Source organism: Thunnus albacares, chromosome 22, assembly GCF_914725855.1.
Source record: "Thunnus albacares chromosome 22, fThuAlb1.1, whole genome shotgun sequence".
NCBI lineage: Eukaryota > Metazoa > Chordata > Actinopteri > Scombriformes > Scombridae > Thunnus > Thunnus albacares.
Window position 1 is genome coordinate 24,854,330 of NC_058127.1, and position 552,092 is coordinate 25,406,421.

The following is a 552,092-nucleotide window of genomic DNA, read 5'->3' on the forward strand; positions in this document are numbered from 1 at the left end:
ACACACACACACACACACATATGAGCAGCTTCTAATTTTCTTGCACGTTTTTTTATTGTTATTCCTGTCATAACAACAATTAGAACCCTGATCAGTGAGGTGAAACACTAATTTTCGATTGCAGAATACTGTAAAATAACACACCTGCCTGCTCCAACGAGTCAATAACATATTGAGAGATGAGATATTAATTGAAAAAAGCCACAAAAAACATAAATTATTTGGAAATGAAGACATGAAGGAAAACTGTAGGTAAGTGGATAATAAAAAAAGCTACACTCAGTCTATATATGATATTTAGATATAGACACAATATGAACTAAATCTGAGTAGATCTGACATGTGTAGTTGATTGAATTGTTGACTGACAGATTTAACGCTCATTGTAAAGAAACCAACTGTTGGACAATTTTACATTTTGACCTGTCTGACCAAAGTCATCAGGATTCATTCTCTGGGCATCATGGATATGTGCACCAAATTTAATGGCAATACATCCAATAGATGTTGAGATATTTCAGCGTGGACCATAGTGGTGGTCCAACCAACAGAGCTACGCTGCTAGCCAGCACGGCTACAAATACCTGCTTCATACATTTGAGGATTTTCTGCTCCAAAAAATAATGTACAATCAGGGCTGTAGCAAAGATTTCAGATATAATGAGGTTATGCCTCAAATCCATTTCCCATTTCCTGATGATTAGTTCAAGACAGAGCTACAGGGTTCTTTCTAGCAAACAATGAGGAAATGATACTCTTTGTATGTATCATTCATAAACACCCCCCCAAGTTGCCAGAACCCTGTTTCCCACAAAAAATACAAAAAACACGGCAGTATTGTCCTCAGTGATATATACAACCTGTGTACACTGATATAAAACGGAAATAATATAAATTAACATATTTTTGATCAATCAATTAATTCTTTAGTCAATAAAATGTCAGAACATAATAAAAATGCACTGCAATTATGTTATCATCTCCCAGTCTTTAAATTGTTTGGTTTTTATGACCATCTTGGTTTGTCTGCTGATCAACTGGTTGATTGATTAACTGATGAATTGTTTCAGCACTAAAGATGACATAAACCTAATTCTAATATCACATAAAATGAGACCAATGGTCAATCTAAAATCATTAAAAGAGATGAGAATGTGAATGGAAAGAGAGAGGTTAATGCTTTCACAGGAAATAAGTTGGGCGTTTACCCTGCGCATCTGGTAACATGCTGACTGGATTTTAGAAAACTGTAGAGACATGAGGTGACAAAGTACAGCATCATAATAATTAATGTTTCTGTTCTCAAATGTGAAACAGAAGCCAGCGTGTTCATATTCATCATCCTCTGTAGATTCAGTCAATAAACTTCCACCCAGCGAGGATTACACACCCAGACACACACAGCAAATCCACAGCGCCTTGTCAGTCTTTGTTGTCTGAAGGCAGCCAGGTCTTAAATCCATGTGTACCCACACACCCCTCCCTCACACACATACACACAGGGGCAGCTTTATGAGTTCCTTTGAAAAAGCATTGATTGCCAGTATCTTAATGATGGCCTCTGGCTATGGGCTCTCAGTCACAGCAGGTTGAAGCGGCATCACATTAATGCTGATGAAAAATGAGTGTTTTCATATTTTCATCATCGCCATCTCATTCTTTGCTCATATCTACATCAAAATAAGAAGTATTAAAAAAACCCTTTGCATTTAAATATTATGGTTAATATACTTATGTCTCTCATTTATGGAGCCTACATTCCATCTCTCCGTCTCTTAAGATGGTGCTTTACTCATCAGTTACACACACACACACACGTTAACACCTGCTCTGTCAGCTGCTCTGACAGCTCCTGGTGTGTGTGAGTGTGTGAGGTGAGTTAAGGTGGCTTTAAGGGACATACAGACACACTGTCCTCTTGGATAACAGTTAGTCTATCAGCTGTGTATGGAGCAGGGCTGTAGGCAGGATTTTAGATGTACTGAGTTCATGAGCCCAAGCCCCTCCCCAATGCACCCCCCACCAAAAATACCAGACACCAAAAATAGCCTTTAGTCTTTAATAACCAAAAAAATGCCTTCCCCACACGACCAGGAATAAAGTTCCAGTGGGAATTTTTTAGTAGGCTTAAATGTAGTCCCATTTAAAAAATATTGAGTTTTAAAATATCAGTATCCACACATAAAATTGCTAAAAATTGCTACAATTACCAAATTCCAGAAAAAAGGGGGGAAAAGGGGGTAAAACAGCAAATTGCTGATGGCATCAGATAAAATGAAAAGAAATTTACTGAGCGCATTCATGCTCCCCAGAGGATGGACACTTGATGAGATTTACACTGGCGCCACCCTTAGGACAAAATGTCACCTCTATACACCAGTTATAGCTCTATATCCATGATATTTGTTGTGTATATTTATGATCCCCAGAGGATCATCCTGAATGTTTTGGTGACCTTTAATGCTGGGATTCAAACTGGCCACATGGCTTTGACGTTGTTTAGGTATAGATACATGGGGGAAAAAATCGGTATGTTTTGGTTTTTTGTATTCTGTCATGAATTTTACTGATTCATGCTCCCCAGAAGATGACCCCTTCTATTTTAGAAACTCAAAGTTTTTCTCTAACGTCACCTTCATGCCAATATGTCATCTCTGCACACTCATCAATGAAAGTTATTGTGGATATTCATGATCCCCAGAGAATGAATACTTTTGGTGATGACCTCAGTTATTGCTGATTTGATTGCTAATTGAAGTAGCTGATCAGCAGAACCAATTATTATGAAAGCCAATTGTTTTATTGTAATTTATGAAGGAAAAATGTCAAACATTTGCTGATTACAGCTTCTCAAATGTGAAGATTTGCCACTTTTCTCTGTTTTATATAATTGGACACCGAATATCTTTGAGGTTTGGATTGATGATGAACTAAACAAGCTCTTTGATCACCACTTTAGAGATCTGATGCGCATTTTCATTATTTTCTGATATTTTAAAGACTAGACAATTAATCAATTCATTAAAAAAATACATTGACATAAAATAATCATTACTTGCAGCTCTGTCCCCTACCTTTCATCTAGCAATTTAAACTGGCAACCTTTCAGGTGCAAATGATGACTACTGCTGTGCCCTTTAATATCTGAGTCTTTGTGTATATTTCAACCTGTTACTGGAATCAGTCTTGCCAAATGCCAGAGGGCACACCTGTGTGTTGGCACCTGCCGGTGGTGAGGAGAGAAGGATGATGACAGGAGCAGATGGAAGAGAAGAGGAGGGAAAAAGAGGACCAGGAGGATGGTGTGTGTGTGTCTTGGAGGTTTTCCCCTGTATTTCTGTATCGACGTGCGTCCAATCAACTCTCCTGACTAAACCAGACCAAACCAGACCATACCTGACCTAACACTGATACTGTCATCTTCATCATCATCAAACACAGGCAAATATGTTAATTGTACACCTTATTAGCCTAACACCATCTGTTGCTTATCTGTGCACCAGACTTTACATTTACATCTTCCTGGGGTCTTACAGAGAGAGACTTCCAGTCAGCATGGGACACTTCACTGCACTGTGGTGGTGCACTGAAACACTACATCACACTGTAGGAAAGATCATTTTCTATCGGTTCTTTTTGGAGCAGTCAATTAATGAAAAAGTTACTTTAAAGACCCCATGGCATGGGCACTCGTCCTGGAAAACTGCTACTTTCTGAAAAACAGTGCATCATCAGTCATGACCTCATGCTGTATTCAACTATAAGCAAAAAGCCCAAGCAATAAAGTCATCACAAATCTTTCAACAGCATCACTTTTCCGCCCAATTCACACTGCCTATCAGTTTGCAGGAAGGATTGAACCCTTATTGGAACAATCATGTTGTTTCTACAAGGACATAACAAGAGAGTAAAGATATCATCTCATGGGACATCTAACTAAACATTCACATTAAAGCTACAATTTTTCATGCAGAGCCTATAATGCATTTCTCATATGAAAATGTTTCAACCGCCATGCTGGAATGTATCACATACGTTACATAACAAAGTCTATTCTTGCACATTATAATAAAGTGTATGAGCAGAGTTTCTATCTGTGTTTGTGTCTGTTGTTTGTTTACTGCTGTAAATGCAGCCCCATCTGTCTTTATGTCAGATGTATGCCTCTGCTGCAAATCAATCACGCAAATAATTAACTTAATTTGATTACTGTATTTTCCATAGAGAGATGAATAGAGCTGACCAACTAGGAAGCCAGGGAGCTTACATCACATGAATCATAATTAAACAAGAGGAAAAATGTCTTTTAAACAAATGACAGCTGCTATTCTTAGAGCCTTAGTTTGACCTCTGCGTGGTGCTAGAGGGAAGGTTAACTTCAGCAAGATTAAAAGGGTTTATCCCCTTTGGAGCGTGAATATGCTAGAGAAACGTTCATGGAGTGTCCAAAATTGTGCAGTAAATTTCATGGCAATCTGCCTATTAGATTCTGAGATTTATTGAGTACTAGTGGAAATTTTGGCCATATTTATGGTGATGACAGAACGGTCAGCAGGGTCTCAACAAAAAACATTAACATTTATCCCCTGGGGACGAGATCTGTGGAGACTGGCAGCAGCAGTCTCATTTCTTGGTTTGTATTTATGATGATTGACTGCAGTCTGTATACCCAGTTGCCCCTCAGGGACATGTGCTTTACTCTACTCTGTCCTATTCCGAGTCAGAGGCCATGGTAGCGTGACCAAATTCGATGGACTAGCCCCTAAGGTTGGAAACAAATTGCAGCCCCAAGTGAAGGAGTTTGGGTTCACAAGTGAGAGTAAGAAGGACCAGGAGATCAACAAATAGATTGGAGCAGAATTTGCAGTGATGCAAGTGTTGTGCCAGACCATCATGGTGAAGAGGGAGCCAAGCCTGAAGGCAGACCTCTAGATTTACCAGTCGATGTACGTTCCAACCCTCATCTATGGTAATGAGCTTTGGGTAATGATTGAAAGAATGAGATCCTGATACAAGTCAGTTGATGTGGTTCGGGCATCTGATTAGGATGCATTCCTCTGGAGGCTTTCTTGGCATGACCAACTGGACCCTGGGGTAGACTCAGAAGACAAGATATTCCATCCTGTCTGAGAATGCCTCAGGATTCTCCAGAAAGGGCTGGATGATGTAGCTGCAGAAGGGGACAGCTGGGCTACCTTGGATGGAAGGATGGATGGATGGATGGATGGAAAGATGGATGCCCACAGTAAATTTTATCTAAGTCTGGTCTCCAGGTTTTAAAATACTTAGCCATGGACCCATGGGTCATAGGTTAAAGGGAAATTTTGAACAGATGGTGATACTAGACTTTAGATGAACTTTGAAAACCATTAGTTAAAGCAATTAGAAACTATCTTCTGGGGACCTTGAATATCCAGATCAAATGTCTGGCCAGAAGATGTTGAGATAATTTGTTAACTTAGGTGTTAGGTGGTGGTGCGTAAAACCAACCAACATCGCTAAACTTTATGTTCGACAAACACAAACTGGCGATTGATCAGTGTATGATACAGCATGTGCTCATAATGTACAGTAAGTTGAAACAACCACAGGACTTAGTTCCTACACAACCTCGTGCAGTTTACTGTATATTTTTATTCATTGGAATTCAGGCATTTTGTTACATCAATTAAGTGCTCTATCTATGAGCTCACTTGATCAGATGATGATGATGATGTAACTAGGAAAATATTGCAACTGCAAGAAGGCATGCGGTTGGTGTAAATGAAGAGCTTCTTCAGAGCTGAACACCCATGAAATCAGAGACTTTTTCAGTCCTTCATGTAGCAGAGGACAGTCTTAGATTCCTCATGCCAGTAGAGAAGATACAGTATGTCTTTCATAATACTGCATACTGCAAAGCAGAAATCAAGCACTGAAACACAAAATAACAAAACAAAATCCTCATCTTTGCTTGGCCTTGAAGAACTCTTGACACCATGACATATAAAGGAATACAAACAGTATGTATTCACTTCATGGATGTTTATATGCAGTTCCTCTAACATTGCAGAAAAACTTAATAGGTTTTTATTGCAAACACAGCTCAGGAATGGTCATTAAAATTTAACAACAGCAATATGTTTGTGCAAGCAACACAATTATTTTCTAATGAGACACTGTCAGCAATAATACTCCCCTCTGGCTGATGTTTGCCGACAGAAAAAGACATTCCAAGTATCATACCAACAACACACTTATATACACAGTGAAATGACATTTTCAATCAGTTAAAAGAACACTGTCAGCCTCAAAACTTAAGAGTAATCAAGTTTTTGCATTTTGCCATACAGGTGTTGTATTGTTTTCCCTTGTGATTGTCCATTCATTGCATCTATAAATGGCTTCCCCACCTTTCACTTTGACAGAGACGAGATCTGATACAGTAAGATAACAATGAGAAGCTGACTGACACTGTCTACCAGCGTTGGCAGAATTGGTGTTTTGCCCTTCACTGTGTCAGTCACAAAAGTAGCTCAAAAACACACGATTAAAGAGAGTATAGTTTAATTTATAACTTAAGCTGTAATACAGAATTATCAATTATTCTAGACTGACCCCAACAGAATTGTTTAAATGCTAAAAACCACTTAAGGTTGTTTCAATAACTGTATATTAAGAGTAAGATTTAGCTGAAATCTTCAGAAACACCAAGTTAGTGGACCCTGTGTTCAAAAGTGAGTTTGACAATGTCAATGTTAATGTTTTCCTGACAAGCTTGTGATCATGCGAATAATGACTGTCCTCTCTCAGAATGAAAAAGGTCAAAGTAGTGTGAAGTTGTTAAGGTCTCAGTATGCTTCAAATGAACTAGTTGATGACCATGACCGAAGGCCAAATTGTTTATAACTGTTCTCAATGGCCAGACTCAAAGGTGGGACAAAAAGCTCCTTGTTACAGTGTCCTCCAAGCTGCATCACACTGTCTCCAAGATTTCTTTCCAAGAATTCTGTCTTTTGTAAGACTTTGTAGCAACGGTGAGTCATACAAATGGGGATAACAGCGCACACTTTCCGACATTCTCTCCACAAAGGCATTCATGGTTTTGAACGTCTAGTACATGCGAGAAGTGACGGAAGTAGTTGTGTGAAAAATGAAAAACTTTAACCCATCCTCACAGATCTGAACCAGCAACCCTGACCCTTCTCCTTCACCTGAGGCACTGATGTATTGAGTTTTGTAGCTTTTATGCTTTTGATGTAGAAATGGGTGCTATACACTTTGTAACTAAAGTTGGGTGTTTCTTCCATGTGAAAAGATCAGCCATATTTGTTGGAGCAGCTCTCCAACAAGTGTTCTCTGCTACCAATAATAATCACAATGGAGTTACATATGTAACACTACGGCCTGAATGCTTAATGAAATAACTGCATGGAGTTTGTGAGGTGTGTGTGTGTGTGTGTGTGTGTGTGTGCGTGTGTGTGCTAAAAGAAAAGCCAAAACAAGGGAATTCTTTGTTCCACTCTTATTTAATTAAAACACAAAGAGGAAACCAAGATTCTTCACTTTATGACCCAAAGAATAAAAAGTCTTTTCAGGCAGTTTCCCAGACTAACTCTGAGAACACGCACACACACACACACACAGGCCTCAGTGACATTGACCTGGACTGACACCACTTCCATTAGGATGCCCGGCTGTGATGGGTTGGGAGTAAAAACCCACGTTACACTCACATACACACCAAGACAAAAGGAACTCCCACATTCCACTGAACGCACCCTCCCACCTCGCACACACACACACACACGGAACACACACATAAAGACTTCCCAGCACAATCAAAGTGATTTAGCAGCAAACGGCTCAGAGTCCTAAGGAGTGACTTTGAGGGATGCTATTGTGGACGCGTCTGTCACACTTTAACAAGAGCTGGAGACAAATCTGCACCGACATGCTGGGAAGAAAGGAGCAGAGAGATAGAGATACAGACGAATAGAAGTATACAAAGCATAAAAAACAGAAAGACAAAGTTAAAAACCAGAATAACCTTTCACCCTGAATATCCATGTTGCTTGTTTGGAGTTTTCACAGAATAAACACACCAGAAATCATGATCTAGAATATTTGTATAGGACATATTAGCTTTTGAAATCTCAAAATTGCAAACGCTAGAAAAATTCAACAAACATGTATTTAGGGGTAATTTCAGTGAATTAGGATTTAGAGATATTTTTAGGCTCTATGCTTTAGGTGAGATCAAATCTATTCTCACAGTATCTCAGCTTCTGTTCGTCTCTTTCAGTAATACTTGGAGTATTCTTAGAGAACAGGGGGATTAGCTTTTCAGGAAAGACCATGATTATGCACAAATGTGGATTACTCAAAGGGCAAGTGGGGCAAATGCCCCAGGGCCTCAAACCATAAAGGGCCCTGGTAATCCAGTGTTTCTCATGGCCCAGTATCGCTAGGAATTACAAGGTAAGATTCTGCAGGATATACAGTAGTTTCAGTCCAATTTTAACATTCTGTTAAACAATTATGTTTACCATGGACACCAACTTAATAACGGTACTATGTCAGAAGGTATACAGCAACGCTAGCAGTTCTGTGAGGCTGTGTGTAGGTGCATCAGTGCTATGAGCTAAATACTACAGCTGGGGCATGTTAGCCATAACCACTCTACAATGCAATAATATCAGGGCTGTGTGGTTGTTCAGCCCCTAAGTATCCAAAAATTCTTAATGGAGCTTAAACTGATGAATGTTTTACTTATGTCACATTAACTATACTGTGGTTGCCTTGAGGAGACTCTGAAACAATAACTACTTTAAAAAACACTAGCACTAAACATTAAAAATAATTTGCAATTATTTGGTTTGGCAAGACATACGTTGAATCTGAATATTTATACAACAGATTGGGCCTAGGTCAATATGCTGGTGGTGGCATGCAGGATGAAGTAGGAGCACATAGTTGACCCAAAGGATCAATTCAGCATGTAATCAAAAGTATTCAGAAAAAATAACTTATAACTATATGGAGTTATTCATTTTTGGTTTTCTGATGTAAAGAAGCGGCACTTGAAAAAGGTTCCATGGCTCAATTTTATAATCCACAACCATCAAGTTTAAAGTTAGTGAAGGCTAGGAGGAAACCTCCTTGTTAGATTTTGGGCACCGTGTAGGCCTATTGGTAACCACACTGTAACTGGGTTCATCTTAAGCAGACAAACATCATAAAATTTCCCTGTTCTGCATTTTAAAGCCCAACCTGCTCTTTGTATCCCCACCCTTTGTACCCCTCAGTGGGCCACGTGCCCTGTCAGCTGGCTGCCTGCCTGGTAGAGAGGGTGGGGGGGGTGGTGGGGGGGCACCTGGCCAAGCGCCAGGCTCTCTGAATTTTTTATGAGAGGGTAGAGAAGTGGGGAGCTGGATGCGGGTATCAAAGGAGGGGTGAATGAGGGGGGAGGAAATGGAGGGAGAACAGAGAGGCAGAGAGAAAGATATGGGAGATTACTGGACAGTATTGGGGCGGTAAAAGAGGATAATCTTGAGTCAGATCATGGTGAGAGAATACTATCAGTTTCATATTCCCTGTATATTGTTTGCACTACTCTAATGTGATATATATTAAAAATTCGCTTCATGAAGATTTCTGTACGTACAAAAGTGAGTGAACTGTCTCTGGTGCATTTCCCTCCCACCATATCCTGGATTATGAGACTGTCTAATCCTCCACAGGTTGTAGAGCCCATTGAGACACTCTACTCAAGACTGAATGGAGCCATTTGAGAACAACAGATCCTCACAGGTCCTGAAGTGAGTGAGCCTGCTTCAGTGCTACAAAAACCATGTCCTCGAATAAAAATCCTCTTCACGCCTCTTGTAACTCCTTCCCCATACGCAAATTATTGTTTCCACTTTAGTCTCGGTTTTTCTCTGTTTATCCATTACAGATGATCTTCAGATATATTGGAGCCTATGAATGCATTAGAATTAGCTGTTCCAGGATCTCCAAGTTATATTTCAATGACAAAACAAGTCTATATGAAGTAAGCAGCAGTAACTTTCAACAAAAATAATGTGTAGGACCAATGGTTCCTTAGTTTTGTTACATACCATAGCACAACCCATTTTGGTGATAAGGAACCCTTTTAGAAAAGTTAACTTTGATTAGCAGCCTTGTGCCAGGGATGGCAATGTTAACTGGTTGCTTGGTCGGTTGATCCACCATTTTGGTCCAGACTGAAATATACTGACAAATATTGGAAGGGTTGGCATTTGGTACAGACATTTATGGCCCCCAAAGGTTGAATACAAATGTCTTTGGACTGCCCCAAATGACTTGGGTTTATAACCAAATACCTGCAAAACTAATCACATTCCCATCAGCTTTAGCTGTACTTTGTGTTTACTTTTTGTCATGCTAGCCTGCTAAAATGGTAAGCAGATCTGCTAAACATGAGCATGGTTAACGTTGTCTTGTTCAGAGCTTTGCATGCCTGAGTACAGCCTCAAAGAGCTGCTAATGAGGTTGTAGATACTAATGCTGAAGAACCAAACTTTTGATAATAGCTAATGTTGTCTGTCTGCCATTGGTGCTAGGAGGTAGTGGACACTAGGTTTGGATAGCATTTTTATACAGCTGTTTTATACAAAGAGCTTTACATTTTGCCTCTTATTCACCCATTCACAAATTTACATACCGATGGCAGTAAGCTACCATGTAAGGCACTGGCGTAAATATTGGGAGGAAGAGTTTAGCATCTTGCTCAAGGGTACTTTAACATGAGGAGCTGGGGACTGAACCACCAACCTTGCTTAGTAGACGAACCGCTCTACCTGCTAAGCCACAGCCGACCCTTATAAAACAGGTTTGAAAGCTACATAGAAGTTAATTCTATGTAGTGGATTCATCACTGCCAGTAACATCTTTAACATCACACATTGGCATTTGATCCACTGTTAATATAACAATATTGTTGGTGTAGCTTTAAGTTTAATTTATAGACCTACAAAGAACAATGATGAAAAATGTAATTTACGTAATTTCAAATAATTCTACTGGATTTTCCCTTGGATTTGATTTTAATAAATTATGCAATTATTTGGACAGTCTACATACAACCACAACTCAACAAGGTAGTCATTTTAACTGTGTGTAGTTGTATACTGTACACTGTACATTTCCAACACACAATCACACTCTAAGTGAATGAGACAGAGAATTACAGCTGCAGGGCCTAATGATGCTATTGGCAGCTGCTGATGACCTGGACAGGACGCTGGCTAAAAAAAGCAATGATGAGGGATTGATTGAGCTAAGAGGCTGATCCATAGCATGACGATGTTACATCTGATCCAGCCTCTGATTCTGCCGACAAGGCAGCTCTGACTGATGATGCAGGGTCAGATCAGCCATCTACTGATCCATGTCAGAGAATATGAAGGAGATGGTGGTAATGATATCTTTCTGTAATTCAGAAAGGTTTTGACTGAGAAGGTTGCAGATAAGGACACTGCACAGACAGCAACTTCAGCAAAGTCATTCTGAGCTGATACAGTATATGCTTCAAAGTTTGCTCCTGTTACTGTTCTTTAAAGACATAGCTGACATAATTAGTCACAAATGTATTCAATTCTTCATATATTTTGGTTTGTTTTTGTAAAACTGTGACATCTTTGTTGGTATCTGAACTAAAGCTATGTCATTGGGTATCTTTACTTTAGGAAACTCAAGTTGTTTGGTTCTGCTGACCCAGTGTAGCCTAATTTCTTTGCTAGCATTATCATTTTACAAATTCAACCATCTTCCAGCCCATCTTTTCAGAAAAAGTACAATAAAAAAAATACACATATTCCCTTTCTTTCCAAAGTGAGATGAGAAAATCGATACCAATCTTTCAATTTGAAAATATGCACATCTAGATGAGAGAACTATTATAAGATCTATTTTTTTCACTCGCCATCCATGCCACCAGTTTTCCCCATCTCCAAAATATATGCTCTTCTTGGCCAGAGTTCTCATAAAGGTGCGCACATACTCTTGTCAGGTTCGTTTTATCATTCTCAATTTTTCAGTGAAAAGGGTCTCAACTATTGTTTTGTGTGTATGTAGAGAGAATAAAACTCAAACTAAAATCCTCAAACCTATAGGGCTGTCTCATAGTTTCTCCAAACTCCAATTCTAGAGAAAGCAGTTGTATGAAAGTAGAATATTCCCCAGTAAATTCCACTGTTTCTACACTCAACAGAGACAGCCTTTTTTATGCTACAAACATTGGATTTGGCTGGCAATATACATTTGGAATATACAGTGAATACACATGTCCTCACTGGTACACAAACATCAATTTTCTACTGTATGTGTGTCTCCACCTGAACTCCTGCTGAGCCACTTCCTCCCATGCCCTCGGAAACAGCGTTGCTATAGTAATTGTATCTAAGTGAATAACCATAGCAACCATGAAGAAGCTTTTGATGACACAATGGTAGCTGCTGGTTTTCACTGCTAGTGATCAAACAGGCCTGATGTTGTCAGAGGAGGATGAGGAGAGAACGAAAGAAGAAAATGGAGAGGGAGAACTGGAAGACAAAGGGACAAGAATGAGGAAGAGAGAAAGGAAGAGGAGAACAAAGGAAAGCAGGAAATGGGAAATAATAAGTGAGGAAGGCAGAAGAGGGGGTGGGGGGCAAACGGAAATGAATGAAAAATAAGGTATTCCCTACAGGCACCGCCACCCTTTCCAAATCCCTCTCCTCTAATAATTACCTGTCAGGGGTATACTGTGGAAGTAGAGCAGCATCTGTTTTCTGGCTCAGAAAATGAGGAGGTGGTGATAAGTAGCTGTTTCACCCATGCTGTGTTACATTTAATATGAAGACTAATTAATGCCAATGGCTTCCAAAGGAGGTACTTCTATTTTAAGTAACTGTCAGTATGGGTCCGATGATCACTGGTTTTACTTAAAACCCCAAATAATCCTCATGAATGTCTTCATGTGGTGTTCTGATAAATCACTTCTGCTTTGGATTAATCAGTTTAAAGTGGTAAATCCTTCAATTTTTCATTAGTTTTGGTCTTGATGTTTTATCTTTAAATGGCTGTTGAATTTTTATATGCTTGTAGCATCTTCATATTTTGCAGGCCATTCAAAGACCGTTTTGTGGATTTCAGGCAACACGATAATATTTTTGCGGAGTGATGTGGCAGAACAGCTCCATGTCGATCTCCAGTCCATGGAAATGGTGGTTGGCTTTGCTAACCTGCAGATTCCACGAAGCTAGCCATGGTTCCACTAGCTTGTGTAACTCAATGCTGAGGATTTCTTTCATAAGTCTTTCTGTAAAATTGAAATGTGTTCCTTGGTTTTACTATCCATTTTCTAAGATTAATGCTAGGGATGCACGATATTGGATTTTTTGCTGATATCCGACATGTCAATATTTTCCATTTTGACCGACTGCTGATGCCGATATTGATATGCGCACATATTTTTTTTTCCACTTGGCTGAGGAGACTCTTATGCATGCAATCATAGATTGTACTAAGTATGATCAAGAAAGGCAATATATGAAGGAAGAACTTGAGATTGGAGTTCAGGAGCTCAGCATTAAAACTTTAATGAACCTGCCAAGTGGGTGGAGCAGTAGAGTTTTCTTTGAGTTTATTAGACAGACAGGATTAATGTGTATGATTTAATCTCTGGTCCATACTCTGGAGCAGAATGTGGTGGTAATGCACCTTATACGCTGGTTGCCAACCACCGTTATAAACCAAAAAGAAAAAGAAGAAGTTATTTTTTCAATCAGAGTAGTACATCCTCTCAGCTGAGGTGTTTCCTATCTCTGCAGACGAACCCAGCCGCTCCTCCGCAGACTGTTTCACCCTGACGGTCTGGGAGGCTAGCCCCGGTTTGTTATTTAGGTTAAAGTGGGAAGAAGCAGCGGGTCTGTCAGGCAGTTGAGTGAAGTGGAGCCTACGGAGAAAGTATCACGACCATCAGGGTGAAACAGTCCACTGAGGGAAGCACAGCCAGGCGGCAGAGGTGAAGGCGACAGCGACTAAATGGCCTGTCTTATCAGCAGAAATGTTTCAGACTGATGCCAATATTTAATTTTAAATCCTTTATCAGCCGATACCGATGATGTGCCGGTATTATTGTGCATCCCTAATTAATGTATATCTACTACAGCATTAGCTTGTAGAATTTAAAGCCCTTGTAATTTTAAAAAAGCGAATAACAATTTGTGAGCAATCAACAACTAAATAACACATTTTTCCAAAATCATATTTCATCATAACGCCATTAGACCCTCTATGTCCATTCTCATAGCTCATCACTCAACTGGCCTCAGTCTGTCAAATTCTATCACCACTGGATGGTGCTAGAGTAAGAAGTTTGGTAGCTTTATGTGTTAATATAATGGTCCTTTTGTAAAGTCAAATGATATGATCACAGATCATTTGTTAGCCACAGGAAATAATGGAGTAATACCGGAAGGCTACTGATGTAGCACTTTTCTCCTTATGAAAGTAACATGGTGATTATTCGACCAATGAGAACTTGGTCGGATGAGAGCATATTGACCAACTAATTGACCAGTCAACCAGGAGACTACAGCCCTAATGATTTATTGTTCAAAAAACCTTATTTATCTTAGACTGGACCTTTATGCAGCACCTCAGTTCAGCCTCTGTCTAAAAAAGGCCGTTTTATCTCCTGTCTCTTTAAGCCCACTCTTTTCTGATTGGTTAGCTTCCCGAAGCTGCGTCACTGCTGACTTTGAGCAACTCGGGAGGCTACGTCAACAAACCATGAAATATGCTAAGTTACCTTAGCAACAAAGGCTACAGAATGGATGGCTGTTTATGGGCATGTGTAATGAGCCAATGTCAGCTCTTCAGCAAGGTAGAAAAAACTGTCGCAATTTAAGCATTCAAAACAGGTTAAAGCCCTGGCTTTTGACATGCAGGGAGCATTTCTACATACATTAACCTCTAGTTTTGGAACTTTGATCATGTTTAACATACAGTAGATATTAGACATCATGACAGTATATAAATAACAGAAAACCACAAAAAGCATAATATGGCCCCTTTAAGATTATAAGAGAGAGAACGGAGCAGGACATGATTTTCTTAATCCTCACTGCCCCTTCACCCGCCATGTCCTTAAATCCAAATCAACAATCTGCCATTCAGGCATGTGTTACTGCATTCATGAACATGAGTCATACTGAGAAAACCAAAACATAATACATGAGCATTGCAATTTTCCAGAGCTCTCAGCGTGGACAAAGCAAAAATAGGCTCAGTTTGTCTCAGTGTTGAGGAGAAAATAAAAAAGAAATTATTGTATCTATAATCCTATATCAGATTTTTAATTCTCAGGTAGTATAGCCGTGCTGTCAGACCAGCAAGGCGGGGAACCCTCATTTGTCCCGTCTCCAAGGAAACCCTCACCTAGCTGTCTGTCTGTTGTCAGGGCAACAGGGCAAAGGGGAACGCTGGAGAGGAAAATACCGATGGAGATGAGAGGGCTGGAGGAAGGGCTGGGGGAGACGACAAAGACAGGTGGGGTCACAGACGTTCATGATTCATGATTTCATGTACACACATGGTCAGATTAAATATGAATATGCATAAAGCTGCTTAGCAGTCATATGAATATGATATTGGTTCCAAAATGTATTACATTCTTGATTCAGATTCACAAAAGTGAACAGAAATTGCATTATCCACTGGAGATCCAGTTCTTATAAATATTTAATTACTATTTTAATAGAATTCTTGTACTGTACTTGTTTATCTTGTCCCTCCCTACCCGCTCCCCTACCCCACCCACTTTTATCCCCAGACATGTGTAGAACAAGTTTAGGAGCAGCAGTTGTAAAAGACTGAGCCTTCATTGGCCTAGTTTTACAGAGCTGCAGGGGAAAAGAGTGAAGACACAAGAAGGAGATTATCGGTGTGTGTATTTTTTCTGCTCTTATAGTGAAATATACCAGGTGAGTATCTGGCAAATACAAAACCATGTATTATGTAACAGCTACTTCATATATAAGCCTATACAGAAGCGAGCATTCTGCCAGTGTGACATTGTTCATATAACCACTGGATGGCGCCAAACTACGACATTTTCAAATTCTACACATATCAGCTTTAAAGCTGTCCTCCATAGATTTTCACCATATAAAACCACATGTTCGATACTAAAATGTTGACTGATATTAAAAAAGGGGACCAGAGGATGTGCGCCAACTATCGAGGGATCACACTATTCAGCCTCCCCGGGAAAGCTTATGCCAGGGCGCTGGAAAGGAGGCTCCGGTCGATTGTTGAATCTCAGATACAGGAGGAAGAATGCAGATTCTGTCCTGGCCGTGGAACAGTGGACCAGCTCTTCACCCTAGTAGGGGTACTTGAGGGGTCATGGGATTTTGCACATCTGGTCTATATGTGCTTTGTAGACTTGGAGATGGCTTACAACCATGTCCCTCAGGGCACCTTGTGGGGGGTGCTGCAGGAATATGGCGTAACAGGGCCGTTGCTACAAGCGGTCTTCATATATCGGCAGTGAGAACTGTGTCTGCATTCTCGGCAGAAAGTCAGACTTGTTCTCACAGGGTTTTGGGCTCCGCCAGGGATGTCCCTTGTCACCCATTCTGTTTGTGATTTTCATGGACAGAATCTCAAGATGCAGCCAGGGAGAGGAGATTGTAGAGTTTGGGGACCTCAGGAGAGGTCCTGCTGGCTTCATCACACAGTGACCTCCCGCAGGCACTGGGATGGTTTGAAGCCGAATGTGAAGCGGTCAGAATGAGAGTCAGCACCTCCAAGTCTGAGGCCATGGTGCTCTGCCTGAAAAATGGTGGACTGCTCCCTCTGGGTTGGATGTGAGTTAATGCCCCAAGTGAAGGAGTTCCGGTATCTTGGGACATTGTTCACGATGGAAGGTAAGATGGAACGTTAGGTTGACATGTGGGTCAGTGCAGCATCAGCAATAATGTGGGCGTTGTACCGGACCATTGTGATGAAGAAGGAGCTGAGCCAGAAGGCAAAGCTCTCAATTTACCAGTCACTCTACATTCCAGTCCTTACCTATAGTCATGAGCTTTGGGTAATGACTGAAAGAATGAGTTTGCGGATGAAAGTGGCTGAAATGAGTAAAGGGTATCTGGGCTCAGCCTTAAAGAAAGGGTGAGGAGCTGGGAGATCCGGGGTGAGCTCAGAGTAGAGCTGCTGCTCCTTCCCATCTAAAAGAGCCAGCTGAGGTGGTTCGGGTACCTGGTTAGGATGCCTCCTGGACTCTGAGGTGTTCCAGGCACATCGAACTGGTAAGAGTCCTGCTCTATGGACAGAGCATGCACACCAGACACTTCTGCCAGCCAAGCTGGCCAACTTCCAGTTAGTTCTCTGCTTACTTGAATGGGGATTAAATAATTTAATTGTGCAGCTCTTCTAGACTTTCCAAATGTTATTGGATCAAATGGATCAAATTCTGATAGTGAAATGAGTCATTTCACAGGGGTTGTGTGATGCTCAACAGTTTATCCACCGTTTCACAGCCACAACAGTAGTGAAGGAGTAGGCTTACCATGACGTAAGCACGTGTCAACAGTATTCTTGTAATTACTCTCACTGCCAGAAAGAGGAGACAAAACTCCTGTACTGCAGGTTTAAGATTTTCATTATATCAGACCACATATTTGTTACTCCTTACGGCTGGTGTTTTTTCAGCAATAGCCATTCAGTCTATTCTTTTTGTATATTAGTTTCTATTGTTACAACCAAAGTCTGCCTTTCTTGTGCAAAATTAAACTTGTGTACCCATTCACAACAGGTTCACAGGAAACAATGCATGCACATAGTGAAAGTGATGTGGAAATACAGAGGTCAGTTCAACTTTTACCAATCACACCAAATGTGCCTTCTGTCTTCACAGTCACAACCAGTAAATGACCTGAGAACTGCAGGAATGAAACAATGCAATGCATTGAAGATTTCTTGTTAAAAAAAATTAAGAGTGAGTACCGGCACACTGGAACCTCTTTTGTAGTCTTTATAAACAGCAACAATTCAATAAACATAAACCCTCCTCAGGGCAATGTGATACACTGTGTAAAACAAGCAGACTAATAGTAGTGGTGTCACGAATGAGAACAGGGCAGACAGGTGGAAGACCCAAATGCAGACTCCACAGACAGACAGGTTGAATGAGGGGGCTTTAGCTCTCAAAAATTAGAAAAACAGGCTTACAGGTCAAAACAAGAATCAGTCCAGGCAGGTCAGACAGGTCAAAATCAGTCCAAATGTCAAAACCGCATGAACAGGTACAGGAGCAGGATCAGAGTCAGGTTGGCTAGGATGTGAGAGTCCATGGAAGCAACTATGACAAACTGGCAGAGAACAAAGGAAATGGACCAGTAGTGTGTCTGATGAGTAGGAATGAGGATGGAGGATGGAATGAGTTGCAGGTGAGAAGTGGGCCAGGAAGCTACAGGACTGATGGGAAGTGGGAGAAGGTGTGTAGATGGGGAAAGGAGGTTAAATCCGAGGGCATTTGGTGAACAACTTGAGGACGGCAGGTCTGGGAAGTAGGAGGAAGGTACATGGCCTGGGAAAAGCGAGCAGGGACTGGAAACAGAGAGTAACGTAGAGGGCTGGGGATGAGAGAGTGTGGCTGCAGAGAGTGACTGCGGAGCAGATTGTGACAAGGGGGAGACCAATATTGGCAATTTTGGCTGTAGTACACTTCAAGAAAGTAGTTCTCCAATATTTTAACCAAAAATGGACCAAACCCAAATGTCATCTTTGAATGTTACTATGTTAATGCATACAAAAATGTAGAATAAATAATAAAAACAGTAAATGATGGATGTATGAATGGATAAATGTAAATGGTGTCATGGAACGCTGTGGAATTTGGAAAAAATCTTTTTCGCCAAACTCAGAACGGTGGCTGAATAATTTGTGAGGTCTGAAAGTACAGGTATATTTGTTACATTTATTTCAGGTTTGCATGTAGACTCATTTAAATTTAAACTTAAAATATTAGTGTTGCATGGTATTTCTAACATGTCTCTGGTTCAAATGTTTTATTCCCTTTGGAGATACATAACTGTGTGGACACATAGCCTTCACACTGGAAATAAAATAAACAGTCAATAGACTGTGCAAACACGTGCAAAAAAATGATTTTGTTTATTTCTACTTTAAATCTTAGTTTTGGCTTTTAATGAGAAGCACGAAAACCTTCAACCTGCACCACAGAGTGAAATGATAAAATTGGATGCTTCTACTTCTAATCAGATTTCAGTTGGTAAAGGACGCCCTCTTGAGGATCATTACTAACACTGCATGAACACAATTACTTTGCATGTAGGCCATTGGAAGATTAAATGGACATTAAGTAGGATCATATTATAAATTAAGCTTCTGTTAAATAAAGTATGGATGATCGATGACCACATGAATCCCAGTTTGAGGTTGATCCACTATGGGGCAGTGTTCTTACTGTGTTCAGTGACGTGACTGAACATGTTCCTGTGTGTTGTGTCCTCTTCCGCCCCTGACCTTCTCCACAGCATTGACACCTATTGTCAGTGTATTATTCTTGGCAGCAGCTCACATGACTTACTAATGTGTCAAAGCGTTCTATCAAAGACTCTCTCGCACACACACACAACAGACAGAGCAGGAGAGACATTTACCGTCCCGGTCAAAAATAAAACAGTTGACAGTTTGCCATAAATAAAAGTGTGCAGCAAGAATCAGATCTGTGTGACTGGCATTAACTGGCACTGAGCTGCTGAACTGGTGTCAGGTTACTGCAGCACGTCTGAAGGTTCAGACAGATAGAGTCAATGTGAAATCACCATTGACTTAGTTGTACAGGAACATTACAGCTACTTTAAGCTGTAGTTTCAATTAAATCAGTGAAATTACTGATTTCACTTGTCAAAGTCAGTTTAGCACTACTGGTTGATAAGTATTATACAACTAAAAAAAAAAGTTGTATAATGTTTCTTGTGACTCTGGAGCTTTGTCAAGTCTGACAAAAAAAAAACCCCTGATGATATCATCGGGGTACATGTACTTAGTTACATCTCAGTCGGTGCAAATGAGTTGTATATGAATGTCATTCATAGGAGAAAAGCTTTTAAATGACTAAATCTACTCCAAACTTAGTAAATCCTTTTCCACTGCATATCTGCTCTTTGCTGTCTTTGATCCCAATCTGAATAAGTAGCACATGTGAAACAATGTAAAAACACTCAGTTTTAGTATTTTCTTTTGGAAACACTACCATCTAGTCTTGCAGTGGTGTTGCCATGGTGACTTCACAACACAGACTTACAGTACAATGTGTTGTGTTGTACAATGTGTGAAGGAACAAAGCCTGAAGCTGAACTGAGTGTACTGAATCATCATTGACTGAATTGTCTCACTAGCTTTTAGCACTGAAGCTTCCTCACTGGTGACTGAATGTGTTATTGTCAGCTCAGCTGTCATATACAATATATTATATATATGTACTTCCTGGTTGAAAGCTCACTGGAAGACAGCAAAAGCTACAAAACAATGCAGTTAATATGTTGCAGATGGGTGGTCAGTTAGCTTTTACTAACATTGATTGGTCAATAATAACTTATGGCAGATATATCAGTAATGGCATACAGACAAATGCGGTGGCACTTGTAAACGAGTACGTAACACTATGGTGTTTGTAATGGATTTCACTGTTTGGGTGCTTTTGCCAAGAAATCTGTCCAAGAGATCCCGTAGAATTATTTTTATAATTATATACGGTGGCCCTGAGGGTCAAAACACAACAACATTTCACAAAACGGAAAAGGTGAGGACAACAAGTCTTGTTGTGATTGGACAGAACCCAAGTCAATCAAGATTGGTCAGTGGTAGCCTACTATAGGAAGTAAACTCCCATGGATGCACTGACTAGCCACAAACGTATAGTAGGGTGCTGCTGAACCTCTGTCTTCATTGAAGAAGCAAGAGAACCTGGCTGCAGACAAGTTGATGTAAACCAGGGGTTGCCAGACCAGAACATTTAATACCAGATCACGAGGGAACCATGTGATTCAGTGAAAAAGCTGGATAATAATTATATCAGTTTGCAGGCTGTTACAGTTTATTTTGGGGGTAAATACCTTGAACTTGGTGCAGTCTGTGCTGTATTTGCCTCATCACTCCCTGCCATGCCATTGCCAACCTCTCTCTCCATCTCTCTCTATCTGCATCAAGGCGTATTGGCCCCGGCTGGCAGGATAAATAGAGAGATCCTGCAGGCCCGGGCCAATACGCCTTAATGCAGAGAGATAGCGAGACAACGCACAGAGAGGGAGAGGGAGAGAGAGGTTGGCAATGGCAATGACAGGGAGTGATGAGGAAAATTCAGCACAGACTGCCTCCTCTGTGCTGTTATCAGCTACTCCAGGTATAAACTTTAACTTAGGAAAGTCTCTACTCCAAGAAATACACAGTATGTTACTTTGGTAAATCTCCATTAAATCCTCATATTTTGATCACATTCTGAGCAGCATGCTGACCAGGGACCACTAAAGACGGCCATCACCCCACTAATATCAGTTAGCGCAGCACAAGTGTTATGTTTCTTGACCAAAATGCCACTTTTACAGAATCAAGAGTTTACAGTTTTTACTTAATTATGCATTTCCACCACTCCAGATCATGGAGTTTGATGATTACTAGCTAGCAAGTAATTCCTGCTGGGTTTACTGAGCGTTTCCACGCAGCACTTTCACGTCCAGTCTGTTGAGGTCAGACAGAAGCTACGTTCATGTTATTTCTTCACAAAGCTTGAGTCACAACCAATTTCATACTCGTGTTTTAAAAGTGAAGAACTTTCACATTCACACAGAACACCTTCATCTGCCAACCATGATTAACACAAACATCTCTGCTTTCACTGGCAGTGGGAATGTGCAGTTTGGTTCTGGCGCTGCAGTAATGGTGGCAGTGTTTGAACTGATAACAGTTTACAGTGATTTAAAAGAAAATCTTTTATAAATAGATACTATGATTTATTGCTGTTGAAATGGATTGCATCAGATTATACAGGCGTTTCTATATTTGTGCATGCTACCCTGTTGTACATCATCCTCCATTATACCACTCTATTGGATTCTACTGTTCTGCTTTTGTTTAATCTCCCGTTGATTCCGGTGTGCTCTGTGATCCTTTATGTGGTAGAAAGCCTCAGTCCAGACTCTTCAGCATCAGTTGTATGGCTGAATCAGGTTGCTAGTGGCAACATTAAGATGTACGTGAAGCAGCAGACTCTTAAGCATCTGTTTCTTACCAGACTGCCGCCACTGGAGCCTCTGCAGACACACTAACTCAATACAGCAGACAGACAAATAATGTTTCTGACCATGAAAAAAGAAGCTACATCAAGAGAGTAATCATAGCTAAAGGACAAACAGCCCCTAAAATCAGACTGCAGCCTGTGAGGACTGATGAGCAAAGGAAGAACTCTGAACTCTGACTTGGTTGTAAAGCATTTAAAATGTAAACAGAAAAAAAGATATTTTTCATTTGGAAGAAAAATGAATGTGTAACATGAAAATATACCCAAATGTTTCAAAAAGTGCCATAAATGAAACATTGTAGTTGAAAATACTGCTGCACCAACCTAAAATAACAAACATCTGATGTTGGACAAACATCATTTTAAGACTGACAAGCCTACTTCCAGAACACCACACATCACTGCTGCAGTATTCGATCATGGTCCACTAAACTGAGGCAGAAACCAACAATGAACTGATTCTACTAACAGGAATTGTCTAATAATCAGCACTGCATCCAACAAAAAGAAACAAAACAGTGAGACTAAAGCCACATGGGAAGCTAAGACAGAAGGGTCAAGTTACCTACAATGAGGCCTCTGGTCTGTTAGCTCCATGTCAACTTACCTGCAAGAGAAGAGAGAGAAATCAGATGGTTAGCTTAAAAAACAACTGAGGAATAAGCACCACTAGCAAGTGGATAGATGCAAGATGGTCCGATCAGGCTACCTCTGTCGTCTTTTGCTCTTAATATCTAAGTGTCTTTTATGATTTACTGTCAGATATTTCAGCTTTCAATCTGGACAACAGTAGTTCAGACTGACTGAACATCTCACATGCCACACACATGCCTGAATTACTGACACACTGACCTTAATGTCCATCTTGCAGGTACTAGTAATGTCATGGTGCATTTATACATAGCTGTTCTGAATTAAACTCTTCAGTTGGTCAGATAATTGAAAATTGAGGCACATGTGACACTTTCTGAGTATAATTTCACAATATTACATGAGTTTGCCACTTTTTTTATAGTGTTGCCTTTATTAGATCATGAGTGGATACGTTTTAGAAATTAATAAAATTGTCTGCCTTCATACCTCAGTTTTTAGATGCTTTTTTGACAGCTTAAAACCTGTCTCAAACCTTAAGGCTAATGAGAGAACAACAGTCTTAATAAGGTCTTATTATGTCAGATGGTGGTTTCTTTTAGCTTGTTTTTCTGCCAGTGACTTAAAAACCTATTAATGCAGCTTTAACAAGCTGGTGTGAAAGTACATGTCTCTGTAATGTGGGCAGGTCACTGCAGCCACAGACAATGTCACCAAGTCCGCAGTGCAGCGTGTCTTTATAGTGACTTCCTGCCTCCTAATTATTATCCAACTGTACAAACACACACACACAGTTGTTTCCATCCCTTCAGAGGACATTACATTGACTTACATTCATTTCCTGGAGACTTATCCTAACCCTAACCATAACCCTAACCTTAACATAACCCTAAACTAACCTTAACTTTATACCAAGTCTTCAACCTAAAATTAATGATTTACATTAAGGGGACTTGCTTTTTGTCCCACACACACACACACACACACACGTTTGTTGGCTACTAAGGTTTGTGTGTGACTGTATGATTAAACTTTAAGATCCTGTGACACTTTGTCCCTTGTGGCTTTTTCTTCTTTCTCTGTCCTTTTGCTCTTTCTCCTCCAGTTACGAAGTGTGAAGGGCATGCTTGCGTGTGTGTGTGTGCTGCCCGACAGATCTAGATATAAGACTCTACCATGAGAGTGTAAACAACAGAAGCTTATTTCACTACTGTCACTCTCCTCTTATTGCTGAGTCATGCCATAGTCTGCCAAGAAAGCACATTTTGTGCCAAACAGACATCAAATGTAACTTATTACATTTCAAATCCTTGGATACTCAAAATATATTCTATTTTATTTTGAAAAGAAAAAGCTATTTTATATTCAGAGAGTATTCTCACATCCACCTCACTGTGTATGATGCGACTGGATGACTGGATAAAAACTAATTTTGGCCCATTGTATGTAACTGAAGTGCTGTTAATTAATAAATAGAGCAGGGTAAAAAAAAATCTGAAATGTAGTGAAGTAGAATTGTACAGTACACAAAAAGGAAATACTCAAGTAAATTACATCATTATTATTACACTATTTGACCTATCAACTATTTAACTCTGAATTTATCATGACACATATCTAGGAAACACATCTTACACAGTAGAAACTAAAGGCGTGACTTGTCACTGTTGTTCCCTGAGGCAGAGAACCTCAAGATGGCAGCCTAGTGCTAAATGTGTATCGCAATAATGCCGTAAGTAGTGTATTTCACTGGAGAGTGTTCTTTAATAGTGTTTGTGATGCAATAATCTGCTTTCAGATAATTCAACTAGTGTAGAGCTGGAGAGACACTGGTACCCAGCTGGTTTATGGACTAAGTGCCTGGAGCTCCACTGCTTTAAAGGAAGTAATGACACTGGAAGATCGAATTATACAGTCAGATATGGAGGAAACGTGATAACTGCACAGTAAGAAAAAAAATGCACCTTTGAAGTCATTTACTTGACTATAAAGTCTTTAAAATGTGTGCAGGAAGTTATCTATCACATACAACTGAACTGCAACTACTACCAGTCTTTTTAAACTTATTTTAAGCAAACATACAAGACTGAAAATCTTTTTGAGGATGGGGGTAATAAAGGCAAAATGAGGAATACTTGCTCTACTTTGTTATCTTTTACCATTAAGCTTCATATCTCAAACTCATCTCTCCTTATTGACCTCTCTAACCAGTGCCATCATGCAATGTGTCAAAAGAATTTAACCGACTGCTTCCACAGAGTATTATTGCAGTTACATAAATACAGCAGCTTCAAATATCAGTGATACAACAGAGGCTGGATGGAAATGTCATAAAATACCAGCTGGCTTTTATCAGTCTATATCACATTTTCAGGTGAAAACGTTCATCACTCATCCGTCCCCCTGCTTCCACTGCCTTTCATGTGAGAATATTTTCTTTTTTTTTTTTCTCCAAATGTTTTTCTCTCAGTAAGCTGTTTCCACATCAAGTATTTTGGTTTTGCCAACAATAAAAGATTGCAGTACACAGGGCCATGCATAAACCAATAAGAATAAAAAACAATATAAGAGGATGCTCAAAGGGAAAAGGCCAGTATCAAAGAGGTGATATAAACCTCTGAGAATTCATCCTACAGGAAATAAGAACCTGATAGTGATGGAAATGTTTAATTAGACTGCTTTCTTCAGAGGTTTGATATGATAGTATTCCATCTTTTTTACATTTTTCCCTTTCCTCACACAACCAGCTTCAGTGAAAGCCAGAACCACTGCAGCTCCAAAAGACAATCATACATTTTTAATGGAAACATTTAAAGGTTTATAGCTGCACTAATCAATATTTTTATATAAACAATGGATCAAATGAATATATGTAATGTGAGGTGTTGTCGGATGGGAGCAAAGGAGGAAGCAGAGTGACATTATTATACAAAGTCTGCAGAAGGAGGATGGATGGGTCAATAAAACATAAGAGTTTGACACAGAGGACCGTTGTTCACCACAGTCCACGTCGGTTTCTTTTAACCATGAAATTCCCTAACTTCAAAAGGGACATATCATATATATATATTATAGCTTTTTGTGATTTCCTGTTATGTATTTATTATGATGTCAGATGTTAAGCATGGCCAAAGTTCTAAAACTTTAGGTTATCATATGTAGAAATGCTCCCTGCAAGTCAAAAGTCAGGGCTTCAACCTGCTCTCGACACTTTGTTTGCAATGTTACCCCTACTTCTTCCTCATGATACCCACAGCCAGCCATCTGCTTTGTAGCCTTTGTTGCTAACACAGGTTGTTCATGTTATCCACTTGCATAGTTCCGATCAGAGTCGGGTTCAAACATAAACAGAACAAGTTAGTTCACTGTTTTGGGTAAAGAACAAGAAGAAGAAGTGAAATCCTACAACTACTGTTTGTTTACGTAGCCTCCAGAGCCACTGGAGGTCAGCCAAGGTGTAGCTTCTGGGAGCTACCCAATCAGGACAGAGTGGACTCATCAGGAGGTGGTCTTAAAGAGACAGGAGCTAAAACGGCCTGTTTCAGCCTGTAAAAAGCCTGGAAATCATGCAAAGATATTCTAGGAAAAGCCCCAGAATATAAATATAGACCCGGAAATGTGCATGATACGTCCTCTTTAACCAAATGGTTATTACTGTAACCATGATAATGAAGGTTGTCTTAATGCAGTTAGGGTTAGGGTTCAAACCAAGATGTTCTTCTAAACTTAATTAAATACTTGCTTGAGCCCAAACCCTGATCTTTCCCTTTGCCTAACCAAACCTTAACCATAGCAAATATGCAGACAAAATCTGTTTCCAGTTGTATCCATTTTATCTCATACCCTTCTCTGTGTCACTTGAATATTTCCAAAGCGCTCAGATATACAGATTACAACACTGAAAGAAGACAGCAGACACATCAATACATAGGTCAAAGGTCACAAGGCTTCTTTGCTGACTGTGTGCTGCCTTTGTCTCTCAAAGCTTTTGCTTCCCTGATGTGATAGATGGACTCCTGCTACAGAGAGCCCACACACTATTGAGAGAGACTGTTTGGGAAAGAGATGCCAAACAAAAAGTTATTTAGTCAAGCTGGGGGGGAATCTAGTCCCCTTGAGAGACTTAAATGAAAGAAACAGAAAACATCAATTGATGGAGTTCCCTCACATCCTTTCTGAAGCTTTAACTTTTACACTGGCCACACTGGATTTGGCAGATCATATATTTCCTCTACTGGAAGAAGAAGAGTAGGATCACACTAACTTTTTAGATTTGGGGCTTTTTATGTCCAGTGTTGGTGACTTGTTTACAACTTGTCTAATCGCCTGACTGCTTGTGTTACCCCATCTGACTTTGTTGCAACAATGTTGCTGTGTGCCAGAGAGTATAATGTTATAATAAGCAACAGAAATGATGCCCCAAAACTACAAAACTAAGGCCCAAGGTTTACATAAACCAGAATGATCCTTTAAATTCAAGCAGCACTGTCCGCAATTCAACTTTATGGACAATAAGTTTCACATGTTTTACCCCACTGACTAAAAACCACATAAACTTTACTGCTGACCCTGTCATCAATGTTTGGATTGATTTCCTGTCCTCCAGTAAGCCATTAATTCTATTCTCTCCATGATTTGCAGAGACAATTTACAGATGTTAAACTGCCTGAAGTGTGATAAGAAGAGGTTATAAAAAATGTGACAAAACATGTGAAAGAAAAGTGGGAAGCCAAGAACTGAGAAGGAAGCAGGGCTAGAGAAACCGAAGAGAATATAAAATACCCCGAAAGGAAAGACAACTCAGGGTAAAAAGAGGACAGCTAAAACAAAAAAGACAAGGACAGTTTCTGTTTTCCCTCCTGGAGGTTCCTGCTCTGAATAGTTGGTGCTATAGCTGCCACCTGCTGAGAGCAGACAAACACACCAAGGACAGTTTGACATCAGGACAGAAACTTCTCCAGACTTCTTTGCCTAAAACAATGATGTCAGCTGGAAAAAGGAGAGTAATGAAGCAAGGCAAATGGATGTGAAAGTAAAAGTAGAGCCTTTATGTATCGTAGAGAGAACCAGGTCTTTATTTGGGACAGACATATTATAGACAGGCCTTTAATGCTGGTTAATGCCAGTTAATGCACTAAAATACTTCCTCCATGTTGATCTGTTGTCTTGATAAATTCATTACAGTGTCCACCTCCATAACACTAACTCCATCAGTGCAGAAGGAGTCATGTCAGGCATTGCACTTTCCCTTTTTCCCTGAAAGACCCAACATTTTCTCATTAAAAAAAAAGTGTTAAAAGTGTTGAGTTTTGTTGATGGTCGCACAGCAAAGAAGAAACGACTGGAATTAATTAGAGTATAAAAACATGTTGTAGTGATGGAATCAGTGCCGAGGAAATGTACATTTTACTAAATTTATTGTATCATGTGAGCTTTTGTAGGCTACAGAAAATTACAAACCCTTCAATGTTTGTTTACCCCTCCTGTATTAGCTACCAGCCTTTATTTGTTTGTGCTGGCCACACCCTCTGCAATGTAAATAAAAATACAAAAAAAACCCAAAAACATTTTTGATAAGGATCCCCTAGATTAGGTAATTAAAGTATAGTGACCAAGATATACACTGAGTAGAACATTAACAGTTGATAAATACACTTGTCAGTGCTCTCTGCTGGTCAAACTGTAGTCTTAAAAAATAAACATATTTTTAATTTCTCTTCTTGTTACTTATCAGCTATCATCATAAATATGCAGATACAGTATATCTGTGATACGTTGATTGTTCTATTATAATCCCTAGTGATCCCCATTGGGGCCATGGAGCATTTGTTCCAAATACGCCCCTCGGCAAAGCATGGCTAACAGTGTCCTGTGTTTGTAAAGCAGAAAGCTATCTATGCAAGATTATTTCAAGGACAAAGGTTGCATAATTACATGATAGACGAGCTGTGGTCAGGAATGAGTCTTCATCTTATCAGAGGAGGATACTGAGATACTAACTGGCTGGTATTTCAGCCTTTTTCACCGAATGTACTATCTGACCACTAATGGCACTAAAAGACTCTCATATCAAAGATGTTGCTGAAAGCTGGAAAAGAGATCAGTTCTTAACCCAGGAGAAAGGCTGAGGTTGATACATACAAGACACAACACGACAGCAGTGGCTGTTCCAATTGTGTTTTCAGAACCTGCGCTTGATCAGGGTCAATATGGAGTCTTGCTGTGGGAGGGGAGGCATGACACTAAATTAAATTTCCCTTTAGTGCTTCTGTTGTGTCTGGCATGTCCTCCTCTCCTTCCCTTTGTTGACTGTCTGCTAATGTGAGCAGTCAAACAAGCTGCATCGCCACCGTGCACAACATCAAGACATGATCAAAATTACACCATGTCACATATGTTTTCCAATGAAAGAGCATGTAATGCATGTCGGGCCTATGCCTACAAAGATTGGTTAACTGGGTACCCATCATTGATTGATTTGATTGAAAATCAAATTTCTTTTTTGTATTGTTTTTCTCTTTAAAATCTTGAGAAAGGCCAATGAACTGAGATGGTGTTGGGTCTTGGGAAGGCATTTACAGTTTCTTGCATATAATTTTACCCTTAAATGACTGAGATCCTCTAAACCAGAGGTTTTCAAACTGTGAGGTGCAATCTGAAAGCCCTTATTCTAAGCTAAACAGTGTAAATGGTAAATGGTAAATGGACTGTACTTGTATTGCGCCTTTCTAGTCTTCTGACCACTCAAAGTGCTTTTACACAACAAATCACATTCACCCATTCACACACATTCATATGCTGAATGGGTACAGAGGTTACCATGCAAGGTCCCAACCTGCCCATCAGAGGAAATCTAATCACTCATACACATTCATACACTGATGGCACAGCCATCAGGAGCAATTTGGGGTTCAGTATCTTGCCCAAGGACATATCGACATGCAGACTGGAGGAGCCGGGAATCAAACCGCCAATCTTCTGATTAGTGGACGGCCCGCTCTACCTCCTCTACCTCCTGAGCCGCAGCTCAAAAAAAGTAGCTACATTTCCCAGTGGACAAATGTGAGTGTTACAGGTTTGCCGTTAATAAGCAGATGCAGGCTCTTCCCTCATCAAAATACTCCTATATTTTAAATGATACACATTATAAAGGTCAATCTCCTTAAATCTTTAAAAAAATATGTGATGCAATTACAAGGCAGACTTAGCAGCAGGTTTTATACTTTGGGAATTACAAAATCTTTGAAGTATTGACTGATACACATAATGTTAGAGTTTATCCTAAATTAGACAGTTATGAGTTGCGTTTATTCCTCAGATCCTCATGATCCCCAAACCCACAGAAGATCCAACAAGATCTACCCGAATTGTTATCAGGAGTTTCCAATTACTGAACTATCTGAAAGCTCACCTGTCAGTGATGCAGAGCCACATCTCAGCTGCTATAAACCACAAAGTGAGGAGAAACAAGGACCTGCTGTCACACACTCTGTATTTTTAGATTTTAGGTTTTTTCACCTTCCTCTAGGGAGAAGATGTCCCCTGCAGATATAAAAAGCAAAAGCTTCTGGAAATCTTACTCTATACAAGAAATGTAGACGTGGATGCAGCAAGAGGGAAAGCAATCTGTGACCCAACTACAGCCACACACGCAAGCCAATCAGCCATATCACTGCAACCATTTCATGACTTAGAAATCATGGTAGATACTGATATATACTGATATTATACTGATATATAATGGCTGGGAATAACAATGAGAAGGTCTGACAGGGCTGATGGATGGCGTTGTGTTTAGAAGGCATTAGGTTAACATCAAACTGATCATTCATATTTTTCTAAGTGGCCAACAGATAATAACCATAAGTGGTGGTTACTGTAAACCACAATGCAGACTGATGGAATTCATAAAAGCTTTTTAAAGTGGCAATCTCGAAGATCTCCGTTTCGTTCTCTTTGGCGGCACCATATGGCGTTAAGCAGTAAATGCAGATGTGTTTGTGTCGTTGCTGTGTGACGTCATGCTAGCACAAGCGAATTGAAGAATGAGTCTGTTGTATTAGGTCTGCCTACCCTCTCTGGCGGATCAACCACTGGGTGATGGAAATCGCGTCACTAATTGCGCCGCTTGTGATTTGAATGGATGGCGGGAAAGTCGCCACAAACATCTGGTTCGTAATGCTGCAAATGCAAGAGTTTTCATTGGCAGGCCATAGGCTCTATCACCATTGTGTTATCTCATTTGACGAGAAATAGTGACTTAACAAACATTTATTTAAATAAAAATCTTCAATATTATAACTTTAAGGCTCAACAGAAATACCAATATTCTTATTGCATAATAAGATAAATGGTCTTAAAAATTGTCAAAAATGAAGGTGCAGAGGTCATTATGTCCTGACTTTTAGTCCCTAATACAGGTCAAAGTCCAACACTGGTTCCTACTCTTCCCGTGATGCAACTTGATATCTCTTCAATAGATCACCCTGCCTGGTAAATAGCCATTACAAACTCCACATCCCCAGTTTGTAACACAAGCTTTATGTAACAAAATTTGAAGTCTCCAAGCACAGTACGAAATTACTTGAGTTGTTGAGTTGTTTTTCAGCTTTTTTTAGCGCTACAAAATAAATTATACATACAGTTTTTGAGACCCAATTTAACCAATGGAATTGTATTTCTCAAAAACCTCTTCACAAAAAGGCACAACAGGGGTGTCCACTATTTCTGTTACTTCACAGATTTAGTAAGAGTGTTTAGTAGGTTTTTAATACGCTGTTATTGTAACTGACCTTAGTGTGTAAAAATGGTGGAGAGACCATTTATTGTATATGTACATACAGCATACTGATAGCAGAAAAACATTTAAAAAGTAATACATATTAGAATAAACATTTGTCACTCACTACATAGTTTCAATAAAAACAGAGTTTTTTGAGTAAAATTATAAAATGTGCTTATTAACTGACTGTTAATGTTTTTAATGATCAAAAATGTTTTAATTAATTAAGCATTACTAAGAATTCAGTAAGACACACATCAAGGAACTGACCATGTGTATTAAATGTTCTCTCAAACAATCTCAGCGGCGACAAGGACTCTGCTGAGAGAGCTAAACAAAATGATTGCTCCTTGCTTAATAAGTATTAGCAGGGAGCACATTAAAACCTCCAACACAACAGAGCCACTTCTATTCACCATGCTGAATCTATGAAACAAGCATGTTGCAATTTCCCTTGAATATTAGCAAAGCCCTTCTCATCTAAGATGTAGCTCAGACAGAATACCATAGATAAAGATGCAGCAGGATACTGACAGCTTCTTGATTGAAAGAAAATATTCTAAACTAAACCACAACAACAAGCACATTGCAATTTCCCTCAAATGAAAGAAAAGCCTTTCTGACCTGAGATGTAAATGAATAATATTGATTGCTTTCAGTTGAACATATACAACACAACACAACAACACAAATACTAGTAGTATCTTGATACAATGGGAATACTAAATTGTACCAAGACTATGTAGATAGACACATGTTGCTCTTACTCAAGCCCGGCCTCTCATCCTCCCTTGACACTAACCAAATTAGTAAAGCCATAAATCAAAGTATTCTCTAGTGATCAGCTAAATAGCATAAATGAGCAAACAGAAAAACCACAAAACATCTTCACAACAAACTACCCAAAACAAATCAGCCCATAAAGAAGTATTCAAATGTATCAGTAGGACAGCATGGCAACAAGGCATACACATGCCAGAAAACACCACAAGAAATCAGATAAACATGAACTTTTCATTAAACAATTTTTTGATTAGTACCAATGCAAATGAATAAACATAAACTGCAAATGAATACATAAAGATTTAGCAGCTTAATAGCAAACTGAGCAGCCAGCAGCACATCACTTGCAAGACAGCAAACAGGAAAACTCTTCTTCTGTCCCGGCATCTTAACCAAACAGTTGTAGATGTGTTTGAGCACCACAAACAAAATTCCCCTCTCCACTGCTGTATTGAGTTGAAGGAAAAAATCTCAGAAACAGATATCTCAAAATAAGTAGATATATTTTTTCTTTGAAAAAATGAATGCGCATTGGAATCTAAGCAAAACATCACATCTTGAGCTTATCATTCTCCAAGATTTCTGTCCTGTACAAACAGTGTACAGGTATGACATTTTATATCTTACGCTAAAATCTAGCTCTCACTAGCTTAGACTGTATGTGTATCACAGATTATCAAAACAAGAGAAAAGGGAAAAAGAGGAAGATAGTAGCCTCTCTGTCATCCCACATCTAATCAGATGCAGCTTTGGTCTACACAAATAGACAGACCAGGGCATTATCATTCCTTTAGTCATCACGGAAGTGATGAGAGCATTGCAAACTAAAAATAAAGCTGTGGAGGAGAAAAACAGAATGCACAATTTCTTTGACAGGAGAGAACCAGAGAAAAGGCAGGGAAGAGGTTGCGATAAAGATGAGGAGGATTCATACAGTACAAGCCTTTCTAGAAATGATTCTATTATTTGGCTCCATTCCTGTGGTCACCTTACAATATGTCCAGTGCAACATCATCACAAGTTAGGCCTCAACAGGGAAACTTGAATAGAACAGATGACATTTGTTAACACATTTAATTAATGTAAACAAGTTTCAAAGATGGACACAGGTCACACTGAGTACCATTTGAAGCTCAGTATGATGTGGTATGATGGGTTGTGTGTCGCTAAGCATTCCTTGTTTTTTTAAGCTTGCTGCTGGATGACTTATTCCAATCATTTCCAAAACAGACATTGAAGGGACTTAACACCTACTTTTAATACACACACTTGTAATTCTGGAGTACACGAAAGTTGTCCATATCCACAGGAAAAATGATTAGGGGGAAAAAAGGAAATGGAATGTGTTTCCCATTGACTGACCTTTCCTCTGTCTGTCTGTCCTCAACAAATCAATGGTATACGTGGTAACATTCTCCTAACTGCCTTCAACATTCCTTGACTGGTTGCGTTGTCTGCCATGTCTGGTGCTTTAATGACCTTACTTCTAACTGTACCACAGTGGCAGCACTTCACCAGCAACTCCATCATCATTATTTCCATCTTAACAGCCCTGGAAAACTTGGATAGCATCCTCCTCCACATGGAAAATACCTTAACAGAAGAGCTCTAAACATTAGCTCTGCATGCTAAACATGACTAGTCACTCATTTATTACAGAATATTCCTGGAGCCTAGAAGGGTCAGTTGATACAACAACAACAGCAACTACGACATGAATCTCATGACCTTTAAGCTGAACTAATCAAAATTGTATATTGGAAAGTTAGCAGCTAGCTGAAGTATCTAGCATCTAAAGAGGCAGATATTTTTCTTAGGAGTTGGTGAGATCTACAAGGAGAGTGCATATTGGACTTACATTCATCAGATGGACACAAACACGACTCCAAATGAATGCTAACGTTGCTCTGTGTCGGCTAGATGTGTGAATAGCAATTGTTTGTTAGCTATTAAAACTTTTTAGCAACATCGCAACAACAAAGTCTCAGAGACACTATCAGTCTGACTGTCGCAGTACTAGCCTGTGCCCTCTGTAGGTTGGAATCTGGCCAAAGATACAGTACATTGTTAAATTCTTTAGTTTATTCCATCAAGCCAACACTATAGAATTTGCTCCAACTTTGCGCTAACTTACGATTACATCACTCTTATTTGCATTGTAGTCAGGTCTCTATGCTACATTCATTTATGTTTCAGTACACAAATGCTTGTTGTGCTCCATGTGCTCCACTTCATTTCAAAACTGCTGAAGTGGGAGTAGAGGGAACCCAGACTGTACCAGGTGGGTTGGAGTACACAGGGGGATTAGTCTTTTAAAGTACCCCAAACAATAAGTTTGTCAATGTTTCCTACATTAGGACACAGGTAGACATTGTTCATGTTGTTTTTAATTAGAAAGGTTATTTAGAATACTTCATTAATTGTAATCTAACTTTGGTTTGTCTGGAGAGGAGGGGCTCACTGTATAAAAGTCAGGGATAGAAGAAGTAGCATAGGCAGAAATTGAATTTTGGGTGGCCCAATACAAAAGTAGTTGAGCCATATTTTTGCAGAAAAACAGACTTATGAAAAGTTAGAAGAGGAAAAAAAAAACAAAGAGAAAAACAACCGACCAGTTTACTTTGCAACGTTCAGCAACACAAAGGCGATAACAGCAAAACACTGCGGATCCAACATGCTCAACCAACAGAGCATCAGTCTGAAAAGACTATACAAAACACTATAGACAATATCCAGCCTAAACACAGAGCCTGCAACACTGTTCATTAATTTTATTGCACAAAGTGTTAACTAAACATAAACCCAGACTGCAGAGAAGGTGTTAAATTAGACAGAAATCGCACATGCAACCTACAGCCATTGTTGCTTCAGTACCACGGTCAGCTCACAAATAACTACGTCTGCACATTTTACAGAAAACCGCGTCCTAACACACTATTCCAACCAAGAATACTATCCATACCACTTTGGTAAGAAGCACCTTGATTTTCCACTCTTGACTGCGCAGGGAAATGCATACAAATTTGGCTGTGAAATTGGTTCATAAATTGCACATAAATTGGTGGGTGAACCTGAGTCAGACTGAAAGCGCTATCCCACCAGAGAGCAAGCGGCCAGGCAAACGTCATTGTTGGCTGATGAGTCTGGTGGACCTATTGATGAAGGCAGCGGCTTTTCTTCTTCCTCAACTTTTCAAAAATAACACATTAAAAACTTTGTTTAGCCATTGTTGTAGCGTTAATGTTACATCACCTGAAAAGTCAGCTAGCCAGTTGGCTGAAGGCAGCTCAGGAAGGTCTGCGTGTCAGAACCAGAGCAACCAATTACATTCCGGAGACTTCTTACGACTTGTTTCAACAGTTCCATTTTAATCAGAAGATAAATTCAACACACACAAGTCAACAATAAATCAAGTTAACGTTTATTTATTTCCTTACATGTTTTTTCTATATTTATTGTTACAAAATGTATTTTGATCAAACTTGGCTGGGTGGGTCAGTGCCACTCAGGCCTATTACTTTGTGCCTGAATAAAAGCTCCTAGGGGTGTTTTTTGATGTTTGCTCAGTTCAGGTGAAGACCTGCTGCAAGCAGCATGTGCTAGCTGCCCCTAATCATAGGACTAGCTTAGGTTTTCTTTTGGTTTACTGATGACTTTCCTTGTGTTTTTCTGACAAGTATTATTTATAATGCTAAATGGTTTTTTTCAGCACATAATTTGGAGGTGAAACTGAAAGTAAGCGCACCTGAAATGTTGCTAATAATCCCTCATTGCACAGAAAAACTGTGCTACAATGAGTGCAGTAGGTCAAAGTTGTATTGAGATGACAAGGGATAATCTGGGTGATCATTTTAATGTTCTCCTTCGTTTTCTCTTTGAAATATGTTTGGCTAATCTGGAGGTTAGTTTAAAAGCAGTCTCATCGTCTGACTCCTCATCTTTCTTGAGGCGTCTGACTTCTTTTTAGCATTGTCAACATGTTCTCAGATCTCAGCAATTCACTTGGTGAGTACAAGGTTATAATTACTGATGGGTAAGGTCAATAAATCAATCAATCAATTTTTATTTATATAGCGCCATATCACAACAGAAGTCATCTCAAGGCACATTTCACATAGAGCAGGTCAAGACTGTACTCTTTAATTTACAGAGACCCAACAATTCCCCCATGAGCAAGCAAGGTAATAAGTCTGTCAGTCTAAACAACTAAATCATTGTTTCTCTTTGCTTTTATAAATGACCTGTATTAGCATTTGTTGATCTGGTGCCACTATCGGATGAACCAAAACAAAAATTATTAGTATGACCACTTCCTCAACTGCCAAAATAATCTACTTCATTTTAGTATGGGAACCTTCATTGTCAAGGTTAAAAGACACCATTGTTGACAATGTTGGTAACAAAGCTGAAATGAACACCAGCCTTGCCTTGTTAGTCACTAACTTTGTTGACCCATCCATCGAGAACAACCACCTCCTTATGATATGACCCTTAAAACTGGGGTTTTAAGGGTCCATATCAATGTAACGACACTTCTGCCTTTGATCCTAACAGATAACAGTCAAAATGTATAAGTTGTAATAAACCAGAATTATCCTTTAAGGACATCACAAATTCAAGTCCTAGTTGTTTCTTTTGATCAGATCTTTCTAGACTCTAGGAATATATTGTAATAAAGAATGGATGACTAGTGGTCATGTGCTGCTTGCAAAGCCAATTTTCTCCCTTTTGAGTAGATCCAAAGAGCACAAAAGAAAGAATTGATTATAAATCAATCACCTGATTGTGTGACTTCCACTTGGTTTTAATTTAATGGCTTTGGGCGTGGTGGTGGTTGTGGGTTGTGTCCAGATGAAAGCAGACTGGCTCGATCAGGGCAACACCCGATCAGCATTACACCCAAACAGAGCTAATAGCTTGTTTATCCTGAACTCACTAAGGTCACAAAAGGTCAGCCAGACACTCACCTGCAGTCTGCACACTGCCAAGGGTAAAGACACTTTGTTCTTACATCTACATGCACGGCATATAAATTAATACACTCTCATATAAACAAATAGCCACTGTCCACATGCATTAGAGAGTAACTGTACCCAGGCTAATAATCTCTACAGAGCCTATTAGCCTCTTTTAACTCATTGTTTTTGTTTTAACTGTTATTTTTCTCAGGAGTTGGCAGAGAACCAAGCAGATCTATAGGAGAGTGGTGGTAGTACATTAAGAGATCTGTATTAAAAGGGTTGACAGTAGAGTACACCCACACATTACATCTCTGTCAGAGATATTACAGCTCTAACTTGACACAGATTATTTCACACACACACATCTTGGCACAGTTTCAGTGCTCTGCTGAGTGTAGATGTGATCTTGAACACATTTGCACACACACACACACACACACACGCTGGCAGAAATGACGACTGTTAGCAGGGACTGTGTGATGTAAAAGAAGGGAAAAGAGAAAGACGAACCAAGAGCTGATGTAAGAAGCCAGGAATCTTTATGCATGTATGTGTGTGTTTATAAGTATGTGTTCCTAATCATGATTGTGTGGGACATCTTGTGCCCCATTGGCATCCAGGATTGTGAACCCCGGCTCACCAAGGCACAAATAAACACACACATTTTTGTCATTATCTGACTTTTTCCATCCAAGCCATGACCTTTACTTCTTCATGCAAATACCACATCTAACAGAAGGAATCCATTCTGGATCCACATGCTCCGTTGCCGTTGTATACGACAGGCTACTACAACCCATGTCAGGCCGGAACAGAGACACATTCCTGGCAGACGAAGCTCTGCTGCTTCAAATGCTTCAGGATTACTGCAGCTGTATTCATTTAAAGCCGTACAGGATGAAGGTATAAGGTGTTACTACAGCAGGCTAATGCAGGGTATTGCTCTGAGGGAGGATCACATCTCTTTCTGCCTCTCTACCTCGATTACTCTCATCCTCTCTTAGTCCTTTATTCACTTTGCTACATGGGCGTGGCCATGGTAAAACAAGTCACAACCATGCTTGTGCCTCTGTGAGGCTAACTGTAAAAGAAAACCAAATTAGAAATTGTAAAAGCTGAAATGCAAAGTTTGTTTTTGATCCTAAACAGCCGATGTTTAAATTGACCAGAGAGTGGTGAATAAAAACATTAATATCTGTACAAATTCTAAGCAATTTATCCAATAATTGTGGAGATATTTCAGTCTGGACCAAATTGGTGGAAGAGATGACCGCTAGCATGGCTCAAAGAACACCATATCATGCTAATTAAGCTAAGATAAAAAATCTTAATGATCTTTTGTGGAAATTTGTTTTGTGTAAACACCCCTACCAGTTTTGTTGTGAGTGATGTGGCAAAAAGTTATTTTTTTAAAAATTGCAAACTATTTTGTTCAATAAAAAGCATTATTATGTAAAAAAAAACAAAAACAAAAAACAGCCAAGCCAGCAGTACCAACACACAAAAACTGTAGCTTACAGGCTAAGAACAGACTCTGCACTTTGTGAGCAGTGGTGTTGAAGAATAAGAGGGACATAATTTAGCCTCTAAATTGACCAATGCTGACATTTGCAGTTAAGTTTTTTAGTGTGCTACAACTGACTAAATAGATGTTAGCAGTGTATTTTTCACTCGATGGATGTTCAGCAAGACGGTGCTACACCAGACGTGTCCAAGCTTGCAGACTTTAATTACAAAGTTAATGTCTAACCCTAATGTAAACTAATGTAATGACGTTATTGCTTTACAGTCAATTATTTGATTTGCTACAGCATTCCCAGCAGTGTATAAGCTAAGCTATGGGTGCATTTCATTTGTCTGCCCCTCCCTCTGTCGATGCCAGACCTTAATTCATCTTTGTTGAGACCTCAGATGTGTCGGCCATACTAAAATGTGGAGTTAATGTTCCTGTCAGTGCTAAGCGGAGATGTTGAGATATTACAGAGCTGTGGGTTAACACTAGAGATCAGAGAGCAGCTGACTGAGGCTGAGGATTTCTACTCCAACATCACCTTGACCTTGTAGATAGACCATGACTGGTATTGTCTTTTCAAGGTTAATTCTGTAATTTGTGGATTGAAAATTCATTGTGGGCAAGGTGGAAATGCCACAGAGCAGGCTTATAAACCATATTGTAACACCAAAACAGATTAGCAAACTATATCTATATATAATATATAATAATATATAATATCTACTAACACTTCCAAAGGAATTAGGACAGAGTGTTACACTTCAGTGTCCCAAATTAGTAAACTTACATTCTAAACAGGCAAGCTTGATTTAATTACCTAAAATCAACTCGTCCGAGTGCCTCTCAGTAACTGATATCCCCTTTGGCTGATGATATGAATTCAAGAGCTTTAGCTTCAATAGAACCATGAAGGTTTTTATATCTGATCTCTATCCAGAGGAGGATTTTATTCAAGTCTGTAAAGCCTGCAATGAATGCTACCCTGCTCTGCCTTAACCCTTTGAACCCTCTGCTTTTGCAGAGACACTACATGTTAGCCGAGCTGCCATACTATATTGTTATTTTCAGAATAAGTTGGGCTAATCGGAAATGTCATCAACTGGAGGGCACAGAGCCATTGCAGGAGGGAAAGTGAAACTTAAGTGAAACAGACCTTTTTCATATCAAACATATCTACTTGTCCAACACAGGTCTAACTAATGACAGGTTTAATTGCAACATTGCATTGCAATATTTGCCCTAACAGAGCCATCAGTGCTGTGTCAAAAAGAACATTTCAAAAAATCATCAAACATCATTGTGAAAGATCTTTTTGTCTTCAAAAGTGGAGAAAAGGTCCCGAGCCAAGTAAAGTCAAGTCCTGAACTTTGTGTATCAAGTCTTAAACAAGTCATTATTTGTCTGTCTGCTAGTTTGCACCATCAAAGGCACCTTTTGCTCCTTCTTGCAACAAGATTGGCTGCTGTTGGATTGATTCAAAGTATATCCATAATAAGGAAAATGACTATTTGATTTGCTGCATCCTTTCATGTAACATAGGAGTATACAGTATCTATAGTAACCTAGCGTACTACATTATGTCACTCTTTGGACTGGAGCAATCTCTCAGATGAGAGGCAGCATATTTGAAACACAGTGAAAATGTTTTCTCTCAGCATACTGAGGCTCTGCCCCTTCCAACAGTCTGACAGTGAATGGCAACAAAGAGTAAGACCAAAGAAATGTCAGGCATGAGAGAGAGAAAGTAAGAAAAAAAAAGGCATATGGTTCTAATTTCCGACTTTATGAGAAGTGAAAACCTGAGACAAAATAAAAACATTTTTGCCCAACAAATGTATTTATTTGTACTGTCAACATTTTCAAACAAATCAAGAGACAAAGTCTCTGCAACCCATTGTCAAAATACCAGAAATGTGGGAAAAAGAGGCAAGAAGAGAAATAGAAAGCAAAAGAGAGACAGACAGAGAGGACCAGCAAGGATCAACATTTGGCCAATTTATCTAACAATCTGTCTCTATGGGCAAAGATCCAAACTCAAGACCACGTCCAAAGATCAGCTCTGGAATTATCAGTTATTTGGAAAGCTGTTAATACTTCCATGAGGTCAGTCATAATGACAAATCCTCCACACAACCCTTAAGAGTTCACAAACACACTAATGACATCATATACATAAGAGAATAGACAGCAGGGTGGAGTCAGCAGTGCTCTCACACTGCAAAGCATATAACAGATGAAGCAACCAGCAGTCACACAGGTAAGGTGCCCAGACATGCATACATGTGCACATGTAGTACATGTGAAACACACACACACACACATACAATCTGTGCTAACTGAGAGAGATGAATGGATTAGAGCCCCCTGCCATAGAAATACAGAGAAAGCCAGCACACCTACGCTTTACTGCTGCCAGGCTATGGAAGTCAAAATGTGTCAAAAACAACTGAAGTAATAAGATTCTAAAGGTGTGTTTTAGAGATCATGGAAAGGCATAAAGAGTCAATGGAAAGACATGACGTGCAAACATACTACGTGAAATCACTCTCAAGTTGATGCCAGACATGTCAGTACAAGTAAATGTTTAAACATAAGCGACATACTTAATGTAACTTTGTAAATGTATGGAGGAAAAATGAGAGAAACTGGAGGAAAATAACAGAAGGCACTGGAGCTCCTGGTGAATTGTGAGATAAGTCAAAGGCTGAGCTGTCACATAAACACACAGGCACACTCCACACATACACGCACACAGTCGGTGTGTACATTGCTAGCTAGCTATATACGGCGTTAGCTATATTTGTTTTTGTTTTGATCAGAACAAAAAATAATCACATGAATAAATACAGAAAAATACAAACCCATGAATGCAATGAAATACATTTCATTTGTAAAATTGAACATATGGTTATTTCAGTAATATCATTTTCCCTTTTTCAAAAGCCTATTTTATTACATAGCAGCAGTGACAATTTTTATTTCAAAACCACACTTTTAATTGACAGCGCTTTTGTCACCAGCCTCCACCCCCTCACACTCCAAACAATCACACCTCCTCAGCCTCTAAGCTGAGGGCATGAGATTAGTTTCAAGATGTTTCTGTATTTTTTCCCACATGGAATTCCATACATGATAAGACATTCCCAGAATAACCACACACACACACACAGGTTTACAAATGTAAATAGACATGCATGATTTACCAGGCAAAGAAATCTTTTCTGTTTAACAGGAATAAAGGGAATTGGCAACCTCTCTCTCGCTCTCTTTCTCACACACACACACACACACACACACACACACACACAACCACTCATAGTCAAGTGTATTGAGAGCTAATTAGCTTTTAGACAGACGTCCAAACCATTACATCAGTTTGACCAAACTCACACAACAGCTGCAACCACAGAGACTCGACAGCAACATGGAGAAGCAGAGCTGCACAAAGACGAGGGGGATGCCTGAGCTGACTTAACAGGATATGAAGACTGGTAACAAATACAAACATAACAAGGCCTCCAGGAACACCAACAGCTTTACATCAGCATGTGAGCCTGTGCAGAGGGGATGGCAAGAGAGTGAGGGATAGAAACAAAGGTCAGAGACTAATGGGATACAGTAAGAGAGGAATTGACATTTTGAAGGAATGTTGTAATAGAGAAAATCACCAATATGATCTTCAAAATGTTATTACCGCATGGTGCTTTCACTGAGAATTGTAACCTCATTGTAATAAATGTGACTGAACCTTTGCTACATTAGGTCAAGACAGATTGAAACAAACATACTGTATGTTTGATTATGAGAGTATGTATAGAACCAGCACTGAGTCAGCATGTCGCCACAGAGGAACATGCTTAATGTTACAGAAATAGAGCATTAATCTATGAAGAGTAAAATGACTTGAGGACATCATGTGATTTGAATCCTGTGAGAAAGAACTGTATATTCTATGTCTGTCATTTGTAAGGCAAATTCTTATTTGCCATATGTATTAAATTATACTAAGTATGTCAAATTTGTATTTGATTAATAGCCATCCAAAGACAGATGTTCCTAATGAGGCATTCCAAATCTGACAAATTTTGAAAACGGTTTAGATCATTTATTTTTTTTTCTTGCAAATGAATCCTGAGCACATGTGAAAAATGAATTTCATTATCCTGCAAAACGTGTAACCCAAAACAAAAGTTGCAGAATAAAGAGGAGGGACAGCAACATAGCAGACGACAACGGTTTACTGTAAAAATCATTAAATATTATTTTCTTTTAATTTAGAAAAATGATTTACATAACATTCTATTTTGTCAAATTTGCAATATTTCCAGTGATCATACAAGAACATTTAGGCCCTAATCCTAATCCTAACCCTAAAAACTGGGCCTTAACTCATTATGAGATGTGCTACAACCTTGCAACATTTAACAATTACTACTCTTAATTAATGCTGTAACTAAAATCCTTTTACGACCACTAAGTACTGTAAAAGCACCAACAACTCTTCTGTAATTCAACAAGTAGTATAAACAGATTGGTACAGGGTAGACACATTAAAAACCATGAAGGCAAACAACCAACCCCGGCCTGATAAATTCTCCCAAAATCAATCTGACTCATTTTGTTAGTATTTCAAGTATTTGACCTCCACCCAAGTGTTACTGATTGAGTAACTGAGTGTGAGTCATCTGTATCAGAGCTATACCATACATCCAGCAGTGCAGCAGCACCCTAACTAAGCCTTGAGCTAAAACCCAGATTGGCTTAATGCTACTAAAATGCTAATCTAATTTAGAATATTCCATCATGGGATTAGAGCATCCAGCTGATTTTTTTTCTTTTTGGTTAATGCAACCAAGGATAATTGATTTCACTCCGGGCGCAAGCAAAATTTGACACACAACATGTAATGCAGTAGAACTGAAAATGATAGTGGACTAAATTAAAGATTCTCGAGGGGAGATTTTAGAAGGTTCGCCCAGCAACACCCAGAAACAGACACTCTCTCCGGGCTAAGATGTGTCACATTTCACCCCTTAGTTGAGATCATGGATACACATAACAACATATCATTTCCAAAAACTTGTTGCAAACATTCCAAGTGACCTCTTACTTTAAAAAATGTCTAATCCGGAGAAGAGGAATGAATGAGAATGAGGAATTTGGACTTGGGGACTGTACAACTGAAAGTCATTACATTTAGTTAAGGCTCCAATTCCACCACAGGGAAACATTTTTCACAAAGCCTTTCAATTTTAAAAAGCAAGGAATAAAATTTAACTTAGATGCAAACAGTGTTGTGCCTACCTAACTGTGTTAATGAAGAATAGCATTAAAGGTGCACTTAAATTAATTTTACAACCTCAATTTATTTAGTTATTTAGGGACTGTACAAAAATTATTAGGAACAAAGGGAGGTTGAACCTAATATTTCACTTTTTTAAAAACAAAGTAAAGCCCTCCCCAGCCTCCCCTAGTTTGTCTAATTTATTTCTTTATTATTCTATTTATTTAATAATTTCTTTCTTTTCTTGCTCTTTTTTCCTTTCCTTCTTTCTTTATTTTTTGTATCTCCGGTTTCTGTTGATACTGAATTATTGTATATTGATCCTATTGGCTAGAAGTTGACTGTGACAGGAAAAATAAAGCTCTAATACAGAGACAGAGCTGTTTTCCTCATGGTATGACACATATCTTTTCCATCAGCCATTTCAGTGTTTTTAATAAACCTCACAAGGAAAGCTTGAATAAAATATAGATCTGGGGTGTGAAAAGTTAAAAGCCTTCTACTGCTCTCCCCAAAAAAGACACTACCCTCCCTTAAGCAAAAAGAAATATTACAAAACCTCTTTTCTGACCCCCTAATAACTTTGATACAGTCCCTTACATTACCAGAATGATACACTACATTTAGCCATTCACATTCTTCAAATACCTTTTACAAGTGAAACAATATTGAGGAGAAATGCATGAAATCCTCAAAGAAATTCCTTTATGGATTCACTGTGTGGAAATTTCCTGCCAAGTAATCTTGCTTGTATACGCACAAACACTCACACACACACACACACACCTCATCATGCACATTCTATTCCCTTGGCTCATGTCCACGTGCAACTACAAAGCAAAGCAAACAAGCATGTGTGTGATGAACAGTGTGAACCAGTTCATGAGACTACGGAGAAGAGCCTGTGTCTTCAGTGTGCTTATGCAGCATCCTGCAGACAGGCCCCTCATCAGCCATATTGATCCACTGTGTGTTTGAGGGCGTACAGAGTCTCCTTATGTCGTAAGTGGAGGTTCAAACCCACTGGCTGCTGGGCCCAAATAACCTTCACCTCAAGGTCTGCTGAACGTCAATTGCCACTGACTGACAGCGCAGAGTGGGAGGGGAGGGAACCTCTCTGATGGATGGGACAGGGATGAATGGGAGGGGACAGTGGGTAGGGGTGATGTGGGTGTCTGCACACAGATTTGATTGTCTTCCCTTTTGCTAGCAACACCAAGAGGCACCAACTGGCCAAAAAACTGCTAACTCAGCTGCCGAAATGCAGTGTATATACACAATTCAAAATCAGGTTTATTAGAAGTAGCTTTACAGTACTAGTAATTTGAGACATCATTTTAATTATGGTAAAGAAACAACACAATAACAGAGAAGACTAATCTACAGTGCATTTTGCATTGGTGAGATTTGGCAGGAAACTTGCAGGATTGCAGTTGGCAGACAGTAAATTAAAGAGGGCTCTATTTGTCCAGCACAGAGTTAAACATTTTTTTACAGAAGCAGAGAGTGAAAGAAGTAATAGGAAAAATATTTACAACATTTCTTCCACACAGTAAAGTTAAAGACAGAAGGTAGGGGAGGGAAAGTAGAGCAACTGGGTTTATTGGAAATGATTTGAAAAACATTACCGGATCAGGTCCTGTCAGCCTGTAATACATTTGTCATGGAACCAATTGCATTACGAACTGGGCAAAGCAGGCAACTGCCCTGGGGTGTAGAAGGCCCCCAGGTTCTTTATGTGGCAATTTATTTTAATTTGACTGGTTCTGAATTAGTTTGTGTGTATTCACAACTAAAGCAAAACATCAGCTAAAGTGATCAGGAAATCAAAGCAGTTACTGTATAATGAAGAGGCCCTAGTCAGCCTTAACAACTGAAAAAGGGCCTCAGTACGCTTTAAAATGTCAACAGAATAACATGACGCCACGTATGACAATCTTTGTAACTTTCCAAAATAGACAATCTGATAATCATGCCCACTTCATGCAATGTCACTGTAAGATATTGTGGTTCCACTATCAGTTAAATTCATCTGTTCACATTTAGTTTCTAGTGCCACAGACATCCCTAGCCTTGTTTAACTTTACAATAAACATGATTCCAATAAATATCATGCAGTGAGGTATACCGACTTTAAATTTGTGAAAAAGAAAGCACTAGTATCAGATTGGTACTAGGTTTCAACAGATTCAACCCTGGTTGAGGCATCTTGGGGTATGGGGAGTAAATGGGGGCAAAAAGATGGATCAGTGCATTTCTTAATGTAAGATGTTGAGACATTGGCTGCTACAATGAAATCATACTTATCAGTGGCTTCTATCCAAAATCTAACAATTTGTCTTGAAAAGTCTACAAACACTACTTCATATTCTCTGTGTGTTCAGACAGAGTGATTTCATACAAACTGCAAAACTTGAGCGAAAAGTTTGCGCTTATCCTGAATCTTTATAAAGTTTCTTCATGAACACTAGTTCCTGGTGAGTTCTGAGAAGCTGTGCTGCCACACAAAAGAACACACACACACAGGTACACTCCCTCACACACAGCCCCATTTCTCGCTAGCTAACGGCTAACATCTGTGCAGTTTGTCCATTGGCTATTTGGGAACCGCAGTCAAATTCCTGCGAATGACCCACAGTGAAAATTCACTTCACTTTGTGTCTGAACACACCTCAAAGAACATATTAGAGACTCAACTCTCTCAGATGAACTGGAGTGTGGGACTTTGGGTGCCACAGTGACAGTGAAATCTCCAGCTGGGCCTTGAAGGTATTTAAGATGAATCAAATTCCTCCACTCTGAGCCAGCGGCTGCACTATCAGCCAAAACTCAACAGGCTCTTCAAAGTGTGAGATTACACTTTATGACCTATGGGCTTAAAATTGTCACACTAACATGCACTAACTGTTCATCTAACTCTCTGTAGCTAACTAGTTTTTAAACCTAAACCCAGAAAAAAAAGATTTAAAATATGTACTTGATGTCTACATACATGATAAAATGTCACATGGAAATACAGTAGCAGCATTGTTCTTGTACTGAAGGGTTGAGCTAATCAGTCAGAGAATTACAGTGAAATACAGTGTTATTAAGAAAATTGTAAGATTGGTCTGTTTTTTGTTTTTTTTCACATAATCCATAACAGAACCGCAACACAACCCTGTTGAGATGCTTACTAAAAAACATACTTTCAAGCAACACAAAGGTTAGATTTATGCTTGTATATATATTATTGCTTAGATATTTTAACAGCATATTATGCTTTTACAAGACAAATGTCCTGAGATCTGGAACTCCTAAACATAATGTTGTCTCAGGTTACAAGTTTGGATGTTTTTTTTTTCTTTTTCAGACTTATTTTACACATTAAGACATTTCAAACAGCCTTCAGCAAGAATTAAAGAACTGATGGACTTGGAAAAACATTAACTGCTTAATAGGCTACTACTGTACAACTACTGTAATGGCGTCTTTATGGGTCTCATAAAAGTCGATCCTCGCTTAAACTGTCCCTAGAGTCAAAACTAAATATAGACAAGATGTGTTCACTTTCTATTCACCATCCTATCAGAGGTAGAGAAAAATGACTGAACCATACTTATAAAACACATACTAGTCTAACTCCTTTTTAAATATAATTGTGTTATTCAAGTCCATGCAAAGTAAACTCTTTCCTGCACTCATATCTCTAGTAAAGGAAGCAGAGATGAATGGCCTGCTTCCTCTGACCTCTCAGATTGCTGCAGGTCATATGATAAACCAGCCTTAATTTAGATACTGTTTTAAATAGCCTTGTTTATCAAGGGAGAGGGTATGTTGAATATGCTTGATGATTGAATCATTCGTCTCTAATCCAACCTAATTAGAATCCTTAATCAGAAGCAAAACCTGAAGGCGTTAATCTACACACACACACAAAAAGGATGTTTCAAAATCATTTGTCTTTGAGTGGTGCTGTTTAAAACTGTTCATTCAGTGTTACCATGAAGAGCTTGTAGCATGCATCTGAGGAATCATGTGCTGCAACTATAACGTGCTTGCTTAATATCTGTTCATAGCAAGAGATAAGAGAAATACTACAGATAAATGAAAACTCAAGAGGCTTACACATTCAGATTAAGCTTCAAGCACATGTCGGAGCATCATGAGATGATCTTTTGAACAAAGGGGCTAAAAGTCACTGAAAATGAGTTTTGATGGCATTTTTTTAAACAAGGGAATTTTGTCTTTAAGCGACTACTTCCTGAAACAAGTTGTATTCTTGATACCCCTTGTGTTATAATTTGTTTCTAGAAAATTCCTGAAACAAGTAAAACAACACTGGATACCAAAAGAATGATCTAAGACAGCAAACACAATCACTGTGGAGAGATTAGCAGAGCTGGAGGAGAATTTATATTTAAAGTAATATCTTGAAGCAGTAATCATTTATTTTTTGGCCATTTGCAGGCAGCAGAACAAGCTGTAAACATAACATCTGACATATTATCAACTTATAAAGCTATTATTTAGCAGACCCAGCGGATACAGAGCAACATTATCATCCAGTTGGAGTCATGTTTGTTTCCACCTGATGAGTTTAAGTACAATATTAATTTTTCTCAGGAGTTTGTTCTCCACCATCTCCTGAGAAAAATATGTCTTTTTAGCTGCTGAATGCTCCGCTATGTTCACCAGCTAGTTGCTAACTGTGTCTGTCTGCTGTTTGGTGCTGGGTAGGTAGTGTGCAGTGGGTTTATCGGAGTAGATGGAAGTGAGGTTGATGAGAGCTGTGAGAATGAACCAAAATCAGTTCATCCTCACAAGAAAGACAACTGTACAGGTCTAAAATTCGGGCTGGCACAATCTATAGTTATGTTTATGCCATCTAGCAGCCATAGTAACTATGACCTGGGGAAGTGACATCAATATAAAGTGATTTGATAAGATGATTTTGCCTGCTTAGGTGGAGGCGGGTTGGGTGGATGGCTAGATAGCTGGGTGGCAAAAAGTGGACTTTGCTGCAGGAGACCACTGTTCGCTTCCTATTTGCAACTGCGAGTGTCATGTTTCGGGACATTTTTTTGAAAACCGTACCATCATGGTGTTTACTGTTGCCATGACAACAAAGGTTGCGTAACTATTAGGAAGTACTAACCACATTTCAAGTGTTCATTTTAACCCAAACCATCTTTCCCTAAACCTAACCAGACCTTAACCACAGAGGTGTCACATCATAAAAAATTATTTTTCAACAGTGATTTGTTACAGTTTTGGAAAGTGACATACTACTGTCCTATGGGTGGTTCTGCAGTGCATTACTATGGCGGCTAGATGGCGTAAATGTAACTATAGGTTGTTTTTGCTGGCTGAATTTTACTGTTGTTTAATTATGAGAATGTGTTGACCAAAACAGTATAAGTTGCAGCCCAAAAAAACAAAACAATGGGCTGAAAAAGGCTAAAACGCTCTATAGGGCTGATGGGAACTGCAGAGATGGTGATAATTCTCTGTGGTTTTGTCACTACAAGCGACACCTTTCATATTATTTTTATTTGTTAATATAAAAATATTGATTGGTGCAGCTTTAACGGTGCATGTTAGTGACTGTATTTTTCACTTCTTATTAAGTTAATCAATTTAACACTCATTCTTACGCAGATTGATATTTTTGCTTTCAACCTGCAGCAAACAAGCATTCTCTAAAGGACATTGGTGGCCAAAGCATGCTGTCAGCCTTCCAGAGGGTCTGATGGATTTCTTTCCAAGGCCAGAGACACAAAAGACCATGAAAGAAGTAGAAAAGAGCTGTCTGATCAAATGGCCAATTGTGTTTTTTTGGGAAACAGACATCTCCCTGAAATCCGCCTCCTTCTGTGACGAACACAAGTGTTGGCTTTGTCCCCTGGAGGCTGCTGACCGCACACAGAACGCTATTCAGACTGACTTCCACGCACACACACACACCAGCACATCCACAACAAGGAGAGCCTCCAGTTCGCACTTGATTCTATAGATCACTGTATGCAAGCTGTTGCGCCGCTGTGCACTTCATATGTCCTGCTTGTCCTCTTGCAAACAAACAGACACTCAAACACACACATAGAGTGACTTTATATACCATCCCTGAAGGCCCAGCGAAGGCATGCCACCAATGTGACACATGCCCACAGCCCAGTGCCCGGAGGGCTATCTAAATAGTCTCTACGAACCCACACCAGTACAAATATGCTGTCAGCGCCTTCAGATTCACATCAGAGAGCGTACCAGTGAGAGGCTGAGGAGAACAGGAGGTAGTCAATGTGCCACAGGGGAAAAAACCAATCCACAACATCAAACTAAACCCCCAAACCCATCACTGTTGCCCAGAAATCTCTGTGAGGTTAGATGAGATGTATGGACAGGATTTAATATAATGTGCTGAACTGTGTGGGGTCCAAAGACAAAGGCGTACATTTTAGGTTCAAGTCCAATTTAAACCTATGGGTGACACTCCCTCTGTCTCGTCACTCTCCACTGTGTACCGTCTATTTGAAGACATTGTCTGTATAACTACAAGGCACATGTCTAGAAAAGGAAGCTAAGGATGAAAGTGGAAGCTCGTGTTACAACTCAGGACAATTGGGGACATGTTACAATTCTTTGTTCTGTCTTCTGATCTACAATTTGCTGTAATTTGACACTGAAAATCAGAAAAACAGCATTGTTGTTACAAGTTTACCTTTTCATGACAAGCAACCTCTTGTGGTCATGTGAAAAATGACTTTTCTGCCTCAGAAGCAAAAGTGGAAGTACTGTGGCATTGTTGACCTCTCATGGAGGTTGGAGTGGGTGGTTTGGTGCATTTACTGGAGACCATGGTTTGCATCTCATCTTCTTCCAGCAGTCAATGTTGGCTGTGTTTGCAATATTTCTTGAACTAAGCAGCTTTATGTCCCATTTAGCTACTTCATTCATCTTCGATGGATCAGACAAGTGTCCAGCATAAAAAAGCCTGCAAACACGAATCATTAGAGATAGATTGAAATCCAGTTGCTAAAACTACCTTTGGAGGTTGTTGAGACACATTATAGCCAGATGTTTAAGTGTAAATGTGTGAATGCATCCGTCTCTCCAAGGCACAAACATATTCTTTAGTCTTTCCAATGTGGTCCGTGGCCTCTACAGAGCTGCTAAGTGACACTGAAATAAAACAGATATTTTTTGTCGTTCTTCCTGTCTAATTAAAGCAACAGGAAGCGGCTCCAGCAATAGTCACACAGAGTACATTACATGTTGTTGTAACATGTATCTGAACCTTGATCATTTCAACCACTGAATGATCTGTGTGAATATCCATGACAAGCAACACCTTTGTCTCATTCATAGTCCATCTAGCAAGTCATCTATGATTATGGTAGTTAAATAACTGTTAGCTACCTAGCAAAACTCTTACTGTTGTAACTGAACTGCTAAAAGTTATATTAATTTTGACAGTTACCAGCAACCTTCAATGTTAAACATTGAAGGTTTTCATTATTAATGCTACACATTTTTCAGAGAACAAGCACAGAGTCTGTAATTATGTAAAAGAATCACAGCTAAGGATGTAGCAACTTTTTCTCTCATATTATACCCAAACTCAGGGTATCTGATGATAAATAAAGCAATATTATACAGCAAGGATTGCTGTTGCAGAGCCTAGTCGGCTGTCTGCCATGACTGAATGAATGTAACTGATAGCATGAAAAACTGTAATGTAGATTAATCACATCTGGCAAATACCCAGTCACCTTTATAAGGTCAGTATTGGCGCTGTTACTGTTGCAGCGGATCAGTCCATCTCTAAATTATGCTTCTAATGTCAACACTAAAATTTGTTTAAATGTTGGCAAACTGCTCAATAGATTATAAGATATTTTGTGAATAACAAAATTGAGATTTTAGCCCAAGTTTGGTGCCAAAGAAAAGCTCAATAACTGCTTAAAATCAAATGGTTTCACCCTCACTGAATTACTATTTTATTTGTCCATTAGATTTTGATATTTCTCATGTCCAATTGGAAATTCTTGTGGCAATACTTGAAAGATCAGGTAGTCCACCCAACACTTTAGAATACATCCTCTGGGGACCATTTTCAAGTCCTTAGTTATTCATTTTTTTCTGAGAACTTGTCACTAAAAAAATATTAGTCAAATATAAATATTGCATTGATAGTTACGCTAGTGGAAATTTGGGATTAATCCTCTGGGGATTAATCCTTCCTGAGGCCTCACCTAATGGGGCAAAAAATAGCAGTCACTGAAATGTTCCAGAAATCAAATGATCTGTGTTTCCTCTAGTCATGACTCTGAGGTCGTCTGCATCTTTGAATAGAACTGCTCATGTTATTCATAAGTCATAGTTGCAGGTCTATTATTGGTGGTCATTGTACAGAACGGTGTACTATAGAAGGGTATTGTCACACATGAAAACTTGATCTCATCTCCATGTTGAAAAGAAAGATGAAACACCAATTTAATACAATATTGAGATGCTATTTGTCTTTCTGCCTAATTGAGCTGTCCCCAGACGTCCATCACAGTTCATGGTTGGCTTGTCATCAGCTGATGTGCCGCAGGACAAGCATGTAAAAGGATTGTGGAGATAAAATGACAAGCAGAAGAGAAAGAGACAGGGCCATAATGTGGGCTAATGAAAGGATTCAGTGAAACAACATATGGTGAGAGATCAAAGGAGAACAACAACAAAGGGAATGTATGAAATGAGGAAGAGGGGAGGAAAGACAGTATGAAACAACAATATAAAGAGATAACCCAGAGGAGAATGAGCTCTGTGTCCTCATTGGACAGATCCATAACTTCGGATTTACCAAACACCGGCATGACACAGCAAACTGAGCTTGGTACATCTGTCTACTGCCAGCTGAGCTACACATCTGGGCAGTATGATACCTGCCAGACTGTCCACCAACCACCTCTGTCCTATGATTCCTGATTAATTACAGATAGGGCCAGCAGCCAAATGGACAGACAGAAATTTTGTCTCAGATGCAAGTGATGAAATGATTTTCCACAGTGTAAAGTCAAAGGGAACTTATAGCAACTTATAGGCTCAACAAGCTGCAAGTGCAAACAGGCAATACAACAAGTTCATGCACAATGACAGAATCTCTTTCTACAGTATCATTAAAGTTAAGGAAATGTCATGGTTATGGCAAATAAACTATGGTGAAAGTCCAACTAAAGTCTAACTATATTGCATGTGTTTTTCTACTACGGCATACATGTGTAAAACCCTTGTCCTGTTATCTCCTTGAAAAAAAATTCAGAAACCAAAGGTCAGAAATTCATATTTTAAATTCTTTCTTCCTCTTTGGCTTCATGACGGTGCCCCTTAGTTTTGCATTAATTCATCAGAATACCATTAGTTCTCCGTCATAGAGAACTTGTTTCCTTACAGCCAATCCAAATGCTTCATTTTAAACCATATTTGCATAAAGCAGTAACGTGGCATTCTATCATAGGCAGAGTGGATGGTCACACTGAGCCTGATAGCAGCAGGCTTCAGAGCAACAACCCATATTAGTTTTCCCGCTAAAGTCTTTTTCTTATCTAACTTACAAACATGAACACACTTCTTGTCCTGCACCTTGGCTTGTTGAATGAGTCACCAAACAAACATTCACTGAGAAAATGTGCACCGCTAACATCAGATAGCATCTAGGTTGCTAATTAGCTGCTCGGCTGCATGTAAACGTTCCTGAAAATGCCACTTCCATCTATTTAAATGCTAGTGTGATCTTACTCTTCAGTCTGCCCATGACATGTAGCTACACCGGCACTCTGACAGTCTGTCAGCTGCTGTAAATCAAACACAGACACCGACACACCCTCTAGCAAAACAAAAAGGAATATTTCTGATATTTACCCTTTTTTCCTATTAATAACTTAAATAAAACAATTGACAATAAATTCAAAATAACACTGACGTTATCAACTGTAGAAAGGGATGACAGAAAGTCAGCATCTGACTGATGCCTGACTGTAAAGAATCAGCACAGCATAGCTCAAGTCATTGCCAGTGTAAATTCATGGATGTAAACCTAAACATGGATGAAAAGTTAATTTTCACCATCTTGGCATCTTCATAAGAAACTAGTGGACCTTAAAATTGCAGCAGCCCTGTAGATGCCACACATTTGCATGTCTGTATCTGCAGTACTGAACTGCTGCTGCTTTTGCTTTTCTTGTCTCTGCAGGTCTGTAACTACCGCTACTGTGGTTCTGCTATTGGATGAAACAAATGTCCTTGTAACACAATCAATCTTTTTAATGTGAACACTAAACATTAACAACATTCAAAGTGCCTTGAATGGAACAGGCGTTAATAAGAGGAAGGAAGGAAGGAATAAGCATTGCAATCATCTGCTAGTGGTTTATTGGAGGTTCACAGCAACAACTGAAAGAAAATTGGGAATGCAGCCTTTGTCAATTACGCCCCAAGACTATGGAACACACTGCCCATGGATATCAGAGAAGCCAGCTCCCTAGATATTTTTAAAAGAAAGCTAAAAACTTATTTCTTCACCATAGCCTTTAACTATCTTTTGTCTCAGTCTGCTTCACACTTATGCACTACTGCACTTCTTTTAAAATGTTGACTTTTACTTAATTTTATACATTCTATGTGTTAACTTTGTTTTTATATTATTTTATCATGTATTTTATTTTCACTTTATTTAATCTTATATCAAAATGTTTTATTTTATTTTCCCTCTTATGTACACTTACATGTTTTTATGTTCATTTTATGTCTTCTTTTGCTGCAAAGCACTTTAAGCTGCATTTTTTTGTATGAAAGATGCTATACAAAAAAAGTACTAAAAAAGTCCTTACAAGTCCTATCATGTTTACATCAAAATGTTGTCATAATCAAGAAAGTTTTATACTGTGTAGACTAGACATTTTTTTTAACTTTTCTCTAAAAGATTCCTAAAAACGTTCACGTCTATGTAGCCAACCGTGAGTTTCTCAGCCCTCTTTTCCCTTTCCTCCCCACCCTGTTGCAGCGTATGAGTGGTATATTGACTGAGGTGGGTGGAGGGAGGATGGCTGAATGGCTGGGTTTGTTGGAGCCGGTGGGCAGACTTATGGATGGGATTTTACAGACATCTGCTGATTTTTTCATCAAACGTTCATAGGTGGATGTGCTGGTCGACAAAAATGAATGGGAAATTAGTTATAAATCATAATTTAACAGCACAACTCCTTAGTTTTTGTCCACATGAATTTAAGGTTTATTTAAATACATAACTGTACTTTGTAATTGTACTTTGCAGAGTGTAAGCGGGGTTGGGTTTAAGGTTCAGCTGCATCAGTAAAACATGTAAAAACATAACTGAGTAACAGCGACACAGCAGCTTGAGACACAACACAACAAGATCCACAGACACTGTACAACAAACCAGATTATTTATGTCTCCTTTTTCTCTACAAACATGGACACATGGTTTATGTTCCTCCTTGGCTTGATGTAGTAGTTTCCAGGCTAGATAGCTAATTAGTTGGATACCTGCAGCTCACTTAACAGCTTAAAAACATACCTGCGAATGTCAACTTGTCAGTTTAGATGCTAGTGTGAGTTTGCTTACAGTCTCAGTCCCCTGCTAGCTAAACTGTCAACCACAACACACTCTCCACTCAGAGGTTTGGAAGTTAAAGGAGCATTAAATTACTTTTAAAATAACTTTGACAGGATTTTTTTTTTTACTGCAAAACGGATGACAGTGATTTCTGGGGGACTTTTAGAAACTAGGTGATGTTTTCAGTTTTTACTGTGAATAACATAATATGCATTGTATTATTGCTTTTATTCTGAGATACTTCATCAAATTTAGAACTCCAGCTTTTAATCAGGGTATCACAATTAATTTGTTTAATAATCAAAAATTACCTTTAAAGATTTGTTACATGCTATAGCTACATGTTTATATATTTTGGGCCATTACCCAGAGTATAACTCCTCATATATTCTTAAGTATCTGCTCTGCTGTGAAAATGCTAAGTCATGTCCTGCAAGGTGGAGGCAGAGACAGAGACGGATGCTAGGCTGTGTGACTGCAGAGGAGGAAACTATGTTTCCTCGAGCACTTTAACACATCGCTGACCAAGCTACTACTCCACAGCCCAACAACACCACCTACCCTTAGTTTGCACTTATATATCATATTGTTAAAATACACACCAGAGGTACATACACATGCACTAATTGATCCTGTCTGTGTTTGCTGCACAGGTGGAATACATGTGAAGGTAGCACACATGCAGCTTATTACTTTTCTAAATGTGAGAATCGGGTTCCGGTGGAGATGAGGTGAAACAAAGAACGTAGAGAGATTTAGTTTGGTCTCTGTTTCATTGTAGCAGTGTGAGATTTCAGTGACATCACTTAGGTGATGAATTAAAGTGTCAGACAGCAGCAGGAAGCACACACACCAGCCTCCGCTACCTCCCTACAATAACACAATAACTCTCGCTTTCTATTTCCTCTCCCTCTCCTTCTCTTTTCAGAAGAAAAGAAAATGAATTCATGTAACATATTCTTGGTGTTTGTGTCAACTTGCGTACATATTTTCTAAAAAAAAGTTTTTTAAAATGTGTTAATTTTTCTTCAATGATAACAGCCTCTATTTTTGATGTTTTCCAGAGGGTGTAAATTATTGTTACTATTAGTTGTCGTATAATATCAATTCCAACAGCATGATTTTACAGGACAACCTGTGGCCATGAGTTTAACAGTCTGGTAATTTGCCATCTTCCCATCTTACCCTGAATAAACAGCTAACAGCTAACAGACAGCTAACGCTAGCTAGACTCCCTCCCTTCTATAATGCAGAGAGAACACAGCACTGACTGCGCCAGAGCTGTTGATGACTCAGCAGGAGTTGAACCGACATGAACGAAAAGTAACGTCAATTTGAATCAGTCCTTATGCTAGCCTGATAGACTAACTAGCTTCCTCTCTCTCATCTCTTTTATAATGATGAGAAAAACACTTTTTGACCCGCGTGGGATTTTTCAGTTGTAGTACTGCTGTTGACCACTGGGACCAACTGGCAGTAAGGCTCCCAATACGTCCATGAACGTTCTCCAGTCAGTAGTGTACCACAGAGTGACATCATTATAGTATCATTACAGTATCACTATAGTTTATTGCAGAGAAAGTGAAATTAATTCGCATTTCAACTTTACTTACTTACTTTACTTTACTTTTTAAAAAAATAAATAAACAAAACATACTCTGGGTTAAAAGACATACATTTGCAGTCAATAAAGTAAGTACACCCAAATGTTGGTTAAAAAAAAAACAAAAAAACCCAGAAAGTACAGTGGGTCAAAATTGAATCAGAGTCCATCTGCAAACTGAAGGATGTCTGGGTAATAATTTTACTGGTCGCCTTCTTTTTCGTCTCCAAACATGTCCGACTTACCTGAAAGTTTTTTTACAACCTGTCTGATTGTCTGACTGCTCATATCGGACTCTTTTTAGTGCTTTCTGTGTTCCCAGATCTCAGTAATTAACTTAGTGAGTACAATGTTATTATGCCAACAGCAGTGATGGCCAAAACTACAAAAGTTAGGACTCAGGCTATACATATCCCTTCAGATTTAAATCCCTGTTTCAAATTCAAAACCTTACTCTATCTTCCTCCTCATCGATCCTCGTTTCTCACTGAGCTGTAAAGACAGAAACCGAAGCCTAATGTGCTGCCTTGGTGACTATCACATTGACATCATTGCTCCTTTCCCCTTCTGTCTCTCTGTATTTTCATCCATGTCTTTCTTTCACAATACTGGCGTTGCTACAGTCTGATTTTATCTGTCACAATCTGACCTTGCTAGAGACAGAAAAAAAAACAGAGTAGCAGATGTCCTCCTCTACAGGGGCAGACCTGGTGGCAAACTGCACATTCACCCCCCTCCAACTCCTCTGTCCGTCATCACCAGCCGCACACTCCTGTTTGCAAGGTTAATCACTTCATTTTACACACCCGGAGATGAATATCCTGAAGGCTGTGATGGCTACCGACAGGAACTTTCTTTTGTTTGAGGACAGAGCTTCTGAGGTGAAACCAACGGAAGAATCTCATTTGTTCTTCATGGCAGTGTAGCCTAGAGGAAGTCATAGGCTTCCTCAGTGGCTGTGAACGAGTGACTCAGTTCATGTTCCCCGATGCAAAGAATTTCTAGGCATATGATTCAGTGACTTGGTACTGTACGTTTTGTTCTATGTGATTTAATTGTTTTCTTGTATGTTATTTGAAACACTGTATTGCTGCTATCTTGGCCAAAAAACATGTAATCTCAACAGAATTCACCTAGTTAAATAAAGGTTCAATAAAAAATAAATGAATAAATAAAATTTCATATGATTATAGCATGTCTCAAATTATTCTGAGGCATAAAAATGAGACCATGCCAGCACATTCCTCTCAGAATCTGGACTGATCTGTGCCGTAATACAAAACTAAAACTGTCAACTGAAGCCCAGAATAATAATAATAATGATTATACTGATTATAAGAAAAAAATACAGGTACAGAACAGTCTACTTAGCTGACCAGTGAAGCTTCTACTCATGTTACAAACGTCATTATTCCCTTAAAGAAAGTGAGTCCAATTGAACCTATGAATACATATGTATATGTATGACGATCACACATTTATAGGTTGGGAACAAAACAAAAAAAACCCCAATAAAACTAAATCCATGAGCTGTAAAATAGGGACTTTGATTTTCAGAGTCTTTTCAGATTTAAAGGTACCGTGTGGAAAAATTACGCCTACACTCAGTGCTTCTCACTAAAATGCCTTGTTTGTATCCTCGACGCCTAAAAAAAGGTGTTGAATCCATTTCCTTCCTCAAAAAACTTACAAACCAAATTCTTTGGATAATATGGGATCAGCGTTGTTTACATCCATGTTTGCTAGCTAACGGTTATATTCTTCCTCGCCTCTTGCTAGCACATTGCGATACGTTTCTTGACACATTACTGCCACTAACTGTCTGTAAGTGGAACTCCATGAATTGGCCAGCTCATCAAAAGACTGCTCCATTGCACCACTAGTGGTTCAAATCTCCACAGATGTCGCTAAATTAGGACATGACTTGCAGTTGCTGCTCTGAGAATGGACTGCCTGAAAACTTGAATTGATTAGAGACCTGATGTCAAGTTTTCACGTTTTAGAGTCCCAGAACAACACAAAATAAAACAGCATCAGGCAGGCCTTAAACATTGAATATTTGCATTGACAGGACTTGGTTTCAGTTTTGTAAAAACACTAATAACACAAAACAGTGAATAAATTCTGAAAGTGAAAGGTTGAAACATCCATACTCACAAGATAACAGTTCAGTCCTTTGCAGTGGTAATTTGGAGTGCTTACAGGAAATACTGCAACTGTGGTCGAATGGAAAACACTGGCTAACAGACAACAGACACAACATGACTGACTGTTGTAGCTGTGGAGTTTGACAGTCTTCAGCTATGCCTCTTAGCCTTTTCCATCACAACTATCTGATGTTTTTCACACAAAAACCTGCAAGAAACCTCTGCTCTAGCAATACTTGGCATAAAAAAATGTATGTGTGCTCTTTAAACTTCAACCCGTCTGCCAGCTAGATTGAGACCTATCAATACACAACATTAACTACCAAATATGTGATGATGTGAGTAAGTACACAGCTTGCGCACAGCCAGGTCAAACAGTTTTTTATCACAGAGGCCTGGTTACATCAGAGAGTAGCACAGCACAGTTTATCCATGCACCCTTGCAAAATATGTGATGCTGGAAGCTTTCTGAAGAAATGACTATTCACAGGGCTAGTTGTGAGCACCAACAACTGAGTCTGCAACTCATGAATCTGTGCCACAGTTTCACAACATCAATAATTCATTCACAAGATCAATGAGTTCATTAAGTTAACTTCAATGGTCTCCGACGACAAGCCAGTGGATAAAGGATAGCATATATGGTTGCAAGTTTAGCATTTTTGTACCATAAGCCAAACAAATAATGAGGATAAGTAAACCAAATTAAACAATTTAACACTTAAAATAAACTGAAGTTGCAAAATCACAGTCACAAAGAGTTTATAAAAAGGTTGTAAGTGGTGACAGTGGATGTCTCATGAGCCCTCAGCAGGGATGTGATTGGTTCTTTATGACAGATCTAGGGTCAATTTGCTGTCCTTTCAAGAAAAATTAGAGCATCAGTCATTTCAGCAATGCCCAAAAACAACAGTACACCATATAAGTGACACAACCCTCTAGTGTCTGTACTAATTATGACTGTTATCATTGTCATATTTACTATGTGAAACTATGGAAACACCAGAGACTGCAGTTTGTTTCCCATTTCCGACTGACAGTAAACATTGGATTCTTTTAACCCATGAATGTGGCCGTTCCCGTACCTTAACTGAGTGGTTATTAATGTAACCATGGTGACAAAGGGTCTCATATGACAAAGAATTTATTTCGACCCTCAACCTTAATCAAGTTGTTTTCGTACCTAAACTTACCTAAACCTTAACCATAGCGATGTAAGATCACAAAAACATTTGAATTTGGAGGATTTATTGCGTAATACATTACTGACAAAGTATAGAAGAGCACAGCACAGAATATTCAGGCTCAAATCAGCTCAAATTATTGATCATTCATCACACAAAGGGCTAAATCCTCATACAAATTCAATATTTATTATATACTGCATGGAAAACTACAGTACTGTAATGCACTATAGCGTGATATACTACCGCTAGCCAGCCACAATAGCTCTTCAAGCTAACTGTCTTTTGACTGCCAGGTAGTAAGTGGGCTAGCTTGGTCGCTAACCAGATAATAAATATACATTTTTTTTCCACTACTGTCTAACAACTGACTACAAACGTTGCCTTTTTTGTGAAGCTGTTTACCCCGACCGGCCAGGTTATATTAAAGTGGATGAGCTATGATAGCTCTGTTTTGGAATGTCTGGCTCATGGTCCTCCAAAGGTCAGCACTGTCAAGACAGCTCGCTATTGGTCAAAGGTCAACTCAAATTCCCATATCAAAGCTGACCAGCACTGATCAAGGCAATTCCATTGAAATGAATTGATTTTGCTCCAAATTTTTAGCCATTTAAATACTGGTATGACCATAATTCAATAAGACAGTAACCAAATTACCAAAAGTAGGTACAGTATACAGTGTAGCTTGGTAATCTGATGGATCACTACAACAAGCATGTGATCTGTATTTAAGTTACTGCCAGAACCTATAACCTTCACAAGACACTGGCCTTAACATGGCTGGCCCTAATTCCATATTTCAAAAACATACACCAGGTTTTTACACGCTTTACATTACACACTGTGTGCACTTTACTGTCATCACTGTGCAGGTTTTTGGGTATAGAAATCCTCATAAGTCAAATTGCACCTTCAGATCATTTCTCACACACTCTATGCCCCCTGTACTCAGGTTTGAGAACAAGCTGTGTGAGCTGTACATTTGACATTCACTTTGCATTCCTGCCACCAGTCATGTGCACACATTAGGACATCAGAGCCACAAGACACTGATACCACCATACACCTGTTGTGAAGGCATCAGTTTGGAGCGGGCCGTAAGCAAATTCACCTCTGCAAAGACAACATGCCATATAGTGACTATGGGATATGTGTTTATCCCTATCTGACAGAAACACATGTTGGCTCTCCTATGTATGCCTCATTCACAAGCACACCATAACCTGCAGTTTGACAGGTTGGTGAAAAGAAAAGAAATGTCATTAATATTTCAGTGCGCTCAGGACTATGTTTTTTTTTTGATGCAAAAAATACACCCAAAAGTGCATCTGAAAGCACTGAGTGTGCCACATTCTGTGAACAGGCTACTAGGCGGGTATTGACAGTGCACAGGGTGAAATTGTATAGTATTTACAACATCTCGAGAACAAATCACCATGGCAGTAATAGGATTAGCAGCCCGGAGAAGTTCATGACTTCATTCCTGTAGTGATTTGGACAGCCATGCGAGTGTCACATTCAGGGAAACGCCTGCTGTCTCTGTACCAGACAAACTACTCCACTCCACCACTCCACTGTCAGTGTCAGCGACGTACAAATAAGCGTGTCAGCGGCGACAACACGCCCCACCAAACTCCATTCAAAATCCCTCAATTTAACGTTTCCTTGGGCGTCAGCAAATATACGTCTGTGACAGAGGATGACTCAGGAGTTTGCAAAAGTCTATTAGTGTTTTGTTAAATTCGGCGTGCACTTGGTTCACCAAACGGCACTCGTTTCAGTAAAACGTGAACTTTTATAACGGATCACACAGTTTTGCCATAACTCATCACTGTTTTTGTTGAACGTGGTTACTTTAGAAACTGATTTTATGTTTCGATATCATCTCAAACTAAGCATGGATTAAGTATTGAATACGAGCCGAATTAAAGAGCAGTTTCTGCTGAGTCAGATAACATCTGAAATCGTTCTTGCACTCATGTGTCTTTGCAGATGCCCGAGTAAGTCTTAAACTGATGTATTTTCAAACAGAGTTTGGTATGTTGTTTTCTCCACATCGGCGTGGAAGGCGCGTTATCGGACATGCAAAAGGGGCACAGACGTGTACCTGTCGGGGGTTCGTGGGCTCCTCATTGTCGGTCGGTGAAGGCGTCCCTCCTTCCAGCGATGCTGGGGTGACCGGGGAAGTAGCCATGTTCCCCCGGTCAGTCAGTCACTCACAACTGCTCCTGGTGACACTTTCCGCGGTGTCCTCCAGCATTCAGCCCCGCTCCCCGCTGCTGCTGCGAGAGGACCGGTGACGGTAATGGTTCCCTTTCCAAGCACAGTGACTCTCTGTCCGGGTGCACAGTGGAGCCACTGTCCCTTATCCGGCCGGTGCTCGTATGCTTGTAGTCCGGTAGTCCAGTCCAGTCAGATGACGTTCTCATCGGGTCTCTCACTCACTCTTTTACACACACACACACACACACACACACACACACACACACACACACACACACACACACACACACACACACACAGACTTCCTTATGTCACACTCTCCTGTCTTTGACTTCATCTCATTTCACTGCGCTTTGGAACATAACCTAAGTAGCAAGAGGACTCTTATTTTGCATTTTACATCATTTTCTTTGACTGCATCTGTGTGTTTATGTGTTTATGTGTGTGTATGTGTGTGTATGTGTGTGTGTATCTGGGTTGTTGCACTTCCTCCAGCACCTAATAGCAAGTCCCTTTTATTTTAGCTCCGTGCAACATTTCATTGGCATGAAAGGAATGAGTCCCATGTTATCAACAGTAAAGTTTATTGAGTATATAATATGATATGCATATATATATATATATATGATATATGTATGATATAATAAAACATGGTAAATAATTGCAGCACTTTAATTTCTTGCAAGCAGGATCTTTTAGGATGAACAGGAGGGGGTAAATACATTTGGATACTGTTTGATACTGCTGGATACTACAAATTCCTGCCACCCACACACACACTTTGTGTACTCACAATATCAGATTTCACATATTTTTTGTCTTGACATTGCACATCTGCTTTGAAATTCATTCTAATATTTGGAAGTCCAGTTGTCATACTATGACATGATCTTCTACACTCAGCCTGCACACTGATGCATGTTAGGTTGTGACTTTTTTGTTGGAAGGCTACAGAGAATCTGAAAATGTAGCTGAAAAATGTCCAAACTTGCATAGGAATTGCACTTGAAAGGCTGGTTTTCAGCACTATTTGCCTGCTAAAGTGCAACAACAAAAAAGCAAGGTGCCACTCATCTTATCACATACACCTGCTAATCACCGTGCAGCAGGCTGTGGGGGATGGTGGTCTGTTTTATGGGGGTTGGGGTATCAAGAGGGAGAAGGGACCCTCAGTCGTCTGATTTGTCACAGGAGATGCTGGGGAGGGGTGTGGTGTTGGTGTTGAGATGGGGATGAGGAGTGGTGGTGGTGGTGGTGGTGGTGGTGGTGGTGGGGGGGGGGGGGGGGGTATCTCAGCTGGTTCTAGCTGATTGGTTAAACTGGTTAAGGGCGTTGACTGCCCCTCTGGGTGACCCCATAACAGAGGCAGAGGAAGGGGAGAGGGGCTTCCTCGCCTAAATCAAGCAAAGGTCTTCCAGGGTGGACAGACATGCAATAGATGTTGTATAACAGACCAAAACAATTACAATATGGAAAAAAAATCAAGTAGATGGATTGAAAATATATTGTAATATCATGTATATAGATTGTTAAGTTTGTTACACAAGGCATCAGATTGATTTTTGGCACTGAACATGTCACTGGTAGGTGACTGATTGGTAGGGCTGGGTATCAGAAATTTTCAATATATTGCCAATTTGATACGAGGTTTTGGTATCAATAATAATAAAAAAAATTATACTTGTCCTTAATGTTGTCTAAACACAAGCAGTTGTGCTAGAATTATAAATATAAATTGGTAAAATTTAGATTAAATCAGGAACTGATCAACTAATAAGTCAACAAGACTAAGGATCAGACATTCAAAGACAGCTTTCAGTACTTGACCTTTTTTGTATATCTGGTGCTACAGACTCATTTGGTCATTACCAAAAAAGAACGGAGGTTGGATATTGTACTCATTGATATGGAAACCTGAGTCCTCAGATTTTATGAACATAATTGGTGAGGATAATGTATTACAGCTGATTTCAATCTTTGGCATCTGATCTTTCTCCGGCCGCCCACTGACCCCCATTGACCGCCTCCCACTCGACGCTGTGAGCAGTTTTGTTCGGGTAATGTCATCTTTTCACCAAATTCGACCATTGTGCTGTATTACAGAAAAAAACCTTACGTGTGTTGTATCATTGTTTCGTTTTTTTGTTTTTCTGAAATATAGTTTGACTTTAACTATCAGAGTATGAAGAGGACCGTCTGTTAGCTAGTCTCAGCATTTAAACACTTTCCAACAACAGTGACCAATTCTTCTTTTCTCATTGAGTTATTATAAGGTTCAGGAATAAGACCACGCAACTCTCTCTCACTAAATTGAGTCACCTGCGCCTCACTAATTCAATCATCCGCGCATACCTATATAAGCGCGGCTAACCCTTCTCTCTCCCGTTCGTCTCAGTTCTCACGCGACCTAAGACACGTTTGCATAGCAAACTTACCTCCTGCCCGTGCTCCGCGATCCACGTTCCTCGGCAACATACCGCCCACGACTAGATCCAGCAGTACCAACGTGATATCTCCTTCACCACCACATCCACATGGAAGCCTTCTCCTGCAGACGCCGTGCCTCCGATCAGCTGGGATCCAGACGCTCCACATGCATCCACAATGGCCCACTCGGACGCGGCTCTTTTCCAAGCGATTAACATCTTCAACCGGATGTCTGCTCATCTCCAGCGAGCTCTCAAGGAGACGGTCGTCCCACTCTTACGAAACGACGATAAAGACAAACTTTCCAACTCTACGCAGACTTTACTTCCATCAACTCTCTCGCCGGTAGCTCAAATCCTCCCGCTCTTCCGGGTGTATTTTCCGCCGCCGGGCCGACGCACACTGATGTCGTCACAACACACCTACTGTGAGAGCTGGATAGGGCGCCGCCCATGGATGTATAGAGAGAACTGGATACAGCGTCGGAGGCGGGGCCCCGTTCATTCCTATGACAGTTGCTCAGTGACGCATGAAGCAAAAAATTCGACTTCCCGGTATGAAAGTACCCGGATCTTCCGCATTGTGCGGCCCATAGAGCATGCGCACTAATGACTTTCTCTGGCCAAGTCAGCTACTTCCGGTTTAGCCCTCCAGCCAACTTGAATGGGGATAAAACAATTCAATCATGCGGTTCTTCTATTCTTTTGAAATGTGATCGGACCGAACGGATTTAATTCTGATAGGGAGACAAGTCATTTCGCGGGGGTTGTGACACTCAGAAAAATGTATCCGCTGATTTACAGACGTCTCTTTCACAGTGTAAGTCTATGGGAAAAAGTCTTTTTGGGCCAGTGTGCATCATGTGACGTTGTAATTACACGGTTTGGCCACTTTGTGAAATTTGCTTCAAAGCCTGGCGCTCTTCCTGTATCCAATTCTCTTTGTACATCCATCGCGCCACCACTCAGCCTTGCAGCCAATTTTTCCCAGGGGCCACTTTCAGTATTGCAGCGAAAAATCCCCCTGCGGCCCTAAAAGGGCCCCATGGACCACTATTGTAAAAGAGACGCCTGTAAAACTATTGACAGGGCGCCTCGAACTGCAAACGTCAATTATGACTCTTTCTATTATGAACTTTTGATTCATGGAGGTGTTATGTTTGTAAAACTTTCCTTGAGCCAAGCGATTTAAAAATCTGTGACGTCATCACAATGTAAAGTCTATGGACCGAGTGGGAGTTGGCAGGCAGGGCCAGAGGGGGAAACACTACTGCGCATATTCAATGGGCCGCACAATGCGGAAGCAAACCCAGAAGCTAGAAACTTTTTTTGGCGTATGCGCCAGGCGAGCAATTCCTATAGGACTGAATGGGTGCCATTTTTAGTCCGGTATCCAGCTCTTATAATACATCTATGACTACAACAGAGCCCAGGCTTCTTCAGCCCCTGCTGAAGGCCAGGCTGAACTCTAGATACAAATCCCGTTTCGCCGAACCGACAACAAAGCCAGGTTCTTCCTGCTCCTCTCTGCCTCCACCTCCACCACCACTCCAGACGGCCATGGTCTTTGTTAGTGAACTAGCATACAACTTTACAACAGTAAAGCAAAAATATGTTACCTTTCAAAGAGGAAATAACACAATATTCCTCTTACAAATGAAAAGTTCGGATCAAAGCAATAAAATACACCTTTCCCTTCTGCTGCTACAGCTTTACTTGGTCTGATACAGTAGCTTATGGTGGCTCATGTTAATCAAAATATCACTGTACAGTGTAACTGACAGTTTTAGCTTTTACCACTATCCCGTAATTCGAGCCACAGTAGCCGCTGTACAGTGAAAGATACATAGTCTTTAAAACAGCTGACATACTGTATTTAATTTAGTATATAGATTTTAACCACTTCTAGCATAAAATGTCCTCAGTCTGCTGATTTTGAAAACAAGACTGGCTGTATCTTGCACTGAATCATTACCTGTGTTGTATTTGTTAAAATCTAAAACCTCATTCACCCTTTAACCCTTTAGATGGGATGACCTTAACTGAGATGAGGATCAGAGCTCAGAAACACATCTGACACTGTAGCAGGTTACAGCAGCCTTTGCTCCTGCACTCACACCCATGGGTGGCGGGTGGGGTTTATGATCCAATTAGTGACTCAGTGGGCTACAGCAGACAAAAGAGAGCTGCCAGTGGTAATTGAAAGAAAGATGGATGATGTAATATTTCTGCGTGGAGGAAGAACTGGGAGCAGAGGGTTGCAAATGTTGTTAACCAGAAAAAGATGGACAGGATCAAGACTTCTCCTGGACAGATCAGAGTTTGTAGGTTAATCATCTCAGGATTTCCATGTCTCTGAGCTGTATGCAGGGTTATTAGTGAGTATGCACGAGGGCAGGGAGGTTATTTTAGCGTTGGGCTGAAATGACTCACTTCACCTATCAAAGAATATTACAGCTGGGTGAAAACACTCTACATTAGTGAACAAGGACTACAGTGGCCTCAAGGGAGAAAAAAGAGTTGGTGGTCTGAGGTCATGTGTATTAGTGCTTTATGGATAGACCGATATGTAGGCTTGGGTTGACACTAGCACAGTATGAAATATACTGGATACATAGACTGATCAAGAGTCTGATCAATAGTGAGACTTTTCTGGCTTGCAAGGTTAGAGTGATGCACATTATTTTTATGTTCTTGTTTTAAGTCGTGTTTAATGACTTAAACTTGAGTTTTTCATAGCTCAGACCATTGTTTGGATTGGTTATGATGACATTGTATTCACCAAAGTAATTTCCGAGATCTCAGAATGTGCTAAAAGTAGGTTTGATGGGGCAAAAAACAATCCTCTTCCTAGATAGCTGGCAAGCTATCTACATTCATGAAAAACAGTGATAGAAAAAGGCCACAAAAAATGTCCACAAGTGTGGAGGATATCACCATAGCTGCACAGGGAGTTGCAAGACGACTTATAGAAATATCAACTCTTAAATTGACATATTTCTGTGATGGTCATGAAAGAACGTTAACTGCTCCTACAGCTGGGGGAATCTTGATGGACCGCTATGACCAGTACTGCTGGAGCCGGCCGAAGGTGTTACTAGGCTTTTTTTCCCCGTAGCCTGGCTCACTAGTTTTTCTACTTGTGCTGTAAGAAGTTAACCAGCAAAGAAGCACATAACACAACTGTACATGAAAAGTAGTAAGATGCCAAATGCAAAAACGTGACAAAGCTTGTTAATAAAACTGCTGCCTCCATTGAGTTTTCACAAATTGTGATTCAAATGCAAAAACTGAGTTGTAGTAGCAGTCTATCAAGAGTCTCCCTGCCACAGCTTATGTTTTCACTGAGAATGCCATTGCCGGCACAGATATATCACTTGCTACTGGTTATTTCAAAACAAAACAAAATAACTTTAAAATACAATTGACTACCATGTATGGAAGGTTTTAAGGGCAGACACTAAATATATAATTACATAAATAATTATATAATTAAATGCTTAAAATCTGGGACAGGGTTGTATTCCAGCATAGAAAAACTGTACACGCTGCACAAAGAGTGGGCCCCTTAGCAGGTTTATCCACCCACAACCCACAACCTACAACCCAAGACACAATTTATCAGCCAAATGTAAGCAAAAACCCACCACAAAAAATCATAACACAGCACTGGAATCTGCAGTCATCCTGAAATTGATTGAAATTATTTAACAGGACTTATAATACAGGGACTAAACAACAACTATTCTATATGTGAATGTAGCTAAAAATAAAATATATATGCATACATATGTCCAGATGCAGATAATGAGAACAGAAATGTTTGGAGACTCCAGCAGTGCCAGGGGTGGAACAGACATGAATTAGTGACATGTTTATCTCTGCATGGTCAAACATAATGTTCTCTGCTGCTCAACAGTCACCTGTAACCTCTGAGAATGTCAGGACATGTCTGCTGTAGATGAATTAAATGTTAATGTCATTATCAGGCTAATTTCACTGAGTCTAGTCTAGTCGTGTCTCTCAAAGCAAAGTACAAAAAAAACAAAACAATTAGTAGAATAATTTCACCGGGGAATCATGCTTCACGTGGATCTGCTGTGCATGTCTGTAGGGAAAAGGAATAATTGTGGTGCTGGTGTGACATCATCCTCTATCTGAGTCAGTGTCTGATAAACTGAGGGCTGATTTGTCTAATCTGGCAATGTTTTAAAATGGTTTGAAGTAGGGATGCACAATATTATCGGCATGTGATCGGTATTGGCCGATAAAAACTCTAAAATGAAATATCGACATCGGCCATTTCTGCCGATTATGAGAAGCCAATTTGTTGCCTTCTCCTCCGCGTTAGCTGAGAGGCTAGCGGAGCGTTAGCCGCAGCATGACAGGAGGGAAGCACAGCCAGCTAGCCTCTGCTAGCCTCCAGGCTAACGTTAGCCCCGGCTCTCCATGTGGATCCAACCAGAGCACCAAACCCTGATTTGTTATTCAGGTTAAAGTGGGAAGAAGCAGCGCATCTGACGGGCAGCTTGAGTGAAGTGGAGCCTGCGGAGGAAGCACCGGGGCTGTCAGGGAGAAACTGTCCGTTAAGGAGCTGCTAAATTCGGCTTCAGACAGGAAACACCTCGGCTGACAGGATGTACCGCTCTGTTTGGGGGGGGGGGGGGTCTTTTTGGTTTTTAGCGGCAGTTGGCAACCAGTGTATTAGGTGCATTCCCGCCATCTTCTGCTCCGGAATGTGGACCAGAGATTAAATCCTACACATTAATCCTGTCTGTCTTATGAATTCAATGAAAACTCTACTGCTTCACCCACTTGGCAGGTTCATTGAAGTTTTAAGGCTTCCTAAATTCTTCCTTCATATATTGTCCTTCTTGACCATACTTAGTACAATCTATGCTTGCATGCATAATAGTCTCCTCAGCCATCTGGAAAAAAAATATGTGCATATATCAGTATCGGCATCGGCAATTGGCCACAATGAGTTGTAAATATTGGCATATATATCGGCAAACAATCCAATATCGTACATCCCTAGTTTGAAGGTAAGTTTTTGTTTCAGTCAGACAGAATGTTCACAATCTTTTTAGATTAGAGGTTTTAGTGCATCAAACCCTGAAAAAGGCAGTATCATACATCAGCAACAAAGACATCAAAATCGAGCAGTGTTAGCCTTTACAGCCAATTTAAGCCATAATTACTATGACTTATGTGTTTGTGTGTGTGTGTGTAGTCTGAGTGGTGAGGCTGAACAGTGGATACAGGCTGGCAGTGAAGGCTGCCAGGCTGAATGGAAAAATGTATCTCTGTCACAGGAACAGACTGAGCTGTCAATCACTCTGTCACCTTCCTGTCTGGAGTGGCTCTGACATTGACAAAGGACACCTGGTTTAGTTTAAAACACACACACACATACACACATACATATCCATACATTGGATATTACAATCCGATGAATTCTGCATACAAATGGACTTTCTCTGCATTCAGATGTACTGCAGGCTGGTTTGAAACACAGTTAATCCATGAGAAACTTTAATGAAGCTTTTTACAGCAACAAGACAATTTACAAGCAAATATGAAGAAGAAATTACATTCAGTTTAACAGTTTATAGCTTTATTAGCTATAAAGTTGATATACAATATGTGATGCCCCACACACTGACCAACATATTTTTAAGTCCAGTTGTGTCTCCAAGGAAGGTTTGCATGTAGACTATTTAGAATATTCATTTGTGCGAGCCTGTCCATAAACAGAACTAAAACAGTATGCGTAGTCAATGATCTACTACAGTGATTCCCTAACTAGGGGTACTTCTGCAGCTACCACAAGGTAATGGAAAGATTGTGGAGTAGTTTAGCTAATTTGAAAAATAAATAGAGGTTATGATTTAACAAAATAAACATCCACATATCTGTTTTTAGGATGATAATAAACACAGATAGAATAACACATTAACACCTTATATTGCCATTACATGAGATCTTAGCTTTGGGTCTGAGGAGTCATTTAGAGCTTGATGTTGATGTCATTTTTGTCTCTTTGAGTGAGTCTACAGGGAAAATGATCTCGGTGTTTTTCCTAACAGCAGAGACGCACAAATACTGTCAAACTATACAAACCAGTCCTTCACTAGCTCATGCACAGTATTTGGTGAGAAACATGTGTATCTGTCAAATCCACGGAATATCTCAACACAGCCAACACAATGTGTACTGTAGCAATAATGTGTGACATTTTTAAAGGAGTTGCCCCGTCGGAGGTGAAAATTGTTCTGCAAAACTTTCAGGAGAATTTCTGAACACATGCTTTTGAAAGCAAAAACATTCCTTCAATTGTAAAGTTGAAGGGTAAATTGACATAAGTTCTGCAGCTAACTGATGGACACAATTTGTTTTGTCAGCCATTACATTCACTTAGACTCCAGGCAATTGTGATTTTCAGATGAGCCATCATACAACAGTTTACTCGTTCTCTCTCGTTCCATATTGCTTTTTACTCAGGCGTGATGTCCACATTTTCTTTTTTTTATTTTACATGTGATGTTTTAATATTTGCCTGAAAGACTGTGGCAATAGGGTGCTGAAAATAAAGTTGTTTTTTTAACCTAATGACGCTGTACTTAAAAAAGCAACATTTAACATAAATCAATCAAGTTATCAAGGCAGAAGACACATATTAGAACTTATATGGCAACATAAACTTGCTTGTTAAGTCTACCAATGATGCATTTTGGAGCATACTCAGAAAAGCTGTGTTCATATTTTTGCAGGTGATTGAGAAAAATGTCTTGTGAAGATGAGAACCTGTATTATATGTGTACCTCTTCTCCTGACATAGACAGCATGGTCTGGTCAGGGTATCTGCAGCTACTGCTGCTGCAGCACCACCTACTGGGCTTTTTGAGTGAACAGCAACAAAACTTTTCAATATCCAGTCCACAGTGTGTGTAATCTTTTCTATGAGCATTTTCAGGTAAACAAACAATTTACCTACAATGAAACATGGAACAAATATCATTTTGGACCTAAAAGGATAATGAGAGGATCATAATAGTTGGGAAATGTTTTGATCTCAAATTTTAAAAAAGGGAATGGTTGGTCCCTAAATATTTGTAATGACACACAGGGGTCATGCACAGGCTGATAGAGGTTGCAGTCCAGGAGCCCCACGTGTGCAGAGACCTAAGAGTGACCAGACTGTAACAAGTCACTAGGTAATGAATTGCTGTTCAATACAGCTGGTAGATGGAAAGAAGGGAAGGCAGCAGGTGGAGAGAGAAGCAGGTAAGAAAGGGAAGAAGGAAAAACAGTTATGCCACTTATAAAATACTGGATGGATGATTTTTTTTTATTAAATAAAACTTAATCAAACTGTATGAACCAGTCATTGTCAGTTTTTGCAGCCACTGTAGGCAACAATTTCCTGACTGTGGTCTTTTTCTCCTTTTAACAAAATCATTGGGTTAAAAATTGACCCAGCATGGGCTGATGCAATTCTGGGCTAACTTACCCAGCACCAATGGGTTGTTTTGAACCAGTGTTGTTTTTTTATGTTACTGTTAGGTTACTATGGATCATAACATCCCTTGTCTTGGGGTTTTCTACCAATATCCACAGGAAGGAAATGAAGCACATAAATGACCGGAAACATCCCAATCATCTAATCACATTAACATGTGTCAATCTGGGAGGGGACAGGGTGTTGAGAGAGTAAATCCAATCATTTTCTCACTTCAAAACCTTCTTATTGTGATCACCCCTCTAGGCGGTTTTTCAACTTTTTCAATGCCCAGATATCTAAATTATGACCAGCCAATTTATAGTGAGCTGCTAGAGGACTACGCATATCACCTGTTCTGATATTACTCCTGTGTTCACAGATGTGAGTGTGCAGGGCTTGTGAGGGCCCGTATGTGGATGATGGAAGGAGCAGCTACTGTTGGTGAACACACACTGCAGCGACCTCATTTGTAGTTCCCCTCTGTTACTGTTAGCAAAGAGGATGGACATACATACAGGATGCACATCAGATTTCATCACCATATCTTGTATATTGTTACAATGTTTGAAAATCTATTTTGGAGGATCTTTAAAAATTAGTTTGAGAGTGTGATCAGTTCCAACGATGTGCCAGTGTTTTTGTATCACTGATCTCTACTCTGAAGCTAAGGGGGAATATTTGGTCAGGTTTATCCACTCACTTTTGTAATCCCAGCTCAGAAACATATTAATTAGGTCCATGGTTTGTTTAAGATATGTTGTGTCATCACTGCCTGCTCTGAAATTGGTTGGTCAGTAAACTCTTGATGAGAGATCACAGGTGGAAACTGTTGACTCTTAAAATAGTATTGCGGTCTGTCGGCTTATGAAAGAGAACAGTGTGTAATTTGCCTTCTTGTTTAATCACAATGACATCAAGGAAAGTGATGGGCTCAATGTCATACTTCATAGTAAAATGTACACTTTCATTACATGAATGGAGATAGTCTAAAAAGGCCAAAAGGTTGCAAATAAAGCAAAGGGATTCAATTTGAGCATATCTAGATTTTGTGAAATGACAAGAATGTTGTGGTATAGCAAGAAATGTTTCTTGTAAAAATAAGTATAATATATAAGTTCTAGTTCATGAGCTGAGATTGGTTATTCATACCTCACACTGCAGTTACAACTGTAGTTTGTAACGACTCTATTTGACTTCCATAGCTGCAGTTGAGTGGCTCTAGCTCCACTGATACTATGTGTGTGTGTGTGTTGTGTGTAGCAGGAAGAGTTATCAAATGAAAACATACAGAAAAGCAGCTTTCCTTTATATACTATATCATTAAGGCTAATTTAAACAATCACAAACATTGGGTATGACACCTATAGTGGCAGCAATATACTTAAGTAGAAAAACAAGAAAACAAGACTAAAATTAGTTCTATAATGAACAAATTATTTTTATTTGACTAATGGTGTTTTGTTGTCAAGTGGCCAGGGTATAAATGGGATAATACCTTTCAAGTTTGTACATCTCATGATTTCTTGGCTTCTTAATCCATCCAATAGTTGTTAAAGGATAGGTTCACACATTTTTAAGTCTGTCTTAAAACAGTCAGGTGTCAATATGAACATTCAAACATGTTTTTCTTGCTGCAATCATTCCTCCTGTTCATACTGGTGTTAAACCCTTTCCTCTTCATAGTGCATGTTAAATCTTAAATGAATCTTGAATGTTAGGTTGTGTTAACCAATAACCAATCAACCAATCTCTTATTTTATGCTTAAGGCGTCTCTGTATTTAGCTTATCCCTTAACAGAAATCACAATCCAACTGTCCCCATAAAGTAACTCAAATGTATAAATCAAAAAAAGGGAAATTATATTAAGGCAAATAAAGCTTACAAAAACTAAATAGCAATAACCCAACAAAATAGCAGTCTACTGACAATTCACATAAAATAAACAAGTTATTTTCACACAAGTAAATATTGTTTGTACCTCTTTACCCTTCTTATGTTACTATAGATTTTACCTTTGAGTGTACCCTTTTTTCTTAGCAGTAAACAAAATTAAAACAACCTAAAAAAATAAATAAATACATTTTTAAAAAAAGCCAAATCACTACCTTGAACAATTAAAGTCACACATAGTAACTTTGTGGGCCCACACACTGTTACACAAGCTTTTAAATACATTTTTGCACAGAGGGACTGTGGATTTGGCCCCCATCACCTACATTGTAAGTGCATTATGAAGGGATCTTCTAATGGTCAGTATGAACAGGAGGAATGATTACAGTGAGGAAAACATGTTTCAATGTTCATATTTGCACCTGACTGCTCTTTTAAGACAGACTTGAAAAACTGTGAACCCGTCCTTGAAGACTCTTTCATTCTGGACCAAAGTGGTGGACTGACTGAACTTCCAAGCCACTCCTGTCCATATGTCCTCCCATTCGAAAAGTGAAGTCTGAATGCTGTATGTCTGTGTATCTATCTGTCTATATGTCCAACTCACTTCTGTTTGTCAGATCTGAAACAGATATTTGAATTGTTTTTCAAACTGTTGAAATGCATTTGCATGTACAAAAACATAGCCTTTGGGCTATAGGCCTATAGCCTACACACTAAAAATCACTATAACTTTACCCATTAGAACACCACCCAAGACAAGGGGTTGTTTTTACTCAGTGATAATGTTATTTTTTGATGTTACTGCTGGCTTATTTACACAGACATAGCCATTGGGCCTATGGTTGCAAACTGTTTAAATGTCACAATTTTTCACTGATGGTTATTTGTATCCTTTTTACTGTGCAGCAGTGTTAAAGTCAAACTAGAGGTTGTTGTGTGTAACCCTGGATCAAAATAACATTATTTTAGTCTGGGTAAAAAAACCTAACAGTAACATACGGAAAACAGTAAACACTGCTTCAAAACAACCCTATATTGCATCAGTGCTATATTGACCCCAAATGGCTCAATGTTCAACCCAGTGATTTTTATATAGGCTATAATATAACCTAATACAATGTTTCATCATATTCTAGGCTATATTAGCCTATATAAAAAGTATATAGACTATAATATAGCCAAATACAATGTTTCATTATTAATAAAATGAGTTCAGTCTGTCTGTATGTATGCTATAACCACTTCTCAGCAACAGCCTTTATAGATAAATAACAAATAACAAATAAATAATAAATAAAATAACAAATTCTCACCCCTTAATGAGAAATTTGGCCTGTTTTCCTCACAACATGCATCCAGTAGTTCCAGTAGTCCTAATAGTTTAAATATTGTACAATATACTAATACCAACTACACCCGTGTCCCAGTTATAATCTCGCATATGACGTCACCGTGAAGCGAAACAGCAAGATCCAGGATTACAATGTGGCGTCGCAGTCATGAGTGTTATGTCAGCTTTTTGGAGCATAGTAAAGTATCATATTCATATCCCAATCAAATTCTGATGATATTAGTTACATTGTCTACTGGATTCTACCAGTTGTTGCAAATAATACATGGAATATTCTGCCAATAAAAATAAAATATTGATTAATTCTTTCGCTGGTAGTTTCCAGTGACGTATTTTATGTGGCAAGATTGTTTTTATTTTTATGTGTTTTTAATTTGGGTGTACTGATCCTTTAAACGCTTTAAACATCAGTGTATGGAGGTGATGCTTTTATTCAGAAAGGATAAGTCGGAAGAGAAATTGTACTGCTACTGGAGGCGGATCAGTGTGGTTTGTATGAGATCAGGCTGCTGACAGTTGCAGGCAACACACGGCCGTGATCTGCGGTGTCTCCTCTGCTGCTCACACAAGTAAGTCATTAAAATCCGACGACATTTAACTAACCGTTTTATTACTGTTTTATTACTGTTTTCCAGTAGTTTAACGTATCTAACGTAAGTTACAAGATTCGCCCTCGCGTTGTCATGCAGAATAGTTCAGCTGCAAGCTAGCTAACTTTGCCTGTCAAATTCAAAAGCTTCATGTCTTTATGTTAATACTTTATGTTAAATATCTACCAGTAATGTTCATAAGACTGTTCCTTTCATTTAATGTTTTCATACAACACGTATGCGTTTGTAAATGTTAAAGTTTAACCATGAAGCTAATGCTAACTAACGTCAGAGGGCCAAGTGAAGTTAAAGGGTAGTGAATGGTGATAACAGTATAAATGCAGCACGAATGAGTGACTCGCTTCGTCTTTTTTCTGCACTGAAGGTAGATTAAACACCATATTGGAGTTTAGATTAGAATAAAAAATATTCACAGAAAATTAATTTTTTGCTCAGATATGAGCAGAGTTGAAACATCATTTGTTGGCTGACAGTTACTTTTTTCAACACTAGTACCGATAAATTACCCGAGTTTATGTCCCGATACGAAAATTACACTTTTTTGACTCTTTGTTTACCAATGTAGACTTTTTCTTTTTAAAAACAAAAATATATTTAACTAAATAATGAAAAGTTGTAATCATGTTAAAAGCTACCAGTACAAGAGATTGTCGTAAATAGGCAGAAACTTTCTAGAAATCAGGAACTATAAACGAAATATGACCGGACATCCGATGCTCGCTACCTAGTGATGATTTTGTTGGTACCAAAAAAGTACAATGGCTATATACCTAGTCCTGGTCATCATCAATACGTTTAATTTGATTAATTTCACATAGTTACATCAGATATGTGTCTGTAAAAAGCTCAATAGTGGTGGTGGTGGTTGCTCTGGCCATATTACGTCACAAACTGACGTAAGGATCATCATTTTGACTTTGCACTCTGCAGTATAGTTGTAGCCTGTATTTCAGCGAGCCAGTCAAGTATGTGGCCATTCAGGATATGTAGGTTCAGTAAAGTGCTGTTTTCAATAGCTCACCTTTCACACAGATAAGGCCTGTCTCAAGGAAATCACATGTAGTTGAAGTTTAATTTTTCTTATTCAGTTTATGAGTGAAATTACCACAAGGTGCAGCTTGTCGAACCTGCACCAGCATTTCACAGTTTTAACTTTCATCAGATTGCTAAAGAGGTTTAGTTATGTAAGGTGGTTTGTAAAACATGGGCCCAGAGTTCACTGACCCTCAGCCTTGCCGTCCTGCATGGACTGCAACCTAAGCTAAGCTAATACATTTCCAAACTGAACATGGAGGGACCTCAGATTGTAGACTAGGCCGCATAAATAACCCTGTTTCACTCTGTAATAAGACTCTTAACATAATTGTATTCATTTGATCTATATGTGCAGTTAGTATCTATGAAAGGTAGAATAAAAAATCATGAAGTTTGTGTAAATAGAATATTTGTTTCCTTTCATCACTGCTTCAGTGTTATTGTACCTTGTTGAGAACAGGCTTACATTGCTTCTATTTCCTCTCTTTAGATTCGTACGGACCCATAGAGGAGGATGTCTGGGACTATGAATAATCCTTTCCAACATATTGTTGAGCCTCTGGACCCCAAGGTCCCAAACCAGCAGTTTTATAATCTTTCCAAACTTGGAGATCCCAGATATGGTAACAGCAAATCTTGATCAAATGTTAATATGAAAGTTCTTGGTCACTGGAATTGTGTAGTTTTAGTAGCATATATTCCAAAGAGGTTCACTGTCTGAACACACCTGTTCCTCAGACCGTCTGCCGTTCTCCATCCGTGTCCTGCTGGAGTCTGCTGTCAGGAACTGTGATGAGTTTCTGGTGAAGCAGTCAGATGTGGAAAGAATCCTCAACTGGAAGCAGACCCAGACACAAACTGTGGAGGTACCATTCAGGCCGGCTCGTGTCATCCTCCAGGACTTCACGTATGTCTGCACCATTCTTTTGTATCAGACTTTCAGTGAGTTGCTACTATAGGTTGATCGAAATGTGTTCAAACCTGTAGAACTTCTATTTGTCAGTCATGGGGAGCACAGTGAAAGCAGTTGTATAATGTCTTTTTCGGCTCTGGAGGAACTTGTCAAATCTGACAAAATAACCCTGATGATGTCATAGTGATGTCATCAGGGTAATTTCTTGGGCTTGGGCTTGGAAAGTACAGATTTGCTATAGAAAACTTGCGTTACAAGCTGGAAAGTTGGAATATGAAAGATGTGGGAAATGTAGGATCTATTGTTTTTGGAGCTTGACCCATAGTAGGGACATAAGTCAGGATATCTCTGCCTCTACTGCACACATTTCTACTATTCTTTCTGTAATCTGTCTCTCGTGAGTATCCAAGCTTTATGGACATGTAATACTACATTGTTAGAGTACTTTTAAACTTTTAGTGGCAGGGGCACCTCTGTGGCTTATGGGTTAAGACACTGGCCATGAACTGCAACATCCTCTGCTCAAATTTGGCTGCCTGGTTCGAGGCGGGTTTGTGATAAGATGATGATGAAGGATTAGATTAAGTATTGCAATATTCTTTATTTTTATTACAGTCAATAAATCTCATGTGCAGACCAAAACCAACAATGAATGTATTCTACTAACAAGTATTGTGTGTGTGTGTGTGTGTGTGTATCCAAAGCCTGAGACATATCTTATTCCTCTGTGCCACAGAGCTCCATTGTTGTCCAAAAAATATTAAAAACACATCATTGAGCCACACTGTTGCACCAGGTAACGTGTTCCTATATGACTATGAAATATTACTAGAGCACCAAATGTGGATTAATCCACAGCTGTTAAAAATATTCCCTGTCAAATGCACTATTTCCTCCTGTTTGTGTTTGTTAAAAATGAGTCCCAGCTGTTTTAGAAAATTACACAAAATAATTTATCCCATGTGCAAGACCAAAACTAGACAAATATGTTTGTCAGTGACAGTGTATTACATAGTGGTTGTCCATACAGGTATCATATATATATATCTCACAACCGTCTGTGGGGCGTTTGTACATTTGACTGACAACCCCCTTTGCTGTGATATAATCACAATATACCACTGCTAGGAGTGAGATATTGCTTTATACATTGGTTACCAAATGTTACAGTATAGGCACAATTCCAATAAAAACTGTTTTTATGAAATTACAATTACATTTCAAGACTCATTTACAAGAAAGCAGATCCCTGCTGCCTGTGGTTGTTGTGCAATCTTAGTAAACTGCTAAACTGATGTTCAAGCTATTTGGCAATCTAACCGCAGTTTATTTATTCACATTGACTTGAAAGTTTAATTATATGTCGAAAAAATGTCACTGGGGTCACATTGCAAAGTGTTTTCAATAACTTTAGGCCCACTCATTTTGTTAGGAGATGCATTGCTTGATGTTGCAAGTATGCTGCCCCACCCTCTCTGGTCCCTGAGCTTCAGGTGCCAATAGTTCTGGAGAGAGCTCTCACATTAGTGCCCGCTCATAGACTTTATCTCTCCTGCTTCAAGACCCACATCTGAAAGCTTTTGCAGCATGGTGTTGATGAGACAGTGGTTGGTGTAGCTCTGTGTTGTCCCGGCTTGCTAACAGATTGTGGGGAACATTTTATCGGTAGCTGTGGAGTGATAATTAAAAATAGAAGTGTAAAAGGTCTGTTAAATGTACTAGCTGTAGTATACGCTCATTATGTCACGGCTATCAACCAGTCGGATTGCAAGATTTTAACTACCTGTTTTATAATATGAATTTAACTGTTTAAATTTATGTTCCCACCACCTACAGCCTTGTATGTGTTACTCAGAGTTATGATTCATGCTATCTGTGTATTCATTACAAAGAATTAGCGAGGTCCACTGTGAGGACACAGAATCTTGGCTCAGGTGTATGTATTGTTATTGAGATAAAGGTGACTGTTTATTTCAGGTGACATCACCCAGCCTTGATTTCCTAGGTAACTTTAGCCCGATTTAAGGGATGATTATCATCTAATGATGATGACATTGACTGGACTAACTCAGACTTGCATTGCAGTGGTGTACCTGCTGTGGTGGACTTTGCTGCCATGCGTGATGCTGTGATGAAACTAGGCGGCGACCCAGAGAAGATTAATCCTGTTTGCCCAGCTGACCTTGTCATCGATCATTCCATCCAGGTGGACTTTAACAGGAAGTAAGACCAGGTTCATCAGACTGGTACCATCATGGCACCATCAGCTGATGCATACTGTAGTAATCTGCAATAAAGTTATATGCACGTATTTTACTGCAATTTAATCACACTGGCTCTTTTTCCTCAAGGTCAGATAGCCTTCAGAAAAACCAGGACCTGGAGTTTGACCGCAACAGAGAAAGATTTCAGTTCTTAAAGGTATGAAATGTTAACAATTATTAATTATTCTTTGTCTAGAAGGGATTTCTTTAGCCTGTGAATATGTTCTCTCTCCTTCCCAGTGGGGCTCTAAAGCCTTCAGGAACATGCGCATCATTCCTCCCGGTTCAGGAATCGTTCACCAGGTTAACCTGGAGTATCTGGCCCGGGTGGTGTTTAACCACGATGGGTACTTCTATCCTGACAGCCTGGTGGGCACAGACTCCCACACCACCATGATTGATGGCCTGGGTGTTCTTGGCTGGGGTAAGCTAATCTTTCTTCACCAGACTAGTTTAAGCTCAACACTTACCAGGAGTTAATTTGTGATCAACTATGAACTTAAGTGTGTGTACTTCTCCTCACCCTGCGCCATCTACCTAATCAGTAATTAATCTGTTCAAAAACAGTAATGTAACAATGACAATTTGTGATTTTAGAGATGTTCGTAGGAGTACTCTTGAATTTCATCCAGAGTGAGGCTAGCTGTTTACCCCATTATCTAACCACATAACCACATTATCTCATGTCTGAATACTTAACACACAGACATGAGATTTATATCTATCTTCTCATCTCACTCCCGGTGATTTTGGTTGTAATACCTATTGCATGCTGCAGTACAGTAAGCTTCTAGTTAATGGTAACATGAACATAATGTGTATTTTGGTGTGATCATGAAGTTCTAAATAAGTTTGTGGTACAACCTTCAGGTGTGGGTGGAATAGAAGCAGAGGCTGTGATGCTGGGTCAGCCAATCAGCATGGTTCTGCCTGAGGTAGTTGGATACAAGCTGTTTGGGAGTCCAGACAAGTTCATTACTTCCACAGACATCGTCCTCACTGTTACGAAGGTAATTAGACTCTGCTTGCTCGTGCAGCTTTTACCCACTCCTGTCATATCCAGCATTGTTGACATTACATTCTTCCTCTCCTCTTGTGCTCTCAGCACCTCCGTCAGGTGGGTGTAGTGGGGAAGTTCGTGGAGTTTTTCGGCCCGGGTGTGGCTCAACTGTCCATCGCTGACAGAGCCACCATCGCCAATATGTGTCCAGAGTACGGAGCCACAGCAGCTTTCTTCCCTGTGGACAACATCAGCATTCAGTACCTCGAGCAGACTGGTGAGTGCCCAGCTGTGGAGTATGGAAAAAAAATCCTGTCATGTACTGAACTACAAGTTTGATTTGACATAAAATGTGGTCGACTTCAGGACTATCAATATACTACACATTTGGTTTTCCACCATATTTGCTTATTTGAAACCAGCATGCAGTAGTGATGTAGTGCTACACAGTTCATCTATACTGTTCCACAACTTCACGCAACATTTTGACCTTAAACATTTCTTCATGCATGGCACCCTCTGCAAGTTAACAAATGGATACTTCATTTCTTAAAACACCTCTGTGATTTATCTAAAACGGTTATTTTCTTCATTTTTGTCTCCTTTGTCTTGATTCAGGGCGAGAAGTGGAAAAGCTGTCTTACATTACAAAGTACCTGAAGGCAGTGTCCATGTTCAGAGACTACAATGATGTCTCTCAGGATCCAGATTTCACTCAGGTCAGCCTTGACATCATTATGAAGTTTTAGCAGTTTCAGCATTTGAATGCAGTGTAACTGAACTACCATCACTGTCTCTTTCAGGTTGTAGAGCTGGACCTGAGTAAAGTGGTTCCATGCTGCAGCGGCCCCAAACGACCTCAAGACAGAATTCCTGTTTCCACTATGAAAGAAGACTTTGAAACGTGCTTGGGAGCAAAGGTAAGTGTCACATTATGAAGCATCACATGAAACACAGGAAACAAAACTCACTTTCTCCACCACCACCAAATAACTTTTTGTTTTGTTAAACTTAGCCTAGTGGAAACATAAGTGTTCACTGGGTGGAGATGTACACATCACTAAATTAAGAAGTTGCACTACACAAACTAGTTCTTGCACAGAGATTAGTTGTTACTAAATATTTACACCCAGTGACAGCCAGATGTAACTGACTGACCCCAACTAACTACTGACTAAAATACTTTTTGTAGACGCAACACACTTTCTTTAGTAAAGATGTTGGAAGATGTTTGGGCCTTGTTTTCACTTGTCTTGAATTTATTTTCTCTGTCTTAGAAAAACATGTTGCAAGAGCCTTCAGAAACTCCTGCCGATTAAACTTAGAAAACTAAACACAGACTTACTATAAACAGACTTGAAGACACTCCCTAGCCTGACAACATTAATGTTACAAACAACTCATAATGCAAAAACAATCTCTGATATTGTGAACATGTAATAGTCTACTCTTCGAATATAAGACGACCCCCAGTTTTTCAAATGTAGTTCCAGAATAAAATACTGTCATATATTTGGGCCAATACGATAATTTTAATAAATTATTCGGCCTCCTTAAACTGTTATTTTGGGTAGTTATGTTTGTATAGCTTGTGACGTTAATGTGACTTCTTGTTTACATAGTTGTTTGCTTTTGATTGGACGGCGCTAATGATGTTTCAAAGCAGCCAATTACTTAACTAAGATGTTTCTTAAGCTTTAAAGGTGCAACCCAATTTAGTAAATCACTAGTTTAAAACTAGCTAGTAGAAGAACATAGTGATTTTTATAGCTACTTCTCAGATGGGTTGAGTATTGAACTTCAGTATTTTTTGGTACCAAAAAAGCGAGCATCAAATGTCAGATACATAATCTTGTTCAGTGTAATCAGATAGCACTCGATTTAAATCATAATCTTGCCAGTTTTAGATTATTTTATTTAAGTTCTTTTATGGCTGTATGTGTTTAAAAACCTTTTTAATATTCTTTCTTGCTTCCTCTGTAAAACAAAATAAGGGTTTATAGGTAAGGGATCAGATAAAGTATTGTTTTGGCGTCGGTGCTGAAACTTTGTATCAACAAGTGATACCCAGCCCCATTTGTCAATAATAGCTTTAATTTGATGTTCAGTGTCTATAACTTAATTGATGTTATTGTCAGTGCACTGGTTAACTCTACAACATAACTCACTTCACTTTATCTTGTGCTGTTTTCAGCAAGGCTTCAAGGGTTTCCAAGTGGCCCCTGAGCGTCACAGCATTGTGGCCCCCTTCCAGTTCAATGGAAAAGAGTATCAGTTGAGCCATGGCTCAGTGGTCATCGCTGCTATCACCAGCTGTACCAACACCAGCAACCCATCTGTCATGCTAGGAGCTGGTGGGTATTCTTCACTTAATAACATTTGTGGAATATCATGGAATCTGTGGGGAGGCAGAGATAGGATAAGATATTGAAGATGAATTGTTTTCTCTCAGGACTCCTTGCTAAAAAGGCAATAGAGTGTGGCTTGAGCGTGAAGCCTTACATAAAGACCAGCCTGTCACCCGGCAGTGGAGTCGTCACCTACTACCTGAAGGAGAGCGGTGTCATGGACTACCTCTCTCAGCTGGGGTAAGCTGCTGAACTTACTTCAATCAGTCACCCGTCTGTAGTAGAACAGATGATCCCAAACTTGTTCACTGGTGTGTGGAAGACAGAGACGCGTTATGTGTTGTTTACGTGTGATGACTTAATTTAAAACATTTAATTTGCAGAAGTTCAGAGTTGGGGTGGGCAATATGGATAAAATCTCCTATCACTGTATATGTAATTTTATTTTGAAATAGAGATTTACATCATGATATAGTATAGAGATATTAAACATACAGCCACCTTGGTGGAAAAGCTGTCAGTGATTACACAGTTTGTCCACCAGAGGGCACTGACTGTTTACTTTTTTCAAAACTGCAAAATGTGAAACTCCGTACATATCACAGTTCATGAAAAATATAAACGTAAAGATCCTTATGAAAAATTGTGTCTATGCTAAATGAGTATTGAATAGTGTTTTTTTTTTTTTTTTTTAATCTCATTGTTACCCAACATAAAGTGTGTGTCAGTATGTAAGGCCCATACAAAAAGAGCTTGTATCATGTTCTCTGTTCCACATGGCAAAGCCAACTGAAGTTTATATGAAGCTCTTTAAAGATAATATTCAACCATTGAAACAATCATTTTGTCTCTCCTGTTAGCTTTGAGGTTGTTGGCTATGGTTGCATGACGTGTATAGGCAACAGTGGGCCGCTCCCAGAGCCGGTGGTGGAGGCCATAACTCAGGTACCAAAGGTTTATATTAAGAGGCTCCACTCCTCAGTCTGTATTAAGCTGTTTTTCTTCCTCATCTATCTTTTTTTTCCCCAGCATTCCTCACGCTTACATGTCCTGCGGTAACAGGAATATTGTTTTGTCCATTGCTTTCTTTAGTTTTGTTTGCATGTGCTTTTACTTGATCTGAAGTATTTCTGCTCTCATTTCACAAGCTAAACAATAACACATTTCAAAACACAAATACATAGTCTTTTCTATGATCTGAGGTCTTCACAGTGATGTGTGTGTGTTTCAGGGAGATCTGGTTGCTGCTGGAGTTCTGTCAGGAAACAGAAACTTTGAAGGGCGTGTCCACCCCAACACCAGAGCCAACTACCTGGCTTCTCCTCCACTCGTCATTGCCTACGCAATAGCCGGCACTGTGAGGATCGACTTTGAGAACGAACCCATTGGTGAGTGGTTTGGAGAGTAACTAGACGCAAAAAATGTTTGGGTTTTTTTGTGCCATTAAGTAACAGTTGAGTACATAGTGTGCTGGTGGAAGCTTCAACCACAAAATCTGGCTAAGTGCTCAACCGACCAGGAAACAGATGTCATTATAAATGTGTGCTGGATGGAGCCAAATGTAGAATCTAAAGGTTACTTTCTTCTCTCAGCAGGATGCTGCTGGATTGGATACAGTTTTTTTTTTTTTAGTCTTTGGATTTAAAAATTACAGTTACACAACCAACAGTTATAATGTGATTTGACAAGCTAGACATTCAACATAGCTTCTAGGGTGAATCTATGAATGTAAGACTGACTCATGGATGCAGTACATGAAGATTCATTCTGTTTTAGACTAGTCATTTTTAGGCTGGAAAAGAGGCTGGAAAAGAGAAGACACAAAGGTGGTTGACGTTTCTAATACTCACAATTTAGATATTTTTCTCCTTTTTGTGTCTTTTTGTAGCCATTAATTCTGAAGGCAAAGAGGTTTTCCTGAGGGATATCTGGCCCACACGGGAAGAGATCCAGGCTGTGGAGAGAAAGTTTGTCATTCCATCAATGTTCAAAGAAGTCTACGAGAAGATTGAGGTAGAGTCAACTTTTAATGCGATAGCTGTTAAAGATAAATGTTTGTCATAATGAGTTGTGTGTTAAGAAAATGTACATTTTTAGTAAACGTCCTAACAGTCAGATGTAAATGTGTGATTGAATCTTTTGGTTGTGTTGTTGCAGAAAGTGAATGAACGCTGGAACTCTCTGGTCGCTCCATCTGACAAACTGTATACCTGGGACCCCAACTCAACTTACATCAAGTCACCACCGTTCTTTGATGGTTTGGTAAATAAACAAATCAATACATCTTCCCGAAGATGTACACTGTATTTTTGCAATATGTTTAAAAGAATACAAATTTAAGATTTAAAATCCAATTTTATTTGATTGTTTTATTTTTTATTAAACTCTAAAAAACAATGAGTGTACTCCTGATAGCACTATAGACCACAATTTGAAACTGGATTTTTCAGTTGAATGTTAACAATGTCCAGATGTTTGCTCATTGCCAGAGAAAATAAAAAGGCTTGTTTCATATTCATGTTTACAAAAGCAGGATTCTTGATTTCTTGAGAAATCTGTTATAGTCAAAATCAAAACCACCGGGTGGGATCTCACTTTCAAATAGACTCTACACAGCAGTCAGAGGTTGCTGGTCAGCTGCTCTGGTTTCTGGCAAAGGTTGTGAAAAAATAAGCAAAATTAAAAAAAAAAAGATGCAGTAGTCTGGTTACAGTGTTTTGCTTCGGAGTAAACTGGAAATGATTTTTCAGGTTTTCATTTTCATTTTGGCAGTAAGTAAGTATTTGTCAAACATAAAATGAAAATTGGAATACAACATGTATATGGAAATAGAAAATGAAATTTCTGTTATTGATTAAATGATTTCATCTGGACTTCCATAGTACAGTACTACTGTTACTAATACTACTCATACCTCAACGATTAGTACAACCATTACTATTTAAGGTACAAATACTACTGTTACTTTTGTCAGAGGCTGATCATTATTTTTTGGCCACGACTATAACTTGTATCATCTTGCTTTCATTCAGACCATGCAGCTGCAGCCTCCCAGGTCCATAAATGACGCCTACGTGCTGCTGAACTTTGGTGACTCAGTCACCACAGACCACATTTCTCCTGCTGGGAACATTGCCCGAAACAGCCCTGCAGCACGCTACCTGACAAACAGAAGGTGAGTCCTGACTGCTCTGAACTGTGAGGAAGTATTGGCAGTAGTGTTTTATGTAGAAATAGATGTCCACATTTCAAGATAACCCCAGAAACCATTAAATGTGTTTCCACCAAGGAATAAATGATCCAGGGTCACTGAATGGTTTGATGAGTATGACAATGATCATATGTTATGGCCTTCACAGTAACCAGATCTCAACCCAATTGAACACCTATGGGAGATTTTGCATTGACTTGTTAGACAGCGCTCTCCACCACCATCATTAAAACACCACATGAGGGAATATCTTTTGGAAGAATGATTTTCATCCCTCCAGTAGAGTTCAGAGACTGTAGAATCAATTCCAAGGTGCACTGAAACTGTTTTGGCGGCACGTGGTTGTCCAGCACCTTAATAAGACACTTTATGTTGGTTTTTCCTTTAATTTGTCACCCGTCTGTACATAAAAGCTTCCTGTTCCACACTGTTATGTGTTCTGACAGTTTGACCCCACGTGAGTTCAACTCTTATGGCTCCCGTCGAGGTAACGATGCTGTAATGGCCAGAGGGACGTTCGCCAACATCCGCCTATTTAATAAATTACTCAACAAGCAGGCACCACAAACCATTCACCTGCCAACTGGAGAAACGGTCAGCATGCTACACCTTTCTACCACTTTGTAACCAAATGTCATTCACATGTTGTGCCGCTCTTTGATCTCAACTGTGTCAACTGTCTTTGTCTCCTTTTCATAATAAGAAGTGACCACCATACAGTAAACGGTGTGACTTTGGGCTGTCCCAGATGAAACTTGACAATGATGAGAGAGTCTGAAAGTCTATAAAATGTCTAAAATTAGTGAAACATCTCCATCATGTCCAAGCTGTCTCCAAATATCTTGTTTTATTTGACCAATTCGTCCAGTAAGTGATTTAAAATTGATGACAGCAAAAGAAATTTCTGACTGAAGGAGACGACAACACAGTCATGATGTTCTTTGTGTTAACTGATCACTCCTGAGCCATCAGACAGTTCTGCCTCACAGCAGGCCTTTTTTTGGCCCCAGCAGCCATGAAGGAAGAGCTATATTTAGACCTGTTTCCTCTTTTAATTGAAACACAGGTAAGTTAAGTTCCTGAAATAGTCTCTGGGTTCCTGGAAAAGATACTGCTGTGAAAACAGGCTAAATGTGACTGCTGTTATGAATCATGTCTACAAACCAACCAACTGGAACACAGCATTAAATGACACATAATACATAAACAGTGCCAGCGCTATGGTCAAAACTTTTTGCTGCATTTTCAGGACATAACTGGTAGAGATGGATGATGTGAGTTAATAACATGTCTCTGCTTATGTAATTTTTTTTCCTATTTACGTGATAGTGCTATGATGAAACAAATATTTTTAGACTCATCTCACAAATTCCATCTAACCTGCACAGCGCTGTTTATTCCTCAAGCAAAGAGTTCATCTCGCCTACATGATGTGAAACGCTACAACTAACTTTTCTGTATTGTGCCCTTTTTGTCCAGATGGATGTGTTTGATGCTGCAGAGAGATACCAGCAGTCTGGAGTGCCTCTGCTGGTTCTGGCAGGGAAGGAGTACGGCTCGGGCAGCTCCAGAGACTGGGCAGCGAAAGGTCCTTTCTTACTGGTAAGAGTCACATGTCCTCAGACCCTGTTGGATTTTATGAACTCTTGTCCTCGTCCTAAGCTTACAGATGAGCAGCAGGTATTGTGTGAAGGTCCTATTAATGAGAAAGAGTTATATAAAGCTATACAGTCTTTTCAGAATGGCAAGGCTCCCGGTCTAGATGGGATACGTGTAGAGGTTTTTAGAGCCTTCTTTGTCGAAATTAAGGATGCCTTATCAGCCTGCTATAAATTTTCTTTTGAAGTAATCTAATTGTCAAAAGAGGGGCTAATTTCCCTGTTGCTAAAACATGATGCAGATGGCCAGGCAAAAGATCCTGTGAAATTAAATAACTGGAGACCCCTAACACTCTTGTGTTGTGATGCCCGTATTTTAGCCAGATGTATTGCACTGAGATTAAAGCAAGTCATTCAGCAATTAATACATTTTGACCAAACAGGTTTTTTTACAAGGCCGATTTATAGGTGATAATATCAGGCGACTCCTTGAAATCATTGAGTGTTATGATGAGAATAATCTGCCTGGTTTGATATTTATAGCTGACTTTGAGAAAGCCTTTGACCCTGTTAGCTGGAAGTTAATATATCAACCTTTGCAGTACTATAACTTTGGTGATTGTTTCATCAAATGGGTTCATGTCTTGTATCAAAATCCGTTTAGCAGACTTAAGGTCCACTTACTAGCTTTTTCTAGCATTTTCAACTGCATCTCATGGTGTCCATCAGTCAATAATTTGCTCAGTCATCATCATGTGACTGAAATATGAAACCTGGACAACTGAGCAAACTCCACTGAAGACCATGAGATTTGACTGAAAGCTCTAGGAAAGGCAAGGAAGTGGACCTTTTTTCTTTTTCTGGTCAAATCTGTGTTTTGAATGTCAAGTATGAACGTCCACACTTAAGTTTTTGCGTGTGCCTTTTTTTAATAAGGGTATAAAGGCAGTTCTAGCTGAGAGCTATGAGCGGATCCACCGCAGTAATCTGGTCGGGATGGGAGTGATCCCTATGGAGTATCTATCAGGAGACACTGCTGACAGCCTGGGACTGACCGGCAGGGAGCGCTTCACCATCATCATCCCCGAGCAGCTAACACCCCGCATGATAGTCGACGTGAAGGTACGTTAAGAGCATTCAGACTCATTATTTTTACCATTATTATTTACTGTTATTTTACTGATTCAGGTGAGTTTGAATGTGATTTTTCTCTTTGTGTTCTCACAGCTCGACACAGGAAAAACATTCCAAGTGCGGATGAGATTCGACACTGATGTGGAGCTGGCATATTTCCACCATGGAGGCATCCTCAACTACATGATCCGCAAGATGTCCGAAAACTAACATGCCAAGTACAACAAAGAAAGAGAACCGTTCTTCTCAGCTACAGTCCAACATGGCAATACCATAGCGAGTTCAAGTAATGGTGTAATGACACAAGAATGCCGTCCGAGAATTATCCAATTATTGTTCACGTTTGGTGCCATTAACAGAGAGCTGAAAATTACCCTTCCTCATTTTTGAGAATGCTGCTACTTCTTAGAATTACAAAGCAGACTAGCTGGAATACATGAGGTGTGAATATTTAGTTATGGTATTCAAGGTAGGATGATGCTTGATTTTAAAAACACAATAGGTAAAACAGTTTTTTTCGTCTCCACCAGATGTCCTCCAATATTTCATTTTCCTAATATGAACTCATTCCTACCTGCTCTCTGTGGGTGTGTGAGGGTTTCAGAGACAGCAGTGCACTACAGCTAAACCAAGGTTTCTTTCAAGGTTTCTACTACCAGGTTTTGATACATGGACTATCATTCAGTACCACTCATTGATACTTGAGTAAATCAGCTTCAGACGGGAGCTTTGCTCTGAACAGAGAATGGCTCTAATTTAGAAAAAACTCAGTGGTTGTTTTATCAGTCCTGACGGGGGTGAGATTAGCAGAGTGGAAAACATGGTTTTGGGGAAATTTGTGGTTGTACATGAAGTTTTGTCTCTCACATGCAACATAGCTCTCCGGCCAAAATCCAACTAGGGATGTTGTGGTTACACTGTCTTAACCATTCGGTTACCAGACGCCTCTCATTGATGTAATTTCTGTTCTAATTTTTTTTCTTTTTCTTGCACAGTAATCAAAAGAAACTGATAAGCATTAAAGAAGAAGAATAGTAGTATCAATGAAATCCTAACAATCCCTACAGTGATTGGAGAATAACTGATAGATGATTTAATAATAAGTAGTCCTAGTTTACATCATCCTGCTAAATCTGCTCGTTAGAACTGATGGCCAAAATTACATAAATAAGACCCAAGTTGTAATAAACAAAAATTGTTCTTGAAATATCAAGGATTATGTTGAGAGTAAACATTCATCAACTCCACTTACTTCCTTTTTTCCTGGTGCTTTCAACCACATCTCATGATTTTTGTGCCTCCCCGCCAGAGACAGACGTGGCCGGAGGCATCATGTTTTTGGGTTGTATGTCCGTACATATGTACCGTTCTCATGAACATGATATCTCAAGAATGCCTTGAGGGAATTTCTTCAAATTTGGCACACACATTAAGTGATTAGATTTTGGTCAAGGTCAAGGTTACTGTGACCTCACGTCTGTCCCATTTGCTCTTGAATGTGATACCTCAGGAACGCCTGGAGGGAATTTCATTACATCTGGCAAAAAACATCCACTTGAACTCAAGGATGAACTGATTAGAATTTGGTGATCAAAGGTCAATATTCACTGCGACCTCACAAAACACATTTTTGGCCATAAATCAAGAACTCATATGCTAATTAGGACAAAGTTTCACAAATGTCTAATAAGGATAAAATGATGAGGTGATGACATTTTATATCCAAAAAGTCCCTATGTGAAGACATCATGTTTCTCACTGGAAATTATTCACTGGAATCATACGTGTAAAGTGATAACTTCCATTTTGCCAGAAAATACACTTAATACACTGGATGTAAACTGCAACTTGACTGGTTGGCAGAGGCATACACCCAGAGGTGGTATTTCTACTTTATCTGTGGATGGAGTCTGCTCCAACTGAACTATCTCTGTGACAACTGAGCAAACTTCATTAGCCAATAAAGACCATGAGATCTGGTTGAAAGCTTCTGAAAAATCCAGCAAGTTGACCTTGAGTCAGTTTTCTTTTTTTAAGGAGCACTGTTTATTGGTGGTGGACTAAGAAATCATACAAAGTGTGACCTGACAGAGAGAAGAATATAATTCTGAAATACTGTATTACAATAATGGTTACCTTACATTGCACATGTGCTGCATGACACCATTGTTACCATTTCAACCCACTTCAGGTTGTCAGTTTTATTCACAACCAAACATGTTTTTAAAAATTCATGTTTCTTCTAAACCTCTTTTTGCTCTCTGTCTCTCATTTAATATATAAAAATACGCCTGTTTGTGTGTTTGTTCAGACATTCCATTGTAAAGCTGCTTTTGCCATTGTGTCAAGTTAATGTTATTGACTGCCTTAATAACATATCTGATCATCTTGATTCAAAGATGTTTGTGTCCTCTTGTATCTTAAAAGACTGATTATTTTGATTTTGAAGACAAAATCATGTTTTTGTTTAACAGTTCAATTAAAATCTGTCTGAATGCATTAAGCCATAGAATACTGATAAATAGAATAAAAAGTGATTTCTTTTTTGGAATGGTTTTCTTGTCATTTATAGTTTATGCCTTACTTTAGCATTTATTGATTTCTTTTTCCAAACAGATTTTTTCATTTTAATGTATTTGAATAAGAGACCATGCACAACCTTAAACATAAATGTTGCCAATCTGATGTACTGAGGCTGATCTTGGCAAAGCTCTAAACATCAAATACCAGCATGATTACAAGACTGCTGGAATGCTTTTTTTTATAATACCCTGGAGAATATGAACCTTTAAATAGTCCTCAAAAAAGCTCTATTCATCCCATAGAGAGGCTACAGGCTGGTTATAGAACCATGCTCTCGCTCATCCTAGAGTTCTTTCAACGGTTTGGACAAGAAAGTGTGTTTTTAAGCCACTCTTTATCTACTGTACAACTTTCCAAAAACTCAGGAGGCAAGTAGGGAAATGAGAGTTTTGTGGTTGGCTGAGTGATGTACTTCCTACTGTGTGAGTGGGAGCTTTTTCTATAAAGTCCAATTGCTCATTTTGCCCAGTAGAGGGTGCACAGAGCAGGTTTAGTGTGATAGAGAACAGACTATATAACCGGCATTGATGTGTCTCAGTTGTACTAACAACAAGCTTTTACTTGATTTGATAAACTGGGGCATAAAGTGCAAGAGCTTGGAAGGTCCTAAGGTGGTGAATTTCAAGTGTGGACTTGCATAGTTAGAGCTGTGTATTCATAAATCAGACATGCCTTGAAGCCTGGTTTCTCCATAAAGTTATATGTATAAGTTAGAAAAATAATTTTCAATTCTTTGATAGTAGTACATATCACATACATATTATGTATCTAACATATTGTTAAAGCTACAGTATATGATGCACTCAGTAAAATATTCAAATCCAAGACGTGGTTTATGCAGGGCACTAACAACAATTTTAGGAATACTGAAGCCAGGTCCCTCCATCCCCCTGCCTCTGAGTGTTCTGAATAAATACAGAGTCTAATGTACACATGGTTGAAGGATATGAACGGAAATGAAATGATGCAACAAAAAATGTTGAAGTTGCAACATGTTTTATATTTTATGTATTCAGATGTTCAAATATCTATTCGATTATATTTTCTGTAAGTTGTAATTCCCAACATTAAGGTCTAAATGGGGTTTCAGGAATAAACCTCTGGTTAGGAAATACTGCTATTCGTTGATTTTTGTTGGCCTAAAAGTAGTCCAATTTAAATATACTGAGTCTAAAAACAATGGAATCAAATGTTAAAATGTCACCATGTGTTACTTTGATTTACTGTAGAAAATAACTTGTCCTTGCTAAAATGCCCACATTCCTGCTTTCATGGCTGCACTGTTTGATCAAATGGAAACATTTTAAATGTCTTCTGCATCATTTATACACTTTCCCCCCCGAAATTCAGCCTGACATTCTCCAGTATACCAGTCAGACTCTGATAAAAACAACATATTTCAAAATGAGTGCGCACAAGTTTGCTTTTACAATCAAAACTTCCTCTGAACTATTGTTATTCTAACTTCCACAACTGCATGATAAAGAAGAGAAAGTGATACTGCTGAACTGAGTGAGGGTGAACTCTGACTGGCAGCCTACCACCGTGAAAATAGACACCTTCATCACCCTGCTGTCCTCCTTATAAATTCTAAATCACTCTGAACATGTACTCTTGTTACTGGAGTTCATCATTACTTTTTATCAACTGCTTTCATTATGATCAGTATTTCCAAGGCTATTTATTATTCATCGCCTTCTACTCTTTGGTCAGTCTATTGATTTAACATTAACTCCACTCAAGGAGGATCTTCTCTCTGTGGTTCATGTTTCACCAGCCGTTTGTTTGTGGTTCAGGACGTCAGAGTAAAAAGAGACAGAGGGATGGAAAAAGCCGTGGGGGGAGGAGGAGTGTAGTTTGTGAGTGTGTGCTACACGTGCAGCTGGCTCTTTATGTCAAACATGACCCTGCCAAGGTCCAGCACACCTACAGCATGTGCATGTACTCACACAGAAATACATGTGCCAAAAGCTGAGGACTTGCAAATCAGAGCCTGGAGAGAACTCATTTGAAAACATTTGAATTATTCAGATGTTTGAAAACCACAGACTTGAGTTCACTTAACCTAATGAGCCTAAGTCTGAAAGTCAATAACCATGCTAGCAGCCCGGTGCTGCTGCACATTAATCATTACTGCATATTACTCCCACTGGAGCACAAAACAATCTTTACTTTAGAACTTTAGTCAATGAAAACTGTACTTATAAGGAATAGTTCAGCATTTTGGGAATTAGTTCTTGCTTCCTCTCTCCAAGTAAGATGAGAAGTTTGATACCAATCTCATGTCTGCATTAAGTATGAGGCTGGAGTCAGGATGTTGTTAGTCTGTTACCATAAAGACAGGGAGCAGAGGGGAACAGCTAGCCTGCCAGCTACCACCTACAGCACCTCTTACAGTCTTTATGCTAAGCTAGGCTAACCACATTCTGACTCCAGCCAAGAGTATTTTTAACGTATTGTATTACATGTTATTGTCAGCCTCAGGTGTATTGACCTGAATGCTAATGTTACCATCAACATAACAGCTATTGGGTGTTATGCTGACACTGAGCTTGAAATGATATATTACCATGCTTATGACGTGCTAATGTTTCATTTGTAGTATTTAGTTAGCATATAAATGTTAGACAACCATAAGCATGTAAACTATTAGCAAATATTTTTAGAGGTATTGTGTCAGCTGAAGTTCCGTTTGATTGATTTGATATATTATTCGATTGCTGTCAATGTTGCTAGTTTGGCTAAAACATGCTAGAAGATCAAATCTGGACTAATTATGACTCAAATCTAGTGCTACAACCCATTATAGAATTCAATCAATAAATCAATTGGCATAATCATGACAGTTCTCTACATAATTTATTCAATAAAACTCAAATCATCCATATTAGTGCTCTTTGATACATCAGCTAACATAATGGAGGAGGGTTTTCACTTTTTCAGCAATAACAGATACTGTGAACTACAATTATCCTCCACGTCTAGAAAATCATAATTCAAAATGCATGTGTGAATACTGTAATTTATTAGTTTCGTTCTTCAGTCACCCCTGAGTACTTCACTAGATAAGATACAGTAGTCTGTCGGTCTAACATTCACATACTTAACACTGCTTAAACATTAATAGATTCAAGTCTGGCATCCACAGTCTAGACAGGTGGAGGGACAAAAAACTGTTTCAATGATGCTTCTTCTCACTGACAGAGCAACACAAAAGTTCTATTGAGGTAGAAACATCGCTTCTACAATGGATGTGTTGTTATCTGATAAATCTCTCTTTGTTAGTGTTAGAGAGCACTACCTAAACCTGAAATGTGATGAAATAATACAGTACTGTAGGGTTGACCCTTAAAGGAACATTGTGAGGAGCTCTGAAGAAGCTTTAAAGTGCACCATAACAGCATGATTATCACAACCAGTGAAATATGGTCCTTGTTTACTCATTCCAGTGTCGTCCTTCTCTAATTATTTTCTCTTGTGCAACACAATTAAACATTCAGATTCAATTTTCAGATATGAATAGAACTAATACAGTGGTAATCATACAATTTCCGTAATAAGACAGCGACCAACATGAGCTGACTGACTGCACAATAGCATGACAGGACAAAGTCAACAAGAACATGACAGTATAACATGAAAACACACCGAGAAAACACACATTATCTCAAATTAACCCTCTTTAGATGCTGATGGCCATGGTCCATTTTCATTGTGCAAATAAACTCAGAGCAAAAGATTATTTTTTTAGGTTGGTCCAAACACATTGTTTTTTTTGTCGAGGGCAGAAAACGTAGTTCAGATAAAACTGAACCTGCGGCTAAATGTGACAAAGCAGAAAGAAAAATGTCTGGTTGCTAGTAGAACTGTTTTGTCAAACTTAAGGTGTCTATGAATTTTGTAGACCACACAATGCTCATCATTCATGTGCTGATCAATGTAGTTTTTTTGATTTTCGTTTTGAGCTCTGCACAGGCCTATAACTGAGAGCTGACCTGGCTAAACCTAACTGGTACTGACCCAAAACTATATTTTTGATGTATTTTATCCATTACTGACCACTAGCTTGCCAGACTAACAAATGCCTTCTGGCATTGACTTGAAACACACATGGACACAGACCATTGGCACATTAAGAGAGAGAAAAAGAGAATTTCTAAGTAAATTGCATTTGAAGTAACCAAATCCAAACCCACCCCAAGTTTGAATATTGTCCTGTCTGGTTTGGGTTGGTTAGCAGGAATATTGAAAAAACAAGGGAATAACAGAGCAGCAGACGTCTGGACGGATATTTCGGCTAAGAGTTGTTAGCAAACACTCATTTGTGCAGGCAGGATCATAAAGCATGTAAAGTAATTGCTAACAATAAGGCTAAACCTTGCTTCATGCAATTCAAAATTGAATAAAGATATGGTAGTTTCTCCCGTGAGATTAGCATTTAATCTATCAGGTGAACCATAGCCCCAGTTAGTGCTAATTATATATTACCATTACAATTGAGTCACAACGCTGAGAATCTGTGCACTCTGATACACCCAGATCATGTAACGACACTTCTGGACCACCACCATCCGAAAATACAGTATATCCACAATACCCCAATCAAAAGATTTTTAATCCTGTTTCCTAAATTGCAACCATATTTAATAATCCATGGAGCCAGAAATGACATACTGTATATCCTTGCCCCTTTTGTACAACACCAGATAAATATGAATGGTTTATTTAATATGAAAATATGAAATAAAAAATAATAGAAAGTAGCATCACTTCAGACAAACTGAGCAAGGATATTTTGATTATCATTGTTAGGAAATAAGGGTGCAACTTGGGAAACTGGTTGAGAACCTTTTAAAGGGGCAGCAGACTGAATATATGTATATTTTTTTTATCTCTGTGGAAAGAAAAGTATAAATCCCCACTAGCACTGCAAGATGATTTTTTAAAAAAAAACTCAGGATGTACATCCTGTACACAGGATTAAAAAATTATGTGATTACCACTTTTACAGAGGTCATCAAGAATTAACCATCCAGAAAAACAAATGATTAGACTTGAGTATAATGGTAATACATAAAAGGCACAAACTAAGGTTAGGTGAACTTTAGAGCATCTATCTCACAAGTGCAAATCTATCCAGGAAGTTCCTGATGATGTAGTACAACTACATTATTGCCATTATTTCAACTATCACTCTTCCAAGCTATGGCTTTTTTTTCTAAGGATTTACTATACATCACATGACATGAAAAGCCTCAGTGTATGGCAGACTCTGATTTCATCGTCCTCGTTTCATCTATGTTCACAATGCGGGCCTTCACACAGGAACTGCTGCTCAGATCAGGTTTTGAAATGATTTCACTTACATGAGCTGTCAGGCAAAAGATGTGTGTACAAAGTGTGTCCCACATCCATGTGCTCAAGATAAATTCCACTATGCTGTCATGTTGATTAGAAAAAGTCAGGACTGCATCACATGTAATCTGAACTAGAGCACTTCAAGCAGTGTGAAAATAACCTAAGAGGAACTAGTCATCAGTGTAATGGAAACCATACATACAGCAGATGTATTCCATGCACCATGAATACATTTCAAATCTAAATAACCCAAGTGGACCTACAAAACATTTCAGCAGGACATCATTATATGCGTCACAAATTATAGCGTCCTTTAAGGTTGGAAAGCAAGCATGGCTTCTTAATGACAGGGTGAGTCAAACGACCCCCTGAAAGTGCTTTACTGTAACACTGATATGAGCTCTCAGCTATTTCTGTTACGTCTGCAAGGCCACCACACTTCCTGTTACATGGGTCACTTGGAAAGAGAGAGGAAATGAGACTGTGTCCATGTAAGTCAGAGGAAGAGAAGGTAAAGACATGAAACAATGAACTGCACTGGGCGTTCAACTGAAAACACAGCAGAGAATTTTGTAAAGATACCATTTAAGGTCAGAAGGGGAAGTGCAAGAGGAGGACTTGACAGCACACATCAGCAGCTTCTATAAATGGTTATGCTGACATTTAAGCCACATTACCCAAATGTTATATGGAACATGTGTTGTCCTGGGTACAAAACCTTTCCTCTGTCCTCAAGTGTAGAGTCCCTAGAGGTAGTTATTATCCCCACTGCTCAGACATGCTGGAGCAGGTCAGGGGAAAAAACTGGCAAGGTCCTCCAATATCCACTCAACCAGACAGACACCCTGTGGTGAGCTGAGAATATAATCCTCTCATCTCTCGTTGTCCCCAATTTCCCCTCATGAGAGCTTGAAAACTGCTCTCATACTGGGTAGGGACATGTGAGGAACATGAAATAAGAAGGGAAATATTGTTTCTTGTGCGCTTTTCTTTGTGGCATGGCTCTGTATGCATGTGCAAATCTTCCTTCACAGTAGAGATTGTTAAAAAAAAAAAAAAAGATGCATCTTCTTTGCGATTAGTGACATTTCAAGTGTTTCTTGAGGTGTTCCTTTTCTAGTTGGTCTCTCTGGGGTCCGTAAATGCAGTTGGCATGCCAGGAGAACCATACAATGATGGAGATGATAGTGGTCTGGAGGAGGAACATCACCCCGTAAGTGGACGCTATGGTGGGTCCGGGTAGACGCGAGAGAGTGGCAGGGGGCAGCAGTAGATTCGGGCTGAGCAAGATGGCCCTCACTTCTGTCTTGATCATGTGGAGTTCATCGAGGATAGACAAAAACGTGCAGCAGTGGAACCACTGGTGGCTGTGCCCCCAGATGTCAAAGCGACCTGGGGCTAGGCGCTCGGGGAACTTGCTGATGTTGAAGACGGCTGACACCAGCAGCCAGAGACAGTGACGATAGAAGAAGCTGGGCATGGAGGTGGAAGCAGCAAAGGAGGAGGAGGTGGTGGAATAAGGCGACCTAGTGAGGAGGCGGTAGAAAACTGGTGTGGAGGAGACGAGGAATGGGAGGAGGAAAACAAGGGTCCGGATGACGTACCGATACTTTCTCCACCTCTGGCGAGTATTACAGCAAGATAAGACGCAAATGATCGCTACAACACATGCACTTGGAATGTAGAGGGTCTCAAAAAACACGTTGAACTCTGGTATTGCATAAGGTGATGTGGGAGAATGGGCAGGTTCATGTTTCAAGTCTATATGGGAGTCATTTTGGCCTCCTGTCTCCACTATTCCTGCACGAGGGTGGATGTAGTAGTAGTACGCCAATGATGAGCCAACCGTGTAGGAGCTGATAGTGCCATAATCCACAAAGAAGCAGACTTCTCTTACCACAAGAGACATTGAGTTGAGCAGGTGGGCCATGCTGCTAGCCATAAGCAGACAGAACACCCCGATAAAATAATTCCAAAGCGGATAGAAGAACGGGTCGTCACCATGTGGCGCACCTTCCCAACCAAACACCTCCACAAAATAGTATGAAAAAATGAAAACTGGGAGGAAGTGCGTCCAGAAGTTCCCAGTTTCGTTGGTAGGCCTGAATGCTGACAGTAAGCAATCCTTCAGGCTGTAGTTTGGGAAGCGGTAGCCGGTGAGGATGAAGTTTTCTATGACTCGAGGTGGTACGTCTGTATGCCTCAAAAGAGGCAATGGCTGATGACAGTTCAGAAGCATAATGGTGACAGTTTATAAAGATGACTGCAAAAAAAACATGTATTTGGATTTATTTTGGAATGCACTTCAGTTTGTATTGCTTAGCTGTTGACTTTATTGCTGATCACAGCATGATTAGTGATCACTACAGTACAATGTCTTACTCTTGAGTGCAAAAGGCATCTACAGGCTGCTCTGGCTTGAAAAGACCTTTCAGCCCAGCTCTTCTTCAGACCTTTGATCCCAGGCCTTGTGAGCTGTAGGATAATCCAAAGAGCAGAGCTGGTGTATTGTTCAGCAGTATTGTACTGAGAGAAAATGTCAGGGATAGAGTAGTATCCAGAAGCCTCAGGCCACCTGCTTGGTTAATTTTTCCCTTTGATTTCCACTCTGACCCCAGAGCGTTACAGAAGGTCAGCAAAACATCCAGCACGCCATACTTATCATGCAGTTGGTCTTGTTCCCTTATTTTGCATAGGACATGGACGGTTCTCTTTGTTCAGTCATATGCACATTCACGTGTCTTGTTATGCATAGTTCTGCAGTAGCAAATAAAAATGAAGGTCACTTATTACTGTGTTACAAGGTTGAACGCCGCGTCATTTACTGTCTAATGTATCCATACAGCAGAGATGTCCTGGAGATGCGTCCGTTAAGCTCTGTAGTATGTAGGTCATGTTGGGCCATGAGCTCTATGCCAGGCTACTGCAGGCTTCTATACCTCCTGTTGTTGCCGGTCCTCCATCCTGGATCCACTCTCAGCTCATTCAGTTCTCATTCCGTTGCAATGCAGGGCGCTGCAGAGGAGAATAAATCCCCCCCGGTGAGGAGAAAGCGTTTATACCCGGTGTTCTATCCGTTAAAGCAAAGTCATGTTTAAATACGCCATTTTATAACCGGGAATTACAACATACATACGCTGCCGTGAGTGCAGAACCTCCTGAGTCTTGAAGCCAGCCGGCATTTCGGCGAAACAGAAGAACGGAGACTAGTTGACAGGTACCAGAGTAAAGTTACACACGACATAAAACCAGAATTCCGGCTATGTATTTCAAAATAAAACCAAAGACTTTACATTGATAAGAAGTGGAATCTGATTGGTCGTTCCATTACAACATCAGCGCGCGCAGCAGAGCGACGCTTCCGCCATTTTGGACTGCAGGCGACTACCGAATACCAAATTTTTTAACATAACAACATGACATACCATGACATGGCATGATATGGTGATTTCAATTCAATACGGCGGCAGTGCTATCTAGTGGCAGTTGTCAAAAAAGCATCAAGGTTGCGTCTCTTTTCTTTTGTACTCTCAAAACTCAAGTTGTAGAGCTTGTGATTTAACACTTTTTATCATATTGCTAGTTTCCAGCTACCTATCACCAGAACTAAATGGACATGATTGATATCTCCCGTCATTTTTCATGAGAACCATTACCATTAAAAGAAAGAGAAAATAAGAATCCAGAGGAGTCGTCAGATTTTGAAGAGGCTCAACACTGGTTTTCATCTGGTAAATATATGGTCCAAATCAGTTTTTCAGCAGTGCATTTGGCACCTTACATGAAGTCGCTTATGCAGACATTTTTGGATAGGTTTTTGATATACATTTGTCTGATTTGTTGTTAACATACCATTAACCATCTGGTTTTCATACTTTCTGTGTCACTATCAACATTTTCTTTCGTTATACGATATTCTTTAGTATAATACTGTAGTTGTGTGATGCTATAGAATGCATATTGCATAGTGTCAACACGTTTGTTGTCTTTTTTCTGACATTCGGAATTATTCCACTTATAATGCTTTGGCAGTGCTGTGCTTAGCTGTTGTCAGGTCAATACAGCAAAAAGTGTTTTTTTAAAGGCAATTGAGGGATTTTACTTTGAAATCGAATATAACCGGCGTCCGGTCTCACCGCGTGCTTTCTGGCAGTTAACGAGTTCAACCTAATCCAAAGCTTCAATCATTCAGCGTTTACTTCTTTTTCGTGTATTTCTGTTTGTCGTCGGCACGAGGGAGACAGACAGAGCTAGTACAAATGAAAACCAAATAACAACGGGAGTAAAACCGTGCCGTGCGTGCCGTGCCAACGAGTCTGTCCGTGTTGAGTAATCCTGTTATAGCACCACTGTGCCCACACCCGCCTCTTCTTATTTAATTCTAGTTTGATTGTAACCAATACGATTTATGGCTTGCTGTTATATTTTGTTTCTCACCTACCACATCTGTTTTGTGATGTAACTGTAACTTTAACACTTCTCATCTATCTATAGCAGTGGTTCTCAAAGTGTGGTCCGGGGACCCCTAGTAGTCCTTGAGATTGTTTCAGGGGGTCCTTATCAAATGGGGGTCCGTGGTCTAATTTGTGTTAGTTTAGTGGTCCTTAATGTGAAAATGTTTGAGAACCACTGATCTATAGGAACAGTTTCTTTCCCCTCACTGTCACACTTACGATCAGTGAACTCACTGTGTCACTGTGCAATAACCCTGGACACTGTAATACTCACTACAAATTACATATACTCATTTTAGTTGAAAACACAAAATGTGCAATACAATTCATTCATTACTGTACATTTGAACAGGCTGTATATACTGTGTGTGTATATATATATATATATACGCTCTTCACACCTTTGCACTATTTGCATCCTGTTTTCACAGAACAGTTTCACTTATATATAGTCATTCTTTGTGTATATTTCTGAAGACTGTTGTGTTGTTACTCTGTCAGTACATTGAGAGCCACCAAACTGGGGTCAAATTCCTTGTATGCATAAATAAACTTGGCCAAACCTGATTCTATATAAGTATATCAAACTCAGACAGTGCAACTTAAATGGGTGGATCCTGTAGCCCTGATGGTCACAAGTACTGTGTCTTGTACAAATACCATGATTCAGACTGTGAGTCCTAGAGGCATATTCACATTACAGCAGAAAAACAAGAGTCTGTGCTGCACGTTCTGCATTGGCTGGTGCAGTAATTGACCGCTCTTGAACTCTCAGTCATGCTGTACTAAACGGTGCGACCTTTGTCTCTTCTGATTGCCTGGTGGACTGACTTGTAAAAAAAGTTTCAAGGCTAATGTTGCTAGCAGTTGATCTCAAACAGTGGTTTTGTAACAAATGTGGTAGCTACATTTGCATGCTGATATTTCACCAAGCAAATATCTTTTTTTGTCTGCTTCTGGAAATTCAGGAACACAAGTAATTCATTTTTCATCCATCTCTCAGTTCAAGCAGTGGTCAACAGCGAATGGCTGCCCTTATGCCTTTATATGTATTTATACTATCTAAACTTAACTTGCCTTAATGTGCCTTTATATGTATTCATACTATCTATAGAGTAGTTTGTTGTTATATACAGTATGTTTGCTCTAAAAACACATGCTTATTTTGAAGGCTCAGTATGGTTGCTTTTTCACTTACTGAGGAAACAAAATGTTGTTTTCTATCATGTTCTGCATATCAGTCAACCAGGCCCACAGGCAAGTAACCCTGCCCATCCATCTTCCCATTCACTCTCCAGCAATGACTGTTGTGGCCAGATGTCAGGAAGTCTTTGAACCAGCAATTTTAGCGGGGTGGGGTGAGGAGGGGGGTCAGGCCTCTTTCCAAATCCCCCCAAGGAATAAGAAGCAGGCCACACTTCAGTGCACAGCGCACTGGGAGAGCTACAACATGCCTTTTTAATAAGTGATTGACAAGCACTGTGGATTTAATGGATGTGGAGCCACGCCTGTAGTTAGTTTTTATGACATAATGGACATAAATGGCAGGGTAGATTAACATCATAACTCTCCAGAAAGACTCACATTTAGCATAGAAGACACTTGGCAGAACACTGTTAGATGTCTAGAATTACAGTATAGTGTAATTCATGGTAACATGGTCTATTTCTATGTAATTAATTTATGAAGAAAACATATTTTATTCTGCTAGCCACCCATTGAATTCTTCCCAGCAGAAGCAGAGCTAAACATCTCTCAAATAGACTCCTTCAGCACCGTTGGGCTCCCTCTAAAGAACCCTGGGTGTCTCTCTCAGGCTGGATCTCTCCTCAGCACATTATCCTACTGACACAAATGTGAAAAGTCTGGTGTTTCTTTAGAGTGCAGGAGCCATGAGTTAGTGTGCATGTGTTCATGTGTAAACAAGACAAAGACTTATCTCAGCCGCAACAAATATGCAGCGAGTCAGTCACTTGACTGGTCATGTTTTTTAGATGGGGGAAAATACTGCCTTTAAATATTGATATGCCCCTTAGCTAATACTGAACCTCCTCTGATTTATCTACTGTTTTTTAATTTGATGTTAGTAAGACTGCAGTTACTGTCACTTACCAGGTGCTCAACGTTTACTGAAGGCTTGTACACGAGGTGGAAGATGAAGCCGTTGGAATACCTGAGAGAGACAGTAAACAATGGAAATAGAAAGGGTGTTACAAAATTTGATCATTAAATGTAACAGAGAAGAAGATAAAAAGAATGTCAACATCATCATAACAGATGATTCAAGGAATGATAACTCCTATGCTGCAGTGACATGCAGCAGCCAGAACATGCCCAAGCTAACAGGAACTTTTCCAGCTGATGAGTCAGATAGTTTATATCATGGTAGACAGTTCTTCAGTGCTGCAATCCTCCAGATGCTAAAACATAGTGTAACAGTAGCACAAGTAGAAAAATGTCATAAAGTCAGTGGACTGACTATAGTTATAGCAATATTTGTCTAAAGTTTGCTTTCTGCCAGAGACACCAGATGTTGTGTTTGTGGTAGTTATTACCAGAACTTGAACTGGAATAAAAAAGGTGTGGATACGCTAAACCTGTAGCTGATTTAATGGGTAGATTAATAGCCATTTTCAACTGCAGGAACTTAATGAGAAGTAATGTGTAGTTATTGTCACAGGTTCTGCTTTTATTTTCACTCAGCATATAAACTTCTCATGTTCTCGTAAACGTGAAAGAATATCATGAACAATGTTAATAATGTTTTGGTCCTCAGACCTTTATCTTGATCCAATGCTCCTGACTATAAGACTTTGCAGTAACTGATACCCAATGATCTATGTATATATTGTATGTAAAAGGCCCTAGTGTGTAAAATACAAGGGTGTTTGCCAGTGATTCACTAACTTTTACCTTTGAATTTTTCAAAAGAAAATGATTATTTATTATTGTGGGCAGCCAGCTGAAGAAAGACACTGATGCTCCTGCTCTATGGAGACCCAGAAAGGAAGTTAAAGAGAGCTTTTAGGGTGAGCAGCTTTCACTAAAATTATTTTTTATCTCTTGTTTAATACATCTATGGAGTTGTGCTTTCTCCACATTGATACTCTGGTGTGAAGACAGACTGTTTCTAACACAGGATTTGAGAGACAGTCTAGTTCCTGTGACTAAAGCTGCAATTAGAGCTCCTCACCACGGCAGCCTGTTGTCTCCTCCGCTGATGCGCAGGGGGGCAGCGGAAGGGGTTGATGGTTGGTGGGGAGACAGCGCCCCTTGTGGCCATGTTCATCACCTGCCAACTGCTCTCACATCTCAACGCACTGATCTCACAGAAGAAGGCTGGAACCCCCAGAGACTGACATGAACACAAAGGAGGACACTGTCAGCCAGTGTTATTGTGTGTTCAGACAGAATACAAAGTGAATTTTAGATGCTGAACAATTAGCATTATGAATGTGTTTCACACATACAGAGAGGAGAGGAAAAAGGAGAGAGACTGGAGGGAAATAACAGAAAGAATTAGACTTTCTGGCAAGTTCTGAGTTTAGTCTGAACTGAAGATAAACACAAAGACACACTCCAACAGACACAATCAGTGTGTCCGCTGCTAGCTAACTTACAGCCAACATACAGATGGTATTTTGACTGTTTGTGTCTAATCAATACAACTGGTACAGCAGTCAAATATATGCAAATGACGGGAGGCAAAAATTTGCTTAGCATTTGGTCTGAACACATCTTGTGACCAATATATGGAATGAACTGAGAGGTAAACAACAGCCTGGGTGAGATGAGAAGATGGATATCAATCTCATGTCTTTGTGTTAAGTACAGGTCTGGATGAGGAGGTGGTTAGCCTTGGTTAGGATAAAGACTGGAAGCAAGGGGAAACAGCTAGTCTGGCTCTGTTCAAAGTTGTTTTTTAAATACACCTACCACCATCTACAGTTCACTAATTATCACATTGTGTCTCATTCATGTAATCTTTTTCTCTAAAGAGAAATGTAAAAACAACACAAAACACACTGTGGTTTTAGGGGGGGCTGGAACTTCTTCACCCCAAAAACTGAATAGTTAAATGCTAAAATCAAAAAGACAGCTTGACATAAAAAAAGATTTAGCAGAGGCATGCTAATTAGCAATATTGGTGCAACACTTTGCATTGAGGTCATGACATGAGAGCAGTTTTGGTGTGTCAGCAGACTGTAACATGACTGGTAGCAATACAGTGTGGTCAGTGGAGAGGAAGTGAGTGTGCGGATGTGTGCTTATTGTATTTATTACCTGGAGTTTGGGAAGAGTGGCGAACCAAGAGTCATTACACACAAAAGCAGGCTTGAAACCTGTCAACACACACACACTCTATGGAGATCATAAAACACTCGCTCACAAACAAAGGCTGTTTGTTGAAGGAAAGGGAACTCTGGCTTCCTTCCCACCATTCAACAGCAGACAACATATTTCACATGCAAATTCACACATAGGAATCAAGCTTTGAGTCCTTTGAAAGTCGCCAGACAGACGACACTCACTGATGACCAGGTCAGGCTCAGGCTCCTGCAGCATGTGGTAGGTGCTGCGGTAAACTTTGACCCTGATGCTCCCACTGTCAGCTTTCTGATGTGGCAGCAGACACTGCCATTCTGACAAAGAGAAGAGCCTGGTCAGTTTATTGTACTGCAATATAACCACAACTGCTCACATTACTGGATGATATACAGTTATAACATACTCAGTCTGGTCCAGGAGGGTAGATATGATGCTTGATTTATTACACATTTATTGTAGATGTTTTCCCAGCAACAGTATTTTTTGTCTTTCTACTTCCTCTTAACAGCAGAGGTGAAAGGTCTCTGCTGCTTGTGACTACCTGGTGTAAATATTGGAGCAATTTTACAATACAGCACTGAGGACTGCCAGACAGTAGTGGGAAGAAAATGAAAGGTGTTCTTTAGTATTGACACTAATTAGTTACTAAGTTCTAAGAACTAAGTATTCCTACACAGCTCTGGGATCAGCTAGTCATGTTTTACTCATGTCACGGTTACTGATCAACATGCATTGGTATTTGTGTTCCTTCTGTGCATACATAACAATATCATATCAGTCCAGAAATTCATTTTGCTTTTAATGTGGTTAGAATATTACAGTACACAGGATTTGCATATGGACTTTATTAAGGATCAGAATATTTTTGTGAAACCTTTAGGGAAGGCTTGTTTTATACCATCAGATGCCCTTATGAGGTTCATTAAATCAGATATAAAGAAGATCAGTCCAATTTTCCATGACACTGGCTTACTCATGTGTAACAAGCTGATTATACAACATTACACTACACTATTAAATATATATTACATACTTGGGGAGAAAAAGTGATTTTTGTGAGGACAACTGATTTAAAAATCAATTAGCTGACTGCGGACGTGACACATTTTTAATAGACTTTTCATAGTCATGTGACCCATTGTTTTGTAAATAGCCAGATTAATGACACCATTCATACAATACAGGTTTATAAAACCCTAAGCCCTTACACAAGTGGCCGCGGAACACAGATTTTTGTGCAAAATCTGTTTGTTTCCCTCTTGAACCTCGGAGAGGCTGATGGTCAGCTGAACCTACGTTTGCTTTGGCTCTCTGTTAAAACAAAACATCCCTGATCTCACCTCTCAAATGATTCTTCTGTAGGAGTATAGCTTTAAAACAGTGCTGGAGGGTTATGCTAACAGAGCACAGCTCAGAATACAGAGAGCTGTGGTTTGAGGTCAGGACATCATAGCAGCACATTGACACTGAGCTGACAGAGAGCAGGAAAGTCTGTTTACACTGTGATTACACCCACAGGTTTAAGACTATATACAAATATCATGCACCAAATGTTCACCCACTGCTTTTGTTTCTCATATAGAGTAAATCATAACAATCATGGAAGATACTTAATCCCTTACATAAATCCATCCTGTGAGTTTCAAAAGTTGGAAAGTAATACAGGGGTTTGAGAATGCTTTTAGGTGTTGTAACACAATCAAGGAATGGATCTGTAAAATAAAACATTAAATGTACCAGAGGGAGGCTCATTTTCATCTGTGGTTCATGGGCAGGTCAGGACATGAGGGAGCAGGGGCTGAATTCACATATAATATTCTGAGAATGCTGCTAGAGAGCTTTCAACTTGTAAAACCCCTAGAAAAGAGTTCCAGTTCAGGAGTGATTTAGTCCTAAAAATGAACACCTTTGTTGTACAGAGACCTTGAGATGACTCACGGAGACTCTGAACAAGCAGGAGAGTGGACATGAGGTTGTCCCCACTGCTACAAATGATGTCCTCAAGCTTATTGTTGGCATTTGGAAACATAGCCCACTTCACAGTCTGTGTTTCCAAGCAACTGTAAGAGACAGCAATGGTATTTGTACAGTATATAGTCTTAAACTTGAGTCACAGAACTTGCTAATGGTAAAACAGCAGTTTTTCTGCCACACAGCATCATGCTTTCATTAATTGCTGCCATTTTGCAACACCTAATTTATTGTTATGATATTTCAACACAGTGCAGTTTATTGGATCAACTGACATGACCAGCTGATGTCTCTCCAGCCAGTTCCTGCAGCAGCAGCAGCAGCAGCAGCCAGCTGCTCCAACAACAGCGGTGCAACTTTCCAAATAGGCATTATTTGGATAAAATGACCATATATTGGGAATCTACATGGTTACTTTATCGCCTGAAAAAATATTAAAACTTAATAAAGTGACATATTAACGGCCCCACAGCAAAAATTACAGCAGCTTTCAGCCTGGTTCTGCTATTACTGCCAATGGCTCGGGGCAGCACTACGTCTTCTTCATCTCATGTTGGACTGAGGGCAGACTGGATGCTTCAGGGGTGATGCTACACTATCACCCCTGAAGTACAAAGTAGTATTATGAGACAGTACAGGCCAGATGGGGCAAAAGCTAGCTGGTTAGCATGCTTACTTCAGTAGATATCTTTAAAACATAATACATATAGGTCTTTGACATAACATCAAAACTGTTATTTCTTTACATTCTGTTAATAATTTTAGTGAATTTTGAAATGTTTTAAACTAAAATTCTGGCCAATTCCTACACATTGATCCTTTAAAGATTCAGTCCACGCCTTTACTTGAAGAGTTTACCAACTTTTATGTAAACAGTGTCACAGCTCTTGTCAATCTGATGTATTTGTCTTTTTAACTTATATGCACCATATGATATTCTATACATGATTTTGTGCTCGGCCAGAGAGACCCATTATCCTGCTCACATTTTAGGGCAAAATACCCACCATTCTCTAGATGAAGAGCTGCACTTAATCACTCCAGGAGAGCAGATGCCTACCCACAAACACCAGTTCAAGCGTCACATATGTCAGAAGCACCGACAGTTCCTATTGGACAAGACATATACGAGGTTCAGACTGATGGTTATTTAAACAGGATGCCGAGGTTTTTGTATTTCCTGACAATCACCACTGGCATCAGAGCTTCAGTGGAAGTAGGAGAAGATTTAAAATGCTTCAATGAAAACAAATCAAACAGAGAGAGAGAGAGAGAGAGAGAGAGAGAGCGAGAGAGCGAGAGAGAGAGAGAGAGAGCATGTGTGTGTGATGGTGGAGTATGAAGTTAGCAATATAGCTGTGAATAGTGCAGTCTGTGTGCAGTTTTGGCTATTTGTTGGTGAATACATGCTACAACTCCTCGGACCCAAGCCAAGTTCCTGTGTCTTGTTTGCCACTCAGTGGGGATTCCACAGTGAGGAAATTTTCCCACTGGCTAATAAACTTGTGACAACACCAAAGTTAACAGTTACGCTTTGGGCCCAATCACTGTTTATCACGAGTAAAACCTTTAACTTTACTGGCAGAAACCCTGTATACGTATTTCATTTTCATGTATACATTTACAGTGTCATAATTAAATGAAAAATGTGTTATAAGGACATTTATTTAGCTTTTTTGTCCTTAAAAACTGAAAGAAAATGTACCTGAAAATACAGGCAGTATTTTAGGGGTACATATCACAACATTTGAAAAAACAGAAAAACAATCAAAAGGTGGTAAAATGTTCACATTCACTACATGAATAAAAAAAGAAACTGGCAAAACAACAGAGCAGTATAGCAGTCATCAGGGTGTTGTGCTCCCTGTATGATTCATGGATGTGGATCCTCAGTGACTTTTTTTATCAGGCTGTTCAGCTCTGGAACTGAGGAACAGGAGACACACACACATACATGTCTATACACACACACACATATTAGCCATAATATAGCAGAGATGTTACATTGTTAGTGTTAAATTCCTCATAAAAACTTTGAAACTGATAGTAGTACAATGGCAATAGCATCCCTTGATGCTAAATGTTGACAAGTGTGAACATGTTAACATGATGGTGGTTGTATATTAGCGACCCCTTTCACATTATAGTCATTTGATCAACTGTCCCTGCTACAAAAAATATTGATTTAAAATAAACTTTCCTCCTTTTTTTAATCTCTGTCCAGAAATTAAACCTAAATGAGCAAGAAATGCAAGACGATAAAAACACTCACAATGCTGTGGCACCAGCGAAGTGATGATGTAGTAGATGGAGAGAGCAGAGCTGAGTTGAGGAGCTACTGAAGAGGACAGACTGAGGCCTCTCCATTCAAAGTACTGTTGCCGTGACACTGAGGGGAGGACATTAGCATATACATCAATAATAGAAATTCACTCTGACTTCTTAAGAGAGTGAATAAGTCAATAATTGAGTGCAAGTCCATTTTCCCAACATAACATCGAGCACATGCTAGTATTTAGTTCAGATTTACTGTACCTTCTGAGTGGTTTCTTGAAGTGGGGAGGGTTGTGGGGGGTCTGGACCATATATCAACACAGCTGCTTCCTGTTTCAGAGGCTCACAGGCATTGCTGTACCCTCAACACACAATGTTTATAGAACTCTATCTTCTTATCCCATTGAATCTAGTATGCTAAGTGCTTTACAGGTTAATTTTTCTTTTCTAACTATTCTGGGATTTTATATTGACTAGTATGCTAGTGAGCAGCTGTATAGGTTAGGGTAAAAAAAGAAAGGTAAGAAATTGTTTTTTGGGGGGTTTTCTTGCACTTTTCCAGTAACTGAGTCACTCTGGACTGTACTAACCTTTCAACCAGTTTCAGTAGGTATCTATGGGGATGATCTGAGGCTGGGGAGAGCACACCAGTAGGCTCCAGTGCACCCAGTAGCTGCTAACCAGTTTTTTTTTTTTTGAACAGGAGGTCTTCCAAAAAGTTCTCTGATGTGACTTCTACAAAGACAGAGGGAGAGAAATAAAGAAAAGTAGGAGTAAAATAAAGAATGCGACAAATGCTTTTGACTGACTCTGCATATGAAAAACCATTAAAACATTTAATGACAATGTGAAAAAAGAGTAATTTAAAATAACTGTTTCAGTTTAATCCTAAACCATAGAATACACTGGTTCTCACCTTATCAGACATTTCACAGAGTAGAAGTCAACAAGAATCTACAGCCACACACACCATGACTATGCTAACATGATGAAGTTTAGCAGGTATTATATATAGTATATAATGTACCATTTTCAACATCTTAGTATGTTAAGAAAGGACTCGCTCTCATCCCATAAAAAAAAGAGATTATGAACTTTGCTTTGTGTTGCACAGCATTCAGATGCTGCTGCTGCTGCTAGCACAAACAAAGCTAAAATTAGCTCACTTCTATGTTCAGTTGGTTTGGAAAAGGCGATGTTACTGAAGCTTAGATAGCAACAGGTAGCAGCAACAATAAACAAAAAGGCTTTGCTGGTCAGAATATTTACAACAAGTTCACAGTTGACAAGTTATAACAGATTTATTTAATCATTTGCTTCATGCATGTTATGTCTTGTCTTATGGACTGAAATGTTAATTCATGGGCAGTTTACTCCCCTCTGTATCCATTCCTTACCATGCATTGTTGGCTTGTGTTTATACACTTGCAGAGTATTGAATTCTTTAAGAATGTAACATTAAAAAACGCACATCATAGAGAGAAGATTTCTTTGTACAGGTCTGTGCTTCTACCTGCTGCTTAGCTGAACAGCAGGTCTGCCAGCTGGGCCACATGGTCCATATAACTAGCCAGTTTGGCTCAGCATGTGCTGGGAAACACTTGTCTTCACAGTAAAAGACTGCCTTGCACCAGGAGCTGTGGAGAGGCACAGGCACAGACGTTTAAAGACAGAGAGAGGGGGGCACAGAAAGAACATGCAGTACTGAAGCAGGGAGTAAAGCACAAGGAGAGGAAGGAACTGAGATAAGATAGCTGAGACGAGAGGGGCAGAGTTGATATGAAGACATTGTAGCACTGCAAAGCACAGAAAAGAGATAAAGGGTTACTAACAGAACAAAACATGTGGTAAGAAGTTGGCGTGTTTCAACAGAAGGGAAACAATGTGTGGAAATAGCTGACATTTCACAAGAAAGAGAGAGCTTTTGTCTCTCTCTCTCTCTTTCACTTGCCCTGTTTTACCTAACTGCTGCAGTGCATGTAGTTCCCCAAAGTTTCCTCAAGCAGTTTCTTAGGTTGTAGTTCCTGAAACACACCACCACAATGGTAGAACCACTTCTCTACAAAGTTTAGCTTATATTTAGCATCACATATTGAGTTTATCTTTACACAGGAAGTGACAAACCCAAACTACAGACTGAAAGAAATCTCACAGTGTCTTAAACCTTAGTACTAGTGTTAGGACTCTTCTCCACTTCTACTGTACCAAAACCAAGAAAACACGTTTTTGCCCGATTTGTGGGTAATGAAGTCCTTCAAAATTTTTAAAAATCAGCCAGTTAACTGACAACCTCTGTCGGAGCCACCAAAGTGCCAAGTTGCCAAGTAACACTTGAATGCCATTTAGCTACTCCACAGGAAAGTAACCAACTTAGGCATAGTGACAGCTGATGACAGTTTGGAAAGGCCTGCAAGAGGTTTAAGAAATGGTCCTGAATCACAGTAAACAGAAGCTAAAAGCAGTGTTGACTGTTTGCACAGGCAGCCTAGCACAGCTTAGCCATATGAGAGCAGCTGAGAACCACGACAGGTTTCTCCTGGGAAAATGAATAATATGCTTGACTTGCAGTCACTGGTAGTGGTAAACACCTCAGCCTTAACCTTAGTTCAGATGATCTACAGCCTTTAAAATTGTATAAGCCCTGGCTTGTGGCAAACAAGGCCAAAGGCCTTTATGTTGCATATAAAATACTGATCTACATTTGTGCACAACAAAACGCCTCTAAAAATGTCCACATTATCCAAAAACATGTTTAAACTAGATGTGCACTGACTGCAGATTTCTTGGCCGATTCAGATTTTCTTTCTTTATGAGAATTTAATGAGATAGACGGATTTTCTTTCTTTCTTTTTATATTTTCTTTCTTTTTAAGAACTATAATTGACAGAATACACAAACATTTTTGTAACTTTTCTTAAATGGAAAATTGAAATTTAATTGTACTGTATGTTCATATAAAACATTAACTATTTAAATAAGTTACATTTTTCTCCAAAACAAAATAAAACAAAATAAAGTGCACCGGGGTGATGTTTTTTTTAAATGTCTGATAAAGTTAGTTGTTCCAAATGTTTTCAGGGTTGTTCCTCTACAGCTGATTTTGGACTTACAGGTATTACAAATTGCAAGCTTTGTGTCTTGTTCACTCACACTGAAGAACTTCCACACCAACGACATGTTGTGTGTGTATGTGGTTGTACTGTCTGTGCTGCAGCCACCGCTGTGTGCATGACATGCATGTTGGGTGTGGCTGTATTGTCTGTGCCGCTGTGTGCGTGAAGTGAACCATCATGCAGCACATGTGTGTGGCTGAAATCTCTGCTGGCCATGTCTGGATTAGGGAGATAAGGAGTTCCTCCCACAACTGCTCAACTGGTTTCAGTCTGTCAAGCTAGGGTCATTTAACTTGTGTTAGTCTTGGGTTTGTGGAAAATGATCACTAAAGGCTGCTAGAAACAGAAATAATAAACAATTATATTAGATTGTTTTCAAAAAATGTACCATCCATGTCTAGAAGGGAGTGAACCGCATGATATACTGTTGAATAAGGATATATGGTAGTGTTGGATTTTTAGTAACTTGTTCTATAACAAATGTCCGTGTGATTTTGAATGAGGTTTTCTTATTTCTTACTTCTTGAACATAATCTCTCTTTGACTATTTTTATTTATAAATTAGTCTCTCAAAAGTCTATGGAGGTAGAGTCTATGCTTCTTTAATGATAAAATTCCAACTATGAGAGACAAAATTCACCACCTCCTGCCCGATTTCTCCCCAAACACAGGCACTTTAGAAACAGCTGTAAATCCTGACATATATTTGGACTGTTTTTCTCCAGTCGACTTTTCTGAACTAACTTCAGTGATTTGTTCAGCTAAACCATCAACTTGTCTCTTAGACCCCATCCCAACTAGGTTGCTTAAGGAAGCCTTACCCTTAGTTAGCGCTTCTTTACTAGATATGATCAATATGTCTTTAGTAACAGGCTATGTACCATGGTCCTTTAAAGTAGCTGTAATTAAAGCTCTTCTTAAGAAGCCTACTCTTGATTCAGGCATTTTAGCCAATTATAGACCTATATCTAACCTTCCATTTCTCTCTAAGGTCCTTGAGAAAGCAGTCTCTAATCACTTATGCAACTTTCTACATAACAATAGTTAATTTGAGGATTTCAGTCAGGATTTAGAGCACATCATAGCACAGAGACAGCACTGGTGAAAGTCTCTAATGACCTCCTAACTGCATCGGACAAAGGATTTGTCTCCATACTTGTCCTGTTAGATCTTAGTGCTGCATTTGACACAATTGACCATCAAATCCTTTTGCAGAGACTGGAACATTTAATTGGCATTAAAGGAACTGCATTAAGCTGGTTTAAGTCCTATTTATCAGACCGATTTCAGTTTGTACATGTTAATGATGAATCCTCCATGAAGGCAAAAGTTAGACACGGAGTTCCACAAGGTTCTGTACTTGGACCGATTCTATTCACCTTATATATGCTTCCTTTAGGTAATATTATTAGGAATCACTCCATAAATATTCATTGTTATGCAGATGATACCCAATTATATTTACCAATGAAGCCTGATGAAACCAATCAGTTAAACAAACTCCAAACATGCCTTAAGACCTGGATGACCTGCAATTTTCTACTACTAAATTCAGATAAAACTGAAGTTATTGTGCTTGGCCCTAAACACCTTAGAAACACATTATCTAATGATAAAGCTACTCTGGATGGCATTACCCTGGCCTCCAGCACCACCGTAAGGAATCTAGGAGTTATCTTTGATCAGGATATGTCCTTTAACTCCCACATAAATCAAATTTCAAAGACTGCCTTTTTTCCACTTACATAATATTGCAAAAATCAGGTACATCCTGTCCCAAAAAGATGCAGAGAAACTAGTCCACACATTTGTTACTTCTAGGCTGGATTATTGCAATTCCTTATTATCAGGCTGCTCCAACAAGTCTCTAAAGACTCTCCAGCTGGTCCAGTATGCAGCTGAACGTGTACTGACTAAAACTAGAAAAAGAGACCACATTTCTCCCATTTTAGCTTTGCTACATTAGTTTCCTGTAAAATCTAGAATAGAATTTAAAATCCTTCTCCTAACTTACAAAGCCCTTAATGGTCAGGCACCATCATATCTTGAAGAGCTCATAGTACCGTATTATCCCACTAGAACACTGCGCTCCCAGAATGCAGGCTTACTGGTGGTTCCTACAGTCTTTAAAAGTAGAATGGGAGGCAGAGCCTTCAGCTATCAGGCTCCTCTTCTATGGAACCATCTACCGGATTCAGTCCGGGGTGCAGACACCCTCTCTATGTTTAAGAGTAGGCTTAAAACTTTTCTTTTTGATAAAGCTTATAGTTAGGGCCGACCAGGCTTGCCTTGGATCAGCCCTTAGTTATGCTGCTATAGGCCTAGACTGCCGGGGGACTTCCCATGATGCACTGAGCTCATCTCTCCTCCTCCTCCTCTCCATCTGTATGCATTCATGTAACATCAATGCATGTCACTAACTTTGTTTCTTCCCCGGAGTTTTTTGTGCTTTCTTATCTCGCAGGAAACCCTGGGATGCAGGCCGAGCCTTCGCAGTCCTTTGCAGTCGAAATTGCTACTTATTGTTATTGTAATGATTGTTGTTATTCTGTCCCCCCCCCACCACTTTTCCCTCTTTCTTTCTCTCTCTCAACCCAACCGGTCAAAGCAGATGGCCGCCCACCAAGAGCTGGGTTCTGCTTGAGGTTTCTACCCGTTAAAGGGGAGTTTTTCCTTACCACTGTAGCCAAGTGCTTGCTCATGGGGGAATTGTTGGGTCTCTGTAAATTAAAGAGTACAGTCTTGATCTACTCTATGTGAAAAGTGCTCTGAGATGTTGTGATTTGGCGCTATATAAACAAAAATTGATTGATTGATTGAGGTACCATACTAAACTGTAGGAGTACCCCTGCAGATACCGATGAACAATAACATATGAAGTATTTATTAGTTACAGATACTTCTTTCCCTTATCTGAATTGAAACTCCTACTAAATGCACATATATCCAGCATAGTCTTACTTACCATTTCTGAAGCTGCCTGGGGAAGGAGCATCTCATACAGACGTTACAGTAGTGTATTGGAGGCCAGCACAGGCTGAAGGCTGGAGGTCCTTTCTGATTTAGGGGCTTCCAGACTCTGAGGGCCTGGGGCCACAACTCCATGTTGAGGATCTTGTTTCCCTGTTTGAGCATGTGCTGGTGCAACAGCCTGCAAATAAACAAGAAACAAGTCAGTCAAAAGTGGGGTGTTGGTATTCTATACTTACTTAAATATACTTATACTGATTTAGTTATAATGAGGCATATTTAGACTTATTTTGTTTGAAATAAACCAAGTTATAACTCTTTTCTCTCATCCTTTTTGTATTGTAAAACGATGTGAGTAGTTTTAGTTTATATGTTCTCTTCTTCAGGTCAGATTCCAATCATAGCTACAATAGAATAGGTCATGTCCTATATTTTTTCTGGTAATTTGGGTGTTTTTGCAACTTAGATGGAGTTTTTACCTTTTACAATTAAAAATCTACACATGTGTGTTTTATTTAGGCTGATTCCAGTATGTTTAGACTCAAAATATTAAAAATAGACTACTGTCAGGTCATCAAATATAAATAAATGTATTAGTATTTCTCCACCAGAATCAGAATTTTACTTCTTGCAGTGTGGAGAAGGCTGTGAAACTGCATTTAGACCTTAATGGAGAATAAAATCTACAGAAAACGTAATTAAACAGTTAACTGACCAGCGTAGTTAAGCAATGTCAGAGACTTTCTTTTTGGTGTCTCACAGGGTAGGGATAAGGGGGGTGTTCGGGGGAACATTTTGTTCTCCTTTAGCCCAGTTAAGCACAGCACCAACAAAGCCTCAAAGTGAGACAAAAGAAGGTCAAAGAATGCCAAACCGAAAGAGAGACAGAGAGAGAAAACACAGTACTAGTGGGAAAGGAGGAGGAAAACCACCTTACAGATGCACTCACTGACTTTTTTACAGCATTACATCACCCAATATCACCCGCAAACCCCAGATTTTCTCCTTGCTCACTAGTGATGCCTTTAAACTCAACACAGTTCACATTCAAGTTTTAGAACATCAGCAGTGATAGCTGGGAGGAAATTTGGGGATTTGGGAGCATTTTTGTGCTTTAAAACAAAATGAAATTGCCTCATATATGACTGACTGCCAGTCAAAATACCCCCCATCCCCCTTTTTATGAGTCTACTGCTAATGTTTCTGCCCCACCTGTGCAGGATCTTGTCACTGGCCCTCAGTCTTTGGGGTTAGCAGGGCATCCCACCATACACTGGAGCATCCATGCATCTCTGCAGCAGCTTCACTATTGTGTGCAAAGTCCTCATGGCTCCTGAGCCGCCTCCTCCTACAGGGTCTGTACTGCCCAGGCAAAAAGACCAGCCTTGGTCCAGTACATCAAAACCAAGAGGGAGCCCCGATGCATCCATAACCATCAGGATACTTTTTCCATCATATCTCTCTGAAGATGGATAATGAGGAACATAAGATAAGTCATTTAAAATTATGCAATCATTACATTACATTCATTACAATATATGTCTTTTTATACATGTCATAGGTCTCTTTTCTGTATAACTATTATAATGAGGGAATAAATGCAACTAAACTGTTTCCAGACTACTGTTTAATGGGTGTGTTGTCAAACTTTTTAATATCACTAGTTTAGCTGCACTTTGCTAATCATTTGAAGTTTTAACCCATTTTCTGACATTCAGCTAACTCATTGTGTTTAAATGAATAGTTCCAGCATTTTGGGAAATATGATTAGCTTTTTGCCCCCAAAAGTGAGATAAAAAGATGGGTAAGTTATCAATCTTATGTCTGTGCTCAACCATGGAGCTGTGGTCAGGATGTAGTTAGCTGCTTGGCCTAACATAATGACTGGGGGCAGGGGGAAACAGCTAGCATGGCTATTTCCAAAGCTGGAAATAATGTTAACAGAATATTGTTTTTATATTTCAGTAACATACATAAAACATGCTCATTTGTAAGCTTTAGAGGTATTGGTAGGTATATTTTTAAACTTTAGACTACTTTTTTCCTGCTCCAAGCCTATATGCTAATCTATTAGCAGCTATTAGCTATGATAAAAATGTCTTCAGCTTCATAACACACAGACATGAGATTTGGCTATTTCGATTTTCTCACTCTAGGAAAAAGAGTGAATAAGCATTAATTTACATATTTTCCAAAATGTTGAACTATTTTTAAATTGACAAGGTGGTTTGATACATAAAATAAAAGACTTGGAATGAAGAAAGAGCCATGCAGATATTGACACAAGCACTTAATAATCTGAACCAACTTCAGTTTAGCTAAATTAGCTGAGTGCTGCTTGTGAGATAACTTTATTTACATTTGACAGACTGAAAGGAGTCATTCTTTGTATTAAATAGGCTACTGTTCTTTTGATACTTAAATACATGTAACATATCTATTGAACAAAATTACAAAGGATTTACAGCTCAGTTAACCTACCTTTTAATATTATGTTGTATTAGCACAGCATTAGCTAATCATAGTTAGCTATATTTTGTTTGTTTTCCTGCTTTGTAGCTAAGTTGGCTAACTAGCAGCACAATTACTGTCAATTTGTTGAATTTGTTTTAAAACATTAAAACATTCATAACTAACTCATTCATAATAGGTTTACCTATAGCTTAAGCTAGAAAAAGGCGTTTATATATTTCACCAGGCAATATCCACACTCACCCAGTTCAGACCAGCCTACACTGGCCCTTTATGTTGAGGAATGACACTGTTTCTTGATGTGGGAAACAAATATGAATTGATGCTAGAAAATGGTTCTTTTACAAGATGTCCTTGACAACAGTTCTATCTAAGTAGAACATTATATTAGCAGGGAGGTATTTTCTTAAATAGAAAAAAATATCAGGAGAAAATTGTTAATTTGATAGATTTATTATTGCTTATCAGCATTTCCATGTGTTCCACAGCTGTTATTCCATGTCTATTTGTAATGTAATATTTTGGACAACATTTCTACTTTTGAGTGTGACAGTTCACACTTGTCCTTTTTGAGTAAAAAAAAGTATTTTGAGTAAAAAATCTTAACTCAAGATCCTCTTACTAACTTTTTACTGGAGTTTTCAACTGTATCTCACAGTCTTGATCAGCAAATGAAGTTTTTTCAGCTGTCAGAGATGTCTCAAATTTTGTATGATTTATTTTGGTGTTACCTCAAACACATCAAGTTACCTTGAATACATCACACAATGTCAACTGAACTTTTTGTACAGTTGCATGCTTTTATCAGTTCATGTTTAAAAAATGCAGCATAATTATGGTGAAATTAAGTCTTTTAATAAAACTCTGTATTGATTCCGTTCCCAGATTGTTCCCAGATTTGCAATTGCTTTTCATTGTTCATTTATAGGCACATGTGAGTGTTAACTATACCAGAGTCACATGAGACAAAGCAAATAGAGTCTGTTCACAATATGTTTGGAAATCAATTGCCTGGAAAATAACTTAACACAAATGTGAAAGCTCTATTCTTCTGACCTTAAAATGCCATTTTCAAATGCTGGAAGTGATTTCATGTAACAGTGTGTGTTATGTTGACAGGCAACAGACATGAAATTTATTCAGCAAAATAATCTCAAGATGGGACATCATCTTAACAAACACAGGGAGCAACAGCAGTAATACACAACAAAGGTGACACATCTTATATAGTTAGAAACAAGAACTTTGAGGAATTTATTGGTATGGACGTAAAAAGGAGTTGATAAGATATTGAGCTGTTCAAAAAACTCTGTGTTTGTATATCATCTATATTTTAGTCTCTCTCTCTCTCTATATTTAGTCTTTAAAACATTAGAAAACATCAAAAAAAATGCCCATCACAATATCCTAGAGGCTGAGCTTACTTCACTAAATGTCTTGTTTTATCCAACAACAGTCCAAAGCAAAAAAGTGATATTCCAGTTATTACAATGTAAGACTAGAAAAGCTACAAACTCCGAAATTTGAGAAACTGGAATGAAGAAAGAGAAATTATTTGGGGTATTTTATTGAAAAATTACCTAAACAATTAAATAGTTATCAAATTAGTTGCAGATTTAATTTCTGACATTTGACTAATATATTAATGGACTGTCACTGCTGCTCTAAAATGATCATTTCACATACTGACCCTAATTTGAGCCCATACATTAGCTTGAAAACCGGTGGGCTGACACCAGCAAACTTGAAGTTATTGCACTGAGAGCAGATAGAGAGGAAACTGTGTCATCTTCTGTTTGACTTTAATGCCCCTTAGTGGTAGTATCCAAAAAAGACACTTATAATTCAGGCAGCTACAGCCCCATTCTCCCTTTGGATCTGGAAAACCTTTTTAAAATCCTATAAGTAGAGGCATTTGGACCTTGATTCACCACTTTTTGTGCCTCCTTGGATGCTTTTTCACTCTAAATAAATAAATCTCGTCTCTGACACAACAACACTTTCCAAATATGTCAAGGAAAGGTGAAGAAAATGATGCACAAGACATCTAAATTATTTTCATTTAATATGATGTGCAGCCATACAAAACATAGAGTTTGGATTTAAATATTACATGTCAGTTAAGTGTTGGAACAAGAAGATACAGAACATACAATTATATATTTTATATATTATATCATTAAATATATTATTAAAAAGGTAATCATAAAGGAAGGGTTTAAAAACTTTGTGCATGCTATTGCCTTATGACAGTACTTGACTTTTTCTGCATGTGTGTGTGTTTCTTGGATGAATCCTCCCTCCTCTTTCTGCTGCCATGAGTACTCTGCTGCAGCCTGTAGGTTTTTCTAGCTTGGACTCTCTCCTTCTCCAGGACCTCAGTGTCATCCAGAATCTCCAGCCCCGGGAGCTGACTGATGACATACTGTCTATGAGGGCAAATGGGAAACAATGTTAGCAAGACATGTAGTATATAGATTGATTTAGGGCAACACAAGTATTACAAGTGCGATTCAAAACAGCAGCTCTGCCACAAATTCAACCTTTATGCAGCTGAATGAAGAGTTTTTTCTAGGAGTCCTTTCTCATGTATGTAGATGGGGTGGACAAAACATTAAAAACACTTCTCAATATAATGCAGTCCAGTACAACACTATCACTGACTATGACCTCAGTAATATACACGTAGTTGAATTAATTAGCTTTAACAAGAACCTGAACATTATAAGCTTCATAAAGGCAAAACTTATGGCAGAGCTGTTGTATTAGATTGTTTGGGTGTTCCTAATAAAGTGGCTAAATATAGTACATAGATTTGTACAAGCCATTTAGATAAAATCAAATTTTCAGCAGTGAACGGATCCCACTATCTTTCCAAAATCAGACTTTGAAAGAGGTTGCTGTGCCTTGCCCCTGTTCACTGCAACTCCAGTACATAAACGAATCAACACGACATGGGTGCACACATTTGCACAACACAATGGGATACAGCAGTTAATACCACAGACCTATCAAATTGCATTGCAAAGATAATACTCGGGGCCTATATTACACAGTACACATTGACTGATTGTACAGAATCATGATGTGGAGGGCACAGTGATGCACCTGCTGTAGCATTGTCCACCGGTGAAGAGACTGAAACCCTTTCATCCATTTCATCTGTTGGTGTTGTATGTTGGTTTTTGTATTGGTGGTACTGTATAATGTTATGTTTAAGTTATTATATCAGTGCTGTGTTCTCCCTTGATATGATTGCTATTCTTCTTTTTGCCTCCTTAAATTATACATTTAAAAACCTAAAACAGATTTTGGCACCACATTCTTAGACCAATGAGCCAGATGTGGGGTGCCCTGTGGTCTGATTTTGACAGTGTGTGAGATTTAGGGGGATCTATTGGCAGAAATGGAATATAATATTCATAAGTATGTTTTAATTAGTGTATAATCACCTGAAAATAAGAATTGTTGTGTCTTTGTTACGTTAGAATGAGTCCTTTATATCTACATGATAGTGAGTGGGTTCTCTTCCACGGAAGTGTTTCTACAGTAGCCCAGAACAGACAAACCAAACACTGGCTCTAGAGAGGGTCTTTGGCGTTTTTCTGTAAATTCTCCTACATGCTTGAAAAGGAGGGGTGGAGGGTAGGGGTATTCAATTGGTCGCAATCTGCAACCTCACTGCTAGATGCCACTAAATCCAACACACTGGTCCTTTAAGTAAAAGTAGCAATTCTACTAAAATAGAAGTAGCTAAGTATCAAAAACATAAAAATACTTATTATGCAGCAGAATGACTCTTGTTAGTGTTGCATTGTCATATATTATATTACTGATGCTGTAAGCAGCATATTAAATGTTTTGGTTTGGTCTGGGGGGAGCTGACTTAACTAATCTATATACTGTTGATAAGGACTGACAACCAGGCAAATCAGGCAACTGCCTCCAAAAGGCCCTAAATTAGCTCTTTAGCAATTAGTTTGTGGTAATTTCATTGATTGCACATTCATTTGGGGATATACACCACTAAGGCACAAACTAAAATTATTAGGACCTTAAAGCTATTAACTGATCCTTATTAGCTTTAATATTTCAGCTGACATTATGCGTACATTGCATAAAATGTTGTTTTAGTTTGAAAATGACTTGTATCCACAGTAGCATTTCCATATTGTTTTTATAGAGACCAAACCTTTGTTTTTGCATGTAAATTCTTAATTTGCAAAGTAAGTAGTTAATTTACCTTTCAAAAATGTAGTGCAGTAGAGGTAGCCTATAAAGTTCCAGAAAATGAAAGTACACAAATAAAGTACAAGTAAAAATTTGTACCTTACAGTAAAGTAATAGAATACAGCACTCTACTTAGTTACATTCAAACCACTGCAGATGGTACATTTTGTTTTTGCATTGCTCAACTTTTGAACTTAAATGCAAAATATATACTTTTCATACCTTAGAAATCTAATGATCAGGTTGTGTGTATGTCTAGTTATAAGAATAAAAAGTTATAATTCTGCTAAAAGGCATGTGACACAGCATTTTGAGAGAATATTCCGTGCAGTTAGTGAAATGTAGTGGCAAAAGTACACATTGATTTTTGATTTTGGTTCATGAGACTTCATTTTTACAGAAATGCGCAGGTAGTGATAAATAGGACCTTGTTGCTCACCTGTAGTCTTTGTACTGAGTCAGACTTCCTCCATTGAAATAGCTTGGTGCTGCCTCATTGTTCATCATACTGAGGATCCTAAATTTGAAATGTATATAGAACCGTGAGGAAGAATGAATAAAAACTAGTTATATGCATTCTACAAACAGCAACACTAACTACTCGGTGAAAAACACTCCCAGGCTCACTTTATGCTGGGGAACTTTCGTCGGATTTCTTCCACAAAGACAGGCAGATTGTTGATCTTGTTCTTGTTGATGCATACTGTGGTGACGCTGGGCATGTAGGGGAACTTGACGTGAGACGTGTAGTTGTTGCAGTCCAGGATCAGAGTGCTGAGCCTCTCCAGCTGACCCAGCAGAGCCGGGTTCCAATAAAGACTGAATGAAGGAGAACACACTGAGCTACAACTGCTGAGATTTGTCAGTTACAGCAACTCTGGTGACTCTGCAGTTCTCCTAAGTTCTACTGAACTTTCAGTGTCTTTTAGCTCATTGTTTTGGTTCTCACTGCTCTCATCAGCGTCATTTACAGCAGCTGCATGCAGCTGTTTTCAATAAATAAAGCTCTGATGAACCCACTTTACACTACCTGCCCAGCACAAAACAGCTGACGGACAAAAGAGACAAATATTTTTCTCAGGAGTTGGTGGAGACAAAAACAGAGCTAGAAGGAGAGTGAATATTGAACTTAAATCATATAGAAAGCTCTCATAGTGATAATGAAGACATATTCTGTCTCTCATGCCACTGCATTTCTATGGAACTTTACAGACCTACATGCACACCTGTCCCTTATTTCCACTAATCAACCACCCAGTATTTATACCTGCCTCCTTTCACCAGTACTCTGCCAGATTGTCAGTGTTGCCAATGCCTTCCAGTTATTCAAGCCTCCCTGTTCCACATTATTCTAGCCAGCTTGTCTCCTCCTGCCTGTGACCTGATCCCTGCCTTTATCCTATTGGACTTGTTTGTCTCCTTCTTTGGACTGCCTTGTGTGTCTGAGCCTGTTTATTTGACCAACGATTTAGTGAAGTCCATTTTATTGTACCTGCTCACAACAAGCTGAAAACAAATCTGACATTATGGCCTTAGTAAGCTTAAAGATTAAGATTTTTGTTTAATGAATCTTACACAGCGCAGCAACTTTTTTGTCCACTTGAGTGCAGTGAAACATACTGTAAATACAATAATAACATATTATCACCTCATAAAGTTGTTGTGGCTGACGTTAGCAAACCATCACCTATTTACACTCTGTTTTAGCTCTGTTTTGGTCTCCAACAACTCCTGGGAAAAATATGTCTCTTTAGCTGCTAAATGCTCCACTATGTTCTGCAGCTAGTTGCTAACCTTGTCTGTCTGCTGTTTGGTGTTGTGTAGGTCCTGTACTGTGGGTTTAATCAGAGCTTTTTCACTGAAAATGGTTGCCTGCTGCTGTTGCTGTTGCTGGAAACTAGGTTGATGAGAGTGGTAGTTTGTAGGTTGGACAAACCAAAACAATGAACTAAAAGAGGCTAAAAAGCTCCATATAGCTGAGGTCAAGTGCAGAGTCGGTGATAATTCTCTGTGGGTTTGTCACCACAAGCAATATCTTTCACATTACACTCAGTTATTTCATCCATTGTTTATATAAACTATTGAATAATGCAGCTTAACTTTTTACTTCTCTTTTATGTAACCCAAGCTTTAGGAGAAGGCACAGGCTATATGTGGCATACAGCTGTTGTAGTTGCTTCTTCTGGTAGCTTCTGGTTATTTAGAAAAGGATACTCATTCAGCACATTGTAACTCAGGTCCAGCACCTCCAGGGTATCTGTCTGTGTTAGAATGGTTTCATAGGGGATTTCTGTCAGGCCCTGGTAGGCAAACGAAAGCCACTGAAAGCTTGAGGCGTGGCTGGGCTGACTGTGCTGGCCAGAGGTATGATGATCCATGACAAAAACTCCAGCACTAAAACCTCTTGAGTTTCTCCCCACTCCTAACCGTGAAGATTTGGAGGGAAGTCAGATGATTATGTCATGACCAAACCTTGAATAAACAAAAAAGCAGAAAAAGAGTAAGCGATAGTATGATGCAGAAAAGCTGATTTGAAAATGAACAAACAAGACATATTATTTTAGTTAAAGTACATACTACCTTGCTTATCTGTTTACAAGGGACACAGCAACATGGAATCTCATGTAATACTTCTGCAATACAGCACATAGTTATTTTGTCAAACTATTAAGTGCAACATCAGGAGAGATTGGTGCAGAAATGGTGGATTGCCTTTCAGTTAATCTACACTTTGCTGTGAGTAATATTAGATGTGTGCCATCAGAGATTGGAGGATTGGATTTTTTTGCAAATAATGTCCATATGTAACCACATGGAGAAAAAACTCTTTGAAATACAGTTTTATTGATGTAGATTGGTTCAGTGATTTAAGTGTAAATGTTCCAATTGGGTAAATTTCTAAATTGTTTCCCCTTTAAGGTTGTTAAAATCATCTCATTCCATACTCTCTACATCATACATATTTGTGTATCAGTTTATTCCAACTTATTGAAGCTATTTTAGATGTACACTGAAAAAATATTGAAAGCCAAGACTCTTGTTGTTAAGGCTGCACAATGACATCAAGTGGAAATATTCTAGATGTCTTGGGGATCATTTTATACACATCTCTCCACAATTCAGACACGCCTGATATATTTGGTGTCTTTGAATAATTATAGGATCTTCACCAGACTTTAAAATACACTGCCATGGGTTTGAATGATGTTTGGCTGATCCACTGTTGGTCAGTGAGGTTTAAGGGAACTGTACATGAAACAGAAGTTAAATGAAATGATTCAGAAATAAAGTGACAGTTGTGAGGTGCTTATACTTTACTGAAGTATTTCCATTTTATGCTACTTTATACTCCCACTCCACAACATTACAGAGAGAAATATTTTACTTTTTACTCCTCTACATTTATTTCACAGCTATAGTTACTAGTTAATTTTGGATTTTAGGAGTAAAACATATGATATTTTTTAAAATATTTGTAATTAATTGAGATCACTTTGTAGATATTTGTTTTCACTTTCACATATAAGGGTCTTTTCCTGTTGACCATCATCCAAAACAAGCCACATTAAATCTCCTTTGACTTCATGTTGTAAAAAAATAAAACTTGAAAAATTCCAAGAGGGTGAATCCTTTAAACAGGCACTGTATATCTGTATACAGTACATGTAATAAATATAACACTGACTGGGGCAATTTTGCACAAGTACTTTTTACACTTTTTTTGCAAATAATACTCATTAATTTACTTGAGGAAGACTTTGAATACAAGACTTTTACTTGTAAAAGTATATTTTAATACTGTTGTAATGCAACTTTTACTTAAGTAAAAGGTCTCAATACTTCCTCCATCACTGATAATACTCAAAATACAGTTGACCTTTGTATTACAAATACAGTAAATATGTAAAATGGAAATTTAGGGTGAATTTTAGTCAGTCCGTTTCACTGTCCACGCCTGCAGATGATGCACCATTACAAGAGAGCAGCTGTTAGGTCAGTTATATTACCTACTGCTAAAGAGAACATTCCATTCAACACTGGTGGTGAATTATTAGTGAAAATCTAACCTCTTCATTTAAATAACTTGAAGGAATTTCAACCTTACTGACTGATGATGATACATTCATTCTGCTATTCTGTTAAACAGCTAAGGCATCTGCATCAATTTTTCATTTTCATTCATCCACTTTTACTGAATATATCAACTATAACAGCATGTTGGCACTGATCTTAAATGCAACAAATATTTCAAGATGTTCTGCTACACCAATATAAATCTAGATTCACCATAAACATGTGTAAGTATTGAGTTTTAGCTGAACTCACCAAGCTGACAAGAATCTGCTGTAGCTTCTCAGTGCATGAAAACCTCTGACGATTGCTTCCAGCTCAAATAAAAGGCCCTCTTTCATACCCCGGCTGTAGATCACATGATGGGGATAATCACATTGCAGCTGAACCTTGTGGTTCGCAGGACCTACTGGACCAGATCTGAATAACAGCAATAGTGTTGCATTCTCTAAAAAGAGACAACAACAACTTGACAGGGGCTTATAACCAATAAAGAAATGTCAACATTATGTCAAGTTTTCCTATACTCAAGAACAATACTACCAAATTCAGACAAAGGACATTAATTCATTGAGAACATTACTTCTATAATATGAGCTAATTTTATTGTAAATGTTTACACAGACACACAATTGGTTACAGGGCAGCTGCATCTTGATGACCACAGATTAGAGTCTTGCATGTCTGATATCAAGCTCTAAGGAATAGTTTGACATTTTGGGAATTTGATACCTCTCATGTGGTTTTACAGTGAGTTATATGCTGGACTTTTTCTTGGCAGTGAATTCCTTGAGTCTTGTTGTCACTGTGGGGTTGCCGGGTGACCAGAGGAGACTCCCTGAGGTCACTGCCCCTGGCAAGGAAGTAGTGACTTTGAATGGACAAATAAGAAAGTGGTATTGATCTTCTCATCTAACTATCAGTAAGAAGATGAATGCGCATATTTTCCAATGTCAAACCATTCCTTTTAGAATATTCACAAATACTGCTTTGAGTCTTCTTGCAAATGCTATACAGATATATAAAAATGATTCCATTAGAACCTGTTGTAACCAACCCTGAATATAACTTCAGTAGCTGCACAAATAAATAACTGATCATGCAAAATATTCCATTAGAGTTTAATTTACAAATAATATAAGAGTTCATCAAATGTTCTTAAATGGCATTAATACAGTTTGAAGATGTGTTTGAAGCAATGAAGAGCTCAGACTTTGGTGAATAATTTGATAAATTGGAAATACAGTACGTAGTCCATAAGTGGATTAACCTTTTATGTGGCCTAGGCAAAGATTTGCTGTTGGGCCCCCATTGGCCCCCCTCCACACTAACACCATCTCTGTCTGTGCTTTGTATATATACCCTTTCACCTCTTAATTCCCTTAAGTTCAGTGCACACAGACATAGCATTTTCATTATATTTCAGCCTGTAGACACGGAAACCAAACAGTATGCTGCTCCTCTGCTGGAAGTATTGCTGGACCCAGGTTTGCTTTGTGTCACTAGTTTGTGGGAATTCAATTAAACAACAAATTTGTTTAAGAGTATGTACAATTTTAAGCACAGTATAAATTAAAACAAAAAGGGCTTAAAACTAGATTAGACCTCAAGATATTTGCAACACTAAGGTACAATATCAGATACCATATTTGCAATTAAATTACAATTACAACCAAATGACACAGGGCTTCTGGGGGCCTTGATGGTCTGGGGCCCCAGGTCAGTTTTGCCCAGTTGGTATTGCAGTCTTGGTTCTGTCTGAAATAAGGAAGATACTAAATACTTTACATGTGTAACAATACTTTCAGTGGTTAAGCAGAATAAATGATGTGTAAACAATGTAACATTTCACGTTACTTTTTTGACACAATAATGGTCACAAAGTTCATTAAAAATGAAATGACCGATTTAACACAGTTCCCACTTATCCTTATTGGAAAGTTACTTGTTATTATAGTTTAAATGTCCTGAGTATCAGTTCTTCCTCCCGACTCTTCTGAAACAACACAATGGTACAAAATTCAAGTTTTGACAGAACACATGTAGCGATGGCCTCTGCCGGTCTTGCAGTCCCTGATCTGCCACTTTGCCCTCTTCCACACCAGAACGCACTTTTTGCTTCCTTTCATTTTGGACCGAGGGGGTGTCTTCCTCCAGTTAGTGTAGCTGACCGGCTCACCTCCCGCCCACTCCCAACTTCCTCTGCCCTCTCTGTCATTCAGGCCTTACACAATAAGAAAAAAACAGCTTGTTTGACTGGAGTAGAGAAATTTCACTCTGCAATAGAGAAAATATATTTTCAGGCCAATAAGTGCAAAAAGTGTTCTTAATTATCAATGATGAGCCAATTGTTAATTTAAGTTGCACAGAAATGAATTTAAAAAATGAGCTTCTTTCACCCATGACATGATGATGCAATGCATTAACTGATTATTACTATGTGAATATAGAATATGCACAGAGTTGATATTTTGCATCTAGGCTCTGACCTTGTCAATCCTACAAGAAATATACCAAACTTTGCACAGCAGGGATTGGAGAGTGATGATAATAACTTCTTCCTTAAGGGAAGGTACACCAGTCTACAGGTGGATGGTGAGCTTATGAAATACTATATCAACAGCAGCAGATATGGCAACAGCAGTAACAGCAAGTGACAGCATAGCTTTCAGGTGAATGGTGTGATAGCAGGCACGGATCCAATCCATCAGATTGATGACTCAGATACTGACCTAATTAAGCAAAGCAGGTATTGGCCAGGCATGACCAATTCACATTGAATCCTTACATATTAGCAGCTCTGCTCCATTGATTTGCTGTAGTGAACTCCTGTAATTTTGATGTGTTAAGCTTCTAACTGTTCTAACTCACCTCTTCCTGCATGTGCTTCACAATAAATGCATTTAATTGTAGTCCTTTACTGTGAAAACTTCAATTGTTGACAATATCTTAGGAGTCAGCTAATGTTACCAAACATTTACTCACTGCATTGAGTAAATCTTGCAATGCAATGGACATTTGCGTGGAAGAAGTAACATTCAATTTAATTACATGTTTAACAAAGCGTGATAAAGGAAAGTGGCTAAGAAAACAAAGACTGATATTACATCTTTTTAGGCATGAACTAGGAGCTGACATAAAATTGGTGGAGTGCATCTTTAATACAACCTCTGACACTGTAACATTACACATAACAATTACTTAGAGGTGTTTTAAATCATCTTTAAACCAGAATGTAACAAGTAATTTAAAGATACACACCTATCCAAAATGGTTTCCTTCCACTGAAGTCCCACAGCCAGTCCATATCAACTTTAGAGAGAACACTTGCTAGACTGCCTTTATATCTGAAATCAAATCAAAAAGAAGGAAAGTAGTGTATTCATGTTAGGGGGATAATTTATGGACCATATAATTCAGATTACATAGTTTTTGTGTGTGACAGACAACTATTCAGAAACATGTATTGTTTGCCCATGTCTGTTCCCTTACAATTTCTCTCCAAGTCTGTTTATCCTTTAAATGAGAATGAGTGAAATGTAAGAGAAATTAGTGTCTAGGAGATTACTCTTAAAGTGTACCTCTCTCTGCATGCTCTATTAGCTGTGCTCCATGTGGCTTTGTGCTCTGTGCTGAGGATGTAGCAGTGGCCACTGTGAAAGGTCCAGCCTTGAGGACATAGCTGAGCGCTCACTATCTGTGTTTTAAGAGGAAAAGGGCAGAAATGTTGACATAGGTGAACATGAATGATTTCAGATGAATACTTAGACGTAGGATGTTTATCAACATTTTGTCAAGGGAAGAGAAAGATTACCTTCAAAGCTATTATCTACAAACATTCCATATGGGGTACCACAAGGGTCTATCCTGGGTCAACTTTTAAGTCTTAATATGTTACCAGTAAGGATCATAATGGCAGTGCTGACTTTCATTACTATGCAGATGACACCCAACTCTATATAGCAGTTTATTCCTGATAACCTGACACCCTTAACTCAGGATAACTTAGAAGTATTTTTTATTTATTTTATGTAGTCAAAGTGAAGCTATGTTGCAAAGCTGGACGAGGACCTGGTCAGTTGGTGCCCAGGGTTTCCAGGAGACACCATTGCAGTGAAAGAGCTGATTGGTCGTCTGGTTGAAATGCAAGAGACCCATCAGTTCTGGCACACATGGCTTGGGGATGGAGTTATCAGCTGCAACCTATGGGCGATACATATTCACAGAGAAATGAACTTAGTTCTGCTTCAAATGGAATGCTATATGTTCCCTAGCATTGTATAAAGCACCTCACATCGGTATAGATGCATTTAGAGAGAGAAATTCTATGTTGATGTCACTTGAGTGGACCCTGTTTTTGGTCCTAAAATTCTCAGAATGCACTCACATGTCCTTTGACCAGTCCACTTTTTCCAGGGTTTGGGAGCTTTCTCTGGGGGCCAGGCTTTGACTTAGTTAGCACTGCTGATGCCTGCAGCTGTGCCCCCCTGCTAACCACACGGATGTTTGCCTTTCTTCCCTTCCTTGACAGGGAGGTGTCATCTTCTACTTGCATTTGCATGATGCCGTGATACTGTAATCAAACAAACAACAAAAATTAAGACTTTTCTGACGTTTAGGAACACCATATAGTTAGTATTAGCTGCTGCTTACCGTGTAAACTATGTCTGTCCCATTGTGAAAAACTGATGAAGGTGCAATCTGAAAGATCAAATACAGTTTCTAAACTAACTGTTCATAGAATTGTTAAGCTGATGAAATAAAGCCACAACAAAAAGGAGAATGGCAGTTATTTAGGATGAAGTCAAATCTGTTGGTGATCTTAAAGAGCAGGTACTTACAGACTTTGGATTGCCTATAGCTCTGAGTTTCTTTTTTCGGAGGCCTACTCCAGGCCTGGAGATGCTGTCTCCACGAGTCCAAATAACTGATTCTGTGCCAAGGGGCAGTTTCTCTAGTTTAATGGATCCATGCTGGGGGTATGTCTCTGATCGAATCTCTTTTCCTCCGAGAACTGGAGCCTCCTGATCCTGGTTTAGCCTGCATTGTCCTGTGGTTTTTAAGTTTTAACTGTTAAATTGGTGGTTTGAATCAATCACGTGGAAGCAGACATCCACCATCATCCATAGATAATGGTTATTAAAATGATAATGAATGACGTGTACAGTAGGGATTAAATGTGTACATATTTATAACAAAGTTTGTAGAATATTGAGTTCTGATTTGCGCATGAAGCCTTAGGTATCAACATCAACTTAGGTATAAACATTTTCGAGTTCTTGATCCGAATGCCATCTTGTGGCAAAAGACATTACTGCAACAGAAATACATTACAGTGATGGAAAACTTTGTTTTTTGTAAGTAAATGTGTAAAAAAGGGATAATGTACATTATTGAAAAAAAGTCTCTGGGATCCAAAAATACACAGCTGGGGCTTAATTTTACCTCTTCCCGAGTCTCTGATGGTGATTTGAGCTTTGTTGATGCTCCCAATTACTGTGCCTTCCGGAGAGACCAGCAGAACCTCAAATAGCTCCTCAGCCTCCTCAAGGTGATCCTGAATTATCTCAGTTTGCCAGCTCCTCTTTGATACTCCTACATGGACAGAAATATCACAACATTTTACACAAGCTGATGCAGGTCTGATATAATTCTTTGTGACTCTGTCTGTCTTTATTTAGCAGCACACTGTAAATTACGAAAATTAATTTTGGTTGTTTTAGCTGTAAGGCCACTCACAATAGCATTTTTACAATGTTACAGTAAATGCCAGAGTAAGCTTGAAATGAACTAGTTCGTACAACATGTTGCCTGACCACATCTCAAAACAAAAGTGTTTATTGTTGTTCTAAATGGTCACACTCAAAGGTGTAATGAAGCCTGCTGTAATAGAGAGAAGGAAGACACAAATATTGTCCAAATTTGGACAATGTTGTGGTGTCACTCTCATTTGTTCATAAAAAACAGAGGTAGTGGAATGAAGACTAAAAAAGAGGCTTGTGGGAGACAAATCTTGCCTACTTTCTCACCTTCACACACCTGGCTAATCACTGCACAAAGTGGGTGTGATGGTTTCAAAAAAATTGAAAAATAATTGGATGCAAACACCTAATTCCAACATAGGAAAGATGAGGGAGGGTTTCAGATGCAGAAATCAATGAAACATCATGGGTGTAATAGACAATTTTTCTTGTGGTTTACTCAGTGGGGTACTCCAGTATTTTACTATTGCACATCAAAGAATGAACTAAATCAGTGATATCAGAGATATCCAGATTTTTAGACAATAGTAGGGGTCAAACTCCAAAACTCCAAAAGCAATGGATCCTACACTTCCCATAACTTTCCTGTAACTTTCTGTTACAAATTTGTCTGCCTCCAGAGCCCCAGAAAACATTATCCAACTGTTTTTTCAGGGTGAGAATAAAGCGATCTTCATGCGCAAAATTGGTTGAGTGTCCCTTTAATTTAAAAAGCATACGCAAAGTGTCTATACTAATGAGCATATACCTGGATCAAATTGGATAAGGGAAGAAGGGCTTATGAGGAAATCTTTTCCAGCAGTTGCAGTCAGCTCCTTTACCTATGATAAAGACACATCATGGAGAGACAGGTCTTGAAATAAAAAATAAATTATAAAAAGACAGCTGAGCTATGATGACTCTGTCAAAAGTGCAGTTCAGGGCCTGTATAAATCTTACTTGAAGTATTTTATTGCACTTCTCCAGACAGATTTACATATAAACTGAATTCGTAATGACTCTTCAGTTTAAACAACAACATGGTTTGCAGACCTTGACAGTGATATATGAAGACTCTGCCATGTTTCCCTTCCGAATGATGTCCATTGAGACAGTTCTCTGCTCCTCACACACAGAGTACTCAGGCTGAGACAGCTCTACACTGGACCAGCTCAGTTCAAGTCTGCAACAACAAGGTCAACAGCGGTGAAATCCTAACTGTTAAATCAAGATGCCAAAACAATCAGTGTATCGTTGTTTTTTCTTACATGTGAGAGGGCCCAGTGTTCCCTAGAGGATCAGACACTCTGAACTCCAGGCTATCTGACAGAGACTCCCTGTCTGGATTTATGATATAGACAATAGTTCTCTTGTTCAGCTCCATCTGAGAGAAGCGCTGTGGTACAAAACCACCTGCAAGAGCAAAAATAAAGACTTATTTTTTCATTCTAAGTTAAGCTGTTATCAACAAAAAACAACATTAAATTCCTGACCTGTCGTGATGTTTTCTAGGTAACCAAAGTAGGGCTGGCGAATGATGCAGAATATCAGCTCTTCTTCTCTGCTATCGCTGTCTTGGGCTCTCAGCTCCCGAGATGACAGAAAAATCCCGTATCGTCCATCAGCTAAAAGCTCTGCCTTCCAAAGAGGGAGCAGCTTCACAACCTCAGGAGATGACTTATCCAAAGGCTTGATCTGAAAATACACACAGCTTGTAAAGTTTAACATGAATATCATAGAAAAGAGGTATTTTAGACTTGTGAAATGATGTGACATAGCCCATATGACAAATACAAATGTAACTATCTAGATTTTAAATATTCTGCATCTATTTTCTATAGAACAGTGATGCAACAGAGCACCGAGATGCTTTTTTGTGTCTGCCCAACACTTAGCGGTAGCGTAGAGAGAGTCACTTCTTTTTCCACCATTTGCTGTCTATTTAAGAAGATGTAATTGGTTGGAACTTTCAGGGGACATAACACATCCCATATTAGCAATAAATGATGGCTGTGAACAGCAAATGTTGCTAAGGAGTTGTGAAACAAAGCCAAAGTACACCGTTTATCACTTACCTGAATAGTGAAGAACACAGGTTCAGTATGTAACCGCCCATCAAGCAGGAAGCCTCGATTGGTGCTGTCAGAGGCAGTAAAAGCAAATCGGTCGATCTGCGACGGTCCCCCATCATGTTTATATGTTACCTCTAGTTCCTGTATGTCTCTCTGGGTGAAGTTTGAGCCAGTAGTCAGTGTGGTTCCACTTAAAACCAGCCTGCCATACTGTGGAGGCTGCAGAAGGACAAAGGTCAGAGCGTTGGCTGGAGTGTCTGGATCAGACATGGCCAGGCAGTCAGGACCCAGCATCATGGAGGATCCTTGGGGAACTGTAAGGCCTTTGTTGGAGGACAAAGATGGCAGGATGCGATCCACCATTTCCACTGCAACCTCAAAGCTTCCATTTTGGCTAGTCTTACCATTACTAACAACAAACCTGCCAAAACATACAAAGATTAGATTGGATAATGGAAAACCATGGCACCAATTCATCTAAAAATGTGTGGAAGCATTTTGGATTCAAGACCATAAATGGAAAAATCATGGATAAAGTTGAGGCTGTTTGTCCCTTTTAAAAATGCAACTGCAAGAGTCTGTTGCAGCTGCTGCTTTTTCTGCCCATATTTCAGCGCTAACAATTCAGTGACCTCTTTGAGTGTCATCATGTTTGCGTCATGCAAAATCAGATCTTCTCAAGGAAGATATTCAGCCCTGTTCTGGTGGCAGTACTTTTTAGTCCTTACAGGTACATACAAACTACGCAGGCCATGCAACTAGCATGGTAGCTGCTGTCTATGCATACTCACTGGGAAAAAGTAAGTATATCACAAGCCTTGGACAAGCTCTTGAGCAAGCAAGAAAGGCCTCCAGACTCACTGAAAGGTTTCTGTGGGTGTGCTGGCTCGGTTGTCGTGCACATAAGCCACGATGTTTGCTGCTATGTCCATTTGGCTGAAGGTGGAGATGGTCAGTCCAGGATGTTTGATGTATTCTATGTGTCCGTGAGCAGGCGGGTTGGTGATGACATACAGAAGCTCCTCAGGTTTGTCTGTGCCGTCTGTGGCTAACAGCACATCTGTGGTGAGAACCACACGATCGCCACGGTTGACGTTCACTGGCTTTACAAAGATGGCGATATTTCCTGAAAAAGGTGGTGGAGACATTAAAAATTGAACCATAATACTTGGCAGAGTGAAGAGAAACACATTGGACACATGAGCTTGTGACTGACATGGAGGCAGTCACAAGGACATCACAAGAAGCCAATTTTATTCAAACCTATGTCTAATGAAGAATTTAGGACTGAATTCCAGTACCTTTTTCTAGATCTTTAACAGAGATGTAGAAGTGCTGTGGGGGTGATTGATTCTTTCCATCCAGCAAGTAGAAGACAAAGAAGTCCTGTGTTTTAGCACCGTGCTGGCCTTTGTGCATGTAGCGCAGAAGGTTCATATCAACCATTTCCTGGGTGCAGTTTGTCCCAGCTGTCAGTGTCACCCAGTCCTGACCTTCCTAAGACAGGATCAGTCACAGTTAGCAGCATTTATAACCCTTTGGGATGGAGTACAGATGTGCTGGTATACTGGTTTTACTACATACCTCAGTGAAATATTCCGATGGTAACAATTAGACAACAATTTCTATTACCGTCATTACCGTAATTATCACAGTTTTCAGAGAGCACCAAGAACACAGAGTAGTGCTCCTGCCTTCACCAGTGTTTACAGTGACACCTTACTATAAAGTAGCATATCTCAAATGATGGGAATTAGGACTGTTTCTATAAACAATGGATGTTGGTTTTGTATGTTAGGATGCTAACATTTGCTAAGTAGCACTAAACATAAGATACAGCTGATGGGGATCTACTGTATGGTTTGGCAGGTATTTGGTCATTAAGAATTGGCCAAAGGAAAATTTTGACCAGATGATAACTCTAGATGAAAAGTTTTTAAAATTCATCCTCTGGGGACCATAAATATCCGTACCAAATTTCATGGCAATCCATCTAATAGCTGTCAAGATATTTCTATAAAAATAAAAACAGCAACCTCATGGTGGCACTAAAGGAAAAGTCAGGAATCACCAAAATCATCAGAATACATGATTTGTACAGAATTTGGTGCTGATCCATCAAGTAGATTTCACTGAAAGACTAAAAAATCTGATCTACTGGTGGCGCCAAAGGAAAAGTCAGAGGATCATCCTCTGGGGACCAGACAGACAGACCAACATTGCCATCCCTACAGCTGCCAGCATGGTTAAAAATGTACAGCACTACACCAACCTTCAGCTGCAGTAGCCCTTGGGTAGGAACACTCTCAAATATGTACATGACCTCTGCAGAAGGAGAATCACTGTCCTGTGCAAAGAGTGTAACACTGGATATAAGCCTGGCCTCTCCTGGCTCCACCTCAAGTCCATTGTTCCTGAAGGACAGAACAATGAGACAAGTCTCACTTACTTTGCCACGATCATGTGTTGACTCAACAGGAAGTGTAATGAAAATTTTAGTCTCACCTTATGACATTAGGCTCCTCGTCATTGACTGGCAGGACTTTAACCATCACTTGTCTGTGGAGTTGGTGCCTGCCATCGGTTAACTGGATAGTAAAACTGTCGTCCATATTCTCTGAGTCATCATGCATATACATCAAAGTGTTACCTGCAAGCCAATGAAGATACAGAAAGGAATTTGTAATCTTTCTCACAGGGTACGAATGCAGCATTAGCCCTAAGAAGACCTACTCTGACCATAAACCATTTTCAGTGCTAGGAGTTTTAACATGCATAAAGTACCGCTTATAAGATCTGTCATTGTAAAATCGACCACTGTGGATTGAGGACTGGCCTCCCGTTGCTTGTAGGCTGGCTGTCCACTGCTGTGGTGGATGATACTCCCATGCTGAGGGGGTTTAACCACACTGAAGAGCAGAACGTTCTTGGGTACATCCAGATCCATTGCATGTAACACCGACGAGTCCAGCTCCTTCATTTCTCCTTCTTGTACCTCATCACACAGGAAACTTAGTCAATACATTTTGTGGACAAAATCTCTTGGGAATGTTTGGTCTTTAGTTGTGAGACTGAACATAACTTACTGTGATATTTCGAGCCATGAACTCTGGGATCTCGTCGTTTGTTGGGTTGATTATAATGTAGAAGGGCACATTGGCTGAGCTGTGTTTGCCGTCTGATACGCAGAGCATTAACTGGTCAGTTGTTGGCTCCATCCTCTGGTGTCTGGACTGTACGTAGTTCACATGACCATCAATGATGTCTTTGTATGAAAATGAAGCTGGAAAAAAAGAAGGTGAGAAAGAAAAACATTTAACTTTTTTTTGGTTTCATCTGTCTGATGATAAAATATATCATAATGCTTACCTATGCTTATGCCCATGTTGCTTTTCTCAAAGCCAGGACTGGGCAGGATATTTTCAATGTAGCCAAACTGGGGCGGAGAAATCAGACTGACCACCAGCTTGTCCAGGATGGTGTCCACATCAGAGGCCTTCAAGTGAGACACTGTTATCGGGGCAGTCCCCCCTTCATCTACCACAAAGATGTCTCCTACCAACAAGAAAGGTACAATCATTGTAAAATATCATGCTAAAATTCCTGTAATCAATTAAATAATTAAACATATAGCAGGTAAACTTACACTATACTCTGTCCAAATAAAATAAATTTTCAGCTGTGTATGTATCCAGACAGGAGCAGTGAGGTTTCATATGAACTATACCATATAAAATATCTCTATATCACAGGTGTATATGAAAAAAGACTTTGCTTTTTTACTATAGGCAACACTAAAGACTGACACAACATTTAGAACAATACATTTTGATGGAATATCTTTTTTGGCCACTCTGGGGAAGTATAACTCTATTTAGTTTTTGTGGATAAGAAAAACTAGTTATTTCCAGTGATTTTTTTGTCCTTGTAGAGCTAAATGTAAGATAATTTTACGTTGGAACAAAACAAAATGAATAACTTGAACCAAATTGTGTACTTAATTCTATTCATACAATTTTATATTAATACCAATATTTATTTTCAACAGCAACATGACCTAGTTCAAATGTCAGTGAAACTACTGACTACTCTTTAAATTTTGATGCAAGTTCATATACTGTATGTTACACGAATGTAATTTGTTTCATTCATTAAAAAGAACCATGATGTGTATTGTAATTGAAACGTGGGTGGTGGACACGAAGGGTGTCCACGCTAATCACTTTGAAGGGCTGGTGTGGTTTTAAAAGTTTGGCAACCACTGCTAAAATACTGCTTCCATGGCAGAAAGATAAACTTATTGTAACAGGAAAAGCACAGGTATAGCTAATAGCATTAACAATGGCTCCCCTGTGAGTGCCCTGCTAATCAATGCCAGAGTGTAAACCGGGGGCCTGGAACAGACACACTTAAAGCTGCTACAATTAATTTATTAATTACACCTTTGTTTTACCTACTGTGATGTACTATGACATGTCAATATTCCTGCAGGCCTTCAACAATCATAAACATGCAAGGTGTAAAGTAACAGCAATGCTAACAATAGAGAGTGCAAAATATCAATCAAGACGTGGTCTAATCAAGCAAAATAAGTGAAAACACCTGTGTAGGTGGAGCCTGGGGGTGTAATGGGTTTTACTATTTCATTTATTTTCTTTGATACAGCGTGGTGTTATTTACTTTTTTGCATTTGTGAGTCAAGTTAGAGCTCAAAGTAGGCTCTCTGGACACCATACAAGTGACATAGAAATGGCCCACCTGTTGTAAGTGAGGGTGGCTGGCTGTCTACTGGAAACACTGTGATGTGGAGGTCGTACACAGGAAGACTGTGATGTAGCTGCGTCATGCCTCTGGTCCTGACAGGATTTCCTCCACCACAGCATAGAGCAGAGTTTTCTGTTTCTCCATCAGAAATAACGAAGGTGATGGTGTCATGTCGAGGAGTGAGTCCGATCTCCAGTCCTAAAACAACAATCATAAACATAGTATATATACACTTTCACACACAGTGTCTAATTATTCATCTCCTACTAGATGGTCCTATGTAGGGGTCTAACCCAACCCTCCACTGCCTACCTGTATGTTTGTAGCTGATAATCCCTGCAGTGATGTCTGCCTGGATGAAGCGATCGATGACAACACCGTTTCGGAGCACCACACCGTGATACGGCTGCCGGGCAATCAGGAAGGCCAGGCTGCTGTTGTCACTGTCTGCATCAGTAGCATAGATATACTCAGCTGTGATGACTATTTCCTCTCCCTCTGAGCAGCTGAGGACTGGTTTCAAACCAGTGACCAGCACTGGGACCTCGTCATTGATAGGGGTCACCTGGAGATAACATGCAAGGCATTGCGTTTCATACAAGTGTACGGCTTTAGTAAAACAATCCATGGTTCACTTTTCACTTTAATCTTACTGCAAACAAGTGTGTAAAGCCAAGTGTGTCAATTTCTAAAGAAATGTGTTGTTTTCTCAAATGAGAGAAATTACCTTCACTTTTAGAACAAAACTGACTGAATTGGTGCCATCTGTTGCTGTGAATTCAATGTTGTCCTCCACAGTTTCTGAATTGTCATGATTGTACCTGTAAAGAACAGACAAAATAAAGAGTCATGAATTAAAGTCTCAAAACAACGAACATGTGAATTTAAGTCTTAATAGAAATTATTTTTTGCAAACTTTGGCATATGATTACTCAGCTATCTTTAAACATTTATCCTTAAAATAATTTCAAACAGCTACCAGTAACACCTCACAAATATCAGGATTTGGCAAGAACTTTGTAAAATCATGCTCAATTAGATCATTAAATTTCACAGTATTCTTGAGAACACACAACGAGAGAGTGATGCCATGTTTTTCCACCTGGTTTATTATTATGAAAGTTCATCAGAGTTTGTTTGCCAAAAATGAGGTTCACAAGAGACTGTGAGAGTGAACCAAAACTGTAACGTTGTGGGCTGTCATCAAAAATCAAAACAATCAGCTAAAAGACATGTAAAAGTAAAACTACAGTAGCTCTCAGCTCAGAGAACCCAACTAGAGCTAAAAAGCCAGTCAATGTTGGACTTTGACATCAGTTAGGTAGAGAGACACATGACTCCAGAAGGATGCTCATGCTGTTTGCTGGATGTCTAAGTAGGCTGTTTATTGCTAGCACATTAGCCATAACAACCTGATAACTTGATGGTATAGAATGGTTTAGAATTTTGTTTTTTCTGCCCCGTAGAGGTCAAGAATCACTTGATGCCACTTGAGCCACCATGAGTGTCCCAAGATGTGTGCTAAGTTAATTAGATAGTTTATTAGATACAGTACATCTGTACAATATAAAGTAGTCAAACTGTGCAGCCATGGCAGTTGTGACAGACCAAACAGAAGCACAATTCAAACATTACCCTTTGTTGTGACACTTGACATTACAGCTCAACCTTGCATCATACTAAGAGTTTCAGGCTTAGATCCTACATGACATAACGAAATGAATTAACCAGGATGTCTGACCTAACTTTAAGACTCTTCAGGTCATGCACAGTGAAGGCCTGGCCTGGTTTTAGCAGGGAGCTGCCAAGCTGCAGAGCCCCATGCTGTGGTTCCCTCTGAAGCTCCACCTGCAGGGCTTGTTCCATGGAGTCCACATCTGAAAGCAGCAAGTATTCAGGGCTCAGCCAGCACTCCCCTCCTTCATCTACTGTCAGAGGGTTGGTGATAACCTGAAACATAGACCCACATGCAATAAATGTAATTCTTTTACATAAGGTCAAATTTATAATGTTGACATTGGAGGCATAGTTGCGCGTCTATGTACTGTACCTGTGGCGGCTGGTTGTCCACTGGCACCACAGTGATGTTAAAGCAGATCCCTGTGACTGTTTTACCAAGGTGGTTGGTTACAGAGAGAACAAACTGGATATACTGGGGATAAGGGCCAATGTCCATGATTGGAGGCATATAGGCCACCTTCATGAAGTTCACGGCATGCTAGAAACAGGAAAAGAAAAAATGTAATGAGTTTTGAACAAGCCATACTCGCCTCATGTACCTACATTCTTTCTTACAGGCTCTTTTATTATTTAGGTTTATAGTGTTGATGGTGGAGACTTAGCAGTGGCTGGCATGTCAGCTGCTGTACCAGCTATGCAAGCATCCAGTTCTGTGGCTGAAAAGATTCAGATCTTCATTGCAGCAGCCAGCTCAATCTTCAGAGGCATGGAAGACAGAGTCTGATAGAGTTACTGCTCCACTGTCCTTATGTTTAATGCCTTGTTGGACCCCTGGAGTTCAACTGGATGGATATTAACTCCAGTCAACATATTTCAGCTGATTATTTTCCAAGGACAATGGCAATGGTATAACAGGATGGTATAAATAGACTTCTGATAAAGAAAGAAGAGTTGGGATAAAAACACTTCACATGCAAATAGATTATACTATAGTTTTATTTCCTGCATATATTTTTGTTTTCATGTCTTTATATGCAACGAAATAAATTTTAAAACTGAATTGTTTTGATCCTAATATTTCCACTGAGTCACATAAGCATAGATAGACTTTCAATGCAAAAGACACAGAAACACTTCAGGCACTTCAGGATAAAATCATTTTACATATAAATACTGTATTATAAACTTAGCACAAAAAGTAAGGAAATATGTGTTTGGTAGATTATTTCTTTGTTGTAACAATGCTTCTTGGAAATAAATTTTATACTGTTTTATACTGTTTATTTACCTTTAACATGGTGCCACATTTGTAAGGAACATGCATTTCTGGGATGAGCAGCAGAGCTGAGTATGAAGGTTGCACCCATGAGCAGGCAGCACCTGTGAGCATGGGCCCTGCTACAGTGGTCAGTAGGTGTCTGCTCCAAGAATCAGCATGCCACATTTGACTGACCTGGCCCATGCGATAGGACAACTTCAAGCTGGTGTTACGCAAAACCAAGATGTGGCATTATTTGGAATGACCCCTAGTACCATCTCCAAAGCGAAGGCCAAGTTCCATATAACGGGGGATGTCAGAGACAGGCTGTGAAGTGGGCTTCCCAAGAAGACGACAGCCCAAGAAGACTGTTTCCTCACCCTGTCAGCACTTAGGTACCATAGGCTGTCTTCTACAGATTTGCAGTCAAGATTCTGCCTACAGCAGTTGGATCATAAGGTCAAAGTGCGGAGAAGACGCAGAGAACGCTATGCTGATTGCTGCACTGATAGAGTAACATCTTTTGGTCGAGGCAGTGTGATGGTGTGGGGCGGCATCTCCCTCACTGGAAAAACAAGACTTGTCATCATTGGAGGCAATCTCAATGCAGAGAGATATCGAGATGAGATTCTGCAACCAGTGGCAATCCCATATCTCCACAGTCTGGGACCGAACTCTATTCTCCAAGATGACAATGCTCGCCCCGTCAGAGCAGGGTTTATCAGACACTACCTCCAGAATTTGGGAGTGGAGAGAATGGAATGGCCTGCCCGCAGTCCTGACATCAACCCCATTGAACACTTGTGGGATCAGCTTGGGCGTGCTGTTCGTGCCAGAGTGACCAACACAACCTGACTGAATGGGATGCCATCCCACAGCAGTGTGTGATCAGGTTGGTGACCAGCATTAGGAGGAGGTGCCAGGCTGTTGTGGCTGTGTATGGTTCTTCCACACGCTAGTAAGGCTCCTGTTTGTTAAATGAATAAATTGTTAAATTGCCAATATGTCTTGTTTCTAATTTACCAAACACAAATTTCCTTACTTTTTGTGCTAAGTTATGTTTTATTTCTCTCTCTGCTGTATTTGTGTGTACAGTATAAATAGTTAAATTATACTTTCTTCAACCTTGAACTGGTCAATGGTAATAAAATATTGAGTGATTATCACTAAGATTTGTAAATATTTGTGTATTTTTTTCCTGTACTTTGGGTTTCTTGCAGCTTCATAGTTTGTGAAATTGACAAAATGAAAAGTCAGACTTATAGCTGAGTTTCTTCTGAAAAAAGGATACCATGCATGTGGAGTAAGGACAGTTGATTAAATGCTAAACAAAGATAAAATGAATGGATAGAAAATCGGCTGAACATAACCAAATGAACCTTGACTCCAAAGAGTTTTAAAAATTGAAAGAATTACCTGTGTAAAGAGCCTCAACACTGGTGCGTTGGAGTCTTTGGTAAATTTGGGTATGCTATCCACCAGGAACAACCTGCCTGCATCTGGACTGCTGCTCATCAAGACAGCAACACATAGTTCAGACAGAATGCTTTTCCATTGGTCGGTGTCCAGTGTGTTTGTGACTGAAGGCGAGGACATACTAACCTGTGAGGACCGGTGAAGAAAGGTGGAGTGGTAACTGTGAATGTAAGCTCACTGTCTGGTGACTCCTGGTCTACAAAGTGAAGCTGCTGCCGTGTTATATGGACGACTTCTGTTTCTTTGATCACAAGACATCGGCTGGCTCCAAGAACCTCTTTAGGTGGTTGGTCTGGTACAGGCTCTATGTGAACAATCACCACCTGCACAACAAATAAATCGTCACTGATCATTAAATTAAATATCAAGTAATGTTTGTGATGGAATTTCATTGCAAAAATAAGTTTCTGGGCTTCTTATATCAGAAGGCTGGTTTCTTAGACAATGGATTAAGACGATTTTGGATTTCCCTGCAATTTGGTGCGGGCATTCATAGTCCCTGGAAGATGAATCCTAATGACACTGGTGATCCCGTGAGGTTGACAGTTTTTGTTTTAGTGGACTATCTCAACAACTATTGAACTACAGAATTTGGCACAGACATTGAGAGTTCCTACAGGATGAAACCTAAAGATGTTGTTGATCCTGACTTTTCATTACCACCAGCAGGTCAAAATTTTCAATTATCCAGTGAAAAAGTCAACATCTACTAGATGGATTGGCACAGACTTTGGTTCAGACATTCATGGCTCCCAGATAATGAATGCTAATGACTTTGGTGATCCTCTGACTTTTCCTCTAGCCCCACCATGAGGCTGACATTTGTGGTTTTAAGTGTAATGTCTTGACATGTACAGACATTAATGTTCCCCACGGGATGAAGTGCAATAACTTTGATGATCCCTTAACTTTTCATCTAATGTCATCATCAGGTACTTTGGTTTATGACCAAATACCTGCAAAGCTAATGACATTCTATTAGCCTCAGCTGTACTCTGTATTTAGTGCTAATTAGCAAATATTAGCATGTCAAGGTGCTAAACTAAGCTGTTGTACATGGTAAACATTATATTCCTCATTTTGTCCTGTATTAACTTACTAAATAACACTGTGTTACTGTTACCCACCTGAGGCTCTGACAGGTTGGGGGGGTCATGGAAATCAGACAGCACCACCTCAAAGGAGTCATCAAACACCTCATTTCCTAGGTGTCGATAGTAAACCATGGACTGGGACAGGTCCTTCTGCAGAAAGTGGCTGACAGGGTAACCTAGATTAAAAACCAACAGGGACAGGGACATGAAATATGTTCACAGTTAAAAACTTGCAATGCAATGAGACAATAAAGTACATGAAGTACAGTCATATGGATGTGTTGCTGATATAGGCCTTTCCGTATAAATCAGGTCTGTTGGTGTTCCTTGAGGATTTAGCATGCATTTTTTGATCTTCCAAAAATATGGCTGTTTAAAAATCAGCAAAGTCTTTTAGTGTTTGAAAGAGGCAACTTTAATTAATTGAATACAGCAATTTACAGCTCTACTAATCTATATTTTTATATTAACAGTGAATCAAATAACAAAATTTTAGTTATTTAGTTTTTTAGTTATTAAGGATTATTATCAACTCTGCAGTTCCCCTTAGCTCTGTGGAGCTTTTTATCCTCTTTCAGCTCATTATGGTTTTACGGACCACAGCTTTACTGTTTTGGTTCTCACCATTCTAATCAACCTGGTTTCCAGTAGCAGGAAGCCGTTTTCAGTGGAAAAGCTGATAGACCCATTGTACACTACCGACCTAGCTAGTTGGTTAGCAACAAACTGGTGAAAGTTTGAAAGTGGAGCATCTAAAACATTAAGGACTCTTTTTGTATATGTGGTACGTGGAGACCAAATCAAAGCTAAAATGAGACTGAATATTGGACTTACAATGATCAGGTGGCCATAAAGACAACTATAAATGAATGCTAATGAATGCTAATGTTGCTAACTGTTTACAATTGTTCACTATATCATCTTTGTCAGGTAATATGTCAATATCACCTGATAAATGTCTTCTGTTTGTTCTGCTGCCCAAAGTGACCAAAAATATTTTATTGCAGCTTTAACTTTCACAATAAAGAGCAAATATAAAGGATAAATATACAGTGCTGCTTGAAAGTTTGTGAACCCTTTAGAATTTGCTCTATTTCTGCATAGATATGACCTAAAACATGATCAGATTTCCATGCAAGTCCTAAAACTAGCTAAAAAGACATCAATTAAACAAATGAGACAAAAACCTTACACTTGTTAATTTATTTATTGAGGAAAATGATCCAATGTTACATATTTGTGTGTGGCAAAAGTATGTGAACCCCTGGGATTATCAATTCATTTGAAGGGGAAATTAGAGTTAGTTGTTTCAATCAATTGGATAACAATCAAGAGTGAGTCTTGGAGGCCCTGCTTCATTTAAACAAGAGAAATCTGGGTCTTTACTATCGAAGTCTGAGCTTCACAACACAGGTTTGTGGACATATGTCATGGCTCAAACAAAGGAGATTTCTGAGGATTTCTGAGAAGAGTTGTTGATGCTCACCAAGATAGAAAGGGTTACGAAACCATTTCTAAAGAGTTTGGACTCCACCAGTCAACTGTCAGACAGATTGTGTACAAATGGAAGACATCAAACACTATTGTTTCCCTCCCGAGGAGTGGTTGAACATTGAGGATCACACCAAGAGCAGGCGTGTAATAGTCCAAGAGGAAACAAGGGACCCCAGGGTAACGTCTAGGAAACTAAAGGCCTCTCTCGCAGTGGCTACAGTCAATGTTCATGAGTCCACTATCAGGAGAACATTGAACATCAATGGTGTTCATGGCAGAGTTGCAAGGAGAAAGCCACTTCTCTCCCAAAAGAACATTGCTGCTGTCTGTGGTTTACTCAAGACCATGTGGATAAACCAGAAGGTGATTGGAAAAATATTCTGTGGATGGATGAGACCAAAATCGAACTTTTTGGCTTGAATAAGAAGCGTTATGTTTGGTGATGAGCAAACACTGCATTCCAGCATAAGAACCCATAACCCATCTGTGAAACATGGTGGTGGTAGTATCATGGTTTGGACCTGCTTCGCTGCCTCTGGACCAGAACAGCTTGCAATCATTGAAGGAGCGATGAGTTATGAGTTGTACCGGCAAATTCTATAGGAAAATGTCAAGGTGTCGGTCTGTGAACTGAAACTCAACAGAAAGTGGGTCATGTAGGGTCATGTCAGGTCAGTTACACAAAGAGCCTAAAAACACAAGTCGATATACCAAAGAATGGTTAGAACAGAAGAAAGTTAATGTTTTGGAATGGCCAAGTCAAAGTCCTGACCTTAATCCTATAGAAATGCTGTGGAAGGACCTGAAGCAGGCAGTTCATGCAAAGAAGCCCATCAACATCCCTGAGTTGAGACTGTTCTGTAAGGAGGAATGGGCTAAAATTCCTCCAAGCTGATGTGCAGGGCTGATAAACGTTAACAGAAATGTTTGGTTGAAGTTATTGCTGCAATAGGGGGTCACACCAGTTACTGAAAGCAAGGGTTCACATACTTTTGCCTCACACAAATATGTAAGATTTGATAATTTTCCTCAATAAATAAAAGGATAAGTTTTATTTTGTCTTGTTTGTTTATTTTGGTTCCCTTTATCTAGTTTTAGGACTTGTGTAGATATCTGATCATGTTTTAGGTCATATTTATGCAGAAATAGGGGAAATTCTAAAAGGTTCACAAACTTTCAAGCAGCACTGTATAATACAATAAAATAAAATCACTACAATAAAAAAATAACCTGTCCACATTCAGTTTGGGTTACTATGAGCAAAAAACAATTCAGCTAAAGTGTCTTGACTGGTAGTGAGCCTTTTTAGAAATGCTTTTAATGCTGATTTAACTTCCTGTGCTACTGTGTGCCTTTATTGTTTTAAGTTGTGTAAAATATAATTTTATAGTAACATTTAATACATTTAATACAATATTTTGCCATCACCAAAATGTGCTTGCATTATTATGAAAATTATAAATTGCATACACTTTATTCAAACAATCTATTTCAATTAAAATAATTTATTCAATAATTGCCATACAGGTACTTTATATGTAAATGTAAAAGGCAGCTAAGTTATGAAGCTATGAAGTTGGTCAATCTTTTTGTTTTAGAGAGCCTCATTGGAGACTTTGCTAGGGTTTCTTTTCTATTAAGGATATGTATTATTTTAAGTGCAGTATTTCCTATGCTTGAAAAACTGCTTTTAAAAACATGCTTCAGTGTTGTATAGGCCATTTATGAGCTCATTGTATGCAGGATAGTAAACTAAATGAAGTATAGTATATGTTTCTCCTGACCTGTGAGTCCTGCTCCTGGCATCTTCATCACCTCTCCTGCCTGCGGAGGGCGGGTGATGTTAAAGAGGATGTAGTCATCACTGGAGTCCATGTCTGAAGCCTGGAGGGTGGAGCCTCTCAGCAGAGCCGTCTGTCCCTCGGACACCTCCAGCAGCATGTTGGTGATGAGGAAAGGAGGGCTATCGTCCTTTGGGAGGATCTTGATGGGGAACTTGTGACGGGTCTGATGGGGGCCGTCAGTGATGCGAAAGATGATGAAGTCTGTGGTAGAGTCACTGTCATCATGGTGGTAGTGAACCACGCTGGCTTTGATGTCACTAACAGTGAACATAAAGCCCTTTCCACCTGGAGTTTGCATCACACAACATCAAATAAACATCAGCTGGTACATACAGTATATCATGTTTTACACCATTACTGACAAATTACTATGATACTTTTATAGGTTTACTGAAATAAATAAGACCATGGTGGAGATGATTGATAACCCCTACCTCACATCAGTGGTACAGCAGCGGTCTCAAAATTAAGACTGCATTTCCCATAAACCCAGTTTCATATAGTTAAGAATTTCACACTATGCTGGACTTGCTTAGAACAGTGGTTCCCAACCTGGAGGTACTAACCCTCAAAGAGGTCACTAGATAAGTGTCATGGGCAGACAGTGTGTTGTTAGCAGTGGTATTGATGAGCAATGACCACACCAGCATCTAACTGGGCCAAAGTGGCATTTGCAGATACAATTACATGCTGTTTGTGTGTGTGAAACTGTCTGCTCTGCCTGCAGTAGAATGACATTCTATTGTTTCTGTTATGCAAAGATTTGAGATCTCCATCTATGTAGACGGATAACTAACAGTATTCCGTTGTTGTCTTAAATGCATGTGTGACTGGACCTTCAGTGTGAACAATGGCTTTAATTTTGCTGACTTCCAAAATATAGCATTAATTGGCAGGTTTCTCATTAACAATTGAATCAAAACATTAAGCCTTAGTCACTGTTGTTTTACAGTTGGATTTTAGAACCGCACGAGGTGCCCTATAACACACCAGCACATAATGGAATAACATATCTGCAATATAGACAGATAGATGTTACCATGGCATTAAAGAGTTATAGTAAATCTTAAAATGATTTCTAAAGCTGTATCCAGATAGAAGTGGATAGATGTGATTTTGTCTGTGCCCACTGGCAGCTGTTGTGTCCAGTACCTCTGACAGTCAGCCGTCCATGCTGCAGGCCATCCACAGTGATGATACGAACAGCATTCAGGTTGTCATTGTCCACAATCTGGAGCTGCTCCCACGTTATTGGACGAGACTGACCTTCTAACAGGCTGAGACCTATAAGACAAATTATTCATAGAAAAACTACACTTAGCTAGGTAGACTGAACATAGCAAGCCTCTTTCTGAAGGATATGAAAAAGACCAGAGTCAGAAGCTCTAAAGCTGGAGAGTCAGGCTTTCTTGCTAACTGCTGCTACAGAGGCACTTTGAAATTCACACTCTTGTGCATGGATGTTTCTGTCAAAATGAGCCTACTTGGTGTAACCCGGCTTTTGGATTTAAGCCTATAAAATGGCTAAAATGGCCTTTTTGGGTGCAGAGGAACTAATACGTAGCCTGTCACATTAGCTCTGTTTTGGTATCAGTCACCTCCTGAGAAAAAAATCATGCTAGATGTTAAAACGTTAAAAATGTTAAAAGTCCTTTACCAGGTTTTTGGAACAAAGCAGTGTACAGGGGGCTTATCAAAGCTTTTTTGCTGAAAACAGCTGACTGCTGCTGGAAACAAGATTGCTGAGACTGAATCCTACAGTTAATATGTCATAAAACAAAAACGAGCTAAAGGAGGCTTTAAAGCTGCAGAGTTAGGTGATATTTCTTAGTGGCTTTGTCATTTCAAGCAACCCTTTTCACATTACATGTAATCATTTGATCAAATGTTAAAATAAAAATATCAATTAGTTTCTTAGTTTTATACTACATTTACAACAAAATTATTTTAAAACAATGTGCATTTGCAGTGTGATAATGCTGACATACCCATGTTCCAGGACACTCTGGGTGCATTGGTGTCTGCATTCCTTACAGACATGTGAACAGTCATTGATGGGCTCTTCTCAAAGAAAAAGTCATGAACCTCAAGTTCCACCTGCATGAAAAGATTATAATGATTTTCAGGGTCCACTGATTGGACCAAAATGAGTGTCTTATACTAGATAATGTTCAAGAAAGTGAACACTACCTCGTAATTCCTGCGTTGGGTATGTGAGGAGTTTGGCGGTTGATACCCAATGAGCATGTCATTGAGATCTAGCCATGTGAAGGAGGAGATTGGGCGAGTGTGATCAGTTAGATGAGTAATGAAGCCCTCTGCAGGAGGTTTGGTGATGTTAAAAACCAAATGTTGTTTGGGAGTTTCCTCGTCTTCAGCATCTAGTGTAGCAGTGGAGAGTGGAGTGAGGATGAACTGGTCAACCTCCAGGATAAACATTGACATGAAGGATGGTTTGGGAGGCTGGTTGGGCATTGCACCGATGATCTGCACCGGAATCCAGGCCTGTTCAGACTACACAGCAGTATAGAAAAACAGTGTTGTTAGCAAGTTGACCATCAGCCATTTCTGAAGGATATTATTGATCTTGAAACATATACTAACACCACAGAGCTGGCACAGGCTGTGAGAAATGAAGAAATACAAAATTGTTACCATGATCAATAGTGTAAAAGTACCTTGGTTAAATGACCTGTGTACCTGATATATGCTGCCACTCCTGGTGTCCTTGAGGTCCAGTCGGATTGCAATGTAGTCTATGTCTGGAGATGGAGGGTCTATGTGTTGATATTTCAGCCCCATCACCAGGAAGTCATCACAGGGAATTTTGGTGAATTTCACGAGCTTCAGACCTTTCAGGCAGTCCTCAGATTTACACATCGCCCTGGCTTTATTGTCTAAATAATGACACAACCAGACAGATGTTACATTTTACCTCACTTTTTGGATTTTCGTTTTACCTGTTGATTCCATGCTTTCCTTACAGGGAGATGACAGACTGTTATGGCTGATGGTGCTGAAACAATCTCTCTTGCCATCAGTAAGAGCATGCCACAGGCATCAATTCTCAGTTCACTACTATTAACATCATACATAAACCACATTATTCTTCCTATTCAGCTATTACTCATAGAATTTTGAAAAGTGATGACTTGGCACCCCCAATGGTGGTATGCAAAAAAGACACTGTCAAAAAGTTCTACCCCTATGAATCTAACCTGAGAATTAAGGGGCGAAAGCAACACATAGACTCCAACAATTTTCACCATATGTCATCAGAATTGACTGAAAAATATAGTAGTCACTTAAAAATTCTACACATAGAAGCTTTAATGCTTGATTTTGTCCGTCTTTACCGGTGACCACTGAAAAAAATGTGTAGTAGGATTTGCCATCCTCAGCTGTCAGCCATGCAATTTCATAGGTTACCGAGTTGCTGACGTAAGTGGATGAAGCTCTCCGGCTCATCCCCTCTCTTGGTGGCTTTCTCTGGCTCTCCGGTGACCAGTTGGCCGTGAGCCGGCAGGTGGGTGTCATGGTTACTCAAATGGATGGTACACTCCAGGCTAGACCTCTTCTCATAGTGGAAGGACACCACATTGCCATCCACAGCATCGGAGAAGCCGTAGAATTCAGGAACCTCCAGGGATTTGGGCCCCAGCTTTATGATACTGCATTCAGGTTCCATAATGTCCACATGGAGAGAAAACACCTCCATATATGTCTCAGTCTCAGTAAACCTGGACAAAAAACATAAGATCATTCAGCCACACGAGCAGGAACAGTAAAGAAAGAAAATAAATGTATTTCCCATTTTCCTATTCATATCCAGGTGTTGTACCTGTATAGTCGAAGCTCGACTGTGTCCTCCTTTAACAATGGACAGCCGTTATGGACATACTTTACTTCATCAGCCAGATAGTGGCAGTCAAATACCTGAAAAAAGAAAGAAAGAAAATTCTTATCAACTATAATTAGTGAGTTAGGACTGCAATTTGTATGAACACTTGTACATTGCTTACATCAGTTTCCTTGATTAAAAAATTAGACTATGTCACATTTACTGAATTGCAGCCACTGTGGCATCCAGTGACAATTTCAGGATAATGGTGACTGCTTGTGTAACAGTGGCACAAGTAAAGTAAAGTCATAAAATCAGTTATGTGATTGAGCAATATCTATCAAAGGTTTGCTAACATTAGCTAAAATTAGTCAGGATAAGCTACTGGTCATACCAGACCAATTACGGCTGTAGCAGCAAAACCCCTGAGTGTATTGACTTGAGGAAAAGTGTGTTTATTGCTTATAAATGTAGTTACATTTATAAGCTATTTATTTATTTATTTATAGCATTTATTAACTTATTCGTTAAGTTATTACTTCTTTCAGAACTTACATAGTTTAAAACAAAACCAAAGGGAAACAGATTATGCACATCAGACATAAACCACACTTTAAAATAAATAAATAAATAAATCATGCATTAAAAATAACTCATAAACACCATGTTGGCAAACTTGTAGCAAAGTGAATGTTTCAGTTTTAATTCTTAACGTCTGAATACAACTCTAAACACAATAATTTGGGACAGTCAACAGTTGACTGTATCTGTCATCACCGAGTCATTAGAGAGGAGACGAGTGGTCTACCTGGCAAACAAAGGAAGAAGTATAGAGAGGTCCCTCTGCATTCTCCTTGGCAAAATACCTCTTTACTGAACATGAAAACAAGGCTGCTCAAGACAAGGAAATGTGTAGGTGTGTTTAGGATGAAGGGCAGACAGTAAAGGCTTTTCACACTCGGCCTATGCTGTAGAGACCTAAGCCCAGTCTAATACAGTACCATGTGGTTTTTTAATTTATTAACCTCAGCTTACAGTAAAGCCCAGGTTAATGATTTATACTTGAAAATCAGAACTCAGGATTAACTTTTTCAACATTTTATGTTCACTGTATTTTGTATGTTTTTCCACTCCTGGCAACAGAAGCCTGATTAACATTTTTAGGTTATTTTATCTTATCTCAAAGCACTTGGTTATAAAATGTATTTTGTAGAAGACAATGTTGTCCATTCACTACTGTATTTTTTCTATCTCTTTTTCTATCTGACGTTGTTCCTTACACCTTTGAAATCATAGACTCACTGCCAATTGAATTTAATCTGATATATTTTAAATGCTGTCAATAATCAACTGAAATTTCAATCTTTCCCTAACCTTAAGTTAGCCTACCCCAAGTAGCCTAAACCTTACAACATGTAGGACAAAATATGGTACAAATAATAGAATGAAATTCAGGCATGTATCACAATAAGGCCATATGGTTACATTTAAATAATTTATTTAAAATGTAACAACAATAACTTATTTCCCCAGTCAATTGGGAACAAACTATTAAACACAAAAACAAAAAGAAGAGACACTAGATAGCAGAAAGTACTTTACAATAGCAGCTTGAATTTCCTTTTGCAGGTTTTAGGTGAGGATGCCAAAGTGTTGCACTTTGTGGATGGTCCCTACACACTTGTCTCACAGCTGGCTGTACATAGAGACCAATGATATTTGTCCAGCTCAGAGGACAGCTCGTTTTGGTGAAAATTATAGTTAGTTGTCTACCTCACTAGGGTAGGAAAGAGGCGTCATTTGTGTTTTAACAAAGTTTCGCTTATGAGTTATTGATCCCGTAAATTCCAACTATACTGAACTGTAGTTTTTCAATTAACGACGCGTTTGTTGTTTACACAACTCACGGGGAAGACAAAATGTCATACAACAGGCAAGCTGGAGGATTGTCCAGTTTTGTTTCTCCATCATCTCTGACTCTGGCAGTGGCCACGATGTCTCGAAAAGTAATGCAGTTACTGGCTACCGTTAAGCTACGCTGTGTCATCTTTGAAATGTTGTGTGCCGGACACGCACAAGTAGGTGGGAGTGGAGAGAAAAAAAATAGAGGGAGAATCGCTGATCCTGCCTTTGATTTCAAAGGTCAAAATCTTTTTCAAATCAATTTTCGATTTAGAATTTAAATCGTAACACCCCTAGTACATACACGTACTTAGTAGGAGACAGGGTTCTCCATTCACCCCAACATTTTTGTTTTTCCAGCTATTGTTTTTCGTTACACCTTTTAAATTATATACTCACTGTTTCAGTGTTATCTATTTTTGACAGATTTTATATGCTTTTATAAAACAACAACAAAAACATCATGCACTCTGGCATTACAACTGTAAGGACTTGAGGCCTAGAGGGAAATTGGCATTCAAGAGGGAACTAGCAGGGTGCTAGAATGGTAAAAAATGAATTGTAAGACATACTCTTTGCACTGAGCACATCAATACTGCAATACTAAAGATATATTACATGGTTTCCTACATGTTAGCTGTCAACCAGAGTTATGGAAGCGTAATGCATGCCTTCAAACTATACTACTTGGTTTTATTACAGATGGTAAACTGCCTGGAACACACAGGGGTTTTTCATTTGAGGAGGATTTTTCCATTACCTGAGGCATAAGTTTTCCCACTCGTTGAGTTATGGGCTCATTTAACACCACCTCCACCTTGCATGCATCCTTCTGACGGGGAATATGAAACTGAAGGTCACCATCCTGGAGGTAAGCTGCCTGACCCCGTTTCACCTTTAAACCCTTATTGACTTTCACAAGGGAACCATGCGATGAGCAGGTCACTGACAACAGAAGCACCGGAAGCAACATCCAGGCCAGCGTTTGAGCCAGTGAACCCATCGCTGTCAGTCACAAGCCGACGTCCTGTAGGGTCTTTAAAGACTTCTAAGGATTTTTGGATCGCTTTCAGACACAAGCTTCAATGGGAGAGTTTATGAAACTGGAGATTGCCTTTCCTCTTGAGAAGAAGCTACATTTTCCTGTGATGATATGATGACTCTGCTGCATGTGGCTGTGAGCTTTAACCAGTTCACATGATCGGTCCAGAGCTGTGAAAGAAATGAGAAGGGTTTCAGACTGGCATTTCATATATAATAAAATGTCTATTTTCTATTAATGATGTGTTTAACATATAGGGTGGCCCTGAAGTGCAAAACACATTTCACAATACAAATGAGAAAATCCAAAACACCATAACAGTATTATCAGTGACAAACAGTTACCAATTCATGAGCCAACTTCATCACCTTAAAGAGTGTGAGACAGGAAAATGTGAAAATCACAACCAAACATCAACAGTCTACCAATAGTTATTCACATGTCTATATTGGTTTAAATCAAATTAGTGATCATTTCACAAACAAACCAAAGACATTGCCATTTCACATACATCGTTTGGTCATGGTTCAAACCTTTTGCCATAGTGTACTGCACATGATGTTTGCACTTAGCAACACATCCAGGACATAGAAGTGTTAAAATGAGGGACATGCTTCACAATGACAAGCTTGTTTTCCCCACCACATCCTTCAGTGGTGCTGGATATCCTATAGGGACAACACTGCTAGAAGCTACTCTGCAAAAATATAGGACAACTGGAGTATATTGTATTTACTGCTTATGTTAATCCGTAAGAAACTATGTCAGTTCAATATTCCTTATAACGTACTAATGGTTTAGGAATAAACCATCAGTGATACCATAAGCAATATTTTCAACTGCTTTGCCAGCAGTGTCCCATCCACCGCTGGTATGTTTTACACAACCACAGTGCACTAGTTAGGCTAATAACATGAAAGCTGTCTGTATGTAATTTGGCAAATTCTTGTAAAATTGGCTGCTGGCTGAGACAAACCAGCCCCTCCTCTCTACCAGCAGTACCTGCAGCAGTGAATCACATCAGCAGCAGAGGGAGGAGGACAGAGGACAGGAGGAAAGACTACCTGTACAGAGAGCAGCTGTGCACACGTCCCTTGAATCGGGTTGTGGTGACAGATGGGTTGAAACTGTATGTAGTGTGTGGATTGTGTGTGTAGATTGTGTTTCATAGATCTGGCAACTGATCTGGTAACATTAGACAAACATACAAAACTTATGGATCCGTGTGTATGTACAATTATTCATAATAAAGGTTGAGGGCCATGCAAATTACGGGAGTTTCCCAAGAGAGACAACATAACAGGAGCACAGCAAGAGGGGGTGAAAATATGGAAGAAACCCGGTAAATATGGGGATGGTGTGGTGGCAGGTCTGGTTCATAACTTGATATCTAATTAAGTTTCATATCTGTGAAGAAGCAGCCAAAACCACAAGAAACAATATGATTAGTCAAGACTACAAGATCTACAAGCATAAGCATGAATGAGCACCAATATAAGCACACCTTCATAAACAGGAATAGCCTGATGCTGTTGGTTTATGACAACAACCGCAAGTAAAGTTGTTGTTCATTCTTTTTGCAATTATAAGTCAGAGAACAGTTATTATAAGAGTTTTCAACCAGCTTCAGGCAGATCTCTATTTGTAGACTCTGTGACTTGTTCTATGCTCAGCTTGTCTGGAAATAGGTTCATTACAACCAAATGTTGGCCTTTCCCTGAGGCGAAACACTCTCACTCTGGTAATGACATGATGTTTTTCAGTGACCTTTGACATGTATAAAGTGTCAACCCCAACATGGACCTCTCTGCTATAGGAGACTTTTATTTTCTGTTACCCTAATTAGTATAAGCAGAGGATGATAAATATCCCATAAAACCATATTTAGCACATTCTTTAGTAGAACATAAGGGTGTTTTAAATCGCTGTATATGCTTCAGTCTTCCCTTGTTTTGCAATCATAGCCTGTTTCCATTCTATTTTCTGTTTCATTGTTGGCTCCTAGTACCTAACCCCTCCTTTCTCTGCAGGGATCAATAAAGCTTCATTTTATCTCAGTGGTGGAGATGTTTTGTGTTTGAAAAGAGGCTTCAGATGTCATCCTACCACATTCCTTCCGCACTTGTCGAGGACCCTGGACCTCACACAGAAAGCACCTTGAACAGAGAAACACCTTATAATCAGCCTCTGCATTGGGGAACATGTTATAGCTTGTCCCCATGAACAATGTGTGTGTTTAGCAAGCTGTTAAGATGATGTTCAAGGAGCTCAGTGTGCAAAAACAGGATTTCAGATGGTTATAACCTCCCTGCCAACACCCTCTCAGAAACCATCCTAAGTGCTGGTGACTTATTCTGTTATGTTGGGGCTGTTGGAAATCACAGACTTTAATGTTTAACTTCAATAGTAGGATTACATATTTAACTGAAAAAAGCTGTAATGTCTGTGGCAGTCATGCTGAAAACAAGACTGTTAACATAGTTCCTGGAAAGTTGACATTTAGGATGCACAGTTGAGGTAATTACTTGTACTTCAAATGACCTTTTGTGGCCTCGTCATGTGGCTGTTATCCAAATTGTAATTTATGTTGTATAGTTAAGATTGGCAAGAATAAAACTCTAGTGTGCAGCATAACCTTGTGATCAGCCATTAAGCTATCCTTAGGATTTAAAATATCTTTACAAAAAGGATACAACATGTTTGGAAGGCCACAATGAATGTGTTTTGGTGATAAACACTGAATGTACTTCCAAATGCATTCCAGACATGTTGTATGTGTGACTTTGTTAAGAAGAAACTTTCATAGCACCTTTTCAGTACAGGTATTTATTATTTGCCTTTTGACGTTGTCAGAGGACACTTTGTACAAACTACTTCATTTTAAGCATCAGCTTTTAAACTGACTTGTGGTATTTTGACTCAATGGAAATGAGCATTTAAAAAAAAAACATCACTGACCTCTGTGGTGAGGATCATTGCAGTAAGCATTAAAATAGTTTTAAAAGTAGATGATTGATGATTAATTTACACTTGTTTTAAAACATAGGGAAGAGAAGGATTACTAGCAGATTCCACCACTGTCACTGCATTAACTTACAGGTGTTACTAGCAGTCGTATTTGCAACAATAGCACACACATGATACTTCCTTTGCAGCTTTGTGAGTAATGAGATGCAGAATGAGAGCAAACCAAAGTCCAACTGCATGCCAGAGCTGAGAGTAGATCACATTTTAGCAGATAACAGCCAGTCCAGCATTGTGTCAAGACTGCATGTTGCTGATATTCACTCTCTGTGAAAGACCTCGGTAATGTGTCCTGTTAAAGATTTGGACGGCCTTCTAACTGATGTGAGTCCCAGTGAGGAGGCAGCAGATGGGAGGTGGGAGTGGTGGGAAAGGTCCTAATGTTAAGCTGCCCGGAGCACTCTGAGGGTCCTTTCCCTGTTTGCAGTTGATCCTTTTCCTGTTTTGGCAAAGCTTCATGTTACAGTTGCCATACAATATCATCTCAACAAGATGCAAGCAGGGAAGGCGTCCTGTTTCCTGACATGCCTGGTTCTGTGGATTTAGATCCTGATCATATGAGCAAATACCACCACTCTCACCTTGAATTAACCTCATGTGTCAGGAGTGAACCTTTGCTGTTTTCTCTACTGACATGTCATTTAAGAAGAGGCTCAGCACCTGCTGAATGTCAAAGCCAGCAGGTCTAATGACAGGCTAGATGTGCATTCCTATAGTAAGCTCATGGGTCGGCAGTACAACATGCACTGCCTAATCCAAACAAAACCGCAGTGTTGGATGGTATATAGTACCACTCTCTCCAGTTGATTCATACCCTCTTAAAGGGGCACTCCACCTATTTTACACAGGATGTTTGCCTGTTATGAGGAGTACTTCTCAGCCCATGAAAACAGCTATTTGGCTCTGGAGGGAGCCCACCAAAGTCCTACTAAACCAGCATTTAAAACTGTGACATTTTGGAGAGAAACCAATACATTTGAATGGAGCAAAGGAAATATTTACGAATCTTTTATGCTGAGTTTAACTTTGATAAACTTGCTGTAACAGTTCTCGCCGTAAACCATCCCAACAGTGCTGACCTTTGAGGTAAAACAGAGCCAGAAAGTCTAAAACAGCTGTGTTGCACCATCCTCTTTTATATAACCCTGCTCTGCTGGAGTAAAAACCATACCACAAAAGACACATGGTTTGCACACCGTAATGAGACAGGAGTCGCACAACTATATCTCTTTAAAATAAATTAAACTGTGGAAACTTGTCTTGTTAGCAACCAAGCTACCTGGCTTGAAAAATGACAGCAAGCCTGCTAGTGGGGTCCCACATAGTTTTGGCATTAAGATGACAACCATTAACTGTGACATCTCCGGTTTGACTCTGGCCAGGGACCTTTGGTGCATCTCCTTTTCCTTCATTTCATCTCTCTACTATCTGTTAATAAAGGCTTGAAAATACCCAAAGAAATAGTATGTGACAACCTAGTGCTAGTATGTTTTCTAGCTGGCTAGCATGTTCATATTAGCTCACCAGGACTAGTAGTATGTCAACTAGCTGTATGAGTAGTCACTATGTCACCAAGCTTCTAGTAGGCTACCACATATTTTGCGAGGACAGGGAAATGAGTATTGTGCTACTTTCTGGTGTGACCAGGCCTTAAAGCCAACTGTAACCTTTGCTGAACAGTGGCAATTACAGAAAAATAGAAAATGCTTAACAGTAGCAGAAGAGTGCAGTCAGTAAACTGACTCAGTAATGTCAGTTATACAGCAATATCCATCTAAAGTTTGCTTACATTAGTCCACATAAGCTACTTGTCATACCAGACAAAACAAGGCTGGAGCTGAAAAACCTTGAGTGTGCTGAGCTGAGCAATGGTGCGTTTTATTGATTATGAATACAGCTTTTTATTTGTAAGAGAATTAACACGCAACACACTTTTTTCCAGAAAAGTGTGTGTTACAAACTAGGGACATAGAGTCTGAAAGAGGGGGTTATTTACCAGGTGATAGCAAAAGATGCTATCGAGTTGACCCATACCAAGCCTTTTAAGTTGGGATTCATTCCATGATTCATTTCCAGAATCCATGGATAAAAGAGAATTCCTCCAAATATTTCTCCACTAATCTTCTGTTTCTTGAAATAAAAACTGTTCTGTGTATGTTATGAATTCTACAGAACAGTATGTGCTCAGTACTGTTTAGGTACAATACATGTCTGAGATATTACTGTAAGCATTAAACATTTTACATATACCAGCTGGTAAAAAGATAGCATGCGCTTTCTGTCTCTTTACAGCTTTACCCCCTCCTCTCCTTGGAAAGGTAACACCGCACAAGCATAAAATAATATTCAAAGGTCATACATATCATTTAGCATCTCATAACTCTACACTCACAATAAGAAACCCTTCCATAACAGGAGAATTTTATCAATATTATCTTGCCTTTCCCAAACCACAACCTAGTGATGAACACAAAACACACGGCGGCAGGATAATGTGATGTGTCATGTAACAAGTGGCTTCGCTCCACAGCTGGGAATGTCTGTTACATCCATTCACAGCAACGCTTCTTCTTCTAATCTTAATAATGACAGGGCCCCTAGCAGCCAGCAATTTTCAAAGAAAGACGAGCCATCGGGGAAGAAGAAGGCATTCTGCTGAAAACATGAGCGGCTAACATTTGGCTGCCATCCAGCATAGTCCAGAATGTGCAACAGAAAGCCTTAAAAAACTCCCAAACTGCAAGAAAGAGGAGGTAAGTATGTGATGAAAAATGTGCCGGTGCATGTTACAGTGCTGTTGAATAACAAAAATGAGTGAGTTTGTGCAGTTTAGAAATTATTTTGCCTTTACATACAGCATCACTGATGATGGTGGGTACTTGAGACTATGATTATATTAAACGTTAATAGCCATGTTAGTGAAATATCAGTATCTATGAATCCATACCTTGTACTGACAAAAGATTTCAGACATTTAAAATACAGGAGTTCAGTGAGACAACAATTAATGGGATCTTGATAAGACAAATATTTTGACCTAAAAAGAGGCAGATTTGAGGCAAATTATAGTTTATGTTGAGAGAGAGGGAAGAGAAACAGATGCTACAGAGACAGAGACAGACTTCTGGTGCAAATCAAAATAATTGAAAAGAAAAAATAACTGAAAACTGAATGAGAAGAAGAAGACTAACATCGTATTTTGTTCCCTGAACAAGAAAGGTCCCCAGAGATTTCCACACATACACACATTTAAACATGTCCTTACCTGATCTGCTAACATCTGGCGCCTCCTCTCCTTCTTCTCGTCCTTCCGTACCTGGCTGCCTTCCTCTGCTTTCAACAGTAACTACCTCATTGACAGAATCGTACTCTGTCCTCAGAAGCAAACTCCACCCCTGAGAGAGAGAGAGAGATGAGTAGAGAAGGAGAGAGAGGGAGGGACAGAGGCTGAGGGCAGGAAGAGCTGACTGTGGACGCCTTCCTCCTCTTGTTGCTGTTGCTTGGATCAGTAATCGGAGCGGAAAAACCTAAAGACAAAGAGTGGCCTCTGAGATCAAAGTCTTGCTCAAAGTGCCTGGTGGTTTCAGCAACAGCTTTGTCATTATTGGACAGAAGTGGGAAAAAATAAAAGGTTTAACTGTGTGGTAATGTAAGGAAAAGACCTAAGGCTTCATGTAAGGATACATTCCCTGTAAAGCAAGAGAGCAGTGGTGTGAATAGTAACTCTGAAAAAAGCGACTTGGACTGTCTGATACAGACTTCTTAATATCATATCTATATTTTGGTCTTCAACTTTTAAAAAAGTTATAGTTAGTATAGTGAGTGTATTTGTCCTGGACCTTGGGGGCTTCCTTTAAGCTGCACTCATCAATATTTTTATATTAACAATGGATCAAATGAGTATTAAATGACAATTTTCTTCAGATGATAGTCTATTATTTTTTTTTGCATCTGTGCCTGTTCAATAATTTCCTGTCTAAATGAATGTATCTCCGAGGAGGAGAAGCATGTTCATGCTGATTAGAAGGCGTAGTGCAACTTTGGTGCTCATTTTCACACAAAATTGCAATTGTACTAAAACCTGCTCATTGCAAATGCTCTTATCACATCCAAATGTTTGCCTCTTACTACGAAATGCAGACGCACAGCAATTTTTGTGGCTTTAGACACAAATCTCTCCAAAAACACATAATATCATTCATTAATGTTCAGTTTTTCTTCTTTCAGTTTACTACACATTTGTTTTTGTCGTCTCCAGATTGATATGTGCACTGGACCACACATTGTAATGTGACTGAGGAAGATTTTTACCAAGAATATGATCCACAGGAGAGTAATCTGGTGACCTGCACTTCTAAAGAAATGTCATTACTGATGTTCTGTTTGATTAGTGATGAGTTCACCACAACAACTTGTAGAATGTCCGATCTTGTCCGTGCAGTTGATTAGACACTTGTAGTCATAACACAGCAGCAGGAATGAAACCTGTGTTTCATCTACAGTCATTTGAGGGAGGGGCTATGTGTAATGTTACTCACTGAATGCACAGCAGCGGATACTTCATTGATTATTTCAATCTCTTGACATGGTGACAGGAACAGTCAGGATCTGGAACATCAGGTGCTTCATAGTGGTGAACTTTTTTTTTCCCCAGAGAGACCCCAGCCTCACTTGATGCTGTTTTTAAAGGGGATGACAAGAGCTCATTTTATTGCTTGTTACTGAAGGTCAGCCTGACGACTCTCTCTGCTGATTCTGCATTCGTCTTACTAACAATGCATTCAGCCTCTATTACACGCTGTTCCCAGCTGCACCTGGTTTGTGACAACGCCTGTGGTCACCAAAATCGAAAAAATGTGCTGGTCATGCCCATCTGTGTTTGCACCTGGAGAGTTTGCTTGCATATGTGTCTGTGTCTTGTTTCAGAAAAACAGAGCCCACTGTAAGCAAGGCATTGCATTGCTACAAGACTTACTTAGCAGGGAACAATGGAGTACAAAGGTAACTCTAAGGGAAAAAATTGGGATTTTAAAGAATGAAATCCAAATATTTGAGAGAAAGTCACAATGTTACAAGAAAAAATGTAATAAAAAGGTAATATTACAAGAATATAGTTCTTGAAATAAAGAAACCCTATTCTGGTAATACATTGACTGAATTCATATAATAAGATGACTTTTTTCGTATTACTACAACTTTTTCTCATAGAATTACAATTTTTTTGTGTAATATTACAACTTTCCAGTAAAATTACTTTATCTTGAGATCATATGACTTTTTCTTTTATCATTTTTTCATAAAATGATCACATATTCTTGTAACATTACATCTTTTTTATTGTAAAATTATGAATTTATCTGAACATGTTTTGACACTTTCTCTAAAATGATGACTTTACTCTCATAATATTAAAACTTTTTTTCTCAAAATATTTTGAGTTTATTCTCAAAATCTCAAATTTCTGTCTCAACACAGAATTGTGTGGTTAATGAAAAGAATCATGTCCACCTCTTTGTCTTCAATGTTCAAAGATGAACAAAACATTACTGTATTTGTGAGTTAAACATGCATCTCACAATATATTGAGACTGCAGTCATTACCCTGTGGTACCTTGTTGTTCATGTCTAATCTTCTGTTCAAGTCAAAGTAGAGTTTTTCCAGTCAGTGCATCAACCCAGTGCTTGCTTGTTGAGAGCGATGCAGGACTGTGGCTCATTACAGTCCATGGTAGAGTGTTTGTCAAAAGGAAGTAACATTCCTCAGCTTCAGTGGGACTGCTTCACTAAGTCCTGACAGCCCCTGCGGTTCCTACATACCTACTGTATTAGTGCACAGACTGTTACACGACTCTGGGTTAGGTGGAAGTTTCAGTAGCACTTTCACAGAAAAAGAAGTGCAGATACAGCGCAGGATCATATCAGACGGGCTGAAAAATAATCGAAACTCAGAATGGTCCGAGGAGTGTGTTTGGGATTTCTGGATGTAACGCTGGCCTTCGTCCTGCTGTGTTCAGTCACAGGCTTGCTGCTGATGGAGCACCGCAGAGATGCAGAGGATGACCAGGAGCTCGACAAAGCTATTTTGGAAATGCTACATATCAATAAAGTGTCTGCAAGCCATCAGGCCAAACCACATCCCTACATGAGGAGGATCTATCAGCGTCTGGACTCACTGGAGGCTCAAGACTTTGGGAGATCAGATGGAACGCTGGTGCAGAGTTTTCGGAGTGTTGATGGTACAAATTTGATATCAATGACCCTGTTATTTTAAAGTAATAATCAGGAATGTTAAATTTCCTACTTTCTTTCAAAAACTGGCTTTACACAGTGGTCAACCTCATCTAGATCAGCGTTTACACTTGTTCTTCTATAGCTGGTGCTCAGTGTCTCTATCTTAGAATAAAATCCTCAATTGTAGAAGTAATGATACATTTTACAGTACATTTTCCATGTAGCCAGATGTGCAACATGCTTAAAACTTACCAAATATGAAGACAAAAAGAGTGTCCTAATTCAGTACTAGATGGTGTACTTAAAGTATACTTATGCAGTATGCAAAGAATTAATGTACTTTAAAGCTGTATTATTATTATTTCTTTTTGGCCTCATAGTTAATATGGTGAACATGTTAGGAAACAGTTGCCTGTTCACACAGTCAGCATTCATTTGGAGTCAGGTTTCTGTCCTCCTGATGAATACAAGTCCAACACTCTCCTTTTAGCTCTGTTTTGGTCTCCGCCAACCCCTGAGAAAAACATCTGACTCTTAAGCTGCTAAGTGCTCCAGTATGTTCACTATTCACTAACTTTCTCTGTCTACTGTTTGGTGCTGGGCAAGTAGTGTTCAAATTCAAATGCAGTATTGAATCCACTTATCAAATCCTTTATCAAATTTGATTAGATTTACCTTATAATATTTGCAACTCAAAGATTGCAGTTTTTAGTGGAAGCCTAATTAACCTGTACCTGAACAGCAGAATATATTTAATATTAATAAAATGTATCTGACACATTTAATTAACAGCTGTAGTCTACTGTATATCACCAGCTATTTACTCCAGGTACTAAAAGCCTGATTAACAACTATGAAGCTGATCAGATTCAATTGTTGACAAGTCAAAGTTTAACTGGGAGATTCTTCAATTGACATGAGGTGATCAGCTGATCTAATCTGCTGCTGGTGATGGCTGTCATTTTAACCAGAGACAACAATGGTCAGCTAAAAATAGAAGTTGCTATATGTCTCCTATTGCTCTTTGCTAATAAAATCAGAGAGAGGAGAGATAAAAGTTTTGATAAGATATTCATTAGCATCTGAGCATAAAGAATCCAGGTATTTTGCTGATCAGGACCCAGATCCTGAATGCAATACAAATGCTCTGAAGAGATGAAGGAAACTGAGATGGTGATAATTCTGTCTGTCAGTTTGGTGCAACCCCTTTCACATTACATGTAGACATTTGAGCAATTGTTAGTATAAAACTAATAGTGCAGCTTTAATATTTTCTACTTCCAGGAAATATACAAGACAAATATCAACTGCAAATTTGGAGGATTATTGCTAATTTAAAATGTATAAAATTCACAAATAGCAAAAATGTTTTTACACAGATGTATTGATTAATATTTTTTCTCAAGCTGAGTTAAAGTCTCCATCAGCCTCCACAGAGTTTGAAACTTTATGAACTCTCTCTTTTCCATTTTTGTTGTGTGTTACACTGTAGGACACCATTGTCAATCAAAACTCCAATAATTTATTATTATGCTTCCATAAATTTGGTGGAATTGTGTGACACAGATAACAAAGTATGGTCAAAATTTAGGCAGCAGAGGCAGAGATATCCTGACTTTTAGTCCCTATTATGCTAAGCATGTCAGGTCGGGGAAGCAGGAGTGGACCCAAACGCAGAGGCCGGAATGCAGATTTGACGAAAATCTCCTCTAATCTTGCAATGGTCAAGAACAGAACAAGGCAAACAGAGCTGAACAGAACTAGCAGACAAAACAAATGATCCAACCAGGCCTGAACAGAAAACCAGGGCTTAAAAAGAAACTGAACTAAGGAGAAGATGAGGTGTAGGTGGGGAGATGGGTGGAGAACTCAGTAGAGGGGAGTGAACATACAGGGAGCTGATTGGCTGAGGAAACACAGGGAGCAGGGCAGAGCTGATGAGGCTAACACAGGGCAGGTGTGGGGAAAACTGAGCAGGGCAGGGCTAATGAGTCCAAATGCAGAGCAGGTGTTGAGGAGGACATGAACACACAGGGGAAACACAGAACAATAGAAAACCAAAACCCAGAAAACACAATACTCTAAATACAACCCATACCAACCCGGTACCCAGAACCACCATGAACCTAAACCCAAGAATACAACACGCCAGGCTAAACAACAAAAGGCAATCCAAACCCACCACCCAAATATAACAAGAAAACCCATATGACCAGAGAGACTAAACACAAATCAAACCAGGAAACTCCAAAGAACACAAAAACACAAAGAGACCAAAAAACACACAAAGTCCAGGCAGGGTGTGACAAAGCATAATAGTCCCTTGACACTGCATCCCACACCTCTCATAATGCATCTCAATAATGTCTTTTCTTAGACCCTCCCTGCCTGATAAATGCCCATGTCTCTTAAACTCCACACCTCCAGTTTGTAATGCAGGTTTTCTGATTGCTACAAGCCCAAACTGAAATAACCCTGATGGCATCATTATGACATCATCAGAGTTGTTCTCTCAGACTACTGAGAAACTTTCACAGGCTTTTTAATTAGTGGGTATGTTATACAGATAAAACTAAAGATAAAGGACCATACCAGTTTTTTTTTGTTTGTTTGTTTGGTTTTTTTGCATGTTCTAGCCTGAACTGTGTATATTTGTTCTGAAATGCAAATCACCTGCACTTTATATCGCAACAAAACATTTTGCAAACTATGCTGCTTTATTTAAAATTCCATACAATCTGAAAATCAATTAGCAAACACTTGAAACTTGCTTGAGTTGCCTAATTGAGTTTTTGCAAATGAATGCAGATGAAATGTTTATTGTGATGGATTACAGAGCCCACCAAGTTTTGAGAGTCTGCTAATTGATTTTCATTCTATACAGACAATAATAGAAACAAACTGATGTCTGGAATGGTAGTAAAACTACATTGGACACACCTTCCCATTTACTTGAATGACAAAGTTTGTCCAAACTTTTGACTGGTACTGTATATTTGTAATTAAAGAGCAAAAGCTTGCCAACACACTGATCCTTAAAGGGGACCTATTATGCTTTTCCTTATTTTCAGTCATATATATAATGTTACAATGTCAAGTGTTCATATTAAACTTGGCCAAAGTGTCAAATAATGAGGTAAACGTATGTAGAAGTTATCCCTGTTAGCAAAAAGCACCGGCTTCAGACTGCTCGGAATGCTTGGTTTCCAGCGTTTTTTTCTACTTTCAGCCCGAGCTGACGTCAGTTCATGACGGATTTCTTTATATCTTCATCTGCTCCACGCACAGCATGAGTTCACTGCTCCGCTCTGCTAATGTTATGGTATTTTTCCATTTTTTGGGGGCAGTCACGCCAAACCATGACTGGAGTCGAGCTGGCATGCTGTGAGTTTTTTTTCCATTACACAGCACGGCAAAGTAAAATTAGTAGTTTACCTGTTGGTAAACATCATCATCACTGTGGCTGTTACTGCTTTGTACTATTCCTCCCAGCATTATTTCTAACTGATCTGCTCAACAAAGAGCTCCAAATATCTCCAGATGTTGTTGTGTTGACTGGTTTTTAGCACCGATAATGAAGCTCTGCTAATTCATGAGGAACACATTTAATTTTCTATATATTCTTAACAATAAAAGTCCCGTTATTTAGTAATTTAAAAGCTTTTAATATGAAGCATTTCAGCAGCAAATGTTGGGTTTTCATCAGCAGTAACTTAACACGACTCTGATACATGCTGCCCCTCTGTAGGCTTCCAGAAAGGTGGCCAGTCAGAACAGAGTGGGCTCATCAGGAGGGGTGCCTTAAAGAGACAGGAGTTAAGACTGCCTGTTAGAGACAAAGGCTGAACTGAGGGACTGATTAAAGGGCCGGTATAAGATAAATAAGGAGGGACTATGAAACATGCAAAGCTACTCTAGTGGATGCCCAGAATAAAAATATAAGCTGGAAATGAGCACAATAGGTCCATTTTAAAGGTGTTTTTGGGGTAACTTTGACATTCTTAACTAATTATTTCCTTTTCTTTTTATTCTGTGTCTCACCCAGGTCCACATCACGCTTCTCCAGGATGGATCTGGTTCAATGTCAGCAGCCTGAACCCCTCAATGCTGGGTGCAGAGCTGGTTCTGTTCAGGAAAACCCTACACCCCCGCCCCCTCAGCGTGACTGTCACCCTGCACAGTGTCACTGCTTCACAAAGAGCTCTGAAGGAGAGTCCAGCCCTTGAGGAGAGACTACTGAGCCTGGACCAGAGACCCTCAACTGGATATGATGTATTTGATGTGTCAGCTGTTCTGGCTGTGAAGCCTCTGGAGATGGTGGGCTTTCAGCTGCGCTATACAGACGAGAGTGGAAGTCTGGTCCTCCATGAAGCCCTAACACAGAGCCTATACTGTCTGAACAGAGGCTCTCTGAGTGAACCCTTACTGGTGCTTTACCAAGCACACCCTCTGCAGGTCTGACACTGCCACTGGGACCACTGTACAGTGTTCATATTCTTTTTAAAAAAAAAAGTAAAACTATCTAATCTATTCAGCATTATCCATCTCTGATATTATGGTTATTATGTTATAGCACAAAATAGTTCACGAAGTGAGGACAGAATATAATAATGGTGAGGTTGAAGTGTTGTGACTTTGAGACAGACAAAACCCTCTTGGGTTCCTTTTTAAAAACTGTATATGTTTATTTTAGGGCTCTATGAACTTGTAACAGGTGGGGATGTGTGTATTTCCCTAAGAAAAGTTATCCTTCTAAATATCACTAAAGCGAACCAGCCTTTATTTTGACAGTTGTGTTGTTGTATCTGACCTGACACTGGTAGGGTTGGTGATTGTTATGACTGCTGCCCTCTAGTGGACACAATGTGTAACTACAATAAAACATTAAACTGACGTGTCAGCTAATACAGACAGTTATTGTTGATATCAACGTGTAGCATTAATGTCATTATAACAACAGTTACATCAGTATTGGTAATAGCTTTATAAATATGCAGTTGCTTTAATTAGAGTCTCCATCTGGACATGTAGCCTGTTAAGAAATAATCATCAAGCCACACAGAGTGGCAGTCTGATGCTTCCTGTGAAAACATTCAAATTAAATGTTGGCGATCAATATGAAATGACCAGGTGAACAAACAAGCAGAAATGATGAGCATTCTTGATGTTAATCATCTGAAAAAACTCACAGTGAAACATTAGGAATTAGTTTCTCCAATAGAAAGTAGTTCCAAAGGCCAACATCTGCATGGCGACAGTAGATAGCAATAGAGGTGAGGAAAATATATTTTTTAATTTAGGTGAGCCAAAAATAGTCATGACTATAACTAATATTATTTCATTAACTACAAAACAATATGAAGGTCAGTATTCAGTGTTTTGCTCAAGGAGAGTAGAATTTATTTCTGGTTTTCATGTACAAATTTGTTTTGTTTTTTACATACATAAACATATGAAAAAAAGAGACCGAAGGCAGCTCAAAACAGTGAAATAAACCAACTTAAAGTTCCCTTTTTTCTGTGTTGGCTGGAGCAGCAGCTTGTGATGCCTTTTAACACACTGTCCTTCTATGCCAGTCTTTCATATTTGTTTAATGTTATTTTCAAATGTTCATTTAAACTTACTTAATGTTTTCAGTTCCTCACCACAGCTGTTCCATAAATGATCTCCTTCAACTACAATAAATGCTACCTTTGTGATCGTTTTGTTCACCTTCATGTACATTTGGGTGGTAATTGTAGTTGATAAATTCACTTGAAAACTGCTGAGGTGATGAGATATATTGTACCTAATGACAGGTTTATGATTCCATTCATCCGAGGCTGTATTACCAGCCAGGAAAATTGGGCAACTGTTAACGGTTTGTCTCCAAAAGCCCCAGTGTATCAATAGTTTGTGATAATGTGATTGTGGAAATTTGTTTACACTGTACTTTAGAGGTTGCAAATTTCCTTAATTTTACTTATTATTACTTATCATTATTACTTAATATTGGTTCCTGGTTTCAAGCAGCCATGTGTCAAAATTGATTTCATTATTTTAATTTATAGTGGGCTGCAATTGTATATGTCCCTGCTGTCCAACTCTGATACCATTTTGATCTGCCATCGTTGGACCACTCTCTATTATCTGTAATAAAGAGTTCTGCCCTGCATATCTATATACATGTAATCACACAGAAATGTCCCGACAGATTCAAATCCACAACCTCCTTGATGTGAGGTAACAGTGCCAACCACTGAGCTATATGCTGGCCTATAATTATTATTATTATTATTATCACCATTGAGGACACAAAGTCATTTTAGATGTTTTAGACTAAATTTGACTATTATTAGGCAAAAAATAAATAAATAAATAAAATAAATTACGATGATAATTTAAAGTAATTTTCCACCAGAATTGCATGGGCTCCTGCTGGGGGAATTTGACTCATTCTAAAACCCTGACTGTGGCCTTGGTGATGGCAACAATTATTATCATTATTATTATTATCATTCATTACTTTTTTTTTTAAAATCAAGGCCCATAACCACCATTGAGGACAATGAGGTCATGTCCTCAGTCATATTATTTAGACCAACTTTGACTGTTTTAGGAAAAAAAAAAAAAAATTAAAACTGAAAGAAATTTTCTACAAGAATTTCTTCAGAACATCAGAGAATAATGTAGGAATATAACATTTTCTGAAAATACAATTTAACAGTTAAATAAATGACAGAGGGCAACTATTTTGATAGCAGACCATCAGCCATTACCATAGCTTTTTCACTTTTAATAATTTTAAATAAATGTTAATATTTTTTAAACATGGACTAAATGATAAATCAAGAAAATTATCACCAGATCAATCAATAATGAAAATAATCTTTCAGTTGCAGTCTTAAACTCTTGTATACATGTTTTTGAACTATATATATTTTAAATATACATCTTAAATATTCTTACCTTAAATATTTTAAAATGGTTGGCAGCTTTTCAAAAGGATATCCTATTATTATTGTTGTTATTATTATTATTGTTGTTGTTGTTGTAGTTTTAAAAAAAATCAGTCTTTCAATGAATACAAGAATACATAGAGGAATACAAAAAAGAAATTTTTAAAAAAGGAAAATTATAGTAGTATCAGATTATTAGTATCAACAGTATCAATGTCATCCAAGACACAGGAAGTGCTTCACTCCTTCCTCTGATCTGATTGGCTCTAGCCGCTATCTTTCAACCTGTTTTCCAGCTTATCATTGACGACCACTCTCAGCAGCGGTACCGCCTCCTGTCGGCGCAATATCTCCAGAAAATAGCGGACCATCCTAATTCGGCGCTTAGATTCATCGTCCTTGTCCGGTGTGTGTGTTTAGGAGCAGCGTGTGTGAGCGTCCTGGTCGCCTCCATCATGCTCTGGATGTGGATTTAAGCGGCAGGCTGCATATTTGAAGCGGACAAAGTGAAATGCATCCCCGGAGCGCTGAACCTGCTCCATCGCGCACACAAAGCCTGTGAAGCAGGCCGTGTTTTTCCTCCCGCTGAGCCGCCGCGCTGATGATGCTCAAACATGTCGGGGAATCATTTCAAAGGCCACGAAGTCAGCTGCTGCATCAAGTACTTTATTTTTGGATTCAACATCCTGTTTTGGGTAAGAAGGGTTTTTTTTTTATTTTTGGTTGTACGCAGCTGCGCCTCTCTCCAGCACAGCTCGGTTATTATCATGTCCACTGGCCAATAGGGAGGAAGGCCCGAGTCATCATCATATCTGATCATGGATCCGTTATCCTTCAAGTTCATATTCTAACTCAGATCAGTGCATTTATGTCTTGTTGTGATTATATATGTCCATTAATATGTGGATAAAAGCAGCTGCGGCTCAGTTCACAACTGAGAGCTAATCGGCTTTTTGTAGTAAAGTAATAACAGCTGAGCCTGAGCGTCCTGCAGGCTGATCACTCATATCACACACAGTCTAAACACTGCAAGGACGAGACGAGACAAGCAGACAGTTCATACTGTCAGTATTGAGACACATTTTTCACTCACACTAAAGAACTGAAGGCATGACGTAAATGCTTTAAAAGTGATGTCATTCATGTCTAATAATTAGTAGACACTGCTGCTGACGACAGTAGTCTGTGTATGTTCAAGACAATATCAGCTACATAAGTCAATTAGGGCTACAACTAACTATTATTTTATCATCGATTAATCCGTTGAATCTCCTTTAATCTATTAATTATCATAAAATAGTCACAAAAAAAAATCAAAAGAGCCCAAGGTCATATCTTAAAATCACTTAATTTGTCGGACAAACAGTCCAAAACTGAAAGATATTTAGTTTATTGTATTTTTTTTCATATTGATTATTCATGTTGTATTTAACTCAATAGCTTATGAGACAAAGAAAATCTTCAAATCTTCACAGTTTGTGTGTGTGTGTGTGTGTGTGTGTGTGTGTGTGTGTGTGTGATTAAACTTGAGCAATTACTTTAGTGAATAATAGATCAGAATTCTTGCCAATAACCTTTCTGTCGAATTAAAGAGCTACTGACTGATTTAGTCTTTTAATTAAATGGTCAGAATCTGAGCAGCAGAACCTGAGATATTCTCAGTTTTACTTACTGTTTGAGTGACATCTCCAAAACCTTGCTCTACATTTCCCATAATGCACCTTTATAGCAACTTTCATCAGACTGTCCCTTTCTTTTATACATTTTAAATCAAGCAGAAACTGAGATAACCCTGATGACATCACTATGACATCATCAGTTATTTTCTCAGACTTGACAAAGTTTCCTTCAGGGACACAGAAGACATTATACGACTGAGTAGTAATTCTCATGACTAGTAAACGGAAATCATGTGCAAAATTAGTGAAATTATTATCATCAATTTTCGTCAGCTGTATTGTAAATACATTTTTGCCCATTTTTATGCGTTATTTTGAAACATATTTATTATGAATTATTAATTAAGTGATAACTTAAATTAATACATTTTCAAAATTCAATTTTTTATAAAAAAGTCAATGGAACGTTAATATTTCTTTCTTTTTTCTTTTTTTTTTGCCAGGTTACTCTATTTTCCAACACATGATTTAATCTCATTTGAAAACTTGATGAAAGAAAGAATGAAATATCACTGTCACATGTTAAGTGTGTGATGTAATGACACAATGTGCAAAGGATGTTCACAGTATTACAAAAAAAGTCTAGTAAGAATATTAAATTTTGTCCCATATAAGATATTTTTTCTAAGGTCAGAGAAAGACTGATCCAACATCACAGGGTCACAGTGGCCTCAGAGACAATTATTTTTAAATTTACATGTAATAACAATGTGACAGACAGCCGTCATGTCATTATGCATCAGCACATCATCCCAGTAATATGACATGACTGGTGTTTTGCAGCTGCTGGGCATGGCCTTAGTTGGAATTGGACTGTGGGCATGGAGTGAGAAGGTGAGTACAGACATTCTGAGTTACTATTATCAGTGATATTGGAAAAATGTTGTAATGTTTTTATTCCTGTATTTAATTAACACTGTTTAATTTGTTCTGTTTAAGCTTTTGGACGATTTTTATCAAAGGCTAATATGATTTTTTTTTTCTGATTTAAGCAGCTAATTGCTGATTTAATGCTGAATATATTTTATTTTATTGATTATTTGAATGCTACAACATATTCCAACCAAAGCTGCACAAATCAATAGTTTTATACTATCAATGGATAAGCATGTGTAATTTGAAAGTTTGTGCTCATAGTGTATCACTGTACGCTATCTGCACAGCACCAAACTGCAGTTAGCAACTAACTGGTGAACAGAGTGGAGCATTTAGCAGTCAGATATTTTTCTCAGGAGTTGGTGGAGACCAAAACAGAGCTAAAAGAGTGAATATTGGACTTACATTCATCAGGTGGACACAAACATGACTCTAGAGAATGCTAAGGTTACCCTGTGTCTGCTCTAAATAGGCAACTGTGGGCCAACATGCTGTCCTCAGTGGCCGAAAACAATCAATGCAGCTTTAAATTCCAAGAATCCAGTGTTTATTCTTGTGCTAACAAAAAGCTTAGCAGCGTCCTCACTGAGTTCATTATAGTTTTATCTTATTTTATGTCACTGCGGCCCCTTTTGGCAAATGTGTATGTTGTCCTCAAAGAGATGTATCTGCTTGTCTCAGACTGAGCGAGTTGTTGTCCTCTGTCTCTCCCCTCCAGGGCGTTCTTTCCAACATCTCGTCCATCACAGACCTGGGGGGTCTAGACCCGGTCTGGCTCTTCATGGTGGTCGGGGGGGTCATGTTCATTCTGGGCTTCGCCGGATGCATCGGAGCGTTGCGGGAAAACACCTTTTTGCTTAAGTTTGTATGTTCCACACTAGAAATAAGTTCCTATCTCCTCTCAGTGATGAGTGATTGGAAAATCAACATACTGCAGGTTACCTAAGTGTGTGTTTATCATTTTCTGTCCTGCTATTTCTTCTTCTTGCTGTAGTTCTCTGTGTTCCTGGGAATCATCTTTTTCTTGGAGTTGACGACAGGAGTCCTGGCGTTTGTCTTTAAAGACTGGATTAAAGACCAGTTGAACCTGTTCATCAACAATAACATCCGGGCATACCGGGACGACATCGATCTACAGAACCTCATTGATTTCACTCAGGAATATGTAAGTTGAGAGAGGCAACAAATATCTCCAGGCAGATTTGAACTGGGGATGTTGCTGTTCATGCTTGATTTATTAACCTCTTAGCCACAGGAGCACCCCAATGATCTTAACTCAAGGTCCACTTATTAGCCTTTTCTGGGTCTTTCAACTACATTTCATGGTCTTCTTCAGTTGATGAGTTTGTAATCCACTGAGTAAGACCATGAGATGTAGTTGACACCTACAGAAAAAAAGATGGATTTTTATGTCAAATGTTCATTTACACTTAATAGTTTTCATAGATATATTAGCAACTACAGTTTTTAATTACAATCACAGCATGATATACTAAACACACTGTGATGAATTTTGGTGGTTGATCAATTAATGGGAAAAAAATTATAATTTTAATTATAATTATTATAATTTCAGAATTTAGTTTAAATATAATGTTTTGCCAGTAGATGCAGTTTGAGGAATTGTCATTGAATGAATTTGTAGTGTAATCATGTGTTCATTTGCTTGTGAGAAGGTCAAACATCTTGGACTAAAAGGTTAGCTGTTGTGTCAGAAGTCCAACAGCAGGACAAATAATTAATGTAAAACATATTCTGAACATTTCCAGGTCTATATTTATATTCCGGAATATCTTTGCATGATTTACAGTAAGAAAAGACTCCTTATTTATCTTATGCCAGCTCTTTATGCAGCCACTCAGTTCAGCCTCTGTCTGAAACAGGCTGTTTTAGCTCCTGTCTCTTTAAGGCCTGCCTCCCGATGAGCCCACTCTGTTCTGATTGGTTAGCTTCAGGAAGTTACATCACAGCCGACTTCCAGCCGTTCTGGAGGCTACGTAAACAAACCATGAAACAAACTACAGTAGTAGGATTTCACTACTTTTCCCGTTCTTTACTTGAAATGTCAACTTCTCAAATCCATCCATACATGTTTTAGATGAAATTTGATCCAAAATATGAGAGTGGACAGCGCAAAAACCCATGGAAAAACCTTAGCAACAACCTTAGCAACCAAAGCTACAAAACAGACTGCTGTTTAGGGGTACATGCGTTGAAGGTAGAAAAAAATGTCACAAACGAAGTGTTCAGAGACGGTTGAAGCCCTGACTTTTGACTTGCAGGGAGAATTTCCACATATGTACGTTAACCTCAAGTTTTGGAATTTTGACCATGTTTAATATCTGACATCATTACAGTATTTAAATAACAGAAAGCCAGAAAAAGCACAATATGTCCCCTTCAACATGCAAATTTAAATTGACCACAAACTTAAGTTTTCTCAGCACAGCAGCCTTCATATTGTACATCATTGTAACTGTTTCTCTTCTCCTGCCTTATCTTTATCCTTGCTTCCTTCTATGCTCTTGGGATTGTCCCTAAAGGAAAACCATAGTTTGCTGGGGATTTATTTATGTTGCCCCGGATGTTGGTTATATCAGTTATGATAACACTGTACAAAGTAATTGCTCATATTTTATGGGGTGGCGACATCGCTAAAAATAGGTCCAACAGTGTAGGAAACATGTGCAGTCAGACCATCAGATAGCTTGTTTGTTTAAAACCTCAATAAACAATGGCATTACGTTATTTTTTCAAGATTGTATTTTTAGTCATTTGTATAAGTATGAATGTCTGTGTGATTTTAAATGAGATTACTTACTTCTGGAACTGAAACTGGTAGTTCACATTTCACTTTAGCTACATCAGATAACTGTGAATGATTCTCATGTAGAATCTTCCTGAAGACATTTTTGCAAAACATGTTTTTAGGTTCTTACAGGCGAGAGATCAAAGCCAACAACCACAGCTAATTCATATGCTGTGTGGAGGCTTTGGACTTACAATGCTGCAAGCTGCTCTGATTGGACTTGAGTGATCCCTTAATGAATGGAGCCAATCAGGTCACCAGACCAATCATGTCCACTTGTGATTCATTTAATTCCATTAATGTCTTAAACTGCCCTTTGAAAAAGCTCTTTTATCATCTCTGTCTACAAACGGAGGGTGTTTTGAATTCCAAAAAGTGGAGTTTTTAATAATTTAACAGACACGTTTTCCTCTCTGCGTCTGTCTGACTTCAGTGGGAGTGCTGTGGTGCTTTCGGAGCAGATGATTGGAACCTCAACATCTACTTTAACTGTACTGATGGGAATCCTAGTCGAGAAAAGTGTGGAGTCCCTTTCTCCTGCTGCACCAAGGACCCAGCGGTAAGAGCCCCTCACATTGCATGCCTGGACACATTTATACACACTAAAAATCACTGGGTTAAATATTACCCAGTTTGGGTCAATACAGCACCAACACAATACTGATTTAATGTTACCCAGAAAACCACTCAAGACAAGTGGTTGCTTTGACCCAGTTTTATGTCATTTTTTTATTTTACTGTTGGGTTATTTACCTGAACCAAAGCTTGTTATAATTTTTTAAACTTACATGTCACAGTTTGTTATTGATTGTCAATAATTTGTGCATCTTTTGAATGTCATATGCACAAGAAACAATACATTTATGACAGTTTTTAACTAAAGCTGGGCTGAAATAACAGATTTATATGGGGTAAAAGTAACCCAGTGTTGTGTTGTTGTTGTTATATTGACTCAAACTGGGAAAGATTTTAACCCACTGGTTTTTAGTATGCAGAGGTGTACTTGAAAAAGATCTTTCAGGGCCAGAAATAAACAGGCCCTCAGAACAAATACAGGAAACCTGACTGAGCAATTAACGCCCTTCATAGTTATTTTTTTGTTTCCTTTGTCTATTTTTGGAAACAAACATTGTTTGCTTGGTCATGAGCAGTGTACTATGACTGAGGGAAAAGACACAGTGCATTTGGATTGACTACAGTTCAAGTTAAATGGTCTGTTTTATGTTTTCCCTTGAGGGATTGGGAAGGCTTCCTACCTTAAAGCTGACAGGGAGCTTTAGTCCTGCTGCCAGTTGTCGCTGGTGTCAGGTGGGCCAGTTGAAAAGTGTGGGTTCTCTGGTGTGTAGTCTCTTGTTAAAACAGAGCAGAGTTCTCCCTTGTAGGCTGTGGCAGTGTTCTCCTTTGGGTTCGTCAATGATGATCTTTGGAGTATTGTGGCCATCTTGGGTGAAGGTTTGCTTGGAAGCACATCTGTGGCTTTGGATGGGTGCTCGTTCCGATAGTTGTCCCCTTGACCCATCAGGTTTCTGTAACTTTATGAGTAATTGCACAGCTCTACTGTGTGCAGATTAGCACATGTGATGTGAAACCCAATGGGCAAAGTAAAAACTGCCATCTTGTGCAAAAAAAACCTTAAATGAATCCCTCTGAACTAGAGAGAAATTAAGTTAAAAAAATGATTGATCATCAAATTTTACTAAAATATGTCTTAATATAGATCAAATATAATAAATGTGGTATATGGAAGCTTTAAACATTGAAATACATAAAAAACTTATTATTACTACCCTTAATTATGAAAACATTTTTACAAATCATTCACTTGCTGGTGTGTAAAATGTATAAAAAATATGTAAAACAAGTGTTAAAATAGGATAAAGTAATTTAAATTTAAATATTTAAAATAAAGTGTGTTTGTCTGTGTGGTTTACATATATGGTACATTATCATGGGGCCTGTGATAGATTACACAGCATTTAGGAACATTTAGCAGCACCAGTGAGAAGTTGCACATAAAGACACACATTAATTATAGTTGCTCATGTTTAATGTTGCTTTTAAATATGTGAGACACTTTAAATGTTCTTTTTGCCTGTAGGAGGATGTAATAAACACTCAGTGTGGATACGACATCCGAGCTAAACCAGTAAGTAACGTTTCTACTTTACTCACTCTTTCATTTCCTCTAAAAAATTTTTTTGTTTTATTATGAATCCATGATATTTGTATTTAATTTATATAAAATGTAATATTTCATCCCATAGCTTCTTATTGGATTGTAATAATACAGGTTTTAGTGTAATCCAATGAGCACATTGATTTTTCTCCCAGTAGGACATTTTGGAAAATTTCCTTTTTTGCCATCTTGTTCAAAATTAGAATATCAAAATAATTTCTTGGAGTTGCTGAAAAGACTTTTATTTTAGCCAAGCTAGGCTAGCAACTTCCCCCCTGTTTCCAGTCAGACATTTCGGACCTATGTCTGTACTGGAGGAACGAAATGATATCTTGTCATATGACTCTTGGTAAGACTGAAAATGAGTTTTCATAAAAGACCAGACAGTTTTTTAAATCAGTGTTACACATTACAGTCAGTGAAAATATAAAGATGACTACAGGTGGTTGTTTTCTTGACAGGACTCAGAGCAGAAGGACTACATCAATGTAAAAGGCTGCGTGCCGCAGTTTGAGAAGTGGCTACAGGACAACCTCACCTTGGTGGCGGGGATATTCATAGGAGTTGCACTACTGCAGGTCAGTTCCATTCATGTGTTTAACCTTCAGAATGTCCTAGAAAAAAAAACAAAAACAAAAGCATCATTTTGTCCTTATCTTTCAAAATGTCTAGTGTTGCCATTTCATGTCGTCTTCTTCCATCCGCAGATTTTTGGGATTTGTTTGGCCCAAAACTTAGTGAGTGACATCGAAGCTGTGCGGGCGAGCTGGTGAGAAAATGATCTGATCAGTGTCTCATGTATCCTCATACAGACAGCGCAGTTTTCCTCCTCTCCATGCACGCTTCCTTTGGTTTCCATTCATCTGTTTTCATTTCACAACATGAGACATTCCAGCTCTTTGTCATAGTATATATGCTGATGAGTCTGGAAGAGTCTCCCAGGCCTCTTTTGTAGATACATGTGAAGATTTGTTAGATATTAGATTTTAGCATTTAGTAAAGCAATTATCAATTATTATCAAACTGTGTGTTAAACACAGGAAAGATATATTAGAAACACATTCACTAACAAGAAGATCCATTTCTATATCTTGTGAGAGTAAGATCCATTTCTTTATCTTGTCACAGCAAAAGATTCATATCTTTGCAAAAAACCCATATTGTCTTGTTCTCACAAGATCCATATCTTGAGTGCACTAGTTACTATGTTCACATATCATGTGTGAACTTGTCATCTTGATAACACAAGATACATACAGTATATCTTGTTCTCACAAGATCAGTTTCTTATCTTGTTAACGCAGGATCTCTGAATTTTCTTCACACTGGTCATTATCATGTTTTTATAAGATATGGATCTTATGTGCGCTCTAGTTACTATCTTGAAGATCCCTATCATGTGCACACAAGATAAAATTCTGTTATTAAGTCCCTGTTAATAATCTTAATAGATGCAAGATGCAATTTTGATACTAAGGTTGTAGGTACACTTGAAACATGTCTTCTTTTCCTAGAGAAGCAGAGAGAAATACCTAAAACTATCAAAAAAAAAGACAAAGAACAAAGCATTATCATCTTTTTGTCAAACATCTTTTTCTTCATTAAAAAAAAAAAAAGATGTTTGAATTCTGTCAGCACTCATTCCCTAACAGGCTGAGGGGGGTTAGAGGAGAGGAGGGTTACTGAGCTTTACCATCACAATGCCAAAACTCACCTCACACCTCATTCTTCCTCCTCCATGCTTCGTCAGGGTGCCCCCCCCTCTCTCCATGCGTCGACTCCCACCACACTCCAGCAAGAAAGCATCGGCTTACTACTCATGAGACACACACACATGCTGTATGTGTGTTTGTAGCCGGTGGGTGTGATGGATCCATTTGGTCGTTGTTTTGTCTTCAGCTCTGATTGGATGGATGATCTGTGTTTGGTGTTGTGTTTTGTTCCATTTAAAGTTGAAAGCTGGAAATTTGCAGCTGTTGGGTATTAATTCTGCCCTTAATGTATTTTCATGGAGGCTGGAGTGTGCAAGTAGAGTAATAATTGATTTTTTCAGTTATATTAATAAATCAATAATTTTTAAAAATGTATCAGAAAATTGTTAAACAGCATTCAATTATTTCCCCATAAATAATGATACTTCCTTATTCTGACTTTAAATAATGTAATTGCATAATGAATGTCAAGAAGACCTGAATTTCACTTTTTGGACTTCATTACTTACTATGTCTCTACCTGTATTATATCACACAATTAATTTGTTTCCTGTTTAACATTTCCATGGCTTTCATTTAAAGACATGTGCCACCTAAAAGTAATATAAGCAGCAGCAGGAGCTCTGACTGGCCAGCTGTTGAGCTCTATATCATTGAACAGCTGTCCAATCATTGTTTTGTTAACTGATTATGATTAAGCACTGAAAAAGTCTAAAATTACTGTGCTGAGACGCTCCAGACTCCGTACTATTGACTCTCCATGCAGCAGTTCCTGTTATGTTAGTATTTCTCAGTGTTAGCTAGCTAGTTAGTGGTAGGTTAGCAACTGTATACAAAACCATTTGTCACAGGCATTGTGATGACCACAAGTGCAACACACAGGCCACATCTGTAGCACTGAGTCAAGTGACACCTGTAGCACACACCAGTAGCCTGGATGTGCCGATTTAGCTAGCGGCACATCCTAAGTTGCTACTTTTCTGGACGAAATAGGACAGATATATATCTTGACATGTCAAGATGCTGCCGTGGGTGTTGCCCTCTGAGGTCATGTAATGTTCATGTAATGTCTTTTGAGCATTAAAAGCAACGCTGTCTAGCACAGTGTATGTTGCGATGATGGCATGATGCGATATAAGAAATTCGGAAATTATTAGCTAACAAATTTTGACGTGAAACTACTGTAGCCAGAATTTTCACCACTCTGAAATGTCTGGAACACAGTGTTAGTTATCACTAGTCTCTGCAGGAGACCATTCACTTCATTACAGACATTGTTTTTTTTTCCAAGTAAAGTAATCAACATCTGCTGCTGGAACCAAATACTCAGTTACAGTAGCTTGAATGTTATTTCTATGACTATGTGGCTAAACAGCAGCATCAAGAGTGAGGTCACTGTAGTGTAGAGGATGATTCACTGTTCACTCCACCATCACCTTCCACTCATCCTTTTAATTTTTCATTTAAAAAGGAAATTATTTTTGTTTAATTTATTATTCATCAGCTAATTCTTGCAAATGAACCACACGTTAGCACAGTGGTAAAAAGCCTACATAATACTTCTGTAGCAAGCGATTACCAGCATCTTAACAGGCTGACAGGCACAAAAATCTTGAGTGGCAGACTAAATGGACCAAATTTGAACAGAAAAACCTCAAATATGTAGCAGAATGTAAGCAGTATCGTAAGTTAGGAAGTTTTAATAAAGCTGTGTACCATATCTACTTAAAACTCTGTGCATCTTGAGAGACTATTATGTTAATGACAATTACGTGGTCCATCTAGAAATGCTGGATTCACTTTGCACATCAGAGTATTTATGAGTATTGTCCTGTGTGATCACTTAGAAAGATAATTACAGTTATTTTTCTTTGCTTAAAATGTACCATCACTGTCAGAGTTTTGCCACAAATTTGATTCCGTAGTTCATTTAATAGCTCAAGAAGAGACACAGCAGGACTCTATTGCTTTGGTGCACTGAATGTCTAATTCTAATGCATTCCCAGCTGTTCTCAGATTAATAATGATTGGTTGGATACAGAGGAAGTCAGTCAGTTTGCTAGTATGTTTAATGTGCTGCATTTATTGAAAGCGTCAGGACCTTGGAAAAACTTTGGATAGTGTTGAAGGAGTGAATCTACTAAAATAAATCAGACTCTTCATAGGTCAGAAAGTACATGAAGAGACAAATAAATCAGAAAATAAGTTGTAATATGACTGCATGTCAATGAGCCTTCTACATGTTGGGGTGGTTTGTGTTAATGTCTTGGAGTGTGACTTAGACAACAATCCTTTCTTTGTGATCTTTTCTTCCACTCTGTTCACTATAACTTTGTCCAAGTGAAGACATTTTTCCATCTGTTGTCTGTCTCATCTTCTACTCCTCTTTTCTCTCCCTTTAGTCTAGACTGCTAATCCTTTGCACATAACTCTTTTCTACTCGTTTCCATCCTGACCTCCCTGCTTTCCTTTGTGTCCTCAACTTTTATGTCACAGTTGTTGAACCTGAACCAAGGGTGTTGGAGTCTTGTTAATAAGTAGATGATTTAGAGGCTTTCTATTGAATTTAGCTTTCTGTCTCCTCTTTTCCAGTTTCTTTACCTAATGCTGAAGCAGCATTTGGATTCTAACAGGTAACCTTTTATTTTGATTAAATTGAATTTTATGAGCTAAATTAAGTATCATATAAAATGGAAAGTAACATTACTCATTAGATTTTTGTCTTGTGATTTTCTTTTGGTCAGCTCCAGGACTTTGAACACGCCTCCACGAACATGTCAAGGAGCACCTGCACCATTTTGTTCACTGAACCAGCACCTTTTTTCAAGGCACTAATATGTGAAAAGCTCTGTATATAACACTGTGTGTGACTACTGTAAAAATCGTTGGAGAAGATGTTTAAACATGCACTACATGCAGATCGTCACGAGCTCCAGTTTTGATAGCTACACGTAGAGGAGTAGGAGTTTTGATACATCTTTTTGATATTAGATCAGTATTTTTCACTGTGGAATTAAGGCTCCATTGCTAAACCCATCATATTATGTAGGACTGTGAAATAGTTGTATACAAGAAACTGAGGATGTGCTTGTTTTAAAGTTCAGCGCTTGCTTTTCCACCACTCAGTCACAAAACTTGCACTGGTTTTGTACTAAAGCAGGATGTCTTTTTTTCTCAAAATAATATTTTAGGATGTTTGTGTATTTCAGCAGATTGCAGGACTTTTTCCATTTAATTAACCACAAGAATTGTTTCTGCTCACTGAACATTCTGCTTTATCAGCCAACTTAAAAAGAGAAGTCTCATTGTTCCACTAACAATGAATTTTAATTACCGTTGGGTGGAACATATACTCTTGACTGTCAAACAGCAGTGTGGATAAGTGTGTGTACTGTTGTGATGGAAGAGATGAGCTAAATATTCTAACTCATGCAGAGTAAAAGAGGAAATGACTACAAAGGACTTTAACTATTTAGCATAATGAGTTATTACTCAGATAATGGACTAAAAGGGATCACAGTTAATTAAGTGATGGAATATATTATTTCCTATTATTGACTGAGGAAAAATTTCACTACTTCTATGTAGCTCAACTGTGCTACAAATTCTGAGCAACACAGTTGTATGTTTACTGATTTAAATCAAACTTTTTAAAACATAGGTTTGAATGTTTTTAAGTATATCTTGAATCTGCAAAACTCATGAAATATACGTTGAAAGAGTTATTGGTAGTTGTAATTGTTTCTCCTGTCCATACTGGCCGTAAAGTGATACCTGTATAGAGCAACTACACTGTAAAAAAAACAACAAAAAAAAACAGGGACAAGATCTACAAACCCTCGAGCCATTATGAGGACATATCCGTAAAACTGTCTGAGAAAACCCAAAGAGGGAATTTCATACGAAAAAGACAGTAACATTGTAAAAATACTCTCTTGATTTAACTTCGACAGAACTGAATAGTGTATTTTTGACCAGAATAAGGAATTGATTTTGTTCCCTTTTTTTTTTTTACACTGGAGTTGTGCTACAAAGGCATCGCAAGGCCAGTATGAACATCAGAGACATTTGGACAGAATGTGAGTATTGTATTAAGATAGACTTGGAAGAAATCCAAACCCATTGTTTAAATATAAAATGGATTGAAGGGATGAAGAGAAACATGAATTATTTGATTTCTCAAAGTTAAAAAAGATAGATTAATTTATTAGTAATGAAACTCTGACTTCAAATTGGCATTATTATTGAGCAAAAGTGATACACAGTTCTAATCACATTGTCTGCCTCATAAAGAGGTCATTGTAATTCTTAGTTACCATGACAGTCCTGAAGGCTTGTAAAATGATTCCCTGAATTCCCATCTTTTAAACATTTTTAGAGAAAAAGTCTGGATAAGTGTTTAAAAAAAACAAACAAAAAAAAAACTGTTCAAGTCCTGATAAACAACTACAAAATTTATCTAGCTGTACACCCAGTGTCATTTCATTTCATGTTGTGGTTATTGCCTTCACCGAGGAGGTTATATTTTAGCAGGATAACTCAAAAACTTACCAGGTTTCAGTGACGTCTGGTGGAAAGTTAGAATATAGGCCAAGGAACAAGTCATTTCGTTGGTGGGGATCCAGTAATTTTTAAGGATTTCCTCATATTGTGAGATCAGCATTTTCATACATTTTTGCTGTTGTCTCTTATTTGAATGAAAACAACCCTGGCACATATATCCTGTGACTGTCTTTCACCATGTGTATTTTGATGCAGATCTGATAGGTATACACTGGATTTCAAAACGGAAAGTGTTGGTTTTTCTGTTTATTTTGAAGGTTAAAGTGATACCTGCTTAAAGCATGAATCACTCAATTTGTCTGTAGCAAAGTATTTGCAGTATAAGTATTGTAGTCAGTCTGCTCAGATTGATACTGTGGAGCTCAGGTGGGACATGTTTTGAAAAAAATCTATGTGTTTAGCGATTTAAAAATGGATCAACACTGTTTTTGATCATTTATACTTATGATTTGGTTCCCTGGTGCATTGCAAAAACATTCAGTATTGAAACTGCTGAAGCTGACTTGTCACTTTACACTCTACACTGTACAGTGAATGTGCCAGGTTTTGGAGGTTGTGAAGTCCTCTGGTGAAGTATTCTGCAGTCCTGCTGTATAGGCCTCTCACTCATCACTACCTGCATCACTTCCATGGATTGTTTAAATCACAGTATGTCCCACAAACATTGTAATGTAACTACCTCCTCTCATTTTCTTGTCTCCTGTCCTGTTAAAAATTGACTGGTTTTAATATCAAGTAAAATTAACTAATAAAGGTGACAAAAACATTGAATCTTTGCATTCTTGAGTCTTAAAAGTGTTATTTTTTTGTTGGCACCAAGAGCTCATGGCTGTGTTTATGCATTGCACTTCCCACACATCATCTGTCAAGTGTTTCTGGACATCTTTTGGTGTCTGTCACCACTGATACAAACTAGTCTGATTCTGTTTATTGTAGATAACCAAAAAAGATCTATGTGTCGGACAGGACATGTGTCATGATGTGGCACACCAGATGCCTGATGAACACCAGATGGTTAAGCTAATTGCTAATAAGGCTGTCATTTTTTATTCAAAAACTACATTTCAAATGGGGTAAAAAATTTAAGATTTCAATCTGTAATCTGAATTCAAAATTTGCAGTGTATAAGCAGTAAGCAAGGCAACTGTTCCCTTTGCTAACGCAAATGCTAAACAGATATGACACCAAACCATCTGAGAAGTAAGGAAGTATTTTGGATTCGACATTTAGGGAAAACTGTGGATAGTATTTGCTTTTTTAATATTCTACTGCCTTCAGGCATGTTAGGACAAAATACTAAGTGAATTTTGGTTGCATTCCAGTCACATTCAAAGCAATTATGCGACTATGCATGTATAAAACATGAAAATTGGAAATTGATTATCTTGCCAGGCAGCAGGATTCACAAAATGGCGCAAGAATCCATCTTGTCAGGCTTCAAGTTATGCGCTTATGCTCGTGTCCAACCACTAGTGGTTCTGACCGATCAGCGTCCTAAAAGGATTCTTGCATGATCTTGTGAAGCTGCCTCGCAAGGTAAGATGGTGATAGATGGTTCATCCAATGACCAGGCCAAGTATTTTTTGAAAGTGCCTGCCCTTTTCCAAAGTTTCCAAGGACGACTTCTCAGATAGTTCTGTGTAACAAACCATCTGGTGCGTCAGGTTAGCAAATAGAAGCTAAAATGTCCGAGTGAGTTGAAAAGGTTTCAACTACTAGAGGGTAAAATCCAAGCTTATCCGGCGGCTTCACAAAATACTTTTTTAACATAGTGGAACTGGATGAAAATAACAGAAAAAACTGCTGATGGTGAGTATATTCAGACATATATTGTCTGTTTCTGGCAAATAAACACTGCGTAACTATCCAGTCGTCAAATTCACGCAAATTAGGCGAAAGTTCTGCAACGTTACCACAACAAATATTTCACTTAAGTGAAGCAGTGGCGGAACTGTGAATTAACGGAATCATGTCATTTTTGCAACGTAGTTTAAGATTAGCCTACATGGGTTATGTTCACAGATATTTTACAATTTGATATTGATATTTATTTTGTAATAAGTTGGTGATGAATTCTACAACACTGAGATACTGAAGAAATAAAGACATCAGCCATCACCAGCTATCATCTTTTATTATCTGCTGTGTTACAATCCTCCAAATGTACAACTCATGACATTTACAACAAACATTTAAGTTTATAGTATTTTACGCAGTTACTATGGATACATCTCCACTGGCATGTGTCTTTAGAAGAGCACAAATCTGATAAATAACCATTCATACCTTTAAAAAAAAAGCGTGGGCCCAGACCAGGAAACACACCGTGGCATGTTAACAGGGTGTCGGTACAGTGTCGGACATGCTGAGATATGCATGTTAGCAGAAATCCCTTCGACTAGAAGAACCAACCGTCATATATAAAGAGAATCCTGTGTGGTGGTGCTGTGGTGGTGGTCAGGCAGTTCAACGACTGACTGTTCTGTTTGCCTTCAATTACTTGTTCTCATAAGAATCCAGACTTTGCTCCACGCTGCCTACCCCAAGCAGTACATTCACAACACACATACATACTGTAAACACACATGTAGGAATGGTGGCTGCTTTATTTTGTACTGTTAAAATTACACTCCCTGCTCTTCTTACAGCACACATCAGTGTCCCTGGTTTTGGGATTTTTGGGGGCGTTATTGTGTGTTCTAACAGGATCAGGGAGTGAATCATGAACCTGGGTGGTGGTCTCATGCCTATATTGACTTTGTCTCTTGTTCTTGGCTGCTTTTCATTGCTTACTTCATAATTTCCTGCTGACCAGGATGTTTTTATTGGTATTTCCTTGAGTTTTGTCCACAACACTGCAAACAGAGGATTTTAAACTGTAGAAATCTGGATATGCAAAGGTTGTCAAGCATTGATTAGAACTATGGTGCATTTATTGGATCGATGTTGAGCTTTTCATACAGAGTTCTCGCCCTCATCCTAGACTGTCATATTTCACAGTTCTGCACCACTACTTCCAGGAACTTGGACATTTCAGTCATTGAGCAGCTCATACATAAGTAATGGGAGTAATGTTGAAAATTTGTTCTCACTGGAAGGTAGGAAATCTTGTTGGTGAACTATAAGGCGAAAAATCTGTCAGGTGGGTGCAAAGTAAGATGTAAAAGACAAGTATGTAAAATACATCATGGACCACGTGGATTTTATTGTACAGTTTGTATTTACTTTAATGAAAGAGACCTCTCTTGGCCTGACTGAAACATGTTTTAGTTATGTTTTTTGTTACTTTTAACCTACCTGACATTGTCTTTACCCATCTTATAGGCAACTTAGAAGATTGTCTACCATCCGTTGATGTCCAAGTTTTGATGATAGTGATTCAGGACAGTTTGAGTATGGCGGTCCTAAGTCAGGGCCAACACAGCTCCTGCAAGGAGTCGAACATCTCTACTGTTCTTTTAATGTCTTATATTTCCAGTTGGAAACACTATCAATTCCAATTTGGACCTTTTCTTTATGTAAACTTGACTGCACTCAGTCTTGGAGTTAGACTTGACTACAGCTCTGTGCTTCACCAGGTTCTTACGTGATTCTCTTTCAGCGACACGGGGTGGAGACTTGTGGGGCCTTTAACTTCACTGTACAGCTGTTGGAACAGGGAGAATGTGTCTGGACAACTGTGGAATTAAAAATCTGAATAAAACCTCGAGATCCATGTCTTAAAGAACAAGTGCAAAAAAAAAGGAGTGTACAAGACTGGAGGTGTCAGTAGAGGAGGGCAGGCTGTACTTTGGAGTTATGCGAGCAGTAGAGAGGTAAAATGAACACTGGCACACCTTCAACAGGACTAAAACATGCACAGTTTCTAGTCAATTTATACTTGAGCTACATGGGACACGACTGGGCACATCATAGATGGCGGCTTTTTCTTAAAAATGAAAGAAAAATCACGACAGGAAAGGGTTTTTTTTGTTCTTTTGTGCACATTTTTTTTTACTGGTGGGTTACCGGCGGATGGTATCACAGCTATGGTCGTAAAAGAGTGTTGTCTCTTTATCTATTGCGTTAGGCTGTCTATGGCGCCTCAGCTCCAGTGGAGCTACTTGTAGCAGAAGATGCATGCACAAGTAGAGGTGGGGACCAGGGATAGACTGATGTGTCAGTTGATTTAAAAAAAGAAAAAGAAATGGCTTCTACCTCTTGAGCATTTGACTCAAAAGCATAATGGGTGTCAGTCTGTAAAGCCTGGAATGAAACCTGCCTCACCGTTCCTTAAGGACCTGCTAACCCACCTAAATAAATCTCATTATTATGGCTTTCAGAGGAGAGTTTTGGTGTCCCATGGTGGTCTAAAAACAGTTTCAGAGGCTCTTCCACCCGAACAAGTGATTAATTCTGGGTGAATTCTTATCATTCAAAATAAAAATTCAATTAGAAAATACTCAGATTTTCTGATTTGTATATCAGCACAAAATATTGCCGGTCTAAAACGCACATCAGTCTAACCCCAGTGGAGGTGGGCTGGGCGGAGGGTTGGGGATAGAGACGTCACTGTATGTCTGGCTGGCAGTTAACGCGACATGGTACCTTGGCACATGACGATGGGGCACAGGGGAGAGCAGTCATGAGGTGTCGTCGGGTGATTATGTGGTCAGGCAGGCATTTGGGTGGGTGGGTGTGGGGTGGGGTGAACACAGTCATTTAGCTCTGGGCAGTTAGTCGCTGCTCTGTGAGCGACGCCTGGTGTGATACGGTCTTGTTTTCGTGAGCCCTCAGCTTGGACACCACGTCGATGAACGCCAGGCTCTGGACTTCTTTGTGGAGCGGCTCTGAGAAGAGAAGAGAGTCTTTGCAGTGACAGCCCTCAAGAGCAAACTACTGTTAATGCTCAAAAAAAAAAATTCTGATTCATGAATTAGTTTCAATCGTTTCAACTTTGCTGTTTTTTCGGACTGTTTGAAGTTTCTGTCATTTAAACTCAACACTTCCTGTATAGATGTTCTATATTAAAGTGGCTCAAATGGGAGAACCTCCAACCTCAAGTCCATCAGGTGTGGAGGAGTTCCCAAAAGAGCTGGTCTTTAGCTTTTTCTTAAAGATAGAGAGGGACTCTGCCGATCAAATGGAGTTTGGTAACTCTTTCCTCCACCAGGGAACTACAGAAAAGAAGAGTCTGACTACGTTTCTGTTAAAAAGACAGCGGTAAGTATGACATAACTCTGATGTTGTACTGATACTGATCTTCCTATTAGTGGACGACCCGCTCTACCTCCTGAGCCACAGCCGCCCCCATATGTAACATTTATGAGACAAGTCAGTTGTGACTTGTGGACTCACCTGAGCCCATGACTGCACAGATGAGGATCATAGAGTTGTACTTGATCTCTGGTGCACTCCTCTCGTCTGACAGCAGCTTGTGAAGCACCGACACCAGACTGGCTCCAACAAAGTCCTTCTCAGCTGCAACTGAAATCCAGAAAGAGAGTCTTGGTGTGTCAATTCTCTGGTCTCTGTGTTTATGAATGATCTTCTATTAAAAAAATGTCAGCATTTTTTTAATAGAAGACGTTTCCCTGAGCCTGTGTGCAGAGTAGTTGTGTGTATCCATAGTGCCGGCTGCTGTTCATGAGCAGCTGGATCATGTAATTGGTCCGGTTCTTTTTGACGCATGCTTCTAGCATTTTTAGTCATGAATCAAGCTGGATTCCTGTCAAAGTAAAGCAATTCTAAAGATCTTGTATCAGCCAGGAGAACTCTCCCTGCTCCTAACGACTCATCACTGTTTGAAGGCCCGTCATTGTTTCATAATGAAAAGTGCTGCAAGCAATTAAAAAAATGCATTGGAGTAAGTGTACAAGACTTCTTTGCAAAGCAGTTATTTGTATTTTTATAAAGCATATAAAAATGTTGGCTTGGTGTGCAAAGTTGCCCGAGTGTAACTTTAAAAACTGCTGTACAAAATACAAATCTGTTGTAAATGAATGAATTAGTATTCATCCATTCTTGCTCTTACCCAAATCCAGAGCTGCTATGAGACCAAGAGCCACCAGTGCTTCATTCTGCATAATCATATGCTCACTGGTTGCCATGGTAACTAAGTGCTTGACTCCTCCTCCCTGGATGACAGTTCTGACCACTTCCTGAAATCCACAAAAAAAAGACTGCTGTTAACAGGCCGCTCCTAAGAATGTACCTCCATATATATTGAAAACAATAACAAATTATGGAAAATAATGAATATGTATTGATATTGATATATGTATATGTTTTCCTGTATTTGTTCTGATGCAGTTTGATCCAATACAATAGCAAAAAAACAGGAATTAATCAATCAGTTCATTATCTAACAACTAAAACCACTTGGGAGCTGTCAGGTCAGGAAAGGATTTTCTTTTAAGCTGAACTCTGCACTATTTTGTGTTTTATATGTAACCACTTAGACTCTTGTTGGCATATTAATATAAATATTTTATAGACTTCAAGAGAGCAGCGTGGTGTCTGACCTTAGACTTGCTGTGTCGAATGAGAGCAGACAGCAGCCTGTTGGACTCGCCCATCACTCCTGCGTGATCTTTGGCTTCACACCACTCCACTAGCCTCTCCACCAGTTTCCCATTGGTCCCCAGCTGGTCCGCCGCTTCAGCTGGACCAACACAACACAACAACAACAACATTTTTTTCCAAATAATTTGCACTCAAATGCATTTGACTTGATTCAGCAGAAACTGCTTCTCATCATGTGAGGTGAGAGTCAACATATTGGTGCGAATAGAGAGACGATTGTAAAAAATCTCTACCTTGTGTATCGATGAGCATACGTAACGTCCCTAGGAGTTTAAACTGGACCGGAGGCATCTCTGATTGCAAAAACTTCAACACCACATCCGCTACTCCAGCTGACAGCATCTTGGATTTGTTGACCACTGGAGAAAGAGAAACAGTGCACTTTAAAACACCATTCTTTGCAATTTTCTACAATTTGGTGACTGTTCTGCTACAAAATGTTTTTAATGCTTAGTTAACGCTTAATAAAATATCAAGGACACATTCCTAGCTTTTACCTTTTGTGAGAACAAAATACATTTTTACACTTTTAAAACAATATTTCCAAATGCCAACTCTCAAACTACAAGGCTGATGCCACTTGTATTATTGTAGGAAAATCTATTTCTTGTACTGTACAAAAGAATATTGGGTGCTTTTAACTTAATGTGCCTTATTTAAATTGTAAATAAAAGAGATGTGACTCTGCAGTGATGATGATGCACCACCTGATCACAGCTGATAGCGAGTCCGCTTGGATCCATTCAGGTATCAGAGATATTGACACACACAGACCTGAGATCAGTACAGTGGTACTCTGACCGACCGGACCGGGGTGGTCTGAGTTTGACTGATGTTAGCAGCTCACCAGGTATGGCCAGGTTCCGCAGGGCGCTGAGAGCTGCGTGCTGAACGGTGACGTTGCCTTCCTCAACGTGCCGATCCAACAGCTCCAGAAGCTTCTGCACAATCCCGGTGTCCACCATGTGGATGCAATTCCCATCTACACACAGGAATAAACAAACCGGTAGAGGAGATACCTTAACGTTGTGTCAGACACACTGCATTTTCCCAGGAAGCCTGACCAGTGCTGGCTACTGCCAACATGTTACTTTACCAAGTAATTAATAGTGTTAGAAACGATTTCCAGTGAATCATCATTTTCAAAACTGTTTTGAAAATGTCCAGCCACGATCTTTCAGTTTATTTCTGTTGTTACACATCACGCTCTCAGCTGGCAGTGAGAACAGTTAAGAAGAAATTGAGATTAAACAGCAGTTGCAGTATTTGTCTTTGTTGTACTCTCCCAACAGGGAAGATAAACATTTAAGTCATTATTTAACTTCATCCCACAACAAAGTGAAGTACAGCTTACCGTTACGAGCAAAGTTAGCGATGGCCAAAGCTCCAGCCAGCTGCAGCTGATGGTTATGAGATGGTACCCAGGACAGGACCCTCTGAAAGACGCTGCCTTTTCCTCCCTCAAACAGCTTCTGCATGGACTCGTCTACACAGCAGCATGAAGGTAATGTCATTCTATGTTATGAGGCAGCAAAAATCTGTCTGTTGTATCATTTAAAATGCAGCTAACCCAAAAAGCCAGAGTCCACCGTCACTACCTAGAGACCTTGAACGGTTCCAGCTTCATTTTCAAACATGGGTGGAGCAGTGAAGTCAGCCCCCGCCAACTTACCAGTCACCTACAGTATGTATGTAATGTAAGTTGTGGCAAGCTGTGATTGGTTGGGGTCCAACATGTAGTCAAGTATTTATGACTCTGATTTCAGATGATCGTCTAATCTGACAGTGACCAGATTTATCACGCAGCGGCGCAATATGTCGACCAATCGTTGCTAAGACTAGATGTATTAACTGTGACATAACGCTGCTGCTGCTACAGAAATGAATAGAGGACATCATTATGTAGTATCCATATCACTCTTGCTGAGTCATACAAGATTCATACTTAACATTTGACTCAGGGATGGAAGATGAAACTAGGCTTCTTGCATAGAATTAAAGGCTGTCTGTCATTTTTAAAGCATAAAATGATTGTTCAGTCAACTTGAAGGTCTCTACTGTCATTACTTCAGCAGCATTATAAACATCACTGCTCTCTGTATCACAAGGTTTACAGACCAGACGAAATGATCATCTCATGATATTCATCTATTAAGATCTACTTTTGAAAGCTTCCAAACTAACATCTCTTCTCTCATTTAAATCTTGTGACTACAGCACACGCTCCAATAACTACTTCACCTTAAATATCCCTTATGTAACCACTAATTTTGGCAGAAATGGTTTCAGGTATTTTTTTTAATGCAATGAGCTGCAAAATGTTCTGGAGCTGGATTCTTCCCTTCTCCTAGGAGAATTTAAAAGCTTTAATTATCTGATGTTTTTCATGACTCTTGGAACTATTTTGACTAATTTGGTTATCTGTTTACAAAAGGTCTCTTGTTCTCAGGTCTCTCTTGAAAAATATATCTTCATCTCAGTGAGACTACTTGATGAAATCAAGTTTAAATGAATGTGATCTGATGGGGCTGGTTAGACTAATAGCAGGGACCGGTATGCATATTTTATGACACTATGTTCAAATCTATTCAGCTGCATTAAAATATTTACATTAAGGCTGAATTATTCATTCTTAACATCGCTGCCAGATGGAGGAGTCCGCAGACTGTTCATTATTATTTATGGTCATATATTGTATGCGTAAAGATTAGAAGATGTGGTCATTTCTGCTCAAGACTCCTCTCTGTTCTCCTTCAATTTTCAACTCAGACTGACCGGACCAGACAGGTGATGCCTTTATATACAATCTATGGATATGACTTCATAGGTTTTGTCTCAATCTTTGCAGACAAAGCAACAGAATTGGTCAATAAATCTGATTCTGATAGAACACAAAGTTGTAGCCATGACAGTGGACGATGCTTCAGATATGGTTGTTGCTGCAAAAAGCCACAAATTGTAAAACGTGGATGCTTCACAGATCTAAATAATCAGCACAGTTTCAAGGTGGGCACCGAGATTAGTGTCACCAATTCACTATCTGACCAAATGTGAAATATGGTCACAATCTCCTCTTCTGTTCCTGAGTTATGTTGTTGAATAACGGCCAGAAAAGTGTATTTGCAGAACATTATGATGTCACAGTGAAGTTCACCTTTGACATTTTGGATATAAAATGTCTTTATTTTTATCCTATTAGACATTTGTGTGAAACTTTGTCATAATTAGCACATGAATTCTTGAGTTATGGCCAAAAATGTCTTTTGTGAGGTCACAGTAACCTTGAGTTCAAGTGGACATTTGTGCCAAATCTGAAGAAATTCCCTCCAGGTGTTCCTGAGATAAAAGGAAGGGGACGGACAGACGGACAACCTGGAAACATCTGTCACCAGCACGGAGGCATAAAAGAGACAGCCTGCAAATAGACACTCAAGTTGGAATTGAGTTGTAAAATAAGAAAGATATTTATTATTTCACTGGATACTGATTTATTTGGATGTATACGTCATTGCTTATTTATTTATTTATTCAATTGCCAACTTATGAGTTTATTTTAGGGAGACATATTTATATTTTACATTTGATATTTAATTTCTTTGTAATATTTCTGATCACTTATTTATTGATTGTCAATAACTTCATTAAATAACATCTATAGTTGTGTATTTGATTCATATAATTATGACCCATCTAGTGTTAGATCATTATTGGTCCCTGGTGTTTACCTCCCAGCAGCAGGAGAACCATGAGGTCAGAGGCAGTCTTGAGCTGGGCGATGTCTTCCTCTCTCTCTCCGTCCACAGTCTGAGCCACCACATCTAGGAGACACTCCACCAAACCCGCCTCCACCAGCTGCAGCTTGATCACATCTGGCAGGGAGAGAGAGGACGAGACAGTCAGAGAGGAAGACTGAAACACGCTGCTGCTGCTGCTGCTGCTGCTGCAGTGCAGCGGTGCATCATGTGATACGCATCATATGATATACATCATGTGACGCCATTAACACATGCGGGATAACAGCATATTATACTGAATGTTAGTTAAGTCTCATTGAGACACTGAGGAGACAAAAGGAAGAATAAATTACATATACAAACGTTCACAACAAAACAAAATCATCACACACAGACACGTTAATTAAAACGGACAAATGTTAAAAATATCAGTTTGAAGTCTCCCAGAGGAATGACTGTGATGTCAGTTTGGTCTATTCCAGCAGTAAGGTGCACAGTGACACAAACCTGTCCTCACTTTGAACTCAAGATGTGAAATAACGTGGCAACGCACAGATAACACCATCTTATAAATAAAATCACATGTATGCTGATGCCTTCTGGATGTCAGTGAAAACCTTAAACCTGTAATGCTTCAGAATCCAGTGTAGACATTATAGGAGAGTCAATATTGTTTCCTCTGTTCTGTTCAGCTGTCGTATCTGTGTCAGCCACAACAAACCCACAGTTATCATCATCAGCCCTGAAAAGCCATATCACTTCATCTCTAATTTGAAGATGTCAACATGAGCTTTTTGACTATTTCCTAATATTTTATAAACCAAACAACTGATCGAGAAAATTATTGGTAGATTATTCATCACAGCTGTTCCTATATGAGTGTTTGCCTGCATTTTAAAGGTTTTTTTTTTGCAATTTTCCTTTGAAATCATTTGAATGTTAGGACAATATATGACTGTTTAGCCTCTCTAGAGATCTACTAAACAACATGCAGCGTGACAAATGAAGAGATGTTGAAAGAGAGATGGAGAGGCAGAGAGAGAGGTTTCTCTAGAGTAGAGTTAAGTAGGACGTTGTCCTGGAGACTGACAATGTGGGAGCACCCAGTGTGCCTGGAACGGTGATAACAACAGTCTGTAAGATGCTCTCTCTGTTGTTGAAACACACACACACACACGGACACGTTTGAAAAAGAGCAGCTGAGCGAATGCAGGAGCTGTCTGCCATGAATGTGCAGTTAGCAACTAGCCTGGAAAGCATGACTCACACTAAGAGGATCATTTACTGTACAGTAGATGGACATGAGTTTATCTACAGGCATGACAGGACACTGCAGTCTGTCTGTTTTGTCTTTGAATGTCCAGATTTCCCTCACAGTTCATACAGAACTAGAAAAAGATTAAAGAGAAAAAAAAATTACCATTTTCTGCAAGAGGAGCCAAAACCTCAAAAATCATTTCCTTCTTCTCGTGCTCTGTTTGCTTCTGGAAAAGACGCACCAGCTCCTCGGCGATATTGGTGGAGGCAAACTGCTCTTTGCTGGACTCTGAAAACACAAGAGGAGAATCACAGGCATGTCATGAAAGAGATCCTCTCCTCTATAATCTGAACCAATTAAAATACAGTTAGACAATACCGTCTTGACCATTCCAAAACATCTTATGATCACTCCATTTAGATTCATGTAATTTTCAGTTTGGACAATGATTGCACTTTCTGTGATCTAGTATGGCAACTGATTATCTTCTAAAACAGTGCTGATGTCATTCCCTTAAGAGTAAAAGAGATGGTGACATTACCTAGCAGCAGTTCAGTATGGGTTTGGGGTTTGGTTATTTCTAAATATAACCTGACAATATCTGACAAACCCAAGTAACTAAATATCAGTAAATGAAGCTCAGGTCATCTAGGTGAAACGTGAATGTTAGAATGGTTGGCTAAACAAGTGTTAATATATACTCACCAAGCTCAGCCAAATTCCCAAAAGCAATTAGACACATTTCTGTCAGGGCTGTGTTGTGGGAATGGATGCCTAGCAGCTTCACCAGAGTGGGGATCACACCCATATTGATCAGCTGGGCTTGTAAGGAATCTGGAAAAACAGAGACAGACAGAGAGATGGGCAGTCGATCTGTTTTTTTTTTTAAAACTTTGTGTAGGTTTGTAGGAGACAAAGAAAAAAAATGTTCTTTTTGCTTGAAAGCTTATATCATACACTTAAACAGTGTACTTAAACAGTGAGCATTTCTTTAACTGATTTTAAAGCTTCTATAACACTATGTACTGCTTCCATTGAACGTAGATGACACCATAAACAGAGCGCATTAACACTGTAATGAAATAACAAATGAATTCCTGCCTGATGTATGTTTAGGAAATCACAATAAAATCTTACAAAAATACTCATCACACACTGACACAGGATTACGTATATAAACAGATACAATATGCACCACGGTTCTCTTTGGGTGAGTTAGAAAAAAGGCAAGTACATTTTAGATCCCCAAAACCTAAAAGGAAATGTGTAGAAGCATTTGCCATTTGATGGTAAGACATGGTAGAGCTATTAGAAGCACCTGGAGAGCAAAAAGAAAAGCATTTAGATGTAGTTTTTTATTTAAAAACCCAGAGCTGATGAATCAGTGGTGGAGGGACACAAGAGAGGGTAAGAGGAGCACGACAGAAGAGAGAAGGAGAATCTTCAGATCCGTATGGAAGGTCAACCAGGACAATCTCATCACTAAGCAAATTTGGATTTAGAACCAACAGATCGTCTGTGTTTAACCGTCTGTACAATCTATTGAGACACTGCGTGTGATATTGCTCTACAGTATACAAATAAACTTGACTTGAGGAGAATCCAAAAACAGAAAGGGCAAGAAGCATTAGCATTGCTGGAAGAATTGTCCCAAAAATACCACCAGTAAAAAAAACACCACTTCATCAACTCACCCATGGTCTCATCGACAGCGTTTACAATATTTGCACCAACGTGTCGCGATTAATTTGCCAGTTTTACATTAATGTTTACAAAGTATAAAACGAAGCACCTTCAAATATTACACTGTAACTATCTTATTCATTACAGCACATGGTGCGTGCACTCATCTGGAATTATAATGCATTCACTTGCATTAAATGCGATGATTCACTGTTAGTAAATGCGCATTAGCTAGACATGAGAAGTCAGCTCGATGCTGAAAGCTGCTGAAAGCCACAAAAAACTCATCTCTTCTTTTAATGTAACCCCAAACCTCACACCACCCACTCCGAGAGATCCAACCGTCATTGCCAAAAGGCACCTTGGCAGGAGCTGCAAGTCTGTCAGATCACATACTTGCTGCTCTCAACAAGCCTTGTTATCACAAAGATGCAAATTGTAGGATAGTCCAGAAATACATGTATGCAGGGATACAGTCGATGACAATTAATCGTTTTTTCCACCTTTTCTAAGCTGGTCTAATCTGTTAATTTAACCAAGGAGTAAATATAATGATAAAGGGGATTGAGAGGCGCCTTAGTACGTAGTAGTTATGGTGGCAAGTGTGCATCTGAACGTCTCCCATTTGTGTCCAGCTGGGGACCTTTGCTGCCTGTCATTCCCCATCTCTCCTTCCCCCAATTTCCTGCCATCTGTCTACTGTCGGCTATCTAATAAAGGAATAAAATGCCAAAAAAAATGTATTAAAAGATAAAATTGGAGTAAAAATGTTGACTGAAAGTAATTTTGTAAGGATAGAAACTTAAAAATAAAAATGGATCGCTTAAAAAAACTATATAATAATAGGCCTTATGTTGGTAACATCCCTTTAAAAAAAAAAAATGGGTATCTGGAATCTTTAATTTGATTTTCAGAAAACTTCCACATAATAAATCAATACAGATCTATAAATAATAGAATATTCTTTTCCTGGTTGCCTCAAGAGATTCTGCAGGTTATTCAGCAGCTCTTTTGCATTTTTCTCATCACCTTCCATTATTAAAGAATACTGCAAGCTGTCATTACCTCCTCATTTACCATAAATTGTGGATTTTTTTTTGTTTTTAATTTGGCTAAATCTTTTAATGAAAATCTGTAAAAAGCAAAAAAAAAAAGATGGCACTTTTTACTTACCACTAAATCACTGGATAAATGCATTTGTAAAACATTTTACACACATGATCATTTCCCTACAGCTTAAAAGAATAGTTCAGGATTGTAGGAAATGTGTTTATTTGCTTTCTCTTCACCTTTCCAGTCTTCATGCTAAGCTAGGCTAACCACACCCTGATTCCAGCTCTGTAGTGAACACACAGACATGAGATTTATCTTCTCATCTTACTCTCAGAAAGAAAGTTTACTAAGCACACTTCCCAAAATGTTGAACTACACCTTTAACTAATGTATCTACAGTATGCTACTGCTCACGTTTACCTCATTACAGTCAATATAATGGATCTACAAGCAGCACCATGAAAGAGTGTAGACAAATCCTCCATAACTGTTGACGTGTTATTCTGGAATTTTTTAAATTCTATTTCCATCATTCCAAGATAATAATATTATGAGCTGTTTGGTGCTGCATTTATGCCAAACAGAAAGGAGGATTCAGCAGTTTGATACAGGCTAGTGCGAGGCCTTTCATCTGTTAAGAAGCAAGGAGAGGAACTAGCTGATGAATGTATTCTACCTGCTGACTCTATTAACAACGCACACTTACAGGGGCGAGGTAGAGGAGGGAGAGGTACCGCTACTATGCCTCTCAGCAAATATTAATAACTGCAGATTACCTCAGAAGTAGAGTTGGAAAAAGCAACAGAGAGCATGGTAGAAAGATCAAGAGAATGGTCAGTCCAAAAACAATTCAACCCTCCTGTCTGTAAAATAACGTGACATCGTCTGTGTATAAGAAAGAGAAGATTCCGCTGATTAGTTCAGATTATTTAACAGTTGTTCTTGGGGGGAAGATGGTCATTACCATTATCATTGCTATAGTTCATCAGCATGCCACAAAAGACAGTCAAGAGCTTCTCATTTTCCGGCTCAGTATTTTGGAAGAGGGATTTAATGTGTTCAGCTACTATCTGAGCCCCTCCTGCCAGGTCAACTGCACTCCTGCCCTCATCTGCAAAACAAAGAGGCCAGGACACAAATCAACCACAAAGGAAAGAAAAAAATAAAAAATAAAAAAAAATAAATAAATAACCACAACCTGAAAAAATACACATGAAAGCAACGTTAAATAAGCAGGACAGAACATACAAATCAATGCTAACTAAGGCTATTAAAACTGTCACAAAGCTGCATAAAATAAGTAAAGAATTATGACCACGACTGTTTTGACATAAAGCAAATCCAAGTCTAGCTCCTGTGTGGTGATTCAGGATTAATGTGATGCTGGTTCCTAGATCCCTCGAACAAAAGCTTTTTTATTATTCAAATCCATACAAGAGTTGGATTTTTAATGCCACATGTGACATTGGTGGCCATAATTCTTTTTTGTTTTTAATACAATTTCTTTCTGTGTGTGGCAACAGAATGAAAAATTCTCTTATTAAATACATTCTGCTGCAGCCAAGAAGTCAACACAATCAACAACAGCAAAATCAAAGGCTTGAAATCTTAGAAAACAAGAAGAAGAAAAAAAAAAAAAGCTTGAATAAACTGACCATTGACAGTGGATATATTTGGCATAATGGAGCCTTTGTGTGCTGTCCGTTTCCAGATCCTGCTCCTTTGATGACCAGCGGTTTATCTTTGATACTGTTATTTATTAGAGACTTCGTCTGTGTTGTTCAGAGAAACAATAAATGCACAGTAGTCTCTCTGGGAGGGCTTTGTCTGGTAGGACAGCTGCCAAAGGAAGCGTTACATGAGTCAGCCCTCTCGGTGCGACTGTGTCGGCTACTTCCAGTCGCACCTGGCGGCCCGTGTCGCCTCACCTCTCGGCGCCACTGCAATGCCGGGTGCTTAATATCACCCGTTTCTCTTCTCTTCACGTGATGCTTTAATGTGAAGGGCGTCTGGGTACATGAAGTTACCCAAAAGCATCAAATCACACATAGAAGCTGCTCACACTACAGGTCTCAGTATGCTTCAATCTAAATGCTAAATGCATCTGTAACCTCCTTTCTGATGATGGGAAGGGAGACGCTGTGTTTGACAATTTTAGTAATTTTCCAAAACACACAAACGGACAATCACAATTGGTCAAGAGTGCAGAGATGTGAAGATAGCAAGCTTTGAACTAGTCTCAAGCTCTTTTTTTTTTCCATTCTTCACACAACTACTTTTCCTGTATACGACTATAATACCAGTCAGAAGCTGGGACACACCCACTCATTCAGGGGTTTCTCTTTATTTTTACTATTTTCCTACATTGTAGAACAATACTGAAGAGAGCAAAACTGTAAAATAACACATGTGGAATTATGTAGTAAACAAAAAAGTCACATTCATATTTTAGATTCCTAAAAGTAGCAACTGTTTGCCTTGATGAAAGTTTTGCACACTATTGGCGATACATCTGTAAGCCTCTGTAAGGACTATCTGACATAGAAGCAGAGTGATGACCTGACCTCCACAATCACCAGACCTAAAGCCAAAACTGAAATGGTTTGGGATGAGTTGGAGCGCAGAGTGAAGGAAAATCAGCGCTCAAGTGTTCAGCATGTGGGGAACAAGACTGTTGGAAAACCATTTCCTCATGAAGCTGCTTGAGAGAAAGCCAATAGTGTGCAAAGCTGTCATCAAGGCAAACAGTGGCTATTTAGAGGAAATCTAAAAATGTGCAACGTTCGTACTGTTCCTCGCACACAAAGACGCTGGATTGTTGGAGGGAGAGAGATCGGGAGGTGGTGTGGGCTATTAGGAACAGGTGGGAACACTTTTGCCTTCAGACGTTTGTTTGAAGCATACTGAAACCTTTTGGGGGACGGGGTGTTGAGCTCGCACATCTGGAACGAGCTTGGAGTGAAACCCCTGGGAAGAAGTCACCTGGAGAGGTTCAGACATCTGATCATACCCTCGTTACCTTTACCATCACTAATAAAGATGTAAAACTGCTCTTCACTTTAAAAGCACATTACTAAAAATGAACATTAATATACTTTGATTCACTTGTTTCAATATTTTCAAATGTATAATTTAAGAGTCTTATTACTTTCTATTTATATTGTGACTGTATGAAATGTAACAGCTCTTTTAACTTCATAATGATTATGCCCCACTTGTGTACACCACATGTTTAGTGAGCGTGCACACTGGTTATTCACTAAAGCGACCGAGGCGACGTCTTCCATATCACAACGTGTTTCTTTAAGGTAGCGAGCAGCTGCTTCTCCACACTCTCCCAGTGTTGTCTGTCATAAAGCAGCGCCAGCTCACTGAGACCCCCCTCCACTCGAACAAATGTCACATCCCACCAGATTCCACGGATACCCAGCTTTTCAACAAGAGGAGGAACTATACGCCAGAACTGACAGCTGTGATTAAAGCTTCTAAAGCTGTCTGCAAAATCAGGCTTAAAATCTGCTGCTCCTCCCTGAGGTCAAATACTCTGCTGGAACATTCACTAATCAAAAAGGTCTGAAAGCGAGACGGTTCAAAAAAAAGGTGCCGCGTGTTAGCGTCGTCGTCAAATGAACTGTGATGCCTTTGTTTTATTTCCTATCACGTAACGTGGTTTTTGTCGTCACGTGTGGTTCTATCATGCGTGTCCAATTACATCATAACTTCAGGATATGTACAATCTGAAGCCTTTCAGCTGTTGATGAGCATGTGCTTGATGGTTTAGAATGAATAATGCTGAAAGCACGAGTTCACGCTGTCAGATTAACAAACACTTGAAGTTGGTTGTTTTTTCAACTATGAAAAGTTTTTTACTTGTGCTGTTAGTGATGATTATAATATAAACATGCCATGTTTATCATTATCAGAGGGCTTTGCTGCTCATAATCACATAAATATGTGACTTTTGCCACTGTCATGACAAGCTAGACAAACAAGCTTTGCATTTTGGTCACAGTGAGTGTCAGCTGTTGGGTCAGCGAGGAGGGAATACCCAGATTCAGCGAGGATTAAACTTTTTTTTCTGCGGCTTTGTGGCGGGTGCTCTGCTGCCGTCTTCCAGTAGCGGGGATTTCATCCACAAAAACCATCTGACAAAACAGCAGAGCGGTGTAATACGTTTAGAAATATCTGATCTGTAATGAAGTCGTCTACGGTGTTAGCAGTCACAGGGTTTAAGAAGCTACAGCCTAGCGGGTGTGTGAAGCACCTGGAGTCTAAGTGTGAGTCATGTTTAAACTGTCATGTTAACATCACTTTATGCTGCTAGAAGTGTAACATCAATCACCACAAAACATCCTTTCTCTTCTGGAACGAACCTGCAGCTCCTTCAAGGTGAATCCTCCCAAAATGAGAATGTTATCAAACTACCTTCAATGTCAAGAGAAAATTCAATTTAAGTGTTCACAACTAACAAACAGCGAGGCAGCAAATAGAGGACACGCTCTGCCACAGCAGTGAGCTGGGTTATTTGGAGCTCAACAAAAGAAATAAATGGCAATCACATGTCCCTGCGTGTGTAATCCTGTAAACCTGTTAAAGGCTGTGTAGCTGCTTAAACATCAGTTTTGTCTCCTGTAGTCCAAAAGCAGAATCATTTTTATTACTTATGTGCTGTTGGCTCTGTGATGGTGATGACCGGGCTCAATGTTCCTTAAGCAAAGCAAACTCCTACTTACGGCTGTCATAACAGATGTTGCCAAGAGCTCGGCCGGTCTGCAGTAAAACCTCCTGGTCGGTGGAGCTTAACAGCTGAATTAGAGGAGGGATGAGGCCGGCTTCGACGCAGGGACTTCGCATGAACTCTAGAGAGAGAGGCAAGCAGAACAGGTCAGCGTAAATTGGAGTATAATTGCATTAAAACAGTCCTGCTTGAACTGCAACGCTGCCCACAAACCCCCCCCCCCCCCCCCCCCCCCCCCAATAAACCTGGAGAAATGAAAGAGATAGAGAGAGAACAGTAGAAACCAGCGGTCACCGACCCATCAGTCGCCATCGACCGGTTGATCCTGCCTCTTACAGCCATATTTATTGCTAATTCTAAGCCATCGCTTCCTGCTGCTCATGTTTCACATTAACAGCTTTTCATTAGTGAAGCACCCACAGGCTTTTATTTGGAAGCAGTAACAGGAAATGCGACGTATTCATTACCGAGGTTAGTACCAGCTGCTACCGTTTGCTATAACCTCGCGTACACGTGGAGATACGGACGTTGTCGGTGTTTTGTTTGAAATATTGCAGAGAAGAATGTTCAAAGAAGCAGCAGCCACAGTGAGCAAACTGGATGAACAGTTGCTTAACGGCAGACTCTTTACTACATCCTGGTGTATAGAAACAAACAAAGGAACAGATGTATTGTCTGTATGTGACAGGCTGAATCTATGGACGATGCAAATAATGCACAGACAAATAAACATATTGCCTATCACTGGCCAATAGAAAAGCTTTGCCTTGATGCCTAAAACTCAAGGTAACGAAAGAAATGAAAAAGAAGCTATCTGTGGATGGAGTGATCACTCACTGCTATCTAAGACACAGTTTCCATTTCTCACTTCCAGTAATCTCTGAGTCACTATGTTCTGTACGTGGAGAGGACGTCTCACCGGCGACCCTGCTCTAATCAGATTTTCATCTGGACAAACGAGGCGAGGGGATGATACACTCTCTCCTCTGTTGTGGTGGTGTTTTTAGACTAACAAGTCAAATATGGTAACATTAAATCTTACCCCGGCGCAAGCTTTAAACAATCAAATTGTCAGATAGAAAGGGAGTTGTCTTTAGCCCAGCAGTCACTTGGCTGCTTGCAGACATTTCCTGAAGCGGAGACAGATAAATGCCAGCGGGTTGTTGCCAAGCTTGGCAAACTGCTGCGGAGTGATCATTAGCTGCAGTCTTGCAAGCTGCTAAAAACCCATTCATTATCCTAACCTTTTCTTGCCCCGAATTCTTTTCACTTCTGCTTTTTTTTCTACTTTAAAAGCTTTTTTTCCTGTGCTCACGCAGAGGCATTATGGAAAGTGGAATCTCTCTGACAATGCGGTTATGCAAGGTTTGAGTCCTTACACAATAACCTCAGAGTCAGTGACAGCTTAGCTCTGAAATGCCAAAAGTGCAGCTAGAACTGACCTGTCCATCAAACTGACTCTTGATGTCTTTATCGATAGAGAAAGATCGACGGTTGCTCCGTTTCACACAAAATCATGTATTCACGAGGAAAACATGGAGAAACAAATGAAAAAAAAAAAGGATGAGAGCAAGAGAAAGTGTAAAAAATGAATACTGACAAATGGAGGAACAGAAAGTCAGGATGTTCCTGGGGTTGGATGGGCTTGGAAACCGAACCTCACCGTTTTTGGCCACCTCAGCTATGATGTTGGCTACTTTAGGGGTGCAGGAAGACTGGGGGTTTAGCAGGGTGGGGAGCAGCGGAAGAACACCCATCTCCTGGATCTTCATACTGGCCTCTGTGTCTGTGGGAGAAAGAGACACAATTCATTAATGGATGCTTTCAGATGTACAAGGTACCTACTAATGCAAGTATCATCAGTGTCTGACTTTCACTTATGGGATGTCCACTAAGTTTTGTGAGCCAATATTTATTTTAATTTGATTTTTTCACCCTTCATTTTACTAATTACTTTGCTCACTTAGCTTACAGTAGACCTGAAGTTATTAAAGCAATCTGAATATGATTTAAAGCTGAATTGCTCTGCGTCAAAAATATAATCTGCTGGTTTCCTGTAATATTTCCTTTAATATTTTGTCTCTGTTCAAGCTCAACATTCACAAAATACTTTTCAACCAAAAGCAGCACTTAAAGATGTGATTCACCTGCAAAATGTCACTGATATAGAGATGAAATGACCATTTTTGGAACCCAGTGCGGCTCTGCTTGCATGTCTTACTGTTGCTGGCTTTCTTATGAGTCACTGAAACAGCTGGCTGTAGCTACAGTAGCTGTGTGGCTTTGTTGTTAACTTGCTGTGCAGTGCTTGTTTTAACAAGGCTGTTTTGATAATGCTTATTCACAGAGCAAACATCTGGCTTTACAGCTGATACCCTAAAAGATTAATAAAACTGTTATCTGTCAACTAAGTGCGATGACGAGGAGCTGAGATGAGGACATGAGGGTCTGTCTGATTCGGCCCAGCGGGTACCTGATCGATCACATCGTACGTCGCTTTGTATCAGAGCAGCACGACGTTTTTCACAGGCTGGGAAAAGTAGCTGATAGAATCCTCAGCGACTGCCTCGCTTGATTAGGCCTAAAAAATCCCCGTTCACAGCAGAATGTCATCACATTTTCTGATAACAGATATTTGCATATATGCAACGTTGTAATAAATGGTAGATGTGGAACAGGCAGAGGCTGCTTTTCAAAGAGCCAATGTTCTGCTTTGATTGACTCTTGGTGAGAGAGATTGATAAGAAGGGACCATATTAGAGAAGAAGCAACAATCAGAACTCTATTTGCAACCACAGCATTCAAATTTTCTGAAGAGCTAGAGGTTCATGTGAAGAGGTATTATCCACTTATGGATCCCTCGATTAAAGATTTCACCATGACTAATGATTATATTCATTATTTTCTTGATTAATCGATTGTCTAATTCAGAAAGATGTCAAACGTCTTGTTTTGTCCAATCAACAGTCACCCAAAGATATTCAACTTACTGTCATGTATGACAAATAAAAATCCTCACAGACGCCGAGTCCAACAAATGTTTGGCATGTTTGCTTAAAAAAAAATGACAAAAGAATTATTGGATTACTGATGAACTGACTAATAGTGGCGGCTCTACACCATGACATACAACAATAAATGAAGGAATCAAAGCAGAGCCACTGTTCTCTGTGAAATGATCCAGATTATCACACTGGTTTGGCTCCACAGGTTTAGAAATTGCAATGATGATCTGCTAAACAGCCAGGGGAAGAATTGCTCATTCAAACAGCAAGATGTCATTACTCAACCCGTCTGACAAACACTGTCAAACTGCCCAAAAATGTGGTTGAACACACTGCGACCGCTTTTATTTAGATTTGAGTCATGTGCGCCAAATGTTACAGGGTACAAAGCAGGCGGATTGCCAGAGTGACATTTAAGGAGAAAACTAGAGCGAGAGACTTTAAATCCTACTAGCTGTGAATCAGGTTATACTCACTGTTGTTAGCGAGCGCTTTCAGCAGGCAGTCCAGACAGCTCTCCACGCTGTCCGTGGCGCTGTCTGTGGACGCTAGCTTCAGCTTCTCCAGGGCTTCACTCAGGTTGTCTGAAAACAGAAACACACATCATTTAGCAGAAAGATAGGCTGAGTGGAACGCAGGAAGACAGAGGGAGTGAGTCAGAGTATTTAGAACCTGGATACATGCTAATTTATTCAGCTGTTTGGGAATAGGAAACATTACAGGTTTGTTTTCCCCAACAGAAGAATCCTTCCAAAAATGTGGAGCTCGCTGAAAGCCGACGGCAGCACAAATGTTTAAAAAAAGGACCACACTTCAGCAAATATACCAAAAGCTTTCCAACTGACCCAGATGACAGAACTTTTCTATCTACGTCAACACACGCTTGGCTATAAAGTCACATTTTCTCTCTCTTCTTAAATCTCTTTAACATCGCCGGGCTCGCTACTGGAGTTGGGTCTTGTAAATTACCATTTTCTCTGGCAGTGAGAAGATGAATGCATACGGTTTTATATTGCTGTCACACAGGCAACAAGCTTTTAAAACCACCATGCACTGCATCTACATAAAAATACAGCCAAGTCCAACTCAAAGTGTTATTTAAGCATTGGAGTAATTACTGCAGGTGCTGAATGTATTTCACCGCAAGACAGCTGCAAGCACACACTGCACTCAGGGATTTCCAGCATCTGACTAACGGCTAATTTATAGCATTAAAAGAATTTTATATAAATCTTAACTTGTACAATTCCATCTTTGAATCCTCTAGAAACTTCACAGCTCAGACAAAATGGAGCGTATCAGAAAACAGAAGTGTTAGATTCATCGTTTGTTTTCTGATATGCTTCATTTAGTAATAACAGGACCACAGAAACACAAAAAACAGAATAAAACATAGAAATATAGACACTGTATCATCTTAGAAGCATGGTATTTGTATTTTCTCCTCCAAAAAAATCAGTTTCTACAAGACAAACCTGCAGAAAAATCTAAATATGTTTAGCTTTCAGCATTTGAGAGCAACTCAACTCATAAATAATGAAATAACGGTCTACTGTAAAGCTTGTTGTAGTGATATACTATGTAAATGTTTACAAGCTGTAACTGCCATCTAAAGCAGATATGAAATATATATCTGACACACTAGAATAACAGGTGTAGCTGGTTTTACACACGTTTTCATTCCATAATATGCGTACCAGTTGAACTGGGAGGTTCAGCTAGTGTTTCATTAGAGGAGACACACCACTCTGTTGGTCTCGCTGAACTGCTAAAACGCAATAATGTGTCGACCCACAATAAGCCTTTTTTTTCACAGCAGACATTTCGACTTGTCATTAGTGAGACCACATAATGATGACAGTGTGACAGTGAGCCAGCATGTGCAGTACCAGGAGCCTGAGACTGAAGCGGCTGGATGGATTTGTAGCCGTCATTCATTTTATTATTTAAACCTGAGCTTTTCCTGCTGTGACATGTCGAGATGTCCTCTGTGCAGTGGTGTTACCGAGTGGCACGATACAGACAGCTTGATATTTTGACGTGCCATCTAGTTACTTAAGACGATAACACATCATCTGTCTGTGAAAACTCAAACATTAGAAGCCTGCGTGTTTTCTACATCAGTGAATACAAAAGACTGAGGAGTGATAAAAGATTTGACATGAGATTTGTTTAGCATAGCAGAGATTAGCAAATCTGATTATTTTGCTGACCTGGAAACAGATCCAAAATGGAAGCTGCTACTGGAACTCAACCCTACTGGAAGAAAGCATCTGTTGTCCAGAGTTTCATTTATTTCAATTATCTGCTACAAGATTAAACATTTCGCCTGCTCTACAAGCTAACAGTGTGACGGCTACCTACCAGAGCCCGGCTGATATCAGCTGATATTAACTCATTGCAGATATGTTGGTATCAGCGTGTATATCAGCTGATAAATGACAAAAAATTAAAAGTATAGAAGTGAGATGGACTGTCGTGCTCACATGAGCCCACTCGTGATAATGTGCGAGAAGAACAGAAGTGACTCTACAGCTGACGCATCGCCCTGGATTCCGCCATATTTCTCTTTTGGTCGTTGCCTTGGCAATGTACGAATTTGGGGGGGCGGAGCTTCTGACGCAGCAGGTGTATTTAATTGGGTGTTTAGTTCAAATGTCAACAATCTTTCTCCAGAATGATTGACTCTACCTTTAATAGTCGATTCATTGATTAGATGATCAACAGAAAATTAATCTAGTCATTAGTCATTTATTAAAATATCAAAATAGCAAAACATTTGCTTGTTGCAGCTTCTCAAATGTGCTCATTAGAGGATTTTCTGCATCATACATGACTGTTTTTGACTGTTCAGACAAAACAAGGCATCTGAAGACATCACAATGGGCTCTAAGAAATGATAACAGGCATTTTTCACTTTTTTATGACGAACGAATAATCAAGGAAATAATCGACAGATTCATTGTTAATGGAAATAATTGTTAGCCGCAGCCACTGGAGAGTAGTAGATTTAATTTTCAACCGTTAAACGCCCTGCCCAGTACATTTCTTGCTGGTAATTGCTAAAAACGAGAAAACGTAAGGGAACTCATATGATGGAGCTACTAAGCCGACCTCCTGTCAGCCAACAATGTGAAGCCAATTGTAGTCGCAACGCCTATCTCACTGACTTTGTGAACGGCTCTTCTATATTTCCAGGACAAACCAACAGACAGCTTCAATGCTCTTCTTTCTACTTCTCTTTAGTCCATAACACAGACTAGAGTCATCAATCTGCTACACTGCCAGCTATGTTAACCACAGAAACTGAATCATTGATTCAGCCGCACAGCTGCGCATCCATCACATGCTACGACAAAAATCAGGTTATCATTCCTATTCGTCTTACTAATCGGTGAAAGAACCGGATTACAGACAGGATATCTATTCATAACATAAGTACATACAGTACATAATTGAGCATTTTGTGATATTTGACAGCTCCACAATTCCAGTGAAGAGTGGTACCTCACTGGATTTATAATCTATAAAGAGCTTTTTACAGTCTGATGAAAAAGACTGATATTCATGTACAACTAGGCTACATAAAGGCTGCTGAATGCCTATTACGCAAGTAGCTTTCATACAGTATATGTGTTGTATGAGACAAAGTGATGCTTTTTCATTGGCTCTATACAGCTGTTTTTGACTGCATTTTGACTCACAGCACAGCCTTCAGTTCAGTCTGTACTGTCTACACTCTCAGCAAAATCTGATTAGGACTGACCTGTCAGGTTCAGTCCAGAAAGCACTCTAATTACCTCTGAGGCTGACACTCTACTTCCCCATAGATTAAAAAAAAAAAAAAGAAAGACAGAAATTAATTCGAAAACGCTAAGAATTGCTTGAACTGGAAATGTTCTCAAATGTTAGTCCAGCATTTTGCCCACAAACCAGGTGATGGTAGGTTGCGTAAGGATTTCAGACACCGTTGCAGTGACCTGGTTGTTGCTGTCAGTTGCTAATGCACTGCACAACCCACACATCCATCCATTCCTCTGTCCCTGAGTGCCTTATATCAATGGAAAGGAGTGATCCTGCCTGGGATTGTGAAATACCTCATAAACTGATGCCATTCAGGGATGCAACTATCGCACTGGTTTTAGATGAAGGAGCAATAATTAGGGGATCTACAGCAAGTTTTAAATGGCATTTAGCACTAAATTCAATGCTGATATAATACTAGGCCTGAGCTCATTTTAGTAAGCAATGTGTGAACACCACTAACCTGCAGAAACAGTAACAGTGTAGAGAGCAGTGCAGTATAAACAGCAACACACAGTAGGCTGCTGGATCCCATTGCATAACAGCTGTGGAGATGGAGGAGTGCCATCTACACCATCAACAGCACTGCCATTTCAGGGGATGTACATTCATTTAGCAACTCAGACCTTCAAGCCATTTCAAATCCCGGCTGAGTTACATCGGGTAATGCAATCGGAATAAACAATATTTACACAGGAAAAACATGACGAGCAGTAACAGCAGACAGTGGATGGAGAGAGAGAGGGAAGCTACCCCACCCGAGTACTGAGGCACTACACACGATTTAGCTAAAGTCAGCTTTTCATATGACTGACATTCATGCCTAATAAAATAGAAAACAGTGAAGATAAACGTAAATGTCATGCAGCCATTAATGTATGATAAATAATGTCGACCATACGGCGCTGCTTGCAGGCGTTTTCTTAACGACCATTTTATGGTTTAACTAACCGAAATGGTGAAAACAGTTCGTGTTAGCTAGCTGTCTACTCACCCATCTCAGCAGGATGTTGCTCCGGGAAATAAACCGAGGTGTTCAGTTCTCCAGAGCAGCCGTAGACCAAGTCGTAGTAGCCGGAGGCCCCGCTTTCCCCGCACTGCTCGTTCCTTACGCCGCTTTAAACTGGTGAAGTTAGCGGGATGAGGTTAGCCAGCTAGCTAGACAGTTAGGTAACTTAGCGACGGCAGCCTCCGGGCCGGTCGGGCGGTCCTGCTGTACAGCGGCCTGTACACCGGGGAGACGACCAGGTTAACACATCTGACTTCCTCTCATAGCCACACACACACAGTCTTTCTGGCTGCCGCTCCCCTGGACGACTGGCTCACTGCTGACATGCCACCGTCAAGTCAGCCGGAAGAGATGAAAAGCAGGACTTCCGGTGACAACCTTCAAAATAAAGGCCAGATGCCAAACCTACTTGATTTTACACCTGCTGTTCATGTTTACAGGCTGTTTGCAGGCAGGTTTATAGGCCCTGCATCCCCTAGAGCCCCCAAAAGTCTAACAATATTACCTCTAGCCCAAGAACTTCAAATATGGAAACTGACCAACCAGTAAGGATTAATACACTAGATGAAACCCTGGCAAATCAATGAGGGACAGAGAGAAAAAATGTTAAGAAGGGTCCAGGTTGAAAAATAAGTTTCCCTTTAAGTAAGAGCGTCAATACAGCAATGTAAAAATACTCAATTACAAGAAAAAGTCCTGCATGAAAAATCCTACTACAATTAAACGCACAATATGTAATTTCAGCCACTAGGGGTCTCTCAATCAAAACAGTAACAAAAGACGGTATGTGATGACGTTGTGAAGTAGCGTGGGATCATGGGAGTTGTCGTCTTCATTGTCAAACAACCAGCTTCTTCGGGATAGGATTAGTTCAGTGTTCATCGTTCAGGATGTTTTTACCAGGAGACGAATTATCCGCAGAGGTCTCCTCCTCTCCAAGACAAATGGACCTGGTGATTAAAACCGGTAAAAACACTGAATAAAGCTATTTCACGTAAAAAATAAGTGTTTCTCTGACACTGTTCGGGTGGCACAGGATGTCCGGTAAGGGCTGCTAGCTGAGCTGCTGCTAAGGTTTGCTCAGCTTGTTTCTCTGATAACTTAAGATCCATACATTCAGCAGGTTTTTACCAGGAGCCGAAATATCTGCAGAGGCCTCTTCCTCTCCAGAACAAACAGACCCTGTGAATAAACAGGTAAAAGCACTGAATAAAACAGTTTCACTTAAAAAATCAGTGTTTCTCTGATGCTGTTCAGCTGGCACCGGACGTGCAGTAGGGGCTGTTAGCTGAGCTGCTGCTAACGTTTGCTCAGCTTGTTTCTCTGATAACTTAACATCCAGACATTCAGCAGGTTTCTACTAGGAGCTGAATCATCCGCAGAGGTCTCCTCCTCTCCAAAACAAACATACACAGGGATTAAAACCGGTAAAAATACTTTAAAAAGCTGTTTCCATAAAAAATCAACATCTCTCCAATGATGGCGAGCACTGGACTTCCGGGAGGGGCTGCTAGCCGAATTGCTGCTAACGTTGGCCAGCTTTTTTCTCTGATAACTTAAGATCCAGACGTCTGATGACTAAAATCCTTAAAAATGACCAAGATCTAAAAAGTTTACCATAAAAATGTGGCTTAAAACTGAATAAAAGTCAATTTATAACAGTTTCTGTCGAACAAACACAACGCTGATGTATTATCTTGTATGCGTATACTCTTTGGTAGACGCCATTGTGGCCAACAGCCACAAAGCCAGTGTACTATCTTGTAGGTGTATACTCTTTGGTAGAGGGGTATGACGCCATTTACAGGTGACCGAATAAAACAGACCGTTACATTGATTAAAATGACAGATTTCTCTGGGTGTGAAAATTGTTGGAAACATTTGGGATAATGTACACAACTCAAGAATATACAGTACTGTGCAAAAGTTTTAGGCACTAAAAGTAAAGTGAGAATGCTTACAAAAATATTGCTATAAATTGTTTCAATTTATCAATTAACTTCTTACAAAGTTGAGTAAACAGCAGAAACCTCAATGAAATCAATATTTGCTGTGAACAGCTTTGCCTTTAAAACAGCAGCAGTTCTCCTCGGTTCACTTTAACACAGTTTTTCATGGTAACTTGCAAGTAGGTTGTTGTAACGATCCTGGAGAAAGAATGTTCTTCTGTGGATTTATTATTTAGGCCATCTCAGGTACTTCTTCATGTAATCCCAGACTGACTCCATGATGTTGAGATCAGGGCTCTGTGGGAGCCAAACCATACCATCTGTTGCAGGACTCATCATTCTTCTTGTTGCTGAAAATAGTTCTTTATGACTCTAGCTGTATGCTTGGGGTCATTGTCATGTCATGAATAAATTTGGGACCGATCGGACACCTCCCTGATGGTATTGCATAATGGATAAGAATCTAAACATCTAGGGTGCCTAAAACCTTTGCACAGGACTGTATATAACACAGGTCTAGTTGTTTTTAGACATTTTAATGCGGAACAGTTGCATATTATAGCTTTAAAGTTCATCAATATTAGCAGCGAAAAATACTGACAATGGTTTTCACAATTTCTCAGAGCCTTTTTTTTTCTTTTTAAAATTTAAGGTAAGACTTACCTTAAAATAATCTGGACTCCTACCTTAACATAAGAAGAGAGCCTACACCGCATACAGTATATGCAATGACAATATTAGTCACTGAACATACATATCACTAATCAATTATTATGTGACACTGAGAAAAACAAGTGGGGAATGATAAAGTGGTAAAGCACAGTCCCAGAGACAATCCAGTCAGTCTGATGGATTTTGTCCACAGAGGGGTGCTGTGACACCAAATGACCGTCTCTTGTGGTGGTCACCATGTCTGCCCAGATGCCTCTAATATGTCCAGTTTCAGGAACAAATGGCAAAGATGTGTTATTCTAAAACAGACACAGCAGCCTGACATGCAAGGTTGATGTCTGACAGGCTGATCACAGCCTCACTTATTTCACAAACATTTAGCATCCATCCAGACTTGTTACCTCTATTATCACTGACTATTTAAAGGATAGGTTCACAATTTTTCAAGCGTGTCTTAAAACAACAGTCAGGTTTATATAATATATATATTATATATTAACTTCAGATAAACTTTTAAATACATTTTTGGCCCCATCATTTACATTGTAAGTGCATTATGAAATGATATTCTAATGGTCAGTATGAACAGGTGAACAGGAGGAATGATTACAGCAAGAAAAACCTGTTTCGGTATTTTGGGGACCCGACTATTGTGTTAAAGGTGCAATATGTAAGAATTATGTAAGAATTTTAATTTTAATTCATTTTTGAATGTTTTAAACTATCAGCAGAATGTGAAGCACCGCTTGCTCTCTTCGTACACTTTCTAGTTTGCTCAACCACTGTGCTCTCTCTCTCTCTCTCTTTCTCTGTCTCTCTCTCTGTCTCTTTCACTGTAGGCGGCCAAAAAGTACTGCATGTACCTGAACGCCTGAAAGAATTTAACTTTGGCACTGATTTGTAATCCTGAGTTAGATTTTATGACTGTATTGTCAGAATTGTGAAACCCAGAAAACACACAGTACATGAACATGAACACCAAAAACAGGAGGATCATTTGGTAATTTTGGTAGTTTCTTGTATTACAAAAAGTTTCTGTTCATATGCCCATTTTCAAGTCTCAAAGTTTTGTGAACTTTACAAACAGGAAGACATTTCAAGAGACTTATAACAGCACAGCAAGGACAACAGACGGAGCATTTCCTCTAAAATCAGAGCTACTGTAAGTCTATGAAACACAGTTTTATCCCATAAACGGTCTGGTTTCTATGGTGTCAACCTCTGATGAAATAGGCTGTTTGTATATTAAAACAGTAAAAAAAAACAAAAAACATTGTGATAATCCAAATCGGAAACCAGTACATGTAATGAATTTGTTCTGGAGTATGTGTCAGCACAACAAAAGAAAAATGAAAAAACGACAAAGGTGTTGAAAGAAACTACGATACATACTACGGAATCAATAAAACATTACTTATAGTTACATAGCAAATTGTAAATGCAATCATATTGTGCACAGAGTAGTAGAAAAAGTACGGAGATCATCCTGACCTTCCAATCCTTGAAAGTATGAGTGATGCAAACAGTTATTCTTTAGGGATAGGCAGAGAGAGTAGCGTCAGGTACACCTTTGTACGGGAATGTAGATAGTGGTTCCATGGTAAGAGGGAGTGACACCAAGAGTCACCAAGGGTAATTTCCGAGCAACGGCTGTAATGAAGTACAAGTTGTGCCTTAGAATAAGACCAATCAGATAGCCCTGAGTATGGACACTGACTAATTGGTGACAACCCATCCCTCTAGGTAGAGCATCTGTATCTTTGTTCATATCTGTCTGTCTGTGTCTCTGTTTTGGTTCCCACTAACCTAGTAGTGGATGCTTAGTAAAAGTTATTGAAGACTGAAGAAAGGGTTCCAAAAAGCTTTCAGTTTTTAAATCATATTTGTAATAACAGACATATTTGTTGCATGTGTTATGTGATGATTCATATGACTTTTTACAGTTTATTCCCCATTAGTGAAGTTTGTGTTTTGCTTCCTGCTCAAGTTCCAAAACCACAGCTCTGGCGTTCAGAGGTAGAGCGACCAGGTTTGAGTTCTCATTCAGGATTTTGAAATATATTCAAGAGTGCAAATAAAATTAACCTGTAGAAGCTGAAATCTTCATTACAGCACACATTATGAAAGTGCTGAATGGAATGAATAATTTACTATTGTTAGATCCTTACAAGAATTACGGCTAAAAAACACCCCCCATAATCTGTCTGACTGCCCCTATAATTGTCTGGCACAACTGACTTCACATACACACACATACTGCACTATGCTGCCATGTAAGCTGTACAGCACACAGGGGTCCACTCTCATCTATTCTGTATTACTGTCTGGATATCATGTCCAATATCTGTATCTACAACACAGTGACAGCTGCTGTAATTAATAACCTCAGTGTACAGGGACTAATACATTCAGCCACAGTGTTTTTATGAAGATGCTATATGTACATTTCAATTCTGTTTTGGTTTTGATGCTGCATTGCACACCTGAGCTGCTTGCACTGTTTAATACTGCCAGACACTGTTTATACTGTTATATACTGTACATACTGTTTAGACTGTTACTAAATTGATACTTTTCTGTACTCTATGGGTTCTGTTGCTGCAATACACATCTGAGTTGTTGTACTACTTACTACTGCCGGTTACTGTTCATACTATTTGTCACTTGATTGCCACTTGATGACAATGACAATAAAGATATTCTATATTGTATTGTATCATATTCTATTCTATTCCAAAAATGTCAAGTTTATCCTAAGGGTAGTTTTAAGGAAAGATCATGTGGTCATCTCTCTATATAAAGCGAGGAATTTCTGTCTGTCTGTCCGTATGTTTGTCCTTCGCATATCTCGAAAACTGTTTACTGTCTACTGCTGGGGACCCAAGGACATCCAGTGTCAAATTTGGTCCAATTTCGATATGTGAAACGTTTAATATTAATAAGCTTTGAATAAACAAGCGGACAGCGAGCTGCTCAGCTTCATGTCTGAGTGCCGCGGGGACTGTTTGATATAAACACCATCAACATCACAGCAGGGTGGGGCTTCTGGGTTCTGACTTGCTGATCAGGATAAACGCACACGCCCTGCTCAGTTAAACTGCCCAAGAGCAAAGAATGAGCATACACAGGAGAAAAAACAGAGGTGGAGGCAGTAAAACTAGCTAATAGGAGCACAGACATGTTTGATTGGCAGAAGAATCAACCAATGGAAGGCCATAAACGGCTTCAAAGGTTCAACCTCAGTTTAGTCTCACTGGTGAAGTTTCTGTTGGGATTTAAACCATTTAATTTATTAACTCATTATTGTTTTAATTGATATGTTTGTCAATTGATACATACATAGGCAGTTCTCAAGAAATAATAAGCAATCAGCCCGTTCCGAACAGGCACGTTTTGAATGGGCACTGCACCAGTCTATCTACTAAAGGGAGGAATCTTTGTCTGTATGTATGTCCTTTGCATATCTCTTGAATCATTCATCTGATCAACTCCACACTTGGCGGGTGTATGGCTGGAGACCCAAGGGAGTGGCAGTGTCGAATTTGGTGCAATTTGGACATGTGATACGTTTAATATTAATAAACTTTGAATAAACTAGCAATCAATGAGCTGCTCCGCTCTGTGTAGGGGCAGGGCGGCGCTTCAGGGCTCTGCCGACTGACTCCAGCATATCAGAGAGAGCATAGACAAGGCGTGACACGAGTCAGAGATAAGTGCTCTAAAAAGAGAAAAGTAGACAGCAAAAACAGAGTTTTTAATCAAGACACTCTTACCCTGTGTCTAGACGGAAAGTGTAGCATTGACAGCACATTTAGCAGAACATCATCAGCAGTGAGTGACTACACAGGCACAGAAAATAGGAACAATCTGAGAGCCCAATATGATCAATTCACTTTATTTTAGGATGCACATTATTTTATTTTTAAATGCAGCCCTTATTTTAGGATACTTGAAATGAGAAAAGCACATTTATTTACCATTAGAGAACTTATTATTTATAACATCTGTGTATAATAGAATTTTAGTGTCTTTCATATCATGTGTGTATATACTCATTCACACCTAATATCAATTTTATTCATGTTTCTATGTGTTGAAGTAGCGGCCGGGGGCCAAGCAATAGGCTCGGCAGGTTTCACAGCAATATGTGTGTTTGATTATGAGATCTCTTGTGTGCAAGGGTACTATTCTGTCCTGAGTGTGGTGCCGGAGGAACACAAAATGGAAAAGGTTCATCCTCTGGGGAATATGAATGGCTCAATTACTTGTGCACAACTGTTAATGTAAACCCAATGGCGGAGCCGATGAAAGGTCATCGGGATCACTGAAAGCTTTAGGATTCACCATCTAGGGACTATGAATACACACAGCAAATGTCATGGTATAATAAGAAAAAAAGTCTAAGTATCTCCAAATATCTATGGTATTTTTAGTCATGCCAATTTAGTTTAGCCATTTTGTGATAATAAATTCACGAATAATTGACTTTTTTAAGCTAAGGCAAGGCCATTCATGCATTTGTACAGCACCTTTCAAACAATTCCAGACAATTCCATGCTTTACATAAGGCCAATAAATGCATTAGAACAAATTTTAAAAAGATAGTGAAAAGGAGAATAAAATCAATCAAAATAGAATAAATTTGATAAAAATAAATAAATAAAAGCAGACAAGAAATATTGCAGTAATAAGTTGCCAGAAAATGTAATGAAGGAAATAAAAGTGTTGTAAAGAAATTACTCAATAAAAGGCACAATGTTTTTATTTAGATACTTACATTTACTCTCTAATTTGATTTAATATACAATATATACTCTATGACATTTCTGGGACAAAATGAACTAAACTCAAGGTCCACTTATTAGGTTTTTCAGAGCTTTGAATCATATCTCAGCATCTCAAATAGAACTTGAGTGTCATCAAAAACAAGTGTTTGTACATAGGTGGAGATGATAAACCTATGTCTCTGTTCAAAGATGATCTTTGACTCCTTCCCAGTTGACTGGTTCTGGACTGCTGTTCACAGACCACTTGTTCACACAGTGACTCACACAGGATTTCTGGAAAAGGTCATAAGTCTAAATTCCCAGCAATAACTACTCCCCCACAACTCTTTCACAAGCCGCAAACCAACCCTGTGGAATTTTTTGTAGGTATTAAAAAAAAAGAAAAAGTATTCATATCATATCATATGATATGTGCCTTAACCATTAGGCCACCAGGACACCCATCTATGAGCTGTTAACAGCTTCAACAAATAGTGATTTATTTTTCCCTCTAAACTTCTCACATGCTTTCATTTCAATAAATGTTCAAGTGATCCAATATTTCACCAAAAATCAAAGATTAGAGAAAAAGTCCAAAAACTGAAAACAGATTTGTGTATCAGAACTTTGTTTTTTCTTCTTTCCTCTCCCATTAATCATCTCACCACCCCTCAGATTTATCTGCTGACCCTTTGGAGGGGCCCGACCCCTAGGTTGGGAACCACTGGACTAAACTAGCTAACTGTATATAAAGTAGTGTAAACTAGCTCCACCTCCAGCAGCTACAACAGTAACATGCTGCTCTAACACTGATGCTTCACTATCAATAATCTAATGATGTCATATATAATAATATATCAGTCAGAGGGACCAAACCACTACTTTTACTGCAATACTTTAACTACATCAAGCTCATAATACTTATGTACTTTTACTATAGTAGGATTTTTCATGCAGGACTTTTACTTGTAATGGAGTATTTTTACATTGCTTCATTGGTACTTTTAAAGGGTCTGAGTACTTCTTCCACCACTGGTGACATAATGAGAAAGCTGTCAGGGACACAGCAGATGGCAGCATTGTCACATATCAGAATTGTAGATACCTGTAAGACCAGTGTACTGAGTGAGGCAATAATAGAAGATCAGCTGGAGTCATAAGATAAAAAATAAAACCAGATTTGTTGTTATTTTTCATGCAGCAGCAGCTGCTCTCTGTCCGCATAAAACGACAAGATAAACCTAGACCTTGACTTGAACAGTTTTAGTCAGTGGTAGTGTTCTAGGTTAAGTTAAGACTTTATCATAGAAAGTCCTGGAATCATACTTGAATTCAAATCAGTTTCCACAAGGGGAAAAATCTGTATTTCCTGTCCTGTATTCCTCTTCCTGCATTACAAGCTGGAATTGCAGGCATGAAAAGGAGAAAATGTCAGACACCTTGTGAGGGGGGAAGGGTGGTGGAGGGAGAAGGCGACTGTCTCCCTCCCTCCTTCCCTCTCTGCTATACACACACACGTACACACACTCCCTCCCTCACACCAACACTGGCCATCAGCAGCGTCTGACGGCTGCATCCTTTGCTGTAGCAACACGGAAACTCCATCCTCCTCTGCCTCTCGTCTGCATCTGACATCCCGGCCGCAGGAGCCTTTTGTGTTTCCACGGGAACCATTGTGTTTCTCCCTTTTGGAGAGAAAGCAACACCATGGACATGATGGGCAACAAAGAGCGACGAGGCGTGAATTTCAAAGGCTTGCTGAAGAGGAATTGGCTTCTGATCGCCACGGTTTTATCAGTGCTGCTTGGTATGTGAAAGCCCCCCAATGTCTGCTCATGTATGCTGAGACGCTTTCACCTTTTATGCTGAGACGCTTTCACCTTTCTTGATGTCGTTTTTTATTTCCACGTCCATTCCTTCCTTATTGTCTTTGTTTTACCATTCAATCTTTTTTTCTGCTGCTGTCAGTGTTGAAATAAATCAGCCTCTTTTGCATCAGCTGGCCACTGCTTGACTAAACAGCCACAGTAAATGCTTATGTGTGTAAAGGAGCACATGCAGTGTATTTCATATTCATATATAATATAGAATGGAGGATGAGTACTCTGTGTGGTGCTGTAGGAGACATAGCCTCTGTCCTCCAGAGGCAAAGAGCAGATTTCTCCCCCAGTGTCTGGATGTGCCTCAGTCAAACGTGACCAGACTGAAGTGACAGCTGATGCTGGGTCAGTGTGGAGTCCTATAGCACAGTGTACAGTACACTATCTGTGGTTGCTTAGAACATATGGGCTTAGGAAGCATTACAATGTCTGAATTGTGGTTATCGGATGTCTTTTTATATTTTTTGACAGGTTACCTTGAGCTGCATGTCCTCTGTTAGATGGATCAGACAGTTAGTAGTACCTGCTTTCATTATTAAACACATTCAGATTTTAAAAAATAGTTCAACATTTCATAATATAAGCTTGTTTGTTCTCTTTTTGAGAAAGAGAAAACTCAAAACTGATACCATGGATTTCCAGACTATAAAGACTGAACTCGGGGGAATCAGGTAGCCCGGGACTGTCCAAAGTTGTATGTCATTTGTTGAATATGTACACAAACACAAGTGTAAAAACTATAATTTGTGGTGTCAGGGGGACTTATATGCTGGAACTCTTTCTTTCAAACAACAGTTCCATTCATTTTATCCATTTTATCCATTCACCCAAGACATTTGTGCAGCATCTCTCAGTACAACTTGAACATTGAACTTATGAACAGGTTGCTAGATACTTCCTGTGAGCATGGGTTTTAGAATATTCTGTGACTGTACTGTGTAGTGACTAGACATAATAAGTTTCTGCATTTGACCATTGTACATCAAGAAAAGTACCTCCTCTTAAAATCACAATTTTACAGTTTTGTTTGTGTACAGATTTATCGGACAAAATCAAATGTGTAAATTACAGACTTTCAGAATTTTAGAGGTGGAGCAATTGCATTAAAAGAACAATGGAAAAATGTGATTAGATGCGAATTCTCAAAATTGCGTGTATCCCGGGGCTTTATGAATTTTCCTCATAAATGTACAGAGATGAGACATAAAAAGAGAGACTTGAGGGAAATAACAGAAATAACTGATGTTTTCTGAGTTTAGTCAGAGGTTGAGCTGGACACAAATACCTGGCACACGTCATCATGGTTGGTTCATCTGGTGCTAGCATAACATACAGCTAATGTTCAACTGGTTCATTGGCTGTTTAAACACACACCTTTAAAGGTCTTGGTAGGTGTTTTTCTGCCACACACATACTCCAAGAAAGTAAAAGCAATTAAAATGGCAACTGTTACTTTCTTTGCCTGTACTTTACGTGGTAACATTAAAATGCCTACACTCTAGGTCGAAACAAGGTGTTGCAAAGTGAGTGGAGCTGCTGGTTGCCGAAAGCATTTTTCCTCATTCTGTATTCCCATTTCAAGTTTTTCTTCAAAAGATATCCTCAATGTTTCTTCACATAGAAACATGGTACTCTCCCGGATGAGGTAACAATCATAAAGGTTTATGTTATGGCCATTAGTTTTAATTAATTCAGCTTTCCCAGTGAGCATTTTCCCGTTTCAAAAGATATTTAAGGAACGGCTGTGGTCACTAGTGAAAAAACTGGTTCAGGAGTGAAAGTTTTTTCACCTACTATTTGAAGACGTTGATTAAACATTCATATTTAGACTATATTTCACTGGCAATACTGGCTTATCAGAGAACTTTGGTATCTTAGTCAGGCTCCAAAATGACAATAGGCTATTATATGCACATTGTAGAGGATGAAAAATTTTACCAATGCAAATCCCAGTGAAGTATGATCTAGCAAAAGATGATTCCCACACCGGGTCTCATACCCCAGTCTCCCAAAACACAGACAACTGCACTGACCACTCAGCCAAAGCTCAGCTCCACCAGACACACAGACCTGCAGCTATTTATACATCCGTGACACAGAGACAGACAACAGAACAGAGCAGAAGAGAGAGATGGAGAGAGTGCTACGAGTCCCAACCTGCGCTCTGTTATTGGATTTATTTGTTTTTCTTTTCTGCCCCAAAACAAATATTCCACTATTACTATATATTTCCATATTTATGAAACATTAAATACATTGGAATTACATCTCTCGCTGTACATGCTGTCACTTGGTGACATCATCAGAGAACACAATGTATGTTTCCATAGTTATGCAGATGACACACAACTGTACATCTCTGCTGAACCAAATGATGCTGCAGCTATTAACTCCATCACCAACTGTCAAATAGCAATAAATAAATGGATGAGCAATAACTTCTGCAAATTAAATGAGGATAAAACTGTAATCCTTCTAGTCGGGCCCCAAAACCAAAAGAGAATAACTCCCTGGATTAAATCTGAGGTTACAAATCTTGGTGTTATCTTAGATTCAGATCTAAACTTCAGTTCACATATCAACAAGGTGATGAAAACATCATTTTTTCACCTCAGAAATGTAACAAAAGCACGATCATTTATAAATCAAAAAGATGCTGAGAAAGTAACTCATGCCTTCATCTCAAGCGGGCTAGACTACTGTAATGCACTTTTTACTGGACTCCCGCAAAAAGCCACTGAGAGACTTCAGCTCATCCAAAACTCTGCAGCTCCACTATTAACCAGAACCAAGAGGAGAGATCACATTGCGTCTACTTTTAGCTGCTCTGCACTCCCTTCCTTTAACATTTACGACCTCACAATTACGACCTCAAACTATGGAATACACTGCCCATAGATATCAGGGAAGCCAGATCGCTAGATACTTTCAAAAGAAAGCTTAAAACCTATCTCTTTACCAAAGCATTTAAATAGCTTCGCACTTGCTCTCTGCTGCACTTTTAAAATGTTATATTTTAATTTATTTTATACATTCTATGTTCTTTTTATATTTTATTCTTTGATTATTATGCATTCTATGTATTTTAGTTTCACCTTATCAAGTTTATGTTACATCAATGTTTTGTTTTGGGGTTTTTTTCTACATGCTTTTATGTTCTTTTATGTCCTTGTCATGTAATTTTTGTTGTAAAGCACTTTGAGCTGCATTTCTTGTATGAAAGGTGCTATAAACTACAATTGAACAAATTCTCAAAATGATTTAACACATTTGTGTTTTGTGACACACTGATGTTGTAGCTGCATTTCAGCTGAAGAGGGTGAAAAGAGGTCTTAGACATTCAGACTGTATATTACCCAGTTTTCAACTAGAAATCAATGTTGACATCCCGGTTGGTGCTAACTGGGTTGTTTCTGAGAAACTGGGTTTTGTCTGTTATTTTGGCACGGTGGATGGGGTTAAATATTACACACCCAAATCAGGGGCCTGTTTCACCAAATTTGCAACATGCAAGCTGTGACTTGCAACATTATATAATGTCATCTTCCATTCATTTTGACACATGTAACTAATCAAAACAGATATGAACATATACTTGTGGCCCATGCATGAGCATGCAAGAAGACTGTATGTGCAATTTGCAAGAGACAATAATTTGAGAAACCGGATGCTGGCACCATTAGCAATCTGCATATAAGCAGTGTAATCTTTAGCTTCCACTGTTAGTGGCGTACATTACAGAAATTTAAAGCGGTGTGATTGAAAGTTTCTTCCCAAAATGCATCTTTGGAGTCATAGTTAACTTCTCCCCCAAAGCCTTTCTGTATACAAGGCTTGTACCTTCAACTTTGTATCAAGGAACCAGCACAACACAATTGTCCCTCTTTGATTAATGATCAACCAGGAAATCTTTATATCTAAGTGGTGCAAGTGTCATTCATCTAACACTGTGTATGGGAAAAATTAACTAGACCTTTACTTCAGAACCATCTGAAATAGCTCCCCCCTTCAAAACTCAATAGGTCATGTCTTAATAGATCACTGTTTGCTGTGTCATCCCAGTCTTTTACAAGCACCTTTAATGGTGGTCTGTTATAGGTGATAACGCACTTGGACATTTGGAGTGCATTACTAAAATCACTGAGTGGGATACATGTGAAGTTTATAGCTGGAAAATATACACCAGTGTGCACTGCGCCACATGAATTCCATATGGATTAAACCTCACTGACCTGTGAAATAATGTGATTGTAACAGTAGCTAATGCAGAGCTAATTCTGCATTCATTGAAGAGATATAATACATTTTAAATGTTGGAAATGTGCAGTGTTGTGTCTTTCTATGTCTGTATTCCATCCTATGTTGCCAACACCAACCAGACTAATCTGGTAACTGGATTATGACTCTATTTCACCTTTAGGTTGCATTGTGCTTGTTGATCTTGCTTCCACACGTTTATATTCAGCCATAATGGTTGTCTGCTCTGTGATTCAAGCACTCTGACAAGCTGTGTTTCTTTGGTTTTCTTTTCAGCTGAAACCAAGTAGTCTTTATTATTTGACTGTGCCTCTCTCCTGATCTTGCAGGGATCAGTTTGGGCATTGTAGTTAGAGAGTATGCATCCCTCTCTCAACTCCACAAGCAATATTTTGGCTTCCCAGGAGAGATCCTCATGCGAATGCTCAAGCTGGTCATCCTTCCACTCATCATTTCAAGCATGATAACAGGTAACTTAAATGTGACTACTTTGAATCGCACCCTTAGTCCTACGATTTGTGATAGAGGGGTGCATTACAATGTGAAGATCAGTAATGAATGAATAAAGGTCAGTGTACTTTTAAATAATGAGGTTGTGAGAATGTGAGAATTTGCTGCTTTTATTTGTCTTACATGGTAACAAACTGAATATTTTTGGCTGTTAACTGTTGTTTGGACAAACGATAACATTTTTATATGTCACCTTGGGTTCATCTGGGGTTCTGTGAACTTGTGATAGACATCACAAGTTGATGCCCAAAAAAAATGCATGAATTGATTGTCAAATTGAACTTATTTAGTGCTTGGTAGAAAGCAATGTCAATGAAATGACGTTGGAAGACAAAACGAAATGCATTGCACATAGCTGCAAACTAATGAGATGCAACCAGAGCGTATCAGACTGCATAGTTTCAGCTGCTTGTGGTCTGAATGCAGCAAAGCTACAGTAAGACAAACATCTATCTGGTTATGTCAGTTCAGCTGTCTAAAGAAATTAAGTAACATTCACAAAATACACAAGACAAGCATAGGGTATCTGATACTCCAGCTGACTGTTGAAGAATGTCAGTTAGGAGCTGCATTACATCTTCTAATCGCTAATCCCCTCACCTCATTCACAGCAGCATATGAAGGCCCCCTGCTGGAATGGAAATAAGCCTAGAAGCAGTTCATTCTTATATATGCAAAATGAAGAAATTACATAGCATATTTCACAGAAGCCTCAAATTGATCTTGCTCATGTAATATGACAGTGATAGGGAGGAAATCTTCCACAAGCAGAATATGGGCAGGACTTTGAAAGCAAGATAGCATAGTGGCAGATTTTTTTTTCTTTCTTTTGTTACCTTCAGCTTGAGCTAAAGCCGACTGATCAATGAATACAAATGACAAATTATGTTTGGGAAAGAACTTTTACATCCTGGCATTTTGTTCCATTATTAGTCCATGATGCCAGTTTCCGCATCAGTAGATGTTGATTACTAAAATTTGTTTTTCCCACCTGCAATTCCCTTGAGTTTCACCACCTGTGCGCCATTATTTCTTACTGTGTATTATATGAATCTAAGCAGTGCCTGCAGTTGCACAGTGTAGTAACAGGAGTTCTCCTGATAACTCCTTTTTTCTGTATACATGTGTAAAAAGACAAGTAAATGTATTGTCACTCTCTATCCTGCTCAGGGAGGAAGTAGATGGTAAACATATTGATTGCAGATTATTCAGTTTTGACATCAATTCAAGCTGTCTTGGATGTTGTTACTTGTTATGGTTTCCAATAGTTATAGACTTGGTATCTACCTATGTTTTAGGCCAAAAAATAAGGATTCAATCATTCCCACTCAGAAATATACTCCTATGGAAGTATCTAAAACTGCTTTGACTAAATAATTTTGACTAATGACATTTTATGCAATTCTCAACATTTAGGCCTTTTTACAAAATGTAAACATTTTTACAATTATTACTGATGTAAACTGTGCCTTTTATAGCCCCAGAAAACATGAATAACTTAGATTTAGCCATTGTCTAGTATAAATCTTGGTATGAAAGACCTTTAAACTAATTTAGAAAGTTGTGTTGTATCAAATTGTTGCAGAAAAATGTACCACAGCAAAAAACTCTCTCTTGAAAATAAAAGGGAGTCAGAGGTCCAAGCAGCAAAGTGTTCTTTTATTGCCGGCAAAAAAAGGGGAGCCAGTAGCACTTTTACAAAGAACCAAATCGCTTCAATGGTTTTTTCTTTGGGGGATTGTTTTTATGTCCTTGGGTCGGCTTAGGTCACACCTTATCATCCACCCTCCCTAATTTTTGACCAATTATTATGTTTCTTTTATCTCCGTCACTCGTTGTTGGTCAAAACTCTTCAAAACAGGTTTTGAGCTGTTTGAGGATATGTACTTGCATATTCAATTCTACCTGATTATATCCAATTTTTATATATAAGTATTGGGAATCATTTTACACCATTATTGCCAAGTTGTCTTCTGGCCTCTTATTTTTTTATAAGTTTTTTTTAAGTTATTCTAGTCATTTTACACCCTTATTTCTTGATCTCCTCCAGAGAGTATTTTTTTTAGAAGGTGAAGACTTTAATGCAGACCCAAGCAAAGTGACATGTAATACAAACACACTCAAATTTCTCCAGTGTATGATTATGATTCTTCTACCGTGCCTCTATACGTACATTGTGATTAAATATGGTTCATGAGATTATAACTACACCAATACAAATTGTATCACACTAGCCCTTATTGCTTATAAACTTATAAAATCAATCTGCATAGCTTAATATTGTCTTTAAGCACACCAATGACATTTAATGAAAATACACCACAGTTGCAATTGTGTTTTGATATTTGGCGGGTGGGCAAGCCTTTGGTTTAGATTTGGACTACATATTGTGTTTCTTGTCCTCAGGTGTTGCAGCCCTGGACTCTGAGGTATCAGGAAGGATAGGTCTGCGAGCTGTTGTATATTACTTCTCAACAACCATCATTGCAGTTATTCTCGGTGAGTTTATATTTTCCTTCTCTCAAGCCTCTCTTCACTTCGCTCGTACTGACGTGGTCAGCTAGCAGCTGGCTTAACAGCTAGCCTGGCTCTGCCTACTGACACCTTTAGATTTTACTAATTAACACATATCTTGTCAGTTTAATCAGTTTAATCAGTGCACGAATGGAAATGTAACAACAGTTCAAACCTCAGTGAGGTTGCCAAGTTTGGTGCCATTATGCCTGTACAGTGACCAAAACCTGTGCTACTTGACCATATCTGGCAACCTGAGCTACAGGGATAGATGGATAAACTGTAAAGAAATAGTTCCAGCATGTAACTCCACCTAAAACCACAAATTATAGTTTTTACATTTCTGTTTGAGTACAGATTTTAAAAACTCGATACAATATATAAACTAGTGCACTTTAGAGGTGTTTTTGAACTTTGGATTGAGCCAATAAGCTAGCCATTGCCCCCTGTTTCAAGTCTTTAAGTTATGCAAGGCTAAATCACGTCCTGACTCCAACAGTTCCTTTAAATTCTGCTATCTTTTGGATGACTTTAAAGTTCAGTCACCCAGATGGTGTGTGTAAAAGTGGTGGTTGATAATGTTATTGAGTTGTGGTCATCCTTTGCAGGCATTGTTTTAGTGATGACTATCAAACCAGGAGTCTCTCAGACAGCTGACCACATTGACAGAACTGGGACCACGCCCAACGTCACAACAGTTGACACACTCCTGGACCTCCTCAGGTGACCTAACAGCCATGTGAAAGAAACTGCATATGCTCTCATGAACATGATGAAAGTTTTTATGTTCAGAGTGCTCAGTTTGAATTTAAAGAATCTGCGGGCTTATGTCTTTCCCTGATGCTCTAAAATTGAAATACTTGACCCTTGGTGATCAGTCAACAGCAATTTGCCACCTCCTATTCTGTCTTTTAGCTTCTAACAAATTAAGTTGTACAATACATGTTGTTCAACACCAAAGGTAAAATTGTTTATATTTGTTCAGAATAGCCATAGTTGAGGGTAGGTCAAAACTATTGCCACAGCCTCTTCCTTGCCGCATTCCAGCACCTCCCCATCTCTCTGTGTCTCAATGCGATAAATCATAGAAATGAGGCACACATTTTCGGACAGTCCATAAAAGCATTCATAGTGTTGTACTCGGTTGTACACACCAGAAGGGAAAGAAGTTGTCTAGTTCTGTGAAGAATGAAAAAAGAGCTTGAATGAGTTGTATGTACCTTCCCTTACTTTCATACATCCACACACCTGGCTGATCACTTTGAAAAAGTGATTGTGATTCTGGTATTTTCTGTTTTGGAAAATTACGGCATCTTAAAAAATTACGTTGATTTGGCCATCAGAAAGGGGTTTTCAGGCGCTGTTAGATGATCTGACAAGCACTTCGTTTGAAGCAAATTGAGACCTTTAATGCCAGGTATAGATTAGACTTTACGACTAATCAGTTTCTTGAATTAAAGGCAATAGCCTTTAATGAAATCAATGTGCAGTACTGAACATCAGATTTCCCCGCAACTTTCTATTGACAAAATCTTGGTATCCCTGGAGAAAGCTATCTGCAAACACTGATTTCAGTATTTTAGCACTATTGCCTCAAAAGACACATACAGCAGACAGATGCAATGCCCCATCTGTTACTGAATGATTGTAGTACACATCATTATCCTCTGTGTCCTTCATCCACCCCCGATCTTGTCTTTTCACATCAACAGAAACATGTTTCCAGAAAATCTGGTGCAGGCTTGTTTTCAACAGGTAAGATGCTTTTGCACATCCATCATTCATTTCTGTGCCACTGTTTAAAGTGTGATTCAGACCTGCAGTACATCAGGCTCTGGTGATAATACAGTATGCAGCCATGTGAAGGTATCACTAGTGTTGTGAAATGTGACCTATTACACTCTAGTACAAGACCAAGCGCAAAGAGTTGGAGCCTCCAAAAGTGTCAGCCGACACCACCACAATTCCACCTCTGACAACTACTATCATGGCAGCAGTGGAGGTAGGTGTGAACAATACTCTATTCTGATAATGTAGAGCAGTCAGTACATAAATGCTATCAATGTCATTTTCTTTCCTGATTCCCAAATTTCTGGGAATTGAAAGAGGTTTACCTCTCACTGCCACATGGTGCAGCCGATGTGTAGATTTGCATTTCAAGGTTAGACTTGCATGAGTCCACCAGTGTCCTCTGTAGGAAACATTCTTCTTCAGGATTGTTTGAGTTTTGATCTTAACACGACAACAGTGTGTCCTTGTTGATCCATCTGCTTCACGTTAAGTTTCATGTTTCTGCACCTGGCAACCAGCGTCTGATTTAAATGCATCAGAAGGCCCAATAATGAGTTATAAGTAGCTATGGGTCAGTGGGCTGTGATCCCATAGAAAACATTTGCACAGCTCATCAATGGCTCTTTAGAGTCAGCTAATGTGGTTGTGAAAGCAGCTTCCTGGCCTGGTCTTGGCTAACTGAATGAATCACCTCTTTGTTTTCTCTGTCAGCAGAATATCACCAAGGACTATAAAATCATTGGGACATATTCTGATGGAATCAACGTATTGGGTCTTATCGTATTCTGTGTTGCTTTTGGACTTGTCATTGGGAAGATGGGTGAAAAGGGACGCATCCTCCTGGAATTTTTTGATGCCCTGAATGAAGCAACCATGAAACTGGTGCAGATAATTATGTGGTATGTATAAAAGACTGGTCTACAGGCATGGGCTTCCAAAGGTACACAAAGTTAAAACCTACGTACATGGTGAACTCAGGAGCATCCTTTCAGTTGTTAAAACTTGGATAACTATGTACATGTGACTTTTTGCGTACTTTTTAAGAATGGATCCATAATGTTTGCATGGACCTAAAACTGAGACCCGAACTTAGCCAGTACCCATTCTTCAAGGCCTAGCCCCTTTGAATCCGACTAGTACTGAAAATCTTGAGACTTGAATCGCTATCTTGCTTTTCACCTCTTAAACGGTGGTTAACAAAAAAATCTTAACTCAGGGTTTTCCTAGTATTTTTCTCGAGCTTTCAATCACATCTCATGGTTTTCCTCACCAGATGGAATTATTTGGATAGGGTTGCAAACTTGGTTGTGAAATGGAGCTCATAGTATTAGAAAAAGCAAATAATTGGACCTTGTGTAAAGTTTTTAAACATATTAGACCAACACAGAATGTGGCCCATCAGCTATTCCAGCTATACCCAACTAATCCTCTTAGGCCAACATATGACATCTCATAACATTTTATTATTGTACCTGTTGGTCCATCCCAAGATACATTTAACCTTTTCTAAATATTTGCCAGATGAGCACTACTGGTAAACTCAGACCATCTTTCCCAACTGAACTTGACAGTTCAATCAGTCACAGTCCAGAACAGAACAATATACAGGCCCAATCAAGTTATTGAGGTGCCAGTTTTTAGCCACTGTATGTATGTGTATGCATGCAGTATTGGAATCTCAACACTGCTCTCATAACAATATTTCCGGAATGCATGTGCCTTCCTCCTAATTATATTTATTTAAGAAGCCCCCCTCTGGCTGCGTTTTGCTTTGCGAGCAGCACCTCCCACTGGGACTTTTGTAGCACAACACATATGGGCGTAGAGAACTTGGGACAATTTGAGAGAGAAAGAGAAAAACTTCTTAACGAATTAGGTTTGAAAATGACTAAACTGGAGTTCGAAGCTACATAAAATAAAGTGGCCTTGAACCAAACCGGGTTGGGTAGCAGATCTTTGGATCCTTGGTAGATACAATGATCAAAACCATTTTTACACTCAAAATTAGGTCCTGATTAGATAAATCACTTGGTCTATAAAATAGTGGAAAATGCCCATCACAATTATCCCAAAAACTCAAGTTGACATATTCAAATTTCTTTATTTGTCCCACCAACAGTTCAAAACAGAAAGATATTTTTAAATTATCATAGAAGACTAAGAAAACCAGCAAATATTTCCATTTGGGAAGCTAGAACCTGCTACTTTTTTGCTTGAAAAAAATTATTTGAACATTAATCGATCATTAGAATGGTTGCTGATTATTTTCTGTCAATTGATTAATAAACTCATCATTTCATCTGTTGTCCAAATTCACAATATTTGATATAATCGTAGATTCTATACCCCAAATGACTCAAACTATTTGTGTTTTTTCAGCTACATGCCAATAGGGATCCTGTTCCTAATCGCTGCTAAGATCATTGAGGTGGAAGACTGGGAGATCTTCAGGAAGATGGGTCTTTATATGGTGACGGTGCTGAGTGGGTAAGCTGTCCCGTTACTCTGTATCCGCCTGTTCCAGACACTGGGATTTATGGTTGACATTTGGGCCGATTCTCCCCTCAGTGATACAGTAAAAGCTGAGCTCTGTGTGGGCACTGATAAGGGCCAAGGACATTTAAAACTGCTCAACCTGCAGATGCAGTAATGAAAGCTTCCTCATGCCTCTAAATCTAAGTGACACCATTAAAGACTGTACTGTAAATCCCCTCCAGTTAGGTCAGAGGGTTAGTCCAAGGCTCAGAGCGCTCCTGTGACGACATCAGTGCGCACAGTGCTCACACTTTTTTGTAATGTTCTGAATGCAGCATAAAATGCTTATAAAAAACTTTTTCATTATTGCTTCCTCTTACATGAAAATGCATTACTTGCATTGTTAAGTTGAAATTTTCACTTTGGGGTGTAAAATCTTTACATGTGATAACTTTCAGCTGTCACACCTCACTTAATTTTATGCGTTTGTCGTGAAAAATCATTATTATTAAATAGCCTTTTTCCGACAATTACTATAACGATGCTTTGTACAACCGCACCAATTCCAACAGTATTCAGATTAAGCCTTTTAGGAGTCCATTGTTTTTTTTTTATTTTTGTTTTTTTTTCAAGGATTTAACAGTTGCCTCATTGAACTGTGTTTAGGCCCGGTGAAAAGTTGCAGCAGAGAGTACATTAAATCAAGTACTGTACCATTTATGGCACTTTACATGAATATTTCCTTTATGTCTCACCTTATACATCTACATTTCAGAAGAAGATTTTGTACTACATTTATCCGACAGCTGTAGTTATTATTTTTTAGAAGAAGATTGTAAATACATGGTTGCCATTGTTATGGATTAAGCTGCGAAACAATAAATGATGTAGTTACAATTATCTCTACTTTGACCAACTATAACAATAAAATACTGCTACGTTAACATTACCACATCAGTTATACAATTATATAATACATACAATATAATATAACACTCTGGAAGGGGACATTCTGCATAAAGAGTACTTTTATGAGTACTTTAAGTACATATTGCACCCAATAATACAGTACTTTTGTGTTCTGTATTCAGTGCAGTACTTTTACCTGTAATGCAGTATATTTTACATGGTTGTAATTCTACTTTTAAAAAGTAAAGTAAAAAAGTATAAGCACAGTGTGAGTGCATGATATTGATTCTAGTAATATCTTGACATGACAGCGTGCAAAACATTTTAGGGACTTTATTTTTTCATGGGGCAACTGAATAGTTAATAACATGATATTAACTTACAAGCACTTTTCTTTTGTCTGATGATTATAGATATGAAGTGTACGTATTTCTCTAAAAGCCATATATTGTGCTAGTAATACAGAACCAGTATGAAGTAATTCTTTTCAAGTACATTGTTGTATAATAAGCTCTGTTTTATTCCTCAGTCTAGCCATCCATGCCACCATCTGTCTGCCACTGATCTTCTTTGTCATTGTGAGGAAGAACCCATATACATTCACACTGGGTATGGCTCAGGCCCTGGTGACAGCACTCATGATCTCCTCCAGGTCAGAATCCTCTTTGTGCTTGTACTCATTTATAAATTGCCATTATTTTTATATATTTCATTTCAGGGCAGCAAGGAAAAACACATTTTTCATATTAATGACTCAAAACCACTGTGCACAATAAGGTCACAGTAACAAAGCAACCACTGAGTTTAATAAATGTCTTCCAGCTCTGCCACCCTGCCTGTCACCTTCCGATGTGCTGAGGAAAACAATCGCATCGACAAGCGAATCACCCGCTTCGTCCTCCCAGTGGGTGCCACCATTAACATGGACGGCACAGCACTCTATGAGGCAGTGGCTGCTATCTTCATCGCCCAGCTGAATGACTATGCTCTGGATGTGGGCCAGATTGTTACCATCAGGTACAGCTTAGTCACTCAGGGGCATTTCTAACTGCAAGTTATGATACAATACAGTACAATACAATGCAGTTTTATTACTGACCAGGATGGAACCACACCTTGTCCATAAAAATTATAAAAACATAAAACACTGAAGAAAACATGTAAAATGCTTTCTACAGCATGTCTACCAAGAAAGTTATCACTGACACCATGGACATTAAGGCACAATAACTGCTTGTTTTGTTCGTCCTTGAGAGTTTCAAAGTTCATTCTTGACCTTAGAAACAGAAATTGAAAAATCAATCTCACCATAAGGTCCCTTTAACAGATGTTCTAGCTGTTTTAGTTCTTTCAAGTGTACACAATTTTCCACAGAAAAAGAGAAGCAGATTTGCCAAGTTTATATGGAACTGAATTTTTTTTATTTTTCTGAGCTGTTTAAGGACTTCTTGTCCCCTGCTGGCTCAAACATTAAAATTGAAAGTTCATTCTTGATCTTGGGAACAAAGAGACGTCCTTAATGTGATTAGAAAAATGGAAATTTGAACATCTACAATTGCATGACAACTGGACAATTTGTGGTGATACTGTCAACTACTTGGTTAGGGTTCAGGAAAGATTGTGGTTGTAGCTTCAAGGGGACATAACATGTTTTTTTGTGATTTTATATATATATATAGATAGATAGATAGATAGATAGATAGATAGATATACACACACACATATATATACATACATATACACACACACACATATATATGTAAGTATGTATGTATGTATGTATGTATGTATATACGTTCACATTCTCAGTAAAGAACAAGAAAAAGACATGAAATCTGACTATTTATGTAGCCTCCTGCTAACTCTGGTGCAGTACATCAAATGTTAACATTTATGTTAAACACTGTACATGGTCTCAAGAAATACAACACAACAAAATGTAGTATCATATTTCAAGGCATACCATCTAATAGTTGAGACATTTAACTCAAGAGGAGGAGTGCAAGAGGAAAAGTCAGGGGTTCAACTAAGTCAGCAGGATTCATTGCCTGGGAACCATGAATGTCAGAACAAAATTTCATGGCAATTCATCCATTTTGAGTTATTTCACTGAACAAGTTTGACTGGCTGGCGGTGCAAGAGGTAAAGTCAGGGGATCACTATCGGGTTCACTGTTGAGGCACCATGGATATTTGTACTACATTGAATGTCAATTTGCCATTTGGACCAGAATCTTTTGGTATAGGAGTAACATTTCCTTTCTGCATGTTTTTTCTCTTTGTTTCAGTATAACAGCAACAGTTGCCAGTATTGGAGCAGCAGGAGTTCCTAACGCTGGGCTTGTCACCATGGTGATAGTCTTAACAGCTGTAGGATTACCTGCAAGTGACGTCACTCTGATAGTCGCTGTGGATTGGCTGCTGTAAGTTTTTGTCCGTCAGATTGTTTTTCCTTCTTCTCGGATGAAAAAGTTAAGATTATAACATAAAAGAGATGCTGTAGAATTCATTTGATGGTTTGTTTTAGGGATCGGTTCCGTACTATGATCAACGTGCTTGGTGATGCTTATGGAGCCAGCATTGTCCAGAAACTATCCAAGAGGGAACTGGAGAGGATGGATCTGACATCAGACGTGGACGTTGCCAACCCCTTTGCCCTGGAAGCCACTTTGGATGACGAAGAGTGCGAGAAGAAATCCTATGTCAATGGAGGCTTCACTGTTGACAAGACAGATGCAATCTCCTTTACTGAAACCTCCCAGTTTTAGCTTCTGGCTGGCTCAGAGGAGCAAAGAAAGTGCCATGCTGCTATGGATGTAAAGCAGAACAACCTTCCATCATGTATCTGCACCATGACGAGTGAGCATCCATCCAAGCTCAAACATCAGCAATAGCAGCCTCCATTAAGCTTATCCAAGATGATCACCCTTCATGTCGGACATTTACAACCACGACTAGATTAAAGTGCTTCCCTCTTACACTGATATTGTGCCAAGATTGAGAAAAGTCTGTTTTCTTTTGAATTAGAGTGATTTCTTTCTTGCAAAGATACACTCAAAAGAAGAGCTGTTTGTGTGAGTTGTGCATGAGGACATTCTTTTTGGATGTATGTGAGGTGTGTGTATGTATTCTGAAAATATCAATTCAACACTGGTACAACAAAACAATAATCTGTATTTCACACTTCAATCCGACTTTATTTGCTCGTTGATTAGACAATAACTCTCTAAAATGTTTGAATGATCTTTTTTGTGTGGCTGTTGTTGAATGTTGGTGTCCATAATGCACTGCTTGTATATCTATCTGTATATTTAAACTGTGCCAAACATATAAAGAGGTTTTTCACCGAGTTGCATGAAGCAATATGTTAAAGAAATGCTGATCGCTGGCTGCAGACAGACTTCTTTTATGGAGACTTCACAAAGACTAGATATGATTAAAGAAGGTTTATGAAGTCATTGAACACTGTGAAATTTGAGGACATTTTTTCAAAACCAAATCACTAACATTCATTGATTGATTGCAAAGAATATTAATCATAAATAGTGTCTGTGTTTAGGCAGTGTGGGGAAATAATACAGTATATTAGATACCCCAAATTGTACCTTCTAAAACAAGACCGTTTCAATTGTATAATGGATTTATGTGTCAATAATTCAATAATCAGTGTGTCTTTTTAAGTGCTTTTTTTAAACAAATCTGCTACTTTACTTTCACTGTGGTGTAGAAATATGTTCAAATGCTCTTAAACTAATGGTAATCAAGCTACTGTAGGACATATATAAATCTAGCTCGTTACAGGCATTTTTGTTGAAACAACCATTTGCACATTTGGTCAGCTATTAAAGGAATAGTTTGACATTTTGGTAAATACACTTATTCTCCTTTCCAAGAGAAGATCGATGTCAATCCCATGATTAAGTGCTGTGTATGGAGCTGGATCCAAAGACAGTTAGCCTAACTTAGCATAAAGACTGGCAATATGGAGAAACAGCTATCCAGGCTCAGATATATGCCTACAACACTTCTAAATCCCAACAATTAATGCAATTTATTCTGTTTGATAAATCTGTACACAAACAGATACATAAAAAAGTGTAGACAACCATCCACCCAGCATTTCTGTCCTGGCAAACTCAGCGTCATGACTAGACTCCTGGGAATCACTCCGCCAAGAAATAGTTACAGAAAAGAACTAAAACCCCAGATTACGAATGACATATGATTTATTTGGAGTTTTTAGAAGTGTTGGTAGGTGTATTTTTAAGCTTTGGACAGGCTAGCAGTTTGAGCCTCCTTTGAATCATAATGCTAAGCTAAGCTAATTGCCTCCTGACTTATGCTGCGTATTTAACACACAGACATGAGTTTTTTAATCTTCTCATCAACATCTCAGTTAAAAAGTGGATAAGCATATAATCCAAAATCAAATACAAGCTACAGAAACACACGCTCAGCACATAGTACATATGTACATCACCTCAACAGTTAGCTATGACAGCTTTTTCTTTGACAGTTTCACTTCCCATGGCAAATGCTACAGTAAGAACCAAATGGGTTACAGTTGCAACATTCAGAACAGTTGTGTCATTTGTAACACCTCAGAATGCGTTTGATCTGGTTTGTAGCCATTGTCATATGACTGTAAAGCTGGACTATACCTTGCAACATTTGCTATACGGCAACAAAGAAATACCCACACCAACAGGACACAACATACATCAACTACTTCAGTACACAAGGTAATCAGTCAGTCATCACTCACTTAACTTCATAATCTAAATGTGCCAGGTTTCTGTTACTGTTGCAACTAACTAAAAAGAAAAAAAAGTTTGGGAGAGCTTGAGAGATATTTGGAGGAGGCATTATTCCGATGGTGACACCACCCTCCAGCCCTGTTAGACAGTTTGAAGCAAAGTTGTCAATATACTGTATATATCTATGGTCCATTGTGCCAAAAAGGTTGAGAACACCTGCTATAGGAAATGGCAAACTGTCAGAGAAAACATAGCTGGCAAACAAGCTTATGAGAGTGTCACGGTACTTTACATTTTTTTCTTCTACACTCCTATCTATCCCACCCATTTTTGATTTGATGTTATGTTTTTGTTATTTCCAGCCTTATGGCTAGTTAGCTAGCTAGTTAGCTAAATGTGGGTGACTGACAACTGTGGCTGAAACGCACTGCAAAAAAGCAAGTCACAGTTTTATTGGAAATTTTAAAAAATAACATAGACTTTTGTTTTACATCTGGCTGTGATTGGCTAGCCGCACTTCCACAACACAAACATAAACAGGACTATAAGTATGAAACTAGGCTAACGGCACCTAGAGGCAACAATGTCACACCCCACAATACTAGCATGTTTTGTAAAAAAATGACCTTTAGCTCGAGGTTGGTGAAAGAGGAAAGGTAAAACAGCAACGACATTAGAGAGGGTTCATCTTCTGGTGAGCATTTTGATAGTTCTTGTGTTCAGGTGGAAATGTGGGCTTGATGGTGGCAATAATCTTGCCTTTTGAAATCTGGACAAAAGTGTTGGACAGATAGACTGACAGGCCTCATCATCACCACAGAATGTCAATGACAGTTGATGCTTTGATGCAAATGCCACAAGTGTCTGCACTTCTGTTAATGCTCCTATCTAATTATGGTCTTGCACTCTTTTATACATATGTATTTCCATTTCTGTAACTGAGATGTACATTATATATTTGACTCCATGCAGCAGCTGCACACTAAGATGCTTGCACACACAGTACTTAAGCTTGGAATAAGGGGTGTGACCTTTTTTTAGTCAGCTTAAAAAATAAATTACATGGGACCAACAGTGGTATCACTGGGTTTTCTGTTGTTGTATCTATGCTATTAATTTACAGTATGTTTGAATACATCCATTAAATGGTAGCAGTGTTGGTCCCATGACCACTGTTCCCAGCATGATGATCAATCATTTTTTAGTTTAAGTAAGTGTGAGAGTTAGTAAGAGTGGTCCTGTTTTGTTTGGTTTCTTTTCCAACATCACAATAAATATGGTCATACCTGTCCGAATTCCTAGAAGAATATACAATATTTCCACCTTTTACACAGTAGTGGTCAAATTGAAACTGCCAGCATAGTTTACAGCACAATATCATATTCTACTACATGTTATATTCATAGTGGGAAGTCGGAAATTTCCCACAGGTTTGACATGCTAATTTTAATGGTCTAGCTTGGGAAAAATCACATAAGAAACACCTGTGACATTTTCTTTGGTTTGTGTAAAATATTGTTCCCAAAACAACAGCTAATGTGTCAGTATTTAACAATGTTAGTAGCTAGGCTAGCATAGAAAACTTGCAACAGCAATCTACTACTTTATTTTTAAAATTCCTTGCTAGGTTAACATTCTAATTTCAGTCATAGTGCTTGGAAAAATCACATAAGAAACAAATGAGATTTTCTTTGTTTAGTGTAAAATACTGTTTCCAAAGCAGTATTTTTCTACTTATTAGCTACTAGATTTTTGGTCATGCAGTGATGAAAACTTAACTTTGTCACAATATATGTTCATTAAAGTAATATTGTTTACCATGTGCGGTTGAAATTTCTTATGTGAGCAAAAGCCTATAATGGCCTTCCATTTTTTTTCTCCAAGAGGACAAAATTTCTGAATCTATTGAGTGTCGAATACAGTCTTAGCACCTCCAGGAAGTATGCCGGGCTTTGAAGCCAATTTGCCAATTTCCTATAGACTTACATTGTGAAAGACATGTCTGTAAATCAGTTTTTTTGAGCATCACAACCCCCACAAAATGACTCGTTTCACTATCAGAATTTGGTCCATTCGGTCCGATAACATTTGGAAAGTCTAGAAGAGCTGCAGAATTGAATTATTTTATCCCCATTCAAGTTAACGGAGGGCTAAACCAAGTTATCCAACTTGGTTGGTGGAAGTCTCTGGTGAGCATGCTCCACAGGCCCAATATTTAGGAAGCATGAGCAACATCTGGGTAATTTCTTTACAGTGGGAACTGGCTTTTTTGACTTCATGTGCCACTGACTGACTTTCATAGGAATGAATGGGGGCCTCCCTCCAACGTTGTATCCAGTTCTCTTTATGCATCCATGAGTCTTAGTCTCAGTGTCTCCATTTTAGTCGTCCCTACACTGCCAAAAGGGCCATACATATTTGAAATGAAACATGAGTGAATGAAGGTGCTTGTTTGTATTTCTATATTAATCAGAGATGACAGAAGATAACCTTTTGCAAATCAGTCAATCAAAAGCACACTATGATGGCGTCAACCAACCCACTTTCTGTACAGACAACTACTTGAGTACCTACAGTATGTGAATCAACATGTACTACATTATGTGTAACTGCAAGCTAATAAAAGAAAGTTGCTCATATTTTTGTCTGACTTTGTTGACTTCCTTCATATTCTCACCATAATAAAGATAATGACAAACATGTTAAAGAATGTTCATTAGGAAACATCTATGTTCTTTACATTCATTAAATGGCATTCAAGTATTCTGACTTTGTATTTTGATTTTGACATGCTTTGTTACTTCAACAATCTGTTTGCCGTCTTACTTATAGTGTGATAGGTTGGTGACTCTGTACGTTCGGTGGACAGACTCTTCTTACTTTACATTTACGTTTCTGTTCGTCTCTGTTTCAAACCTGCCTCCCGACAGCATTTGAATCTAGCAAACTTGCTTGACACACAGTACTGTACTACGCATCTGCATGTCAGCTCCTCTGTGAGCCTCTGCGAGCTACAGTTACCCTTGTCTGTGGCATTTCCGTGTATCTTTGGAGAACCATAACTCCACCTTTAGCTAGCCCAGGTATTGGTATCGGTATCAGGACTGAAAAAGTCAGATCAGTGCATCCCAACTTTGCAGACAGGTAACAGCCCCTGCTAGCACCAACTGCATGATATTTTTAGTATTATTTAAAGACTTAAGACTTAAAACTGACCAAGCAAATCACCAAAGCTTACACAATAGTTTGACTGCTTGGTATAACAAAATAGAGTCCTGTTTCAGCAGCCATTCTGCTATAGATCACAATGTTCCTGATAGAGTCGCTGCTTAATGCCTCACAGTCATAGTGAGCAGCTATTTCTCTGATATATGGCAGTAGTTCACACAGAGCTGCATCGCCATAGACACAATTTACTTTTAATGGCCTTCGGGTGATTTACTTGAGGACTCGACAATGTCAGCTTGATCAATTAACGGGATAGACACTTAATGACGTCAAATCGATACCACTGCCAACAGGCTGTGATTAAACAGATATAACAATGAGCTTCAATTCTAAAAGGTTTATTTTAACATAAAACATGTTATTTTGCCAGTCATTACTAAAACATGTGTAGGCATTTTTTCAAACTACTGCAATAAAATACCTCTCTGTTTTGCACACACATACACCAGGAGAGTCATGATGTCTGAAGACTTCATTGGCAAGATGACGGTCTCTCCTCCTAATGATGAGAAAAAAAGTCAGACATTGTACATGACAAATATACTACATATCAGTAACAGAATTTTTGGTTAAATTCGCCCTCCAGAGACCCAGAGGCACTGAAATAAATGAAGATACAGACAGATGCATCTTACCTATCAAGAGCCTGGCAAGGTCATCATGGTGGACCTGGAGAGATGGACCTCCTGGCTAAAATCTCATCTACCTCAGAGTGTGTGGCCCCCTTTAACACAACAACACAGATATTAGCTGCACCTAACAATCATGCGTGGGAGAGAGAGTCCTCTGCACTCCTAATGCCAAAGACTAGTTTGCCAGTATGCATAACTCAACTGCATATTGCAAGAACTGAATTTTGAGGCACAACAAAATAGCCAGCAGCAACATGACTGAAACACATACTGATGCACTGACATCTATTGCTGAGTCTAATGTTATGTGTTACTTACATAGACAAGTCGGCGTACAGCTTTTGGTGTCGTAAGGAGTCCCCGAACACGTTCGTGGACCTCTTCCCATTCTCTATGAGAGCAGGACTGAGACCTGAAACAATCAGGGAATTTGCCATTTAGTGATGTTTTTTAGTAGCCATCATGACTTGCTTGAAATATGACAAAACTTAACATGCAAAGCAAAGATACTGTGGCTCCATGATGTGGTTACACCTAAATACGCCTTCAAACAGCTCCAAAGCTTATTTAAAGACAGTTAAGTTCAGTTCATTCAGTTATGGAAAAAGCAGCAACAACTAAATTTTAATTGGTTAAATAGAGTAAATACTTCCCAACTTGGTGGTTAGGGCTCAGCAGACTGGGATTTACAAAAAGCTTGCTAAGTGCAATGTCAATGTTCAAAGCTAATAAAGAAACTGACCTGCTGTGCCTGTAAGACCGCCACATTGCTGAAGGTTCAGGACCTTGGTGGTAGTCAAGAGGGTCATGTGTTTCTGAAGAGCTGGAGTCATCTTCAGATATACCACCAACCTACCAACAGATACAGAAAGGCGTCAACACTTTCAGTTTGTTAAGTTGGAATCCATAATGTCATACCAGTGGTATTTTAAAGGAGTAGTTCAACACTTTTAAAAATACACTTGTTGGCTTTCTTTCTGAGAGAAAGGTGAGAAGATTGACATCAGCTGAGCAAAGAAAAGGGCTATCTAGCGCTAAAAAGCCAGTACAGTGTGGCAGATTACCTGACCACAGTCACTGACAAAGAAAAATAAAGAACTACCTTAACAAAGTACAGACTCAGTGAGCACAGCCTGGCCATCGAGACAGGCCGATACAAAAAAATCATGGTTTCCCAAAGATAAGCAGTTCTGCCAGCTGTGCAAGGAAGACAAAGTCGACACAGAGCTGCACTTTCAAACACAATGCACAAAACTCCAGCCAGTCCCAACTAAATATTTCCCAATTTCAAATACAAACATCCTGAATTTGACCACATAACCAACATAAACAAAATACCAATCCTATTAGGAGAGCACATAGAGAACTGCAGCCTAGCAGTACGTCTTTACCTGCCACACTCTGAAGAACTGTGAGTTCATATATATATATATATTTTTTTTCTTTTCAAATCAAACATATTATTATTATTTCCATTGTTGCTGATATCCGTCAGTTAAGTTCATCTTTCTGTTTTTGCTACCTTTTTTTCCCTTTTCCTCCTTCAAGCACAATTAATGTAATTTGGCTTACAAAATACTGTTGACATGGTTGTTGTTTTCAAACAATAAGGTTAACATAATGTTTTACTGTTTATATGTTAAAATCTATACTTCTCCCTGTTTGTACTACTTTGTACAATGTGCTTTGGCAATATTGTATTTCAATTTGGTCATGCCAATAAAGCCTTATTAAATTGAATTGAATTGAATTGACATCAATTTCATGTCTGTTAAATATTGAGCTGGAGTCAGCATGTGGTTAGCCTAGCTCAGCATGAAGACTGGAGCTAGCCTGACTCTGAAATGTAAAAATTATTTGTGGTTTTAGGGGAAATTATGAGCTGGAACTATTTCTTGTCAAACAATGGTTTATCCATCCACCCAGTATGTCTGTACAGCATCACCAGCTTCAGCTCAGGTTGCCAGATACTTTCATGAGCACAAGTTTTGGTCTCTGTACAGACAAAATGTTACCAAACATGACATCTTCAGTGTAACAAGACTCCAGGGAGCCAAACACGGTCACTACAACTGGCCGTTGACTGATAAGAAGTAGTTCCAGCACATAAAAACCACAGACTGTCGTTTTATACAGTTCTGTTCACGTACAGATTAAAACAACAAGATACAATGCGGAATTAGTGAGCTTTAGATGTGTTGGAAAGCGTTTTTGTTTTTTCACTTTGGACAGAGTCAGGCTAGCTGTTTTCCCCTGCTTCCAGTCTCTATGCTAAGCTAGGCTAACTATGTCTGAATGTATTCTGTACTTAAAGCACAAACAAGTTTGTAAAAAATCTCAATCTCTCATCTCACTTCTGGAACAAACAGAAGAAAAGCATATTTCCAAAAATGTTTTCAATTTCATTGCTTGTGTTTCTTAAAATTAAAACCACATCCGATAAACCTCACAATGTCCCGTCCAAGAAGTGAAAGAGGAGGGAAATAAATTGTTCCTACCAAACCATTGGATAAAGATTGTCTTCGGCCAGTAGGAGAATACCTCACTAAAACAACAAAGAAAAGAGGAAAATATTTTATGAGCGTCACAACATGTATGCATTTATTTGATGATCGAAACCTGTAAGTAAGTAGGTTACAGCACAGTACTCAACTGCAAGTAGGTTTATATCAAAACACTATCAGCTTGTTAAAGTGAACTGGGTCATGTCAACAGAGCAATATAACGATTGCAGTGAGTTTTACAAGATATTATGGTAAGTAATTTGGGACTGTAAAGCATGTTTAGTAGCAAAAACAGCTTTATATGATGCTTTCTACCTGTGGATGAAGACCTGGTCAAAGGTGAAGAGGAGTTGGTAAACACTACAGAGCGCTGGGGTGAGGAAGATTGACTGGATCCAGGCCACGAAGTCAACATCTATACACAGAGGGATGATGACACAGTAAGCAGGTCGAAATGCTACAGGGTTTATATGAGTTTCCCAACCAGGGCTGTAGTCATCTTGGGAAAGAGGTTGGCTTTTGTTAGACAATTTTATTGTGAAAGAGGAGACAGAAAAGGTAATATACTTCTATAAACTGGCTGTAGTTTCCTTACAGCTTAGTATGGATGATACTTTATGACTTTAAAGATAAAGGTGTACACCCTGATTTTAGTATTGGTGTCCAATGGCAATCCCATTATTTCCTCCCAGTTTACTGGTTTGAGACTCAACCCAACTGTCAACTGGCATAAAAACAGTGTTTTGGGAGGAAACTGGAGCTATTGGACACTACAACCAAATCAGAAACTGTATCTTTAACTTTAAACCTGCTTTTTCCTGCTTCTACTGACCAAGCTCCAAGGAAGAACACCGGGCTCTGAAGCCAATTCGACATAGTGGCCAAACCGTGTAATTACAATGTCTCGTGATGCTATTAGGCCCAAGAAGACTTTTTCCCATAGACTTAAAATGTGAAAGAGACATCTCTAAATCAGTGGATTTTTTTGAGTGCCACAACCCCCTTGAAATGACTTGTTTCACTATCAGAATTTGATCCGTTCGGTCTGATCACATTTCGAAAGTCTAGAAGAGCTGCATGATCAAATCATTTTATCCCCTTTAGTGGTCTTGGTCAGCTGAAGTCTCTACTGAGCATGGTCCATGGACCCATAGAGCATGCGCAGGATGTTTTCATCCAGGTATTTCTTTACAGCGGGAAGTAGCTTTTTTGGCTTCATGCCTCACTGAGCAACTTTCAAAGGAATAAACAGGGCTTTGCCTCCAACACTGTATCCAGTTCTCTTTATACATCTCTTCTCTTTCTCTTTATACAACCATACAACTGACTCAACAGCAGTTCAGCAAAAGTTACATACTCTTACCTTAAAAGTCACCGAAACTTCACTTTTTTTCTTTTTTTTTTTTAGTCAAACATTTTTAAAAAAGTTTTCTAACCAAAAAGATGCTTGATTTCAGTGTCACAAAGCTCTAAGTTTAACAAAACTAGCCCGCCTACTGACCTCAGTATTCTGGAGCAGTGGGCATCCTGATTCAAGACAAATAGTTGCCCAGAATATACAAAATCAGCATACAGTTTGATGACATGGTTCAGGTCTATTAAGCAGTATGTGAATCACCACAGAAACAGAACCCATGTCAGCAATCAAGACCTGCAGACACTCTGCACTAACCCCAAGCATCAGCCATATCCCTGCATACATGATTCAGTATTCAGGTTTCTGATCATTTGTGTGCAGTTGTATCTTGATTCCTCAACATCTCAACCTCTACCAACAGAGACTATTCAGAAACTTGGATCAGGTGTTTAAATTCCACAGTATCCTGGTTTCTACTGGAGTACTCCAGGTAGCATATCTAGGTTTCTCAAAATCGGGATAAGGCCTTATCCAGGTTTCTGAAACCAGGATAAGATGTTTAGTGGCCTGTAAAAACGAATTAAGTTAAATCAATGTGTGTTTAGACAAAATTACATAATGGACACTTATTATATGTGTTTCTTACTGTTTGTGTGTGTTTACATTTTAAAAATGTTAAGATTACTAAATGAATAATCTGTAGTATATGCTCTGGGTTTCTCAATCTTTATTCATTCAGGGAACTTTTACTGAGAGCCAGGCTCTCTTTTGCAGGAACATCCCAATAAACACACACATAGTGACACACATTCACACCTGGAAGCTGCCCAGTATAACCACAGTCTGACCCACTGGCCACTGAGCAGCTCTACCGCTGCAGCTGGAGTTAAGGGCCTTGCTCAAGGGCACCTGTCTTTAAAGTATCCAGCTATGTAAACCCTCACTCTGTGGTTCACTACAACTGACTCTACAGCCTTCTCACTGGTGGAAATGTTACAGAACACAGGAGAGGAGCTGTTAGGTGAGAGAGGTGAGAGAAGTCAGAGTTATATTTGTATTAGACAGGGTTCAAACCAAAGGATACACTCAAAGTCCAGTGCTGTAAAAATAAATAACTTAGCTCTTCTCTGCCATCTCCTGGCTGAAAATGACAGGCAATTAAAAAAAAAAATCTTCATTTTTGATGTCTACTGTCTTAATCTCGAAGCAGTGCTGTGGTGTTGTCTTGTGTTGTGTGAGCTTACAGGCTGGGAGGTGCTGCTTTTGTCCCAGCTGGCCAGGCTGTGCCGGGCCAGGCGCTGGCTGTTTCCAGCCCTCAGTGGGGACAGGGATTGGGATCTAGGAATGTCTGACTTGGCGATGCTGTGTCTTTCTCTGTCCACTCTGCCACCTTGTCTCCTTCCCTGGGTCTGAGCTTGTTTCCTCTGAGGAGAGGAGGTCCTGGGCCTGCTGGAGCATTTCCTGCTTCTCTTTGTCACTGGCCTCTGGAAAACAAAGGAGTGGATGTCTCAAAAGTTACACATAACATAAAAAAGCTGTTTAGTCCCTCACAGCACTTTCAGGAAAGATGGTGATCATGGTTAAATATTGAAATAATTAAACAGTGACTTGAAGCATACAGCATGATGTGCTTACTTTATTACATTTAATCAAAATCACAATCTGTCCCTGACCTTAACCAAAGTCCTTTTGTTTTATTGTTTTACTATTTTATTCATTGCTTTTCCTGTTGCTCTGCTCTGTTGTAATGTGGTTTTAATTGTTATTTAATTGCTTGTGGTTTTATTGCCTTGTGTTGTAGCATCTCTTGAAAAAAAAAGTTCAGGTCACACTTTCAAGGAACCCCTAAAGGACACTGAGAAAAATTAAATCTGTTCCAGTTAATACAGTCACCAGTGTCTGACGTGATGTAGTTTGATTCATTATACATCATATGTATTATAAAGGTGATCAGTGTTAGACCTGTTTGTATCTATTCTGTATATGTACTGATCCTAATAATAACACACTGGAATGAATTTGGCAATAGTGCATACGTATACACATATGTGTCATTATAATTGTAAGTAGTGCATTGTTTTTTCATCTTTAATTGGACTTTGAATATTAAAAACCTAAAATAGCACCAGCCTTATCATTAAAACCTGCTACTTAACAATAAATAAGCCAGTGACAAACGTTTTCTGTCAGCTTCAATGAGCGCTTGTTTTGTCACTTTTGGTGAAGTCATCATTACAGGCTTTCAAAATCTGTGTTAGTTGAACCCTTTCAATATTTTTACATTATAACTGTATTTACTAGATGAACTTTACAGACTTTTTGAGTCACTTAACATAATCTTTACCATGGGTACATTTGGGTAGATGTTGATCACTGTATCAGCTGAGCACTCAATGATGGTTGTTTTAGTGGAAAACTCCAACCTCGGAGCAATACCCTGGCAAACAGAGAGGAGATGTCATATTCAGATATCATTGCATGATGTTTCCCTGCTATAGAGGCCAGGGCCTGTGGTCTGCATTGTCACAATATTATCAATGAATATTATCAATATTCTTTATTCCAAGTTTAGTGAAAACTCTCTCAACCACTTCCTCAGCTTAAAGGTGAGGGTATAAAAACACTCTAACACATTGCCATGGTGAATCATGGTATCAGAATTTTAGAAACCAATGCTCTAAACTCTGAAAAATGGGAAATGTTAACTCATTATCACATTAAACATGCTACATGTATGTTTGTGTTTAATATTTTAGATTGCAAATGCATTTAAATGTGATTCTGGGATACCACCAACAAATGTGTATCCAAAATAAGACCACATTTTCTTTTTTTGGTAAACTTTATACATTGAAGAAGAACATGTTACCTTTGGTAGGACATAAAAAAGCAGCACAAAATACCTTCAGGCTATGTGTAGAAAATGGATGACATTATTGAACACCTTAAGGTAACTTATCAGGATTGGACCTACTGGAAAGTAAGGTGCTCGGGTCATCAGAACCTCTCGGTCCACTCCAGAGAAAGAGGGAACCAGTTTGGGCTCTGGGAATAAAAAACGTCGAGCATCTTCCTCAAAGCAGGCCAGAGTGTCCCCCACTGCACACACAAACACACCTCTGTCAGTGACTGTTAAGACTTTCTGTCTCATGGACCATTTAAAGCATTGCTTCTTCATTTGTGTGTGTGAACAGAAAAGAGGAATACAGTTTAAGCGTGTGCAGCAATAGCTGTAATTATAAAGAGCCATGTAGTGATCAAGAATAGAAAACGAATACGAAAAAAAACAAAAACAACATCACCTGGATGAATCAGCTGCACCAGTTCAATCCTTATCGTCTCATCTGAGGAGATGAAGTATCACATTAAGAAAGATCTACAGTATCAGATCCCCAGTGGACAGAATGCACGTTACTGTATGATAAATTAAATCTAAGATAAATGTGGAGTCACAAGCTACAAATATAACAGAGGTAAGTTAATCTCACCTAAGGAAACAAAACACTGATTTCACAACATAGGAGATACATGTTCTTGTTTCTTCTTACATTTTTTGTTCAGCTAAATTATAATTTGTTTGTGTGGAAGCTGGTGGATCTCTGTAAACCTCTGTTAAACTGTGATGAGATTTAGTTGACATGGCTCATTATGTTTAATTAGCACCACCGTTTTAGTCTTGTTGCCACTGGCTGTGCACTTACTGTCACTGGTCTTTCCGCCAGCAAATAATGCTGCACAATACGCCATAAAACTAGAGGCCCATATCTCAAATTCACAATAAGGATATTCATAGTTATGCTTCAGGATAAATACCAATATCACTGATGTGGCAACTTATAATACCATATAATTTATACTATACAAACATACATAATAAAATAAATTAAAACAGGTTTAACGTATTTAAAATACATTTCCACATGTAATAATCAGTTCTTTCAGATTGATGTGATAATACTAGGTTTATACTTGATTTCAATATGGGAAAATACACACATGGAGTAAAATGAATATCAGTACAGACCGTCAATCTAAAATGTATGAATGCATTTTATTTTCAGCATTTTTCATAAGATTGTCAGACTCATAATGGACAATTTAAAAAGAGGTTCAAAATCAATGCAGCAGAACCAGAGATATATTTTTTACTCTGCACATTCTTTTTTCTTGTCTTGGTGCCTACATTACCCACAATGCAACTCAACCACTGACAGTTCTCGAAGACTGTGGCGTGTTATGCTAGTAGTGGCTAATGTAGCCTGGAGCTGCTAGCCTCCATCAGAGATGAGGAGCGGGCTATAAAGGTCTGGTAACCTCACACCCCCAGATTTGTTTACTTTTCAAACTTCTTCAGCCCCAACCGACACTGACTCAAGTGACATCACTTGAGGCAGTTTATCGAATTTCACACAACTCCCTCTGGTGACACAAAGGGCTTCATACTACTTTTTAAATCCCAAAAATTATGATACAGCCTGCCTAATGCATGAGAGGATTAGGAGTAGGATTATGAGTGTGATAATTAATTAACTAATACAATACCTGCCACATAACACTGTATACAACCAAATATAAAGTAACTTACACTCAAGCATTACAGCGATGTCCCCAGGGTCAACTGCATGCCTGAAAATCTAGAAACAAAAAATTCAAGTTTTGTTTTTTGTTGATTGTGATTTTTCTTTGTGTGTTTTTTATTAAGCTCTATTATTTTACAAGTGATATTAATAAAGTATATATACAGGAGTTCTCAATGAACTTTATGAGGGATTTATAACTAGATATCATTAATTAATACCTATAATTAATGATATATGCTACAACATTAAATAAAGGAGAAAACTCAACAGCCAGTTGAGTTAAATACATTCACAATTGTTTCTAGTGGGCCTACACTCTTTTTTCAAACAGTTCAGTAATGCAGAGCAGTGAAAGCTTCTGCGCTACTTCATATTATTCAATTCTAGCTTTGTCTTATCTTTCTCCCACATGAATAAGAAGCAAACACCTACCTTTTCAAAGGTCATCTTCTCATGAAACAGCAGAGGGAAGACAGCAGGGACACATTCAGACTGACGGTACTGGCCCATAAAGCACATGCTGAGGTAGATGTCATCCTTGGCTGGCAGATGAACTCCAGGACAAGAAACCTGAGAGGAATAAATATTGGTTCAACTAAAGAGGGTTATATAATAAGTAGTGTCAAATCTGTACTGTGCTTGAGCCAATTTCTACTGGCTGCCAGCAGAGGTGACAAAAGTCCTAAATTACTTTATGCTATGATTTAGAGGAACACTCCAACACTGAGGTTCTCCCCTTTATTCATTCATCTAGTTCCCTATTCATTTCCCAAAAAGTCAGCCTGACACATTTGGTATATTCATAAACTTTGAGACACCCATAGAAACTGAAAATCACTTGCTAAGTTTGGTTGCAAAACACCTGTGCTGCTAGAACATGTAAATACACCAAATATTTCTGGGGATTGTAGTCTCAATCTGTTGAGAATTCTAGTTAGTAGTTGCACACATATACAGTATAATTGTGTTTACAGCAGTCATGAATGATCCCTAGCCTACAACTATTAGGCATGTGACTCCAACAGCAACAGTTTTGGGTGTGACCTTTAATAATGAGGTCAGCTTATATCAAAATCATTCTGCCTGTTTATGAAAATATAAGCATGACCTATTTTTAGATGTACTTACATTTATCTAATATGAATATATATATTTCTGAGACTTGTGCACTATAATAAAAAGGCCTTTTACACAATGGTCCCGGGTAGTATGTTCAGTCCTACGAGCAGTGATGGAAGAGGCAGATCTTTCACTTGAGTACAACTACCAATTCACTATAATAATATTAATACGTTATTGCCCAAATAAAGTTCCTGTATTGCCAAATTAGAAAAAGTATTTATTAGCTAAATGTATTTAAGTATTAACGGACTCCTTATTAAAATGTCTCCCTTCAAATATTAAGTGATTATGGATACTTGAATTGATGGAGTGGAAGAAGAAGGGTAAAACAGCACAAAATGGAAATACTCAGATTTCTCTCAAGCTTACAGAGTGTTGCATGTCTTGCTAACCTTTATTGACATCCTTTTGTAAAATTCACCATAATGCTGAAATATTTCCAGAGGAATGAAATATTAGACTTTCATACATAACAAACACTAGAAGCTATCCGCTTGGAGAGACAGAAAGCGGGTCGACTCATTTTAAAGTTGAAATTGAATTCATTAAACGTATATTCGGTGTATTACATATATGCCGAATTACAGAGTAACTCTCAACGTTTCATGCAGCATTGTAAATCCGGTGCTAACAAATGTGTATCTTTGTCAGTAGATAAGGCAATATAAAAACAATAGTAATAAGAATGTAGACTGGAGGTTGTCCTATCATTTTCTATTCAGAACCAATGCACACCAGGAGGACAGGTTAAGACTTAATTAGGAAGATGACATATCTTACCGCTCTGAACTTTAAATCAACCACCACTTTCAGTGCTTTTCGAGACATTGGACCCTCCTGTCTCATGTGATAAAACGGACTAACCTAGCAACTTCAACTGGATGAAGTCTGCACTCTTCTCCGCTTTAGCGTCGCCTTACCTTGTTACCAGGGATACCACAACTTCCGTTGTAGTTGCAACCAGAGCTGACCCTTCCATAATGGGAGACGTTCATAAATATCTTTCCTAAACTATTTTTTATTTGCCTTACCTTACAGTTTCATCTGCCATGACTATAGTCTTTCGCTAGGATTTTATTTGCCACAGTTGAGCTCAATTGGTCACGTGGTTCCAATAGGTTCGTCACAGCAATTAGCGGGAAACATTTGCATCAGATGAGACATATTAGCCCATATAAATTCAGAGGAAGGTGACTGGTTCCTATAAGTATTCAAGGGTATGGGCCTTAGCAGGTCCCCAGTCAAATGTCAAATATCATATCATTTTAGTGTAATGTATTCTAACATAAAATATTTCATCCAAAGCACTATTATCATTATCATTCTCAAATCTGTCTTGATAGCATAGCATAATGGCTGCAGAACAATTAGCAGCATTGTAGTACAGTTCAGTTCATTCTGTGTTGCAGGACACCACCGTGGTTTACAGGTTAAGACACCAACTTACTTGTGATTATTCCATCCACAGATGCATTCATATGTCTCACACACTTTCTGTTCATGCCAGGCTGGCACCTCATACTGTATATGTTGGTGCAATAGAGAGTGTGTTATTTTTTCATTTTTAACATTTATTTTGGCCCATGTCCTAATAAGAAAGTAAAATTAATAAATTTTCTCTTTCAGTTTACATATTGGTGACATTATTCTCTGTTATACTCTTAGATAGATAGTTCTGCAGAGAATGTATCCAACTCTGTCCTTTCTATATCCTGAATAAACTCCTCTTAAAGGAATTCCAGGCTCAGTAGCAGTCATGGTCATGTGTTGCCTTTATCCTTTTTGAAATATTTTCTTTGAAACAAATCAATTTGGCACAGATCTGAGCTTTATCTTTCAGCTCCAAACAAAAGAACTAAAGTTTTACTTATTATGTTCCTGAATGTAATATGAACTGAATATTCTGCCAAAAATTTTAGCAAAACTGAAATGTCCCATTTATATGAGCAGTCCAACTAAATTCTGAGCCATTAAATAGGCACAAATTAAAACTTTCAATAAATATATAGAGTAAAAAAAAATGAAATTTTCAAGAAATAGGAACATCATTCTTTCGAACAGCCTTAGGATCAATAAATCCAAACACATCCTCTTCAGTCCCATAGCATCAGATGTCCGAACTTATGTTTGGAGGTGTTTTAAGCACTTTTCTCAGTTTGGTCTGGTGTGTCAGGGTCAGAGTCCGAGTCTGAATCTTCCTCCTCTTTTTCCTGAATGGCTGTTCCGTCCTGGGTGACGGCCACCGCTCCTTTCCTCTGAGGCAGGATGGTGAAGAATGCCTCCTGCCAGCTACCCTTCTCCAGATACGCCAGGATGATCTCAAACACTGCAAGAGAGATGAAAGCTTTCAAAACCAAACTAGAGCAGTAGAGCATTGGGAACAAGTTTGAGAGTCAAAGCACTTAGCCAACCTCTTCAAACAGCTTACTGTACAGCCAGGAAAATCAAGAATCCTTCGCTAAGCCCTGCCCTCATGATTACCGTTACTACACATGTCAAGCTTTCTGTTCCAGCGTTTCATGTATTAAGTTGACAGTGTTAACGGTGGCAAACCACCAAAAATTCTTAGTAACAATGAGTTCTTGATTTAAGATGGAAGCAGACTCAGACTCATTTTTAACTGCTGACTGTTGGCTTTGCTGTCTGAAATGACAACTGTTGCAGGTGGATCTGATCAACTGTAGTTAGCTAGCTAGCTAATTAGCATTAGCTCAGCAAGCTAGTAACTCACTTTTTTAAGTCTTCAGCTGACTTGTATAAAAACAGAGGATAGGTTAAAATGGTTTCAGATATGCATGCGATACAGAGCAGGACATTGCTGGTGATGTAAATTCTGATATTGCATTATAAGGAACCAGCTCCTATACACATCAGTTCTAAACAGGGCTTTATAACGTAACTTGTAACCTCCTAAATAATGTAGTTACTTAATGATTTAATGATGAAGTAATACTAGGTTACTACTTCTGAAGGTGGCAAGCTAGTTAGCCAGGCATGCTAAGGTTAGCAGCTTATGTTAAAGCAGACAAACGCACAGTATTGATCCATTCACTTTCGTTCTTGTATTTTGGTTTTGGAAATGTGATATAACTAAAAGACCCTTCATAGTCTTCATGTATCAAGTATCTTTCTTACTAGAGCCCCATGCACTTCATCATATTGAGAAATGCAAAGCTTCAGCTGCTGTTCCTGAATACAGTTGCTAAACTAAGATTAGACATTTACGGTTTCATGGAGAGACTTAGGAAACGATCAAGTAACATACATGACCAATGTCTGCTAGCCCAATCACAACTAAACTGGTCAATGAAAAAAAGTGGGCTACTTTACCCCAAATACATCACATTCTAAAGCCACTTGTGGCCTGCTTTAAAACAACTGTTATCATGTCCATATATTGGTCTGATCATACTAGTCCTCACCATGATTGACTGCCAGAACCTTCCGACTGTTCATCTTGACAAAGCTGCTTAGAGGAAGCTGGGCATGATCAATCCCCAGCTCCTTCGCTCTCTCAAAGGTGATCCCCTGAAAGCCAAACAGAACACCAACTGTCTCAAATCATGAAGCAGGATGCATACATTTCACCTGAAGCATTTTCTCCATCATCTATTCAGCTTAGTTTGTCAAACCAGCAGCTGTGGAGACAGACAGACAGACCTTGTGGTGGTTGTGGTCCACCAGGCCTCCTATCACATAGGCCTTTTTTGGGTCCAGCTCTTCCAGCACGTTGGGAGAGTCAGACGTCAGGTACACCAGCTCTTCCTTAGCCACAACTTCACTGTAGTGTTCTGTTGAGATGGTAATGTCCTGCACACAGACATGCAAGCACACACGTAGACATATGGTACAAGTAGTCCATGTAAAAACTGTGGGATTTGTCTGTGCATATATACACAGACAAATTTCAAGTTTTCTTAATAACAATCATTTCAGGGCCAATTCACAGTTATTTATGGAAGATTTAAAATCCCTAAATAAAGACAAACCAAACAAAAAAATAAAGTGAGATACAATACACATTTATTTTGTATTTCCTTTATATATTTATTGAGTCATAATAATTGAAATACATGTTGAATGAAATTTACAGTAGCTTTGTCTTTAATAACTGAATAAATTGCATTGTGACATAAACTCTCCATGTTAAAATCAAATCACAACAGAGAAAGTGAAGAGGTGTATAATATTACCAAGAACGGCACAGAACTGCCAATTTTTTTCCAATTTAAGCCAAACAATTTTCCTTTTAACTTGTGTTTTTCATTTAATAATGGCAGTAAATGCATGCACAAAAAAGGGAAATACATATAGTGTGTGTACAAGTGTGTATTGTATTTCACTTTATTTCTGTTTGATTTGATTGTAATTTAGGCATGTTAAATCTTCCATACAGTCTAGATGCTACTGAAGGGGGTTTTCTGCCAAGAGAAAAATGAAACTCAAAAATACAATTACATTAACAATGAAGTATAACAGGAACATTAGCAGCACTTTTAGATTATTATCTGATTATATTTTTTTATTTTCTGTATGGTAACTTTTTGATTCTATTTAGAAATTGGCCACAGAGACAAGAATATCTGCACATAAATATCATAATTAGATCATTTAGGATAAATTTGTGCAGCCACCAAATTGTTTTAGTTTGACAATTTAAGAGCACACAAAGCCGTTTTTTCCTCTTGAGAGCATATATACTGTGAGTCAATATCGTTGAACAAATTGTATCATGGTATAGATGCATTCTGCCAGCAAGAAAAGCATTATTGCAGTGCATCCCTGGCTAAGCTAAACACTAGCACAAAGCCTGAAGAGACAGTCCTATTATAAAGCTGCTTTTTTTTTTCAATTTTCAGCTTGGTCAAAATCATGAAGTTGTTTTCAGACAAGTTAATAAAAAATATTTAGATTTTATTACATTCACATTTAATTCAGAAAAAGTATTGTTCAGTTCTACAGCCCCTTAGACAGTGTTGCTTCACATAGTTTCTCTTCTCTGTAAAAATGTCTTTGTGTAGCTTATGGCATGGGAGCTCTTTACCATTTTGCAGTGTTTTCAATTACTTTTCTTCCAGGTGAATACATGATGGTGGATGCTGTCTGCTGTATGTTCATTACTCATGGTGAGACTGACTGTGGCAACTACATGCACCATCACACGCTAAACCTCTATCCTGCCTGTAAAGCAAATACCAGACTGAAAAGAGAAAAGGGTTAACTGCTCTGGCTGCTTACCTTCCAGTTCACCCATCCTTTGTCTTTTGCATCCATACTCTGTTTCAGCTGTCCTCCGAGGCTTGTTAGATAAAACTGGAGAAAGTAGAGCAGAGGTCAAGCGTTAGACATCGTCTCCACTGGTTTCATGTGTTAATCAGTACTCACTCACCTGGACTGGATGTAGGGCTCGTCTGTTCTCAGCATAGCACCGCTGGATCTGTTTGTGAAGTTTGCAAACATCCTGAAGAGACAACAAGAACATTGGTCGATAAGAGCCCAGTTAATATCTCTGAATCTACACATGGAAGTCCACCCTCTGAAGTGTCTCCCAGAACAGTTCACCTTGACCAACATGAGGCTGTCAAAGCTGCAGTCCACCACCAGCCTCAGTGAGCTGGGCGTCACCTCTCTGCGTGGACGTTTCCTGGCACTCTGGGCTTCACCTCCCTCCTCCTCATGATGATTTTGCCTCTGCAGGCGACGCTGCTGCTTCCTCTCCTTTCGTCTCTGCCTGCAGCAGAAAGCACAAGTCAGATACTGCCAACGTGGGCGATGACGCGACACTAAACTCCAACTCTCCCATAATATTCAAAACACATAACTATCCCGGATAAACTACACTCAGCAAGGACAGTCCACGCTGGATTTCATGGTGTGTTTAGGATCATTATCGTGTTGTAGAAGCCATCCTCTGTTCAGCTTCAGCTTTTTACAGACGATGTGAGGTTTGCTTCCAGAATTTGCTGGTATTTAGTGGAATCCATTCTTCCCTCCACCCCTGCAATGTTTCCTGTGTAACTGCTGCAACACAACCCCAAAGCATGAAAGATCCACTCCCATGCTTAACAGTTGGCCTGTTGCTGCTCCTTTTCCCCCCCAAACATACCTTTGCTAATTGTGGCCAAAGAGTTCTATTTTAACTTCATCAGCTCTTGTTTCCAAAACGCATCAGGCTTCTGTAGATGTGCCGTTGCATACTTCTGACGTTGGATTTTATGATGAGGATGCAGGTAAGGCTTTCTTCTACTGACTCTTCCATGAAGGTCTTGTTTGTACGAGCATCGCTGTACAGTGGAACAATGTACCACCACTCCTGAGTCTGCTAAATCTTCCTGCAGGTTTTTTGCAGTCAAATGGGGCTTCCGATTTGCCTTTCTGACCAGCATACCAGCAGTTCCCTCCAAGAGTTTTCTTGGTCTTCCAGATCTCATCTTGACCTCCACAAACAACAAACGCTTTCCAATATAATACACACCAGTACACCACCACCCACTGCAAGCTCAATAATGAACATAAAGTAGAATTATCACCTTTCTGAGAACGTCAACTAAAACTGAATATGTATAAGCTTCTTAAAAGTAGAATTGATAGCACAGCTGTTGTATTGGATTACGTTAGATTGCACAGGTGTTCCTAATAAAGTGCTCGGTGAATGTATGTCGCATCTAACTATGGACTTATTTGTTTGCGTAAGGTTTATCCATATTCATCAGTGGTCTTTTTATGTGAAATATGTTTCATTATTGGAATGGAGTTTGTCTTGACAGAACACTGAAGCCAACACTTTGACATTTAAAAAGTACAAACAGCATGATATGCTACATCAACAGACAACTGTAATCACACTGAAATGCAGTAATAAATGCATTAATGAGACAGACAGTATTAAACTGAGATTTCTTACTTTCGTAGTTCCCTCTCTTCTTCCCATTTCTGCTGCTTCAGGAGCTTCTTCCTCTGCCTTTTCGACAGAGTTTGGTTTTCTGCTGCAGCTTCCCCGTTACTGCTCACAGTCTTTTCACTCAACTTGTTTTCTCCGTTTTCACTGTCCTGCTGCTGGGACGAAGCCTCACTTTTCACGCTGTCATCAGCCATCAGTGAAGAGTGCAGATAGCTGGAAGTTAGCTGCTTGCTAATGTTTCTGTGTCAACCAGCTGCTGACTTTAGGTGGTTGACGAGGTTTTGCAGGAAGCTCACTGACCGCATTTAATAGCCAATAAAAGGTCGTCACTGTATAATTCAACGACAACGTTGAAAGCAGTAAGAAAGTAATACTGGACAACTACACAGGCTGTTCAACTTAGCCACCATTCCACATGTATATTATTGTGGCGCATAATGACGTCGTTTAACCGCGCCAGATGCATTCAGATGCTGTCGGACGTATTATCGACTTCGGTTTGAATCTCCTGTAAAAAATCATAATTGACAACATTTTTGTAGTTTCTGCCTGATAACTAAATTGGCAAGTCGTCACATTTATGTTCGGACAGTACACAAGCGTCTTCAACAGCTGATGATGTCATCTTTTGCCAATGTGTCAAAATAAGCGTCTAGTATACGTGTACTTATACGTGGTTCAAACAAAGCATCTATTTTAACTGTTTTCTACAACAATATCAAAAACAACACCGGCCACTTAAAAACGTCATTCACTATTAGCTTACTTGCAACCAAAATCACTTTGAAGGAACAAGAAAATGGTGTAAAATCAAAACACTACAAGAAGAGTTAACGAGGAGCACTTGAAGGCAACATCGGTTATAGAAGCCAGGTATGGTTTTACTTGAACTTTAAAATATGATTCAGGAACTTAATGAAATCAACGAATCTTTTATAATTAACTCGTGACATTAAACTGATTTGAATTAATGTAGTGCTGAGTGTTAACTCATGAAATTAAGTTCCTAAAGAGACATAGTCAGCATATTAGCATACTACCTGCATGCATCATGCATGGTTTGGCATGCATTGTTATGACAATCTTAAGTTCAGATCCACTTCCATGTTTTTTCTAGAGCTGTCAACCATATTACAGTCTTCATCAGCAATAAACTAACAAACTTCATCTGCTGGAACCACATGATATAGTTAAAGCTCTGGGAGAGGCTAGTAAGTGGACTTTGAGTGGGATTGTTTGTACAAACTATATTAATTCATTGGTTGTTCTAAAAGACATTGTAACACAATGATGAATACTTATTAGGACTATGTAGTAGAGAATAAATTAACCCAGATTTCAATTCTGTTGACCCAGAAAAAGTGTCCTCATTAAGAAATATTTATATTATTTTACATAAACTAAGTGGTATACTTTCATATTTAAAGTATCCTTGGCACATGTTTAAAAGCTGTAACTACTGGCATTATGGATGGTCATGAGTTTCTCATTTTTTAATAAACCATCAGTTCTGCAGGTATGAATATTTATAAAGTCATCCATAAAGGGTCCATCAATAAAGACCACCATTAATTATTAATGAATACATTAGTTTCTGTGGCAATGTACATTGCAAAATAGCCAGAGACATACAGTATGTGTGAGGTATGGCTCTGGATGTGATGGAATGCATTGCAGACACACTGGGATTAGATGCCTCTATACAGTTAGGGCTCTGCAACATGAGCTTGCAGCCATCCACCTGCATCCCTTCCTAACCCAGTTATTATATAGGCCCACAGCCAGCAGATAAGCCTTTAACACTGACCGCTTATTTAGCACACATTCCAGCATCAACAGTGCTAAGCCACATTTCAGTCTTGCAAAGTTGTCAGTGCTCAATGGGATTTTGATAAAGATGGAAACTTTAAAGGGTCATTAAAAAATAAAATAAAATCCACATTTAAAAAAAATGTCCAGACCAGTCAATGAATCCCCTCCCCTCCCTAATTAGTTAAAGGAATAGTTCGACATTTTGGGAAATACGCCATATTCCCAAAAAAGTTAAACTATTTTAAATGATCATAACATATAATCATGATACAATAGCTCATTTGTGTCTTTTACAACATTAACTGTATGCATTCTTTCCAATTTTTGTTGTATAACCGCAGATTCATACAGACCCTAAAACACTGAATCCAAAACCTAGAACAACTTACCTGATGCTGTATGTGGTCACTTGTGTTCAAGTGTACCACTCCTGTCACAGGTTCAGGGATCAAGGGACCAAGAAATGTAGTTAAAGATAAGCAGATGATTCAAAACTCCATTGTGTTTTAATGTGGTTTAAGCAAAAGTACTGCCACTGTCAAGACATTTTTGAGAAGGCAAGTGAAGAAACTAAAAACTAAGCCTCCAGTTAAGTTTTAATTAGGTTATTGCTGGGTGTGGGTGATACTGTAGATAATTTATGAACAACGGTGAACAAATGAAAAACATGAGTGGCAGGTCTGTAAAAGGGTTCCATATTTATTGAATTTTCACAATGCACAAACACTTTTAACAACATCATGTGACATAACATCCCTTGCACCCCTGACACAACTTTGAACCGACAGTGTCCATTTGCAAAACACATCAAAATTAAAAACCTATAATTCACCTTTCTTTCTTGGACAGAACACTGTAAGTTTTTTCATTGCGTCATTTCTCTTTATTCACCTAAAGCCACGTCCCCTTGCTGCACATTCACTACTTCATTACCAATAAGAGTCCCTACGTTCCAAAAGTCTCTCTCCATACTTCCATTGACCTTCACAACACCCTCATCTAGACCTTTGAAAACAATATTTACACTTATTTTCTATTGCACAGAAGTAAAAAAAAAACAACAACAAAAGAACTAATCTTCATGCACATTCAAATACTGCTGCAATATTATTTTCAAAGTGTTGCAATAACCACAAAACATTGCAATTGTAGACATCACCACTGTCTGAATAAATAATCATTTAATAGATCTAACTGCATTAGTGGGATGAGTAACTTCATTAACCATTATGTGAACTTATGAAGTTCACTTTATCACATTGAAGTCAAAGTGCCAGAAAATATTGAGCTGTTTTACCAACCATGCCCCTGTCATATACAGTACGCTGTGCTAATTTACGTTTTATTCTGGCAGTTGGTATACAGGAAGTGAGACAATAGTATCTATTAACATCATACTCAAAAATCTGATAATTTTATTCTACATTTGGGATTTCTGAGTATACAAAAAGAGTCAGCTCACCCAAATTACAAAAATAATAATAATAATAATAATAATAATAATAATAATAATAATAATAATAATTTAGCCATACAGATGGTTTTGTTTGTATTCTTCCAGGTGTTGAGATATCTGTTTCTGAGATTTCCGCCTTCCCCCTTTATACAATGAAGATCAATGGAATTACTGTTCATATTATTTGAGGTGCACAAACAATGAAAAGTTCTATTTTAAAAAATGACAGAAGAAACTATTGGCATGAATATTCACACACACAGTTCACAAGGCTGAGTGAATGGATTAATAAACCATGCAAACAGGATGCTTAACTGAATGGGTAGTTTAGGGGAAATTTTGAAGTACCACCTCAAGAATATGCATCTGGCATTCAGAATAAGAAAGTAGTTTTTCAGTCATGTTATGGCAGTACCTAATTGTCATACGAGTTAAATAAAAGCACATACCAATAAATGGTGTCCAAAAATGTTATCAATACTGTATGCTGTAAAAACCAAGCAAGTTACAGCATGTAAGCCATAATATTCCTCTTTAGCACAATATCTCAAAAGACATCCTCTCACCTGCACTTTATGATATACAGTATAAATTACATATTAATAATCAATAGGACTGTACAGTGTCTAATTTACACTCTGCTCTGAGTGGCTGATGATCACTTTAAAATGTGCCGCTCACAGGACAAGACATGTTTTACAGAATCACATTTTCTCAACAGGGATTATTAATCTGTGCTTTCACTTAACGAGCATGCTGTAAGAAATTATATTACTTACTAACACTGTTTAATACACCACCCCATACAGTTTATGTGTGCACAGTTTATCAGTCTACGCACTGTTTATTTATCCATTCACATCAATTTCCACATCAATTCTTTCCTGTCATATGATACCCATACAGTTTTTTTCTTTTATAACAAACACAGCAACAATTGTTACTGCAGTTATTATAAAGGAATGCTTGATGTTGGTTGACTGGATTTTGTATTTTTGTAGCATAATGACAGAAAAGTAGGATTATTCCAAAAGTTGAGTCAAAATGAAAGAGCCATGGACTGGCCAGCAGATCCACAGTTTGTGAAGTATTATATACAAAAAAAATAAATCACTGTTAATATAATCACTAAGAAATTCATGTCAGACGGGATGCAAATGGGTGCTAAGGTACATCAGTTTAAAGATCATACAGTTGAGTAATCCCAGAGGCCCCTCTTTGTCCTGCTGCTGCACTGCTCTTTAAACCTTTTTAGGGCTGCTTGGATATCTTTTTTTTCCAGTGAGAAGAAGAGGGATTGGCCTATTTTGTTTTTGTGTGATCAGGGAATAATTAATAAAGTTTGTTCTTTGTGTGGTAATTAAATAAAAACATAAAAAGTCTGTTGTGATACTATAATTACACCAAATAAATGGAATATTCCGATATATAAGCAGGATAAGTGCACAAAGAGGGACCACTGTACAGACACGTTAAATTAATAGTATTGTGTTAATGAATTCATCATGGTTGATTAAATAATGACATTTCTAGGTATATAAAAACATGGTGGTGAATGCTGACCTTTAAGCAATAGCAATGACACCGCATAAAAACCAACACACAAAATATGGTAAGAAAAACATTATCATGAATATTGTAATGCAATGATGTCGTTATGTTAATCTTGTTAATATTAATTGTAGCCCAAATGTCTGATCTTATAAATTAAATTCCAAAATGATAAAGAAGAAAAAGGACATAAAATAAAGATTTTCCAAAATAAAACCCTGATTGGTTTACAGGATGATTGATCACTGAGCTCACAGTGTCAGTGCAGTTTAGGCCTATATATTATGGGAGACTTTCAAACTTTTACAATGAGATGATATAAAACAAAGGAAGAAAAATATACTTTATACACATCTTGTACAAATTAGAAAAGGTTAAAATGATGTAAATTTTATGCGAGGACTTTTACACAAGGCCCTGAAACATCATCTTTAGCTACTAAAATAAGCATATGATGCACAATGAAGAGATCAAAACCCAGAGCAGTCCAGCAGTCCACTTAGCGCTCCACCCTATTGGGAGTGAAGGAGACAAACAGACACAAAGTTCTTATTAACATGATAATAACAATTGACACCCAAATACATTTATTTATAAGAGGTACTTTCATTAGAGAAATCTTTGTTTCAACATGTGAAATGTTTCATATGTGCACAATAGGATGGTAGAGTCATGTTTTCTTATCAAGAAACCTTGTGTTCTAAGGAGAGAAATCTGAGGGCACTAATCTGACAAGATTAGTGTTGTACAGAAGTTTATAACTGACAAAACTATTGAGAAAAAAAAGAGATTTATTCAAACACCAATTTGAGATTCAAGAGTGCTCTGTGACAAATTTGCAATTCCAGAGTGTTTTGTGCACAGATTCCTGTTTTGTGCACACTCATAATGTCTAATATTTGCACTGAATTGCCATTTAGTTTTCACTTAATTATTAAATCTGACATAGTGTTCATGTTAGCCAATTTCTGCTTGAGAGGTGGCCTGTTTTGCCTAACCAATCAGAAGCAACTGATGTATCTGCCCCAGTGTCTGATACAGAAGCGGTTAGTGGTATAAGCAATAGGGCTGTAGTCTCCTGGTCGACTGGTCGATTAGTTGGTTGATATGCTCTCGTCTGACTAAATTCTCATTGGTCGAATAATCTCCGTATTACTTTCATAAGGAGAACAGTGCTACATCAGTAGCTTTCCAGGATTAATCCATTATTTCCTGCGGCGAGAGGGACAGACTAACAAACTACCTGTGAAAACGAGGGTGTATTCAAAACACCCCCTTTGTTTTCCCAACTTTGAACTCACCCAACCTAATGGTCTAACTACACTTAACGTTTACTGAGCGTTTACTGAACGTACTGAACGTTTACTGAATCAGTGTTTCTCCCATAATTGTAACAACAAGAACCCCTGCCAGGCCAAAAAAATATTTTTTAATGCCAAAAATAATGCCAAATATCCATTCATTCGGAAAGCAATAATGTTTGGGAGCCTCTGTGCAGTGCTGTTCCAATGCGTGGGTCATCCTCTGTGTTGTTACCTAGGAAACTATTGGTAGCGTAACTCCGTTAGTAATATTGTATTACGTAGTGTGTTTGCGTAGCAAGTGGGAAAGATTGAGTGGCAGGAAAGTGATGGTGGATGCGAGTGGAGCAGAGGAAAAGGTTAGCAGTCAGTAGTTGTAAGTCTAGCAGTAAATGTACAGTACAGACTCCAGTGTGTCAGTTAAGAAATGCAAAAAAGTCACGTTTGTTGTTTACCCAAGTGCTGGAAAAGTGAAGGGGGTTAGCTCCAAAGTTAGCAACAATGGGTTAGTCTAACCTGAAGACTCAAAACAGAGAAATAGAGAATGGAGAAATGTGTGGCTGCTGAGTTCACTGTGCATAAGAGTTGTTAAAGTCTTTGGACTGGGCACAATCAGGATACCATGTTCTGATGACCAGAGAGGCACAGAAGACCAATATGGGATCAGTTATTCACTGATATATGGTGGAGCCGAATTGTGCAACATCATGAAAGTAATTCAAAGGATTTTAAATTCAATCCTAAATAGAAAGCCAGTGTATTGAAGCCAGCACCAGGGTGATATGGGAATGTTGTGGGATTTTAGTTGGTAATTGTGCAGCGAAATTTTGAGCTAATTTTCGACACGCTTCACCTTCTTGAATACAGTACATTTCAACAGTCAAGACGCAAGGAGACAAAATAATGGATAAATTGTTTGAGCTGCTAGAGAGATAAGAAGGGGTGTAGTTTAACAGTGTTTAAAAACAACAAGACTGGATAACTATTTAAGAATTACAATAGGGAATTTAAAATGACCCCTTGGTTTACGGAAACCAACTGTGACTTAGAAGCCAGTTAACCTTAAACAGGTCTGGTTTGGGGAGTTTCAGATTTGTTATGATTTAACTACAAGAAACTATGACACCTCCAGGCACTAATCTCCTTAAGACAATTCTGTAAAATTGGCATATTTGAAAGTTCCACATGTTTCACTGATATGTAAAGCTGGGCATCATCAGCATAGCAATTATTGATATAGACACTGCTGACTAACAGATAATGTGCCTTAAAAATGGGTAGAGGGAGAATAAGAAAGGTCCCAGGATTGACCCTTGAGGAACACCTCAGGTCAGAGGAGCACAACCATACACTTTGTCAGTAATAGAAACAAAACATTGGTGATTAGATAAAATAGGAAGAAACCACTTAAGTGCTATACCAGCTATCTCAGCCCACTTCTTCAAACAACCCAATAAAATATTGTGATCTATGGTATCAAAAGAAAGGCTTAATTCCAGAAAAAATAAGATTCAACTACAATCACACAATAATGTGTGAATGTCATATGTTACTCCAAGATAATCCTGACTTCAACTGCCAAAATTAATTGGATATGTTAACAGCCATGAACAGTGGTGTGGAACCAGTCAAAGTCTGTGTTAAGATTATATTTTTGATCTATAAAAAACACAGTAACAATGACACAGGCAGTGTATGGTTCTCTCGCATTTGTCAGTGTTTATTTACATACATGTACACTATGTTTAAGGTTCCTCCTCTCAAAAGTATTTGCAAGGCTGTATAACTCAAAGGACATAACAACAAGGTGTCAACCAAATAAAAATAAATGAAAGCACTTTTCCCCCTTAATCTCTTTTGTCTGCTGACCACACCTTTAATGGCTGTAACTATAATTGGAAATACACTACCAGGTAGTCTGAATGACTAGAAGCTTATCAGCACTTAGCGTGTGATGTAGGATACAGTACAACAACACATCAACACAATAGGGGATGCCAGAGGAAAAGGGTTAGCATGAGGCTAATGAGCTAAAATATATACAACATATACAAAACAACCTTGGTTGACATACTTGACCAAATTCCTTTCAACCTTTAACAGTCATAACCTTAACTACACAGTAACACCATGAAGGACCTTTAAAATTACACCAGTAAAATGCAACACATATCTTTGCATGAGCAACACTAGCTCACACTCTCTAGGCAGTGGCATTTTGATTACATTACAAGACTAAAAATGAAAAAAAACATATTTATCCTGAAGGAGGTAATAGAAGACATCTGCATTTATATCATTCCATGATCATTGTGACCACAAATGTTCCTTTAAAAGCTTAACGATGGAAAACAGTTTTGCTTTACTCACTTCTGCTAGTCTAAAGCTTGCTTAAAGCTACATCAAGTTTTCTCAATGAGGAAGCAACACTTCTAGTGAAACTTGTAATTCAATTCCAATTGAACTGAATTCTTATTTTTTTTAAAAAGCATACAAAAACAAGACATGCTAGCAACTTTGTAAAGCTGTACTTGTGCACAGTGTTGCTTTGAGCTGAATGCTAAAATTAGCATGCTAACAGTCTCACAATGGCAATGCACCAAATGTAACTTAAAACCACAAATGTCAACCTTATTTGCGCCAGAGGAAAAGTCAGGGAGACACCAAAGTCAGTAGGCTTCATCCTCACGGGGCATGAATGCAAAATTTCATGGCAACCCATCTGACCACTACTGCCATCTCTAAAGAAAAAAATACACACAACAAATACACACAGTTCTATGTACTGTATATATAGAAATGACTGAGGCTTATGTGACTACACATTGCTGTGCATCTCCAACTGTTCCCACAGATTTTAAGTTTAAATTCATACTCACAATAGTGTACTGACACTGACAGCAGTGATTTCTTAAAGTAAAGTGGTATTTTGCTTAATGAAATAGACACCTCATTGCCATCATCCTTAAACTACAGAGAATCTACATCAATAGTGACTGCTCAGAGCCTCAATCCTCTGCTTCATCATGTGACTCTTCTGCTCCTCTTCCTTCCTCAGTGCAGTGATCCTGGACTCTTCTTCCTTTTGGAGAAACTGATGAAGCTTCATAAACTGCTCCCTTATCTGCCACTATGTTTGTTGGGCCCTCGCTTGTGCTAAAACATGTTCTGTACTTACAATGTTTTACCTGTACACTCACAGATTTTAACATTGCAGACTAATCACTGCCCAGTTTTTAGCTTCCATACTTCCATACATTTAGGTTATTTAGTAGGAGAACACAACAACACACCTTTGATTGTCTTATATACACTCCGTCTAAGCTGTCACAAAACCTGCTGTTTTATGTACAATCTTGCAGTCCATATGTATTTCTAAAACCAGCTTGTAGAGTGTCTCTCTGCACAAAATGTTTTCTGTTCTAAGGAAAGAAAGTGACAGCAAAATCACAGCTAGACACAAATATCAGGCGATTGATAAGAATAGAAAAGTGGACATAAAATAGAGGACACACAAATAGTTATTCCTTAAAATAAGTAGTATTCTTGTTAAAGATATAATTGTATCATCATCATCATCATCCTGATTGCAATCTCTAACATAATCATCTACATTGCCAAATGTGAAGTGACTTTCACTGTTAATATCTTCAATGGCTTTGTATTCAGAGTGTTAATGAAGGGAAACAGCCTCTCAGTGAAAGTGTGTGTCAAGGTGTAAATGTGTGTATCAGTGTCAGGATCAAAGAAAGACAATTTTCCTTTGTTCCAGTCCAGAAACACTCTGATCCTCCGGAGAGGCTTCTTTAGTGAGAGAATTTTATCTATAACTGGTGGGGAGCTCACTCTGTATTTACCATCACTGAACAGTATTTCCCAATATCCACTCAGAATCTCTCCTGTGTGTGGGACAGACGCTCCTAACACACCCACTGCCCAGTTTCTGTCATTTCTAACTGCAACCTCCCAGCTGTGAGTTCCAGAGTTAAATCCATCAGAGCCCAGGACTGTGAGGTAGTCTTCAAACCTCTCTGGGTTTTTAGGAAGCTCTCTCTTTACCCCCCTAAATATCACACTGGTCAGATCTTCAGACAGGACGAGCTTTGGATTAGCAGTGTTTGGATCCAGAATCACAGGGGTGTAGGAGACCATCTCCTTCATCTTATTCCAGATGTTGAAGGTCAGGTTGCCCAAGTGTTTGGACACATCTATCAGAGCTCCTGACACTAGCCGTGGATCATTCAGCAGGGGGCGCTGCTGGACTCTTTTCACTGCAGCCTTGTAGTTGTGCAGGAATGAGACGTCTGCAGCTCTCAGCTCTTTCTCTGTGACTCTGACTGTTTCTGAAAGAGCTGCTATCACTCTGCTCAGAGCCTCAATCCTCTGTTTCATCATACGACTCTTCTGCTCCTCTTCCTCCCTCAGAGCAGTGATCCTGGCCTCCTCTTCCTTTTGTAGAAACCGATGAAGCTTTTTAAACTCCTCCCTTATCTGCCTCTCTGTTTGTTGGGCCTGTTCCTTAATATGCTCTGCTGTTTGATCCCAGTTAACTTTAACTTGATTAAAGTTCTCCAGTTTCTCCTGTAAGGGCTTCAGGGTTTTCCTGAGCTTCCCCTTGTGATCTTGTGCAGCCTCATCAATAGGGCTGAATCTGTGGTTGGTGTGTATCTTTGAATCTCGACAGACGACACACACAGGCTGCTGATGGTCCAGACAGAAGAGCTTTAGTTTCTCTGAGTGCAGACTGCAGAGAGCTTCAGACTCTGCAGATGCTTTCTCTTGTAGAGAAAGTTGTTGTAGGAAGGCTTCACACAGATTCTTTAACACCAAGTTACAGGGTGGTTCACTTTTTGAAGATCTTCTTTTACAAACTGGACATTCGTGTACTAGTTTCTCTGTCCACCAGCGCTGCAGACAGTCTTTACAGAAGCTGTGGCTACATGACAGCACAACAGGATTTTTGAAGATGTCGTGACAGATTGGACAACAGAAATCTTCTTCTGATCGAGAAGCCATTTTCTGTCTGAGTGACGTTGAAAACACAGTAGGCAGACGGTGCAACCAAGGAAGAAGTCAGCCGTAGTTCTAAAAAGTTCCCTAAAAGTTACTTTCACTTTGAGTCATAGCTCCTCTTTCAACTCTGTCTCAGTATATGCAGTTAGTACCAGGTTGAAGCAGCAGCATTCCAGTATTCCATTATTCCCAGTATTTCCAGTGTTCCCAGTACTCCTTACTGTATCTGTTCTCACTCCGTGGACGTGGTGAGTTTGAATGCTATCGCCCTTTTCTCTGTGTCTCTCTTAGCTCAGTGAGGAATACTAAACCAACTGTGTTTCCTGGTTTCTGTCCTGACAGATAAGGGAAGAGTTTTATAAGGACATGTCTCATAAGAGTCTGGAGTTCAGATAAGTGATGCAAGCACATAAAACCACACATACACCACATTTTACAGAAGCTGGTATTTACCGTACAAATACAGAATGAGCTGCAAGATATGTGCATCTCATGCATACTTCAGACCACATGTTTTTTTTAGAGTGATCTGAGGGTCATATGATAAGGTGGAGAGAGGAAAATAAGTTGAGACAGAATGAAATAATAAATATGTAATTTTATGACAGTTTACATAGAGATCTGTAAAATTGTCATAGAAGGTCAATTTATAAAATGTATTTAGATTAATTTTCTCTTCATTTTATCCTGTATTGGAAAATCTGCTCTCAATGATACCAGTATATGTGGCAAAATAATGACATGGACACTATAACCAGAGCTGTGTCTAATGACTGTGCATCATGACAGCTGCTTTGGCATTGATGTATAGCCTCAAAGATGTGACAGAATAGGTAAAATGTATTAAGATGAATTATCTCTTAATTTTATCCTGTATTGGAAAATCTATCGTCACTGATACCAGTATGTGGCAAATTAATGATATGGGCACTATAAATAACCAGAGCCGTGTCTCAAGACAATGGCATTGATGTACAGCCTCGAAGATGTGACAAAATAGGTACAATTTTGTATTTTGTATTTTTGTTTTTCCATTTTTTTTCATTGACAGTTCTAAAGACAAGTGGATAAGGTGCAAGTAATAGTATATATAACAGCATACATATAGCAGTAAGTCCAGTTTGAAGAGCAATCAAACACCAACATACTGCACAGTGCCATATACTCTTTTCAGCCTGGATAATACAAGTTTGGAAAGTTATCACTTCTGGAAAGCAATATTTGTCTCCTCTGTCTTGATGCTTGAAAGGTTAACAGTAGAATAAGCATGATGCTACAAGCTACAAGGTGTTTTACCTACAGTAGTATGTGTGTTTGCACATATTTTGAGCTAACTGTGAGGTGACTTTCATTGTTAATATCTTCACTGGCTTTGCATTTAGAGTGCTAATGAAGGGAAACAGCCTCTCAGTTAAAGTGTGTGTGAAGGTGTATATGTGTGTAACAGTGTCAGGATCAAAGAATGTCTGCAATACAGTCTTTACAGAAGCTGTGGCTACACGACAGCACAACAGGATTTTCGTGGCAGACCGGACAAGAAAAATCCATCACTGATCGAGAAACCATTTTCTGTTCAAGTAAATCTAGAAACACAGCAGGCAGACAGCAGTAAGGCGTGGCTGTAAAATTTCTCTCTTTCAGTATATGCAGTGAGCACCAGGTTGAAACAGCAGTATTCCAGTATTCCCAGTATTCCCAGTACTCCTTACTGTAACTGTTCTCCCTCTGTGGAAGTGGTGAGTTTAAATGCTATTGTCCTTCTCTGTGTGTATGTCTCTGCTCAGTGAGGAATACTAAACCAATTGTGTTTCCTGGTTTCTGTCCTGACAGTCAGAAACTGTTTTGTTTTGTTATAAAACAGACCAGGAGTGTGTTGCATTCCAAAACATTTCTCCCTCATTATTTCATTTCGTTATATGAAAATGTGTCAGGACTGTTAGTGGAGCTCCATTGATCTATCAAAGCCACCCATCTCTCACTGACCCACAGGTACTCTCTGGCATCAGACTGACAAAAGCCCTACAGATAAACACTGTGTTTACCAGTCACATATTTGATTGGCCAACACAGTGCGTTGCCTGATAACAATGTTTTAGCAATTATATCATGACATAAATCAAAAGCAAATTCAAAAGCTTTGTTTAGGTTTTCATTTTCAAGTTTAGAATCTCAACAGATGACACACACAGACTACAGAGTAGCACACTGTCTGCCAATTTACAAATGAAAAGTCTATTTGGTGTTCAGTTTCATTTTACCTATAGCAGGATTATATTTTGGAGTACATTTCGAATTATCAATCAATTGATTTCACTGTTTTGATTATAATGTTGGCAGCAGTAATGCATTTTTAAACTTGTAGATCAAAATGACATTTTGATTGTTGAATTTAAATTTTGGTTTCATGCGTGTGTTTGTGTGAATTTTGTCCTACAACATAACAACACAAATAGAAGCAAATTTTGAATTTTTATTTCAATAATTTAAATTTAACATAGTCATCCTTGGATTTATATAACAATCACATTCATGATTGCATGCACATAAGAGTGTTTGCAGTTTGATTTGACACACTGAAATCTTTTGACACAATTTATCTTACAGGAGCAAAACATCTGCTATATTTACAACCCTGTCCCTGCTTGTGATAAAACATGTTGTGCACTTACAAATTTACATGTACACTCTCAGATTTTAACTTTGCAGACTGTTCACCACCCACTAATTTTGTCACAAATGAACTTCCATACATTTAGGCTATTTAGTGGGAGGACATAACAACACACTTTTGGATATTCACTCTTTGTCTAAGCTGACATAAAACTTGCTGTTTTATGTACAATTTTGCAGTCAGTGTGTATTTCTAAAACCAGCTTGTAGAATGTCTTTCTCTGTACAAAAATGTTTTCTGTTCTAAGGGAAGAAAGTGACAGCAAAATCACAGCTACTCACATATCAGGTGATTGATAAAAATAGAAAAAAGGATATATTGTGAATATTGCTTCAAATAAGTAGCAAAATCAATGGTATTCTTGTTCAATACATTAACGCCTCATCACCATCATGACCATCAATCTGGTAATATCTTCAATGGCACTGTACTTAATGTGCCAACGCTGGGAAACAGCCTCTCAGTGAAAGTGTCTGTGAAGGTGTAAATGTGTGCGTCAGTGTCAGGATCAAAGAATAACAGTTCTCCTCTGTTCAAATCCAGATGCACTCTCATCCTCTGAAGAGGCTTCTTTACTGAAATAAATCTATCTGTAACTGATGGAGTGTGCGCTCTGTATTTACCATCACTGAACCATATTTCCCAAAATCCACTAGGAATCTCTATCTTCCTCTTGACAGACACTGCTGTCACACCCACTGCCCAGTTTGTATTTTTTCCAACTTCAACATCCCAGCTGTGAGTCCCAGAGTCAAATCCCTCAGAGCCCAGGACTGTGACATAATATTCAAACCTTTCTGGATTTTTAGGAAGCTCTCTCTTTGTCTCCACATATATTGCACTGGTCAGATCTTCAGACAGGACGAGGTTTGGATAAGCTGTGTTTGGATCCAGAATCACAGGAGTGTAGGAGACCATCTCCTTCATCTTGTTCCAGATGTTGAAGGTCAGGTTGCCCAGGTGTTTGGCTACATCTATCAGAGCTCCTGACACTAGCTGTGGATCATTCAGCAGGGGGCGCTGCTGGGCTCTTTCCACTGCAGCCTTGTAGTTGTGCAGGAATGAGACGTCTGCAGCTCTCAGTTCTTTCTCTGTGACTCTGACTGTTTCTGAAAGAGCTGCTATCTCTTTGCTCAGAGCCTCAATCCTCTGCTTCATCATGCAATTCTTCTGCTCCTCTTCCTCCCTCAGAGCAGTGATCCTGGCCTCCTCTTCCTTTTGTAGAAACCGATGAAGCTTCTTAAACTCCTCCCTTATCTGCTTCTCTGTTTGTTGGGCCTGTTGCTTAATATGCTCTGCTGTTTGATCCCAGTTAACTTTAACTTGATTAAAGTTCTCCAGTTTCTCCTGTAAGGGCTTCAGGGTTTTCCTGAGCTCCTCCTTGTGATCTTGTGCAGCCTCATCAATAGGGCTGAATCTGTGGTTGGTGTGTATCTTTGAATCTCGACAGACGACACACACAGGCTGCTGATGGTCCAGGCAGAAGAGCTTTAGTTTCTCTGAGTGCAGACTGCAGACAGCTTCAGACTCTGCAGATGCTTTCTCCTGTAGAGAAAGTTGTTGTAGGAAGGCTTCACACAGGTTCTTTAACACCAAGTTAGAAGGTGGTTCACTTTTTGAAGATCTTCTTTTACAAACTGGACATTCGTGTACTAGTTTCTCTGTCCACCAGCGCTGCAGACAGTCTTTACAGAAGCTGTGGCTACATGACAGCACAACAGGATTTTTGAAGATGTCGTGACAGACAGAACAACAGAAATCTTCTTCTGATCGAGAAGCCATTTTCTGTCTGAGAGACGCAGAAAACACAGTAGGCAGACGGTGCAACCAAGGAAGAAGTCAGCCGTAGTTCTAAAAAGTTCCCTAAAAGTTACTTTCACTTTGAGTGATGGCTCTTTTTAAATTCTCTTTCAGTATATGCAGTCAGTACCAGGTTGAAACAGCAGCATTCCAGTATTCCAGTATTCCAGTATTTCCAGTGTTCCCAGTACTCCTTACTATATCTGTTTTCTCTCTGTGGAAGTGGAAGAGTTTGAATGCTATCGTCCTTCTCTCTGTGTGTCTCTTTGCTCGGTGAGGAACAGGAAACAAACTGTTTCCTGATTTGTGTCCTGACAGTCTGATAAGGGAGGAGTTTTATCAAGGACTGTCTCATAAGAGTCTGGGGTTCAGATAAACAAGTGAACAAGCGCACAAAACCACACATATACCACACATACACCACATCTCAAAGAAGCTGGTATTAACTGTATAAACACAGAATGAGCTGCGAGATATGTGCATCTCATGCATACTTCAGACCAACATACACACGTTTTTTAGAGCGATTTGACAGCGATATGAAATTGATGAGAAGATATGTAATATAAATATGTAATTTTATGGCAGTTTACATAGAGATCTGTAAAATTGTCATAGATGGTCCATTTATAAAATGTATTAAGATGAATTATCTCTTAATTTTATCCTGTATTGGAAAATCTATTGTCACTGATACCAGTATGTGGCAAATTAATGATATGGGCACTATAAATAACCAGAGCCGTGTCTCAAGACAATGGCATTGATGTACAGCCTCGAAGATGTGACAAAATAGGTACAATTTTGTATTTTGTATTTTTGTTTTTCCATTTTTTTTTCATTGACAGTTCTAAAGTCAAGTGGAGAAGGCACAAGTAATAGTATATATAACAGCATATAGATAACAGTAAGTCCAGTTTGAAGAGCAATCAAACACCAACATACTGCACAGTGCTGTGTACTCTTTTCTGGGTTGTACAACTTTGGAAAGTAATATTTGTCTCTTCTGTCTTGATGCTTGAAAGGTTAACAGTAGAATAAGCATGATGCTACAAGCTACAAGGTGTTTTACCTACAGTAGTATGTGTGTTTGCACATATTTCATTAGCCAGATAATATTGCATTGCACTGCAGCAATAGTAGAGCCAGGACCTAACTACCCTCATATTTTTTGACAGAGCCCTGTGTAGCTGCAGTGGTCTCATTGAAAAGAATGAGGAAGCCTGTGTGGCTCGTGTCTCTCATCCATAAACATGCAGCCCACAACTAAATTTCATTTACCTGCTGCTTTTGGTTTGTTTCCACAGAGCAACTGATCAACTAGCCCAACAACTGTAACTGTGGAACTGCTTCCACCAACTGACGATGTAAGTTATTGTATGCATCATTTATGTAGATGTGTCAGCAGAGAGAGAGAGAGATTTTTAATTGTTATAACTATTTAAAAAACGAGTGTATATGTATGCATTTTTTTCAATCATCGTAGTAGCCATATATAATAATGCAATACTAAAACAGAAAATACTTAGATAAGATAATTACAAAACGTAGGCTCAACTTTAATTTACTGTAGTAATATTAGCCTAGTGTTACTTTGCATTAAACAGTATTTTGGTATGAAAACCATTTTTTTTTCATTTTTGTGACAATCCAAACTGCTGGAAAATTGAGAGATTAACAATTCAGTGAGTTATGATAGCTGTAAGAATGGATAGACCTCTTCCCACAATATACTTGTATGCATTTGCCACAAATGTATAGTACGTTTGGAGCAATTTTCAGTGGTAAAGTTTCACTGATGTACTGTGTGTGTGTGAAGGATTTAGCCCATAGGCTCTACTCTGTTTTTTGCCAATCAAGAAAGACTTCTGCACAACTAGAAAATCAAATGCTTCCAACTTTGGTTCAGAATCAAAGATCTTAAGGTAACATTGAGATGGACAGATAAGTGATTTCTGTTTAATGGTATTTATTGTGGTGATGGACTGTGCTGTGTTAATATACCGGAGTAATTAACATTAAATACTACATCCTCCATACCCAACACTTATTTGTAATTTCCATGAAACAGGGGTGAAGAGTGGACTGCTTTGTTTGACCGTCCACATACTCTGTAACTACACTATAATTATTGTGAAAAAGGGCTGAACTGTGGACCACTTCATTTGACAGGCCACGCCCTCTGTAATTACAATATAATTAGAGTAAAACAGAGTGAGCAGGGGTCAACTTTACTTTACAGCATCCAGACTTACACTGTAATAAGAATGTTTTTTCACACTATTTCAATGCTATGCCCTGATGGTAATATCATTAAAACCTATTACATGTATCTCAGCTGGAAATCCTCATGCATGCTTCACAAAAAGACTTGGTAAAATCATCATGTGTCACTTGTTGAATTAATAGCTTGCCACAGCATTGTGTATGTTGTATTTTGTCCAATAAACTTTAATAAAGCTTGTGAGTGAAAGTATATGTATTTGGCCCCTTAGTTGTTTATGATGTGATGACATGACAGGATATGAAGCTCATCTAGGTGCTTGTTTAACATCAATTTCAATTCAGATGTCAGATGAGTCCTACGTTTGATCCCAAAATCACATTACTGTTCATCAGTATTTTATCATCATTACAAAAAAAACACACATATACAGTACCAATCAAACATTTGGACACACCTTCCCATTCACTTGAATAAGAAAGTGTGTCCAAACTTTACAGTACTTTCGGTACTGTAACTGTTTTATAGCTACAGCTATAGAGGTACACCCCTGTACTCAGGCTTAGCCTGATGTCTTGTTCCTGAGCAATAATAATAATGTACACTATATTAATATTAAGAATAAATATATTCTCACAGTATTTTTGTTAATGTGTCAGAATCTTAAAATAAATTAAACTATATCCTAATCCCATTTTTTTCTCTGCCTTGTTACCGAGTAACAATATTACTGCACCTCTTAATTATTAATTATGTACTCAGTAATTTAGGAAATACTTCCATCACCATCATTTAAACCCTTTTAATACATATATGTTAGCCACTTATTCTCTATCCTCTTGTCTTCCTCCCCTGTACCTACAAATTTGTTGATATCGGTAGCCAGTAAGTATTTTATTGATACGAGATATATGGTAAATGTTTAACTGTAAAATAAAGTGTGATTGGAAGTAGAAACTACATTAATCTGTAATTCATCACTCACTGACCAATAAGTTCCATTTGGATTTAAAAGTGAGGGGTCATTCGGACTGACACTAAAGCAAAACAAGGAAACGTGTTGTGTGTGTGTTTCATGGTACATGAACCAGCAAGTACAGTTTCACAGTTTACCAAAATCCAACATGCTCCTGTGATAAACCATGTTCTGTGCTTACCTATCTGTCCCTGTACACTCTTAGATTTTGCCCTTGAAGACTCATAAATGACCACTTAGTTTTGGAATGAATGAACTTCCATATATTTTGGTTATTTAACAGAAAAACTTGCACAGCAATTCATTTCACCTTGCGTGTCTCTATGCCATTTATTGGTATGGTCTCAAGTATCACAAAACTAGCCATACATTCTCTCATGACTAGCTTTAGTTTTATCATTTTGTACTCACAAAAAATGTCACCTTTTTAAACCTGCAGGTAAGGTGTGTCAAGAGCACCCTGACGATAGTTGTTGAGGTACATAATGATTGTTCAATGAAAGTTTTGCAGCTAGTCTGGAGAATTGAACGAGCAACCTTCCAATCAAAAGCAAATTTCTTCAACCTCTAGCCTATCAGACGACAGAATATCTGTTTACATTACAATCATAACTAAGCCCTCTGGTATGTGGGTCTCATTCTCAGATGATAAGGGGAACTCCAAATGTCCACCCACAGTGCAGCTGAGGCTATCTGCTGCTATGTTGCATGCTGTGTTTATGTAACAGCTGATCAGAAGCCATGTGAATCTGGCTTCTCACTCTCTCTGGCTTTAAATGACGGGTCCTATAAAAAGCCGGCTGACCCCGCTGCGACTCTGACCTGCCAGACAGCCTCTTGATGTTCACCAGCAGCTGAAACTGTCCATGTATACACATAACAAACGCCTGCTATTGCCTGACCTTTTACTCCTGCACACACTATGTCCACCATGCCATACACAAATTCAAACACCAAGACCATGAAGAATCTTACATCAATGTAATCCTCTGTATCTCTGCTGTGATATCAGAATTCACAAACTAGAATGTGAGTGCTAGCGCCTGCTGAGGTGCTCAGTTGCAAACTTTACAATCACATTATGTCTCTTCCTTTTTCATGCATATTGAATCCTGGGGCATGATTGGTTGCAATTCTTTGTGCCCTCATCCAATTGACCTGATACTACTAGGAAATTGATAAATAGACTGAATTGGTATATACTAAGGTATGAAATAAATAATCATATCGATGAATACAGACATTAAATAACATATAGAATAATAACAATAACAAAAAAATAATATAGCCATTTTTCAAACTCATGTTGCTATTATGAAATGTAACGTAACTTACTTTTTTTCTCCAAAAAAGAGACTAGTGAAATTTTTTTTTTATTTAATTGCAGCAGTTTTTATTAATCAGAATGTGCTTTTTATAAAAGATGAATTCATTTCAAAAAGCCATTTTTTCCACACTACCAAAACTTTGACAATAGCAAGAAAATTAAATCCATCAGACCTAAAGTGTTTAAAATTGAATAAATTAATAATTAAAAAATGTCCCTTTTCCCTAATTTTATTTTATTTTATAATACTGTTTTCACAATAACAGGTCTATTTAATGCTACCTTTCATCACAAAGACTTCATGTGTCAAGACAAACAGAGCAGAGCCAGTTCCGTGATTGACTGTTGGATGAACTGAAAACCAATAACAACAATCACAAGCTGAGTTTTATAATATACTGTGTTAATTTTGTCTGTATTTGTGTTATAAATATTATGAATGTGTGTTTCATACTGTCTTAATATTTATTTTATGTGGAACACTTTAGGCCTCCATACCAGTTGAGCTTCAGTGTCTTGCTATCACCAAAGTTTTGGCAGTGTGGGAAAAGCATTGTGAAAAATAACATTTTAAAACTGCTGTAATTACATTGAAATGACCTGACACAAACTATTTTACCATGAAAATAGGCAGGATCAAAAACAATTTCTTAATAATGAGCTTTAATGAATTTTAGAACATTGAAATATTAATGGTTATAGTATTATTATCATTAGTATTATTTTGTTTGTATGTATTCATATGATTATTTATTTAATAATGTTTATTCATTAATTTATTTATTTAAGTTTAAACTTTGGGTCTCCATAGATTTCATACTGAAACTTTGAACCACTAGAACTACAATATTATAACTAGAAATGCAAACAAATCTTGTATATAACTAGTATATTTTTGTGTGCTCAGACTCTCCAAGAAGTGTGAACAAAAATTAAAGAGGCACCTTGATTAGGGGTCATTTTGCTGTCAGGTCACACCAGAGCACAACTTGATGCTAACCAGAAGATTTTGGCTAACATGGACACTTTGACGTACTTGATGGTTACTCACATGACTGAGCTGTTAAGGGGCTCCATGGCAAAAATTTGCTGTTGAGCCCCTAATGACCCCCCACCCCCACCTAATGCCTTCCTGGTATTTTGTATGTACCCCGCTGAATCTCAGTTCTCGGTAAGAACAGTGCACACAGTTGACTTAACAGGGCAGCTTCATTATGAGTCCAGAGAACAAGACACCAACTAGTACAACTGTGCTGGAATATTACTGAAGTTTTCAGTTTGTCAGTTAGTTTGAGGAAGTTGGATTAAAAACAGCATTATTTCGGAATCACCTAAGTGGTGGTAATGAGGGAAGGGCAAGCATTGCTTTGCGTTGCTTTTTCACTTTCCCGGATTTATCCTGCGGATCCGGGGAATGAACGGACGACCTTCCAGTCACAAGCTCGCTTCTCTAACCTTCAGGCCACCACTGCCCAATTGAGTGCATAAATATGAGTGCACTGCAATTACTAAATTTGACATTATATCATGACATTATGAACAGAAAAAATTAGTGAGTGCTTAGTTAATTTCACTACTAAATGTAAAGATTGCACTGTGATATTTCTGTATTCCTTGTATGGTAAGGTGTTCTATACTTTTAATAGACTTAACTGTATGTTTGAAATAAATTTAAGATACAATATTACCAAGAACAAATTACAAAATCAGTCTGACACTATGTGACAAAATGCATGCATTAGATCCACATAAACCTGATGAACACAAACCAGGTTGAACTGTCAGAATTACTCACCTGTCCAGGTTAGCTGCGGTTTATCTGTGCTCCACCACAAAGCTCATGGTGGTTCCGTCAAACGAGGGTGGGGCGATGATCCGGGGCCCTTGCTGTGAGGTGATGCTGATGACCGGCTGCTTGATGCTGGTTAAGCCCTGCGGCAGCTTGTTGGTGGTGGCCTGCTGTTGAGTCCCAGATGCTGCCTGTGAAGACTTCCCTGTGGCCATGTAGAAGGGAGTCTCCATGTACATGCCCTCAGGCTGCTGTGACGGGACCTTCTCTCCACTCTCCACCTCTGACTGCACCGACATCTGTGACTGCACCAGTGTCCGGGCCGGGATCACTGATGGTGTCGGCATAAAGCCTGGGTACATCATGTAGGTGTGTCCGTACGCCCCAGGGCTGAGGGCCAAAGGTGAAAGCGGCATGGGTACAGGGGTTATAGGAGGCTGGGGCATGGGCACATCCACATACTGGCCTGTTTCAGGGTCAAAGAGGCGCTTGGTGGCTGGCTGAACAGGAGTGTCCACTAGGTAGTAGTTTCCGGTGGTGGGATCAAGGAGCATCTTCCTCTGGGTGGCCTGGAAGTGTTCCAGAGTGGGAGCTGGAGTGATTGCCGGGGAGAAGCAGTACACCTGTGGCTGATTCGTGGGCATGCCCAATGGCAGGGAGTGGTAGATGGTGGCAGGAGGGATTTCTGGTGAGCGTGTCTCCATCACAATGCTGGAGCGTTTAGGGGACTGGTTGTGGTCTTCCTGACCCTTTGCACTAGAACCCACTTGTCCTGGGGGAGTGGTTGGGTGTGACTGGGTGGTGAATGTGTATACTGATGTTTTTTCAGCAGATGAAGCCTGTTTGCTGCTGCTGGCATGAGTCTTAACCGGAATGGTTAGGTAGTTCTCGTTGTCAGCTGAGGCCCTCAAGTGCTCCTGTGCAGATCTCTCCACCTCCTTCGATTCAGCTCCTTCATTTCCACTCAGTTTTGGTTGGCTGATTTTTAAGGACACTGGCAATTTGGGAGACTTTGGGACAAAGCTTTTGGTGGTGAAAGGCGTTTGTGTGATGGCATTTGGCTGGGGCGTCTTTGCGTTGACAGTTGCAGAGGCCTTTAGGCTGGAGCTGAGGCTGAACATGTTCTTGCCCCCTGTGGTGCTAGCAGCTTGCATCGACTTAGCAATGAGCCTATCATCACGGCCACTGGATGCCTGAAAGGCCTTGTTGAGATCTTTGTCCTCTCGCCTCAGCAGGCTGTCGATGCTGGGGGACGCCGCCACTGCTGGTGGTATCATATCTGTGTTGGGATATGAATCTCTTCTGACTGTCTTTTCCATGTTGGACCCTGTCAGCCCTTCCTCCTCAGGGCCTCCAAGCTCCTCGCTGGTAATCAGTGAGAGCACATGGCTGTCTGTCAGTGGCTGGGGCTGATTCTTCCTTTTCCATTCATTTCTTTCAAACACATAGAGCTGCTCCATGGTTTTCACAGCAGCCTGGAGTTTTTCCAAAGCTGCCTGGTTTGCCATCTTTGATTCAGGCTTCTTATCTGTGATGTTATCTGTTATCTGTGGTATTTTTTCCTGTCTTTTTGAAGCTGTTTTGCTTTCAATTCTCAACCCACTGCCTCCCTCTGAGGAATTATTTGAATTATTTATGGGTGCTCTCCCTGCTTGCCTTTGTAGTGGAGCGGTTTTGGCGCCCTCTGGAGACGATCTGTCTATGTCAAACGGCTCATGTTTAGATAAGTCAAGATTTCCAGATTGTTTTCCGTTACTGTTAGTATTAACAGACTGACATTTTATCACTATAGGAGAAACAGATGTAGGATGTCGATATGACATTTGTTTCTTTTGCTCTGGATGGGTGTCAGCAGAGGCGAAGTTGGATTTATTTTCGTTGTTATCCAAAGAAACAAAATGATATGAACTTTTAACCAATTTACGCACGTCTCTCACTTGGTGTATGGGTGTCTGTAGCTTTCCTTTATTATCTCTAATGTCTCTAACCATGAAATGTGGCACTTTATCAGAGGACTCACCCTTCAAAGCTGCAGCCAGCGCCTGGCATTTGAAGTCATCTGTTTTGATCAGGCTGACTGCGTTACAGCCTATATTAGGAGCACGCAGCTTGGAGACTCCAAAAGGCTCCTTTTTATTGTCTCTCACGCTCCTTAAATTAATTTTAATTTCCGGAGATTTAGATGTAGCGACATTCCTGGAGTTTGCAATGTATAAAGTGTTGTCAGAGCGCAGTTTAATCCCTCCTCCATCTCCACATGGAGAATAAATCCTGCCCGGCAGCTGCTGTCCGACTTCTCCGTCACTAGACAGCAGTTGGATATTTGGCACAAACAAATGTGACATTTTAGTCAGTTTGCTGCTGTCGTCTGAGTACTGATTCCCCTCGCCCTCTCTGTCGTTAGCTGAAAGTGGCTTCTCCTCCGGAGTTTTATCGTTTTTATGATCCTTTTGAAACTCTAGCTCCTCGTCCTTCCAGCATCTGAATGCGCTATTTTGGCTGCGAAACAACGTGCTTTTGGACGCTTCCAATGCGCCTTTTTTAGTATCAATTCCAGCTTCATTCGTCGGCTCCAAATTAGTTTCTGGGGCGAGAGCGATCGCGTCTTGTCTCCGAGAGTCGCTCTTGGTATCACATGAGCCGCTGTCCACAAAGTCCCCTAATTCATCCACGCACATTATGGCGTAGTCAGAGCTGCTCTCGGAAAACTTTGAGCTCTGTCTGTGCAGCTCTCTGCTCCCCTTCCCTCTGTGACTGTCGCTCTCCTGGTGCACAAAGCACGGGGACGGCGCCTGATGCGGCTCACTTATCTCCCCTCTTTCCATCTTGCGCTCCTGCTCGAACTGCATCTTCTTAGAAATCACATTTTTGATAACGCTCGAGGCGAATATGGCTTTCTTGTGTGTGTCTTCCATGGTTTTCGAGGGTGGCTTGCTGGCCCCTCTCCTCTGGCCGCCTGGCAAAGTGTTGGTAACTTCATCTGTGGAACGTGATCCTTCAGCGTTTTGTGCAAAGTTAGTGCGCCTTTCTCCCCCAGACATTCCTGATTTGACATTGCAACGAAAATTCAGAGTCTCTGTGAGTCTAATCACCCCACTGTGCCCCTGACCAAATTTCCCCATCAGCTCTATTTTCTTTGTAGAAGACGATGCCCCGTGGGGATTCCCATTCAGAGTGAAGATCTTGCTGGTGGGCGGTTTGGTGTTTGCCAGTGCAGTGCCCTTATAACCTCTATTGTCTACATTTTTGGCTATTTCAAATGAGGCCCTTGAGTTTTGGTGGGAAAGAACACTTTGGTCCAGTCCTTGTGAAACATTCATGTTGCCATATTTCAGGTCGACAAACGTGGACCACCTATTTATCCCTATCCCATGGTCTGATGCAGATGACTCACTTGAGGTGCTGAAATTAATTGCATCAAAGTAAGGATAAGCCAGGCTCTTGAAGGTTTTGGCTGTTAGGTTGCGCACCTCCTTGTCAGCGTCGTCCAGCTCGCTGACAGCGCTGGACGCACCGCTGGAATATTCGGTGACCTCTTTTCCCCTCAATTTGCCGCCAAAGTGTAAGCGTCCGGGCGCGGCTATGAAACACTTTGCCCTGTCACACAACGTGTCTGCCTTCCCATCAACTCCTCTAAAAACATATCTACTCATGTCTCCGGAGCGCCCGGCATGATAAAGAATGTTTTCCTTTTCTTGGATGTTGCTAGGGCCATTTATAGCTCGAGAAGTGGTTCTGATTGACAGCTGGATCTGTCCAGCACTGTTGCCACTGCACTGCTGGGGCTTTGACACACTCTCATCTGAGCTGGCGAACTTGGCCGCGTCGCACAGATCACTTTCAAGCAGAGTGCTGACTGCTGCTGATGCGCTCTCAGAGCGAGGCAGATGGCCGTCCCCCCTGTCCCCCACCACCGCTACATCACCGTCAAAAGACGCGTAATCGACAAAAGAGTACACCTGGTTGTCATCCTCGATGTCCCAGCTGGCCGAGGAGCCCACTACGAGGTCCCCCTCATGGTCAGACAGCTCCGAGAGCTGGATCTCGTGCGTGGTAATGTAATGGGACTCATCCTCCGTTACGCACGGATCGCTGTCGTCAGAAAGCACCAAACTAACATCATCATCCTCCTCATAATCATCCGACTCACTTCTACCGCTCAGATGATTATCGCTACAGTGCAAATCTTCATTCATTGGTGTGTTTTTGTTGTCTGTGGAGACCTCAGGTTGCGTCACTGTACGCTCGCTTTTGTCGGCGTCTCCTGATTTCAGGCAATCCTCTGACTTAAGACAATGGGGACCTGATGGCGAGGAGGGATCACACTGACCCTTCTGGACATCTTCTGTACATTTTCCAACTCTGGTATTATCTCTGCTCGTAGTTTCATTTTCTTTTTCAATCATCAGCTGGTGATTTGGTTCCGTTGCGCACAGAACTCCAGCGCCGCTGCTGTCAATGAGGACAGACATTTGGTTTCTCTCATCAAAGCGAGAGTCTTTTGCCGGTTTTTTGGTTTCATCCACATATTTGCTTTCGTCTTGCTTCTCCGGGGCATCCTCGTCTATGTGCGCCGATTTCTGGAGCAGATCCTTGACCTCCCGCAGAATCGGCGGCGTCTTCACACAGCTTTGACCAGTCTTCATAGCTGAACCGGCGTGGTTAAGCTTACATTTGGTGTCCGACAGAAAAGAGATAGCAGAGATGGAGTTCCCCAGGATTTCTCAGTCTTAAGACAGTGATGGTGCTGCGCGCAAAGCTCCGCTCACAGTTGGACGGTCACTGGATGGCACGGAGCGCTCCAGACATTCCAGCTCAACGCGACATGAAGCCTAAAACCGAGTATCTAAAAAGGACCATAGACATTACTAACTACTGTCTGGGCCACATGGCTGTCAAGCTGGGGTTCGCGGACCAATAGGGTTCGTGGAGAAGACTCCCCCGCACAATGAATCAAATGAATGAGATTATTGAAATCCATTAACTGCTTTATTTATTGATACAAACTTTTATATAACCATGTTCCAAATACCAAATAAATGTACAAACTACATTTAACACATGAATTAAATTTTGAAAATATTTCGAATTAAACAAGCAGTTGAACCAAACTTTATTACTTTAGGTACAACACAACCTGAACTAACTCCAGAAATAGACCAGGAGCACCAGAGTTGCAGCTATGAAACACATAACAAGGAGCTGGTTGGAGGAGATGAAGAAATTACAGCACAGAAAAGAAAAGAATCTGAATATCAGAGAAGAAGAGTAAATGTCTGGAATGTATGTTTAATCATTCTATTGATTAAGTTTAATACAGCCAATGTATCTACTTGAATTAATGTACTTTGTATGTGTAATTTACTATCATTTCTTCTTCTTTTTGGCAATACCTTTGCATTATTAATATGTTTTCCTTTTAATATAAATAATTATCCATGTTTTCATTTTAATTTTTTAATAAGGTAACTGAGCAGAATATTTTTATGTGATCTTTAAAGAAAAAATATATACAGATATCACAGAAATTGTGCAATGCAAGCACTCAGAAATGTAACTTGTGCACTTTTGTGAAAAACCATAAAAAGTAAATTATGACTAATGTGAAGCATCAAGACACTGAACTAGTGGAAAAGTGTGTTTTAACTCACAAAAGTTTGGATAACTACCAGTGTTCTCAGGTTCTGGACAACATTTCATTTGATTATAGATTGATGATTATGGATCAATGATAATTTTGGGCAGAATTATGCCACATTGTACTATTAATTGTATAATATTGTATGTGTTTTAATATTTGTATTCATATTCATATGAATTCTGATTAATGTAATAGTTAACACTGGCAAATGATCAGATTTCCCACATTCACCTTAGACTGAATTTTGGAGAGAAAAACATTTTAATATTCCCAATTAATGTCTATGTAAATATGTACTTAACAGGCAATATCAGATTTGTTGTCATGACAACAAACCTCATCAAATGTGGACTGAATGGTGTGTAATACATGTGTATTTAGGAGAGGGGACTGGCATACAGACATTTGCGAGTGCACAAGAAGCCCAGTGACTGCCTCATTTCTGCCTGAACAACAGATAACGTTTCTGTGCAGACAGACGGCTCAGCGGCTGTTTTTAAATATATACATCCAGTTCAAATATAGGCACCGTGACAAAATGTGAAAACTGCTGCTATGTTAGACAGGAGGGAATGTTTGCAGGGTTTTGTGACACCTCAGACACAGGCAGCCTGGCAGATAAACACCCAAGTGACAACAACTCAGCAACAACACACCCCCATGAGCAGTGAGCTGCTGTGCACGTTTAACTGCTGAAGCTCTCAGGGGTCAGTCTGTGACAGTGGAGGCCAGTCTGGGGCCAGTGACCACTAGGGGCCTTGGACAGATGCCTGGGGGTCCAAATCATAAGTAGGTCATGATTCATTTTGTTGTTATTTTTTCTTTGGAGGGAATAAGGGTTAAAAGGTTTGAACAGATTGTTTTTTTTAATCACAAATAAGAGAGATCTAATATATCTTTTTGACTGATGTATCAAGGAAACCCATTTGTATGTAACTGTGTGAAATTGTGGTAAAAAAAATAGTGAGATAGGAGAGGAAAGCCCCACACTCATAGCTGTGATGCAGTCTTTTCACTCTTAATTCTATAAAGCAATGCTAAAAACCTTTATCCAGAGAATTCAGACTATATTTGAATCAAGAAGAGACACTCTCTGCCCTACAGTGAGGCAATGGGGCTACTAGACTGTAAAGTCACCAGCCAGTCTAATAACATTTAAAGGTGCACTCCAATAATTTAGAATTGTGTTTCCATAAAGTTGTTTTACTTTGAAGGCACTGTTTAAAAGCAGAATGATCAAAACTGAGGCAGCAGAGGTCAAAACAACCTGACTCTTAGTTCTGTAGCTCCCAAAACATTGTGTTCTACCCTACCCATAATGCAACTAGACAGCATATGTTGCCAGACATGCCTGGTTAAAGGTGCCCTGCTTGTTTACATCTATTTTTATTGTATTGTATCTCATGGTCTTTGGCTTCCCTGCCTTTGTTGGCGTATTGCTGCATTTCTTAGGGCACTAAAGTTGCCTGTAGATCATTGGAATAGTGTGAAACCATTGGCAGGAACGTGTATCATGTCACCCGTGTTCATGCATGGCCATGCACGAGACAAACAAAACGGACCCATATGGCTACTAGAGGTCAAAAACTCTTCAGCAAAAATTCCACAGGGTGGTGGGATGCCACTTGAATAATTTTCTCAGACTTGACAAAGCCCCTCTAGAGCCACAGATGACATTATACAGCTGTTTTCACAGGCTGAGATGTACTAGCATCTAGGAACTGCAGAGTTTCTAACAGCTGTGTATCTGAGGGGAACTGATCAAGAACAAAACTATAGTGTATTCATTTTGCCAGTGAGTGAAATATTCAAACCCAAAATGCTATATCTTGATGTGCCTTGTGTACTATTTTATACATATTTCCCAAACTGTGTATAAAAAGCATGACATATTTGGTATCCTCAGAAACTCTGAATTCTCATAAACAGTTGGCCAAGCTTTGTTAAAACCCAGTGTCCGTGAATTAGAAGAATTTAAAAAGCACAAAAAATGCATGGCTTCAATGTGAATCTTTAGCACCATGGACAGCTCAGCTTTTGTAGCTGAATTCCTGCATTATACAGTTTTAAGGTGTTGCACACCAACTCGGGTGTTTCCAGTTATTCTGGCTGATTGAAATGTTGTTTTGGTTCAGCAGCAGTATGCCAGGAATAATTTGATGTCATCAAACTCCACTGACTGATAAGAATAGAAGAATTCTTGCTTATTTATACAGAGATATTGTATACATACTGTACATACCAGGAATAATTTAAGATTTTGAGATCGTTTTGATTGTTTTTTATTGGTTTTGAGTATTATGAGAATAGTCTTTACAGAGAGATTTTTCACAAATTTCATGAGATTGGCTAACCCTGTTAACATGACCCCAAAAGCTGTCAACCACTGGACTCTCCTGGAGAGGTAGAATTACATAGACGACAGATTTAGCTGGGCTGTAATTTCATCTGCAATCTTTTGCCAGGTGTAGTGTACGCTCTATGGATAACTTCATAATGAATGAGTTGGTATAATAGGTTTTTAGATGTTATATTAAAATGTGGTACTCCATTCAAATCTTGAAACTTCTGGTCCCATAACTGGAGGGGGCTTTCCAATACATTCAAAAAGGTTATAGTAAATCACAGAAAACAAGTTAGTGTTAGGGTTTAGACAGAGAGAAATAAAAATGCTTTTCTTACACACGCCTCAAAGAAATGGCAGGTCCAAATATTTGAATACAGGTCAGTTACATAAGCTAAAAACTATGATTGTTTAAGAATTGTTTAGCCATAATGATTAGTTGATTGAATGAAAAAAAAATACTGAAGCAATTAGTTCTTCAAGGGAGTATTAAAATATGTACAAGAGTCATTTGAAACCAAATGATATTAAAGCGCCTCCGTGTAAGGTTTAAAAATATCTCATTTTGGCAACTCTAAGCGGTTGTATCAAACAAGATACTGCAGCAACCCTCCTATGCCCTAAAACGACTCCAATGCAGGGACACTGCATAAAGCTGCATTAATTATTTGTTGTTGTTGTTGTTGTCTTTGGCCACATGGGGGCAGCAGAACAGGCTGTGGACACAACATTGAATGTCATCACCAAGTTGTTATTGTCTTAGCAAACAGTTGCTCATGTACACATCCAGGAGACGCAGAGAAACATCAGCATTCATGTGGAGTCACATTTGTATCCACCTGATGAAGTCCAATATTCTCTCTCCTTTAGCTCTGTTTTGGTCTCCACCAACTCCTGAAAAACATATCTGGCTTTTCAGTTGCTAAATGCTCCACTATGTTCACCGGCTAGTTTCTAACTGTGTCTGTCTGCTGTTTGGTTGCTGGACAGCTGGTGTACTATGCGTTTATCACTGAAAAGCTGCCTGTCGCTGCTGCTGCTGAAAACAAGGCCGATGAGAGCGGTGAGACTGAACCAAAACAGTACAGTCAAGGGCCATAAAACCAAAACAATGAACTGAAAGAGGCTAAACAGCTCATAGAGCTACAGAGTTGGAGATCATTCTCTGTGGTTTCATCACTATGAGCAACACCTTTCACATTATACATAGTCGTAGTTATGATCTATTGTTAATATAAAAATCCATCGTTAATATAAAGATATTGATTAGTGCAGCTTTGACTACAATCATTATAAACAGCAGTGTCATGTTTTCCTAAAAACAAAAACTATGCTTTCTGCTACCTTATATGAGCTTTAAAAACATTTAAAAAATAAAATAAAAACTATTTCATATCAGTCTCAATAGGCTGAGATATAACTGTAGGTACATACGTGACTGCAGCCTGCAGTACTGCAGCAGTCAGCCAGTCAAAAGTCAAAGTCTAATTGGAATGAATAACTTAGCATGCTGATGGTTGGCTGGCAGGGACTCTTAACTCACCACCAGGCTATGAGGGGGGTTGTGATGTCTGCTGTTGGTAGGCAACAAAATCTCCCCGTCACTCTTTGCCAGCAGTGTAACATAGCAGATACTGAGTGGGAAACCAGAGATGACCCTGAGCTTAACTGGGTGAAACTCTGCTCTACTTGTGTCAAAGGCTGTGATACAAGTGTGATACAATGACCTGCCTATTTTAGAATCTGTTTCTGATGAAACTATGGCTGCACAAATAATAAAAAAAAACATTCATGATGATTTAGACAAAATAAGTTTTACTTTGCTTATATTCAGATTGCAGGTAAAATCATATTCATGACAGCCTATTTCTTGTTGGGAAGGTATTTTGTTCTGTTTAGCCCTAATTTTGTCGACTTCACAATTGTTAATTTTTTAAATCGACTTACAACAACTTCTAAAGCTGTGTCATTTGTAACCACACTGTGCACCATTTTTCTGTCACTATTTTTCATCATTTTCATGTAGCCACCATACGACTGTACTACGGTGTGTACTGTGACATCCCCATTCTTATCCCCCCTACAAAGCTCTTATTACATCAATGCACCAGACCTATTTGAATCACTGAACAAATCAGATGTTGTCTGCAATTCAGGGGTCTGGAACTAGGCTACCTCATGCTGCATGTGACTCAGATCTGTTTTGAAACTACAACATAAACAGAAAAAAATAAGTTGAATCTGATATTTAAATGTCTATTTGGGGTACTTCCATAAAACTGATACATACAGCATGTGATCTGTGGTGATGCAGCCTGGTGAAGTCAGAAAAGTTTTATCTAAGTGACATGACCCATATTTACGTACTGGTGGTCTAGCATACTCAATGATGGTGCACTAATAAGGACAGCTGGAGGGGTCTCGAGAGGTGGACTTTTTTTAAAAAAATCTTTTTTTCCCTCATTATCAAGTTTCTGTGCATTTTGACATGATAATCATTTAATCACATTCATATGTGCCAGAAGATTCTGATCACTAGATGAATAATGATAATGGAAGTAGAACTATCTTACACAATCATTCAATCAGTAGATCAAAACAAAATAATAATCTGATACAAAAATTTCTGAAATGCTTAAAGAGTACAAATTTTCTATCTGAATTTGTTAACCCTCAAATATATATATACTGGAAATAAAGTTTTTGCAATTGTATGACTTGAAAATGACAAATGAAAAATTAAAAGAGTGAATTCAGACCACAGAAATTCAAATAGATGGCTTTCAAAGTGAAATGTTTCAGTGCCATATTCAGGGGTATTCAACATTTAACATACAGTATGTTATAGTAATTACATTATTAAACTATTTAGTTGCTTATAAGATTCAGTCTTTATGGCTTTCCTTTGTTAAATTATCATAAAATGGACAATGTTACTATACATACTCTTATCATGCCATGCATAGATATACAGTAGATCATTTGGGGAATCAGGTTAGGCTATTTCCAAAACTTACATTATTTCAACAGATACTGTGCTTATATGCTGCATAATCAAATAATGTGTTTAATCAAATGACACGGCAAAACTGAGGGCAGTAATAATGTGCACATTGCATAAAAAGTGGGAGAATGGGGGGTAAGAGGGGCCCACAGGCTGATCTTTACCCCAGGGCCCCAAAACAAGTTAATCCAGCCCTGCAACTCTAAACACATAATGAGAATGACCGACAGTATGCACAAAAAATCTCAACAAAAAATCTGAATTGCATGTCATGGATTGCAATTGAGTAGACAGCCTGGGTGTCACATCAGTGTCAAATTCCATTTTTTCCACTCAAAAACTGTAGGATGATGCTAATTCTGTCACACATATCTATACAGTCCACATGGCGAAAGAAAACATGTTATTCAAGCAACTCTAACAGAAAACTAATGACTAAAACTTTAGATTTGTGAGAATGATGACCAGAACTGACACACATCTGCACTGCTATTGTAGTTTTACACAGTTTACACTTTATGGCCCACAATTCACAGTGTAATTTTGTTGTATGAATCAGGTACTGTACCAACTGAGGTTATTGGTTCCCACAGGTACTTAAATGTAGGCACAATAGAAGAAAACAAGACTATGGGGAACAGGAGAATAATAATTAAGTAATATAAAGTGTCAACCCCTGTCATCACTTTGGGAATGTAAACCATTTTATGTCCTTCAATGGCAACTCCATCTGTTTCAAGCTTTTACATTACTGTAACCCTACAGCTTTGGTTGCATAACTGTGAAATATAGTGCAATAGGTTCTGCAGTTACAAAAAGTACTTATAGAATATTATAATTTATTTCATTATTTAATATAATAGATTTCTTTTTTCCTCTAAAATGCCCAATTGTTACTCCCTTGTTCCACGTGGTCTTATTTTCTTCCACTGTACCTTAAGTACCACTAGGAACCAGTAAGTGTTTTATTGCTACCTGATTCATACAATGAATTACACTGTAAATAGCAAGCTAAATTATAAACTGTTACCAGGAGCCTTGTAAAGGAGTTTTTCCAAACTAATTTAATTTCCATATTTGTCTCTGAGACAAGTTTTCAGGTCACAGGTGTGGTGAAATTCCAACTGTCTGCTGGCCCAAACAGCATGAGAACCTAGGTTGTTGCTCCAAACATTGACTGGAGCTGAATTACTGTAAACCCAGCCACACAAACAGGATATATTTAGGATACTATTTTAGTGAGACAGCCTGGTGACTGCAGGTCTTGAGAAGATACAGTTACTTCTGGAGTCTGCATTAAAACAGCAGGCGGTCAATCATGTTGGGCCATTAGTCACAAAGGATTAAGAGAGCAACATAAGTGGTTAACAAGGAGAGTGCACCGATACATACTGCGGTCCTTTCCTAAAACATCCACTACTGTAATTAGTCTGCAGTGTGGTTCCAAACATAAATAAATGCATATCATTACACACAGGTCATATATGTAATATACTGTTTCAAACTCACAGGAGTAATGAAAGTCTTGTAAAAGCGATCTGTGTCTCATGGCACAGCAAGATGTCTTCTTTAGCAGCTAACAGAGACTCATGAAGACACTTTCATTTATCTTTAGTCATAATTAAAGGGCTGCTCCACCACTTTTACACATGAAGATCAGTTTACTCATCACGAGGAGTCCTACTCAGCCTGTGAAACAGTTGTATAATGTCTTCTGTGGCTCTAGTCTGAGAAAATAACCCTGATCATGTCATTAGGGTTGTCTCAGTTCAAGGTTGAGGCCTCAAAAACAACCTGCAATACAAACTGGTGGTGTGGTGTTTGAGACACATGTTCGTTTACAAGTTGAGTTGCAATATGGGAAGTGTAGAACCAAGTGTTTTTGGAGCTTGACTCATACTAGGGACTAAAAGTCAGGATATCTCCGCCTGTATAGCTTCAATTTTAACCATTGTATAATAATAAACTTTATTTATATAGCACAATTAATGCATATAATGCAGCACAAAGTGCTTAACATAAGAGCAGATAGCAACAAAAAGCAGATAAACAAACACAAAAAAACCCCATCAGATTAAAACTTAAAGCTTCAGGAGAAAGCAAAAAGATATGTCTTAAGATTTCGTTTGAAAGTGTGAACAGATTTAGAGCCCCTCAGACCCTCATGTAGACTGTTTCAGAGTTTTGGGGCATAATTAACAAAGGCTGCTTCTCCCTGCCTTTTAGTTCTGACCTCAGGAACAGTCAAGCGGTTAGAGCCAGAGGGTCTAAGGGTCCTGACAGGCACATAAGTCTTACCATGTCAGACAGAGTTGGGGCAAAGCTATTCAGTGATTTAAAAACCAATACAAGAATTTTAAAATTAATTCTGTAACTGACAGGAAAACCAGTATAAGGATATTGAAATTGGAGTGACGTGGGCTCCTTGTCTGGTTTTTGTCAGAGCATGTGCTGCTGTGTTCTGTACAAGCTGTAACTGTCCAATTCTCAGACACACCAGACAGAAGAGCATTACAATAGTCTGACCTGCTGGAGACAAAAGCATGCATTAACTTTTCTGTGTCTGCCGAGGAGAGGAACAGTTAGACTCTGGTAATATTCCTCAAATGATAGAAGGACACTTTAGTCACGTTTCTAATGTGACATTCGAAATTTAGATCAGAGTCAATGATAACACTAAGGTTTTTGACCTGTTCCTTGGTGTTTAGTGTGAATAATTATAGGTGGTATAGGTGGTGGACAGTTTTTCTCTCTCAGCTTTTGCACCAATAACTAGGATCTCAGTTTTGTCTTGATTCATCTGTAAGAAGTTGTGAGTCATCCACTGACTTATGTCAACAATGCATGCAATCAAGTCGTTAATAGAACTGTTGTCATTTGAACTTACAGAGATATATAGCTGGATGCGTCTGCATAATTATAGAAAATTGATGTTGTGATTTCTAATAATATTGCTGAGAGGCAGCATAAACAGACTGAAAAGAAATGGGCCTAAGATAGAGCCCTGCAGGACACCACATGTCAGGTCTATTCTATTGGATCAGTAGTCATCCATGGCCACAGAGAATTGTTGACCAGTTAAGTAAGACCTGAACCATGTGCCAGAGAGACTGACCCAGTATTCAAGTCTGTCCAGCAGAATATCGTGATCTACAGTATCAAATGCAGCACTGAGATCTAACAGGACAAACACAGAGAGATTCTTCTCATCAGTGTTCATTCTGAGGTCATTCACAACTTTGACTAGAGCTGTTTCTGTTCTGTGCTGGGCCCTGAAACCAGACTGGAATTTTTCAAAAACAGTGTTGTCACAGAGGAAATTATTCAGCTGTTTAAAAACAATTTTGTCTAAAATCTTACTCAGAAAAGGCAGAATGGAGATTGGTCTGTTGTTAGAGATGACAGAACAATCTATGCTAAGCAGCAGTTTAATTCATTTAACACCATGTTTAGTGCCAATGCAGGAAGTGGTGGACGGTAAGGGTGTGAAGGTCAAAGTAGCACTTTCCTTCAACACCAGTGTCGCAGGTTTATGTCTGCTCTCTTTAGAAAAATGAATTGCTGTGCGAGCTTTTCTCCTGGAGAGTTTTGACATGAAAAACTAAGTGGGCAGTTGTATGGAGACTAAAATTGTTCAAAAATACATAAATACATAAAATAAATACATAAAATTGTCAACTAATCCAGTACATTTTAGCAATGCTAGCATTTGGTTTATGATCAAATACCTGCAAAACTATTGACATTCCCATCAGCCTTAGCTGTACTTTGTGTTCAGTGCTAGCTCATTTTCAGCATGATAAAGCAATCAACAAAGATGGTGAACATAGTTAACATTACCTGCTTAACATCAGGATGTTAGCATTGTCATTGTGTGCATGTTAGCCAGCTTTACCTTTCTTTCATTGAGCAGTACCAGTTTGCTAACCTTAAAGGATAGGTACACAGTTTTTCAGGTGTGTCTTAAAACAAAAGTCAGGTGTCCATATGAACAGTTAAAGAGGTTTTCCTCGCTGTAATCATTCCTCCTGTTCATACTGGCAATTAAAAGATCCCCTTCAAATGTGCTTTAAAATGTAAGTGATGGAGGCCAAAAGTGATTTTGCACAAAAATGCATTTAAAAGTTAACCTGAAGCTTATATGAGGCTTCAGCCGTCTGAGTTAGTCATATCAAGTGGATATCTGCCACATTTACAGTCTTTTTAGCATCAAATTCCCTCTTTGTGTTTCCTCAGACAGTGTTTTCCTGTTGAACTGCAGTCGAAGTATAGTAACAAAAAGAGGAACTTTGGCACTAAAAAGACTGTAACATTGAAATATATCTACTTGATTTGACTCATTTGGACACTGAAGCTTCATATTAGCTTCAGATAAACTTTTAAATACATTTTTGCACTGAAGGGGGACTGTGGATTTTGGCTCCCATCACTTACATTGTAAGTGCATTATGAAGGGATCTTCTAATGGTCAGTATGAACAGGAGGAATGATTACAGCAAGGAAAACAGGTTTCAGTGTTCATTTGGGAACCTGACTGTTGTTTTAAGACAGACTTGAAAAATGTTTAACCTGTCCTTTAAACATACTTCAACCATATAGTAGTTTATTTGCTGGATATATAAAGTACAGTCAGATACATGTCTTTTATATCTAAATCTGTGACCCCGAAATCAAAAGTAATCAAAAAATGTAATGCTAAGATACTGAATCAATATACAGTACCAGTCAAAGGTGTGGACACACTTTCTCATTCAAGTGAATGGGAAGGTGTGTCTGAACTGGTACTCTATGTTCCATCTGTGACTCCGTACACTAAAGAGACTTGAAGAAGAAACTAAGATGCTAATTTTAGAAAACATTACTCTCTTGTAATCTAGCTGTAAGTTATATAAGAGCTAGTTTGACTATGTCACTAACCAAGTTCAAGCTAGTCAATAAAGCCCATAAATATATCTACATAAGTAGCCTGCTGAGCTTCCACGTTCATAATTGAATTAACAAAATGTCATTTATTTTTGCATGTTCACTTGTTGACAAGGTCTTTGCTTTGCAGTTTAGCTGTGCTCGAAATAAACTGTAGATTCTCTCTGCCTCAAAGAAAGACTCTGACCTGCTGACATTGATCAACATTGATCAAATTCAAGCCTGACTCTACAGCACCAGCCATGGTAGAGAGTTCATAACATTCTGCATGCTTCTAGTGCAGGGTTACTGAGTGCAGACCAGCATCTGATACAGAAAATGAGCTGTAATGTCAGAGAGGACATGATAGTGCTAACAACTAGCCGTGCTCTTGAGACCTAACCAGACTAATCTGTTTCCCGTCTGTCACTGGCTTTTCATCAGCACAGAGAGGGGGCAGAGATAATAAAAGATTAGATGTGTTCATAGTCAATCTGGGCTCTCCTTGGTTTCCCTCCACAGACTGGACACTCTAAACTGGCCAAACTGTAACTGTGAATATCTCTGTTAGCCCTGAGACAGACTGGAAGATGTCATTGGCTGGCAATTCCACTGCAAGGAATGAAATCTAAATCATGAATTGATTGGTGAATAAGAGACAGTAAGAGCTCAGACAGAAAGGTCATCTTTTCAACATATCTTTTTTTACAGTGAATTGGATAGGTTTGGCCTCAGTAACTTTGATAGCCTCAACCTTTAACTTAAAGGGCTTTGCATAGTGAGCCAAGTCAAAAGGTGCCAAAAGGTTGGTCATTCCAAGACTTTGATTTTTCTTTTCTGAAGTCATGTCTTGGTTGACTTGGACATGTGCTTTGGGTCATTGTCATGTTGGAATGTGAAATTCCTCCTCATCGTCAGCTTTCTGACAGAGGTCAGCTGGTTTTGTGCCAAAACATGTTGATATATGGAGCTATTCATTATCCTGTCTATCTTGACAAGAGCCCCTGACCCAGCTGAAGAGAAGCAGCCCCAAAGCTTTGCACCAAACATATCTTTTAGAATTAAGGCTGAAAAGTTCAACCTTTGTCTCGTCAGACCATGACACATTTTCCCACATGGTTTGGGCTGACTGAATGAATCTTTTGGCATAATTCAGACAGGCTTGGATATTCCTTTTGGTAAGAAAGGGTCTCTGTCTTGCCACCCTGCCCTATAGCCCAGACATGTGCAGAATCCAAGAGATGGTGGTCACATGCAAGGAGTGATCAGTACCTGCCAAAAATTCCTGTAGTTCCTTCAATGCTGCTGTTAGCCTCTTGGTAGCCCCCCTGATAAGTTTTCTCCTCGTCCTCTCATCAACTTTGGGGGGTCATTCTGATCTTTGCAATGTGTTTGTGGTGCCACATTTTCTCCACTTATTGATGATGGGTTTTGAAAGTGCTTCATCGTACTTCGAATGCCTTGTTACCAGAGTTGGTTCAGTTGTCACAGAACTGTAGATACTCAAACAACACATTTTTCTCTTAGCACTTTTGGGACCTAAACATTTGAGCTTTAATATCTATTCTTGATTATTTTCTGGACTATTTTAACCATGTCTGTAAAGTATATTCCACTGATATATAAAGTTTATTGTATTTTCTGTTGCTGGAGATACAGACACATACAAGATGCTGAAGGAAAGACTGAATCAACCAAATAAAAGCTCCCAGACTCTATTGTCAAGCCTTCATGACCTTTGACAGTTGTATTCTTTTGTAATCTTCTGCTTCACTGAAGTTTGTGGCAGCAGATTTTTTTTTTTATTAAATGTTCTGCAGAAACTCATTCAGATTCAATCTGATCTCTGCAGGACGAATTTATCCTAACCACCATTAGAGGGCACTGCATACTATTTTATTGAGAGCAGCATGGGTGGCTATTATGTTTGACAATGCTTGTCAATCCATAATAGACCTAATACAGAAATGTTAAAAACTTTTTTAACCACCAAAACTAACTGCAAAGTGTTAAAAATGGCATTAAGTATATGCAGAGGGTCAATATGATGAATAACTGTTTAATTACAACACTAATGTACAATAATTTGTGCTAATGTATATACATGCACGAATACAAAAATGTAAAAATCTCTTGGTTTATTATCGTGATTAAAGTTTATTTAGGTAATAGGGTTTTTTGTTTGTTTGTTTGTTTTTACCCTTTTTATATACACACTTTCATTTAAATCATATAAGTCTGGGGATATTCTATATTTTTCTTATTGTCAACAAACTGGTGGCAAACAATGAATTGATCTACTAACAAGTATCTTGCATGTATTCACAACCTGATATACTGTTACTGTTATATACTGATACTCTCATTCCTCTGTGCCATACAGCCCAATTTTTGTCCAAAAACCATTAAAAACAAATCAGTGACCCACACTGTTGCACTGGGTAACATGTTCCTTCATCACCATGAACACACATACAACTACCTACACCGTCCTGCTGCCAGAAGTACTCACAAGAACACCAAATGTGGATTAATCTGCCACTAGAAATAGTCCCCAACAAATGTACTATTTCCTCTTGTTTGAATAACATTTGATAAAAACTACAGTGAACAGCTGTAATGACTGTAATGGCAACTTCTACAGCTCTGATATATCTGACTTGGTGCTACATCATAGCCCATGAAAGTGCCTGAAAATCTAGCAAATGAGGATGCCTCGTGTCAGTCAAAGTCTGTCGTTCATGGTGATTAAACCAAACATTTTTCATGTGAATGCTGGCAAGTCTTAAACAAGGGAATCTTACCCGTCTTTCCATTCCATTCCATTTGGCATTAGTGCCACAGACAGGTAGCAGCCTTATCCTTTCACAAGGAAACTGTCTACAAAAGATAACATTTAAAAATATTAATTTATTGTCTTGTTTTCTTTCTGGGATGTTCACTGTTTTGCAGCTTGGAAAGTAAATTCTTAAACTTGCAGTTGTTTGGTGAAGAAACAGCCACTCTGATTGTCACTTTATTTTTCCTCTTTATGTTTCACTTTCACTTTCAACATAAAGTACAGTAGTTTGAGGTTATGAGACATGCATATGTACGAGGGTGGCAGTGAGTTATTTTGCTGGGGGCCCCAAAAGGGTTAGACTGGTTCCTGCTGCTAATCCTGACATTCTCGACATGTATGTGTATGTGTGTGTGGCTCATTGTTCTCCTGCTGCTTCTTCTCTTCTTCCTCTCCTGAGCTCGTGTGTTCCTTGCAGAGATCAGTTCTTAGTTTTCTTTCAGGGGGCTGGGAGTATCTGACGTCAGACATTCACACACGGAATGTCCACCTCCTACTCACAGTAAAGTAATAACTGCTAGAGTCAGCCTGAGGAAGCACAACAAAACAGATATTGCTGCATTTTCCTGCTTCCATTTGTGAAGGACGATGAGGTAAGAGGCGAGTATCCGTTTGCTGGGAGAAAACTGCTGCAAGGAGCCTTAAACTGCATCTGGAAAAATGACTCTCCACAAACTCAGACAGGGATTCTAAGCAGCTCCTCTTACAAAAGGACCAAAAAGACTCTAGCAGGAGAATGTAAGTGAGTACTGTGAGAGTGTTACGGCAGAGTTTTCGCTGAGGAAGGAATGTTCTGTGTTTTCAGGGCGTGTTGGGTGAAGCTTCATTTTCTGTCTGATTTCCAAGCATCAACAGCTTACAGTTAAAGCATATTTGACAGATGTATTTGTTGGTACTTTGCAGATTTTACATGTAAAATAAAAAAGATAGCTCATAAAACAAGATAAACTGAGTATAAAGTAGCAGTGTGACAGACTGTTAATGTGTCATTTTGATCTGTAGTCAGTAGTGGAAATCTTTTTTTAAATTTTTATTAAATCTTCATCTGTACGTATATTACAAACGTTAGGGGTCATGATATAACATTTATCTTCCTCTGTTAAAGGTTACAGTTGTAGCAGCACTATATGGAGTTATAAATATAAAAACATTAATTTCATGTTAACACTTAATCAATAAACACAAAGCTATAAGCCTTTCTTCACAGTTAGTGGAAATATTTCTATAGTCTTATTTAAAGGTGCACTAATCAATATTTGTATATAAACAATGGCTCAAATTACTATGCGAAATTTGAAAGGTGTCACTCATAGTGACAAATCCACAGACAATTATCACCAACTCTGCAGTTCCCCTCAGCTCTATGGATGAGCATCTTTCAGCATATTGTTTCGGTGTTGTGGCAAAACAGCAGACATAGTTAGCAACTAGCTAGTGAACATAGTGAAACGTTTAGCAGCTAAAGAAACAATTATTTTTCTCAGTTGGTGGAAACCAAAACAGAGCTTAAATAAGAGTTAAAACTGACTCCAAATGAATATTGTTGTTCTATGTCTGCTTTATGTGTAGTTAGGCATTTGTTTGCCAACACATTTGCTATAACTTTCTTAGGTGATAGTATGTCAGAGCAACAAAGTGTGTTTTCAGCTTGTTACAGCAAGTGGCCAAAACTAACTAAACATTAATAAATGCTCCTTTAAGAAACCCCTCAATGCAGGACTTTATATTTGATTCAAATAAATACAGGGTTTGAGTACTTTCTTCTCCATGGGTTCTGAGATGGTGCAAAGGGGTTCCCTGGTCCCAATAAAAGGTTTAATGGGCACTTGAGTGGGTACTAGAGTTCTCTGAGGAGGTTTTATGGGTATCCTCAAGTGAAAATTAATTTGATTTGTTTGCAATAAAAGAAGAAGTAACCACATCCTCTTTAAGTGAAAATAGCAATAAAATTGTGTAAATACCCCCACAAATGAAAGACCTGTACACAAAATTGTACTTAAGTAAAAGTACTGAAATATTTGCAGCAAATATAATAATAAATCGTTTGACATTTTTGAAAAAATGTTTATTTGCTTACTTTTAGTTACATGAGAAGACATATTAATCATGTCTGCATTAACTACGGTGATGGAGTCAGGATGTGGTTAGCCTAGCTAAGCATAAAGACTGGAAGCAGGGGGAAACAACTAGCAAAAAGACACCTACCAACACCTCTAAAGCTAACTAACATATTGTATGTTGTGTGTTTAATTCATACTCAAAAAAAAAAAAAGTAAAAAAAAAAGTCAAAAAGTCATTTTGGAGTGAGTTGAGTGGTCTAACAATTTCTTGATGGTGTAGAGAAGCTGTCTTTATGCTACATGTAGACCTACTGTAAAGTAAGCTAACCGCCTCCTGACTCAAGCTCTGTAATACACAAACATGAGTGGTATCAATCTTCTCATCTAACTCCCTGTAAGAAAGTTATTTCCCAAAATGTTGATCTATTCCTTGAAAAATCAAAAGTAAAAGTACTATGACAAAAGACTCCTTTAAGAGGGTTATATAGTAGATAAGTAATGTGTGAGCAGCATCTTAATGTTGACGCTTGTGGTGGTGTTACCTCCATTCTAACAACTAAATATGACATTGGATAATTTAACCTGTGTATTGTATTAGCTTCATGTTTTGTTTGTAAAATCCAGACCTGCAAAGTAAGTAACTATATATATAGCAAAAGTCAAAGCATGACATTTCCGATGAAATATAGAAGTAAAAAGTCTCACAAAGTGGAAAAACTCAATTAAAGTACCTCAAAATTATATTTACTTACAGCACTTTAATAGATGTGTTTAATTTCTGTCTTCTGTCCCCCTGTGTTTCCCTTTCTATTAATTTACTCAAAATAGTTCCATTTACATGATGTATGAGGATAATCAGTGTTGGCAGCAAACAGATCCTTCTGACATTTTGACTTGCACAGGTGTAATTAATAAGATTAATGATGGCTCTGTTCCATTTACCTGTGCCAATAAGATGGTGATAATAATCAGTAACACCTGTGACAGTTTTAATAACCTGATCTACACTATGCACTTTTTTTTTCTTACAGGTTCAGCTTCAGGCATATCTACATTTTCTCCTACAACCTGTTCCAGTTCTGTGGACACACATGGATACTGTCTAATACAATAGCCAGGTTTTTCACATTTGGTCAAGGTGAGGTCGAAGATCTGAAGGTATCAAAGTAAAACACAAGTGTCAGATTCAAAAAATCAGAATAAAGAAAGGATGGCTGTTTAAATCATTTAAACTTTTAACTGAGGTGAGCAGGAGTAAGATAAGCCTCCAACAAATGGCACATATTAGTATGATAAGATAGTGTTTTTGACTTTGCAGATGCCTTAGCAGACACGTTTTACTCTGTTGGCTTTGTGATGAGTCTCTGCCAGCTGCTCTCTATCCTGGAGCTTTTCCATATCGCAGATGGGATTGAGAAAGCCAGACTCCTTCCTCGCTTTGTTCAAGTGTGTATCACAGCTAGACCTCTTAATAGAGTTTCATTATTAATCATGCGGGTGTTACCTGATGTGTCATCAAATGTTCTTCATCCATTTGAAGCAGCTGATGGACTGTGCATCCCATTTGTTTTTTTCAGGTTACAGAGAAGAACATCCTGCTGATCATGGTCATCATGCTGGAGGAGATCCAGAGTAGACCGGTGGTGTGCGTTCTGCTCTTCTTGTGGAACATTCTGGACCTCCTTAAGTACGCATTTCAAGTAAATACAAGGCTGGTCACATCACTTCCTGCCCAGAACAATGGAATAAAATATTTGCTTAGTCTGAAACCAACATTTAAATGTAATATTTCCACAGCAAACATGTTATTATTCTGGGCAGACAATAGGCATCTGTTAGATCACAGAAATACCTTTCAAGGTGGAGCGCACAGCTGAATAACAGGCACAAAAATGACATTTTGACTTTTCTCCAAAAGTTTTTGATGGGGAGGCTACACTGAGAAGATCCATGTAAATGGATCATCGAGTGCTGAGGTCACATATGAGGCTACTATTGCCCCACTAGCAACAGTGCCTTAGAATAATAATGTCAGTCATCTATCTGTCCAACAGTTGGAACAAAGCAACAACTTTATATTTTCTGTGTAGATTTCAGTGAAATTGCTACAGATATTCATGGTCCCCAGAGAATGAATCTGAATCATTTTGATGACCTCTGACCTTTCCTCTAATACCATCAACAGGCCAAATTTTCATCTTGTACATAAATAGACACCCTAAATACCCCAAATCAAATAAGTCATTGCTTCAAAGAGGATGAACTCACATTTTGGGCACACCATGGTATTTTATAATGTTAAGCTCTGGAAAAATGTCTAGGTTTAGTCCCACTGCTGTTAAAACTGTTTTGTATCAATATTTCAGCCTCTATACAATAAGACAACACTTTTTTTAGGAATATCTAAAGAGAGATCACACTATAAACCAAAATCAAGTAAATAAGGTGTAAATGACCACACAGCTCAGAAGTCTGGGTGTTGTTAAGTGTCTAACAATGATATATAAAGGGTTAAATCCACACGCTGGAGAATTGTTAACATTCTGATGTGTGCTGTTTGATGACAGGTACCCACATGAACTGCTGTGTGTGATGGATACACCATCCATCACCATGCTGTGGACTCGCTACACACTCTGGATCCCCTTATACATCCTGTCAGTCATCACAGAGGGTGATCATATCATTTTATTACCTTCACTCTAGCTATCATATTGTGGGAAAGAGAAAATGATGTTTCAGGCGTAATTCATGGGCAGCTTGATATACACTCAATAATATGTGTCAGACTTCATGTACTGTGTAAGGGAAGTGGTGTGAACGCACAGGAAATGAATTGGCAAAGCAGAGCACATGATAAAATGTCAGGAAGTGTATGAGGAAAGCACATTCCAGCCTCAGCCAAGTGTGTGGGGGTGTGTGTTGACTACAAGAAGACATTCACGGCTGTAAAGCTCAAGTATATCAGTAATACACAGGCCAGCAGTCAGATTACTCACCACTAACACCAGATCACTATCATTTTGACCATGGAATATCATTAAATGTGCTGTGGCAGAATGTTTTATAATCTATAAGAACCCTTTAGACAGGTTTTCAACACTACCAGGCTCAAATACTGATACTGTAGTTCCACACAGAGAAGCTTTTTGGCACATACTTTGAAGTATTAGTTCAACATCTTGAACGTGTTCCATCTCTGCTGATGACTGTTTGTTTCTTTCTTTTTTCCAGGCATCACCATTTACCACGCCCTGCCTTATCTTGAGACAGCCTCATACTCATCCCAGCTGAATTCAACAGTGTGCACAAACAGCCACCTACCCTTTGTCCTCATGGCCTACTTGCCTCTTCTCGCTCTTGGTAAGATTTTATTAGTTATTTTTTTATTACCTAAAAATGAGCTGCATTGAATAGAAAATGAACATTCTGGTCATCTTACTTCTGCATCAGGATTACCCATCTTTCGCTCAACCTGGCCAAATTCAACTGCAATTACTGACTTCCTGCATCCCTACAAGTTTTTTATTGAATAGTACTATTAATGCATACAATTTAGCATGCAGAATACAGCTTGTATTATATACTACACACCATCTGACTTTTATCTTTCATACCAAAAATAATCTTTTAGTCAAAAACATATTTTACAATGACAATGTTTAAAATAGAAGGTAAAATCTGAATTTTCCAACATCAGTTACAGCATGTCAGAAAATGACAAGTTGGCTTTCTATTTAACATTCCCGTTGTATGCATATTTTTACCATTCTTAATTTGCACAATGACAATGACTGCATTGCTTTCTGGTCTATTGAGGCTTGGCTAGACTTATTTACTTGACTAAAGGAAGTAGACACTCCAACTTGCTGTGAGAAAGGTAAATATTGCTAACACTTGTTTGATGCCTTGTATCAGCATGCAAGACAGAAACCCCTGCAGTCTTACCTTGTGCTTATGTCACTGGCCACTTGAGAAAGTTTTGTATTTAAGTCAAGGTCATATGAAAGACTGTTTACAAGACTAATTGAAGCTGTTGTTGGTGGAAAATCCAGTTTCTTTTTCTTTTTGAATGATTAGTTTCTGATCAGTGGTACAAAATGACTCAAGAACACAATAATGTCCTGTTTGAGTGTGAGAGACTGACACCAAAAGCAACTCCTTTGTAGTTGCACTGTACACAACTGAAATAATGTCATGTTGTCTAGATGTGGCCAATTATCCACCACAATTCAAATAAAAAATGTGGGGGAACTTGCAGGTCTATGGCCAAAAGCTGTGTAGACTTCGTTTTAATTCTTCTTTTAACTCAAGTGAAGTCAAGTGAATTGTTAGAAATATGATGAGAAGATCAATATCAATATGGATGAGGAAAATGGTTTTGTTTGAAATTTTACAAACATTAACATTTTAGGAAATGCTTAATTTGCTTTCCGAGAGAGACTACAGGATCAATATCAATCTCATGTCTGTGTTAAGAGTATGCAGCAGAACCATCATATTTTTTAATTCCATACATTCTTCCTCCTTGTCAAAACCTGTCGTCTACATTACCGACAATGAAACCTGGCCACTGACTGACTGTACAGAACTATCTCTAGACTGAACTGACTCTACATAGCTGCTAATAGCAATCAAAAAGGATTTATACAGCTTTTTCATTTATGCAATCCTCTATCCTTTAAGAGTTGGAGTAAGGATGTGTTTAACCTAGCTTAGTTTAACGGTTGCAATCACAGGGAAACAGCTAGAATGTCTCTGTCCAAAGTTAAAGAAATACACCTACCAGCACCTCTAAAGCTCACTGATTAACATGCTGTATCTTGTTGTTTAAGCCATTTTGTAAAAACAGCTGGGAGGCAGTGACTGTGCGCAGCTTCCTGGGGTCTTGTTATCACATTTGCCAGATTTGGAACAATTGTGCCTACACAGAGACCAAAACCAAAATCTGTGCTCAATTACTGGATGTTGCAACCTGCTATAACTAGAGACATGACACAGAACTCCTGGGGCAATAGATAAATGGTTGTTTATCAAGAAATGGTTATGCAACTCCACCTAAAACCATGAATTACTGTTTTCAGCCATGCTAGGTGTGTGGCTATAAGGATGGCAATAGACCCTTTACATTTTGATTTGTCAAAGCAGGAAAGGCACAGGTGGAATTAATAACGTTAATGATGGCTGCATTACATTTAGGTGAGCCAGTTCAAGCTCTGGTATTGTACATGTTCACTCACTAACACGGCTTACAGGGACAACTAATGGAATGGAGCCATCGTTGGTATTATTATTTACAGCTGTGCTGTGACAAGTCAAAATTTATGCTGTGAAAGAGGTCTATGAGGGTCTGTTGGTCCTGTAGCGCCACCATGAGGTTGACACTGTAATTTTGTCCCAATACATTACTTCAAATATCTGCTAGACTTATGACATTCCCATCAGCCTCAGCTGTTTTTTGTGCTTAGTGCTAATTAGCAAATGTTACCACACTAACACATTAAATAAGGATGGTTACCATGGTAAACATTATACCTTATTATTTATTTATTATTATTTTCACCTGCTAAACATCAGCATGTTAGCATTGTCAATGTGAATATGTTAGCGTGCTGACAGTTGCATTTAGCTCAAAGCACAGTGCATAAGTACTGCCTCACAGAGCTGCTAGCATGACTGTTGACTATTAGTCTTGGTACATTTCTGTTTGTGTACACATTAAACAAATGAGATACAACATGTGAACTTGCTTTACAGTGGTTGGTAAGTGTATTTTTGAATATAGACAGAGCCAGGCTAGCTGTTTCCCACTGCAGTCTTTAAGCAAAGCTAGGCTAACCACTTCCTGACTCCAGGTCTTTACTGAACAAACCTGAAATTAAATTTATCGACTGACTCTCACAGACTCACATAAGAAACAGTAAGAGTCAGTTGGTCGCTGTTGAATTACTAGTTTCTGGTAACACAAGGTTGTCTCCCTCCCAGCTGTTTGATCACAGCCTTACAGTACACAACCAAGACCACAGCTGTGTTTAGACTGATAGCTTGTCTTGCCTCAGCTTGTAGCAATATCAATCAAAAAGATTAGAGACAGCTGACTACCTGACAATTTACTCCCAGTACAACAGGAAAGAAATCTACCTTCTCACACTATTTAGATTTACTTCCTAAACAGCATATTGTTTGCAGGTGAATTTATACTTAATATATGCAGACATTATTTGCACAAACACAATTCTGTTACTATCATCTTTGTGTGTTAGATTGGTGTCACAAATGCAAAGAAGTGTGCATCCTCTATTTTGTTTATTTCTAACAGCAGTGTTGTGTTTTAGGGGCCTCTGTGACAGTGTGGCAGCTGCTGAAGGAGAGACAATACCAACTGGAGAAATGGAACAAGAAGATGAAAAGGAAATGATGGCTGTAGTCAAAGAACTGCATGTTTGGACAGTGAAAGATCAAAGTATTCCAGGAACTTCCAACGCTCAAATTTTATGAGAAGACAACTTTCACAATTAAAATCTGTCACATTTTAAATTAAATGAGTTTGATGTCATCAAGTTGTATGGTCAGTGTAATGTGTATTTAACCAGAAGCCACAAAAGCAAATTTGCCACCATTAAATCCTGCATTTGCTGATGCACCTTTAATGGGAATATATTGTTTTGACAGATCACATTCATCTTGATGTCAATCATACATGACTGAAGTACAGCTACGGGTAGAGCTGTTTCTGTCTCCATGTCCAACTAAAACAGGCAGGAAAGATGCAGTTTGTGTGTTAAAGCTCCAGGTGTGATTTTTGTGAGGACCCTCTGTGTGCGTTGTCGTGGTAACAGCATGCTGCAGCTCCTCTGGGCTACCAGCCATACGCTCTGGTCCACACAGTTTTCTTCTTGAACTCAGCAGAGGACCTCAAGGCCAACAGAGCCGCTGAAACAACAGCAACCATCAGATAAACAGTTTATAATCAAACAAGGGTGTGTTGTCTGCTGCAGTGAATGTATGATGTCAAAGAAAAGACATTCTGTGTTTCTGGCTTTTTAAAGTTACTGCCAATACTGATTATAATGTCTAAGCCAAAGCAATAGCAACAGTGTCAGTGTTTCCTCCTTTATAGAGTTCTATTTACATACAGTGTTTCTCACCAAAACCAATCGTGTGCATCCTGGAGGCCTGACAAACATGTTGAATACATTCCCTTCCATATGAAATATCTACAAAGACAATTTTTTAGTATATGTATGTAATAAGAGAACTGGATATGAGACTCCAATATGGCTCCTGTTCATTCCAGTGACAGTTGCTCACCCAGCACATACATGTTTTCTTGCTTTCTGGAGGTGTGTTTCTGCATCGTGCACACTGACTGCACGTCTACATTAATTTCTCTTTGCCTGCTGTAAGTCTGCAGCCCTGTGTCACAGACTTTACACTGAGATGATATATAAAAATAGCTTTCTATAAACTCCAGGAAAGTTTTGCAAATAATCTTTGTGGTTTAAAAAAAATTCATATACAAAGACTAATAACTTCAGGTCGAGGTGTTGTGTCCACACCTAATGCAGTGGGAAGTTTGCCATATGATTTGGATTTAACTGTAGTGTTTTGATGTAAACGTAGGTCTTGGTCACATTTAAGTCATTTGATTATCGTTAGTTTTGGTCTAGTTTTTGCGGGTGAAATTTTTAGTCTAATTTGTACATTTTTTGAATGTCTTCTGAGGATACAGCTGTTACCATCTTTCATTTTCTTTGACAAAATTAACTATGGGAAAATACTTTTTGGGATGCAGTATATGTTTAGTTGCAGTACTGATGTTTGCCTCTGGAACAAACTGGAAACTAGGCTGACTTGGTGTGCTGTATCAAGCTCTGTTAACATATATATAGTTTACATCCATGTTGACATCAGATAGCAGTCTTGGTTTCCTGCCTTTTACTGGTGTGTTGTTACGTTTCTCACTGCCACCAACTGTTGATCAGTGGAATAGTGTGAAACTGTCAGCAGAAACGTGTATCTCGTGTGTACTGTATGCTAGTAGTGTGCAGTACACAAACAAATAAACCAAGGAACCCCCCTGCCCCCCCCAATAAAAACACTGCTCCATAGTATCATATGTGGTCAAAAAATACACAGGGTAGCTTTAAGACGACAATCAGACCATTATTTTTTTATATAAAAAATGAAAGACTGTACCACAGTCTGAAGAGCTTTTTTTCTTAATTTCCATTTTATAATTTTTAGTCACAGAATTTGTTGTTATTGCCTGAACACTTTGCAACTATATGAAAAGAAATGCTGCATAAATACATTTATTATTTCTATGCGTCACTTCAACTGTCCGTTGAAACCAGGACTAATGGAATTCTTGTAGATGTTTTTAGGGACAGGACGGGTTATTTATCAGTAAAACTGGAGCATATTAATAAAAAATACATTGTGAAAACCATGTGGAAAACATGATGGAAATATGACATTTTATGTTTGCTTCTTGTATTCATTTGGGAACGTTAGAGTCTCCTCATCGCTCCACACAGATCTGATGTTTTCGTCTCTTCAGTGGAAGCTTGAGTGACCTTTGAGTCACATGCTTCTTGTATGTCATCATTTATTCACCATTGCATTTTGTCGCTTTTTATTTTTATCAATACATCAACTTTTCCACTTCAGCCAACAGTACATTTTTCACCTTTTTGCCAAATTTCTGGCATGTGCACTGACAGAAATTAAAATGCTAATAAAAAAAAGGTGGGTGGAGACACACATAGTGTAAACTGAATATGAATGGCATGTCACCACTTTTCTTTTCGTAATGGTCAAGTAAACTTCATCATTGTCCTGAGTTGAAACGGTTTTCTTACATCACCAGCATTGCATTACTGTGTTAGAGTGACTCTACATTTCAACAAGACCTGATCTTGTAAAACTGAGCACTATGTGTTGTATGAGCTGCTGTGTTTGTGTTTGTCACCTTTGGCTGTGTTGATGCTTGTGGCTGACAGACTCTGTTCAGGACCCTCTGTAATACTGAGAAGCCAGTCTATGAACTAAAACACACACACACACACACATTACATATTGTTATCATCATCATCATCATCATCATAAACAAGGGTCTAACTAACAAACTTGATGGTGCTGTGAGCAGTGAAATCAAACCTTGTGAGACTGGCTGCTCCAGGGCTCTTTGTCCAGCAGCAGGACCAGACCGTGGGACATTCCCAGCAGGCATGGCGACAGGGCGTGTTCTGTGAGCGACTCCTCACCGTACAGACCGTGCTGTAGGGCTGGAGGCTTGGAGCCGGGTTGCCATGGGAACCACTGGGCCCTGATGCCGAGAACAAGTGGCATGTAGTGGTCACCCCAAGAAACTACAGCAGCAGCGAAGACATGGAACAGGAAGTCTGTGGCCTGCAGACAATCAAGGAAATGTATGTTCAGCTTCTAGAGCTCAGTGTACACAATACTGAGTTTAACCAGTGTGCAAACTATTGTTGACTTATTGGGATCTTAACAACAACAGTATGACAGTAGAGTTGACAGACAGTGTGAGGTGACTGTTGGAGCACCTCAAGGTTTGGATCAACATGAAGATCATCAGTATAAAAGATGACCAGTTGTGTTAGAAAATATCTGGCTCTTTGATAAAAAGTCACTGGCACAAACCTACAGGTATAAAAACATAAGAAATGTTCACAAACGGTTGTATTAAACATCCAATCACAGAGCTCAACATTCTGTTATGTACATTGCCTACAGGAAGCTGAAATAAAAAAAAGAAATTACACTGTGCAGCTTAAATCAGTTAACTTTTAAATTCTTGGTCTATTTTGGATGAATTCATAGCCTGGCAGCTGAGGCTCATGGGTATTGTAGTATTTAGAGCAATCCACCATGTCAAACGGACATTAAAGTGAAATGAATTGTCAGAAACGAAGTTGAAATAATTAAAACTGGTGACGACAACATAAACATATAGTATAGTTCCATTATCCAGGAGAGTCTGCTGTTTCTTTGTTGAGTAACATTGAGAGGATCATTAGAGGAAATCTCTGAAATGAGAAACCAGAGCAAGGAAAACACTTCCTGTACCAGCAGCTCTATTCTCTATTCATATAGAGATCTATAATTCAGCAGCAGCAAGACAGTTGGACAGTCAGAATGATCTCAGTATAGAATTCTATCTCAATACTATTTACTAAAATAATAAAATGAAAATATTTTACTTTTATTGATGTTTTTGCTATCAAACTATTCTTTAAAAACAGATTAATGAAACACTTTACTGAAACATTCCAGTGATTTAAAAAACATTTAACTAACTAAAATATGGAATGTGAGCTTTAAATAATAAATACATTTTAAATATGGAGCTCAGGCTGGGCGATGATTCAGCATGAATTTAAAATTGAATTGAAAAACTGACAAAAAGATCTTTCTGTAGTTTATTTTAAATGTGAAGAGAAGAGATGATGTTATATAAGTCAATGTTTGAAAAATATTCATATTCATTTTGTGATGTATCACTTTCAACCTCTCTTTCTCTTCATGCTGTCAATCATTGCTCTCTCCACGCTCTGCCATGATAAATGTGGGTTTCCCAGCATGCAGCTGTGTTGGGTCCACAGTGTACGGTGTATGTCAGTTATTATATGTCAGTTATTGCAATGAAAGTAATAAAACAAACTATTTTCACTACATATCTTAACTGTGTTATGTGTATCTATAGTTACACATAGCTACATAAATTACAGTCCCATTACTACTAGCACTAGCTGGTGCTAACAATGTCTTTGAATATAGCCGCTAATACTGCTAATATTCAATGTTCTCCGTTCCCCCAAACTCCAGCCTGACATACAGTATTTAGTATCTTTGGAAAGTCTGAGACCTCCAGCAGGATTTCAAATACACTTTGAACAATGCACAGTGTGAGTTTGTAAAGATGGACATACTGGCTTTTTGATATCTTGTATTTTTAACTAAAATGTAAACTTCTGTTCCATTCCACACCCAACTGGCCTAAAGCTGGATTCCAAACCACCTCAAGAATGACAGTTATTTCACCTGAAGCAGCCCTCTGCTCTCACCTACCTGCTGAAACACAGTCTTTAACATCAGAATCACACTGAATCGTCTGTGGCATGTGACATAACACACTGACTGCTCTGGAAATACTACTCCAAACATACCAGTTTGGTGTCTCCACATGTAACTGTGGTTGCACCGTAGGCAACATTTCGGATGAGTCCCATCAGCTCCAGCAGCCACTCCATTCGTTTGGAAACACCTGGAACAGAGAACAAACCATCTCAACATGTGGACTCACTCAGGGTTTTTCTTTTATCTGCTATTTATTATGTGTGTTGAAGTTCAATGGAACTGAAAGAATGAATCATTAAATGTGTGGATTTTGAAAATCCCAACTTTGGCACCCCCAGGTGGTCATTTTACTTTTTCTTCATACAGTATTTATTTAGAGGAGTATTTTCATTTTAGGATATAACGCCTTCTCATTTGTGAAATTCAGTGAGAGAAGCGTTCTCGCTCCAAAAGCTGACCTGTATTGGCGCTGGCGGCCAGGCGGCACTGATAAAAAGTCTGCAGGAGGAACCAGCCCACTCTGCGGCTTGGCCAACCGCGAAGCACTCCAGCAATGACATCATTGAGACCCAGGAGCGGAACTCTGCCCTGGGAGGTGAGGTAAGCCAGGACGAAGCAGGTTTTCTCCATCTCAGCCTAAACAGAGACAGATTATGATCACATACAGCTTTATCTGCACTGCACGCTTTCAGTGGATGTTCCCACTGTAATTTGAGTACAGTGTTATCAAAACAGACAGGAATGATGGCTAAAACTAGAAAAATAAGACCCAAGACATAATGGACTGGAATATCCTTTAAGATTTGAATGGGGTTATAGTTACAATGCCTAAAATTGGAATTCAGATAAACTCACATCAGTTTAATGTTTGGTTATGTGAGATAAGCTAAACCATTAAACATCCTATTTTTACGTGACGTTTTATCTGAATGCTTGTATATGCTAATAAAGTGAGTTGCTAACAAAAGGCTGCAATAGGTTTGTTGTCACATTATTCACTGAAGTGCAATTTCAATGAAAAATGTAAACATTTTTAGTGGCTTTAAATTGGCTTGCATGACAAGTTAGCTTGTAACTAATCTTGATTACGTTTATGCTTTAAAGGAGCAGTTTAACATTTTGAGAAATATGCTTATTTGCTTTCTTTGCGAGAGTGAGATAAGAACAAGGATATTAATCTCCTATCTGTGTGTTAAGTACAGAGCTGGAGTCAGGCTAGCTATTTCCCTGTTTCCTGTCTTCATGCTAAGCTAGGCTAATCATGTCCTGACTCCTGACATAATATAGATATCACTCCTCTCATTTCACTCTCAGAAACAAAAGCAAATGAGTGTTTCTTTGAAACCCGTCAAAGCAAAGTTGAATTCTGAGGATTTCGACTAAATGTATGAATATTATAAATCTGTTGGTAAACAGCTAATTTCAGCGCTGCAATTAGCAATTCTAGCTTGTATAAAGACTACAAAACATACTGTACCCCAGAAAGAACCAAATGACATGTAAAATACACTCTGTGGTTAAGATCTAAGCAGTACACTAAAACATTTACATAATACAACAGCTTTTACATTGCACTTATTAGCTCTTGTTATATCATACTGTACCTCTGTGACTCGAGCAATTCGGTCAATCTCTGTGTCAGACATCTCAGACAGACATTTGGTGATTCCCACATACAAATCCACTTCACCATCCTAAAACAAAATGATCAGCAGAAGACCATTAAACACTCAACACAGTGAAATTGTCAGAGCTGAAAGCAGGTGAACTGTCAGCTGAAGCCTAAGAAATGAAATCAGCTGTAATGTCAGTTGATGTCCAAGCCACGAAAGCAGTTGAGATATCTGTTGAAAACAAAGAAATATTTGGATTTTTCACTCATCGTGCTGTAGTTTTGTACCTGTATTTGGTTGGGCAGGAGGGTGAAGATCTTCTCGGTGGTGGAGCAGAGGATGGTCCAGCAGTTGTTGGGGGGGTTGGGCAGGGCCATGGCCTGAGCGAGGCCCTGCAGCAGGGAGCGGCACAGGGACAGACGCTGGGGCCGAAGGTCCTTCTGGAACTGCTGTAGGCCCAGACTCTCCACATAGACCTGGAGTTTGTCCTCAGGAACATGCTTCATCCACAGGCCCAGGTTCTCATACAGGTGAGCCCGTGTCTGACACTGGAGGAGAAATACTGTCTGTAAAAAATCTCCAAAGTCATCTTTGACTGTCTTATAGATGGTGGGGCTGGGCATTGAAACACAATATTTTTTGGTACGAAATAATTATATCTTACACTGTTGAGTATTGAGAACTCTCATTAAATACTTGGACAGATTCATAATTTGATTTGAAATCTCTCCTCAACTGCTGCACTACAGTCTGATGGACACTCACGTTGTCCGATATGACACTAACTGGTGTCCCTCCATAGATTTTTCCACTTTACATCAAGTCACCAATACATTTTCTCTACATTTCTTCTCCCTTTGTTTTCATGGTTATGGCTAACTCCAAATCACAAGTTTTGTCTCTGCATGTTCTCACACAATGTGTCAACACAACAGAAACTCAGATATTTCTTCATTAAGAACTAGAGTCTGGTGTTTCTTCATCGCAAATTCATGAGAAATATGATAGTGTTTCCTAAGTTCCTGTTTTTATTGACTTCTTTATTTATAACAGTCACTTATTGTTTGTGTGTGTGTGTGTGAGTGTGGGGCTGAATTGTATTATAAATAGAGTCTGATTGATTGATTGATTGATTGATTGATTGATCAGTCGGATTCTAGTAGGTAAGATTCAGTTGGGTAATGATATGATCATGTGATTGTGTAGAATGTGAGGTCATGTGATGACAGACACTCTGAGCTTCAGTATCAAACTATTTGATAGCAGCATTCATCAGACTGTGTTTGCGTTTTTTTTTTTTTTCATACTCGATGCTACAGACACATTTCGGTCAGCACTCCAAAAACACTAAGGCTCCATACCGAGCCCTACTCAACAAGAACTTACACTGAGACTATGCACGAGAGGTGGTGACAGCCAGGACCCCAGAAAGAGAGACGCACTCTGAGAAGACTGAGCTTGACACGCTGCCAGAACCACACACTGATGCTGCACATCCTCTCCTGTCAATGAAGAACAGCTTTGAAGTCGGTGTTTTGACTTTGTAGCCTCAGAGCGCAAATTAATGAATCAGAGAGAACTCTCACCAAAGCTCAGCCTCATCAGAGGAGACAGGACAGCGCTCCAGTTGATAGGTGGGTATTGGAAGCTGGCTCCAACTGATGCCAGAGGTGTCAGCGCGGTCTTAACCAGAGCTGGATGAGCGAACTCTGGACCTGGGACCAAAGGAGAGAGAATGTTCCCAAAAGTAAGAGTACATATCCAGGCTCTTTGTAGCAATATATTTTTTATATTTTATGTTGGCTGTTAAAAAGATAAAGTTTCAAAGGTAGCAGATTTAACTAAACCAGCCTACAAACCTTTCTTCCCAGCCTCTGTGATGAAGTCAACGACTGACCTGATGACGCTTTTCTCTGGGAGGTAACTGAAATCCTGAGGAACTAAGAGGAGGACAGGAAAAAATAAAACAAAAATAACTATACTAGGTTCCAATCCAACCAAACTGATGCTGATGTTTTCCCAGGATTTTAAAATGAATACTTCTCAGGAATACTGTATATCACTCTTTTCCTGGTATACACAGCACTTCTTGCCATAAATTGAGTTTCATTTTGAACACAGAATTGCCATAAACTAATCATAGTACAATGTTTTTTTCTGATTATGTGCAGTAGAACATTAAATCCTCTTAAGTTCACTCTCTTTGAGGTGGAAAAAAACACAATGCTGACCATACAAGAAACGTAGAATTATCTGTTTTTCAGGATATCCTCTTAATATTCACAGTTTTAGTATGTGGTTACAGAGGCGTGTACGCATGTCGTCATAGTGCTGATAATCACACTGAATTTCCATTTGCTCTGTACTGCAGTTTCGCTCACACTCTCCATTCAAATATATGAGTATTTATCTGTGTCCAGCTGCAGTTACTTATTGTCTCTACACACCTGACAGTACACATGTCAATCAAACTTTGACCAGGTCATGTGGGTTAATTTCTAAAAATAAACTTGATGAAAATTAGGTTTTACACACAAACTCATCAAGAGTTTTGTTCACTAATTGAAATTCAAGTGAATGGGCCCAAAACTTGCATAATTTTGATGCCACAGGTGTGAGCGAGACAGACATGTCTCACCCTGCAGAAAATTCTCAGGAAGCTGCTAGAACTTTATTGTACATGCTCCAGTCTGCACCAAACTTTACATGTTTGATAAGAGTCCCGGCCCGAACACGTCTACATGACAATATTCCATCAGTGATGCAAACTGGCTGAATAGCGATCCCTACGAAATTTCAGCGAAGCAGCCCCAGCAAAAGGCAAAACAGTGGACAAAGGAAGTGATGTTTATCTCCTTCTTGCACTGTCTGAAAACAGCCCGACATGCTCGTGACAGAAGACCTTCGATTGCGTCGTGGCCTGACGTGCATAGATGCGCGAGGGCCCGTTCATCGCTGCTTGCAGCTTTAATTATCATTACCATTTGAAAGAATCAGAAAGTCAAAAAATCTAGGCTGTGATTAACATATATTCTAAAAATATTTTGCCATACAGATAAGCTATAAACTGACATAAAAAGTCGGTTATCTTACTGATATTACTGTAAAATTTCATGGTTAGACTACATCTACAACAGTTATATTGGTAGTGTTAATGAGGGTTGGGAAAAGTGTTTTTATTTCACTACATGTATTGTTCTTCAGTTCACTAACTGAAGGTTCCTGCAGGTGATTTTTTTGTCCAGGAAACAGAAGCAGATTTCGGCAAGAATTTCTGGGAAATATTGGGATCTAAATTCCTGACATTCAACTCTAGTTCACACTGTTATATGAGTGGGTATATGGATAAAATTGTTTATCACTGTATATGTAATTTAAAATAATATTAATAATAATAACATAGATTTGTAGTGATGACACTTCACACTGATGCAGCATGAAATCCAATATTGCCGTAAATCTGTCCTGCTCATTGATTTGCAACATGGTCCTACATGGCATAATACATCTAAAAATATTAAATGGTGACCTATAACGGTATGGGAGCTGTTGTTCCTACCTGCTGTGTGACTGTGACTGGTGGACATGTGGGCCAAATGCAAATGACCCACCAAACAGGCACTGTTGGACTGCAAACCAATGGCTCCTGAGAACGTTATGATCTGCAACAGAGAGGTGAAACAGGCCGATACACAGGACAGCTCGATCTAATTAGTACTAATGAGACAAATGTCATGCCAATCTAAACATTAGCTCCAGTATGTTGTATCTTGTAAGTTACACAAGGTTACTGAGGCTAGTGCCGGAGAAATGCTCAAGGAGTGTCCAAAATAAAAGAGACTCATCCTCAGGAGAGCATGAATGTTCTCTGTATAATTATAGCAACCTGCTTATTGCATATTAAAAATGTTGGCAGCAATAATGAAGAAGTGTTCGACATGTTACTCCAGACAGTTACAGTATTTATGGTAATAATGAGAAGAAAAAGAAGAAGAAGGTCGTGTTTTTTACTAACAATATTAAAAATGAAATGTGTGGACATTACCTGAGAGATGGCACGAATAACTTCATTAATCCTGCTCTGCTGCTGGGAGGAAAGCTCCACCTCGCTCTTCAGCTGGAATACACAACAAACACCTCAATGACGGTTATGACAGAACCATTTGAGAGACAGTTGCGTCAAAGAAATGAGCACTTAAACAGTTCCCCCACTTAATAAACACACTGTATATGAACATTAATCTTAAATCAACAATATCAACAATCAAAATCAACAATACTAAAAATAGAGCACATAAAGAGGAGGTTGGGTTAGTGGAGGGAGCTGTGGCAGCAAACAGTGTTGATATCAGCATATTTATAGTGAGCAGTGTCAGGTTATAATAAGACAGTACTAGCCATAGCTGTGAATGAGCCAGTGATTGTGAAGCATGAATGAAGTAGATGATGACAGTTAACCAATGCAAGTGCAACTTAACTGCTCTGCCTAAAATAACAATACACTCCATTACTGGGCTCACTGGAGCCACAATGTACTATAAAACAAATACCTCACTCCCAAATTACAAATGTGAATCAGTTAATTACTCCCAGAATGCCAAACAAAAAAGTACTTCATTCCTTATTGGAGAACAGATGATACTTGATAAAATAGGTTTCTAAGACACTATTTAACACCTGCAGAACACTGCTAAAACCAATGACAACTTCTTCAACTACTTATGAAGTACTCTTGCAGAACAACTGGAGTCCCTTATGTCTCAGTATGTCTCATACACATGAGCTTAATGGTTATACAACATACCACATGGAGTGTTAGCTTTCAGTGTAAAATGTAAATGCTTGGCGCCACCTTGGGGCAGAACTCAGAACCTACACACTTGTGACATAAACATTTCTTACCTGAATGAGGTAACTCTCAGATCCCACTAAAGCCACCAGGCCGTTGGCGGCAGCCAATCGCTGCATAGTTGGACAACCCTGAAAACACACAGAGATAACTCCACTCATCACTCTACGTACACTAACACACAGACATATAACTCATACATGACCATGAACAGGATACATGAGATCAGTAACTGATCATAAATGGTTCGACTTGCTCATCTTGACCAACCATAACCCTGTTGGAGATTTTGACACACAAGGCTCTAATTCATGTGAGGTTTTATGCAAATCAGTTATAGAAGAAGAAGCTTGATTTTAAAACTATAACAGGCAGTTTTGCATTTAACAATTAAAAATGGAAACACCAGAAATCAGACAGCATAATATGTGTGACCTTCAGTCAGCAGGCTTATGTTCACCTACCCAGCTGGTTTGAGATGTCTTAAAGGGATAAGACAGAAAAAAAGTCTGATGTTTACAGGTCTAGCTGTTTCTGGACAGAACAATCACTCTCTAGTTACTTGCTGCTGTTGGATTTAGCCTTGAAGATCTGATTTATCTAATTTGAAATAATTTATTTTGGGTGAGACTGACAAGTTACGGTAGAAATATTAAATGCAGTTGTAAACAGGGAAGACAATGTAGATGTAATACCTCTGCCAGTAAGATCTTGATCCAAGCAGCCAGCAGACGAGGGTGGATGTCCTCTGCTTTCCCATGGCCAGACATTGACAGGCCGTGGACCACCAACCCTAGAGCCAAGGAGAAGCCAGGGGTCTGCACACAAACATTACACAAGCAGGTGTCTGGTTAAACCCTAGAGAATGCTCTATTTTTTAGAAATCTGAAAGACAAAGGAAATAATAACTTTGTTTGAAGGGAAAACCTGTTTCTATTTATCTGTGCTTGTGGTTTTTTATCATCAATGATATAAATAAAATTCTACACAAGATCAGTTTCATTTAGCATTTAGAAGCTACTAATCTGCATTTACAATCACTACTACCAATATTAATGTTAAATGTTTGTGACAATGACATAAAACACACTTCTTTCCCTCATCACACCCTCTCCTGCTGACCTGCTGGCTCTCCTCGGTCAGGGCACGCAGAGTGTTCATGACCTCCTCAGCCTTGGCGGCGTCTATAATGCCTCCGCTGAAGGCCGAGACACCCACACACGCCACAGAGTACGCCAGGACCTGGACAGGTGGACATATTCAAAGACAAAATGCACCTTAAGATACTATTCCACTATTGCAATCAAGCTCATTTCCAGTGTTGTGTGGGGCTGTTATACCTCCTGCAGCATGCGTCCCTGCCCACTGCTGTCCTGCAGGTTGGTCAGTAGTTTGTCTAGAGTTTGGGTGACATGGACATGTTGTTCCACCTGTCCACTACTGCACAGAGCTGCCAGCACCAGACCTAGACCCAACATACAGCCAGTACTGAAGGAGGAGAAAGAAGAAGGAGGGAGCAGGAAAAGGAAACTAAATGTCAGACAATATCAAAAATTGGTTTTCTTGCCTTCTGAAACTCCCACCAGCCATCATATTTTCCACAGATCATACAGTATTCACACATAATTATGTTCATATATACATGTGTGTTGAGAAGCATTCACATTATCAGATCGATTTATGAAAAGTACGTCCAGAGATGATGTACAAAAGGTTCTTTCTAAAGAACTGTATGTGGGGATTAGGAATGTAACATCTCGCAACATAAAAACCATTAGCTTTGTGTAATAGAATGTGTTGAAATGTTTCTATTCACCACCTGTGCTGAATTGGTACTGTGTGGTATGCAATTATATAGAATAGTATATAGCAGTGTTTCCCAACTGATCCACCTCAGGGTGTCAAACATTCCCATACACATGAATACACACACAAACACAGACCATTAACAGACTAACTTAACTCATTGTCTTTTATTTCCATTCTCTTTAAACCCAGGAGAGACAATGCCAAATACTGTGCTGCAACTTTCCATCAATCCATTACCTATCTGGGTTTCTGCAGGTTCACCAAGTTAAATTTAGATTTTTAAGACCTTTTTAATACCACATAGAATATTATTTAATACCTGTCTCACCATCTTAACTAGCCAATAAAGTGAAAATATGATGGGAAACCATCAGAACTATATGGCCTGTAATTATTTGTAATTCTATCACATTTTTTCAGTTCTTCCCAGTAGTATAAAATAATAATTCCCTGTGATATAATCAATTAAATTAATGCAACCTATACCTGGATAAGCGGTAGAAAATGAATGGATGGATAAACCAATGAAAAATGATGAATTAACTCAGATGAGTTTGTGTAAGTGGATGAGCTTCCTTGCTGCAGTAGTGACAGTGTTTGCTACAGGTCAGATGCTGCTGAGTGAAACATCACACTCTCAGTTTATAGGTGTATGACGTCTGCTGACAGCCTGTAATCAGATAGAAAAACATTCCATATCTAACATTACTGTCTACAGCAGGCAAGAGAAACTGAACTGAATATAATACTTTCACCTGCAGAAGCTGTACCCACTTATCCTTCACAGTGTCACAGGGAGCTGGAGCCTATCCCAGCTCATACTGGGGAGCACACTGGACAGGTAACCAGTCTATTGCAGCGGTATCAAACTGTTCATACTGACAGACAACCATTCACACTCAAATTCACATCTACAGGTAATTTAGAGTCAGTAGTTCATCTAATCTGCATGTGTTTACACTGTGGGAGAAGAACTGGAGCACTGACTTGTATTCCAGGTCTGTGTTGAAGGAGCATTTTTCCAGAACGTCCAGAGAGCGGAAGAGAAGATCAGTGTCCTTCTGAGCGGAGACGTCACTGGATGACAGGTGGAAACCACAGTCAGTGATGGGTTACAGGACTCCATAGTTTGCTGTGTTTGAATCAGTGCTACCAACATACAGGCCCCTACCTGAGACGTTGGTGATGCAGGCTGGATAGCACCATTCCAAGTGCAAGGCCGGAGTGGAACTGGACGGCCTGGGAGTCATCCGCGGTGGGTGAGCCTGGCAGGCCGGCCTGCAGCGCTGACAGGACCTGAGTGAGGCCGTCCCGCTGCCACACCACCAGCACTGGGACCAGCAGGGACAGCGCCAGGCTGGCACAGGAGCGAGCTATGGCACTTGCTGTGTTCTCACCTGAGTAGGAGCGCTGAGAGGGAGGAGGTGAAGACACTGCAGACTTACACTTAAGCCAAACAGTACAGCAGCTTATTTCATTCATTCATTCACACATGATTAATGAGTGAGGAGAAGGTACTGCTGTTCTGTGTACAGGCTGTAATTACAGTTAATAAACAGCACAGAAAAAAAGGAAACCTTCGGGAGTTTGAGACTCATTAAATCTCACTTGCAGCTGCAATTTAGGTTCAAATTTGTATACTAAGATGTTAGCAAATGTGTGTATACATGATGTTAACAGGATGTCTCCCTTCTTCATGGATGTGATAGAAGCATGGCTGAATTTCCAATATTTCCCACCTGATTCCCACCTTTATTCCTGTGAAGCACTTTGTTTTTTTATTTCTGTGAAAGGTGCTACACTAAATAACCTTATTATTAATTATCATTATTATTATTATTGAGCAGACTGTATTTTGCAACAAATTATACGGTTAAATTCCAGGATTTATAACTAAAAATATAATATAATTTACATTCTTATTGCTTGTTGTCCTGTCTGGAGTTTGGCGAAGAATATTCCACAGAAACAAAAAGAGTGAATTTGTTTTAGACTGTAACTTCTGAAGATACTGACTCAATTTAACCAACTCAGACCGCTGAAGCCTCATATTAGCTTCAGCTGAACTTTTAAATGCATTTCTGCACAGAACGAGTACTGTCGATTTTGTACCTCATTTCTTCTTTCATTTCTTCCACAGTGTAGTGGCGTTCCAAGAGAATAGCTTAAGGGGTCAGTATGGAGAGTAGGAATTTTTACAACCACGTAGGCAAACTATAGTAGTAGGATTTCACTTCTTTTGCTCATTCTTTACTCAAAATGGAAATTCAAATACATAAATACATCCGTATGTGTTAACACCTGGAATGTGAGAGTTGACATGCGAACAACAAAGCGGATGGCCGTTTATGGACCTACTGTGCATACACGTAAAGCCCTCAGTATTTATTTAGCATTTATTCATTAGGACAGACAAAGACAACAAAGAGCAATGAAAAAGCTGACAAATTCAGATAAGACTTACATGTAGGAACCATGGGAAAACTTGTCCTCTGGCCTTGTAGCTGCTGCTGATGATGCTGAGCAGGGTGTTGAGCACCATGGCCAACCAGCTGGCTGTGGGCACAAACTCTGGTCCAGCCTACAACAGGAAGTCAGTAGACACTATCTGTAGAGCTTACTACATTACGCTGGAACTTTTGCAATCATACCATAGATTCAACTGTTAAGCCTCAAGTTATTCTAACTATAGCAGGGGACGTCATATGCAGTGAAATGTGGAGGATGAGTATCTTACCCCGAGGCTGCCGTCGTTATCAGCAGGCAGGTTGCTCTCATATTTAGCGAGGACGGCAGCCAGGCCGCTCAGAGCCAGAATGGAGTTTCCCTGAACAACAGGACTGTCCCTGAACACCACACAGCACATATAACAGTTAGTACTGGCTAGTACAGTTATATACATAGATCCTCAACAGTTTAGTTCTTCTGAATCTAAAATATAGTGATCAGATGCAGGGGACTCACTTTGTGGCAGCTTTGATGACATCTGTCAGGTGATCTCTGGCCCTGAGGCGGATGAGAAAAAAAGAAAGAAAAAGATGGCGAGAAAAAACAAAGATGAGGGAGAAAGGATGAAACAACGATTTGAGTGAGTCATCGCTGTGTGAAAAGAGGACCTTTCATCTGCTAATGCAATGATGTATGAACAACAGCATGCATTCAAACACACATGAACACACACACACTCTCTCCTCTCATCAGTCACCTGGCTGCTACAGCAGATGTTTGCTCCACTAAGATGTGTGACCTACTGTTGTGTCTTTACTTTGTGTGTGTTAGGGTTTCATAAATATGAACGATAAGGCCAGTACTCATATTTTTAATTCAGTTCTGTTGATTTGCTGATATTCTAACTCTTAAAATTAGATTTTTCCTCTCCTCAGGGTGCAGCATTTAGAGCAAATCACATAAACATTGATTGTTTTTGTGTGATTGTGTACATATTTCAGTAACATAGTTTATTCACTGTTTTAATTAGAAATGTTTCCCATTTGACAGTCCTGCGCTGAACCATGCATCTGCCTTTATATTATTTTTTATACTTTTATTTTATCATATAGGTATATTTAATATATTTATTGTATGTATATATTTATTTTTTTATGTGTAGCGAGCATCTTGGGCACATGAACGAAGTACTAGCAAAAGGACTAGCTACTGTAGCTGCTATCAAAAAAAGGTTACCACAGCGTAACATTGTATATAAACATGCATCTTAGCAAATTAAGATTAAGATTTCTTTACTGTCTTGTTTATTGCTCAGCACTCACATACATTGAAACCAAATTTGACCTTTGCATTTGACCCATCCTATACACACTAGGAGCAGTGGGCAGCCGCATTGCAACATCCAGGGACCAACTCCAGTTCTTTTTGTCAGGGGCGCAGACAGGAGTATTAACCCTAACATACATGTCTTTAATGGCGGGAGGAGACCAGAGCACCCGGCAGAAACCTACACAAACACACGGGAGAACATGCAAACTCCACACGGGTCGGCCCCGGACCTTCTTGCTGTGAGGCAACAGTGCTACCTGAGATGCAGGTATGTTTTTATACAGTATGTGTGTGAGTACGTTTCGTTGTCACAAAACTAATGCAACTAATATGAAGAAAAATGGTATATGTATATTCCTATAAAATGTTGTTGTAGATTAGGTTCTGAATCAGAGAAATTCTGAATAAAGAAGAGTTGAAATGAGTTAATCAGCCTTGGTGATTGTTTGTGTCAGTGTTGTGAGTCACCATGACAGTGAAGTGTATATAATAAGAAAAAATATCGTATCTCAGTGCTTTCAATATCTGTATTATGTATCAGTAACAGCCTTCCTCAGCTTCAAGACTGTATCATTACAGCTGATGTTAAGATAACATAAGTGGAGGCTTGATAAAATAGTTCTCTACACTCTGTGATGACCGGCTGCTGCTGTAGCTGTAATTATGACTGTAACCATGTCTGTGGCTTCGGTTACCAAACATTCGTTTTAATGAGTGTAACACTAACTACATGCAGGGGCCCTGTCTGCCCTGTGGTGTATGATAACACATCTGTTGTATCTAATAAAAAAAGAGGTTATAATCCTGAGTGTCTGGCTTTACGATGCTTTCTCAGCTAATATTAATGTTAATCACTTAACATAACTATGCTGAATCCTCTAATCCTGTAATCTTTGTTATTTTATTACCATATACAGCATCAGTACTTGGCACATGTTCCTGTTTTAATTTTGTTATAGTTCTATGTATAATTTAGTTGACTAATACTTTTAGCAACTATATCAGCATCAGTTCTGAGACACCTCTATAATAAACCTTAATACTTTAATATGTGTGTAAACATACAGTAAGTAGTATATCTGGAAGTTATTCTCACCACATCCAGGCACAGTGCTGTTTGTACTGCAGCTCCTGTGGGTTCTCTTTGCCTTGTTTCTGCTGCATTTCCAAATCAGCACGTCGACCCTGAACACAAACACAAATCAGAAGGTAAAACAGATGTATTGATAAATTGTAGCATTAGAATGGATGTAAATAGTGAGTAATATACATAATTTTGACCAGTAATTAAAATGTTTACTTGCTAATACCTTGGTTTACCATTACTTTACATCTTTACAGTTTGCTGATACAGTAACTAAGGACCTTCACATCATCTCACTATGGAAGTCTGTAAATGTAAAAATGAAATGATTTAATTCAATTAAAATGTAATTTTCCATATCTGTGTGCATGATGACAAAATAAAATAAAAAGTATCATATTTTAATGTTTAAAAATGCATAATTACTGCGAAAATTAACATTTTAAGGAAAATTCCACAGGATTCAGTGTACTTCAAAATATGAATCTTTTTTTTTAATTTGCGTTTTCAACTTAATAAAGTATGTACATAAAAATTTTAAAGTGAAATTGTAAAAAGGATGTCTAGATATGGAGTTGAATTATGTCTGGATTTTAGATCGTTTCTTAAGAAAATGAAATAAAAATGAGCAAGGCAGGATGGCTTCCAGGAAATCTGTCAGTCAACCATTACAACCTCTGGGTGGGATATAACACATGAACCCCACCAAACCCACCAACCGCTAGACTGATATATATACACACTCAAGAGAGAGTTGTTGCAAAATAAAAATACAGTAATCTGGTGGAAGACTGGGTTTGTTTTTACAGGTCATTTATTCTTTGGACTTTTGGAGTACACAGAAATTACTTATTAATAGAGTTTCCATTTTAATACTGTCACTAATTACACACTGTCAAACATGAAAACAAAAAAGGAAACTAGAACTGATATTTTTAATATTAATTTTGTCATACATCCTGCACACACAAACAGAAATTAAAATTTCAATTTGATTAAATGATTTTATTTTAATATTGGCAGCCACAGACTTCCATACCTATGTATGTAATTCCTATTGTATAAGCTTTGTATTGACTGTCATATACTGTAGCAGCAGCAGCTGTTCTGTGTAATAGTTTGGTAACTATTTACAATGTGTCCAAATTAAAGCTAGTCCTTCTGGTATAGTTACTGGTGAAATGATGTTTGAAGAAATAATCTGAAGGGAAATGTATTTGATTTTTAAATTTGCTGTGGAAGGTCCGTTTAAATGATGTAACAGGTTCAACTCTGGTCGATTTTCAATTATGGAACTAAATCCAGGTCCTGTGAGGTCAAAATCTGTCTTTTTAATATACCTCCTCTCCTTCCTCTACTTAACAGTGCCTGAAGGACTTTTCCATTTTAGAACCTCATGTAGTATTGATTAATCCTTCAATAAGTATCTAATCTCTCTACTGTATTAGTTGCCAGAATTACAAACCTGTAGGGCAGCATGGAAAGCTCGGCTCATGAAACCCCGCCAGGCCTGTGGCAGCAGGAGAGCACGGTGCCATTCAGACGGCTGAATGTTCACCTATACAGCAAAAAGAACACTATCAATATTATTTCAACGGTAAAAAAGTGTGAGTGTTAGTGTGAGTGTCAGAGGAAGGACAGGCTTAGACGTACTTCATGGATGAGGGCTGTCAGGGTCTGCTGGTAGCTACGGCTGCGACTGATTAGGAAGCGATCAATTGGTTTGCCGTCGCGGTCCGTCTGCACAGGCAGCTCATAACAGAGCAGCAGCCCAGCTACAACACACACAATCAACTATAAACACTTTGTAGAAAGATCACCGAAATATTAAAGCTTTTATGAACTTATATTTTAGCTACTTTGGCCCAGAGGTACACCTCAAGTTATAAACACAACATCTGATGTATTTTCACCTTATAACTTGATATGGCTAACATGCTAGCAAACAATTGCCGTAAGTCCAAAATTCACTCTCCTTTTAGCTCCGTTTTAGTCTCCACCAGCTCCTGAGAAAAACATCTATGTTCACTATGTTGCTAACTGTGTGTGTCTGCTGTTTGGAGCTGGGCAGGTAGCGGACAATGGGTGTATTTGAGCTTTTTCACTGAAAACAGCTGCTTTACGTTATTAATCTACCTGTCATTTAATCCATTGCTAATATAAAAAATATTGATAAGTAGACGGCCCAGCCAATTGGCATATTTGTCGACCAATAAGTAGTAAGTACAGAAATACGGATAATTTAGAAACAGTGTCTCCATCACACAATTTGTCCAATATGATTTAGAGTTTAGAGCTGTTCAAAAGCACTAAATAAAATCTTGACATCAGTTCCTTGTCAAAATATGCAAAAAGTAAACACAATAATAGGAAAACCTGTACAATATGATGCAATCCATTAACATTTCCAACATTGCGGACACAGTCTAAAAAAACAATGCATCATATTTAGCTCCACACAGGAAGGGGATGAAGTCAATCACCTGCTAGTCCAGGCTTCAGCCCGGGCTGCTTGTTTTTCTCATAGGTCTTCAGCATGAATGATGGGATTCCTGCCACTGTTTTACCCTGGTCTGAACGCAGGTTTCCCCCTCTCAGGGCAGAGAAATATACACCGCGTGGCATCTGGCTCATCTCTTGCTTCACCAGTGATGTCAGGAAGAGATCGAAAGCTGTGGAGGAAAGAGTAGAGAGATGAACGTTTATAAGGAGGAGTTACATAACTACTTAAGACTGAAGTGCTTTAATTCAACCTCCTAAAACTGTGAAGTACGACAGAATTATAATGATGGATTGCAGAATGCAGAAGTTCATGCTTAAGCGACCCAAAGCCAAGCTGACATGATCCCTCACTGGCTTCCCACCATGAACACTGTCAGTTATATTTCATAGGGAGCCTGGCCTGACTGGAAGCACCATGACTGGGGATTCAACCCCGGTACATAGTGTACATGGTGTGTGACTGCCCTTACCCCTGTGCCAACCATTCACCCAGACGTGAATGGTTACATGTCTGGGTTTACAGATATGACACATGCCGATTGACCATGGTGTGACTTACCTTGCAGAACAGCTAAAGGGGTGAGAGCCAGCAGCTTCACATAAGATGAACCAGGGACAGAGAGATCCTTCTCCTCTTCCTCTGTCTCATTCCCCTGTTCATCCTCCTCCTGTTCAGGGAGCTTTATAGCTGGCCTGGCCTACACAGCGGATACAGCAGAACCAACAAGATGATGTAAAGAGATCAATAAAACAGCTCATGTTTACACATATGACACATTATCACCACCTTAGGATTTAACGTATTGTGGGAAGTGGGAAGAATTATGCAACAGAGAATATCTAAACTGACTACATGTACCATTGACTGTATATAAATGTGCAAATGAAGTCACACAAGCAAGATGGCAGCTCCCCGAAACAAGATATTTTGGCTTCACTTTTGCATACTGGTAGGAAGTGGATATTTATTTACAGTCAATGATACGTACATAATCATAATCTATACATTAACCTAAATTGAATCTGTGCTGCACTCTTTGTAGATCTGTCTTAATACCGTTGACTACAACATTTTGTTTAAAAAAAGCTTCTTTCCATGATTCTGCTTACAGCTGGTTCAGATCATATCTTCCTGGGAGACTTGAGGTGTCCCCCAAGAATCAATATTTGGCCCCCTGCTATTTACTCTAAGTGATGTAGATACGGACACTAGCTGCAATTAACATGCACACTTTTTTCCCCATTCTGATTGAAAAATTGGGCAAAACTGAGTAGAGACTCAACAGCTAGAATAGTTGGTCCACCTTAAGTGAACTGGTCAGGTTAGGCTAACCCATTGTCGCCAACTTCGGGCAAACCCCCTCCACTTTAATCAGCAGGTGGCAAGCAGGACATGGGAACTTGGCTTGGGTCTTGAGGATTTGTAGCAATCATTCACTGACAAATAGCCTAAATTGTACACACACTGCACTGCTACATTCACAGCTGCTATCTTCATACTGTCACACACATGCACACTGTCTCTCTCTCTCTCTCTCTCTCTCTCTCTCTATCGTCACATCACCTAATGTTACCTCCACATGGGGTAAACATGCGCAGAAAGAAAGAAAGAAAGAATATACTTATTCCAAGCAGAGAGAAAAGTTGCATATGGAGAAAAGCTGTTCTCTTAGCTGTTAAGATAGTGGAGAAGGACTCTTACAGCTTCAGGAAGGAGAGTTATTTTGTGGACGACTTCAGGAAAATCTGCCAAAGCCCTGTAGCCACAGCTGGCCACCTCTGGATCCTGTTACAGCAAACACATGCACACAAACAAAAGGTTTTGTACATAAATACAGTACTGTGGAAAAGTAAGCACTCCGTAGATGTTTTTACAAAAATTTCTGCCTGAGTAATTTTTACATTAACACATTCAACACTCTTAACACTTAGCAATATAGCATGGGTTACCTATGAATTTTATTTGAGGTGTTTGAGTGGGTTTTTTTTTTTTTTGAAATGTCATCATTTTTTGTGCTGCACTTGTGTATGTGTAGTAAAGTTATTTCACTCAAATTACAAAAAACATATTTTCTCTTACCCCTTACTAGAGATAGGTGATTTTTCAATGATTTGAGGCCCACAAATGAAATTCCATTCACATCCACTGTTTTTAGGTGGAGGCAGGAAATCTCAGACACAGATATTTCAAAACCTGGACGAATAAAACCAAAACTATCTGCATGGCTAAATACCACTGCATACATCCAGTGTTTGTGCATCAGTGAAATCAAATACACTATCACAGAAGCTTTATTGTGATGGTGGACCATCAAAGATGATTAGTGAAACATGCGTTGTACTCCAAGATGATGCCCCATTCAGTGTAATGAAAGTTGCTCACCGGGCACATACTAGTGAAAAAGGTTTTCAGGCTTTCACATTTTTCACCAACATAATGAACTCATATGGCTCTTTAAGACGTTTTAATTTGTTATAGGACGTAATGGCTCAGATTGTGATGATACAAAGTGTAGACTTTATAATGCCCACAAAAATTTGTCACACCCTGCAATTGTGATAGTGGCCACTATACCATAGTTACTGCACAGTCCACCGCTGTTGTTGGGCTCTACAGGATGTGTGATGCCTCCTGTGGAATAAACTGGTACTGTGTGGATCCATGTATATGACTGGCTGCCTGCAGGGCTGCTCCAGCGTGTGAACGGCTGCTCAGTATCACACTGAAGTCACCATAGACAGCCAGTTTAAATTTCTGGGTGTTACGTATATACTTGTTTTCCTTCAGTCTAACATTGTGTTATGTGAGAACAATTTTGCAGCACCAGCATTTCCATCACAATAACAGAGGCTATTTGGACTTATTCATTAAACCTTTTTAATTTTTTGTAAATAATGGCAAAAATCCTTTTTCAAGGTAACCCCAGACCTGAAGGTATACACACACACAAACACACACACACACACACACACTGATATCTTCAGTGCACAGACCTTGCTCACAGCATAATTCCAGAGAAGGCTGACCACCTCCTCTTTTAGTTTCTGAGAAAAAAAGACAGAGATAAAAATACATTTTTAACGCAACAGAAACTTTTCTGCAAACTGTAGCTGCCAGGAATCATGTATTTTTAAAAAAAGAGATTCAAGGCACATTAAAAGATAAGCTGTTATTCCATTTGGCCAGTGATAACTGCAAGCTGAAAAATTCATCTCCACCAGGTGAAGGATTTGTAATTTGTGAAGCGGTTTCCCCATGATTATCAGAAGACACACAACCACATAATCCGTAGCATTAGAAACTGTGGAGCATTCATTCCTTTTGTTTGTTCCTAATTTATTTTTTCTGTTAAAACTTTTCAGATGCCCCTGGTTCACAATGAAAGAGGCAGAAAAACAACTGCACCATTGCAACCATCAGAGAAGTTACACTCACTGGTTATGTTGCAGCACCCAACAGTGACCCAAACGTGTGTATCCAGCTCCCAGCTTAAAGAATCTGCTTCAGCTTATTAGTATTATTATTATAACCCCAAATTGTAGCTAAATATCATTCTATGGCCTAAACTGTCAAAGATACACATGTGAAATTTGCAAGGTAGGAAGTCACAAAAAAGACAAATGTAAAGCTAAGGTCCACTGTACAATGTACATTCAAATGTTTTACAACATATCCACTTGTTCCTTACACAGCTGCACCTATTGGTGTAGGTGTACAAAAAATATACTTAAGTGTAGAGAAAGAGTCCAAATTGCCATGGTAGCAGCTGTGTGAGGCTGTACTTTGGTGCAGTGGTGCAGAAATACCAACATGCTGATGTTTAGCAGGTGTAATGTTCACCATGTTCACCATCTTAGTTTGGCATGTTAGCATGCTAACATTTGCTAATTAGCACAAAACATAAAGTACAGCTGACGGGGATGTCATTCATTTTGTAGGAATTTGGTCATAAACCAAAGCATTTATAATAGCAGCTTTAGAAAAAAACTCCTTGAATTTAAAAGACTGAAAGACAAAATGTGACATTTTGTGTTGATGCCTTGGATCTTTAAGAACTACATCTTAAAGATTACAGTCAATTATTTACTCATACTCCCCTGTGTACAATCTTTATATGATTGTAGCATCTTTCAAATTATTGTGATGGTGTAAGTTTTTGTCTGTGGAAAGATGAGACGTTTTTCTACTGCAGTGTCTTTATTGATGCTACCACTGGGGGGTGCCACAGTTGAACTTTTTCAGATTCTGCAAATAGTGGCTTTATTTCTGTAATATTTTGATGAATGCCAAAATTTACAGAGGCCAAAACAGATTATGGATGAAGCTGGTCACTTCTCTTCAGTTTGCTTTACCTCATACTCCTCTGACGTGACATTGAGCTGGGGAACCAGAGCCAGAAGCTCAGATATGGCTTTGACCATCAGTGGACGGGAGTCACAGCTCAGCTCGGGCCCAAGACTTCTCCATGTTGACACGATGTCCACTACCTGCAAAACAGGCCTCATGAAACTCACTGGCTGTGTTGACATGCATACACCAGATTACTTTGGTTAAGGTTAACTTGTTCATCTGAACAGTTGATATTCTATGCTTGAACCTCTGTTATGAGCTGCCTAAATACATTTTTGAAGAGGGGTTATATGAGGTACTTATCCATATCCATCAATCATTCACTATTTAATTCCAGGTGCCTCTACTAGGTGTTGGTGTTTTTCTAAAGCGCAGTTAAATTACCGTTAATGAAATTCCTGTAGATGTTTCAAACTAAAGGACAGTATCTTAATAGCAACTGAAAAACAGCAGAGTAGAAGTGATTGGAAATAATTAGTGAATGAAAATATAATTTCTGTTAAAAAAACAAACAGCAGGGTGGTGAGTTTGACATGAATCTGTGGTACTGATGGAATTAGTGCTGTGAATTAATCAAGACAACAAGTAAATATGACAGCAAATTAAAAAAGAAGTAGATTATAAAACAGGGAGGCTTCTAACTAAAATATGATCAAATTTATTCATATAAAGGCCCTGTTCTTCCTGCAGTCATGCTAAATAAAGGCACCAAACAGTTTTTGATAATTTACATTATATAAAGTTTGAAGTTACCAAACTCCATAAAAGAATAGGTGTCATATCAAGAGTCATATCCAGATGTGCAAAATCAAGGGGAACTGGACCCCAAGATGTTTCACCTCTAAGTCCAGTTGCCCTTGACTTAGCGCTTCTGGATATACCATAACCTGGATGGCTGTTACTCAAGCACAATCTGTACAGACCCACACAGTTCCAATAAGAAATCTTATGATGCAATTTTATGTATTTAAACTTTATCTAATGTGGTAGTCTTGTTGAGATCGAGATCCTTCTTTCAAGAGAGACCAAGAACAAACTGTAAGAAACCCTCATAATCAGACAACCACACAACCAGCATAACAACACAAGTTAAAGCCAGACAGCACCATCGATTACGGGACTCATGAAAAAACATCAGACAATAAAGCTGCTATATAAATAAAGTTTGTTGTAATTACTTACTTCATTTGTTTTTAACTTAAAAATCTCGAAGGGGAATGAAAAAAATCTAGCTTGAGGGCTGTTTGAAGACACAGTTATGTACTGAATATGGCTACAAATGCCTGTGATGCTCTGGTTCATCTGTAAAAATAATGAAATTAATGAGTGTGTATGTGTGTGTGTGTGTGTGTGTCTGACCTCTGTTCGACACAGCTCCTGTAATCCTTGCAGGGCGAGAGCAGCAGGGGTTGCCAGGTCTGGTTTGGCGCACTGGTTCAGAGTGAGTGTAATAGCTGCTAACATGTCACCTCCATGCTGGTAAGGTCTGGCACACACACACACACACACACACACACACACACACACACACACAATATATCATGACAATCTTCTAAAATAATGTACAATATCAGGTTAAGTGGAAGGAAACCATACTGTACCCTTAAAATTGTGTAATAATGTCATAGAGCAGAGACTAATCACAACTGAAACACAATAATGTCCAACTTGGCCTTTTCAGCACATTCTGGTTATGGGCCTACTGTAAACCTGACTGACTAGCTAAGGGCTATAATGAACAAAAATAGTATATTGTGGAGTCAGATGTGTGGTTGTTGCTCTTCTGCCACAAGTAAAGTGGGAGGACAGGCTCAGCTTTTCAGGTTCAGAGTTAAAACTTTCATATAGAAAAGTTTTTACATTAAAAATTGTGAGAATTCAACCAAACACAACATGGTGCCAAAAAACAATAAGACTACAAGTCTAGTGCCAGCTAAATGCTGACACCAGCATGCTAACATGCTCACAATGACAATGCTAGCATGTTGATGTTTAGCAGGTATAATGTTTACCATGTTCATTGTGTTGGTTTAGCATGTTAGCATGCTAACATTTGCTAATTAGCAGTAAACACAAAGTACAGCTGAGGCTCATGTCATTAGTTTTGCAGGTATTTTGTCTTAAATCAAAGTATTGGATGGATGAAAACCTTGATGGTGCTACAGGAAAGGTCAGAGGATAAAAGTTATTACAATTCATCCTCTGGGGACCATGAACATGTGTACCCAATTTCACAGCAATCCATAGTTGTCAAGATATTTCAATAAAGAACTAAAAAGTCAACCTCATGGTGGTGCTAGAGGAAAGGTCAGAGGATCACCAAAGTCAGGATTTATCCTCTGGGAACCATGAATGTGTGAACAAAATTTTGGGCCAATCCATCAAGTAGATGTTGAAATATATGAGAGCATAAGCGAATATTTTGATCTGCTGGTGGCGTTAGTCAGAGGTTTATTACAGTGGTTAGAACATATCCTTGGTGATCATGACAAAATGTCATCACAATCCATCAAATAGTTGTTAAGATATTTCAGTCTGAACCAACCAAAGTGGTGAACTGTCAGACTGACATTGTCATCCCTATAGCCATGCTGCTATCATGACTAAAAACTATCCAACAAGTTCAACAAGCCTCCTACAGGACACAATGCCAACAACTGTTATTGGAACTTTCTCTCCCAGTGGAACTGTTTATACACTGTGGCAATTTTAGTCAACAGATTTTTAAAGAAAGAATAAACATATGTGAGGCAATATTCAATCCATTGTTACTCCCCAATGTACTCAACCAGTTGAACCCTTAGGCCCCAAACAAGATGTGCAGTGTGTGGTGTTGGTCTGACCTCTCTCTGCAGATGTCCCTGAGGCAGGCGGCCCTGGCCAGGATCTGCTCCCACTGGGCGTCCCTCCCCACCACCACCCTGCTGTCCTTCTGACCCAGCAGACGCTGAAGCTCCGGGTAAACTCGATCCTTACACAAAGAAACAAGCATGTGGGTTGAGAAAGAGACACACAAGAGGACAACAAAGGATTAGAAGAAAAAGTTGGCCCAATACATGAATATTATGATTATGATCACCATTTATCATGGTGAGGGGAAACTGGCAGACCTGTTTCTTCCACAGAACAGTCATCAGGCGCATTGCCACTGCTTTCAGCTTGGGGGCGCTGGCCAGCATGTGGAGAGTCTGCAGCACCATGGGGACACAGAGCTGGAACATTAAAGCACACGGTTAATAGTTAAAATCTTCTAACATCAGCTCACTGCATATTCTCTGAGACCTGAGTATGAGTCAGAGCAAAGTCTGCACACACATCGATTCCTTTTAATATTCAGAACATGAATTATGATTCAGTAACAATAACAAAAATACTCTTCAGGGAGGTTGCATGAATTGAATTAATGGAGGTATACACTGGGTGTATCAGAGATGGGTTATATTTCATGTTATATTTCATCAGAGGTGTTCACTACCTTATGAGTCCCGAGGTTTGGCAGGCAACTGAGCACAGCATGAGCCAGACTTGGATTCTTTTCCTTCCCCAGCTTGAACAACAGAACAGGAAGGAGTGAAGGGACCTGCAGACACACATGTGAGGCTGGTTGAAGGACACAACCATGAAACCGGATGAGGACACTCCAGAGAGTATACAGACACCTCTTATTTCCTATAGTAGTTTTGGGTGTTGGGATTTCCAGATACTGAAGTATTTAACATCAAGTCAGTTTTCATACCTCCATACAATTTAAAGTGTCATACTAAAAGGAGGCTAATACTTCTGCAATCATTTATCTTGTGTTTTATATTTGTACTCAAAGCCCTGGTGTGTAGAGTTTTATTGTGATTACAGCAACTTTCAAATGACTCAGTTGTAAAATTGGAGCAGACTATGTGTTGCTTTCAGCCCATTTGCCTGAGAGTTTGTCACGGTATCTTTTGAAAAGATACTAACTTCTACCACTGGGGGGCATCAAAGTTAGCCATTTTCAAATTCTACACATAGGTGCTTTAATTTAGATCAATTTGTAGATTTCACTTTGTCATTAAGTATTTTTTCTGTTGATCAGTGTTAAAAAATCCTAATTATATCTAATGTGATACTAAAGGGTTAAAAACAAACAAGCAAACATGAAAAAGTCCAAGGTGGAGGGAATACTGTGCAGTAACAAACATTTATTCCCTGTGCAACATTTCCTATTTTCCTCACCACATTTTCTAGCTAGATTCAAATAGAATAATGAAAGAATAATGAAATTATTATCAAGCTATGAAGAGTCTGTGTCACTTCAGCAGCCATTGCAGGAGAGGCGCACATTACCAGGGAAAACATGACGTGAAAGAGACTTTTCCCACAGTAGACAATATGGGTGTGTTCTGATACCGATACTACCATACTATTTAGTATGCCAGCAAAAGATTTAGTATGTCCAAAAGTACCAGGATGCATTTTGCAATGTGCAAGCCAGCATGCTTTTCTGGCTATTCTGACCCACAATCCTCTGCTCAGCAGAAGATACATCACATCGACTGAGCCGCTGAGAGAGCACAGACCAATGACAGTGCATTGACATTGCAAACACGGAGGCCAGTGTAATGACATGACAGAAGCTGCAATGGCAGATGACGTAGTATGTCCCAATTGTATGCATACTGCATGCAACAGTACATACTTTGAAAGGGCAGCTGCAGTACGTACTAAAAGTAAAAAGTGTGTGATTCAGAGATTTATATCTACATGTATGCACAAACCCCAGCAGGGTGAGCTGTGGTGACAGTATCTGGAAGTACAGATTAACCACTCCAGGCTTGAGGCTGCCCCACCTCCCAGTCCCCTCATGGTCTGACCCACGGACTTTAGCATCTGAGCCCCATTCTCATTTCTAAACACGTCCATTCTGGTCAAGCTTTATGGATACAAGTTAGAGAGTGGAATGAAGGTCAATGCAGGGTTAACAATTTATCACTCCTGTGAGTGCTGAGGTCAAAAATAGGAAGTAGTCAGAGTCCTTGGACATTGGTCATCAACAGCTCTGCAGTGGAACAGGCTTTAATTAACATAAAGCACTTACTGCTGCCCTGCACCTTGGTCGTTGCATAGCAACCCCTTCACCTGCACGGCTTGAGAGGAGGAGGGAGGGGCACAGAGGCACACAGGAGATTTTCCTTCAGGTTGCTGGAGTGTATGCTTTCATTGTATCCCTAAAGGGTCTGTTACTGACCCTGAGCAATCGCCTTCAATCAATAAAATATCATCCCATTTAAATACGATAAATACCTTTTTATTCCTCCGCAGCACCTTTGCATCTGCATACATTGTGAGTAGAATCCAACCGCTAATCTATAAGGTGTTTGGGGTGTTTTGTGGATGTATGCAGGCAGATGTGAGGTGATGGGCTACTGCGAAGGGGGAAATCCAATAGATTCAAATATGCCAATAACCTTCTACCAACGCATGAAACGACCGGCACAAGTGGCACTCTGGGAGCAATTAGAGCAGCGGGGGAATACTCGAAGGCGTCTAACGAGCCCAAGTAATGAGCAGCCTGTAACACTGTGTGATATTTCACTTCATCTTCTGGAACTAGTGACTCCATTTGCAGTCCCAGAGGGTCTGAGGGAAGTCTGTCAGTTTAAACGACTCTCTTTATAAAGCAGCAGAAAAACCAGTAGCTGAAGGCTGGTGCCGCTGCTGTCATTTAAATCATTTCAAAGTCAAAGATTTACAAAAATATCTGTTATAAATGAAATCATCCATTCCACGATGCCACCCATACAGATTTTAAAGGCCCATATCAGAGGTTTTGCCAGTTTTAATTGACTGACCACATGTAACCCATATTGCACATTACTGTTGACCATTTTCCAAGGCATATCTATGAGTTTTAGATTGATTTTCTGCTTTTCACGCAGCTGTAGAGTTCAGTTTTTTCAGGACAATCAGTCATTTCAGTAGAATTGTGCAGAATACGTCGCCTTTAAGACCTTATGGGTTCTTACAAAAATTAAGTGCACGGAGTTCAGAAAGTAGGCATGATTTGAACTTCTCCCCGAAGCTCTATTTCTTCATTCTTTACACAAATATTTGTCACTTTTCACCTCTACAAACATGTGCAACACTATGAATTCCTTGTATAACTGACACCTCATTAAAATAGTTCTTTTCTAGCATAACCCGACCATTAGCACTGTTCCAGACCTCCGAATAAACTCCAACATCTCCAATTTGTTCACTTTAATAGATCTGGCGCTGTCCTCACTGATGATGACCCAGTTAGACAAAAAATCAACCAATGAGAAGCTTTGTAGGCGGGTTTAGGGATGGGGGCAGGAGTTTGAACATCTCTAACCTTGGTGACCCCCAGTGGCAGGATAAAAGAAGACACTTTGACAGATTGAAGTGAAAATGGTTTTGAAAGCATACATGTTCTGCAAATGATTGGATTGTAAGTTGAAGTACTAAAATGGTGTCAGGTGGAAGCAAAAACACTGAAAGAAAGACGTGATATGATATTAGTGGTGGTGTGGGTGCAAAATTCAGATGCAATTCTCTGGAATCTTCTGTCATGGAACAACACTTTATCGCCCGAGTGAATTATTATTACTATTAGGGAGGCAGTCATAAATTAGTCATTCAATTCAGTCTTGTATTGGTGGAATTGTAAATCTGCAAGACAAACATTACTGATTTTTAGTGCCATGTAGTGGTCCCAACCTCTCCCAGAGACAAACTCTCTGCAGACTAACCATAAACGAAGCAGAACATAAAGAAAATCATGAACTATAACTGTTCCCTGGAGGCCCACAATTTCTTTTCCCCAGTGTTGTTAGAGTGGAAGTTTTCTTACAACAAAATAATAAAATCTTGCTCTCCAGAGAACATATTAAAGCTTACCCACTAGCTTACATATTGAAAATGACTGACTAAAACAGACTTACATTTGGAGACAGGCCTCATAACTAATTTTTCCTGTTCTCCAGCTAATGGAAATTCATAACTTTGTCAATGCTCACCTTTATGTTAGTTATGTTACAAATAAGTTTTCATGCTTTTTGTGATTTTCTGTTATTTTTATACTGTTATTATGTCGGATATCTACATTAAACGTGGTCAAAGTTCCAAAACTTGAGGTGAACATATGTAAAAATGCTCCCTGAAAGTCAAACGCCAGGGCTTGAACCTGCTCTGAACGTTTCATTTGCAACGTTACCGCTACTCCTTCCTTATGCCCACAAACAGCCATTTGTTCCATAGCCTTTGTTGCTAAAGTTGTTGCTAAAGTTGTTCCATGGGTTATAAGCATTGTCCACTCTCATATTTCGGATAGGATTCTGACTTTAACATGTATGGATATATTTGAGAAAATGAATTAATCCTCTGGAACCATCTGGCTAAAACTGCCTGTTTCAGACAGAGGCTGAACTGAGGGGCTGCATAAAGGGCCAGCATGAGTTAAATAAGGACTTTTTTAAAAATATAAATCATGCAAAGATATTACAGTAGAGTCCGAGAATATAAACATAGACCTGGAAATGTGCAAAACACCCTTTAATACCTTACGAGTTCTTACAAGTTGAGGTCATGGGAAACTCAACCTTATGGGTAGTTAGGTTCCCTTAATGGAAAAGAACGAATTGATGAGCTTAACAGCAATCAAAAAAATGTCAAAGTGGAACAAATTGTAAACAATTTGTGAAATGACAAAAACAGGTTTTCTGTTAAAAAGAGAAAGTGAGAATGTTGATGAGTATGACATGACTCTGTTGTTGTACTGATAGAATTAGTGCTGTGGAAATGTTCATTATACTGAATTTATCTGACCTATTAGGGCTATTATGTAATTGTGCTGGCTACTATTAGAAACATGGCCATTATATGAATACCGATTCTTCTTTGAGAATGGACAGGTTATGCTACTGTACACTTATTATTGTCTTGTCTATGTCTTACTTGTTTTGCCTCAAGGTGAAATGTGCATATTTTAGTTTTAACCTTATTCAAATATTCAAGTCTGTGTCATTTATTAAAAGCTTATGGCAAAAAAAGCTTTTACTTGAGAGTCCTTCTGTGTAGATATGAGTCCCATGGATTACGTACCTGGCAGGGGTCGGCTGCAGCGATGGCCTGACTGGCATTCAAAGCCAGCTGGCAGACGTCTTCCCCACCTGTGATGATGAGATGGGTCACGACAAGGGTGAGGGAGGAGGGCAGGCGCTGGCTGGACGACAGGGCCGAGCTGACCGACAGCAGCCAATCAGCAGCTGCAGGATCATCCGCCACTTTGCGAAGTACGGACAGAGCCACACTGAGTTCGCTGTACCAGGGAGTGAGAGGAAGGGCCAACAGTCGACCAGACTGAGTGCAGGGAGAGATGAAGATGAACTAAAATGAATCATTCAACACATAAATGAACATACAAACCAACAAATTAAAAGAAAGAATACATTTCCAAACAAAAACTGTGAGGTTTTGCTTGTATTTTTAACCTATTCTTTTGTTGTTGCATTTTCTTGTATATATCTTATTATATTCTTCTGTATGTGTTACTTGGGTTACTCAGGCCCAGCCTTTTATTTCGTGTTCTCACAAAACTTTTATGCTATCACATGAAAACAGCAAATAATCAATCAAAATCAGCAGTGCTGTAGCTTACAAAGTTAACATTTTGAGACTAAATGTCCATTGTGACACTCCTTTTTAATTTTGGTTACTGTGCAGCTATATTATCAGTCAGTTACATGTAGCTGCGACAGTTAAAAATGACACATATTGCAGTGTTTTCATCATTTTTATGACACTAAACTTTTGACATTATGCATTTTTATTGTGGCCTGGGGCAGAGTCTAATTGTTGCTGGCGGAATGCATCTAACTATATTGACCTTTCCCTAAACTGATTCTTTTCCCAGTGGCTCCTCTACAGTACAAAAAGCCATGATGGTGCACTGCAGTGAGGAGAAGTTTGACAGGTAATGTTTCAGAGGCGTTTTTCATCTATGTACCACCACCAATAAAGTCACATGACCTCCTTTCTGATGGGATTCATCTGGACAAATGTAGTTCATGAGACCCATGACAGCGATGCTCCTCCGTGACATTTATCATTATTGTGAAAGGTATTCTTTATTATTTGTGGACCAACCAAAGAACATTATACAATATCTATTGATTTGTGATTATTTTTTCCTTTTTAGTTTTTACCACATCTGCTATGAACAGTTATTAGCTCCTCTAATAAATAACGTCCCTAAAACAATCACTTGTGCTTGTACTTTATTGTGCATATGCATATAAGACAGCAAATAAATTCAGCTTGGAACAAAGTGATGGATGCTTAGTGTCCGCGGTGTTACCTGGCGGGGTTTATCAGTCTGTCTGCTGATGCTGCGGAGCAGGCTGTGGGCCAGGTTGTGGTTGAGGCTGTGTGTCCGCCGGTCGGTCAGCGCCTCAGTGAGGCCTGAGCAGGACAGGAGCTGCAGCACAGGAAGAACCAGGACTGGACTCATCCAGGGAGACAGCTCAGCCTGCTCTGGGACTAAACTCAGAGCTTTAATCAAGAACAGAGAGGGGAGAAAAAGACAAGATGAGGCAAAAATCACGTTAGATTGTAAGTTAAGATATAGCAGGTGAACAAAAGGATAGAAGAACAAAAAAACAGCTGGGAAATTCTATCACCAGGATGAATCATGTTCTTGTGATCTATGAATGAGTCACGCTTTATTTACCACATTTCAGACATTTGCTGGAACTAAGTAATTTAGCAGTACTTGCATTTGTGTATTACTGGAAGCTTGATAATTTGCATGACTAAAAGAGGCTGTTGGTCAGCAATTAAGTTACTGGAAGTGGACCAGTTGAACACTCTGCCCATTCTTCCTTTACAAGGTCATTTTCAGGAATCTTCCAAAGAGATTACAATTACACATCAGCTGTTCTCTAGGTTAAGATGAGGAAACTATGAGACCTGTGAAATAAAGTCTTACAGTTTGCTTTACAGCAGAAACAACGCAGTAGAAAATATAAGACACAGTAAAGGAAATGGGAAAAAACTGATGATGATGAAATGATTACATATAATAATTACATCCTCCATTTGGATTTTCAGAGAAGCTTAAGGAGTTTCCAATTTCCCATTTCCCAAGTTTAAAGCTGGTCAACAGAACAAACTAAAAACACAACATTGACATACTATAACGTTATCAAGTTGTTAAGGCTAACCTGTTAGCTTCAAAGTTACAACAAGGAACTTTTAACTGGTTATGAAACAGTCTCGTGATGCCTCTGATGCTTCTATGTGACCTACATAAGCAAACGAGACCATCAGCTAGAAGATTGGCTATATATACATAGTATATCTATATAGTTATTCTAAATACCTGCCATCAGCTCAGATTCCCTGCAAAATCAGATGAAACAATTTACATTTGAGTGACTGTTAATATAAAAATATTGATTAGTATTATTATATTAGCAGCTTTAAGTATCCAATCTTTTATTCTGAAGCTATTAGATGACTAGATAATAATGTTAATGTCAGTGACAACCTTGTCAGCAAATATTGTATGTTTTTGAATGATCTTGATGTGTATTCATGGTATGTGCACAGTATACTTTTTGGATTTGTTTTCCATTTGGAATTAGTGAAAAATAAAGAGGAAAAACATATTCTTCCCCAGCCTCTGACAGCGTGCTAATGGGGAGTAAAATGAACATTTTCACGCAGGTCTGCTGTATTATATGACACATGTGGTGCAGCCTACCAGGCAATATCATAATTACCTGTAATGAGTTTAATATCATGGCTTGCTATGCTATATTGCTTGTTATGATATTCATTACACAAACCAATTAGAAATGAAATATTCTTAATGAGCCAATTTGCAGGTGCTGGAGAGATGATATGGAATGTTTGGCCTTTGGTTTGTTTTCACCTCCGGCAGCACTTTGCAGGATCATGTGATATGATCTGTTCAGAGCAAAATGATATTAAAATGGTTTCATCTGCAGGTCAGGATATCAGGCAAATGGTTGTAGATTTTGACCAGGACGTTAACCTGTGTCTGCACCAACCATTTTTCACCAAGGGACCCATTAAGGCCTCAGTATGTTTTCACCAAATGATCGGTTATGTGTTGTCAGACAAAAAAAACTGAAGTGTAAAAACAACAATAGGGTTGTTGTATCTAACCCTTATTTTTATTTATTAATGTATTTTTTACCTAGATTGAGCAGGCTGGTCTGCTGAGCTGCAGGGGCCTCAAGCAGGAGCAAGGCCACACCCATCAACAGCTCATCCAATGGCAGCTCCTGCAAACACACAGCGTTGATACACATAATGTACTGTGGTGTGTAATGATACTGATAAGGTCCTGAAGGCAAAAATGATGAACACATTCAGATTACTCCAGTTAACAGAAAATGATGATCTAAAATCTTATTGGATCAGAAACAGCTGCTGTGTCACCTGTTGGCAAGCAGACAGGAGCTGCTGCATTAAGCTGAGGAGCGGTCGGCAGTCTCCGTTTAACTTGAGGCAGCGCTGACAAGCGCAAAGCAGCTGCAGCAGCAGCTCAACTCTCTCAGTCCTCCATCGCTCCTCAGAGGCCTTGACCAGACCCTGAAGCAGAGTGTCGATGAATCCACGCAGCTCCAGCACCGCCTCCACACTGTCCACCTGTCAGCGAAGAGAAGACAACACCAACACATCTTTCATTGTGTCCTCAACCAACTGGTAAACTCTCAACATTTGAGTGAAATCTTGTATATGCAATCTTTTTGAACTTGAGCAAAGACAAAACTTTATGCTAACCTCTGTCTCTTCCAGCTAAGATGCACCAAGAGATTTTCAAAACTTTTTTTTTCTTGATTTTTGTAAAGCCCATATTAATAGATTTTTTAATGTGATTATAGCATCTTTACATTCATTTTGATGGCATAGGTTTTTGCTTCTTACAGTTATATACTGTTTTTTTTTAATACTACCACTTGGAGTTGCCAAAGTGGGACATTTTTAATTCCTACACATAGGGGCTTTAAAGGTAAGCGCAGATGTTTTGATTGGTGCAGCTTTAGAAAGATCATAGAACTGAATGACTGCAATGAAAAAAAATTAGGATATACAATATCATAGAACAATAATCCATTTGAGGCTGTTATAGACATCAGCGTCTCATGAACTATCACCACCATCACCTGCATGTGTGGCACCAGTTGGCAGAGACAATGGAGCAGACTGTCCAACACTGGCGAGCTCTTCTTCTGGTCCTTGTTCTGGACGACTGACCCCACTCCTGGATGTTTGGGCAACAGCACCCCGAGGAGACTGTGTCGGAGGAGGGCGAACTGGGCTTGCCTCTGAGGTTCACAGTACAGGTACTGCAGGAAGGGGGCCAGCATGGTGATGTAGGCTGGTTCATTTCTGCGGTGTGTATACACACAGTGTGTTAATAATCACCACTCAAGCAATTATGAAGCTGAAACTTCCTCAGGCTTGTAAACAAAATGATCTATGTTCAGCACTGTGTTGTGTATCTGTATGTATTTGCCATTACTACATTATAACAGCTGACAGTGGTGTGATGAGTTATATGGGATGGGGTGTTCTCTCCAGATGGCTTTGAAATTGGTGCAGTGATTGGATGTTGGGTTCAAGGCCTCTGTTGTGACTGTGCTTGCCTGTCAGCAGCCTGCTGAATGAAGTCATCAATCTCCAGCAGCAGAGCCGGCCAGCAGTCCAGCCGGTTCTCCAGGGCTGTGATGTACGGGTGGGGGCTGCTCCTGCAACATAACAGGGCAGAGTAAAGGTCACGTTCACGCCACAGATCCTGATTTTTATTCCTGTGCAGGTGACCACGGCGTTTAATCACTCTAATCAGTTTAAACAGCAAATTGAGCTGTAATGAGCTGATGTGGGAAACAATTTGATCCTGAAACATTCTGGATACTTGGTGAGAGGATCAGTGACTTCAGATCTAACAGATTCAATTAAGACATCGCTTACATTACTGTCTTGTTTAGACGACTTTTTCTTCAATTTGTCTTCTGACTGACAATTCTAATCAATGTGAGTATCCACCCCCAGCACCCCTACTTCCCACAGCTATAACTCTATGAACATGCAATATCACTCAATGCAAGATGTCTGCTGCTTCACTGAAAAGTCCATTTTCAGTGTTTGTGCACTGGAGGTTTCAAGTTTCCACAGTACACTTGTGTAAGTTGCATACGGGACCAAGATTGGCTGCAAACTAGTTGTGATACATGTTTAACAGAGATTTTTCGTGAGAAACGAGAAAGTTTCCACTTTCAGCGGATGAATGTGAAAACAAACTCTGACACGCACATCATTCTGCACAGTGAAGAGAACAACATCACAGTGAGGGAACAAGAAGCAAAACACATGTTTGAGTGGAGGGGGACTGTAATATTTCATAAAAGTTAGTTGAGGAAGGGTGCTGCGCCTGTGGCAAACAACCATATTCACATTATATTTTTGTTATGTTTTTTTTTTTTTTCTCTTGGTGAGGGGTGGGGGGATTATTTCTTTTATGTTTTTTGTTGCAGTTTGTTCTTTGTTTGCTAGTTCCCTTGCTGGCTTTTTGGAACTGTCTGATTGGTCATCTGTATAAGATACAAACTATTGCTGTGTTTGATTTCTGTTTGTGTTAGTAGTGTGTCAATAAAAAGAGGATATATATATATATATATATATATATATATGCTTTTTGTTTAAAATAGACTGGAAATTCAAAACAGTAATGACTTCTCAATAGCACCATTTCAAGGTCTTCCTGTTCTTTACCTGTGTCCTGTGAGCCTCATTTACTCTTGAATTTGCAAACCCATTAAGTCCAGACAAAACACTGAGGTCAAATCCAAGGTGAAGTCTCTGTGTATTGTTCAGACTGCAGTCCACAGACAGGCCAGAGGTTAACACAACAGGGTGGTGTGGGTGGGGGGGGGGGGGTGGATACCACCATCAGCGAACCAATGCGTTCCATCAATCATCACATATCTAAGTGTAGGAAGGAAGTTCAGCGACTGTGCATGCCTGTGCCTGTGGCAGCCTGCGGCGTGAGCCAGACATGGACTACTCAGTGGCTGGGATCCCTCCTCCCTATACTCCTTCTTCCCTGTTTTCACATGGTATAATCTATCTGACCATCTCTGCCCCTCCCTCCTTAGGTTCCCTGTGGTCGTCTCCCAACCCTCAGCTTCAATGCAGTTCCCATCCATCACCCTCTCACGCCGCTTCCGACTCTTCAGCTGCCACACAAAGGAAGAGGCAGGAAGTCAAGACAGAGGGCATCCTCCTTTGGTTCAACTCCAAGTTCACAGCTGAATTGGAGAGCTGGATGACAAATGGACCAGGTAAAATGTGTCTGTCGTAACGCCCAACTTCCTGGACTGTCTGCAGGTTACACCAACCTCTGAGGTGAAGTCTAGGTTGGACCACAGACCTGATTTACCATCTGGAAGCTGGGCAGCAGGCAAACCTCACTGAAACATTTCCCAGTGACGAGACTAAAATACTTCATTACAAGTCTCTGACAGTCTTTAAATCTTAAGCAATAAGATCCTCAAAAGAAAAAAAAAACAATGGATGCATTGGCACGTTAGCAAAAATGACACAAAAATACTGAGTCTAATGCACAAGCACAGTCAGAAAGGTTAGCCTTGTGTTGCATATAAATCATAAGAGGAACTAATCTGCACCAAAGCAACAAAGCTTCATTTCCTGAAGCAAAACATGCATCTTTTCCTACAGAATGACAAGAATGTCAGCACGTATCCTACAGGCCAGTCCTTTTTATTTACTAGGGCTGGTTATCGAACCTCAATACTTCTTCGGTACAAAAACTGTCAAGTCCTGAAAACTGGCATTGACCATCTAATCAGATTTGTAATCTTGTTTGCTGATCTTGTTTATATCGGATTCAGTAGTTTCATATTTTTATCAGAATTCTGTCAATTTCAAACTGTAATTTATTTTAACCAAGTTCTTGTATTCTACAGATGCTTGTGTTTAGACATTTAACATCTCAGAACTTTGGCTTAAATAAAAATAAACAAAACAGGTTTTATGAAACCCATGTTAATATTTAATTTAGCAAAGAGACAGGAAGCATTAGAGGAGATAAAAGGGTACGAAATGATCCCCAGTCTGGAATCGAACAATGGATGTTGTGGTAATGTGGTATGTGCCTTAACACGTAGGTTACCAGGGCACACTGATTCAAAAAGTAAGGTATCAAATAAGCTTTGTTCTGGCATCAGCACCAGAACTCAAGTATTATACCAGCACAAGTACTGAAAAACCTCAAATGATACCCAGTCCTACTATTGACTGCATAATATAATCTACAGTACCACTCAAAAGTTTGGGAACACTTTCTCATTCAAGTGAATGGGAAGGTGTGTATATAATCAAATTTTACACATCAATTTCCAGGACTATTTGGTTGAAACATAATACAATGTGAAGATGGAGTCAGAAACTAGAATTCTCCTGAGCACATTCCTAGAAACTGTGCAGATTAAGCAAATATAATCAATAAAGCATCAAAACCCAAAGGCTTGTCTTCAACAAATATTATGTCTGATGCCAAGACAACAGTATAGATAACATATTAGATCTTATTAAAGAAAAGGAGACTAAATCAGATTCTATTCTTTTCAAGTTTGGCCAAACCTTCCACGCTAGCAAAAACACGAAATAACCTGTTACTCAGATTTCAGTTGGATCACTGTATATCTGGTTGTTCTGAGCAGATCTTTTCCTTTAGAAATTTTTCACTTGATAATCAAACACAGACCAATACTGTACTAGGCAAAATAAAATGCTAATCAGTGCATGCTTCCATTGACTTTATCTGAATAAATGTAAGAGTTTCTGACTAAATTACCTAATTAAACGAGTACCAGAAACTCTGATACACAATGATAATTTATTGCTGCTCATTTAGCAGCATAACTTTAATGTTTTTTGTAAAGTAGAGGAAGGAGAAACAGGTACCCCAACTTCAAAGTGTATCTGAAAAATCTGTTTCCATCATCCATCCTTTATGATGTTATGGTGACATGGCCTCAGCCTAGCATCTGAATTCTTGAATAACTGCAGAGCCCAGGAGGTGTCACAGGAATAAAACACTCAGTAGTGCCCCCAATTTAATAATTTGTGCTCTCCGATTTATATATATATATATATATATATATATATATATATATATATATATAAAGCTACTGTTTATTTTTCATTAAAGAATGGCTTTGCAGCTCCTTAGCGTTCTCAGCGTCTCACGCCAAAAATCACTATTAAATCGAAAGCATGAATTATTCATTTGAGAGCATGAATTATCAAATCCTGTTTTGTTTTGTTTTTTTTTACATGACACCCATGCTCTGTAAATAACCACATTTAAGGGCTCCTTGTCTAAAATATTTGCGTTTATGTTATAAAATAACAATCTGATGTATTAAACTGTAAGCTGATATATTGTTTTTGAACTTTTTACTGGTATTGGCCTCAGGCTATAGTGATGACTATCTAGGATTATCTCTTTTGGTAACCTGTTCTTTGTCTGTTCTGCTATGCTTGGTATTAATACTGGTGCTAACTACCCAGATTTATTGTTAACTTGTCAATGTACAGTATGTGTAAATGTGTAACATATGAGAGGTTCCATGTCAGGGCTGCAGGTTAAATCTTATCAGTCCACAATGCAGCTGCTAAAAGGATATGATATGTATTTCAATAAAAATGTGTGAATTACCATTTCAGTGCACCTGAGCAGGCAGGCCAGATACACTGGGTATGTGGGAAAGCCTGCAGGGGTACGGGCAGACTAACATCACATGAGAAATGAGTTGGTGTGCCGGACAGAGCCCTGAACCTTCTCTGATCCTGCTGGGGGCTGAAGTGGCTCGGAGTCTCGGTGGCAGATTGCACAGGGCAGCGGCGAGCAGACGGTCAACAATGGGCACCAGTGTGCATCCTCCATTAATCCTGCAGCATTTACAGTTACCCAGCAGTGCCAGGCCCAGCGACCAATGGCGGGCCAGACTGCCAGGCCAACGGCGCCACCCTGCTGCCCTCAACACATTCATCTTCCCACCAGGGAAGTTCAGGCCGCCAGACAGACACAGACAGCAGAGACAGCGATGAAGACAGAATGAGAAAGAAAAGAACAATGAAAGGAGAGAAAGAAATTGGGGATAGAGACATGGAGAGAGCGAAGAAAAGAAAAAAGGAGGAGAGGGTGTCAGGGAGTGTAGAGAGAAATGTGGAGAGCAGGAGGGAGGAAGGGAAACATGAAGGAAAAAAGGAAAAGAAAAAAGACAAAGCAGCTCAGTCTTTTTATCACCCGCTGTAACTGATTAAGGAGGCCCCAGGATCTTGGCAGAGGTGCAGAGCTGAGGCTGGAGGAAGAGGAGGGGGCTCCATCCAGACTCCAGCAGGAGCACAGCCCTATACTTTATCCAACCAGTTAGACTGATCTGTACCACAGAGAACTGTCCACACTCTGACTGGTGACTGTATCGTTTGCATTGTCTAATCGCGGCTGTTCTCTGTTGCACTGAAAAAGCCACAAAATACCTATTGGTCATGATAACACTGTACTCACATAATAATTGCTGAGATTTGGTATCACAAAAAAATCATGAGCAGTCAGCAAGCAGCAACTACCGCGACTTGAGACTGAAGTCAATGCAGAAGTACCTTAAACTGCAATGCCACCAACGGCCACTAGATGCTCCGACTGACTCCCATTCAAAAAGCCTCAACTTCTCTAGAAATACTAAGCCAATCATTTTTTCAACAAGTCATTATGGTCTCAATCTCTAACTTCAGGCCCTCTACTAAGTATGCTGGTGGCCATTTTGGAAATTATTGCTCCGTTAATAAGATTTGAAGACTTATAGTATATTTGATGTCTGCCGTGTGGGCGATGATTGACAGTTGGCTCACCTGCTGCTTTCCCCAGCTCCAGGACTCGCACTGAGTCGGACTATTGTCACAATATTTCACTAAGTTTAATGTTACTTGATAATGATACCTGCACCTGTTAGCACAATTTAGTTAAAGCAGCTAACAATAGCCCACGTGTACAGCGCTTGGTGCTTCCAGTAAGCTAGCGTTAGCTTGGGTGTTAGGTAGCAGGGCGTGTTTCTAGACCGTGAAAGTCAACAACCCACACTCCTTATCTGGAGGCTCCTGGCTCCAAACAGAAAAGATGGCGCTGACAATAACCTGCAACTCTGGGCTTCAAATCGGCTCCAATGAAACCAACGGGTGACGTCTCACCGCGCCACGTCCACCTTAATATAAAGTCTACGGCAGTCAGATAATCAGATCTAGATTAGTTCTAAATGAGCCAACAGTTTATCCAGATCATCTAAACCGCTTTATTTGGAGGTCAAACCAAAAGTGAGAGCACCTGTGATAAAATCCATCATGACACAGAAAAACAGTGTTGAGAGAGGAGTTGTGTTATGTAGCGCAACAAGCTAGTGAAGTTGTAAACTGATTTGTTGTGTGTATCCTTGAGGTCTAACAAATGCTAAGTTTTTTAAATCCTGGATTTTAAACACGAATTTTTACTAGCTTACCATCTTCAATGTGTTTGTTGGTGTGTTTCTTAGCGATTTATAACCACCTGTAGATCAAATTCCTAATCTACTTGGATTTCCTAGCAATTATGGGCCACTCCAGTAATTTAAAACAGTCTTAATATGGAAAAACCAGTTAATTACCATACTGATTACCATAACTGATTCTGAACATTCTGGCCATGAATATGCAATTTGGTCTTAATAACATGGATTCTAAGCCCTACTTTTTAGTGGAGGAGGTAGGGTTGACTTATCAAGGGCATCTTCCCACCAATCTTCCAGCAAGTCCAACCAGACTTCCTCCTATCAGCTGCATCTAGATTAAGTTGAGAGCCAATGTCTTTAACCACCCCCAACAGGCACATGTCTGCTTGCATCATTCCACATAATATCTATGTATCAGTCAACAGCCCAGTCTCTAAAGCTGGGGTGTTTAACTTTAAGAGGTAGTACCACCGGGGAAGATCACGATTTTTTTTTATTCATGAATGATACAGAACAATAGTCAAAAACAAGCGTATAGATAGTTCATTTTTATACCAGACATGCAGGACAAACAACTCACAGAGACAACAAGCACAAGTGAAGGCACTGTGTGTATGACAAAGACTGACCTGATAGAGTAAGGACAAGTAAAGTGTGTTTCTCTGTCTCTCTGGTCTGCCTGCGTCTGTAGCAGCCGTCCAATCACCTTTATCAGCCCCTGGACATTTCTGTTCACACCAAGTCAAAAACAGAACACAGAGGATGTCAGACTCCAACACACACACAGAAAAAAAATAAACAAATTTGCAGAAAATGGTTCTGTTCACTTTCTTTCTGAGAGTGAGATGAGAAGATTAATATAAACCACATCCTGACTCCAGTTCTGTACTTAACACATAAATATAAAGGTTACATATTACTTTTTTTACTCTAACAGGCAAGAGAGCCGTTCAAGTTTCTGAAAACAAGGAATCAGGTTATGACTGATATGTATGGACTTGGAATGCAGTTAACACAACAATTGACATGTTTCGAGCTGCATCTAATGATTATTTTCACTATCAATTTGTCTGTTATTTTACTGATTAATCGATTAGTTGTTTGTTCTATATAATGTCAGAAAAAGTGCAAAAAATGTCAGTTGCTGTTTCCCAAAGCCCAAGATGCCACCTAAATGTCTTGTTTTGCTCCCAAACAACAGTCCACAGCCCAAAGATATTTAGTTTAATATTACAATGAAATAACGAAATAAAAGACAGTCATGTTTAAAATGGTTGGCCATTAATTTAATAGTTGCCAACGAATCGATGAACCAACTCATCGTTGCAGCTCTAGCCCTGGTATCACCTTAGAAAATGGTTATGGCAAATGGGTTGATGAGAAAACAGTAAACTTGTAGATCGAAGACAAAACAATAAGCTGAAAGAGACTAAAATGCGGGTGATAATTCTCTGTGGATTCATCATGAGTGACTCCATTCCATATGGCCATAGTCGTAGTCACATTTTAACATATACATCTTCATTATCGCGGCAAGTAAAAAAGGATTGTGAGAATCTTTTGTCCAACCAATCATTGGCAGATGACGCTCAAAGGTCATTTCCCACGCTGACTCAACATTTTCTATATACTGTAAGATGTGTCATATTATGTTGGATAGAAAAGGTCACTTTGCAGTCAGACTTCCATCTCCTGCTCTGACGGTTGGCACATGACAAGAATTAATGGATCACAGTCAGCAGAGGTGACAAGGACAATGTGGCAGTCACCTCTTACTGAGTGCTGCTTCTACGTTGAGTTGCTGTGTTATCTACATACTCTACAGATAGTACAAGTAGAGAATGTACTGAGCGCTGGCCTGCCAGTACGGTTTGTAAGCTATTTTTAGATTTAGTCCTGAGATCCAATGTTATATAATGTAAGAGCTGTGTCAAATTTGTTCACCTTTAACCTGTTTTTGTCCATATTTTAGTCAAAGTAAACCAGGAACATTCAAATCTAGCTTTAATTGATGAAACACTTGACATATTAGCCAAACGATTTAAATAATTATTGAAATGTCAGCCTAGTTCTAATATCTGTGGACTTTAATTTGCTCTCCTCTATTAATCAACAAAAATAAAGAGATTCACAGTTCACAGGCTCAAAAAATATATTTGCTTGTATCAATGCCTTGCCTGCATCATGTGCCTATAAGACTTGTTTTTTAAGTGGCTTAAACGAGTTTAGTCATAGATTAAATTCCTTCATTTGTTTCTTCAGCTGGATGTTGTTTTCTTCTCTTCTCATCTTCATCTGCTGAAGGAGGGGAGTCTCTGTGCTCACACATTAAATCTCAGCTTAACACATGCACATATGAGCATGATTTGTGACATCACAACTAGGCTAGGTGGTCCAACATGCAACTTGTGTGATGTGGAAACTTTGGACTTTTCAGTGAAGTAAGAGACATCTTGTGTCCAGCAGTTAAACTAAAATGTTTCCAGATTCATAGATTCTGTATTTTTCAATGAGAGAGGGAGTGTATGTTATTATAAGAATTTTTAACTTGGTAATTGATTTTTTTTTTTGTGAGAAACACAAATTATTATTATTAAAATCAGAGTATTTGTACATGACTGGAGGGCATTTCTAGATTTCACTGAAGGATTCTCTTACTGATGCATGTTGGACCAACCATCTGCATAATGATGTCAGATGCTTCTGTTGTAACATCACAAGAAGGTGCATCTCAACTGTTGAATGCACTGATGTTTCACTGGATATATGAGTAAATTATTGTGGTACTGAGCTGACGGGATTCTTCTGAAAAAGTGAATTTTGAGGAACTTTACGGTAGACTACAGAAGAATATAAAGGCACTGTTATCTGTGAATCATACAGCATCTACATACAACAATCATACAACAATGTTCTCTCAAAAGTATGACAAAAATATTAAAATCGACTGCAAACAACTAGTTCTAACTGCAGTAAGATGTACAGTCATATCAGATTAGCAGATATAATATGACAATATGTATAATATGATTTTCTGTACTATTTTTGATTACCCTTCATACAGTCTCTGGTATTTTGTAGTTGTTTTTTTAAAACACACACTCACCACAGTCTTAGTTATGATTAGGCATGATTATATGACTGAGACAAGCTACAGTATGAGTGTGTTTTGTGTACCTGGCAGAGGGCAGGAGGTTGAGGACTCTGTTGAGGACGTAGTGCAGGTCTGCATGGCCCTGGTCCACCAGCAGCACCATGGCATCACAGCAGGCTGAACGCACCGGAGCACAGTCACTGCAGCACTGCTGCCACAGAGCCTCCAGTGCTGGGCCCTGATACACACCATCAACACAATCAACCAAGGTGTTAACTTATTCAGCTTTGGAAACAATGCAAGTGACTGGTACTGTAAAACACTCACACCACTGCTGTCAGTGTGTGTTTCCAGATGTTGGGGAGTACTGCTGCATGTGTAAAAAAGTAGCATAAAGCCTTTTGTGTCTCTAGACAGAGCTGTGTGAAATCTGATAAATTGCCTCAAGTGATGTCACTTGAGTCGGTGTCGGTTGAGGTTGAAGCAGTTTGAAAAGTAAAAAAATCTGGAGGGTGTGAAGTTGGAAAGAAGTGAGGTTAGCAGACCTCTTTGGCCCACTTCTCATCTCTGCCGGAGGCTAGCAGCACCAGGCTACATTAGCCGCTACTAACATAAATACACCCAAAACTCAGACTGAACTGTCAGTGAAGTTGCATTGTGGGTAATGTAGGCACCAGATTTTGACAAGAAGAGACATCTTCTCTGCTGCATCATCTTTTGTGCTTAAAGGTCCAATGACAAAGGCACTATTACTTTTTCAACAAGAAGTTAATAATAACTTCAACCAATCAACGTCACCCTTCTCTCCCTGACTGATCCCATTGGTTTACACTTCTGAATGACCTCCTATGGCATTACGTCATACCCAAACATGCTGATACAACAGGAAATGCTTCACATTAGTGAGTATGGGGACTTCAATTCTGAAAAAAACATTATTTTGAAGGAGCTGACCTGTGTGGAGGACTCTGTAATTTGCCCATTTTGCCCCTTCTCCTTTAGCACAGCAGCAACAAGATTTCTCACTGTCTGGAAAACAAAAAGCAGGTCAACATGTACATTTTAGCTCAAAGTAAGGTATTGGTTTTCAAGGGGATCATGACTGGAATAGAAGACGGAAAAAAAATGTACTCCCATGTCACCCTCTTGTTTGGCCATGAGTCAGCAGCTCACCTGGGCTTGTATGACGGGGCTCGGGAAATCAAACTGTGTCTTCAAACTCTCCGTCATGTCTGCCAGTCATGCCTGAGAACAGGAGGAAGCTACATTAGAACAAGCTTGCAAAACTTAATGAGAGTAAACAGTGTTAGCATTATTGTTTCTGTTCTTTGACTTACAGGAACATCATGTTTTGTTCAGTATGACAGAAAACTGAGTTTCAGAGAGGAGGCTTGGTGGTATCCTCCTATTTAACTCAAGAATATCACATGTCAGCACACGGTGAAGTCAGCTTTTGAAACAAAAGCTAAGTGAAACAGCCACCTGTTGCTTCAGAGCACTAATGGAGCACAAAGATTCCACAGAGAAGCACTGCTTGGAGGTATTCAGGGTCTGACCCTTTGAAAGCTGATTCCCGCTCTGTGTTATCAAATTATTGGCCTAAAGCCGTGACATAATTTTGCATTAAATTATTCACAGGTCATCGGTATACTCCATCCCCCACTCATCTACCCGCAGGTTGCATCGCAGAGTGGCCCAGCTCAGGTTGTCTCATTAGACCTGACAATATGCTGTGCAGGTGCTGACCACCAGCTGTCTGAGGCCTGCTACAACACAGCTGCTCACCAGCTACAGCATGTTCGTTTTTATCAAAAGGACTATCTGGCAGTCCACCACAACATGTATGAGGGTGATTACTACTGTATGAAACATTCATGGTCCCCAGAGGACTCCTACTGACTTTGGTGATGTCCTTCCTGACTTATCCTCCTATGTAAGGTTGAAATTTGTGCTCAGAGTGAAATATCTCAACAGTAGTGCCACCATGATTTTTTTTTGTTCTTTATTAAAACATCTCAACAACTATTGGATGGATTGCTGTAAAATCGGGTTCACACAATAATGGTCCTCACAGGATGAATTGTAATAACTTGGATCTTCTGGATTTTCATCTAGCGCCATCATCTGGTCATTTTGATCATTCCCATCAGCCTCAGCTGTACTTTGTGTTTAGTGCTAACTAGCAAATGTTAATATGCTAGCACGCTAAACCAACACGTTGCTGAGGTGCACAATTATATCAAGAACAGCCTCACAGAGCTGCTAGCATGGCTGTAGACTCGTAGTCTTGTTGGGTTTTGAATAGAGCTGGGTATCAAACTACCAAGTACTTTTTTGGTACTGACCAACAACAATAACAGCAGCGGTAATAATATTCTAATATTTTGATAGGAGGTTTTAAGGAAAGATCTTTGTAATTTAAGTTGATCAGCAGCTTCTAACGGCAGCGTGAGGCATGATTGATTAAAGGTTTACCAGACTATTTTGTAAAGATCTTTTTAATAGTGCTGAAAAGAGTCAATTAATAAATTAGTCAACAGAAAATTAAAGGTTCCCCTAGATTTTTCTTGTAAACAAACACAGTTATGTTTACACTGCGTTATGTAACATATTGCTTGTATTCTTGAGGCCGAATAAACAGTGGAACACATTTCCTTCCTCTACTGGAATCCACCGTCCTTTCTTTTTTGATGATTTTGATTGTTTACATCTGTGTTTACATTTTCAATCTTTTTTCCTTGTCTTTACTGGCGCATTACTATGTGCATTACTGTAATATGGTGAAACCTGCAGCAAGAATGTATACTGCATCACCCACATACTCATACAGGACTTTCTTGAACGAGGACCCGCTCATCAAAACTTTGCTCCATAGCACCTCTAGTGGTCAAAAATTCCACAGGGTGGAACTTTTAAAAAAAACGGATAATAAAGGATTTGCTTTTTTCCCATCACTGTAAACTGAATATCTTTGAGTTTTAGTCTGTTGGTTGTACAATAAAGCAATCTGAAGATGTCATCTGAGACTCTGGGGAACATTGATGGACCTTTTTCACTATTTTTTGATATTTTACAGACTTAAGCAAGAATTAATCATTTGAGGGGCAAAAAAACAGATTAACTTACAAATGATAGTGCTAATGTCAGTAATCATTTAAAACATGGAATAAGTCTTTCTCTTGACAGATTGTCAAAAAACACACACAAAAAACAGGGCTGTGCGATATGACGATATATATTGTGTGATGATAGAAAAACATCTGTCATTTCATATTATGCTCTATTGTTTATTTCGTTGTGTCACAAATCACACTCTTTACAATAGTGTTTTTCATCATTTGGAGTGTGTCGATCTATCGCATGGATTACATTAATAAATTACTCCTCTTGGCTTCTTACTCACAAAGCTTTTGCACTTACAGTAACGTAACGAGTATAGTTATTGAGTACTTGGTTCTCCTCTGCTCCGCTGTGTGACCTTACTGTAAGTGCAATAAAAGCAAGTAAAAAGCCAAGAGGAGTCATTTCATCCAGAGGGGTGGGGGTGGTGGCTGAGGACACGGACCAGAAAATGCGCTATATCGCTATATGTATCGTTTCAGGATATAAAATGACCTGTATCGTGATATGAGATTTTGGTCATATTGCACAGCCCTACAGAAGTTTGACTGGCCATTATCTACAAATAACAAACTCATAAATTCCCTTAAGGTTAAGTAATAAAAGATATATACAACAAAAAAGTTTTACTCCTAACTGAATATTTTAGTCTCTTTTCCCTCCAACTTTTGTCTTTAAACAATATGTGTAAACCGATATATTGGTCTAACATTACTATAAACACAGGGAATATGAGCCTCATGTAGCCTAACTCCCTGCCACCCCCTCCCCAAACACAGACACCCAACCCAACCCCACTGTTATCTAACTGATAAGCCAGGCTGCTTTGCTGTACTGTCCACCACCCTGTTCCTGCACACTCAACACCGGCTCTCACTGCCACACAGCTTCCTGACTACAGAAACAGGTAAGTCAGCAGCACCTGCTGCTATCCAGCTATACTCCCAACAGACTTTATCAAGCGCTTATTGATGTTCATAGAGAATATGCCAGTTTTATTATGACATATCTAGCCTGCATGTCACTACTTGTATATCTAGCAAAGTTGAGCTTCATAGTCTTTAAAATGAGTTATCACTTTGTGGAGTTTGACAAGGACGTGGGTGGTAGAAGTTTACTTTTCAGTGAAACTGAATGACAACAACTCATCCTCGTCATTTGTCACATTTTAGGTGATAGCTATCATTTAGAAGTGCCTGGCTTTTTCTCTAATTTAAAGACTCTCAATGGTCAGCTAAACTTTCAAGAGTTTGTACACCAAACTGTTCCAGTGGTTTCTACTGCATATTTACCTTACAGCAAAACAATATAGGCTGGCCTGTACTGCTAGGTCTGCATTAGCAATAGAAGAGAGGACAAAGCATGAACAGTGTTGAGCCAACAGTGCTTTAGAAATGACACCACTGAGGCTTTACTGTGTGACACTCGCTGGTGCAAACTGCACATGCCAGACAGGCACATGGGATTTTTTTAGTGGCCTTTCAGGTGGCACGACACACACCCTTTCACGGCCATGTTGGAAGGCCTGAAATCATCATAGCCACACAGAATGCAGCTAGATGCCTGTATTCCTCAACATGTGACACAGCTGTTAATAAAACTGGTTGGTTATGTGCTAGTTTTGACTGACAATCATTCCATCATTTTATATCATTTATCATGCTTTAAAATAATCAACAGAAACAGAAAGTTGTTCAATAGCAAATGTGATGATAATTTAGTCATTTATTAACATTTTCTGGTTTAAGCTTTTGAAATGTTTTTGCTGCTTTTCTCTATTTTGTTTAAATGTAAATGAATTATTTTGGGGTTTTGGGTCGTTGGTTGGTCACAACGAGCAATTTAATGATGTCATCGTGGGTTCTGGGATACTGTGCTGAGCGTTTTTTCAGTATTTTTGACATTTATAAAAGTGTGAAAAAAATATAGAGCTGCAACAAGTAGTAGATTAATCGATTAGCTGATCGATAGGAAATTAATCGCAAATGATTTTGGTAACTGATTAGCCATTATTTCTCAAGAAATAATGCCAAATATGCACTGGTTCCAGCTTCTTAAATGTGAGAATTGTATACATTTGTTTGTCAAATATGATAGTAAGCTGAATATTTGGGGATTTTGGACTGTTGGTTGAATAAAACAATCTCAATATGTTACCTCGGGATTGATTTAACCAACAGGTTTTTGCAAAGGGCCGTCAGACTGGGTAAAAGCACAACCAATATATTCATCACAAGATACCTGAATCTTATTCAATGAGAACTAGAAACATAGATGGCCAGCCTCTGCTGCTTCCAACATAGAAACTTCAAAATAAAAGTACACAAAACCTTACACAAATCAGCACACAGTCCCAAATCTGAAAAACAAGGATGGAATTTAAGACCTAAGAGAATATTAAAAACTGCTAAACTTGATCAAAATGCCTAAAAAACTGATAATCAGTTCACAAGTCACGGTTGGTAATTAGGACACAAACAAAACCTGAGACAAACCTGAGATGGAGAATATCTTTAAATCTGACAAATTAAAGGCACTCTGTGAAGTTTTTGACCACTAGTGGCGCTGTGGAGCAACATTCTCATGAGCAGGTCCTGGTGTTTTATATATCACATCAGTGCACAAAAACGTACAAGCACACACTCGAGGCTGTGGGTGACATTATACACACTTCTGCAGATGTTTTCACGCCATTGCACTGGTCGACAATTGGTGGCGGTAACGCGCCAAGAATTGTAGAAATACACCAGCAAAAAGCGAGAGGAAGACTCAAACATAAAAAGACAAAGCCGGTCATATTCACACAGTTTCAAAGCTCTGATCCAAGAAAGTGTTTCTAAGCTGCACAAGAAGGCATCAGACTCCACCAGACCGCTGTTAGCTGATGCTACGCAGTCAAGTCATCTTACCATCAGAAATGGGTTTCCACAGGGGTCTATCCCTGGTCCATTGCTGTTTACATTATATATAAATAATTCTTCCTAATCAATACTCATTGTCCATTTTGATACAATTTTATATGGCCGGTGCTCCATCCCTGCCCAGGCCCTGACTCATCTTCAGTCTGCCTTTGATGCTTTCCAATTACCACTCATTAATCACAGGCTAGTTTTAAATGCAGATAAGACCAAGTACATGGTATTCACCACCTCCACCAGTGACTCTGACTATCCTGCCATTAAAATTATAAATGGCAACCATATTACTCTTGCTGAGTCATACAAATACTTAGGAATTAGGCTTGACAGCAGACTATCATTCAAGATTCATATTCAACATTTGATTCAGAAATTAAAAATCAAACTGAGCCTTCTTGATAAGAATCAAAGGTTGTCTGTCTTCCTCCAACTGTACAACTGTTGTGCAGTCAACCTTGTTGACTATGTCTGTCCTTGACTATGGAGATATTCTGCATTGTCATGCTACGCCATCAACACTTCAGCAGTTAAACCCTGTGAATCATAGTGCATTACGCATTACAACAAACAAATGTCGCACCCATTGTTGTCTGTATCTCAAGGTTGGTTGGACTTCCTTACAGTCAAGAGGAAAAAACATCTCATGTTACTCATCTGTAAAGCTTCCAAACTACCTCACATCTCTTTTCTCATTTAAATCTAGTAACTACAGAACACGATCCATTAACTTCTTAACCTTAGATATCCCTCATGTTCACACTAATGTTGGCAGAACTGGTTTCAGGTACAATGCACCTTTTAAATGGAACCAACGGCAAACTGCCCTCGAACTTGAGTCTTACATTCACCTTGGAGATTTTGAAGCTCTATTATCTGTTGTTTTTTATGATTCTTAGAACTGTTTTTATTGATTTCTTGTTTATTGTGTGGTGTTTCTGTCTGCTGATTGTGTTTTTGTCTTATGAATGTTTCTTGTTTTCAGGTCTCTCTTGGAAAAGAGATCTTACTCTCAATGAGACTGCCTGATTAAATAAAGATTTATTTTTTTTAAAATATGGAAAATATTACACTCCTCAGTATATCCTCTAGCTTTAACGACATTTGTTGCACTTTCTAGAACTCCACAGAGAAAAAACTTCACCATATGTCTACAAAAACATGTGCATGAATCAATAATCCAATGTCACAATTTTCTGTTGGGGTGAACTATTCCTTTAAGACATGCAAGTGGCCGGTGGCTAGTACATATGATTCTGTTATTTAGTCTACAAGATAAGTTAACTGAGCTGACTTTGATAAAACATTGTTTGGTAGTAGAACAGAGCTTAAGATAAATTAGAGTTGGGTACTGAACTACAATACTTCTTTGGTACTTTTTTTGGTCAAATTTGCGAATTTAGACTTTCTTTTCTTTTTCTTTAGAGAACATTTAATTTTAGAGTGTTAGTCTTTTGATAAATGAAAAATGCATTAAATACTTCTCAAAGTGAGGTACTCAAAAAAGTATTGTTTTGGTATCTTTATCGAAACTCATATACTATGTTGGCATATGTATCAATCTGCCTAGGTAATATGAACTTGTAACACTACTGTACATGCAAAATAACATTTTTAATTGAAAATGTTTGATAGCTGTGAGAATGACTGGAAGTAATTTAGGTTAATGTGATACACCAAATAGTCTTTTTTTTTTAAAAACATTCAGCTGCCAGTCATTTTACAAAGTAACAGGACCACCAACATGGCTTTCAGAGCAAAACTAGCACTGCATAAACACAGAGCAAACTCTGATTGAGTAGTCCAAACCAAATATCCCAAAAAAAGTACTTGTGGTGTACTTTAACACTTGCACTATTGCTTACATACCCATGCATACGACATTTATTACTGCTGTTGTGATCATTATTATTATTATGATATCATGATTTGCTAGTCGTGCTCTACAGAGTATCACTCCAGACTGCAGATACTATCATCACCAGTTTATAGCACCTTCCTTACACACCATAAAACCTTTCTCAACGTTATGCATCCAGCAGGTTTTACATCAGCCAGCACACTGATGCTGCTACGTCACACTAGTCTAACCTTAATTTGACAGATAAAAACATGCCTTTTGGTTGAATATCTTTAAGCCGAATTAAAGTGTGCCTCCTGTTCTGTTGTTTTCAGCTTTCAGTGGCGTTTTGTGCATAATAGTGCTATTCTGATAGGTAAACGTGTTTAATTGATAGATTTCTGAATAGGGTTTGCTATACCTCTCAGGCTAGTCGTGGTCCTGATGCTGGCGACATGTCGCACATACGAAACCAGTTGTGGAAGCACTTTAGCTCGAATATTTATAAGATGAAAAGTTACAACAACCTGAACTAGTTGGTAATAATAATAATAAAGTGAAAGGCAAGAAACAAGCGAGCATATTAAATTGTCTGCAGCTAACTGCATCGGCTAATAGCTACACTGGAGTTATCAACACAAGCTAAGGCTACACAAGCGGCGGTTTATATATAGTAATTAGGTGGACTGCACTTCCTCCTGCAGCAGGCTGAGTAACATTAATACATTTGCCTCCTCTATAAAACTAATAAAAGTTATACGTGTTGCTCACTGCTGTCAAACTTTACCTCATTCACCCAGCCTCCAGAAAAGCGCATGTAACTACGGCATGTATCGAGGGCCAAAATTGATAAGAGCGCAGCCTGGACACAAACAGATAACTATGAAACAGTGCATCCATCTTTCGTCAAAAATAATATTTAAAACTTAATTGAGGCTTTAAATAAGATGTTTACATATATAAAGTTCAACTGAATATGGTTGGTTCCAGGAATTATAATTGTATCAGGGGTACTAAGGGGTTACAAGACAGAGACATGTGGACTGTATAGAAGTCAATGACTGCCAATATTAAAATGAAATTATTATCATTACCTTTATTTAATCATGTTAGTCCCATTGAGATTGAGGACTCATTTTCAAGAAAGACCTGAGTACATTTTGATACCATACAGAATACTGAAGAACAATAATCTACATATAATAGAATATCATAATAGAATAAATTAGAATACAGTAAAAGTAGCAAGGTATCATAATAAGTATTATGCTGAAAATTATTTGTCAGTGGAGATGGTAACAATCAAAATTCAGATTTAAATAGGTCAAAACCTACAACTAATGATAATTTTCATTACCAATCATTGCTGATTATTCATTATTTGTTTTGGGTTTTTTTTTTTTTTTTTCAATTAATCAATGAATTTTGTAGATATCAGATAATAGTTAAAGTGCCCATTTTAATTTTCCACTGCCAGGGGTGATGTCATCATATTGCTTGTTCGACCAATATGCCAAAACTCCAAAATATTCAGTTTTTGCTTGAAGAAATTAATAAATTAACAAAGAGTTGCTGATTAAATTTCTGGCAATTGACTAATTGATTAATCAACAAATTGATGCAGCTCTACATAAATAGTGATTCATTCTCAAAAAAAATTTGAACATATTTTGATAATTTTTTGCTGCTGTGCATACATATATACGTACAGTCTACAAGGGGAAATATGATTGTCAAAGAAATACACGTTGTGGATATTTTTTTCCGAATAATAGGAGGATAAAGACCTATTATCAACCATTATAATTACATCTTTGCTTTAAAATAGCTGATAGAACTTGTCTTTCGGGTTTATCTGTTTAAAATCAGGTACAGACGATGTATTATTGCGTCACAATAAAAATTTTAATCACACACGTCGTTCGTGAATGTTGGCGTTTGACGGCTTTAAACAAGTTTGTACGACACATATAAACTGCTAACACATGCTTCATTCGCCGGTTTCCCCCCGGGACCTGAAGGCAACATAATTACAGGAAGGCCACCTGATTGGAAGACTGTTCGTGTCTGCTGCTCTCTCATTGGCTTTTCCCGTCTCGTGCTCTGTATGCTGGCCCAGCGGGTGCATCGAGCTGCGCGTGCGCTCTACGCCTCAGCACCGTCAAGGTAGCCGCATTGAGCTGGAGAAGTAACAGAAAGGAGAGGATTTTATGTTAAAAAATAAAAGATTGGAGAGTAGTAGACAAGAAAAAAGAACATTGTACCACTGAGTGGTTTGGAATGAAGCTTTACTTGAACTACATTCCTCAGTCATTTCTCAGTAGTTTGGCAGGTACAAATGGCAAATAAGCAGTAGTGAACAACAAGTTGATGTACATTCTGATTAGTAAATTAAAGTTAATTAAAAGAACAATTTTATAAAAAGAAATATGAGAGCCTTGACTGATTGGTCTTACAAATAGCAGTTGTTATATTATGGTCGTTTCAGGTCTATATATTGCTCTCTGTGTCATGAATATGCAAATAAAACATGTGAAATGTAATGACAGACAGTGTGAAAATCCATCAAGCAAGGCCAGAGAATAATACAGTGTTGTTATAGGATTGAATTGCATTCAACACACAAGGGCCATGGAGATCTTAATTCAATCATTCTCATAATTCAGTAATAAAAGCTCCAGACCCTGTGGGCACCCATGGAGTGAGGGTTGAGGGGAAGATGCTGACCATTAATGTGTTGATGCATCTCTGCCTGCCTCATTTCCTCTCATCTGTCTACAATTAAGGCTCAAAAATGTCCCCCAAAAACTTTTTTAAAACCTCAAAATATAGACCCTAGCATGATATTATGGTGAATGCTGTTTCATGCATTTATTACAATGTACTAATTTGACATGGTGGATTTTATAAAGGCAGTTAACAGACACTTGGTATATGTAAGCTAACTACTTTTAGGCCAACAAAATAAATATATAAATCAAGTATTTCCCCTGAGCAGAATTTTATTTCTGGCAGAGCGGAGAAGGCTGTGAAGAAACATTTAGAAGACATGAAAATTCCAAATAAGGCTTTTTTTTAATGTCAGGTACAGTATAAATTTTCTGGGTGTTTAAGGGAGGATAAAATCCTGGCTCCACCCAGCAGTTCAATTCAATTCAATTCAATTTTATTGTCATTACACATTGTGCAGACACATATACAACAGGAGGGCTGTGGCCTCATCAAAACAGTGCAACACACACACATAGGGCACAATCTAGTGAAAATATAAAGCAATATAATATACTGAGAAAATAGTAAAAACATACTAAGAAAACTGCAACATATACAGACTCGCATCATATATGAAAAGCCCTGCTGTGGAAGAAACTAAATGTACATACCATATCAGTGAGCGTTTTATCTTGAAAGTTCGTAGCGGAAATACAGTAGCTTATTGCTGGCCGGTGACAGCCGGTGAGCCTTTGAAAGTCTTGAGTCTGACTTCAGCGCAGGAGAGACCATGTCCGCCGTCATAAGCAAACTGTACTCACCTCTACTCTCATTTAAAACGAGTTCTCCATGAAATAACAGTAACGCGGGGCCTCAAGGATGGCCGGCTCGGTGAGTAGCCACATGGAGGATTTGCTGACCGGTCCCGTCTGACGGAGTAACTGTTTGGACATTTTGCTGTTTTGTCACACCGGAGGAGTCGGTGTTTTTTACTCCGTAACAAGGATTTTCAAACCGTGCAGCTAGCTGTAGCCGATACGTGCCGCTTTCTCCTGAATGAACAGAGAAATACAAAACTGTACCAACAAACCTGTCAGGTTTAACATGTTTCTGCTTACCGGAGGGAAATACGCTTCTGCTAATGCGTTAATTAAAGCTATTTCAGTCCATCCTCCACTTCAGCATAATGTTACACGCAGTGCATAAAGCTGCACGTAAATTTGGGTAAAATTCAACTTTCTCAAAAGGGTTTTTCTTGTTCTCATTAACTTACAGTATGTCTTTACTGCCATGTAACATTAGCTCATGGCAGAAAGTAGTAGGAACATGTTTCATAATATTAAAGTTTGTGGAAATGTGTGCTGCTTCATGTGCAGCGTGTATTTACCTGCAGACTTAAGCTAATATTAAAAAGTCATGAATAAGATGAGTAAGATTAAATGAGGAGATTTTTGAATAGAGTTCGGCTTGACGCTCCCAGTGCGGGAGACAACTAAACGTATCAGGCTGCTGTGCATAAAAGGACTAAAAGCTGCATATTCAACCCATAGAAGGCTTTATTTTAACTTATAATTTTAATTGTAAAACATTAAAATATCGGTTTATAAATTATCATTATTATACTGGTCTGTGCACGTGTCTGTTCAGAGTGCTAACACACAATGACACAGTATTTTTTTTATTTATTTTTTTTTTAAAGTTCCGCGTGAATTTGAGCAGTAACCCAACATCACTTTATTCACAGGGTGCTGTTCAGGTGAAACTAGAACTCGGTCATCGTGCCCAGGTCCGAAAGAAACCCACTGTGGAAGGCTTCACCCACGACTGGATGGTGTTTGTTCGAGGACCAGAGCACAGCAACATCCAGCACTTTGTGGAGAAAGTAGTTTTTCACCTGCACGAAAGTTTCCCCAAACCAAAAAGAGGTAAAGAACTGCTGTTTTCTGCTTGATTTGGCGCGTTTATGTGGCTTTTATTTCTTCAGGACAGCTGGATGTTTGAGTTGTGTGTGTGTGTGTGAGAGAGAGAGAGAGAGAGAGAGAGAGAGAGAGACCTTCAGGAGGCATCCACAGTGTCCTTAGTAGAGCTGACACTGAACTCAGACCTCTGGAGGTTGTACTGTCGCTTTAAGCAGATGTGTAAGAAATCCAATTGCTCAAATGCACATTGTGGAGAAAAGGCTCTAGCTTTTGGCTCTATGTGCAGAAAGTGTTGGTTGTGGCTTATGATATAAGTCATGTGTACCCTTGTCTCTGTAATGGAAATGTTGGAAATCTGCATATAGATATGTTGGTTTCCAACCTCTTCAAACAGGAGTAATCATATGTGATGCAGCTTTTGGACATGAAACAGACAAGAGCTGGTGTGTAGGAGCTGCTTGGTTTTGGGGTTGTGTTGTGTAAATGCAGAGGAGTGATGAGCGTAACTTGATTAACGTGGATATTTGCTTGGTTTTGTTTGGTTGCATCTCTGCAGGCACAGCTGTATTGCAGAATAGCAAGTCCAGGTCTTAGTTGTGTGTGTGTCTCTCCACCACAAACAGATGTAAACACATACACTGTATATGCACACACACATGCTGTAAGTTACATGATGAATGGATGTGGATACAAGCCAAAGTAAAGGCTCCTGTACACATAATCCCAATAATTAATGCAAATTCAGCCGATCTTTACAATATTTGCAGAATATTTTTTGCAAAATTCTCTTGATTTCTCTGCATTAAACAGTCCCTCTAGGAAATAGTGATTTTGCGATCACAATAATTCATGCTAGAGCTTGCAGTTTTGCTAAATTGCTGCAACTTCTTCTGAATAAAATTGCCAAATCAACAGAGCGCTTGTGATTTGGAACAGTTTCGTGTCGCGGTAACTTGCATCATCACAGCTCACAGGAAGTGATTACATATGACTCTTCATTGGTAGTAGTTTAAAAAAAAAATTGCATTATTTTCCTTTGCATTGCAATTTTTCCCACAATTCCCACCATTTAACCTCAAAAAGAGCACATAAAACATGAAAAGCCGTCGCAAAAATCAAACATTTTGGCGACAGTAATCGCACAAGAACCCCAGTGTGAAATCCTGGAGGGACTAGATGTTGCAGGTTCACTGCATGACACATTTTTTAACTGAATTCAAAAAAATGACGCTTTGCATAGATACTGTATGCTAATGTGTTATCTACATGTGCTGTATTGTTCATCAGGTCGTGCTCTATTCTGATTGGTTGCTTTTACAGATGTGGGCGGTAGCAAAAGTCACATTAAGCGGTTCTACATTTCTGACTGTCTGTTTTACACTATTGTTGGTGAACAAAGCTCTGAATCCACGGTCACTGTTTTACACTTTTCACCACATTTCTCTGTAAAAATTATTACCTTCAACTTCCTCTAAAAAAAATCTTCAATTTCATGCACAAAAGTCTTCAGTATTTTCTCTTATCTGCCGTAGGCACTAGCAGTAATGTTAGTTATAACTGTTTTTTATCTGATTGCAGGCTGTCAGGACACGTTCTCCATCTGTAAACTAAAAGAATTGTTCTGACAGTGGATCGTGCAGCAGGAAGCTGTTTAATCCTTTTTTTTGTGGAGCTACAGCAGCTGGGAAGCTCATCCTCTCACAGTGTCAATCTTAGCAAAAACTACAAAATCATTAATCAAATTATTGTCATTTCCTGTTGGGAAAATACTGAGAAACTGTGAAATAACAATGATAAATATATCGTCCATACTGGTTTTCCATCACACTTTCATATTTTGGCCAGTATGATGGTGAAACAGGTGTTAATGGTATTAAAAAGGTCTAAACTTTAACTTGGTGAACCTGCCGAATCCCATCACAACACAGGGACCTTTAGTCTTTGTGTGTGTGTGTGTGTGTGTGTGTGTGTGTGTGTGTGTGTGTGTGTGTGTGTGTGTGTGTGTGTGTGGTAAACTGGTTCTAATGGAGCATCTGGCGAGGAAGAGATCTGCTGGTTGGGAGTTTTTGACCCCACTCAGTCTTTTGTGAGTTAACGGTTTGGTGAGTGCGGGGCTTGGCAGCGGTCCAGTGTTGATTGCTCATGTCATAGTGTAATTACACAGGACTGTAGTTTGCACAAGAACATTTGATTTATTTACTTCTCTCTTTACTTTACAGTCATCCGTACAGTAGTCAGGCAAGTTCTTTATTGATGTCAATTAAGAGCAGTAAAATATCTGCCAGTCAGTGATGAACAGCTCAGTCAGATGGTTCCTCTTCTGCCACACCTGTATGCAGACAGTCTGGACAACATGCAGTAACATTACATATTTTACTGTAATGAATGTAGGGCTGCAGCCAGCACTCATTGTCATTATTGATTAATCTGCTTTTTATTTGCTTGATTAATGGTTCAGTTAGGAGAAGTGTCATAAATGAAAACGTCTCACACAGTTTCTCACAGCTCAAGTTGACATATTGAGATTGTTTTGTTTGACCAACAGTCAGCTTAAGAAAATTAAAGATTAAACAATGAATCGATACATTTTTCTGTGGAGTGAGTAACTGATTAATGGACGTATGGTTTCAGTTTTCAAGGTATTCCTGAGTTTCTTCCTATAAAAGCATCATTAGTCAGGCTTCAGTGGAGATCTTTGTCTCATGGCTTTAATGCTGTTTGCACTCTGACAAGATGAAATTATTGGAAACGGTGCCACAATACTTCATGTTTTTGCTTGGAAATGGCATCAAGAATTCTTTATTGGTGACATCAAAGTAGAAATATCATTATAGCCCTGTAGAAATATAGTGGTCAAAGTCTTTTTTATTTGAAGATTCTCTTTTATGTTCTGCATATCATGAACCTCACACCATCACCTGTAGTGTTTTACTTACAATACAGTGATGTCTGGTTCTGGTTCAGTAAGAGTAAAAAGTATTTTTAAATGGCCTCTGATACACAGGTTTAGTGTTTAAGTTGACAACTTGTGTTTTGTCTTTTCAGCCATGCTGGTACAGTGTTTCTAGGGATGGCAACGTCAGTCTGTCAGTAGGCTTGCTGCAGTAGTCGTGTAAACACTGTTACAGTGTTTGGGTGTACACCCATTACAGTACTTGCCCACCAGCCCTGCTTTTTTTTATACAAATAAAACCCATTTAGTAGGGGTCAACTGATATGTTTTCTTTAGGACTGATAATGATTATTAGTAATCAAGGAGGCTGATATTAAGAACCAGCAGTTGGTTTCAATTATTTAAATGCAGTGGTGGAAAGTAACTAAGTAAATTTACTTTAAAGTACTGTACAATTTAAAGGTACTTGTACTTGAATATTTTAATTTGATGTTATTTTATACTTCCACTCCACTACATTTCAGAGGGAAATATTGTACTTTCTACTCCACTACATTTATTTGACAGCTTTCAGATGCAGATTTTACATAAATAACATAATGATGAGTTTATAAATTACAACACATTGTTAAAGATTAAACCAGTGGTTGACCCACGTGTGTATTTGTGTCTCTTTGTCATGTTTCAGATGTCTTTAAGTTGTTAGAAAACTAGCTCCACTTCCAGCAGCTACAACAACAAAATGCTGCTTATGCATCAAATTATCAGTATATCAGTATTAATGTACTTTGTTCAACTTACTTAATATATCAGCCACAGCCTGATTTTCTGTAAAATGAGTGCTTTTACTTTAATACTTTAAGTAAATGTAGCTGGTAATACTTCTGTACTTTTAAGATTTTAAATGCAGGACTTTTACTTGTAATGAAGTATTTTTACATTGTGGTACCGATACTTTCACTTAAATAAATGATCCGAGTACTTATTCCACCATTGTTTAAATGTTATATATTAACAAGGTGTAGCAAGGAAGCTGTCATTCAAAACTAGGCTACTTCATTATTAATGATTACTATAGCTGAATATGTGCAATAGAAGTCACTGTTCAACTCTGACGACTGTTCACCATCTGTGCAGTCTGTGTATGGATTAACACGGGCCTTAGATGCACTTCCATTACATTTAAAGTGTCTAACAACAACCCTCCAACCCTCCATCACTAACAATACTAGTAGTTATGGGTTGAGACTGAGAGTATGACCACCCTGATAAGTGACATGCTGTAGTCAGGTGGATAAATTATGGTTCAACAAATGAACTTGTTGACGTTCGCTGTCGCATTCAAGTTAGCTGTACGACACTCTACGTTAGCTTAACTTACGTTATATCACTGCAACAAGGTGCGTTATTCAGGCATTTTCAGCAGTTTAACTGGGAAAAATATCATAAGATTGTGATGTTTTTGCAACTTCAGCGTAGAGGATTGTGATGTTTATTGCAACTTCAGCAATATCTGCTGCCTTACATTTGAAACACAGCTCCGCTCGCTCACCAGAGCTGCTCCAGTCTGCAGATGCTTCTCTGTGCTGTCTGTGGCACAGTAGCACGCACAGCCTACAGTGTTGATAGGCTATTACTCATGAAGTATAACCAATCAGGTAGTGCTGTATGCTGACATGCATCAGAGCTAAAGCAGCGCATATCGACAATCAGATTTTAAAAAATAACAATTCCGATGATGATAAAAATGCTGAACATTGGATCTGATAATGAGCCAGGCCGATAATCAGTCAACTCCTACCATTTAGTTAATTTTCACGTATCAGTGCCCACGTTCATCAAATCAAAAATACTAGGCATATTATCAATACTCAGTTAGACGACAGACGCTACAATTGCAAACTGAAAGTCAGCTCTGTGACTGTCTGATAGAGAGTCACAGCACAGAGCAGCGGAGTGAGACATCTGTCCTCCCTCCTGCTCTCTGTTGTGAACACACGTAGTTGTTAGCGAGCAGCTGCTCTCGTGTCTCCCCAAGTCTTGGTGCTTGTTTTTGGCAGAAACTCTCCTGCTCTCTGCCTGCTCTGCCTGCTCTCCGTGTGTCTCTCTCCAGACGGCAGGCGGGTTGCTCTGGTTCTGGTTCTAAGTGGCGCTCGTCCTCTGGCTGCTCCCTGCGTCTGTGTGCACCGCAGCCCGGCTGTACACAGAGGACGATCTGCTGGCAGCAGCCTGAAGCCTGCCGTCACTAACTCATAAGTGAGGGGAAGATCTAACGTTAAAATCAAAGTAAGCACTCTACAGATATTGAGAGTCATCAATGAATATTTTATCTTGTAATTATCTTGTTATTAACTAGTGGGTCAGTCCACCACTTTGGTCCAGACTAAAATATGTCAACAACCATTGGATGGATTGCTGTGAATTTGGTTCACATGTTCATGTTTCCCAGAGGATGTATCTTAATCATTTTAGTGATCTCCTGACTTTTCATCTAATGTCATCATTAGGTCAAAGTTAAAATTTTCCCAGTGCCTGCAAAACTCATCACCTTCCACTCAGCCTCAGGTGTATCTCGTGTTTAGTGCCAATTGGCAAATGTTAGCAGGCTAACATGATGATCCTGCTACATTATACCTGCTAGTATTATCACTGGGAGCATGTTAGAATGCTAATGTGAGCATTTTTCACTCTTTCTCCATCTTTTCTCTTTTGCCGTTTGCCAGTCAGTGATGACATGTTTGTTGTCTTCACATGTAATCCTGCAAAAATCACTGAAAATACTCTCCATGGTGCTTCTTCAAAAAAAAGACAAAAAGAAAAAGAATATCAACAGAAAGCAGGATGAAAAGCAATGTGCAATCATGGGACTATTGCCTGTAGTGTGGGGGAGTCTGAACAATACATAATCTTATCAACAACGCCAGAGACTTTCAATGGAAGTGAACTCGGCTCCCAGAAGTGAAACACGATATCACTCGAATTCAAGCAGGGAGAGATGGGACGCTCATTACTTTTGAGGCAGATTTCAAACAGTTGAGAGGCTGTCCTGTTTACCGTTTACTGTTTACTAAAGGCTGTTGTGCCTTGAGAGAAAGTTGTGTGTTTGAGCGCTTTACCAAACACTGTTGTGTTGCGTGTGTGTGTGTGTGTGTGTGTGTGTGTGTGTGTGTGTGTGTGAATGAAGCGCGTGCATATGCCCATGCTTGTCTGGTGGGAGGGGCCTAGGTCAGAGGAGAGGAGGGGGGGGGGGGGAGCTGCAGGAGGAAGGCTGTATTTTCAAATTATGTCTTTTTTTTTTTTGTGCCTTTTCCAGAACACTACCTATCCCAGCTTTAATAACTATGTATGGTACTGTGTGACCTGCCTCCTCACACTGCTCTCTTGACTTCGCAGGAGATGAAATATATAGAACATGCAGTAGATTGGACTCTAGAATATAGATGGATGATAATGTACATCTTAAAGAGCTGAATGTTGATAGAAAATGTGTCGACTCTACCCGCCAAGACATTGAACACAATCAGTGTTGTGAACAAAAGTTCCATCAGCTGAACTTTTTTTTTTTTCCTGCAAGCACAAAACCTTTATAGTAACTTTGGAAGCTTCTCAGCATTTTGACTGGAAGGAAACCAGAGTCTACATTGTGTTCCTTCTGTGTAGTTTCAGATAGTAGACAGGTTTAGACATGGCTGAAACACAGCAAGCAATGTGCTGAAGGACTCTTTTACTTCCTGCAGTGGGGGACTATTTGGTATGCTTGTTGACCCAAACAATCACAGTCACTTTTTTTCCAACTCTTTCTGAGCTGCTGGGAACACCTGATGGGGTCCTAAAGTCTAATGTGGCATGTACATATATATATATCACCGGGATGCTTGATTGATAACCAGTCCAGAAATTGATGGATTTCTGAGCTGTCACAATATCTGAGAAATATGTGTTTTTGAAACAAGCCCGGTGCACAAAGCATGTTGGAAATCTTTTCCTGTTTTCATCTACCCCCAATGCCCCCAAGCAGTCTATAAATCAAGTTCTTATCTCCTGATACGGAGCCTTCAAAGCTTAAAGTTTCTCCTAAAAGCCTTTGATTACAATGTACCAAATGAGTTTTGGCTTCTGCAAACTGCATCCTTCTCCCTGCACTTTTTTTTTTTTTTTTTTTTTTTTCGCTCCAGCCCAATCTTGATAAATGTGATATGCAGCTGGAAGACTATGGCTTAAAGCCCAGCAGGAGAATACTTAACCTTCAATAAGTCTCACACCATGACACGTGCCATGAGATCTTTCCAATGTCTTCGGGGCATGTGTATTTTTACATGGTGACATATTGCAAGCCCAAAGTACTTCCTGGTCTGTTAGGTCTTTAGATGTTCTGCAGTGTTACTAGTTGAAACACAGCCCCGAGTGTAATAGATCAGGAAGAATGACTGCGAGGTTTCATTTGTTAAAAACTGCGCAAGAGAATCTGCTTGTTAAATGATGGTCTTAAAGTTCAAGCTTGTACGCTCTTCCACTGTTTTTTTAAAACGACTTTGATCACTTCATCTGCAGATTTAGAGCCACTGAGTTAAATTTTACATCATCGATCGTGTCAATAACGTCATGTTGACATCCTGCAATATAAAACAGAGAAAAGCAGCAAATCCACACATTTGAGAAGCTGAAACTATTTTCTTTTTCTTTACTGAAAGGTCCAGCAAGTTCACATCTCACTACACACACACACACACTCTTCTTTTCTCTTGTCTCTGTCTGTCAAGAAATAAAAAAGTATTTAATTCATCCCACTTTACAGCTGTGAAACTCCCTCCTCACATGAGAAGGAAAGCCCGTCACTCACCTGCACATCTCGCATGACTCCCCATCCAGTCTGCTATATAACAGAAGGCATTTAAACACATTGTAAGCACAGAGTGAAGCTGTCAGAATAAATTGAGCGCTAACGTTTTGTTGTTTTTTTTTTTGCTATGTTGTGCTATGTTTGGAGTCTCTTCATTTTCTTTGACTTTTATGAACAGTAGGGATATTTTGCGGAGAGTATAGGAGAGTAGCTGTGATTGGTTACACGCCGCGTAGCCTGGGAAACCTGATAGTTAACACTAGAGGAGTGGGACGTCGCGGGGAGGAAACTAAATGGAGCAGAACGTCTTTTTTTTTTTTTTTTACTTCTCCCTGTTTCATCTGGTTTGTCAAAGGCAGCACAATAAGATTTCCATGCCTGAATTCATTATTTCTTTCATCATTTCATTGTTTTTAAGGTACGAAACATAAACAACCTGACCTGACACATTTTGAATGAAAGCTGCGTGCGCGCGCTGAGATATCTTCACCCTCATCTTCCTTTTTTTTAAATAACTGACAGCAGTGTTTGAGAAGTGGAGGTTAGGTGTGTGAACCTTGCATCATGATTCTGCAGCTGGGATGGCAGCAGGAAAGCATTTGTCATGTGCAGGGATCCCCAACGGCCTGTCAGGGTTTCACAGAAAAAAAAGAAAAAAAAAAAGGGCAAGTGAAAGGAGGAAGCCATAATCATATTTCAAACCCTCTTGTACAGATTTCAAAGAGTAATGAAATCTATCATCGCCACTTGGCTCACTCTCAGCTTTAATTTAAGAGGCGTGTGCGTTGTTTAGACGAGCGTCAGCTGAGCTTTAGTCGCTCCTTGTAAAGATGCTGACGACAGGTAAGGCTCGTACGGCATGCCGGCGAACGCTTGATGGGATTTCAAACAGCTTTTCCACATCAGCTGTTTCCTTATTGCTCAAAGACTGTTCTTTCTTATCAAGGTGTCATCACTTTGATGAATTTCCACACACACACACACACACACACACACACACACACACACACACATATAAGGTGTAGCAGTGAAACTGTAGAAAGCAGTGAGAAGGAGCAAGTGATAAGAGACCCTGAGCGTAACTTCCTGCCACTGTTCCTCCCACGCTATGGTGATTTGTTGTGCCGCTCAAGAGAAGCTGCCAGACACACATTAAGATTAATGACGAATCAGTCAGTAAAGCTGCCACCGCGCTTCATTATTGCCATGCGGTTAACGGGCCAGCGTTGAGGTGTTGCCATGGAGACGGCCAAATGGCAATGCCGTTTCAACAAATGGAGGTAAAGAAGCTCTTTGGAACCAGTGAAGGGGGGTGCTATTTTGGCAATAGGCGGCAGCGGCTCACGCTGCTTAAGCACCTCATTTGGTGCCTCGGCCTGGGCGTTTAATCTACTCTGGAGATGGCATCCCTTTAAAAGGTGTTTGTGATATTTCAGAGGATTGTCACTTTTATGGAAAGATGTAAGACACAGTGTAATGGGAAAGAAATGGGCGAGCTCAGTGAAAAGAGTGAGAGATTTGCGGTGTGTGTGCAGAGCAGGAACGACACAGAAGAGCTGAGCTTCTTTTTGTGTTTTTTTTTTTAAGACCAAGGTGCTTTTTGTTAAAGGAAAAATCCACTTGAAACTAAGATTTGTCCTGGTTTTAAAAAAAAAAAGAGTGAGGTGCTGTATCAACCTGCCTGGCTTTGTAATCAAAAACTGTTACATGTCAGTGTTCATGCTTTTCAAGTATTACAAACTTAGCATTAGAAGTGAGGGTGTAACCTCAGTTTTAGGGCTATGGTTTGATACATTTTTTTTTTTATACAGTAGGGAAAATGGAAGAAACAGAATAACATTTTTGTCATTTATTTTGAAAAATGTAAATAATCTGTCAATTGCCAGGGCAGTGGATAATTCCTGGAGGACTACAAGTTGTAGTCATCTCTCAAAAAGGAAATGCTTCATCTCAAGGGGTTTATCCTAATGAATAAACTTGTGTCATCATATAGGGACATGAATAATTCCTGGACAACTGTGGGTTGTGCTAGTTTATACAAGACAGTGGAGTAAATTGATTCACTGCAGCCACTTATTCATAATGTCTGATGTAATATATGTAGTAGTATTTATGTTGTTGTTTGGTTAAATGTTGTGTTTTGTTATTCATGTGAAACGCAAGACAAATGTCAGAAGAATATTCTGATACTAAAGTGATTCCTGGAAGACTACAGCTCGTGGTTGTTCATGTAGAGCTGCAGCGTGTGCTAGTTTATACAGAACAGTGGATCATTCCTGGACAACTACAGCTTGTTCACATTTCTACAAGGCAGGCACATCATACTGTACATTCAGAAACATTATACTAAGATTCAAACAGTCTTGTTGGATTATTTATGTTTCCAGAAACATACCCAGCTGCAAAAAAAAGTCTGCACACAGTACTGGTCTGATCTACCTCCTGTTAGTCCAACGTCACTGTAACTTAACAGAAAGTTAAGAGAAGCGATAGATGCTCTTCCAGCTCTATTTTTAGACATGTGCTGTATGAGCTGTACATCCAGAGGGCTAACCCAACATGGATTGTCCAACTGCCAAAGCTGCTCCGTTGGAACTTGCTCTAGAGTGCATGAGGCTAATTCAATAGTAAATATTTGGCTCACAGCGCGTACCATACTAAAGAAAGCAAACGTAAGCTCCTCTACCGAACGTTTCAGAAAGATAACACAGTACCTTTTACACCCCTATTAGAAAAATCTCAGCCCTATCTTCTCTTATCTTGAGGATCAGCACGGACACATATGTTTACCAGCAGTTACTCATCATATCGTTTGTAAGAAGCTGTGATCTATTTATGTGATATCATAAAATGACTGTGATTGTCTTCAATCTTATGTATCCCTTGGCGAGGCCTTTAGGGAAGCGGCTATGCACTGCTCTTTATTCAAGGAGATAAAACCTATAGGTCAGTCTTAACCCCGGACGGCTTTTCTCTTCAAATAGTCAAACCTAACGTCTGAAAATACTTCCAAATTATCGCTGCCTGTGACTTCTAAAAGTTTCATCAACGATTACACTTTGAAACTATTTAAAGCTGCATGCATGCACACCTCCGATCTGAGGCTTTTTAAAAAAAAAAGACCTCAGAGAAACCGACTTTCTGTAACTGAAGACAAAGTAGACAACAATAGTCGAGGGAATGTGTTAACAGTGAGCGAGTATCTCGTTTCCTTAAAGAAAGAGTGTTCTGTTAGCCAGATTGGTGACAGTATAAGCCCCATACAGTGTGTACACACACACACACACACACACACACACACACACAGATTGATGCTTTAATGATTGGGCCAACATGTTAGCCTCTGGCCATCTCCTGGGCTCTGTGGAACGCTCGCATGAAACCTTTTAACTTCCCTCATCCTCCACTCAGGCTTAATTTGTGGCTTGTGTGCACATACCACATAAGTCAAGTCACTGCAGTGACCTATACATAAGATGCAGATCCTCAGGCTGAAATATGTCTCAGAAGCTGCAGAGCATTCCTTTCCTCTTTTGCTGTGGCTTTGTTAAATGTGATGATACTGGTATTGATATCCTCACAGGAGATGAAGGATGCTGTCCTGTGAATTGTTATTGTCTTCCACTGTTTTGACTCTCTGACATCATCATAGCTTCCATCCTTTTAGTAAAATCCCAGTGACATTTCATAATGAAGCATGCAACATGTCAAGAAGTCTCCTCTGCTATTAAGTGTTCCGCCCTACGAGTGATTACAATACTGGAGATTGATGAACTTGCTAAAAAAGAAGCCAATCAGCTGCGTGCATGCGTGCACAGTTGAAATACTTGTATTGCGAGCTGTGAAGCAGCCTCCCGTCTATTCTAGCTTTCAAATGCTGCCCGACCATTTCCATCAGACATCTTTAAATTCTCTTTAAATTAGAATTAGTCTCTGCAGTTCTCTTCTCTTCTTTCTTTCTTTCAGCCAGTGTGGAAATACCCCCACACATTTTCAATTCATCCCAGGCTTAAAATAATGAGAGTGAATATTGGACTTGTATTTGTCACATGGCCAGAAACACGATTCTAAATGAATGCTAATGTTGCTCTGAGTCCATCTATCAGTGGTGAGCTTCTCAACCCCCAAGTGGCCAAAAAAATGAATACAGCTTTCAGGCTAGATTGAAATTCTCCTAAAACTTCAATTAAATAGACTCTGGCATTTTTTTCTTCCTGTCTCCTTTGTTGGTTATTAACCATATTTCTCTTTATTCCTCTGCCTGGTCAGTGTACAGGAACATTCAGTGTGTTTGCATACACTTACATTTACATGCATGTAACCGGTTGATCCTATGACTTTTCATTTAGTGTCATCATCTAGTAAAATTAAATTTTGTCCAGTACTCTGCTTTATGTCTCAATACAACCTCAGCTGTACTTTGTGTTTACAGTTAATTAGCAAATGTTAGCATGCTAACAAGCTAAATCAACAAAAAAGCACGTTAGCATGTTGATGTGAGCATTTAGCTGACGTACAGCCTCACAGAGGCTCTAACATTACTGTAGACTCTCAGTCTTGTCACATGTAGGCACGTGCTTGACAAAAAACCTCATGAGGAAAGTGGATGAAAGAGGAGATCATTACACGGAGCGACGCATTTACATATTTAAAATAATTCCATCCAACCTGTAGTGACCTGGTGACTATAGTGTATGGAAACGTTCTGACAGATCATTGTTTGTGCCCTTGTTCGCTGAAAAATTATTCAATGATTAACCAAAACTTTCAGCTGTTCCTTTTTTAAATGAAGGAAGAGGAAGAGTCCAGTTTGATATATTACTGGGAAACCCACAGGACACATGTCAAGAAAAACCAGACCAGATCATGTGATCCAGTTGGTAGTTTCTCTATGATTCAGACTCTTCTGAGACCTTCTATGATGGAGCACTTTCAGATTCAGTGTGTGTACATTATGTAGTAAATATGAGAAGGAAAATAACCGACATGGTGAGCAAAGGACCCTGAGACCCCCCCCCCTCCTTGTCCCCCTCTTCCAGTGTCTGGCAGAAATCAAAGAGCTGCAGGAATTTGCCAGTAATTGTTTTACGATTCCTCAGAAATCATACCTACTTGTATAGGTGAAACACAAAGAAAGCAAGAGCCATGAAAGCTGCAGGCTGGCTGCTGCTGCCGGCATGAAAGGATGGGGAAGGGGGGAGGAGGTGCTGATAGTCGGGGTAGCCACCACCAAATAACAGGAACTGAGCTGTAAATGCCGGCTCTCCCTCGGTTCAGTCAATGAAAGGAGGTTGGAGGAAGTGGTTTATTGAAGCATGGTTTATATGGGCTGTCTGTTGGCAGGTCTTTCACTCCTTTCTCACTCGCCCCTGCCATAAAACATTTGTCTTTTATTTACAGTCTCCAACCTCCACACACCAATGCTGGAATATTGTCGTCAGGACTCACGAAAAGGAGCCATGGCCTCCCTTTTCAGCAGGGAAATTAATAGAACTCAAAAGGTGAAATTATTTACCTCAACTAACACTTGTTTTATTACACTGGTTTAATTGAATCAATCAACAGATAATACAATCAAAAGTCATTATCAAGCACAAACACCTCTCTGCTTCCAGCTTGTCAAATGTCAGATTTTGCTTCTTTTCTCTGTTTTATATCATATTATTCTCCGTCTTATAGTGAAGTTCCCCTTTAGCCCTGAACATAGCTAAAATACAAAAACACAACTGTCATCACAAAACAGGTAGCATTTCCCTTTGTAATGCTCCAGCTTTTTGTGTATGTTTGACCACTATCTGTACCTCTCCTGTATCAGCAGGAAGGATGTTGAATTATTTTTGTTCTCAATAATATGTTAGAAGACAATCAAATAAGGTTTGTTTTACAAGGGTAAAATAAAATATATATAAAAGACATACAATGAAATGTGTTAATGTTGCAATGAATTGTAATAAAATAGGATTTTTAGGAACTCCTTTTGTAATCAAGACAAACCTACATCATTATTCAGTGTTTCTATTAGGTATTTTTTCAGCGGCGGTGCTGTTGTGCGTGTGCAGAGTCCATGTTGCCAGGACCCGTATTTGTGCACACCAGCAGCGAAATGACTTTAAAAGTACTTTCGAATAGTTCCAGATAGGTTTATTCATGTTCATTGAGCCGTGAGTGTGATAATTTACAGGAGCTTTTGACAGCAGAAGGACTCTGGAGGCCCAGATAGCTGTAGTTGTAATAAATTTCAAGTAATGAAATGCCTCTACACAGTTGGTGGGTTTGGGGGTCTCCCCCCCCCCCCAAGAAAATTTGATTTTATTTGAATAAAAACTATCCATTTTCACATATTTATAATATGTGAAAAACACTGGTTGTAGTTTTTCACAGTACACTCAGACATTAGCAAGAAGAAAAGTCAAACAAATATGCTCACTGATGAAGTTATCGCTATGCCCTGAAGTAATCAGAACAGGATTAGAATTGATTTACATTTTAAATATAACTAAATGTTTCCAGAGCAAAAACAGTAATGTTTACAACAACAAAGTCATTATATAAACTCAATAATATCTCACTGGAAACAAATCTAAAATGTCAATAAAATAAATAATATTTCTGACATGAAAATACTGAGTGAAGTTTAGAAAGAATGAAGAACATAGACATCAGTCACTACCAGTATCAGTCTTTCCTCTGCTGCTGATGTGATTTACTGCTGCAGGTACTGCTGGTAGAGAGGAGGAGCTGCTTTGTCTCAAGAAGAAGAATTTGCCAAATTTTAATATTTGTGGCAAAGATAAACTGTTAGGCTACATACAGCCAGCTTTCATTTTAACTTGTTTGTAACAACTAGCTATTAGCTCAGCCAGTGTGCTGTTGTGTAAAACATACATGCGGTGGATGGGACACTGCGGGCAAAGCACTTAAAAATATCGGCTTTTCTACATGTTCATGCTTATTGAACGGCTGGTTTGATAAAATACGTATTGGCTTTTCACTGCACAGAGGTTTTACTGCTCTTACAGTAATGAGCATAGTTGTTGTGCTGTCTGCTCTGCGTGCGTGCGCGCGCGTGGGTGTGTGGGAGCAGCCGAGCCCCGCCCTAGGTCAAACACCGACACAGGGAGCAGAGGAGAGTCTGCAGCAGTGACACCAATTCTTATTCACTCACCACTGTCTCCAGTCAGCTGCTTGAAGTGGAGAAAGTTTGGAAAAGTGGTTTGTTTCCAGTCACTTCAGAGAACTAAAAGTAATCATTGCAGTCTAACAAGTTACCAAATGATGCTGTTCAAAGTCCTGCCAACACAAACAATGAGGGATATTGACAGCTTCTTCTTTAGCTTAGTAAAAGGTCACTGACTCACAAGTCTTCATTGTTCAACAGCTACATTGCACAAAAAAGAGATTTGAAAGGGGGGGAATCCCAGATTTTCATATTGGTGTTGTTGGCAAGAAGTTTGGCTGCACTTTGATGTCTGGTTTTTCTTGGATTTTCTCTTGATGTGTTGTAGGCGTCTGATGGTGTTCATCTGTTCAGGCACAGTAGCTTTTGCTGGTTACAAAATTTTAAAATCTTTTGAGTATATCAGAGCTGTGTTTCAAACAGCAAGCTAATTCCACTACCAGAAAGACACACCATACCTGTTATTAAACACAGCAAATGTTAAAGCTTTCATCAGCAGGCTGTATATGAAGTCACATCAAGGAGAGAAGCACAGGTGACATTTAAGCATTTATTAAAATGAAAATGCCACAGATTATTTAAGTGGCATTGTAGCAGTATGAAATGAAATGCTTCATGCTGTCAACTGATTTCTTGTTTGTTTGTTTTTCATTGCTGAAAACGGCAGCACCGGTTTGTCCATACATTGCTGATCTCTTGTGCAGCACCACCGTCAGACCAGTGTTACTCCTCGACTAACAGTTCACAGCAAAGTCTTGCAATTCATGATTAAATATCCATGAAATTTGCAATGGTTATGTGTCGTCCCCAGAGGATCAACACTAATGATTTTAATGACCTTCCTTTTGTGCAGAACGGCAGAATTTCCACTTTCCACAAAAAAATATTCAAGTCAAATAGGAAGATTACATGTGAGTTTCTCCTCTGGCTAAAATCCACTACCATGCTATAGAAACATCTCATAATGTAATGGCAGGTTGCCGTGAAAATGTTCCTGATGTGAAGATGAATCCCGTTGATTATAATCAGTGTAACCTTTCCATTAGCTCTCTCTGTGTAGCTCAGCTGTATGTTGATACCCTCTGCTCACCAGCATGTCTGTACATGTGAGGTCTCAGGGAGCCCCAGCTGTACAGCTGTCTGAGGCAACACAACACTATTAGCGCACATGTGGACAAACTACAAAACAGCCTCAATGATCCACAACCCCGACTGTATCGTCACAAACTGGCTCAGAGTCAGCGACAAAAAAAGGGGATCACACATGAATAGAGTTTGTAAAATGACATTTATTGTCAACTTAAGATAAAATGTAATATAGTGATAAGGTTAGTAATGAATGCAGTGTGTGGATGAGTGAAGTGTGTGTGATGTGTGCAGACAAAACACAAAACTTTAACCCATATGGCTGCTGGAGGGATGGGAGGAAGAAAAGAGAAAGAGGTTAACAAGGAAGCCACCCAAATAGGCTGAGGCCTAAACTACCCAGGTGCAGGTAGTTTCCTGACGCCCTCTCCGGCCCCGCCCACCAGCTCCTGAGCTCCTGAGCAAGGAAGCCAAATCAACCTCCCAAGCAGAAGGCAGAGAGGGATGTCACAGTATGTTGCTGTCGGAGGTGGTGCTGCCAAAAGGAACAGAAGAGGAAAATATCAACCACTAGTGCAAAGATAAAGGCAAGCTGTGCTGTTTCTCATACAGGTTGGCTGCAGGGCTTCCAAGATTCTTCTAAAGATAAGAAGGATGTAGTCAGAAGATGCTGAATTTGGAGGAGACGAATGTAGCTGAATGTCAGGGAAAGATGGCCACCGGTGCTGACTGGTTAAGTTAAGTCTGTCACGGTTGAGGATTGTAACAACATGTGAAGTTTGCATCCTGTCCTGTATAGTGGTCGGCCATTCTTTCAGTGTCAAAACCAAACTGAACACATTTCCACTGTCAGTGAAAGCAGAGATGTTTGTGTTGATCACGGTGAACATTGTTGTAATCAGAAGAAAAGCATCGTTTAGCAATTTAGTGGAAACACATGACTGTGTAAAAGTGGAATTGTAGGGATGGGAGTGTTTGGGAATCTCACGATTCAATTCTGATTCTTGGTGTCTGATTCAATTCTGAATCAATTCTTGATTGAATTAATAGAAAAGGGGGGAACTATTTTTAGTCTTACTCCAGTATACTGTGTGCCAAACCATTCACTGGTGTCCTTAGTCTACTGAAATACAATATGAAAAACAAATGGCTGTTATAAATGGTCCACAGTGTTTTGATTTTAAAAAGTTAACTGCATTAATTGATTCATTTGAAAGTCTCTTACAGTCTTCTGCCTGTATGAGAAAAACAAAATGGAATTTACTGACCAACATCACTGGTTAAATATCTTTTGTAAAAACAGAAGCTGGTGTGTTTGCTCTGGTGGAAGGAGAGAGGGAGGTGGAGTGCTGCGGCAGTGGAGAGTAGCCTCTGTGCTGCACCGTTAGCTCCAGCAGAAAGCCATCGCTGTCCAAGATGCTGAATAGGCGCAGGGTTTTTGAAGTGAAACAGATTGAGCATCAAGTTATCTTCACCCCAGAGTTGGTTGAAGTTGTTTAATGCTTCAGCTTGTGTTGGTCAACTGGTCTTGGGTTCTGCTAACGTTAGTCCAAAGTTAGTTTACAGTGGAGCAGCTGATAACATTTATTTTAATGGCATATGATGACTGTATTTTCAGGATATGACCTGTAAGATGACTTGAGTAGATGCAGCAACAAACATCATAACATCCACACATAATGGTTCTCGAGGGAGGTGCAGCATGGGGGTCTACTGGCAATCCCATGGAGCATCCCTATAATTTGGAACCTCAACCCCCACCCTTCACTTCCCTTCCTGTCCTCCTTTTCATCTGTGTTTGGTCCCATGAGGTGGGTGTGGCTTCTCACCTATGAGGTTTTAGTCCATGGTGTACATATGGTGTTTATTTTGTAATTTCTTGTCATCCAGTTTCTGTTTTTAAATTGTTATTTTTTTTAACAATTATGCCTCTGTCTGTGTTTAATACTCTGCTTTAGTGTTGCAGGAAGATGATACTCTCAATAATATGAGCACATTCTTTGAATTGATTGTTTGAAATCAGCCACAGTTTAACCAAATGAAGATGTTTTTCTTCATGATGATGAGGAGTGAGGGGTGTAAGCTGTTTTTCCAGACCCCTGCTCAAACCTTTAACTGCCCCAGACTGGCCACCTGCGGTGCCTCTTATCTAGCGAGTCGGCTAACAACACTAACTTGGATGTTTCTTGCGATCTGGTCTTTTAATCTTCGCAGATTAATCATGACCCCGTTTGTGTTTTAGAGTCTTGTTGTTAGCTGATTAGTGTGAGGTCGTCGGGGTCAGCGGAGTTCCTGCAGGACTGTGGAGAAAAACGGTAGTGTGTGTAGTTGTTTTTAAGAGAGTGTGCTCAGTCATCCAGAGACTCCATCCCTACTGAGTTGCTAATCACCACCCACCACTGTTAGAGGAGCTCACATCATGAGTACTCTGTTTTAGACTGCTATATTGTTATATTTATAGAGATTAATTGGAAGAAATGTGGAGTATTCTGCTCAGAGTGTTCATTCACATTCACAGTGACATGAGAAACGCAGTCGTGCAAAATGTGGAATATTTCTATTTAGTCAGGATGTTAAAATCATGATTGACTACAGCATCTCATCATGAAATGCACTATATATTTCATTAGCTCAAACACTCCAAAGTTAGGCTAAATTTTGATGAGGCAAAAACTGGCATGGCCATTTTCAAAGGGTCCCTAGACTTCTCACCTCAAGAGATCTGAATGAAAATGTGTTCTATGGTTACCCATGAGTCTCCCTTCACAGACATACTCACTTTATGCTAATTCCATGCAGTTTGGGGAAAAAAATATGCAGTTATTTGCATGCAGTATAAATGTGTTATTTTCACCTATTCTAAAAATGGTGTATTTTAATATTTCTGCACACTGGAGCCATAAACAGTCTTGGAATTGCATAAGTTGGGTATGACCGGAATGCTGAGACTCTTGTGGATTCAATGAGTCCACTTGTATTCACGTGCGACGATGTTAGTCCCCATAGTAGCCATTTCATTGTAGTGAGACCATTTTTTTGAAACTTGACCTCACTGTATAAAATGACCTATTGTGACCTCTAGGATAATCACAGCCTCATGAAACTTTACAACCACAAACTAGAGACTGAGGGCATTAAGAGGATGTATGGCTTTCCTAGATATACTGACAATAAGGAGTTTCTGAGCAATTTCCAGAACAGAAGTGCTCACCATCCAGTCGCCAAAAAATGCAATTCTTACAGAAATCTCCAAATGTCTAAAGTTTTTGATACCAAAGCACAGCATGAATTTTTCTGTGGCGTTCCTCAAGGTCTTATGTGGTATTTTGGAGGGATTTTTGACCATTTTGTATCAATTCTTGAGTGGTCAAATGATTACATTTTGCACCAAATCTGTGCAACAAGCCCTTACACACTCTAAACGTCCAAAATTTGAATAGACACCTAACCAAAACATGATGTTTATCACAGATTTATGACTAGAAAAACTTGACACACAGTACTGACCTGCATCTCAAATCTAATCTTCAGGTTCCCAGCTTTCAGATGATGTATACCACTTCTATGTGGCATATGCTGTTGACCTACTATCTTCCCCTAAAGATCCCCTGCCCCTCCCAAAAAGACAGAAATGGATCTATGGTAGGGAAGAGGGTGAGAGGAAGAGGTTAATTTTGTATGTCCTCAAAGCCCTCTGAGGCTACAGTCACCGTTTTTGTTGTGTGGCGTTACCATTGTTACATGTAGTTATCATCTATCACAAGGTTAGTGGAGAAGGTCCATGTTACTCTGGCCTGCAGTAATGCAATAGACTGACTCTCCTCAGGACACAGAGCAGCTCATTCTCTGTCATTCCTGCTGGCCTAGTATGACCTCAGCTACCTGTTCACTGTCCACTGCAGAGCAGCTGATCATTCACAAGCTGGATTTACTCACCTGCCTATTTTCTATAAATGTCAGTATGCTGTGCTGTTTGTTTTTTGTAGTTTGTCTCAGTTGTTTTGTCGGTGTTTCTACTGTGGGATTGTAGGTAAATGTTAGTGCATAAATCTGCTACTCTTTAGCCATGCTAGTGGTGTGTCTCTAGGGATTACATTGTCAGTCTGTTGGTCAGACACTCAACCAATGTGGTCCACGCTGAAATATCTCAACAACTGTGATGGAATGCCATGAAATTTTTATAGACATTCACATTCCCCCCCGAATGATGGATCCTACTGACTTTTGGTGAACGCCTGGTTTTCCCTCCAGTGCCACCATGAGGTTCAGATTAGTGGTTTTGAGGGAAATGTCTCGACAGCTCTTGGATTTAAATTTGGTTGTAACATTCATGATCTAGTGCCTTCAGCAGGTCAAAATTCCGATTTGTCTCAGTCAGCCTCAGCTGTACTAACACGCTAACACGCTAAACAAAGATGGTGCACATTGTAAACGTATCTGCTTAACATCAGCGTGTCAGCACGGTCACTGCGAGCATGTTGGCACGCTTACGTTAGCATTTAGCTCAAAGCAGCACTGTTTCCATGTACAGCCTCACAGAGCTGCTAGTGTGGCTGTAGACTCTCAGTCTTGTTTTTTTTTTCTAAGAACGACTTCGTCAGCGAACATCACTGACCAGACATAATGTTAACTGAAGGCAAGATGCTGCTCCTGAATGCAACAAGTCAAGCAGCTAAATCAACTTCTGAAGAATAAGTATTTTAGGGGAAGTAATTAGTTAATTTGTTGATTTGTCCCTCTGTCACATGATTGTTTGGTTTTTATCTGTTTTAGTCTACTTTTTAACAACTTCCATCAACTTTCTGTCTTTGTTTTGTTCAATCATTGATTCAACACTGCAGAAACCATATTTTTTCTTTGTCTCCCTCCAAACATGGACACTTCCTGTACAAATGCTGGCATTTATTGGACAGCTGATGTTGAATGCTTCCATTAGGATAAAGAGTGGATGATTAACAGTTAATCAGTGAGTGGAAGGAGCTCATATGTGAACCACAAGAGTCACTAAAGAATTTCTGATTTCCAGGCTTTTGTTTTATGGTCAAGCCTTGCCATCTAGCCCGGCCTCATTACAACCCAGTCTGAGTGGAAAGGGCAAATACATAGTGACTGGCATTGTTCTGTGATTGGCATCTCAGTTTAAACCAAGGCCATGTTAATAAACGACACGGCCCTGTCCCTCCTTTGAAAGCTTCTGTGAGCGCTGGCAAGTTTTCCGTTACAGGTCAGTGGTCGCTTTGTGCATCTCTGCCTCTCAGACGCTCCTTCAGATAATAGTAACCTTTTCAACCTGAACTACTGAACCCCGCTGCACTGACTTCTCTTTCACATTTCCTTATTTTATCTCATGTCTTCATAAGCCTCAGGGGGTTTTTGCTCTCACTGGTACCTGACAATTTTTGAGTTACGACACATCTAGGGTTTTCATGACCGAGTTTGGACAGTAGTGTCTCCACATCTTAGATTTGCTGAAATGTTGTTATTGCAGAAATGCTTTTTTAAATGAACAAACAGTAGGTTTTAGTTTTGTAGGACATTAGAGGAACCCTGGTAGATTTGAATACACATTTATCTAGTTTTTTTTTAAATGCCACTTGAGATTATTTCTGAGAACATCAGTGATATATTTATATTTACATGTGTGTATTGTCACATTTTTTGTAACATTCAAATGACATTTCACTATGGATTTGTCAATTATTTTTTCAATTAATGGTTTTTAAAAAATGCTCATTAAATTTACCCAGAAACCAAAGATCTTCAGTTTATCATCATAAATGACAAAGAAAGCATCAAGTTCTTACAGCATTTTTACTTGAAAATGACTGAAATTGTTAATTGATCATAAAAAGTTGCAGACTAATCAAGATTGGCTAATTTTGTGGTTCCTGGAACAGAAAATAATTTTTTGAGTATATTTTGTAAATACAAATCTTTTCCACATTACAAAATAAAAAATGGTACAATAGCATGATGATGCACTCTTGATGATGTTGTGATGTCAAGGTAGTTCATTCTTACATTTCCCAGAATGCCTTTCATAGAAACCAACATAATTGTAAGGTTTTAGTGAAGTGTGGAAATGGGAATGCATATAAAGCTGTCTTTTCTTTTTGTCATTATTATTTTTGGACATAAATGGGGGAGAGTGAGACAGAGAACAACATGCAACAAAGGTCCTTGGCTGGACGCAAACTGGGGACATTACTACTCATGATCTGCGTCTTATCTGATCACAGCTATACCTTCTTTGGTGTATATGTCTGCTGATGAGAAACAAGAAGCGTCAGTACAGAAATGCCAAACATACAGTAGGATCTAAAAGTCTGAGACCACATTGAAAATCTCTAATATTTTAACATAAACTTGGAAATAATCATAAAGTTTGAGGATTCAGAAACATTTAAAAACAAAGGCAGTTATGACATGTAGAGTAAAGAAGAAATATTTAAGATTCTGCACTATTTCTAGGTCAGCAATCAAAGTTAAGCAAATTTATGGCACTTGACCAACTTAACTCTTGGTTAACTGAAGTTCTATTGTCAGTGTGTTGCAGATTGTTAAATGTGACTTTTCATAGTACTGTATTCACAATTATTATCGCAGCCAAACCCGTAACCGTAATGAGAGGAGCAGGTCATGGCACGACAGGGGAAAAAAAGTAAATGCATGTGCCGCAGAAATAACATTACCTACAAAGTAAGCTAGGTGTGTGTGTGTATGTTGGCACTGTAGTCTATAATTTTGCCTACTCAAGGAAAATTTCAAGGGAAGGAAACTAAGTCCTATATGTAAGGAGGGATGTAATGACTTCTACAGTTTCAACAGCCATGTTCATATTCAGCCTCTATTATTATTATTATTATTAGGTCATCATACCATCAAGTAATAATAGCCTTCCTATAATGAGAACAGTTGTATTAACCAGCTCTATAATTAGCTGAAAATCATATATTTAAGTTTAAGGCTTAAAGTTTGATTATTGTAGAGGTGTAAACAATAGAAACTATATAAATGCAGCAGTAGTGGGAGGTTAGTATGAAAGGTGAAAGACAAATGAACAAACACAGGCATAAATGATCAACTAACAGCACTGGCATCTGCAGATATTTTTGTAAAAAAAATCTGTTAATAGTATCAAGATTTTTCATTTCAGTGCTTACCTCACTTTTTTGTCTACTGCTTGACTGCTGCATGTATGCAAATGATGTACTGTTATACTTATGTATGCATATTATGTACAATAACTCATAGTGAAAACAGCGACAAGGTCTTTTCGATCTTCTTTTACTGTCCGGCAGACAAGGCAACGGACGTGCATCGCTGCCACCCGCCAGTTTAAAAACAACAACACATTGGCGTACGTGTTTATTTGCATGTACAGCGGGGCAGTGAGATCCGATCACAAGTGGTGACATCAGATGCATGCAGAGATGCATTCTAATGCCAGGTGTGAACTGACATACTTAAGAGCCGTCCACTTGTGATCGGATCACCCAAGACGCATGTTAATGTCATGTGAACAGGGGCCAGAGGCTTGTTCAAGTAACTCAAATTGCAGCCACCTGTTATAAATGTGACTGTGTCTCAAATTTCCAGTAGGGGTGGGGCGATACCGCAAAATTTGGTTTCGATCCAATACCAAGTGATACAGGGCCAGAATCGCTGATATCAATACTGATACCGATACTTTTGATGATTAATAGCAGCTTATATACTGTCATGTAGCAGAGACCTGTGAAACCAGGGTTTGATTCCCAACTGAAGCAGGTGGTATAGATTTTTCAATGCCATTAAAATCATTCATTTAGATAACAAGTTTCAATAGGCTGAATATATTATATCTGTATACCTGGATATTCCCGCCTCTCTGAAAAGACTCTCTGTGACTGTGTCAGGAGTCTGACGAGGCATTGCCCTCCTCCTCCCTTCTTTTCTGTTGCAGCTCAGAATTCTCTTTCTCGTGGTTTTTCTAGTGCCAACTACAGCTTTTTGGTGAGGAAACTGAGCTGTAGACGGTCCCGGCACACTTGTCTCACAGCTGACTGTACATGGAGACCGATGTCATCTGTCCAGCTCGGAGAATGGCTCGTTTTGTTGAAAACAAGGTTGCAGCTCATCGTCTGTCTTACTACAGTAGGAAAGAGGCGTTGTTTGTGTTTTAACAGCATTTGGCTTATGAGTTTTAACTAAGTGCCGGCTGCCTGCCAAACATCCAACTACTCATTGAAGTCCAGCTGGCTACTTTATTATATTAGTGTTTGAATCTAATAAAATAGTTTTGATTAACAAGTTGTGATTCGCTATACATTACTGCTAGCCTCCAAACATGACAGAGAAATATGCTTATCTGTCCATATCAGTCCCGCCCCCACATGCTTTGTATGAATATGTGTGTGTGTGTGTGTGTGTGTGTGTGTGCGTGCACTCAGCTGAGAGTTTGTGTCCTGCCGAGTAGAGAGCATGGAGTCATCTTCAGTGTTTGACAAAGATTAGCAAAATAACTGATAACAAAACACCATTAAGAACTGCATTGATTGCACAGACGGGGGACATCCTCATTAGACGGGCTACATCAGAAAACACTGATGGCAGCAATGTGACGATTGCACAGTAAGCATTAAAAAGTCCACTGAAAGCACTGCATTTTCTATGGACGCCACACACATGTTTATGGGCTTAATGAATGAATGAATGAATGATCTTCAGTTACATGGCGCCATCTCTAAATGGCATTGCAAACACACAGTAAAACAGGCAGTGTTGTCAAACTAAGAGGCCTGTGTCACACTGTCATTTTACTTTTAATGTCCAAGAACACTTTTGTATTTTTTTGTCATTGACCAATTATGCAAACTAATGTCAGATGTCCCAAATCATGTTTTAAAAATAGAATATGATAGAATGGAACTTCCTGCAGTAATATATAATGAAGTATATAATGAGGATGAAGATGAATAGAAGTTGAGTTGATTCAGTAGATTCATGTTGGGATAATGTGGCTCATCAGGTTTTTGAATAAACTTGAGTTCATGCCAGTTTGAGTGCATGTTGTCATTAAAGCAAAAGGGGGAAATACTAATGGAAAAATCACAACAAATGCAAAATAGCAGTATATTTGTTTATGATGTGTGCTTTAAAAATCTCTACTGATATACAGTATTTAGCAGATTTTTAAACACTCAAATATTGATATTAGTATTGGCCTCTATCAGTCAGTGTAGTTCACCGTAACTGCGCTGAAGTATCTCAGCATGACATCACGTCTGCTCAGTTATCCATGCAAATAAGAAAAATATACCAACACATGTACAGAGTTCATGTGCTCGAGTGTGAATTTTTCTTTCCATTTCAGGACGGCTCAGCTCATCTCCGTCTCAACCTCGGTTCATATAGAGGTGCATCGGTGAATGGGCTCCTTTAGCCGTCTGTAATTGAACCTGACCCTCTTGCACAATTAACTCTAACCCATAATATTTGCTCAGCGGTGTTGGGTTTTGGATGGCTCGGAGCCCCAAAGAGGTGATGCGGACCTCAGCGTAGTCCGTCAAGCCATCAATCACCGCTACTCCCCTGAAGGGGCGGGGCTCCAAAAATCAAACAAGAGAGCACAGTGATGCTAAGTGTTTGCAAGATCTCCCAACATCACTGAAAGGCAAACTGTATTACTTCTTGGTGCTCCGACTGTGTCCACTTTACAGATGAATACCTATCAATTCATTCATTGTTCCGCTGCTGTTTGTGTTACTACTGTAAGCATTGAGGGACTTGCGACCTTGAGCTTATTTTGTTAAATTAAAGCTTTGTGTTTTCATAGTAACATGTGTTCATGCTATTCAGCCAAGAAGCATATTGGGGGGAAAAAAAGGATTGTTTTGTATCAGACGTTGTAGCGGCACCAACATAAAAAATTTCAAGCCTTAGTCTGCATTTGCTGGTTGCAACTTCTCCAACACAAGGATTTTCATGTGTGATAGTAAACAGAATATCTTTGGATTTCGGACTGTTGGGTGGACAAAATGAGCAGTTGGGCTCTGTGAAACCTTTAAGGGCAATTGTCACTATTTTCTAACATTTTACAGACCAAACAATGAATCAATAAAGAAAGTAATCATCAGATTAACAGATAATGAAAGCATTGTCCTAATTACCATTCCCATTATGTAATTGTTAGTAGTTATATTTATCTACCGAACTACCTGACATATGTAGACCTGTAACATATGTTGGATTGTTTGTTTATTTGGATCAATAACTGCGTTCATAGGGTCCACATTGTGACAGTACAAATGAAAACCACATTGAATGACTCACAATGACATAATAGTAACGGATACAATTTGTGGACACAATAGTGTAATAGGTGGTGCTGGAGTAGATTTTGATGGTGCAGTGCCATCAAATCAGCCAAAAGAATCGTCCCATTTTTTTTAAAGAATACCCTGAACTGCACATCGAAAATCTAATAAAGGACTTTGACCTTTAGAAAATGAAGTGTGTTTTTAGGAGATGGTACAATAACAAAAGCTTTTGTGAAAGCTTTTTCTATTTTTTAGGGGGTGGGGAATGTGGGACTTGTCAGCTCTGTAATTGTGTGTAATTTTCACATTTCAGTCTGTTTGCTTCCAAACTAAAAAAAAAAACTATCCTCCCATTCATGCAGTCCACTATCAAAAGAACAGAGTACCCAAAAAAAAGGATTTGATTTAGAAGTTTGCATCAGATTGACAATCAGGACTCAAGACTAACAGCAACCAAAGAGATCTCATTTCATTATTTATTTATTTATCTCAAACTATCGCTTAGCAAATGACAAACTGAACCAAGTGTTGACTAGAACGGAGCGCATCTTCTCATGCTGGCACAGCAGTCGAGTGCCCTAAAAATTAACATTCTGATTGATAGCAGATGGGTCACGGGTGCTGAAATAATACATCATTAATGAGGGAAATATTAATTACATTCTCTAAAATGTGAACATAGCAGAGAGCAGAGCTGCAGTCCGCTGCTGCTCAGCGGCCCGAATTACTGACTCACAACTAAAACTAACAATGGGAAATACTAAGAAATATACAGACACTAATAACAATTATTTCTACAATTATACAAGAGAGATTGCTGGAGAAATGAGTGCATTCAGCATACCACAATCTTTCCAGACCACCATAGGTTATCAGGAGCAGAAACAGCAGACATAGTAGGCTACATAAATATGAAACTGTTCACCATGGAAACATTTAACTATTACTGAAAGCAGCATTTCTAATCTTTAAAGTAAATTGTTAAAGAAAACACTCAAACATCAGCAGGGACAGATTTATTGATTAGTGGGGTACCCCAGGCAAACTCTCTTTCTTTATTTTCACCCTTTGTCTAACTGGGAACATCTCAAATCTTTTTTCTTTATTATTTTGGGACAGTTAACATTCACTTCAGGATGGTTAAAATAGTTTTTCAGGATGGTTCTGGGACAGTGGTGGGGAAAAAAGTTAGTCTGGAGCCCTGCTGACAATATCTAAAGATCTGCTTTAGAACTGCTGTTAGCTCTTCTTCAACTGAACACACTCAGGTCTCCACATACATGAGCTTAATTGGTGCTTTTTCTTTAGAGTCCACTGGGAGACGGACTGAAAAACATACACCTCCAGAGAAGAACACCTGAGCTCTAGTAGTGTGTTTGTCTTTAAAAACCCATGGGGGTGAAGGAGGGAGGAAGTCTTCACCTTGTCATGAGCCCGGGTGCATTCACAAGCTTTACAGTTCTAAATTTCCACTTTTTTTTTTTTTTTTTTTTGCATTGATACATCAGCGCATGAGATGGAAATGAGAGTTAATGAGCTCTCCTGAGAACGGAGCTGCAGGTTTGGTGGCTCAGTATGTTCAGTGGCTAAAAGACTTTTGAGAAGCAAAGATAACAGTCCAGAGCGGTGAGAGAACGTCATAAATATAATGATGGTTCGGACTCTTTGTGTTCATCAAAGCAGCAGCCACCAGTATACACACAGACAGTTGCTACATGAAGGTTCCCACACTGAGAGATTTTTTTTTTAATGTTTTGTCTGTTACCTTGTGTTGAAGGTTGATGGCCTCATTTTAATGTCAGATTTTCTCTTTGCTTTCAGTGTGCAAGGATCCACCGTACAAAGTGGAGGAGTCTGGATACGCAGGCTTCATCTTGCCTATTGAAGTTTACTTCAAAAACAAGGTACATTTAGCTATTGTACTCACATCTTACCTCTCATTCTATATCTTATACTCTACATTTTCCCCTTTCATTTCCTTGTAAATACCCATATCTGCTATACGCACTATAACCTGCCTTCTAGGTATATATAAGTTTGTGTAACATACATCTGATAATTTAAAACTATTTACCAGGAGCTCCTCAGATCTTTTATTTTTAATCATGCTAGCAGCGTGCCTCTACGGTGGCAATGACTGTCTGTCGGTCTGCCTCTTCATATGATTACCAAAGACTAATATATCTCAACAACTTTGGATTGGTAGCTAATAAATTTACACATGACACGTGCAAGACATGCATGATCCCGAAAGGATGAATCCCACTGGCTTATGTTAGCATGTGAACGTGCTAACATATGCTAACAAATGCTAACAAATTAAAATGGTGAACATGTTAAACAGTACATTTGGTTAAAAATCAGCATGTTTCCATTGTCATTGCGAGCATTAGCACGCCAACATTAGCATTTAGCTCAAAGCACCACTGTGCCTAATTACAGCCTCACAGAGCTGCTAGCATGGCTGTAAAATAACACTGTGTCTACACTGAAAGCTACTCAGTCGCTCGTGTAATGCGTGTCTGAGAGAACAGTACAATTCTATGTTAATCAATACAGCTGTCTACACAATACTCATAACAGCTTGCGTGTCACATGCGCAACTATGACCTGAAGTGTATTTTTCAGCTATAAGTCTATTTTCCTTTATTTTCTGTGCGTAACTACAGTCACTGTGTATTGTCACTGTGTATTGGCTCTGAGCGCTTCCAAAATACAGGTTCAACAATGTACCTGAATAGTGTTAGTCTTGTTTATAGGCATTGAAGTGTTCCTAAAGGGCAGCATTTGTATTTTTTGTGATTGATAACAATTTGATGGTTTTTTATGGTAATGTGCTAAATTTATGGTATTTTTTTAAATGAAGAAGTTTGTGTTTCACTAGATGAATAGACAAAGTGTGGCCATTAGGTCAGTGTAGCTCATAACCCTCATTATGGCACTTTCAGCACTTTGTTTGTTTTTTTTTCCCTCAATGTATTTCTGTAATGTACATTTGTGGATCCACAAATACTACATTTACATCTTCTTAATTCTTAAATCTTAGAGATAGTAGTTTGACAAATTATCTTCATGTAAATTCACTTGCACTCGAGATGCTTGCACCTGTATATTTTGCTCAATGTAAAGGCTTTATATATATTAATGCCTGCACCATGACATCAAGGTGAAATTCCAACAGAATTTAGGTCATGTCAGTTTTATCTATATAGCACAAAATCACAAATTTGCCATAAAGGGCTTTACAATCTGCAGAAGATCCGACACCCTTAGAAGAGCAACCTCTTCCAGAATGGTCATTCAATAGATTTCATGTTCAATTGTAAAATTACAATATGGAGAATCTGAGAGAAAATTGACTTGTGAAACAGAAGGTACAAAAATAAGCCATTCACCATTTGACCAAGCCACTGTACATTAATGATACTCTCTATACCACTGTGTAGTTGTGTGCTGGCAGGTGCAGGACTAATCCAAAACAAATGTACAGTTGGCACTGTTACAATTACACTGTTAAATTAATGACATAATGATTGTAAAAAGAGCAAGCATAACATTTCATAACATGACCTCTCTTCTTGATAGACATCAGGTGTGCTCTTTAAATAGATCACCTGCTGGCTTCTAACCAGAAGACTACAATTATTCACATAGAATTCATATGATAAGACATACTCTTCATCATTTATGGATCCATTAATTATGCTATTACCATCAATTTTATTATTCTAGCATCAACTTGCAAACTTGTAATAGATTTCCTAGTAGCTGTTGACAGTTTCCTCCTACAGAAGTAGTGTAAAATGTCTTTGAAAGTCATTGTTAAGCTATGTTAAGTTGTGTAGGAAGACTTAAAGCAGACAACAACTTAGCTTACATGTGAACGCACCTTCATGTGATGCAGTGCACTAGTATTGATGCCCCGATTGTGACTGTTGTCCTCTTCTCCCTCTCTGGGCGGATGACCACTTTTCCCTCAGGAAGAACCGAAGAAAGTTCGCTTCGATTACGACCTGTTCCTCCACCTGGAGGGCCACCCGCCTGTCAATCACCTGCGCTGTGAGAAGCTCACCTTCAACAACCCAACGGAGGAGTTTCGTAGGAAGCTACTGAAAGCCGGAGGGGTAGGAGTGCACGGAGCTTGAGTGACAGTTTTTAATGTAAAACAGGCGTCTTCTGTTGCAGCCCACCTGACAGAAAAAAAAACCTTTCAAATCTGTTTTTCCAGTGAGAGTTCTCCAGAAACACTTTCACACCATTCATATAGTTCTAGAACACCACAGGCTAGTAAATCTGTTGGTCACTGAGCAGCTCCACTGCAACGTTAATTTTCTGTATATACACAGATCGCTCTACACATTCATTATAGACTTCTGGAGGAAATATCTATTTGCCTGTTATTATGAAATGGTATAAAGGTTTGAACGTGCAATACAGACACAGTTTTAACTGTTATGTTGTTTTTATTTATCTTAAAATCAAATACAAATCAAGTCTCATGTAAAAGAAACAAGAATATGACCCTGCTTTTTGACAAAAGACCATCTCAGACAATGACAAAGTAACACCTCTCTCTGAAGACATAGAGAAGCTCTACCGTCTCCATCATCAGAGCAAAGTGCTCATCTTCAGTGGTTTTGTTTCATTTTGCCGTGGCCTTCCTTCTTGTCATGTGGCACTTTGTACTGAGAAGCACGTAGAAGAGCTGTTGAAATATTCTGATTGCTCTGGGATGAACCAGCTTTATTTGCACTCCTTGTCATCGGAGGTCTTCTGTATCTGTGAGCTTGAATAAGAGGGAAAAAATCTGATTCTGATTTCTCTGTCTCACCTCCCCCCCTCTCTCTCTCACTCACCCAAACACGCACACACAGCATACTACATTACTGTTCCTTTCTTCTGTCATATGTCTAACATTAAGTAACGCTAACATTAAGTTTAACATTACGTTTTTTTGACATGTGCTATTAAAAGCTCAATGTAAACATTTCGTCAGACATGCATTCTTCTGTTTGTTAAAGATTTGTTTCAGTTTGAGGACAGTGAAACTTTACACTTATCTTTAGCGTGTCGATCAATCTTTTAATTTAGCATTTAAGATTAGCAACTCTGGGTCATTCTCTTCTCTAATCAGTACAGGACAGCAGTGGTTTCTTTTAGCTTGTATTGTATTTCACGTTTACAGCTCAGGTTAGCTGATAAAATAACGTTAGCTTGGAAAAAAACATGCTTAACTTTGCGTGAATTTCAGGATGACTCGTCTATAAATGTCGCTTCAATTTCATTGTGTTTTTACCACACGGTTTACAAAGAGTCTTGTTTTCCTTGACATCAAATGTGAAATGTATCCATGTCTGATCTCATCCCAACTCTCCCTAACATTTCATTGGAAAAGGTCAAGGGAAACAATCACTTTTTGAGCACGAGGACTTGCTAGTTACTACTACTCCTACTTGCAGCTTTTGCCGGGTTTAGTTTGAGGTATGAAGGAAGAGGCAGAGTTACGACCTCGAGACTTGCCTTAACATGTGTTTTTCCTTATCCAGATAGAGATTGCATGTGCCAGGTGTAAATTGGGTATTACTGTAGTATTTGGATCCCAAATATTCAAGTCGACAAATTTATGATATGAGTTTTGGCACAATCGTACATTTCTTTGTTCAACTCTTAGGCACAGCAGCTGTTGTTCACAAGAGAAGTGTGACTGTGCACGCCAAATGTCATTCTGTTACAGTATATGAGGTGTAACCTAACCACTCCTGCTTTCTGGTATCTGAACAAGTCAGTGTATTGTCTGAGCTTTTTGTATTATATTTTAGAATAATTCTACAGTATACAGTATAATTCTTTTAAACATGTAGATTCCAGTGATTCTCTTAACTTGAGTATTTGCTTTTTTTTTTTTTTTTTTTTTTTTTTTAAGAGGCATGGTCTCTGCATGAATGACTATAAATTTAGCAGCACTTAGATCAGCTGATGTAGTCATTAAAGCTCTCTGTACTCGTTACAGTTGTGATAAACTGGCATCAGTTTACCTTTAGTTGCTTCCTCAGTGTGGTGTGCAGTCAGTCTATTGGCCCCCAGCCAGAGGACCCCTGTAGTCTGGAGGTTTTATGACTGGAGCTAAGTGCTCTCTATTTACTTTGCCCTGCACCCCCTTCTTAGCCTTGAAAAGGACTCAAGTGCTGACATAGACCATGTCGAAACTCACATTCCCAATTGTCAGGATGAGTCTCACCACTGAAAAGTACAGTTTCATTAAGTTACTTTACCACACCTTTATTCCACTGATTTGGAGAATCATAAACAACTATTTGGCAAAGATTTATTACTTTGGATCAGTCAGTATTTTATGAGATGAAGCTGTAAATGATAATAGTCTCTTGTCCCCTCTCTTCAACAGCAACGGGATCCTCACAAACGAAGTTCAGAAGACTCAAAAGTAAGATTTCACACATGCTTAGTGGGTCATGAGTGAAACAGGCTTGTCTGAAACAACATTTTTAAACTTTTAAATTGGCTTCAAATTGCTTTTTATGTCGTGATAACAGCGCTTTAATCCCCGGCTGTTACGTTCGCCTTCATGCACCTCAGCACTCGATACAGACACAGTGAAGCAGCTGTGTTGTCTTTACTTGCATGTTCTGGCCATCGTTCTATCCTTGTAATGACTGCAGGATATTCCAGCAATAACAGGCACTTTTAGTTTGAATGTGTGCTGTGTGGACATTTGCTGCTCTTGGCATTGAAGATGGCAACGCACGTGTTCATTCCTCTTTAAGTTTTTCTTGTGTCTAACAAGCACTGTCTCTCAGTACACAAAAGTTACTTTTTTTTTTCAAATTCAAATTATATTTGTTTGTTTTTTTCATTTGTATGATGAGAATGAGGTCAAACTACAAATATTTTTCAAAATATCTAGGCTGTTGAATTAGCAGTTTATGCAGGCATTTTTAAAGACAAATATTTTGAAAGTTCAACATTTCAGGAAATACATTTATTCACTTTCTCTCCAAGAGTGATATGAGATGATAAATCTCATGTCTGTATGTTAAGTATGGAGCTTGAGTCAGGAAGTGGCTAGCCTAGCTTAGCATAAAGACTGCATAATGCAAGGGGAAACAGCTAGCCTGACTCTGTCTAAAGTGAAAAAGTACACCTACCAACACCTCTAAAGCTCACCAATTGTTTGTTTAATCCATACACAAACTGAAATGTAAAAGGACGATTTTTGGTTATAGGGGAAGTGATGTGCTCAAACTATTTCTTGGTGCACAACAGCAGGACACAGTGACTTTGCACAAATTGCCTTTTGTATATTTCTGTTTGTGGAAAGATTAAACAAAAAAAGATACATGTTAATTAGTGAGCTTTAGAGTTGTTTGTAGCCTGGCTAGCCGTTCCCCCCCTGCTTCAGTTTTTATGCTAAGCTAGCCTAACCACGCCCTGACTCCAGCTCTGTACTTTACACACAGGCATGAGACTGAAACCAATCTTCTCATCTAACTCTTGGAAAGAAAGCAAATTAGCATATTTAGCATTTACCATTCTGAACAACAGAAGTATCATGAATGTATCCTCTTTTAAAGTTGGACATTGGTTGAAAATTTCTTATATCACCAGTGTAGTCTTGTATACAAAACAGCCGTACAGCCCACAAAAGAACTTCAGATGCTGAAAAGGCATTTGAGAGGGTTGAAAGATCCTATCTATGGTACATTATGCATATTGTGGGAACTGGAGATAGAGTTATATCTCCAGTTTTATATATAATATATTTAGTATTTTATATATGACATGTTAAAGGTCTTAACAGCAACAGGAATGAAAGGAAATCAATGCTCTAGCCATTTCCCTATAATATGAGGCATTAGACAGGGATGGATGTTCTCTCTTTAACTATTTGTACCCTATCTTACGCCACAAAAAATTAGAAAGATAAAGGCAATTAAACCTGTAACCATTAAAATAGCTTCACACACAGATGATTTATGTGTCATAAATCAGACAATGCTTTCAGACATTGGTGACGTACAAGATTTAGTTCAACAGATACAAAACCAATTGGTGCAAGTCGTAGCTACTACCTCTCAATCCATCAATGGAAGACTACATTAATACCGAAATCCCAGTAGTGCATTATTTCAAATACCAGGGGAAATATATTTTCCATCAAAATTATTGTTTAAATCCAGAACTATCTGATTGAAAATTATCCAAAGACTAAAAATCTGACCGAGCATGCCAACTTTTGGTAGACATATTTTTGGTAGACACATTTTGATACATTGACACATTTTAATTGGTATTCAAAAACTATTGAAGTTTGATATCAAGCCATGTTTTTCTACTGTATAACTAACAAAGCAAAGAAGCCTCTGATGATTCTGGTTTGTTGCTGTTCTTCTGGCAGGTGATGGTAATGCAGGAGGGCTCGACCTCCCTGTTCGGCCAGCACCTGAAGCTGCCTACACTACCCAACAGCTCACTGACATCCACCTTCTCCGACCCAAAGAAGAGCAAAAGCTTCCATGGGTCAAAGGTCAGTGTTGTTTCCAGGTACAGCCTGGAGCTAAACAACCTTCTGTTCTGCCTGCACTCTCGGGCCCCACCCAGCTCTGAAACTTTTTACCCCTTCAAAGTCTCCAGGCCCTAATCCCCTCACATATTTGGCAGGTTCAACGACGTCCAACATATTTAAACTCCTGGGATTTCAAAGACATCCAACTCTGGCTTAAGCAAACTATATCTTGGCTGCCGCTCAGCCATTAGAACTCAGTCCACTCACTCAGAGATGGGCTGTGGATTTGAAATTGCCCATATTTTGATCTTAAAATCCCATATGCAAGAACGTTTGAGACAATATTCCTATATAGAATGAATTAACACGTTAAAAGGGGAGGAGGGGGGTATAAATGATGGGCCTAGAAGCTACATGTGAGCTCTGAGACATTATCTCCTGCAGCACTAAATCATGTATGTCAATAAAGTGGCATGTTGTTTCCATTATGTGTTATTTTTAGTCCCTTTAAATGGTGTCATTTAAGAGCCAGGTTAGGAGAGGCCCATTTCACATGGAAACGGTTTCCAGTCTAAACAGAGTGTGTGTGATGAATTACTCGTGAAGCAGGAGGTCACACACACACTCTCTCTACCTCTACCTCTCTCTCTCTCTCTCTCTCTCTCTCTCTCTCTCTCTCTCTCTCCATCACATGTTGAGAATTATTGTTCTGGTATTAGAACACATTATGTATTTTTGTAATAAATCATAACTTTTTGACAATGATCCTATATACTAAAGCTTTTATCCTGAAATATTTAAATTCAAAACTGTATGTTTAAGACTCTGTTGATGTCTAGGGGTGAAATTCATATGTAGCAGTACAGTAGGTGGGCTAGGGTACAGTAAAAAGACAACCAGATAAGAACTATATAATTGGAATATATAAAATAAAACAGGAGATTAAAGTATGATTAATAAATATAATATACTTAAAGATAAATTAAAGTGTATATAGTATGAGAAGTATATATTTAGTATGAAATGTAGATATAGAAAATAAAACTGTCATAGTGTCATCTTGGATAAGTGGTGCAATATAATGTAATTCTAAATAATATAATAGTAATCATAATAAAATATATTATTAATGGTACATGACATGATCCAGGTCTTTAGTATATTTCAAGGTACATTGAAGTTTATAACAATGTTTTTTATATTATATTTATAACTGTCTAATGGTGTATAGAAATAAATATATCCAGGATAATCAAGTGTTAAATATATTTCTACTGCTCCTAGTAGTATTTATAATACAATATATTGTAAGTGGTACATGATCCAGTTGTCTGGTATACCTGAAAAGAATACGTTCTTAGAAAGTAGAAATACATTCCGTAGCTGTTTGTATTTTTGATGTGCTTTCAGTTCCACTCTAACAGTATTATTCTAGGCCTCTGAGAGATTTACATGAACTTGGATCACCTGCTAACCTGCCAGCGTCATGGTGCTGAAAGGTTTGTTAAAAAGTGCCACTTTAGTGATCTCTTCAATGTTGATGGCTGCAGAGGCACTGTGGGTCCCTTCCAGAGCACTAAAACAGTGTTTTATGTTGCGCTGCTGGGAGGGAAATGGCTTTACTGCAGTGGAGGAGCATGCTGGAGTTTAAAATGAGCCGGCAGCTTTACATCCTAAGGTCCCGGGGTCACAAGCAGATAGACAAAATGAAAGGTTTTAGAGGTGCTTGGGCAGAGTTGTAACACACCCCGTCGTCTAGACTGCTTTAATGGGTTTACTGCATTGATGAAATATTGACAAGGGGGCTGGAGGTGAGACCCAGGGACAAATGGCCCCCGTCGTTAGAACGAATGCATTTCCTCCTTTCTCCAAGTTGCCCTTCGCTCCACTTTTAAGGTTGCGCATGTGTGGCTGTTGAAAAGGCCCTTCACCCCACTGAACACCACTGCTCAAAAGAAGTCCTGAGTTTGCACTTTAAGCCCATAGATGGGGACTAAGAAGACCCTTTTGATTTTCTTTTAAGAATGGAGCTCTTTTCACAGATGGTAATGCCAAACTGCAGGGTGGCATGCATGTTTTCTCTTGTGTAAAAGGCAGAGGATTAATCTTCCTTTGACCTAGCTGCCTAGTTTTTGCTCACTTTGTTGTTTACGACTATGCATTTTAGTTCTACATGTAGTCTAAATTGCAATCCATAGTCACCACAACATGAACTGCAAGACGACTGCATAATCACTGGAGGCATGTTTCCTGCTGTAAAGTAGTGTTTGAACACTGCTTGATGATAATAATAGTAATAATAAAGAATAATAAGATTTAAACTAAAGTAGTGCCACTGTTGTTTATATTTTGAATCACTGAATTATTTTTAGTGGCACTTCAGTTATTGTCACAGCAATACAAGCCCATCCAGTCTTCAGACAACAGTATTTCTCAGTGGCTAATTATGCCCTTGCCCTATTATATTTGCCCACTGACCTAAAGTGGGATTTCCCTCTTCGCTGTGCTATAATCCTTTGAGCTGAAGTTTTTTTCTTTGTAGCTTAGATGATTCTGTGTAATTGCTCTGACACCTTAAATGTTGGGTACAATTTCTTTTTGTTTTTCCCTGCATGACTTAACTTGCCAGAAAGCAGTCCCCTTGCCATGATTTGGACCAACCAACAAATCTAGGCCAATTGCTTTCTTAGTGTTCTGTCCTTTTATTCCTTAGAAAGTGTTCTACAATGTTTGATTTTTCTTTTTCTTTTTCATTTGCCGGTTTTCATCCACAGGATGGCTCCAAAGGAAGCAGTACTACCCTTCTCACCACCGCCACAACCACCAGCACCAACAGCAGCAGCTTCTCCAAACTCCACAAACCCTCCAAGGACCACAAAGACAAGCCTCCAAAAGACTTGAAAGAGCCCAAAAGTGCCTTCAGAGACTCTGGCTGGGAACCCAGCAAAGCCCCCAAAGAACCTTCCAGGAAACCCAAAGAGAACCAGCCACTTAGAGATATAAATCCTAAGATGGGCTTCAAGGAACCCAAGTCTTTGTCCAAGGAGCATCGGACTGAGGGGATGACCCACGGGTCAGGGCTTAACAAGCGTCTGTCTACCCCCGATGGTGACGATCATATGACCAAAAAACGTAAAAAGGGATTTGTGGATTCATCAGGGAAGCAAACATCGGGGTCGGATGCTCAACATTTGGATAAGAAACTATTGAAGGATAGGTCGCAGATGCAAACAAATAAATTACGACCAGAGGGAGACGAGGCTGATCGCAGGAAGGTGTCGACACTTCCTCCTTTCCAGGAACTGGTGGACCCCAATGACTCTGATATGGAGGACCATTCTACCAAATCAGATGTAAGTACAACTGTTCCTGGTCTGTGTTAAAAGTAAAGTAGTTGATTTCATTGACAATACAGTTACACTAAGTCAACCTGTCCCTTTTATTATCATGGAGGTTTAAGAAGCAGCTGTCTGGTCCTTGTAGTAGTCCAGCACATTAGACTCACTGAACTGAGCTTTCAGGGCTCTTTACTGGAAAAAGTTGGGAGGGGTTGTGGAAAGGTATCCAATTCTTTCACGACTTAAAGGGGGAGCGTTTGTTGGTGGTCAGTCCTTCCTCGGTGTGGAAGGGCTATAAAATCAAATGACCAGCAGGGACAAAATCTTCTTTAATGGTGGTCTGGTAGGCTCTAGGGGGCTGGGTTGGAGAATTGGAAGAAGGGGTGGGCACCAATAAACCTAGTGGGGGTTCAGCTGCATTCGACTGGGTGGCCAAACAGGAAATGGACAACACTGGTTTCAGGGACAAGATTCAGATAAAAGATCCAGTTTTGTTGCCTTATTGAGATCAGCTGCAATGAAAATCTATTTGTATTGGAAATACTTGAATACTGATGTAAAATGTGTTGAGTTTTATAAACTCTATACCTCCAGCTCAACGGCAGGATTAGAAAAACTTCAAGTCCACAGAGGTTCTTTTCATGAACAGGCTGACATTTGACTGGGTTGCCTGGTCCACACACATTTGGTGGAGAACCTCCCCATAAAAAAGGGCTGTTTTAAAGCCAAATAGTAGACAAGAAAGATTTATGGTTTTACAACACCTGAGGAGAAAGGGGAGACGCGGCAGTGAATAGCACAGAGTTCCCCTTTAATCCTTTTAGCTTTTCAAAGAAGAAAAAGGGTGAGCATTTGTGCAAGAAAGGTCTAAATCCCTGTGCTTTGACAAGTTTCCTTTTATGCAATGCTGTTTTCATTTCTATTCTCAAATGCTTGTATAAAGTGTGGTTCTCTGTAGGGGCAGCTTGTTTAGGCAGGGGAGTTATTACTTAGCACAAGCAAAACCTGTGTTTTTGTCTGTGCTGTATGGAAATGCCTTTTAAGTTGTCCCATACAGGAACCGGGGGTCGGGTAGGTTGTAAAGGGGATGTGGGGTGACAAATGCCAGGTGTTTGATTCTCCCCAGGCTAGCAACCCCGGTGGCCGAGCGCCGGCCGAGCCAGAGCACCACTCTCATTTCTCATGTGACCGCTTGTTTGATCTCGGTGTTTCCACTGAGCACTGGGCCAGAAACGGCACAGAGGAGGAAATGTGGAGTAGGTGATGACATGAAGGGAAAGCAGGCTGGTTTGTTAGCATGAGAACATTGTTTTTAGCACGCTGGATGTGGGCACAGACTGAGTGATTTGTCACCTGCACACGTTTGTTTAAACCTAAGCCCTTGTGCATTGGAATCATCACAGAGGCATGTATTGCAGATGGGTTCCTGATAAAATATGTTTTGAGACTCATGGTATCACAACTGTCTGTCACATTTTTTCATTCCACTTGAGTTTGCAGGATAAATTTAATTGGCTACTATTCAGATAATTGATTAATTGTTTAAGTTGTTTTTTGTTTTCAGCAAAATTCTCAGGTTCCAGCTTTTCAAATGTGAATATTTTCTGGTTTTCTATGATAGAAAAGTCAATCTTTTTGGTTTTAGACTGATTACTGTGGAAATTTGTCATGGGCATTTTTTGGTATTTTCCAACATTCTGTAAAACAAATGAGAAAATGTTCAGTACATTAATTGATGATACAGTAAATACAGTCCTACTTTAATGGTCTAACTGAGCAAATATGAGCCTTTCCCAAACAGTTGAGATGTCAATTTACACAAAATAAAAATTCTACCAATCTGCAGAGATTTGTTTCTATTAAAGTGAAATAATAGACTATTTGTAGTTGCACATCACTTTTTACGGACAAAAGCAATGAAATAAAACATTTTACCCAAAACACAAACATGAAACATTCTTCTAAGATAAATGACATTTTAAAAAATTAAACAAAAGGTTACAATATGCAGTGCTGTCTTTGTGGACCTAAATCAGATAAGCTCTTCTGTGTGTTAGACCAGCTGCAGCTTTAGGGTGATAAATCCTCTTCTTAGTGATAAATTAAGCATCTGCCACAACCAACACCAAAGTTAGTTTAACCAGTCCAATTTTAAGTAGGACTATATATTTGATAATTGAATAACTGCATTCATTCAAATCCAACAGGCAATTTTAATGCTACCCTATCATCAAGTTACTTACATATTTAATGTTAAATTAGCAACAACTGCTACCTGAATGTTTTGTACATTGCTCTAATAAGAAAGAGAAAGGAGAGATTAAAAGATTTGACAGATATGTTAGTGTTGAATCTTAGAAAAGCTGCATATTTTGCAAACCCTAGTGTCAGAACTCAGAGTCACTCACCAGTTGAGTTTTAGCCAATATGATCCATTGAGATATGTCTGGATCAGCCTGAATTGGTCATCTCTAATTCCAACACTAGAAAACTGAGTATTTCCTACACCCTTTGCAGTTGCACCACAACATGTATCACCAGCAGTATTACTCTGAATTTTTCTGATTAGTAAAATACTCCGTTTTGGTTTTTAAAAAAAACTTTACACTTTAAAAAACTTTGGAGGGTATGCCTTTTTAAAAATTACTTCTGTGGTTAGTATTGAAACCACCACCATAAACATGATACAATCAAGAGTGTTTTTTTTTTTCTTTTTGAGAAAAAACACCCAAAAGGCATTTTTGGGGGATCTGACATGTTTCACCCATGTGTTTAAAATTATTCAGTAATCTTGAGCTAAACACAACACAGTTTCAGCAAGAATTCTTAACTCAAAACGTGCTCTACAGAATAGATGAGAAAACTATTAACAGGTTAACTGCGGCTTGAGTGAAACCATGCTGTACGTTTGTGTTGCAAACCACTAAATTTGAGTATAAACGACTGTGCCTCGTTTAAATGAATCTACAGTGTCAAAGTGAAAAGCTTCTTAATTCACATTTGAAATAGTTCTGTTTGGACAGCCCCTGCTGAATTAGACAAGCAAACCAAATAGCGTTGGTCAGCTCGGTCTTGTTTGCTGGCATATCTTTTTGGCTGTCTCAACTGTGCCAAGAGTTAAGAGAAGAAACCGGATTGATGCCAGCAAACTACAACTAAAGACTATTTATTGTCTTTGAAGAGGGCTGCTTTGGCGGCTTTGAGTAAAGAAGGACAAAAGCCCTAAAAGGAGTGGTAGCGAGATTTATGGCACCCTGAAGAAGCTGTCCCATAAACCAACAGACCAGCTGTGTGTTGTTTGTTGGCAGGAGGTGACAACCATTGAAGTCGCTCTGCCTTTTGTCCTCACTTCTCTCTTTTTCTCTCATGTTTCTTCTGTTGGTCGCCTTCTCACCACTGTGTTTTCTTGGGCAGCTCTGCTTTTGCAGTGGCAGCCACCTTTTTTTTACAAATGTGTGTTTGCACACCAAGATCCAAGTTCATTTTAAACTCCATGTAGACTGATGCAGTGACACATATTTAAACCCACATCTCCAACTGATCTGAATAGGTGGCATGCATTATCCAACCTGGCTTCACAAGCCTCTCAGCTGTGGTTGGACACTGCATGGATTGGATGAACAGTAGTTTCTATTACAGATGGTTTATGCTGTTGACGACTACCTACCTAGTCCAAAAAAAAGAGAGAGAGAGAGAGAGATAAAGACAAAGAGTAGGTAAGTGGAAGAGGGTAAGACAAGTAGTATTAAAGTAGGGAGGCATATTTGTACTTTTTACTCCACCACATTTATCTAACAGCTAAAGTTACTAGATACTTTTCAGATTAGGATTTCACATAAAGGAAAACACATGATATGCTCATGAAATACAATGCATTGATAAAGCTTAAACCAGTGATTTCCAACTAGTGTGTAGTTGGGCCCCTTGTCAAGTTTCAGATGTCTTCTCAGATGGTTTCATTTAGATAACTGTCATAAAACTAAAGCTGTAAATATATCCAATATTTTACTGCAAAAACAGCAAAGATTGGAGGAAAGTCCAAAAAGTGATTACAGATTTGTGTTGCACAATTTCGTTTTTTTTCTTCTTTCCTCACGCATTTAATCATCTCATGACCCCTCAAATTTATCTTGTGACCGTTTGGAGGGAACACGACCCATAAGATTAGTTTCATTATTGATTAATCTGTTGATTATTTTCTCGATTGATTGATTAGTTGTTTGGTCCATAAAATGTCAGAAAATAGTGAAAAATGTCAACAACAGTCCACAACTCAAAGATGTACTGTGACTTTTATGACAGCTTATGGTCATAAAAGACTAAACAAACAAGAAAATATTCACATTTGAAAAGCTGGAACTAGAGAATTTGGATTTTTTTTTTCTTAAATTGCTCAAAACAATTAATTGATTAATAGTTGTAGCTCTAATTATGATATATATTCCTTTAATATCTCTTTGTGGCAACATTATATTTTATGATTTTGCATCAGTGTGATGAAGTAGCTTGATTTATTAAACTTGCTGAAATTGTGGAAAAACAACCATGGTTAGAAAAGCTAAAGGCTCCACAACTTCAGACAACACATGCAACTGAGCAAAATACAAGCAGATGAAGACAAGACCTTCGTCATTCTGAGTTCACTTACAAAGCATTTAGAAAAAAAAGTCTGCAAATAAATAAAACACAAGCATATTTAACATGTTCACCAATGTTACTACACATATGAAGCATAAAGAGACTCATAGCTAAAACAAAGTGCAAGTCATCACACAACATAACAGTGAATTTTTAGACGCTAAACTGATGAACAGGCTTTGGTGCAGGATTTGCTTAAGTCAACTACTTATCACCAGTGTTGCAGGATTCTGATATTAGCAGGAAAGTGTAGTGTTAACCTTTTACTAGCATGTTAAGCAGTCTAAAAGCTCCTCTGCAAACGTGTACAACTTGCAACATTTCTGTATTTGCTGGTGTTTTCTGTACTTGCACTGCATTTTTTATGCTGCATACAAGTTGTCACATTGGTGACTTTCTAAATGATCTTTTTTATGTCCTAATATAAAAAGCTCTCTTGTCCATAAAAAGTACATTCTTGACTGATTATGTTGTGCATAAATCTTCTCTCCAATAATTCTTTCAGTGTGTATCAATATCATGATGTCAAAATACACACATTGTGATTCAGGATTTTTTCCTCCTGGTGTCATTCTGTACTTCTGTCATATAGCAGGTATGTGTATGAAACTGCCATTGGGGACTTTAATCTCTGTGCACAATGATGACAAGGAATTACTTGTGAATCAATCTTCTAACACAGGAGTGAACATACTGTATGTCCAACCTACATTTGATTCATTCATACGTGTTTTTGTTGTATTGGAGGGGTGTTACAGTGCTTATTATTACAATGTCCAGTAAGTAAGTATCATTTATGATGAAAATAGAAACTGTTTTAGGTCAAATTAACTTTAAAGTAAGTAGTTGTGTTTTCTGTCCTACACTGGCCAGCTCTAAAGTCTTTGATACTAAGTCATTAGTCGCCCCCCCCTCTTCTCTTCAAACAGGGCTTTTAGATGCGTGGACAGCTCATAAATTGCAACAGGGTTGCAGTGTCAGTAGTCGGGGCAAGACAGAGCTCACACTAGCAGACTTGGCTGCAGATGAAATGGACACATCCAGATTGTCAGATGTGATTATCTGGCCTCTGATTTGTGATAGCTCTGAAGACCCTTGAAACTAAATGCAATTCCAGGCCATTTCCTCCAGCTTTAAACATAACAAGTGAGGTGTCCTCCACATTATGCTTCTCTTGTGTCCAGACAGCTAAAAATGGAATATAGTATATGCTTTTTTGTAGTTTTTTTTTTTTAATATCAATATTTATGCGGCAGAGCCAGAGACAGTATCTTTTTTTAATCCCACACATTGTTCTTACTTTTCAAAACCACAATGCAGCTGCTAGTAGCAGCTAATGTGGCCTTGAGCTTGAAAGCCTCCCCCTCCCCACATTTCAAGCACTCATGAATACACACTAAATCTGCCTCATATGCCATATGCATATAAATGAGAAATGCTATTTTTTACATGTAAAATATGCATTTTAATTTAAGAAACTTAACTGCATTGTTAGCATCATCATTATCATCATCATCTTCAAAAATTTTTAGAAGTGAAGTTATCATTGATGTCATGATAGGACAGCTGCTGGCCAATCTCATGATTGATACTGATAATGGCAAGACTGCTGAGGACGCTTGGATATGTAACCCCTGCAACATCTAATGACCAACGTTGGTAGGGAGGGGTTGAAGATAAGTAAAGGACTCGATCAGTAGCTGGAGACCAAATGCAGGTTCAATAGGAGATTGTATTACAACTTTTCTTTTGTAAGAAAATAAAATGATACAGCCTAAGCTGGCATTTTTAACAAAAAATATAGACCTTCTTCAGGTGCAATGAAACAGTTTCACAGTAGGCCTTTACAGAACCCATATTTCTCCACAATATTTCAGTACATGAGATTTGGGTTTATTTAAGTGGCTAAGGAGAGGGACAGAGAGGACCGTTAAAATGTTTTATCAGGATCTATTTTATGTATTATACTTACCACAGTCAAAAGTTTTCTGCTCCTTGAAAGCAGTTTTTATTTAATCCATTTTCTTGGCTTTGTGAGAGTCCTTTCATTTGTGTGACTGATTTAGTCTCTAATCTTTTCAGATGAATTTAAATAAAAAGGTTGATGATTGATCATATAATCATTTGTATGATATTTCATTTATGCTAAAGGTCACTTTGAATGATTTGAAAGAATGATCATGTAGAAAAACAGATATTTTAAATTCTGGAAGGCTTATATTGCAAAAAAGTTAGTGAAGAGCCCTGCAGTGTCTCCAATATTTAATTTGTCCACCAGAGAGTACTAACAAGTTTATGTTTCAACTGTAAAATGTTCAACTCAATACCCATCAATATATTGATCCCAATTCTTAAATAAGCAAATTTAATTTAATTTATTAAAATATTTGTTTAAAAAAACAAAGGCCATGTGTTGGAACACACTTGGTAATTTCATCTATGGCAATATTTCCTCAGCTTATTTCCAAGGTGAATCAGTTTGAGAGGCTTGCTGAGGTTGTGAAAGAGCCTGTAAAGACACAGTGTGTATCTGATCACAAGTGGAGTGTCATGAAATAAAACCTGAACGTGCTTGCAGTGCCGTGTTCGACAGCAAGTCACATTTCCACAAAATTTGTTTCCAGCACGTCGATGCCTAAAAAGCGTATTTGCTTTGCATTTATTTGCATCCCCGACAGTCTGTTTTTTAGAGGAGCTGCCTCATCATCCTGTCCCTCCCCAAACTATTCTGGGAGTCAGGTATTGTCAGGAGTTCATTAACCTAAATTAACTGTGATTACTTTAATAGCTACTTTAGCTACTACTGAAAAGTGGTGGAGGTTTTTCCTCTCCCTGTCCCCCAGCAGCACGAGAATGAATTGTTAGATGACAGTGCTTAGCTGTGTGTTAGCCACATTGTCTTAAAAATACTCATGATACTCAAGACCAGGTGCCCAATAGAAGTCTCATATTACAAGGCATGATTTTCCTCTAGGTGTTTGCCAATGAGACCATGCAACTTTTCAAAAACTCACACAAATATCAAGACTCTTTGACAATAATGAACCATATTCTGACAAAAACTCAATCACTGTTTCGGTGGCGTTCTCCCATCTCACGCAGTCTCCGATCACTGCCAACAGTTACCAGGGGTGAACATGAACAGTGGAAGTACAAATGTCAGGAATGTGGAGAAAAGAATTTGTGGAGCGCTTGGAGCTCTGCCCATTCTCACACCTGTGCACACCTGGGACGGCTGCAGGAAGTAAACGTGGTCGGCAGATTGCCAATATCTGTCAGTTTAAAAAAAGCTGAATGACACGGAACCCATCTCTCTTTCCGAACATCTGAAAGGAGCTTTTCACCACCTTCAGGATGTCTGAACAGCCTTTCTGAACAATAATGGACCGGCCTTGAGAGTGCTGGTTTAAACAAGCAGCTCAGTCTGATTGATGCAAAGCACCTGCTGATGTAATTTCTGAGTTATTATCCTGAACAATCTAAAGCAGGCCAACAGAACAGTACTCCATTAAACTCTGGACTATTTGACTAAATATATATCACAAAAACACATCCATATCAAGCTAAAAACTAATTATCAAGGCACATGCTGTTTGTATTAAACTTGTACCTAAGTGTAAAAGACCAGGTATGTGTCATAAAAAGTTGGTAGATGTTGAATGAACCAAATGTTTAAATAGAATCAAGAAAGACCAAAATATAACATGTAATTCTTGTGTTGGAATGCACAACCATGCCAGGGGTACGGAGACTCAAATCCTACGTCTTTTAGGTGGTGGACCACCAGTATCCATAAATAGAAGGTCCTACAACAAGTAGTCGATCAACAGAAAATTAATTAGCAACTAATTCAATAATCGATTTATCATTGAAGTAATCTTTCAAGCAAAAATACAAAAGATGATCTAGTTTTAGCTTCTCAAATGTGAGGTGAGGTTTTTTAAATACCTTTTGGGTTTTGGATTGTTGGTCAGTCAAAAGAACTTTGAAGGTGTCAACTTGGGCATTTCTTACAATTTTATAGACCAAACAATAATGGATAAATCAAGATAATTACCCTCAGATTAATGGATAATGAAAATGGTCATTAGCCCTAGTCCTTGACATGAAATTATCTACAGTGATTTCCAAACACTGACAACTTAAATATGATAAATCTCCCAAAAAACAGACATAATGATTGAGTGCAGTGACACACAGGATGTTGAATGTATCAAGCTCCCTTATGTTTGTGTGTGGCCACAGGTTTTCAGAGTGGGTATGTGGCGCATCATTAGCCTCAGTGATTTATAAAGCTGGTTGTAGACCCAAGGCTTGAGCAGTGAAGATAGCCCTGGCTCATTTTCAGAGGAAGTCAGGAGTACAGCAGCTCCGTGTGCATTTGTTAGATGGCCGTTGGCTCAGGGCTCAACTCGCCAAGATGACTTCAAAGAACTGACGACAGACTTGTCACCTCACATCTCCGGTTAAAAGCAGCTGTTAAACTCACCTCAAAAGACTACAGCTACTGACAAAACACACTGGCCACCGTTTTCATGCTGCTGTGAATCTGATGAAACCGTCTGCATGTGTTCTTGGAATACAAATTAATAGTAAGTCAAGTTTAAAGGAGTGTTCCAGTGATTTAGTATCACACTTCCATACATTTAGGGACAAAATCAAAGCAGCGGAGGTCAAGATATTCTGACTTTTAGTCCCTAGTATAGGTCAAATCCCAAAAATGCTGGAGCCTAAAATTCCAGTAATGCAACTTTACAGCATTTCCTTGTCTCATAAATGACACCACAAGGGGTTATTCACTCCCAGAGGTCATGTCCTTCTCTGCTTTAGTCCTCTTTGTTTGGCAGGCAGCAAATAACTCAATATAATTTAATCACACACTGAATAATCAACCATGAGGATTTGAACTTGGAATAAATCTGCAAATCAAACACGTACAAACAGTTCTAAGTCTTTCATTAAATATGGTGGGCAAATATTGAATGTATTTTGGCTTGAAAGTGGTGTTTTTTAAGATGGCAAATATCTGCACAAAATATTACATGATGTTGGTGTTTGTCTATCCTTGTCCATTAGTATTTTCTTCATCACTGTTTGTTTCTCTTCTTTCTCTCCCAGTCAGAACAGCCCAGTCCAGCCAGTTCCAGCTCCAGTTCAGGCTTTGCTCCCACGCACCACAAACGGCAAGGTAATCATTTGGAATACTTACAACTTATTGGTGTTTTCAGTGAGAAATGATGTGTATAATGGAGCAGTTCTAGCTCATATGGAGCACCAAAAGGTTTCAGTGTGACTGCTAGTCCTGTTGTGTTTGGCAGTGATAGAAGAAGTCCAGCCAGTGCTGGACAGAGACAACGCAGTTCAAACTCTTAACTCAACATAATGGAGCTTTATTATCTAACCTTTCTGCTCTGAGAGCAAAACAAAACAACTGTATATAAGATAAGAAAAGGGAATTGAATTCTTTCTCATTCAAACGTGTCTAATGGGACGTAATAACATTCATAAGTGGACAAACATCTTTATTAAAACACATTTTGATATGAATTATTTTCCAGAGAAAAGGAGCCTATTGGCTCTCATAACCTTTCACTCTCCAACTTCATCGCTGAGATTTTACCCCAGAGTGTAAGGTCCACTGTTAGGGGAAAGAATTTTGGAGATTTTGAGAATTGAGTCATAATATTTTTAGAAAAAATATGTTACAAGAATAAAGCTTCAAGAAAAGGTCTTAATATTATCAGATGAAGTCCTACAATAATCATAAAATTAAGTTATGTTATGAGAAAATGATGACAAACTCTTAATTTGATGACACAAAAAACAACTTATTTTCACTATATGATTTATTATGCAAAATTCTGACTTTATTCTCACAACATTATGACTTCAACATTTAGACTAGGAGACTAGGACTCCAGCAGCCCACTAGTTAAGACACATACTACTGCAATGTGTGCAGTTCAGTTCCAGCCACAGACCTTGTTGCATGTCATACCCGTCTTTCTACTCCTTGTTCCTGCCTCTCTGCTTTTTCAATGACCAAATAAATGCAAAAAAAAAAAAAAAATCTATAAAAAAAATCTATTCAAAATCTTCCCCTCTGAAGTGGGCCTGATAATTACTCGTAGAGATGTACATGAACCATCAGACAGGTCTTTGTAAGCCAGTTAACAAAACCACATATTAAAGCAAAGTAAAAACACTGACATTTTTATCCTAACAGTGAATTAGATGCTCCATCCTTATTCAGCTTTGACCTGCTTTGGTCACTTTGCTCGTGCAGCGCACCGTTAACCAACCTTTTGGGTGCCTTCACTTTCATTTTTTACTTGCGAATCAGTGGTTTAGATAATTGTCTGACCTCTTGGACTGTGGCTACTAGAGCTGCTGCATCCACATAAATGCTGAGTAAAATGTTATAATCATGAACAATAGATGCAGAGGTCAAAACTCTGAATTCACCACTCTCTGATTCTAGTATGTTTTGTTTGTGACCCTGAAATACGGGACATGATTCACTTTTTTTTTGATTGGGGAGTTGAGGGTGACCTGCTTGTGTGTGTGTTTGTAATTTTTCTCTGGATGCAGTGGTGGACTTCATCATCAGGAAAAGGGTGGCTATTCCTGCCACCACCCACACAGGTAACAGCTCCTCTGAAACCTGTGAGGGCTACCCACCCCCCACCCACCCCCACCACACCTCACCTCTGGTCACATCTGCATGGAGAATATTTTCCAGCTTGTGTATTTGCATGAAACTTCATGCATCTCCTTCTCACGGTCATGTCAGCAGGGATATGATACCACTCCAGCAACATGTGTATCAATATCTTGTTGCTGCCTATGATGCAGACTGGGACACACTTTTTGTCTTTTACCTCCAACTGTTGTTCAAAAACTATCAAACACATCAATGAGCCACACTTTTACACTGGGTGACATGTTCCTTCATCACCATGAACACACACACACCATCCTGCTGCCAGAAATACTCACTAGAGCATCAAATGTGGATTCATCCGCTGCTGAAAATAGTCCCCACTAAATGCACTATTTCCTCCTGTTTGAGGAGTCTGTGACAAAAACTATAGTGACCTGCTGTTTTAGGAAATTACTGGAACTTTTTTAAAAAAAATGAAAGTGTATATTTGTGAGTTCTTGTTAAAGATTTACATCTCCAGTCAGGTAGAGAAGTCAGAAAGTACTGAGAGACGGACTAACACATTGTTGGTTTTGGTCTTGTCATTGGATTTAATGACATAAGAAATTTATAGAATAAGTGTTTTCTCACCTCTCAAGGTTACCACAGCCACTGACTCCACTGGACCATCACCACCATCACTCCACCACACAGCATGACCTGCTGCCTTTTGCATGTTTTCACTCATGCTTCATTCAGGATATATTTTTAAAGCTTCATTCCAAATGTGGTCTCTTGTCTTGTCGTCACACAGTGCTGGGCCCGCTGCAGTCAGTGATGCAGGATCTGCACTCGGACGACAACGACGAGGATTCAGAGGACGACGACGACAACGACATGGATTCTGACGTGGAGCGACCGTCGCACGCGCATCTCACGCACCACCAACGCAGGTTAGTAAAACGCTCACCGCAGGATGCTCGGTTGTAGACCTGAGAACATGACATAACATAAATATCTCATGTAAAACACCCAAACTGTTCTAAATTTGTCAGGAAATGCTGCGGTTTTCAAGGCTTTTAACAAGAACGTTGCAGTTGTTATGCAGCAGCTTTGTGATCTTCTGTATCAGCTTGTCATGTGTTCTTACAAGCAGTCAAAAACAAGCCCTAAACAGAGCTCTGATCACCACATTGTGCGCAAGAATCCAGTCACAACTTGTCTGAATTTACGCTCAGTTTCACTCACCACCCCCACCGTACCATCCCCTCCACATGGTTCACTATGTCACACCCTGACAGCTACAGCGTGAGTGCCAGTAAACATGCTTTCAGTTGGGCTAAATCACTGCATGACTGAATACACATAGCACATGGTGGAGTCTACAGACTTTAAGCCTTGTGTAATGACCTAAGGAGAAACAGGTGTGTTTTTAAACAATCAAACCCACCCTGAGCACAGTATCTGTCCCTTTTTACCTCTTGTTTCTGGTTTTACAGGATTTTTGCGTCAATCAGAGGTGTTTACATCATTAACATGCACTGAAGAATTGTGTTTTCACTAAGTGTAAAGCCTCTTCTAATGTAGTGAAGCATTTGTTCTTCTTCTCTCATCCCGTGACGATCTGCTCAGGGTCAGTTTGAGTGATGGCAGTGAGAGTGACAGCTCCTCCCCCTCATCCCCTTCCCGCAATGAGGCCCCGCCCTTATTAAAGACTACTAATAACCAGGTAAGATGATACTAAACATATGTTTGTTGGCAGTGTAATTGAATGTATCACAGGAAGAATCCAGGCAGATACTGTTTGTAAGCTCAAAGTCTCTCAGAGCGACTCCTAAAGCAATCACAACCTTGACTTTAAAGGCTGATATTGAAGCTTTTGGACTGAGGGTTGGATTGATTACAATAGTTGCTGATATTCAGTGTATTTATTTGACAAAAAATGATGCCAAAAAGTAAAAAAAAGTCCAATCTTTACTCCAGAGTTTTAGTCTTGTGAAAGTGGAAAATCAGCACCTCTACACCATTATTAGACAGAAAAACTAACAATAAAGCAAAACAGTGAGTACAGCCTCCTGTTACCTTCAGTGTCAGAGGTGAATTACAGTAATTCTCTGCTTCATTCTGTAAGATTCCAGGATTTCTTCAAAGTTTGACTTAAAATGAATATAATTTGTCAGCTTTGTCAGGATTGTTGAAAGGCAAGGGATTGATTCTCCTCCTATAAGACTTGTGAGAGTTGAATTGTGTCAACAGTATTGTAGAAATAGGGGCAGATATTCCACAAGGTATTTACCATCAACATTTCTGTGCATCAAAGTCTTGGACATAATAAAACCGTCTATTCAAGTATATGAATTACGCACCGCAAGAAAAATGAATCATTATGTTGTTTTCAAAAGACTTTCTGATATTTAATCACACAGATGTAACTTAGCAACTGCTTTGGTAGAAGTGACTTATGTCTTGATGTGTTTTATTGTGTCTTCCATCATCAGCTACTGGAAGTGAAGAGTCCCACCAAGCAGAGCAAACAAGACAAGAACAAAAATCTAGATTGTGACAAGGTACGCACGTATTTTAAAGCAGTCCGTATGAAATAGATCAAATATTGCTAGTAACATTTAATATTTATGAAGTATGTGTGTGTGTATGAAGTCATTCATACATACAGTATGTCATCCAACCTCCTCCTCACAGAGTGTAATATGACTGTGACACTGTTTGGCCTTGATACATTATAAAAGGATGAAAACATACTGTACCTCTGCAACACCTACACTACAACTATACCAGATGCCTACTATAGTTACTATAGATTGATTATTACTGTATCATTGATTTAGCTTCAGTGAAGAGCTGCAACAAGCTGATAAGAATATATATGTGTCTACTGGAGGGGAAATAAAAGAGAGAGAGAATAGCATTAAACACACCACTCCTCCTCAACAGTGCACTTAAATACATGTACTTGCTATGAACTGAACTGCTCTGTTTGGCAAATATCAAAAGCACCAAAAAAGTTGGCATTGACTGTGTCCAGATTTAATCATCTTGTGTGTTTTTGATCATTAAGTTTCATATTTAAACGGTAGTTTTGAGTAAGTTACCAAAACAACACAGTCCTATTCTTCTCTGTTCAGCTGCTTCACGTTTCACCTGCTCTCCTCTGTCCTGAAGAGACATGCTGTTTGTTGTGTTGTTATTTTACTGGATAATTTAACATCAGGCTGAGAGCCACCAGTTGAAAATGAGTATTTTGGCAAACACTGGCACACTTACAGTGATGCTAATCAGTGTGTGTTATCGCTGTAAAAGAACTGAGTGTATGCAGACCCTTGTGTTATGTAAGGGCTACAGCTAGGCAGCAGTCTGCTAAGATGTCTGGGTCAAATTGTGTTGAGTTTGTGTGTGTGTGTGTGTGTGTGTGTGTGTGTGTGTGTGTGTGTGTGTGTGTGTGTGTGTGTGTGTGTGTGTGTGTGTGTGTGTGTGTGTGTGTGTGTGTGTGTGTGTGTGTGTGTGTGTGTGTGTGTGTTTGGGCTTGTGTGTAAAACCTACCATAATGTGTGTGTGTGTGTGTTTTCCAGGCTTACCTGGACGAGCTGGTGGAACTGCACAAAAGACTGATGACACTAAGAGAAGGTCACATACTGCAACAGGTGAGCTGCTGCTGCTGTTTCCACCTCTGCTACTCTCATGTATCATCAGTGTATGACACAGTGAGCTGAAGCTCTTATCTTCTCATTATTGTTGTTTATCTTTGTGATATAACCCACTCAGTCAGCCTGCTTTACTTCTGCCAGAAATGTCCACATTCTCCCAAAATGCATTTCACATGTTGACAACCCCCAGACACAAACTTGTGATGAAGGTGGGTGTTTGGATATTTAAATATCACTATCCTGCCAAGTGATTTGTGAACACTGACGTGTCTGTTGGCAGTTATGGTTCTTTACATGAACTGAATTCACGGTGCAGTCTGGTCAGTTGAAGCAACCAGCTGATGGTTGAAGCTGGTTTCTCTGCCTCTTTTATACTGGATTTCTCCTGCATTACTGGTAGAGTCTGTCAGGTGGTGCTGTCAGAGGGAATCATTGGCTCCTTAATCCAGAGGGGCTGACACGCTAATGTTTACTGTTGATTTTAAAGAGTTGGGAGTTGAGTTGAGTTGAGCTATTGGTGAGTTAGCCATATTACACAATGAAACTGTCGGCTGGTACCAGGTGAACATGCTCTGTATCGTTATTCAAGTTTCCACATCACACTTGTGTGTAAGTTAAATACTGGACCACGATTGGCTCCATATTAGTTATGATGTCACAAATCATCAACCAATTAATCAAGTGAAAGAACAAGAAGGAAAAACACATTTTGAGTTGTGGGGGGACATTTAAAGTTTAGCATGTTGTCTTTTTCTCCTGTACAAAAAGACCAAGTGGTGAGTCAGTAAATGAGCAGGCGTCCTAGCTAGAGAGCAGTCTGACACTGAGCAACAGCCAACGCTAGCACATATTCAACAATAGTTGGAGTCACTCCTGTGTGTATGTGTGTGTGTGTATATATATATATATATATATATATATATATATATATATATATATATATATATATATATATATACACACACACATACACATACACATCATATCAATATTTAATCAACTTAATCAGTAAATTGGTCAGGTTTTCTAGATACAGATGAACGTTTGAATTTCTTTTATGTTTATGTCTTTGACTTCTGAGTAAAATATTGATAAACATAAACAAAGTTGCCAGTTTATTAGTTACACCTTATTAAAACCAATACAGTCTAATACATGAAGGTTGTTTGAACAGCTGTAGTTGGTGCTGCGAGGTGTTTGTAATATTTAGTCTTCTTTCATTGATATTAATGAGTTGGACAAACCCTGGTTCAAACACTGACGTAACCCTAACCATCAGACTAGTGTTGAAAATCTCAACATAATGTGACTTTGTATATGTTCAGCAGGTAATCAATGCAAATGAAATGGAAAGAAGAAAATGACAACAGAGTCAGAGATGCACAGTGCATTTCCAGTAGACTCAGTGTATAGAAGTGTCAGATTACACTGCCAATAAGAAAACATATTTATAGTTTGGCCTTTTTATTATTTCCTGTTATCAAATACTAAACCTCCACAGAAGAACAACTTCTGGCTAATGCATGTATCGGGAGGCTGGCTCACAGTTTTCACTGATCTCAGCATAATATCACTGCATGCCAGTGCTATTGGTCAGCTATATTGTTGAGTTGGATTAGAAGAGGAGCTGTGATGTGTTACAGATCCTCTGTAATCTACAGCTTCATCTGGAAGCAATGAATTATTTGGTTAACCTCTTTCCACCTAAGAGATTGCATGTTTCTTGCTTATATTCTCAAGGCCTATCATATGTCTGCATTAAAGGATCTTCCCAACAGCCGCTGCCAACTTCTGCCTCGCTCTCCTTACAAAGACGTCTGGCTCTTAGGGAAGACGAAATCCCATCCAAAACAGCATCATCCACACAGAGCTTTAAATTGTACAGTAATCAAGCTAATCTAGCTGAGTTCACCAACTGGCTCCTTTTCCTCTTACAAGAGATAAGTCACATTCTCTCCTGCACACTGATGGGGACCACATATTGGAAAACAGAGAATTGTAATGCAGACGGCATTTTTGCAGTTGAGTGAATCCTGAACAGCAACGGGCCAAATCGCCACCCACCCGACTAAAATATGGCACCAAAGTCAAGTGACAGCGAGGTGATGCCTGCCTGAGTGTCTGACTTGAACCAGCCCTGTCATAACTATTGGCTCATTTTAGAATGCCATGCACGGCCAGTGTTTTAGATAAAGACAAGCTAGGAGACACAGCAGGAGGTGATTTTATTTATTTTTTCCAGCTGATCTTGAGAGGAGTCTGCTGGCATACTATTGAGGGCTGAAACTCGCAGTCACGTATTAATTAAAAGCACCAGTGTGTAGGATTTAGTGGCATCTAGCGGTGAGATTGCAGGTTGCAACCAACTGAATCCCCCTCCCTAGTGTTTGGTTTGTCTGTTCTGGGCTACTGTATAAACATGGCAGCCTCTGTGGTGTTCCTCAGCCTTGGCATTGATTCTACAGTCTCTGGAACTCTTCTGGAGGTATGAACACCATTCTTCCAAAAGATATTCCCTCATGGGTTGTTTTAATGATGGTGGTAGAGAGCGCTGTCTAACACCTCATTCCAAAATCTCCCAAAGGTGTTCAATTGGGTTGAGATCTGGTGACTGAAGGCCATAACATATGATTCTCATCATTTTCATACTCATTAGACCATTCAGTGACCTCTCATGCTATGTGAATTTGGAAGAGACCACTCCCATCAGGATACAAATGTTTCATCATAGGATAAAAGTAATCACTCAGAACAACTTTGTATTGATTTGCAGTGACCCTTCCCTCTAAGGGGACAAGTGGACCCAAACCATGCCAGCAAAATGCCCCCCACAGCATAACAGAGCCCCCAGACCCCCTCATTGTAAGGGTCAAGCATTCAGACCTGCACCAGTTTTTCCTTTAATTTGTCACTCATCTGTATAATGATACAAGTTGTTTCAGTTCATCTGAAGTTTAAGATACTGATGGAAATAAAGTTGTACCTCAAATTGAAGCTCTTAAAGAAATTAAAGTGGCAGTTGAAAGACAAGTGCTGGATTATGCCTGAATGTCAGTTAAGGAGTTGGAGTTTTCAGTTTAAATGTAGGTGCTGATTGAAGCTGAAGTGCCAGACGGAAGCGTAAGTGCTGAAAGCAGTTGAAGTGTCAGTTATAAAAAGGAGCTGGAAGTGTCGGCTGAAATGCTCGGTCCTGAGAGGAGTTCAAGTGTCAGTTCAGACACTGAAAGAAAATGTCAGTTTGAGTGTTGGTGGAAATGTTAACACTGAAAGAAGTTGAAGTGTAAGCACTAAAAGGAATTGAATGTCTCAACTGAAGGTAGCACACTAATGATTTCAGATTACTGGCATGTATTTTCTGCTTATGTACATTTATGTAAAGCTCAGTTCATGATTAAATCAGTTAAATAAAAGAGGCTGACTGGGTTGTGTTGTTTAATTTCCTGACTTTTCCTGTCTGTGGTTTCATATTTAATTAATTATGAACTGCAACCAGTTCAAATATTTATGACGGGCAGATATTTACTGTATGCAGGTGAAATGTTTGGACCCTGGAGCTGTAATTACAGACATGAATAGAAATAATCGCGCTCTGTGCTTACCTATTGTACCCTCTGTTTTCCAGATTGTAAACCTCATCGAAGAGACAGGACACTTCCACATCACAAACACTACTTTTGACTTCGACCTTTGCTCCTTGGACAGAAGTACAGTAAGGAAACTCCAGAGTTACCTGGAAACCTCCGGACTGTCCTGAGGCTCTGAGCAGCTGGCTGCTGGATCTGTCTCCACATATACTTTTTGTTTTTTGTTTTTTCTTGAATGAACTCCAACTTTGGATACAATGCAAAAGCCCCGCTGTGGCTTGGTCCAGTTGTGTCCAGCCTGCTGGTTGGACTGGGCTCTCTGAATGAAGAGGTCCTGCTACAGAAACCAGAGCCAGGTGTTGTTGGGGATGAGCCCTGTCGATCAGGAGATCACCCGGAAAGCCTTGAAAACTTCACTTGATTTAAAAAAGAAAGTGGGGGAGTTGCGACCTTGTTGCTCTTAATGAATGTGCATATTGTTACCATGTATGTTTCTTGATTTGTTGTTCATTGTGACAAATGCATGGTCAACATTGCCTTACAACATTGTAAGTCTTATTTATTGAATTTAATTTGCAGGTGTGTGTGTGTATTTGAAATGGCAAAAAAAAAAAAAAAGAGAAATGGCAGAATGAGACTTTGTTGAAGCACTTCACAACAGGCATATCTTTGAATCTGTGTAACATTCGAGCATCACTTCGACTCTCCGTATGTCACTGACTTGAAATGAAATTGTCAGACAGAATAATTTCATTGGAAACAAAAAACTGCCACAGCAACTTGTGTGCCACACTGTTGCCCAATTCACTATGTATTTTGTTCCAACAAATGCTATTTGTGAAAGTGCAACTTCTATTATGGAAATAAGTACTTTCAGCAGCCATGCAGCACTCCTCAATCCTGTCAGGTCACTTTTTCCTTCAAGATATTAGTCTGAAAGAAAACAGTCTGTGAAGGGGAGTGGTTTAGTTAACAACAAGCATTGTGCTCCATTTGCAGCCACATATTTTGGAAAATAGTGGTTCAGGGTTCTGCCTGGTTGAAGCCTTATCACTTGCAAATGAATTTTCGGTGCACAGAAACATCCCCAACTCAAGCATATTCCACACAGGAGAGAGCAGTGTCTCTGTGCCTCTGGGATACAATATAAGAAGCTTAGTTTTATGCCCAACACATGTAGGTGCTCTACAGTGGAGAACAGCATGTTTTGATTGACAAAGATCCAGTCGGAATCTTGAACCATTGTCTGTTAAAATAAATGTGTGGTTTGTCGTCGAGGTCTCAGTATGCTTCAAGTGAACCAGTTCATAGTATGTGTTATCCGACCACACCTAAAGGTAAAACATGCTCATCATAGAGATATACAAATATGGATAACCGTCAACGCTAACGGATAGTCTCCCCTCAGAAGCATTCGTGGTGTTGCACTGAGTTGAACACAAAAGAAGTGATGGAGGTAGTTTTGTGGAAAAAATAGCCATTCATCACCTACTTCCACACCTACACACAATTCAACCAATCTATGTGAAGTGGATGGGATTGGCAGATCGCCCGTTTCAGAAAGTTGCTAAAATTGTCAGACGCAGATTCCGAGAGGCACTTCACTTGAAGCATACTGAGGCCTTCTGTGTGCAGGCGTTACTTAACCCTTGCAAGACTGCGTTTTATATTAAAAAACAGCCAAAACAATCTTTTGTTGCTAATGAAAGCCTTTATGTAGAATTGGAAAAGTTCCTGCTTTGGCGCCGTCCGGTGGTAGTATGACAACACTGTCATTACCTCTTTCTCTTTCATGGATCTGACTGCAAAAAAATTTCACCAGGATTTTGTTTTTCTTCAAACAAAAACCATCAGAACAATATGAAAGGGCCTGTCACCACTTAAAAAAATCAACACTTAGTGGCTTTAAATAACTGCTGTATTTCTGTTTAGTGTTGCAAACTCATTATAAAATGCATATATCTGTACTGCACATGCATCACATTTTACAAATGACATCATGCACAGACACAGATTGGCTCTCTAGTTTTAAGCAGTGGAACACCACTATGTGTTCACACAAGTGCAGCATCATGTGGCAGTTTTTTTATTCCCATATTTTGACACTGTATAACGTGAGGCATGAGTGGCTGCTGGAGTGAGCTGAGCACAAATCATGAGGTGGAAGTTCCGATCATTTATTCGAAAGTTAATTTTTTTTTTTACCAAATCCAGGAATAACGTGCTGCAGCAGGTCCTGCCTTCCTGCTTATTGAATGCAACTTGAAGAAAGCTTTGTTGTGTCGGCTCATTTTCTGCTACTGGGCCAATAGAACATGCCAAAAGCATAGTTAATAGAATCAGTTGGTTGGATATTACTAATGTTTGTCTACAGAATATGATTTAAAGGAAATCATTATCTCTTTGCCATCGGGGGAATGGATTTGTAGATCAGACCCGAGCCCTGTAGGGGGAAAAGGGAGAACAAACTCCCTTTTAAGATGTCAGAAACAAGTAAAGACAGCTCATGTGTTCTGCATTTCTGCAATGTGTGAAATGTTTTGGGTAAATTTAACAAACAAAACAAAAAAGAGCCAATGGGAATTTTGGCTGACAGGTACTGTTACGGGTGTATGAAAAAAAAAAAAAACGATCTTTTATTTATTTTGTGGGAGTTTCAGTTGTTAAATCAAAGCTCAGCATTAATTTTCCAAGGAGAATACCTTTGTTAGATTTGCAACAGAGGACACTTTGTCCCTTTGCCAGTCTGATAAACTAAAGTTCAGGATGGTGAAAAGCGGTGGTCCTTTCCAAAAGACCTTAAAGGGTTTTTCTTGCCCTGTGTTCTGTCTTATGGTTTCTTGTGTATTTTGAGGACATACAATAAATATTCTGTATGATGTACAGATGAGTTATTAAGCAACGTGTGGAAGAGTTTTTTTAGTTGCCTATATGTTGTTTAATTTTTTTGTGTGTATAAATGTTTTCCTGGTGTACAAATTCAGTTCTTCAGAACCAAAATACTTGTTGGCAAGATGTTAAATTCCTCCTTACTGGCAGTGTTACCTTACCTTAACTTTCCTTCCAGGAATATCTGAATTTTGAGGACACTAACAGGATTTCATGTTAAAGCCCCAATGTGTAGGATTTGAAAATGTCCAGCTTTGGCGCCCCCCAATGGTTAGATAAGTAAGCTGAAAGCAACGCAACACATAGACTGCACCAATTTCCACTGAGATTATTTTTTATACAAACAACTTATGTCTATCAATAGTTTGAATGATATTTAAATGGTAAAAAACAATGTACACATAGAGGCTTTAAAATGTAGTATTTCCTTTGTGTAGTTCATTTACCAGTGGCAACACTGACATCAGGTTTTTATGTAGGAAATAACTAAGAATCCACAGTGTCAAAGTTCCTGATTTGAAGTTCCTGATATTTCTAAGGGCAGCTTTCAAATTGGGTTTTAAAGGGGACTATCATGCTAATTGTGATGTGACAAAAGTAGAAAGAATATTGAATAGGCACTTTAATTTTTTTGGTCTTTCTGTTCGTTTCAACCCATTCAAGCCTTGATCTCCGAACTACCCAAACCAGTGTTTCCCTAAATCATTTTGGTGTAAATCTTGAAATGGTGATGTCATCCTGTCCTTAGTTGGGTTAGATCAGACAGATCAGCCTGCTGTCCTTCCATCCTCTGATAGTCATAAACCTCAATACTGCACTACTTTCAAAGCTTGACATAAGACACTACTGTCCTATGTCATGTTATTTAGATCAACTATTGATAAAAATCCCGATCTTTATCTTCTCCAGTCCACCACAATCAACACAGTCTGACAAATTTAGGGACTTAAAAATAATAAATCTACCACCTCTTTGGCCCGACACTGAGCCCCCAGCTGTCATAACTAAATGAAACTTGAGCAGTGACTTGATGTGTGTAACACTGAAGCTGTTGTCTGTATGAAGGGTAGTGATGGCGGGCCTAATCAAAACCACACATTGCTGCTGAGGATCTGCGAGAAACCCCCGGAATTGTCAAGTTTTTTTATATGAAATATTTGTGTCGCAAGTTATTAAACCTTAAAATACAAGAATGATAGTCATCTGTTGTGCAGACAGTGTTTGTTAGACCACCCTAATCAAATAAAGGGATAAAGGGTCAGTATCAGGGTAAATGATTTGATTCTGGGGTCAAAATGTTGATCTTCCTCCTCTAGTGGATGACAAACTGCCTTCATGCTCTTTTTCTGTCAGTCTAAGTGGGTGGTCTGATAGAAAAATTGGAAGTCATCCAGTTTCCACATTTATTGTGGGTGGGTTTTTTTTTGTTTTTTTTTTTTAACAGAGGAAGAATCACACATGCTTCCATCAGCCTCTATGTCATGCATCTTAGCAGGCCTGCACTGGAACAAGCTGTTCTCTGCTGATTCTGGGATAAATGTTAAAAACGTCTCTGTGTAGGAGTTGGTAGGTGTTCGTCGGTGTTTGCCTATATTTAGTCATGGTGCAACTCTGTGCTGCTCCAGTCCATTTCAATCTGGTGGAATTTTAACAACAAGTCATGTTTTTGCCCCGCTTGAAGGACGTCACCTCACAGCGCCACCTTTAGGCTAAAATTTCCACTTGTACACAACAAATATCAAAGTCTGATGAGCAGCTTGGTATGAATTTTTCTCATCACATTCATGCAGCTTTTGGTTTTAGTGAACCCACGCCCTTTCCACTAACATCACACTCAAACCAAGCTCTACATTTCTAGCCTCATTGAGTAAAGGCTTGCTTCCTCGCTTCTTATGCATCATATGCTTCATACGATGCATTCACTCATCCGACCATGTCTACAGACAAAAGAGTTTTTCTACCTGCTCTGAATGGCCACACTATAACCTGGTCCTTGTTGCATCACACTGCCTCCCCAATCTCTCTCGCAAGAATTCTGTCTTTTGAACATCTTTTCTAGTCTCAACAGGATAAACTGGATCATTGGAGCCAACAGCGCACACTCTCAGGTAGTCTGTCCTTGATGACATTCAAGGTGTTGCACTAGTTGTACACACAATAGTGATGGAAATAGTTGTGTAAAGAGTGAAAAAAAAGTTCAAACTTCACCTATCCACCTATATGGCCAATCACTGACTGACCATTTATTTCTGAGAGTTATAAAAAGAAATCAAACGTGTTCATTGTGTAAAAGAACAAAAACCATTAGCCATGATTTGACTGATGATTTGTAAATGTTATATATAATACAGACCTTGAATTATAAATTTACAGGAGGTATGCTGTCACGGCACAAGGCCTTCATCCAAAAAGGATAAAAGCCAGATACGGACAGATTAACCTGTTTGGGGACCCCAGAGAAAGAGGAGATACCAAAAACCCAACCAGTTCTCCTACACTGGAACACCACCTGGCCCAGGTTTTCTGTATGTCAGTTATTTTGTGGTAGTTTGATGAAATATAACTTTATTAATGAAAAAGCACCATGTGGGTATAGTATAATGATGTTGTTAGAACCAGATTTTGACACAGGGCCCTTCTACAAGACAGGGACACAAGATTACAGGAGGCATGACCTAGTTGATTGTGTACTTACTGGTGCAAATTTATAGACAAATTGTCAAGTTATCATATTACCAATAAGTAAAGACTCTTAATGAACCGAAGGCATTTGGGGCCCCGGGACAGTTCCCCACTTTGCCCAGTTGATAATCCAGCTTCGCCTGTACTGTATATACAGCTCAAGTTGTCAGCCTCAGGTGTACTTTGTGTTTAGTCATAATTAGCAAATGTTTGCATGCTAACAAGTTAAACTAATATGGTGAACATGTTGAACATTGTTAAACCTCAGCATGTTAGCATTGTCATTGTGAGCTTGTTAGCACGGTGTCCTTAGCGTTTAGTTCAAAGCACCACTGTGCCTAAGTACAGCCTGACAGAGCCGCTAGCACGGCTGTAGACTCTCTGCCTCAGTGTTAGATTTCATGTTGTTTTATAGACTGTCAGGGGGAACCTTCATTATATCAAAGCTGGAAAATGCTGGCTGTAAAAATATAAAATTACCACACACATTAAGGATAGACAATGGGACCCAGCTGAAAAGGTTAAAGTTGGGTTTCCAGTGGAGGAAGCGTAGGCTTTAATCATATCACACTTCCACCTCTCATCAGACACCTTTTCATTACCTCATTAATCCTCCTCCTTTACACCAACAACACCACGCTGAAGCCTGAGCTGTTAAGGTTTTTCATCACACACTGGCTCCAGCTGGGTTTCATCCACATGCTGCAGATCTCAGTTCAGGCCTTTGCGATTGTTTTTATATCTTTTTTTTTTTCTACAGTTGCTTGAACAATCCACAGTGAGAAGAACCCAATACCCTCACACCCGCCGCCTCTTCTCCCACTCCTACAACTTTTCACAGTGCCTAAATGACTCTTTAAAGGCCATAAGTTCAAGTTAAGACCACGTTTAAACACAGCACATACCATGAATATAATTAGCTGATCACTGTATGTGTGCCGTGATTAAAAATCTCCAAGAATGATCAAAATGTGTATTGAGTTAAATGTCACAATTGTATACTCTGTATGACTTCTAAATGTTATCAAAAGGCTGGTGTTGCACCATGTGGCTTTGGTCTGCTTTACATCTTTATTCCAATTCAACAGTAGGATTTTCTCTGTGCCATTTTATCCTCACAGAACAGATGATTACAGGCAAGATTTCAATAAAGCTTATCCCTCCTTTTCAGTCGAGTGAACATGAAGATAAGGAAAATATCTTTTCATTGGCAGCATGGATTGGCAACTGGTTTCGCAGCAAAAGTCATTTTTGATGCGTGTTAACATGGAGAATTACAGGATCAGTGAATGTGAAGCAGTTCTAGTTCAACAGTGTAGGAAACACTCACTTTCTTTCCAAGAGTGAGATGAGAAGATGGATATCAATCTCATGTCTGTGTTGAATACGGAGCTGGGGTCACAGAGTGGTTAGCCTAGCTTAGCATAAAGCCTGGAAGCAGGGGCATCACTAATTAACACAATGTAACTGTCTAATCTGTACATAAACAGAAATGTAAGAAAGTTGTGGTTTCAATTGGGAGTTACATGCTGGAATTCTGTTTTTATAAGCACCAGTTTATCCACCCAGTAAATCTGTGCAGTGTCACTACTGTATAGCCTGTTTATCTGTGTTTATTAGTCATTGGCTATGATTTGATGTCTTAATACAGAAGCAGCATAAATTAATGTTCGGCCACCTGAGGGCAACAGAACAAATTGAAAACACAGTTTACATTTTATGGTGAACATCTTAGCAAACCTTTGCCTGTTGCAGACACAGAGCAACATTATCAGTCAGTTCTGTTTGTGTCCACCTGATGAATAACCTGATGCACCAGATGTTTTGTTATACAGAACCATCTGAGAAGTCATCCTTGGAAACTGTTTGGAAAAGGGCAGGTACTTTCAAAAAATACTTGGCAGGTGATTGTTGTGATCTTGTGAATCCAGCTGCCTCACAAGGTATGATGAATGTTAGTCCAATATTCTCCCTCCTTTAGCTCTGTCTCTTTAGCTGCTAAATGCTCCACTATGTTCACCAGCTAGTTGCTCACTGTGTCTGTCTGGTGTTGAACAGGTCGTGTACAGTGGATTTATCAAAGCTTTTTCACTGAAAACAGCTGCCTGCTGCTGCTGGAAACGAGGTGGATGGGAGTGGAGTTTGTAGGCCTTACAACTAAAGCTATTAGCTAAAAGAAGCTAAACAGTTGCAGCTAAAGAGTTGGTGATAATTCTCTGTGGGTTCATCACTATGATCCACTGTTATAAAATATTGATTAGAGCAGCTTTAAAACAAGACTGTGGCAATTTTTAAAGAGGAAATAATAAGAAAACGTGCCTGGTAGCTAACATTAGCCAACACTAGCAAACTTTATGTTGCAATACTGAGTCAGTCTGGTGTCTTTAATGACTCTTCTCTACTTGTGCTACTGTTACTTGTGTCCACAGTGGCTGCTGTTTAGTAAAGGTTAGGCCCGTTTTGAACTGAAAAAGTCATTCCATTTCACCAAGCAAAAATAACTACAGTATATAACAACAACAAAATGATGTATTACAGCTCCAGAATGGCCATATCCATTTGCTCTTCAGGGTAAAGCTTCGTTCTGTCACCTTCACCCTTCTCTGTAATCACTTACTTGGCTTTACAAAGTAATCTTGATGTAATATTTTCATTTCTGGAGCTTTCAACAGCATCTCATGGTCTTCAAAATCCTGCCAACGTAAGACCAGTGTTTCTGAATTTAGCTGCATACCAGTAGAATTCAGTTTTAGAAATTGTTGTCATTTTGTGGTGTGGGACAGCAAAACTATAACCGCACCTTTAAATGGAGCCATACTGTAATAATATGTTCATATAGCATCATCTTCATCAACACATTTGCAGATAGCATACCTACCTGAGGCTTCAGTACAAATAAGAATGTTTCATTTGTGAATAATTTCACTCCCACTCCAAATGGAGACAAGAAAGAGAGAAAGTGGCTGCTTAGACTCCTGGATTAATTTAAGCTATTTTCCTCTGAGAGAATGGAGCTGAGGGAGGGAGGGGGGCATAGAGGAAGAATGGAGCCCGGGGGGGTGGTGGAACGGTTCAGAGTCCAGGCCAGTCAGCAGGACATCCTGTTTGAGCTTCCAAATACCATTTCCTCCAATAAAAAGGGGGAGACCTTCGAAATAATCTCCCACAGAAGAGACACAGAGACATTGATTGTCACCCTGGCACGAGGCCAAGGCTGAGGAGAAAGGCTCCCCTCCCGCAGAGTCTCTGGACGGCAGTCAAAAAGCACCTCGAGGAAGTCATTAAAGCTCAAGGTTGATGAAAAGTCTCTCCTTCCTCCCTCATCTCACCTCCCTGCGTCGTCTGAAGGCACGCTGCAGAGAAACACCACAAACACTCTCTACATTTTTGAGTTATTTGCACAGTAGCTTCCAGGGCCTATAATCTGAAACACTTAAGTTCTAATTTATTGTTGGCAATTTTCAGGTAGTGTCTCAATGTCTTGAAGTTGTTGAACTCATGATCTCAAAAGTCCTTCAAATACAAGTTTTAAATCTTGAGTTTTAAATGAGAAATTGGCTCAGATATCTACAGCACCAGTCAAAAGTTTGGATACACTTTCTCATTCAAGTGAATGGGAACATGTGTCCAAACTTTTGACTGGTGCCATAGTTCCATACATACTCCAATACAGAACAAAACAGTTTTTAGTTTGTTAGCCGAACAATGCATGTAGATTCATGTAAAATAGTTTTTTGCTTTTTGCAGGTATCTCTTATTCCTTCCTTCTTCCACATCCTCTATGGGCAGAAATATGTGTCACTAGAAATTGAATTTGAATAATTTATATTTGAATACTGAATAATTGCAGTAAAAAACTGAATTTGAATCACATAATTTGAATTATGTGATTATGTGTGAACTAAATTTGAATTGTGACAATGTGGAATTATATAGAGAGTTGAATTTTCAGTGAAGAGCAAATACATTTTCAAAGGAACTGAATTCAATTTCATAATATTACATTCAGTTTCAAGTTTATTGGAATTAAATTCCAAACTAATAAATTCAATTTCAAATTATGCTATTCAGATTCAGTTTTTCCATACAATTAGTCAAGTTAAACAATACAAATTCAAAGTATGTGATTCAAATTCAGTTTTTTGATGCAATTATTCAAGTTGTGCAATTCAAATTCAAATATAAATGATTCAAATTCAGTTTCTAATGACACATTACTACATTTTACATAAACATATTGAAATGTTTGGTAGAGAGGCAAAGTGTGCTAAAATATAGCAACACCCTAGCAAGCATTTAGCCAACACATTGGTTCATTAAGTGTGACTTTTGAAATTACTTCTTATTTTTACTATCTAAAAAGAAAACATACACTCCCAGTTTTTCAATTTTGTGGGTTACCATTGCAACCAGCTAGAAAATTACACCAACCCTGCCAAACACCCAAGCAACCACGTATGGATGCTGTCCATAAGTGGTCTAGCTATCACTTTGAATATGTAGAAAAACAAATGCACTCCAGTTTTCTTTTACTGGGGCTTACCAAAGCAACCACCTTGAAAATTTTAGCAAACCCCTTGCAAACATTAGCATCCACATCAAACATCAATGTAACAATGCCGTCACAATATGTTAGCAACTGTGTAGCAACACTCTAGCTACCACTTTGAATACGCTACGCTATTACTACTTGGGTTTAATTTTCATATCTCTGGTTATGATAGCAATTTATTAGTTTAAGTAATTGCTGAGATCTCAGAATATGGTGACATCCCTAAAAAAAAAAAAAGTCCAACGGGCCAACAAACATGAGTGGTATGACAATCATACATGTTGTACACAAGCTAACAATTTAGCCATGTTAGCTAGCTCTACATTTGAAGGTAAAACAGCTACTTTGGTGAGTACAGCAACATCATAACCAATACAGATGGCTGAAGCAATGAAAATACAACTTAAGTTGTAATAAATTGTAGTCTTCCTTTAAAAACCAGAGTTTAGCCATCAGGTGTTCACATACACTTTCTGTAGAAGGTTTAGTCTTTTCTAGTTTTATGTCCTTGCTCAATTTTAAACTGATTTTATATTGACAGTACCACTGATAATATACCGACTCCCCTCTTATTCTTTGTAAAGTGCTTTGTACATCAGTTGAAAAGCACATTTTAGTTGTGTTGGTGCGATCATGAATGCAAGTGTCTAACTCAAATACAGGTCTCATTCTGTAGTACTGATGGATAATATGCTTTGAGATTTACCAATTTACTACTCATATTACTCACACACACAAAAAAATGTCTATTAAAATGAATGTTGGTTGGTCTTTCATTGGATTTTCCCTGGTAGAAGAGGAAAAACTGCATATTTCCCAGTCAGCTGTGATGATGCATTTTTATCTTCTATTCATTCCAATTCATCACACAAACATTTCTTGTTCACTTGGTACAAAAAATGGATACATCCTCCAGGTAAAGTATGTTTATTGTGTGAAACTAAATAATACACTGAACCATTATTGTAAATACATACAAATAAGGTATGAAAGTAGGAAGTTCAGAGGGTCCAGCTCATGTAAATCAGCTGAATCACAATTCCTTTGAAGTGTTTATTCATATTTGCCTACGCAGCTCATTGCTGTCTCTTCCACTGGGGAAGCTGACAGCAAAATGAAGACCACCAAAGCATGCACGGCCTCTGTTTGCAAAGGGATTTCAGCCCCCTGACCACTCCGCTATTGTCATCAAATTTGCACAGAGCTGCAATAATTCAAAGACACTTATCATATGCTTTTGGCTTGCTTGTGTCCCCCGTTTCCCCCTGTGGCCAATCGTGTTGACCTTCCTGTCAGCTCCCCTGTGGAATTCTGGGTGGCGGGCGGTTCTCCTCCCCTACACCCCGGACTCACAGAATGCATACAAATTAGCCTTTCAAAAATCAGATCAAGTTATGTAAAGAACAAAAGCAAGCAGACTTCAAAGGGGAGGGACAAGGAGGGATGCTGCATGCAGAGGCTTCAGCCAGCTTTCTCAACTGGCCCCGTCCTCAGACACTATGCTGGATTTGATTGTTTTTAACTCCTCTCCTCCTCCCCTCAGCTCCCCGAGACCCCCTGCACCACCAAAATGGGTCCAGCCTTTTGGAGCGAATCCCAATCCCAAACCTGGTCTTTGATTTCGGGGGGCTTGGCACTGCTCCTTCTCCCCCTGCTTTGTTCCTCTTGATGGATCTAGGCGGGCCGGCGAACCATGACCCCTGCCAGCCCACCCCGTCTGTGTGAACGCATACACACACACACACGCAGACAATGCCAAGCCGCCACAGAACCCCAACAGGAAAGGAGGGGAAATGGAGAAGGGGGCAGGAGAAAAAAAAAATGTCGACAAATGTGCTGAAAGCGTCTCTGAATCAAAGTCTCATCCTTGACAGAGATTACAGGCGCGGTGAGTGTCGTTGCTGCTTTCATTGTGTCTGTTCTGATAAGTTAGCCATGTGTGATGGGCGAGGAGGAGAGTCTGGACTGCGGCCTATTCAGCTGCTCTGAACCACCTGCCACCAGATGGACCCGAGTGTGAACTTGAACAAGGAAGAGGGAAAAAAACACTTCAATTCCCAGCCCTCCCGGCATCCGCCTCATTTTCTCTCTAACTGTGTTATCAAACCGGGCATTATATCTGCTTTGTAGTGCAGTCACTGCCGAGTTGACAAGCTTTTACAGTCGCCTGGTGCAGAATATTTCATGCTGGGGACTTTTTGTGTGCTGAAGCCAAAAACAAAGCAGCTGCTCATCAAGCAGCTCATGAGAGGCTACAGGAAACCAGTGAGATGTCTGGCTATCACTTTCAATGACCAGCATGTGAATAGTGCTTTAGATAGATCCCTTCTGCATTCATAGAACACTAAAACTTATCCTATTCATATTAATTCCATCTTATTACAACTTGGGTCTTATTTCCATAACTTTAGCCATCATTTCTATTACTTATGAATGCTGAAATACACTGTGTGAACACATCAGGTTGGAAGCAAGCCAACACTTTATCCAGATTATCACTTTATTTAGAGGTCAAACTGAAAGTGAAGATACCCAAAATGTCTAATGATTCTTCATTTTATAGGAAAACCGCGTGAGCACATCTACAGTAAGTACAGTAGGTCAAAGTTGAAGGAGGAAGTAGGTCTGTAAACTGTGATGGATGTTTACAAGGTACAGCTTGGGTGTTAATTTAATTAATTTGACAGTTCACCTTTATTTTCACTTCAAAATAACCTTTTTTTAGTGATGTCACCATGTTCCCAGATCTTAGAAATTAACTTGGTATGCAAAATGTTAAAATTAGGAAGTTTTATTCCAGAAGCCATAAGACTTGTGAATGGTCAGTTTCACCTTATGTATAGACTGATAAATGCACTTTTGACACTTTTGACACAACAGAAAGTAAAGAAATCTTGGATGGAGGTGCAATGGCTACGACAGCTCAGAAAAAAAAAATTAAAATATTTTTATTAAAAATTGATTTCAGAATCACCTTTTCGGCACCGTTTCTCCTTTTTCTCCCTGGTGTGGTATCTCTGCCAACTCTGCTGGAGACAACCATGTGCTTCCTCTGATACACATGGCCATCCCAGTCACTGCTTCTCATCTGCACTGCTGCCGGAGATTGCACTCAGATCCTCCAAATATGTTTTGAGATATATGAAAATACTCTGCTTCGAATAATACTTCTTGTCTGATATGTTTTTTCCACAAAAAAAGAACTGGTTAACAAAATGTTTGTATGTGCACTGAAGGCTTTAAGTTTCCATATCATGCTTGTGTAAGTTGCATACCGGATCATGATTGGTTCCAAATTAGTTGCGATGTCATAAATCCTGCAGGTGAAGTAACAAAGAGCACCTTTTCTGACTGGAGTGCTGTCACATATTTTGCATCATTCTTGTATACGTAGTAAAAATGGGACGTTTATTTCTACATGCCAGTAATGTAGTTTACTGTCAACATTAGTAGGCTACAGTACACACTTTATCAGTACATTGTACAGAATTCAGACCCACCAAAAGAAAGTCTTTGCAGAGACAATAGATATGAGCAGCACTCTTCTTCACAGACAGTAAATTCTTTATCTAACTTGTGATGACATGCTGTTATGAGCTCTGTAAAACACAATAAATGCTAAGTCCATCCAGTGGGGCCAGATGTGCTAATAGCTTCCAGAGAGCACCAGAGAGACGGTCCAGCCTGGAGGTTTGTAGGCGAGTGCCGCTGCTTCACTTCCTGTGCTTTAATTAGAACCAAATGAAAAGGAGCCCCCCTTCAGTCTACTCTTAATTGACTTAATGGTTGAGTGGTGCCCTGCCTGGCTGGAGCTGGGGGGAAAGCCTCATTAGCACTCCGCTTTTCACCAGACCTACAAAACAAATCATCAATAGCCGAGCAAATGTGCTAGTTAAAGACTACTAGACATGTTCTACAAAACATGAAATAACTTTGGAACCGTTTATGATAGAGACTAGCTTTATATTGTGTCTGAACTGAGAGATTCTCAGCTTTCTGAGACAATTTGAATGGTGTCACTCTGACAATCAAGGCTGATTTACGGTGTGTGCGATCACGTGGTATGGGAACAGACTTGTTTTTTTCCCACCCACATTCTGTGGAGAGCCGCCCCTACTCTGTCTCTGATTGGCTCTGATCCTGATATCCTTACCCTAACCCTAACCATCTCACTCCTCATGCCTAAACCTAACCAACCTAACAATTGAAGGAAACACCTTCTAGCCAATCAGAGGCAGAGTAGGGTGGGTCTTTGCAGGATGCAGGTGGGAAAAAAATAAGGCAGGAACAGAAGCTTGCTGGCTCACTTGAGTGAAAATTTCCTTGATCAGAGTGCACACTCACATTTTCACTCCTGACTGACGAAAGATACTTCTAACTGAAATACATTAGTTTGAAAGTTGTGGTGAGTGTCATGAAAAAAATTGAAAATTTGTGTCCATGTACACAAATCTGTAGATTAAATTATTTCACGACTTGCCATGAGACTGGGTTGCTATTGTGCGTTGGTGATATCTTTGTCGGACCGCAAGGCGTACTGGGTAATGTAGGCTCAGCAAAGACCCTCCTCTCTGGGCCAAAACACTGCTAGAAAGTTGAAACTGAAAACCAGTTACACTGAAAAAAATTGACTGAGTAAAAAAAATTGTCTCTGAAAAAAGACAGACATGAAGAAAAAATCTGAAGATTGACATTGAAAAACACATCATATAAAAAACTTCAAAATAAAAAAATCTAAATAAAATAATAATAATAACATTGTAATTTTTAAATGCCCTTGTTTTATTTTTCAGTAGATATTGTTTCACTGCTAATACATGTTTCAGTGCCAATACAACTTTTTCCAATACAAGTGTGTCAATGCCAATGTTTTCTCTTTCAGTTCAGGTTTTGTTTTCGATGCCAAAATTGAACTGTCGCTGTTCTGACCTCATAGACCAAGAGGATGGAAACAACGGCGATTCAGATCCTGACAGCTGGTACGCAGATGAGGAGTTACGAGGAAGGCCTCCATCCATTTGAAGATGAAAAGTGAGTACCGCATGTTGTATCAATTGATTGGACTTATTGTGTACCTTGAATGAAAACCACCATAGTTGTTCATCATTTATGTGTGTAAGCTATTTGGATAAGATGCTGTGGAACATTGTTATTGATTATTGGTTCACGGGGCACATGCAACAGAGAGAGAGAGAGAGAGAGGGAAAGTTGCCTGTAATGTTGAAGTTGCAGTATTAGGTAGAGCTGGGGGGTCTTCTCCCGTGAGGTAGGGGGGCAAGGTAATATTGTTCAGGCAGACTGAGGCTAACAGGTGAGGGAGAAGGGGTACATTGCTGTGAGACAGGTACAGAGAGCTGGGGACAGGCTGGCAAATGTTGAGGACTGAAAGGGTATGTCCTCCTGTATCCAGCTATGTCAAAGTAATACTCAGGAAAAGGTGTATTTGCACCAAACTTCACATGGAGCTCCAAAACACCTAATTATAACTTTTCACATTGAAGAAACAAAAATTCCCTGATTGACTATGGAGTTTTTCAACAAAACAAACACTACACCAGAAAGAAAGGGTATAGGTTCCCCCTGAATCATATGATGTATAACACTTGATACTGACTGAAAAAATAAGCTCAGAATTGGCAAAAATATAAAATTATGTCCAGACACTTCTTTGTCTATGTAGGTTTAAGAGGGTTAAAGATTTAAGGTTAGTTATGGATCAGCTGACCAGATTTTGAAGTTCATTACATCCATTTTAACTTTTGAAGAGGCTTTTGATCTGTGTTATTCCAAATGTTCCAAACACAAAATTCCAAACACTTTGGGCAAAAGAGCTTGCAACCTTGCATGTACTCTGAGGTGTGTGAGTCCAACAGCATCCAGAGTTAAAGGAGTAAAAAAGGAAACAAAACTTATTAAGATATACTCCTTGACTTGTACAGTACCCCCAAATTTCCAAACTTCTTTTTCCTTTAGAAAATCAACTGTGAACTGAACTGTTGAATTGCAAATCATCAACAGAGACCTTTGAGGAAATATTGATATTAAAGGAATAGTTCAACATTTTGGTTAATATGTTTGTTCCCTTTATTGCATGTCACATCTGTCACTTCTCTTTTGTCCACCTTTGAATAAATACAAATGTCCATTAAAGACTTAAAAATATAATGTATTTGAAGTATTGCTAGAATAGTGCTAGAGTCAGGACCTGATTAGATGTAACATAAAGAATTGAAGCAGGGGAAAACAACTAGACTGGCTCTGTCCAAAGGTAAAAAAATAAATAAATAAATAAAAACACCTATTAAAACCTCTAAAACTAGTTAACTAATAATTGTATCTTATTTGTGTAATCCACCAGCAAACAGAAATGTAACACACCTGCAGCAATGCTAGTAGCTCAGCAGTGCTGCTAGTGAGTTAAATGCTGATGATAGCATGCTAACATGCTCACACTGACAGTGCTAACATTCATGTTGCATGTCCACCACCTTATTTTGGCATGTTAGCATGTTAACATTTGCTATCAAACACAAAGTACAGCTGAGGCTGGTGGTTGTCATTGGTTTTGCAGGTATTTGGTCATAAACCAAAGTATTAGACAAATAAAAATTTTGATGTGATGATGATACTAGATGAAAAGTCAAGAGGTCACCAAAGTTATTAAAATTAATCCTGAGGGGGACATGAATGTCTGTACCAAACTTCACAGTACTCCATTCAATAATTGTGAAGATATTTCACTCAAAATGTCAACCTCATGGTTGACAGGACCACTGGCAGAGACTGAAACCAAAAGTTGTGCTCACTAACTGTATCTAGCGGTCCAATGTTACACCCAGAAACACAGAAGGACTGGGCAGATGATACACTGTTGTTCCACAAGAAACAGGATATAACCCACTCTGAAACCAAAAATTTTTACATTTCAGTTTGTGTATGGTTTAAATAAATGTGATACAATTTGTTAATTAGTGAACTTTAGTGTTGGTCGGTGTATTTTTGAATGACAGAGCCAGGCTAGCTGCATCTCACTGCTTTAGTCTTTATGCTAAGTTAAGTTAACTACATCCTGACTCCAGCTCTGTACTTACACACTGACATGAGATTGATATCCATCTTTTAATCTCAAAGTTAAGCTTTGCAAATGAGCTTATTTTCTAAAATGCTAAAATATTCCTTTAAACCACATATTGACTATAGAGGTCCAGCTTCATCTTTCCATGTAAAGAAAAAGGCTTTTGATTCATAGTGTCTCATCCAGTGCATGCTGGGATAGGTTTCAGCCCCACACTACCCAGAACAAGATAAACACAGAAGTTAAACTACTTCTTAAAACTGACAAAGAGAAAAACCGCAATACACTGCACCAGCCCAAAGAAAACTGGGAAGCAGACTGACCTGACCCCTTCTCATGAATGGGTACAACCATCTTTCACCATTGTGAGGTTTGATGCTGTCACATATGGGATCAGTTTACTAATTATTCTTCTCATTATTTCCTCATAAATGAAGCAGAATGAAGGGTGCACCCAGGTTGTGTTTGGACTCATTTGTCCAGTTAAGGAGCTCTTGTTTGATTAGTCTGGACAAGCCAGTAAGACCTGCTCTGGTGCTGCGTGCAAGCCAAGTCTGTCACACTGAAAAGTTTTATTCAATTATTTTTAAATGTCACATCTGATTTCCATTAAACAAAGGGCGAAAGTGAAAACAATTTTATTTTCCAAAGACCCAAGCCCTGTTGCACTGACACTCCTAAACCAAAGATTTTGAAGATGAATGCTCCTCTGTTCATGATTTAAGTAAAAAAATAAATATTAAACTCAAGGAATTGAATGTTAAAGGAATTGTTCAACATTTTGGGGAACATGCATATTTGTTTTTTTTCCTAGGGTGAAATGAGAAGATGGATATCAATCTTATGTTTGCGTGTTAAGCACAGAGCTGGATTCAGGATGTGATTAGCCTAGCTTAGCATAAAGACTGGAAGCAGGGGAAACAGCTCACCTGGCTCTGTTCAAAGTTTAAAAATATACCTACCAACACCTCTAAAGCTAACCAACATATATCTTGTTTGTTTAACCTGTAGACAGATAATAATTTGTAACTAAATTTGTTACTTAAGACAGAGCCAGGCTAGCTGTTTCCTCCTGCTTCCAGTCTTTATCCTAAGCTAGGCTAATCACATCCTGACTCCAGCTCTGTACTTAACAAACAGATATGAAGGTGGTATTGTTTTTACATCTCACTTTTGGAAACAATGCAAATAAGCGTATTCCTCGAAAATGTTTGACTTTTACTTTTAAGACTCACAATTTTTATGTTAAAGCTTAATTGGGCTGCAAGAATGTGTAATCTCATCCCTCTTAACTGGAACACCATAGATTCATTGGATTTCTGTCGCCTGACTGAAATTGCTCCAACCAGAGTGGTAAATGATCTTCTACTTACTATGGATTCAGATTCCACCTCTGTGCTTCTATTACTGGATCTCAGTGCAGCCTTTGACACCATTGATCATTGTAAACTATTAGACCGACTAAACTGTAATTTTGGTGTCTCTGGCCTAGCTCTCTATTGGCTTACGTCCTATTTATCTGAAAAAACACAGTGTGTCTGCTATAATAATATTATATCTAAATTCTCTGATGTTAAATGTGGAGTACCTCAGGGCTCTGTTCTTGGCTTTTCTCTCTTAATATTTCGCCTCTTGGCCAAATTATATGCTATCATGGAATAAATTTCCATTTGTTATGCGGATGATACTCTGTTGTGTGTGCCTATAAGGACTGATGATCATACTCAAATTACTAAATTATAGGCCTGTTTGGCTCCTGTGAAAAATTGAATGTCATTGGATAAAACTGAGATGTTGGTCTTGGCCCTGCTAGACACAGACACCAGTCTGTTCAAGTAACAGTAACTCTCTGTGTGATTTCAGAAAGTATGGCAGCCAAGAATCTTGGTATTGTGTCTGATCCCAGCCTCTCCTTTGATAAGCACATTAAAGAAACCATCAAGACTGCCTTTTTCCACTTAGTAACAGCTAAAATTCAGTCTTCCCTGTCCATGGCTGATGCAGAGACTCTAATACATGCATTTGTTTCATCCAGACTTGATAACTGTAATGGTCTGTTTTCAGGTCTGCCACGTGCTAGTACTAAAAGTCTTCAGATGGTTCAAAATCCTGCAGCTAGAATTTTAACTAAAACAAGAAAATTTGACCTTATTACACCAATTCTAGCCTTCCTTCATTGGTAAATGGTAAATGGACTGCATTTAAATATCACCTCTCTAGTCTTATCGACCACTCAAAGCACTTATACACTACATGCCACCATTCACCTATTCACACACACATTCATACACTGATGGGAGAGGCTGCCATGCAAGGTGCCAACCTGCACATCAGGAGTGATACAGCGCTTCCTGTCTAAAGCACCTCACAATGTTTCTATGCTAATGCACTGACACTCACTCATATTTGGGGTTCAGTATCTTACCCAAGGACACAGCTAGGGATCGAACCACCGACCTTCTGATGGTGAGTGGACGACCCTTCATTGTCTTCCTATCCATGTTAGATCAGACTTTAAAGTGCTTCTAGCGACTTGTAAAATCCTAAATGGGCATGCCCCATCACACCTGTCTGATCTCCTTAAACCTTATATTCTATCTCAAGCTCTCTGCTCTCAAAATGCAGGGCTCCTGTGTGTACCTAGAGTTAAAAAGAAGTCAGCAGGCAGCAGGGCCTTTTCCTGTTGGGCCCCATTCTTATGGAATAACCTCCTTGCTGACATTAGGCAATCCCAGTCTGTTGAATCCTTTAAATCTAAACTTAAAACACATCTTTTTGCCTTTACCTACAATTAGTTGCCTTTAATTCAGTATTTCATGACCTTGTACTGCACGGCGGGTCGGTTTCTGTCTCAATGAATTAACTAAGCGCTGTCCTGCCCACGAGATTATTGATTACTGCATCTGTTCTGATAACCATTGCATCTCTCTAACCTTCTGTTTGTTCCACAAGCACATGAGCGTCCAAGCTGTGTGTCCCTCTCTATTTCCACCCTCTCTCTCTCCTCCTGTCCTCTCTTGTCTCTCAGGCATCTCTTGGTGGACCAGCACCCACCCTGGAACTGCTCTGCTTCCCTGGCTGTCGCTGCCATTTCATGAGGTTTTGGATCTAGTTCCCCAACCTGCAGGAGCTCAGCCCCACCTCATGTCTCTCTCTCTGAATGATGTCTTTATCCTTCTCTTTCTCCTGTGTGAATAATGTCTTTTCTTGTCTCTTCTCCCATGTATGTGAATGGTGTGATGTGAGTCTCCCCTGTGTGCATGTGTAGTCTGTCGTCCTGCCACGTCTCCATGGTGATGGAGGTTGCATGGCTCAGGTCCTATTCTGTTCTGGTGGCATCTGGAAGCTGCTCCATGTCCTCTTCATCACATTCTTAGTATATATTATAAATCCATTATAATTTTGTTATCCTGTTCGATGCTGTATTCTGGAATTTGTGTTCTATTGTGTACACACAATATCTATTGCACCTCAGTCCGTCCTGAGAGAGGGATCCTCCTCTGTTGCTCGTCCTGCGGTTTCTTCTATTTTTTTCCTGTTAAAGGAGTTTTTTGGGGGGTTTTCCTAATTGGAATGGAGGGTCTACGGCAGAGAATGCTGTATTGCTGTACAGACTGTGAAGCCCCCTGTGATATGTGATATTGGGCTATACAAATAAAATTGACTTTCTTTTTTTTCCTTGATTTATTTAGTGTGAATCTGTGCAGTCCACATGTGCAAATGTGCGCATGTACAAAAAATTGGGGCTAAAACAAGGAAGCATCTCATCCTTCACTGACGGATTCCAGTTTGCCATAAACCCCCAAACCAAGCTTTCCAAATGGGTAAGATGGAGATAGTCACTCTCTATACTCTCTATACTCACACTCTTGCTAAGAATATGATAAATGTAAATGTTTGCATGTTGATAATTGATGTTACTTTATTTTACTATTAATTTTTTACTTCCCTGCATCAAATGTTATAAAGAGGTGTCAGTGCTTTTAGTTTGTTGAATCCACAGTGTGACTTCATCATTTCTTTTGCAGCTCTGTGTGTCTTAATGGCATTTAGTCTCAAAGGAGAACTTTCCAGATTGTAGTCTGATGCTTAATAAATGCAGGCCCTGACTTCTAGTTATATGGGCCCCATTTATCAGACTCACATGGTTGGAGGCTCTTGTGGTGTGATAGTGTCACCTAGTGGTGAACACTAATGCTGCCATGGTTAAATAAGGGGAACTTGCACAATTCTCAACTTCAAATTTAATGACTTTTAAGACCATTTTATTACCTATGCAAGGAAAAAATAATACCATTTCCATGGTAAAAACAAACAAACAACAACAAATAAACTATAATACAGTAGACAATGTTGTTGCGTTTCGTAAGTTAATTAGGGATGTACTGCCGCTGATATAAAAATTCTTGGCAGATACAGAAACCAATTATTTAGGCTATAAGCGTAAATATATTTTTAAAAGCAAAATATCTGCCAATACTGATATTTGGTTGTTTATGATTATGTTTGTCAGTTTCTCTTTCATCTGTCAATTTTAATTAGGCTACACAACCTCCAAGTGAAGCTACCACTAGTCTTGCATTTAGGCTGTATGGTTTACACTGTTTACACCTTCGCAATCAAACTTTTGATTCAAACAACAAATAGGGGAGATAGTGAATTTGAAATTATTTCCAAAAGATGCTCACTAATTTGAAAGGATGATTACAATGTACTGTAGGCCTCGCCCTTGAAACTATAAAAGCCTAACCATAGTATAGGTTATACAACTGATATTCTGCCTACAGGTCTGACATTACATCAAATGGTATGATGAATATAACATAAGAGATGGTTACCACTGATTATGAACATATCTGCTGATCATCCCTCTTTACATAGGCCTACATGGTTGGAAATATAGTGGCACTATAGGTCTGACTGATTAAACAGTATGATGGATAACATCAGGCAGATGTGGCTGAATATGAAAATATCTGATGGAACAGTGAAAGGGTGCAAACAGTCACATCCCTCTTTACATAGGCATACATGTGTTTTCCCTCTTGAAATCTTCATAGAGTAACTTATAGATTACACAGAGCATTTCAAATAGTCTGATGAGATTTTATAGAATCACAATCGTTTATGGTTAGAACAACTGTTTGTCAATCACATTTCTATCAAACCATGGAGTGCTATACCACGTTTTGTTCAGAAGAATGAGGCCTTTCCGGTCAAATCAATCTCACAAGTAATCGGAAATATCTGAAAGCATGACTGCTGAAATAAAAAATACCTGAATTTTGACGAATTGGGAGTTTTCCTGAGTAAACAAACGTCATATTAATTGATTTTCGTTTAGGTGTTATTTTTATATGCCCAGACATGTCTGCCTTGCCTGCAGGTCGTAAGAGGTAATGAATATCTAATCACAGTGGCCCTCGGTGTGTAGGTGCACGTCTGTTATTCTCTGACATGTAAGCTCTGGTGGCTCTGTCGTCGTTTTTATTTTTTTCTGCTGTTTGAACTCTCTCGCTTCCTCTTAGTTGTTGGATAACTGACAACACGCACGCAGGTGTTTGTCACATAGAATTATACAAGTTCACTTCTTGGAAACGCCACAATATCTAACCTCATTGTTTTTATACAGATCAAAATGTAATGCCTCCCCTCCCCCTACTAAAATGAGGCATTTTAAGACCTTGAATTACCCAAAACTATGGTAAGACTCTGTAAAGATTCGCAGGGACTCTGAATGACAGCTGAAGAATGAATATTTTACTACGAAATATTTCCTGCATTCACTCATAAAAGCCTGTGACTTATGTTGTTTAAATTCATTTTGGACCATCAGCCCTTTAAAATATGCACAAAATGATTACAAATTCCTGTAAGGTGCTGTAGACTACATCTTTTTTTAAAAGAAGGGGAACCTCGACATTTAACTTCAGCTGTATCCTCTCAAAATTGGATTGATAAATAATTTCCAGTGACCCCCATTTGTAGAGGTTTCATTTAATAACTAGAGCTGATAGTCACGTGTTGGCCTGCATGTCTAAGACACTTGTTTCAATCTTGTATCTTCACCCTTAATCTCCCTATTAACTTAATCAAATTGCCTTCATACAGTAGAGCAAATAAAGCCATCCATACACCACAATATGCAAAATGTTATGACTGTGCCAGTCCAGTCTTTATTGAAGAATCCAAAAATGACTACAGGCGTTTCCCAGTTCATTTCAGTCTAGTGGTAAACTGATGTTGAACATGCTTTGCAATTCATGCAACAAGGCTACACAAAGTTGGAAGTGATCAAATGTCTGCCAGTTTAAGATGTTTCTAAGCACGCAATGACTGTTTCCACATGCAAACTGTGGCTGTCCTTTGCTTTTTGTCAACCAAGGTGGATTTTTTTATTCAAACTGGGAAGATTAACTTAAAACCACTAACGCCAAACACATGTATACTGGAGTCTTATGAACAGAGTCACCAACTGAATACCTACAGTGTAGAATATAACAGAAACAAGCTCATGAACAAGAACTGAAACAAACTGCAAATGCCCAATAAGAGCTTTATTAAAACACCAATTTTAACATGGGAATGCCATAAAAGCAAGTTTCAAACACAAAAACTGCAGCACCAGAAAAAAAAAAAAAAAAAAAAAGCCAAAACACAAAAAATGAGCTTCTTTGAAGCCACTTTTAAAAAATACCCCAGGTGAGTAAATGCAAGCTCAACCATACAAATAACTCCTAAAAGGTGTTCTACACTAAGACATTTAACCACTTGATGCAGACTTCGTCCTGAGATGGCACGACTTCCAGAGCACTTCAGGTTATACGGTCTTCTGCTGGCCCTTCTTTCCAATGAGAGACTTGTGGATGTGAGGGATCACACCTGGAAGATAAAAAGGACATAAGACACATGAATCACTTGCTGTTGAAACAAAAAGGGAACAGCAATAATATAAGAAAAAGACTAGAGTGCAAGACATTTTATTTGACAACAAGTCAAAAGTTGAGCCATTGAGTCCATTGTTGAGCTGAAAAAAAATCAATATAATCTGTTGGATCAGCATAACATTAAAAAACTGACACCTGATTATAAAAAGATTATAGAGTAAAATACACTTTAATTATTGTGTTTGTTTTGTCATGTTGGCTTCTGGAAGACTGGAGTCATTGTAAGAAAAACTTCATAATTTGCAGACATTTTATGGACTCAATGGCTAAATTTATATATAAAAAAATCATGAAAACTCAGATGCAACCCTAATCCAATATTTTATAGCCTCTTTGGCAAGTACAACTTCAAAATGTGCTTTATGCAAAACAATGCTCTCATGCATATAAAATGATACTGATCAGAGCTTTGTGGTGATGTGCACTGTTGAAAGCCACCCAGGTGCAGAGACGTTTTCTTACCTCCGCCAGCAATAGTGGCCTTGATAAGTGAGTCCAGCTCCTCGTCTCCTCTGATGGCCAGCTGCAAGTGGCGTGGAGTTATACGCTTCACTTTAAGATCCTTTGAAGCATTTCCTGCCAACTCCAGAACCTGAAAGGATAAAACCGGGCTTTCGACGTTCATATAGGGCACATAAAACCATACCAACAGCTTTACAGAGCTCAGATTAGGTGGAAGATCTAAGATGTAACTGAGGCTAACGTTACCTCGGCAGTGAGGTATTCGAGGATAGCCGCGCTGTACACCGCTGCGGTGGCTCCCACTCTGCCGTGGCTTGTGGTCCTGGACTTGAGGTGTCTGTGGATACGACCCACCGGGAACTGCAGCGGTATGAACAAAAGCAGGCATGAGTGCAGAGAAACAAAGGGTTCACTGGCCGGTCGGTAAGAGACGGCCGCCGGCTGAGTAACCTTTGCGACGTCTGGTTGTTAGCTTGTGTTAGCACAGCCGAGGCAATGAATGAATAACAGTGGACAAACCTGCAGTCCTGCTCTCTGCGAGCGCGAAATAGCCTTCGTCTTGGTCTTCCCGGAGTCTTTACCTGCCTTACCACCAGCCTGGAAAACACAAATATTACTTAATTTGAGATGGCCAACTCACACGTTACTGTGGAGTAACACCTAATAAAGGTGGTCAATTTAACCGCCTCCTACAGCCTTTTGGAATCTATTGCTAGCTCAAAGCAGTGTTAGCTAGCATGCTAAGCTACCATGGTATAACAGCTAGCATTAGCGGCTAACAGTTAGCTATTCTCTGCCGCACAGCGGCGGCTATACATCATTTATCGCTAACAGACCGCCACCATACACAGTCCAGCGGTCTGATATCTTGCTAAAGAACGTGAAATTCTCACCATATTTAAAATCTCCAAATAACTTGTAACACTGCAGCGAAAAAGACGAGCGGCTTACTGCCTTATATCGACTATTGGTTTGAACTACAACCCCCCCGCCTACAATCGTCTCTTATATATAGCCAACCTTTATCCGGGTAACTGCAGAAAGCGCGCTAGCCAATCATATTTCGTCATGTGTTTCTTGGCACGGCGTTCAACCAATGGACAAGAAATGACCCCAATTTTGCGGGAAAAATGGTACGTTTCCGTTCAAAGTACTCATGGGTAATGTAGTTCTCACAATTACATCGTCTGGCCCCATTGTCTTTTCAATAATAACAGAAGTTAGTTTTAATTGTGAAATCAACATTATTTCACAGGCAAGTTATTATTTTATTTGATTAAGAAACGAAAGAAAATACATAATATTTGCAGCTGCCTCATCAACAGTTCAAGTTAATATGTTGACTGAAAATTTGGGCAACATCTGTGTTTTTGGACAACTTCCATTTATCATTACATGAATCAAGACAGGCACAATGCTAACTAATTACATCAATGTCATTTACTGCAAACATTCATAAAATACCGTCCAATTGGTAATAAAAATGTCAGTGTATTATAAAACTATAAAAGTAACTCACCAGTAACAACTGTAACAACATAATCTACAAAAGTGGCTTTCTGTTTTATAATTAAAAACCTGTTTCCTATGTATAAAAGAGCATTTCTGCACATAAATTGTACAGGTGATTCCAAGGAGTTGCTACTTTACCACTTTATGGGATTTTTCCCACTCTCACTCTCCAGGTTCTTTCTGTGTCTCTGTGAATTCATTGTTTTAGCAATATGGGAGCGGTTCACATTCTACAATTACAAACACATTGGGGTTATTTTATAGGCTGATACCAGTATATTCTAGACTTCAATATCTGACTATATTTGACAACAATTAAGCAAAAAACAAGCATAAAGGATTCAGTATTTTCCCATAGGAATTGTATATCTTGAAGTGTGGTGAGGACTTTAAACATCATTTCAGTTCTCATTTGATATGGTGAGGCCCTGAGGAAAACACAACATATGAAACATAGTGTATGTACAACCCAGAGCTTCCAAATATCCTGCAAACAAGGGAGCAAACAATCATAAAACACACATGATTAAAATACAAATTCATTATGGCTACGTCCCAAACTGGATAAGCAGGATAAGTGTTTCTGACCATATAAACGGTTATACTGATGTTGAGTTTATTGTAGTGTTGTAGTTTCTTACTGTAGCCACACGAGAGCAGTGAAGGCTCATTGTTCAACATACAGTATCCCTTCTAAACACACTCATAACCATCACCTCCACTTCACTATAAGCCTGTAACAACAAGTTACAGTGATAAATGTTATGTCAAGTTTCAGATGCAGAATATGTCAATTTTTGCTACAAATCTAATTAAATATGTATAATTTCTATATATCAGACTGGACTAAGTAGTGTTTTTTGAAGAAATATTATTTCAGTCTCCCAGTTTTTAGATCTTTTTAAAATCTGTCTCTCACAAGTCTTCTAACTTTATAGAAGTCATATCAGTCATATAGAAGTAAACCACTGAAGTAGACACTGTAATCAACATCTTTTTCATTTGGTAGAGGCTCATAATGAAAGACACTGTGTGGTCACCTCTGTTGGGATAAATGTAAGTGTGATGACGTCTCATTGATCAACATGCACAGATTTTGAGGGGTTTATTTCAAACACTTAGGCTCAAGACTTTGTCACTGAGCCTAAGCCTTCTGTTTTGAATGGCTGATGAGGATGCACTTTTGATTGTAACTGAACATCATGTTTTGTCTTTTTCCACTCTTTGCTGATCTGACATACTTTCAGAACTCTTTGGTTCAGAGCACTTCACTCCCCTGTAAGACGCCAAAACATTGTGGTTATTTCAACATTGTATTTATAGTGTTCATTCTATTAGTTTGTTACTGTTTGTGTGCAAAGAACTTTTGGTTTGTTTTGGGACCAGCAGGAAAGGTTGGGAGTGGAGGGTTGTGGTATGTTTTTGAGCAAGTCAGTTTTCCTGGCATGAAACGCCTGGAAAACTGATTCTGTTCACCATCCTGCCAGCCATGAGACCACAGCTGGACCCCCAGCTGTTTGCTTACAGGGCCAAATGACCTCCCACAATGTTGTGGGAGGTCTCTTCCACTCCCTGCTTCAACATCTGGAATCACCTGTCAACTGCACTTCAGTCATCTGATTTCAGCTCAGCCTTTAGTGCAACTGTCCCTTTGCACCCTTTACACAAATGACTGAACCAGCCCTTCACCCATCACCACATCCATGCACTGAACACCACCTCCAGTGGTGGCAAGACAGTAGAACAGGTCAACAACTTCAAATATCTTGGACTCATTATAGACAATAAATATCCCACTACTATCCATAAACGATCCTAGCAAAGATTCAATGTCATACACAAACTCAGAGCTCTTTCTGTTGCCCCCACTTCCTGTTGTTGCTTTACAAAAGTATAATTGAACCTTACTGTTTCCCCTGCTTCTTTACTATGTTAACTACAGAAGTAGAGGAAGTACTGTGATCTTTTACTTAAGTAAAAGAAACAAATTTCACAATGAAAAAATGCTCCATTACAAGTAAAAGTCCTACATTCAAAATCTTACTTAAGTGTTAGAAAGTACATAAGTATTGGTGACAAAATGTACTTGATGTATCAAAAGTAAAAGTAGTAATTATGCAAGATGGCCCAATATAAAGTGTTATTTTTTAGTGTCTACTGTACATATTATTGGAATATAAAACTGATTCATTGCAGCATTTGAATGTGGTTAAGGTAGAGCACAACGTACTGCTGGGTAGTCTTAATCGTAGTCTTGGATATTTTATAAACTGATCATATGCTTTACATATAAAATATTGATCTGAAAAGTTGCAAGTAACTTTAGCAGTAAAAGTGTAATATCTAAGTCTGGAATGTAAGGGAGTGGAAGTAAAAGTAGCATAAAACAGAAATACTCAAATAAAGTACAAACACCTCAAAATTGAGTAAATGTACATTCCACCACTGGTTAACTATTTCCATACTTCCTCCAAAACCATCTGCCTCCCTATACCCAATCTCTCAGACATGACACCATCACACATCTTGCACTTTTAAAATCAAATGACACTGATCACCCCCCTAGATGCAGACTTACCTGTGTGAGTGCATGAACGTATATATACAGTAAGTATGGGTCAGGATGCAGGCAGGGGCATGTGTATTTGTGACCAAGTGTATATTTCATGTATTGTGTATATTGGTATGTTGCTAAGAGGAAAAACATTTTAAAAAGAAGGGGATCAGTTTAAAGAGTTACAGTTGTTTATTGCTACTGGCCGAAGGAACAAAGACAAAAAAAGATTCTATAGATCTTTACTGGGTGACGTTTTACAGGGTACGAGGTCCAGTTAATCCTGATATCAGCAACAGTTGAAGGCACAGTGAATGGTGAGGAGCCATGAAACCAGAGATCCTCCTTTTTATTCTACCTTACTGCAGTGTTAATGTTACAGGCTCCAGTCAGGGAGTGTGTGGCAGGACTTGATAAGACTATCTGTGTGTGTGTCTGAGACAACATGCACAGCTGGTGGTGGGCTGGTCACGTCTAAATCACATACCATTCATTCTCAGGCATACTCCCCTTTCAGCAGTCACTCACTCACTCTCTCCCTTGACCTCTACCACGATCGCTCATTCCCTCCTCCCTCTCTTCTTCAGTCACCGTCAATCACCTCTCAGTCTCTCCTGCTCTCTGTCACTGAGCTTTAAATGCTCTGTTTTTTGAAAGTTTTGAAAGTCTCTTTCTCCTTGTGCCCTTCAGTATCCCTCCATCTGTCACAATTTGAACACTTAGTTCCTCCACTTGTGGCGTTTCATTTATTAGATTGCTCCTTTGGTCACGCCTGAGGTCAGAGATGACTGAGGACTTTGCAGAGGACGCTGGTCATTCGTTCAAAGTTTCATTTTGGAGAGGAAACCATGGATGCCTGGAGGATGTGGTTAGCCTAGCTTAGCATAAAGAATGGAAACAGGAGGAAACAGCTAGCCTGGCCCTGTCCAAAGTTCAGAAATACACCAACCAACACCTCTAAAGCTCACTAATTTACACAATGTAGCTCATTTGTTTAATCCATACCCAAACAGACATGTTAAAAGAACAATTTTTAGTTTGTGGGGAAGTTACGTGTTGGAACTATTTCTTGACAAACAACAGTTTATCCACCTGCTCACAGTGCTTCTATGCAGCATCTCTAACTATAGTGCAGATTGCCAGAATCATTCAGTGAACACAGGTTTTGGTAGCCTATAGGGATATGTATAGGCACAGTGGTATCAAATCTGGCAACCTGACTGTGATGACAGGACTCAGGGAAGCTGCACACAGTCACTGCACCCAGCTGTTGTTCGTCAAGAAATAGTTCCAGCACATAATACCCCCCCAAAAAACACAAATTTACATTTCTGTTGAAGTACAGACCAAAGAAATGAGATACATCATGTTAACTAATTAAGTAGGAATATTTTCAAACCGTGGACAAAGCCAGGCTAGCTGTTTCCCTTTGCTTCCAGTCTTTATGCTAAGCTAGGCTAACCACTACTGAGCAGTAGTGGTATATTGAGCTGCAGAGGACTGTTGGCCTCCACCCCTCACTAACATTGTTAGATAAGTTAGCGGAGGATAAGAACAACTACAACCCACAAGCTAATCATCAAGTGTCATTTGATTATGATAATTAATGTATCCAATCAATCACATTTGATTGGATATATTTTATACATATTCCCCCTTGAGTTCAAGATGAATCATGGCTTTGTTTTTTTCATTTTACAACAAGTGAAAACCGGGACTTGGATTTAACAATACTCAATTGTTTAAATGACCTATATTTGACATATAACAAGATAGCTGAACAGTTAACACAAGGACACAAGATTAGAACTTGGAAAAGCGCTGTAGATAAAAGTGTTTTTTTAGAATTTGAGAGTGGCCTATCAACCACTTTACATGTCTCTGTTACACATGTGCTGGAGTCTGGAAGTACACTTCAGTTTAAGATATTCTATTATAAATGTGATATAATGCTGCTGAAGGGGAGCGGATTTAAAGCGCAGCGCTCACAAGGAAGATATAAGAAAAACAAAACATCATGGCCAACACAGAGTTTTGAAAAGCTTACAACGTAGTAACATGTGTCCTCTACATCAGAGAGGGAAGTGGGTCAGGAAACCAGCAACGTCTCTACAACCCACAGGGGGAAAAACAAGAGGATAGGACAGGAAGAGAGGGAGAGCTCAGAGGAAGTAAGGATGGACAAAGAGCGTGAGAAACTGTGATGTCACTCCGCCTGCAGGGACTCAAATAAAAACAAAAAGAAAACAGAAAAGTTTGGTGGGAAAAGACCCCAGAGCTGTTCAACCGGAGGCGAGATTAGAGGGTTGCTGGTTTACTGAGACCTCAAAATCAATTCTTTAATAAATGCATTTTGTAATCAGTCAAACTGAATCATATCTGATCTACATTTCATTGAGAAAACAAAAACAGTGAGCTAATTTAAAAGTGAAAACCAACCAACACTGGGAATTCAGCCCTTTTGATTGGTCATAGTGTAAACTGATGACATCATCCCAAAAGCATGTGGGTCAGTGAAAAGCATGAATATTCATACTCATTAGCAGGAAGCTTGAGTTTATGATGCTGCCTCTATTGTTCTCAGCTCATGTTGTGTCACCTACACAGACAGGGAGATCCTGCATGTGTGTGTGTTCCAGCTCATCTATATCAGTGTGTGGTTATCCTCCTGTCTGCTGTGTTTGTTTCACTGATGCAAAAGTAACATGATTCATCATAGGGAAAAGCTAACAGTATGCTCCTAGAAGCTGCATTGTTCATTAGCCTGAAATATACACAATGTACCCCAAAATACCAAAGTTCTGATGGAATGAACAAGACTAGTAGTAAAGATTTCACCATTCTCAGGACATGTTAAGACAGAAACTGAAGCAAATTTTCACCTCACGTAATTTGCATGATTTTGACCACCAGAGGGTTTGTGTTTATTCCCTCCGAACAGCCAATGTACTACCTGCACAGACGTTAGCTGTAAGGTAGCTAGCAAAGGACGGGCCACCCATGTGTATGGGAGTGTGTCTGTGTGTTTGTGTCAGCTCAGACATTGATTTCAGAACTCACTAAAAACTCAGTATGTTTTGGCTCCACTTTTGGGGAGCTGTCATGACGTCCATTTATATATATATATATATGTTAACACATTTGGAAGGTGTATTTTGGAACTTTGTCCACAGCCCCCTGCTTCCAGCCTTCATGACTCCATGTTGAAATATTCCTTTAAAGACAGATGTTTGATAAAAACATAAATTTTATTGTTTCTTTAGCGCACTGCTGAAGATTTTTTTTTTCTTCTAATGGCATACCGTAATTACGTGAAAACAATAAGCTTTCCTTCTAACAAGTTTTCATGATGTGATGATAGTGTGTGTCAACTGTTCTCTGAACTGGTTAGCCAAGCCATTGTCTATGTTAAGTTAGCATCACTAATTTTAAAGTTAAATATTTATGCTCTTATGCAGAAGCGTAGGGTTGGAAGTGCTTGGCCCCCCTTGTCCCCCTTGCTTGGGCCGGTCCCACATTAAAAAAACAGCCTTTGACAGCCAGTTGAGTGATACATCTGGCAAAACTATCCCCTTTACTAAAAATATTTTTTGGTCATGGCTGTTTGTGTAAGTATCAGTCAGTACAGTCCCAAATGCTAGTTAAAAGCCCCTGTGTGTAAGATTTGAAAATGAAAACTAGAAACTAGGACAGACAGCAATGCATGCAAATCCATCTTAGAATTCTTATTGCTCTTTTCTGTATGGATGTATAATAGTATGTGTTGCCCCACAGTTTCACACAGTATTGTAACATGTTAAATTCAGGGAAGTGCCTTGTAATCCATTGTAAAAATCCTTGTAAGCTTGTTCAGAACTGTGATGCTTTCAGACACTTTTGTCCTTCCATAAGTGATGTGAGGTATCTAAGAGAGCGGTCTGTGATTACACTTCCAAATCTGACTCTGCGCACCCTTTCAATATTAACTCCATCTATAGATGTATGACTTCATCATCCTTTTTTTGATTCCTCAAAACCATAAATCTGTTTTTACTCAAATTTAATGATTGTTATTTACATCAAACCTTCATAAATATCAGTAATATAAAGTTTAGAGCCCATACAACTCCTTTGAGAATACACATTGAATCTTAATATGTTTAGATTTACTGTTGGCAAACTATTAACAGTACATATTGTTGTTGTTTCCAAATAACTACTTCACCATATGTGAACCATCCCCCTAATGCCATGTGCCAATTGTCTGGATCATAATACTTCCTGATTTAAAGTGAATGTTATTATCTCATTGTTCTACAAACACAATTGCCATACCTCAATCAAGTTGTAATAATCACACGTTTTCTGTTGTGGGTTGTTTTTTTCTGTATTTGCAGCATGTTTGAGTATTTAGTTGTATTTTATTTGCAGAGTGTTTGAGTTTTCTGTTTTTTGCAGCGTGTTTTCTATATTTACAGCACATTTGTGTGTTTGGTTGTGTTTTCTTTACTTTTATTATGATTCTGTATTTGCTTGCGTTTTGTCTTTTTGCGTGTGTTCTCTATGTGTTTTTACCGGTTTACTAAAGTTGCAGTGCATGCTTTAACTCACACTAAATCACCAGCTATCTCGAAGCTGCTGATATCAGAAAGAGGGAATAGATTGTAAAGAAAAAAGATATTTCCTGCAAATGTATTTTCTCCAGTGTATGTCACAAAAATGCATGCACTGATTAAACTGTTAATTATTGATGCTGTTACTATGCATCATCAACCACAGTTATGTAGACATGCCATAAAACTAACAGCACTTCATTTACAAGCCCTATATTGCTACTGTGTAGGCTTACAGAATGAAAAAACAAAGAAAAGCTCAAAATCGCAGACCAAGTAATATTACAACACTCCCTTGGGTGGGGGAGGTATAATGGTTTCATTATAATCTTATACAGTGCACAGTATAAGTTAACCAGTGACTGTTAATGGAGTTTTACAACCACATATAGTGAAAGTTAACCCCCTCCCCAACACACACACACACACATACACACTCACCCTGGTTGCAGCTGGGCGACTAGTCCGGCAGGACTTTGACAGATGGTCCAATGGGACGCTGGAGAGGGAGGGAGGGTGGAAACAAGGGCTAAAGAGAAGGGTGGATGGAGGGTGGAGAGGAGGGGACAATGCTAATGGATGCAGAAGTGTGTGCATGTGTGTGTGTGTGTGCAGGAGGGGAGTCATCTGCTCCTGAAAGAATGGAAGAATAAGAATAAGGGTTTTAAACCTCACGGGAGGCAAGAGGGGACAATGTACTCCTGCTGACGCCGCATTTGCACTTATATAGACATTAAGACACATGTGTGTATTCAGACCATACACACAAACACACAGGAACACACTGGAACCTCTCCATACTTTGTTTTGCTTGGATCTTGTAGGTTAGTATTACTATAATGGAGAGTGAAGATCAACTACAATTGAACAAATTCAATTACCATGACATGAGCTTTCATTCATGATAAATGGAACATTAATTGGATCACCTGATTGGTTACTGTTTCGATTATGTCACAAAAATTGTCTGCATTTTATTCTGATTGGTGCGTATTAGCATCAGTAACTTTGTGTCTACAGTCATTGAACAAACAGAAGCCCCGCCCCAGCGCTGTCAGTCAAAAATACTCGCGTTGTGGCCGCGCCCACTCCTCCTGGCTCCCTCGCGCTGACTACACGAGCTGCACCCATTCAAAACCCCCTCCTGTGAAAGCCAGGTGAAGACACGCGGCTTCGGTCGACTTCCGGTTTTACTATCAAAATAAAATTCTCATTCAGCGATAATGTTCTGCGGTGTCAATAAAGACGCTTTTAGAGAAGGTTGTGTATGTTTTTAAAATATAATTTACATGTTTCACACCAAGTTGAAGTAGCTGCTTCCAGCAAACATGTCAATGCTGCCTACTTTATAGTAGGCTACTGGTCTATATTTTCAATATGAGCACAAATAGACTATGTACATCATCTTAATGGCTTCTTTTCTCCATTATCATCTTCTTTGCTGTTAGTTAAGGGTCCATGCGGCCATGTGATTTTGGAAGTTTCAATCCATTAACAACAAATTGCATATTAAACTTCTTTTTTTCCCAAAACATATTATCAGTTCATGTTGGGGCAGTGGCCAGGATTTTAGAAAATTTGAGGTTATAAATTGAATAACTACCTACAGAAGAGGATTGGGGCCACGTGAAAAATTTGTTTGAGTTCTCTGTGTAGTTGGGGTCACATTTCATATGTCTATGAGTTGTTAACAGCTCCACCAAAAAGTGATTTTCCCTCTGAACTTCTCACATGGTTTAATTTCACCAAAACGATGACGAAATGAAACGAAAGATTAGAGAAAAACTCCAAAAACTGAAAACAGATTTGTGTATCAGAAATTTGTTTTTTCTTCTTTCCTCTCCCATTAATCATCTCACGACCCCTCAGATTTATCTGCTGACCCTTTGGAGGGGCCCGACCCCTAGGTTGGGAACCACTGGACTAAACTAGCTAACTGTATATAAAGTAGTGTAAACTAGCTCCACCTCCAGCAGCTACAACAGTAACATGCTGCTCTAACACTGATGCTTCACTATTAATGATATACAGATCTCATATACAGTATAATAATATATCAGTTGTTGTAGAATGAGTACTTTTACTTTAATGCTTTGATGTATACTGATGTACTTTTACTTGAGTAGGATTTTTCATGCAGAATTCTTACTTGTAATGGAGTATTTGTACATTGCTGTATTGGTACTTTTACTCAAATAAAGGATCTGAATATTTTTTAAAATTTTTTATTAAGTTATCTATTAATTGGGTGGATGCACGGTCAAAACTGGTAGTCCCCATTTGCCCAGTAATTCATTTATTCAACAAAGAATCTTTAATCTTTCTAGTAAATGTCCTGGAAAATTATTAGGTAATTATGACCTGTGAAATAAAGGGTTACATTTTATTTCTCAACGTAGGCCTATAGGTCTACATGCTCTCTCATAGCCCTCCTCCCTATTTGGCCAGGAATTATGTTTTGGGGGACAAATAGGCCTGTTGGAGGTTCTACTATCTGATTTGAGTCATTGCCGAACAATAATGAATTTAGGAGCTGCTCAATGTAACAGAAGCATCACTCCCAGCAAAAGACCAACAAAAGGCAAACGCACAAATTAAAAACGTTAATAATCAAAGAGACTCTACAGTCTTGGATTGCATCAGGATTTTTTTTTTTTATATCTGTTGTGCCTAAAAGAAGTCATGTACAAAGCTGTGATCACAAAGGTTGAATAGAGTGAACAAAGCTGGGATGGTTTTATTGTTCTTTGTGGCAATGTTTGCGCTTTTATTTAGAGGGAAAAGCATAGTCTTCCTGTAACGCTGTTGCGACATTTGCGAGCTTGATGCAACTTCCTGAAAGATTGACAGCTTGCATCGCTCTCCTTTAGTAGTGGAGAGGGTAAGTCCCGTTGTGTGAGGGGAAGCAGTCACGTCTCACATCGTTAAGTTATTTTTTCTCGGGTTTACTCGGTACTTTCAAAGAAGTTTACGGAAGGAGCGCTCAGTTGGGAGTTTATAAGGACCTACGGGGTATGAAAGTGGAGCGGACGCTTCCAACAAAGTAGAAGAGGAGGCGGACCTGTACGTTTGATGGCTGCTGGGGATGGAGCCCAGCTGCCGGCCACAGTAGCGGCCAGCCGCAGCGTGGAGAAAGCGCTGGAGGAAGCTGCCGCCAGCGGGGCTCTCAACCTGTCCAACCGAAAACTGAAAGAGTTTCCCCGCAGCGCCAAGAACTACGACTTGTCCGACATTACACATGCAGGTTGGTTTGCTTGTCGCTGTTTTCTTTAATTTTACAAAGCAGTACTAGCGAGCTAGCTGTTATTATGAGTCTCGCCTTTTGTTTTACCGCCACCTGCTTCTGTCTTCTACGATGAAAGCGCATCCTTCCGCAGCTGCGAGACATTAATAACCCTGAAGTTTCATTTTGTCCCAATGACTGTCACAACTGTAAACCTCCTCAAATATGAACTAGAGCTTCTTTCTAATCATTAGCAGCCAACTTATACTTAGGTACATGTCTATTCCACCAAAGTGCTGCTGTTTCAACAAGAATTCAATTTTTAAAACGGACTAAACGTTTTACCGTTAGTCTTCTTTCAACAAACTGTCGTATGAGCTCGGTGTTGTTGTTAGCATGCAGTGTGCACCGGTAATAGGATTGTATATCTTGAAGTAAAACTCTTAACTTGGTGGACTACATCAAAGTCGAGTTATTTTATGTGGTATTTACTTTCCCCGTAAGCAAAACCATATTAGGTTCCAGCTTTGTAAAAGAAGTTTGGAGTTTTGCTCTCTTAAAGTGGACTTCAAAGGAGAAAGGAGTAAAAAAACAAAGAAGCGAGTTCCTCTTCTTTAAGCCATCCTTCCAAACCTACTACATTGCCTCCTTTGTATTTAAGAACAGATCTTCTTTCACCGGATTTTGGGTGTTTCACAGGTTTAAATGTTGGGGCATTCCAACTGTAGGGTTGTTTTCCTGTTTGTCTGTTTTGAGCGTTGAGTCCATAGTGTAATAACATGCAGCCTGCTGGACTGTGTGTGTGTGTGTGTGTGTGTGTGTGTGTGTGTGTGAAGTGTGTGTGAAGAGACTGTCAGTGTCACTTCTCATTTAGCTAGACTGACTTCCACAGGAGAGGGCTGTTGCTAACGACAACAGACAGTAAAACTTAACCGTGAGGTAGGTATGGATGACACTGTGGATTAAAGGGAACTACCTTGGCCTCGCCTTGTTGAAAAGAGGATTACTCCATCCAGGTTTACTGAAATCAATCTAGCTACACTGCAATTTAAAGCAACACCCCATATCCTCTGCTGCTGCTGCTGCTTTCTGTGCTCTGGTAATTATGACCATCTGCTCATAACAACCCAGGTCTAGGCCCCTGTGGGACAAGGAGGCCTTGAACACACGTAAACACGCACACAGACACCTGCCACTGGAGCAACCCAACCCTAATGACTATGGAAGTGATGAATATATCATATACCTATAATGCCACTTGATTAAGATGTGTTTATCCAAGTGTAGGAAAGTCATTAAAAAGTAGAGCTGCTCTCAAAGTTAGATTTAAGATATCCAGAGGAGGAGAGAGGATTTAACAGCATGCCAGAGGTCCTGGAAAGGACTCTGCTTGGTTTTAGGGCTGAATGAGCAGGTTCTGGGAATCCTTGAGGAAGTCTTTAAGGTGTTCCATGTGTCTTTGAGGAGGGTTTGTTACTTTTAGAGGTCCATTAGGGGCTCATAGAGAGGTTGATGAACCTGCAGAAACGGGGGAGTTCTAGGGAGTCCTCAGAAAATGAAAAATCAGATTACTTTCTCTTCTAATAAGTAATTAGTATGTTAGTTTTAATCTGTGTTATCTCCTCATAATGTAAGCAGTTTTGCTAATTCCTCAACAACAATATTTTGTCATGTGAACACAGATAGGTTAAACTGCAATAGAGCTTTGGCACAGTGGTCATTTTGCCTCATGAATTAAAATTAATGGCTACGTTCTGTTTAGGTGTGACAGTGCAAAGGCTCTGATATTGTGCATATTGGTCAAGTAGCAGTAACCAGGCGTGAAATTGAAGTCAATGTGGAAGTACCTTCAATCACAATCTCCAGGACTCGCACTGAGTCGGACTGTTGTCGCAATATTATATTTCACTAAGTTTAGTGTTACTTGATAAAGATACCTGCTAGTACAATATAGCTACAGTGGCTAATGTTAGCTCAAGTGCCCAGTAAGCTAGCGTTAGATTAGGCGTGTTTCCAGAGCGTGAAAGGCAACACTGGAAGGTCCTGGCTCCAAACGGAAAAGATGGCGCCGACCATAAGCAGCAACTCTGGGCTCCAAACCGGCTCCGAACCTCCATACGTGTTTGAAACGTGTCTGCTGCATGGAGTTGGGGCTGAATGATTTCAGGAAAATATCAAAGTGCAATTTTTCTGACCAATATTGCTATTTAAATGTAATTAAAACAGGGCTTCAACTAATGATTATTTTCATTACTGATTAATCTGTGGTGGATTAATGGACTAACAAAAAGTGATGTTATATTTTTTGATAACAGCCAAACAAAACTGTGCAAAGAGTGATTATTTTGACCAGGAAACAGCCAAAATTTCATTTTATTTGTCTGGCCAGCTCACAGGTTTAAGGTTCATAAGCTACAGTTGAGTACGTTAACCAGTAATAGTTGTCATTATACTTATATTAACTTTCACTTGCTACAGTTTAATTGTTTATTGTGTATATTATTATTAAGGTCACAGCTTTCAGCCCCACGCTGAGTTTTGAAAACTTTCTAAGAGGGCTGCGGCTAACGATGATTCGCATTGTTAATTAATGTGACAATTATTTTTTCGATTGTTTTGGTCTATAGAATATTTTGAACAAGATGTGTAATAAAATAAACTCAACTCAGTGGTAAGGGTGTATCAGTTAGTGTATTTGTCCTGAACCGTTCAGTATGCGACTGCGGTATGCTCTGTGTCCCAAACAATTACTGTCAAGCAGGTAGCATACTCATAGATGTATGGTAGCCGGCTTAGCCTAATTACCCCGGTTACCCATGCTCATGTAGTGTCGCTGCTGTCATTATTAATAAAATAAATGCCATTATCCTCATATTTAAACGATGTTGCATCTCCCCGTCCCCCTCCCCTCTCTGTGACAGTGGCCTTTGAGTGAAGCTGTTTGGAACAACTAGAAACACATTTGATTTCCGATGTGGTCAGGCGGTACGTTGTAAGGACCAGTTCTGAGTGACCGTAAATTAGCATAAAACAGCTGTCAGCTGTTGTCTTGATTCCTTGCAAGAAACAGAAAGCTTGTTTTCCACTGCAGCACAACTAAACTGTTTCACTAATAGTTTGGGACCAAAATATTATTTTCCACCGTTCTTTTCTTTTCTGAACTGTAGAGCTGTAGTCAACCAAAGAAAATGTTGGTCGACTGAAATCGTACATAATCTTCAACTAATCGATTAGTCGCGGGGGGGGGTTGGATGTAACGGGGCAGATGCACAGTGAACTCAGCAGCCACACATTTCTCTGTTCTCTATTTCTTTGTTTTGCGTCTTCAGGTTAGGCTAACCCATTGTTGCTAACTTTGCTAAACCCCTTAACTTTTCCAGTGGAGATATTATAATACACAATATTACTAATGGAGTTACACTACCAATAGTTTCCTAGGCAACAACACAGAGGATGACCCACGTATTGGAACAACACTGCACAGAGGCTCCCAAACATTATTGATTTCTGAATGAATGGATATGAATGGTTATTTTTGGCATTAATGTTTTGGGTCTGGCAGGGGTTCTCATTGTTACAATTATAGGAGAAACACTGATTCAGTAAACGTTTACTACGTTCAGTAAACGTTCAGTAAACGTTGAGTTCAGTTAGACCCAGCAGTCTCTGTTAGGTTGGGTGAGTTCAAAGTTGTGAAAACAACAAAAGGGTTTTGAATACACCCTCGTTTTCACAGGTAGTTTGTTAGTCTGTCCCTCTCGCTGCAGGAAATAATGGATTAATCCTGGAAAGCTGTTGATGTAGCACTTTTCTCCTTATGAAAGTAACACGGAGATTATTCGACCAATGAGAAGTGAGAATTAGTCAGACGAGAGCATTTTGTGTATCGTTACACCCCTACTCAAGTGGTCCACATACTTTGTGGAGCTTTTAACAACATCTCAGTTTTCAGAGGGTATTTAGTGTATCATCACAGAAGAAAACCAGCAAATATTCAAATTGGTTAAGCTGGAACCAGTGAATGTTTGGCCTTTTTTGCCTCTGAAATGACTTCAAAGATCAACTGATTATCAAAATTGTTGCAGATCACATTTTTGTCAATCGATTAATTGACTGATTTTTTTCGAAAGGTGGCATCAATTATATGTTTGGTGAGGTTTGTAATATTGTTTATTTATTTATTTGATATTTCGTACAACACACTGCAATAGTTTTTACTGCTATAACAAGTTATAAGTCAAGAATTCTTGCTTTCAGTCGGCCACAGAATACCATGAATGAGTCTTTGAGATGTTTATTCCCCACAGAGACAGTCAGGACAGTTGATATACTCTCTAAGGAATATCATCACTAAATGTAACCACTGGGTTGTGTTGAATCTTGACTTCACCTCTAAATTGTGCAGGGCTGCTGCTGACATGACTGTCACTCACACTGGTTTTCGCGGTGACTCATTTGTTATTCATTCAGCTGTAATTTGAGGGTCGTGTTCCTCTCTATAGGTCCGATTGTAGACATTTGGTCTTGAATACATGTTTTTGCAGCACCTAAGACTTATCTTTGTGCTGATGTCTAGTATTTGTGTGATGAGGTGCTCTCAGTTTCAGATACCTGGTAGTTATGTCTGCTCAGTCAGACATTATATCAACTCTGTGATGCAGCGGCCCCCTGGCTGAGAAGCCTCTCTATGTGTGTGTGTGTGTGTGTGCGTGTGGTGACAGTCCACGCTGATTCACCAAACTGTCATGATGGTAGTCAGGTTTGGTCTTGCCAGGTTGGATTTAAACTAATCCCCTTGTCAAGTGAAGGACAGAGCGGGCTGAAGTATGATGTAATACAAGCCCACTGTAAGCTCAACTCACAAGATAAGTCAGATCTTAGTAAACTGCAGTTACACAGTGATACAAGTGTCTCTTAGTGTTAACGTGATCATATAATACAGACTTTCTTCTCCTTACTCAAAGCTCAGCAGTGAGTGTTGTTAGTCATGGTGAGGCCAAGAGATTGAAGGGAACAAAGAGCATTACATCATTCTAATACCTAATAAGCTTTAGCCAGCTAAGTAACAAAGAGGATAACAGTGTTTGAAATGAGAGAAGTACAGGAGAAAATTGCAGTAGTGGTAAACAACCAAAGCAGCAAGACTTTAATCAAGCTTTAAAGAATTCAGGATCGGGTTAGGTTTTTAGGTTTGTGATCATTTGAGCTGAGATTTTGATATAGTTTATGCCATGGAGGCTCTCCCTTTAAGGGATAAGGCTGACAGTAATGTATATTTGTGTAATTGTTGATAAATCCCATGAAAAAATCAAAACCAATGATGTCAGTTTCTCAATACCTCCTGACTTCCCTACTCTTGTCTGTGGCACTGAAGATGTAAAGCTTCAAAAATGGGCCACACATAGATTTTATAAAGTACATATCTAAAACAGCTGGTCACTGTAGTTTTTAACAAATGTTACTCAAACATGACGAAATAGTGCTTTTGTTGGGGATTATTTTCAGGGGCGGACTAATACACATTAGGTTCTCTACTTAGTATTGATGTTAGTAGAAGGGTGTGTGTGGAACTGAGTAAACTGTCTGTTGTTAGTTCATTATTGGGTCTTTGCCAACATATAAGCAGGACAAGTGTTTGATTTGTCAGGTGTTTAATTTGCTGGATTAGCTAAAAACAGCTGTCAGCTTGTAAACTCATTTTCCAGGAAATAACTAAATTGTGATAATATATCATATAATAAACACAATATAAAAGTATCTAATATACTGTTACTGTTTATTATAACTGGTTTGTAAATATTCACTCTCCCTTTAGCTCTGGTTTGGTCTCATTGATTTGAGTGTTGGACAGTTTAGTGTATAGCTGGCTTGTCTGAGCTTGTTTGCTGGAATGGGCCGTCCAGCTTTTATATAGGGGGGAGGACCACTGAGAACCATCACACTCCATGTCATCTGCGTGCAGGCTAGAGAAGCAGTATGCTGAGCTGAAAGCTGTGGAGAGCTGCAGAGTCAGTTGTTATTTCTCTGTGGGCTTGGAATTCCTACCAGCCCTCCTTACCAGCACATTACATCCAGTCATTGTCAAAAATGAGACTTAACGTCCTAAGAAAGCATCCTGCTGAATCTGTGTTCTTCTCTTTATTATGTAAGACACCAATGCCGGGCTGCCCACTTCATCTTTACACTTTTTCTTGCACGTTTCTTGCATGTAAGACGCAGCTCTTCATGTCCGTAGTGAGTTTTGAGTGTGCAGGATTCTATTGGAGCTGTTTTGTTTTATTGAAAGAGATGATGGTGGTTGAACTAGGATAAGACCGGGCTGTGTTTATGATAACATCAGCCCCCCCCCTTCTTCCCCACTGGAGCAGCTTCCCTTAGGAAGGTCAAAGGTTCACACACACACACACACGCACGCACACACACACACACACACAAAGAAGGAGACTTGGCTTGCCTCTTGCAGTGTTTCCCGGTAGCCCAGAGCGGTTGAAGGGAACAAAGCCCAGCCATTGTATGTTGTGTGCACCTTGTGGACTCACAAGTCTGTGTTTTATAGCGGTCTTTGATAAATATACACAGCCCACCCCTGGGCAAATGCTTTCATAATTGTAGGTTTTTTGAAAGGATGATAATATCTGTGTTCCAGGATTGAGGCTGTCAGATAGATATGATGATGTCAATATTCTGCATCACACTTTCATATCAGATTGAATGAAAATGTACTTGTAACTAAGGGAAAGTGTGATTTATCTTTTTGAAATGAAAATCACATGCTTTTTGGCTCTAGATTTTAAGAGAAGCCTCCGCACAGATGCATTCATGTGCAGAGGAAAAATAACAGCGGAGAAACAATTCGACATACATTTCAATGAAATGAAGTCATCAGTTAGAGGAAGACAGTTTTCTCTTGTTGCTGACAGTCCTACAACATTACTACAGCAATGAATGAAAACCTCTGTATCTTCATAAAGGTTGTATTTATTTCATTTTTCCTCTGAGTTTGCTGTGAAGCAATTGTTCCTGTCAGACTTCTTTCTGACATGAGAAGAGATGGTCTTAACCTTCAAGAGCATTACAAAGATGGAGGCGCAAAACATTTACAATCAGGACCACACTGGGTCCTCCACAGTGACAGTATATCTGGTTTTAAAATTAGTGAAGGCTCCCTTGTTGACGAGTCATTCCCGGTTGTAATTGCGACTCAGATATCCCAAAATTCAAATGTTTGATGACTTATCCTGCACTCAGGGGCTTTTACAAAAATTCATCTAATCAAATGTGACTTTGGGTGAATAGCTAGCCACACCCATCATAGTTACAGTTTGTGGGTTGCAGTAGCTAACAGAGCAATATGGAGAGAGATAGGAAGAGATGTGTGTTCGGATATCAATGTGGCTTTGGTCTAATTCATTCATCTCTCCTTCGTCCCCCCTCCACAAATAAGATCCAACCACAGCTGAGCGCTCATGCCCCACAGCAGCAGCAGCATCATAGCTACACTCTACAGCTGCTACATCAACACAAAACAACACAAGCTGAGGTGACTATCTAGTGTCACTAACGTTACACACATGCACCAACAATGTCTTCTGTTATTTCCCAAAGCTTAGCAGGCTAACATTAGCAGGCGCACGAGCTACTTCTTCCTCCACTGGGTCGAGGCTCGAGCAACCTCCAGCGCTTCTCTGCCCTAGAAACAGCGTGTCTCTTCCCCCCCATGAGCGAGAGGAGAGCGATGTGCTGCAGGTGCTTCTCTGTGGCTTGGTTACTCTTTCAAAGGGACTTACCCATAACTCTGATTGGCTGTCACTAACCCGGCCAATCAACTTGCCCTGCATAAACTTTTACTGGCGCCTCAGGCGGGGTTTGAATTTTGTACGTTCATCACTTGTCTGGTGAAAACTGTATTTGAACTTGAGCATTGTGTTCATGTTGTGGTTCAGACCTTGCTGCTCCTTAGATTTGAATTGCTTCTCTCATTTTTGATGGAGTCCCACTAAGTGAGCACTGTGCAGCTGTAGTATATAGAAAATAACAAAACATCAGATGCTCAGTATTAAAGAACTAGGATTGTGTTTGTAATAACCCAGATATTGAATTCTTACTTTATTAAAAAAACAAAAAATCTTGTAGCAAAAGACGATTTAAGCGGAATTGAGTTTGCTCAGTAGCAGGAGAAATGGAAAAGGATGGTGCATGGGCACAAAGTTAATAATATGACCTTTAATCTTGTATGACCTCTGGGGATGTGCGAGACAAGAGCTTGTTGTTGAGAGAGCAGGAGGGGAGCCGGTCAGCCAGCCAGCACACACACTCCATACCACAACTGAGAAGCCCGGCAGCTGACTTAGAGAAATAATGAATGAGCAAAGGAGGTGTGTGTGTGTGTGTGTGTGTGTGTGTGTGTGTGTGTGTGTGTGTGTGTGTGTGTGTGTGTGTGTGTGTGTGTGTGTGTGTGTGTGTGTGTGTGTGTGTGTGTGTGTGTGTGAGGGGGAGGGATATTTCCATGACATGTTCCTGTAAAGTGGCTTACAATGAGACCTGATGTTGGCCTTTTATCAAAAAATCAACCCTGTCTCCTTTTTCTTCCGTGTGTTATTTAATAGATTTCATTTATAAAGGCTGAATTATTGTCAGTCAACACACCTCATTCTAAAAAAAAACCAGTAAAGGTTGTTGGGCCAGTTCTACAAATACAAGTGAAATACTGAAAGACTTCATGCCAGGATGTCTTTGGTGTGTGTTTGTGTTGTTTAGGTTGAGCAGTTTGAAGGGTGTGATGGTAGCTGTTATTGTCATTATCCAGCCTAAAGTCCTGTTTATTTTCTCCTGTCCTACTTTCAGGCACAGAAACAAAAAAGTCATTATGGCTTGAAAGGTGGCTCTGATAAAGTTTGTAGCTGTCTCTGTTTAGGAGGACAGCAGCTGTAGTGAGCTTACATTGGAATTTAGTGGTGGAGCAATTTCATGGTGAAAAAAAAGTATCATAATGTACATAAAGTTTTTTAAACTTTGGACAGAGCCAGGCCAGCTGTTTCCCCTCTGCTTACAGTTGTTATGCTATGCTAGGCTAACCATGTCCTGACTCCAGCTCTGGGACTAAAATAACATTGTTGGACTCAGTTTAAAAAAAGATAAAAAGAAATTGATGCGGCAGAACCAGAGAAATTGTTTATTTATGTCGCGCATTCTTCTTTCATAACCTTTTGCCTTCATTACCAACAAATTGACTGCCGACAGTTCAGTCAGAGATTGTGTCGTGTTATGCTGATAGTGCCTAATGTAGCCTGGAGCTGCTAGTCTGCCTCCAGCTAACCTTTCTAACTCCGCTCCCCCCAGATTAGTTTCATTTTCAAACTCGTAGTCTTCAGCCCCAACCGACGCTGACTTGGAGTCTTACAGGGGGGTTACGTGCGTGACTGTTTCTGGGCTGAGACCAGTAACTTCCTGGAGTGTTCGCTGGTTGCCTGGCAGCTGTTACTGGAACAACCCATCACTGTACGTTACTAGTAAGAGACTTCAGTACTCCAATCAGAGCAGTTTTTCTTGTAGTGGCTGCTTCAAACTGCTTGTGTGAAAGAGATTGGGACAAAGAAATAAAATGCTACTTTTCATATAAGAAGATCACGTCATGGGTGTGTTTTTTATTTGATTTTTTGATTCACTATGTTACACAATAACAGATAGTGAAAACTCCCCACCCTCTTTAAACAAATGGTCTGGTTTAAGTGTGTTGCAGAAAGGCTCTCTGGCTAAGCTGTTAGATACTACAGAAGTCTACTGTATGGAGGGGTTAATGGTCAGGTTGAGCAAGCCCTGATTTCAGCTCACTACACTGTGTATGTGTGTCTGAGCTCAACATATGGATCTAGCTCTCTCTCAGTTGTTTACATCTGCTCTGTGTCATTAAGCGAGACATGCACGTTGGCGCAGTGTGTGCGAGAGTGTGTTCACCCCCCCCCCCCGTGTTTTATTTCCTCTGTGCTGCGGATGTGGGCTGCCAGTTCACTCAGTCTTCACTTCTGCTTTGTCTGTCTTCTTCTCCTAGTCCGCACTGATTGCCTCACACTTTCTGTCAGCCAACATGTTTCCATCCAACCGTCAAGCCAATTTTAAAGGACTTTTGTCGTAAATGTCACAGAAAATAAGATGCCAGATGGATCTGTTTCTGTCCGTTGGACTGAACCGAATAGTCAACTCCCTCAGAAAAGATATTCATGAGAAAACTGGAAGGAGTCTTTCATGAACTGATAAATACTGGACCTAGTGTCGGCTAATGAATGCCATGGCTTGTGTAATTATAAAAAGAAGTTCCCCTCTTGTAGCACAGAGTAGCGTGCACATCTTCATGCATTGTTGCATTAACAGGGACCAGAAGTACTTTATTCATCCCCAACAGAGGGTCAAAAAAGGCTGCGTTATACTAAACCATTTTGTCATGCTGTAATTAACAGTATTTTTAGTTGCATGTCTAAATGTTTGTCTCTTTCTGTGTGAGACCTGCACAGCAGCTGGTGGGGGGTGGGGGTCCCTCTTCAGTCCCATGGGAGGTAACCAGAGAAAAGGCAGAGACACAGAGAGGGAGGCTGTGGGACAAAACTACTAGCCTGCCAAAAAACATATACTGTGCCATACATAGTCTGGCTCTAGAGCCTGTGTGTGTGTGTGTGTGTGTGTGTCAGGGCAAGAACTCCTCCATGGTTGCCATAGCCATTGTTCCCTAGGTACTGAGTCTGGATGAGGACAGCATGGTAACTGGATGTCAGCAGGTATCAGCTGAGGCTTACCACTCAAGGCAGTTGGATTTGTGAGATCACACAAGAATCTATCGTGTCAGGCTTCAAGATATAAGCTTGTGTCCGAACCACTAGTGGTTCAGACCAGCGTGACCGGCGTCCTATGAGGATTCTTGCATGATCTCCTGATCTCACGAATCCAGCTGCCTCACAAGGTAAAATGGTGATAGACTGTGATAGACAGATGGTTCGTCTTTTTCCACAGTTCCCAAGGTTAGGTTGAGACAGTCACACAGAAAAAAAGCTGTGAGCTGTATTCTCTCAGTGGCCTCTGGGCATTTTCAGTTTTTCATGTGGAGATGGGAACTTCCATCATATCTTAAACTTGAACATTTGAGAGTGAGACTGCATTCACAAGCTAACTTCTGAATAGAGAAGTCTTTTTTTCTTGCCTTAATGGCTGGATTTTTTTTTTTAATTTAACTGCGTTCAGTTTTAAAGCTGTAAATTCCAACTGGTCTGGCCTTGGGGTCCACTTCTGATTCATTTAGTTATAGTCCAAACCTCAGCTCACTTAACACCCAATCTATTTTATTCCCATCCATACTCTGAACCACTTATCTTTTATGTTCATGGCTGTGGAGAGCTGGAGTCTAACCCATTAAAAACATTTACAACTATTTCAGGCTTACTCAGGATTTTGAAATTGTTTTCACAGCGTAACATGTCAAGGTTTTTTGTCCCCAATCCAAGTCCTTTAATACAGGGTATCTGCCGATAGTCCGATCCAATACTTATCAATATCTACAGTACCAGTCAAAAGTTTGGACACACTTTCCCATTCAACTGAATGGAAAAGTGTGCACACCATATTTTTCACAAGCTACTTGATCCAAATACTGATGGTTCTGGTTCAGAACTATAAAGTTGATTAGCTTAAAGTATTGATATATGATATGAATGAAGTTTAACTTGGATAAAGTGACTGCTGAAATTGATGTGAAGCAATGAGCTAAAGATGTATCACTCTGTTGGCATTGTTGGGACTACAGAAACACCTCACAAGTGATCTTTGGCTGAGTACAAACACTGACTTGCTGAGAGCACATAAACCCGGGGGGGGGGCAGCGAAGTATCATTTTGTCTGTCATGTTACTCACGGAATTCATGTTAATTGGTGACAACTGATGTGATCTGCCGCCATGAGATTTCAACCAGTGAAAGTGGCAATCAGCGCCGGCTAAAAGTGAGAAGTTGGTACCTGGATGTTCTGTAAGCTGATCTTTGCTAATGAGAAATAGAGTAGAGATAACACATTTGTTAGCGTCAGAGCTCAAGGAAACTGTAGTGACACGAGTGACTGAGTTCTGACACCTTGTTTCAGAACTCAGTCACTTGTAACACTGAGCCCCAATCATTTTTAACATTCACACACTAATTTTCACTTGTAAATGAAGCGAATTGCCCAGCTGTCTTCAAGGACAGCAGTGCTGCAACACTGGCAGGCTGAGGTGAACAAAACAATTGAGAACAGTCAAGAAAGGATTGGATTTTGATCAGATTTCTTTTAGCTGATGCCAATCCATTAACATATGTTCCAATTGACCCAGATAGTGATCCCTAGGGTTGTCTTGAGACATCTCTTGCAAGTAATCCTAATAATAAGTCACTCAGTTTGCTCTTTCATGTTGATATAGCATCTGTCTGGAAGCTCAAGTAACTGGCATCTGTAAAAAGCCACTACAGACGTTGACAATGCAGCTGGTAATACAACCAAGCAACACCCTCTTGCTTTCAACTTGGGTTTATTAGACAGTAGTAGATATATGTTGGACAACAGATGACTAAACTAAAGGTTCAGGGTAGATTTAAAACCAGGATATCAGGGTTGTACGTCAGGGTCTCTACTATCTTTATATTCTTTACGTGTTGTGTTGTTGCACTAGTTTCCTCCAGGCTCACCAGGCAGTCATTAGTTAATGGGCCTTAGCCCCATTCCTCCTGGCTCTGTGTTTGTCCTGCAACACAATGTAACACCATAAGTGTGTGTGTGTAAATAATCTTATGGTGTGGAGTGGACTGCCTGGTGAATAATGAAAGCCCAGGCCCTGTATGTCTTATGTAACCCAGCTGATCCATTAACTCCTGCAGTGTTTGGTGTCCAGATGGCTGATTCACTGAGGAAGTTGGTACATGAGAGTGAGAGAAGGCATGGGGCCTTGGACGGAGTGAATGTTAAGATTTGTGTGTGCTTGAAATGCTTGCAGCCAGGCATAGTGATGTGGGATAAACCCACTTTCACTGTGAGTGGGTCAACATGGGTCATCCACCATAGAGTTATTATAGGTTAGCCTCAGAACATGATGGTATAGTGAAGGTTGATCTCTTAACTTTTCATAAGGATACCAAATACAGGAAGTCCAGAGACCATTTTTAATAAACTTAAAGACGACAGTTTGTAACAAGGTAAGGTTTAATTCTTCCATTGAGCAGCGACATGTGAGGAACTGCAGTTGCAGACTGAGATCTTGTGGAAACTGTGATGACCAGGGATTAACCCACGACAGCAGTCTTGTGTAAATGGGTCAAATGAGAGTCGAATGCATGTTCATTATCCTGCATTTAATTTGTTGTTTGAGTGTGGAAGTTTGACTTTAGCCTCTAGCTCTTTTAGACACAAATTCTGCTCTTTTTAGATCACAACAATGCTTGAGCATGGCTGAAGTGTGAAAGTTGTGGCATTCCCTCATTAACTTGATTTAAATACTGCCCTCGACACTGTGTAATATAATATGCTACTTGATGGACTGAGGCTAGCTAGGTGTCAGTGGTTCTGCTCTTAAATGGTTTGTCTCTTTTAACAAAGTTTTTTCTATCACAATTGGTATGTATTCCTTTTCTGTCCATCCAGTTTCTCTGGTGTTCCCCAAGGCTCCAACCTTGGTCCTTTACCGTTTTCTGTTCATGTTACCCTCAGCTCATTATCAGCTGGCATAATATTTCCTACCATTTTTATACAGATGACACCCAGTTATATCTTCTTCTTTTTTATAGCCTAACTATTTAAGTAAACTATCAATTCTTCATGACAAAGAGATTGATGTTGACGAAACAGATATTAATCATAGCTCCTATTCTGTTGTAGTGTTATGCATTTTAACTCATGTCTTTGTTTTAACAGTCACATCACAAAACTGAGCCAGTCATGCTTCCCTCAGCTGTGTGAAGTAGTGATATACTGATGCCTTTGCAACTTCCTGGTTAGGTTCAAGGAAACTATAAAAGGAGGAAGGATCATTACGTCACATTGAATGCACATTGGTGTCACACTTGAAAGCTCTTGGCACAGTTAGTGTAATGGTGAATGGGCAGACCGCTCCTTAATCTCTACTCTCTCAGTTTCACAGGTTATCAATCTGGGTGATGGAGGCGCTGCTGTTTTGTTGTGTTGTTATTTAGCTAATGTTTCATGTGTTTTTCAAGGTACATTTTGTTTGATTTGTATGTTAATTCAGTAACTTCTGCTAGATTTATGCATATGTGATTGGGGTTAGTAACAGAGTAAGTTTGCTAAACTGTGATAATACATAAAAACTAAATTAACTCTGAGCCTGTAAATATTATGTAATGTTTACAGTTTTTGATATGGTGACCAGGTGGACAGCAGGGTTTATTTATAACCTAATCTAATTCAATCTGTTACCAGCCTTCCAGGGGTTGTACTGGAATTGCACACATAGTTCATTTTCTTTTCCGTGGTATTAACTGGTTTTGGCAATTTGGCGGTTGCCGTGACAACTGGAACACGTTTATGTTTCTACCTCCTGCTTCATCTATTTGCATGTTTATCACTTTAATCTGTTGCTCTCAGAGTTGGAGAAAACATCATTTTTCTGCCTTCAGCGCATTTTGGAAACTGTGTGCCTGAGTGTGTTTATATGTGTGTATTTCCCCTTTTGCATGACCACGCTGAGCTTTGCATACAAGAGCTAAATCAAAACCGCAGTCTGCAGGAGGGACAGAAGAGTGAGGAGGAGGTGGAGAGAAGCAAGAGTGAAAGATGGAGCGGGAGAGGAGAGGGTGTAGGAGGAAGGATACAGACTGAGGGGAGGGCAAGTGAATCAGGTCTGACTTAATTTGCCAAGTACAATACATCTAAAAGGGAGAGTTACTCCCTATCATCTGCTGTAGCCTGATGATTAATCTCTCAGGGAGTGTCTTAACACCACCATCTTTCCTCTGAATTTTGGTTTTCTACTCATTTGACCTTCTGTGAGAAGCAAAAACATCCTGTCCTGCTCTCTTTTTAGCCTGTTTTTTTCCAGCATCACACTCTCTTCTCACTCTAAGGCTCTTTCTCTCTGTTAAGAGTATGATTGAAACTAAAGGTGATGCAAATAAACATGTACAGTACAGAGACAAGTGTAACTGTGGGAATCTGCTACTGTAGCTCTATCAAAAGTGAAAGAAATGGCCTTCCGACAAATTCAAAACAGTCTTATTATCATGTTGTATCTTGTTTTGTAGCTGAGTCACTTGGGTTGTGGTTAGTCACAACAGTGTGTGTGCAGACCTGACAGTAACACAGGACACCATGTACCATGTAGTTCAAGAAATGTCTCGAAGGCATACTCCCAACGCCTTGTCATGTGTATTTATTGTTCATAAAACAGCTGTTGACTTATGGGAAGGTGATCTTTTTTTCACTTTTCACAGAGCTAAGCTAGAAGTTTCCCCCAGCTGTCCAGTGTTTGCGCTAAGCTAGGCTAAGCATGTGTGAACTGCTAAAAATATGAACTCAGGCTTCACTTACTTTCTCTTCCCTAAGCTTTTGACTGTGTCTCATGGCCGTCTTCAGTGAATGGAACCTAAACTTTGGTCATGTGATGTTAGTTTTGGTGTGGTGTTCACTGACAGCTCATGTTGTCCGTTTCTGGTGTTCATTCACACTGTATCCCAATTCATACTACATACTAATTGTATGTAATTGTCTTATCTCACACTATTGTTGCAGTTAGCATGCAAGAACTGAGCAAACTTAACCACTCAGCAAACTAACAGGAAATGATACCGATGCTTGTCATTTAAAGTGCAACTTTGACACTCACAATTCATTTTTTTCCCATCTATGAGCAGCTCCTCCATTTCCTCAGTGCAGTGCATTCTGGGACAATAGTGTCCATCAACAACACACTCAAAAATGAAGCATTTTAGTCTGCATACTGACTATGTTTTGAGTATTTTTTTTATTTTGTCACTCTTCTAGTGTGAACACTAAATGTTAACCTCTTTTGAATTAGTATGGCTGTCCCATGTGATGTCATAGTGATATCATCAACCTGTCTGCTCCATGGTGGGGCTCTGTCTTTAGGGTGTACCAGCAGGTGTTGAATAGCTTGTACTAAGTGTTTGAAGACTCTGGTTAGATGTTCCGACAGTCTAGCCACACAAGGGAGTCCCACAGGGAAGCTACCTAGTGAACCTTAAGTTTAGAATATTTTTTATCACAGATACAGTATCTGATATGCATGATTGTATACTGGTTGAAAGTGTTGAAAGATATCAAAGACAGTGTTGATTGGGATCATATTGGGAGTTTGACAGTCGAGGATATAAGAGTTAGATTGTGATAATAAAAGTGTTATCTCTGGCTGATTGAATGTCTGTCAAATGTCTGGCCTTGTTTTGAATGTGAAGTCAGTAGCGTTATATAGCACCAGTCCCAGCACATCTCCATCTCTTACTCAACTACACAACATCATGTAGTGCTCTCCATTGTCACTATCAGGCCTAGTCATGCATCAGTCACACACACACACACACACACACACACACACACACCCACAAACTCACACTCACACAATAGAGCTGTGGTGTTCAGCTTCTGTCTACGGTGTTTCTTCTCAATTCGCTGTATCTTAACACTGTAACAGGAATCATCACCGCCACATCCTGTCTTACAGCAGGGCGGACTTGCGTTGTCATTAGCAACGTTGTGAAATAAACCCAAACAAGCATCAGATCGCATAGCAGTCTCCAGTGCTTTGCTAGTATTTTATATAAGCCAGGGTAAGAGTGAGATGTGGCGGGAAGGTACAGGATGCTGATTTGAAAGTGGTGACAGTGTCAAGCCTAAAATGTTTTGAATAACCTGTTAAATCGTGGATTAGGTATTTGATTGCTCTGTAACTTGTATCTAAATTTTGGAGAAGAGATAGATAATATCTCTGGTTATATGAACCAACATAACCTTCTATTTAAGTGATGTGAGTCCTTCCTTCTGCCTCAGACTTCTCAATGGTCGAGGTAGTAGAGGAACAGGCACTTGACATTTTTGGCCAACAAACCTGGTATTTACTTTCATTACCTGATCTGCTCTCTTTGTTCTGCTGTTATTACAGCCATGTCTGGTCTGCTAAAACATAAACATACAATAAAAGACCAACTGAATGAACTGCATAACAAATTTTTGAATCAGATTTTTCCACTTTCTCTTTTTTTCTCTGTCACTGTGTAACTGTTATTTACTGCCCGCCCACACAGATATCACACCTACTCTTCAACCAATCGATTGGTTAATGGCGGAAAAACATCAAAAGCTATTTGCAGGGCATTAAATCGTTTTAACCTAATAATTTTATACTGAGATGATAACAATAGACTGAGAGCCATCAATGTTATTTCTAGCACAATACAGCGTATCACAGAGAAAGGTCATTGTAAGAGCAAGATGTCAATAATGATTGAACAGGACTTTGGCTTGTATTTAGTTTTTGGTCAAACAAGCTCACACTGGTTTATTGTTGAAATCATGCATTTGTTGGGCTTGTGTTTACATTTATTTTCATTTATTTTTCATGCAATGAAATCTTCCCCCCCCGAATCGACATACGGTTGCAATTCCTACGTGGAAGCTGATTATGAGCAGCGGTGATCAGAGCCTGTGTTGTGGGCGAGTTATTCTCCACACAACAAAAAAAAATGTTCCATCTTTATGTTGACCTCTTTTTATGCACTAAATAATAAGCATTTGCATTGTTGACTGTGGCTACAGGTTAGCTATTTGCATTTGAGTCCAGCCACAGGTGTTTCCCAGCAGTCCATGCAGCTCTTGTGGACTGAAGCCAGTAGAAGAGCTGCCCTTTTTTTCGTTGAGTCACTCCTCTCGGGGGTTTAGTTATCTTGGCATCCTCGTGGTCGGCCTCTGTTTTGCTTTCATCCTCTTTCTGGCTGCTCCTCAACTCTTTTGTCCTGTTACTCATTCACTCCACCCCTTCTTCTCTACTATTTTTTTTTGGATGGGGGGGGGACCTCGCCTCCTTTCTTCACAAGGTGATATGAGTTTCATTTTGTGAAGACACAAACACACACCTCTGCACACACCGAGAGGCCCGGGGTCCCTCTTTTCTTCTATGTCCTTGTCACGCTGAGGGCTGGGGGGGCGGGGGGGTGAGGTTTCTTGGCTGAGTGGCATGGAATAAATTTCCAAGCTTTAGAAAAGAACATCGTCGGTGCTTCATCAGCACCACAAAGCTCATTTACTCTTTTTTTTAAATTGTCCTCCACTGAAGAATATACCCTGTTTATGCCTTAATCCTGTTCTTTAGAGCTCAGTCACAGCTCTAGAGTAGGTGAGGCACCCAGAAACCTGATATCTACTTATTTGTGAAGGTATGTGTTGGGTTAGCGTGACAAGACACAGGGGAACACAGGAGATGGAAAGATAACAGAGACATCTCACTGTTTTACACAATCACTGCAGTAAATAGTGTGTTAGGATTACACTTTCTCTGTTTGTTGGGTTAGAGTTCAGGGTTAGCTAACAATTGTTTTTATCATCCATTAATCTGCAGATCATTGTGGTATTTTTGCTGGAAAAATGACTAAAAGGATGATTTGATAAACAAAATAGTTGCTGATTATTTTTGTTGTTGATTAATATTGACTTATCATGTCATCATAGTTGAAACAAAGTGAACTTTGAGTGTAGCGGAGAGGCGTGCAACGCTCCAAGTAGCAAAGCAGCTGCTAGTTGCTGCTGTCATGTGGAGAGAGCTTCAGAGCTGCAACCATGAGTTGATTCATTGATTAGTCGATCGACTGAAAATTTATCTGCAACAATTTTGATAATCACATAATTGTTCCTGTCATTTTTTTTCGTTTTTTTTTAAGGAAAAATATCAAATATTTGCTGATTGCAGCTTCTCGAGGGTGAGGATTTGATGCTTTTATGTATCATACATGATGGTGAATCAGTTGTCTTTGGGTTTTGGACTGTTGATCAGACAAAACAAGACATTTGAAGAGGTCACCTTAAGAAATTATAACAGGCATTTCTCTCTATTTCTGAAATTTTATAGACTAAATGATTATAAGAGAGAATAACAGACAGATTAAACAGTATAGAAAACAATAGTCAGTTGCAGCTGTGGAGATCTCCTGTCATTTGGCCAGTCACTGTGTAAAGTGGGTGTTCTTGTTAGATTAGTTTCAGAAAGTTACAGAAATTGTTTGACGCACTGCTTCCTCACAAACCGGAGGGTGTGGCTCACACTTTGTTCAACAATCTGACAAGCATGTTTGAAGCACACTGACGGACGGACGCTGGACTAATGAAAGCTGATGTTTGTTTCTGGATCAGTGTGATTTGTGAGCTCAGAGCTTGTCCTGACTAGAAGCACAATTTATCCTTATTAGTAATGTCATGTGTGACTTTGTTTTCCACTTCATGCTGGTGAGCTGTCGATGACACACCCGATCACAAACAACACCTGAGTTTCACCGTGGTAACAAGAATTTGACTGCTATGGTTTTGTCAAGGTCAATATCAGCCCCAATAACTAATCAGACAGCATGACACCATGTGAGGAAGACTCAAGCTTCTCATGCTGCTGTCACTCTACAGCACCAGTCTACAGGATGTCTTTTAAGACTTGACTGTAAAAGTGTCTAACCAAGCTTGTGTAGTATACTTCTTTATGTAGTTCAGTTGTAAAAATGAAACAGCAGAGTAAAGTCTTGTGTGGTTGTCAGTTAGATCACACAGGGCGTCACTGAGGCTCTGTGTAATCCAACTGACAATCTGTAATATGACACTGTTGTTGTCTGTATTTCCTTTGTTTTTACAGTGAATTTGCCAACCCGTTTTGATGCTCTGATAGGGCCTTCCTTGTGATAAGAGTCTTTTGGGATTTAGAGGCCGCTGCTTACCAGCACTGTTGTTAAGATCTACAGGTCAATGGGTCAGCAGTGATGTAAGTGTCTGAAGCGGATCCTCCTCCATCGCCGGCTGACCTGTAATTAGACACAGCGCTCTGCTCTGACAGACCGACGCAGCGCTCTCTGCTGATCCTTTTGAAATCCTCTGACACTGGTTGTAAGCTGTGTGATCTGGCCTCACAGGTACACTTTTTATAAAGTGTTTGCATGCAGGGCTCATCATACACATCAGACTCCTGCTCAACTGCTGTGTGTGTGTGTGTGTGTGTGTGTGTGTGTGTGTGTTGAAACTTTTTAATCGTGTTTCACTTCTGGCCACACCCCAAGCAATGATTTCATAGCAGGTGTTTTGCATTAGCTGTCAAAGAGGATCCACGTGTAGAAGCAGCTAGCGTTCACTGGAACTCGCCGGGGTTCGTGGAATCATTTCTTGTTAACCGTGGTGCTAACCCGGCAACCAAAACTGTTGCAAGATGCACAAACATCAACAAAACAATGGTGACAACTAAGGTGACGTTAAAGACGGTTCACTAGAGCGTTCTAAAAGCCCCACATAGGCTTACACATTTACACGTTTACACATGCTGTGCCTCGCATGGATCTACTTTGCTCTTGTGTTGTCTTTTTTTTTTTTTTTTTCAAGCCCTCTCTTCTCTCCAGGCTAATGATAGGTGACCCTGTTTTTAAGCTTGTCACAAAATCTGCATGGTCACCATGGTAACTGAACAAGGGTCAATCCAGGTCAGCAGAATCCTTGAAGTGGCTAATATGGATTAATCCTTTCAGATGGGACGTGGTTTGTGTTACAACAAACACTGTGGTAGATAGTTTGATCTGATGTGTTCTGACTGAGGCTGAAAACTCAGTGGAGACAAGAGACAAACTTAACAAAGAGACTCGACTGTTAGTTTCACTTTGTTCATTCAGCTTAACGTCATTTTCAGTCGACACAGAAGCTGTAGTGTTTACTAGGAGCCATTCACTTCATGTTTCCTTTAGATGATCAATCAAAGAAATGCCAATTTAAGATTTACTTTCAACTAGGGCTGCAACTAACCATTATTTTTGTTATCGATTAATCTGTTGATTGATTAGTTGTTTGGTCTATAAAATGTATCTCGACCAACAGTCCAAACCCCAAAGATGTTCAGTTTACTGTCATAGAGAACTGAAGAAACCAGAAATTATTCACATTTGAGAAGCTGGAACCAGAGAATTTTTGCTTTTTTTTCCTTAGAAAATGACTCAAAACAATTATCAAAATGGTTGCCGATTCATTTTCTGATAACAGATTAATTGAGTAATAATTCATCATCATTGCAGCTCTACTTACAGCAACTTGGATAGCTGCGTCAATCCAAGCTAGCTGATTTTATACATTTAATGTATTCATTGTTCATTTGACTTTTTGTATTTTCTAAACTTTAATGGTTAGAATGTTATTGATCACCATTGTGGCAGACACAGATGAAGCACATTGCTTGAAATGTCTGTCACAGTTTTCATCAGCAGATGAAGTCTGCCACTGATGAAACTCTGGTGCTCGGTTCACTACTTTTTTGATACTTGTGTGGACACATTTTTCTAGACTATAATGACTTAATTTAATCACATAAGTCAAATGTATGTAGCCAATTGTTTTGACTGCTTAAATTGTCCAAAAAAAATGATTTGGCCATAGATTCAGCATCTCACAAGTAGCTAATATAATGTATTTGTCCCATCTCCCAACCACATCAAGTATTGAGACTCCACACCCAACCCTGTACCTGAAGTCTGTACCTGACGTGAGATACCATGTGTCTTTTAGCTCCATGGCTGTATGGTGTTGTGTTTGCAGCAGTTAGTTCCTGCCAGATAATATGAAATGTGAGCAGTGAAGCCAAAACCAGTCACAGTCACTGATGACACATTTGACACTTGACTATAATGCCAGGGCCAGCGTGATTCAGCTCTTTAACAGGAAGGATTGTATTAGTTGCCATCATGACACTCTAGCCCTCCTCCTCTTCTTCTTCATGGGACTTTGTTGAACCATGCTGAGCTGACAGAACTGGCTCTGGACCTCAGAGCATGTCTGTTTAAAGCCAGCGTCCTGCTGTCTGAACCGTGGCAGACCAGTGACAGACTGGACATTTCACTGCCTCTCTGTGCCATTCCACAGCACATGCTTTCCCCGTGATGCCCATAGTGAGTCAGTCTGGCTTTGTTACAACTAGCTACCAGGACATTTGGGCAGAAATGCCTCCTGGGAAAAGCAAGAGAGTAGAGAATGCTGTGTGAGATTTATCAGCTGTTAGAGTGTGTGTGTGTGTTTTGTATGTAATCGTGTATTTTTGTACTTAACAGTACCAAATATGGTCCAGCTCTGTGTTAGTGCTTGTAAAAAAAAGTGAAGATAAGAAAGGGAATAGTCTAGTTTAAGGGGTAATTTTCAGGAATAAATGTAGTCATTGCAAGGTGCTCATAATAGTTAAAATATGTCTGTACATGCACAGACATGAAGGTCTTTTATTTTTGCAGTAGATTAAGTTTCAAACCATCACACTCCCCTGTCAGAGCAAACTGGTTATCTTTTGCAACGACGAATACAGAGACGAGACAACCTCTCCATCCCCCCAGAGCAGACACACAAAACACTCTGCTGCTTCCACCCCCCACCTATTGTTCAGACAGCCCCCCTCTAGCTATGGGACAGTGAAGACGGAGAGGGAGAGATCAGGCTTGTAATACTACTGTACACTATCTATCCACTCTCACATTTACTGTATGTATAGAGACACAGTCATACACGGCAGCACGCTGCTGTGTTTATTAAGGACATGTGAAGACGTCCTGACCATCAAACAACTGCTCTGATTTCTTTGTTTACTCTGAGATGTATGGACAACAGTGTTTAGTACTAAAGTATGGATCCTCTCTGCTTAATCAAACAGTTATTTCCTTTATTTACTTTCTTATTCTGTCTATTTATCTATTAGCTATTTTTAGACATTAAAGATAGGCTGATTTTTTTTTCTTTATTTTGTTAAATTGGTCAATATTTCTTTTTAGCTTGATGGATAAAGACTTAATATAAAAGATGTTTTATTCTTAATAAAGTCTATTAAGCTTAGTGAAACCTGTATAATATTTGCTATAAAGACAGATAATGAGCAGAAAGTAACTCTTCTCATGTAATGTTGGACAGAAACTCACCCTAGAAATCACCATACTAAAAAGCAATAATGGATAAAACAGTCACACATGACCTCAGCTGTACAATAAAGACGTAAACAGTGAGTCTGTCATATAAATGAATGTCACAGATGGCTTGATAACAACGGGATACGGTCCATTCAAACTGTATAGCAGCCAAAAGTCTTTGATTATTTTCACATTTCCTTCTTTCTGCATTTTTCAGTCTAAGTCTTGTGTAAATGACAATAAAAAGTCCTATAATGAGCCCAAACAAAGAGAGGAACTGCCTCCTCCTCCTCCTCCTCCTCCTCCAGCCCTGCTGCTCACAAAGCCGATCAATAAACAGCCATTGGGCTGTCTGCCATTGACAGACTTCTGTCTCATCCTGCTGCCAGTGAAAGCTCACTGCTAATGGTGCCTTTTTGGAATCACTGCAGCTCTATAGACAATCTACTGATGTTTGATTGTGTCTGCTGCACGCTCACGTTTCTTTTACCTCACACACAGCCTGATGGAGAGTTGGAAGTGATGCAGATATTTGTGCAGAGAGGAGGGTGTGATGAAGACAGGGGTTAGCACTGAGCAGGCATCAGCTACATTGGAGGTTCAGGGAAGAGAAGACATACATGGAAGGTGGAAGAAATTTGAGGGAGAGGGTGTAAGAAAATAAGAACATAGAAAGATATAGAGAGAACTTTAGAAGATAGAATGATGTAACCAGGTTAAATCATCATTTTGGAGCATTGGAGTTGATTCTGCAAATGATAGTTTCCCAACATAGAAGACTATTTAGAGCTTTGGGAGCACATTGCATTTACAAAAGAACAAAGTTCCCTCCCAACCACACCTTTTATGATTTCACAATTATGAGAAAAGCATCTTCAAATTGGACGAGTTTATTCAAACAGGGGAAGTCATGATGTCATTTATGGGTGTGTAGCACAATGTGTTTTTCACATTTATGAGCGCTATGTTCCTTGATTTATTGTGTTTGCATATATATCAGCTGATAAGAAGATAGGCTGGCTGTACACTATCTGGTTCTCAGCCCACTGGAGTGGGAAATTAAAAATAAGTCAAGAAGGGACTTGGTTATGGAAAGTCATGAAAATGTTTGTGCGTAAGGCCGTGATGGGCAAGTCTCATTGTAATTCTTAACTGTAATTAGCATTGACTGGTATTATTATATGTATCCTTCAAGGTGGATGAAAATGGCCTACATACCACAACTGTGGAAACACAAGTGGAAAGCAGCCAATAGTGGCTATTTTTGGAAACGCTCACCCAGTTTGGTCAGAAGTGGACGAGTGTCGGCCTCTCCAGAATTCTGTCACAGCACTGTGGGTTCTCTGCTCCGACATGTTTGTTCGTTTTAGGCTGCTGGTTTTTTGGAAAGTAGCGGGGGATGCTTTCATATGGTACAAAGAAACATCAAACATCAAACCAAAGTATGAATTTGATTGAAAGCACGCAGTAAGTCATTGTTTATGTGCTTTATTGTATAAAACAGAGCTGTCTTCACAGGTTAAAGGGACGTTTCACAGATTTTACACAATTCAGCCTGTGAGAATAAAGTCTGTGGCTCTGCAGGAGCTTTTTTTTTTTTTTAGTGGAAAAAATACCCTGGAAATAAATTTATAACACAAGACCTGCATTACAAACTGGGGCATGGAGTCTGACAGACATGTGAATTCTAATAAAAGAGAACTTTCTTGCTTTCCCATTCATTTGTTTCTTGGTTTGGAAATGTTTGCTTTTAACTGCATTTTTTTTGTAAAAATGGTTTATTTATTATGACATTTTTTTGGTGGAAGCTCTCATTCTCTGTGAGATTCTTTTGATGGCGTGTTGCCATTATTTGACAGTTGACAGAGATGAAAACATGAGGTCGGCCAGAGGTGAGCGACCTGGAACAAAGGTTCACAGCTGGATGCAAGCTGCCGAAGCTGTAGTTAGTAAACATGATGACTCAGATTATTCTTAAGAACTTCACCCTTTTGCACTTTTGCACCAAATTTGATTGATGTTATCATTTTAAGACAAATCATTCCAGAAGTCTGTTTGTAAGCTTCCTCTAGTCGTCGCTTCTACCAGCATGTATCTTCATTCCCTCAAGTTTTGTGTCAGAATGGATTTGATGGATCGGTCTAACGTTTGGTCATGTTGTGTGTTTTCAGATCTGTCTAAGAACCGTCTGTGTGAGCTGCCGGAGGAGCTCTGTCAGTTCATCTCTCTGGAGACGTTGAGCCTGTACCACAATGGGATGCGTTCACTTTCCTCCAACCTGGCCAACCTCCAGGCCCTCACCTACCTCAACCTCAGGTAAGCTACCGTATGAGTCAGCTAGTCTGCTTGCTGTACTGTGGTCTGCTTTGTCAGGTTATCAACCAGTGGAGTGATGTCATCCTGCATCATCAGAGCTACATGGACCCATGTGAGGAAATCAAATATTGGTCACTGATATCAAGTCATTTAGTGCTTTATTTAGTCTTATCACAATGTCCTGTGGTTGGACTGCTTTGAGACATAGTCATTGTCACTGTGGTAAGACATCGGACCAGCTCTATTCTCCTTGTTCTGTTGTATCAGACATTTCATTGTAGCTTGCTTTTTAGCTCATAAAAACTTCAAAATCAGACAGATCCCCTTCCTACCGGCTCTGACAAACCAGGTCAGCCTCTAAGAACAAGCGCTGACAAACACTGTCAGCTGTGTCACCTCGTGTCACCTCTTTAAAGTAGAACTTCAACACTCTGCAGAGTCTACAGGCAACACTTCACCAACAGTCTGCAGGTGCATGACACCTCTAAAGCACAGCTGTTGTTGAGAAACTGCATTTGAACTTCAGTGTTTGTTTATATGCTGGAGATGAAGAGATGCCGTCCAAACCCTCCCATTGACTCTAGAGCTGAACTATTATATGACATGTTATTGAAATCTCAATATGGTCTAATGCAATGTTCAAATAGTAGGAGGCACAATATTTGTTTAAAGGTGTTCTGCAGTTATTCTACAGACTGAAGAAAACATCTTTGTTTGATACAGATTCCTGCATAAATCATACCATAATCATTTTAATATGTTTTTCTATGAAAATGAGAATGATGTAAAAATGATCATGCCCTCTAATATTGCAAATTATATCTCAATTATAATATCAGTCAAAATAATCACAATTAGATATTTTTTTCCAAATCATTCAGCTCTAATTGACACTCTTCTTCACTCAAAACTATCATTTTGCTGTTGCTAAGAGACCAGAAAACCTCCAGGTGGCTGCCAATACAGTCAGCAAAAGTGTCAAAAGTAAATATACTGTATACACACGCTGTAAACACACTTTCTACCACACAACTTTTAGTACCAGTTAGCTACAAAATGATACTGTCTCCTAACTATAAGACAATATATGTGTGTGTGTATGTATTTACCTTTGAAATCCAATGTACCCTCACACCAGGCCCAGGTGGATGTGCCTCTTGAATGACATCACTGTTTGTGTGTGTGTGTGTGTGTGTGTGTGTGTGTGTGTGTGTGTGTGTGTGTGTGTCTCCACAGTCGTAATCTTCTGTCCAGTTTACCCCCGTCGGTGTTTCAGCTTCCCCTCCTGCGAGTGCTCATCGTCAGCAACAACAAGCTGTCTTCACTGCCCGCCTCCATATCCTCCCTCACACACCTCCGACAGCTGGTATGATACACACATCAGCACTGTATCACTGTGCTGGAACTCAATCTCCAAGCAAATGGAAAGAAAGATATGCTTTCCATTACTGTCATTGCTGGTTTCAAGAGTACCGTCTAGACCTGCTCTATGTGAAAGGGTGCCCTGAAATAACCTCTGTTATGATTGGCACATATAAATAAAAAAAGATGTTTTTATAGTATGTACCTGTCAATCATAGCGGCTGTATTTGAAGTCTCCAGATCCATTTCTGATGTGATGAAAGATGTCAGTGGTCAATACATATGTCTTCAAGTAGAAAACAACAAGATAACATCATTTAGTCAATAGTCTGTGTGTCTGCGGTCGTACATCACTGGTCTTGTGTCAATCTCGGTGTCTTTCTCTCTCAGGATGTAAGCTGTAATGAGCTGCAGCGTTTGCCTGCAGAACTTGGTCAGTTAGAGTGTCTGAGGGACTTAAACCTGAGGAGAAACCAGCTTACCACGTTGCCTGAAGGTACAAACACATGACCATCAACTTCTCACCTCATCTAGTTGTCTCTGCCCACTTCAGATGGATTGATATCAGTGCATCTATAGCTATAGATATCTCATCCACTAACACTTTCTTTTAGACTGCCAGGTATATTAATAACACCCCGTGTATACCATGTTAGATGGTAATTGCATCATTACTGTAAGCTATCGATTGAAGTATTGAACTGCTTATGACTTCCTGCAGGCCTAATGGGTCTTACACCGTTATAGCCTCGTTCTCCAGCTCATTGGGAGGAAATGGAAATGAATATATTTCTTAAAAACAAGAATAGACAGACTACCAGGTTTACTAAATTCAAATTTAGCCAAGTTATGATGTAAGTGTTTGCTAAGTGCAGATTTAGCCATCATTAAATGAAAACTAACTTGCTATTATATGGCTTGTTTAGAGTAAAGAGTAGAGGAGCTGATATTGAATATGACATACCTGACCTAACACATGATCAGATAATAGTCATGGCCAGCATTATGCACATTTCCACAGCATTAATTTAATCTGTATAAGATTCTCTCTCTGCAGCTGTTTTTCTATTTTTAACATAAATACTAGTTTCATTCACCAGTTGTTTCCAGTAGCATCAACTGTTTTTCACTTGCTGTTAGACAAGCATCAGTGAAACTCAACACCTCCTGCAGACTGACTCTTTTACACATGAAAAGACTTCATGGAAGTGAAAGCCTAGAATAATAATAACTTTTTATAGAGCAACACAGTTACAAAGTGCTTTAATAACACATCTTCCCTTGAATGAGAGAGTGTGTCTAAACGTTTGACTGGTGCTGCAGGTGTAAGCAGTGAATGATGTTGAGGTGTCACGTCAAGTAAGTAGTGAGTGTAGTGATGGTACCAGTTGAAGTGACAGTGCAGGAGCTTCAGCACTGATGGGAGTCAAAATTCTGGAAGTGTAAGTGGTAACTTGAGAAGTGTAAAGACTAAGAGCAGTTAGAGTAAATAGTGTATGAACAGTGGTAGTTGTAGGAGAAGAGGTGAAGACTTAAAAGGCTTTGAAGTGTTTGTTGAGGTTGTGATTTACAGGCAGCACTCTCAAACAATCATTAACCAACATTATGAAGATTTAGTTAAGTACCAACAATTTAAGACAAAACACTTCTCGTCTCCCTTTCCCGTCCAGAAATCTCCGAGCTCCCTCTAGTCCGCCTCGATGTGTCCTGCAATCGGATTTCCCACGTGCCCTTGTGCTACCGCCACCTCCGGCATCTCCAGAGCATCTCGCTGGACAACAACCCACTGCAAATGCCGCCTGCGCAGATCTGCTCCAAGGGCAAATACCACATCTTCAAGTACCTCAACATGGAGGCCTGCAAGAGGAGCCAGGACGAGCTGGAGAGACACCTGAGACCCACCGGCTTCAACAGCTGGTGAGGAGGAGGAGGAGGGGCAGGAGGGAGTAGCTAAAGGGAGAAGACAGAGACGATGCAAGGAGATGGTCAGGGTCAAGTCCCTGCTGGTCACAGTTTCTAGGTGTTGGAGCGGAGTCAGGTTAAATCATTTTTACAAATATGCAGTTTTGCAGGAATGTAGCAGAATTGAAGTGCTGTAGAAGAAACTCTTGTCAGCAGAGTGCAGCCTGTTTGTGAAGAGGCAGGTTTTACATGACTGTAAATGATGCTGACAGCTGACTACAGTGCTGGTGGGGTAGCTGCAACTTGTTGCTTTGTGATCATACTGAAGTGACAGCTTTACTTAAGTACTGTTTGCTGATAGTGGCAGCTTCTGCAGCTAGTCATTAAAGGATTATGGAATTACACAAATAATATTTTTTGCCAACTCCGTGTGCACTTGAGGATGCTCTTCTACCAAAATAGGAATAATGTGAACATGAAGGAAAGAGGTACAGTAACTGCAGAATAGGAACTAGATGATAAATGATGGCAATGAAAGGATATGTTAAATAACCGGAAGGCAGGCTTCATCAAATATTTATTAACTTGAATGGAAGCCTTTGAGCTGCCTAGTGAACCATTTCCATGAAACAGACAGGACTAAAGACAGAGATAAGAGACAGAGGAGCTGTGTGTGATACTGGTGTTGTGTGAGTACTGGTCTGGAGGAAAAAAACATGAGTCACTGCCTTTTAGACTAATGACCCCATGTGTAACAGTTTGCCAATGAGACTGCTGTGTGTTTAACTTTCTAATCTTTATGTGTACTCTGCATGTTTCCCTCCAGTCTGTCGGACCAGGAGCTGTTCACAGGTCAGTTCGGAGGGCTGGACTCTGGTTTCAACAGTGTAGACAGCGGCAGTAAACGATGGTCTGGGAATGAGGTAAAACTACTGGACACACACACACACACACACACACACACACACACATACACACACACACACACACACACCTAAACAAAACCAGAATAAAAACACATATCAGACATGGTCAGGACATCCCTGAAACCAGCTGCTGAACTTGTGGGACAAAAAAAAACATATATATCTTGTAACAGTACAAATCCAGCCTACCTCCATATTAAGTGAGTGGTGGAAAGTGTCTGTAGTGTTAACCATCGACTCCAGATCAATGGCTCAGTGATTATCTGTTGATCTGTGTCCAGTCAGCAGATGACTTCTCAGAGCGTTCTCTTCGCATGGCTGAGGTCAGCAGAGACCAGAGGAACCTGGAGGAGGAGGAAGAGGAGGATGGATCTCCTCTGGAAGCTAACAAAGGTGAGTAAGGATGTACCTAGTGTGAGTCAGTGTTTTTCACATAATTAAGTGTATCTGGATCAAAGTAGTACAATGTATTTACCAAATTTTCTTGCTAAAACAAAAAGGTTTCTGAAACAGTAGATTTTCTGACTCTTTGCAGTGAATGGAGAGGCTGAGCAGGTGGACTTCATTGACAGCAGTGTGACAGAGGAAGAGGAGGAGGATCCACACACACCTACCCTCACAGCACCTCCTCTGGTACCTGTCATTCACATACTGATTAGCAATTGTGTCCTATCCCCTTACCGCTCAACATCTTGTCTTGTTTATAATCTTAGAACAAAGAAGTTATTGATTGTGTCATTGATTTCCAGGAGCAGAAAGAGAGATCTTCGCCCTCCCAAACCCAGGACCCACCAGTATGCCGGTAAGTCTTGTCAAACACACTGTAGAAGGTACTCTTCGTATTAGCAGGATAAACTAGAGCATACATATTCAATACGCCGACTCCGGTCCAGGAACAACCTGACTCGGGCTGCCTTTGAGTGACACATCGCTATCACACCACCTCAGCTGTCATCATTAAGCCGCCCACGAGATGCTGCAGTTAGCCAGGTTACTGTGGAATGTATGAGCCCCAGTTGATGAAGTAAAACGGCTTGTTCAGAACCAGCTGATACAAAAAAAGAATGGTTTACAGTGAAAACACACATTTAAGGATTAGTGGACTAAGAAATAAGCGTTGATTTTGTCTGAGGGATGTGAAAGCACCAGAGACCGTTGTGCTTGACTTGCAATGAAAGTGTAAAGTGTAAAACAATAATATTGGTTTAAAGTGTGAAAGTACTGGAGCAGGACACTATTCTCCCAGAGAACATGGATGAGGAGTTTCTAGTGACAGCAGATGGTTGAAGGAGTAAAGGGTGACTGACAATTTGTTAATCTGCTTTATGGAGGGGGGAAGCAAAAGGGTTTATGGGAAATCTGCTGCGGAACACTAGGAATGACCTCTACCAAGGTCTCATTTGTTTCCAGTACTTGTGCCATCCCAGTTCATCTGAAAACCATTGACATACACCTTTAATTGTCCTCGGCCTGTTTCTGTCTACATTCAGCAGTGATTCGGTTTCCCTGGTTGGAAACTGTTTACTTAGTTACTCCGAGTGACGAAGACAGACAAGGTTTTATCTCTTTTTCTCTCTTTTCCTTCCTTGTTTTACAAGGTCACTTGACAGAATATTTGAAGAGCTGGGAAAAGTCAATAGAGTTCAGTTCCCATTCCTTACAGTGTTAGTCACTCACCGCCCCTCACACTGTGTGCTGTTATCTTGGAAAGTTAACAGTTTTGACATTCTGACTCACCCGGTTTATCACATCGTGGCAACTGAACAGCATTGTTAAAATGTTCATGTACTTTTTGAAAGCAGGTGTAAAAACAAAGCATAACAGGTAGCGTAAGAGCACACTGAGCACACAGCACGTACTCAGAGTTTACAGACGAGATGTTTCTGATGTTTTACTAGAAAGCAGAAGATAACCATAACCTGCTTCAGGTTGTCTTCACTCTTAACAATCTCTACCAGCATCAGAAACCTGGAGTTACATTTCTGGTCCCGTTGCTACGCTACAACCCCTTAATACACAACTGTAAATCTCCCCGTTTGCAGACCTCTGAGTCACCGCTGACATGTCTGATTTGTTAAGTGATTGGAAAATTGGGAGCACTCCAAAACACGACCTGCAGGGTGCCAGTTTGTGCCAGTTTGGTGTGGTGTCCTCTCCGTTTGAATGTGGCACACAAAATGCTGCTTTCTGCCAACCAGAATCGTCGGCTCTGTGTGCACGCTGGCATGTACACAAAATACCTCGCATACATTAATGACACAGACTAATAATAACATATTTCACACGCATTGTTGTGGCAGAATCGGAATGGAAAAGGTTGTGTATTGTCTTGATGAGACGGTTCATCACAGCATCTCTATCACCTGCTGCTGCGTGACTATCAGCTGACAGAGATTATACGTCATACCTGCTGCTTTCCCTCCATTCAACTGACTTTCCCCACCCTTGTCGCTAAGTAACAAACATACCGGCACAGCCAAATGGAGCGCTGCCATGGACCACAGTTGGAAAACAATCTACCACTCACAGCTTGGGGAGGGGGACGCGACAGCGGGAAGGATGTGTTACTTGCTACTGATTGGTTAGGGCAAAGGAAAACACCACCTCAAAATTCTTTGACATGCACATGATGTCAGTCTGGATAAATGAAGTGAAACAAAATTCAGTGATTATCAGGTTAAAACATTGTATTTTTGACATACAGACATCTACATATTTTCTATGTAGCTTCTATATGAAAACTTTCATGTCTTCTGTCTTAATATTTGTGTGGTCAGCAGGCAGATTCAGGTCTCTGTTAGTGCTGAAGCCCAGCAGGCAGCTTTTATCATGCTGCTCTGTTGTTCCATAACTAAGATAACTACATTTTTGGGATTTTGTGTCCCAGCAGTTCTATTGGCTACATATTAATATGTGCCACAGACCTATTGTTCTCAGCCTCTGGGGCACTGAGCAGCATGCTTTCATTGTTTCAGAAGCTTTTGAGTTTTATTAACTGGGTTCAGGCCAAATTACTGAGATTCATTCAGAGCTGGAGCCCTCATTAAGCCTCGTGTACTGTACATGCTGTAGATGTGTAACTCAACTGCCAGTGTATTTGCTCAGACTGAGGCAGATGTAGTTTAGCTGTTGCACAATCCGAAATCTGCTCCACAATCATGTTGTAGCTCAAACAAACGGATGTTCCAAATCTTGGCTTCCAACACTTCCTCTGGGACTTCTAAAAATAGAATATAGAGACTTAAAATGGAAACTACATACAGTTTCTAGACAGAGTTTTACATTTAAATGATAAAAAATTTGATTTGACACAAACCAGCCTTCAGAATAAAGGTGCAACTCTATCAAATCACTTTAATAGACTCTTCATGTGATGTCTCTGGTGTTGTTCTTAACTTTGTGTTGTAGAGTTTTAATCTGCTGTCATCTTCAGCTGTTAAACATCCAGACCGTTTCAGAAAACGGCAGCTTTGTGATAATTCAGACTTTTTTCTACTATTTGGGCAGTTGCTCTGATGAAAGTTCACATTCCAGTGAGTTTGGCCTTCATCTTCCTCTAATAGGAATAGCTTCTATTGAGACAGACAAGGACGTTGTTGCCGTGACAATTCTAGCAAAACTTTATAAAGAAACAAAGATTTACAGAGTAATGATTTCAGTTTGTTCCACACACAATGACTGTTGACTGAAACTGTTGACAAAACTTCATTATTGTAGAAACCCAACACACAGCTTTATATATCGCCTAAACCTCCACTGAATCTGTGCAGACATATTTGTGACCACGCTGTGTGTATTTTAGTTGAACAAATAAAGCTATTCAACTAAAGCTATTATCGTGTCATACAGTGTACACACACACACACACACACACACACATATTGGATGAACAAACCATCTAGCAAAAAAGGTTTGTGGATCTGTTTGGGATTTTTACTGTCTGTCAGTGACTTTGAAAAATTTGGTGGTATTTCCCTCCTACAGGCTGCAACATTTCAAAAAGGTTATATCTCACTGTATTATTCTTCTTCTGAGGCAAACAATGGAGTTGGCAGTGATGTGAACTGCAGCACAGACAAACTGGCCTTTCTAAATATTCAAAAAAATGAATTAAATATTTTAGTTCTTTTAAAAAAACATTTTTACAGCTATATGGATCAAACTGTTTCATTCTTAATTGCCAGTGTGTTCTCTCTCTCTCTCTCTGTCTCTCTCAGGTCCACGCTCCATGTGGAGGTGGCTCCCCCTTCATCAGCATCGTCGTCTCCGCTGTCCCCCTCCAGCCCCACCCTGGAGGAGCGCAAGAGGCCGGGCACCCTGTCAATCTGGCAGGAGAGAGAACGTCTGCAGCAGCAAAGAGAGAAGACCAGGTAAACTCATTCTCATTACTTAGACAGACATTTTCAATTAGGTTCAAGTCTTCATACCCCGGAGTAGAGGTCCTCACAGGTCCACCATGTTGGACCTGAACCTACCTGAACCTGACGTATGTAAATTCATTTTCAAAAGATCTGATGGCTACAGGCGTTTAAATGAAAAAGAAAACCAACCAATCAGAATATGACATGAACATTTAGTGAGTGCCGATAAGAAAAAAGAAGTTTGTGTGACTTTTCGAAACATCAGAGCTGCAGATGGATGACGCAAGCTGATGCCTGTTCTGCTTTCATATTCTTTTCTCTGTTCCCATCGCAGCGTTCTGATTCACCACACATTCATCTCACGATCTGTATAACTAACACTGTGACACAGATTACCACACAGATTTTATTACAGCCGTCTCGCCCGATGTGACGTGCAGTAAACTTACATGGCTGTGGTTGTTGCACAGTCTAAAGACGTCTTAAGTGTGCACATAATCTATTGACCACAGGAAGGGTGCACTGCCTCTATCAGAGTGCTGTCTTCTCTCTGTCTGGGCTACAGTGTGACCAGAGCACTTGACTCCACAGTTTACTGCAGATAGAGGAAGAAGCATTTGATGCCATGTTAGGGAAGGGTGTTAATGTATAAATGGATTGGCCACAGACATCACATGGCACTAACAACATGAATCTGACTCAGTATCAGTGTTTACTTAGATATAGACTGGAACACAGTGTGAATGTGTGCTTCTCTAAGCTGTCATGTGTCTCTGTGAGAGGCAACTCCCTTCTGTCTCTCATATCTAATTATACACTCTCCATGTCAAAACTAATTTTTTCAGTTTTCTGAAGTCATCGACCAAAACAGGAAGTCATGTGGCCTCTGCACCACAGACAGGAAGTAGCTCAGGGTAAGTAAGACCTGTTGAACAGATGATACTCACAGCAGAAAGACACATCTACCTCTGTCTGTTCCCATTCATATCTCCTTTCATTCATTCTTGCATTTCCTCGTCTAAGTCAAGATCACAAATGGAGGGAAGTTAAAGGGTGTGGAAGTGTAGGTTTTCTTTAACAAATAAACTTTGGTGTCTGTCTCCCCCTAGTGGTGCATCACCAGAGAACAGTAACTCCCACTGTGGCCTGCGGCAGAGATGTGCAGTGAGTACTGTCCTTCATACTGTGTAGTGAACAGTGCAGAGTGCTGGACTGTATGACAATCTGACATGTTTTTCTTCTTCAGAGTGCTGATCAGATGAGCGTTGTGCCTCCTTCAACATTTCTGCACCGCTCCAGCAGCAGAACAGGTACCACACACATACAGATATACACATTCATGTAATATAGCAGCTACACAGGCTGCTGATAGATTCTCTGCTTTCTGGTGAAACTAATGTTGTCTCATGTTGACTGCAACACATCAAATCAGTGAGCCACACTAGTTTATTTAGACTGTATCCCACACACACCATCCTGCTGCCAGAAAACCTCACTACAGTACAACTAATGCACTATTTCTCCCTGTTTGAACATTTGTTATAATACGTGTGGCAGGTCAGATTCTTAGTATGGGTTAGTGATTCTTTGATATTTCTGATGTGTAAAGCAGAATTTGGTCGGTGTATTCAGGCAAAGCTGTTGTGGCTGTTTGTGTGAGGACATTATATTCCACACTGATGAATGTATGATGAAACTTTAGCTCTTTTAGTTGATGAGAAACAGGAAGTTCTGTTTTGTGTTCATTTTTAATCTTGAAAACAGCGCTTTGACAGAATAGTTCTGCCAAGTTTTATTTACTAGCTCTTTCCAGAGCTTCCAACTGCATCTCACTGTATGTGGATCTTGAGTTATGGTTATTTTGTCCTTGTTGTTTTGTCGTGTCATATAAATTCAGAGGTGTACAGATGTGGTATGAAGTGTAACTTGCACAATAAATGTGTAACATTGACCTGAATGTTTGTCAGATGTCCCGTCCTCCCCAAAGACGTCCCCTCCACCTGGTCAGGCCAACCAGAGACCCAACAGTTTCCTATTCCGGGCCTCCTCCCGTAGCAACATCAAACCTGCAGGTGACCAAACAACACAACACACACACTTCACACCTTCATCCAATGCTGCAAAAATGATCTGACACTCTCTACTGTCTTTGTCACGGCTAGTTTTCACTCTAGGTGAGTCTGGCAGAAGTGAGTCTCGCACGACGCTGCGTTCTCCTAAAGAGGAAAGACCAGACATCATGCAGCTACGCAAGGTAACCCATCACCACCACCTCATCATGTACCAGGGTTGAACTGTTGGGGACCATGGCTGGCTTTTTATTATCTTAATTAAAAACACAAGCTGGTTCTTCAACTCTTGATTTTCACTTAACACTCCCACACACACAGTCAGCACTCAGAGGATTTATTAGAAGCTGTGCCAGATGATCTGTGCCCGACGAAGCTCATCTGACTGAAATGTAGAGTTCAATACAGAACTGTTAATCCTTTCAAATTAAAAACCCTCTACCACACTGACAGTAGCACATATATTGTTTCCACACACACTCATGCAAGCCATCAGTACTATGATTGAAATAGTGTCACGTCAAGTCAAAATGTATTTGTATAGCACATTTAAAACAACCACAGTTGACCAAAGTGCTGAACAGGCTTAAAATGCCAAAATAAATGAATATAAAAGTATGTGGGTGTTCAGCAGCAACTTTAAAGTTTCTAGGGTCTGACATGAATTCATATCTGACAAAACTCTCTCTTCTGTGTCTCTCCTCAGACTCTGGAGTCTCGGCTGAAGATCACTCTACCAGAAGATCTGGGTGAGGCTTTATGCAACGGCACCATCCTCTGCCAGCTGGTCAATCAGATTCGACCGCGCACCGTGTCAATTATCCACATTCCCTCCCCAGCAGTGGTGAGTCTGACAAGCTGCCAAATCCTGTCCTGATGATTATCCTCACACTCTTTTACTGTCATTCACGTCAGTCTGGTATCTGAAGGAGACTAATTACAACAACTTGTTATTTTATTTGGTTACTGCAGTATTAAAGTAAGAATATTTCACTTCTGAAAGAAGAAATAACACATTCTTTCTCTTCCAAATGACAAGTTGAATTCAGAAGCAATAAAACACACTGTTGCTCAATTTATTACACTGAGAGGTTTCGCTGCTACAGCTTTACTTGGTCTGGTATGACAAGTAGCTTATGGTGGCTAATGTTAGCTACATATCACTGTGTCACCGAGTTCACTGACTTTATTACTCTTCTTTACTGTTATGCTACATTTTAGGATTTCACAGATAAACATTGAAGTTTCCTGCTTGTGCTCACATTCCATTTGCTCTTCGTCAGGTGGCCTAATGAGATCTTTAAAGCACCTGACTCCAGAGAATCTTGGGAAATGAAGACAAATGTCCCATTTTCCTGTAATTACCACTTGCGGCAACATTGCCTATTGTTCAGACAAATTTACAGTATATATAAAAATGTGAGACTATCAAACAAAAGCACATATTCCAGGTGTTAAAAAGAACTCATCTGTGCACAAGAATGAATGAATCATGCTCTCAAAACAATCATTCTTACATCCAAATTACTATATAGTGCTCTCAAAATACTGTCAAATATAAAATGTACATTTCCACAGCACTAATTCCATCAGTACAACTACAGTCACTAATACTGCTTTCAATTGCTGTTACGTTATTGTTAGTTAAACTCAACATTTCCTGCAGAAGTTTCACATTAAAAGCCCACCAGGAATGGATGGCTTTCAGTGTGAAGCGTCTGCAGGATGCGTCACCGTTATTTTACTTTTCATTTCATTTTCTTGATCAATTGATTAAATGTTGGGTCTATAAAATGTCAGAAAATGATCAAAATTGATCAACTAATGGTTGTAGCTGTAGTGTTTAGTTGACTATAGAATGACTAGAGAATAGAATTGATGGGAAATAATGAATGAAAACAGCATTAGTGGTAGAGAAGAGAGTGAGAGAGCTGCAGAGTGATGAGTATGACATGACTCACTTGTTGTATTGATGGAATTAGTGATGTGGAAATACTCATTATACTGAATTCATAAAGACAACAGATAAACATGGAGGAAGCGAGTTTGCATTAACAGCAAAGTAAAACAGGAGCAGGTTAGAAATCATCTTATTAAAATATGAACAAATATGATATCTCTCTGCAGTTGAGGTAAATAGAGGCCCTGGAAAAAAAAGTAGTTACTACAAAGCAATAGTTCCACTCTAACCTGCTGTTACTCAATGTTGTTTTCAGCCAAAACTGAGCGTATCAAAGTGTCGACTCAACGTGGAAAACTTCATTGCTGCTTGTCGCAAGCTGGGAGTCCCTGAGGTAAAGTCCATGTCTCATTATGATTCTCACTGTCCCGTCCTGTCATCACTACTTCTAGACATTTAGTTTACATGAATACATTTAAATTCAGTGCTGTTGTTTCTTTGCAAACATTCCAGTAATGCAGTGTGTAAAACAGTAGTTAGCTGAGAGCTGTGTGCTTTAAGCTCATTTGTGTTGCTACATGACTGTCAGGGTTGCACTGATGAGACTATTAATGAATTGGATCACAAACATCAGTCCAACCCTAACTGTGCTTTGTGTAATTCTACACTCTGGTTTGTCCTTCTCTTGTCTCCTAGTTATAACAATATAACTACTTGTATTTTCCTCCTCTGTGTGTGTGTGTGTGTGTCTGTGTGTGCGCGTGTCCTCCGTCTTTCTCCTGTCCAGACGGACGTGTGTGTGTGCTCTGATGTGCTTCTGTGTAAGCTACCCGCTGTGCTGCGCTGCGTGACAGCCCTTCTGGCCGTGGAGTGGGGGGACACGGCGGAGGAAAAGTCCCCCCGCCACTCCTCACCTTCGTCTTCATCGTCCTTCTCCTCGCTGCTGTCCACAGATTTCCTGCTCTTCTACTGTGTGGCCATGGCCCTGCTCTACGTCCTCTACTGCTACCTGCTCACCTAGAGGAGCAGCACGCAACACACACTACATATATATTCACATGTCACACACACACACACACACACACACACACACACACACAGAGTGACAGAAATGTGTCAGTCAGTCACAGTTGTAGAATTAAAGTGTGTGAGTCCTGTCCAACACACAGCTGCTTACACAGTTGTCATCTCAGACAATACTCTACAGTGTGTGTGTGTGTGTGTGTTTGAGTATGCATGCCCGTGACTGTAGAGCAGATGTCATAAGATCTGAGAGTGTGTGTTGACACTCCACAGCTGCGCTGGTTGGATGTTAAGTGTATACAGCAGGCAGCCGAGCACCTTTTACAAACAAAGTGACTACACTACACTGAGCACACTCTTCATTGAGAGGAACAGAAAGCACTACACTGATGGACAGATACTAGAGAGAGCAGATGAACATTGAAATGCCTTAGCCTAGTTTAGCCTTCACTCTGTAATGCACAGCATGTTTGGAGGAGATAGTTTTCTGTTAAACTGTCTGAAGCAGAGCTGCTCCGGAGGCAGAAACAATCTCATTGGTCGAGACATGAATGGGCGAGTAAAGGAACCACACCCTCAGTCCAATCACAGTTACACACTATACCTTAGATTATAGGTCATGCACTGGCCTGAGTACTTTTAGGGTTAAAACTGAAGCCTCTAGAGAACAGATCAGGGCTGAAATATTCCTTGCCAACACCTGAATAACTTCCGTGAGGATGTTGATGATTTTGCACACTGTAAACATCAGTAAACATGGCAACACTTGAGGAAGTGACTGTGTTGTCAATGTTGAGATCACAGCAAAAAAAAAGAAGAAGCTTTAATAAGTTTGTCTTTCAAACTTTCTTCATTGTTGTGGTTTGTGACCTTCCTTCACATTCTGATGCTCTACACTGCTCATATGCTTAGTTGTATCTTGCTGATGCATACAGTAGCGTTCATACACGGCCAACGCTCTAGATGCAGACTGTGCAGGGTGGTCATCCTGCTCCTATATGAAAGCCTAGCTAAAATTAAAGCTGCATCAATTTATCTTTTCATTGTTTTTTGCCGCTTCAGGGCAGCAAAACAAGCTGTAAACAACTTTTAACATATTATCACTTTATTAAGTTGTTATGTTGAACATGTTAGCAAACAGCTGCGTATTTAGCTTATCTGAGCCATTGGCTGCTAAATGCTCCACTATGTTCACCAGCTAGTTGCTAACTGTGTCTGTCTGCTGTTTGGTGCTGAGCAGGTGGTGTACAGTTGGTTTATCAGAGCTTTGCTGAAAACAAGCTTGATGAGAGCCGTTAGACTGAATCAAAACAGTTGAAGTTGTGGATGGCAAAACCAAAACAATGAGCTAAAAGACGCAAAAATACCTCAGTAGAGCTGAGGGGAAGTACAGAGGTGGGAATAATTCTTAGTGGATTTGTCACTGCGAGTGATGTCTCTAACACTACACTTAGTCATTTGACCCATTGTCAATATTTAAAAAATGATTACTGCAGCTTTAAGTATATGAGACGCTTAATTCTTTGTTCTAATTGTGCTTTCTAAAATGCATGAATTTAAAGGGAAAATGTTGTTGTGTTTTTGTAGCTCTGTTCCATCAGTTATGATAACATTGTACTCAGTTACCTGCTGAGACCTGGGAACAGTCCACAAGCAGTCAGACCATCACACAAGTTGGAAACAAGCGTCCAGGTTAGCTGAAGAGAAAATGAAAATGAACATCAGTTTGTTATAAACATCCATCACAGTTTACAGACTTAACAGCTCTTTCACATCAGCATAGTGCATGTTGTAGTGTAGAGTAGGCTATGGAATTGGGAAACAGCCTCCTTGGATCTGCTGTGGGATAACTAGATAGATAAATTTGTTTTTTTTACAACTTCACTTTCAGAACTTAGCCTCACTCATCCAGAGAGACTGTGGTTCTTTGGCTCTATTCGCCAAATCTGAGATTATTCCTGCTTTCAGAGCAGCTCTCCCTCTGAGAAATGTTCAACCTAAAACTCCAGTCTGTGTGTTTGCAAGCCAACATTTGTCCTGAGAGAGAAAAGAAGCTGTTGAGGTAACCTGAGACTGAACTGTGAATGTGATTTTTAGCCTTGAGACAGATGCAAGTTAGTGAAATAAGGACAGTGAGACAAATGATACAGTGCCTCTTACTGAACACTGACCACTAGCAGAGACTGCTTCTTTTTATGTCTGTGATGTTAACTGTGAGCAGCAGGGGGAGCTGTTGCTGCATCTATCGCCCTCCAAGCTTCATGTGTCCAAACTGACGGTACAAACCCTCCAGGAGGAAGCGTGTGTGTGTGTAAAGTCTTTTTTTGTCATTGTCTCTGGTCTGTGTGACCAGCTGACTTTGTGTTCATGTTTGTATAAATGTAAACAGGTTATTAAATTATTGTTTTTGTTTTTTTTATTTATTTTTAAATTCTGTTGTGTGTTTGGTTGTGTTGCAGAGCTCGGTGAAACAGCAGAGGCTTCACTAATGTGGTTAAGCCTGTAAGACAACAGCCTCCTAAAGCTTTGAGATCAATGTGCCTGCTTTAAATCACACACAGGTTTATAAGATGTGATCAATATTCAATTATTCAGAGTTTAAAACAAACATTGATTGTTTAAAAGTTTTCCCTCATCACTGGATTGGTAAATCATTGATTCCCTAGAGGCTACACATTTAGCAGAGCATCAGGCGGCCTCTGCTGTTTCTACCACACGCTGCGTCTGGCTTATTGCTCATAGAAGCTCAGTGTCTGCAACTAAACGCAGGTTGGAATCTGATTATGATGCTTATTTGACTGATGTAGGGTTTGAAGGCTGGAGCTGATAGAGTTTTGGATTGAAGCTGCTAAAGCCCTAAAAATCCTTTCTAAACAGAATTTGACTCTTATTAAGACCTCCGAAACAACTTTTAAACCATAATGGGACACTAAAACTTTCAACTGAAAAGAAACTAGTGAAGTGAGATGACCAACGTAACTTATTGAGTAGTATGAAATTCTATGAATAAATAAGCTAAAATGTCAGTTCTTTTAGGTCATTTTGTGTAACTGTGGAAGCAGTGGCACTTAATACCATTGTTGAACAGTTCTGATACCGTCCCCAACAATATATTGGGTTAACACAACTCCCAAAGTACTCAAGCAGAACATAAAAAAGCCATTCAGTTGAAATTGCAATATAATTTTATACCTCCGTCCACTTCATGTCTACATCTCTGCTGTTGTCTCGAGGTCAGTGTCCACTGTAAAATCCTCCCTGCCCATGTTTTTTACTAGCCTGCTGTTAAGATGAAATTTATACAGTTTCAATTCAAATGTATATTTTATAAATCAAACTGGATAAGCAACTGACAGTACTTCACTCACTGGCTTAGACCCAGCTATATTCTTAAATATGTTAGAGGAACAGAAATACTGTTGTACTTTATATTTATACAATATCCTTGTATTATTATTAAGAATCATTTTTGAGTTTATATAAATCTATATGTAAAGTTTTGTTTTTTTTCCTTCCGCTGTAAAGAAATTATTAAAAATGAACTTTGACCATGTGCTGTTTGTCTGCTCGCCTGCTGTCGTGCTTTTGCTTCCTCAGCTGAGAACTTGAACAGAGATCAGAGTATCTGCAGCCACCTCAACGTCTCATTCTGACAAAGAGATATTCATTTAAGGTCCACTTATCAGCTTTTACAGCAGCTTTCAGCTGCGGCTCATGGTGTTCATCAGTGGGTGGAGTTTGTTTAGTTGTCAGAGATGGCTAACTTTGCTTAAAAGATAAGGCTGTGATTTTCTGTTTTTCTTACTGTCAACAAATCTCGTGCAGAGCCAAACCAACAATGAAGTGATCTACTAACAAGTATTGTGTGTATCCAAAGGCTGAGCAAATGCAAGGTCCTGAAATAAACTCTGTAAGAGGAATCCAGCTAATTTGGTTGCATATCAAGTAATGTATGAAGTAACTGAATTAGCATTCCTCAAGTGATGATCTATTGAGTGTGAATTAATCACATGAAGTTATAGTGACTTGATCATGTGTTAATGATGAGCAACAGGAATTCATGATACATCCTGCATTAAATCATGAGTCATGCACTAGTTAAACATTACTTAGATATATGATTTGTTTCCTTGTTGTAAAGTGTTACTGAAAACACTTAGAGATGAGATTTGTTGACAGTGAGAGAAATATAGAATAATGCCAGCCTTGTTCTTTTAATACTAAATTGAGATAACTGGAGGAGTAAAAAAACACAATCAACCATCTACAACATGACAGCTCGCTGATTTGACCAGTTTGGTTCCTTCATGTTGGTTCTGATTTGTTCTTTAAGTCAATTCCATAAAACATTAAAAACTTCTAAGAAAGTGATAAATTTGTGAGCTGCCTGCAGATACCCTGATCTGAACTCCCTGTGCCCTGTGCTTTCACTTCTTCAAAAAGCTCCTGTGTGCTCTCCAAACAGCAGCTTTGCAGCTGTAGAGTCCAGCTGGCCGTGTTGCAGCAGGTGAGTTCATAGAGTGGAGGTCAGAGGAACGGCAGAAATCAGCGTTTAGGTTTTTGCTGCAGCTTTCATGAGGAACGCTGACGTCTCCTCTGTGCATCGCTCCAGTCTCAAGTCTGCCTCCTGCTCACACACATCAGTGGAGCTGTGAGTGTGTGTTGTCAAGCTCTGGATTATCTGCATTGCATGTGTATAGTCAGACTCCACGTTCATCAGTTAATCAAGTAATCACCATAAAGGCAGCAGCGCTGATTATGTAGATTTAATCACATCTTAGAGACTTTATGGTAAATGTCAGTAGTTGTGGGTGAGTGAGTTCTTTAAGGTTTTAGGGGTCACTGAGGACGATCCAGGGGCCCATGTGACAGTCTGTAAAATGAAAAAGCTTGAGAACAGAGGCAGCTATGCAGCAGTGACTACAAATCCATCCAAATTCATTTTAAAGCATGGAAACACAACCAGAAACTGTACAGTGTTATGTGACCGTAGCAGAGCTACACGTGTCTTTAGCAGTGGTTGTTGAAAGTGAAGAATTATTTGTGATCACTTCAATTCACAACAAATCATCTCAGCTAAATTTGAAGAGATGACTCCAACTTAAGTGATCATGTGATCATCACCACCCCCATAATATCCCCTGCCTTCTGTGCATTGTGTATTGAGCTGCAAGTAATCAATTATTTTCACATTATTTTCTCTTCCAGAATCTATAAAATATTATAAACTAAAATGTCCATCACAGTTTCTCTGAGTCCAAGGTGACCTCCTCTAATGTGACCATCCAAAACCCAAAGACATTCAATTGTGATATAAAACAGAAAATACTCTGATCAGAGAGACTGACATCAAAGAATGTTTGGCAGTTTTTGCTCGAAAATTACTTAAACGGTTAATCAACCATGAAAATAGTTGGGTTGATCAATTTTCTGTCATTTGATTAATTGACTGCAGCCCTCACATAGGTCCTGAATCATAGATATAGGAATATAAAACCTACTAACAACCACATATGTCAACCAGCAATCAAAACAGCCACCTCATCACCAAATATGAGCAGATAACCAAACTACCATCAGCCAAGTTCAATCAGTACCAGAGCAAATTACCTGAGAAAAAAAATCATAATTACAAAAAAACTAATATTGAATGTGTTTTACCAAACCATGCAGAAAGCTGACCACGACCACCACCAGCAATACAATCTACAGCTTCCACTAGTGTCCCTCTAACGTTTTATGAAATACTTCTCTCAAAGATCTGGTAGTAAATGGGCTCAGTTTGAAAGTTATCATGCTCTTGTTAAACGTGCAGTCTCTGTACAACTAATTACATCAACTGTATGAAACCACTGAGGGACTGAAAGCCTGGGGGGACGACCAGACAACACCAAGAAAGTCAAACATGAAATATAGGAACGGACGCAGGATTAGCTCTCAGTTAAAACTCATCACTTTGACACCACGTTCAAACCTGTCCGTATCTTCACTGCACAACATACAGTCATTCCACAGGATGATTTCCCTCTGGGTGATCCTGAGAACCACATCATCTGCAGCTATGCCCTGCTGCCCCCAAGTTCCCATAAACACAGCACACACACTAGACACACTGTATACTGTACAAGGATCCACAAACAACTCAGCTCTCTGATGCTGGAATGATATCACTCACACCAGGTTTTTATTGTGTCCGATTGTGGTTTTAAGCACACTTTATCTCAGGTGAGCGCTATATGAACTAAATATAATAAAGACATTAAAACTGGATTTATACACAGGACCACTCTATAAGACAGAGACCCAAGTCATAATGAAAAACCTGCCTTTGCTGATAGTGTACTGAATTCAACCCAAAGTACTTCATATCATCTGTAATTAAGTGCAGTTGATAAGATGTTAATAGTGATGAACACCAATCATGATCTAATGTTACAGATGCTGGATGATCTGGGGCCAGATGCATAAAACTCTGTAGATTCATGACTAAAACTGTATGTACGCACATCAGACAGCAAAATGCATATGCATTCTTGTGTTTTATGAATCTCAGTCATTGAGGAACTGGGTGCACGAGCCTCATTTCCTCTCCAACAATTAGCCATAAATGGATGAAGACATGGGCTGAACCAGCCGTTTTCATATCACCTCTCTGCCTGCTCCACCAGTCTGTTCACCTGTCAGTGAAACAAAGGGTGAAAGAAGCAGTGCTGTTTCACTGAGTGTGTTGCATCGGTGAGGTTCTCCAACAGCTACAACAGCTGTCATTACATGCGACTGTGCGCCTCTTTATAGCGTCCATATCAATAATTAATCACATGGACTGTAAACCATCGTCAGCAGTGATCTCAGAAATGTAATCAATGATTAGTTTGTAGCTCATATCTAAACACAACTAAGGATGAAATAAAAAGAATATAAAGAGCAAAATAAAATGTTGACTCCAATGTAAATTAAAAGAATGATACAATTAACCACACACAACTAATTAATCAATGTTAATTTAAAATGCGCCTTTGATTGGCATTTTACAAATACCTGTGTAAAAAAAATAATTACACAATCAGTTCACATTCTGTGTTTATAAATACCAGTTAATGTGCGTATGCATGGTTTTTGTCCGTACGTATCGTTTATGCATCTGGCGCCAGGTGTTGTTGGATTGTTACAGTATATTCTTAAATGTGAAAAAGGCAAATACACATTATCACACTCTGTCCCTCAGTGAGGATAGTGTAGCCAAGAATTAACTAGAAAAAGCTCAAAAACAGTTTCTTCAAGGATGGCAAGCCAAGAACACGTCCATTAGTGATACAGTGTATTTACTGTTAACAGAAAAAGTGATTTGCTCACTGTGCTCCTCCCACTGGATCACACCAACAAACTTAACAATTAACACTGAAACAACTTCAATATAACCACTGCAGTCCTACTACTTGCACATATTCAACACGTTTATAGAAAGCATGATATTTAAAGAAAATACCATAAACGTTTTACAGACCTCTTCATTAGGTTGAACTGCTCTCACTTAGGTGTCCCACTCTGGCACATTAATAGACAGCATTTCCCTGCGCTTGGACCCTTCTTTCCAGACCAGGAAGTGCTACAGGGGTATGAAACAAATAATACTGCATTAACGTTAAATTACAGCAAATAAATCAATCTCTACAACTTAAATGTTTGTGATTGTTATTTGGTGATGGGAACAAAAAAGATAATATATAGCTCTGGATATTGCTTGATGTTAAATATCAGACCGGTCAAGTGTGTGCACCCACTAGACTGGTGTCTGCATACTTCCTGGCTACTCTCACTGATTCATGTCACACACGTTAAAACAAGAAAGCAATATTGAAGAGGCAATGGGATGATAATTGGTGTCATATTTTGTTGATTCAGGTACCTGTTACATTATACACAATATTCTCACCATCATTGCTTCCTTGCATCTTAAAGATTTCATTAAAGCCACTGTGTGTAGAATTTCAACATTTCAGACTTTAGTGCCCCCCAGTGGTAGTGTTAAAAAAGACACAGTGGCAGACAGCAATGCACTCTGCTACCCCACAGCTACATGCTACTCTGTTAGACTTGACGGTAATGTGGGTTGATTTTTATTAGCCTCTAAGAGGAAACAGCACTTTCTAGTGTTGTTTAAACAGATTGAGCCCATGTTTGATGTATAATTTAGATGTGTCTTTAAAGTTGAGGATTTTAGTCTTCTTAGCAGCAGTTATTAGAATCAATGGTGTGAGGCAGAGTGTGATGTAAGTGTGCAGAGGAGGGATGGACACAGAGGGAGGCTGAGGATGTGGGATAGTTTGTTCATGACCTCCAGCTGCTGAGACCAGGAGCAGTGAACTGATGGACAGAACTGCAGAGTGTGACAGTAGTCATCTGTTAGTGCCAAGCTCAGTGTCCAGCTCTGAGGACATGAGTTATCACTGAATCCCACATGGAGTGTGGGATCGGTTATATATTCATTGTATCAGTGGGTTTCACAGATGTTACATATACTTAGATGCTATAATCTTGGATATTTCAATTCTCCCTCCATACAAAACTGTGTTTTTCACTGTGATGTTGTTCTCTTCACTGTGCAGAATGATGTATGTGCAGTTTGTTTTCACAGTCATCTGCTGAAGGGGGAAAGTGCCTCTGTTCATCTAAAATCTGATTTTACGCAGTTGGCCTATGAGCATGACTTGTGACATCACAACTAGATTGGAATCATGGTCTAATATTCAACTTACACAAGTGTGACATAAAGACTTGAAGCCTCCAGTGCACAAACACAGGACACATCTGGTGTCCAGCAGGAAAACTTCTGAGAGATATGAGATATATTTACATATTTATAGATTATGGCATTTTTAACGAGGGAGGAGGAGATGTCATTTTAAGGATTTTAATGTGGCAATTATACTTATTATCAGACACACATTATTGTTTCAAGCTGAGTATTTTTATTATTTCATGTCTGGAGGGGATCTTAAAGCTTATTTCCATTTGTCTGTTGGAAAATGATTTTATTATTATTATTTCAAGATGAGAAGAATATTTGTGTTAGTATTTTCTTATGTTTCAATATCAAGAGTTAGAAACGACTAGAGAAATGACTGATAATTGAAATCAAAGTGAGAAACTGTTTGTAGACGCTGAGGTTAACATGGGTCCTGTTCTTCATACCTGGATTACTGACGTAAAGCTGTTTAAATGTTGGCGTTTGACACTGGATTTGAGTTCTTCTGGACATTTGTTCAAAGCAACGAGTCATTAGGGCCAAATTTGCAGCAGTGCTGCTTACACACAAAACATTCCAAGGAGCACCCCCATATCTGAAGGTTGTTTCATAAAGATAAAACTCCTTTTATTATGGGCACCAATAGACAATAGGCTATACAAAATGTAATTACCACATGTAAAATGGGACCCAATCTAAATCATAATTGTTTTTAACCCAACAGAACCAGAAAACATTGTAATTAAGAGATATTTTGATGAGAATTTGTCATTTAAATTAGGAAGTAATGTACAGTAATGTAAGTACTGTATGTTAGTAATGTTGCATCACAAGTGTGAATTGTATACCATGACCAGAGCAATACCAGAGTTCTGTGGCAAATACCAGAATTTCAGAAATCTGATCATTATTTTTTTTACATTAACACTTAAATATTTTCATAATGGTCCCATAAATTTGGTTTTTAAGATTTTACTGAGCAAGAAATTTTACAGTTGAAAATAAACATTTCAGTGCTCTCTGGTAAACAAATGATGTCATGGTCTTACAGTTTTAAATGACCTCAAACGTGTCTTTGGCGTTTCTGGACTGCAGTTTCTTGTTATTTATTGGCTGACATACACAATATATCTGTGATGAGTTAATATCAGACAATATATCAGCTGGCAGACTTATCATTGGCCTCCATTGTATACAGCTGGATTTCATTTTAGTTTGAGTCAGTTTTATAAATTATAGGTAAACTCCATTCATTCTGAAAATGTGTCATATAATTTATTCTTAGCTCACTCAGCCACTCATATGAGTGCTGGTTATTTCACATTAAGAGCTCAGTTATTCAAGATATCCAACCTGTAACAGCACTAAATTAGCCGGGTCAAAGATCATGTTATCCTGGATTAGTGAGGCTAGACTGATTTAGCCTATCTGACCCATTTACACTAGCCAAATTAGCTAGTGTAGCTATTAACACACCTAACCAACATACAGACCCTCTGAATTCATGACTAGCATGATTTGAATGAAATAAATACCTCATTTAAAATCTGACCAGGGAGTCTTCCTTTCCATTAAACATCACAGCTTTTCTATTTTACAATATAAGTGGGTAGCTGCTTGTTTTTATTTTGATCCTCCTGGTTGCTTGTTGCAAAGGAAAGAGGAAGTAAGTCTGATTTAACGGCTTTTCATTTCCTGGAGGCAATAAACTCTCCAGCGTTTGACAGGGTGTGTGGATGTTTCTGATATCCACTGTAGCCTCTACGAGATTGAAATTACATGCTTTGCTACAGAATGCCACTGAGCCTGTCTTATAAATGTGTTAACTCTTTCAGCACCCAGTTGCCCTTTATGTTCACAAGTCACAGTTTAGAAGAACACACACTGCTGATATTCCATTTCACAGAGAGATTGTAGCCTTGAGATATCTTACTTCAGCAATTATAACTATTTCTTGTAATAGCTGAAACCATAGCCTTCTATCCTTAACGGTGGGATACTACATGGGATCATTTGATATCCAGATGGGGTCACAGGAGATTTTCAAGACATATATATTGATATCTTTGAAGAATGGTGTTCATCCCTCCAGAAGACTTCCAGAGGCCTGTAGAGTCAATGCAAGGCTGAGGAACACCATTCTTCAAAAAGATATTCATTTGGTGGAGGACGCTGTCTACCAAGTCAGTCCTAAACCTCCCATAGGTGTTCAGTTGGGTTGAGATCTGGTGACTGTGAAGGCCATAAGGGTACAAGTGGACCCAAAACATGCCAGCAAAATGCCCCGCACAGCATAAAAGAATTATTAAAGCTGCAGAGTGCCTGTAACTGACTAACTAACCATTATTCAGTATCTTGAAAAGTTACCAATTCATATCAAAAGGCATATGTACTGTACAGTATCTTACCTGCATCAATTCACTCCTCTACTCCTCCCTTCCCAGGATTCCTTGTGTTCCCCCCAGCTCATCATGGAGGACGAGGGGCTGATCCGGTTGGCTCAGACCATCCAGGTATTGGTCGACCTGGCTGACGGTTCCCAACGTGCCCCAAGGCAGGAAATGTCAGGGGCTGCAGGCTCATCACAATGCTAGTACCATGTAGAGAACAGTATCACACAAAAAGGATCCATCTCAGGGCCAGTGTTTATTTTTTAATATGCTTCATATTTGACATTTTACATTGACTTTACAAATGTGTTCATCTTCCAACCATCAAATAAATGTTAACATTTTAAAACCCGACTCCAAAATCTTGTGTGTTTTCTTATATTTCATAATAAAGATAACATACATTAAAGGAATAATACAATATTTTAAAATTTTGAGAAATATGTTTATTGTCTTACCAGAGTGAGATGAGGAAATTGATGATTTCACTCGTGTCTGTGTGGTTGTTCTGCCCTTAAAACAGAATTGAGGGAAGAGGAATGAAGAAGCCCGCACACTTCTCTCGTTTTCACTCGTTTGTATTGAGTTTTAATTATATACAGTACAACCAAATTCACATATTTTCTCAGTTTCCACTACTAAGTTATTCTGTTTTTTTTTCTAAATAATGTAAATTAGGCTATATTTTTAACAAACATAGACTGTGACTTAATGAAATATATTTACCTTTTTAACTTTCATATTTTACCTAACACATGAACTGATTTTTTACCGTAATAAAATAATGTTTTTAAACACCTTACAGACAAACTCAAGTGCAGAAAATGGCGGAACAACGGTTAGACGCTGTATTAGCTAGCTTACATGGTGACGGAGTTAGCCAGAAACTCTTTAACAATGTAAAAGTACAAAATTCACCTCTTTCACTCACACTGAACAACAAGTATCAACAATGTGTGTCGCTAACTTTATAGTGCTTTGTGTAAGGTAATTACCTTAAAACAAGGAAAATAGTGAGGGAAGAGAGATGACGACACTGGCACACTTCTCTCGTTTTCACTCGTATGTATTGAGTGAGGGAGAGGAGCGCGGTTCCCCCTACTGGAGCCCTGAGGCATTATCAATAGATCGACGCACAATCAACCCAGAAAAAGAACACACATTACCTATTTGTACTGGTTACACTCTGGCTGGATATTCTCCACAGTAATAACCTTAGCAACATAACCAAAATAACAATAAAATTATGTATTAAGAAAATAGAGCACGAGAAATATAATTGCATAACTCTGAAAAGAAAGAAAATTATGTTTCTGAAAAATCAAATTACTTTTAAATTCTTAAATACCACACGTTCAGTATAGAGCTGGAGTCAGGATGTGGTTAGCTTAGCTTAGCATAAAGACTGGAAGTAGGGGGAAACCATAAATTGTTGGTTTTACATTTCTGTTTGTGGACAAATGGACATAGCCAGGTTAGACGTTTCCCCCTGCCTCCAGTCTTTTTGCTAAGCTAGGCCTATTGCTTCCCTCAAGCTTTGTACTTGATACACAGGCATAAGAGTGGTATCAATTTAATTGAAAGAGAGAATAAACACATTCCCAGAATGTTGCACTGTTCCTTTAATTCTTGGTAAAGTGGCAGAACAGAAATAGCATATAGCAAGGAAGAACAAGAAGTGAACAAGAGCAACAGCAAAGGAATTAGAAGATCAAAATATGAAGAAAATTCCACTATAGAAATTAAAATGAGGTAAAAAGACAATGAATGAAAATATGCAAAAATATGTGGATTCTACTTTTAACAGCGTGTAAAATAGCGGCAGTTATCAGCAGGAGCAGAGAAAAAGGCAAATGAGAGACAAGTGGTTCTTTCTGGACATGGTGGGGATTGTGGAATACATTTATTTTGGAAACAGCAGCAGAAACAAGGTTTCATGCCTTTAACATGTGAACCAGTCAACCTGTTTCACGTTCACTGCTGCTAAAGCGTAGCAAAACACCCTAAATAAAAAGGATGATGAATTGAACATCCTGTTTCATAGCACTGGTTCCTTTCAGCAATGTGTGTCCTCTTTAGGCACTTATCACAACACTGACAGTGAAGGTTTAATTAACGGCACGAAATGCTCCAATCCAAGGTGCGTTGGTGTGTGTTAGGTACGCTGTTTTCACCTCTGACTCATTCGTCAGTAAACAGATCTGTTGCAAGGCTGTTGCAAAGTGATACACACTGTGAGGAAGGGTCATGTTGCTCCAGCCGTAAAGACATTTCAGTGTTTTTATGGTGAATGCACCCCAGGATTCATGCTGTAAACCAGGTGACCAGTGGCAACTGGCTCATGAGTTTCTTTCTCATTTTACCAGTCCTCCAAGGGTCAGTTCACCCAAATGACATCAATACATGTTCTTACTTCCTTCGATTGTATCCAGCCATGCAGATACGTTTGGTCTTTTTTTGTCCAGGTTTTGAGATATCCGTTACTGAGATTTCTGCTTCTACCCCAAAACATTGGAGGTGAACGTATTCAGTTTGTGCTGCTCAAAGCATCAATGCTGAAAAGAGGTTTGGGTTTTATTCATGACAAAGTAGTTCCTGTGAAAGCTGGTCACAGTGAGGTCAATAAAATTCCTAAGAAGTGATCTTGAGAATTGTACTGAAGTGTGAGTCAAAATATTCTTAGCAAAAAGTAGGACTTTATATGAAACCTTATATGAAGTAACTGTTATAGCAAACTGTGTCAATGCTGACCTCAGTGACTCCTGTGTTGGAAATTAAGGACAACAATCATGTTTGCCCTAAATGCCCTCACTCAAACACTGAATCAGCCAATACAGTAGCAGACGTTCAAAGGTTACACATCAAGGCTGCATTACATCAATCATCACAGTTACAGTCATCCATGCTTTGCCTCTGAAAGACTAACCATCATTCACTAAATCCATCATCAGTGCTTCAGTATATACCAGCATGCAACAACAAAAACAAAAACAAAAAAAAAAGATATTTCTCTGTGATAACAGTTATATAATATGCTATTTAGGATATTATTCATAAAATCCTAAATGAGTTAAAGACAGATAAGCATGTTAAGTGATACTCTTCTGTGGAGGTACTAGAAATTATCTGGATTTGAATCAAATATGTGTTTAATTGTTCTGGTTTTAAACCAGAACAATTAATACTATCTGTATCTGCGTGTGTCACAAAAATATCTGCATTATATTGAAAAGTGTTCCTTATATTTTGAACACCATTCAATTTAATGCACTACAGTACACCACCACCCACTACAACCCCAGTAATAATCATGAAGTAGAATTATCACATTTCTGACAATGTCAACAAAAACTGAAAATGTATAAGCTTCATAAAAGTAGAATTTATGACAGAGCTGTTGTACTGGATTGCATCAGATTGCACAGGTGTTCCTAATACAGTGGCCGGTGAGCTTAAACAACCAGCATAAACTGCAGCACCAGCAGGTCTCCAATCCAGAGCATGAGCAGTAAGTGTTGAAGCCAGAAGTCTCAGCATCTGGCCAAATAATCTTTTATTAGCAACAAATCTATCAAGGCCCTCAGATGCTGTATATTACGGTCATTCTGTGCTGTAAGACTGTAAAAATCTTGCTTACTTCACCTTTAATCAGAGGTGACTCTCTGGAGGAGTGACAGAATGCTGAACATAGAGATGAAAAGATGTTGAAAAACAAATAAAGGCAGTTTCATGGCCACACTTGAACACTGCTATAAGTACCAAGCTATCGAGCATGCAGCGTGACACAAGGACCCACCTGTTTATTTCTATGCATCACCACATACAGGCTCTCTATCACACCTACTCCCTATCAAGGCCAAGACGAAGAGAGCTGCCTTCACTTTATTAATCAGCTCTGGCTTTAATCACGAGTCAATTAGCAGCGTGGCCTAATTGACTATCATCTTAATTGCTCTATCACGCTCTGCCTTGGAGGACCGTCTGCTGCTGGCTTATCGCCTCAATTCTCGATAAGACACACACTTAATGAATACTCACACTTGTGTATGGAAATGCCGCCCGCCTGATTCCTCTCACGTCCGTGCGGATGCCCCTGTGAGGCCTACCGCTAACCGAGGCAGGGACTGAAGAGGCAGCCTGACATTTATGGGATGTAATTGAAGATGGGTATGAACCCCCACGCTCCGACATAGATGGATATCAGCCAGCAGCAGATCTGCTGTCCTGCTTCATCAGCCTGCAGTGATACGAGGCTGAGAGGAGGTGAAGAAGGTGACTGTTAAATGGAGAAGCTACAGATAAAACAGCAGCTCACACTTGCAGTTCTGAGTCTGTTTTCACACTGTGATCCACTTGGTGTATGAGTCAGTCTGCTCTGACTCACTGTGGGCAGGACAACAGGCTCTGGTCACATCTGAGACTCTGTCTGCAGCTTCAAGCACTGATAATAACTGCTTTACAATATGTTGAACTAAATTATTTTCAGGGGCCAAGGCTAAGTCAAAGATGAATCATTTAGAACTCTGTAGACACAGTTTAGAGTGAACATCAGAAACATTTCAAATTTGGGAGAGCTATAATCAAATAATTGAGTGCAACCATAAAGCTGCACTAATCACTATCTTTATATAAACAATGGATCAAATGACTGTGTAATATGAAAGGTGTCTCTTTTAGTGATGAACCCACAGAGAATTATCACCTGACTGCAGTTCCTCTCAACTCTACCAAGCATTTTAGCCTCTTTCAATTTAACGTTTGGTTTTTCAGCCCACATCTTTACTTGTTTTGGTTCACTCTCACCAATCTCATCGACCTGGTTTCCAGCAGCAGCAGCAGCAGGCAGCTGTTTTCAGTGAAAAAGCTTTGATATACCAACTGTACACTAACTGTCCAGAATCAAACAGCAAAGTTAGCGACTTGCCAGTGAACTAAAATGGGAGTGAATATTGGACTTACATTCATAAGTTGGGCATTAGGATGCATTCCATACATTTGTTAGACTTTAAGGATACACACCATGGGTTTTGGTGAGAAACACTGAATGTAAACATAACTGTGCTTAACAACAAACGGCGTCAACTCCACTTACTAGCTTTAACCAGAGCTTTCAACTGCATCTAATGATCTTCTTCAGATAGAGTTTCCTCACTTGTCAAACATGTGACTTATGGAAGTATTGATTTTGGTCACATGATGGTTGTGTATGGGTGTAGATGGTAACCTCCGTCTCTGCTCAGAGATGGTGTCTGGTGTCAGATGTGAATGTTTCTCTGGTCGTCCACTAACTCCTGCTCGATGACCTTTGACCTCTGCTCAGTGGATGCTGTGAGTGGTTTTGATCTGGTGTTCACAGACAGCTGATGATGTCTGTTTCTGGTGTTCATTCAGTCTCTCGTCCAGGGTCCTTGCTGTTTCACTGATGTAGTGTGATGTCATACACTCTTGGAGGGGGTTGGGTCTTGTCTTTAGGGTGAACCAGCAGAGATGTAATGATACATTAATTGGATTGCCCAATACAGCCCTAGACAGACTCCAATATGTCCTGAATTCAGCTGCCAGGGTTCTCACTCTAACCCTGGCGACACATCACCCACATCCTACAGCATCTCCACTGGCTCCCTGGCAAGTCTCGGTGACATTTAAAAGTTCTCTCCTTCACGTACAAACGTCTTTATCATCTGGCTCCTGATTACCTCTGTGATCTTCTCCACATCTGCACCCCGTCTTGCACTCTACGCTCCTCAAACAAAGGACTTCTTGTCACGCCTCACACCAGGCTGCACTCTGTGGGGAACAGAACTTTCAGTGCTGCAGCTCCCTAGCTCTGGAACGCTCTCCCTGCCTCAATATATCTGTTTATCCAAGCTTTTCATTAACTCACCTTTTTTTGTGTGTGTGTGTATGTAAAGTGTCCATGGACTACGAGAAAGGTGCTTAAAATTGAATATTTGATTATTATTACTATTATTATTGTGTTTAACAATGAATTTCTTACTGAATGTATACTAGGTTTAATGGAAATTATGATCTGCAAAGTAAATATATAATTTTTACGTTTTACAGAAATTGGCAGAAAGCATTACATCAAATGATGTCGCATGAGGAGTCAGTTTCCCCACAGTGCACTGTGTGGTAGTAGGTGTTAGTTATTAGAAAGTCTTTTTTCAGTAGTTTGGTTTGTTCATCAAAATGAATTACTGTTTGTACAATAAAAATGTGAAACTAATGAAAAATCCCAATAATATTAACAAAGATGTATCACAGCTAGCTAGAAAGAACTAGCTATAGGATTGAACCATCTATCTACCAAAGGAAGGAATTTCTGTCTGTATGTCCTTCACGTATCTCTTGAACCATTCATCCGATCGACTCCACACTTGGCGGGTGTAGTGCTGGGGAACAAAGGGAGTGCCGTATTGAATTTTGTGCAATTTGGACACGTGGCATGATTAATATTAATAAACTTCTGTCTGTACAAACAAGTGATCATCTGCTCTACTATGCAGCAGCGGGACTGGGCTTCTGGGCTCTGTGACTGCATGTCACTATCAGAGCTGTACAACCCTGCCCTGATAATGTTAAATGTTAGGCTTTGTTGTGGGTTTCCTCCACTCATTTTAAAAAAGACTAGAGAAAAAGAGAGAGAGAGTGAGAGCATGAATGAGCGATAGAGAGACAGGCTGGAAAGCTTTCTCAGAGAGAGAAAGCCTGTGAGAGACAGAAATACAACATTATTTTCTGTCTTGTTTCACAATAGTTACATTCTAAAGCACAAATAAACAACCATCAAACACCCAACAGATGATCTACTGTGGAGACAGATGCTCTTTTGGTGCAATTTGGGCGCGCAACACATTTAATATTAATAAGCTTTGAATAAACAAGCAAACAGCAAGCCGCTCAGCTCTGTGTCTGAGTGCAGTAGGGGCCGTTTGATATAAACACTGTCACATCACAGTCGGGTGGAGTTTCTTGGCTCTGACTCGAGTTCACACTTGGCAGGTGTACTGTTGAGGGTGTCGAGTGTGAAAGTATTCTGACATGCGACACATTTAATTAACTTTGAATAAACAAGGAAACAGTGAGCCTCTCAGCTATATGTCTGAGTGCAGCGGGGGTTTGGTACAAACACTGTCTCATCACAGCGGGGTGGGGCTTCTGGGCTCTGACTTGCTGACTGGGACAAAGGCACGCACCCCGCTCAGTTAAACTGCCCAAGAGAAAAGAACAAGCATACACAGGAGAAAAAAACAGAGGCGGAGGCAGTAAAACTAGCCAACAGGAGCACAGACACATTTGATTGGCAGCAGAATCAACCAATGGAAGGCCGTAAACTGCTTCTATTGTTCAACCTCAGTTTAGTCTCACTAGTGAAGTCTCTGTCTGGACTTAAACCATTTAATTTATTAATTAAATCTTATCATTTTAACTGACACATTTTCAATTGATACAAATATGTGCAGTTCTTGAGAAATAATAAGCAATCGGCCCGTTCGGAACAGACACGTTTTGAGCGCGCATCGCACTAGAAGAAGAAAAAATAAACAGTAATATAAAAAACACTTAGCACTCACATTGTTTTTACTTGTGTTCCTCATTCAAATTCAGGTTGTAGAGAACCAACCTTTGCACTAGTCACCACTGTTCATTAAAATATGTCAAATTGCAAATAAGCAAACACTAAAGACTGATTTGACAAGAAAATTCGAAAAGCTCCGATATGACCATCTGCCTATTGTCAGAGTTTCCAGGTCAAAAGCTGACTGTACACAGTGTACCTCTGGGTGGCCGACTGCCTGAGGCTAGAGATCAAGGCATTAGTGAGGAGAGCACTGGATTAGATTTGGTAGACATGAACCCCTCTGTACATATGATAAGATAGGACAAAGTTGTGAGTGATAAAGTGAAGATAAGACTGTATGACTGTATGTAAGGAACCACTGCACAATGTCTTTTCACTGTAACTGAACACAGACAGGAGGCATAGAAAATTATTTTATTATCACCATTTTTGTGTCAAAAAACATAAAGCAACAATTTCATCACCTAAAATCTAAATGAGGCTGGATTTGGAGCATGTAGGAATACTGATGAGTGTATTTTACTGCAGGTATAGTATGCGTCACTATGCTTCCAACCACCCCTAATTGCTAATCTCATCAACAGCCAGAAACAGCCGGTGACTTCAAATTCTCTTAACATCCTTTCCCTCATCTGTTTTACTTCCTAACAAGTTTCTTGAACATCAGCAGTGACTCATTGCCTGTGAATCATTATTTTTTTTGGAAATCATCCAGTTGACGTTAAATCCAGAGTCTCTGTGTCCCTGCTGTAATGTGTTTCTGCTTCTGCAGCTCACCATCTATATGCATGGTGTCTGGGTCCCAACAGTGGAAGGTGGGGGGAGTAGGGGTGAGCCCTGACATGAGGCCTCCACCTCCTCATCCTCACACAGCGATCATCTGCTTGAAATGGAGGACAAAAACGGAAACCTCCACCTGGACAGAAAAGACAACAAAACTCAGGCAGTTGCCTTTTTTCTTTCTTTTTGACAACCCCTACTGATCCTTTGAGAAAAAGTTGCGGTAAGAATGGTACCAAATCAAAATGTGTTATTTTATTATTGATAGTGGCAGTTTGTGGGATGTAAAACCAAAAACAATGAGCTAAAAGAGGCTAAAAGGCACTACAGAGCTGAGGGGAACTGCAGAGTTGGTTATAATTCTCTGTGGATTTGTTACTTGATGCAACATCATTTACATTATATATTTGATCCATTGTAAATATAAAAAGTTGATTAGTATAGCTTTACTACATTATCAAAATGTCTAATGAAAATCACTTGTCATGTATGAAGAGCCCAGTCAGGCATGCCTGCTTATTTTTGAACTCTACCCAATCCATTGGTGCTCAGGGCTGTGCACAATTTAGCCAAATTAATTCAAGCCAAACACTTTTAGGTACCATAATGCTCTTAATAAGTCTTCATGACGCCATTATAAAGGTGGCCCAATTCAATTTTAATGGCGAAATAGTTAAAAATGTCTTTTGAGCACACAAACTCACAGTGAAATTGAAGGAGCTGTGTTTACATTCTGTTTTTCTCACCAAAACACACTGTGTGTATCCTGGAGGTCTAACAAGCATGCTGAGTACATTTCCTTCCTCATAGAACACTTGCAGACACAAAATCTACTTTGTTAACATCCATGTTTGCTTGCTAACAGTCTTCTTCCTTGCCTTTGTTGACAAATTGCAACATTTCTTGTCACATTACCACCATCAAATGTACCATGGAATGGTGCAACACCATCTGCAGGACTGTGTATCCTGTCACCCACATGTCCTTGTGTATGTGCGTAAAGGTCTACATAAACACAATACTGACAAAATGGGGAACCACTCTTAAAAACACTGCTCCATAGTGCCAGGAATACTGGCAGAAACTCTGCAGAGGGCCTTTATTCATCTGAAACTGATCAGACTATTTGTTAAGCCTTGATCTTGATCTAAGAAACCTTGGATAAATGTTTGTTATTATGTACAATAATTTGGTTCAAGAGATACAGGCACAAGTGTGAGTTCAACTTTGAACTAATATTGGAGCTAGAAGAATTTCTCAGGGTGTAAGTTCAGGACTGTTTTTCTTTTGAACAAGGCTGTGCAAAGAAAAGCAAAGAAAGGGCTCACTTTCTATTTGTGTATGGTTGCTGCCAAGTTCATTTGAATGTCAAGGCCAAACAATCTGTGCCATTGAAACAGAAACAAAGAAAGAACACAAACAGTTGGGAGCCAACACATGTCTGGTGCTCATTCTCCTAATAAAAGTAGATTCATAGAGTAAACTAACTCAAAGTAAGCTTGTGTTTAAACAAGCTGTGTTATGTCTGCAGCGGATTCAGAAATGGCTTCTGTCCATGCTGAGCTTCTCTTCCAGGCTTAGCCGCTGATGCTACTGCTGTCTACAGGTGAAGGATAGAAGCAGGTAGGGCTGCAACTAATGATGATATTGTTTTTGATGAATTTATAACTAGCTTAGTCAGTAAAATGTCTTCAAATTCCTTTTTTTTAATTCAACCTAAAGATATTCAATTTATAAACAGAGATTAAAAGCAGCAGACACTCACTTTTCAGAAGCTGGAACCAGAGAATTTTTTTTGACACTTTTGGATCATAAATGACAAACAGCTGAGTAGCCCAACGCACAGTATTCTAAAAATAACAATATAAGACATGTAATGACTAAGTCTGAAAGTAAAAGGAATGAAAACTGAGAAATTACAGGATACAGTTAAGCCAGATAAGAACACTGAATAAGAATACTGAAGACTTGAGTTTTGGTATATATACTGTATTTGCATATTTCACAGGTGCTTCATTAATTTCCCTTAGGACGGGCTTTTTGGCAAACTTAGTTGGTGCTTTTATATTGGGCTTTTCACCATGGAATTTTTCATCTGACTTTTTTCCTTTTCTTTGTTAACAATGTAAATGTTGACTGTCAGAATAAATTTTAATTAATCCCTTGGGAAATATTTTTGGTCCCCGAGAAGGGAGTTTAGTTAATCAGTACAAAGCAAATTGATGCTTTCAATCAGTAGATGAACAGGAGAAGGTCTCTGCTTCATCTCTTGTTTAAAAAAAAAGATAGCTGATACTAACCAAAAACAGAGGGAGCATCATACCTGCACTGAACCTGGAGTATGTCTGTGAGCAGATGGCTCTGGTCTGATGATGAACTTGCTGACCCCGCCACAGGTTGGTGGGGGGCAAAGGGTTATAATCTGTCAGGAACAGAGGAAGAGAAGGAAACAAGAGACATCACAACACTGCTATGCTGACCACAACTCTCTCTTTCACTACATGTGGACAAAGTGTTGCTGACTGCATGCTGGACCTACACTGTCTAGAGTGAGTCCAGTCTCCTGCAGCAGGGAAACTTCGACATGGAGGAGGATGAGGGTGCACGGGGGGTGGAGAGTGAAAGTCACTGATCCCAAAACCAGCAGTGTTCTGCTGACAGTGGGAGTGGAGAGCTAGAACACACAGAAGCACAGAAAAAATCTGATCACTGATCAGTGACCTGCTTGCCATGATTGACAACACGTATGCCTAAATATGTGCTTTTACCTTTCTTCTTCAACATTATTTCAGTTTCAAAGGAGCATCTTGGGGAATTTGGGGAAAATAACAAACAAACCTGAACAACTACAAGTAGATGATATGGAAGGGCTGCAGTACAAAAACTATTTAGAGGTCTTGACTGGACAAAGTTTTGTGAATAAAGTGACAAAATATACAGTTGTGACTGAAGACTTGTACACACGAAAGACTACGTGTATTCTGTTAACACCACCATTCAATCTGAAGATTCCCATCCCATCATCATAGTGGAGACTGAAATAAGCAATTAGTAAGCAGCATCTATCTGGTATTTTCTGGTATTTATTTTATTTTTTTTAGTGCTGTGCAAAGTATTTAAAGTTACAGAAAACATTTTTTAAAGCTATCAATAATCAGTTAATTCAGACTGTTCTCACAGAGGTCCAGATGACAGGTATGCAAGGGAATTTGCATAAGATGCAAATAAAATTGAGGGCAACAAAGCCAAAGACTGCATTAGCTCCTGTTTTACCTCTTGTTTAGCAGCTTTATGTTGTGTCCAGTTCTGCTGAAATTTGTGCCGTACACAAATATCTTTTTTCTGCTCACCTGGAATAAGCTCTGTCAAAGTTTTAGGGTGAAAATTTAATGTACAATAGTCCATGAACTCTACAACACTGAAGTCGGCATGTCAGCATTCTCTCATCACTACAATTAGACTAATGACTGTCAATCACACATCAAAGAAAACACCCATATTTGTGTTCTATATTTCTACCTCTTTCTTGCTATGATAAAACACAGACATGCTAGCTTAAAACCCAGTATGTGGACAAGGAATTCTTCAATCTGAACCTTTCAAAACCAGAAACCCTGGTTGACCAGTGAGGTCCAGCAGCTGCTGAAAGCTCATGATGCAGCGTTCATGTCCGGAAACTGCGAGGCCTACAGCACAGCCAGAACTAACCTCAAAAAGAGCATCAGAATGGCCAAACAAAACTACACTCTACAAATAGAGGACCACTTCCACAACAACTCCGATCCCTGGCACATGTGGCAAGTCATTCAGTCTATCATGATTTTAAAAAAGCTCCAACACCTATTCCACTGTCCACAATGCCTCCCTCCCAGACAAACTAAATCTTTTCTATGTCTGCTTCGACAAAGACAATACTGACCCAGCCACCAAAACCCCCACCCCTCCAGGAGACCAGATGCTCCCTCTGACCATTGCTGAGGTCAGAGGATCACTACGCAGAGTAAGCACACAGAAGGCTGCTGACCCGGATGGCGTACCTGGATGGGTCCTCTGGGAATGCTCCAAAAGCTGCAGCCACTCTCCCATATATATCAGCGGGCCTGAAGTAGAGCGTGTGTCAACTTTAAATTTGTTTGAGTCCACATCAACGCGGAGCTCTCTTGGACACCTAATACCCGCTCCCTTGTGAAGAAGGCCCAACAATGTCTGTATTTCCTGAGGAGGCTGAGGAGCGCCCACCTATCATTCAAAATACTTTCAAACTTCCACTGCAGCACTGAGAGCATCCTGACCAGCGGAATCTCAGTCTGGTATGGTAACTGCACATCAGCTACCAGAAAGCCCTGCAGCAGATTGTCAAGGCAGCCCAGCATATCACTGGTACCCTGCTCCCAGCCATTAAAGACATTTATCATAAACACTGACTGCACAGAGGTCTCAGCATCAGCAGAGATCCCACCCTCACCCTGTGGAGCCTCCAAGCCTGTACTACCAGGTTCAGAAACAGCCTGGTAGTATGTTACCCAACTGAACCTGGCCACCTACCGAACTCTACTCAGTCACTCACACACACCCCAGGCCCCCTCCAAGCTGAGCCCCCTGAACCACACACACACACTCCCTTTACTACATGTATATAACTGTGTGTATTTTATGCCATGTATGTCTCTATGAGCTACCCCCCACACTGTTTTGGTGAAGCCGCAGCCCTACTTTTGTCGCATATGTGCCTGCACATTGTGTGATGACAAAAAAATTGAATTGAATTTCAAAAGCCTTTTTACTAACTATTGTGAAATGACCAACAGGTGGAGGCTTTTCTGTGAATGATGGGTGATTACTGTACTGATGCAATCAATGGAGCCTGCTGAGTGGGCAAACATGACCGATTGCCAAGGGAAGCTATAAAAAGAATAAAATGCCTGTGGGAAAACATCAGACATGGCTTGTGGGGATATTATAGGTAGCAGCACTGTTCTCTACCATAGGCTTGACAAAAATGCCTTGTATTTAAAAAATATTGAATTCCTATCTCACAAATGTTTGGAGGTAATGAAAATGTGTTGAGTCGTAGTCAAGTTTCATTGAGCAATAATGTTAAAATTATGTACACATGTAATCGAATTGCTGTGTTGAAAGCCATCTGGAGACATTCAAGGCAGGAATCTTTATATAAACCAAATCAGCCGTTTTATTAGCATCAATCAAAGAGTGGCTGCAACAGAGTAAGGCCTCTCATCTTCACTGACAAGCTGGATACTTCACACACAGGGAGTGACAAAACTACACGTCAAGGACCAATAAAATGGGGACTCTTAACTCCCCGGGAAGCTGTGTTGCTGGGCCCTAAAGTGCCTCCTAAACTCTGGCCTTTAGCCTCCACCCAGTGTCCCTCGACTCTATGAACACACTGGGTGGAGAAGATTTGCAATGGGAAAATATGCAAATTCCATCATCTTTGGTACGAATGAGGTACTCGCCCATTTCCTGCTGTTATGGGATGCCAATAGTACCAATCAGCTGATGAGTGACAAATAGACAGAAGCGATATATCATTGCTTTGATAAATAAGATAGTTATTTTACTTCAGCATCTTTGGATTAGTGTTACATATAGCAATTAGGTAATTTTATCATTTTGTTAGGAAACATAAATTCGGATTTATTACATTGTGAGTTTTTTTTGGTAAGTCAGTCAGCCATGTGACGTTGGATATACCGTATGCTGCAGTGACAAGAGAATGCCATGTGAGAGTAGTGGCAGACATGAGTTGACACTCACACATGTTGATACTGTAATCACCGGCTTTATTACTTAGAGCTGTGAACACAGTGACATCTCTCAAAAGAGGTTAGTTTCACTATCAAATTGTTTTGTGAGAGGTTGCGTTGGTAGAGGGGTGTTGTTTCAGGTACCAGTGAGATGATGAAATAGGATCCAAGAAGATGAGCTGAATGTTGAGCGTTTCTTTGCTGGAGAAAATGCAGTGGCTTCATTCAAATGCATGAGGGGGGCTGTGTTTTTCCACACAGTGCTGCTGTCTGTCTAAACATGGACTTAATTTATGATTCTCTCATGCCCACACTCGCAAAAAAAGCAGCACAACTTCATGCTTATGTGACTGAAGCTTTGCTATCGTTGTCTTGCAAAGCACCAATTTGGACCCAAGCTTAAATCCTGGTTCTTCTAGTCCTCCAGGCCAGGCTGCTGAGTTCCTGAAATGGTTCCAGGTCCCCTGGAAAAGTTGAAAATGGGCTAGTAAAAGGAAATCAGTTGTTCAATGTGTATCTTCAATTGTGACCTTACAGTGGAGGAGCTGAAGCCATAAATCTTTTTCAACAACCAACAAAGCTATCACAAAAACGAACAATCTTTGCAAACTGTCTTCCTGTCTGTGACATTCCAACCCTTTTAATGATCCCAACTGTGTTACGCCTCCCACATCCTGTTACAAGAGGACATATGACACAATAAAGAAGAAAATATGTTTTTTCATTGGGTATTGAAGAGTAAAAGAAGAATTACAAAGCTTAGTCAGTCATCCTGAAAACGTGGACTCACTAACATTTGATCTTGTGCCTCTCTCTCTTTTTGGTTTTCTTTGGTACAAACATCACAGACTGCCAGTGTTCACTCCATCCCGAGCTTCAGCTTGGGCTCCACAGAGCTAAGTCAAACTAAAGTAGAAGTATGCAAAGCATGCCTCAGTGGGTTTTGTTGAAGAAATGGTAAGTTCACAGAGGCAGCCTGCTGACTGTCATGCTCAAACCTGGTGTAATGAGGTGAAACGGTGCTTGTCCAGACTTCACTGGGGTTTATCTGCCTGTTCACACTGATTCCATTTCATGCTTCCGCCTCCTTTTTGTCCTAGGAGAAGGGTGTATTTTGAGGCAGTGGTTCTTAATCATTAGATAAAGGATAGCTGAGGACATCCTCATAGGCTCATAAATCCCTTTCAGATCTGAATTAGAGACAGGGACCAATATGGACAGATTTTAGGTATTGATTTCTTGACTCTGAGGGAGAAACGATAAAGGCCAACATCAGGCACTAAAATGAAAATAAAATGCCATATTATCAGGCTTTTCATGACAAATGACCGATTCTGTGGTGATTCCCTTCCAGCTGTGACCTGGCTGAACTTGTATGCATCCGAGCTGTGATTCCAAGCTCTGAATCCATAAGCTCTTATAAGCACCTCATCCTAAGTTTCAGTGTTGGTGTCCCACTGTGGTCTAGTGGAGCATTAGAAGCTTCCTACCTTCATAACAACAGGGTACAAGTGTCAGCAAGTAAAAGCAGAAAGCTATTAATGCTGCAGCACAAGTCATCAGGACCACACTGAATATGTGGAGGTAAATAAAGAAGCAGCACTGAATCCGGACAAACCATGAAAAGTAAGGTTGTTAAGTGATGATGATGATGATAAGTTATGAAGGCAAGCTAAAGGCTAAAACCAGTCTGAACGCAGCCTTCTAGTCTTGTGCCCTTGAGTGCACCTCTACCTATTTTGCCAACCATGGTGATCTTGATTGATTGATTGATTGGTGGAGCTAGATGATGACAAACGTGGGATTCATCCTCTGGGGACCAGGAACGTGTGTTCAAAACTTCATGGCAATCCATCCAATAGTTGTTGAGATATTTCAGTGGTGGACCGACTGACCAACATTGCCATCCCTACAGTCACGCCACTAGCATGGCTAAAGAGGTGCTTGTTATATATGTCTTACTTATATAGTCTTTTATAAGTGTCCATGGTCCATCTAAGCCATTGTCTCTATAAAGCCTCTGCAGGGCTGAGGCTGCACGTTCCATCTTTATCAGTTTTATGAAGTCCTTTAGCCAGTGATTCAAACAGTTTGATTCCCTTACTTTCAATTTCTTTTCACAGAAAGGAAAGCCAATATTATCAGGCGTTGTGTTACTGCAGATTTCAATCCATCCACTTTAACTCCCAGCAAACACAATTCTGGGCTTAGTGATACATCCACATTTAATATTGAACATAACATTTTTTGTACTCCTACCCTAAATTGTCTTATCTTTGTGCAGTGCCATAACATATGTATTAGAGATTCTCTCTCCACATCCATGCCAACATAGGTCCGACACATTAGGAATTTGAGTTATATATATATTCAGTATATATCTTCATCTGTATAAGTTTATGTCTTGACACATTTTGATAAGTAACTTGTATGTCACATTATAGAGTCCCATTGTTCTATTGGAAGGTGTTTTCCCAGATCACATTCCCATTGTGATTTGACTTTATCCATGCCACGACAGGGGGAGAGAGACCAAAGTCTGTGAAGTTTAGATACTGTGCCTCTATTTGCTACAATCTCTTTCAATTTATTATCTGTGTCTTTATCTGAGGCCAGTATGGTACCTTGACATATGAGTTTCTGTACTATAAATTTCAGCTGTAGATACTGCAGAAAACACAAATCATTATAGTTGAAATTTGCTTTAAGCTCATTGAATGTCATTATTCTCTGCCACTTTACAATTTGGCCTAGATTCTTAACATTGTGGCTTTCCCATTTCTTATTAATAAGAGTCTTCCCTCCAGCAGTGAATAATGGGTTCTCCCATAATGGACATGAAGGCAAAACTAATCCATTGATTGCACATTTCTTTGGATTATTTTTGCTGTTTCACATGAAAAATTAATAATTGGGTTCTTAATGTTTGTATTGACCTTTGTACAATACCACAAAGAAGAAAGGGATACTTGTTTTTTACTCTCACCAACAATTTTCTGTTTCAGCCACATCCAACTGCTGACCTCACACTGTTGGTGATAGGCCCAAAGCAGGGGGTATTTGCCATTAAAGGCTAAACAGTATGTATAGACACTCACCAGCCACTTTATTAGGTACACCTTGCTAGTGCCAGGTTGGTCCCCCTTTTGCCTTCAGAACTGCCTTAATTCCTCATGGCATAGATTCAACAAAGTGCTGGAAACATTCCTCAGAAATTTTGGTCTATTTTGACATGAAGGCATGGTGCAGATTTGTCAGCTGCACATCCATGACGCCAATCTCCCAGTCCACCACATCTAAAAGGTGCTCTATTAAATTGAGATCTGGTATCTGTAGAGGCCATTTGAGTACAGTGCTATTGTCATGTTCAAGAAACCAGTTTGAGATGATTTGAGCTTTGTGACAAGTAGCCATTAGAAGATGGGTACACTGTAGTCATAAAGGGATGGACATGGTCAGTAACATTAGTCAGGTAGGCTGTGGCGTTTAAACGATGCTCAAGGGGCCCAAAGTGTGTCAAGCAAATATCCCCTACACCATTACACCACCAGCCTGAACCATCAATACAAGGCAGGATGGATCCATGCTTTCATGTTGTTTACGCCAAATTCTAACCATACCATCTGAATATCGCAACAGAAATCAAGACTCATCAGACATCGCTGTTTTTCCAATCTTCTGTTGTTCAATTTTCATGAGCCTGTGCCAATTGTAGCCTCAGTTTCCTCTTCTTAGTTGACAGCAGTGGCGCCCTGTGTGGTCTTCTACTGCTGTAGTCCATCTGCTTCAAGGTTCGATGTGTTGTGTGTTCAGAGATGCTCTTCTGTATACCTCGACTGTAACGAGTGGTTATTTGAGTTACTGCTGCCTTTCTATCGAACTGGTATGGCCATTCTCCTCTGACCTGTCATCAACAAGGCATTTTTGCCAAGAGAACTGCCGCTCACTGGATATTTTCTCTTTTTCGGACCATTCTCTGTAAACCCTAGAGATGGTTGTGCATGAAAATCCAAGTAGATCAGCTTTCTGAAATACTTAAAACAGCCCGTCTGCCACATTCAAGGTCACTTAAATCACCTTTCTTCCCCATTCTGATGTTTTGTTTGAACTTCAGCAGATCATCTTAACCATGGCTACATGCCTAAATGCATTGAGTTGCTGGCACGTGATTGGCTGATTAGATATTTGCGCTAACAAGCAGTTGAACAGGTGTACCTCATAAAGTGACCAGTAAGTGTATTTCCAGTATCCCTAATCCTCCTTTATTTCTATGCTTTGTCAGTTTATTAAAACAAATTCTATTAAATTCAAATTCAAAGCTAAGTGGAATTGAAGATATCATAAAAGACAGTTTGGGGAAAACATTCATTTTAATTATCTCTGCTCTGCCCCAAAAGGATAGCGGAAGTGTTCCCCACCTGTTCTCTGATAGTTTTAATCAATTTAGGACCATTTATCTCGAATGTCTTCTCAATATTATAATACCAAGATATTTCAGTCCCTCTTACTTCCAAACTATCTGAGTTATGGCAACATGGGCTGGAAAAGTCATGCAGTTGAGCAGAGTCGGTTCGCTCTTGTTCCAATTTACTTTATTATCCTGAAAGACTGCTAAACTCATTTATGAGCTTAAATAAGTGTCGCACTGAGATTGCTGGATTTAAAAGAGTTAATGATATATCATCTGCATATACATTTATTTTAAAATCATACCCATATATATTAATACCACTTATTTGTTGGTTAGTTCTAATAGCACATGCAAGGGGTTCCAATGCCAACATAAAAATTATTGGTGAGACGGGACATCCTTTCCTTGTTTATCTAGTTAGCTCAACGAATGAGGACACAAATCCATTTTTTTTTTTAACATAGGCAAGTGGTTTGTAATGAAGTGCCCTAATCCACTGCATTATCAGCTTTTATTATGCATAATATCACAAATCTGAACACATCAGCACATCTCATGTGTATGTGGAAGCAGCCAGAGTCCAAAGTTTTAGAGAGAAAAATAAAGTAAGGTGGGAATAGCATAAGTGTGCCCAGTAACAGTAATTCCACTGCAGGCAGATGGACTGGAGCTTTACCTCTATAGTGGTGACCATCAGTCTGTGCAGGGTGGTGGTGATTGGCATGCTGTGTTGGCGCCAGCAGGGGTCTGATGTTTGCTGCTCTAACTTCCATACACATACATGGAAAAATGAGCAATCTTTAGGTTGAAGTGCAACTTTTTAAACAATATATATTCATTATTCATGACCTTGTGTACACACATGATTCTGGAAAAAGCTGTATAAACAAAAGCACACATTGATATATTTAAAACCAAAAAAAGATATAAAACTGTATCTTTTCATACATCTATAATCCTTTATATAACACATGTAAACTGAAAATAAATTATAAAATAATATTGTATTAATTAACTTAGCATAATTACACCAAGGAGCATTCATTCTTCCTCTTCTTGATTATCTATCAAGGCCATACACTTGAAAAAAGCAATAAAAGTCCCAAACGTTTTCAAACATATACCGTTTTCATTTTAATACATAAGCTTTTCTAATGAATGACTTAATAACATCTGCCTAGCCCACTGTTTAATACTTGGTTTGCTTGTCTTTTTTCAGAGGAGTACCATGAGTCTTTTATTTTGGTTTACTCTAAAGTCATTTGTCCTGTGTTGGGTATATTCGAACAAGTGTTTCCGGCCTATGTCAAAATTACACCTAAATTCCTCATCATCAAACCATGTTATCTGTGTTAAGTAAATATCAATTTAGGATTTTCTCCCTTTGATCCCCATACTTTAAATGTAGCATCTGCTCTATCTGATACAAAGAACTGATTATCACATATTGGACTATATTGTGATCGTGACCAATGTTTTTCAAGATACTTCCTCACAACATACCATACCTCGACAATGGGTATGATAGTTTGTTTAATCAAATTTCAGTGAATCTTATAGTATAACTATAAGGGCAGAGGTAAGTTTAAACTATCTGATTTCAAGTTGCATATTTTACTCTATTTTCCTCCTCTTTAATGGTCGGTGAAGAACTGTAGATTTTTGCACATTTCTAGAGCATGGTAAGTAAGCTCAGCTCAATCAGAACAGACTCATTTTATAGATATTAAGTTTGTTGTATTTTTTACTGTGAGGTATATTTTGCCTTTATTGAACAGATAGAGGTGCAGACTACCACTGGAGGGTGACTAAGTTGGACAATTTCAAATTTTACACATGGTGACTTTTAAAATTACTGAAAGAATATGCTGCATGATTAAAAACACGCCATGCTAAAATTAAAAGATGATGTTTATTTGGTGTTGACTCAGGTAGACAGTACTTCCATCACAAAGAGTTATACACACAGAAAACCAACGCGAGGGCAGAGAGTGTTACCTGTGTTTGGTGGAGCAAAGTGAAAGTTATGTGATCTGAGATGATTCTGCTCATATTGCACCAGGGTCTGTCTCTGCAGGGCACCTGAGAAAAAGAACATGGATGAAAGAATAAGATGCAATATCCAACCAGTGACCATGAGCTGATTTGTTTTTAATATACTTTTTTATTTTTTCAATTCACTGTATTTGTTATCTTTCATAACCTCTGAGTGACTGACAATAAGAGAAACTTGGACTGTACAAACCTGAGTCCAGGGGGGGTCTTGGATGGGGCCATTCTGGTCTGAAACCGTGATGTCCAAAGTCTCGCCTGTAACCCTGACACACTAAACATTCAGACATCATAAACTACACCTCTGTCATGGTTTCACATCACATCACATTACAGTTCATGCACCAAATCATTCAAGCATACAGTACAGTACACACGTAATGGTCAAACCTTAAAACATGGGTAGCTGACGATGTCTGCTGCTTTTATGTCCAAAAAACAGTGCAGATGTTTAGTGAGTCACATTAAACCTACATAAGAGTTGAGAATGGGGTTTCCAGCTATCTGGGACATTTTGCCTTGTGATAGCAGGAAGATATTAAATCCTGCATGTTCTCATAGGTCTGACTAGTTTGCCCAGAATTACTGATTACCATGAATACCACACATTTTGTGTTGATGATGTGCTGATAATTATTCTCTTGACTGAAACATTTTCGGTTTGTGTATTTTTTGCACAGTTTGGTTATTTTCACCATGTAAAGTAAAATGTTTTTGCAGCAATTGGGAACTTTTTAGATTTCTATTTTTCTTTTTTTATATCTCTTTTTGTCACTCGGGTGAAACTAATGTGGCATTTTTCTTTTAAACTAAACTCTCAATTAAAACACAAGGTGACATTATTATATTCACTGAAAGTACATAAAGAAAGCATATGTGTGTTGTGTATGTTTGTAGAATCAATCTGGATCAGGTCAGGGAAAGGTCTTCCACTGTAGTATTGATCAGTTGTACAGCATAGTAAATATGGAGTCAATAAACTGTGTCATAACAGACGTGAACCTGTCACTGGACTGAACCATATGAAATCAAAGGTCGATAACATGTCAGCACACGGTATGTCAGACTAACAGCAGTGTGTGTACTGACCTTGTCCTGGAGGGAAGGGGGGGTGAGGCAGCTGTACTCCCCAGGCATCAGCAGCGTGCTGCAGCAGGAGGCTGCTGATGCGTCGGTGGGCCAGTGCATCCCAGTGGACGCCGTCTGGCATGCGGTTCTGCAGGTTGAGGCGGAAGTGGAAGTGTAGATCAAGGATGTCCAAGCCATAGGCATCAGCCAGCCGACCACTGTACAAATTAGCCTCAATGATGTCATAGCATACTGTGGGACCCAAGTGGCTTATCTGTCATAATTCAATAATGCTGATCAGTGATTCAACTCATACTCAGTTCATGACCTATAATACATTTGCTGTTCTAAACACGGTGTTTGGTAATAATTTTGGCCAATAAGTCAATGTTATCATTTACTACCTTTCTACAATACATACTATATGTATTACACAGTATTGAGGGAAAATTCTCATATGGAGATTTTGAGCTTGAGTCTTGTAATCAAGAGTGGCAGAAACAAACAAGACAGACAGAGATCTTCTGTTATAGCCCATGGCCATTATTTTGTTAGAATTGTTACATGTTTAATATTGCTTGATTATCACATTTGGATGACTTTAGGAGACATTGTTCCATGAATGTTAAAGACAAACTACTGTATACTGCCAACAGGCAAAGTGTAAGATTTACTGACTTTGACAAACCAGAAGCAATAAAACATCAAACCTAAATATGTTCTTCTTAATGTATGGTGGAGCAAAGTTGGTGAGGAGATCAAAGCCAACTGATGAGTCCAGTTTTCTCTGCAGCCCTCCCTGCTTTCTTAAAGATACTTAAATACTACTTAAAGTTGGAAGTTGAATTTGGATTTGCCACCAGTGTAGTGAACCAACTGACTTGGGGATCACTCTGGAAACAAGACTTTGGGCCATATTTTATTTGTACAAGCACAATGACCAGCGCAGTGTAGAAGGTCTAGGTTGCATGGACTGTGTGTGCACCTCCACCTGATATTTTCGTTCATGTACTGAATGTGTAGCAGTGCAAAGTGGAAAAGGGCTGGGTTAAGTGGAATAAAGATTAGTAGGTGTGGTGATTAATAAATACACTCTCAGCCAATCACATCTCTCATCTTAGTGTGTTTGTATGCTGAGATTTGCTAATTAGCACAAAACATAAAGTTGTACAGCTAGCTGAGGCTGATGGGAATGTCATTGGTTTTGCAAGTATTTTGTCATGGGAGAGACTTTGCCTTGTGGTCTGACAGAGATGCCCATTGATTGGGGTTAGGCATGGGGAGTGAGGTGGTTAGGGTTAGGGTACAAATATAGGGTCAGAGCCAGGGTCAGAGTAGGGCTGGGTCTTCAAGGAGGGCATACTGGGTGAGCATCCCTGAGAAGGGAGTTTTAGTCTCTTCCATTTAGTCATAAACCACAGTGTTTGGAAACAATGAAACTTTGACCTGATGACAGCACTAGACAAAAAGTCAGGGGATGGCAGTCAGTAGAAGTCCTCTGGGCAGCGTGGATATCTGTATCAAACTGAAAGGCCATCCAAAATATGTCAGTCTGGACCAAAGTGGTGCACAGATCGACTGACCTTGCCTTTCTTAGAGCCACAGTGCTAGCATGACTGAAGCCAATGTGGAATTATCTTAAAGTGCAATGCCACTGATGGCCACTAGATGATCAAGCTGACTCCCATTCAAAAAGCGCCAACCTCTCTCTAGAAACACTAAGTCAATCATTATGGTCTCAGTCTCTACATTTGGACCCTCTAATAAGTGTGCTGGTGGTCACCTTGACAACTCCTGGTAAGCTAGCATTAGCTTTGGTCCTAGGTAGCGAGGCACGTTCTCAGAGCATGAAAGGCAACACCCCGCACTTCTTATTTGGAAGGTCCTGGCTCCAAATGGAAAAGATGGCACCGACCATAACGTGTTACTCTGGGCTTCAAACTGGCTCAAATACAAACCAACAGGTGACATCACACCTTGCTAAGTCTATCTTGATACACAGTCTATGGTTCCAACGGTTCACTGACTAAAAGTATCTTAGCTAAGATTGAGCTTGGTATAGAGGAAGGGTGCTAAAGCAGTTTTAACTTTGCACAGGATCCATCGAGACTCACTGGAACCACACCTGTTTTTAAGGAATCCTGCATTATTGTGAACAATAAGCCTCCCTTAGGTTTCCTGTGGAGGAGTACATAGGTTGTGGTTTATATTTTGTAAGTATGTGGTCAGCATACAAAATAATGATGTTACAGACACTTTAAGAAAAGGTGAACACTTCTGATTCAGCAGACACAAACTCATTAATTCAGTCAAGGCTGTGTGTCCAGTGTTATCTAGACAGATAAGAAACTCTACCTCTCAAAGAGAAATTTACCATGATATGCTCAAGAGTAAGGCAGTACAACAAAAACAATCTGATGTGTGTTTCAGATAAAGATTGAAAGGTCCAAGCCAATATGAGAATGTGAAACAGTAAGTTAGGAATCTTTAGAAAAGCCAATCTCTTTGTATGTTTTGTCTCTGCAGCCCTCATGTTTCTACAATTCCAACATGCAGCTGCTCCTTTCCCTACCCTCTGGTTGAAGGTGTGCCAGCAAGTGAAATCAGCTGGTCTAGAGTTTGGTTGGAGATCCACTGGCAGAGAGATACTCACTTCAGGCACTAAGAATCCACCCTTGATCTTCTTGCCAAGTGGCATGGCCAGAGTCCACAGGATGAGACATTCGTGGCAAACAATGGTTTTAATCTGGCCAAAGAACTTGTGGAGGTTCTCTTTGTACTGTTGAAAACACTCCAATCCGTACCTGCCACACAAGACATTAAAAACTGGATAAGTAGAGTTTGGCATTTTTAGACTCTTTAATCAATTTCTTTCTACAAATTTCAAGGCAAAAATAAGATGTTAAAGAGTATTTATATACTTTAAAGTGACCAATGACCTTAGATATGTAGTCTGCCATAGATCCAAACATACAACATACAATAAACTGCTCTTGGCTGATAATATTGACTATGCTGATTAGCGCTGCACAATTTATCAAAAAAGATTGCAACCTCAATTCAGGCCACTATGCAATCTCAGAGTTTGCATTAGCGGGAGACCCATTGCATCTAAACAAACAATTCTAATGTCTCCCTAAGTTGCATTAACAAATGACAAGTGTGCACAGAAAGAGAGGAACTGACATAGATGCAAACAAATCTAACGAGTGTGAGAGACAGTAACATGTAGTGAAAGAAAAAGCTTTGTAGGAACCATAAAATGTGTTAAGAGTGAAACCCAGTGATGATGAGAAAGACTAAATATATTTACCTCCAGTTCTGACAAAAATGCAGTGCATGTACCATAAAAAGTTGTACAGTCCACTGTGTGGAACCAGATTCAAAGACGATGACAGAAGTCAAAAGCACGTATCATACTTTGCAGGCAAAAGTAAAACTGCAAACATACAGAAAGGTCAGGAAGACTGTAGCAGGAAATCCCTGTCGCATGAGCAATTGAACATCCCACTGAGCATTTAAGAGACTATAGGAAATTGTGATTCTCATTTTGACCAGAGTCATGCAGTCCTAATGTTTATGTATTGGTCTGGCTCTAAATAGGACTGTTTTAGTGTGCAGTCCCATTTGATGCCATGCTACTACAGGTAAATAAACAAGACTAATAGTCTTCAGTCATGCCAGCAGCTCTGTGAGGCTGTCTTTGGGGATAGCTGTGAGCATATTATCATAAACACAATGACAATAATATGCTGATGTTTAGCAGATACTGTATAATGTTTACCATGTCTTAATGTGTTAGGATGCTAATATTGCCAATTAGCACGAAACAAAATACAGCTGATTGAAATGTCATTTGTAGAGGAGATATGGCAATAAATCAAATTGAAGAAATTGAAGTGTTGACATCATGGAGGTGCTAGATGACAAGTCAAAAGATCACCCATTATTACGAATCATCCTGTGGGGAACGTGAATGTCTATACCAAATTTCATGGCAATCTATTTAATAGTTTTCAAGATATTTCAGTCGGAACCAAAAAAAGTTCAACCTCATGGTGATGCTAGAGGAAAAGTCAGGGGTTCATCAAAGTCAGTAGGATAGAGCAAGTATTGCTTTAAAAATGTCCTGTTCATTCATTTGCAACATTGCTCACAATAGCCTGATACAACCAGAGGTTGATGGTAAAAGTACCACAGTATAAACAGGGTTGACAAATTCCTCACCCCAACACAGAGTGTGGTATGGCTGGCTGCTCAAATACCAAAAGTAAATCTTTTCCTGGTGTCACCAGCAATAAATTGAAAATAACACTGATAGACAATTAAAATGAAAGAACAGAACAGACATGAGGCAGCAATAAACACACTATAAATGCTCTAAATAAAATCTGTGATTGCTTTGTGAAAGGCTGCAGGCAGACTAAGACTGCCCTTTACAAACCTCTGGCTAGAAATTATAGGACTAATACACAAAAAATGGATAAAAGCGCATTCCGGTGGCTGTGGATGGAGAATAATTTGACTCTTAGCCTTTCCCTGAATAAGCAAAGATGCACATGGACAGAAAAATAAGAGTAGAAAAGAAAAAAGAGGGTTCTGGCTGATGAAAGAGTTTTCATGATTTGTTCATGATTAACATTAAAATCATATCCAATAATTATAATATTAGAGTGTCATGAGTAATGTTATAGTGATTGTTGGTGCTGTTGTTTTTTTTAAATAGAACTACCAAGTGTGCACGCTTGGTTGAAACAATGAAGGAAAGAGGCATAACAGCGAGGTTTATTAATGACTTAGCGAGAATGGAAGGGAGCCAGGAATGTGGTGTGTGTGTGTGTGTGTGTGTGTGTGTGTGTGTGTGTGTGTGTGTGTGTGCCCGCACATGCACATTTTCACCAAAAATTTCCATTCACCCACTTAAATGGAGGGGGAACTCTAAGCTTTTAATCACTGTCCTGTTTATGATGACACACCTCCTAACAACAGAGATATTCACTTAGAAAACATTTTGGTTGTGCTCCAAAACCTGCAAGGAGGCCAAGCAACACATCAGAATGCTAAAATGGAGTGCTGCCTCTGTATGCATGGCACAGTGCCAGTCTATGAGTTAACTAAGTTTCACTTATGACTTTTAAATCGGTCCTGTCAGTATGTTTGGATGAGACTGTTCTCCAAACAAGAAAAACAAAAGACGACGGCCTCAGTAATTTTTTGAAATGCCTAAATAGAACTAAGGACCTCTAGTTGAAAGAAAAAGAGTGAGCCATAATATATAGATGGCAATATAGAGCCACAGAACCCCTTAAGGAAGGAGGTCAGGGTGGATGGGTGGATCAACAAAACGTGTGACTTTATATGGGTGACTGCTGCTCACTTCCTGTTCATCATTTGCTTCTTTTAACCAAGACCGCAATCGTTCCCTAAACCATGTCTTTTTTCACTATTTTGTCACCAAGATGAACAGTTGTTATTTAATCCAAATCATAATCTTTCTCTAACCCTTACCAAGTTGTTTTTGTGCCTAAACCTGACCCACCCTTATCCATAGCAATGGCAGATCAGCAAATTATTGTTGTGTTTTCGGTTACTGTTTACCCACTAGAGGTCACTGTAGACAACAGGATTGCATGTTTGAAAAGAAATTCAGAGAAGAAGAAGAAGCAGTGAAGTTCAAGAATCAAGTTCATGCAAGTGACTCGCTCTCTTTCCTTGCTGTTCTGATTACTTGGGCCTATAACAATGATCATGTGTTGTTTTTGTAGATTGTGATTTGTAACCATTTTGGTAGACTCTGACAAAAAATGTCATCCTGCCAGTAGAGGTGTCAGGTGAGAAAAGTCTAATAGGTCTTTGTGAAATCTTTGAGAAACAACATCTTTTGTTGTTTATTTAGGGCCTGTGGGTTTTGAAATTTAATTGAAAAGTCCACGTTTCCCTTCACCATTTCAGATTTTGTGTGTTGATAGTATAGTAAGAGGTTACAAACCATATCTCTATTAATATAGTTTACCAGATTAACCCTAATCTGTTTGTAACTGGACAGTATTTAATCTCTAAGAATAAAAACTAAAATATACAAAGTATTCAAGAGTGTTGGACTTGAGAAAACCAACTTTCAGTGTAACTAAAGAGTGTGCAAAGTTATATTAGCCAGTGCTGCGTTCCAAATGTTAAAACTAGATTATTTGCTTTTGACTTTTGGCCACTTGGGGGCAGTGGAACAAGATGAGAGCTGATGGGATCAGTGACACTGCAAAAAAACCCCTTAACAATTAGATAAAACAGGCTGTTGAGTAGAGCTTGTTGATAAAAATATTGATTACTGCAACTTTAAAGTTTTTATTAAGGTGAGCGTTTCAATTTGTTTTTGAATTCTAGGATTTGAGGTACATCTCTATACTAATGCTGCATTCATGTGGGATGCAATGTAGAGCTGGGAGAAGAATCTCATGTTGACATGAGAGCAAAGAGATGCACAAAATACTGTGCATGTTCAATATTGCACTATATCCATTAAATATGCACTTAAACTACAAACTAATATGGGTCGTCCATGTTTGTTTTGTTTATCACGCACTTCTGTATTATTTACGATTTACATGTTGACATGATTTACATGTTGTCATGAACGAGTCAGAAACTGGTAATTACAGTAAATCCAACATGACATGAACGAGGCATGAAGTACATCACAGTGAGCTGCGGATAAAATGAAAGAGCTTTCACATCGTTCAGCTTTAGTCTATCATTGTACATCTTTGCACATTTTGATGTTCTGCTTGGCTGCTTGACATGTAGTTCAATATTTTCTCCCTTTAGGCAGGAGAGGAAATTTTCTGGAGCAGAGGTTTGTATTAGGACAGGAGAACAACAGGATGGAGCTGCTTCTTGACTTTCTCCATCTCAGCAAATGCTGACTTTTCTCCCTCCAGCAGCTGCTTGAGCGATTCCATTCAGTCTCTGTACATAATTAATCACACACACACACTCATCTCCCTCTCACTTCGACTGAGCCCGAACAAGCCTCAACTTTAATGAAATTCACACCAAACAAACGACTGGAGGACCAGGATGTGCAGGGGCAGACAGGCGAGTGAGAGAAAAGATCTTGTTTCATCACAGTTAACTTATGAGACATACCTCTCAAGAGCTCAATGTCATTTTCAACACAGACACTGTAAAGAAGATTTTTTTTTTTTTTTACTCTGCAGAAATGAGTGGAGTTTCTGTGGAGGCTGCAGCAGTCAGACAAGTGGCAGCTCATGGTGTTCTGCTGTTTTAAGAGGTTGTCTGGAGCTACATTAGATGACAGGAAATGGCTAGTACACAGTATAGAAGAAGACACGTACAGTAGATAATGTGACACAAACTCCATTAAATAATTTTGTATCTTAACACTGATTTGCCTGATGGTGGGAGAACAGAACTTCATTTCTGGGGAAATGACTTGTGATTATTACTTCATTAGAAAGAGAACCAACTTCATACTGGACCAGAGTCGTATCCGTCAAGCTCCTCAAGAGTGGGAAATAAGTCCTAACTGGCCAAAAATTCACAGCAACACATTTTGTTTCTGCTTAAAAGGACAAGGAGTAAAGCATATTAGATTAAATAAGACAGAGACCGCTGTACACACTCTGTGTGAGGATAAATATTCAGTGATTACAGTGAGCTTATTAAAAGATAGGGTTTTTGCAAAAATGTATGTTTTGACTAACTTTGTCTAGGATTAAAAAAAAGTTTAATTAACGATTATCTCCATTGCTGATTCATCTGCAGATTTTTTTTTTTCTTGGTTTATGAAATCATTTTTTGGTCTAAAAAATGTCAGAAAAATGAAACAAAAAAGAAAATCCCACCACAAAGTTCACAGCTCCAGAGTGACATATTCATACTGTTACCCAAATATTTTCAGTTTCGTCAAATTCTCACAATCCTAGAGCTAAAACTATCAAATGTTTGATATTTTTCTTGAAAAACAGCAAACGATTAGTCATTCATCAAAATAGTAACCAATTAACTTTTGTCCAATAACTAATCCTTTCAGCTCTAAAAAGAAAGAACATCTTCCCTCCACAAATAGAGGAATCTTCACAACCTTTCCCATTTCAGCAGTAATAGATCAAACTTTGATCACGAGTATGACACATCAGTTAATGTGCAGATTCATTCATTCTCCTCCACCCATCATGAAGTTATGGAAAAACGAGCTGCATCCAAGCAATCATGGATCTATTTATTTTTTTGTTTTTTGTTCATTCATTCATTCATAATTACTGATGGTGAAGTAATATTTTAGAGATGTGTTCATATTGTTAAAATGTATTCCCAACAGTGGATGAGTTTACAGAAATGAATATTTCCCCACCTGTAGGGAACATAACAGAAGGTGTGGTTGAAAGCTGAACTGATCAGTTGAAGAGAAGATAAATGCCATGTTTTCATAAAGCTGTGTCCCACAGAGTGTTTACAACATCACTGCTGTGTGTGCAACACTGCACAATACATGCAGATGCAGCGGTAGTACAGGGACTGTAAACCGGTGTGATTAGACAGGCAAACAAGGATAATTTCACACAGCAAAGTCAATTACCCGCCGTTTTAATGTGTATATACAGTGCATTTACTGTTATTATTTGTGTTAGTATTTACTTAAATCCTAATGCAAACGGCTTAATAGCTTCAGCATCATAATGACACTGAAGCTATTTATTTATTTTAGCATCATATTCTGCATATTCTAGACAGCTTAAAAAGCCTACACCGCATATTTGGAACTGTCTACAACTGTCTAATACCCCAAACCGCAAGTGTCAGAAAACTACAACATGTCATCATAATTTCTACTTTGTTGCTCTGAATGTGGCAAAACAGCCATGTGATACACTCTCCTAATTGTCCTTCTCCTGCTGAGAGTAGGTGCAGGAAGATTCATAAATAACACTCAAGTCCTACTCTGAGGTAGGAGTGGATTTAGTCCTAGTTTAACTTTCACTGCAATTCCTGGCAGGGTTTCTGAGACGCTTAATAAATACAAGCGCCAGTTATCAAAACGACTGCGACTAAAGGAACAGACATCTCCTATACTGTAGCTAACCTGTACTGTACATGGAACAAGAGTGAGCACTTATCACATTAAGATCTAATATACAACCACCTGTTATCATGTGACTGAAGTTCCGTACTTATGGAGGTGATATGATGACCGAAGCGTTCATCAGTAGAACAGAAAGTGTATGAAATTACCTGGTGATGTCCCACACACAGGAGCTGATGACGATGACATCAGGCTTGAGTCCTTGCTGAAAGTCCTCCAAGACGCTCTCCACGTATGGCGAGTAGATGCGTGTCAGGAAGTAGAAACGCAGCAGGTGGTGGTCAGAGCGGTACTGCCGGACCTCTCTATACTCGGTGCCATTAGTCATGGGACCCAAACGACCTCCTTCCACCAGGCTGTCCCGCTCAAAGGAAAGCTCCCCCTGGACGGCAGAAAGGGAGTCATTCAATACCAGTGTCACGGCATTGGAAAACACCATTTCTTTATCAATAACACAGCCTCATTTCACAGTTCACATAAGAGCAGGTTGGTGCTTCTCAACATTTTATGAGCTCTTAAAATGAAGCTGTGTCTACCTGTCTCCTCATCATAGGTTACATACTGTATAATATCAACTCAGTGTGAGCATTTCAACCAAAGAGTGATTTCCAGATTACTACATTTGAATCATTTTTAGGCCACAGGCTGTATTCACAAATCATCTTAAATCCTCTTGAATGGAATTAAAAGTTCCTGCCTGAGAGTTTCCTCTTCAGATGAGTTCACAGAGCCGCTGTTAGTAAGAAATGCTGAGAACATAAACTAAGAGAAGGGGTGGGCTAAAATATTCAATATTTGATGAACAGATAGATTGGTTTTGAAAATTCATAAACAGATGTTTTATATATTCTATAATCTGGATCACAGATGTCCTACATGAACCAAGGTGAAATATTGACTGTGTATGGCATCAACCTGCATGTTGATACTGTATATAGTGCTATTTTCTTCATCCTTTGATGATTAATTGATGAGTAATTGCAGTTGGGCAAACTGATATTTTCAGCGTTTCTGAATCATTTCAATTTGCTGATGAGCTGATTGGATCTGTATTAACTCACTTGCCATCAAAATAGCCCTGCAAATGAACCAAGACCTTTTTGAAGTTCATTATCGTTGTATTTTTCAAGGTTGACTCAGACTTCCTCTACCTTCACCTCTACAGTACCTTTCCCTTAATACTAGGTGAATTACTCTTAGTCCAGAGATGTAAACAAAACCAATTCATTAAACAAATTTAAAATTCAAATAATAGTCAGGAGGAGCATGGGTGACATGTCGACATCCTGCTTGGAGAGGCTAAACTGAACTGCTGACACAGGTGTTTTCATTATTTTAACTTTACTAGTATGCAGTGTAGGGTGCACAATTACCAGCAGTAAATTTAAGGAAGGCTTAGCCATCTCTAGCCTACATTACCCGCCACCCCTGGTCAGAAGCCTATATGACCATTGAAACAGGTTTTAATCATTCCTCCTGTTAGAGATTATTAAGATCCATTCCTAATGGCGTTATTATGGATCCCACCGCTTTTCTTGGCAAGACCCACCCTACTCTGCCTCTCATTGGCTAGCATTCGTTGTGTTCGTTAGGTTTGGCATGAGGAGTGATTGGTTAGGGTTTGGGTAAGAATATCAGGGTAAGCCAATCAGAAGCAGAATAAGGCATTCAGAGGTAGAGTAGGGTTGGTCTTGCCAAGAAAAGCAGTGGGATCCATAATAACGCTTCCTAAATGTTCTTCAGTGTAAGTGTTGGGGGACAAAATCCACAGTCCTCATTTGTCTGAAGCCATCATGGGGCCAAGTATGAAGCTTCAGTCCAAATTAGTCAAATCAGGTGGACATCCTCCAACATTACAGCCATTTTAGTACTAATTTCCTTCTTTTTCTTTCAGTCCTTCAACCGCAGCTTAACAGGGAAGCACTGCCCAGGGAAAGTGTCCTTCAGTGTAAGTGTTGGGGGACAAAATCTGTCCTCCTTATGTGTCCTGTATTCAAAAGCTTATGTGAAGCTAGTATGAGGCTTCAGCAGTTACACAAATGAAGTGGCTATCTTCCAAAGTTAGTCTTTTTAGTATAAAATTCCCTCTTTGTTTTTCCCTGGGCAGTGCTTCCCTGTTTAGCTGCAGTTGAAGGACTGAAAGAAAAAGAAGGAAATTAGTACTAAAATGGCTGTAATGTTGGAGGATGTCCACCTGATTTGACTAATTTGGACTGAAGCTCCCCATGATGGCTTCAGACAAATGAGGACTGTGGATTTTGTCCCCCAACACTTACACTGAAAAACATTTAGGAAGCGTTATTATGTATCCCACTGCTTTTCTTGGCAAGACCAACCCTACTCTACCTCTGCGTGCCCTATTCTGCTTCTGATTGGCTTACCCTGATATTCTTACCCAAACCAATCACTCCTCTTACCAAACCTAACCAACCCAAGCAACAAACACAACGAACGCTAGCCAATGAGAGGCAGAGTAGGGCGGGTCTTGCCAAGAAAAGCGGTGGGATCCATAATAACACCATAAGGAATCTTAATGGTCAGAATGGACATGCAGAATTATTACAGTAAGAGAAACAGCTTTCAACGTTCACATTGGCACCTGACCAATGATTTAAGATACGCTTTTTATAAAAAATTGCAAACCTATCATTTAAAGTTAGGACTGACAAACCTTTTATTTTCACAGTTTCTCTAACTCTGCCAGTTAGAAACTACTTTTAGCCTGAAGATGTTTTGTGATATGGCCCCTGAAAAGGTAAAACTATTTAGAATTGACAGAAAAAGCAAAGTCAGGACAAAATTATATAATTTTGTGTACACATTCATCTCGCAACACCTACAATTTATCATGTGAATCCTTAGAGAAGTAACTATCTTCAGTTTGGAACCACTATATTAAGTGACTACAGTAATCTGCAAAGGAATAGCGGCCTATTTAAAAGGTGGAAAAGCAAGGATTGAATTGCTTTTTGTTCATTTTGGTAGCTATTCGCCTTATGATCATCACCTCACAGATCACAATTTTCCTTGTGTCTTAATTGCGACTACATCACTGTGCACAGCACTCTATTAAAGTCTGTTCTGGCAGCTTTAGTTGCTTTGAAAGGCAATTTATTTCCAATTGATAAAGAGGGAATGAGGAATGGAAGTCAGACTGAGCCAAGGCCTTTGAGGCGACAAAAGTGAATTGCCTTGAAACGGCAGGTTCTGTAGTGTGACTCCAGGTATGCTTCTGCTGTTTCATGTGAATGAAAAAAAAGCTGCAGGAAAGATTTACTTTGGACTTGAGCTGAGGCAGAGTCAAGTACTGATCCCTCTGAAGCAGCAGAACCAGGTCTTTATACATGGAGCGCTGTACTGAAATCAAAGAACAAATCCAACAGGCTTCACAAACATCAAGTAACAGAAAAAAACTCAAAGATTTCCATCAATTACGATGAAAAATATGAGAAAAGGAACAGAGTGGTGAAGAATTTCGAGGGTTTACATAGCTGCTGAGCTATGAAGCCGTATTCTGTGTCTGGTAAATACTGAACATAGGATATTAAATCCCAGCTGGCACCCTCTTTCTGTTCAAGCATTTAATCCTAAAATATTCCAGGAAACACTTTAGGATCAAGACAATTTGGAAAACAGGATGCTGAAATTTTTTGACAAGCAAAGATTCTTATAATTTAAAGCTTTGACAGAATTTAAAATGCTTGCAAATGCAGTTATGTGTAAGCATATTCATTTCTTGTTCATGTGTCTCACCTGAACCACCAAGAACCACCACAAACTTGTTGTGCAGGAGCTGCCTGGCTTGACTCCGCGTTACAAATGTCCTCATGGCTGCACAGCAATCTGTTCACAGGACTAATGTTAAGGTATGAGAGGGGAATTATAACACACTTCATTTTCACACTTATCTTTTTAAACTTGACAGTTTACATTCTCTCACACTTCTTTCATCCCTGTCACCTTTGACAAGAATGAGGTGACTTCTTCTTCTATCTATGTTAATATCTCTAGCTATTAGTTCCAAACTCCATCAAGCACATATATCAAAAGATACAACACGTAGCATGGCATCTCCCGAAACCTTAGTACATAACTATACTGATAATTCACAAAGCAGCAATTTCATTAAGGATCTATCAACTGTCATACAGTATTTTTTGGAAGTTTGGGGTAACAATACAGCTCAAACTCTGCTCAAAAATGTGTCAATTAATTGAATTCATCAATTAAAATATCTTTTATATCTTATGTATAACTATCTATATTTATTGATAATTCATGACGCAGCTCTTTCATTTACAAACAAATGTTTTCCACTAATTGTCAACTTAATAATACATTTTAGAAATGTTCATGTGAGTGGAAACTCACATGAAACTCTTACACTGCTCAGTGACAATTGTTTTTCAAGATGTAGCACCTCAGGATAAGTTTGTGACTAGCTTACTAACTAGCTAACTAGCTTAAACATTCAAATATACGTCAATACAACACGGCATGGCGCCACCTGAACCTGTCAGGCTGGAGTACATCCAGAGGAGCCTGTTTGTTGTTAATTCAGTAAACAGAACATTCGTTTAACATTCGTGCAAAATGTGTCAATTCAGAGACATTCTGCATGGCGTCACCTGTAGCTAGCGTAACGTTTGCTAATAATTCACCAAACAGCGCGTTCATTTAGAGTAATATCACTGTTCGAACTGCTACTCTTTTTCAACTTTGTTGTTGAGTTATTTTTGGAAGTTTGTGCGAGTGACATACAGCCAAAACTCCAATTTCATTAAAATATGTCAATTACACCGCATGGCGTCACCTGAGTCCTGTCTTATCTGACTTGTCAGGAACCTTTAAAACTCCTTCACTTCTTGCTGCCTCTTGTTTTCAAATTAATCGTCATTTTTGGGAGTTTGTGTTAGTGACAAAGTTAACTTATCAAATACTCCAATTATTTCGAAATAGGCGTTTCGTAAATGTAAGCGGAACTGAATAATTGTAATTGTTCTGAATAAAAGTGTCAGGTGTTAAAAGTTATATCGTCTCTACCTACTTGTCCAGGTTATTTCCGTACTAATGTTTGCCCACCGTGTTGGCGGGTCCTGGCTCTGCTGCTCTTCACCTGATAACAAAAGCACAGCTACGGATTCTCCTTCCGCCCAGCTCACCAGTTACATATCAAAACCACCTAAAGAACCAATTATTTCACGTTGACCAGTTGCTAAAGGTGTCTGACCCTTCCCCTTCTCCCATGACGACTCTGCATACACACACATTATATTGTTTTGTTGTAATGCCTACAGGCAGGCGACTTCACCTGCCCAAATACCTCCAGTCACATTTATTCAGGGCCCAGCCAGGATTGTAGAGAAATACTCAGGTCACGATTCTCTTCTTCCCCTAAAAAAAATCAACAAAACACCAGGAAATACGTTTTATTATTTTCATTTGCATTTTTTAATATTTTATTTATTCCATTAATATTTTTAGTCTAATATTCAGCCTGGATGACCACTTTGTTTTGTCCTCATTATTCAGCCTGGTCCTATTTATATGTATTTTGCCCTTACCAAAAGACCTTTTTCACAGCAGACATTTTGACTTGTCAGAGTATGAAAAGCGCATGTGTTACTAATGACATTAATGATTGCTCTGTTCTATTCAAGTGTCAAGCTCCAGTGAGACAGTGCAACAGTGCCAGCATGCATAATAGCAAGACCCTGAAACCGAAATGGCTAAATGGAATCCAGCCATCATTCATTTTATTATTTACACCTTTCTGTGACATGTCAAAATGTCTTCTATGAAAAAGAGCCTATCTGTAGAGAGTGATTTATTCAGCGCTGTATCCATCACAATGTTATTTTCAGACAACACAGAGGCCATAGGTAGCAGTCAAAAAATCTGAAATGTAGACAGCAGTTCAAAGCTCTATTGAGCCAAGCTACACATCATTTGATATATATGTCTATAATTTTCGTTTCCTACTTGAGGGTCTAAACGCTATTTCAAAGCCACACTGCTTGGAGAAAATTGGGGTGGGTGAATAATTTGACTGTGTTTTATTTGTTGGCCAGAAAGTAGTCAATTTAAATATACTGAACATAAAAAATCAGCCTGTGAACAAGTGTTACTTGACATTCTACATTTAAAAACTTTGCTTGCTAAAACCCACAAATTCTCAGATAAAATACCAAAGATGTGTCCTCAAAGGTAGCTCTAGCCTTGAATGTATTGTCCCAGTATTCCAAATGAAGGAATGCACCTATTTGCTTTTTTTGCTGAGAGTTAGATGAGAAGATTGACTCACTCTTGGACTGACTTGCTGGATGTTCGCTGACTGCATGTTGCATGAGTGTATGCGCTTGAATAAAATGCATGTAAGGCAACTGTGCTCTGATGTGTCAGTCCAGCTCAGCCTTGAGTAGACTGCTCAGAGGGGGCTCATTTGGTGGTATCATTGCATGCTACAGCCTCATAGCAGTGGAGATTAAATAGTTTGTAGCAGTTTGTTTTGTCTTTGGCTTGATCTTGAGCTCTGGAGCAGAATCAGAACTGTTGTGTATTTGAAGGACTTTCTGTTTGGATATTGTCAGAGATCTCAGCTCACAAGGCTTCCACCATGACAGCTGAATTTGATCATCACTGAACTTCCGTCAGAGGCTTACATTAAAGCCCTTAGTCAGCCGAGTCAATGAGGGATTACACCATTAACCTGACATTTTTGCAAGGGTGACTCCAACATAACAGTGATATCACAGAGCAAGAAGATTCCTCACAAAATAATAGAGACTGAATGTTATACTCAGTTGCAAAAGGGGCAGCTGGTCTTCCTGAAAATAATGCTTGACTGCTTGTGGATGACATGAGGTCCCTCTGCTTATTCTTGGTATTTACAGGCCAGGTTGCCATGAAATGTATTGAAGATATTCATGCTTCACAAAAGATGGATGTTTTTGACGACCCCAGCCACACCTTTTATCTTAGCTATCATTGTACAATCCTATCCACTTCTACAGCAAATATAAAAACTATGGGGGAGATTTCCATGACATTTACACAACATATTTGTGTTACCCAGAGCAAGAAACTTTACACTTTGGACACTCCATGAACTTTCCTCCAGTGCAACCTTCAGGACAACATGTCAACCTTGCGAACAAGATGATGCGTTTTCATAATTTAAAGCCCCATGTGTAAAATTTGAAAAATGTCTTTAATCTTGTTTGTGTAATCCGAACAAAAAGTCTGAGAACAACGTGATACAACTAGTGAGCTTTAGAAGTGCTGGCTGATGGATTTTGTTACCTTTAGACAGAGCCAGGCTAGCTGTTTCCGTCTGTTTCTTGTCTTTGTGCTAAGCTAAGCTAACCAGCTGCTGGCTGTAGCTTTATATTTAACAGATTCTGATATTTATGAGATTGGTTTTAATCTTCTTGGCAAGGAAGCAAATAAGCGTATTTCCCCAAATTCCAAGCTTTAAAAAAACACCATTTCCCATATGTCCAAGTCTGTTGCTGGTAAAACTTGATGGGAGCTGTTAGCTTTTTGAATGCTTCTTATTAAGAAATGTTAAGAAAAACAACAGCATCCATCAGTTGTTCAAATGGCTAATAAATTGACAAAGGACCTTTAGAAACATTTTGAATTATGACTGCTAGTGTGGCTCTATGGGTCATTTTTAAAAGCAATGAGAAACACCATATTTGGTTGTTTGGAGACTGTAACATTCATAAAATCCTGTAGGGTTTAAATTTTAAAAGCAAGTGCTGTATTACTGTAGAGATTCTTTGTAGAATATATGTAAACTCCAGGAACGTGTTTGACTTTTTCAGAAAGACGGATGAAAGAAACCCTCAAGAAGCTAGCTTGCAAAAGCTAGCAGAACCATGGCTAGCAAAGTGACATCAGGAGTGAAATTAACTGAATGTACTTTAATGCTTCACATTTTATAATAAGACGACGAACTAGTGGTGTGGGTGGGAACTTATGATGTAACAAAATCTGACTGGCTGCTGTTTTTATAAACCCCCTCTCTTTATTTGTGTGGCTCACCAACTGAAGGCTAGCCCAAGGAAAGACATTAGCGTATTTATACACCTCCCTCAGCCCTTTGGCTGCACAGAGTTTGATTTATAGACAGTGGTCCTGGAAAAACTCAGCTCTTTTCATTTAGATCACGTCTGCTGTCTGGCGCAGAATCCACCCCACAGGTTTGTTTGGGCGCCCGGCGCCCGGGTAATGGGCTAGGAAAACGTCTACATCGATATATCTCCCCACGAGGCCATTCCTCCTCGCTGTCCGATAGCGTTCCACTCGAACCATGGACTCTCCAAATGCATTAGTCTCCAGGGAGATGAGAGCTGCCTCTCGCAGATATCTCATTTCCAACAGAGTGGAATCCATTAAGAGCAGGTGAGAGTGGAGACTACCCGCGATGTGAAGGCTTCATACTCGCTCATCACCCAGGAACTATAAGATCATCATAACACCACTGTGGGACACTGGCACTAATAATAGGAAGAGTTTATTTTAAAGGTGGCATTTTTAGTCTTCAGTCCTACAATAATTACTGAAGTCTCACACATCTCACATCCTAACTTTACTCATCATTATGCAGTCACATAACTCCAGCAGAGGCATTAGGCTGGTATAAGGAGAGTACAGTTCTTCCACCAAAGGACCTGGGTTGGCTCAAACCTTTGTTCCAGTGAAGTGACTTTGAGCATGACACTGAAACCCCCAGCTCCTTAGATCTGCCTGCCAATGGGACAAGTAAAACCTTTTCATGAGAGAACAGGTGTGCTTCTCTTGCATTGAACTCCAGCTGGGTGCCCTGCCTCATAAAACAGCGATGTTTGTACTTCCCAAAAAAGTCAGGAAAAAAGGTGGCACTCCAAAGATCAAAAACAGAAAGAGAATCACATCACTATTAATTAACTGACTTTGTTTTCTGACTTTGTTCTTGGTAAACAGTAAAATCTTTTTCCCACAGGGAACCATTAAGAATCCTGATAACAATGAAAACTGAGCAAACTCCACCCACTGATGAGGGCAGCAATAACATATTATCACATTTCGATATCATATCTTTCAGTACATATGATACAGTAGAAATGTGTCTCTTTCTGCTACATTCACACCCATTGACTTATCTAGCGTCTCTGTCACTAGGGGCTCATGGAGGCCAGACACCTCCTGCTAGAGTCTCCATAGATTGTAAAAGACACACTACAGTACATGGAAGATATACATAAAACCTAACCAAATATCTCCCTAAAGTGCTGTTGGATATGGTTTTTATGTTTTTTTGTTATTGGAGTCTAAGAAGTAATTTATTTGTTGTCTAATATCTTTTGCTGTTGTCTTTTGAGTAAAGTAACTGTGAGCATTTTACATGTAGCTGCTGTAAACTTACAATAGCAGTGGGTCCCTCAACCGTACCTCCAAAAAAAAAAAAAAAAAAAAAAATTGAATGGCTACAATTAAGTTTTGCACTTCTACAAAGTTCTACAAGAGACAGATTGAAAAAACTTAATAATAAAAAGTTCAAAATCCCCCAAAACAATGAATTACCCATAATGCAACCAATGGCATCTTTTCTTAGACACTCACACTGTGTCCCAAATACATTCTACATATTAATTCTAAGCAGGTTTTGTCTATGTAGTGTGTTCACACTGGAAAAGTGACAAATTTTGTATACTCAAACCAGACAGCATGGATTTTTGAGTGTGGTGTAGATGGACACTATTATCCCACAATGCAACACGCTACGGAAAAAAGACAAAGGGAAAAACTGCACATGTAGAGGGGCAGCATTACTGCTCTTGTTGCGTACAGCATACTGGAACCTCTTTAAAAGACGAAGAATGGACGAGAATGGAAGAGAACAGCTGGAAAACTGAGGTTGTAGATGATATGACGTGTATTGCGGGAGGTTAGTAGGCTTTTTTTTGTTGTATACTAAGTGTAAAAACAATCTGATGACATCCTCCGGGTTATTTTCTCAGACTTGACAAAGCTCCTCAAGAGCC

General features: G+C 39.3%; 18 protein-coding genes and 6 long non-coding RNA genes across 61 annotated transcripts; 9 read left to right on the plus strand and 15 right to left on the minus strand.

The window, feature by feature from the left end:
- Window positions 1-76,644: 76,644 nt before the first annotated feature.
- aco1 (aconitase 1, soluble) lies at window positions 76,645-92,849 on the plus strand. The gene is made up of 21 exons (XM_044340601.1): window positions 76,645-76,753; window positions 78,321-78,453; window positions 78,569-78,737; window positions 80,829-80,966; window positions 81,095-81,164; window positions 81,248-81,431; window positions 81,878-82,017; window positions 82,113-82,284; window positions 82,626-82,726; window positions 82,811-82,927; window positions 84,202-84,361; window positions 84,460-84,595; window positions 85,216-85,300; window positions 85,587-85,743; window positions 86,244-86,368; window positions 86,513-86,617; window positions 87,388-87,530; window positions 88,013-88,160; window positions 89,046-89,168; window positions 90,101-90,286; window positions 90,392-92,849. The coding sequence occupies exons 2-21, from the start codon at window positions 78,345-78,347 to the stop codon at window positions 90,506-90,508; spliced, it is 2,685 nt and encodes an 894-aa protein (XP_044196536.1). The 5' UTR covers window positions 76,645-76,753; window positions 78,321-78,344; the 3' UTR covers window positions 90,509-92,849.
- On the minus strand, window positions 79,882-82,205 carry LOC122973234. Its single transcript, XR_006399928.1, has 4 exons — window positions 82,056-82,205; window positions 81,872-81,957; window positions 80,837-80,954; window positions 79,882-80,412 (listed from the first exon to the last, which is right to left on the minus strand). It is a non-coding gene; the product is annotated as an uncharacterized LOC122973234 (long non-coding RNA).
- LOC122973233 lies at window positions 82,213-120,301 on the minus strand. Of its 4 annotated transcripts, XR_006399924.1 has the most exons (13): window positions 120,066-120,301; window positions 118,563-118,812; window positions 117,346-117,531; window positions 112,781-112,904; window positions 111,529-112,002; window positions 111,266-111,382; window positions 110,001-110,919; window positions 108,929-109,082; window positions 105,887-107,336; window positions 104,806-104,866; window positions 86,206-86,309; window positions 84,510-84,663; window positions 84,314-84,405 (listed from the first exon to the last, which is right to left on the minus strand). It is a non-coding gene; the product is annotated as an uncharacterized LOC122973233 (long non-coding RNA). The 4 variants fall into 4 exon arrangements; XR_006399926.1 differs by lacking the exons at window positions 84,314-84,405; window positions 84,510-84,663 and adding an exon at window positions 82,213-82,296; XR_006399925.1 differs by lacking the exon at window positions 84,510-84,663 and having other exon boundaries at window positions 84,320-84,405.
- paqr9 (progestin and adipoQ receptor family member 9) lies at window positions 95,722-101,455 on the minus strand. Of its 2 annotated transcripts, none has more exons than XM_044340603.1 (2): window positions 101,376-101,455; window positions 95,722-101,254 (listed from the first exon to the last, which is right to left on the minus strand). In XM_044340603.1, exon 2 carries the CDS (start codon window positions 100,476-100,478, stop codon window positions 99,318-99,320), a length of 1,161 nt encoding a protein of 386 aa, XP_044196538.1. In that variant the 5' UTR covers window positions 100,479-101,254; window positions 101,376-101,455; the 3' UTR covers window positions 95,722-99,317. The 2 variants fall into 2 exon arrangements, with proteins under 2 accessions (XP_044196538.1, XP_044196537.1); XM_044340602.1 differs by having other exon boundaries at window positions 101,372-101,454.
- Window positions 101,548-105,331, plus strand: LOC122973235. Of its 2 annotated transcripts, none has more exons than XR_006399930.1 (3): window positions 101,548-101,970; window positions 104,433-104,589; window positions 104,809-105,331. It is a non-coding gene; the product is annotated as an uncharacterized LOC122973235 (long non-coding RNA). The 2 variants fall into 2 exon arrangements; XR_006399929.1 differs by having other exon boundaries at window positions 101,566-101,970; window positions 104,436-104,589; window positions 104,809-105,330.
- Window positions 120,302-121,870: 1,569 nt separating the features above from the next.
- On the minus strand, window positions 121,871-128,649 carry LOC122973819 (leucine-rich repeat-containing protein 72). 2 transcript variants are annotated; one of them, XM_044341572.1, is made up of 5 exons: window positions 128,379-128,649; window positions 126,276-126,524; window positions 124,680-124,871; window positions 124,492-124,569; window positions 121,871-122,251 (listed from the first exon to the last, which is right to left on the minus strand). In XM_044341572.1, the coding sequence occupies exons 2-5, from the start codon at window positions 126,428-126,430 to the stop codon at window positions 122,059-122,061; spliced, it is 618 nt and encodes a 205-aa protein (XP_044197507.1). In that variant the 5' UTR covers window positions 126,431-126,524; window positions 128,379-128,649; the 3' UTR covers window positions 121,871-122,058. The 2 variants fall into 2 exon arrangements, with proteins under 2 accessions (XP_044197507.1, XP_044197506.1); XM_044341571.1 differs by lacking the exons at window positions 126,276-126,524; window positions 128,379-128,649 and adding an exon at window positions 124,066-124,095 and having other exon boundaries at window positions 124,680-125,294.
- A 581-nt stretch (window positions 128,650-129,230) lies between these two features.
- Window positions 129,231-172,589, minus strand: frem1a (Fras1 related extracellular matrix 1a). Its single transcript, XM_044341570.1, has 38 exons — window positions 172,535-172,589; window positions 162,621-162,750; window positions 156,050-156,501; window positions 153,388-153,482; window positions 152,976-153,286; window positions 152,247-152,443; window positions 151,737-152,060; window positions 151,535-151,643; window positions 150,699-150,830; window positions 149,487-149,831; window positions 146,242-146,384; window positions 145,241-145,437; window positions 145,055-145,145; window positions 142,751-142,918; window positions 142,442-142,650; window positions 141,428-141,521; window positions 141,013-141,265; window positions 140,695-140,898; window positions 139,306-139,491; window positions 139,023-139,219; window positions 138,721-138,931; window positions 138,442-138,586; window positions 138,209-138,350; window positions 137,238-137,433; window positions 136,798-137,062; window positions 135,940-136,357; window positions 135,358-135,559; window positions 135,133-135,277; window positions 134,918-135,047; window positions 134,634-134,706; window positions 133,569-133,718; window positions 132,965-133,173; window positions 132,777-132,824; window positions 132,511-132,696; window positions 132,195-132,326; window positions 131,705-131,820; window positions 131,385-131,470; window positions 129,231-130,347 (listed from the first exon to the last, which is right to left on the minus strand). The coding sequence occupies exons 3-38, from the start codon at window positions 156,290-156,292 to the stop codon at window positions 130,145-130,147; spliced, it is 6,555 nt and encodes a 2,184-aa protein (XP_044197505.1). The 5' UTR covers window positions 156,293-156,501; window positions 162,621-162,750; window positions 172,535-172,589; the 3' UTR covers window positions 129,231-130,144.
- LOC122973447 lies at window positions 165,306-170,047 on the plus strand. The gene is made up of 2 exons (XM_044340981.1): window positions 165,306-165,591; window positions 169,632-170,047. The coding sequence occupies exons 1-2, from the start codon at window positions 165,306-165,308 to the stop codon at window positions 170,045-170,047; spliced, it is 702 nt and encodes a 233-aa protein (XP_044196916.1).
- Window positions 172,590-172,725: 136 nt separating the features above from the next.
- Window positions 172,726-187,110, plus strand: tspan5a (tetraspanin 5a). Of its 2 annotated transcripts, XM_044341294.1 has the most exons (11): window positions 172,726-173,219; window positions 174,987-175,037; window positions 175,798-175,944; window positions 176,074-176,244; window positions 178,322-178,447; window positions 179,987-180,034; window positions 180,526-180,642; window positions 180,772-180,833; window positions 181,815-181,922; window positions 184,369-184,409; window positions 184,521-187,110. In XM_044341294.1, exons 1-9 carry the CDS (start codon window positions 173,139-173,141, stop codon window positions 181,885-181,887), a joined length of 876 nt encoding a protein of 291 aa, XP_044197229.1. In that variant the 5' UTR covers window positions 172,726-173,138; the 3' UTR covers window positions 181,888-181,922; window positions 184,369-184,409; window positions 184,521-187,110. The 2 variants fall into 2 exon arrangements, with proteins under 2 accessions (XP_044197229.1, XP_044197230.1); XM_044341295.1 differs by lacking the exon at window positions 181,815-181,922 and having other exon boundaries at window positions 172,730-173,219.
- A 1,344-nt stretch (window positions 187,111-188,454) lies between these two features.
- On the minus strand, window positions 188,455-213,563 carry rap1gds1 (RAP1, GTP-GDP dissociation stimulator 1). 3 transcript variants are annotated; one of them, XR_006400025.1, is made up of 16 exons: window positions 213,173-213,563; window positions 208,851-208,958; window positions 207,033-207,155; window positions 205,365-205,490; window positions 201,596-201,742; window positions 198,601-198,729; window positions 198,058-198,183; window positions 196,629-196,772; window positions 194,258-194,389; window positions 193,751-193,885; window positions 193,137-193,262; window positions 192,843-192,982; window positions 192,353-192,479; window positions 191,677-191,805; window positions 190,927-191,168; window positions 188,455-190,016 (listed from the first exon to the last, which is right to left on the minus strand). XR_006400025.1 is itself a non-coding variant. In XM_044341012.1 (15 exons), exons 1-15 carry the CDS (start codon window positions 213,174-213,176, stop codon window positions 191,041-191,043), a joined length of 1,824 nt encoding a protein of 607 aa, XP_044196947.1. In that variant the 5' UTR covers window positions 213,177-213,563; the 3' UTR covers window positions 188,455-191,040. The 3 variants fall into 3 exon arrangements, 2 of the variants coding, with proteins under 2 accessions (XP_044196947.1, XP_044196948.1); XM_044341012.1 differs by having other exon boundaries at window positions 188,455-191,168; XM_044341013.1 differs by lacking the exon at window positions 201,596-201,742 and having other exon boundaries at window positions 188,455-191,168; window positions 213,173-213,562.
- Window positions 213,564-222,075: 8,512 nt separating this feature from the next.
- slc1a1 (solute carrier family 1 member 1) lies at window positions 222,076-241,488 on the plus strand. Of its 2 annotated transcripts, none has more exons than XM_044341658.1 (12): window positions 222,076-222,381; window positions 227,041-227,181; window positions 229,628-229,720; window positions 230,344-230,458; window positions 231,448-231,490; window positions 231,642-231,737; window positions 232,238-232,425; window positions 233,906-234,013; window positions 235,440-235,562; window positions 235,733-235,927; window positions 237,198-237,332; window positions 237,437-241,488. In XM_044341658.1, the coding sequence occupies exons 1-12, from the start codon at window positions 222,282-222,284 to the stop codon at window positions 237,675-237,677; spliced, it is 1,578 nt and encodes a 525-aa protein (XP_044197593.1). In that variant the 5' UTR covers window positions 222,076-222,281; the 3' UTR covers window positions 237,678-241,488. The 2 variants fall into 2 exon arrangements, with proteins under 2 accessions (XP_044197593.1, XP_044197594.1); XM_044341659.1 differs by having other exon boundaries at window positions 222,078-222,381; window positions 232,241-232,425.
- A 1,728-nt stretch (window positions 241,489-243,216) lies between these two features.
- Window positions 243,217-254,645, minus strand: spata6l (spermatogenesis associated 6-like). Of its 3 annotated transcripts, none has more exons than XM_044341716.1 (13): window positions 254,121-254,645; window positions 252,400-252,537; window positions 251,973-252,021; window positions 250,690-250,731; window positions 250,362-250,486; window positions 249,732-249,824; window positions 248,632-248,871; window positions 246,346-246,445; window positions 246,025-246,071; window positions 244,269-244,378; window positions 243,845-243,938; window positions 243,530-243,618; window positions 243,217-243,393 (listed from the first exon to the last, which is right to left on the minus strand). In XM_044341716.1, the coding sequence occupies exons 2-12, from the start codon at window positions 252,484-252,486 to the stop codon at window positions 243,553-243,555; spliced, it is 1,053 nt and encodes a 350-aa protein (XP_044197651.1). In that variant the 5' UTR covers window positions 252,487-252,537; window positions 254,121-254,645; the 3' UTR covers window positions 243,217-243,393; window positions 243,530-243,552. The 3 variants fall into 3 exon arrangements, with proteins under 3 accessions (XP_044197651.1, XP_044197648.1, XP_044197649.1); XM_044341713.1 differs by having other exon boundaries at window positions 254,010-254,645; XM_044341714.1 differs by lacking the exon at window positions 254,121-254,645 and adding an exon at window positions 253,870-254,109.
- Window positions 254,646-254,879: 234 nt separating this feature from the next.
- Window positions 254,880-260,439, minus strand: trmt10a (tRNA methyltransferase 10A). Its single transcript, XM_044341717.1, has 7 exons — window positions 259,994-260,439; window positions 258,652-258,820; window positions 258,479-258,550; window positions 258,328-258,402; window positions 256,750-256,899; window positions 256,512-256,617; window positions 254,880-255,415 (listed from the first exon to the last, which is right to left on the minus strand). Exons 1-7 carry the CDS (start codon window positions 260,182-260,184, stop codon window positions 255,228-255,230), a joined length of 951 nt encoding a protein of 316 aa, XP_044197652.1. The 5' UTR covers window positions 260,185-260,439; the 3' UTR covers window positions 254,880-255,227.
- Window positions 260,440-262,481: 2,042 nt separating this feature from the next.
- Window positions 262,482-286,758, minus strand: c22h4orf54 (chromosome 22 C4orf54 homolog). The gene is made up of 2 exons (XM_044341433.1): window positions 281,917-286,758; window positions 262,482-265,321 (listed from the first exon to the last, which is right to left on the minus strand). Exon 1 carries the CDS (start codon window positions 286,554-286,556, stop codon window positions 281,937-281,939), a length of 4,620 nt encoding a protein of 1,539 aa, XP_044197368.1. The 5' UTR covers window positions 286,557-286,758; the 3' UTR covers window positions 262,482-265,321; window positions 281,917-281,936.
- On the minus strand, window positions 273,576-276,076 carry LOC122973722 (E3 ubiquitin-protein ligase TRIM39-like). The gene has a single exon (XM_044341434.1). It carries the CDS (start codon window positions 275,574-275,576, stop codon window positions 274,194-274,196), a length of 1,383 nt encoding a protein of 460 aa, XP_044197369.1. The 5' UTR covers window positions 275,577-276,076; the 3' UTR covers window positions 273,576-274,193.
- Window positions 286,759-301,205: 14,447 nt separating the features above from the next.
- Window positions 301,206-309,260, plus strand: hacd4 (3-hydroxyacyl-CoA dehydratase 4). Its single transcript, XM_044341678.1, has 7 exons — window positions 301,206-301,378; window positions 303,732-303,838; window positions 304,019-304,146; window positions 304,278-304,387; window positions 305,268-305,374; window positions 305,935-306,063; window positions 309,036-309,260. Coding segments are annotated over exons 1-7 (666 nt in total). The 5' UTR covers window positions 301,206-301,376; the 3' UTR covers window positions 309,119-309,260.
- Window positions 309,261-309,319: 59 nt separating this feature from the next.
- On the minus strand, window positions 309,320-364,228 carry focad (focadhesin). Of its 2 annotated transcripts, none has more exons than XM_044341672.1 (44): window positions 364,144-364,228; window positions 356,655-356,726; window positions 356,436-356,510; window positions 355,565-355,719; window positions 353,017-353,115; window positions 346,466-346,567; window positions 345,983-346,208; window positions 345,255-345,464; window positions 345,010-345,097; window positions 343,144-343,337; window positions 341,889-342,146; window positions 337,267-337,371; window positions 336,902-337,003; window positions 336,635-336,762; window positions 335,151-335,277; window positions 333,794-333,928; window positions 332,435-332,485; window positions 331,143-331,226; window positions 330,000-330,138; window positions 329,422-329,610; window positions 328,592-328,713; window positions 328,404-328,496; window positions 326,951-327,039; window positions 325,042-325,083; window positions 324,815-324,923; window positions 324,542-324,658; window positions 323,249-323,487; window positions 323,065-323,154; window positions 321,609-321,756; window positions 321,391-321,510; window positions 320,964-321,086; window positions 320,322-320,399; window positions 319,465-319,536; window positions 318,979-319,081; window positions 317,279-317,359; window positions 317,006-317,134; window positions 316,806-316,921; window positions 315,707-315,967; window positions 315,411-315,500; window positions 314,265-314,442; window positions 313,896-313,993; window positions 311,863-312,114; window positions 311,675-311,750; window positions 309,320-309,633 (listed from the first exon to the last, which is right to left on the minus strand). In XM_044341672.1, the coding sequence occupies exons 2-44, from the start codon at window positions 356,709-356,711 to the stop codon at window positions 309,560-309,562; spliced, it is 5,424 nt and encodes a 1,807-aa protein (XP_044197607.1). In that variant the 5' UTR covers window positions 356,712-356,726; window positions 364,144-364,228; the 3' UTR covers window positions 309,320-309,559. The 2 variants fall into 2 exon arrangements, with proteins under 2 accessions (XP_044197607.1, XP_044197608.1); XM_044341673.1 differs by lacking the exon at window positions 364,144-364,228 and adding an exon at window positions 363,778-364,045.
- Window positions 359,439-427,568, plus strand: mllt3 (MLLT3 super elongation complex subunit). 4 transcript variants are annotated; one of them, XM_044341677.1, is made up of 14 exons: window positions 359,439-359,508; window positions 367,813-367,993; window positions 396,106-396,188; window positions 398,265-398,408; window positions 400,688-400,726; window positions 402,698-402,826; window positions 405,580-406,158; window positions 415,900-415,969; window positions 417,373-417,426; window positions 418,239-418,377; window positions 419,057-419,153; window positions 419,923-419,991; window positions 421,012-421,083; window positions 424,709-427,568. In XM_044341677.1, the coding sequence occupies exons 2-14, from the start codon at window positions 367,897-367,899 to the stop codon at window positions 424,838-424,840; spliced, it is 1,704 nt and encodes a 567-aa protein (XP_044197612.1). In that variant the 5' UTR covers window positions 359,439-359,508; window positions 367,813-367,896; the 3' UTR covers window positions 424,841-427,568. The 4 variants fall into 4 exon arrangements, with proteins under 4 accessions (XP_044197612.1, XP_044197611.1, XP_044197609.1 ...); XM_044341676.1 differs by lacking the exons at window positions 359,439-359,508; window positions 424,709-427,568 and adding exons at window positions 366,813-366,959; window positions 424,174-424,325; XM_044341674.1 differs by lacking the exon at window positions 359,439-359,508 and adding an exon at window positions 366,814-366,959.
- An 11,519-nt stretch (window positions 427,569-439,087) lies between these two features.
- Window positions 439,088-445,075, plus strand: LOC122973206. The gene is made up of 3 exons (XR_006399914.1): window positions 439,088-439,198; window positions 439,730-439,824; window positions 444,897-445,075. It is a non-coding gene; the product is annotated as an uncharacterized LOC122973206 (long non-coding RNA).
- Window positions 445,076-448,012: 2,937 nt separating this feature from the next.
- LOC122974412 (histone H2A.Z) lies at window positions 448,013-450,297 on the minus strand. The gene is made up of 5 exons (XM_044342434.1): window positions 450,171-450,297; window positions 449,797-449,874; window positions 449,524-449,637; window positions 449,278-449,407; window positions 448,013-448,750 (listed from the first exon to the last, which is right to left on the minus strand). Exons 1-5 carry the CDS (start codon window positions 450,171-450,173, stop codon window positions 448,689-448,691), a joined length of 387 nt encoding a protein of 128 aa, XP_044198369.1. The 5' UTR covers window positions 450,174-450,297; the 3' UTR covers window positions 448,013-448,688.
- A 10,460-nt stretch (window positions 450,298-460,757) lies between these two features.
- On the plus strand, window positions 460,758-511,645 carry lrch4 (leucine-rich repeats and calponin homology (CH) domain containing 4). 2 transcript variants are annotated; one of them, XM_044340798.1, is made up of 18 exons: window positions 460,758-461,179; window positions 486,471-486,615; window positions 487,852-487,981; window positions 488,368-488,473; window positions 489,648-489,894; window positions 490,706-490,802; window positions 491,087-491,198; window positions 491,341-491,438; window positions 491,555-491,607; window positions 495,023-495,175; window positions 496,012-496,080; window positions 496,276-496,330; window positions 496,413-496,476; window positions 497,134-497,238; window positions 497,329-497,420; window positions 497,942-498,079; window positions 499,452-499,529; window positions 511,349-511,645. In XM_044340798.1, exons 1-18 carry the CDS (start codon window positions 461,008-461,010, stop codon window positions 511,496-511,498), a joined length of 2,064 nt encoding a protein of 687 aa, XP_044196733.1. In that variant the 5' UTR covers window positions 460,758-461,007; the 3' UTR covers window positions 511,499-511,645. The 2 variants fall into 2 exon arrangements, with proteins under 2 accessions (XP_044196733.1, XP_044196732.1); XM_044340797.1 differs by lacking the exon at window positions 511,349-511,645 and adding an exon at window positions 499,923-500,955.
- LOC122973357 lies at window positions 489,858-491,085 on the minus strand. Its single transcript, XR_006399999.1, has 3 exons — window positions 490,995-491,085; window positions 490,687-490,811; window positions 489,858-489,927 (listed from the first exon to the last, which is right to left on the minus strand). It is a non-coding gene; the product is annotated as an uncharacterized LOC122973357 (long non-coding RNA).
- Window positions 495,064-512,622, minus strand: LOC122973356. Of its 6 annotated transcripts, XR_006399994.1 has the most exons (8): window positions 512,290-512,593; window positions 511,313-511,494; window positions 507,663-507,764; window positions 501,785-501,855; window positions 500,050-500,177; window positions 497,119-497,232; window positions 495,616-495,761; window positions 495,066-495,149 (listed from the first exon to the last, which is right to left on the minus strand). It is a non-coding gene; the product is annotated as an uncharacterized LOC122973356 (long non-coding RNA). The 6 variants fall into 6 exon arrangements; XR_006399995.1 differs by lacking the exon at window positions 495,616-495,761 and having other exon boundaries at window positions 495,064-495,149; window positions 501,785-505,031; window positions 512,290-512,622; XR_006399993.1 differs by lacking the exon at window positions 495,616-495,761 and having other exon boundaries at window positions 495,064-495,149; window positions 512,290-512,576.
- A 6,656-nt stretch (window positions 512,623-519,278) lies between these two features.
- LOC122973863 (PC-esterase domain-containing protein 1A-like) lies at window positions 519,279-547,310 on the minus strand. 16 transcript variants are annotated; one of them, XM_044341645.1, is made up of 12 exons: window positions 547,144-547,310; window positions 545,815-545,916; window positions 545,339-545,418; window positions 542,211-542,443; window positions 535,615-535,765; window positions 532,983-533,235; window positions 532,087-532,167; window positions 531,840-531,923; window positions 530,518-530,598; window positions 522,199-522,333; window positions 521,983-522,081; window positions 519,279-519,795 (listed from the first exon to the last, which is right to left on the minus strand). In XM_044341645.1, exons 2-12 carry the CDS (start codon window positions 545,888-545,890, stop codon window positions 519,653-519,655), a joined length of 1,416 nt encoding a protein of 471 aa, XP_044197580.1. In that variant the 5' UTR covers window positions 545,891-545,916; window positions 547,144-547,310; the 3' UTR covers window positions 519,279-519,652. The 16 variants fall into 16 exon arrangements, with proteins under 16 accessions (XP_044197580.1, XP_044197576.1, XP_044197577.1 ...); XM_044341641.1 differs by having other exon boundaries at window positions 545,815-545,904; window positions 547,109-547,310; XM_044341642.1 differs by having other exon boundaries at window positions 547,109-547,310.
- Window positions 547,311-552,092: the final 4,782 nt, after the last annotated feature.

Bases quoted from the DNA above. Each gene is read 5' to 3' on its own strand.
- lrch4 (XM_044340797.1), top strand. From the start codon at position 461,008: ATGGCTGCTGGGGATGGAGCCCAGCTGCCGGCCACAGTAGCGGCCAGC. The intron at 496,331-496,412 runs GTGAGTACTGTC...TTTCTTCTTCAG, and splicing joins GCCTGCGGCAGAGATGTGCA to AGTGCTGATCAGATGAGCGT. The intron at 497,239-497,328 runs GTGACCAAACAA...TGTCACGGCTAG, and splicing joins TAGCAACATCAAACCTGCAG to TTTTCACTCTAGGTGAGTCT.
- LOC122973722 (XM_044341434.1), bottom strand. From the start codon at position 275,576: ATGGCTTCTCGATCAGAAGAAGATTTCTGTTGTTCTGTCTGTCACGAC.
- rap1gds1 (XM_044341012.1), bottom strand. The intron at 198,184-198,600 runs GTGAGTATATAT...TTGTGTTTTCAG, and splicing joins TGGGAATTTGGCTGAGCTTG to AGTCCAGCAAAGAGCAGTTT. The intron at 196,773-198,057 runs GTAATTTTTTTT...TCTCCCTGCCAG, and splicing joins GGCTCCTCTTGCAGAAAATG to ATGTGATCAAGCTGCAGCTG.
- paqr9 (XM_044340603.1), bottom strand. From the start codon at position 100,478: ATGCTTCTGAACTGTCATCAGCCATTGCCTCTTTTGAGGCATACAGAC.
- aco1 (XM_044340601.1), top strand. From the start codon at position 78,345: ATGTCTGGGACTATGAATAATCCTTTCCAACATATTGTTGAGCCTCTG. The intron at 86,369-86,512 runs GTAGAGTCAACT...GTGTTGTTGCAG, and splicing joins AAGTCTACGAGAAGATTGAG to AAAGTGAATGAACGCTGGAA. The intron at 89,169-90,100 runs GTAAGAGTCACA...TTTTTTAATAAG, and splicing joins CGAAAGGTCCTTTCTTACTG to GGTATAAAGGCAGTTCTAGC.
- focad (XM_044341672.1), bottom strand. From the start codon at position 356,711: ATGACGGAGAGTTTGAAGACACAGTTTGATTTCCCGAGCCCCGTCATA. The intron at 327,040-328,403 runs GTTTGTAATTCT...GTTTGTGTTCAG, and splicing joins CTTTCCATGCTGCCCTACAG to GGTCGACGTGCTGATTTGGA. The intron at 319,082-319,464 runs GTAATGTCCACA...TCTCTGTTGCAG, and splicing joins TTATTCGTGCCATCTCTCAG to ATCATAACGTTCTCAGGAGC.
- hacd4 (XM_044341678.1), top strand. The intron at 304,147-304,277 runs GTGTGTATCACA...TGTTTTTTTCAG, and splicing joins TCCTTCCTCGCTTTGTTCAA to GTTACAGAGAAGAACATCCT. The intron at 305,375-305,934 runs GTGATCATATCA...TCTTTTTTCCAG, and splicing joins CCTGTCAGTCATCACAGAGG to GCATCACCATTTACCACGCC.
- spata6l (XM_044341713.1), bottom strand. From the start codon at position 254,084: ATGAACGTCTCCCATTATGGAAGGGTCAGCTCTGGTTGCAACTACAAC. The intron at 252,022-252,399 runs GTAGGTGTTTGC...TTTTGTTTCTAG, and splicing joins AGAAGATGACCTTTGAAAAG to ATTTTCAGGCATGCAGTTGA. The intron at 248,872-249,731 runs GTAAAGATTATG...TTTGTTTTCCAG, and splicing joins TCTACCCAAATGTACCCATG to AGGCCAGTGACAAAGAGAAG.
- mllt3 (XM_044341674.1), top strand. The intron at 406,159-415,899 runs GTAAGTACAACT...TTTCTCTCCCAG, and splicing joins ACCATTCTACCAAATCAGAT to TCAGAACAGCCCAGTCCAGC. The intron at 419,992-421,011 runs GTACGCACGTAT...TGTGTTTTCCAG, and splicing joins AAAATCTAGATTGTGACAAG to GCTTACCTGGACGAGCTGGT.
- slc1a1 (XM_044341658.1), top strand. From the start codon at position 222,282: ATGGACATGATGGGCAACAAAGAGCGACGAGGCGTGAATTTCAAAGGC. The intron at 227,182-229,627 runs GTAACTTAAATG...TCTTGTCCTCAG, and splicing joins CATTTCAAGCATGATAACAG to GTGTTGCAGCCCTGGACTCT. The intron at 230,459-231,447 runs GTGACCTAACAG...TCACATCAACAG, and splicing joins ACACTCCTGGACCTCCTCAG to AAACATGTTTCCAGAAAATC.
- LOC122973863 (XM_044341639.1), bottom strand. From the start codon at position 546,738: ATGAACGCGCTGTTTGGTGAATTATTAGCAAACGTTACGCTAGCTACA. The intron at 533,236-535,614 runs GTGAGTATCTCT...GAATTATGACAG, and splicing joins GTGGATTCTTAGTGCCTGAA to ATAAGCCACTTGGGTCCCAC. The intron at 519,796-521,982 runs GTATGATGCTCC...TTTTCTGTCCAG, and splicing joins ATACTCCAGGTTCAGTGCAG to GTGGAGGTTTCCGTTTTTGT.
- trmt10a (XM_044341717.1), bottom strand. From the start codon at position 260,184: ATGGCTGATGACAGCGTGAAAAGTGAGGCTTCGTCCCAGCAGCAGGAC. The intron at 256,900-258,327 runs GTAAGCAGCCAG...GTCTGTGTGCAG, and splicing joins AAGGATGGGTGAACTGGAAG to GACATTACCATCTCAACAGA. The intron at 256,618-256,749 runs GTCTGTCTGTCT...TTTGGCTTTCAG, and splicing joins TGGACCACAACCACCACAAG to GGGATCACCTTTGAGAGAGC.
- frem1a (XM_044341570.1), bottom strand. From the start codon at position 156,292: ATGGGTTCACTGGCTCAAACGCTGGCCTGGATGTTGCTTCCGGTGCTT. The intron at 152,444-152,975 runs GTAACCTATGAA...GTCATTATTTAG, and splicing joins CCACTTACGTCAGCAACTCG to ACAATAAAGCCAGGGCGATG. The intron at 131,821-132,194 runs GTCCTCGTCCAG...CTTAAAACACAG, and splicing joins CCTGGGCACCAACTGACCAG to ATAGTGAGCGCTCAGCTATG.
- LOC122973447 (XM_044340981.1), top strand. From the start codon at position 165,306: ATGGTCCGAGGAGTGTGTTTGGGATTTCTGGATGTAACGCTGGCCTTC. The intron at 165,592-169,631 runs GTACAAATTTGA...TGTCTCACCCAG, and splicing joins GAGTTTTCGGAGTGTTGATG to GTCCACATCACGCTTCTCCA.
- tspan5a (XM_044341294.1), top strand. From the start codon at position 173,139: ATGTCGGGGAATCATTTCAAAGGCCACGAAGTCAGCTGCTGCATCAAG. The intron at 173,220-174,986 runs GTAAGAAGGGTT...GGTGTTTTGCAG, and splicing joins GATTCAACATCCTGTTTTGG to CTGCTGGGCATGGCCTTAGT. The intron at 180,834-181,814 runs GTGAGAAAATGA...ATGCTTCGTCAG, and splicing joins GAAGCTGTGCGGGCGAGCTG to GGTGCCCCCCCCTCTCTCCA.
- c22h4orf54 (XM_044341433.1), bottom strand. From the start codon at position 286,556: ATGAAGACTGGTCAAAGCTGTGTGAAGACGCCGCCGATTCTGCGGGAG.
- LOC122974412 (XM_044342434.1), bottom strand. The intron at 449,408-449,523 runs GTAACGTTAGCC...TTATCCTTTCAG, and splicing joins TCGAATACCTCACTGCCGAG to GTTCTGGAGTTGGCAGGAAA. The intron at 448,751-449,277 runs GTAAGAAAACGT...TTTATCTTCCAG, and splicing joins GGCCACTATTGCTGGCGGAG to GTGTGATCCCTCACATCCAC.
- LOC122973819 (XM_044341572.1), bottom strand. From the start codon at position 126,430: ATGGATCATCATACCTCTGGCCAGCACAGTCAGCCCAGCCACGCCTCA. The intron at 124,570-124,679 runs GTGAGCCTGGGA...TTTCAAATTTAG, and splicing joins CGAAAGTTCCCCAGCATAAA to GATCCTCAGTATGATGAACA. The intron at 122,252-124,491 runs GTGAGCAACAAG...TTGCCCTCATAG, and splicing joins ACTCAGTACAAAGACTACAG to ACAGTATGTCATCAGTCAGC.